Here is a 528008-nt window from a genome sequence, read left to right on the forward strand (position 1 = left end):
TTACTCTGCCCCCTCTATCCGTAAGTAAACCTACTTCAGATTTCTAATCTACACCCTATCCAACAACCCCTGACAACTTTTTTCTACAGTGAACTTGCTCCTCCTCCCCCACTACATGCCCCCTCTTTCCTCACCACACATGATTTTGCCACTCACTTTAAAGGCAAAATTGACATCACTCGTCCTGAATTTCCTCTTGTCAGTTCCACATCTTCCCACCCACCCTATCTTGAATCTACCTTACCACCTTCTGATCTTTCCCTCCTGCAAATGATTCTGAAATCCTCACTCTCTTTACTTGCTCCTCTCCCTCAAACTGCCCCTCGACTTTGTTCCAACGCAACTCCTCCACAGCTAGCTCACCTCTTTTACCTATTGCTCTACAAAGGCATCTTCACCTCTGACTTCAAACATGCTCTCATCTCTTATCTTCTCAAGAAACCTTCTCTTTACCCCACCTCTTTCTCCAACTACCACCCATTTCTCTGCTCCACTTTGCTTCCATTGGGTCGTCTACAACTGCCTGACACACTTTCTCTTCACACACTCTATTCTTGATCCTTTGCAGTCTGGTTTCCACTCCCACACTCAACAGAATCTGCCCTTACCAAAGTGACCAATTATCTTCTTGTAGTCAAGTCAATGGGTTACTTGACCCTGCTCATAGTCCTTGTCTCTCTTCTACTTTTGACATGGTCAATCACCCTCTCCTTCTTGACAACTTTCACTCTCTTGGCCTGCACACATTCAGTTCCTCTCATCATCCTATTGCCTCTTCCTTTGTTACATGGCCAGAATATGCCCTTTTCTCACTCATGACATAACCAAAACCAAAACCTGGTCCATTCTCTCATCATTTCCTGCTTAGACTACTGCAACCTCCACGTAGCTAGCTTTCGCTCACCTGCTTTTCCCTACTCCTGGCTCCCCATTTCATCCAGTATTGAATTCAAGTTGCTAACCTACAAAGCCCCCACCAATGTCTCATCTCCATACATGTCAGACCTTGTCACAAGATATATCTCAGCTTGACCTGTCTGCTCCACCTTTCCTCTAGTCAACATCGCTCACTCTCACCTAAAAGACTTCTCCTGTGCTGCACCCCATATTTGGAGCTCCCTGCCTGGCCCAACCAGACTCTCCCCCAACTTCCTATCTTTCACTATTATCAGCTTAACATATATTGCAATATGTGGAACTAACATTCCCTGTTTTTAATATAGAACAGTATTTAGTACAGCATTAATTATGTGTTTGGAGAGTGCAGAGTATCCCTGTTTTTCTGTCTATACAATGTGGACAACCCCCTCTAGCACATCTATCTTTCACTATTGTCTACCACATACTACCTCTATGACCTCTTCTTGAGCACTCCTGCTATTTGTTCCTCCTACCATCCCCATTTGTGTCCCATTTGATCCTACTGTTTCTGATATCCCCACCATTTAGACACAGGAGCAGGCCCTTAACTACCCTGTTTTTCTTGTTCCACTTATTTATGTGTGGTTTTACTATTTGTATTTGTAGTTGCACTCCCATGTTTTGCTATTGTGTTTATTTGTTAATATGTTTACTCATATCCAAATGTTTTGTATGGTGATTGACCAGGACTGCAGATTTTGTGGTGCATCCTAAATAAACGTTGAGGAGGATGATGTCAACTAAAGAGCATTGAAGCCGAAACAGGGCATCACTGCACATACGCAGGAGGACGTACTGCGTTATCGAGCCCTTCATTCAAAACTTTGCTGTGGACCTTAGCGATGTCATGTCCTGCCCTTACCTTTCCCACAGATCATTTAATATCCCTCCATTGCACTTCCTATAATCCTAGAGATGAGGGAATATTCTGCAGTCCCATAGATCTGTTCAACGCCTACTTGAATTTAAATTTTTTTACAAATTTCCATTTAGAATATTACAACTGTGCCATGTCATGTTGATTTGGAAAACATGACATTTTTTAATCAATTGAATCCTAAATAACCAGAAGTACAATCAGCAAGAGTGGGAAAGAAAGAATGGAGTGACTTTTTCTTGTTCTGATATATTAGAATATTTAGATTAGTTTACTTCATGATATTGGGGCAGTATATAATTATTGTATATGAGAAACAACATGATGGTAGAGTGACAGGCAGCTGTCCAGTCTCTTTATAAATACATCTTTATAGGACTGAATGCAGGCCTCTTTAAAGTCATCATTTTTTTTTAAATCAGGTTTTTTATTGAGTTTTAGTACATATAACAAAAAACAAAACAAAAAAACCCGACAAAACAAACATTACTTAACCTATGTCAGCCGTTTAGCAATGCGAGTAAAGGCATAGATGTAAAATATATACATAGTACAGAATAATATATAGAGGAAATGAAGCAAGTTCAGATTCAATAGAACAGATACCTACAAACATATTTGAATGTATAAATATCCTGCATAAAATCTTGTCAGAAATATCGCATAAAGTAGCAAAGTTTATCAACTCCTAAATAATGGAATTAAATTAATTTAAATTTAGTCCAGACCAGACCAATCAGGGCTCTCACATTTAACTATCCCACATCCTGGGCCACCCTTCTTTTTCTATGTTTGGATTCGTACCAAGATGACCAAACTTCCTGATATTTGTGTTCGGTTCTTCGCAAAGTATATGTGTATCTCTCATGGTCCATGGTCTCATTTACCAAATCCCTCTAACTATGGAAATCTGGTTTTGCATTTGCAAGCCAATTACGCGCTATGACAACTTTTGCCAAGGTAAGTGCTATGAAGACAAATTTATAAAGGAGCACAGTTAGTTTATCCTCTAGTGATATCCCGAATAGACATACTTTAGGTTCCAAAGGAGGAATACCGGGTACCACCCCAACAATACATTTCCATATTTTTTCCCAGAAGGCATGAACTACCTGACATTCCCAAAGCAGATCCAGAAATCACATCTTGGCTGAGAGCATTTAGGGCAATCAGCGTTCCGAGCCCTATCAATTGTTGCCATGGACATTGGAGTGTGATATACCCTATGCAAAATATAAAAGTGAATTTGTTGAAAACGCACCGAAGATGTGGCAAATTTGATGCTTTTTAGGATATCATACCACTCTTCCTCATCAATTGTACCAATATTGGATTCCCATTTTATCTTGAGAGGTAATAAACTATAACATGTCTGATGATGGTTAAGCTCCGCATTAAAGTCATAATTTTAGCTCTGTCTCTGGTTCTTCCATGTTTCTCCTGGTGCCTTTGGAGCCTAGCAAAATGGTTTGTAAATTTTGTAAAAAGTTCAATATAAAAGATAATCGTTATCTTCTCAAGAAACCTTCTCTTTACCCCACCTCTTTCTCCAACTACCACCCATTTCTCTGCTCCACTTTGCTTCCATTGGGTCGTCTACAACTGCCTGACACACTTTCTCTTCACACACTCTATTCTTGATCCTTTGCAGTCTGGTTTCCACTCCCACACTCAACAGAATCTGCCCTTACCAAAGTGACCAATTATCTTCTTGTAGTCAAGTCAATGGGTTACTTGACCCTGCTCATAGTCCTTGTCTCTCTTCTACTTTTGACATGGTCAATCACCCTCTCCTTCTTGACAACTTTCACTCTCTTGGCCTGCACACATTCAGTTCCTCTCATCATCCTATTGCCTCTTCCTTTGTTACATGGCCAGAATATGCCCTTTTCTCACTCATGACATAACCATCAATTGTACCAATATTGGATTCCCATTTTATCTTGAGAGGTAATAAACTATAACATGTCTGATGATGGTTAAGCTCCGCATTAAAGTCATAATTTTAGCTCTGTCTCTGGTTCTTCCATGTTCCTCCTGGTGCCTTTGGAGCCTAGCAAAATGGTTTGTAAATTTTGTAAAAAGTTCTATACAAACGATAATTGTTCTAACAAAATGCAACAGCACAATGCTTTACTGTTGGCAGCAAATACTGAAATTGCAAGTCACACATAAGGAATCAGGAGTTCCTTAATTTAAATCTGAGACCATGGAGTAGATGTATTAAGTCTTCCAACAAGGAAAAGTGGAGTTGTTGCACATAGCAACCAATCATCCTAGCTATCATTTTGTGGAAAGTGCTAGATAAATGATAGCTAGAATGTGATTGGTTGTTTAGACAGAGACCAGTTTGGTGTGACTCCGTAAGAGTCCAGTCCCAGTTTTCATGCAATAGTTCTTATCCTGAGAAGAAATGGGGCATAGCTGATTAGATGGGCAGTGTTTCTACTATGAATTGGGATTGACTGGGTGATTCACAGTTGTGGCCTATGCAGATAAGGGGAATGGGCAATATTGTCCCAATTTTTATTCAAGTATTTAGAGTTAGATGTAAGTCCATCTGTGCCATGAAAAAATGTGACTTTCATAAATTTGTCACTCTGCTCATATGTAAAAATTGCATTCATATTTTGAGTTCAGTGTATCTTATACTTGTATCTACTTGTGCTTGGAGAGTCTGGTCAGGAGTGTTCAAGTTCAGTACTCTATGACTGTGGACATGCAAATCAACCTTGTCCCTTAGAGATGCTTAAGCCCAGCAGAACAGTGGTTGGTATTGCTGACTCACAGTGCTGGAGTCATGGGCTTGATTACCTCCATGGCACCTAACTGTGTGGAGTTTCTATGGTCTCCCCATGTTTGCGTGGGTTTCCTCCAGGTAGTCTGATTTGTAATTTAGACTGTAAGCTCCAATGGGGCAGGGAAGGATGCGAATTAGCTCTGAGTCCCATTGGGAGAAAGGTGCTATATAAATTATTATTATTTTCGTAGCTTCATATTATTGCAGAGACTTTCAGGTTTGCCTGAAGTCCCGTACGATGAGCCTCATTCTGAGAAGCTTCTACAAACCCTGGGAGTAATACTTTCTAAAATAAAAAATAAAAGTTACATGATATAGATCTGAGACTTAGCGCAGAAGGAAAAGGGAAAAAAACTTCTGTTGATTTAAGAAAACATGTACTTATAAATTACGTTATCGCTTCACCTTTGAGTGGTGAGCCAGTAATCATGTACCATAAAGTCATAAAAACAATAAACGTTACATATTACATGTTGTGAGAGCTTAAATTATCTGATGTTCTCGTGTTTACATTACAGTAAAATGACACATTCTAGCTTTGCTCCCAACATTTCTGGGGTTATAACAAATCATATACTGGGACTTCCATTACGAAGCACACTGGATACTAACGGCAAATCGCAACTGTGCTGTTTGTCCGTCCATATAAATGTCATTATCTCCCTTTGTACTTCTTTATAAAAGGATGGGGGTATATTGATCGGGATCATCTGAAAGCAAAACAATAGCAAGGAAACAAGTTCATCTTTATTATACTAATTCTGCCAAATCATCCTAAGCAGGGTCCATCTGTTTTCTTTATTTTAAAATCAAATACATTTTTATTTAAATTTTCCACAAAACAGAAAACAACAACTACCCCAGAATGGCATCTAGAATACAACAGAGACAGAACCAGATACGAGTAATAATCCACATAACCAAAGGTACAAATGTTCTCCACACTAATACAATAGACAAAGTATACATCATTATTTATTTACAGAGCGCCACCAATTCCGCAGCACAGTACAGAAAATATTTTTGCCATTCACATGAGTCCCTGCATCATTGGAGCTTCCAGTCTAAACTCACTAACACACGCACACACACAGACTAGGATTAATTTTATCAGCAGCCAATTAGTCTACTAGTAAGTTTTTGGAGTGTGGGAGGAAACCGGAGCACCTGGAGGAAACCCACGCAAATACAGGGAGAACATACAAACTCCACACACATAAGGTGCTGTTCAGGAATCAAACTTGTGACCCTAGCACTATGAGGCAGAAGTTCTAACCACTGAGCCACCGTGCTGCTGTGCTACTTCACATATGTTACTAAGTGACAAAAGTAATATAGGGTCCATCTGTTTAGACCAGTGAGAGGCACCCTGATACACCTCAGGGTTGTGTGGGTGGCCCTCTAACCCTCAAAAGGGCCTCACATTACCCTTAGGACACCTATCTGTAATAACATATCAGTCTCATTTTAAATGAGTGTTAAAAGCTATCACAAACACATCTGACAATGTTGCCCATCAGTGGTGTAGATCATTTCAGATGCTAGTAAGCAACTGGGAACAGCTTGAAGCAATATAGTGGATAAACTAGATGTTCTGAATCTCTTGGTATTTCAAGATAGAGCTTTGCCAATGTAGTTTCCCTCAAATAAAGGGAATTCCCTATGGGACTATGATACATTAAACATTGCAGATTTAGGCTCTGATTTATCAAAGGTAGGGATTGTGCTTCTTCCTATACATGGAAGTGATAACCCAGTTATCGGCAGTAATAACCCCATGTGCGTTAAATATGGGGGAGCCTCTTTATCCAGTATTGCAGCGGTAACAGACTGAGACCATCACAAATACTTTATTGACTAAATAATATGTTTAACCTGAATAAGATTATTATCACACCCCCTCCCCCTCCCCCAGAAAGTAAATATTCATGTTTTGTGTGGGAGGTAGGGGGGTGGCATTTAGATATAATATATATTAGATCTACCATTATATTTTTATATATAAAAGCTACTGTTGTTTTTTTTTCAGTGACGTGTGCTCACCACTCTGGTTAGCTGCCATGGCGATAAATAATTTGAAATCCCGGAGATAAGTAATGTTTTATCGCTAAACAAATTGCACTTATCTCTGTGACCAATTAAAATTTAACAAATAAGCCCCATAGTGAGTTTGATTTGGGAGCTTTCAAAATCTTTTGCTTTCTGTATGTAGCAGCTATTCTATATATTCAGCTGGAGCTCGTGTAACATGAAATAATATATTACCTATAAAAGACAAAGGTTAATGAGTGACCTATTTTAAACCCTGCCTTGTGTATGCCTGGCTCAGGTTGCTCTTTGGAAAGTTTCCAAACCTATAACAAATATCAAACATTTATTCTTTACCCACTGTTTTATTTTAATATTTATTTTAGTTATTTCTAGTCCTAGCACCCATGTACAGACATAGTATAATGACACCGCTCTGTGACATTTATCCGCCCTGAAACCTTTCTTTCCAGATGAACATGTCTTTTTTTTCAATTTAGATGACATGTGAGACTGGTGATATCAGACGTAAGGTCTCAGTTCTATTCTAAGCCTCTAGATAAGCTCTCATGATAAGTATTGTACTGCACTCTGACACAAATTGTGTGTGAAATCACAGATTATAGCCAATCTTCCTAACAACAATTAGATAAAGGGTGTAACAACAGGGGACGTTCTGCCCCCGCCCCAGATGCCATAAAGTCCGTAATATGAGGTCTCTTAGGGGCACCTCTCTTAATAAAGTGAGCTATGCTCAATGCAAATTAGCTGCTCTTAGCAATGTCTCTTACTAAACCTTATGTAACACTATAGTAATTATGTATCTTCCGACATCCCCACCATCATCCTGGCTGATTTTAACATCCCCATTGTGAATCCACTCATCGGGATGACCACCATCTTCATCTTGTTTTCTATACACTATGCTCAGTTTCTGATTTCCTTAACACTCCTTTCCCCCTCTTTGATCATCACCTTATCAGCTACATGCTCACCCCCAGTTCTTTAACCTCTCTGCTGTCAAACTCTGCCAAGCCTGATCATACCCGCAGAAATCTTAACTCTTATTAATCTTCAATTTTCCACCTCTCTCCAACACCTTCTCTCCCCTCTACATTCTCCTCCCCTGATCGGGCAGTACCTCTTTTTCACCAAAGCCTGGCAACTGCCCTGGATCAAGTGGCTCCAGCAACTCTTCATACTCATACTTCATACTCTTCAACTTTGATGTCAGCCGTGACACACTAAAGTAACACAAAATCTTCAAAAACTTTCCCATAAAGCAGAACATCACTGGTGTAAGCCTTGTACCGTATATACTCGAGTATAAGTCGATCTGAATATAAGCCGAGGCACCTAATTTTACCACAAAAAAAAAGGGAAAACGTATTGACTCGAGTATAAGCCTAGGGTGGGAAATGCAGCAGCTACTGGCTCTGACATACCATGCTTTAATGACTTGTTACAGGTCCATTTGTTTATATAAAAATCCAGACACCATACTTATTCTATAGGTGGAATAAATTCTAGGCAGATTATATCCCAGTTACTGATTCCAATCGTGACATGAATAATAATTTATGTTCTTAGACGTTCTGCCTCCATGGGGGAGACATTTGGCATTAAATCCTCTTTGTACAGTTATTTTATGTTATATTCAAAGCTGCCATTTCACAGCGCAAAGTACAGTATAGCGCACAGGACGAATCAATTGTAATGTGGCAATAGACACAAATTTGAGTTAAGTACCATAAAAGCCATGCAGTCGCAATTCACATGAATACCACTTTTTCCGAATTACTGTGATACGGGAACATTTTAAAGCTTTCTACACAAGTGAAATAATTATTTCAGAGTCCAGTTACAATGTATAAGTTTGCCGCTGGCTGTAGCATATTATAACGGTCATTGTACACAAATCACACAGCCCGATTAAGGGAACCGTGGGTTAGGGAGAGAAAATTTCTACACCTAGAGGAAATAAAACCAAAAGACAACCGTTAAATTACATATCTGAGCACAATACTCACATGCAATGAAATGCGGGCGCCGCTCACCCGGAAGCATACAGAGCAGAGCAGGTCACCAGCGCAGTGGAATCGGACAGGGCAGGCAGGATATATCACACTGCTGCCGCCGGCCACCTCAAGCAGGTACTTTTCATTGTGGTCCTGGAACATCACTCGAGTATAAGCCGAGGGGGGCTTTTCCAGCACAAAAAATGTACTGAAAAACTCGGCTTATACTCGAGTATATACGGTACCTTTAATGATTTCATCACATATACTGCTATCTACCACTCCTATCAAAATGCTCTGGACACTGCAAAACAAACATACTTCCAATCACTCGTCTCTGCTCAGGCTTCTAACCCCAAATGCCTTTTAACACATTTAAATCTCTTCTCAACCCTCCCACTCCTAACCCTCCAACTACCATCAGTGCCCAGGATCTTGCTTCCTACTTCAAGGACAAGATTGATAAAATCAGACTAGAAATGGTATCATCTTCCTCAACAAGCAATCAGCTCAATTCCTTCCCACTACCCTCTGACACCCTCTCTTCGTGTGATCCCACAAATAAAGATTAAGAATATGCTCTCTTCTTATCTTTCTACCTTCTGTCCTCTTGATCCTATTTTCTCATAAATCGGAAGATTCCTGTCTTCTGTGCTCATTCCACCTCAAATTAAAATCAGTAATCTCTCTGCTTGTAACTTTCCATCATTGTTCAAGCACGCAGTGAATACTCCTATTCTGAAAAAAACAAAATACTGACCCAAACACCCTCTCAAATTACTGTCACATCTCTCAGCTCCCATGCCCCTCCAAGATACTAGAGAGACTTGCCTACACTCGCCTCACACGCTTCCTTTCTGCAAACAACCTGTTGGATCTTCTTCAGTCAGGCTTTCGCTCTCAACTCTCCACAGAGACTGCGTTGACCAAGGTTGTCAATGATTTGCTCACTGCTAAAACTAAAGGCCATTACTCTCTTCTACTTCTCCTGGATCTCTCTGTCTTTGACACTGTTGACCACTCTCTCCTCATAAAAAACGCTGCAATCCCTAGGTCTTTAAGACAACACTGTCTTATCCTGGTTCTTATTGTACCTATCTAAACGCTCTGTCAGTGTTAATTTCTCTGGATCCACCTCTACTTTGCTTCCTATATCAGTTCGAGTACCACAAGGCTCAGTCCTAGGTCCCATGCTCTTCTCTATCTAAACCACATCTCTTGAAAAACTAATGAGCTCCTTTGGATTTCAGTATCATTCCTATGCGGATGATACACAAATGTATCTATCCTCTCCTGATCTCTCACTATCAGTGTTGTCCTGTGTTACTGACTGTCTTTGTGCCATTTCATCTTGGATGTCCTTTCGCCAACTCAAACTCAATCTTTCAAAAACAGAGTTAACAATATTCCCACCTCCACAAGAAGCTTCCTGCCTGTCATTCATATTTCTGTTGGCAACATGACCATAAATCCCACCCCAAAAGGTTACTGCCTAAGTGTGATCCTTGACTCAGAACTATCCTTTGTTCCCCACATTGACTCTATCTTTAAATCATGCTATATACAAAACTCTAATTCTTGCACTCATCATCTTCAGCATAGACTATTGCAATTCACTCCTTACTGGTCATCCCCGAATCAGACTCTCACCCCTACAATCTATTTTGCACTCAGCAGCTAGATTGTTTTACCTTGGAAATCTTTCTTCCTCTGCTGAGTCACTCTGTCAATACACTGGTTGCCTGTTTTTTATCTAATCCAATATAAAATTCTTCTACTAACATACAAGTCCATCAACAAAACTGCACCAACATACATCTCCTCACTTATCTCAAAATATCTCCCAACTCGACACCTCCATTCTGCACAAGATCTGTGCTTCTCATTTACTCTGATTACATGCTCCCATTCCTGTTGACAGGACTTTTATTCGAGTTGTAGTACACAATAAGACTTTTCTATGGTCTACAAACCTTCAAGTTTTCTCTGAAACCCACCTCTTCAGGCAAGCTTATAGTGTTCCTCAACCCTGTGCCTTAACTAGGGCCGTGCAATAAGGGCAACGGCCTAGGGTGCAATGCTGAAGGGTGGCGCAGTTTATGAACGTGTTAGGTTAATTTGGTGGAAATTAAATGCTAAAATTTTAGGGTACAGCTGTGCACCAACCAGCCTCTAATCCTCACCCTATTACCTATCATCCTTTACACAATTTACACAAGACAGCAACTCTCTGACCCCATGACTAACTTTGCTCTGTGACTGATCATATTGCATACTAATCAGATTTTAGCTTTGCAATCTGGCTGGACCATTATGCAATATGTAGACTTAACCTCATATATCCAACTCCCATTGTCCCATACCAGGTCCTTCTTAACTTTCTGTATGCATTACCCAGTATTGTTTTATTACTGTGTTTGTTCCCTATTGTAAAGCGCTATGGAATTTGCTGGCGCTATATAAATAAATGGTGATGATGATGTAAGGTGGTGTATAAGGCACCGCCATTACTTACCAAGCATGTGCACACATGTGCAGAACTGATTATTTAAGGCTGTGATAGCAGGTTTATATCATATCTGAGAAGACTGGGGTGTTATCCAGCAGCCTGTTTATAATTCCCTCCTACTGGATTACAGGGCTGTATAGTCCCATTCGTGATAAATTTTACCCAGGACTCCCCATGACAAATCCCTAACTCCTTCTGCACACTCAGGGTGTTGCTGGAGTGAAGGAGTGCAGGCTTGGCAGTTCCTCCTCTGAGGATCCATGTGACTACAATAATTTCTCCAGAGTACCTTCATTTCACTACCTGACAAGGACATTGGGCTTGAGCTTGCCTCTTGGAGCTTGGTTAGAGTAGGATGTAACACTGTGAAGGTCACATACTCTCAACTACTCTCCTCCAGACCTTCCACACACTGCATCGTTATTTGCCCTATATATATTTCACTGTGATTGGACCATTTTTAATTCTTTCAAACCCACCACTACCTAATGGTCCCCTCCCCAAATATTATCATTCATCTCAACATTTGGCTGCAACCAACTAACAGTGCTCAGTCTAAGGGGTGTTAAATATTAAATACATTGCTTTATTTTCCTGGACTCCTTGTGCACTCTTCAGCCAGTTAATCATATAAAGTGGCAGAAATTATTTTTTGTTGCCCATGGTCAGAAATAGACCTAACAACCTCCAAGTGTAAGAGTGGTACCTGAGCAGGATTTGAGGTCTGTTTTATACACTAGTAACCAGATTGGAGGTCTGTTTTATTCACTAGTAACAAGAATGGAGGTCTGTTTTATACACTAGTCACCAGATTGGAGGTCCGTTTTATACACTAGTAACCAGATTGGAGGTCTGATTTATACACTAGCCACAAGATTGAAGGTCCGATTTATACTGTAGCCACTAGAATGTGATTTAGACACTTTTACATACAATGAGATGTGAGGTGGATTCGCTCCCGTTGTTCTGTTGATAATATTTTGCATATGTCTTTTACCCATAATATTTGTGGGAGATTAAGGTACTGATTCGGAAGTCAGTAAACGTTGATACCAAAATGTGATTCCTCCTTTTCTGCTATCCTCTAACAGCCAGCGGTAAATGGATAAACCTGTTTACTTTTATGATTTCAGAGATGCATTGCCCTATTTGGAAATATGTGTAAAGTTCTTTAGCAGATATGCTAAATTGTTCTTGTAGTTGGCTAAAGGACAATAGAGACTCCATGTGTATCAGCGTTACTCAGTCTCTGGTAGTGCAAAATAACTTTTGTTGAAACCCAAAGTTTTAAATAAAAACTTTAGGCCAACCAAGCAGATTATCACAAGTATTATTTAGCAAGAGTCAACAGAATAACCCTCCATCCAATGTAAAATATAGTTGTGTATAGAATGAAGAATCTGTGTAAATCCCAATGGCAATCATGGTTTCACGTATTGACAATCATATATACCAGCAATATATGGTCAGCGTGGTGGCACAGTGGTTAGCATTGCTGCCTCATAGTGCTGGGGTCATATATAACCAGGGTCATATATGTGTGGAATTTGTATGCTCTCCCCGTATTTTTCGTGATTTTCAGCCCACAGTCCAAAAACATAGTGGTAGGTTAATTGGTTTCTGACAGAATGGGCCCTAGTATGTGTGGAACGACCTCCCACGTTCCATCCGACTGTCCCCTCATTTGTGCACCTTTAAACGGGCACTTAAAACTCACTTCTTCATCAAAGCCTACCAGCCATCCACCTAACCCGCTCTCCATGCCTGATTGCCATACTCTCCTCCCCTGCCCCACCTCTCGCGTCTTTTGCAAATGATCCCTTCTGACTCCTCATTGTGCCTCTTGTCTGTTTCCCCTCCCTTTAGGATGTAAGCTCTCATGAGCAGGGCCCTCTTCCCTCCTGTCTCTCTACCTATTCTTCTGCTCCATCCTCAATGTGTAAGGTATTTTGGGAGCTTTGAAGTCCTGGTATTTTTTGTTTATTGTTCTGTATGGTTCTACCCTGTATGATCCACTGTCTGTATTTTGTACGGCGCTGCAGAAACCTTGTGATGCCATATAAATAAAGATTAATAATAATAATGTGTGTGTGGAATGAATTTAGACTGTAAGCTTCAATGGGTCAGGAACTGATGTGAATAATTACATATTCACTTTCTAATATAACACATAACTTAAAAGATAAAAAGGCTTTTATATTCCTAAAGCTTTTAATGTAAGGTGTGTTTAATATGTAATAGTAATATGAAATAAATATTTATCTATAACTACCTAAAAATCAGTAACCAATCAATGATGACATTGTGGACGGATATATTACCAGCTGTGAGATCCCTTCAGTCTGCAACTACTCAGGACTATCCCAAACTAAGGGTCACAGATCGAGTGAGGGGGAGGGGAGTGGAACACCGTTAACACACCAATATAATTTGGCACCATTTAGATAGATTGGCTGCTAACATGAAAATAAAGCCCTATATTATCTATTCATTAACACTTATATAGCACAATACCACAGTTCTGATATACTACTGATACATGCAATTACTAACACCTAGAACCTAGATCGTCATTAGGACATACTCAGATCTGCTACAGTGAACAAAGGCCACTTGGGGGAGTTTGGTCTGTTCCTGGCTTGTTCCTGTAAGAAGAATGACCCCTCATTGTGTCTTCTGCTTTGTAAAACATGACTTTGAAAGGTGTTTCATCTTATTATTATAAAATAACATATAACACTTTTTGTTTAATTACCTAGTGAAATGATTATTATGTTGGCTTATTATTATTTGCATTCAGCCTTGCTGCAGTGAGAGTAGAGACAGTACAGAGTGTAGCAATGTTGTTTGATACACTTATCTGCAGTCTGTGCAGGTAAACGTAGCTCAGTTATATCACAGATACTCCTCTTATCAATAAGAATTATGTATTCCAAGGCTATTGTATTAGATAAAACATAATAATACACTAATAGTAAACGTCCTTGAAAGTCTTGTGTTGGTAGACCTTGTACGCACATACATTTGTTTTTTTTGTAACTCAAATGTTTATTTGATTTTTATATTTAAACAAAACGGGGGGAGGTTAAAAGTAATAGTGTGGTATAAAAAAGGGGGGTCACAATAGTGCATCTGTAGAATACATAGATAACATGTATTATGGGTTTATAAACGAATACATAAAGAGCATAGTAATCTTCAGTAGTGGTGCTTAAACTGTAGAAAGGTAGAGAATTGTAACAGACATAACTGGGAACACAAAATAATAACATATAATAATATATAATAATAATGTATGAGAGACAGGTTAGTTACTTAGATTAAATCAAGGGTCCCAGACCTTATGGAACGTGTCCCAGATTTTGGACCAATGCTTAAAGGAGATCTCTTCTCCTTGGTCCTTTTTGCATTTCAACATATATTTTTCCTTCTGCTCAGGATGGGAAGAGGAATCTGTAGATGGAATAAATTTAACCTTTTATGCATTACTATTTATTATGAAACGCTCACATATTGTCATGGGTGGGAATCCTTGAGGTGGTTTGATGGAAAGAAGGAAATGGATTTGGAAAAAATGGAAGCATCCGTTGCCAGGTAGATTATAATGGTCTTGGAGTTGTTCAATGGGTGACAACTTGTTCACTTGTTGTAAGAGAAACAATCTCCAACTTTGCTTGTGCAAAGCTTAGTAAGATTGAGAGCCTTATAAAGGCTGCATGCAAGTGAGGTCTCTTAGTCCTACTAGAATTAACCTTTAGCAAAAGGCTGATTGCAGTAAGTGAAAAGGAATGTGCAGTTGTCTAATCAGTGGTTCCCAAACTGTGCGCCTAGGCTCCCTGGGCCTCGGTGATCTCACAGGGGTGCCTCGGCCAGGGCCAATGGAAAGCAAGGCGGGGGACTATTATTTTGGCTTAGGGGTGCCTTGAAAAAATTATGGAGACCCTAAGGGTGCCTTGAACTGAAAAAGTTTGGGATCCACTGGTCTATGTTAATTGTACACTGCCACCTGTCATCTGTAGTTGGTATTGCAGTAGATCCTCACATGTTACTGTTGTCAGTGTTGATGAAGCAGTTCCCCACAAACATTAAATTAATAGCGTTTTTATTTAATAACTATGCCTACTGTCCCCCAAGCAACACCAAAATTAAATTAATATAATTCACATTTAATACATATTCCTATTCCACTCCCAACCAGCTCCAACATTAAATAAATAGCACCCTCATTTAGTATTTAGACATTCCTCAACTAGCTCTGACATTAAATTAATAGCATTCTCATTTAATAAACAAACTTATTCTCCCCAACCAGTCCCAATATCAAGTAAATCATTCAAATTGTTCCCAAAAATAGACAGTAATTTATTAACTCTGATATTTAATATAGACCCCGCATTGAATTAATAGTCCCCCAGCCATACATTGCATTAATGCCCCCACTAGCCCCAGTAATATTACTACCCACACAGGCCCCATTTTAATTTCCCCACCAGCATGTACCTTAACATCCCACACAAAAAACACCTGCTCTCTAGTTGGGTTGGTGGATAAGTTCAGGGACTAGCCCTTCCCTGGTCTCTGAGGTGGAGATGGGGAGAGAGGGAATGGTGGCAAGAAGGACAATAGAAGGGGAGGGTAGAAGAGTGGGACAGAAGAAATAGAGAAGATGAGAAGCGAAAGAAGGTGGTAGAGTGAGGGAGAGGAGGAGAAAGGGAGAGGGAAAGGTGGGGAGGAGAAAGAGAAGGGCAGGAGAGAGGGAAGGGAGGAGAGAGATGGAAGGGAGGAGAGAGGGAAGGGATATGTGGAGAGAGAGAGAAGGGGAAGAGATTGGAAACGGGGAGAGAGAGGGAAGGGAGGACAGCAGACAAGGGAAGAGTGCGCGGAGAAGGGGAGGAGAGATGAAATAGGGGAGTGAGAGGGAGGAGTGAAGTGAGGAAGAGGGAAGGGTGGCTTGGAGAAGGAGAGAAGGAAGAGGGGAGAGAGATGGCAGGGGGCAAGAGGGAAGGGTTGAACAGAGAAAGAGAGAAGGGGAGGAGAGGGAATTGGGAAAGAGAGGGAGGGGAGGCGAGAGGAAAAGTGAAGGGTGGCGTGGAGAAGGGGAGGACAGAGGGAAAGGAGAAGAAAGTGGGAGGGAATTAGAGAGGAAGAGGGAAGCATGAGGAGGAGAGCGAGACAGGAAGGAGTGAGGGAATGAGAGATGGAAGGGAGGGCAGTAGAAAGAGATGTGAGGATATGGGAAAGAAGAGAAGGGGAGGAGAGGAGAGAGGGAGGGGTGAAATAAATCTATGATCTATATAGAACAAAATGACTGGCCCTGGGAGATAGCCAACCACCAGTAGCAAAGTGATATCCTTGTTTGTAGGACCATTAGCCTGTGCATGTTTATTCTAGTTGCCTGTCATTCATAAACAGCAGATTAGTGGATGCCGTGGATCCTGATCTTGGCTTCAATTCCCTTCCCTGGATCCCTCCTTCCTACCTCTGTCCACAACACACCCTGCACATTCTGCTTCAGTTTCTGAGTTATTGGTGCTAGCGCGCACAAGTTCTTGATGTACCTTTCTTTGGACTGTTCTACATGTTCACTCTGTGGATTGTTTACCTGCTTGTGCAACTGCTGCCACTTTTAATACCGGCAACTGCTGTTCTGCTGTATTTGAAAATATAAATAAAGGTCTGAAAAAAATAAAAACTCGAACTAATGTTTGTAACGCCAATATTTCCCACATATTGTGAATAGAGTTATATAGAAACCAGAGATCAAATGTGACCTTTAGAACTTATGGGGCCAGAATGGTGTAATCATGATAACAGCTGCTATAAGTGTGTGAATCAACCATTTGTGCATGGCAGCTTCTCAAGGTGCTGACGGAAGAAGATATTGTTCGTTGTATAGTATTAAACCAGCCATAGGCAGTGGTCGCTGCTTCAAAGGTGAAGTGAAGGAACATAATTAATCTTTGGGTAAGCTATACATATGATATACTTAACACAAAGAAAAGTATTTAGTCTCATATCACCAGGCAATTGACCGGTGTGGAGGTAGATAACCTGTAAGTTCCAGAAAGATGAAGACGAAGGGGCTTCTCTTCCATTAGAATCTTGAGGAAGTTTTTGCCCAATCGTAGTGGACCACGCTGACACTCATGGTAAGGGGCATAGTAACCTATGGTTCTGGATGGGCCGCAGGTGGGAGAGTCATTGCTCCTGTTAGTTGTTGGAGGGTTTGACTTCGAACCCACTTTGGTCCACTCAGGGGACTTCTGGTATTGAGAAGAGGGTAGAGGCAGATGGGATTGTAGACCCAAATTAGTTTGGAAGGCGTACATCTCCTCTGGTGAGCAGTTTGAGGTTCTTCTTATGTTCCATGTGGCGGTACAAAACAGGTGTTATTTTAAAGCATTTAAAGAGAGTTCTCAAAGGCTATTAAACGCAATTTGATGTTCTAAACCAAATCATTGGCGCACCGTACGGGATTAATTATTAGAATAGCTTAAAAAGATACCCAATGGCAATAACAATATGAACAAATGTGCAAATGCGCTTAACAAATTCTGGCTAGTAACGCTGCTGTAAAGGCTGTGTAGCCTTAAATAGTGAACGGAAATAAATAGCAATAGACAGCGCAGAGACTAGTCAGATCAACACGATGCTAAAAATTAAACATTTTATTAATAATTAGTCACATTATTAATTATTAATAAAATGTTTACTTTTTAGCATCGTGTTGATCTGACTAGTCTCCTCGCTGTCTATTGCTATTTGTTTGCATTTTGATGTTGTTTCTGTTCTGCAGAATAAGTTGTTTGAAAGTTAATTGAAGGACACAATGGGAAACATTTCAGAGCTGATAAGAACAGGGTACAAAGGCTGACACTCTAATTAACAAAAGGATTTATGACTCTATGTAACTTGTCTTGTCTTATATCATTTACTAGTATTTGTGTTCTGTTCAGTAAAATATTATACTTTGAAAACCTAAATTGCAAGTTGCCTTAAAAGGTTCAGATAGAGGATAATTGAAATTAAGTTGATATTGTGAGAGGACATTTATTTCTGCACACAGAAGATTCCTCTTAGTTATCCCAAAGAGGGACACAGTATGATTTCTCTATTAACCTTCCAATCAGCTGCATGGACAATGTAAAGGTCAAGCTCTTCCATCATATGGGAACCTTTGGCTTAGATCAGGTGTAGATGTCCATGTATGCAGTGAGGTTTAAAGGTGCCCCCTGTAGGCGATGGGCCATCACCTGGTCCTCTGGCCAAGAAGGCGGCTGTTTGAGGCCCAAGGTGCTATGTACCACTGCTGCAGCTGGGAGTGCTGAAAAGGCCCAGATGATGGAGTCACCACATTCACAGAGCAAGACACTTAGCAGAGTAGCACTTGTGATTTTAAGCGGCACCACTTTTCCTTGGGCCTAGCCTCTTGGCTAAGACAAGTACAATTTTTATACTTCTGTCCGAAAGGCTGGAGCCTTGATGGCACCTATTTATATTACACATGGCACTACACCTCCACTTTTCACATTTGTTTCTGTTTGTGTGTTTATATCACGTTTTTTTGGGGGGTGGAAGGTAGAACCATTTTGGGCTGCTATCCTCCCCACATTTGTTGGATGCTTCTCCTTATAGGGGGATTGAAGACTCCAGTCTCATGGGAAGACTTTGTCTAACCCCTGGGGAAAGGGGCCCACACGAGCCTTGTGGCAGAAGTAGGTCTGAAGAACTTGGGGCCTTTTGGCTCTGAAGGTCAGGGATGTCAGGGGACTTTTCCCTATCTTCGCAATGGAGGGTCTGAAGCCCCTTGTCCCTCTCTGGGGCCTTTTGGCTCCCAGAATACGGGGAGGAACAGGGTTCTTATCCTTTTGATGAGGGCTCAAAAGACCAAGCCCTCAGCACAGGGTGAGCACTGCACTGGGTGATTGGAGTCAGACACATTGGGCTTCAAAAAAAAGGGTAATTTTTACATATATGTTTATGAATCTTATTAGTAGCTCTCTATATGAGGTAGCTTATATTTTTTAGTTTAGTGGTCCTTTAAATTCTATCATTGTATGAGAAATTATACCTATTTATTACATATTTATCTGTAAAAAATGTGATGTTCTTGGTAAATCAGACATTTACTAGAGATGTATGTTTAATTATTTTTTTATTGTAATGCAAGTAACTCGAGAACCATTTCTATATCACATGTTCCCAACCAATGAGTCATCTTCAAACTATCTCTAAACAATGTCGCAAGAGCTGCTTTCGAACCGTGCCACCTTATCACTTTCTTATCACATTCCAATCACTTACATCGATATCTCAAAAACGCTAACATTTATAACCGTGGAAGGACTGATCCCAAGTGAACAAAATTCCTGATAATTTCATTCACCCTTAACCCCATCTTCTCCAATGCTTAGTGTAACATTATATAAATTTGTATCTGTATATTTATAATGCATATTGATTGATAATATACCTATTAATGTCTCTGCAAATAAATACGTAATTAGTTGTGAGTCAGAACTTAACGATTATACAGTCATTCCCCTTCACCATACAATAATGTATAGCCATAGCCAACTTATACCCAGAATCAAATGGAAAAATATCTTGAGATTAGCTTGTACTTAAATACGGGCGTACATGTATACTGAATACGTGTGGGGTTTTTTAAATGCAAGTTGCGTGTAGGTTATGTCCAAAGATAAATCAGGCCCATAGTTTATTAATAACATTTGATTACACAGAGTATATCGATTATATTTTGTTTTTATATTTTGCCTTTAATTAAAAAAAGGGATGATTAATTTTAATGCATACCAATAAACTTATTTTTTACTAGTTTATAGTGCCCTCTATTGGAATACCATTAAAGTGTATAAAATTTAGGACTTGTGTGGATTCAAATTACACCGAGACATTGCATATACACTGACGCTACTAAGTTTATTTTTTCCAGCACAGACCATCATTAACATCTGTTATGAAATACCTTTCATTTTCATACACTTTTGAGAACATATTTTCGAAAAAATCTTTTTAGGAGAAGATCGATATATTATTTTTACATATTATTATAAGAAACAATTATTCAACCGAAAAAGTCCAAATTCTCTCGTGATAAGAAAGGCTACACCTCTGGACAAGTGTTCAAATGGAATAAGAGTAGATATATAAAATATTGACACTCTTCCAATTATTAAAAATCTTCTGATGTTAAAGAGAACACTGATTTGAGGAGTAATAAAAATAGGACATACTCATCCCTCCATAAGGATTTTTACGATGAACGTCCAGTTACAACTACAAACACAAGAAGGACAAGGGAAAGATTAGGCGGTAGGACAAGAAACATGAAAACAAGGGACAACCGGGATAAAGAGAATACTCCAAAATACCATAAAGTAAACCGGATAACGATTAAGAAAGGAATCAAGCATGAGAACTCAGTGACCTACGTGTCAATTTACTCCCCAAGTGCACATTTTAATAGATTTAAGTGGGTGGGGGATGTTAATGGTAAAGTAGCGTTATATCCTCAGATGCTAGAACCACTTCACGAGATGTTCACCTTTAGCAGCCCCCTTTCTGAGGACCTATTTATGTTCCACAGTACTCGTTTGCCCCAGGACTTAAGCTTGGGTAGTAGCAGTTGATCCAGGACTTTTCCGATGGACTGGACAAAACACAGCAGTAGGTAGTGAGCAACCAGGATGTTATAGGCTGACCTCATGGCCAGACAGGCAGGGTTAAATGCAGAGTAACAGACAGATCTGTGTCAGGAGCAGGAGAAATCAGCAGTTCCTTTTAAACAAGCTAGAGTTCAGGGGAGGCAGAGATATAAGAGTGAATCCGCTTAACAAGCTGAGGTCAGAATGCAGGAGAAGACAGCAGTTCCTTTAAACAAGCCAGAGGTCAGGGCAGGTTGAGATATGAGAGCAAATCCCTTTAACAAGCCGAGGTAAGAATGCAAGAGAAGACAGAGAATCCTTAGAACAATCCAGGTCAGAACTTTAACAAGGCACTTTAGTTCAAGCAGAAACTATCACCAGCTGTGAACTGGCAACAGGAAGTGCTTTATAAAGTCAGCAAAACTAATCAGAGGTTGCCGGAAGATCGACTGGAAGAATGCAGCAGTGATTGCACAGCTGATGGCTGTTAACTGAAACCTGAAGAGATGCTGGTTGCTATTTATATAGCAACCAGCTGAATGAATGAGGCACTGGTTGAATATATGGAGAATGCCAGCAAGAGATGAGATATGTAGCAGTGCTTACCGCATAGCTACACACATGAGAGCCCCAGGCATTGTTACCTTAAAGGGAAGGAATGCAGATAACCGATCAGGTATGCAGATGAGATACTTTCTCTTAATGCTTTTTGAAGAAATAAGGGTGATACAGAAAAAATTCACCAAGCAGTAACAAGGAATGCCCTTCCTAATCACAAACCGAATAATTCTTAATTTCTACTTCACAAACTTTGAATCAAGAATTTCATTGGGAAACATTGAATATAACGGAAGAACTATATGAGTAAAATATTGGCACAGAACCGTTAAGCACATTAGATTAGATTAGATCAATGTATATGAAAAAGTCAAAAATCTTTCCACAAGAAAAAAAGGTTGTCCTGAAGTAGGAGTCTTTATGAATTTAATGTCAAGATATTTTGACAAACTGTTGGAGAGATCTAAACTAATAATAAGTTTTAACAATATGAACAGAAATGAACGAAAAATCCTACATGATATCAAATAATGGCAGGATGTGGCAATCAAACCCTCAGACAATGGGAAAATATTATCATTTGGTCCATAGACAAATATCTCCCAAGAGGTTAATAGACAGCTATGTGATACCTCATGCTATAAAGAGTTACTATTCAATCCCACAGAGGACTATAAGAAAATATACATTACACTTATCAATGTTGCCTATGAAAAATGGGTGATTACTGAGAAAGAGAGACATTTCCTAAAAGTTGAAATCCAATAATCTCTACATTGTACCTTCTCCCCAAGGTACATAAGAATGAAACAAATCCGCCAGGATGAGCCATACTTTTGGGCATTAATAGCCTCACAGTACAGGCAAATGTTTTTTTTAGATATCCATCTTAGGAAATTAGTCTCCACTATTCCTTCATATGTCCATGATACTCCAGATGTTCTCAGAAAAATATATGATATAAAATTAGAGCAAGGGACATAGATAGCCTCGTGTGATGTGGAGGCACTCTACACCAGTATCAACCATGAAATGGCATCAATGCGGTTAGATATTTTTAGGATGTGAAGAAAATTATAGATTTTCGAGATTTCCTCCTAGATTTGTTGACTTTTGTACTTAGCAAAAATGATTTAGTCTTTAATTACAAAGTCTACCTGAAGGTGTGGGCACGGCGATGGGGGCAGAATGTGCCCCTACATATGCAAATGTTTTCTTAGCTGGTGGGAGAAAGATTAGTCTAGTGTGCAAAAATACACAAAACACATTACTCTATGGCTTTGTTTTACAGACAACATCCTTATCATTTGGGATGGTGATAGATACTTAAATTTGAATCTTTCATATGATAATGTAAAGCCAAAAGGAAATTACTTTCTTGGATCTGAAAATCCAAATTGATAAGGATGGTAACATGGTGACAGACCTTTTCAGAAAAATAACGGCCACTATTAGTCATTTGCATCTCTATGATGCCCATTTTAAACCTGTATTAAAAGGAATTTCCAAAGGGAAATTACTCCACCTAAGGAGAAATTGTTCTGATAATGATTATAATGATTTTTCAAAGACTCCTAGAAAGGGATTATAGTAACAGATCAATAAAACAGGTAAGAAATGAGGCCTTAAAAAGAGACCGACAATCACTGGAATACACTAAAAGAAAGTTCATGGATAAAAAAAAATTCATGTATTGAAGACCATCTCATAGTGTGCATACTAAGGGGGCGCAATGTTGTTTTTCATTTCATTTCCTGCAGGACAATCATATTAGGATTGAATTGGAGTTTGTCCTTTAATTGTTTTTTTCATTTCTTTACATAATTGACACTTCGTTGTTATTTCACAGACACAGAGTGCTTTAGAAATATACATAATCTTTTCACCTTTTTATTTATATATTAAATATAGGGTTTTGTTTCTATTACTATATTTGTGCATATAGTAAGAGTTTCAATAATTCATTGATTGCGAATCACGTTTGAATTATTTACTTTACTTTTCACCTATTGAACTAATCTGATTGGTTTGATTTTTTATGGTAAATTAATTTTTCCTGTTTTAAGAATATCACATTTATATAACATTCATTCATTGAGTATATCATCTTTATATTGTTTACACTGTAAGCGCCATTTCTGCCCAATGTCTCATTGGTTGTAATGGGATTTTGTGTGGATGGGATCCTTGAAGCAGAAGGCTGCATATGATTAGTTGCGCTGATTTACCTAAAAATTGTGTGTTTCTCCCAAGTCACCATGACCTGGTAAAGTTACCGAAATTTTAAAGATAGACTAGTCCATAACTATTTCCACAAGAATACTGGGACGTTTAAAGCTGGTCAGTTTATGACCAAGACCACCTTTGGCGATAAATATGGAAAATCCACCCTATTAATGAATTTATCAATTGCTATTCAACCGGCGTAATCTGCTGTATACCCTGTACGTGTCAAAAGTGCTACTTGGGAATGACCAACGATCTTTGAACACATAGGATCCATTTGAAATGTGGGGATGGATATTAAAAAGATGAAGTAACTGTTGTAAGACACTTTTATTCTATAAATCAAGGCCACCTGAATTATTTCAAGTGTTTGGAGTTGAAAAAATCTGATAAGGTATAAGAGGGGGAGATGTGACCTACAAATTGTTGGAAAGGGAGGGCACATGGAATATCAAATTGGAAGGATTGGCCCTTTGGGACTTAATGAGTATATCAATTAAACTGTCTTTCTACCATTTGAGATATCTGTATTTCTGAGAATATTAGAGGGAATATCTACAACAAATCTGCTGTTGTTTAATTAAGCTATGTTCTCAAATCTATATATTATAAAATATTTTGAAGATAACCTAATCTCACAAGATAATTTTTTAGTTCAATAGTGGGCCTGATTCATTAAGGGATGTAAACGGCTATTTTGTGTGTATAATCCGTACAATTACTCTGTGCATCCCCAGAACTGGAACATAAGCCACAGAATGCAGCACCGTTCAATTCATAATGTTTATTAAATAATTACATGGATTTACTATATAAGTTTATACTTTTTGTCATATCATCCCTGTACACTTATTTACTCACCTTTTATTCACTGTATTATGTTATAAGATCATATTTTGCTTTGGTTATTATAATTATAATTATTAGGATATACATCATATTACTTTGATATATAGTATATAATGAGAGGGAGCATTGCATTTTACATAGTTTAAATATTAAATTGTATTACATTATATGCACATTTTTTTCACTTATATCAGTTAATATGGGAGTACTTTCCAGAAAATCATTACAAATCCTGGAAATCATTGCAAAGTTTGTAATGATTTAAACATCAATAGTTAATACATTCATTTTTTCATCAATACCTTTATATACTCATTTTATTTTTATTATATAACAATTAGCAATAGTTTGTCAATGAATTGACAATAGTAATGAATAGGATTATATTTTTTATATTCTCATATTATTATTTTGACCTATTATATATTTTTACAGATCCTATTATCATCAGATATTAGATCTTCAACCAATTAACAGGCACAGTGGTGTATAAATGGCCAAATAACCCAATGATCAGGTTGAATCCTTGACAAAGCAATAACGGCGAAACGCGCATCGTTCTTCACACTTGATGCACGCACACAGCACTTTAAATTCCATGTATTACAGTAAACATCATAGAAACCACGATGGATGCAAGATATCCATAGCAGCTGCTTGTGAGCAGCAAGGAGACTTTAAAACCTATGCATATGAATTAAAAGGAAATAACTGTACTACTGAGGTCGTTTTATTATAAACTCCCTTAAGAAATATATGCAACAATGAGGCCTATAAAAAATGAATAAGGTTTGCAATTTAGCTGTGTTTTCATCACCTTAAGATGAAAAGTTGATCAAATGGATAACACCCACGGATATTTGCTAATATATAGTGTCCTAAGGATCATATAATATAAGATATTACACTGGGGATACTTGAATATATAAATTAATTCAGCTAATTATACCTTTTGAAACTGCAATTTAATTACAGAGTCTACTGAAATATATAAATGGTACCAAATGAAGGAGACTTCACCCTGATCACTGATTCCCCGCCCCTATATCTAAGGGAGATTAGCTTCATTGGTTATGATTCTATTATTGATTAGTACATATAACAGAGTTATACTAGAGGCAATATAAATGATCAGAGTCCCATTATATACCTCTTTAATTAGATTTCACTGTAGCTTTTCTCTTTCTTGATGTAAGAAATAGGATCAGAATCCTTCAACATATACATTGTATATATGAGTTTATGATCCTTATAATCAATAATTAATCAATTAATAAGATATTATATCTGAGTATAGACAATATAGGCCCAGGAGTGGGTGTATTATACTTTCTGATGCTCACCATATAGGACACTAAATAATAGCTGTACTAATGTGCTAAATCAGATATCTACATGGAGAATTGAGATACAACGGTTCTGTTTTGATGGCAACAATTATAATAAAAAAAGAAATATAAAAATCTTCATATAATGTTAAAAAAATATAAAAGGAGATTAAAAAGTCATTTTTTTTTAATCTAATCTGATTTTAGAAGTAAATTCACACATTTTCACTTGTCCCAATTCTGTTTTTATATTTCTCCTTTAATAAAAAAAAACGGGGGGGTGATTAATTTTAATGCATACCAGTAAACTTATTTCTTATTATAAATGTTTTTTGGCCCTAGTGTGCCCTCTATTGGAATATCTTTTCTTTTAACGTTTGACTTGATATATCTACTGTATTGTGAGGTGCGCCTCCTATTGGATAACTGGGAAATAGAAATATATTGTACGAAATATGGGAGTAGAGCTTAACAGTGTTCGAAATTTAGGACTGGGGCAAATTCAATCTACATACACATATATTCATTATATTCAAATCATTTTAATCATACCCACTGTGATATTTATCTGCGTGAAAAAAGATACATTTATAAAGTATATAAAATATTAACAAACTGCAATATTTCTTAATGGGAAAGAAGTATTTATAAGACAGACAATTTTCAGGCTCATATGGTTTAAAGTATATTAGAATAATTTTAACCACATCTACTGTACTATTTTTTTCGAGCGAAAACAGGATCTTTTAAGACACAAAGGGGTAGGTTCTAAAACTGAAACGTATATGTGTTCCCCATAGCGACCAATCAGATTCTAGTTGTCATTTATCTGGTGGATTCTAGAAAATAGTAGCTAGAATCTGATTGGTTGACATGGGCAACACCTCCACTTTTCTTTTTTAGAAGCTTTGATAATTATGCCCCAAAATGTTCAGTGATAAGTAGAATAAATTCTATTCAAACAAATGAACGTACAGCTACTGTGGATTTTATAGAAATGAAAAAGAGGATTATATAAGAAACACAAACTAATGTCACAATTAAACTAATGTATATCAAAATAATGTGAACCACACCTATTGCCCGATATATATTCATTTGATTTTATTATTTTTACTAAATTATCTTAATTTGTTTTATAGTAATTCATTTTTATAGATCTAAATTGTCTTTTTTCTCAGGTGGTTTTTGTATTTATAATTATAGGTATAAGATATACCTTCTATGTGATTTTTTTTCCTCACGTATAATTCTATTAATTGCTACTTTGCATAAGTCACTGTTTATGCATTTAAATAACATACACTAGCATATTGGACAAGGGTCCAGCATTGCCCGTTGAAGGGGTTAGGTAAGTAAAACAGGCTACAGGGACACAGACCCTGGTTACTTTGGTCCATGCTCTACTATGATTGCGACTGTGACTGTTTTGCCAAATTAGCTACTTTTAGATACGTGTAAGTGCAAATTACTTTTATTTAGTAAAAAACTGCACTTGATCTATTGGGCTGGCGCTCTTCACTGGAAACCATTTTAGCACTAGGTCATCTGATGCAATTAAACCTGCATCTATCACCTGCAACTCTGACACTGACATCCGCTCTTGAAACCAGTTGCACTTTAGGCATAGTTGCTAACATTGGCAACTTGTGTCCCGGGAGGTCCGGGAGTCAGGTAGGTGTCTGGGGGTGGGGCTCCAAGAATTGCAGCGTTAGCCCCGCCCCCAAAGCCAACATCTCTTTTTTTCAGCCAATAAAAATAAGGTGCAGGGCCACAATGACACGAACACGGTGCCACTAAGGCCCATCCCCTCAGATTGATTCGCAGAACCTGCCAGGAATCAGGAGAATTGCATGCTCTCCCGGGAGTCCGACCCGGATTTCGGGAGTCTCCCGAACATTCCGGGAGAGTTGGCAAGTATGACTTTAGGTGAAGGAGGGAGGAGGCAGATTTGCATTCTTGTAGTTTACATGTTATAACAAACACATCTGACAGTAAATCAGGAAGGAGCTGGGGACCGCAGGAGGAGGCTCGGAGGGCCGCTTGTTGCCCATCAATGCTGTAAACAGTATTATTATTATCATTATTATTATTATAATAATTTATATAGCTTTATATATAGTTATATATATATATATATATATATATATATATATATAGTTTGCGTGATTTGGGTAGGGAGGATAATAACAGGGCTCATTAAGTGATAAGCTTCTGGAAGAGATGAGCTTTTAGGGAATGTTTGAGGATTTGGAGGTTAGGGAAAAGTCTTGTTGTATGAGGGAGAGAACTGCACAGAGGGACTGTAGCCCGAAAAAAATCCTGCAACCAGGAAGGGGAGCAATTAATCCCTGATCTTGTGCAGATCTTGGACTGAGAGGGGGGCATCATGGGATTATGGGAATGATGTATATTCTGTAATTATAACAATATCTGGACAAAGGTCTCGGAAGAGGTTCAATAATTTTAATAAGTCTCATAAGGAATCTAAGAGAATTAATTACATTTGCAGGTTATTATATTTACGTGTATATAGTTTAGTATCCTCTTATTCTAAATAAACCCTTGGTAAAAATTAGACTGGAGAATGCATCGTTTCAGAAGGGTCTTACGGTGCCACCTGCTGGCAGGATCACAAAACTGCAAGAAACAAATCCTAGCACAGACCTGAAATGATATGTTGTTGCATCCAAGTTATTGCTGTTACAATGCAAGAAGGAAGGGGTTCATTTATCACATCAGTAGTTCAGTCGGCCTCCACAGTATTCCAATGTGTCTTAGTAATAAATGGGTAGCAGGTATTTATGCACATAACTAGAGAGTTCTCAAATATCACTCTATCGCAGGCTGGGCACTGCCAGGCTGAGCCAACTGCTGTTCTCTAGTGAATTCTTTATTGGGTGCTGTATATTTACCTACTTTTTATACATGCCCTCCGGGAGATGCGAGCAATAGAGGAGGGAAATGGCTATAGAGAACGGAGGATTGCGGCAGTCCACCATCCTTGTCCAATAGACTTCTCAATGCTTTGAAACCCAGCAAAAATCTATAGCCAGCAGTAACCCATTGAGATAAAGCTTTTCTCTTTGTCGTCAATAGACCCCATAATCTGAAGGCCGGACAGTGGGTGCATCTTAAAATGGGATGGGCGGACAATGGTGTGCACATGTGGGTCCGCATTGGTTCATCGATGAGCCTTAGGGACTGAGGATACAGAACAGGAGTACACAGAAACACATCAGCACTTAAGAGTGTGCAGTGAGCAACGCTTAAAACATTTTCTCATTAGCCAGAGATATTCTAACAGTGAAAGACATATGAGACTACCCAGCTCTATAACATATCAAATATTTGTTTTATTTAGCCATGTGTTTGGAGTCTTATATCATATGAAGTTATAATAAAATCACAAGAGCATTTATTCCAATATATATCTTGTCTACTTCCACGCGTAATATAGTGTTCAAATTGGCGAAACGATACTTAATCAACACTTGGGACTATCTATCTATGACTATTTGCTGTAGACTCATTAAGATGTGGAACTTCCCCAATCAATTTTTTCATGAATCTGCTAATTACATTCCTAGATCAGATCGAGGTCAGTAACTAGATGGGTTTATGGCCTGTAATAGTGACTAGGGGCTAGATTTACTAAGCTGCGGGTTTGAAAAAGTGGGGATGTTGCCTATAGCAACCAATCAGATTCTAGCTTTCATTTATTTAGTACCTTCTACAAAATGACAGCTAGAATCTGATTGGTTGCTATAGGCAACATCCCCACTTTTTCAAACCCGCAGCTTAGTAAATCTAGCCCTAGCACTATATTTAAATAAAAATTTCATAAATCTTTTCCTTTTCTGTTTTTGTAGTTATAAAACAGTACCTACCTTGGAGAGGTCCCAGTATACTGGACCATGGAGCTCAGCACCGCTGCCCAGTACCACAAGTAAAATAAGATACACAAATACATATTTTAAAATAAACTTTAACTGAATAAAAAACATTCCCCGAACCACTTTATTCTAAAATAAAAAAAAAATTCTTTGCTCTTTATCCGTTGTAATCTGGGAATTTCATTCTGTCTTTATAATCCATCGAGAGAGGAAAAACCATAAACACTGACGCAGCTGTGCGCTACGATGTAAGAACATCCCGCGGTTTGTTCTAGAAGGTAATTGGATCCATTGACCAAATAGTTTTATTTTTCTACAATTTGTTTGTTGTAACCTTTTATTTTGGTTCAATGGAAACTATTTTTCATTGATTCGATTCCAGTGATTCGAGATGAGAACTTTTTTACTTCACATAGTTTTCCATGCGATCTAAAACGCCAGGAAGAACTCACGTTACCTCTTTCTCCATAACAGTGGGAGGGGAACAGCGGGAACAGTGACCACAGACGCAGGGTCACTAACAGTCCATGGGGCACATTTATCAAGCATCAGCAAAACTGAAAAATAGTTATCAATCCTTATCGCATGGATATTTCTCAAATTTATTAAAAACGATCACAGAAACTGCTGTTTCTGTGATGAAAAAAATCATACTTACCCCCCTCTTCGTAATGCGCTGTCTCAGGATCTCCTACTGGTCATCTTCGTTCCTCTTCATTCTTCAATTGCGCATGTGCAGTTTGAAGAACTGCACATGCGCACAAAGATCCCCGCTCTGTCTCTGCAACTGTCGTTGCAGAGAGAGAGCTGTGAGTGACAGGGAGGGATCATGTGATCCCTCCACACATGCGCTGTCCAGCTCTGCTCTTCGGAGCAGTGCTGACAGCATTGGATTTTTTCAATTTTGATAATGTACGCCAACTTCATCTTTTTCGGGACTTGTTAGATTGCGGCCAGAGCAGTCACCATACTGTTGAATGGTGACTGCTCGCAAAAACGAAGAGGAGTGCAAAGCAGCAGATATCCATGATATCTGCTGCGATGCACCTTTAATAAATTTTGCGGAGGACACATCGGGACCTGATTTCCACGGTAAGTGCACGATAGTGCACTACCGTGCTTTCTTAAATATGCCCCCATGTTTGTAATTATCACAAGTAAATCGAAACTGATCTGATTCCTGTTGGGGCATACACAGGTATCTTGTGTGAAATAGCTCTGCGCTCAGAAATGTACCTTGCACCAATGAATGCAAGTGCACGTAATTCATGTCTGAATGTAAATGACACTTGTAACTCCTACGACTGGAGATGTGGGAGGGGCGGACTAACGTGTAATGAGGACGTTCCGATGCAGATTCCATTGAATTTAATAATTTAGGACAATGTTTAGAAAGTAAGGGAGCAATAATAATCCAGCAGGAATGTATTCATGGCTCCTGGGTATTAGGCATTCTATAGAATCATCCAATTTACATGCGTCAGAGAGAAGATATAATGAGATAACATTTTGCAGATCTTTAGAAAAAACCGTAAAGTGTGCGTTCTGCAGAAGAGAAGCTACAATAGATTGTGGTCCAAATGGTAGAAGTATTAAAAGTTCCAGTCGTACGTGTACAGCTGAATAAAATGGTTTACTATATCACAACTCAAACACCAGGGGGCAGTGTATACACACTGTACAATAATTCCGTCACATTTGGAAATTGTTTTGCCGTTGTTGCAGTGTCGCCTGGAATTGGATGAAATATAAAATCCTAAAATAAAGGACAAAGGGAAATGTTCTATAAATGAGGAGGAATGGAACATGTGCCTTAACTTGCCCTTCTGTGTAATTCATAACATTATACCACCATTGTCCCACCACTTTGTGTGTTCGAACGTGGTCTGATGTAGTTAAATTCATATTTGCCAACTTTTTTACCCCACTACAGGATTTCCATGAGAGTAGGTCCAAGCGGGAAGTGCTGGAGCCGCGATTCACGCGTTTCACGCCTCCACGGCACCATCGCTGCTGCACAGTGATGCAATTTGCATCATCGCACAGCAGGGCGGGGCCATAATAATGAGATTTGCAGCAACGTGCGTCATCATGGCCTACAGCTATCACTTCAGTATGGAAGTGGGTGAAATGCGGTAGCATAACCTTCTCTTCCAAGAGTCCAAGAGCACTCCTCGAAAATTCAGGAGTTTCCCAGATGTTTCAGAGACAGTGAAAGTATGGTTAAACCACAATAAATGGGATTTTCCCACCAGAAATAGAACTTCATATTACAAACAAGTAACAAAATATCCAGTCTGAAGAGAACAGAGAAGAACTTTAAAACTTCTATTTAGTTAAGGAAGCACAGCAAAAACATACTTAAGAGGTAAAAAAAAGAAAAAAAAATTAACGAACAATTACAAAATAGAAGACTTTTTAGTAGAATACCTTTACAGTTGTTCCATCAAACACAGAAACAAGTCAAAAAGATAAAGCACTATATTTAGTAAGAGATGTCGAAAATCATGAACAAGCCAATAAATGAAAGTTATTTGAAGGTGGAACGCCCCTTTAAATAATCCATAATTAATAGTGTAACTAGCATTGGAGCAGCCCATTAGATGAGGGGGGTGGAGATGCACGTTCATCCGTTCAAGGGGCTCCCACTCGGCGAGGCAGCCGGCTCATGATCATCATAGCGGGACTGAAAAGTCAGACAGGGCTCTACAGCGCCATCTCCTGCCCGCTCATGGGAGCCTCCAGTGCGCTAAGCAAATATACATCACTACCCAAATGGCTCCCAGTGATTGCCAGTTATGTCCTTGTCCATAAACCATAGTTTAAGTTTTTGCAGCAGAAATAAATAAATTCTGAATGATTTTATTAACAATGGGAATGAATGGAAGAACAGAGATTGCACATTTCCTCTGAGAGCTTCCATGTTTGCGCATAGAGAACGGAAGACCAGGAGCCATGTCTATTATCCACCTGGCAAAGCCAACAGCACGAACACTTTACTGGAACTTCTGCCAGTGCAGCATCCTGTGTTGTAATTGTGTTAAACCCCAGTCACTTGTGCTGAGAGATGACAAATTTGGTTCAGTAGCTGCCAGGGATCATGTACTTGGAGGTGACTGAGTTCATTGTGATCCATCCTATTGTGTAATCCTGCAGTGTGCACTGTACAAAGGCTGTCACACCCTCTATATACACAGAGACACGAGGAGCAGCAAATATAATGAATACTGCCATAATTAATGTCTGCCATTAACCATTAATTAATCTCAGATTTTGTTTCATTATGAGAAACTGGAGGCGTAGATCGTGTTATGTGTTTTTATTATACTGATCCCACTCCTTAGTATGTTACACTATATTAAAGTGTTCCCATTGATTAAACAGAGTAGATGCACGAAATTGTATGGACTGAACCAACATTCATGAGAATTGGGCCTAATAATTCTTTGCAGGCAGCGATATCAGTGAGGCATGGTGAGTATGAACAGATTACATGCTCAATATTGGTGCAGCCAACAAACTGGTGACCTCCATCAGTCTAGTCATCATCACCGTTTATTTGTAATATGTCACAAATGTTCACAGTGTTGGAGAGTCGGCAAAACAAATCATACAAACAAACAATAAATTCTACAAAGAAACAGAAGAAGAACATACAGGGTTGACAGAGAAGATGTAGACATGAAACACAGGGTAGAGAGGGCCCTGTTCTTAAGAGCTTATAATCTAGACGGAGATGGCAAAGCCAAGACAATAGAACGAGTTGTATCAGGCTATGATAGGATAGGTTATAGTGTAGATTTGGGTTTTAAGAGAGTGTTTGAAATATTGAAGGTTGTGGGAGAGTCTGGTCACAGGGGTAGGAAGTTCTATAAGTAAGTGGGCTGTATGGGGGAAGTCTTCTGGAGGGCGTGAAAGGTGGTAATCAGAGAGGAGGTGAGACCAGGAAGATCGAAGCGAGTGTGAAGGAGAATATCTCATGATGAGGTCAGAGATGTACGAGTAGAAGGGTTGGTGAGGGCTTTCAACAGGAGTGTAATAGATATTTGTGGGCCCAATAGCAAGTTTGTAAGGGTCAATATGTACAGCCCAGTGGTGAAAAACTCATATATACACAAGGAGCTTTGACAGGGTAGAAGGGCCCCCTTAGCTGTGGGCCCCATAGCAGCTCTACACACTGCACCTATGGTAGTTATACACCTGGCTTTGAAGGTGAGGATGAGTAGCTTGAATTAGATTCTAGCGGTTATGGGGAACTAGTGTAGTTATTTGAAGAGGGTGCGACTGATGTGCAGCAGTGAGAGAGAAATATTCTCTCAGCGGCTTCTCAGATGGATTGTAGTAGCGAAGCAAGTGTGAGGGGAATGCCAGAAAGAAGGAGGTTGAAGTAGACAAGGTGGGAGATCATGAGTGAATTAATAATGTTTTTGCTAATGTCCTAAGTGAGAAAAGGGAATTTTATGGAAATGCTTTGAAGAAGGAGTAGCCATGACAGCCCAAGGGACTGGGTTTGTGGTGTAAAGAGGGTAGAGACAAGGATGACCCCAAGGTAGTAGGCATGGGGTGTAGGGGGATGCATGATGGTGGCAATGGTAAGGTAAGAGGGACCATGATGAAGTTTCTGAGATACTCAAACCAGTCTGGCACCAACAATATTCTACCACCAAAGTTAATTAGATCACAGTTTTTCCCCACTCTGGAGTTTGGTCTGATCAATAACTTAATCTGTGGACCATGTCTGCATGCTTTTATTTTTATTTTATTTTTTTTTCCATTATTTCTTTATTGAGTGTATAAATAGTTAACAATGGATTGAATCTTCATATACAAATTGAATTAAAGCATTAGAAAATCTAAAAAATTTTACCAAAAAAATAAAAAATAAATATAAAGAATCTCAAGTATATAATTTTAATTAAGAAAAATAGAAAAAAAGAAAGGTAAATAAAAAGAGAAGAAACAAGGGGGAAAAAAGGGGGGAGAGGGAACAACCTCATTAAAATAATAGTTATCAAGGTTCATTTTCGGCTAAAAGAGAGAGGGTTGAACTCGTCAATTGAGCTAGTTTCCCTGTATCCTGAAATGTAAACCAGGGACACCAAATGACAAAATATTCTACAAATTTGTCAGCTGAAGAGAAAGTTAATTCATCCATTAACCTGTAGAATTCTATTCTTTGCAACCATTCCCTAATGGATGGGGGTGTGGAGGATTTCCAATGAACTGGTATCACTGCTTTAGCGGCAGAAATTAGATATTTCAAAATAGATTTTTTAAAACTAGCAATCGGTAAATTAGTTTTATTTAGTAACCAAAAAGCAGGAACATCAGGAACCTTATCGCCTAAAATATCTGTAGAGATTGTTATAACCTGTGTCCAAAATGGCCGAAGAGACAATTCCACCAAATATGAAGCAGTGTGCCAGGGGCCTCTTGACACCTCCAACAAATGCCCGACACCTCCGTGAAAATTTTTGCTAATTGGGCTGGGCATCTATACCATCTTGATACGACCTTATATTGGGTTTCTACAACTGTTATACTAGAGGAACATGCATGAATGGATTCGAAAATGTCAGGCCAGTCATCCTTCTGAATTTGGTTGTCTAAATCTCGTTCACACTCTCTGGTAAATTTTGGTAAGGAATTAAATACATTTTCTATAAGAAGTGAATATATAGTAGAAAGGAGGTGGCGAGGGCAGTCGGAGGCTTGACAAATCAATTCAAAACCTGTAAGGTCTCTTGTTGTATCTTTATGGGGAGGACCAGAGGACAGAAAATGTTTGAATTGGAGAAATCTCCAAATTTCAGAGCTTGGCAAGTCCCATTTTGTCAGAATTACAGTGAAAGAAGACACACCTGTGGGGTCTATCAGCTGGCCGACTCGTGTGATCCCCGCTTGAACCCATATCTTAAACGGACCAATATGTTCACCTGGCGTACACAGCGGATTGTAAATAATTGGAAGCAAAGGGGATATAGGTGAGGAAATGTAGATAAGAGACCGGAGTTTACACCATTTTGAAATAGTAGGGCCAATAGTGATTCCCTTCGCAGTTGACCTTGGGTCTGCATGCTTTTATACATTGAGTAGCTGCCATATAGATATTTGCATGTAGGAGCAGGTGTACGTCATAAAGTGGCCATTGAGTATTTATGTATATAAAGATAGTTTGTCGGTTGATGGTTTTATTTGTGTAAATGAGGGTAGGAATAAGGAAACATAAATGAAGAGCTGGGAATATTAGAGGACACAATTCAGAGGGTGAAAAAGGGGATTAAAATGTGGTTGTGGAAAACGATGACAGCTGGATGATCATCATTGATTGTAGACAGGATCTGAGCAGTTGAGGCGACACCAAGGAAATACAAAATACTTGTGGAATGTCCCCTTATAAGAGAACCGTTTTCTTTCTTTTTGTTAAAGCATAATTTATTTTTCTTGTGGTATCACCCTCTGCTCTAACTAACCACAAGTCATTTAACCATTAGGTACCTTTATTCATTTGGGAGCAGATCAATTCATGCTTCTATTTCACCCATAGTTTTATTATGGACAGTTCTGTGCAGAGACATTTCCTCTCCTTGCTGGATGTATAGCGTTGTGGATGAAAAGCTGATTTGCATTTGTACCAGGAGCCATCTATATGCGTTAGAGGCGACGATGGTGGGGCACAGTGATTTAGCACACATTGTATGGGGGCATATGGTGTGAGGGCACAAGGCTACTGTAATATGGGCACAGGCTGACAGGTATGTGGCACTTCACTGATCGAGAGCTTTACCCTGCACCGTTAATTTACTCCTGACCCCAGACTCCCCGCCACATCCCTGCTAACATCCAGCATCACTCCCAAGATGGATAAAATCACACAAATCATTAGAAAGTGGCAAATACTTGTTTTGGTTTTTAATAGACACAATGTAAAGATAACAACATTTTTGCTTTTTTTCAAAATACAACATTTTATTATTCTTAACATCAGATAAATAAGGGAGGGAGAAAAAAAATATCCGCTAAATTGCAAGCAGTGAATTAACCCACACAATCCATCGATTTAAAAATACTACAGATTTCAGATTCTGTTTCTACTAAACATGTGCTTCAGCCTCATCCCTTCAACAAAAAGGGTACGAAAGGTAGACGTTTGCTCCTTGTACACAAAGTAGGTGTACTACAGGTGTTCTCAGTTCTAGGTATAAAAAATATATTATATACACACACACAAACACACAAGAACGCTGGCACTTAGACATTATAACCTTGAGCCCCATACATCATACGCTGCGCACACACACCGACCTGCAGTACATAATCTAACTCTGGTACAACATCCCATCTAGGAATGTGAAAGGCTTTGTTTCCAACATCGCGGAAAACACACAACGACAGAATGGAGAACAATTACAATACACGCACAATTTTAGGGATCATTTGCAAAGCGGAGTGGGATTTGTGTGTGGTTGAAGAGCAGATGGTCATTGAACTCCGAAATCAACCCATGTTTCTCCAGCTATTGTGACACTACAAGTCCCAGCTAAATCTGTTGGCATTCTGGCACTTGTAGTTCCACAACTGCTGGAGAAACGTGGGTTACATAGGCCTATCCTAAGTGATAGGTTTCAGAAATCCGTCAGTTAGGAATGTAAAGACAGAGCAAATTGTGCCAATTAATAGGATATGTTGTTGCTTTCATTGTTCTTTAAATTTTGCTTTTTGATAGTTTAAATCGTAGGCACTCGAGATTCTGGATGAGAGGGACAAGACGCTCGCTAAGGCCGACAGATTAGTGTAGTGATACACACAAGCAATCAGTGTCACAACATGAAGGCTTACGTCACACTTTAATAACATTTAGTATAATATTCCCCCGACACAAAACAGTCTATGGTCTCTGCAAGGTGCCCTAAAAGCAGACTATCACTACCAGTAGTCTGAAACGTCCACCCCTCATCTCTCTATTCACCTGATGACATTGGATTCAAACAGTCGGCGTAGCTAAGGATCGCCAGTTTGTGGCCATTGCTTGTAATGCGCCAGTCAGACAATAAGCGTTGTATACAGAGAGCCGCACAAAACGACTAGCAATACTTTTAAATTAGTATAGACTGTTACCTGTACCTTGAAATATAAAAATGGTGGACGGGGGGGGGGGGGGGGCGCTTTGGGTCTATTCTAAAATCTTTTAGGGTATGGGGAACACTATATTAAATGTTAGGAAACAGAGGAGTAAACCTTTTACATACGTTCCCAACTCTGCAAACTTCAGACAAAATGCACTCTGCCTATATATGAAGGAGGGAGTCAATAACAGATGGATTAAACCTGTTCTCAAGCAGGAAAAACATGAAGGCGGAGTTTTAACCAGGTTTTTTTTCCATTTATATATATATATATTTTATTTTTACACGTATTTATAATCTGTTAGTGCAAGAGACATCTAGCGCACCAAATGTCCCAGGAGACTATGCATTTTGTAATGCTTAATGACAAGAAAAGAAAAACAAATAATATCAAACCTCAGGCCCACCCGTACCACCCCCCAAATACAACAATAATCCCACACATGTAAACATTAAAAATAAATAAGACATATAACAATGAAAAAGGCTCCCAAAAGATATTGAACAATAAACTGGAGAGCTGGGTAATGAGGATGAACAAGATGGCAGCCGTTGCGCCAATCTGTCCTCCTTTTATTGCGGTTCTAGCAGTTACTGCATTTTGTTGTGTAAATGGAGTTACGGTGGATATATTTGTACAGAATGATCGATGAGACGGGAAAAGAGAAAGAAAATGGGAGTTTACAGGACATCTTGTATTTAGGATACAGGAAAATCTTATTTCCTAATGAAAGTCACAACCACAGGTCACAGAAGAGGCCATGAAAATACCAGCGAGCGAGAACGTAAGACACAAACTGTTACAAAAGAAGTTGGGGGTGAAATAACTGTCAGATTTGCAGTACAAATTATCAACCTCATAAAAAGGAACAAAAATAAAGATTTTTAAAATACGGTCCCAGCTCCAACTCCATATGGCACAAGCATGGCATAGACTAAGCCACAGTTATCCCAATTAAGTTCATCTTCAGAAAGTTAATCTAAATAAACAAAGTGGAGGCGGCCATCTTGTCAGCTGAACCAATATTCAGCCAATCAATTCTGTGAGAGTTCATGGCATCACTCTGTGCCTTATGCTTCCAATTCCTAGTGATTTAACATGAATTCTGGTTCAAATGGCGGTCTTCAGTGTGTGTTAAATAACAGGTCCGCTTTACATTATTACCATGTAAGATACTCCTGACATGTGAGTGTACCGAGTGGACTATAACTTCACTGCCCCTCAGTGCAGAAGTCTACATTTTAAGCCTGTTTTGTATGTTGAGAGCAAACATTACTACCGTCCAGCCTGTATCTGGAATCAGCTAATTAGCCTGCCCTATAATACCTATGTCTGTAGTTAGGGAAAAAAAAGGGAACTTATTGATCTGTTCATACTCCAAACTAGAGGTCTTTTTATGATAATTTGGCCACTCTGAATGCTGCATAAGAATAGATTCGCCTTCTCTTTGTTCCACTGTGACACAATTGCAAATGAAGTGTCATAAGTGAATAGCACTTCCTGACGACATACAGGCGGACCTCCATAATAGGCAATTGTACCTTTTGCCGAAATGCACGTCTAGATAGCTTTAGGTAATTCGGCAATGTTTCTCTTGCAAAACGTAGTGTTCATAGCCCCTGATCCTTGCATATGTAATTACACAGGAGTTAATGTTTACAATTAAAATAACTAAATCGCAGCGGCTGCTATAAAAACACACACATGATATTTCAGTCCATTTTTGTGTTTTGTGAAACTAAAAAATATTTCTAAAGCTATTAAAAGGCCTATATATTTCATATTACAGGACCGAACTGCACACATATTTAGCCGCAATAAAAACACCCACGTGTATCACACACAGAACAAGAGCGACTCAATATCCACCAAGCATGTAACACGAAACAATCTTGATGGTTTCGTTTCAGTCCGCGGAGACGCATGGCCTCGATGTTCAGGCTGAAATATCCGCCCAATTTTCCTCAAGTCCCACAAAGGAGCGCAGAAAAGTGAGCAGAGATTCTCTACCGCAATGGGCGCCGATATGCGCATCCAAACACGGAGGCAATGTTCAGCGGCACCTTGCGCTGACCTGAATCTTCCCTTTAAACTGAACCTTTCACCTATACAAATTGGAGGCCGCCATTTTGTGACTGAATAAGTCATGCTACCGACTTACTCTCGAGAATGCATTGTATCGTCATCATCATTTATATAGCGCCAGCAGATTCCGTAGCGCTTCACAATCAGGAACAAACACAGTAATAAAACAACACTGGGTAATCCAGAGAGAGAGGTAAGAGGGCCCTGCTCGCAAGCTAACAATCTATGGGTTCACTAGGGACCAATGAGATCGCTGGGGACTTGATGTTCTGTATTCTCATCATAAACGTTGGTTCGCTACACAAAATGGCTGCTTCCACCATGTGTATCAGATGAGTGTGACACAGGATTTCAGTACCTGTAAATGGTCATGTAGTACACATTATGAAATAATTCAAAATGTCCATTTTTTTTGAGTTTATATAGTAAGATAGTAAGGGAAACAGGATTACTAGTAATATAGTAACATAGTGCAAACTGAACATTTGGGTGCAGTGTATTTTCAGTATCGTCCTTTTCATTTATTTTTGAAGACCATGTTGATTGCGTACGATCAACAATTTTAGTGAGCAATATCTATAATCATCAATACCATCAGCGCCAACACAACTCCCGACGGACATTTCACCCCCAACAATGACAATTTGCATTGTAGTAGCCTCTGATTACGATAGGTCGCTGAATCCTTGTTTTATTCAGCTAATCGTTGCTGTACGCTTTCATAACGCCTATAATTTAATCTTTAAATACAAAATAAAATAAAGAAAGGTGAAACTCCTGGTTTTGGAAACAACGGTTATGTGCAAAGTGTACAATTCATCAGGTTAGGATGCAGCAACCTACATGGCAGTGTCAGGACCAGATATTAAGGGGAATATACAGGACTTTAGGTCATCGCTGCACCGTCTTCCATGTACAATCACTACTTAGCCTGAATGCGTCTTGCAAACTAAAATAGAGGCCTAAGCACAGAGAGAGACAAGATGGCTGTTGGTAACTTTTTTTTCCCCCTTCTTTGATTTTTTTCTCATTTTACTGATACAAAATACAGACATTACTCAACAGCCAGACGGACCGAAGACTTATTATGACCTGAAGGTGCGTTAGACAGAAGCATCTGTGTAACCACAGGTATGAGCGACTCATTAGCCTGCCTAGGCCTGTCCTGGCCGTGGCGGCATCTCCCTGGCGACCAAGTGCTTGGAACCCATCAGACTTGGGAAAGGATGGGGGGTGGGCTCATTATAAAGCAATAGACACGTTACCGACAGTGCAATAATAATTGTCTTTTCTTTTTCTCGACAGAAAATAAGGCCAATAATTAATGCAGAAGGCTCCTCATGAAATAGTGCTAAGCCTGTGTCATTAATATTAATTAAAGGCAAACCTGTTTATGTGCCATAAAGCAGCAATGCGGGGAAAAAAAAACGCTTTGAAAAAAATCAAATACTGGTTTATGCTAAAATATCCCTATGGACTGTTGTAGAAAAGCACATAGTGTAGTATAAAGGTGGCTTATATCCTGAATTCAGCATCTCGTTGGGAATGTAAGTAAGGGATCGTCATGGAGGGATGTAGTAACGATTGCACTACTGCCTGCTCTGCAATTATCTGGGGGGGGGCGGTTTAGCAATCTGGACATGTACCAAGGAGAGTTTTTAAGTCAACTGAAATATTGAATGTATTCCCATTAGGTCCCTTTATCAATTCAACTATGATTAGTGTCTATCTGCAGATAACACATGAACGAGATAGAGAGGGATATAGAAACCTGACCGGCTACATAACACCTGAAAGTTGCCGTTTCGTTGCAGCAACATATCAAACACAAATTCCAGCTCAATTTCACACTGTAGAACTTTTGCACTATACTTAGGATATGGAATACGGTCCCTAGGAGAAGGGGGTTAAACGTCCCACAGGTACACAGGATGCAACATACTTTGGCCATTCAAACTGTGAATAAACAAACATTACTTTGATTCCCAAATAGATTGTCAGGTGTTCATGTTTCTAGTAAAAACAAAAAAAAAAAAGAAATTCTTGCTCATTCAGAAGGCACGAGGGCATGTTGTATTGCCACGTTATTGTTTTTAAACCGTTTTTCTTTAACATCATTTGTTGCCAATCCTTTTATCCAAGCAATTTCCAACAGGTTTACCAGAATGCGGGTTTCTGGATCAGTCTTTGGCGTGGTACGGCATCTTCTCCCTGTAACCAACATTTTCCGTGACGGTTTTTCTTTTCAGTTATATCGCAAGTCCCTGGAATTGCTTTAACAGAAAAGGACAAAAAAAAAAACCCAAACAAAACATAATTCTGTACCTTCATCCAGTGAAGAGTAATGTCCTCCTATAGACAGTCCCTTAAAGTGCCCAGAACAAAAGAATAAAAGACAGTAATCATCGACCAGTAAGAATGGATGAAATGTCTTGGGTGCGCAAGAGGCCGGAGACAACAACCTCATCTGAACCCATCTGGGAGTTCGATACAGTATGAAGGATGAAAATGCTCCTATGTAGCCTCTCCGGATAACCCATCGACGCCAGAGCTACATCGGAGCATCCAAAGTGTGGTATCCAGTTATAAACATATATCTTCTTACACAACTTGTCCATGGTTTGGGAGTTACTGCTTCAACCCGACTAGACATTTCCTGATATGCAAGAGCAGAAGTTCTCCCTTTGTAGCATTCGTTACAAAGCCAGGAGGGTAGGGGAGTTCAACGAATCAGAAGACTGGTCCCCACTGCTGCTGCTCCGACGGTGGGCTTTGGAGCAAGACTCGGATGGCGAGGCAGATGAATCTGGATCCAACACACTTGGGTAGGTGAAGACGAGGTTGGCGGCGCTCGGAGTGCTTGGAGGGGTTGAAGTCATAACAACTGGTGTGTTGAGAGGCTCCTCACTGAAGAAGTTGCCACCAATGTTGATGGGTTTAATCACAGACCTCTGAGTTTTGTCACTGGTGGCAATGGACTTGTTTCCGATGACTTCCTCAACCGGCTCCTGTTTGACCACCACTCTGCTCCCCATCATTGTACGGACAGTGTGGGTATTGTGAGAAGGGCCGTTTCTTTCATCTGGGTGTATCTTGCACATGGGCGAGTGGGCGACGAGCATGAACTCCAGTTTGTCTTTCTCTTTTGTTAGCTCTGCGATCTCTTTCTGCAGCCCAGATTTTTCATGTTCCAGTTTTTCAGTTTCCTGAAAGAGAGAATAGGGTTTCATATTCATTTGTTCTTCCATTAAAAAAAACCCCAACATTTTGGCAGTGATAAACTACAGAACTGCAAGATAAGAGGTTCTACACAAAGAAATACAATTTAACCTTTCACTGTTTCATTAGACAAAAACAAACAAGCAAACCACACATTTATTATATTTATATTAAGTTTTCCTCCTATGGAGAACCAATTCATTGCTTGTGTGTGATAAAGAGGAAGCTTTGCCAAAATACTTTGCTTTTTTATTTATATTTTCTAGCATGCGTTTTCTATCATCAGGGAGAGCTGCATTGTCCCTGGACATGAAACAGCCCTACCCTGCTCTCTGCATTACATACAGTTGTGTTCTGACAGTAACCCTATGCCTATCAGCAAGGAATAAGACAACACTGATGATGTAAACACATAGATAAAAAGCATAGAGGGAATCCGGGCAAGGAAGGCAATTTATATAGTATAAGTTGGAGGTGTGCATGGTCAGGGTAACAAATTAAAAGTATCTGAAGGTGGAACTCCCTCTTTTGTTTCATTATGAGGTTTCAACCCTTAGGTCAGTGATAAGTAACCGGATATACTTTAATGGCCAAATGTCAGGCCCTCCAACCTTCAAAAGGGGAACAAATACGGACCTCCCCCTCGGACCCATCAGACCTCCCCCACGGACCCATCAGACCTCCCCCACGGACCCATCAGACCTCCCCCACGGACCCATCAGACCTCCCCCACGGACCCATCAGACCTCCCCCACTTTAACTTACTATTACAGATATTTTACCTAGCAACCTCTCTCTCTTCCGCTCGCACACTGCCCTCCCTCCTCCGGTATGCTGCGCAGGTCGTGACCTCCCTACGTTGTGCAATGGAGGTCACGTGACGCATAAGTCAGCTGCTCCCGCTTAGTCTTACTCTCTGCTTTGCAACCAAGAAGAGAATTGTCCGAACTGAGCAGCTGGCTTGGGGGCCGCTGGTTAAGGCTGGCCGAGCTGCCTGTTGCCCACCACGGCCATAGGAATTTCATTTGGCAACTGTGTTTTGTTTTTCTCAACCAATCAGAAATGTTGTTTTTATTGTTACAGTAATGGAGTGGGAAATTCAAGATACTATTTTTTTTATGTCAGCTACATGCCCGTAGAATAAATTCTCTAGAATAAAATTCCACTTTATAGTTCGTAATCTCACAGGCCTTTCATTAGCTTATACCCAGGCTTCAAACTTGGGAAATTTTGTAGAGAAGAATAGAATAATATCAGACTTTATGCAGTCGGAGGTGTTGAAACTGGTCAAAAATGTTCCCAATTTAAGCCACCATCAGCAAGTGAAGGAAGTAGATAAAAGGTTACATACTGCCTGAAGTTTGTCGGTTAACTCCCGTCGCCTGTTGCGACATTTTGCGGCTGCCAGTTTGTTTCTTTCTCTCCGGACCCTCCGTTTTTCCTCTTCCTCGGGTGACAGCTGTGGGTGAAGAAAATGTAAAAAAAGAAAAGAAATTTAAGCAATGAAAATTTAACAGGTTGTGGTCACATAATGGCCACAAAAAATATAAATTCGTTGGCTCTGTAGGAAGCGGTGGTGTTCTGGAATTGTGCAAGGCCAGGGAGTGTGCTAGTCATGCCAGGACAGTAACTTTCTGCGGTTAGAACGAAAACTATTTCGCAACTTGCTTATCACTTGTAATCCAGCTAGTTCTGACGTCAAACGGGAAACATGCAATTGTTTACGTTGTACAAGTTAAAACCTCAGATGGAAGCCAGGCTTAAGATCGAGGGAGTAAGACAACAGAATAATACAAGAGACTGGGAATGTAAATATGTTCAGCTGCTTCACAACCACTGTCTGACCTGATCTTCCAGAACCAACAAAGGAAATCAGTGAAATGCGTAGGACTTGCTGACTTTGGTTGTTGGCATGAGGATTAGAGAGTGGTGGTAAAGCAGTCTCTGACTTGTGGTGGTACCAACCAATATTTCAAAGCATAAGTCATAGGGTTCAAAGAGGGACAGTTTAAACTGAACGACAGGGATTTTGACTTTCAATAAAACACAAAATGGTAAAAAAGGACAATCACGAAAGGACATCTGCACTACTTTCTTCATCTACCTAGTTACTGATGGTTGTAATACAGATTTTCACCTTTCATTAAAATTGGTCAAACAGTCTCTGAAAGAGCTTTGCATAAAGGATGTTGTTTTAAAGTCTAAGGATAGAATTCAATTGTGCATATATATGCGCCCAGTTACCTGCTCATCTCTCCTTCTCCTGCCAGCGGTGGTGCCAATGGTTTTGATGACCCCTGGTCTGTGTAGGGTTGGATGACCTCCAACAGAAGAGAGGTTTGGCATGGAGTGTCCGTAAGAATGTGGTCGCCCATAAGGATTGGACATGGAGGTGATGACGGTAGGTTGGACCATCCACTGTAAGTCCTGGTTGGTGGTGATGGCATTAATGGTGGGAATAAAGGCACTGCTGGATCCCGGCATGTCGTTCCGGAATTTCTGAAGGAACAAGAATGGAACAATTAGGAGACAATAGACAGCATCTCAGGAAGACGATTTAGCGCGAGAAGATCTGGAGTCTTTGTTGAACAATTAGGTCTACAGCTGGCCAACAAGGGCCAATGGGCAGGATTATACCAGGAGAGTTGAGAGGCAGGGTCAACATTTGGTCATGCGCATGGGTGGCCAAGGTGGATGAACGCCAGCCGGTTATCTCTCGGGTCAATCTTCCGGGCTTCTTTGAGACCTATTAGTGAGGCCAAAAGATGACTGCTCCAAGTTAGCGATCATCTTCCAGACAAAGTTTCTACAAGACAGATGATGATCCCATTTATTTCTACAGGATTGTTATCTGCCAATTCAGTTATTAAGTGGCCACATACTCTGCAATTTTGCATGTTTTATATATAGCAGAAAACAAGCACAGAATCACGTTTGAATGACAGATCTCATAGATGACAGATCAGTCTTAGAAAACAAAATCTAAAAACAAAACACAAAATATATATACTGAAGCGTGAATGATGGAGAACAGAGTGTTTTGTCCTCTCTGCTGAGACGTACAACACATTGGTGAACATACTTGGGCGAGGTCATGTTTCCTCTGCACCTGGCTGAGGATGAAGGTAGATTGTGAGAACTACACCCAGCCAGCGAGAGACCAGCGACAACACCGCGATCTGCCGCAGGCGACATCACCACTTTATGGGAAGCATCTGTGCTCCAAGCTGCAGGCGATCTCCTGCAAGCACCTGAGTAATTCTGACACCTGAACATTTAACCCCTTCCTACACCTTGTCCTGATTGGCATCTGGTCTTATAGATTGATGGATACGAGGATGTTGGTGTAATTCTGGGGTCTCCCTATGTAGAACATCTGATGGATGAACACAGATGAAGAGTTTTAATGAAGAATTTTCTTCACCTGGCTCATGAATCAGAACAAATTAGAATTATTATAAATGTTTTTGGTTTTTTTACTGAAATCAAATAGGTTTGTAGCTTTGACACTCTGCGACATAAGATGAAGCACAGCAGACTGACCTAAAGTCCACTCCATCTGTGACACTTCTGAACTCAGTTTTAACCCCTTGCTGTCCCACTGCAGAACACGTAAACACTATGGGTCTGAGTCATTAAGGAGAGTGAAGCATAAAAAAGGATCAACTCTGCACCTGGGCAAAACCATGTTGCATTGGAGGGGGAGGTAAATTTAAAATGTGGGGACAGATTTATAGTGGAGGTAGGGAATGTCCTAGGGCAACTTTAAATTTAAGTGTAAAAAAAATAAAAATATCGGGTATTTAAGTGGTAGATGAAAAAACAGCCAGTATTTAACTTATATGCAAAATAATAAACCGATTTGCACCCCTTGTATTGTAACTTGGTTTGTCCCGGAGAACATTTACTCCTTTTTTTGCCTTACTTTCCTTAATGGCCTATGGGTCTTATTTAGATGTAAATCCAACTAGAAGGAACAATTCTGCACTGCAGGTGCAACGGATTTACAAATATGAGGACAGATTTAGAGTTGGGAGAGGGCGCGTGTCCTAGTTCAACTCTGAATTTCAGTGTAAACATAATCCTGCCCAATGTGCTACATGCACAAGCAGCCAGGATTTCCCTGCATGCAAAATAAAAAATAAATCCACTTTCGACTGGAAAATAAAGTTGTAAAGCTGATGGGAACAGAAAGTGAAAATGCCATTCCATGCAACGTCCTGTCATACACTATAGGTGCCCAAGCGTCAATGCGCTGGATCCATGTCCAATATGGCCGCACACGACAAACTAGACAGATACTCAGGATCAATTAGTAATAATAGTAAAATATTATAATTAGTAAGGTCGGCCCATGAAGGCACACACCATCGGATCTCGTCAGCATTGTCTGCAAGGTACAATCAGCATCCGATCGATCACAAACAAGCGTTTAGCGGGATTACCAGGCATTCCCACCAGACACATGCAGCGATGTCTGCCCAATGTGGCCTCCCGAAATCACTACATATATGAAGAAGCTGCTGTACATCATATATCTCCAGTTCTGGGAAACACCCCAAATGTTTGTTAGCAGCCTGTTAACAGAAGATGTACTACAAGAGGTATAGTTACTAAACTGCGGGTTTAAAAAAGTGGAAATGTTGCCTATAGCAACCAATCAGATTCTAGCTTTCATTTAGTATAATGTACTAAATAAATAACTAGAATCTGATTAGTTGCTATAGGCAACGTCACCACTTTTTTAAACCTGCAGTTTAGTAAACATACCCCTAGGTGGCAGCACTGGTGTCTGTGGAGTCTAGACGGAAAGCTCTGGTATGCCTCATGAAAACAATATGGCAGCTCCCAGTAAGGCAATGAAAGTATGTAGAGAAAACCGTTTATAAACATAAATCCGATTCATCATGTACAATGCGAAAGTGTATATATATATATATATATATATATATATATATATATATATATATATATATATATATATATATATATATATATATATATATATATATATATATAACACACACACACACACACACTAGTTAACCCGTGCATGATACTCATGCATTCTAGTCAAATCAAGCTACTTAATGTGTTAAAAAGGTTCTTGTCATGCATTTGGGCCTAGCCCAGGCCTCCTCAGGGGAAGAGCATTACTTACCGATGCAAGCGCCCTTTTTTAACGTGGTGTTGTCCACATGTCACCACCTCATCATTTTTCTCCATCACCTCATCCTTCATCTTCATCGCCACATCCTTCATCAAGCTACTTAAGGTGTTAAAAACTTCCCACTGTCACCCCCGGCAACCACCAACCACTCCCAACTGTCACTTCTCCTTCAAGAAATATATAGGTCAGTGTATAACTCTGCCCAGCAGGTGGCGCTGCAGCTTGTTTTTTTTTTTCCACACACGCCACTAGGCATTTATATAGTAGATATATTTGTAGCTCAAGAACCAGATCTGGGGTGACTGTATCAAACCTTCTGCCATCACCACAGTACAGCAAGGACAGGACACCATTGCACAACATACACAAACTGCACCGAGCACAGCAGACAAATACATAATATCTCCACCATATTCACATCTTCTGCCAGGAAGAGCGATCAGCAAACTGGAACAGCAACAGGTGCAATCATCATAATTTATTTATATATCGCCACTAATTCCGCAGCGCTGTACAGAGAACTCATTCACATCAGTCCCTGCCCTCTAAATTCCCTAACACACACACAGAGAGACTAAGTTCAATTTTACAGCAATTAACCTACCAGTATGTTTTTGGAGTGTGGGAGGAAACTGGAGCACCCGGAGGAAACCCACGCAAACACGGGGGAACATACAAATTCCACACAGATAAGGCCATGGTCGGGAATCGAACTCACGACCCCAGTGCTGTGAGGCAGAAGTACCAATCACTGAGCCACCTTGCTGCCCCCCCAATCTGACTCACTTCCCTTCCCAAACAGAGACGTCTTTACCAGATACAGTTCCTGGGATTTTATATGTGACAGACACAGGATTCCCCCTTCCTCCCTGCCGGTCATATAATACCATCGTGCCCAATAATACAGGCTAAATCATCCAATTCTGTGGGATAAAGCCCTGCTTCTAGAACAAGTATTAAACTGAACTTTATTACCACTATGTCTTATAATGAAACAAACAAAATATAACCACACACACACACACACACGCTGCACCAGTATTCAGCCAGTGACATCACTGAGGAACTCTGACGCTAGTGATGTCACAAGTTCCCAGCGAGTTGATAGGCTCGGGGCGAAAGACTAATCGAACCATCTAGTAGCTGTTTCCCTCCGAAGTTTCCCTCAGTGAAAGTCATTTCACTGACTACAATCCCATCATTGTATGTTTCTTTGTACTTGGTTATAATGTCATTTATTTGCATTTTCAATGCTCCCGTTCAAATATCCAGTAAGTTATAAAGTCCACAGAATAACAGCCGGAATTACATCCACTATACAATACAGGAATTGTACTATGCGGATGGATGGTCAATGCTCACAACAGGGGACAAATATTTAAGCCTGGGACTGCGATAGAAATTAGGGACAGTTGACTACTATGCAAAAATGAGATTTAAGGGCCATGAGATACGGAGACCCTGAACCTTGAGGACTTTCAGACACCACATTTTCAGAAATCACAGTCACATAAGACAGTAAACCACAGTGTGGATTCTATTGTAAATCATATAGTGAAACATTGTAACAAAGTAACACTTTACACCCAGCAGAGGGTCACCGGGGATTATGTACAATAGAAGCACAGTTTGGATACATCCTATGTACCTGTATGACACAGTCTGTAAGTACAATACACAGTAATACAGTATAGCACACGGGGGAGGGGGCTGGATTACAGACCATACAATAGGATGGGACACAGAGCTATAGTTACCAGGAGCTGTAAATCAGGACAGGCTCATCCTGGTTTATGGAAACTTCCTTCTCAAGGCATAAAAGCAGCCAGGAGGGAGAGGCAGGAAATCTCTATTGCATAATCGCCTCCCACAGTAAAACGAACTTCCTCTGATCTCCTTCCCCTTTTTACACTGCTCTATTTACTTAATGCCCAGGTGTGGTTACAGTCACTCCCCAGGGCGAGGACGCTTAACCCTTCCCTGCACAGAAGCAAAGCTCCGACCTCGTAAAACCACTGCTAGAAGTGTGCTTAGCCAAGTGGTGGTAGACACACGACTAATGGCAGCATGAACCGTACTTTAAGCTGACGTCTGATACATAATAAAAATAAAAAGTAGTTTTTTATAAATGTCAGTTCCATAATATGAGGCTAAAGTTGGCTTCTTCCTCTGCTGAGTGCTGAGTTCTTTTCCCAAGAAACTTTACTTTTCAATGATTAAACCCAGTTGTATCACCGATCTCACGGTAGGGATTCAGAGACGAGGGTCCTTACATAAAACAGCTAAGTATTCAAATTGGTACAAAAAAATAAAATAAAAACTGCTCGTGCCCAATCGGACACCTGCTCTGAGGCCAAAATCCTTGTTGGGACCGGGATAAATACAAGTGGGCTTCATACAAGGGACCTCATTCTGTGGATCTTCACTGTGGCATCAGTGATCCAGTAGAAAAAATATATATGGGCAGCACAGCACGGTGGCTCAGTGGTTAGCACTTCTGCCTCTCAGCACTGGGATCATGAGTTCAATTCCCAACCATGGCCTTATCTGTGAGGGGTTTGTATGTTCTACCCTAGTTTGCGTGGGTTTCCTCCGGGTGCTGCTATCAAATTGACCATAGTCTGTGTTTCTGTGTGTGTTATGGAATTTAGACTGTAAGCTCCAATGGGGAAGGGACTGATGTGAGTACAGCGCTGCGGAATTAGTGGCGCTATATAAATAAATGATGATGATGATGATGATATGGAGCAGGAAAAGGCTCCCAAGTAACCTCTAAAGTTTTCTTTGCTTGACCACTTGTTGGCCGTCCTAGAGAAGGCCTATTGTAAAGGGCTAGCGCTATATAAACAAATGTTGATAAAAAAGGTTCCAGGAACAGTTTCTTGGGGTTCCGTGCACCCCAATCATAGCACTCAAAAGTAAAATCTAGTAGTATCACAAGTACTTTTCCCTGCAAAACAAAGATGCTGCATAGACCTGTATCTGATCTCACCTTCCTGCTCCATGTAAACTGGGCCCTATAGAAGCAGCTCTATTAGATCCAGGTTATACTGCATCCTTCAGTGCTCAGTGCTGGCAATAGGGGGGAGGGACATTATACATAGCAGGGTCATCCCAATAATAATACAATAACTAAGAAAAAAAAACAAAACAACAGACAATAAATCAAAGAAGAAAATCAAATGTAATGCCCCCTTTGTTTATGAATGGTAACTACCCCTCAGGGTGCCAAAAGCACAGGGGCAGGACCAGAGCATTTAAGTAACCACCCCTGTAGGGACCCCGGGAGGGGCAGCCTGACTTGTCAGAAAGCTGAGAGTTAGAAGTGTGAATGTCCACTCAGAGAGACGCCATGAGAGTGGAGTGTGTGTGTGAGAGCGAGTCTGGAGACTGTCCACCCGTGTGTACTGAGGGTGGCGGGACCCAGGAGCTAAGAAGAAGAGATATCCTGGGGTGAAGCAAGGACAAGGCAAGTGATACAGCCCTGGCAGCTTCGAGGCTAGAGAGATTAATGCAAAGTAGCAATCTGCACGAGTGTTAGCTCTGCGGACAAATTATGTGATATGTCTCAACTGTGATTTTTGCCACCAAAAACTGTGCTGGAGAGAAAACCTGTAATTAAAGATATTCCTTATTTCATCTTAGAGATTGTCTGGCGCCCATTCAATAATTGTACTACGCTACTAAGCCTGTGTCAGATCCACAGACAACTTCCAGTTGTTACTAAATCCGCAAGTACACGGGCACCTGTCTGTGTCGCTAGCTGCTGTGCCCTGGGTAGTGGGCTGAGGCAGACTTAGGTAGAGAGGGGCCTGAGGATACTTCTGAGCAATATATTAATAATGTGGTTATTTACCTTGAAATAAGAAACAGCCAGGTTGACAGCTGTGATTTCATAACAGAACTGGAAACATTTAAAACATTTTCTAGGCTGTTTTTATAGAAATCCGCCCTTGATTCTATCTTGTAACAGTTTATTGTTTCCCGCATCTGTTTACCAAGCTGATAAACCCAAATATACTGACTCCATTATCTGCAAACTTTCCTGCTTTTTATTTTATTGTCTCCTCAATGAGAGGGGTGTTGCCAAAAAAACTTCATCAACTGAATGGTTTCCCATTCCTCAGTCTCTCCCACACCCTCCGCTTACTGGAATAAGCCACAATATGTTCCCATTTCATACAATCTCAGGAAGAACTCCCCCCTGTGACCCATAGAGGGCAGCAGTGGGCTATATTCCGCATGTAGGAGACTGGGAATTCTCTTATTTCTGGGAAAGTCTTATTTGATGTGTGAGGAATGTCATAAGCCGCTGGCACAAACCATTTCCCTCCTTTTCATGGCAGACTACTAATTCTTTTACAGAGAGATAGGAAAAAAAAACAAGGAGAGAATTCCTTTTAGGGAGGCGTTTTCTATAAATCAATGTTCTCATGCACTCAGTCCTTCTGCAATCACCTGCTTTCTGGTAACATTATTTTGCAATCCTCCCACCCAGAAAAGAAAAGAGAAAAAAAAAAGAACAAAAAAAAAAAAAAAAAGAGTTGAACTCTGGGGAGATAATGGAATTTGAGCAATTTTGTGATATGTGATGATGAGCATGTCCCACGCAGGAAATCAGACCTGTTCCTGGCAGAATTGCAACACATTTTGCAGACGAAAATGGTGTTAAATGTTAAGTACAATTAAAGCACAAGATTCTGGTTCATTCTGTGACCATCACAACCCATTGAGGACAGATTCCATACCTTGAGAGAATTAAAATTGGTTTCCTAACTTAAAGCTTAACCATCGCCTCACACACCAGGCATGCAGTTATTTTGTCCAGTCAATAAATATTTAGGAGGTTGAGTTTGCACCTCTGAGACTGGTGACATCACGCCCCTTACATGTCATTGGTTCCTAGCGAATTGACAGACCCAGGAGGGGGGCTATCCATAGCCACTTACTCCAGTGCCAAGCAAGATTGTTTATCGACTCTTATTGCGGCCATTAAAAATCCCTTATCGCCGCAATTGAACAAACATAGGGGCATATTTAATAAAGCACGATAGTGCTTTTAACGGGTCATTAAGGTCCCACAGTGTCTTCCGCAAATTTATTAAGGGGGCATCGCAGCAGATATCATGGATATCTGCTGCTTTGCATTCCTCTTCATTTTTGGGAGCAGTCACCATTCAACAGAATGGTGACTGCTCCTGGCCGCAATCTAACAAGTCCCGAAAAAACACATCATCCGAATTAAAGAAATCTAATGCTGTCAGCTCTGCTCCGGAGAGCAGAGCTGGACAGCGCATGTGTGGAGGGATCACATGATCCCTCCCTGTCACTCAGCGCTCTCTCTCTGCAACGATAGTTGCAGAGACAGAGAGGGGATCTGAGTTCTTGGAACTGGACATGCGCAATTGAAGAGTGAAGAGAAGACCCGAAGACAGCGCTTCCGAAGAGGGGGGTAAGTATGATTTTTTTTATCACCGAAACAGCAGTTTTTCGGAACTGCTGTTTCTGTGCAGGGCTGTACATAAATGTGAGAAGTAGTTCAATCCTTATCATTGCGATAAGGATTGAAAACTACTTTTCACTTTATGTGAATATTGATAAATGTGCCCCAAGATCGCTGAGTAAGTCGATCGATAAGGCGGATGCGCGCTCGTGCAGTGAAACGGAGATTTGGGCTTTCAGTTACACTGATGTAAATAAAAAAAATAAATTAAAAAAAGTTGATAGTTAAAAAATATTTAAAAACCTTTACACATTTAAAACATTTTTTTAAAGGATATTCAGTGGATAGATATAGAAAAAGGCAGATTTCTACTTGCAAAGGCATAGGGAACCCAGTGTAACCTTTTCATGTACAGAGCAAAGCAGAACACTCCCATTACGGCATTTCACCCACTGATAAGTCAGCCTCTAAATGCTGAGGTGCGGGGACTCTTTAAAATGTATTTTTACCCTATTACACCCACATGTATGTAGCAGTCTTATTTCACATAACATTGGATGGCACCAACATATTATGTAGCACATGTGTATTCCGGGATACATAGATTATATCTTCATACTGCTACACTTGCAGCTCATTAGACATCTCCTCTGACACGTGTGGATAGATGGAGAAGAGAGGGGATGTCGGACAGACCACAAGAGGTTAGAGGGACGCAGCCTCAGGCAAGCTTGGGCAATCGTTCAGAACAAACAGGAAATACTGATCATACTCAGACTCTGCAGGAATAAAGGGCAGTTAGGGCAACCATGTGACCTCTGGAGGCGAAGGTATGGATCTACCCTAAAAGCACCACTGCCTCCTGGTAGACCAGGTTCTTATAATCACTAGGGTATTACATACTATCATTCTCATTTCAATAGTGCCAACATACTCCATAGCACTGTACAAATGGGGACAGGCAGTCGGTGACACTAAGGAATGACATGAGTGGTAGAGAGCGCCCGGACGTGGAGACCTTACCATCTACTAAAGCAAAGTTTTGTTCTTAACAAACTTAGGCAACATGTGGAACTACAAGTCTCAGCCCGTTAGACTCAGCTAGAAGGACATGCTGGGAGTTATAGTTCTACACAACAAGATACTCTTGCCTAATTCTAGTTTAGACCCTGAAAGTGTATAATTTAACTACCACCCATGCAAACTGCATTTAAAGCAAATACTGTTGAGTGTTTTAAAAAAAAAAAAAAAAAAACATTTTTTTTTTTCATTACAATTTAATTTCTCTTCCCCAAACTACAGTGGTTGGATCCACACAACAAAGGGCCAGAAATACTATTTGAATAAACGTTTTTTTTTTGTTTTTTTAATGTCTGTAGTTTTTATTTTATTTTTAATATTCTTTATCTGTTTCTTTTTTTTCTTTTTCTTAAAGTGGAACTGAAAGCTCGAATCCAGCCGGCTCTCACCTCTGCAAAGACCGGTCTGTGGAAATGGTAAGTGGCCCTAACTCTGCGGGCCACTGATTAATTATGGCAACGAGGGATTTTTTTAATTGTCGCCATAAGCAATGATTTAAAAGTTGTTGTTTTTTTTTAAAATCAGCCTATTAGACAGAAATAGCGATAGCAGAAGATACATAGGGGTCCATATCCATACACACATATAGCAGTAGGTCCACAGTTGTACACACAGGAACAGCACCACTTACACATGGTAACAAGTGTACGAGCCTGTGAGGCCGGGGGTCTCTATAATCCGTGAATATACAGGATATTACAGGGAATCGGCCACTACACCCCACAGAGCGCTGTACGCAGGGTCGGGTCTGAACATACAAGTACCAGCAGTTGGAGGAGACTTTACATTGTGATCACTCAGATATCTAATAAACTAACCGCACTGACGTATCCACATGACCGGGGTAGAATATACCAGCCGGATCTTAATGTCCCCACAACAGGGCAATAAAATAAGCAGCACAAGTATTACTTGAACTCCAGAAGATAAAAAAAAACTACTATATGACATTTTCCAATGTTTTAAATGACAGCTAAGCCTGAAACGTTGACCTATGTATATACAAACAAAGACATGGAGATAAAATGCACCACCCAACTTACACTAATTGTTAACTGAGGACTTGTTGCAAAGTAAAGTTTAATGGGGTATTCTCTGCCCTCTCCACCACAAACAGCAACAGATGCATCTCTGTTATTAAACAATGATGAAAGACGGCAAATATGAGACAAAAAGCTCTAATTGCAAAAGCACGCACAGCTTTGATATTTCCCTTCAAGTGTGCAGTAACATGTACTTGAACACCCCATAGAAAACATGTCTGTAGCCAAGGAAACTAACAAGCCTGTCGCACAGGGTCATGGGTAAATTCACCAAACCTCTTAAAAAGGAAAAGTGGGAGGTGTTGCCCATAGCAACCAATCAGATTCTAGTTATCATTTATAAAGTACAATCTAGAATATGATAGAAACTGAGGGAGGATAGGCCACAAATGGGTCACCTCTGTTTTCATCTATCTACTTATATTAAGCAGAGTATTAAACACAGTTTAGTTAGTCCCTGCACCTGTAAACTGAACCAGCACAAAAATGACAGTGTTGTCAAACGTCAAATAAGGATTTGTCTATATCAGCAAATGATACCAGAAGGAAGTTTTGTAAAAACCACACTGCCCAACTTTCCAAATACAGCCTCAATCTCAGAGACCAAATTTGTTCTCTTTTTAAAGTACTAAAAAGTCTACAGAACAGGTCTCTGCAAAAACCCATAAGTTTAATGAATACCCGAGTCCCCTCAAACCTGGCAGAAGGAAGGAGAACACCAACAACACTTAAACCTAAATTGCAAAATCCAAATACATTTCATTTGACATTAAGGGTCATATTTATTAACGGGTGAAGAGACCTATTGCCAGCAAAGGTGAAGGAGCTCCGCAAAGTTCCCAGATCAATGCACATTTTGGACAAAATCCCATGGATCTGTCTTTTCAAGACAATCTGTCAAAATCCTGGAGGTCCCATGTTTTCTGATTGGACAATGACCCCATAGGGGTGCGATAATTGCCTAAATCAGAAGTTCAGTACTTTTTGATTGGATTTTGTCTGGGCAGATGGGACCAGACAACACCACATAGTCGCTCATACTGGGCTAAAGTTAAGTATGACCACTAATTGGCCGACCAGTACACATATTTTTTTTCCCCCCAATCAAATAAAAAAACACTTTTTTGACCACTCTGGGTAGATTTTCTTTGCCATGTCAGGCGGTATAAACAAACTAATGGTGTTTTGTCAGAATTCACAGTCTTCTAAAAAAAAAGTGTGTGGGTCGTGCACTAACAAATTACTGATACCGATGTTGGAATGTGCTTAGCCCAAAGAGTGCCAACTTTGGCTCAGCACAGGGGTGAGAAAAGCCTCAGCTGCAAAGGGTTTGGGATTTTTTTTAAAAAACCACTGATGGTGATATGGCCAATTACATTTTATCTAAAGAGTTCATCACTAAATTCACTGCCTGCTTATATAGACCCCCCAACAAATATCCACGATGACTACAGATACAAAAGATAGTTGCTATTCTCATATACAATAGAAATAAAGTTTACTGGATAGTAAGAAAATCTGGTAAAATATTGTACGTGACACAATGGCGGTCTCTGCACTGTACAGGTGACATAACAGGCGGATCCGTGTATATATATATTATAAATATATATATATATATATATATATATATATATATATATATATATAAAATAAATATATATATTATACTATGAACCTGTGCTATTGGTCCCTTGAAAACTGTGCATATGTGTCCAGCAGAGGGCAGCAGAGGACTAACTGATCTGCACATGTGTATAAGGAAAGGTGCCAATTAATATCGCCTGCGTGTGAGGCAGCATGAACCCAACCAGTCTGTACTGTTGTATGGTCAGTAATAATTGGGTCAATGGTTTGTATCAACACTTATTCCTATGTAACTTTCTGAATTTCCAGAATGCACAATGTAAGTCTATATTTCCATGGTGTTTGCCCAGCCACAATATGTACCATAGGGCACATTATCTCTGCTAAGCTCATCTGTCCTATGGTGGCAATTCTATATACAGCTAATCCCTGTCCTGTTTTACCATACACAGCCTGTGGAGCCTTGTGCCACTCTGTGCGTCACTTCCATGCCATCTATTCTGTGGGCACCAGAGGTACTAACTGTGCCCCCCAGTAGTTGATATTACATATTATACTTTACTTTTCCCAGCTCTTGGGGGGGTCCTTATTTACCAGCCCTCCCCTGTCCTAATATGACAGGACAGTGAGAGAACAAAGGAAACCTTTTAGCATTAGTATGTAGTATGTAGCAGCCATCAATAATCCCACCATAGTTTTAAATAATATTATCTTTTATATATTACAGGCAAATAAACACAGAGGCACAATTTAGACACAATGTTACATGTTCCCATATTCTTGCTTCTGTCATGTAACAAAGTTCCGACACTTTGTTCCCTTGGACACCCCAATGATCAGTCTTTCGTCCTTCACCCCCAGGTGACAAGCCCGGTATCAGCTCTCCTAGCAGTGCTAAGTGGGCTGGGTGAGGCAGCAGAATGGACTTTACTGTTTGATTAAGCTGCTCTAATCAATAAAACAAAGTGCAGAGTGTGCGAGGAAAGAAAAGGAACTGGAAACCACAGAGTAAGAAGGAAACTGCAGGGTTTGTCCCCTTATAACCCTCTGTATACCTAGATGACTGGTGTCAGTTCTATCTGACACCTTAATGTCGCACAGGCTGTAGATGTATTTCTACTTGTGGCCAGGAAGCCTTAAACAAAGTCACCTCAATTCTCTGAACTACTTATTGTGGTTGAGGAACGAGACACGTTCATAGCTACATTTATACACAAAAGACACACAAAGGATTTGCTAAGTTGCTGCCATTAATATACTTTCCAGTAACAAAATCACATTGCAAACGACTCACATGTAACTAGGCACCGACATGGGTGTATAATACCGGCAATGGCATTATGTCTGTGACAGCCCCCATCACTGGTTAACTTGACAATGGTAATTGAAACATATCAAACGCTTCAATCATTGCTTTGGAGTATTGAGAATATGTTTTAATGGGTAAGATTTAGGAATCTCCCTCTCAAACCATAATCCAAATATCAGCCCAATGTGCTCAGGAACAATGGGGCCTTTGTGGTAATGATAAGTATCTTACAAACGGCCCAAAATATGTTATATTTGGTGTAATTCACATCTGTAACACTAATGAATTCCAGCGGAAATACCCTGTTGGATACTCTGCACCCCAGATTCCATCCCAGCCCTCTGCGGCACAAGGGGTTAAGAGCTCCATGTGCTTTGGTGTATAGGACGCTGGTGAATCATATGTAGATCACAGCTTGGGGAACACATCGCTCCCACCACAGCCAATGACACACAGCACATCTGCATAACCGCCTGAGACAGGACCCAATAAGTGAGAACCGACAAGGGAAGAACCAAATTCAAATAGAACGTGATAGGCAGATCATTGCTGGGGGCTCTCCCCAGGAGCTGGAGGTCTGCAGATTACAGCCATGGAGAGGGCTGGTTAGCAGGATACTAAGATATATACCATAGATACAATAGCAGTGGTCAGTTATTAGCTTACAGTCCCTTGGACACTACATATCACATATAGAGCTGACCATATATACAGCCATGTAGCATGCAAGTCACATTCATGTCTGCTCCTTACTGGTTGAGGGAGGGGATTCTATACCTATACCACATTAAATATTAGAGAACACTGTAAACCATATACAGGACTGTTTATACATTGAGGACACTCCATCCAACTACAGGACTAATCACCAACTCCATATCACAGACCTGAATAAAGAGAGTCCTGCGTGCAGTACAAGGGTCTATGCATCTGCATAATGGGGAGATACGCCTTGGAGTGGTGTATCTAACTAGTATCACTGGTCATCTCCACACACACACACAGGGCTGGTCATCTCTGACCCAAGAGGACACTCCATATCACATAGAGAACTGGTCATATGTGCACTGAGCAGACACTCCATACAGGACTAGTCATCTATGTATTGAGTGGACACTCCATACCACATACAGGACTGGTCACCTATGCATTGAGCAGACACTCTACACTGAGTACAGCACTGCATTGAGTGGACACTCCATAACACAACAGAGGACCGCTCATCCCCATAAGCCGGTGGTCTCTACTCGCTGGCTGTCAGCTCCTCACCTGGTGGATTGAGGTAGGTAAGGAGTTGCCGGGGTATCCCTCTGGCTGAGCCGGGGAGCTGCTGCTACCACGGGAGGAGCTGTCGAAACTCCCTGGAAAGTCCTGATACATGATCCGAGGTCGGGGCAGCCAAGAGAGGTAATTGCCCTTCTTATCCGATCTTCAGCAGCCCCACAGGGACACTGTCCGGGACTCTTCAGCCTGTCCTGACACTGGGGCTATTACAAAACGTCTCCCACATCCAGCGCTGCCAGTCACTACTCCTGATCCCTAACAAGGAAACTTTGTATCTCTGCAACAAGTTTCAGCAACACTGCGAGAGCGCAGGAGACAACCATGGAGAGGGGGGTGGGGGACAATACAAGTACAATCAGCTGTGTCTAGGTGACATTAGAGGAATAATCCGGAGTATGAGTGCTCACCTCCAGGTTAGTGTGCTGGATGAGTCAGTCTGTCCCTCTGTATTCCGGGCTCACTCTCTGCTCTCTGGATGAGTCAGGGTAATGGCATTAGTTCAAACCCACTCTGATTATCATAGCGAGCTCCCAGCACTCTTACAGGGCTGATGTCACTCTCTCCTCCCCCCACCCCCCACTTACAATGGGAGGTTCCGTCCTATTGCACAGCCCACAGCTCCCCAGGACACCTCAGCCCTCTCTGCACCGGCTTGTGCAATTGCCCTGGCTCCGGCTGCTTCTTCATGCTCCGCTGTATTGCTTCCTTGGGAGATTTGCAGAACTGAACCCCCCTCTGTAGAGCTTGGTCTCGTCCATTGACGCATGTTGCCAAATATGGTCATTTGCGTGTTGTGACGTATATGGGTTTCCTTGGTTCTGATGACGTGAGCGGGCAGGGATTCCCTCTCTGGTTGTGCAGCCTGCAGGTGCAAGGGGCAGGGAGATAAAGGCACCCGGCATGTTCTGCCATCCACATTATCATCCATATACCAGTATGCACAGGAGTCTGCATGCATACTGTTTATTTTTGTGACCCAATTAATTATCACTATGCTTATAGCTGCATTATCAATAATTATATTATAATGTGGCAATGCCCTATGGCAGTGGTGGTGGGCAACCTGTTACATTTTTGGGGGGCTCACATGCACCCCTTAATTCTTTCAAAGGGCCCCAAATAATTTATTGGTAACATTCATCATCATCACCATTTATTTATTTAGCGCCACCAATTCCGCAGCGCTGTACAGAGAATATTTGTCACTCACATCAGACCATGCCCCATTGGAGCTTACGGTCTAAATTCCCTAACACACACATAGAGAAGGGTTAATTTTGTCAGCAGCCAATTAACCTACCAGTATGCTTTTGGAGTGTGGGAGGAAACCGGATCACACAGAGGAAACCCACGCAAACACGGGAAGAACATACAAACTCCACACAGATAAAGCCATGGTCAGGAATATAACTCATGACCCCAGTGCTGTGAGGCATCTTGAATATAGAACAGCAAGAATATATATATTTCATATTTTATTAACTGGTCGTCGGTACATAGGGACTGACAGTCTCCGTAGCCAGCAGTGATACGAACTGACCACTAATGAGGCACCAGTAGCAGAAATACCCAATGAAATGACAGTAGTACTTTTAGTGCCCAGTTATATACCAGCAGTGATATCCATAACATTCCACAATACAATAGGTAGACAGCGGTAATCAACAAGTGGGCTACATTCAATTTTTAGTTGCAGCGGTTCTGTAGATGGTACAAGAACATCTACCTATACACTGTGCTTGCTGTTTGTTCTAGCAATACTCAGCTATGTGTTTACCTTTTTACCTGTTTGCTCTTCTCCTTTGCTGGCAGCCCCCCTAATGTCAGCAGCATTTCATATTACTGACAGTGAGGAGACAGATTCACTAGGCATTCTAATAGGGTAAAAAGAGCAGCACTATCTGCTACTGTAGCTTTTGTGAGTGGTGCAAAGTAATTACAAAGGTACTGACTGCATTTTTACACTTTTTTTTTAACCTGGGTGGTTCAGTAATAAGAAAATTGTCTCTAAGTTTTGTTTTGGTACACTATGATCCTTACACTAATGATGTCTCTTGGGTTGTAGTTGTCTTGTGGTCGCTGTTAATTCTGACTTTGAATTGTTATTTAAAGTTACATCCGGCAGTCACTGCTCAATCATCTAAGAGTCCCAAGATTCTATCCTCCGAAACCTTCTACAGTGTTACATTTAGAAATGTTAAATAAATTATTAAGTGGTTATTCCACTCCAAAATTGTGTTCACTAATTAAAATCATTATGCTGAGTACTATAGCTTACTAGAATAAAGTCTCAATACTTGAAATACGACTTCTCACTGAAATTACCTGTTGAAAACTCTAAATATACATTAAAGTTCACTTAATATGGAAAAACATGCAGGTCAGAAATATCTAAATAAGCCAACGGGGCTGGAGAAGGTGCATTCAGCGAGGAGTCTCCCGTTTACAGGTACGCTTACAGCTCTTTATGCCCTGCAGAAAGTTTGCCTTCTCCAGCTGGTCAGATGTTCTAGAGATCTTGGGCTAGATTTACTAAGCTGCGGGTTTGAAAAAGTGGGGATGTTGCCTATAGCAACCAATCAGATTCTAGCTGTCATTTTGTAGAAGGTACTAAATAAATGAAAGCTAGAATCTGATTGGTTGCTATAGGCAACATCCCCACTTTTTCAAACCCGCAGCTTAGTAAATCTAGCCCTATGTCTTGTCTCTATACTTTTAATAAGACGCGTTTTACATCTTCCACTTTCACTTTTGTGGAATGCGTATCTCTAGGCGTAGTTTGAGCAGTGAAATGAAAAAACATTTAACATGCAAACGTGACAGATGTAATTAATATATTGCAGATGTTTCCTCACTACTATGATTAATTTAAATCATACATAAGTCTAAATCATAAAGTCCATCATTTATTTCTATGGCAACAGATGTTGCCGTGAGGTGGTGGCCCCCCAGAGCCCGTGAAAAGGGCAAGGAAAGGAATGCAAAGAATACTTACCTAGGTATCCCGAACTGGTAAGTTCCTTTTCTTTCTTTCAAGTCCCGGCGGTGGAGCCAATCAGTGGCCGCAACGATGAGCCAATCAGGGCTTACCACAGGCCATTTGAATTTTTGGCGCCACGGCAAGTCAATCAGTGCTCGCCGCACCACCAGTCTGCGTCCACGCAAAGGCTATTAGATAACCGTCCTGTGCGGCAGAGTTTTAGTTAATTAGCGGAGAGTGACCACCATTCCGACACAGAGGAGTCCTACACTTAGACTCCGAATCTGTGAAAAAACGATTTAAATATAAGCAGACTTACCTCCGTACCGACGCTGTAGATCTCCGATCGCAGCAGGATGCTGACCGCAAGTGATTCCGACTACTTAAGTGTCTGTCACTACACTTTGACGTCATTGTGACCTCTATCACTTTTCATTTAAAGCGACAATGTCAGGACCCCACAGGGTAAGTGTTGAAACACTTAACCCGACATTGCCACTTTAAATTAAAAGTGTAGTACTCCTCGGTGTCGGAATTTTCCGTACCGTAAAAACGTACTCAACCCATTGTAACACCCAGCATAATAAATTTTGATAAGGAAAATAATTTTTGATTGTTCATACTCTTTAAAATCTACATGGAATTATAGATAATGTGAGATTATTGCAGAACGCACATAATACAACCAAATTATGAAACATATTTGCCATTTCCAGGTCTTTCCAGTAAAACGTGCGCTCAGAAGTATCTGTTGTGAACTTTACTATTTCTTAGACATTTGTAAGGTGCGCGGAGTGTTCCAGCAGAGGGTAGAGAGATACGTACATGTTACTGGAAAGTCAAATTAGTATTCTGTGGCTTCTTCTCCCCCGCAAACTCTGATGCTAATAATAGTGAGCACTACTTCCCTTCTTCTCTCGAACGCTTCAGTGAGGTGGCTTACGCTGCTGCCTCACCAGATGTAACGCAATGTATCTTATTCATTCCAAGCCCCCAGATTTCAGCAGAAATTCACTGTTGAAAATATTTACTTAACCTTTAAAATTTGATGAGTCCGGTCCTAGGTTGACGTGAGCTGTCATTATATATTGATCACAAGGCACAATACTGAGCTCTGACACATGTTCTCTTATGTTACAAAGGATTATATACATTCAACAATGAATAACTTTACTTAGTAACGGGTTGTTCATGGATATAAATTTATTTCAGTTGGACTCTATGTAAACTTTTGCTCTATTTGCTTTACATGTATAAGAAAGTAACTTGTATGATCTAAAGTAACTCGTTAGTCGCTAAAGGGGCTGCACAGATCTGCATTCCATCAACGCATTGACAATACTGCAGCGTCGCACAGTGGTTAGCATGGCTGCATCTCAGCGCTGGGGTCATGAGTTCAATTCCCAACCAGTGCCCTATTTGTGTGGAGTTTGTATGTTCTCCCCGTGTTTGCGTGCTCTGGTTTCATACCACAGTCCAAGATTGTAAGCTCCAGTGGGGACTGACATGAATGATTACATATACTCTGTACAGCTCTGTTTAATAACATTGGCACTATATAAATAAACTGTAATGAAACCTGGAACTATAAATGTTATATGTTATCAGTTATGGTATATTATCCATTCTTTCCAACATTTGAGTACCCAGCATCAGAACAGGGGGCGTGGTCACATTGTAATGGGGGCATGGCCACTCCCCCAGAGGGTAAAGCTCTAGCCTGCCCCATATATACCCCCGTCCCCTCCAGACATTGCAGCACACACCAGTAGCTGGTGCCCGGATTCTCTCACCGCTGCTCTGCTAAGCAGATATGCCCCAACGTTCTCACCCACCTGCCAAAAATGCCCACGGGTGGGATAGCGGGACAAAGCCCTAAAATCAGGACTGTCCTCCCGAAACCGGAACAGTTTGGTGTGTATTAGACAGCATGGAAACCCAGGTCTGTTAAATCATACAAGAAGGTATATTTACTAAACTGTGGGATTGAAAAAGTGGAGATGTTGCCTATAGAAACCAATCAGATTCTAGCTGTCATTTTGTAGAATGTACTAAATAAATGATAACTAGAATCTGATTGGTTGCTATAAGCAACATCTCCACTTTTTCAATCCCACAGTTTAGTAAATATACCCCCTGATAACATTCCAGATTAGAAAATCAGGACAAAATAAGCTGCAACATGCACAAACCACACCCAATACCTGGCAAACCACACCCAATACCTGGCAGACCACTCCCAATACCTGGCAAACCATGCCCAACACCTTGCAAACCACACCCAATACCTGGCAGACCACTCCCAATACATGTCAAACCACATCCAATACCTGACAAACCACACCTAATAATTGGCAGACCACGCCCAATACTGGGCAAGCCAGACCTCTTTCAATCACTGATAATTGGGACTGTTTGTCATGCAGGCTGGGAGCTGGGAGTCAGACAGGCTACAGCTTCAATACACTGCTACATAGTAGCGGCTAGATACCTAGTATATAACAATTAATTTACTGGAGGGTACCATAAATGGGGACTGGGCAATCATTGTTTTGAACTGGAGATTCTCTTAATGTAATAATGTTGCTACCAAACTATTATACAATAACTAATGATATTGCACATTATATGAATATAATCTACAGCTCAGGTATGCGAACTCTGTGGCTTTCAGCCCTCGTCTGGCAGAGCATTCTGGGACTTGTGGTTCTACAACAACTGGTGAGCCACAGGTTGCCTAGTTCTAATTACAGTATATTATCATTTGTATCTTTTATGCTTTGTAATAAGATATAAATTGAATGTGAAGGGAACAGAAAAATAAACTTATTATTATTAATATTAGACCGCCGTGCAGGATGTATGTACGTTGTGCTTCTTAAAACGACAGATACAGGACTTTTGATAACTGTACATGTACATTTTGCAGCATTACACAACATTATATCCTGTACGCTGGATCAGATTCTCAGTAACTCGCACAGATTTTGAGCAATGACAATACTGTGCGGGCGGCTGATCAGATTACAGATGAATCCTGGAACATGTTACTACCGCAGATCACTGTTGTTCCATTAAACACAACGCTCCTGATACATGTTCGGATGTACGTCCATTTGCTCAGCGCATCTTGCCTGATTCCGCACTGCGCCTGTCCAGAAACGGACATTACATCAATGAGCGCAATGACAGGTAATTCATGTCCGCACGGCACTGACACAGCTCCATACAACTTGAGAGGCGGAGTGGCGGAGGGACGAGGTGGACCAATGTAGGCTCATTTACAGTAAGGCCAATCAAGTCGTGTGTTTGTCGTAAGTACGCTGGGTTTCAGCCGTGTCATGTACAACCAAGACAGGACAGATGTAAGTGCCGACTGATAGGGATGACCGACATGACAGAGAGCTTAGATTAAAAAGTTACACGTGTGCCAGTAGCTATCACAGAACTGTATGCAACTAACATATAGTATAAAAACACATTGTATGTACAGGATACATTTTATAATATGCTTGAAATCTTATTTATTTATGTAGGTGGTAATCGTCTGTGTTCGGCAGTGCAGCTTCATGTCCTCGCGACGTGTTGAGTAGCAATTTAAAGCGTCAATGTTGGGTTAAGTGTTTAAACATTTGACCTTAGGGGTCCCCACATTACCGCTTTAAATTCCTATTCAACACGTCGCGAGGACATGAAGCTGCAGCGCTGAACACTTGTCCAATCGTAATAACTTGCTGTCATCCAATCGGAGATCTCCAGCGTCGGCTTCAAGTAAGTTTATTTTCACATCGGTTCTACAGAAGATCGGATTTTATTTGTAGGGCTTCTTCATGTCGGATTTTTCACAATCGACCAACCGTACCCAACCCATCTATAAATATGAAAAAAAATAAAAATTATGTCTGAAATAAATGTTTATACTATTAACAGTTGTTAATTTAAATTTTGACTAAATATAAGTTTTCTGCGATCTGACCTTTCATTGTGCTACGCACATGCGTACCCTGCCGCCTGTTCTGTGTGACCACGTATGGAACGTAACGTTTAGGCAGAGTGTACTTACACCCAGCTTCAAACCTAAACTTTTCTTAAGATCCACTTTCATTTGAAAACAGGGAGAAATACGCTCAAGTTCTGTGCTCTTTATAAACCATACTTGCCAACTTCTTGTAGTTGGCATCCGGGGGGAGGTGGGTGTGCGGGAGGGGAAGGGGCTCCAAAAATCGCATCTCTTGGACCCGCCTCCATGACGTAATAATGCAAACGCCAAATGCCGCAATTCCTGGAGAATTGCTGCATTTTGGACCTAATTCTGTCCACTTCACTAGGAAGTGGGCAGATGCAGTGACTGCTATACACTCCCGGAAGTCTGGGAGACCCACATGAAATCCGGGAGAGTTGGCAAGTATGTTATAGACACATTACTTACCTGCAACATAGATTACTTAACCATAAATTGTAAGCTTGCGAGCAGGATTCTCTTACCTCTCTGTCTGTATGCATTACCCAGTATTGTTTTATTAATGCTTGTTCCCAATTGTACAGCGCTACGGAATTTGCTGGCGCTATATAAATAAATGATGATGATTACTTACCTGCAAGATAATTTGGACTTGAATCAGCCAAAATGCTCAGCAAATAAAGGCAATATTATATGTAAACGGATGTTGTTTTATGGTGTAGGTGTCTGTCCTCAATTTAAGAGGTATCCTGAGCAGTTTTCACAGTGTTGCATCATCTATTGTCTACAAATGCAACTGAGATCCCCACCCCACATTACACTAAAATACCAGCACGGATTCCACACAGCCCTGTTTATGTTACATAAAGCACAGGCTGGGTGTACAGCTTGGATTAGGTGTGTATACAAGTCTCTCACCCATGTTTATTATGATGGATACCGCCTGAACTTCTCCCAATCCGCCCCTGTCCCCCTCACAGCAACAACAGAGCACAGCCCTCAGTATAACACTCCTTGCATTGTGGGCCCGTAAACCACACCGTCACTGTGCGGGTCCACCCTGTGTGCAGGCAGCGAGTGGGCACAAATTCTCTAACTTAATGGAGCAGTTTACCTGACATTGGCGATTATTCATGACTGCAATAATTAACCCATTCTCTGCCGGGGCAGCCTGTAGCACACCGGTTTTAAACAGTAGCCGTAATGTATTAATATGGGTTTATGTTCCCAATGGATAGATTCCGCGTTTGTGCAGGAAATTTTGCAGGAATTAAGGGGTAGATTTATCAAACCTTCTGAGAAGGTAAAGTGGGAGATGTTGCCCACAGCAACCAATCAGATTCTAGCTATCATTTATCCAGTACATTCTGCAAAATGCAGGGGCAAACTCTGGATTTGTAGAGGGGGGATTCCACACCACGCCACCAGTGGGCGTGACCAGCATGCATGAGGGCGTGGCTATAATTTTAGACAGTGCTTGGCAGCTCTCCAACTCTCTTCCTATCACTATAATATACGTGGGCAATGCTGCGTGCACTACTGTTAGGTGCACGCAGCTCTCCCATTTCAAGCAGAGCCGTGTGAAGCGGGGGCAGGGTCCAGCCACCTCAATTATACAGTGCCCCAGGCTTGGAGGGGGGTTTTCTAGGTACTAGCAAACTCCCCTCGGTTTGCCTATGAAATGGTTGCTAGAATCTGATTGGTGAACATTGACCATGTGTCCCAGTAACAATTGTCAGTAAATCAGCCTGTATATGAAGTTTGACAGGTCCCAATAACGCCAAAATACATATGTGAAGCAAGCAGATCTCCTCCAATTTGGCTACATACCTGTGAAGTCAAATTGGGTTTTAATCCTGTTGCACGGCGCTCCCCGACAACAGAGGCCCAAGTCAAGGTTTCCAAACCTTGAAAATACTTTTAACTGTCTTATACATTTATTTTCCTAATGACAGTGATGAACGCCGCGCCGCCAGCCTGCCCGTTCTGTCATCGTTATCGCAGGTTATTTCTTTAATGTCGGTGGTTTTAAAAAAAAAATTCAAAACATTTTTTTATCTATGTTTAGATTTTTCTTTTATGGTAGTGGAACTGAAAGCCCAAATCTAGCTAGCCGGCTTTAACCCTTTCCGCTCTAGTCCTGTATCAGGGCTTTTGTTAAGTTGCGACGATAACAGATTTTTTTTTACAGCTGCCATAATGTGCGATACAAACAATCTGCCTTCTTACCCGAGAAAGGGGCCTATTGGTAATAATATGTCCTTTAGTTACAATGTTTCCTCTCTGTTTCGATAATTTAGATGCAGCTGGGTCTCACGTTACAATATCTCTTGCTCCATTCACACCCATGGGGCTCAGGCTACCAACGCTAGAAACAATAATATCTATTAGGTGACTCCTTACGGCAGTTAACGATTCCTGTATTGATCTGGACACGCTCTAGGTCTTCCCTGCTAACGACAAACACAAGAGGTGAGAAAAACACACTTATTTCAGAACTGGGCAGTGAGCAACTCGGAATGAACCAGGACAACAATCTCTCCAGATTCCATGTGAGGACAAGGAACACGTCTGGAGAGCAGCGAGGCCACTGAATGGGAAGTGAGGGGTTGGCGGGCAGCCAGTAGGATGAAAGGAGCTGCAGATTCAGTACACGGTGTCCTTGTATGTTGTGCCTGGATTCACGTAAAGAACAGATTATTTCATGCACGAGAATTATTTTTATAGCGCTATTTGTTATTGCTGTGTTCTTGCCGTAAAACAGGTCTCAGAAGTAAGGAGCACAAGGCAGCCGCCGGTCTCTGTGACCTGGGTTGCTCCTGGAAAACAGACGCTGTGGACGTTTAAGGTGAATTCCTAACAATAAATAGAGGTTCAGTCATTCCCCATTAACTCTTTGTGCGCCAAAGGACTGCAGCCTTGTCAACTAGTCCAAAACCGCCAATGTCCTTCCTCTTACAGAGGGTTACATAGGCAAACCGAGGGGTGGGTTTCCTAGTGCCTGGAAACCCCTCTCCAAGCCTGGGGCACTGTATAATTGAGATGCCTGGACCCTGCTCCCGCTTCACACGGCTCTGCTCGAAAAGAGAGAGCTGTGTGCACCTAACAGTAGTGCACGCAGCATTGCCCATGTATATTATGGGGATAGGAAGAGTTGGAGAGCAGCCAAGCAGTCTTTAAAATTATAGCCACGCCCCCATGCATGCTGGTCACGCCCACTGGCGGCGTGGTGTAGAAATCTCTCTCTGCAAAGCCTGCGTTTGCCCCTGGGTTATTATAGGTGCTTGGATCTGTTATACTTTACTGACCAATCAGGTTATGAAGGGGGGTAAAAAAATGTTACCAAAATCCATAAAAAAAAGGTGAACAAAGATTCTGGGGGCTTATTGAAGCCATAGAAAACCGCGTGCCGTCATGGTATAGTATTAAAATCTGGCCAAGGAGGCTGAGCGAGACTGATACTGGAATCTGCGGAAGACGTGATACGGCCAGCGCAGTGGAACGGGAAGGCTGGATTTGGGCATCAGTTTCACGTCATGGAAAATAAGTAAATAAAAAATGTTTAAGTGTAGAATAGAACTATAAATATATACAGTATATTAAAGAATTTGCGTGTGCAAAAATGTTTTGCGTTAATAATAAAGCCAGTTTTCATTGATTTTCTTCTGCTAACAGAAGAAGGAATGCGGTGGGCCTTGAGGACCAGGAATATTGATATAAAGGGCAAAGATCTGTCTCTTTAATAAATCCGTCTTTGTAGCGCTCCAGTTACTACTTGTCTTTCCCATTGATCAGCATGTCCTTTATTACATTAACTGTGATTTTACCTGAAATACATTGTACATAGAAAGTAAAGTGTGTGTTTTAAAATAAAAAGTTTAGTCACAAAAGAATTGAGTGAAAAATAAAAATAAAATGTATTAAGAAATCTTAAAGCACTTTCTAAGCAAAATAGAGGACCCTATCTCTCCCCGTGCACAGGACTTATCGTTATATAAGGGCTGTTTTATCAGTGAGCAGAAAGTCTTATAGGGTTATTTTCGTTTTGCCCAGTAGATGAAAAGGTTACAACTGTCATCAGCAATAACCCCCCCAGCTGCTGGGGACCCTGCTCCTTCCACTATATAACTCTCAGTCTGTGGCTTCCTGCTGCCTCCATTCCCCTCCTCACATCATGTCACTGCCCCTGTCACATACAGCCCTGTCCTCACTAACACATCACTCATCTCCTGATATACTCTGTGCTGCTGGGGACCCTGCTCCTTCCACTATATAACTCTCAGTCTGTGGCTTCCTGCTGCCTCCATTCCCCTCCTCACATCATGTCACTGCCCCTGTCACATACAGCCCTGTCCTCACTAACACATCACTCATCTCCTGATATAGTCTGTGCTGCTGGGGGACCCTGCTCATTCCACTATATAACTCTCAGTCTGTGGCTTCCTGCTGCCTCCATTCCCCTCCTCACATCATGTCACTGCCCCTGTCACATGCAGCCCTTTCCTCACTAACACATGACCCATCTCCTGATATACTCTGTGCTGCTGGAGACCCTGCTCATTCCACTATATAACTCTCAGTCTGTGGTTTCCTGCTGCCTCCATTCCCCTCCTCACATCATGTCACTGCCCCTGTCACATACAGCCCTGTCCTCACTAACACATCACTCATCTCCTGATATACTCTGTGCTGCTGGGGGGACCTTGCTCCTTCCACTATATAACTCTCAGTCTGTGGCTTCCTGCTGCCTCCATTCCCCTCCTCACATCATGTCACTGCCCCTGTCACATGCAGCCCTTTCCTCACTAACACATGACCCATCTCCTGATATACTCTGTGCTGCTGGAGACCCTGCTCATTCCACTATATAACTCTCAGTCTGTGGTTTCCTGCTGCCTCCATTCCCCTCCTCACATCATGTCACTGCCCCTGTCACATGCAGCCCTGTCCTCACTAACACATCACTCATCTCCTGATATACTCTGTGCTGCTGGGGGACCCTGCTCCTTCCACTATATAACTCTCAGTCTGTGGCTTCCTGCTGCCTCCATTCCCCTCCTCACATCATGTCACTGCCCCTGTCACATACAGCCCTGTCCTCACTAACACATCACTCATCTCCTGATATACTCTGTGCTGCTGGGGGACCCTGCTCCTTCCACTATATAACTCTCAGTCTGTGGCTTCCTGCTGCCTCCATTCCCCTCCTCACATCATGTCACTGCCCCTGTCACATGCAGCCCTTTCCTCACTAACACATGACCCATCTCCTGATATACTCTGTGCTGCTGGAGACCCTGCTCATTCCACTATATAACTCTCAGTCTGTGGTTTCCTGCTGCCTCCATTCCCCTCCTCACATCATGTCACTGCCCCTGTCACATGCAGCCCTGTCCTCACTAACACATCACTCATCTCCTGATATACTCTGTGCTGCTGGGGGACCCTGCTCCTTCCACTATATAACTCTCAGTCTGTGGCTTCCTGCTGCCTCCATTCCCCTCCTCACATCATGTCACTGCCCCTGTCACATACAGCCCTGTCCTCACTAACACATCACTCATCTCCTGATATACTCTGTGCTGCTGGGGGACCCTGCTCCTTCCACTATATAACTCTCAGTCTGTGGCTTCCTGCTGCCTCCATTCCCCTCCTCACATCATGTCACTGCCCCTGTCACATGCAGCCCTGTCCTCACTAACACATCACTCATCTCCTGATACACTCTGTGCTGCTGGGGACTCTGCTCCTTCCACTATATAACTCTCAGTCTGTGGCTTCCTGCTGCCTCCATTCCCCTCCTCACATCATGTCACTGCCCCTGTCACATGCAGTCCTGTCCTCACTAACACATCACTTATCTCCTGGTATACTCTGTGCTGCTGGAGACCCTGCTCCTCCCACTATATAACTCTCAGTCTGTGGCTTCCTGCTGCCTCCATTCTCCTCCTCACATCATGTCACTGCCCCTGTCACATGCAGCCCTGTCCTCACTAACACATCCCTCATCTCCTGATATACTCTGTGCTGCTGGAGACCCTGCTCCTTCCACTATATAACTCTCAGTCTGTGCCGTTCTGCTGTCTCCATTCCCCTCCTCACATCATGTCACTGCCCCTGTCACATACAGCCCTGTCCTCACTAACACATCACTCATATCCTGATATACTCTGTGCTGCTGAGGACCCTGCTCCTTCCACTATATAACTCTCAGTCTGTGGCTTCCTGCTGCCTCCATTCCCCTCCTCACATCATGTCACTGCCCCTGTCACATGCAGTCCTGTCCTCACTAACACATCACTTATCTCCTGGTATACTCTGTGCTGCTGGAGACCCTGCTCCTCCCACTATATAACTCTCAGTCTGTGGCTTCCTGCTGCCTCCATTCTCCTCCTCACATCATGTCACTGCCCCTGTCACATGCAGCCCTGTCCTCACTAACACATCCCTCATCTCCTGATATACTCTGTGCTGCTGGAGACCCTGCTCCTTCCACTATATAACTCTCAGTCTGTGCCGTTCTGCTGTCTCCATTCCCCTCCTCACATCATGTCACTGCCCCTGTCACATACAGCCCTGTCCTCACTAACACATCACTCATATCCTGATATACTCTGTGCTGCTGAGGACCCTGCTCCTTCCACTATATAACTCTCAGTCTGTGGCTTCCTGCTGCCTCCATTCCCCTCCTCACATCATGTCACTGCCCCTGTCACATGCAGCCCTGTCCTCACTAACACATCTCTCATCTCCTGATAAAATCTGTGCTGCTGGGGACCCTGCTCCTTCCACTATATAACTCTCAGTCTGTGCCGTTCTGCTGTCTCCAGTCACCTCCTCACCCCTGTCCCCAGTACCACAATCACATGAGAGGACAGGTCACTGCCTCCCTCCCACACGTCAGCATAGTCATCCCATATGCTGCTGTCGGTATTTTCAAAATATTGAGTATAACTAAATAAAGAAAAGTGGTCACTATAGAAAACACAGAGCCTGTAAATATTAAATTAATAATTTATATATTTGGTTTTATTTCAGTAATACAAATGGAAATGTATCACTTTGGAAATGTCTACTTTTGCATATGTGGAGTATTTTAGTGATTATTAATATACTTATTGTTTGATGCCTGGTGCCCACGGGGGTCGAGAGGGGGGCAGGGTGGGCTTCGCCCGCTACTCCACATCTTGCTGAGGACCATTAAGTCTCTGCAACGGGGCCGAACTTTCTGCTGCAGGTTCCTGTTTAAATTTTGAAGTCTTTTTAAATTGTTCAATAAGCTTTATTTATTTCCCATCTGTCTGAGTGAGTACTTTTCTTTGTTAAAGGTACAGTACTCTTTCTTTGTAACTTGCATAAGACGTCCTAGGGGTAAAGTTATCAAGCTGTGGGTTTGAAAAAGTGGAGATGTTGCCTATAGCAACCAATCAAATTCTAGCTGTCATTTTGTAGAATGTACTAAATAAATGATAACTAGAATCTGATTGGTTGGAGATGTTGTGCTGTTGTTTCGCTGCTATTTATAAACGACTGATTAAGATTTGTTATTGAGTTTATTCTGCCTTAAAAAGATGCTAACCTGAAAAATGTACTTTGTTTAATTGTGCCTAGCGCAGCGGAAGAGCCATATCACCATCAGTCAGAGCTCTGGGAGGAGGGATTATGGGAAAGAGAATACAAACCAAGGCATTCATAGTGAAGAGTAAGCTCTGCAGTCAGACTAGCACCATCATAAATATTTTCCTTAGTCCCAGCCTTTTGACCAGAGCACTGACAATTTTATATATGGTCGGCGCTTAATTGCCCTTATTTATTTATTGTACACTTGCAGCATATTACACTTTTCACGTGTTGCTTTCTTTGCTTGTGTGTGGCACGTTTTTTGTTTTCAGGGTTTGCCCCCCTACTTCTGGAAACAGCTGAAAAACCAGATGCTTTGTCCTGCCGTGGGGAGAAAAGGACCACCCGAGCCTTGAAGCGGAGGTGGGTCTAAAGACCATTGCCCCCTAAAGGGCCTTGTGGCTCCAGGGGTTGAGGACGTCAATGGGTCCCCATAGCATCTACAGAGGGAGGGGGGGTATGGAGGTCTTTGTCCCCCAAAGTTCCATCCCCCCAGCACTGGACTTTTTTCTACATCACCCAGTGCTGGGGGCATGGAACTTTGGACCCTTCCCTAAAAGATCCCGTTCCTCCCTACCGTCTGGAGCCATAATGCCCCCTAGGGGGGAAAAGATCTCCATACCCCCCCCCCCTTTGTGGATGGTATGGGGGCCACTTGACCCCACAATTCAGAATTCAATTTTTTTTAAAAAAGTGGGATTCCTAAGGGAAGATCCTTATATGCTTCTTGGAGCGATGGACTCAAGAAGATCCAAAAAGTAGGCAAGTATGTGCTGACCACTGTGCCACCCTGCTGCCCCCAGATTGACCACTAGGTACACTGGTCATTATACAAACTACTAATAGACTCCTGGCTGTTAGAGTAAACTCACATACAGCTCTGTGTAGATATAGCTCTCTGAAGAGTTTATTCCTCTGCCTAGTTTTCTGGTTGAGCGATAGGAAGTGAATGCATACCTGCAGCATAGTTTGTATACCATAGCGGTGACTCGCTGTCCCCCCACCCACATGACACACCTGAGCATATAGACAGGATGCGTTTCCTCTGACAACATCCATTAAAATGCTGCGTGCTGATTGGATGATGAGCTTTCAGGTATGTATCCAACTTACAAGAGAACAAACTGGACAGTGACACAAGACAACATCACATCAGTAACAAAGGATATTCCCTCTATATGTGGAGAGATTTCTGGGAATTTAAGAACAAATGCAGCACAGTAATTGTATTTACAACTACACAACTGCAGTGGCACCGAGCATGTCATGTTGTGCGGAGGTGCCAACTCGCCACACACTGGAACTTGTTCCCAACATGCATTTTTTTTCAGCACAGATTTTGCAAATATTTGTTCTGAGATTAAAATGTGCATCTAAAATAAAAGAGTCGCCTCAAAGTGCTGCCGGCTGTCCATGGACCACTCCTTAAATAATTACATTTGTTCTGTATGGCTTGTTGGTCCATATTTATTTTTTAAATAACTTGTGAATAAATGACACATCGTGTTCTTTAGCACAACCCTAAAGTCAGTAGTTATATCTTAGGATTAAAATAAATCATTCACTAGTTATTATTACTACACAAAACTAAAATATGCAAGGAACGCACTGATGTGACCAAGCTCTGTGGATCCCAGCTGTATGTGTCCGCACCTAGTTAGCAATGCCAACCTGTGCTTGGATAGACTACCAGCTCATGCTAATACTAGGGGTAAAGCTGGGTACACACTACAGGGTTTTTGTCCAATAATTGGCTCAAACAGCCGACATACGACCGCTTGTTCAAAAGTCGGGTCAGTGTATGTAGTGACACGATGGTCGAAAGTCTGCCCAAATCGACGATTGTAGCCTCATTTGGTTGGTCGTACTGTTAAATATTTTTGTTCCAATCTCGTTGCCTAGTGTGTATAAACTTTCGACCGATGTGTTCGAAATTACAATCATTGCTCACGACAACATGGCTGTAAAAAATCGTTAAAGGGACGTCCGCTCTTCCCTTTATCTTCTAAAACAAGGCTAGTGTGTATGCAGTCCATGGACCGAGCGATCGGATGTTAAATCGATCGGCAGAAAAAGTTGGTGGAAAATTTTGTAGTTTGTACCCAGCTTAAGTGTGCACTAAAATTGCTAATTTAATATACAATATTATATAAAAAAGTAGCAAAGAAATTATTCACAGTAGATCAAAGATGTGCACAGCTGAATACCATCATAGGGGAATACACTTCAGTACCCACTAACATTTAGTTTCTCTCTGGCCATGTGCACTGCTTGTAGCGTTGGAGAATAATTGCTGGTTGATGGCGCCGTTAAGAGTGGACAAGTGCGGAGATTTGTGCATAGTTGGTGTGCGATATATTAGCTTTTAGTCAAGAGTGACATTAATTTTTCTCAGTAATGTACATAACACCTTATTAGCTGCCCCCGCTGGGATTAGGGGACAGGTCCACATCAAACATGTCAGGAAACCGAACCTGCCCGGCAGAGTCTGAGACAGTGGTGGAGATACTCCGGGTACAGGGGGGTGAGGCCGCTGCGGGCCCCGAAAGTGAGGGCGGCCCAGCAGCGCTCACTTGTGCCCGCTGTCTGCCCTGAAAACAACAGAGCGGAACCCCCTTCTGAGCAGAGCGTGCACCCGCAGAGCAGAGGGGCTCGGAGGCTACAGCGGCATCCAGGGGCCCCTACCAGAGTTTGGCTATGGGGCTCGGTGATGCACTCCCTCGCTCCTGCATTGATACATGTAAGGCTTCTCTTAGGGCTTTCATTTGTCCTGATTTTTCCACGGCAGTCCCTGTTTTTCCACCTCTGATCAAAACTCAAAATGGTAATGTTAAACTCAAAGGGCCCGATTCATCAAGGAGAGCAAAACAAACGTATGGTGCATTTTTTAAAAACAAATCGGTCATACGCACGTCTGCATTCAACAAGGAGCGGAGCTGAAGATACGTCTGGTGATGACTACGGGTCTAGGTGCGCTCTGCTCTAACAGACAACACACTGCAGGATAAGTATAATACATATGTGGAGCAACGTAATGTTACCTGTTAATAATATTAATGGCAAAACATTCAAATAAAATATAAAGGGTTTTTTTCTCCCATAAAATACATATAATAGAATGTCTAAAATACATTTATTAGAATATTATTAATGTCTACTGTATATAAAATGCATTGTTACAGTTGCTCCTGATTACAAACACATGTTCTAGCTGTATACACAGCCGTCATCACCAGTAATCAGCACTTACACCCGACCTGTAGCTGGTGCCAGTGATACGACAAAACAACATGTATCATAGAGATGCCCAAATCTTGAATCGGACTCTGCTGCGTGCTCTCCAGCTTGGGACACCCTTATTGTACATATGCCCAGTCCCCTCCTCGTTCCACCCCTTAAATCAAAGGCTGTAGTCAGGGTCCCTTGTGCTCAAAGATGAATTGACCGTTGCTGCTTTCTTGCGTATGGTTCATTTATGGGCACGCACAGAGATATTTTTTTATGTCAAATACGGCACATATCACCCATTTGCGCGCCTTAATGAATCAGGCCCTAAATGCTAATATTACCATAATTCAATTTGCTGATCCACCAAATGCACCAGAACAAGGACGGGTATTGTGCTGTAATTGTTTTGGTTTGTTTGGAGCCCAGAAAGAAACATGGGGTGAATTCTGAAGCCTGGTGGGTGTCCTGGGATTTATTAGAAAACTTTTGGGACCCGCACCCAGGATCGCCCTTCACCGGTCTTCCCTTACACCTCACAGGGGGCGACGGACGCCACAAGCTCACAGGCTGAACTCACTGACCTGTCACTATATGGCCATCTATATCTGTACTGCGTGGGGATGTGAAACCTCAGACTTCCTTATTTCATGGTGCTGACGTCGGCCTCTCTCAGGTGTCACAGCTTCCAGTTTACTGGTTGGACAGTCAGATCGCTGTGGCCCTGGGATCGGTCTCACCCTGGGGGGACACTGACTGGGTTTCCTCCGAGGCAGGTTTATTGGTTTCTGACTAAATCGTCCCTGACGTGAATGAATAAATATTCTGTGATTGTACAGCACTGAGTAATATGTCAGCGCTATGTAAATATAGGATACTAATCACTCAAAGCCTAGTGGTCATTCATTAACCAGCGTCAGTGGCCATATTGCTTACCTGTTACAGGGATGTTATTATGGGAAAGAACATACTCAGCTCCTACAAGACCATCTTCTGGACAGAATACGAGTGCCAGGATTTGCAGATCATCACGCAGCCCAATAATCTTTACTGGGGGGTATTCAATTGTCCGCAAGTTTTTTCTTCCCCCGCAGGGTTTTAAAAAAAAAATCTCCCGCGGGTTTTTAACTGCAGTAGCGACCGTTTTTAGTTAGCGCAGAGCGAAACCTTGTGCAATTCAATTAAAAAAGAGGGAATGCTGCCCCCGCTCATTAATTATTGTGTATGCGAGATTTTAGGGGAGTGAAGGGGAGTTTTAACGAGGTCATGTATAACCCAAAAAAAGGGATTTGAATTAATTTTCATACATTAGATTGCATTACACATTGATAATATCTACATTACAGTACTTTCTTTAGCATATTTTTTTATTGAACTATTATTATTCTATTTACCATAGAATCATCTATACCATGTCAAAACACATTACTACATTCATATTTGTACCAAAAAACCATACATAAATAAAATTAATTAGTGATTTTTTTTTAAAAAAAATTATGTTTATTTAATTTCATTATTTTTTCACAAGAATATCAACTTTTACATGTTAGACATTAGTGATAAACATAGTTTAACTTTTTTTTCACATTATTGCATGATTTCAAATAGTTTTCAGAGGTTTTTTATTTTTATCACACCCCAAAGAGGTGCGAGATAAAACAGCATATTTTCCTGTTTAACGCGCCGTCCAAAACAATTGAATATCTTTTAACGCGGCTTCTTCTCGCACACCCTATACTTTCAATAGACCTTCTGCTGGAGCGCGAGAGGACCGTTTCATGACAAAAACCTGAGCGTTGAAAATGGACTTGAATCGCGGGTAAAGTTAAACTGCTTGAAAATGATAAAAAACTGCGTTAAAATGACTTAACGCAGTCTAAAAAAAACCTCACGGACAATTGAATACCCCCCACTGAGCAGACTTGTTCCGTTCAGGATTTCTGCTGCACATTAAATAACATTTTTAGATCATGACAACTTTAATTGAATGCAATATTTAAATTTTTGCTGCGCAAAGAGTGAACTTTAACGTGCGTCTGTCCGTGCACAGTAATGGTGGCCATATTGGTGTGACCCACAAAGAAGACACCTCCACTATCAGGTTCATTTAAGAAACCACAAAAATATGTGGTCTTGCGCTGCTTCTTTAATTGTGCAAGTCCGCTGCTGACGCGTTTTAAGGTGCTCTCCGGTCCTTGGAAGTGCACCTGGAAAATGAATCTACCCTTGGCTATGTGGGTTTGCGGATCTGTCTGCAAACGAGCTTGGAGGTAGAGTAAAACTACACTCAACCCACTACCACTTTAAGACCTCTTGACTTTAATCCCCTAAAATACTAATGGGGTTTTGACTCATCTCAATATCGTCATGAGAGTGAGAGGACATCAGGGCTGAATTTTCTGTTTCACATTTGTGTGTTTGAAAATTTTTATTACATTGGTCGCAAGGAGCATAGAAATGGATTTTCCTGCAGATGCACAATTGGAAGATCCAAAATGTGTTTCATTAAATATATATATAAAGGATGAGATCCGATCTCCGACAGATCAACGTTATAAGAATCAATTCGAAAATCTTACCTGGGGAATAATAGCTGGAAGCCAAAACAACATGTTCCACCGTTATATATTTATACCTATAAGCTGCAGGAGCTGACACATTGTTTTACCATCCAAGGGGAAGTTGGCAAAATCCCTATTTGCTGTTCCCACCATTATACCAGCGGGAACCCAACATGCGATATGGGGAGAGCATGTAAACTCTGCACAGATGGTGCCCTGGATCACACCCATGGCCTCACTGGGAATAATAAGGACAAATTCTGCCGACAAAATGTGTAAAATTTTGCTGCTAAATACCTAAAGACGCAAATATTTGGTGGAGCAGTTTTGAGAGCTTTGCTCACCTCTGTCTTCCTCTCTCTCCGTCACTGTCCACATCTGGTGCTGTCATGTGATTCCTCGCTCTGCAGCAGATGTGACCAGACTAAGGGTTATATGACGCACGGTGCACACAGTGGTGCTGTGACAAGGACTTTTCCCTAAAAATAAATCTCTAAAACCTCAGTTCTGTGAGGAAGTGGTGAGGGATGCACTTTATTTATAGCCTGCTGATGTGTCTATCACAGCCTTTTATTGGAAGCATTAATAGAATTGAGAAGGAAATAATTGGTTATTACAAAATGCCAAATGCTTCACAAACCTTTTATTTGTTTAAAAATAAATATATCACTTTGGCTTGTATTGCCATTTATGGACAAAGAAACTTATGGTCAAAAGAGAGACTATTCTGTCACGTGTGGGCAGAGGTAAAACAAATCGTGTCCTTGTCACGCAGGGTGAACCTCAGCTAATTGTCCTGTGCCAACCAGGGGAGAGCTAATGCAACACTTACCGGTCTATTCTGCAGCTTTGCACCCTTTTACCCGATTAGGTGAGGAGGTCGATCACACCTAGGCAAACTTGTATAATAAAAATAGTTATTTATTTATAAAAAAAAACACCGCAAAAAAGGTTGTGATCCCTTTAAACAACACAATATCAAAACCATAATGTGTTGTGCATTACATACAGGGAGAAGAGCACATAGCAAACACAGAGAGCCAACCCCTAGGATCACGATGCCACACTACTACTTCTGATCCCATTCCGCCTACTACTGAGTTGGCAGATGTCCAGACAAAGAGTCACCCAGCTTTCAGTGGGCAAGCACCGGCACAAAGACCATCAGGTTTTTCTTAGAGCTTGGATGTGGATGAGGTCAGTTTTCCTCCTTCATCAGCGACATTTCAGTGGGAACCATAGTCTCCAGCCGGTACCGCCTTGAAATATCCCTGGGTCCTATGGGCATTGGCACATATACCTCACCTGGTTCCGAGTCTGGAGCCTACTAGGCACGAGCTGGTGTAGCTTGGTGGCCATCATCTTGGGAACTAGTCAGGGAACCAATACTCTGCCACCTCCTCTGGGTTCCCCACTCAGCCTGACTCCAATAGGTCGAGAGATAAAGGGTCCACACAATAGGGGAGAACATAAGGGGAACGAAGACCCATGATTACTTTATGGTAGGGTGGGCTTGGTATCCTCCTCAGATTAACCCCTTGGTGTAAAACTCAGGAGGCAATACTCTAAACCTGGAGGTGGCTTTCAATGATATCAGTACCAGAAGGCTGGCTGGGCGTCGTGGCAGACAGCACTTGTATCGCTTTGGGCCAGGGGTATAGGCACACCAGGAAATGGGCACAATATGGTATCAGTGAAGGTCTGATCCTAGCGCCCTTAAGGATAAATGTTATCACATTTTTATGTTAAACTCACAATACAACATAGTTACACATGGTAAATTTAGGAATGTGAGAAAATGCTCGGACAGCTTCCCGATGGGAGAAGGTCCCAGAGGGGCCTAATCTTTTTTAAATGGTACAGCGCTACGGAATTTGCTGGCGCTATATAAATAAATGATGATGATGATAAATGGTGCCTGGTACTAAGCTCTTCTCACAGCCCTTCTTAAGGGAATGAATATTTTCCTTAGAGGGATTGTATTTTCTTTGTAATAGAACAGTTGGAGAAGAAAATGATGTAATCACACTTTTTGGGACATACCCTTAGTATTTAAGTAACGGGAAGATTAGAGGAGTGAGACAATTAAGATAAAAATTACATAGTTGCAGCAGAGACATAATAATTTTCTTCTGCAAGGTCATAAAGCCACAGATTATGTCTTACCCGATTACAGAGGCAGAAATGTATGTAGAGTATAAAGTAGACCAGAGAGCGAGCAGGGGTATGGTGGGATGTTAGTATGTAGAGTATAATGTAGACCAGCCACAAGAGCGCTCAGAGAGCGAGCAGGAGTATGGTCATATGTCTGTATGTAGAGTATAATGTAGACCAGAGAGCGAGCAGGGGTATGGTGGGATGTTAGTATGTAGAGTATAAAGTATACCAGCCACAAGAGCGCTCAGAGTGCGAGCAGACATAAAGCGGGATGTTAGTATGTAGAGTATAAAGTAGACCAGCCAAAAGCGCTCAGCGAGCGATCAGGAGTATGGTCATATGTCTGTATGTAGAGTATAAAGTAGACCAGCCACAAAAGAGCACAGAGAGCGAGCAGGGGCATAGTGGGATGTTAGTATGGAGATTATAAAGTAGACCAGCCACAAGAGAGTGCAGAGAGCGAGCAGGGGCATAGTGGGATATTAATATGCAGAGTATAATGTAGACCAGCCACAAGAGAGTACAGAGAGCCAGCAGGAGAATGGTCATATGTCTGTATGTAGGGTATAATGTAGACGAGCCACAAGAGAGTACATAGAGCGAGCTAGAGTATAGTGGGATGTTAGTATGTAGAGTATTACTAAGGACAACAACACAAGATTGCAGGGAGTGAGCAGGAGATTATGAGTAGTATATGAGTAGGATTTTGAATAATATGTGAAATTTGATAGGGAATCATCCAAGAGATTGACATAGAGGGATAACAAATACAGAAAGTGGTAAGAAGATTTTAACTCTCGCAGCTACATTTAGACTGGACTGACGTGAGGGGAGCCTAGCACGGAAGAGGTTCACGGATCAAGGCTGGAAACTAGTAATTTTGGCAGTGGACACGTATAGGACAGGTCATATTTGAGCAATATTGCGGAGGAGGAAACGACAGGATGTGGCTGTTACTTTAATGTCTTTGGAAAATGAAAGCGAGAAATCTATTTTGACTCCTAGACACTGAGCAGGAGGAAAGAGATGAATGGCTGTATTATTGACTGTGATTGGGAATTCTATTGGAAGGAAGGGAATGTGAGTAGTACAGATTCTGACATCTTTATTTTTAGTCATCTCTCTGCCATCCGTATTGAAGTGACTGAGAGGCAGGAATATATTACCAATTGAATTTGGGGACAAGTAAAATTATGTAATATCTGTTTAAAGGTGAAAGACAAATGAACTGCTAATGTTCCCAAGCTGCAGTGTAATATATAGAGATACAGTGATTAAAGCACAATACAAATTGAGTGCAGGACGTATTTTCATATTTATTTATTAACAGCTATATAAATAGCGCCTATAAATTACACAGCGCTTTACAGTGAATATTCAATCGTTCACATCAGTGGAGCTTACAATCTTTATTTCTTACCACACACACACACACACACACACACACACATCTCTTCCAAATAAGTTGCACCTTTTTCTTTTACACTAAGAATCTTGTGTAGATGAGCATGCTTGTCTAAAAATGACTAAATTCCCCAAAAATTATATCTCACATCCACTATTAACCAACCAGTACTGAAAACACTGAAATGTATTCAAGATCTGACAACCTTTGTAAATCTTACGTCACTCACTGATTTATCCCAAAATGCCATCAAAACCTAATTTAATAAGTATTGTAAACCAAACCATTTCCTGTAAACATGTAACATTATAAAAACTACACCTGTCTGGCAATTCTTCAAGAAAACAAAGACAGGACGTTATTAAATGTGATTTAATATGATTAAAAAGTCACAATGTTTATTGAATATAAATGGTATTAACAAAATGTCATACATAAATGGAAATACAAAACATATTGTTTCAAGCAATCTGCTGAATGATAAAAGGTATGGACACTTTTATTAGTGGCAAACTGATTTCCAGAAGCTGGTAAAAAGATTTTTTTTGCCCAAGCTCCCCCTTTCTGACATCAGTGAACTATGTGTGCTACTATGCTAATCTGTTTTACAACCAATGTAAGACCCTATTGTCCAACAAGAGTTCTAGTAATGGATTATAAAAATATATCATAGCTCTCTTCTGGAACATAGCTGAGATATGGCATTGTTTCCAATAAACATGGTACAATGTTTCATACAAATACATACAAAACATGATTACCTTTTACAGATTCCTGTGTGAGATACTTTATCCCCCTAGGTTCTTTAGGGAGCATGTATATATAATTGACAGATTTTTACTTTCAGCAGTTACAAATTTATACAGAAGACTTCTCTAATATGGATTATGGAAAGTATTGCTTTGATCAATTATGTTTCCAATAAGGATTATACACTGAACGGAAGGGATTACACACTGAATGCCCACATAGGCAATGTAGCCAATATTTTCCCTGGAACTCTTAACTGGGCAATACAAAATGTCGATTACTCTTCGGTGGTAACAGGGTGTCTCTGGGTAAATAATCAGGGACAAAAAAACAGGCTAGTAAACAATGTCTGTCTTCATTAGAATACATTAACCCTTTATTACACAAAGTGAAATGCTTGAAACCATTTTGATTAAAGAAATTTAGGCTATAATTATGGCAGTGATCAATTATACCTATATGTGCATGTATTCACATTTATAGATAAATGGATAGATCTGAGATAGATAGATAGATAGATAGATAGATATGAGATATATAATAGATAGATAGATAGATAGATAGATAGATAAATAGATATGAGATAGATAGATAAATAGATAGATAGATATGAGATATATAATAGATATATAGATAGATAGATAGATAGATAGATAGATAGATAGATAGATATGAGATAGATAGATATACCTGAGATAGATAAATAGATATGAGGTAGATAGATAAATAGATAGATAGATAGATAGATAGATAGATAGATATGAGATATATAATATCCATTTACACTATTACAGAAAATAATGGATACTAACTGGAATTATTGTTAAATAGGTGCAGAGCCAGATCATCCAGTAGGTAATTTAGGTACCTGCATAGGACCCAGTTTACACTGAGGGGCCCAGATTACCCTTTTTATAAGTTTTGAGTTTTTTCTACAAATGAAGGGGAAGGACCCAAACCAGTATCTAACACTACAGAATATATACAGTCAGGGCCAGATTGGTTGTAGACCTTACATGATACAAGTAATGGTCTAGTTATTAATCACTACATATTGCTAGTACAGAACCATCAATACATTGTTATGGGGGAGCATCAATACAAGTGGGGTGATAGGAGAAATAATGACATGATTTTGGCAGACTCAATACATGATATGGCACAATGTGTCACAAGGGTAGATTTGACAAGGTGATGATTCTTACTCTCTATATTGTATATAGGTCCCTAGAATGCTTTCTAGGGTGCTCCTTGTATTGTATACCGCTCACTAGGGTGCTCTCTATATTGTATATCGCTCACTAGGGTGCTCTCTGTATTGTATATCACTCACTAGGGTGCTCTCTGTATTGTATATCACTCACTAGGGTGCTCTCTGTATTGTATATCACTCACTAGGGTGCTCTCTGTATTGTATATTGCTCACTAGGGTGCTCTCTGTATTGTATATTGCTCACTAGGGTGCTATCTGTATTATATATCGCTCACTAGGGTGCTCTCTGTATTGTATAACGCTCACTAGGGTGCTCTCTGTATTGTATATCGATCACTAGGGTGCTATCTGTATTATATATCGCTCACTAGGGTGCTCTCTGTATTGTATATCACTCACTAGGGTGCTCTCTGCATTGTATATCGCTCACTAGGGTGCTCTCTGTATTGTATATCACTCACTAGGGTGCTCTCTGTATTGTATAACGCTCACTAGGGTGCTCTCTGTATTGTATATTGCTCACTAGGGTGCTATCTGTATTATATATCGCTCACTAGGGTGCTCTCTGTATTGTATATCACTCACTAGGGTGCTCTCTGTATTGTATATCGCTCACTAGGGTGCTCTCTGTATTGTATATCGCTCACTAGGGTGCTCTCTGTATTATATATCGCTCACTAGGGTGCTCTCTGTATTGTATATTGCTCACTAGGGTGCTATCTGTATTATATATCGCTCACTAGGGTGCTCTCTGTATTGTATATCACTCACTAGGGTGCTCTCTGTATTGTATATCACTCACTAGGGTGCTCTCTGTATTATATATCGCTCACTAGGGTGCTCTCTGTATTGTATATCACTCACTAGGGTGCTCTCTGTATTGTATATCGCTCACTAGGGTGCTCTCTGTATTGTATATCACTCACTAGGGTGCTCTCTGTATTGTATATCGCTCACTAGGGTGCTCTCTGTATTGTATATCGCTCACTAGGGTGCTCTCTGTATTGTATATCACTCACTAGAGTGCTCTCTGTATTGTATAACGCTCACTAGGGTGCTCTCTGTATTGTATATTGCTCACTAGGGTGCTATCTGTATTATATATCGCTCACTAGGGTGCTCTCTGTATTGTATATCACTCACTAGGGTGCTCTCTGTATTGTATATCGCTCACTAGGGTGCTCTCTGTATTGTATATCGCTCACTAGGGTGCTCTCTGTATTGTATAACGCTCACTAGAATGCTCTCTGTATTGTATATTGCTCACTAGGGTGCTATCTGTATTATATATCGCTCACTAGGGTGCTCTCTGTATTGTATATCACTCACTAGGGTGCTCTCTGTATTGTATATCGCTCACTAGGGTGCTCTCTGTATTGTATATCACTCACTAGGGTGCTCTCTGTATTGTATATCACTCACTAGGGTGCTCTCTGTATTGTATATCGCTCACTAGGGTGCTCTCTGTATTGTATATCGCTCACTAGGGTGCTCTCTGTATTGTATGGCAGTCACAAAAATAAGTGTTTTTTTTATCTTTGGAAGCCAGCCCTACCTCCAAGAAGAGGTCATAGGGCATTGGGTGGGTGGAATCTGTCCTTGGGGGTAAGAACATGCCCACCACCATGGCTGTGACAATTTAATTTTTTCAGTATAGGATAACAGCCAATGTAATATGAATTTTTTTGTTTGTTTTACAATGTTAGGGGAAATTTAGAATCAGTGGGAGATTGACAATGGGTGACCCAGTAACAATGATCTGTCTCATTGTGGCCGGGCTTCATGTAACAGCAGGACTTCCAAGACTTAACTATTAATTCAAAATTAATCCTGGGGTCTCTCTGTTGCTGGATTAATCTGCAGCACTCAACTAACCAATGAGTGAGCTCCACCCACTGGTGTGCTGACTCCGCCTACTTATATTTGCTCCGCCTACCAGTGCAATGCTTCTTACTTTTGTGTTAGCCCCACCTACCTTGACAGGCTCCGCCTTCCGTTGCTATGATGTTGCCTACCATTCAGTGTTGCACTGGCCTTGCATACCACTGTTGTGGCTGGGGCTAACGGTGTGCTGTCCCCGCCTACTTGTGTGTTGGCCCCGCCTACATTTTATTTGCTCCTGCCCACATAAGGCCACTTTAAGAATTTTTTCTTTAAATTCCCAATCCGCCCCTATCAACAGATACTGAGAATAAGAAATTGATTATGCTTCCTGCTAAAAAAACAAGAAAGGAAAAATACAAAAGGCTTTTTGTATTTCTGACGCCCCCAACAGATGTAATATGAAGTGATGTGAAAATGCAAAAGTTTATTTGTCTGCAGAAAGCTGTCACCTGCCCCTGTGCCATCTCCTGTGGGGTGGTGATGGTGCACGCCTGTTAACCCCGGGATTATTTCAAAAAGTGACAGGAATTAGCCTTAAGCCAGCTGATGGGGTGAAGACAGACAGACACAGACGGGGAGATATCCCTGGGCTCAGTCTTCTCATTCTCTGAATTTCAGTCTGCACCAGATAGCAATCAGCTGTCAAGGTGAAATATCCACCAGCGTTTTCTTCCTGTTGTGCAATCAGGTGTCTGGGAAATCCAGTACATTTTGTTATATGTGAAATAATACAGCAAGCAGTAGCTTGTCGTCTCGTCCGGTGCCTAAGAGGAGAGGCTTCAAGAGAAATCATCAATGGCCCCGAGAATCTGACCCTTGTCTGTATCTGGTGCAGAACTTGGCATAACGCCCTCCCATTTATGGGGCCTATGTCCACAGGACAAGACCTGTGCTTGCTTCTGTTTTACATGCACTCATTGGACAATCAGACCGAGATGCACCGTGTCTGTGGCTGATAGACGGTCAGCAGAGGTGCCATGAATTGCAATCACTGCCAAATCAGCAGCAATTAACACCGGCATTAGTGTTCATCACTAGCATTGCATTTAGGTACCGAAAATCGTAACAGCCAATGAGAAACTTGCTTTCAATGTCTGGCTTGCACTAGACAGATGAAAGCTAGTTGCTGATTGGTTGCAACGGTACACTGCAAACTTGTGCACCTTAATTCAAATGAACCTCTACTGACTAACGTTCACATTCAGACTCTCTGGGTGTAACGCAGGGCTGTCTTTCCGAATGGGCACGATGGGCAGCGGGCCCAAGGCAGGATGAAAATAAAAAATCTTGTAAAAAAACAAGAACAAAAAAAACCTTACCTTTTGCGGCTACCTGACTGCCGTGCAGGTCAGGTGGCGATCCGGCTCCCTCCCTGGTCCCCTCTTCCGTGCTGCGCTCGCAGTGAATGTCGGGTGTGATGACGTCATCACGCCCGACATTCACTGCAAGCACAGCACGGAGGAGCACATAACGGAGAACAGCGACAACTCAGAAAAAAGAAGAGAAGGGGATCGGAGTCGGAGAACAAGGCGATTGAAAAGGTAAGTTAAGGGGGATTTGAGTCTCTAGCTGAAGGGACACTGAGTGAGCACATGTAAAAAAAAAGTGATATATATATATATATATATATATGTCTGTTTCTGTTATATAGGGGCCCCGGTACACTGCTTTGGCCGGGGGCCCATAATGTTGTTAAGATGGCCCTGGTATAACGCCGGCAGTTACTTCATGTTGGAGGGAATAGCTCCTGAACTTTGGGGCATGGGGCTTGTGTGGTGCTGATACCTGGGGTATCTTGGGAGTGGCATAGAGGAATCTGGGACTGGGACAATCCCTAAGCATGAATGTTAATAGTTATACAATGTTTACAATGGCTGTTTGGCTTCTATTTACAGTAACATAGTCTGTGGATGTTATGACATGCCGTACTCCTCTGCTGATTTTGTAGCTGTTTATATTAACTAGTGTTTTATGTGAGATTTGTGTACGGAAGCCTGTTGAGGACACCTCGTATGACAGCGACATAACTTTACATAAGAATTCAGTTCAAATATTGGATTATTTATTAATTAGGAATTCAATCTTCAACAACACTCCTGACCAATCTGCTTTCAATGTTCTACATTACAGTTAGACGAAACTCTAACTTTAATAGAACAGCTTCAATAAAATAATCTCTCCCAACTGTCCCGGTTTAGGCTGAACAGTCTCAATCCTGCGGGACTGTCCTTATATCTAGGACATTTGTCCTGACTGCTGGGGATGTTAAAGGCCGTGTAGGGGTCATAAATGTCTTGGGTATAATGTAAATGAGCTGTGGGCAGTTCCTGCGTCACTGATCTCATGTGACTAATCAGAACCAATGTACTGACAGCTGGCAGTGTGATGATGTCACAGGGTGTGTCTCACACTGAGCATGCTCCAGCCACTTCGTGGGCTGTTCCCACTCTCTCATTACTGCTCATGAATATTCATGACCGCCCAGAAATACGCTGACATGTAATAATGTAAATAGAAAGACATTATACAGGTGTAAAATACAATACAAGGAACGAATGTAGAGTTATGTGTTGTCTGTTCAGAGTTATACAAGCATTAGGTGCATATTTATGAAAGTGCAAATGAGCCTTATTACACCGTTACTTGTAGCAATAAAATACCTGTTCTGCTACTGTCATCTCAGGATGCCAATAATAGAAGGAAATAGTTTAAAAATGCCTTATTATACGAATAAAACATTTTTTTAATGTATAAAGGTTTTTTAAAAAAATTGATCTATTTTTAAGTTTCATTTTTTGTAAATTAAGTGGAACAGAAAGACCATATTACCGCTCTAGCCGGTAGCCCCGGGCAGTTGTGTGTTGCTCAGATGCCTCAGCAATTATTTTTTTTAATAAATTGCATCATTAAGGGATATTTTATAAGAGGCAAAAAAAAAATCTAAATCTTCCTTAATATTAGGCTCTTAATTTTTTCATGCACACTGGAGCAATGCATAACTTAATTTAATGATATCTTCAACTCATCACATTCATCCTCAGGTAATACCTGACACTTCCATCTATCAATCTGAGAGGCTTTTCACATGTGCTAGATATAGCTGCTTTTTAGGAATATTTTGGTATACATCTGTTTATTTTTGTTCTGATAATTTACCGGGAGTATATTAAAGGTGGGGTAATAGAAATGGAGAGGAGGGGGGGGGGTTGATCCAAACATTTGAGTTGGAGGCATTCCTTAGGGAAGCAGTACTGGGTTGTAAGTAGAATATAATATGCAGATTACCTGCATATTTTCAATGTGCGCACTATTAATGTTTAAGAGTTAAACAGGAGTTGACCAAGTGGGGGACATAGATTACAAGACAGATAAAATTCAGTCTAGGGGGATGCACCTGTGATTTGCTACAAAGCGATGGGAAATCACAATTACATAACACAGTTGAACAAGCATTGAACATCTGAGGACAACAATCAACGACCAGAGCAACGGGCTGGATTTATGTCACTTCTTCCTCTTATTTACTTCCCTTGGTCCCCTGCCACTTATTCCGTGACCCCTATCGAATCCCTCAATGTTTAACAAACAGCCTAATTATCCTTAGAAATACAGCAGCCATCTCCCCATCATACCCTTTACCCCTACTCTCCCTCATTATTCCACTTCCTTTTAATTAAAATTCATAAAGTTTTTCCTATCTGTTTTCTTTACCTACAATACCCTGAACACCACTGAATGCATGTCCTGCCTCAAACCATCCTCCATCCATGACGGTTCTTCTCAATCAACCACAACCTTCTATCAACAACAGAAAGACTGTACTACATGTCCACTCACACCCATCCCAATCATTCTCTGTCCCCTGCGCTCATCTGATGCCTAACTAACATCTGTAATTTCTCCCTCTTCGCTGGTATCGCTCCATCAATATTCAAGCATGTGGTTATTACCCATATTCTGATATAAACGTATCCTGGCCCAAACTCTCAGGAGGAAATTCAATTCTGCCTCGCTCAACGTGGCGCTAATTATATTACCGTTAATACGGTAATTTTAACCCTCCTTCCTCGCGGCTCCCTAAACTACAAACACAAACCAGTGTTAAATATTACGGTATTAACGGTGTTAATGCGCACTATTACCGTAATATTGGTAATAGTGTGCAGGCCGCGTTACTGCCAAAAGTAGCGCGGCCAATTGAATTCCCCCCTCAGAGTACATTTCCATCTCTTACCTTCCATGTCACTCCAAGCTTCTCAAGGAAATTGCCTAAACTCGCCTTATACACTTTTTTCCGCAAACGACCTTTTGGATCCGCCTCAGTCAGGCTTTCATTATCAACACTTCACAGATACTGCGTTGACTAAGGTCGACAATGATTTGATCACTGCTATATCTAAATTTCTCTGCATCCATCTCTGCTCCGCTTCCTTTATCAGTTGGAGACCACAAGGCTCAGTCCTAGGTCCTCTGCTATTCTCTATCTACACCACTTCTCTTGGAAAACTAATGAGCTCCTTTGGATTTCAGTATCATCTCTATGCGGATGATACACAAATCTATCTATCCTCTCCTGATCTGTCACCATCTGTGTTGTCTCGGGTATTCGACTGTCTTTCTGCCATATCATCTTGGATGTCCTCTCGCCAACTCAAACTAAATCTTTCAAAAACAGAATTAATAATATTCCCACCCACCAATAGAAGCTTCCTGCCTGACATTTCTATTTCTGTTGACAACACAACAATAAACCTACCCCTCAAGTGTCATCCTTGACTCAGAACTATCCAGTCTGTATCCAAATCATGCTACATACATCTAAGAAACATTTCCAGAATACAGAAGGCGCTACAAAAACTTTAATTTGTGCACTTTCAATTTAAAACATTGACTATTGCAATTCCCTCCTTACTGGTGTTCCCCAAATCAGACTTTCACCCTACAATATATTTTTGGACACAGCAGCTAGACTGATTTTTTTTTTTGCAAAACATTTTACTGCTGTTCCACTTTGTAAGTCCCTATATTGATGCCTGTATGCTACAGAATCCAAACTAAAATAGTTTTACTAACATACAAAGCCATCAACAAAACTGCACCAACATAAATCTCCTCACACAAAAATGTCTCTCAATTGAACCCCTCTGCTCTACCCAAGATCTGCCCCTCTCATCCACTCTCATTACCTGCTCCCATTCCCGGTTACAGGACTTTTTTCGGTCTGCATCCACTCTGCAGAATTCCCTTCCTCATACAATAAGAGACTCCAAACCTCTGAGCATTCTCTGAAACTGGCCTCCTCAGGCAGCTTATCAAATTGATGAATAATCATTTTAACCTCCCTAAGCTATTCTATCTGATTACCCATCTAGACAGTTCACTCAAACTCTTTGTATACTCAACAACCTACATTGCTGTGTGACTGGATCGTATACTAGGCACTTTTTCCAATTGCAATCTGGCTGGACCAATATGTACTATGTATTTGATACCCTCCTGTATTAATCTCCTGTTTTTCATATAGATTGCAAGCTTGTGAGCAGCACCTTACTACTAGAGATGCTCAGGCTCGGTTTTCTGAAAACCGAGCCCACTCGAACTTAGGGAATCCGAGTAGTCTCGCGAGCCGGCTCGGTAATTTCGTGCGTCCTTGGATCTGAATCGAGGCAAAGCGTCATTGTTGCGTTGACGGATCTCGCAGGTTATGGATTCCATAAGTACCTCCCTCCCCAGGAGATCCAGTGCCATTGCTCACACAGAAACAGGGGTAGTAGTGTTCTTGTCACTCTCCAGTCTCCAGTGACATTGCTCATACAGAAACAGGGGTAGCAGTGTTCTTGTTACTTGACAAAAATTGACTGTAAATGATTGGAAATTAATGTTATTGAGGTTAATAATAATGTAGGGATAAAAAAAAAATATTATGTGATTTTAGCAAAAAAAAATAGGGATTTTAGAAAGTAAACGGGATCCAAAACCAAAACACACGAGGACGGTTTTGCCAAAACCAAAACACAAAGTTAATCCAGATCCAAAACCAAAACCACTACACGGGGGTCAGTGAACATCTCTACTTACTACCTCTCTGTCTGTAAATACCCAGGTATCTCAGTGTCCCTGCAGGGGGAGGAGGTAATAAACTTCACAATTAGGTTACTCCCACCTCTTATCACACGCAGTGCCTTCGCCCCATGTTCTCTCTTCTGGACTCCGGAAACCCCAAAGTCTCACAACATATGACTGGCGATGACTCACACACACCGGACAAAGGGGTAAATCAATGGGCATGTTCGTTTATTAAGTGGAGGTAAAAGGCCTCTGTCCGTAACACAGACGGAATGTCTGAGATATCTGTAACTGTGAAACGTAAATAAAACGTGATGAGACAATGATACAATTTTAACGCAAGCGATGAGCTGAACAATAACACAGTGATAACGGTATGTGGTAATAACATGTATAAGGGAATCAGCAACAACATCAATGCTAATGAATATATCAGCCATGGCTATTAATAAATCAGATGTAACAGGGATAACCTATTAAGATTCTCTACAATGAGCCGGTAGCAATACCATGTTAAATGGGGCAGCACGGTGGCTTAGTGGTTAGCACTTCTGCCTCACAGCGCTGGAGTCATGAGTTCAATTCCCGACCATGGTCTTATCTGTGTGGAGTTTGTATGTTCTCCCCGTGTTTGCGTGGGTTTCCTCCGGGTGCTCCGGTTTCCTCCCACACTCCAAAAACATACTGGTAGGTTAATTGGCTGTTAACAAATTGACCCTAGTCTGTCTCTCTCTCTGTGTGTGTGTATGTGTGTGTTAGGGAATTTAGACTGTAAGCTCCAATGGGGCAGGGACTGATGTGAGTGAGTTCTCTGTACAGCGCTGCGGAATTAGCGGCACTATATAAATAGCTCATGATGATGATGATGATGATATCTCACTCTTTGGCAGCATTCACCATTCGACCTACCGGAACCCGCCCTGATCTCTCTAATGTCTCTTTCAGGAGACATCGATGACACAGAAACATTTAGAACACAAAGGGCAGATTCAATCCTAAGCCAAGTGCCTCAGGCTGGACCCTCCAGCGATCAGACGCCATGACGATATCCGGCATGAAATCTACGCTCACCTTTGCTCACCATATACGAGGAGCAGGTACAAATACTGGTTGATGATGATTTTTAGTAAATCAGACGAATATGCTGCTGACATTTGCTTTTCGATTAATTAAATATTCAATAAGAAAAGTTGAACCGGTCTGTTGACAAACATCCAAAAATAGGGACATTTTCAAGAAGAGATCTTTAAAACATGGGACTGTCCTCGGAGATTAAGGATATTGGCCAGGCTGTAATTGTACAATTATACGGGGGGAATTCCCCCCCCCCCCAGAATACCGCTGTGGTCAGTGTATTACCGTTAATACGGTGAATTTAACCCGGCTTTATGTTCACGGCTCAGGGAGCCGCGAGCAGATATGACAGTGATAGTGAGCGGCCTGCAGACTATTACCCTAATATCAGTAATAGTGTGCAGGCCACATTACTTGTTACAGTAACGCGGCCAATGGAATTCCCTACATGTCTGACAATTCTTATTTACATGAGAGGAACAATTCTTACACATTCTGGTGATTACAGCACAACCCATCACTAAGAGATGAATTATATCCTTACAGCTCTTAATTAATTCTGCTCCGTGCAGCCTCAGGAAGATGTGGGAAACATTATTGTTTGTCTTGTTGTCTCCTGATTTACGATCTCTGCTCATCATATATAAAATGTGTTTAGGATTATTCTGCACAAATGAGTCACATACTAACGATTTTATAAATGAGCATCATTAGTTATTGTTAAGGCGTAACCAACCGTATCTATAGGACAAGTATTCAACAAATGATGATACTCAGTCTTGTGTTGTGTGAGGACAGTTACCATAATGAGCACATTATATGCTGTGTGTATCAGAAGAATTTCAGCGCTTCCAAATAATCCTGTTATTTATAATTGAATCCTTGTTAGTCCTCTGTAACATGCACAGGACAACTTCTCTTGACTTGTTCTGAATGCCTAGATATTTGCAGCAAAAAAAAAATCATTAGTTCATTTGTTCCGTCTGTTGGATAAAATTCTCATTGTCATCATACTCATCATTAGCTATTTATATAGCGCCACTAATTCTGCAGCGCTGCACAGAGAACTCACTCACATCAGTCCCTGCCCTATTGGAGCTTACAGTCTAAATCCCCTAACATACACACAGACAGACAGAGAGAGAGACTAAGGTCAATTTAATAGCAGCCAATTAACCTACTAGTATGTTTTTGGAGTGTGGGAGGAAACCGGAGCACACGAAGGAAACCCACGCAAACACAGGGAGAACATACAAACTCCACACAGATAAGGCCATGGTCGGGAATCGAACTCATGACTCCAGTGCTGTGAGGCAGGAGTGGTAACCACTGAGCCACCGTGCTGCCCATATGGGCCTGATTCATCACGGAACGCAAAATGGACGAATTTTAAAAACGAACGTAAATCGGGCGTATGCACGTCCATATTCAGCTAGAAGCGGATCTGAAGAGATACATATACGACACTCGCTGTATAGAGGCAGACCCTATGCACTGCAAGATACATACAATACATTTGTGCAACATAAACTCTCAGCAAAATACACAGAAAAAAAAACAATTATTGTCACCTGTTAATATTACAGTCATTAATGAACAATCATTAAAAATATACATTCCCTTCTCCCCATAAAATACATTTATTATTATATTATTAAAAGCTGGAACCGGACGTTGCTATGTGCGTTTGACCTTGGCACGTCCGACTGTACATAGGCTAACAATTTCTAGGGTTTCATTCCAATTACCGCCCCACTTTTGAGCCTTTCACTAACTGTTTTAGGGTGACCACAGACGGACCGATCCTTGGGGTTGGGCCGATTATCGAAATGACTTCTGCCTGCCCTGTAGGGTGGTCGTAGGATGACTGCACAGACAGGTTGATAGGGGCTATCGCTGGTCATCTTTCATCCTCTTTCTCCATAGGACCCGATAATGATGATCTTTAGTTTGAGAAGATCATTAATATGAGGGAGCACCAACTGCCAATATCTGCTGCTGTATCTCCACCTGTATCCGCACCATAAGTCAGATATAAGGAATCTCTCTTATTGTGATTCCAGATTTGATCGTCTCTGATATCCGACTCTGACACTATCATGTCTCTGTACGGTGATGAAACATTAGCAGATTGGCAGAGATAACAGAGCCAGACCCCCCCCCCCAGATTTTACCAGTAATCAGTAGTCATCATACACTGTGCTGGAAGGCAGGATATTGCTGAATATTGCACAATGGTTGACGTCGCCCAGAGAGTTTCACACGTGTGTTGAGACACCAGCGTCATGTGCAGATGTTATAAGAGAGAAAGTCCAAGATGAGCGTGGTTGGTTTATTGATCACAAAGGTTAGTTCTGTAATTATTAGCAGGTAATCCAATTTCATTTTATGTAGCACGATTACATCAGCTGATACCGTTCCAGGAAAAAAAACAACTTGCTGTATCATTATACCATGATAATATGTCACTAAGTATCCGTAAATGTAACCTACACTCAGTAAAAGTATTATAACAATCAGTAAAAGCCTGGCACCATACTGGCATAAGTAAATTGTACATACAGTACAGTGTGCTGGGCAGGAGGCAGTGTTATAAATTATTATTCCCAATATCTCTGCGCCAATGTCTTCGTTTCATTTTTCATACAGATGTCAAACAATTATGAAAGCTGTTGAAAAAAGACGTTGTTACATATAGAAACCCATCAGATTGTGCCGTTTCCCGTGACCAGTTTAGAAAATGAAAATAAACATCTTGTTTGTTGGGATAATAAAACATATTTAATAATATTGTCAATGTTTACAACACTTCTAATCCATAATGGGCCTCAAGTATAGTGTAGGGGCAAAGTAAAAAAAAAAAAAAAGAAAATTAGAATCTTGGCAAAACCTGCACTAAGAGGGGGGTGGATGGGAATTTAAATTGTGTGGACAGATTTAGAGTTGGAAGGGGGTGTGTCCTAGTTCAACTCTAAATGTTAGTGTAAACAGAAAGCTGCCCAATATGTGTGTGGTACATGTACAAGCAGCCAGTGTGACCCCTGCATGCAAAAATAATAAATGCATTTGCCCCTCTGCATTGCAACATTTGTCCAGGAAGACTAAGTGATGCCCAATATTTACAGTTCTACATTCTGCATTTGCATCGGGATTAAACAATATAGCTATTGGAATAAAACAATATAACGAGGCGTAAAATTCAGGTTTAAATATTTTATTATTATTTTATTTTATAATAAACATGTGTTTTGGGAACTTTCAGTGCAGAAAGAGCGACATCTACATCTACATCTGGGCTGTACAGAAGGGTGACCTGTACCCTCTGCTTTCTGACAATTGTGCCATCTTCCAGAAGGAATTGTGGACTATTGTGCTTTGTATGCCAGGCCTGGTTTTTAGTGCAAGTCAGGCCCTAATTTTCCATATTTTTCTGTTTAATCAGAAAATCATTCTGTAGTTGCTCTGTGTATGCAGCCATATTTTTGAGAAAGTTCACCCCATCTCAAGTTAATGACTTTGAGGAGTATTTATTTTTCAATTTACCTTATTTTTTACACTAATAACAAATAAATGGTCACTATTTTCACATAAAAGCCTTTGCACTCAGTGAATACAGCTGAATACCTTGAGAGGCCCTTCCACACCAATGACTTGAGATTATTATTATTGGTTTATAAAGCACCAACATTGCGGTAGTGCTGTACATTTCTAGGAGCAGGGATTCCAAAACTAAGATTGCTCCAGGAAAACTGGGACATGTGAAATGGGGGAATATTTACAATTTAGCAAAAAGCACAGAAACCAGTTAGACCAGTGATGAACAACAGGTTCTCTGTGACGCCTCTTCTGTACTTCAGTGGGAAAAACCCCCCTCCCCTCTGCCTGGACAAACCTACAGTCCGCTGCATATGTGGATATTCTGTTCTGCAAACCTAAGCACCCTGGCAGAAATCTAGGCGCACCTATACATACCACACATATCGGGGGTACGCAGCGGCTCCACACCTGTATTTGTGCTGCAGCCGCCGTTTTGTCCTTTATAAATTACCTCCGTTGTGTTAGGAAAGCTATTGGGATTAAACCGTCACTATAATTAAATTGATATTGTCTTTTGATGGAGGTCAAGACTTCAACATTATATATAGTATGTACATTAGTCTGTACATTTACTGACAGTGAAAAAAACAAGTGAAATTTTCACATGTCAGTAAGAAAAAAGAAAAAAGAAGTAAAAGTCAGACACTTTCTGTCCCCAGAGTAATACACATAGAAATGTTTCGGACATGGCTGTACGTAGCTGGGGCTGGCTGGCAAATTTGGCTCAGCAGCCCATTAGGGACATTTTAAAGGAGAAAAAATTTAGGTAGCCCAGTTATTTTGGCCCCAGCCCCTGGTACGTGGCATTGATATTGCACGGACATCGTGAGTATAAACACCCTAAAATAATAATCATGCTACAGACATGTTCATTTATCCAACACATTATTATTACAGAGGGAAAAAGTAAAAAAAAAAAATCAGAACAGAAAATTAAAAGGATATGAATGAAAGTGAAACGAAACCGCTGTGAACAGAGCTGCCCTAGGTATGAGCCTGTGTGTCCTTATGGTGAACACAGCCCTAGGTATTAGACTGTGTGTCCTTGTGGTGAACAGAGGAACACTAGGTATGAACCTGTGTGTCGTTATGGTGAACAGAGCTGCCCTAGGTATGAGCCTGTGTGTCCTTATGGTGAACAGAGCTGCCCTAGGTATGAGCCTGTGTGTCCTTATGGTGAACAGAGCTGCCCTAGGTATGAGCCTGTGTGTCCTTATGGTGAACAGAGCTGCCCTAGGTATGAGCCTGTGTGTCCTTATGGTGATCAGATCTGCCCTAGATATGAGCCTGTGTGTCCTTATGGTGAACAGAGCTGCCCTAGGTATGAGCCTGTGTGTCCTTATGGTGAAAAGAGCTGCCCTAGGTATGAACCTGTGTGTCCTTATGCTGAACAGAGCTGCCCTAGGTATGAGCCTGTGTGTTCTTATGGTGAACAGAGCTGCCCTAGGTATGAGCCTGTGTGTCCTTATGCTGAACAGAGCTGCCCTATGTATGAGCCTGTGTGTCCTTATGGTGAACAGAGCTGCCCTAGGTATGAGCCTGTGTGTCCTTATGCTGAACAGAGCTGCCCTAGGTATGAGCCTGTGTGTCCTGAACACAGCCCTAGTTTCCAGGGATCCTGTATAACATGCAGTGTTGGTTGGGCTGTGAGCTCTTTTGCAGCTGGAGCAGGAATTCTCTGGCTCAGAGAGCTGAGCCGCCCCGGGGAGAGACTATTAGGACTTGCAGAGGGGACATGTTCGGACCTGCACATAACAGCAGCCCTGGGAACGTCGAGGAGCCAGTGTACACATGTTCTCTTCATAAAGCAGCAATGCCAAAAATGTTCTGCACTCCCTCCATTGCTGAGTCGGCAGAATGATGATGTGCAGACACAACATGAAGGCCACAGGTTTTACCTGATTGTCACTAGTCTGTCCTCCCGTGGCCCCCAGTCTGCTTGCTCTGGGATCTTAACAGATCACAGCTAGTAAAAGAATTATCCCCCTTCCCACCACCTCAAAACCCATAGACGTTACCCCCCCCCCCCCTCGTTATGGTGGAAGTTCCGCGACAGTTCTTCTGTTGTCAGACATCAGTGTGGACAATGTGCTGGATATAGCAGGGAAAATTTAACGATCTACTAAATTCCGGTTATTATGTAACATTTAGGGAGAACGTACGTATAGTAACGCAGCTCGAGATGTGAATACGGTGGAAATAAGATCCATGCTTTTTTTTTGTAAAGACAAGTTGTGTGCACTACAGTCTCCATAATGACACGTCTACTGAACTTCATTATAATGTTATTGGAATTGTAATATTAATTCTCTTAAAGGAATATTGACTCACAAAGACCCGAGACTCAGTAATAATAGTGAAAATTACATCTAGTATAAGAGGGATTGTACTATGCCATTAGTTTATATTGCAACATAGGGACATCCAAGGCCAAATAAGCCCTGATGAAAAAAGTAGGGACTGTTCTTGGAAATTAAGCGACTATGACAATAAAATGTGTCACATGTATTATTTTGGCCATCTTGGGGTAAATGTATCTCTAGTCTGAGGTGTAGCATTAGGGACCTATAATCAGTGGACGGTAATAGTGACACATCCGAGTGTGACTCGATGTCTGATTCCTTCCACACTTATATATACTTATATTCCAGGACCAGACCATGTGCAGATCCTATGCTGGAAAATAGAGATCACAGAGGGCTGAAAATGCAGAACTGGAAAGAGTGTTACAAACTTTTTTATATATATATATATATATATATATATATATATATATATATCTGTATATCACACACAATGCACAATGGAAAAATGTACTAACGCATTTCATGATCAGGAGCAGCTAATAAGGGTTCTGAGTGACTGGAGACTCTGCCCTTCTCAGATATGCAGGCCTAGCTTAACTTTTGGGGGACTTTTCAGCATTTTCTAGCCAAATGAAGGTATCAGTTAGCTGAGGGGGGGGGGCTAAGTTATTATTTTATTATATGTTGGTGTAAAGTAACTCATTATTGTTAATATACAAGAGATAGGGAGAGTTTGACAAATCAAACCAGTCCAAGGGTCAGTGACGCATCATCTGGGTATTCAGCTCCAGGATTTACAGACCTCATGGGGTAGGTTTCCTAAACCCTCTAAAAAGTAAAAGTGGAGATGTTGCCTATAGCAACCAATCAGATTCCAGCTGTCATTTTGTAGAATGTAAAGGATAGATAATAGCTAGAATCTGATTGGTTGCTATTGGCAACATCTCCATTTTTTCTTTTTTAGAGGCTTTAGCAAATCTACCCCAATGTCTTTATACGCCGTCAATAATGTCCTCATTTACTACACTGTGGTCAGATAATATGTATCAATGTTCCCACTTCTTTCCCTGCTAGTTTTGTTTTTCTGGCACTAAAACATTTATTATATTACATCATATATGTTATCAACACCTTCTATTCCGCTCCTGAATGATGTATTAGAAAGCAGAACACACATTACCGTAAATCTGTATTATTAGATGCCTGCACTTACTGTAGTGTGATGGATACACGCGTGTGTTCTCTCTGTATCCCTGTGTATGTGGTGGCTGACACTTGTGGGCTCATTTACACGTAACCGCTATAAAATGGGTAAAATGCGTGAAGACTAACTTGCCTTTAAGATGCATTTCTGTTATGTGTTTTTAATGCATTTGTCTATGGTAACACACGTTAACTTTTGAGAAACAAAAATCTAAAATGCAGAGTTAAAATTTTAGAACACATTGGCGGGAAATAACCTACGAGGAACAATTGATTCTTATTTTGTATCGCTGTCAGAAAAGAGATATTTGGGGGTAAATGTATCAAACTGCGAGTTTGCCAGCGTGTTGAAATCGCGACAAAAAACTGGAAATGTATCAAGCTGCGATTTTGACACTCATGTTCAAAATCGCTGGTCATCTCTGGCGATTTTGAGCGATGTAAACACTCCCGAGTTTAGCTAACTCTCCTGTGTTTGGCAAACTCTCCTGTGTTGTAACAGTGAGTTGTAAACACATCACTGTTACACTGCCCCTGTCATACAGCTGCCGGAGCTCCAGCAGCTGTAAAAACTGTAAAGAACAGATTAAAGTGAAAAAAAAAAAAGCGTGGGGTCTCCCCTCTATTCCAGCTTAACCCTAGTGCTGCCTGACTAGTGCTGGTCCCGTGAAAATCGGGGAAAAATTTTGTTTGTGGAACTAAAAGTCCCAGCCAGCCAGGTTGCCCTAAAAACTGTGGGCATGCTGTTGCTTGTATAACTACAAGCACCAGCATACCCACGGCAGCCAGGGCATGTTGGCACTTGGAGAACCACAAGTGCCAACATGCCCTGACATCCCTGGCTGGCTGGGACTTATAGTTCCACAAACAAAATTGGTGTCAGTTTATTTTTTTTAACCTTTTAGCGCCGTATTACCCTACTACCCACAGCCCAGGGGTAGTAGGAAGAGCCCTAGTGCTATCAGCACTGGGCTGGTTCTTTCTAGGGGGGGGGGGGGGCCTGCTCGTTTTTTTCAGCGGACCCCACTCCCTAGGGAATCCAGCCCAGCGCTGAACAGTCTAGGGTTGGTTAGTCATTATGGCAGGGGGACCCCTGCCGAGCGTCCCCCTGCTATAGTGCCGCCAACCCTGGCTGGTTTGCCTAGTGCTGGTAAAGTGAAAATCGGGGGAACCCCACGCAAAATTTTTCCCCGATTTTCACGGGACCAGCACTAGTCAGGCAGCACTAGGGTTAAGCATAAATAGTGGGGGGACCTCACGCTTTTTTTTTTAAACTTTTATCTGTTCTTTAACTTTTTAACACTGCCAGGGCAGTGTAACAGTGATGTGTTGATACAACACGCTGCTAGCAAGCAGCGTGTTGTATCTGGCGTGTTTACAAGGAAACTCTCCTGAGTTTGCTAACTCGCAGCTTTATACATTGGAGACTTGTATAGCTGCAGTGGCAAACAGTGGTGAGTTTGATCTCTGGCGATTTTACAAGTAGCGATTTTGACAGAAGCAGAACTCTGGCGATTTTGTATGAAAACTCAGCTTCATACATCGGCGAGTTTCATCTCTCCCGAGAAAATCGCTGGAGTTGCAAAATCGCAGCTTGATACATTTACCCCTTGATCTCCATAGTGAACGCGATTCCAACGCACAATTTCACTGGTTGGACCATAAACGCAACAAACAATATTCACCACCCACTGACAATTCAGGAAACTGTCAGTGTGCACTGGCTGTGCATTCGCTATAGGGATCATTTGCTAGCGCTGTGTATACCACGGGGCTTCTCAGTCCTCACTGTAATACCGTAGAACATCTCTGGCATGCAACGGGTTAATGGCGTTAGGCTCTTCTCTTTATGATCTCAAATTAGTATTATTAATCTTGGACATTTACTCTTTTCAGTGCAAGGTGTGACGGTACTTATGGTCCATTATCTCTATTAACTCCAATTCCCACCTACAGCCAAAATGTGGATTGAACACAATTTCAGATAGTTTAGGACAATTACCGATGTCCCAGGCGGGAAGTCACGGCATCTGATGCAGGTGGACTCAGATCAAAGCCGGCTAATCCCAGGCTCAGCCCTCCACGTCTATTTGAAGATCGCTGACATCCACTCATATTACACATGTGGTTACAAAACGATTCTACAGAAATCATTGTTTCCACACATTTCCTGTTGGGCTGTTACGTTCGGCATACAAACACAAGTGAATGACTGAATATAACGTAAATTGTAACCGCATAAACTACACCTTTCTAGGGAACCAAAACATTCAAGGCTTAAACAGTGAATGAGGGTTCCCCAAACTGCAGCCACGGTCGAGAAATACATTAACTGATGGAATTCCATGTTTGTAAATTAATGTATTCAAATGTATGTAATACTATAGGAAATATCTATGGTAGGGGGACTGTAGAGCCTGTGACTCTCCAAGTGTTGTGAAACCACAAGTACCAGCATACCCCACCAGCAAATCGGGTAAATATCTACTGACAAAGCATGCTGGTACTTGTGGTTTCACAACACCTGAAGAGCCACAGGTCAGCCAGACCTGCTCTAGATCGTGACCTTAGGGAGATACAGTATAATATAATCACACAATATAACACCTGTATTAATACTGAGGTTGCTGATTCCACATATTCTGTTACTATAGTGACCACAAGAGTAGTAAGTAAATACATTGCACACGCTGTGTGATGATTGGACTAAAGGTGCCTACGATTTACAGCTCGATACATTAACAGCGACATCTTCCTCTTATGGTGTCTTCAATCCATGGAAATTCGTTTTTGATATAAACTCACAATTTTCATGAGTCATGAGAGAAACAGGAGGAAATAATGTGTACACTGTGTGGTGCTGATATTAGGCTCCAAAATGTATATATAGGGACTCGATTAGACACGGACGTATGTCAATATTTTTGCATTACTATACTGTGTATGCGCACCAGGGGACATATTTATTAAACTGCGGGTTTGAAAAAGTGGAAATGTTGCCTATAGCAACCAATATTTTAGTTATAATTTATTTAGTACATTCTACAAAATGACAGCTAGAAGCTGATTGGCTGCTAGAGGCAACATCTCCACTTTTTCAAACCCACAACTTGATAAATTTACCCCAGAAGTGCATAGGAAAAAGCTGTATAGAGATTGGGATGACTGTAGTACACCCACTGTTGTGTACAGAGTTAGCGCGTCCGTGAGCCTCAGTTTGAAGGCAGTGCAGTATAAAGATCTCCTCTTGCACAGTACATTTAAATGAGACGGAGAGGACGCATTTCTTTTGGTGTCCCTTGTCATGCTGAGGGACGCAGAGCAATTCCCATGTTACAATAGGAGATTAATTTAGCCCCAGCTCAGAGCTGGTGGTCTTCAAGTCTCCTCCTTTACTTTTATTGGGAGCTGTTTTGTGTCTCAGAGTTGCACTTTGGTAGCGAAACGCGTTTCTAGAAGAGCAGTGTAATAAAATAAACCCTGTCCATTTTTTGATTGACAAAATAACTTGGTTGGTGTGTATGATAGTGTGTGAAAAGCGCATGAGCTGGGGCACAATGGCGCAATTTCACGCTGTGCTCCAATGTCGTTAATGACCCCCAATGTCATCAATTACAAAGAATGCATTTTATATCTACATTTAAGTGAAAAATTAACCTGAGAACAGGGCGTATTTTTCCGGTCATTTTACACCTTCTTGGCACACGGCGGCTGTACGTGATAAATGTATTATACATGACCGATCTTCCAGCGTTACTAATGTAGCTGTAATCTGGATGGAGAACTTGTGTGTAGAGATAAGTACTGTCCCTGGTCTAAAACAAACATGTGAAAAGTTGTCTTAACTTCCCATTAGTGGAAAACTGTTTAATAAGAGCACTTTAACCTTCAAGTGCCCTCAAATAATCTACACGAGTATCTGGGGTATTCTCAGAGGACTGCCCGGGGAGCGGCTGGAGACGCAGCTCGGGAATGGTTATTGAGCTATCTGAAAACATATGAAAGTGTGAGGAACATTCGCTATCTCGCTGCTATCACACATACGGGCAGATATACTTATTTATTTTGGGGCACTTTGCCCGTGCCCCTTTCCCCCCAAAAAAAGGCAACCACTGGTAACAGCAGCCCCCCTGCACAGAGACATCTGTTATTAAGTGTTGTACCTCCATAATACCTATTCTGTTAGTGCCCCTCAGATGAAAAACATAAAAAAATTACTTTACTGTTTGAATAATGCATTTAATAATGTCCAAGGTTTTTAAACAATACTCTTTCAAATATCATATATATATATACATTTATACTTACATATATATTTTATACAAGTGACACTAAAAGCTCAGGTGTCATTAACACTATTCATGCAAGTGCTGGCTAGGCGGCTCACGCGTGAGCATATCTGCAGAGACTGGACTGGAAGTGTTTTTGGCACCCCCCTAACTATTGGCGCCCCGTGTAACTGACTAGGTTCGCCCAATGGTAACGCCAGTCCTGTAAATAGATCCCATGAGTTGGGAAGATTTTATTTTTTATATTGCTAATAGAGATGAAGTGGGAGGGTCTTGTGCTGCCTGGCTGTTATCAGTGGTGAAGTGGGAGGGGCTTGTGCTGCCTGGCTGTTATCAGTGGTGAAGTGGGAGGGGCTTGTGCTGCCTGGCTGTTATCAGTGGTAAAGTGGGAGGGGCTTGTGCTGCCTGGCTGTTATCAGTGATGAAGTGGGAGGGGCTTGTATATTAGCAAGGAATATGTAGAACTATATTCCATCAACTGTCTTGTTCTTATTAGAGCTCATTGGTGTAGGCTACATACCAATGGTTTCGGCAGGGTAGGGCTTATGGTCGCTTTGTATAGGTCTGCTTGAATAAATACAAAATACAACTGATACTTAGGCTGCGCTTAATCACCGAGATAATTTCATATTTCTCTGCAGATTCCAAAGACGAAAGACACCAAACTGGTGAAACCTCTGGAAATAAATATGGAATAACTTTGCTGAGTCAGGTGTACAGGGAATGTCATCGCCTGCAATGATTCACCTGTTACAAATGTTCCATCACTGTGTAGGACAACCTGCTGATCAGCTCATTCTTCATTGTAACACATTTGAGAAGGACAATGTTATTTTAATTGTGTCCCCACAGCGCACGTTTACTGCCAGTGAGAGCACAGAGCAGTGAGGAGTCTGACAATCTAGAAACCCTCTGCTGTGACCCGGATCTGCGGAATCACCGACAATAAAAGTGCTGAGTATTGTGTCAGTTTTCACACTGCCAGTAAACTTATGTTTACTCATTGTAACAGCCGGCATCCAAGTTACTGCTTCCTCGTATTGTGTCTGTTCCTGCGCGTGTTCTACACCTGCAAAACATCCCCTTCCTTCCCCTGCTCCTTCTGTACTGCTAATCTGATACATAACACACTGCTTCTGCAGCCAGGAGTCCAAATACCGGCCTGGGACCCACACTAATACTCCTGGGGCCCACACTAATACTCCAAGACCCACAATAATACTCCTGAGACCCACACTAATACTCCTGGGATCCACACTAATACTGCTGGGACCCACACTAATACTCCTGGGACCCACACTAATACTCCAGAACCCACACAAAACCTCCAGGAAGCCACACTAATACTCCTGAGACCCACACTAATACTCCTGGGGCCCACATTAATACTCCTGAGACCCACACTAATACTCCTGGGGCCCATACTAATACTCCAAGACCCACACTAATACTCCAAGACCCACAATAATACTCCTGAGACCCACACTAATACTCCAGAGACTTACACTAATACTCCTAAATCACCATGTCCACAACATACAGCCCCATGGACACTACGTACTACCACACACAGTTTAATATGCATTACAAAACGCGAGGTGATGTCCGATCAGGTTAGACCCCCCCCCCAGGGTAGACCCCCCCCTTCCTCCAACCCCCCTCCTGTTCCTTAGGTACTGAGACCCGCCAAACCAACCAGCAAACAATTTGGACAGAGCTAAGTTTACTTATCCTATAGTGAACATCAATTGGCTGAAGTTCACAATCGTTATCAATAACAGCAGAATATTCCTTTATTACCAGGAAACACTTAACATTGTTTTCAAGTGAAGCCTCTGAGTGTGGTGAAGAAACTCTCCTTGTGATTAACTTCTCTGGCACGTGGCCTTGTGACATGATCCCAAACCAGTTATCACGTGGTAGAACCATGAGGTTTGCCAGATCTGGTATAGTCAGATTTGAATCTTGATCCAGCGTTTGAAAACGTGATTAGTATCAGCCAATCGGTGTCTTTACCTGGGTTGTTGTGATCTAAACACTGCGCTCTTAGGGAGCTTCAGTGCAGTCAGTGCTGGAAGGATTTATTATATATTCTGTTTGTTTGTGCAGCATTATGTGGGGGACCTGTGATTATTTGCTTTAGTAAACACAGTCCACAAATCCTGGTTCAGGACATTTTTATTGTATGACAACTTCTCTAAATGACCCCAATGCTCTGCTGACCATGGTAGATTTCCATTGCAGTCGTTTAATGCATAATAATTCCACCAACTTTATCATGTTATTAATAACAGGTAAATTTCCTACAAAGAATGATGGCTTTTCCTCTCCAACTATTAATAACATTTCTTTTTAAAAATGGATTATCCTAATCTTCCTTTGGACTGTAGACCACCTTCATTTGTTGCAGGAACTTTCTTCTTCTTCCTCATTTATTCTATCTTCTATCTTAAGCAAAAGTCCAACATCTTTTTCTTCCATGTGTAAGAAACTTTGATCTGGGCGGAGCTAGAACCAAGCAAGTGGCCAATCAGGGCTTTGGAACGTTCGCAATATATCTGGTATCCAACTGCAACAGAAACAGCAACAAAGTATCTGTGCGACTTCTCCTACACCCAAGTTATTTATCTAGCGGGTGTGAGATAGGTGGGGGCTGATAGGACTATTTAATAAGATGGACAGGGAGCTGGGTATAATACATTCCCGTTAACCCCTTCTTGCCCTGTGTATATATGAGAACAACATTGCCAAACTAAACACATAATTGTAATTATATAACCTATATATCCAGGGTGAAGTTCACAACGCGGAAGTTTCTTATTATTGTAAATCATTTCAATTACCATTAGAGGTATAATTATTGTGCTGTTAGGAAGTACTGCTAGGCAGGATCTGACAGCAGCTCTGGTAAATAATAATAATAATAATTATTATTATATTAAGCTGCGGTTAAAACACCTATGTCTTTTAAAGTTCAAGATCAGAATGTGTCAGAACTTCAAGTCTTCCTTTCTGACATTTCCTCACTGAACACACTTAGGGAGAGTTTCTGTCAATTCCTGTGGGAAAATATGCAAATAACCCAGGATGAAGCAATGAATCCTGGGAATTACATTTACATGACAGCCTTTTGGATCAAAACTTTCTGTCCTCAGTATTGAGAACATGAAACAGACCAGTACTGATATAAAAAGAAACAAACAACAATTAGTTACTTAGTTACACTCCTGTTAGAGCTCATCAGGGTAGGATAGGGCGTCTCACTGGAACAATGAAAAAAGAGAGAATGTTAAGCGACTCGGCAGGAAGAATAAGTCACACAATTTTGGAAGCTTTCATCAGTCTATATTTGTTAATGCTGCGTGTATATCTCTCATATACACTATATTATATTTTAGGTTTATAGTGGGGGAACTACCGTTGGTGCAGCAGATGGGATGCTCCAGGGCCCATGGAGATAATGGGGCCCCCTGCATTGGGAACTAGTGAGCTGTGGGTCCTGGTTCTCTCCTCCCCGATTCCCTGCACCGGGGCCTGGGGCCCACACCTCTGTATCAATGTGTCACATTGTGTATCATTGTAGAAATACAAAGATAAAATCAGCATTCAAGCATTAATTAGTGATAACGATCAGCAGATTGCCCTTACTTGCATCAAAAGAATGTGCTGACTCTACAAACTGCATATTACATTCAATTAAACCTCCCCTATCTGTGGGCACAGTACTCTTAGGAAATATATATGATACAATCATCATATTTTCCCTTGTCAATGAGTGCTTCCTCTTTCTCAATATAGTTTGCTTATTCTATAACGGATTATTGTATATCACCTACTCTCCATCGTCGTCTCAGCCTGTAATATTTGTGTTATTTCTGGGCTGTGCTTCCATATGGCATGGTGCACTCTGCAAAACGACTTGTCACCAGGGAAGACACTTTTTTTTCATTACACAGACACTGATGAACTCCGAAGGAAAAACGCTCTCACCGACCAACTGTTGGCAATGGTTCTGGTAATTAGTGTACACAGTGTAATGGATAAATTGGGTGATTCTCTCTAGCCAGCTCCCCTCCTCACAGAGCAGGTGGCGCTGGTGGGTCACCAGGATGCGGAGTGATTACAAAACGAGGAGAAAAAACCCCATTTCTCTTGCACTAAGTATCTATCATTCTTTAGTTAATTAAACACTTCCCGCTGCATGGCAGATGCAGAGCACCGGGGCCCATGGAGATAGTGGGCCCCGGTTCCCTCCTCCCTGCACCAGGGCCACAGCTCGTTAGTTCCGCCTCTGGCTCATACAGTTCAGACACTTGTCCAGTTATACATCAGGGGCCTGATTCATTAAAGAACTTAGGCAAGACTTTTCTTACTTATATCTCCTGAACAAAACCATGTTACAATACAAGGGGTGAAAATTAGTTTTCTCTGTTGCACACAAGTTAAATACTGACTGTTTTTTCATGTAGCACACAAATATCAACTTTAAATTTCAGTGTACAAATAAGCTATCAAGTATTTGTGTTCTACATGAAAAAACAGTCAGTATTTAACTTGTGTGCAACAGAGAAAACTAATTTTCACCCCTTGAATTGTAACATGGTTTTGTCCAGGAGATTTAAGTAAGAAATTTCTTGCTTAAGTTCCTTAATGAATCAGGCCCCAGGTCCACAGTAATAGTCATCCCTGTTACGTTCCTGTTATTTCTATGTACTTGTAGGGAGTGATCCCCAAACCTGAATTATAAGCAATGCCTGATCAGCCAATGAGGTGAGCAGGCTGCAGGCTAGGGCGAATGGATTTTGGTGTCACTTACGCCAAGCTCTTATCTGTCCTGGGGGGTCTGGAGCATGGCATAGAAAAGACCAGAGCCTAGTGTGCACCCTCAGTACACAGAGCCAGCGGAACACGCCGTGCTTCCTCCCCTCCAACTGCTGTCATTGGATGAGGAATGCTCCTCCCCTTGGACAGCCCACCAGACCGCCACCACCAGCTTCTCTTGCCCGGTCTGTCTGTACTTGGCAGCCCTCTTTGTTGGACAGTAGGTAAATGGCGGCTCCTAGTATGATTTACGAAGAATAACTCAGAAGAGCCTAATGAATAATTCTCATAAATGATATCGTTTTTCAGAGCATTTTACTCGGTACACTAAAGGTTTCAGTTTCCTCGAGATGTTGCTGCAATTTTTTTTTAATAGGGATTAGTGATTGTAAAGGAGCACATAGACACAAAGGGCCTGAATCATTAAGGAACGTAAATACCAATACATGCCATATTTTGCGTAAAATCGCTCTGCTCATTCCCAGAAACAAACCATACGCCAGAGAACGCAGCTACGTCCAATTCCTACTCGAGTGCAAAGTACCCTTACTACAGCCTATAATTTCATGAGCGGAACGGAGAGGAGACTGGGCGTATGCACGTAGTCAGTGTACAGTGAGGGCGTGTCAAGTTCGAGCGCACGCAGCAGCGTCCAATTCAAACTTTGGGCATCTCTAAGGTGTTTTCCAGTCATATCACTTGCACCAGCTACAGGTCAGGTGCAAGTTCCTGTCACCGTCGACCAGGGGCTGGCTGGGCTGGGCTGCCCCTGGGGCCGGTTCCATAGTGGGCTACCCTGGGCTGGGTTACTGGGACACCTGCATTTTTATTCCTTTTAAATGTTACTAATAGGCTGCTGCCTCGAGTCTTGCCCCAGGGCTACCCTGCGGCCGACAGGGACTACAGTAGCGTCATGTCAGCTGCCGGTCTTGATATGCCGCCCCTTACCTGTTCCGGCTTGCCCGCCGCTACAAATCTTCAGCCTGCACTTGTCTTACCCAGGTTCTCCTCCATCTGAGGTCATGAACGGCTTCCTACGTTACCTAGCAACAACTGACAGCGGTTCTGGGCATGTGCAGAACTTTCCATTTACTTTTAATTATTGTGAAAGTTTCCTGCTGAGGTCATCAAGAAGCGCCTACAGGTACTAGGAGAGGGACCCTCTGTCATGCAGGCAGTGCTAGGTAATTGTGTTAATATCCAACCTCTGTATCTGATACTGACGTCTGTGTTTTGACCTGGCTTTTGGACCTCTTGGACCAGCTACTGTTTAACCCCTTGGAACCTTGTTTACTGACATCCTACACTGTGCTCCAACCTGGCTCTGGGCAACTGGACTCGCTACACCTTAAACCCGTTGGAAGTCTTCTGACTGATCTTCTGTTATATTAGGTACCTTTTAACTTTGGACTTGTATTATTTAACTTTTAGAGCTTTAACTTCTTATATTATCACCTTGTAGGCCGACCCAGCCGGGAATCTGGACCGTGTCTCTATAATTGGGAAAGATCTGTTCTCAGTGTTCTCCCACGTCTGTGTCTGTACCAGAAACTACTCTCCTGGAACCATCGGCTCAGCAGCTTCTCGGATCACTTCCCAGCCAGCTTCATCAGGAACTCCTCTCTGTTCAGCCTGCTTCCAGCCATCCCAGAGTTTCTCTTCTTATTGTTACCGTGACAGTGCTGATTACTAGTGATGACGGCTGTATATACAGCTAGAACATGTATTTGCAACCAGGAGCAACTGTAACAATGTATTTTTATGTACAGTGGACAACAATTACATCCAAATAAATGTATTTTATGGGGAGAAAATACACTTTTTTAAAGAAATGTTTTATCATCAATATATTATTAACAGCTGATATTAATTTAATATTTTTTTTTTCTGTGCGTTCTTTTGGGACTTTATATTCCACATGTGTATTGGACGTATCCTGCAGTGTATTGTATGTTAGAGCAGAGCGCACCTAGACCTGTATTCAACAAGAGACGTATCTTTAGATCCGCTTACAGCTGAATACGGACGTACATATAACCGAATTACGTGCGTCTTAAAAAGTGGTTGTACACTGTGCTGCACGGAAGCGTTGTGATACGTTAATGAATTTGCCAAGTATTCATCACCAGATGTATCTTCAGATCCTTGTTGAATACGGACATGTGTATGCCCGATGTAAATGAGTTTTTTCAAAAGAAATGCACATTGCGCTTGTTTTGCGCTTCTTGATGAATGTCTAATTCAAGTGACATTTCCCTACTGCACATTTCTGTCACTTGCAGGTGAGATGCCCCTTGACAACCATTTCTATGGTGAAGTTGTCAGCTCCGCCCTTTTCCTTACTTTATAGAAACTGGCTGTCCCATCTGACATCCAGTTGAGACAACCAATAGAAATGTAAGGACGAGTGGCTGACAACTGTAGTAGATGTCAAGATAAATGAAGTAAACAGAACATCACATTAACGATGGAACTTTCCTGCTTTTCCTGCAATATCTCAATTAACATTTTAACCTAATTATCTGTGTTTTTCGAGGGCGTTGGCGGCCCATCTAGAACAAAGGAGGGAGACATGCAGTTCCCATCTATGGGCAAGTCAATACATCTCCATCAAATCTATCTCTCCGAGAGAGAGCAGCCCAAACCCCCGGGGCCCTTGCGAGCCTTCCCCACGGTTGACGATACACATGTAAAGCCAGAGAGATACCGCAGAGCTTGTGAAACAGATCCCTTGGCATATACTATTACATGGGAGAGAAGTTACAACATACCGTACAAGGAAAGATCCAAACTGCTGATAGACAACAAACACGTGAAGGATGATTTCTGCCCTTGAGCAGTTGATAGATATAACAGGAATGAACAGAAAGCTGCTGTAACAAATGGGGAACTTTCATTGAGTCTTTATAGAAAAGATATTTTCTACTATAGACTTTTCCTTTGTGTGCCTAACAGGGTAAATCCAAAGGCCCCTATTTCCGCCTACACAACATCGTTTACAAATTGTGATCACGAGTTTATAGCACAATATGTCATCAATCTCCTGGTCTTATCCCTTATTCTGTTCCATCTCGACTACTGAAACACCCCCTAACCAGCCTCCCATTGTCTAATCTCGACTTATCTCATTGTTTCATACCTGTAGCCATCTGTTCATCCTTACATCCCATATCCTCCCAAATCTTATATACCGTTCTGGAACCTAGCTACAAACCTCATCAGAACACTTGTCTTACTTATATCTATAGCTCCATATTTACATATACTCCCAGCTGCCCTCTGCTCGTCACTACAGTAAATCTACTAACGTACTACCCCGTCACATCTAAATGTCTCCACACCTGCTATCGGGCCATAAATGCCCCTTGAAGACCATCCTCCTCAAAATAAAAACTCCTTCGGGCCCCCGTTCTGTGACTACATCACTGCCAACTGCAGCAGTGATTATTATTATTTAGTTTTTTCCCCTCTTTCCATTGATTTCTGACAGCGTTGTTCCTCCAACAGCTTAGTGGAATGTTTTTTTTAACTGGTGCACACAAAAACTTCAAAGTTGCCCATAGCAGAAAATCAGATGGATTTGCCTAGTGCAGTTTAGAAAATGAATTGGTTGTTATTGGTAACAACACCTTTTCCCTGTGGTCCATGGTCTTATCTGTGTGGAGTTTGTATATTCTCCCCGTGTTTGCGTGGGTTTCTTCAGGGTGCTCCGGTTTTCTGCCGTACTCCAAAAGCATACTGGTAGGTTAATTGGCTGCTATTAAATTGACCTTACGTCTGTCTGTCTGTGTGTATGTTAGGGAACAGATGCTGCATATCTGTATAAATAATTCTTGTAACATGACGGTTTAGTACTCAGTCCTGGACATCGGGGGAGAGTTTATAAAAGCGATTTGTGAATGAAGCCATCTGCAATTGGCGCTCGGTAGAGTATTGTACCTCTACTACAGGACATTGTCAGGAATTTCAAAGTAACATAAGAGCAACTTATCGCAATGTGAAGTTTTCAATGTTTAAGTAGCAATTGTGGAGTTAAAATTGGCGCCAGGACAGATCTTGGATCCAGGTGATATTTGTCAGACATTTCTAAAACCTTCAAAGCACGTTTATTAAAATAAATTTAGTGGGGTTTTTGCATTATTTTCTGCTCTATTTTTGCACAGGTTTTCATGTTTATAAATGTCCCCCAAGATGTTATCACTTTATAAATAACAGATTATAAAACAATCACCTTTTGTCCCCACATCTCCCTCTTTTTAGGGAGCAGAGAAGAAACAGTCCCAGTCTAAGTATCATTAGATAAGAAGTGATGGGCGACAGGGGGCCCCCCAAGACGTCACCTGGGGCCCCAGCTCCTTCCTGTTTTATTGTCAGATGTGTTTATTATAGCTTGTAACACGTGTGTAAAATGCTGCTGATATGTTATTACAGATAGGTGTCTCTTTCTTTTAAATGTATTGTTTTAACTTATTACTGAGATTAGGGTTAACGTGTGGCCCTTTTGAAGGCTTCGAGGGCGCCTATGTGGCCCCTGCAATGTATCTGTTTGCCCACCACTAATCTAGTGAACCTCAGCATTGAAGAACTGGGAACTCTGTAGACAGCAGCTAATTGCACAGCACTAGTCTCCGCCCTGATGTAATGACATCACAGGTGGGGGAGTAACATCATAATACAGGTTTGTTTTCTCGTATGAACTCTTCATTACCATCCGTTCTATATCTCACGCTTCCTCTTATAATATATTAGGATAACGACACACACATGACAATGCCTGGAGATCCAGCCCCTACACCCAATGACGATGAGATCTCCCATATGTGTTACAGCCCATGTAAGGCGGACTCAGTAATAATACACGATTACCTGGCGGCCATTGAGCACAGACTGCTGCTCTCATTGGCAGACCAGATATTTTTAACTACAACTGGATCGAAAAATGACATCAGTAAAAATCTGAATGTACGTGTAGATTGTCCATTATTTTGGTATTCTAAACATAATATTTACTAGCTCTATGTATACAGAAATAACATCAGCCTGGTAACTTGTTCGGTGTAACATAATCTGCAACATAGGGGATAGTAAATTTCTGCAACCAGTCATTGCATTGAGTCATATGAATGGCTGAATTATATAACTATAAGCTGCAGTAACAGCCTCACAAGGACACCGATGTCGGATCCACATAAGAGTCTCTTTAAAGTGTTATTTAAAGGAATATATCTGAATGACATTATTTACCAGCCGGCATAATAAGTGATTGATGTGGGTGGGAGACACAGTAATGAGCTGGGGGAGGCGGCTGCTGTCTGTGGTGCTGAAGTGATTTCACAGCTACAACGTTCTACAAACTCAACATTCTAAATATAAGTTTAATCAGTTATTGCTGAGGAAGGGGCACAATAATCATTAGCAGAACAGATTACAGCTATAGATCCATAGCTCTCTGTTTATACTGTCATGTGTTATAAAAAAACACACGTACATCGGGAAAACGTATGTCTGTATTCAACAAGGAGTGGATCCGACGATATGTCTGGTGATAAATACAGGTCTAGGGGGTCTATTTATCAAGGTTTTTTCCTGTGTTAAACACCCGAAAACAACAGTTTTCGGGGGTTTACCGTGAAATTACTTTGTATTATTGAAGCATCGCAGCAGATATGTCAGATATCTGCTGCTTTGTATTTGCTATCGTTTTTTTCTGAGCACTCCCCATAACAATCTATGGGAAGTGCTCAGAACCGCTATGTATTAAAGTCTAACTAGAGAAAATGTTCTCTTTTTCTACATGTTAATGTACGCCATCTGAAGCTGGAGCCATCTGAAGCTGGAGCCATCTGAAGCTGGAGCCATCTGAAGCTGGCGCCATCTGAAGCTGGAGCCATCTGAAGCTGGAGCCATCTGAAGCTGGAGCCATCTGAAGCTGGAGCCATCTGAAGCTGGCGTACATTAACATATCTGAAAACTTTCGCGCTGTCCAGCTCTGTTCTGAAGAGCAGAGCTGGACAGCGCATGTGTGGAGGGATCATGTGATCCCTCCCTGTCACTCATCCTACAGTTTGCCGGCCAGGATGTTACTGCGCATGCACCAACTTTTCAGTCGGCGCATGCGCACTAACAAAAAAGAAAAAAAAAAAAAGAGAAGATCACCGCAGCCTTTAAACTTGAGGAAAGACTGCGATGATCAGGTGAGTCACTTCTCAGGACAGCAGTCTATCGGCACTGCTGTCCCTGAGAAGATTTTTAATACATAGCCGTTACTTTTCAATCCTTATCAAGGAGATAAGGATTGAAAAGTATCAAGTGACAAAAACGAAGGGTCATAAATAGACCCCTCTGTGCGCTCTGCTCTGAGAGACAACATGCTGCAGGATACGTCCAATACATATGTGGAATATAAAGCCCCAAAAGAACTCACAGAAAAAAAAATATCAGTTAATGTCATCAGTTAACAATATAATCATTAATGACAAAATATAAAAAAATAAAAAAACATTTTTTCCCAATAAAATACATTTATTAGGATGCTATGAATGTCTACTATACATAAAATGTATTTTTACAGTTGCTCCTGATTTCAAACACATGTTCTAGCTGTATACACAGCTGTCATCACTAGTAATCAGCACTTACACCTGACCTGTAGCTGGTGCAAGTGAAAATCACTTATCTTAGAGATGCTCAAAGCTTGAATTGGACGTTGCTGCGTGCGCTTAGCACACTCTTGCTGTACATTGATTATGTCCATACACCCAGTCCCCTCCCCATAATGATTTAGTAAGGGTCCTTTGCGCTCGGAATTGGAAGCTGCTGTGTATTGTGGCGTATAGTCCGGTACTCGCATACACAGAGTAATTGTGGGCATTATAGGCAATGTTTCGCCATTTACGCTCCTTAATTAATCAGAATCTATAGAGTCTACTAAAGGTTTGGGCAAGTGATTGGTGTCGGACTATTGTCTGATCATGTCCTGTCTAGACCATGCTGGGAGTTGTAGTTCCACAACATCTGGAAAGCCACAGGTAACCAACATCTACTCGAGAAAAACAAACATTTTACTAAAGTAAAAGCAAATCACAGCCTGAATTGTCCCGTATTACACAAACCTGTCCGCACAGGGATAATTCTATTATATAACACTGTGATGTGTGGTTCCCAAAATTGGAGATTTCAATTAGTGCAGAAAAAAAACCAAGTAATTTTTGTTATTGGCTGGACTGTACAGATTCCATACTTGCCAACTCTCCCGGAATGTCCGGGAGACTCCCAAAATTCGGGTCAGTCTCACGGACTCCCGGGAGAGCAGACAAATCTCCCGCATCCCGCAACTGCCTTCCCAAAATGACGTTATTCGCGGTGAATCGCATCATTTTGGCCCTGCCCCTCGCTGCCAAAACGACACGTTTGGCCGCACCCCACCCCCTTCCGCCCTCCAGTCACGCCCCTCTCTCGGACAGAACTTTCCGAAAGTAGGCAAGTATACTGTATTCATATTACAATCGTGTATGGGTAACAATTCCCATTATCATGACTTTTTACCACCTAGAAATCAATGTTACAATTACAGCAAAAAAAAAAGCTTCTTGAAAGGCTGACACGTCAGTGATTATAGTGACATCACACGATGGAAGCAACGTTTACAAAATATATTATTTTATGTAGGCCTGGAAGATTGTGCTCTGTGTCAGACAACCATTAATTGTTTCTAAATGTCTGACGTCAGGGTGAGGTGTAAGCAATTAATCACAAGACTTCTTTATAAAAAGAGTGATTCAATAGTGGTATAAAAGTTTGGGTATTAAAATGGTGAAATATCAAAAGCGGCCTCTACGTTCAGCAAACACCAGGGCGGTCTAGGTAACCCCACATAACGTCCAGGGGAGAGGGGGTGTTTGTCTCCTTCTTCTCTCAGCTATGTTTGCTGAGTATTCTACAGTAATTGTGATTTTCTTTCAAGTGGTTTGATTTAGTTCCCACTTACTGTGACTTGAAGTTTGTTTGCAAGGGAGGAAAATGCAAACAACTGGACTTCAGGGTGGGAGTAAAGCTGGGTACACACTACAGAAAATGTCTCCCGATGTGATATCATTAATGATTTTACCAGCGACTGGAAGTCCCGATCAGCATGATGATTCCTGAGTACACACTGTACCGATCAGCATGATGATTCCTGAGTACACACTGTACCGATCAGCATGATGATTCCTGAGTACACACTGTACACGATTTACTTTCAGATCTGAGATTTTCATCAGCTGAAAAGATTGTGACTCTGTAACCTCTATGGAGATCTGCCTACACTGCCGCTCCTGAGTGCGTACACACTGCAGGACTGGTACGACATTGTTAGATAATTGAACGAGATTTTTAGTTCAATTATAAAATCAAATGAAACGATACGATGTGATTGGAGCGATAAAACATGATCGTGGGAGTGTACACACTAATGTGATATCGGACCTAACGGTCGTTTCTTGTCTGATTGGAAGGATAGTCGGGTGGAGAATCTGTAGTGTGTACCCAGACTTACTCTTCTGACCTCAGTACAGAAATGGAAGTTGCTCAGTCAACTGATAAGTGACAGCAGGTGCTTGAAGTGGTGGGGTTATAAGGCAGGTACAGGATCAGTAGTAGCTTTTTACAAGGCATTAGGATAACTCCTGGTTTGCTTTCAATTTAAAAACACATAAATATATGACCCAATACAGGGACTTTCATTGTTTAGAATTTAAGGATCATCTTATTATCACTATTTGCAGATGTGTGTGGTTAAGATCTACGCATTTAAGTTGTAGACGGTTGTAATTAGTATTTCGTGGCTAAGAACATTGTGTTTCTTAATTAGTCTGCTCAGTTGGACCAGCCCTATTCAGCCCCCCTAGCGAACGGTTCATGGAAGGAGAGACTGATACAAAAGCTCTGAGGACCTGATTCATGTCTGGTGTGCGCCTGTCTGTGTACCGTAACTTGCGTGAATTCAATTTACACGGACCTTACACCAATGAATGCAATTCATGTCTGAACGCAAAATGACACAGGGACACTTATGGGGTGGAACGAGGGAGGGTGGGGCGGATGAACGTAGCATTGTATAGTAGAGGTGCGTCGATGACTTTTTTTTATAGAAATCCACATTTTTGTTAACGATTACACTGTTTTCAGTTGTTCATTTATTTTATAATTTATATTGTTTTGCATGCGTTCTGTTGTTACCTTATATTGTACATATGTAGGTGCGCATCCTGCACTGTGTTCTGTGTGTCTGCATGTGGCAAGTAACGTATAGCCAGAACGTACAAATACCCAGATTCACATGGAAACGTATATCAAGATCCGCTTGGATTTAAATATGGGCGGAACTATGCTCAAGTTCTGTGCTCTGTTTTTTTTTTTAACCGCAAGTTGCGTTAAGGTTGCGTCCGAACATGAATCAGACCCAGTATGTTCAGGTAGAGCGCAGAACCAGGGACATATCACCCAGCAAGATACAGTGTACGCAGAGGCGAAATTAGCGAGCTGTGGGCCCCAGTGCAGGTAGGAAGAGGGACCTGGGGCCCCCAACCCTCTGCATTCGCCATGCAGTGGGCCCCATTAGCTCCATGGGCCCCACCCGGTGCACGGCATCTGTTGCAACAATGGTCGTTCAGGCTCTAAGACACCCAAGGGGGGATCTGGGTATGGTGATTGTTCTCAATGCCACATAGAAGACCCAGCGTCAGAGAGGACCTTCACCCCACAGCTGAGGGCACTTTGTGCCATGGTGTGACTGGGACTTTTATCGGTTATAATAATAAGAAGGTGGCACGTGGGCATCAGATGCAATATATCGTCTTCCCTCTAAAAACACATGACTGAGATTGTAATTGCTGTCAACTTCCCCAAAACATTTCTATAAAGTCTTAATGACCTAATGACAGAAGATACCACTAACAACACCAGGACAATGATCTGTAAGATGTGACAGAGTGTTACTGAAGGCAGAATGTCCCTCCAGATGCCGGATATTGATAAAGAAAGTCAGGGGGGGCAGTTACGATGGTTCAGGGTGCGCCTAACACACGGCACCCAAACACCGAGCGCCGGATACTGTCACGGACGGGGAGCAGTTGGCTGTTTCTTTCCTGTGCCGCTGCTGACAGCTGCTCCTCCATGACAGTGACTGGCTGGGAGCGTGGTGCTGGACGATGATGTCACAGCCACGGGTGGCGGATCCCGCGGCGCAGGGGAGGGTACACAGTAAATCTGTGTGGGAGATGTTTACCTTGTATATACTAAACCTTGGTTGTGCCTTGTGGTCAATCATGGATGGGGCGTGTGGTAGGGGTTGTTTGGGTTGACGGGGTGGCTTTATATGGGGGTAATAGTATCCTGTAGGGGTGCATTAGTTATCCTTGTAGAATGTAACTGTTGTCCTTGATGTCACGGTTCCACGCTCTCAGTTTGACAGAACAGAAGTTGCCCCACCCCCCTCTCTCCTGACAAAGGTAAGTAGCCATGGGGTAGGGGGGCATAGGGCATTCACGGACCTTCCACCAGCGCCAGCCCTGCAATACTGTATACATCATATAAGCTAGAGAAGCGCATGTCTACGCATATCCCGGGCTCAGGATAGAAATAGTTTTATGCTTATTCTCTTAACATTTACTTTTCCTTTTAACTTTCTTTTTCTGCTACTTGATGTTTTCCGCCTGGCTCTTTAGGCACAGACCCTACCGCTCATTTAAATCACAGTTAGATAGAAAGGGCAGTAAGGTAGTTCTGACTTCCAGTTTTCTTTGCTTTTTTTCGGTGCTATTAGGAAAAACATGGTGTAATCAGTTCCTCTGCCCTGGTGTAGGTGGTGCACGTTATTATCAGTATTACACATGACAAAGTGTTAGGTGGTCTGCTCTACTCCTAGACTCTAACAGGGGCCGATGATCTCTGATCTCAGCCACTGAGCTGCCTATACACAAAGTGTGTATAATTGTGTGTATTCCCATATCTGTTGTCCTAATGTCGGAACGACCCTGGATTACAGAATATAATGTGACAGCCTCGAGCACTGATAAGCCACCTAACGGCAGTACTCCGGTCATGTGACTATCCAATCATCACCGGATCGGTAAATTGGTATCAAATATTTCAATGGCAGTGAATGGAGAGTAGCTGTGAATCGTGATACAACACAGAACTATTCATCTGTACTACAACTTGTGTCAAAACTGTTCGTGACACCAACACCACCAAATGTAGTGGTGGCATAATATACCTAATGGACCAGAAGTCACCATTTGCGATGCTCAGTCTACAACACTAAAAGATCGGTTCATGGATAGAAACTATGATAGGGAACGTGTAGAAACATCATATAAAGACATTAGAACACTGGATAGAGAGATCATTATCACATCTAAGGACAAGTAAAGGAGAAGTTATTGTTAAAAGATGAAAAAACTGAGATATTGGCAGCAAGACCTAAGATTATTTGTAAGGGGCAAAAAACTAATCAAATAAACTGGTCAGCAGTTTTATACCCCAGAATACCAACAAGGTGGGGGATACTTTTTGGAGCCATTATTAGGTCAGAACATTTTTCAAAGTGTTACGGGCATGACCCCAGCAGTTTGAAGTTTATGGGCATCAGTAAAGTACCAGAGTCATGGAGAAGGGAAGGGGGGAAATTATAATCCCTAAAGAAGGGGAACTCTATATCTACAATCTCAAGACCCTATCCCTAAGAGGCCTGAATATTGATGGAGTGATGTTCCAAGCCCCCCAAGGTAGAGGGATATGTGCCACCTACCTGCACTCATTCTCCCTCCCCCCATAGATTTGGTCACCTTTACTCTTCCTGTATTTCATAACGAGTATTTCAAATGTGGATAATGGACATATAAGGTATATAATTTTTATTTATTACAGTTTTTTCACACCCTCCACCCTTTCTTGCACTTGGTATATCTGAATGTGGAGGGATAAGGGTCCCATCCTGTCATTTCATTGATCCATAGGGAGAGCAGACAACCAAACTTCTCCATTAAGATTCCTAGGGAAGTGTATGGAGATTAGGGGCTTGAAAAAGTGGAGATGTTGCCTATAGCAACCAATCAGATTCTAGCTGTCATTTATTTAGTGCACTCTACAAAATGACAGCTAGAATCTGATTGGTTGCTATAGGCAACATCTCCACTTTTTCAAACCCGCAGTTTAGTAAATATACCCCTAAGTGTTACATGTGAATCATTATACATCATAGAACTAGAGTCTAATTCATCTGTAGTTCAACGTGTGTCAGTGCTGTGTGTAGCACAGCCCTAGTAAGTCCAATGTTCAGCTCAATCATAGGGCACAGGTTTAGGATCTGTGATGTCACACAAATGGGAGGGGTGTGGCTGTATTTCATACAGACAAATATGTATAATGTATATATAGAATATATTATTTTTTGTGTATATTGGTTTTTGTTATTTTATTTGTATTTTCATTTAATATTATTTTAATCTAAGCCTAAACGCATTTCATTATAAGAAATGGAAAAAAAAAGAACAATCAGAAAGTCAGATAAACTACAGGAGAAGTGGAGGCGAGGTAGGAAAATTTGGTGGGCGGGGCTTGATGACGCACATCAGCATAAAGCAGTGGCCAATGATATCATCAAGCCCTGCTCACCTCAGTAAACCACAGAGGGGGGCATGACGATGTAATCGTGACGCCTCTGCTTACCAAGGTGGGTGGGGCTTGTCTGTGTCTTATCCCCCCTCACCTTGCGGCAGTTAAGTGCTCTCTGGGAGCATTGCCTGCACTCTGGGGAGTAACAGAGGTCTCCTTCTGATCCGAGAGTCTCCCGAACACTCCATGAGAGTAGGCCACTATGATAAAAAACGGCCAATGAGGAGCTCACAGCAAACCAGAGAAAGGAGACACAAGGTTATAGTTGTGCTAAGGGAGAGATATCCCTATAACTCTGTAGGTAGTTAGTGATTAATTATAAACATTCCCTTCCTTATATAACTCATAGCTAAAAAAAATTCCAGGTGATTTTCTGTGCTGTGACTCCACGTGGTCAGTGATTCACGTCATCATTTGTGAGATTTATAAACACAGATTCTACAATTTCCAGCTCATACTCAGAAGTGTTAATCATAAAAGAATGTGCAAATTCATAAACATAGGAAGTAACAGATACCGCTGTCTTAGTTTTGCAAATGATTTTCCACATAGTCATACCGAAGCTGCAGGTTATATATGAAGATCAATGTGCAAATTAGTCATTCCTATGTCTGCAGATTATTTTGAGTTTAGCATTTCTCAGTTAATTTGCCTAATAATGTATAATACAAAATCCTTATACTAGGTAAGGAATCTTAATTTAATTTTAGGTAGTAGCTTCTGGTATAAACAATATGGGGTATATCTACTAAACTGCGGGTTTCAAAAAGTGAAGATGTTGCCTATAGCAACCAATCAGATTATAGTTATCATTTATTTAGTGCATTCTACAAACTGACAGCTAGGGGTAAATGTATGAAGCTCCGGGTTCTTCAACACCCGCGAGTTTGGCATCTTCAGCGCTTAAATTTAAAGCGGCGCTGCCTTGTAAAGGGAGCTTCAAACATTTACCCCCTAGAATCTGATTGGTTGCTATAGACAACATCTCTACTTTTTCAATTCCGCAGTTTAGTAAATATACCCCATAGAGTAAGTCAGCGTATTACACAATCCATGTACAAAGACGTGCGTCCAAAAAAAGTTCTAAAAGAGGCACGTAAAAATAGCGTATTGACATACATCTGCTGAGTTGAAAGCACCTCAAGATGCCTCAGTTGGCACCAGTAGTATACACGTCAGGTTTACGTTAGTCGTATATCTGATACACTTACATCCAACCAGGTCATCAGCATAAGAAAAGTTTAACATTTGTTTTGATGTCGAAAAACACATCTACTATTAAGTTTGATTTTGATTTAAATAAATAACCCTCTATAATACAGGATACGAACAGAAGTATCAAATATTAATTCTAAAACACGCACAAAAATCTTATAATATAGGCTCCGCCAATGAAAAAAGCACCTATCAGCGTCAGAGGGGAATCTACAATCAGCCAATAAGAAGCAGCCAGCTAGTGGAGGTAACTGTCATCCGCGTGTATCTGCATCAGCCCCCAGGGAACCGCAAGAGATACAACTACTGGCAGACACCTCTGCACCTCTATGGTAGTTCGCCATTACTGTACTCAGACTGTTTGTACAACGTTACCTCCCATGTTCCGTGCCTCCAAGCTGGAGGGGGCACAAGTGTTGGATCTGCACATGACGGACGTAGGTGTCTGCTTTTGTGAAATGTGCAGTACAAATTTGCATATTTTACGTTAAGCAAATTGGCCTACGTCCAACTCAGGATGACCCCCGACCTCTGTTACCCTCTGTCTGCGGGCATTTTTTCACGTGGCTGTGTAGCCACAAAATCCATTTTCTGAGCTGCAGGTCAGTGACAAGAAAGAAATCAATGGAAATGTCACAAATAAAAATGTAACAATTTGCCATAAAGGAAAATCAAAGGTATTAAAAGATTAACACAGGTCCATCGAGTGTAGCCCTTCACAAATTCTAAATGCATTCAATTAGGGAAGCAAACCAAAACTCTCAGTGTAACAGTTGGTAACTTAGGAAAAAAATCCCTCCTGACTCAAAAAACCCCCTAATATTGTCCCCATTAAAGTTAACCACTATTTCTTATGAATCTTTCACAGTAAATGATCCCTTCCTATGAGAAAACAGTCTTTTTTCCGTTTGTAATAGATCTTGCATCCCCTTGCTCTCTGTATGGTCCTTGGTACGAAAATTTGTTTTTTGACAAAACTTTGGTTTGATCTAGGATATATTCATACTTGGCAACTTTTTCTACCTCCCCCCAGGGATCCCGGAGGGCAGGTTAAGTGTGAGGACGGAAGGGGGCGTTGGTAGCGAATTGCATCATTTTGACCCCAGCCCCATGGGGCCCTGCCCTGTGGGGGCAAGGCCAAAATGACACTATTCACTACGAATCACATCATGGAGGCTCCCCTAGTTTTATAACCTCTCTTTATAATTGAATCCTTTTATTAGAAAGGTTGCCCCCTCTGAACCCTCTCTTGTTCTCTTATGTCCTTCTTACAGTGAAGAACCCGAAATTCAAATTTTAATATGTGCTATAACTAGTGACTTACACAAAGGTAATACTATGTTTGTATCATTTTAGCATTCACATACTTTATTCTGCTTTAGAGCTCCTGCCTGACACTGAGTGCTGCTTATTTACTGTCACTTAGTAATACTGAGACCTCTTCCGTCTGTGTTGCCCAGTTATATTCCGTGTAACATGTATGCAGCATCGCTATTCCCATGGCCTAGATGCATTACCCCACATTTATCTACATTAAATGATGTCTGTCAATTCTCTGCCCAATTTACCATGTCTAATGTTTCTGTACCAAGTTACCATCCTGCTCTGTACCTGGACATAGGTTACTGTCACCAACAAGTACCAACATCCAACTCTCTCTGACATCTACAAAAGATTATAAAGGACAGCGCCCAATACTGATCCCACTAATAACTCAATCACAGTCTGAATATGTCTCATTAATAACGACCTTCATCAGTGAGGTAATAAGGATAGTGCAGAATCCACTCATAGGACGAATAACTAACTACAGAATTGTTACAGGATTTGGAAACATATTTATAAGAAACAATTTTGGGGTTATTGGGTTCCAGTTCTGTCAGAGACCTTCGCAGATTGGTGCTCAGACATCTTAAAGATTTGAGGTTTCATTGTTCTCATCTAGTAAACGGGTTATCATGTCAATTTCATCACATATCATCCATAGCATGTGCCTTAAACGGCAGCGATGTTGGACATGTTCGAAAGTGCGAACCCTCAGCGCAAATTCTCCTTTTGTGTCGTCACACAGCTGCTTTTGGGCAAATTCATACGGTTTTACAAGTAAGCGTGTGGATCTGTGGGCCATGTGGCATCATTTGGGTATCAATGTTTGGATCATCTGATAGGCGAATGTGAAGCACCTCTTGCTGAGTGCAAATTAGTTACACGAGTAACGGGCAGAAGGAAGACTTTGCCCTGTAGAACGAGATTGCTTACATGTGATGAAGGACGGAGCTGGCGCATTTATAGGGGGGGGGGCGCTTTGTAGGAGGTTTTTCTTCCTGGAAAAGGATTTTTTTCACCATCTCTGAGCCGGAGGAGATTGAGTCCTAGTTATACATTTATTAGGACGTATTTTGACCCTTCAAGTTGCACTTTCAGGAAAGGCACAGTTCGACTTATATAATGAACAGTCCCGATGTCCCCTCACAAGTGACATTTCAATCTCCCGTATTTTTCAGTCCATCCACAAAGCTTGGCACAGTGTGACACATCTAAACACCAGGAAGTGGGTGTGCGCCTTGCAATGCGGTTGACTGACATGTAGACGCACTTGTGAGTATAAGCGGTGTCAGCCCCCATTTATTTTGGCTTGTAAAAAGAGCCTTACTGATATTATTCTATTCATTGGAAATGTTGAGGACTGTACCCCAAGAGGTGCTGCAGCAGCTGTGATCTATTCTCTGCATAATTGTGTTTTCATGCCTTGGCAGTAACACGTACCTACCAGCTGTCTCGATTCAGGCAGGACAATCCCGCTTTAGGAAGGACAGTCCCGATTTAAGCAGGACAATCCCGATTTAGACAGTACAGTCCCGAATTAGACAGGACAGCCCTGATTTAGGAAGAACAGTCAGAATTTAGGCAGGACAGTCCAATTTAGGCAGTACAGTCCCGAATTAGACAGGACAGACCTGATTTAGGAAGAACAGTCAGAATTTAGGCAGGACAGTCCCGATTTAGGCAGGACTGTCCCGATTTAGGCAGGACTGTCCTGAATTTATCCAATGAAGGAAGTAATAATAAAAATATAAAAAATAATAATAAATATGAATGAACCTTATATATGCACATACACTGATATTTAGATCAGTGGGAAGTGATCCCTAATCGATATAATAGTATTTGCATATATTGAAAGAAATACATGAGCCAATCTTGGTTCACAGTGCACGAATCTGTTAACTGATAAATCAGAAGAAATCAATTACCACTGATCTAAAGATATTTTCAGCCAATATATGAAGTAATTGATTAATAACAATCATAACCGGCTCTTCCTAGGGGTCTATTTTATTATTCTCATTACACCATTTTCTAATCTTTTTCACTTCTATATTTTTAATAATTCGCCTAGTCTGACATTGGATATTTGTCTGAATTTTTAACTAAAATTACTAATAAACTTGATTTTATTTCATTTCTATGGACAGGAGTGACCCATATACTACTCTTTTCAGTTGATGTTTACTATCAATTGAATTTTCCTATATTCTGTCCTGAATTAGATCAGATTTAGACAGGACAGTCCTGAATTAGGAAAAACATTCAGAATTTAGGCAGGACAGTCCCAAACTAGGAAGGACAGTCCCGATTTAGGCAGGACAGTCCCGATTTAGGCAGGACAGTCCAATTTCGGCAGTACAGTCCTGAATTAGACAGGACAGTCCAGATTTAGGCACGACAGTCCAGATTTAGGCTGGACAGTCTCCATTTAGGCAGGACAGTCCAGATTTCGGAAGGACAATCCCAATTTAGGCCAAATAGTCCAGATTTAGGCAGGACAGTCCTGAATTAGGCAGGACAGTCCAATTTCGTCAGTAGAGTCCTGAATTACACAGGACAGTCCAGATTTAGGCCGGACAGTCCAGATTTAGGCCGGACAGTCCAGATTTCGGAAGGACAATCCCGATTTAGGCAGGATAGTCCAGATTTAGGCAGGACAGTCCCGATTTAGGCAGGACAGTCCCGATTTCAGCAGTACAGTCCTGAATTAGACAGGACAGTCCAGATTTAGGCACGACAGTCCAGATTTAGGCTGGACAGTCTCCATTTAGGCAGGACAGTCCAGATTTCGGAAGGACAATCCCGATTTAGGCAGGATAGTCCAGATTTAGGCAGGACAGTCCTGAATTAGGCAGGACAGTCCAATTTCGTCAGTAGAGTCCTGAATTACACAGGACAGTCCAGATTTAGGCAGTACAGTCCTGAATTAGGCAGAGTCAGTATTTGAGGGGGCCACTTTCAAATTCCACGACAATATCCACATACCAGCAGTCGCTGCTTGTGCCATTGAAGGTTTCTTTTTAGGGGAGGGGAAGGGGGCGACACACTACATGAGGGTGTGTGACATGGCCACGCCCTGTGTAGCATGACTCCACCCCCTTCCCATACGCAGTGGCTCGCGCACAATGTCCCTATTCAGCTTATCTGAAAGCTGGGATTTATGGTAACATATAAACACCTAATATGGCTCCATAAAATGATGGAAATAATGATCCGCTTATTAATGTTATTCTGCGTCATTTGCAGCAGTTTCCCAGCAAGACAATTAATAGCTGTGTAAATAAACTGGCTGACATTTAGATATATGTAAATTACCCGTCTGATTCATATTTCCTCCATCCAAATGATGTGTAATATATAGAACTAAGCATCGGCCAGCAAAATATTTACTTAAACGTGTTCTGTCACCCACACAACGTGGAGGCGGCCATCTTCTGGACCCAACACATATACAGCCTATTATTCACTAGAGTAGTGAGGTCACTGAGGCGTGAGGCATAGAGTGTGAGGCGTGAGGCATAGAGTGCGAAGCGTGAGGCATAGAGTGCGAGGCGCGGGGCATAGAGTGTGAGGCATAGAGTGCGAGGCATAGAGTGCAAGGCGTGAGGCATAGAGTGCGAGGCGTGAGGCACAGAGTGTGAGGCGCAGAGCATAGAGTGTGAGGCATAGAGTGCGAGTCGTGAGGCACATTTGGGGATATTCAGGGAAAGGGGAGGAATCGGAAGTATATATTTAATGTAATGACCGTAGTCTATTAAAAATAATTGAAGTAGAATGTAAAAAAATCCTTTTTTCGCACTTATTTAGTGTTTACAAATTGATTTATCACCATGCTTCCTTAGGAATAAATGTTTTTCATAGCCATTCTCTATCTTCTTCAGGCAGGATGATATCCTTCTTTTGTAATAAATGAGAAACAACCACATAATAAATTCTCTACAAGTGACACTTTATTGTGTACTGCACAGTCCCCCTTCTCTGTATGACGGTGCAATTCCCAGTATCTGTTCTTATGCTGTATGTACTGTATTGCACAGTACCCCTTCTCTGTACGACGGTGCAATTCTCAGTATCTGTTCTTATGCTGTATGTACCGTATAGCACAGTCCCCCTTCTCTGTATAACGGTGTAATTCCCAGTATCTGTTTTCATGCTGTGTGTACTGTACAGCACAGTACCCCTTCTCTGTATGACGGTGTAATTCTCAGTATCTGTTCTTATGCTGTATGTACTGTATTGCACAGTACCCCTTATTTGTATGACGGTGTAATTATCAGTATCTGTTCTTATGCTGTATTGCACAGTACCCCTTCTCTGTACGACGGTGCAATTCTCAGTATCTGTTCTTGTGCTGAATGTACAGTATAGCACAGTCCCCCTTCTCTGTATGACTGTGTAATTCTCAGTATCTGTTCTTATGCTGTATGTACTGCACAGTCCCCCTTCTCTGTATGATGGTGTAATTCTCAGTATCTGTTCTTATACTGTATGTACTGTATTGCACAGTACCCCTTCTTTGTATGACGGTGTAATTCTCAGTATCTGTTCTTATGCTGTATGTACTGTATTGCACAGTACCCCTTCTCTGTATGATGGTGTAATTCTCAGTATCTGCTCTTATGCTGTATGTACTGTATAGCACAGTACCCCTTCTCTGTATGAGGGTGTAATTCTTAGTATCTGTTCTTATGCTGTATGTACTGTACAGCACAGTACCCCTTCTCTGTATGGTGTAATTCTCAGTATCTGCTCTTATGCTGTATGTACTGTACTGCACAGTACCCCTTCTCTGTATGATGGTGTAATTCTCAGTATCTGCTCTTATGCTGTATGTACTGTACAGCACAGTACCCCTTCTCTGTACGGTGGTGTAATTCTCAGTATCTGCTCTTATGCTGTATGTACTGTACTGCACAGTACCCCTTCTCTGTATGATGGTGTAATTCTCAGTATCTGTTCTTGTGCTGAATGTACTGTACAGCACAGTCCCCCTTCTCTGTACGATGGTGTAATTCCCAGTATCTGTTTTTATGGTTATCCCATCATATAAGTGTGTTATAATAACAATTAAAAACTGTTTTCTAAGATGTTCTTACCCCCCCCCCCTTCCCCTGTATCCATCTCAGCCCTCTATCCCTCTAGTTATACAACATGTACGTTACATTTCCGTAAATTGTTATTTCTATTTACCTTAATGTTACCTGTGTGTCCTTGAAGATATGTAAAAAGAAAGAAACAGACAAAACACAACACAACACGCTGCATCTAGATGATATTATAATAAGTTAATGGTGCAGAAACTGCCCCTTGTAAACTGATCCTTCAGCTATAATAAGGAACTTCGTTTTATCCCAATATGTTCTGTGTTAGCTGGAAAGTACCAGGTTTTATTTTAAAAGAAATTATTTTATGAAGAGGAACTTTCAAAGTATTAGAAAGAATGAGTAATACAGGGATATTAATATAATTTCATCTGTAAAGTAATAATAGACTTCCCTGTAATGTCAGACATTAGCTGGATGTGTCTATAGAGGAAGCAGTTCATGGTGTTTTATAAGACGGAAATAAAGTACGAGGCTACTGCAAAACATTGTGTATTTTATGGGAAATCTGCAACATTATTGTGTTCACTTTATCATTATTATTAGAATTATTAGCTTTATATGGTGATAGTTAGATGCAAATCTTTCATTATAGTTCTGTGCCAGATTTACAGTAGCAACAATTGTTTTTGTTCGTCGGGTTGTTGTACTGGAGACTTTGGGTAGAAAGTAACCAGCATTACCACTAAGATGAGCAATCTGTAAGCGACAGTATTAAAAGCTGCTTTAATTAGAGTATTGTGACAGGGTTGCACTAAACAGCAGATTATGAAAGTAGCTTCAGATTGGAGCTCTCATTGCATTAATTATTTTTTTTAACATTTCCATTTCCAGTTGTCTCGTATTGAAAAGCATCAGAAACTGAATAACTTGATGTATTTATCCAACCTACCCAATGGTGAATACCTATTAGTAACAGTGAGGTCATAGATTCTCCGAGCACAGATTGAAGAACACACCAAAGTGAGTCTACACCACTGCGAGGTCCAACCACTTAATCCATTTATTGAGTAAGTAATACCTGATTACAGATATATTATTTTTAAGATAAGAATCAATACTCTTATCCTATTATCACATTACATTTTTCCAAATTATGGAGTTATGTTTTCTCTGCAGTACCTCACTACACCTGTAGGTGCTGCTGCAGGAGATGCCCTGTACATGGACCCGTCTTACACATACAGGGCGTGTTTCAGAGTGAGACGTGCGCCCGTATCTTTGCGTTTATTGCTCAGAAAGTGAACGTAAGCTACTGCGGCTATTGGGATCAGTAGATTTTTGGCACTGGCGACTCCTGACTCCTGAAGAGGCGTGACGGAGGAGGGAAGGTGAGGTCTAACGCAGGCGATGTACAGTAGGAACACGTTTGAGCAATTACCTATATATTCCGATTGGCTGAAAATGTGGTATTATTTGTGGCTGCTCAGGGGTAGGTGTCAGTAGTGGATGAAGGTGAAGATAAAACACCCAAACCAATGAACTGCTTGTAATTACAGGTTTGTGAATGATTTGCAGATGCTTATTGAGACTTTAGTAGTCGCTCGGAGAAAGATTAGGATTTGCCGAGCGTTTCGTAGCAAACCCTTTTTTGGGTATTTCTTTGTATGTATGTCGGGAAATTGTTCCTGCTGTATTATCTAGGTTACTCAAGTTTAAATGATGCTTCATAGCCCTTGTGTTCCTTACATATAATATAAAAGTTTTTTGTACAAGATCGCATGTCGGACGTAAGTGGTGCGCAAAGCAAACAGATCCGGCGTCCGGTGCTCGGACATCTGTCCTCTGCAGGGTTTATGATCATGACCGAAAGTCACCCGACCCTTTTCCATCTATGTCGGTCGCCATGCTCAGTCTGTGGCCACACAAGGGGAAGTTTCAGGGCCAAGTTGGGTTACGAGTCAATCCAGCCGCCGCAACACAAGACTAATAAACTTGCTCACACGTTACGCTCACTGATCTACCGTCTCACACATCCGTCACACTCAGTACAGACTCAGCATCTATATTTCACTGCAGAGAGGGTCGTACGAAATAACATTTGGATCGCACATGGCCCATTACAAATGATCTTACTTGAGGTGATTATGATAATGAGGGTGAACATTGGCTTTAGCACATTTGGGTGTGAGGCACGAGGCACCGTGTAATGACATCCTCTGCTTGTGGTAATACTTTGGTGACAGCTGGGATGCTGTTTATAATATACTGATGTGGAGTAAATTCCCCGGCAGACGTGCTGCTCTGCAGACTTTTTCCTTCCTCTTTCAGATTAACAATTACTCCTTTGATTTTTCCTGACATTTATTAGAAGGCAATAATTGTACGCATACCCGGCTGTGCAATTTTACATCAAAGACACAGCCATGAGTGGTTTGTCTTCATCTCCTGAGTGAAATCCATGGCTGCACTGGATGTATGACAGATATAGGGGCTGTGTGATTGTTTAATGGATCATTAGAATGATTGTGCAGCATTCACAAATATATATGTAATATATCCCATTACTTGAGTTATGGGGCAATTTTTATTTTTGTTTTCTTCAGTCAAGCAATTTTCAACTGCAATCCTTTCTAAGCTTGAACTTACTTAAAATAGGTTGTGTTTGCAGAAGAAAAACACCCCTGAAAGTGTCTGGAGGCAACTATCTAATGCAGCCTGAACCAGCCAATGAATACGCTAGGAACCAGTGACATCACTGAGAATGCAGCCTATCCAGTCACTAGGAGCCAGTGACATCACTGAGAATGCAGCCTATCCAGTCACTAGGAACCAGTGACATGACAGAGGATGCAGCCTATCCATTCACTAGGATCCAGTGACACCACTGAGAATGCAGCCTATCCAGTCACTAGGAGCCAGTGACATCACTGAGAGTGCAGCCTATCCAGTCACTAGGAACCAGTGACATCACTGAGAGCGCAGCCTATCCAGTCACTAGGAACCAGTGACATCACTGAGAGTGCAGCCTATCCAGTCACTAGGAGCCAGTGACATCACTGAGAGTGCAGCCTATCCAGTCACTAGGAACCAGTGACATCACTGAGAGCGCAGCCTATCCAGTCACTAGGAACCAGTGACATCACTGAGAGCGCAGCCTATCCAGTCACTAGGAGCTAGTGACATCACTGAGAGTGCAGCCTATCCATTCACTAAAAACCAGTGACATCCCTGAGAGTGCAGTCTATCCAGTCACTAGGATCCAGTGACACGACTGAGAATGCAGCCTATCCAGTCACTAGGAACCAGTGACATCACTGAGAGCGCAGCCTATCCAGTCACTAGGAGCTAGTGACATCACTGAGAGTGCAGCCTATCCATTCACTAAAAACCAGTGACATCCCTGAGAGTGCAGCCTATCCAGTCACTAGGAACCAGTGACATCACTGAGAGTGCAGCCTATCCATTCACTAGGAACCAGTGACATCACTAAGAGTGCAGCCTATCCAGTTACTAGGAACCAGTGACATCACTGAGAGTGCAGCCTATCCAGTCACTAGGAACCAGTGACATCACTGAGAATGCAGCCTATCCAGTCACTAGGAGCCAGTGACATCACTGAGAGTGCAGCCTATCCATTCACTAGGAACCAGTGACATCACTGAGTGCAGTCTATCCAGTCACTAGGATCCAGTGACACGACTGAGAATGCGGCCTATCCAGTCACTAGGAACCAGTGACATCACTGAGAGCGCAGTCTATCCAGTCACTAGGATCCAGTGACACGACTGAGAATGCAGCCTATCCAGTCACTAGGAACCAGTGACATCACTGAGAGCGCAGCCTATCCAGTCACTAGGAGCTAGTGACATCACTGAGAGTGCAGCCTATCCATTCAATAAAAACCAGTGACATCCCTGAGAGTGCAGCCTATCCAGTCACTAGGAACCAGTGACATCACTGAGAATGCAGCCTATCCAGTCACTAGGAACCAGTGACATCACTGAGAGTGCAGCCTATCCATTCACTAGGAACCAGTGACATCACTAAGAGTGCAGCCTATCCAGTTACTAGGAACCAGTGACATCACTGAGAGTGCAGCCTATCCAGTCACTAGGAACCAGTGACATCACTGAGAATGCAGCCTATCCAGTCACTAGGAGCCAGTGACATCACTGAGAGTGCAGCCTATCAATTCACTAGGAACTAGTGACATCACTGAGTGCAGTCTATCCAGTCACTAGGATCCAGTGACACGACTGAGAATGCGGCCTATCCAGTCACTAGGAACCAGTGACATCACTGAGAGCGCAGCCTATCCAGTCACTAGGAGCTAGTGACATCACTGAGAGTGCAGCCTATCCAGTTACTAGGAACCAGTGACATCACTGAGAGTGCAGCCTATCCAGTCACTAGGAACCAGTGACATCACTGAGAATGCAGCCTATCCAGTCACTAGGAACCAGTGACATCACTGAGAATCACTGAGAATGCAGCCTATCCAGTCACTAGGAACCAGTAACATCACTGAGAGTGCAGTCTATCCAGTCACTAGGAACCCATGACATCACTGAGAGTGCAGCCTATCCAGTCACTAGGAACCAGTGACATCACTGAGAGTGCAGCCTATCCAGTCACTAGGAACCAGTGACATCACTGAGAATGCAGCCTATCCAGTCACTAGGAACCAGTGACATCACTGAGAATCACTGAGAATGCAGCCTATCCAGTCACTAGGAACCAGTGACATCACTGAGAGTGCAGCCTATCCAGTCACTAGGAACCAGTGACATCACTGAGAGTGCAGCCTATCGAGTTACTAGGAACCAGTGACATCACTTGTGTTACAAAGTGTCTCATTGATGTCGCAAGTGCATAGTGAGCTGATTTCTCATGACTATTGCTCCATCCCACAATATGGCTTTCTCCACAGTGTGTTGATGTGGGTGCATTAAAATGAGACCCACATAAAGTCAATAAATGAAATTTAGCGCTTTTCATATATAAACAGCTAGTACAATTTATTTACAATACAGACGGCCACGTGTCTTAACGAAAAGGTTTAGATCATCACTGCTAAGGTCAAGTAGCCTTATTTGAGGCTAGGAAAATATTGACACAAACTAGCAGGCTGTTATAATGTGATATAACATTTGAATTACTCAATAGGACTAACTTGTTTTCAGCTACATTTAATTAGTCACCCACGGTCTACATACCATGGGGGCAGCCATTAGTGGGCTGAACCAAATTCACAAGATTGAACCTATTAGGAATCAGTGGCATTAGGTGCAGTGCTGGACCTCCCCTCCTCACATCTATGTGAACGTGTCATTAGTTAGTGCGGTAAACACATCAAATTCTGTTCTTCCCTCAGTCTGGATTCTGGGATTTACCTCGGCTCTGTCTGTTCTTGTCACTCTAGTGTAAGAACTTGTTCTTTAATGTACAATATTTGCTATTCCAGGCAGGCAATTAACCCACTAAAAAGCAGCAATTAAATATAGAGATGTTAGATCTTCTGGGCTCTCATTTAAGTCTTTTCACATTGATCAAGTTAAATGGCAGGAATTTGCCTGAGGTCCGGTGTGTGTCAGTCCCTCACCCAGTGTCCTTAGTAAGCGTTAATACTTGTTACACAAAGACAGTGAACCTACAGGTAGTAGGAAGTGTCCGCCATTGTAACAAGCCAGGTAAAGACCTTTCATAGTCTCTCTGTACCAGAAATGTCAGGGACTACAACAGCCTGAAAGTTGGGTGTCTGAATACAATGCAAACGCACTTTAAGACATCAGGGGGTCAATGTATCAAGCTGAGAGTTTTCCGGCGGGTTTGAAAAGTGGAGATGTTGCCTATAGCAACCAATCAGATTCTAGCTGTCATTTTCTAGTATGTACTAAATAAATGACAGCTAGAATCTGATTGGTTTTTCAAACCCGCCGGAAAACTCTCAGCTTGATACATTTACCCCCAGAGGGCATACTGTGTCCTAAAATTTGAAATATCAACGATGTGCACCGACACATTAACCTATTTTGATCAATGCATGAAAATCACATTAAAAGTTATGTATGAACGAGCCCTAAGGATTAACTGCTTTACTGAGTGACGCAAAAATGTTTCAGCAAAGTACCAACATGACACGTTGGCAAGTTATATTGTAGTGATGGAGGGCGTCAGACTCCCATATTATCAAAATCACATGATAAATGTCAGCAGAATTATCCAACTCACAAGTATATAAGACAGAAACAAATTTAATATAGCCTTATTTTATCACCAGATGGCAACAGACAGTTTAATAATTGGTAAATGATCCTATGATCAGTTGAAGGATATGAATATTGGAAAATAGATTTTGGAATGGATTGTCATAGAATGGTGATTGGTCGTTTGCAAGTTGGAAAGAGAATATTGGAGATGTACATGATTTATTGTACAGTACAGAATGCATTATGGGAATACATATATTTTTGCACATTGGTGTCCATGATGAACTTGCCAGACGTACTGTTATACCATGATCTATCACCCACAATACTTTTATATTCCTTTAGTGTTTTCTAGCTTAATAATACAGAGTCCAATTTTAAATGCACCCTTAATTCATTAGAATTAACAGCAAATTGTCCAATATACTAGTACTTGTCAAGGACATCCTCTGTGGGTATGAATGAGAAAGATATCAGTAATTATTCAGCACCAAACGCTGCTTTAATAATCATTCTTAATGAATGAGGCCCCAGGAAAGGACAGTGTTTTGAAGACCTAAGGATTGTAGCGTTTGTATTAGAAGAGAGATGTCAACAGTGTCAAATGCAGCAGAGAGATCCATGAGAACTAGAAGATGAATGGCCTTTAGTTTTAGCAGTGATCAAATCATTGACAACCTTAGTCAACGCAGTCTCTGTGGAGTGCTGCGAACGAAAGCCAGACTGAAGTGGCTCCGATAGGTTGTTTGTGGAAAGGAAGCGTGTGAGGCGAGTGTAGGCAATTCTCTTGAGAAGCTTGGAAGGACACGGGAGCTGAGAGATTGGGAGTTCATTTGAGAGAGTTTGGGTCAGAATTTTGTTTTTTTAGAATAGGAGTAATCACTGCATGCTTGAATAGTGATGGAAAGATACCAGTAGAAAGAGATAGATCACAGATTTTAGTTAGAGGTGGAATGAGCACAGGAGACAGGGATCTACCGATTTGTAATGGTATGGGATCAAGAGGACAGGAGGTAGAGGAGGAAGCCAAGAGAGTAGATACTTCATCTTCATTTGTGGGATCAAATGAAGAGAGGTATCAGAGGGTGCTGGGAAGGATTTGAGCTGATTGCTTGTCGAGGGAGATGATACCATTTCTAGTAGATATATAATAAGGGAACTAGAAGGCACATTAGAGACTGTTCCCTGTTCGAGATCTCCTATTATCACAGAGCTCCTGGGTGGCTTCTAATTTCTTCCATAATATTCTCTGCAATGAGATAAAACATTTATATATGGTCTCCATGTTCAGTAATGATAAAGAGGAATTCTTCAATAACATTTCTAGTGGTAACTCTTTTATTTTTTAGTTGCTAGCCGTAAAACAATATACGGGCATTATTATACCAATAATGAGACTCTTGTAAAGAGGATAATTCAGCTTGTGCAGGAAGTAAAGTGACATTAATAATTGTGACTGACAATGTGTCATAGATGTGGGATTACAGCAATGACAAATCATGTTCCATATATCCAACTTGCTCCAAGTTCTACTGTAATGACCGGCGCACAGAAGAATCCACAAGAATCCAGTTAATAGGAACGACTCGGTGGAATAAACCAAATATATAATAAAACAACTTTATATCTTCATGCTTAATTACACAGATTGATGGTGAGCTCTTCGTTCCTGGTCTGAATCTTCTCAAGAAGCTGAGGAAGATCTGAGACTAACATTAAAGTGGATTAGCCGGGCGTGACACATGTTAAGTGTTTGACTTGTGAACATTACAACGTATTATCGCACATTAACAACAGAAGTAATGAAAGGAACACAGATCCTCAGAATGAACGATATTTAAAGACCACACTTAGGGCATTAAAGAACGGGGACATTCCTTGTCTATAATGGGTTTTTGTTTTCTTGTAAGTTACAGTTTATTTTTAAAACTGATGAATGCAATTGCCCAAAAGAAGTGGTACTGTGCGGACTGTCCGTATTATATGTCATGGGCAATGGAGGTTATTTATGAACAGTATGCAATAATCCATAGCAGAGACATTTCCATTCATCGTGTATCTTGCATTATATTAATACAAGTAAATTGCTGATCAGTAGCTAAATGTTACTGTACTTATGTATATTGCTAGAAAATAACCCCAGTGTCCCTGGAATACATGACAGTACTGAGCAAGTATATACATGATCAGATTTATGTTATAAATATGTATCTGCAGACCGAACAGTAATAAAAATCTAGGGCCTGATTCGTTAAGTGACGCAAAACGAACATAATTTGCGTTTAAAAAAAAACCAAAACCAAAAAAACAATCGTACATCGGGCGTACACACATCCGTACTTAACTACAAGCGGATCCGAAGAAACGTCTTGTAGAATACGGGTCTAGGTGTGCTCTGGTCTAACATACAATACACTGCTGGATACGTCCTATACATATGTGTAATATAAAGTTCCAAAAGAACGCACAGAAAAAAAAAAGAATTCAATGATTGTCCCGTTAATAATATAGTCAATATTTCTTTTCTTCAACCCAACACATGTATCAGGATGTTATTAATGTCTACTGTACATAAAATGCATTTTTATAGTTGCTCTTGATTGCAAACACATGTTCTAGCTGTATACACAGCCGTCATCACCAGTAATCAGCACTTACACCCAACCTGTAGCTGGTGCAAGAGATACGACTGAAAAACAAGTACTTGAGAGATAACCAAAACCTGAATTGGACGTTGCTGTGTGCGCTCAAGCTTGGCACACCCTTACTGTACACTGACTACATGCATACGGCCAGTCCCCTCCCTGTTCTACCCCTGAAATCGTAGGCTGTAGTAAGGGTCCTTTGTGCTCGAAGATGAACTGGATGTTGCTGCCTTCTGTGGCGTACGCTCCGCTTCTGGGAATGCGCAAAGCATTGTACACAACATACGGCACGTATCAGCATTTACATTTCTTAATGAATGAGGCCCATAATGTTCTACAATAGAGTCTACTGAGGCTGACATCAGACCTGTAAGCTTGGAGCATCCCGTCTGCCCTGTAGCCCTCCGTGTGGACAGTCCTGGTATGTGGGAGGATTAACACTCCACAGTAAATAAGGATGTTAAAGATCACAGAAGAGTACTGTAACCATATAAAGGCACAGGACTCGCTAATGTATAGATCACAGAAATGTTAAGTGATTTATAAATGTGATAATATCTATAACATAGCAGAGATGTGTTATTACACACTGACGATACCAGATATCACCATTTATACATATAATACTTAAAAGCCTGATGGGAAAAAATAAGAGTGTTTTTTGAATGTCGTTTCACTAAGTGCTCAGTAACAGGGACACATCTTATTGCACCAATTTGACTTTACCCTGGTGTCAGCATTGACTGAATAGTTTGTGAGACGGCTGCTCAGCCGCACAACGCTCAGAGCGACCAGATTCACAGATACTGTTCATGGGACCACAGTTATGAGCATTAATATTTGTTTCTTCCAAGTTACCAACATACAGAATAACGTGGCATCTTGTCCGCATTGACTTGATATCACCTCTGTCCTGTTCACTCTTCCATTGTTTTCTCTGTGACGGGCAATCTGCAGAGGAGTCAGATTTGCATGCAGATGGCGATGACGATCACGTTCTCTTTGGTCATCAGTCATAGTTTGCCGTCAGGCTTTATCCCGCTCCAACGTTCGTCTTTTTGCTCCTTCTTGCTGTGCAGTTGCTCCCACAGCAGACATTTGTCATTTAGGTGCTTCGCAGTTACACTTTATTCCATAAATTAATTTGTATATTCCTATCCATTTAACACTATGTGCAAATAAAACAGATGAATAGATTGAGTCAATTTGGAATAGCGAAGGTCGTTATAAATGGCAACTGCCACCCAAAAACCTAAGTCAACCAAACCAAGAAATGAGGAAGATCTAGTCAGTAAGACTTACAGCACACAAGAGTTATTTACAAACATTTTCCAAAATGTGTGTGTATTTATAAAGGTGAAGAGCAGCGTTAGGCTTTTATATATATATATATATATATATATATATATATATATATATATATATATATATATATTACATATATACAGGCCACATTTACTGCCACTACTCCTCTGTATTAACCACTTCTTACAATTAAGAGGAGTATATTTGGGAATTAGCTGCTCCTGTCACAGAGTAATCTATATTATTCTGTGCAGGGGGAAATAGAGTTCTACACGATCATTATACAACATTTAATTGCAGCACGTTTTTATTTAAACCCATTAACATAACACTAAAAGGAAAATGTATCATAATTACAATGAACAGCCAGTTGGTTTACATTCTTCTCCATGTGTCAATATAGGAATATGATTCACAGTTAAACTGTCCTATAGAAAATATGTTCCGTATATATTATATATCATGTCAGACTCTACAATCTACAAGGTGATCTGTTCTGCTGGGTATCCAATCTTCTGCTCCCAGTCTTACTAATAATTTTCACAGTTGCAGTAACCTGGACTATATTAGATTAGGGATATCCCCCCCCCCCAAAAAAAAACCCCACCTTTAACTTGAATGTATTATTTCATCCCAGGAAACCGAGCAGGGAGGACAAACATGAAGGTTGAGAGCTGTCATGATGTCAACACTTAACATTTCCAGTTTTCGTAAATTCTCCACCATGATATCAGGACTGTCTTTATTACACTTTTGTGTGTTTGATGGTTTTTGTGATATTGCCCTTGGACTGCGCTCAACCACAGAAGTATGGTGCAAAGCGTGTCCGATAAACAGAGGGACGAGTCCCGATCCACAGACGCCGTTAGCAAGGAACGCCATTCCTCAGCCCAAATCCTCCTCTCCGCAGGTAGAAACTTTCTGGGAAATCAAGGTCCATTCGCATGAATGGAGGTGCGTCACGTCACCAGACCAGTTTGCGCTTCCTAAATGCGGCCTAGTGGAGGCAGCTGTTTTGTGGACTGAACCAATGTTCATCCTATTGATTCACTAGGAACCGGTGACATCACTGAGACATGAGCCACCTTCTCATGAATATTGGTTCAGCCCACAAAATGGCTGCCTCCACTATGAGTAGGTGATATCTATATATTCTATAACACAAAACACAGAAATGACTTAAGACTATTTCCTGTAAACAGATCTCCATCTATGTATTTGCTTCACTTACCTGGCTTAGTCAATTTTGTGAATGTTCAACTGATAGTTACCTACAATAATTAAATATACGTCAGTGCTGGAAGTGAGGCAGAGCGTGTGATTATAAGATTAAAAGACACTGCTTTCTCATCTGTCCATAGTGTAGGAGAGCTGTGGCCAATTTGTTGCAGCACACCTGTAAGGATCTGAGTTCTGGATAGCGGCAGCCATTTTCTTGTAGCGCATCTGTAATGATGTGTGCTGGAGAGTTGCCGCCATTTTCTTGTAGTGCAAATCTTTTTCATAATAGATAAAAATGTCGTCATCACTGTGTCCCAGGCACCAACATAATGGCAGTGACTATTATTGAACAATATAATTATATAGATACCACCATCAATATACATATAACAAATTTTATATAACATTGTCATTGGGTCATTGCTGGCGGAGCTGCATTTGATATTGCTGTAGATTTTCTCCTTCTATTGTCACTGTGATGTAAAGAATAGATGGTCGTATTATCACTGATAGTGTAATCTATAGCTCCACACAAATACATGATTGTGTCCTGTTTTATTAAGAAAATCTGTGTCGTAATCAGTGATTCCAAAGAACTTCAAGCACATTTAAAAAGATAAACAACATTAATAGAAAACATGAAAGTGTTTCATTCATGTGAGATTTCTCGTCACAGGGAAACTGTGGCTTCTTCCACACTTCACTTTGAAGCTAAGTAAGCACAGATTTCATTGTGATACAAAGTGAGATAAAGAGATTATTATATAAATCATTTCCCGTGTCACTTCTGTGGCGATGATCTGCTTTCTCTGTACACTGATTGGAGCGACAATTCAGACATCAGTCACACACATGATTTCTAAGGAAATGTAGCTTCGGCAGCACCGATATCAGTATAATTCATGGCATCAATGTAAATCCCAAGGACCGATCCGATAAGAGTATAGTGGTTTACTGACCAGTTACCAGCTAAGCCAGTATGGGTTTTGGGGTGCACCTGCTTGCAAACAGGTGATTCAATCAAGACAGTAGATAGATGAGACTGCGGATTATCCTCACTAAGTTAGGGGACCATTTTCTGCTATATAAGATTACAGTACACTTTACTGACAAGGAGAATATATTTTTCATCAGTCAGTAAGATGTTTGTATTATCTGGGAATCGCTGCATTGCAAGTGGAAGCACCTAACTAGTAACGTCTGGGCTTGTACAACTCTCTGCCGCTTCCAAGCCCTTGTGGTATAACGTAACTACATGCCAGTAGAAAATGCTGCCCGTCTATACGTTTCTACAAAGCTGTCAGCACAAAAATACTTAGGCAAGGTTGGCTGCTCGGATTCTGAGGAGAACATGCAAAATTCTGGACATGTATCAGACCACACAAGATTACTAACTGCTCCGATGTCCCCACATAACATGACAACGCAGTGCTGATGGGCCACCAGCCGGTGGTGATGAAAGTGAGATTAGAAACCTTCATAGACACCGTCCGTCTCTCCCAGTCCTCAGTCCGCTGGTGGCCTGATGCGCTGTACAGGCCTCGGATCGCGGCTGAATAGTGCAGAGGCTGAATTAACCAGCATGCGTCGTCCTTCTATAGGTGCGCTGTCACATACCACTAAAACAACCATTTTAAAAAGAAGTCTGATTTCATTGGTCCTCTGCATTCTACTGATAATTAATATTACATGTTGGCTCTGCCGGGATAGACCTCCCTGTTGTTAATAAATATCATTTTGCAGGGAAATAAAGTGCTTGTGAAACAATGATTTATGTGTCAGAAATTTCATATGTTTACTGAAGGTTAAAAATGTAACTGATGATAAATTCTACTTATTATAATTCAAGGGGATATTTCCCCTTTAAGGCTTTTACCACAGGAGCTAAATTCATTATAGTTTGCATGGAAAGCAGTCTCTGGCAGGTGAAGGATTGGGAGTGGGGACTGACCGTGAGATTGGGGGGCAGTGATATTTGGGGGTACAAGACGGAGAGAGGAAGACACGTTCCAGCGGCTCTACAGTTTCCCATTAGCAAACGCAGCTTCCTGGAACTGAGGGACAAAACTTCTGAAATAAATTCTGGAAAAAAATAAACATTGGATTATTGAATAGCTGTGTGCATAGGATACATATTCATCATACATCACTTATAATAACATTTGCAGCAGTTTTATAAGTTCTCTGCTTTATAAGAAGAATAATTTGAGCAATTTTAAAATGTTTTTTTTTTATTTTAAAATATGATTTTTAGTAAATCTCTCCCCTTCCCTGTAATACACCTTACGTTGGCTCTCTCCATCGCTGGAGTAAATGAAAACTCCTGGAGAAGGGGGCACTATATAGTGGGGTTTCTGCAGGACGAATTCCCCTGTGTGGATATATTCTGGCTGCTGGGCGATGTTTATTATTTGATTGTAAAACCACCATTAGTCGGATATGGTTATCGAAGACCAACTGCATAATTATTATTTATTAATCTGTGGTTTGTGCAAAATCGCATCCGACGTGTGGTGGTTTATAAACATCATGCAAAAACGTTCACTCCCGATTTAACCTTTGCCATGCTTCCAAACCTGACTAACAAGCATGTTATGTAGATGTTCTGTATCTTGATACTTACTATTTTGACTCAGACATAAATTACCTTTTAGGAGGTGTTTATTTATGCATCCATAGACATGGGGCAAGTTTACATGATGATGATGATGATGATGTCACATCTCTACTCTGAATTTTCTCTGTATATATACTTATAAGCTGTTCATATAATAAGATTTCTGTCTGAATGTGTTTTTCTGGCTGTAATCAGCCCCCTCTCATAGGCATCAAATTCATTACGCAAGTGGTTAGACCAATCTTGCCAATCAAGACCAAAACTTTAGACTCTTTTGCGGTTTCGCAAACCGCTGCTTGATACATAGCATCCACGTCACCAAACCAGCACGGCGGGCAGTGATCTGTGGATTTACGTTAAGGTTTTACATTGATAAATTGCATGATTGTAAAACTACACAAAAAAGACTTATGTTAAATTGCAGTCTGCAAAAAGCGTACTTTGACACACCAAACGCAGGTCTTGTTTTACAGCTGATCACACCTGGAGAAAACAAGTAAGGTCATTTGATATTTCTTTTTAACCAAACCTTGACCGTGCTCAAAAACCAATCAGGATCCTTTACATTTTTATTGGAAGCTGTCTTGTTATCACACTCTGCGTGTGCAGCAATTGGACAACTGCAGTGCTTGGTCTCCGCAGCAATCCCTTATGTGGAATCTATGACATTTCACTCTCCATTTGTTCAGCGGAGGATCGGGACAGCGGGGTCACACATAGGACCCTGCACCAAATGCAGAGATCCTATGACAAGCAGACAGAATACAGCTCTTTCCAGCAGCTAATCAGGGTAAGACAGTTCACTGTCACAATAATAATGAGTGTTATATTTATGAGACAAGAGCGTTTTCATCTTGTAATAACAGGATTACGTCTAGTAAATGCTCCTTAATACACCTTAAAAGAGACATTTTCCAGCCTGTTTGCTGCTCAGGTTAAAGATGATTCTCTCTAATTATTGTCTTTACTTGTCTCTGTACATAATTTCATTTGAAAACAAATACAAGTTTTAAAAATGTGTTGCATGAATCTTTGGAATCGTTCAGACTTATTTACAAACAAAACTTAAAAACTGCTGCGCAAACGCTCCCTTGTGACTTCACGCTTATTGTTGCTCAACCGTGTCTGATTTCACTGGGATCCACATGGATATTGTGGACAAAAGGAGATGTCTGGTTTCCTTTGGGATATGGGGTATTTAAATGCTGGGGAGAGGAGGAGACGGCACAATTAGCAAAGTGTTCCCTGTTGCGACGCATTTTGCTACTTCCATTTTCACTTCGCAGAAAAGCGCATTTCCAGACGCACTTTGACCAACGTAATAAAAAGCTTCAAACTTACAAAAGTGACATTTAATAAAGACAGCTCTGAACATTTAAGCTCTTTCTAAGGGCACAAAGAGGGACTATGTCTATGTAAAGACTTTGCTGAAAAACACAGAAGCCAGGAAGATTTAGTAAAAGTTGCATGTACAGAGCAGTACGTTCCTATACAAATGAGTCATGGTACAAGTTAGGTCACCAGGAGGGTGTTTGCTGCAATAGCCTCAGGTGATGTATTATGCCTAAAACTTTTTCTCAAAAACATTTCAATGCCAAAGGTTCCGCACAAAAGACAATGTAGATAATTTATTCATATACACAGACGTCTTACTCATCGAACGCTTCAGACTTATTTGTGAGACGGAGTTACCCTCGTTCACCTGTCTGTTATACCTTAGGATGATGAAAATGCAGACAGCCTGGTTCTCAGTCTTTTACAGCAACTCAGAATTAAATTATTGCTGTTACTTAATGCTAGAAGTAAGTGGAGTCTCTAGAACGACGCGCTGGCACAATGTTCCCGGGGCTCCTATGTATTTGTAGTACAACACCAGAAAAAGGTTTATCCATTGCTAAAATGACTGGTGATATGACGGGAGAGGAAGGAGCAAAATAAAAGATACAACTACATGATTACTCTCCTGGAAAATACGGGACACTCACAAATTTCCTGAATGACTGCGAAACGCGTCGTCATGGCCCAGTCCCATTTTTGGCATCATAAATTGTGTGGCCATGGTTCCTACACTTGCCTCTTGGATCTCTCCGGAGGGGAGATATAAAAAATAGGCATATACGAGCTGCAAACTCCATACTGGTGGCTTCTTATTGGTCTGCGATCTCACCCCCCTCCCATGAGCTGTACACAAGAAGCCGATGCCTTACATAGCTGATATCTTACTGATCTACATGACCTTACACATACAAGTATTTCCCCACCCCCTTACCCGAAATGTGGGGGCCCATCCCATAGGATCCAGTTCCTCTACATTGTTGTGGTCCCTAATGAAATTGGGCAGCAGTCCCACCTCCATCGGGGTCCATCAGGAGATGTGATGGAGGTAATCATTGCTGCATACCTCACAATTTCATCAGGTACCCCAAGTGCCCAGAGGTCGGGAGCATACAATCCTTGTACGGAGGGGTAAGGGGGCTGGAGGATTAATTTTCTTTTAAAAAAAGAGGAAAAACCCATTAAGATGTGGCTGAGCTTTCTGAGTTAATAGCATGTGATAACCAATCAGAGTTTATCATGGATCACACAAGGACCTTGAATGGATCATTCTGCTGCAAGTATCCATACTACTGAAGCCAGTTATTTAGTTATGGGTAAATGAGAACACTGTATGGAGATCACTCTGGAAAAGATCCCTTTATTACATTCACTTCCCGCTGTGTCCCTCTGGTTCCTCTGTTAACTTTTAACCATTTACACCCTCCTGTATATAAATGGTTAATAACACATTGAAGATCTACACTAAACTGAACTGTCCCTCTACATACAGGTATGACGTCTTTACATCTACATGTAGATACATCTTAGCTATGCATCAGCTTAATGTTACAGATAATAATGTGAGTTAGCAGTCAATGCCCCTCTCCCCCAATAGTATTATGGCTGGAAGCTGATTGGATGAACCACTGTATGGAGCTGAATGTGCAGGCTGTAAGCCTGGAGGATCATGGGAGCTGGAGCTCCAGGTCATTGCGTCTATTACTTCTGGGTAAAAGCTGTTTTTGTTTCCTCGGCAGAGACACAGAGTATGGTGTGTTTACGACTTTCAGCTCATTGAGAGGAGGGCGGAAGATGCTTCTGCATCCCTATTGGTCAGTTCTGATAGTCAACTGGGAGGCCAGACTTCCCAGCAGATTGATTCCTGATATAGTAGAAAGAGTTGAACCAGGTTCCTGAGCCCGAAAGTTGTGTTCTGGGTCCTCAGAGAGGAGGTCGGATGGGACGAGACTTTATATAGGGCTTTGTTAGGACAACAGATCCAGCTGTTCAGGTGCCAGGCCAACTGCGTTCCCTTACCTCTTCTAGATCAGTTAATGGCTCACACTCATGTTGTTGGGGGTCACTGGCCATTTACTGGTGAGCATAAAAGGCACTAAAGCAATAAATTATAACTTCTGGTAAACAGAGATTTTATTATTGCACATAAGCACCCCTGAGACTGAACACCTCATTATTGCTTTACAAAGATGACTAGTGGACCAAATAAACATGAGCAAAGGTGCATCATTGTTTTGGCCAAAGAAAAACATATGGTTTGAACAATCGAGATACCACAAAGTATCATGGATGTGGTTTTAAGTGAAGAGATAATGGTCATTGTCAAAGCGAGGAGGGAGTGTGAAAGGAGATGAGGACAGAGATGTGGAGTGTGAAAGGAGATGAGGACAGAGATGTGGAGTGTGAAAGGAGATGAGGACAGAGATGTGGAGTGTTAAAGGAGATGAGGACAGAGATGTGGAGTGTGAAAGGAGATGAGGACAGAGATGTGGAGTGTGAAAGGAGATGAGGACAGAGATGTGGAGTGGGAGGGGAGTTTGCTGAGGACTTTGTAGGTGAGACTGAGGAGGTTGAATTCTAAGGGGAACATGGAGCCAGTATTTAAATTGGCAGAATGGGAACTAAGAAGTGTAGTGAGACGGGAAAATCCTGCCACATTGCTGTGAATGGACTGAAGTGGGCGGAAATGGGTTATAGAAGAAGGTTACAGTAATCAAGTCAGGAGATGAGAGAATAAATGCTTTGGTAGCTTCAGTGCTGAGAGAGGGACAGGCCTGGAAGAGAGACCAGATGTGGGCACCACAGGCTCCACAGTGCGGAGTTAAGGGTGAAACACAGGCAGTGGACATGTGGAACAGAGGATAGTGTGCAGTTACCCGAGGGGGAGAGAGAACTTTTGGGGATAAGGGTAATTGAAGACTCTAGAATGGCTTTAGGTAGTGTTAAGACATCAATGAGAAGATGGCGGCTGAAGGGGAAAAGGGTTAAGGTTGGAAAAGAATATGTAGATTTGGTGTCATCAGTCTAGAGGTGCTACTGAAGACCCCAGTAGTTAACAAGCTCTCAAAGGAAGTACAGTAAGAAAAGTAGTGGACAGAGAACAGAGCATTCTGGTACCACAAAGTGTAGAGGGACAGGAGTTGAGGAAGATCTGATGGTTGAGACAAAGAAGAAGCAGTTGGATAGCTTGGAAATAAACCAGGAGAGAACCGTCCAAATGGAGTGAAGTGTGCAGAATGAGGGGTTGTGGTCAACTGTGTCGGAAATGGCAAAAAGGTCCACAAGGATGATCATGGAAAGTAGCCCTTAAACTTAGCAAAGAATATATTGTTGATCACTTAAGTGAGAGCAGCCTCTGTGAAGAGAAGAGAATGGAAACACCAGTGTGAGGAGAGAAAGCTTATAAGGTGGTTATAAACAAGCTGCATGAGTAGTTTTGAGGCAAATACGAGGAGGGAATTTGGGTCAAGAGCATCAATATTATGCCGAGTGCATGTGAAGGCCAATGAAGAGACTATATAGGGTATCTGGTAAGGTCAATGAAGAGACCTTACAGTATCACTGGTTTGGCAAGTGGAAAGACTTCAGAGTATCGCTGGCTTGGCAAATGAAGAGACCGGTCTGTGCCAAGTATAGTACTACAACTTATCTGCCTAACGAGGAGCAAACTACTGAGCTTCAATCTGGATCAGATAAGGAACAAATAACCGAGTTATTTGAAGAAGATTATAGGCTTGAGAATAAATACTGTTTTGAAAGGTAACCTAGCTACATAATAAGCTGAAAAATTATTTATAGAATGTGGGCCACACTTAAAAAATTGTGCCTCGTAAAATTTTCCATTATAAAAAAAGACCAAAAAATTGGGGTAAGTGATTGTTAATGCATGATCTTCAGTTACAGGGTTGAAGACAAACACAGGAGGTCTATTGTCACAATTTAACAAAACTATTGTATTATTTAAGCAGTATTGGTAACAATTTCTATAATGGTGATACAAAGGTTTGGTTGTGATGTATCCAATCATTGTTTGTTGTTGTGGTGTTATTATTATGTGTTCTTTGCTTTTAGAACTACGGGTTTTCTAAGATGAAAAGAAGTTTTCCAAGGCTCACAAGTTAGAGATAACAGACAAATGCAGAAGAATTCAAGTAGCACTCATCCTATGGATGAAAGTCTCTGGACCTGGTTCTTATTATGCCTTGAACAAGAGTTATTTTCCATTCTCCAAACATGACCGTGCTGATTTAGGCTCCAGGAAATCCGATGGCTTTGACCTATCATTACAGAGAGCTAAGGGAGAGGCTCCCAAACAGAGTCTAAAGGTTAATTCTTGGGAGGTGAACACAAACAAGCAGCCCATAAAACCAGTTGTGATAAACAAGCAATTTGCGGCCTCGGACGGGCAAACCCTTTTGTCATGCAGCCAAGAACAGGTTGTTTTGGGTGTCAGGTATAATCATAAACAAGTTTTCCAAGTCTTGGGACAAGTTAGAACAGGAAAAGAAAAAAAAAAATCACAACAACAAACCTATTGAGAAATGTCTGGAAGATAGCGTGTGGAGGGTTCCACAGCTGGCATCATGGTACTGCTGGACCACTAGCCACATGGCACTGCTGGACCACTAACCACATGGTACTACTGGACCACTAACCACATGGTACTGCTGGACCACTAACCACATGGTACTGCTGGACCACTAACCACATGGTACTGCTGGACCACTAACCACATGGTACTGCTGGACCACTAACCACATGGTACTGCTGGTGTCACTAATGCCCAACAAGAAATATATATGTGTTACTCTGTAAAATTGTCAGGTGGTCTTTTATAAATATCTTGATTAACTCGGATTATCGGAATATGACACGACGTTTTATAACAGTAACTTATTTTGGGACATTATCCCGTGTGAGTGTATGTTTGTCGTGCTTATATATTTCAGGCTTCTTGTTCTATGATATGAGTAACAGTGACAAGTATATTATTACGTAAGTGGTTAGTAAGCTTGAAAAAAAACACAGGTCCATTATGTTCAATACTTCATAAATTCTAGCACTTTTTTACCCAATTGTAAAGCGCTACGGAATTTGCTGGCGCTATATAAATAAATGTTGATGATGATGTTGATGATTCTAGCTGTGTTGATCCAGAGGAAGGCAAAACAAACCCCACCAGTGTTATAGTTGCCAATTTAGCCTTGCAGGTGGCATGAAAACTCCTTCCTGACCCCCAAAAGAGCAATTGGATAAATTTTCTGCATCGATCATCCCATAATGTGCTCTACTAAATATAACTACTAGCCCCATTACTTGTAAGAAATTCTCTCTCAAGTGGTATATAATTCTACAACCTAACCACCCTTACTGTAAAGAACCCTTCCCCGTGCTCATGGTGAAATCATCTTTCTTCCATTCACACCTACAGACCCCTTATCCTGCATATGGTGCTTGTCATAAAAAGTTCACAAACTTTGTTCTTTCAATTTCTATTTATAATTGAATGTTTATTAATGGAGTTGCCAATCTTTGAACCTTCTTCATTTCCCTGATGTCCTTCTTAAAGTGAGGTGCCCAGACCTGTACTCCACATTAAAGATGTGATCTAATCAGACTTATACATGGTAATAATATATTGGCATCACATGTGTTTATTACACATTTTATGCATCCCAGTCTATTAGTAGTTCTTTATCATCTCGGTTATTCCATTTAATGAGTGAGCACCATGAGTTTTTACCATGGCCTAGGTCAATGAGGCATAAACATTAGTAAATTAGTTACATTTAAATTATTATTAATGTCTTTTGGGTTTTTTAACTGAAGATTTTAATAGCTGCACAAATACTTCACTATTCTGCCCTCACCTTTCTGCACATTTTAAAGTGATTTCTTTACATTATATATTTTTTCCAGAATGTTAGAAACTATTTTTTCTGCATGTTAATTTGAAGAATCATCCAAAAGAATTATAAACAAAGATGACTTCAGATTTAAAGAGCAATTAAAAGCCATGATTGCACATTAATATATTTGAAAGCATACAGGCATAGAGTCTATTATCTGGAATGCTTGTGGGATTGTCATTCGTAATTTTGGCTCACAGTTACTTTTGTCACTAACCACACTTATCTCTCCTGTCTACACTCCTGCCACTAGAAAATACAAAAAGGTTCAATACAGAATAAAACATTTCTTAGTGTAACAATAAAACATTTCTTAGTGTAACAATTCTTGCCGATAACTCTAGTTTCTCCAATCTACGGCCGATGCTCACATCTAAAATCTTTGCTGTGAACATCAGGAGCTACGAGCGGGGGCGAGAGAGAACACACAGCCTGTATTAGTGTCATGTAAAGCAGAGAATTATGGGTGAAGGCTATCAGTGTAAAATAAAAAAAAGATATAATTAACGCAATAATCCCATTCTCCTGTGTGACTTGGGAGTGAAAGCAATAGCCTATTAAGATGCTACTGAACACTGCTTCCAAAATAGATCTGTCGGAATGCACTGTAATTATAAGGCTTGGAACGAAGGAACTAGACAGAACTTGTATGTACTTTTGGGTGAAATTTAAAGTTCTACATTTGCTTACAGCAATGTATTAATATAAATGCTGAATCCACACAGTACCCAAAATCTTTCCAGACCATTTTGTGTGTAAAACTGATGTCTGCAACACCTCACGTCAATTACAGCGTGTGTGGTCGTCTTTTACCAAAACCCGGACACATTTTCAGGCTTCCCCCCAACGCAATGTTATGGTAACAAGAATCAGCATGAAAGTCACCTGTTTAAATTGATCAGTCGTCAATGAGAAAAAAAAAATATTACGAGTTTTGTATATAGGTATACAATACATATATATCATTTATATAGTGTTCTGATTTGTATTGTATTATCTTATTTAAATAACACACTGCTTTACCCCACATTTTGAAAGCATCAGGATATTATACCATATTATGACGGCTGGCATCATAATTTTTCACAAAGTGACACTTTTATTAGCTAAGGAATTCTGATTAGAACAGACGAGACTGGGGTCTACAGTGGAACCCTTGCGGTGCATTATAAATAAAATATAATAATAATAATACAGTTTACAGAGTGAAGCTGTTACCTATCATTCTGTGGTGGTGTTAGTGTGTGGGCAACGGAAGATGAGGACCTCAAACCTGGGAAAATTACTGTTTTTTTCCCTAGTCACCTGATAGGTCTGTAACATGAGCCTGTGGGAGCAAGTTGGGTGGGTTTTTTTTCAAATTCAGTGACATGCATACACCTGACGAGGTATTCAATACATAAGCCCCTCCCACTCAGGTCACGCCTCTCAGTTTGTAAACTGTTCTGTGCGTGAATGCATAAGACACACCTGGCTAACCTGTGGCTCTCCAGGTATTGTGAAACTACAAGTCCCAGCATGCTTTGCCAGTAGATAGCCAGCCGATAGCTGGCAAGGTATGCTGGGACTTGTAGTTTCACAACACCTGGAGAGCCACAGGTTGGCCAGGCCTGGTATAACAGATTACATGAAGGTAAAACACAACAGGAGATGAGAACCATTCAGAATTAAATTGCTACATTGTTACACAGGGGCATTGGAAGGAAATCTGAGCTGGATAACATTTTGTAATAAGCTGTTATATGTTTGTGCACTTTTCTAGGCAATGAATCTTGACATATTGGTGTGTCCTATCCGTGCTATAATCATGGACAATGCTTTCAATGCTAAACAATTTTCCCTTATCTTTTCGTCCGCTGAGCTTGATTGTTTGTCTGACATAACAAACATGTATTCTATATTATAGGATAGTTCTTACTATTTGTAGAGTATTACATGTGTACATAGGAACTTCTAACTACCGTGGATCTATGTTTAAAAAACAATCCTAAAACATAAATAATATTCTCTGAGAACAATCAGTTTGCATTACTCCATAAATAAACACATTATTTCAGAAGCCCATTGTCTAGAAAGTGACATCGCAGATCTTCGTCAGACTCTGCAACTGAGCCCATCTTAGTTTACAGTGCTCAGAGGTAAATACAGCCGCTGGCATCTGTTACAGACGGACAAAAATGTTAAAATATGTAAAAAATGCTTTTTATCTCTTTTGTTAAAGAAGTATTCTGATATAAACTGACAGATGTAGAACAACTCGTTGCACCACCTGGTGAGATGTGGATTATTGCAACGGATTATTTGTAATATAATTTGTTTCAATAATACTTGTCATTGTACTGGCATATTTTTGGGATATACGCTGTATTGGGCTTTTTGGACACGTTTTTTCCTCCGTAATTCAACTGTATAATACATCATCACCATTTTTGTATACAGCGCCACCAATACTTCAGCACTGTGTCGCGTGTGCTCGCTCTCAGAGGTCCCGAGACTGTAATTATATGCACCCTAATTGAAGTTGAGATAGTCGGAATGCAAGGACGCAGGAGTGCGCCAATATGAGGTTGTGTGTCAGCAAGGGAGAGGTACATCCAGCCTTAAACAGCAGGATCATAGAGGTGTTACCAGTGGATTTAGTTACCCTACGCCTGCAATGTAGCAGACAAAATGCAGCGAGAGAGAGACAGCGATAGTCCAACTGCATATGAGTGTCAGCTCTTGAGCCCAGTGACGTACCAAGTGCTTGATGTGATGAGGTGTTTTATACTACAAAATAGCATGAAGCAACAAAGTGATCTGTGCTGTCAGAGATCATAAAGTGAGAGGCAGGAAGATGTAAATACTTAAATCATTGTGGTTCATTTACCCAACTAAGAAGACCCGATGCCCATTAGTTTCATCAGTTCCCTGCTGCATATACCTGACTCCTGTTCTCCTGTTATCAGACCTACATGTGCGGGGACACTGTGCGGGGACACTGGTTGGCCCACTCTCACCCACAAGACCCTGAGGTGGGGGAGACTGGACTACAGCACAATGACACTGCAAGCCGCACACTATCATCATCCATCCAATCAGAGAGGGGCACAGCTGTAACTTGTACTTTATACCTAATATATGATTTTATATTTTGGACACTTAACCAGGATTAAAATAAATGACCTCTAAATGACTTGAATGTACTGATTTGTACATGCCGTCCTACCACTTTATTAAACATATTGTATTCATTTTTCTACTTTTCATCAAAGCCTTTATGTACTCTATTTATTTTCCTTGGCCTTGGCTATGACACAAAACTATTTCACCAGTAATAGATGTTCTATTTCTAGTGTATTAAAGTACAGAGAGGGCATCGCATACTGCAAAACATATCTTTGTTGTTTATGAGCTATATATAGGGAATTGCAGATGCAGAAGCCAGAAACTAAAATATATATTTGCATTGTAATTGTATTTTTGCTGTTACCAGATGGATACTAAGCACCTGTGTGCATGAGTCCTTAGGGTGGAAACAAAAATTGGGATAAAGAAGGTTTTTTTTGCAAAATTTAGAACCACACTCTGACTGCGCCACATTCACGCGCTAGACCTTTTATTTGTTTGTGTAAGTCCGCCTATTTGTCTGTCAAGTGTGTTTTACAGTACAAGTCTTCCTGAACCCTGGAACTGCCATCTGAAAAATCAATTTGTGCCCAGTTTTGCGGAACGCGTTGTCCAATATACTACAAATTTAGTTCCAACCCCTTCATTAATTTACATATTCCTGTTAAAAAACTGTTCGTTTTAGCTTAATTTATGTGTTACATTAATCATGAGAGTGACGGGACATTTGCGACCATCTGTAGTACATGTTGCTTTTGTGTGCAACTAGAAAGTGCGAAACGCTTAAGGCACAATCTCAGCCAGTTCAGAGATGGTGTAAAACTTAAATTCTTCTACAGGACTGTTCTCCCTCCTGCAAAGCAAGGCCCTCTCCCTTAAATGCTCTTTCTTCAACCCTTTATCACACTTCAATATTCTAGTCCTGCAAAAGTAAATCTCGATCCTGCATGTGACTGCAAATTTACCCCAACTAATACACGTAACCCACACTCAGAAAGAAACTGTCACACGCCAGACTCCCGCTGCCTCCCCGGGAGCCGGCGGGTGTATCCACTGATCACGGAGGCCATCCTCACCAAGTCTCTCTGTTTTTCTTTCACTTACCTGGTCCACGCTGCTGCAGCTCTCCAGCGCTGTCTCTCCCCTTCTTCCGTTCAGCGCTCAGTGGTTCTGCGCATGCGCAGAACCGTCTAACTGTTTTATGTGTTCTCACTGCCCTCTATTGGCTGTCCAATTGGAACTGCACTATATCTACCTCCTCTGACCAGAACTCAATGCTGGTTCTTTCAGTCAGTCCCTGACTTTAAGATTGGAAACAGCTCCTGTGTTTTGTTATTTCTTCAGCTTCCAAGCTACGTCTCTCCAGGGAACTCACCTCAAGGTGACTACGCTGCTAAAACTTTCCGGTGAAAGCACTTCCAAGTGGCGACACTATCTTTTCCTGCTAACCAGCTCCCTAGTGACTACTTCGCTGAACATCTCAGTTATATTTTCTCTCTCGAGTGACAACGCTGCCAAACTTCCCGGCTAAACACCACTATCAAGTGACAGTACTCCTTCTACCTGATTCTACGCTCCGTCTGTTGTGTTCGCTGAGAACTTCTCCAGGGGACCGCGACCTGCAAGTGGAAGCCGCAAAAGCCCATATTCCCTTGCGGGAATCTCTGGTGAACACCTTTCACTTGTTAGACTCCGCGCCCCTCGCTGAAGTAACGTCAATCTCGGCTGAACTATCAGGATCCAGTTGAAGTCTCTCTGGTAACGTGACACTAAGAACCAGCCATGTCAGATCCTGATAGAGAACCTTCCGCCAAGGACATGCTTCAACACCTGGTTGGAAGAGTGGAGCGTCAGGATGCAGTTCAGATGCAACTTCTGCAAGGTTTGCAAACTCTGGCTTCCCGTTTAGACGCCTTACAGGAGACCCCGCCTCAGCCGGCTGCTCAACCACAAGCAGCCGAAGTCCCTGCTGCAGCCGCTTCCTCTCTGCGTTTGCCTACACCCTCCAAATTTGATGGTGATCCTAACTCTTGCCGTGGCTTTTTAAATCAGTGCTCCATCCAATTTGAGTTATTACCTCAGAATTTTCCTACTCCCAGGTCAAAAGTAGCTTATATGGTCTCCCTCCTATCCGGAAAAGCCCTGGCATGGGCCTCGCCTCTCTGGGAACGTAATGACAATCTTCTCAATGATGTTTCCGCCTTCACTTCGGCATTCAGGAGGATTTTTGATGAACCAGGGCGAGTGACGTCCGCTGCTACCAGCATCCTAAGACTACGTCAAAATTCCCGTTCTGTGGCTCAATACGTTATTGAGTTTCAGACCCTAGCTTCCGAGCTCCAGTGGAACGATGAGGCCCTCGTTGCTGCCTTTTGGCAAGGGCTGTCAGATAAAATCAAGGATGCCCTCTCTTCTCAAGAATTGCCACCCACCTTAGATGCCCTAATTTCTCTCTGCAACCGGGTAGATCTTCGGCTTCGGGAAAGATCGTCCGAGAAAGACCTTCCTAGACGGTCTACCTTTCGTCTAGCTCCTCGTTTTCAACCACCCACATCTACGGATGAGCCTATGCAACTGGGGCGCTCCCGGTTATCTCCGGATGAAAGAGAGAGAAGGATGATGTCACTCACCGGACTGTGAGTGCTTCTTCCCGGACATTTAGGAACCGTGGCCGTCCTCCATCCTGAGGGACTGCGCATGCGCAGCCCTTTCTATACCTCCAGTGTATGTTCCTTTAACTTAATTGGCAGATCAGGCAACCTCCCTATATTAAGCACCTGTGGTCATCACCACATTGCCTGATCTTGGAGTCTCATTCCCCATGAGTCTCTGAAGGTGTTCCTGTGTTTCCTTGTTTATTCAGCCCTGCTGATTCCTGTGGTTTCCAAACCACTTCTACCTCTGTGGTTTCCAAACCACTTCTGCTACTGTGGTTCTCATACCACTTCTACCATCTACTGAATCATCGTGACTGTGAGCTGATTCCTATCCGCTGCCTCCGTGCACTACAGTCTTCTAATCACTTCAACTCTACCATGTATCATTGGGACTGTTAGCTGATGCCTATCCGCTGCCTCCGTGCATTACAGGCTTCAACCACATCCACTCACCTGTTCATGATTGTGACTGCCAGCTGATTCCTATCCGCTGCCTCCGTGCACTACAGGCTTCAACCTGCAACTCGTCTGTGTTTCATCATCGTGACTGCTAGCTGATTCCTATCCGCTGCCTCCGTGCACTACAGTCTTCAACCTGCAACCCGTCTGTGTTTCATCGTTACTGTTTGGCTGATTCCTATCCGCTGCCTCTGTGCGCTTCAGTCTTCAGTCCTTGTCAACGCTCCCGTGTTTTCTTGAGTCTGCCTCCACTATTGCTACCCGCTATTCTCCGTGATCAACAGTGCCTGTTCAACTCTGCTCTCCCGTGTCCCATCGTTACTGCACCTGCTGGTTGCTATTGGCTACCTCCGTGTTCCCGCAGAGACCCGCTGCTGCTACTCCTCAGCACTACTCATCCATCTACTGCTGATCCGCTCTCCACGCTTTCCTGTGTTCCCTGCTGGTCTACCTTCCCGTGCGCTGCACCTACTAGACCACCGCTTCACCCATCCAGGGACTTCGCATCCTGCCGGCCTCCTGCCGTTCAGGTATCTCTGCACTCCTGTCTGACTGCCTCCTGAACCACGGTATGCATACTTCTCATTGACTGTGCTGTGTATTGCATACCTTGCTGGACTGTGTTGGTTCTCCTCTGGAGTGTGCTATCCGCTGAGTCTATTGCCATCATTGACTGTGTTATCTTATGCTGGACTACTTCAAGAGACTTTCTATATTGGCAGTATTGTTCAGTCATTTATACATTTATATTGTGCATATTACTGTGGATCAAAGTCAAGGTGCCCGTGTATATATTGTGTTGCAGTCTCTCCCCGTGCACCTCCTCACATATATATTCAGTAGTACAACTTGCTAGTGGCAGACCACTGACTCCTGTTTACAGTTTCACCTGTTCCAGTATCCTCTCACATAGCAGTGGTACAACTTGCTAACGCAGACCACTGACTCCCCGGATATCTCCACTTGGATTCCATTCCTTCACTCAGACAGCGGTACAACTTGCTATCCGCAGACCGCTGACTCTCATCACCTCCTCGTTTCTGTTGGACATTCCTCCTCACTATAGCAGTGGTACAACTTGCTACCGCAGACCACTGACTACCTTCACGTGTCCTTTGTCCATACAGTTCCTCGTGTATTACTACCTCCATATTGCCAGTGCTGCTAGTCATAGACTTTCCTGAGCATCTCATCATCTGCTATTTCCTGTTCCGTGATCACCCTGCTACCAGAGTACCATATTACCACCTATACTGCTCTGGTAAGCCTATCACCTGGTGATCCCTGGGTAAAGACTCCTAGTGCCCGTGACAGTAAGATCAGGCCATGACAGACCCAGATACGGAACCTACTGCTAAAGAGATGCTGCAGCATCTGGTCAGTCGTGTGGAGCAACAGGATGCTCGCCAACAGCTGTTACTTCAATGTTACCAATCGTTAACCTCCCAAGGAACATCTGGACAGACTGTTACAGCTAGTATTGAAGCTCCTGTGCTTTCCTCCGTTTCCCCAGTGCCATCCCAGGTGTCTACAGCTCCTACGCTTCACCTGCCTACTCCGTCAAAATATGACGGGGACCCCAAAACTTGTAGAGGTTTCCTTGACCAATGTTCAGTCCATTTTGAACTCCAACCTCAAAATTTTTCTACCCATCGTTCCAGAGTGGCCTATCTTATCTCATTGTTTTCTGGACAAGCCCTGGCTTGGGCCTCCCCTCTGTGGGAAAGAAACGATCCAATTCTACAAGATAGTGCCAAATTCATTTCCACGTTCCGAAGTGTGTTCGATGAACCAGGTCGTGTGACCTCCGCTGCTTCCAGCATTCTTCGTTTGCGACAAGGCTCCCATACAGTAGGACAGTATGTCATTCAATTTAGGATCTTAGCCTCTGAACTTCAGTGGAACACTGAAGCATTAGTTGCCGCCTTCTGGCAGGGGCTCTCCGATAAAATTAAAGATGCACTGACTACCCAAGAGCTTCCTTCGTCACTAGAAGATTTGATCTCTCTTTGCCATCGTGTAGACATGAGATTTCGTGAAAGAGAATCTGAGAAAACAACTTCTGCTAAAGCACCTCTTCGTTTAAACCCTCAATTTCGTCCAGTTTCACCTTCTGTGATTCCCATGGAGATAGGACGTTCCAAATTATCTTTAGAAGAGAGGAAACGAAGAGTAAAGAATAGACTCTGTATCTATTGTGCTGATTCCACACATATGCTCAGTTCTTGCCCTAAGAAATCGGGAAATGCCAGGCCCTAACTAGTTCTGGAGAGGTGAAGTTAGGGTCCCTGGAGTCCTCTCCATTGTCTATGAAATCTAAAGTCTGCGCTTTCGATGTTACGATTTCCTTTGCTACTAAATCCTTTGAGTCACAGGCATTGATTGATTCCGGAGCAGCAGGAAATTTCATTTCTAAATCACTAGTGAATCAATGGTCCCTACCAGTGATCACTTTAAAAACACCCATTACTGTGACGGCTATAGATGGATCACGTCTCATCAATGGTCTCATCACCCAGAGTACGTCTCCAGTAACCCTTCAGATTGGTGTACTACACCATGAAGAAATTTCGTTTTTAATTCTTCCTGTTACGACAAGTCCGATTGTCTTAGGCCTTCCATGGCTTCAATGTCACTCTCCCCAGATTGACTGGCGCACCCCTCAAGTTACGTCTTGGGGGCCTGAATGTCACCATCGTTGTCTCTCTCAAGTTATTCCTCTTAAAGTACAGCAATCTTCCATCTCATCTTCCTCCCCGGGACTCCCTCCTCAGTATGCTTCATTTGCCGATGTGTTTGATAAAGCTCAGTCTGAACGTCTTCCTCCTCATCGTTCTTGGGATTGTCCGATCGACCTTCTACCTGGCAAGACTCCTCCCAGGGGTCGGGTCTATCCTCTCTCGTTACCTGAAACTCAAGCCACATCTGAGTACATACAGGAGAATCTCCAGCGTGGGTTCATTCGACCTTCCACCTCTCCCGCTGGAGCTGGGTTCTTCTTCGTCAAAAAGAAGGATGGATCATTACGCCCTTGTATAGATTTTCGTGGACTCAACGCCATTACTATCAAGAATCGGTATCCCATTCCGCTGATCACTGAGCTATTTGATCGCATCAAGGGAGCTCGGATATTTACTAAGTTGGATCTTCGTGGTGCCTACAATTTAATTAGAATCCGTTCCGGTGACGAATGGAAGACCGCGTTTAACACCAGAGATGGGCATTACGAATATTTAGTAATGCCCTTCGGGCTGTGTAATGCCCCCGCGGTTTTCCAGGGTTTCATCAATGAGATCTTTCGGGACTTATTATATGTATGTGTCGTTGTCTACCTGGACGACATATTGATCTTCTCACAGGACCTGCCTTCTCATCACCAACATGTGGCAGAGGTCCTCTCCAGACTACGGAAAAACTCATTGTTCTGTAAATTGGAAAAATGTTCATTCGAGTTACCCCAGATTCCATTCTTGGGGTATATAGTTTCCGGAGTTGGCCTGAAGATGGATCCAGACAAAGTAAATGCTGTACTACATTGGCCTCAGCCAACTACTCTTCGTGCCATCCAGCGTTTTTTAGGTTTTGCCAATTACTATAGACGCTTCATTCAAGACTTCTCATCCATTGCATCTCCCATTGTGGCCTTAACTCGGAAAGGGGCTAATACTAAGCAATGGTCATCTGAGGCTCTCCAAGCCTTTCAAATCCTCAAAGAGTCCTTCTCGTCTGCTCCCATTCTGCGACAACCTGATGTGACACTCCCCTTCTTCCTAGAAGTAGATGCCTCTAATGTGGGCTTAGGAGCTATTCTCTCCCAACGCTCGGAGCAACAAAAATTACATCCTTGTGCCTTCTACTCTCGGGGTCTTCTGCCCGCAGAGAAAAACTATACTATCGGGGACAAGGAGTTGCTGGCCATCAAAGCTGCATTAGAGGAATGGAGATACTTGTTGGAAGGAGCTCGCCATCCGGTGACGATCTTCACGGATCATAAGAACTTGTCATATTTGCAATCTGCTCAATGCTTGAACCCTCGTCAAGCAAGATGGTCTCTTTTCTTTTCCCGTTTTGAATTAATTATAACCTTCAAACCAGCTGCTAAGAACAAGAAAGCTGACGCTCTATCTCGAGCTTTTGTGACGTCCTCTGATGTAGAAGAGGTTCCCAACCATGCTATTCTAGACCCCAAATGTATTTCTCTGGCTGCTTCATCCACCAAAATGCTACCATTTGGGAAGACCCTCGTGCCTCCTACTCTGAGGAGGAAAATCCTTTCGTGGTTCCATGCCTCTCGTTTTTCTGGACACGCCGGTGAACATAAGACCTTTGAGATTCTCTCTCGTAGTTACTGGTGGCCTTCAATGAGGAGAGACGTCAAAGAGTTTATTGCTTCCTGTGATTTATGTTCTCAGTTCAAATCCTCCCGCAGAACTCCAGCAGGGTTGCTGCGACCACTACCCATTCCGTCCAAGCCTTGGACCCATATTAGTATGGATTTCGTTACTGATTTGCCACCAAGTAAGAATCACAATACTATTTGGGTAGTGGTAGACAGATTTTCGAAGATGGCTCATTTCGTCCCTCTGTCCGGTTTACCTTCCTCGTCTACTCTGGCTGAACATTTCATTAAAGAAATATTCCGCATCCATGGATGTCCGTCTGAGATTGTGTCAGATAGAGGAGTACAATTCGTTTCCAGATTCTGGCGGGCCCTTTGTAAAACCTTGGGCATACGATTAGCACTCTCATCGTCTTACCATCCGCAATCTAACGGACAAACGGAACGAGTCAATCAAGATCTTGAGACTTTTATTAGGATGTTCTCTTCAGCCAACCAAGACAACTGGGTAGAATTGCTCCCTTGGGCTGAATTCGCCCATAACAACATGTACCATGAGTCATCATCCAAAACTCCATTCTTTGTGGTCTACGGTCACCATCCGTCTTTTCCGGAATTTCCTGCCCTCCCGCCCACCCAAGTTCCTGCTGTGGAGACTGCTTGTCAGACCTTCAAAAATATCTGGTCTCAGGTCAAAACCTGTTTAAAGAAGACATCTAACAAATATAAGTCTTTCGCAGATAAGAAGAGGCGGGCTATTCCACCACTAAAAATTGGAGATCGTGTCTGGTTATCTACCAAAAATATTCGTTTGAAGGTTCCATCTATGAAATTCGCCCCTCGTTTTATTGGTCCATATAGGATCATTCAAGTTATCAATCCAGTATGTGTTAAACTTCTTCTTCCTAAGAATCTTCGGATCTCCAATGCCTTCCATGTGTCCTTGCTCAAACCTCTCATCATCAACCGTTTCTCGACTCCTTCCTCAGCACCGCAGCCAGTTCAAGTTCATCAGGAGGAGGATTTCGAGATTACTGAGGTATTGGATGCAAAAATTTCGCGAGGAGTCCTCCGTTTCCTCGTTCATTGGAAGGGCTTTGGTCCTGAGGAGCGTTCATGGATCAAAGCTGAAGATCTTAATGCTCCTGCCCTTCTGAAGAAGTTTTATTCCAAAAATCCGGACAAGCCCGGTTCCAGGCGTTCTGTGCCCACCTTTAAAAGGGGGGGTACTGTCACTCACCGGACTGTGAGTGCTTCTTCCCGGACATTTAGGAACCGTGGCCGTCCTCCATCCTGAGGGACTGCGCATGCGCAGCCCTTTCTATACCTCCAGTGTATGTTCCTTTAACTTAATTGGCAGATCAGGCAACCTCCCTATATTAAGCACCTGTGGTCATCACCACATTGCCTGATCTTGGAGTCTCATTCCCCATGAGTCTCTGAAGGTGTTCCTGTGTTTCCTTGTTTATTCAGCCCTGCTGATTCCTGTGGTTTCCAAACCACTTCTACCTCTGTGGTTTCCAAACCACTTCTGCTACTGTGGTTCTCATACCACTTCTACCATCTACTGAATCATCGTGACTGTGAGCTGATTCCTATCCGCTGCCTCCGTGCACTACAGTCTTCTAATCACTTCAACTCTACCATGTATCATTGGGACTGTTAGCTGATGCCTATCCGCTGCCTCCGTGCATTACAGGCTTCAACCACATCCACTCACCTGTTCATGATTGTGACTGCCAGCTGATTCCTATCCGCTGCCTCCGTGCACTACAGGCTTCAACCTGCAACTCGTCTGTGTTTCATCATCGTGACTGCTAGCTGATTCCTATCCGCTGCCTCCGTGCACTACAGTCTTCAACCTGCAACCCGTCTGTGTTTCATCGTTACTGTTTGGCTGATTCCTATCCGCTGCCTCTGTGCGCTTCAGTCTTCAGTCCTTGTCAACGCTCCCGTGTTTTCTTGAGTCTGCCTCCACTATTGCTACCCGCTATTCTCCGTGATCAACAGTGCCTGTTCAACTCTGCTCTCCCGTGTCCCATCGTTACTGCACCTGCTGGTTGCTATTGGCTACCTCCGTGTTCCCGCAGAGACCCGCTGCTGCTACTCCTCAGCACTACTCATCCATCTACTGCTGATCCGCTCTCCACGCTTTCCTGTGTTCCCTGCTGGTCTACCTTCCCGTGCGCTGCACCTACTAGACCACCGCTTCACCCATCCAGGGACTTCGCATCCTGCCGGCCTCCTGCCGTTCAGGTATCTCTGCACTCCTGTCTGACTGCCTCCTGAACCACGGTATGCATACTTCTCATTGACTGTGCTGTGTATTGCATACCTTGCTGGACTGTGTTGGTTCTCCTCTGGAGTGTGCTATCCGCTGAGTCTATTGCCATCATTGACTGTGTTATCTTATGCTGGACTACTTCAAGAGACTTTCTATATTGGCAGTATTGTTCAGTCATTTATACATTTATATTGTGCATATTACTGTGGATCAAAGTCAAGGTGCCCGTGTATATATTGTGTTGCAGTCTCTCCCCGTGCACCTCCTCACATATATATTCAGTAGTACAACTTGCTAGTGGCAGACCACTGACTCCTGTTTACAGTTTCACCTGTTCCAGTATCCTCTCACATAGCAGTGGTACAACTTGCTAACGCAGACCACTGACTCCCCGGATATCTCCACTTGGATTCCATTCCTTCACTCAGACAGCGGTACAACTTGCTATCCGCAGACCGCTGACTCTCATCACCTCCTCGTTTCTGTTGGACATTCCTCCTCACTATAGCAGTGGTACAACTTGCTACCGCAGACCACTGACTACCTTCACGTGTCCTTTGTCCATACAGTTCCTCGTGTATTACTACCTCCATATTGCCAGTGCTGCTAGTCATAGACTTTCCTGAGCATCTCATCATCTGCTATTTCCTGTTCCGTGATCACCCTGCTACCAGAGTACCATATTACCACCTATACTGCTCTGGTAAGCCTATCACCTGGTGATCCCTGGGTAAAGACTCCTAGTGCCCGTGACAGATGAAGAATAAACTATGCCTATATTGTGGAGATTCTGGTCACCTCCTGGCTTCATGTACCCGGCGTTCGGGAAACGACAAACCCTAGCCTGCACTGGAGAGGTCAGTCTAGGGACTCTTACTTCCTCTCCAACTTCTTTTCCAGATCTAACATGTTCTTTTCCTGTCACCTTACATTTACTTTCAGGGCCCAAGTCGTCCAAGGCCTTGTTGGATTCAGGAGCAGCCGGGAACTTTATGTCACAATCTCTAGTTACTAGAATAGCGCTGCCCACTGTTCCGCTGAAAAAGCCCATGGCTACTACGGGCATTGACGGTTCCCGTCTCCCTAATGGCAGTATTCTTAAACAAACAAAACCCATCTCCATGCAAGTTGGGGCTCTCCACTGGGAAAAGATTTCCTTTCTCGTTCTCCCACTAACCATCAGCCCAATCATTCTAGGTCTACCATGGCTTCATCTACATTCACCCCATCTGGATTGGCCTTCATCACAAATCACTGCATGGGGTTCTGCCTGCTCTCGCCAATGTCTAACACCAGTCAAGCCTCTCGGCTTCACACAGATTCCTTCAGAACCCACCACAGTTATTTTACCGCACCAGTATTCTTCCTTTTCAGATGTCTTCTCTAAAGCCTCCTCTGAGCGTCTACCACCCCATCGAGCTTGGGATTGCCCCATCGATCTCATTCCGGGGAAAACTCCTCCACGAGGTCGAGTCTATCCGCTCTCACTGCCCGAGACAGAGGCTACTACACTCTACATCAAGGAAAATCTGCAACGTGGTTTCATCAGACCTTCCTCCTCACCCGCCGGGGCCGGGTTTTTCTTTGTGAAAAAAAAAGATGGAGCTCTCCGTCCGTGTATCGACTACAGAGGCCTGAACTCCATCACTATTAAAAACCGCTACCCCATTCCATTAATCACCGAACTCTTCGATCGCATTAAAGGTGCGAGAATCTTCACTAAACTCGATCTACGCGGGGCTTACAACTTGATCCGGATTCGCTCTGGGGATGAGTGGAAGACGGCTTTTAATACACGGGACGGCCATTACGAATATCTAGTGATGCCGTTTGGCTTATGTAACGCCCCAGCCGTTTTCCAGGGTTTTGTGAATGAAATCTTTCGTGATCTGCTATATTCCAATGTAGTAGTATATCTGGATGACATCTTAATTTTCTCCAAGGACCTTTCCACTCATCGTTTACATGTGGCTGAGGTTCTTTCCAGATTACGTACCAACCATTTGTTCTGCAAATTGGAAAAATGCATATTTGAGGTCCCTAAGTTGCCTTTCCTGGGCTATTTGGTTTCTGGATCCGGTCTACAAATGGATCCGGGAAAAGTTCATGCTATAATCAACTGGCCCCAACCAACTACACTCAAATCCATTCAACGTTTTTTGGGTTTCTCCAATTATTACAGACGCTTTATTGCTGGTTACTCATCTGTTGTGGCACCTCTGACAGCTCTTACCCGAAAAGGGGCAAACCCGCAAAATTGGACCTCAGAAGCATTGGAAGCGTTCCAATTTCTCAAAAGAGCCTTTTCATCGGCACCTATCCTCCAGCAACCCGATGTCTCTCTTCCTTTTTTCCTAGAGGTGGATGCATCTTCCACCGGTGTGGGAGCAGTTCTTTCGCAAAAAACTATTCAAGGCAAGTTCCATCCCTGCGCATTCTTCTCCCGCAAGTTCCTGCCAGCAGAGAGTAATTACGCCATTGGGGATAAAGAACTTCTGGCCATGAAGTTGGCTCTGAGTGGCGTTATCTTCTAGAGGGGGCTCGTCACCCAGTTACGATCTTCACGGATCATAAGAATCTACTCTACCTCCAGTCAGCCCAATGCCTGAATCCACGTCAAGCCCGCTGGTCCCTTTTCTTTACCCGCTTTGATCTGCGGGTCACTTTCATACCCGGTATCAAAAATAAGAAGGCGGATGCATTATCCCGGGCTTTCCCAGAAAATTTGGGATCAGACACCTTGCTGGAACGTCCCATCCTGGACTCTAAATGCATTAAATTATTCTCAACTTCCTCAACTCCCATTCCCCCCCAGGGAAAAACATTTGTTCCTCCTCATCTACGGAAGAGTCTTCTTCACTGGTGTCATTCTTCACGATTTACAGGTCATCTTGGCTCCCGTAAAACATCTGAACTACTCTCTCGACAGTACTGGTGGCCCAAATTCCACTCCGAAGTTAAAGATTTCGTGGCTGCCTGCCCTACCTGTGCCCAAAACAAAATTCCTCGCCAGGTTCCACAAGGGCTACTTCACCCTCTTCCACTACCTACCAAACCATGGACCCATCTTAGCATGGATTTCATCACTGACCTACCTCCAGCTAATAAATTTAATACCATCTGGGTTATTGTGGACCGTTTCTCGAAAATGGCACACTTCGTTCCACTCATCGGTCTTCCGTCCTCAGCATGTCTAGCTCAACATTTCATTAAGGAAATCTTCCGACTACATGGCTGCCCCGCTGAAATTGTCTCGGATCGTGGGGTACAATTTGTCTCAAAATTCTGGAGGTCCCTTTGTCATCTTCTGGGTATCCGTCTGAAATTCTCTTCCGCATATCATCCCCAGACCAACGGCCAGACAGAAAGGGTCAATCAAGATCTGGAAACGTTTCTCAGGATATTTTCTTCAGCCAACCAGAGTAATTGGGTGGATTTGCTACCCTGGGCAGAATTCGTTCATAACAATTCCTTTCACGAATCCACATCAACCACTCCGTTCTCCGTGGTATTTGGAGACCATCCTCGTATGCCAGAATTTTCAGCCCTCCCTCCCACCCAAGTTCCAGCGGTTAACACTCTTCGACAGGACTTTCTATCCATCTGGTCTCGAGTTCGAAAGGCCCTTCAGAAATCCTCTACTCGCTACAAGCTGGCAGCAGATAAAAAACGCAGAGCTATTCCCCTTTTGAAGGTTGGCGACAAGGTGTGGTTATCTACAAAGAACATTCGTCTTAAAGTGCCCTGCATGAAACTTGCTCCTCGCTACATTGGTCCTTATAGGATCATTCAAGTAATTAGTCCCGTTTGTTTTAAGTTACGGCTACCACCCACTCTACGTATTGCCAATGCCTTTCATATTTCCTTATTGAGACCACTCATCATTAATCGATTCACGGTTCCTGTCACATCTACCACTCCCCTTTCTCTCCAACAAACTGACGAATTCGAGATCAGCCATATTCTGGATTCCAAAAGTTCTAGAGGAACAATCAAGTATTTAGTGGATTGGAAGGGGTACGGCCCCGAAGAGCGCTCCTGGGTACGGGCTGCAGACATCCGTGCTCCTCTTTTGCTGAAAAAATTTCACTCCAAATTTCCGAAGAAACCAGGTCCTAGGTGTTCGGTGCCCACCTCTAAAGGGGGAGGTACTGTCACACGCCGGACTCCCGCTGCCTCCCCGGGAGCCGGCGGGTGTATCCACTGATCACGGAGGCCATCCTCACCAAGTCTCTCTGTTTTTCTTTCACTTACCTGGTCCACGCTGCTGCAGCTCTCCAGCGCTGTCTCTCCCCTTCTTCCGTTCAGCGCTCAGTGGTTCTGCGCATGCGCAGAACCGTCTAACTGTTTTATGTGTTCTCACTGCCCTCTATTGGCTGTCCAATTGGAACTGCACTATATCTACCTCCTCTGACCAGAACTCAATGCTGGTTCTTTCAGTCAGTCCCTGACTTTAAGATTGGAAACAGCTCCTGTGTTTTGTTATTTCTTCAGCTTCCAAGCTACGTCTCTCCGGGGAACTCACCTCAAGGTGGCTACGCTGCTAAAACTTTCCGGTGAAAGCACTTCCAAGTGGCGACACTATCTTTTCCTGCTAACCAGCTCCCTAGTGACTACATCGCTGAACATCCCAGCTATATTTCCCCTCCCAAGTGGCAACGCTGCCAAACTTCCCGGCTAAACACCACTATCAAGTGACAGTACTTCTTCTACCTGATTCTACGCTCCGTCTGTTGTGTTCGCTGAGAACTTCTCCAGGGGACCGCGACCTGCAAGTGGAAGCCGCAAAAGCCCATATTCCCTTGCGGGAATCTCTGGTGAACACCTTTCACTTGTTAGACTCCGCGCCCCTCGCTGAAGTAACGTCAATCTCGGCTGAACTATCAGGATCCAGTTGAAGTCTCTCTGGTAACGTGACAGGAATGTCCCCAATCCACCCAATGACTCCCTGTCCTCCACAATTTTGCACCCTCACATTCTAGTCCATAAATCCACATTCTTACCCTGTAACAATCCGTTACAGTTGGTAGATCGCATCTTGAAGTCACAAAGCAGAATTTGCCCTGTGGTTGTGTATGCTCATAGATGAACCTTAGTGCCACATGGATCACCCAGAGTGGATGGGTGTATCCAGTGGCTGGGGGAACACAAGGAGTGTTTTTAGGTCTCATTTTTGAGTTGTAGACAAAATGTAGACACTAGCATGAGACAGACTACACTGTCAGACTGCAAACTAAGCCAGGTACATTAAGTCATATTAAATAAGGTCAGACACAAATAAGGACCCCTGGTCATTCCTTCTCTCCTGTCCTATACCTGATGAGAACGTGTCTTATCTCCCATATTTTGGCAGCTGCTATATCCTTAACAACAAAGCATTGGAAAGACCCCAATGCTCCCTCCATGCAGGAATTACGGTCTTACATTTGGTATGTCGCAAGCATGGAGAGTATAACGTACTATAAATCACATCATTTCGACAAGGTGTGGGGCCCGTGGTATTCGCTAGAAAGCCGTAGATGCCTATCCAGTACGGCTCCCCCTCCTGTAGTCGGAATATAGTTCTTGGGCCGCCTCCGGATCCTCCGGGCTAGGTGCGGCGCTGTGGGTGAGTAATACCTGTTATTTAATCGCTTATTTAATCGTTTGGTTTAGTTCTTCCTAGCCATGTTCCATGTATACTTATTAGTAATATCGTTAATAGAATTTGTGCCTTTCTACCTCCTTCTCTCCCCTTTCCTCTACCTACCTCTTTCCCCTTCCCTCTTCCCCCCTCACCCCTTTGATATAATGTATAAAACATGGAGGAGACACCTTGTATATTATTACTCCTGTATTCAATGTGTTGATTGTATTTTTCCAGTTGTTTCCTCTTCAAATAAAGTGTTTTAAAAAAAAATAAGGTCAGACACTGATTTACTCTTTGTCATACACACTAAATGAGACTTAGGAAACCGGTGGCTGTTGCTGGAGACACACGGGATATATCCACTTCAGCTTCATTTATTGCTTGTCTCACACTCTTTGAGACTAATGTATACTGTTAATGCTGGAGAATAAGGCGTAGTTAACCTTTTCAGAGCCAATAACATAATCTAGATGTACCAGATCTACATTATAATCTCAATGCTGCCTATAGTTTGTACCTTACAGTGACATTATATTGTGTGTTGTAAGAAGTTTAGCTCATGTCTTGGTTGATAAGATAGCTAACAGAAGTTCAATTTATGTGCATTGGGGCATCAGAGCTGCGTCACTTGTAATAGTGCAGCTCTCCTCCAGAGTGCAAGCTCCTGGGGTTACTTCCCTGCTATTAAGATCTACATCTATGCAGAGAGACATCATGGGAGCAAATCGCCTCTACTGCTTTCCTGAGCTGAGCTTCTGTATCTCATCACACACACACGTCAAGCATATGGTGATAGTGATTGGCATTGCCAAATGTAAAACACATACAGCTGTGCTGTCCAGTCTTTTGTCGACAGCTCCTTGCTTCTGGCAGGGAAGGATTGCAGTCTACTGACATAAATCTACAGTGTAAATAAAAGAGTTAAGTCGGTTTGAAGCTCCTGGCATCCCGTGCCCTCTATTGAGTAATTACTGTAACAAAAAGGCAAGCGGGCATTTCCGTGGCACGGCATGCCGGGTGCGCAGGCCTCTGCACGCCTGATCTGACGGAGCCAACCTCCTGCTGATTACTATCATGTGCTGTCTGAGGCTGTCTGTTCTTACTAAGCTCATCACTATTTCATCTGTCAGCAAATTAATCCCATACATCTACTCAATGTTCGGGGCCTCGGTGCAGCGGTTACTGACAACACTGCATAAAGGCTTCTTAAGAGTCGTCGTCATCAACTAAGTAGTGACTGGCATCTCTCCCGCTTCATGCAGCAGACGCGTTTAACACAGTATGCGCATGTATCTTAATCACGTGATTGCATCATTTTATCAAACGCATTTTACGCCTCCGCTTACAATGCGTTCAACTCTGCAAGAGGCAGAAAGTGTTTTTCTGAGACAGCCCAGCATAGATAAACGTGGTAGATTTTCACCCTCAACACTCATTACACACAGCTTAGAGCCAGGTTTGTTTTTATGGGGGACGGAGACCAGACCAGATACTTTTACAACCTTCTAATACACCTTGTAGTTGGTACGTTGTGACATCATCACAGTGATGTCACTTCTGTTATATGAAACTGTGATGGAATGTTGAACTATCAGCGAAGGTAAAACAGCTGGATAGGATATTGACCTCAGACAAGCATATTGTTTATTATTATTATTATTATCACAGACTTGCAAGGGGCAGCGCCGACAGTAGGGAAAACAGTACATACAAAAAAACAGGGATATACAAGGTAGACAAAATAAACGCAGACATGAAAACAGGGGGTATGGAGGACCCTGCTCATTAGAGACCTTACATTCTAAGTGGAAGGGGGCACAGCTGAAACAAGAGGAGCGAGTGTGGCTCAGAGTGGAGATTAGGACAGAGAGTGTTTGTAATAAATCCGATGTAAAGAGTTACTCTTACAGCAAATTCACGTAAAATTTAAATATTTCTTGAATATGGCACAGATTCGTAACCCCATCCTGAGTTCTTTCTTTCCCATTACTAAAAATGTGGTCTTCACACTCCTCTCTACCTCTTACACCTCAACCAGTCTCTTCAATTCCATTCCCTCTGCTACACCCCCCTTCTCCTATTGCTGGCTGCACCTAGCTCGCCCCTTCAATCTGTCCCTCTTCCCTAGCACGTTCCCTTCAGTTTTCATGCGCTGATCTTTTCTATCCTCAAAAGCACATTTCTTGGCTCTACCTCCCTCTTGTTTTGTTTTCAATTGAAGCGTTTGTAACATAATGAACAAGGTACCCACTGTATAATAAAATGAAGCCTCCTGCTTCCATACAGTCATGGGACGACTCTGTGGCTTCTAATATACTTATATTTTACAGCAGTGGAAACATTCAAATATTGGACCAGAAAAAGACCATCTTGGTTTGAGGTGTTAGAGACCAGTACATTGTAGCAGAAGGGGTTTGAGTTACTTCCAGAGTTATTATGGCTTTAAATGCACTCCTCTATCAGGGCACCAAGTGTGCTCATACTCTCAGCTGCTTCATGTATAAAACCTTTTATTTTGGATGGAGCCATTGTGCTTGGATTAATAAAGCTGCATGTATGATATGTACAGTACATGTATGATATGTATAGTACATGTATGATACGTACAATACATGTATGATATGTACAGTACATGTATGATATGTACACTACATGTATGATATGTATAGCACATGTACGATATGTACACTACATGTATGATATGTACAGTATGAGGAACGTCTTACTTTGCTCTCTTTGCCATTTCATTGCCATCCCAGCGCGGGCTGTACGGATAGTTCTTCTGGGCCTGGGAGTACAGCTGACCGCTGTTTGTGAAGTGATAGACAGACTGAAATGTCAGCATAGGCTGGTCCCGGGGAAAGTATAGAGGAAGATCAACTGCAAAGACAGAGACAGAGTCTGTTATAACATACATACATATACATGCCCAGCAATGGAAGAATGCATAAATTCATACTGGCGTTAAACAACAAGCACCTTATGTCAGCTACTTTAAGGTGCAGTCAAATGCAGGATAAGTGCAGTTTAAAACCAGCTAATAATAATCACTTATCCCTGTAGAGAGAACGTATGAGCCTCTATAGTGACGGATGGACAGAACACAGATGTAAGATATCTGCAGTTACAGAGCAATGTTCTGCAGGTCTACAAACATGGGAAACCATGACATTGGCACTGAGAATGGAGAGAGGACACGTCATAGGGGTCTGCACATAAGCTCCTTGTTGTACACATTTATTAGCGGACATATGCTCAGCAATGTACAAGGTAGTGATGCAGCTGACCAGGTAAGAAGACACCATTATCCAGTCATGGATCATTAAGCTGCTGTGTGAGTGGATGGGGAACTGCTGGTTGTTCCCCATCCCTGATGTATGGAAGGAACCTTATCAGGTGGAGACATCAAAGGATGTTTTACGATGTTCTGGGAGTCGCAGATTGAGGTATAATGAGATTCAATGTCACATTCCCACCAGAGGTGGAAATAGCGCACTATGGGCCCCGAAGCAGGGAAGCCTAGTTCCAACCCGCTCCATCTGCCGTGCAGTGGGCCCTAGTTTATTAATATAAATACAAGTGGTTTAACATTTTCTGAATTTGTTATTATACTGCTTGAAAAATATTTTCCCCTGATTAGCAGTGAAAGAGTTACAATTAAAATTGACCCTGACAATTGAAGAGTGAAACGCGTAGTCTTTCAACTCCAGTATAAATTATATACCAGAACCATAATTCCATGTTTATTACAGTGAATTAGTGGGGACTCTCGTATGTTAATGCTGCTGGAGAGGACATATTTTAGGGTAACAGACAACAATGTGTTGTAATAAAGGTGTTTGCGACTCTCAGTACGTTGAACAGAACCAACGTAAGGTCATGAGATCATAACACACACAAGATGCAAGAGGAACAGGGAAATTACAGATATTTTATTAACGCAGTAATTGCTTTTTGAGGACCCACCACATAGTCAGCACTCGTCTCCTTTATTCTCACACTCATTCTCCATTGATTGTAGAGTAACCTGACTTTAATACACATGGGACATCCCAGATTGCACTTAGTACCATGTCTTTATTCATTTTATACAGAGTTATGAAATAAACACAGAGAGAGAAACTTTGATACAAAAATAGATAGATAGATAGATAGATAGATAGATAGATAGATAGCTAAATAGATAGATAGATAGATAGCTAAATAGATAGATAGATATGAGATAGAAAGATATGAGATAGATGTGAGATAGATAGATAGATAGATATGAGATAGATAGATGTGAGATAGATAGATAGATAGATAGATAGATAGATAGATATGAGATAGATAGATATGAGATAGATGTGAGATAGATAGATAGATAGATAGATAGATATGAGATAGATGTGAGATAGATAGATAGATAGATAGATAGATAGATAGATAGATAGATATGAGATAGATAGATAGATAGATAGATAGATAGATATGAGATAGATAGATAGATAGATAGACAGATAATTAGATAGATATAACAGCCTTCATGCACTGGAGTAATGAATGCCGTTATCATAAACATAATAGTCTGGCACGGTCACGCCTGGAATTCAGACAGAGGAAGTCACCTGAAATCACCCAGCTGTATGAACTGGAGCTGATACACAGATACATACAGAACATTTTATACTGAACTGTTTACAATACCAGCTCGCAGTAGAAAGAGCACATTACAGTTGAGCAATGAGCGATGAATGGGGTGTTTCAAGGTCACTGCTGGGAATGCTTCATTCTGGAACCTCTCAAGGTTAAGAGAGGACAATTATTGAAAGGAAAGAAACACTGTGTTCTGTGGTGGAAACAAAATACATAAAACAGATAAGGTGGACCTGATTCATTTATATATTATAGAAATCACCTCCATGTTTTTAAATGTGAGAACAGTAATAAAAGTGAAGTGATTGTTTGGGATGACTGTATGCGGAGCGCTCTGTGTGCTGCAGAACCCTTCTCAGCGGCTGCAAACAGGTAGAGAGCGGAGGCCGCCATTCATGTCAATACTGTCCATTCATTAGGAGACAGTGATATCAGCGGCATGAGCCTTCACTTCCATATCTGTCATATCACTGATTCCAAGAAAAGTAAAACGCTACCTTGTGAATACTCGTCATGAAGTGAAGTCACTGGTTCCTATTGGTTCCTATGCATAGGCAAACTGAGGGGGAGGGGGGTTTATAGTGCCTAGAAACCCCCCTCCCAAGCCTAGGGCACTGTATAATTGAGGTGGCTGGACCCTGCCCCCGCTTCACACGGCTGTGCTTGAAAAGGGAGAGCTGTGTGCACCTAACAGTAGTGCACGCAGCATTGCCCATGTATATTATAGGGATAGGAAGAGTTGGAGAGCAGCCAAGCACTGTCTAATATTATAGCCACGCCCCATGTATGCTGGTCACGCCCACTGGTGGCGTAGTGTGGAAACCCCCCTCTACAAATCCTGCGTTTGCCCCTGCTATGGGTCTTGTTAAACCAACACAATGGCTGCGTTTCGGTCAGGTGCTCTTTACAAGACATCTTTATTGTGGACTGACAATAAAGCAAAATAACAATTATAGAAATTATTATTATTGTTTATATAGAGCCAATGATATTACTCAGGGCTGTGCTGGGAATATGTAACTTTTCACATCCATTCCACTGTGCCACCATGCAGGTGGACGAGGCACTATCAGTAATGCCTCCTCTGGTCAGCAGGTAATCTTAGCTTCATACACAACTGATAAAATGACTTAGGTTACTAATAAGCGCTTGTAGATCGGAGCTGTGAACATGGGAAGTTATGTAGCAGTGATTACACCCCCAGTGTGCCAGGGTGACTGACACACAGAACCCGTCTCACCGACTGATGCTACAGTAACAATGAGAGAGCTGACAATACAATGTAATGGGAATTCTTGCAAATGTCATTAACAAGACACAATAAAATCCTTTATGAGCGTATAAATCCCTGTTCCGTGCTTTGAAGTGCGTCTGTGCCAACACTTTGACGTTTAGTCGGACTGTGGTCCGTCACAGGTTACGCACGTTGTCAAAACACAAAAATGTCACTTCAAAGTCCTGGCTGCTCTGACTGCTGTACAAAATGTTTAATTAAACGGACTGTTTCATTCATTTGTACTGAGGGCAGGGGAATGAAAAATCCTGTCTGGGGTTTTCTTATTCATTCATAACTGTTTGAGTAGTGAGTGAGAGTGAGAGTGTGCACTCACAGTGTGGTCCCTTGCTCTCCTTACCCTCCCATCCTCCCCCTTCTCCCAGCATCGGAGGTTCTGGCGGGTTCTGGACCAGAGCCCAGACAACAGGATTACATTGTAAATGCCAGATTTAGTTATTTGCTCTTCTTTTTCCTAATGCAATTGAAACGTTTGAAATTCATTGTTCTGTTCTATTGTCTATTTCTATTTATTTATTCTTAACATTCATTTATTTACTAATTTATTTTGTATGTTTTGAGTAATAAAGTTATTCTAGTGTGTTAGCACTGAAGGTTCTGTATTGGAAGGTGCACTCTGTATTGTATGCCACCACTGAGATTACCTGTCTTCTTAAGGGGGGGTGGGGGGTAGAGAGGTGAGAAGATAACAAGAGGAAGGTAAATCATAAATGACTGCTCTACTGGACCTTATTTACAAAGCACACAGAATATGCTGTCTTGGATTTGCACCGATGTACCTAGTTGGTCCGACCAGAGCACATGGGGACCTCTCTGCTCTCGGAATGCTTCTCTGTAAACAAGAAGTGCACCTTGGTTTGCGGTGAGGTGTAAATAAAAAGGTGCAGAGAGTAAAGGTCAAAGTTCTACTTCTGACTAGTTTGGAATCTTTTCATTTTACACCTAAAATATCAAGCTTCCAAAAGATCCTGCACTTTCTTTATGCTTCTTTACTCCTGGAGTTCCACAGCAGTGTTAAGTATTCAGAAGTATTTAATTAAGTGGTTCATTTCTTATGTTCAGCCTCAGCACTAGTAAATGCTCAGCATCCGCACCACTAAACGTTCAGTCTCCGCACCACTAAATGTTCAGTTCTCGCAACCACTAAACGCTCAGTCTCCGCACCCCTAAATGTTCAGCCTCCGCACCACTAAATGTTCAGTCTCAGCACCACTAAACGCTCAGTCTCAGCACCACTAAATGTTCAGTCTCAGCACCACTAAACGCTCAGTCTCAGCACCACTAAATGTTCAGCCTCCGCACCACTAAATGTTCAGTCTCAGCACCACTAAATGTTCAGTCTCTGTACCACTAAACGCTCAGTCTCTGCACCACTAAATGTTCAGCCTCCGCACCACTAAACGCTCAGTCTCATCACCGCTAAATATTCAGCCTACGTGTTAGGAACCCCTCCAGCCGGCACAACACAATCCGGAATCTACTCTGCCAGTCAGGTGTTCACTGGAGCCCCTGATGGTGGGGACAGACTGGGCTGCAGACTGACAGAGGGTCGTGAAGTGTGTACCGGCTGGGGAGAACCCAGGCAAGCGGAGAGAGGTCCACACAGAGGTCAAGGGCCGGCAGCAGACAACAGTATCGGTAAACAAGCTGAGGTCAGGGGTCACAGGCAGATAGCAGAAACGGTAAACAGGCCAGAGATCAGGGTCACAGGATACACAAGCGAAGTCCAATTCAAAGCCAAGGGTCATACACGGGAAATCAGTAGCAGTATCAGAATACAGGAACAGGAACAAGCAGGTCAGCAGACTGGAGCACAGAAGCTATAACCGGCAATGAGGCTGCAGGCCTTAAATACCAGTACCAGCCAATCAGAGGCTGGCACTCCAATCACATGGACAGGACTCTAACTAATTACTATTAATTAGCCCACAGGCTTGCCTATTCTTGCGCACGCGCCTGGCTGTCCCTAGCCGCCGGGACGCGGTAATTCCCGGAAGTGATGTCCCGGTCGTCATAGCGACGGCCGGGACGCCTACAGGAAGGAGGCGAGAGTCGCGGCGGTGCCCGCGGCCGCCGCGACTACTAACACTCCGCACCACTAAACGCTCAGTCTCAGCACCACTAAACGCTCAGCCTCCGCACCACTAAACGCTCAGCCTCCGCACCACTAAACGCTCAGTCTCAGCACCACTAAACGCTCAGTCTCAGCACCACTAAACGCTCAGTCTCAGCACCACTAAACGCTCAGCCTCCGCACCACTAAACGCTCAGTCTCCGCACCACTAAACGCTCAGTCTCCGCACCACTAAACGCTCAGCCTCCGCACCACTAAACGCTCAGTCTCCGCACCACTAAACGCTCAGTCTCAGCACCACTAAACGCTCAGTCTCAGCACCATTAAACGCTCAGTCTCCGTACCACTAAACGCTCAGTCTCAGCACCAATAAACGCTCAGTCTCCGCACCACTAAACGCTCAGTTTCCGCACCACTAAACGCTCAGCCTCCGTACCACTAAACGCTCAGTCTCCGCACCACTAAACGCTCAGTCTCCGCACCACTAAACGCTCAGTCTCCGCACCACTAAACGCTCAGTCTCCGCACCACTAAACGCTCAGTCTCCGCACCACTAAACGCTCAGTCTCCGTACCACTAAACGCTCAGTCTCCGCACCACTAAACGCTCAGTCTCCGCACCACTAAACGCTCAGTCTCCGCACCACTAAACGCTCAGTCTCAGCACTTTAAATTCATTAGAATATCTTGTCGCACTAAAGATATATCTCATGTAAAACCATGCGTATTATTGAGGTTTGCCCACAGCCACGGAATGCCCCCATTTACCCAGCTTCTTCCATTACAACACCTGCAAAAAGAGTAAGAAATGGCATGGGGATGGCATCATTGCATTTTTTACAATGTTCATAAACAACTTTTTATTTTTCAGCTAACAGGAACGAAATTTTCCTTTGTCAATTTTGACAATCAAAGAAGTTTTTTAATGAAAAAAGGGCAAAGCGGTGCCATAGGTAAAAACCATGTTCTGTATAAACAGATTTGGAGTTAGGTCCTAGCTCAACTCTAAATCGCAGTGTTAAAATAAAGCTGGCCAGTATTTGTGCGCTAGATGCAGAATCTGGCAACATTGTACCTGCGTGCAGAAAATTGATGCATGTGCACCTCTTGCAGCATGATTTGTCCAGGTGTAATTTTGTATCCTGCACCTGGATTTGCTCCTAATATTAAATGACAACACTTTTAATTGTTACATAGTTCCTTCCTTTTTCAACATCCAATCTCCTTCCCTGTCTCACATCATCACGTTTATGCTGAAAGAATATGTCTTTCGTTGTGCACTGTCTGTAAATACAAGTCCCATCTCTCTTATAACATTAGTTAGAGAATGTAAACAAGTGTGTTTAGTGCGACCTCTGTAACTGTATCACTGCTGACATTGGAGGGGGTGGGGTCCGGACATATCCAGAGGTCTACAGGTGATCACATGTCCTCATAAGCACATTCTTCAGATAAAAGTATAGTTAGATACATTCTGCAGGAAAACGCATCTAACTAGTGGCAGTCATTTTATCAGCACCGACTATGCCGACAAACTTTCGAACGACTACAAAATACCGATGACTATTGGAGGGACAAGCTGAAAATATGGACTTACCATATCACAGACAGACACTGTTTCCAGGACACTTATTTACCACCAGAGCTAAAATGAGACTTTTACAAATATCTACAGTAAGAAATGACGTCACTTTTAATGCCCTGGTGAAAACTGCAATTTTAAAGCGGCAATGGCCAGACCCACTGCCTGGATTATATTAACATTATACAGGCAGTTTCAACAAATACCACCATAGTTATGATTATTTAATCATCACTCCTCTTGGCGCACCCTATTAATTTGTTGAATTTGTATACCGAAGAGATTGGCAACATCCTATAGGTGTTGCGACAATAGGGAGATATTCAATCCGTTCTAACAATATACAGAGGTTCCATACGGTTGAAGCATATATAGTCTTTTTTGTTATCTATAATTATACAGGCAGTAGCTGTCTGTGATATGGTAAGTCCATATTGTCGCTCTAACAGTCATCTGTATTTTTCAGTCATTTTAAAGTTTGTTGGCATAGTCAGTGCTGATAAATCCCACCGCACCATCTAACCGTTAATAAGGTGGTAGATTAAAGAAAAAAACTACAAAGGTGAACTTTTTTGAAACAAAATAATAAATTCTTGACTAATAGCAGTAAGGTGGGTAAGTGTCATGTTTAGATATTATGTACAAAAATATTCAAAACTAAAATTACAGACATATTTTAAACATTGATAGAAACTTAATCCCACATAATGTATTATGTTGCTGGGTACTGTAGAATATTTGCTTTTTGTATGTTTTAAGCTACACCAGTGATGATTCTCTTACCTCTCTGTCTGTATGTATTACCCAGTATTGTTTTATTAATGTTTGTTCCCAATTGTAAAGCGCTACGGAATCTACAGGCGCCATATAAATGATGATGATGATGATGATGATGATGATGGGCAACCTCAGAGGAGGGCTGGCAAATTTCTCGACTCAGCAGTTTATTTTAAAGGAAAAAAATACAGATGGCCCAATGACCCAGCCCAAGGTAGCCCATTATGGGGGGCAGATAGCCCACTACCCCCCAGCCCAGCCTGCCCCTGGGCTACCTAACACACTTGGGGGGCCAGATGGTGCGGCCCTCTACGCTTCTAAAGTGCCGCACATTATCCTTAATCTCGGTAATAAGATAAAACAATACATTTAATCATAGAGACACCTGTCTGTAATAACATATTAGCAGCGTTAGACACAAATGTTACAGGGTATAATAAACATAACTGACAATAAAGCAGGAAGAAGCTGGATGAGCTGGGGGCCCCAGGTGAACGTTTGGAGGGCCACATGCAGTTCTAGGGCTGCCTACTGCCCATCACTGAGCTACACCCTCACTTCAGAACAAATTACACCTACAGGATAAAACAGAATCATTTTTTATTTACAATGAAATTCCTACAGTTTGCAGACCATGCACAATAAGCAGACCTGGATGTGACCATCAGATTGCTGGATCTCCAGTTAGTTATGTTTGTGTAGAGTTAGGGTGGAACGAGCTTCCTTATCTAACACTTAACAACTGTTGGCAACGCTGTCTTGGGTTACCACTGGGCCCTTTCTATTTAGAAGAATACCAGTGTAAATAGTTACAGGGTTCAGCCTCTAAATACAGATAAGGAAATCTGTAAATATAGGATAATGTGCTTTTATTGGGAACTTATTCCAACTTCCTTAGGAAAACCAGACCTCTACCCTGCACATGGAGAATATTACAGCATGTAAGCATGGAAGGTTCTTGGTGGTTTTATGAGCGTCATGTTCGGGGATTTAAATACATGTTATCAGCATGAGATACTGGTCTGATGACACAGGATTCAGCTGGACAACCTTGAGATCCATCTGCAGAGCTGTCAGCTGTATTCTGAGGCCTTGAGGCAGCTCGTTAACAAGCAGTTATTTTATACGTGGTGGAGATAATGAGGCAATTTAATGCATGGGCGCTAATCATAGTTCACAATTAACATCATAAACACCAGACTTATTAAACCATCATGTCACTGAACGAGAATGTTCTTAGTCTTCCTAGGAGGGCAACCATCATGAAACTATATATATATATATACATACAGGAGGATTTGTGAGATATTATTGAGACATTTGTGAAACATAAATATATATATGTTGTAACCAACCTCCTTGTCATGTCATTTATAAACTTCAAACATTTCTTAATTCCCAGAGAGGGTATTAAAAGGTGCCCGCACATGTTGTGATTTAGATGGTCACTTGTTACTTGTCGACACAAGAATGTTGTTTTAAGAATTGTGTGTTGGAACATACAAATGTCACATTATGTGTTTGTTGTGATGTTACACAAGGTGCGTCAGAATTACTCTGTGGAATAGATGATACCTGCCAGCAGTTGGCGCTACTGAGTACTGAGGCGCGGAGTCTAACACGCCCCTGGTTTTCACCAGGAACCCCCGCAAGGAGGTATGGACTTCGCTGCAAGGGACGCGCAGGTCGCGGCCCTCCGTATCAGTCAGCTGGCGAGGTAACAATTGAGGCAGCGGCGACAGCCCACCAGGATGCAGGATGGAGTAGTCAACAAGCCGGGTCACAACCAGAGGAACGGATATAGCCAAATCAGAAGCAGGAGAATGGTCAGGAAGCCGGGTCAATACCAAATATCAGTCTAAGCCAGAATCAGGAACCGAAGGAGAAGTCAGGAACAAGCCGGGTCAGAATCCAAGTGACAGCAACACAGGAACAAACGCTGGAGCAAGGCTGAAGACCAAATACTCTGGCACTAGACATGTGTCAGAGGCTGCTTTATATACCCTAAGGTGCCTCCTGATAGGGTTAGGGAGATTTTGGCGGTAACACATGCTGGCTGCAGACAGGTGAGCAGAGATAGCGCCCCGCTGCTAGGCAACAGGACGTGGTTGCTGAGAAGATGGAGGCGTCCGTCTCCTGCACCAAGTGTCAGTGCGGAGACGGCGCCTGACAAGGTGCTGTCGTCAGGATGCCCCTTTATTCCGGATTCCCAGGGCCTAAAAGTTCCAGCAGGGGTGGGGGTCTTCAGAAACCCCTTCATCAAAGAACTACAGGGGCAAACGCTGGATTTGTAGAGGGGCAAGCATGAAGCGGGCGCAGGGTCCAGCCAACTTAATCCAGGCTTGGAGGGGGGTTTCCAGGCACTATAAACCCCCCCCCCCCCACCTCGGTTTGCCTATGGACTAGGGGCCTGATTCATTAAGGTTCTTAAATGAAGAGGATTCTCATTTCAGTCTCCTGGACAAAACCATGTTACATTGCAAGGGGTGCAAATGTGTGTTCTGTTTTGCATATAAGTAAAATACTGACTGTTTTTTCATGTAGCACACAAATATCAACTTTAAATTTCAGTGTACAAATAAGCTATGAGGTATTTGTGTGCTACATGAAAAAACAGTCAGTATTTAACTTATGTGCAAAACAGAACACACATATGCACCCCTTGCATTGTAACATGGTTTTGTCCAGGAGACTGAAATGAGAATCCTCTTCATTTAAGATCCTTAATGAATCAGGCCCTTAGGTGATTAACCCAGTGGACTAAATCTTCACTTCCCTCTGAAAAACATGAAGGATCCACAGGACCACACTATCTTTAATAGCGGAGACAACGCTTATAAGAGTCAACTGCACCCATGAAAAATGAAACACAAAACAGTAAAACAATGAATGTGAGCATCCACACTGCAGAAGTACGGATCATACAGTCTGACCAGAAGACGTGTGTTCTGTGCTCTTAATCATGTGTGACATTGGACTACAGAATACACTTCCTCAGTATCCAATGTCTGTGTGTTTCTATAGAGTAAAGACTCCTGTTATCCTCTAGTTCTTTCTTCCATATGGGACAGCACGGACCAGGAAATGCCGATCAGCTACTAGGAAAACATCTCTGTTCAATAGAAAAGTAATACGAGCAATACTGGGAAGAGCTGTGATTACTTACTGTAACTCCAGACACATCTGGAGAGCACACGGTGGACAGACAACATATACCGTAGAGGTTCTGTGACTGATCGTCTGGCTCATTGGCCAAACATCAATATCTGGTTATAAAGAACGGTTTCTCCAGCAGTTATTTTTTATCTGCTGTATAAAAGTGACAAATAATAACGTGGGGAATTAAATAATAAAAGGCAAAATAATACAGCTGAGGCTTACTCCTAACAAGCATGTCTGTCCACCAGCTACACACAGGTACAATCTGTATACTACAAGTTCTCCGTAAACAGATAAAGGTGAATTGCTGATTGGCTGGAATGGTTCCGTGCACATTTACAGCTAAATCCAATGTTTGTAATTAACCCTCGGTGTCGTGTCCCAGCATGTGAACAATCCTTCTATTGATTATTGATGATAGAGGAATGCACAATTCAGTTTTCAAGATTTATGTTTCCAAATCCAATGTGGTTATGCAGTAAATTGTGTTACTGCGCATCATCGTCTATCCAGCTGTCCAGGACGCAAGATACTATTATATTTACTTCTATAGCACTGACATATTCTGCTGCGCTGTACAATCAAAGCACTTTATTTAGGCAAATCAATCCCAGCTCCAGTGGAGCTTACAATCACATCTTACACCCACAGATACACAAACGCAAATCAGAACTAGCATTAAGTGTTTGTGCTGTGGGAAGAAACCAAAGCACCAGGTCGTAAGTGAACCCAGCCAAGGTAGAGATTCAAAGCACTGCGTTACATTTATTTAGTGGACAATGCTGATTGATTTATTGCACATTTGTGTTAAAATCCACTGAAATACAATTAGTTTTCTCAAACTGCATGTGTCAGTTAATCTATAAGCTAGCAATGAGTATTCCAACATAAACACACTGTCACTCTCTCAGTCTAACCATATAAAATGTATATATTTTTAATAACATAAAGGTATTTATACGTGTTGCTGATAGGAGCTGAGTACCTTCTAATACTACAAGGAGAACAGAGATTATGGCAGATGGAGCCTAAAGGATGTGTTTTATATTTTCTAACTTGCAAAACCCAATCTCTAGGGCAGAATGGGTGTGTAAATCTGGTAAATGCACTGGTGGTAGAGTCCCTCTGATGGTTGGTAAATGACCAACGCTATCCACCAATCAGAGTGCTGCTGGGTATGACAGCCTCCCTGCACCTCCTCTACGGAGAACCGCAGAAAGACAGCAGAAGAATAGCGAGTACAGTGTTGGAACTAACCAACAGAGATCTGGGGGTCTGCCTTATAAAGCCACCACAGATCTGGGGGCTGCATTACAAAGCCACCATAGATCTGGGGGTCTGTATTTTACAGCCACTAGGTTTATGGTGGTCATCCTTTCTAAGCCACCAGAGATTTGGGGTTTGGATTCTAAAGCCACCAGAGATGTGGGAGTCTGAATTGAATATTAGTCACTAAAAAGTTCTATGCAATGTGCATTGGTCAATAGAATGCTCTGTGTATGTAAATCGGCCATTAGAATATGCTCTGTACTACATTGGTCAGACGGGGCTGCGCTTTACTGAATTAAAGCACATTAAAAACCATGATTTCCTATATTTCATTAGCTGTATAAAAACTACGACCATTTTACACAAATTGTATTTTTGGCTACACTCATTATTCATCCTGTTCATATGACACAAAGGGGTATATTTACTTAACTGAGGGTTTGAAAAAGTGGAGATGTTGCCTATAGTAATCAATCAGATTCTAGCTGTCATTTTGTAGAATGCACTAAATAATTGAAAGCTAGAATCTGATTGGTTGCTATAGGCAACATCTCTACTTTTGAAAACTCGCAGTTTTGTAAATCTAGCCCAAAGTCTTCCTGAATTTCATTATCTCACTACAGTGATAAAACTGCTAGTGCAGAGAAACGCGTCAGTCTGTTTTTTTTTTTTTTAACCAAGAATACTGGATTTGTAGGACACCATTCACTGGGTTTTGTGGGCTCCTCTTTTTTCTACACAACATATTCAGCATCTAAGGATTTCTTTGCTCTATTTGAGTAATAAGGACCAGTGAGCTATCTATGGACTTGATATGACTGTGGATAGATCGTTGACCTCACAGTGAGATTCTCATCTACAATCTCAGGGCTGCTTTACACCCATAATCTGCTCCTCCACCCCTTCTGACTTATTTGGGATGAGTCTTGAAATACATATTGCTTTATACGGCCTGATTCATTAATGGACGCAAAACGAAAGTAAATTGCATTTTATTTAAAACGCATGTAAATAGGGCATACGCACATCCGTGCTCAACTAGAAGAGGATCTGAAAACACGTCTCTTGTTGAATACGGATCTAGGTGCGCTCTGCTCTAACAGACAATACTGCAGGATACGTCCAATACATATATGTGGAATATAAAGTCCCTGCAGAAGACACAGAAAAATATTCAATTATTATAACCTGTTAATAATATAGAAATTAATAACAAAACATAAAAAAAAAAGGAATTGGACGTTGCTGCACTCACTGCTGTATCGTCTGCTTCTGGGTATGCGCACAGCGATTTTACGGAAAATACGGCACGCAGCATCCTGTACGCTCCGTCATGAATCGGGCCCATACTGTATTATAATGTATAATGTATTATATTTTCATTTGTAGGTAAGAGAATGTATCAGCGCTGCACAGATATTCACCTTTTCTTGTATCTCTAGTATTTGGGATTGCAGGATCCACTGTGCTGTGTCTCTCTATCCTTAGATCCCATTATATTAAATTTAGCAACAATAAAGTTGTTTTTGTGTTTGGGGATATCTCTCCAATTAACACTGGGTGCAGCTAAGTACTCATCCCAGAAAGATGGTTCTTTGGCAAGGAAAAGAAAAGAGACACAGTTACTATTCTGTACTCCTGGGACATAAAGTCTCCTTATAAGGTCTAAACCTATGATAAGCTAGTTCCTCAGTAGAGCCAAGTGTGGAGGATTAGTTTCTTAGTATACATTTTTAAGATTTGGTACAATTTTATTAGCAATTTATTTTACTATTTTATTTAAATAGGATGAAGTGTAGAGAGGCTGATTTAACTTTACAAGATAAGTCCACCTATTGTGAACTTTGGATATTTAATTACTGTCCAGGTGCAGATCCAGAGGGAAGAGTGGGGTGGGGAGTCCGGGGCTGACTGGCAAATTTTAGCCCAGAGGACAGGGAGACTCTGTACTCTGTGTTAAATGCCACCAGATCTGGTGTCTGATTTGTACTATTACAGAGATTTGTTAGGGAGAAGGGGCTCTGCTAAACCGTTTCCCTAAAATAAAAGTCAAGATCCCCCCTGCCTACTGAATATTGTGACATCATGGGGAACTTCCCCTGGCTGCAGGGGATATGGCGGGGTGAACTTACCCAGCTCTCCTCTGGGTTTTGGCCACTTTTGGGTCACAAAGTCTATTGGTCTCCCCAAGCTCTTATTAAAGAACATTGACTCCTTTGTGAGGAAGCTACAGCTAATGGCCCCCAGAGGAGTTTAGCTGGAGGCTGCTATTAGACTTACTGTTATGATTAGCTATAGCATTTAGTTAATGTTACTTTTTGGTATTATTTATTTGTGGTTCAAGTAACTTATATCAAGGAGGAAATTCACTTCTATAAAAGGGATGGACCACTCTGTGAGAACAAAACAAAACACTCCGCAGACTTAAAGCAGCGTGCCATGCTTGGTCAAAGACAATCACGCGATTGGATGTAATTCCTTCCGGGGCCGCCTTAAACGCCCCATTGTTCAAGTCTCTGAAGTTTCTTAGCTCAATCGCTGTAAAAAATAACAATCAGCTTTTCTTCTGTTGGGTCTCGTCTCCTCCTAGACTTGGGAAGTCAAGATAGAAACCATTTTAGAGCCTTCCATTATTAGTAAGTATAATTGTGGGTTGTCTGTCCCTGTGGGCTCTGAGAAGATGTCCCTTTCTCCTATGTATTACCATAGCCCTGTGTTAGAACGCAGGTCTTCAGCCTATGGGAAAGTAGGTATTGTAAGAATTTTATGGAATATTGAGAATGTACTCGCAGGGTATGAAATCAATGATGGGAAACAACCCAAGCAGCCTTCTATACAGCAATTCCCTTATAAGGGTCAGAGGAGGGAGTGGGCATCAGACAAGACCCTCGATTCAGGGCTGATGACCTTTCATGCCCCCTGGGCACAGTCCAAGCTGTTAAACACAAGAAAAGTACCAAGAAGTTCAAACTCCCTCAATCCATCTCCATTGTCATATAATAGTTCTGAGATGTGAGACAAGTCCAGCCGGCAGATCAGATATGTCCACACTACAAAGCGTCTGGACATGGGGAAATAAGTATTTTGGAAGAATGCTGTGTAATTACTCCATGACTAATGCACCTTTATACACATATAAATCAGCAAGTTCGGGGAGAAAGAACTTTACTTCAATCTCAAATCCAATTATGAAGAGAGGGCTGGAAATAATGTGACTTTTAGCATACTTCCATACAACTGGTAAGAGATATTATTACATGACATGTAACTAATGCAGATATGTTATTCTGTCAGACGTTTTACAAAAAAAAATGTTTTACAAAGAAGGACAGAATAGTGGAGGACGGATGTATATTTATATCAGACATTGGCTCTATGGGGCATATTCAATTCTCTGCGTTAAAGCCAAAAATCCTGTGGCGCGCAAGTGCGCGTAAATACCGTTATTACGGTAATAGTGCGCGTAAATCCCGTTATTACGGTAATAGTGCGCGTAAATACCGTTATTACGGTAATAGTGCGCGTAAATACCGTTATTACGGTTATAGTGCGCGTAAATACCGTTATTACGGTAATAGTGCGCGTAAATCCCGTTATTACGGTAATAGTGAGCGTAAATACCGTTATTACGGTAATAGTGCGAGTAAATACCGTTATTGCGGTAATAGTGCGCGTAAATACCGTTATTACGGTAATAGTGCGCGTAAATACCGTTATTACACTAATAGTGCGCGTAAATACCGTTATTACGCTAATACTGCGCGTAAATACCGTTATTACGGTAGTTTTTCCTCTTTTTCTTACTATTACCGTAATAACGGTAATAGTTTTAACGCCGCGGAAGTGGAGAGAATTGAATATGCCCCTATGTATCTTACTGGATATTTAAGGTATTATATGAAACATTAGGACAATATAATATGCTTGACATTGGGGCTATATAATATGCTGGACATTAATGCAGTATAATAGCTGGACACATCAGGTGTATAATAAATTAGATATTGGGAATGTATAATATTCTGGATACAGTGGACGAATTATATGCTGGGCAATAGGGGGTGTATAACATGTTAGAAACTGGGGAAATATACTATGCTGGACACAGTGGATGTATAATATGATAGACATTGAGGCAGTATAATATGCTGGACACAGCGGATGTATACTATGTTAGACTTTGGGGCAGTATAATATGCTGGATATAGCAGATGTATAATATGATAGACAATGGGGAAGTAGAATATGCTAGACATAGTGTATGTATACTACGTTAGACATTGGCTACTGTACATTATGTTGTATACTGCAGCTACATTATATCAGATGGAGCTACATAATATGATAGACATTGAGGCTGTATAATATGATGGACACAGAAGATGTATAATATGATAGACACTGGGGAAGTAGAATATGCTGGACACAGCGGATGTATAATATGATATACATTGAGGCTGTAAAATATGATGGACACAGTGGATGTATAATATGATAGGCTATGTGGGGTAGTATAATATGCTGGACACAGTGGATGTATAATATGTTAGACATTGGCTACTGTACATTATGTTGTATACTGTGGCAACATTATATCAGATACTGGAGCTACATAATATGTTAGATATTGATTTAGATATTGAGGCAGTATAATATGCTGGACACAGCGGATGTATACTATGTTAGACACTGGGGCTGTACATTATGTTGGATACTGCGGCTACATTATATCAGATACTGGAGCCACATAATATGTTAGACACTGGGGCAGTATAATATGATGGATACAGCAGATGTATAATATGATAGACATTGGGGCTGTACATTATGTTGGATACTGGGGTTATACAATATGTTAGTCATTGGGACAGTAAATGAACCACCTGCTGCAGGGAGGAAGAGGCTGACAGAACATATCCCAGGTAGTTAGTGGAGTATTAATCTAAAGGAGATGTCAACCTTGGTGAGTGCAATGGAAACATTATATTGTTTATAAACACAGTTTATTCCTATCATAATAAAAGTGTTCAGACACATTACAGTATGGTAATCTCATAAGTGGATATTTGGCGTTAGAAATATAAGTTTGAGCTGTTAGGTGGATGAAAGTGAAATATAATCCATAGGCTCGAGGAACTCCAACCAAACTACATCGCTGGTAGCAGCACAGAAACGCCAGTCACCAATGGCTGCTTTATAATTGGTGGCAGATAATGCTGCTGTACAGAAGCCACACCCACTGTACCCACCAGTAGCCACACCCACTGTACCCACCAGTAGCCACACCCACTGTACCCACCAGTAGCCACACCCACTGTACCCACCAGTAGCCACACCCACTGTACCCACCAGTAGCCACACCCACTGTACCCACTAGCTACAATAGTTATCACTATCTTATGTATCGTGAACTTCTTAGATTGTAAACTCATTTGGCCTGGGACATCTTTACCTTCTGTTTCATGTTATTATATGTGATTTACTTGTACCATGTCCTCTCAATCTACAGCACTACACAATATGTACGTGGTTCATAAATAAAAATAATAATAATCATAATAGCAATGGAACAATGCCCCCACCTTAAGGAAAAATATCATGAAAATAGATGAATACATGGTAGGCTTTCATCATCATGCTCAACATCATGCTCAACATCATTTATTTCTATAGCGCCAGCAGATTCGGTAGCGATTTACAATTGGGAACAAACAGTAATAAAACAATACTGGGTACTATACAGACATACAGAGAGGTAAGAGGTCCCTGCTGGCAAGCTTACAATCTATGGGACAATGGTTTGATACACAAGGGTAAGTGCTGCATCATATTGAATATTTGTCCAGGTAGAATGCAAAGGTTACAAAGTTCTTAGTGGGCTGTATGCTCAGTCATACAACTGTGTTGGTCAGAGGGTTGTTGTCCTGTGTTAGCTGTGTAGAGGGTGGTAATAGGGTAACCTAGGGAGATTAAGAGGGTGGTAGAGGAATATTATAAGCTTGTCTGAAGAGGTGGGTTTTTAGAGAACGCTTGAAGACTAAAGGAAAGTCTGGTGCGAGGGAGGGAATTTCATAAAGTGGGGTGCAGCCCGAAAAAAGTCCTGTAATGGGAGGAAGTGATGAGAATGGAAGAGAGACGCAGATCTTGTGCAGAACGGAGTTGTCGAATTGGGAGATATGTTGAGACAAGTGAGGAGATGTATGTCGGTTCAATTTTGTTGATGGCCTTGTATGTTAGTAGAAGAATTTTATATTGGATTCCTTGGAAAACAGGCAGCCAATGTAGAGACTAACAGAGTGGCTCAGCACAGGAAGAACGGTTTGCAAGGAAAATTAATTTAGCCGCTGGGTGCAAAATAGATTGTAGGTGCTCGAGTTCAATTTTGGGAAGACCAGTAAGGAGGGAATTGCAGTTGTTGATACGGGAGGTGATGAGTGATGGAATTAAAGTTTTTGCAGTGTGTTGTGTGAGATATGTACGTATTCTGGAAATGTTTTTTAGATGTATGTAACATGATGTAAATATACAGTTGAAGTGGGGAACACAGGATAATTGCGAGTCAAGGATTAAACCTAAGCAGCGAGCTTGCGGGGTGGGATTTATAGTCTTGTCAACAGAAATAAAAATGTCAGGCAGGAAGCTTCTATTGTTGGGTGGGAATATTATTAATTCTGCTTTTGCGTTTGAGTTGGCGAGAGGGCATCCAGGATGAAATGGCAGAAAGACAGTCGGTTACGCGAGACAACACAGGTGGTGAGAGATCAGGAGAGGATGTACAGAGAGTACAGAGCTGCAGAATTAGTGGCGCTATATAAATAAATGGTGATGATGATGATAGAGATGACACTAAAATCCAAAGTAGTTTATTAGTTTTCCAAGAGAAGTGGTGTAGATAGAGAATAGCAGAGGACTTCAATTTTACATGACTGATTTAGAGTTATAAAACAATCCATCTACTGGGTGCAAACTCTGCACCTAAAAAACTATTTTGTGCTGCTGGTGGTGTGTGTGTGTGTGTGTGTGTGTGGGAGGCGGGGGGGTTGGGCTGAGGGGGTGTAATCTGCACAACCTGATTTAAGGTCCTGAGGGATTGTGAGCGGCCTAGACCTACTGTAGAATGCAGTATAAACACAGAGCTGTCCAGCATGTGTGTGCAGGATGTAAGAGTGTGCAGTGTTTGCACCCCTTGCAGTCCCACATGGTTTGCTTGAATGCAAATTCTGCAACATTAGATTTTACACATACACTCAGACATTGGGGCAACAGGAAAAAAAGAGTTCTGCAAATATGTGACTACTTAGTGTGACCTACCAGCTGTTGTGTAACTACATAAACCAGCATGTCCCCCAAGACAAAGTCTGGCGTGTCATGCTGGCATTTGTAGTCCAACACCAGCTGGAAAACCACAGGTTGCCTAATAAGACACTGAGCACCTAGTCTACTAAAATAAGAAAACAAATCTGCCAGCTCCTGTCTGCTCCCCAAACATTACACAGCAATCATCTCAGTAAGAACGCCTTTGAAACTCCACTGTGCACTAACTGGCAGGAGCAGAGACTTTACTGTGCAACACAGAGGTCTGGTTTCATCACGGAGCTGACTCACAGCGCTGTCTATAGACAATGACTGATGAGTAATGTCTGTAAAGCTGTGAGAGAAAGTGCCAACAGACCCCACGCTTACTCATCTCGGTCTGCATGGCTGCTTGTTTCACAAGCTTCTGTAAGCGATTACAATGCTTTTATCTGTGCTCTGTCTTTTTATGGCACATAACACTCTAGGGCCTATAAATAGCGCGGCTGTAGTGGTGATTCACTGGATATCAAAAGTCGGCTTTTTACATGAACTATTTTGAGTTGTAAAGTCTGTTTATGTAACTGTGACATGAACTGTCACAGTGTTTTGTCAGTGAATATGTCTTCGTATTGTAGTCGAATTGACACATGGTGTGAATGACACATGATGGAGTGTGCGTGAATCCATAATAATATGACTGAGATGTAAGATTCAAATGTTTGGTTTTGTTAAAAAATGTATACTGTTTTCAAATATCCACTGCCAATTACCTACAGTGGGTACAGCTATTTTATGGGCTGAACCCACACATCATCATCATCATCATCTATTTAATTCCGCAACACTGTACAGAGAACTCATTTATATGAGTCCCTGCCCCATTGGAGCTTACAATCTAAATCCCCTAACATACACACACACAGACCGAGAGAGACTAAGGGCAATTTAATAGCAGCCAAATAATCTCCCAGAATGTTTTTTTGGAGTGTTGAAGGATACCGGAGCACCCGGAGGAAACCCACGCAAACACAGGGAGAACATACAAACTCCACACAGATAAGGCCATGGTCGGGAATCGAACTCATGACTCCAGTGCTGTAAGGCAGAAGTGCTAATCAATAAGCCACCGTGCTGCCCACAATACAGCCTATCAAATCACTAAGAACAAAGGATAAAAGGCATGACACAGACAGCTATGAAGCTGGGGGTCTGGGTGTAGGATTACAGGGCGCTGGGAGTCTGTAGCAAGGGTTACAGGGTGTCAGGGGTCTGTGTGCAAGATTACAGGGCTCTGTGTGCAGGATTACAAGGTGCTGGGGGTCTGTGTGCTGGATTACAGGCTGCTGTGTGCAGGATTACAGGGTGCTGGGTGTCGGTGTGCAGGATGACAGGGTGTCAGGGGTCTGTGTGCAAAATTACACAGGGTGTCAGGGATCTGTGTGCAGGATTACAGGGTGTCAGGGATCTGTGTGCAGGATTACAGGGTGTCAGGGGTCTGTGTGCAGGATTACAGGGTGTCAGGGGTCTGTGTGCAGGATTACAGGGTGTCAGAGGTCTGTGTGCAGGATTACAGGGTGTCAGAGGTCTGTGTGCAGGATTACAGGGTGTCAGGGGTCTGTGTGCAGGATTACAGGGTGTCAGAGGTCTGTGTGCAGGATTACAGGGTGTCAGAGGTCTGCGTGCAGGATTACAGGGTGTCGGGGGTCTGTGTGCAGGATTACAGGGTGTCAGGGGTCTGCGTGCAGGATTACAGAGTGTCAGAGGTCTGTGTGCATGATTACAGGGTGTCATGGGTCTGCGTGCAGGATTACAGGGTGCTTTGTGCAGGATTACAGAGTGCTGGAGGTCTGTGTGCCGGATGACAGGGTGTCAGAGGTCTGGTGCAGGATTACAGGGTGTCAGGGGTCTGTGTGCAGGATTACAGGGTGCTGGGGGTCTGTGTGCAGGATTACAGGGTGTCAGGGATCTGTGTGCAGGATTACAGGGTGTCAGGGGTCTGTGTGCAGGAATACAAGGAGCTGTGTGCAGGATTACAGGGTGTCATGGGTCTGCGTGCAGGATTACAGGGTGCTTTGTGCAGGATTACAGAGTACTGGGTGTCTGTGTGCCGGATGACAGAGTGTCAGGGGTCTGTGTGCAGGATTACAGGGTGTCAGAGGACTGCGTGCAGGATTACAGGGTGTCAGGGGTCTGTGTGCAGAATTACAGGGTGTCAGGGGTCTGTGTGCAGGATTACAGGGTGTCAGAGGTCTGTGTGCAGGATTACAGGGTGTCAGAGGTCTGTGTGCAGGATTACAGGGTGTCAGAGTTCTGTGTGCAGGATTACAGGGTGTCAGGGGTCTGTGTGTAGGATTACAGGGTGTCAGAGGTCTGCGTGCAGGATTACAGGGTGTCAGAGGTCTGCGTGCAGGATTACAGGGTATCAGGGGTCTGTGTGCAGGATTACAGGGTGTCATGGGTCTGCGTGCAGGATTACAGGGTGTCAGAGGTCTGTGTGCAGGATTACAGGGTGTCAGGGGTCTGTGTGCAGGATTACAGGGTGTCAGGGGTCTGTGTGCAGGATTACAGGGTGTCAGAGGTCTGCGTGCAGGATTACAGGGTGTCAGGGGTCTGTGTGCAGGATTACAGGGTGTCAGGGGTCTGCGTGCAGGATTACAGGGTGTCAGAGGTCTGTGTGCAGGATTACAGAGTGCTGGGGGTCTGTGTGCAGGATTACAGGGTGTCATGGGTCTGTGTGCAGGATTACAGGGTGTCAGGGGTCTGTGTGCAGGATTACAGAGTGCTGGAGGTCTGTGTGCCGGATGACAGGGTGTCAGAGGTCTGGTGCAGGATTACAGGGTGTCAGGGGTCTGTGTGCAGGATTACAGGGTGCTGGGGGTCTGTGTGCAGGATTACAGGGTGTCAGAGGTCTGCGTGCAGGATTACAGAGTGCTGGGGGTCTGTGTGCAGGATTACAGGGTGCTGGGGGTCTGTGTGCAGGATTACAGGGTGTCAGAGGTCTGTGTGCAGGAATACAAGGAGCTGTGTGCAGGATTACAGGGTTGTCAGGGGTCTGCGTGCAGGACTACAGGGTGCTGTGTGCAGGATTACAGGATACTAGGGGTCTTTGTGCAGGAATACAGGGTACTAGGGGTCTATGTGCAGGAATACAGAGTACTAGGGGTCTGTGTGCAGGATTACAGGGTGTCAGGGGTCTGTGTGCAGGATTACAAGGAGCTGTGTGCACTATTACAGGGTACTAGGGGTCTGTGTGCAGGAATATAGGGTACTAGGGGTCTTTGTACAGGAATACAGGGCACTGGGGGTCTGTGTGCAGGAATACAGGGGTCTGTGTGCAGGATTACAGAGTGCTAGGGGTCAGTGTGCAGAAATACAGTGTGCTAGGGGTCTGTGTGCAGGAATACAGGGGTCTGTGTGCAGGATTACAGAGTGCTAGGGGTCTGTGTGCAGGAATACAGGGGTCTATGTGCAGGATTATAGAGTGCTAGGGGTCTGTGTGCAGGAATACAGGGGTCTGTGTGCAGGAATACAGGAGTCTGTGTGCAGGATTACAGAGTGCTAGGGGTCTGTGTGCAGGAATACAGTGTGCTAGGGGTCTGTGTGCAGGAATACAGGGGTCTGTGTGCAGGAATACAGGGGTCTGTGTGCAGGAATACAGAGTGCTATGGGTCTGTGTGCAGGAATACAGGGAACTGTGTGCAGGAGTACAGGGGTCTATGTGCAGGATTACAGAGTGCTGGAGGTCTGTGTGCAGGAATACATGGGTCTGTGTGCAGGAATACAGGGGTCTGTGTGCAGGATTACAGAGTGCTGGAGGTCTGTGTGCAGGAATACAGGGGTCTGTGTGCAGGAATACAGGGGTCTGTGTGCAGGATTACAGAGTGCTGGAGGTCTGTGTGCAGGAATACAGGGGTCTGTGTGCAGGAATACAGGGGTCTGTGTGCAGGAATACAGGGGTCTGTGTGCAGGAATACAGGGGTCTGTGTGCAGGAATACAGGGGTCTGTGTGCAGGATTACAGAGTGCTGGAGGTCTGTGTGCAGGAATACATGGGTCTGTGTGCAGGAATACAGGGGTCTGTGTGCAGGAATACAGGGGTCTGTGTGCAGGAATACAGGGGTCTGTGTGCAGGATTACAGAGTGCTGGAGGTCTGTGTGCAGGAATACATGGGTCTGTGTGCAGGAATACAGGGGTCTGTGTGCAGGATTACAGAGTGCTGGAGGTCTGTGTGCAGGAATACAGGGGTCTGTGTGCAGGAATACAGGGGTCTGTGTGCAGGAATACAGGGGTCTGTGTGCAGGATTACAGAGTGCTGGAGGTCTGTGTGCAGGAATACAGGGGTCTGTGTGCAGGAATACAGGGGTCTGTGTGCAGGAATACAGGGTACTAGCGGTCTATGTGCAGAACTACAGGGAGATGGGGGGTTGTGGCAAGAATACATACAGCTCCATTTCTTTTTTATAGTTATGAATATATAACATAATTGACTGGTAATGATAATTACAGACATGAATGCAAGTGTGAGTATAAAACAAGTGAAAGCTACGTTGTAACATGTAGGGCTGGGATTGTATTTTCTTTGGCACTTTCTATCTATCATTTATTGTGTCGGTCTACAGGTAAAGTGGTAGGAAGCACCAGACACGCTCGCTGATTTCTCTCCAATCCTCAGTACCAATAGGTTCCAAGTTTCTACGGCAACCAAACAAGCAACAAAAAACAAATCTCCACATCCCGCACACAAATTATAACTCCCTGGGTGTGGGAATGGAAACATGTAGATCATCTATCAAATGTCGGCTAAACCACTGCAGTGTCCACAAGGAGCGAGTGCCACAGACTAGTCAGAGATCTGTACTTCAGTGCTGGGGAAATACGCTGTCTACAGAAACTTCATTTGTTAGCTGAATGAGAGCAGATTACTGTGGTCTGGCTGGTTGTATCCAGTTATTGTTTGCAACAAATGCATTATCTAAGTATGAGATATATACATATATATATATATATACACATATATATATATATATATATATATATATATATATATATATATATTTATTTATTTATTGTGGCAAGAGCCCGCTACTGCAGAAGCACACGCGAACAACTTCTTCCTTTTTATGTAGTTTTATTGTCAGGATGGTAAATGTTTTGACACCGTACAGATTTCACAGCAATACTTGGAGACCCTAAACGCTAGCTAGACATAGCTCAGCTCTCTCAAAACCAGCCAGCTTTCCCAGCGTTGATCTCCGTGCACAAATGATATAAACAAGCTTTTATACCTGATACTCCTCCCCCAGCCTTAGCTTGATGGACAGGTGACACACCCACCTTCTCTTTAAAAGGAAACGCCCATCACTGGCTCTGTAATTCTAACAGACACACCCTGTCTGTTTGCTGAGAGGAAGGATTTAAAGTCATGTAAGTTAAACCAAATTTAAACTATTGCTTTTCATACATAGGTCTTTACATTCAATCTAGGTGCATTACTGCACAAATGTTTTACTCTACTTCCCTGCTTTCTCTGCATATTGCCAGCTAAATGGCTCCTTTTGTTACATATCCCTCCCCCTAGCGTCTCCAAGTAGGGGGACGCGGACTTCGCGAGGAGCGCATATTTTCATGACAACGCATGTGCATTTTTGTGTAGAATCCCGGGTCTATGTTCTACTGAGAACTTGAAAGGTTGCAGTGTCAAGAACCAGCGGGTTACCTTGGCATTTACCTCCTGGTTGTTCTGCATCCATCTCAATGGTGCATGGTCTGTTATTAGGGTGAACTCTCTGCCTAGGAGATAATAGCGCAGAGCTTCTGTAGCCCATTTTATGGCGAGACATTCTTTCTCCACAGTGGCATATTTTTGTTCCCTTGGAAGCAACTTACGACTTAGGTACAGGACAGGCTTTTCTACTCCATTTTTCTCCTGTGACAGGACTGCACCTAAACCAACACCAGAAGCATCAGTTTGGAGGAAGAACCTCCGGGTAAAATCCGGTGCTTGTAGAACTGGAGAGGAGCAAAGAGCTAACCGAAGATCAGACCAGGCGGTTTCTGCAGAGTCAGACCAGGTTAATCTATCTGGACAACTTTTTTTTAACATGTCCGTTAGTGGAGCAGCTCTAGTGGCGAAGTGGCTTACAAACCGCCTGTAGTAACCTACTAAGCCTAAAAAGGTTCTTAACTGTGACTTTTTCTCTGGTCTTGTCCAATTTTTGACTGCCTCCACTTTGTCTAGCTGGGGTTTTACATGCCCTCGACCAACAACGTACCCCAAATATTTGGCTTCTCTCATGGCTATGGCACATTTCTCTGGGTTAGCTGTTAACCCTGCTGACCTTAATGAAGCTAAGACCGCCTCAACTTTGGCTAAATGTGATCCCCAGTCTGGGGTATAAATCACTATATCGTCCAGGTAAGCGGCTGCATAAGCTGTGTGAGGTCGTAGCAATTTATTCATGGCCCTTTGGAAGGTGGCAGGTGCCCCATGCAATCCAAAGGGTAGGACTTTATATTGATAGAGACCATCAGGGTGGAAAATGCAGTCTTTGGCTTGGCCGTGGAAGTCAGGGGAACTAGCCAATAACCCTTTGTTAGATCAAGGGTTGTCAAATAATTGCTACCAGCAAGATTTTCCACTAGTTCATCCACACGTGGCATTGGATAGGCATCAAACTGCGACATACTGTTTAGGCGCCTAAAGTCATTGCAGAACCTAATTGTCCCATTGGGGTTCAGGACAAGCACAATGGGACTATTCCACTCACTAGTGGACTCTTCAATCACATCTAACTGGAGCATCTTCTCGACCCCTTTCTCACGTCCACCCGTCTGGCTTCTGGAATACGATACGGCTTCTGCTTTACAATGACTCCTGGCGCAGTGACAATGTCGTGTTCGATTAAGGTAGTGCACCCAGGAATGGAAGATAAGACATCCCTGTTCCGGCGAATCATTTCTTCAGTCTGTTGTCTCTGCTGAATGGACAAAGCTGGCTCTATGGGCACTTCAGACTTTTCAATGGCAGTACTCACTACCTGAGGAGAGGTTTCCTCATCATGCCAAGGTTTAAGGAGGTTAACATGGTATATTTGCTCCTCCCTTCTCCTACCTAACTGGCGGACTCTGTAATTAACAGGACCGACAGCCTCTAGAACTTCATATGGACCCTGCCAATAGGCGAAAAGTTTGCTTTCCTGGGTGGGAACCAATACTAGGACCTTGTCCCCAGGCTTGAAAGATCGAACAACAGCACTTTTATCATAACTTTTTCTCTGTCGTTCCTGAGCCTCTTTTACATGTTGCTGCACAATGGGCCCTATCTTTCCTAGCCTCTCATACATTTGGGACACAAATTGGACCAGATTTGGCTCCCTGGGACCTTGCTGCTCCCACCCTTCTTTTAACATATCCAAGATACCCCTGGGCTGTCTCCCAAACAATAACTCAAAGGGACTAAACCCTGTTGAAGCTTGAGGTACCTCACGGATGGCAAACATCAAATAGGGAATAAGAGTGTCCCAATCTTTTTTCTCTTGAGCCACTGCTTTCCTGAGCATGTGCTTTAATGTGCGGTTAAAGCGATCCACCAAGCCATCTGTTTGCGGATGGTATACAGAGGTGTGAAGCGCCTTAACCCCTAGCAACTGGCACATGTCCTTCATCAGTTTAGACATGAATGGAGTACCCTGATCTGTGAGAATTTCTTTGGGTATTCCCAAGCGTGTAAACATCAATACAAGTTCCTTAGCTATGGTGCTGGACTTTATGTTTCGTAGGGGAATTGCCTCTGGATACCTGGTTGCATAGTCAAGCACCACTAGTATATATTGGTGCCCACGTGCGGATTTTTCCAGTGGCCCCACAAGGTCCATGGCTATCCGTTCAAAGGGAACTTGTACTATTGGTATTGGAATTAGAGGTGCCCTGTACATGGGTTTGGGACAGGTTCTCTGACAAATGGGACAGGACCGGCAATACTTTTTCACTGCCATGTGTAACCCGGGCCAGTAAAACCTAAGCAGAACTCGTTCCCGTGTTTTATCCTCCCCTAGGTGTCCCCCACAGACATGTGTGTGCTGCTTTTAACACTAGGGTTACATGGACCTGAGGAACCATTAATTGTTCTACTTTTTCCCCCTGCACATTAGCAACTCTATACAGGAAATTATTTTTAACAATAGAATATGGTATACCTTCTGCAGGCTGGGCGGCTTTCGCTCCCCCATTTACCTCAGTCACACTTTTAAAGGCATGTTCCAAAGTGGCATCATTAAGTTGGTCTCGAGGAAAGTCCTGCAGAGGAAAAAAAATTGGTATTGCGGAGCAGTCCGTATCCTAACTGACAGGCGGGGTGGGCTCATCTGCGACATCACAGACCAATGCTAGTTTGGACTGTCCATGTTTCCCCGCAGGTGGATGCTTTTGTGGAACTCCTGCTGTGACTCCTAGGATGGCATTCCGGTTTGGAGGTTTCCAAAGATCGATGTCCAGATGTTGTAGATCTTTAGGCGGTTCCTTTAAGACCGGGCTTCCGACCGTTGCATCAGTTGCCGGCATGTCCGGCCGGATCCGCTTACCAAGGACATCATTAAACAGTGGGAAGTCTTGCCCCAAAATGAGTGGATATGGGAGTTTAGGTGCTATGGCAGCTACCACCATAACAGTTTTGTCTTTGAGTGTGACTGGTAGTATTGTTCTTTCATACTCCTCTGTCGTGCCATGTACGCAAAGAACCTTCACCTTGGGCAACCGAGAAGTTATGGTTTCGGGTAAGGTAGAGCTGGAAACCAATGAGAGTTCACTCCCCGAGTCAACCAAGGCCAGAACAAGGTTCTGGTTGATTAGCACAGTCACCCGGAACAAACAAGGACTTTCTGATGTGGGACTCATGGTAAAACAGCTTGGAAAAGCAGGCCCAATATGTGCCACGGAACAGTCCACGGGTTCCGGTAGTTTAGGACACTCTGCCTTAAAGTGGCCTGGCTCACCACATTCAAAACACTTCAGATTAGACAGCTTTGCACCTGGCCCTCTGTCCGTAGCAAGGATTGTCAAACCTGGCTTTTGGCATGGCAGCGGCTTTGGCACAAATGCAGGTTCTGTAATCATTTGCTGTAGCGCACAAAACCTTTCTACCACGGTGGCAAGCTCTTCATAAGTTTGTGGGTCTGATTGCAGAACCCACCTTTGCAAATAGCGGTTCAGCCCCCGGATGCAGTGATCTATCGCCAGAACTTCAATAATCCGAAAAGCCGAATTCTCCTCAGGCTGCAGTCATTTCTTTAAAATTTTAGAAAGCTCAGCCACTTGCGCTCTGACCGGTTTTTCTTTAACATAGCGCCATTGGTGATAGCGCTGGGCTCGGCCTGGCCCGGAAACTCCAATGCGAGCCAATATCTCAGACTTTAGGCACAGATAGTCAGAGGCCCGTTCCTCATCTAGATCCATATAAGCTCGCTGAGCTTCACCAGTCAGATATGGCGCCAGCCTCTCAGCCCAATCTTTAGGAGGCCATTTTGCCAGTCTCTCAAAGGACACCAGATATGCTTCTACGTCATCAGCTGGTGACATTTTCTGGAGAACAGGACCAAGTGGTTCATTTCTATCATGTCTCACCTGGCTTAACTCTTCTCTTAAGAGCCTTGTGTTTTCCACATGTGCCTCGGCAACTCGTAGCATCTAAGCTTGCTGCTGTTGCTGCGCAGCGGCCACATTCACGAGGGTTCTCAGTACTTCCTCCATGTTGACGTCTGCGCGGGTTGGGTAGCGGAAACTTGCTTCCCGGAGTATCCCACTCCTAACACCACTTGTGGCAAGAGCCCGCTACTGCTGAAGCACACGTGAACAACTTCTTCCTTTTTATGTAGTTTTATTGTCGGGATGATAAATGTTTTGACACCGTACAGATTTCACAGCAATACTTGGAGACCCTAAACGCTAGCTAGACATAGCTCAGCTCTCTCAAGACCAGCCATCTTACCCAGCGTTGATCTCCGTGCACAAATGATACAAACAAGCTTTTATACCCGATACTCCTCCCCCAGCCTTAGCTTGATGGACAGGTGACACACCCACCTTCTCTTTAAAAGGAAACGCCCCATCACTGGCTCTGTTTTGCACTAAAGAGACACACCCTGTCTGTTTGCTGAGAGGAAGGATTTCTCTGCATGTAAGTTAACCAAACTTAAACTATTGTTTGTTACACATAGGTCTTTACATTCAATCTAGGTGCATTGCTGCACAAATGTTTTACTTTACTTCCCTGATTTCTCTGCATATTGCAATCTAAATGCCTCCTTTTGTTACAATATATATATATATATCTATATATATATAGATATATATATATACACATATCTCATACTTAGATGATGCAGTATGATATATGGCACTTGCTCCTTGTGGACACTGCAGTGGTTTAGCCGACATTTGATAGATGATCTACATGTTTCCATTCCCACACCCAGGGAGTTATAATTTGAGACATTGTGTGGGCTAAATCTATATACAGCCTAACAATTCCCTAGGAACTAGTGACATCACTGAGGTATGAGGTACTTCATGCCTCATGCACTAAGGACCTCACTACTTCCTAGTGAATGGATAGTATGCAATCTAAGACATATTGCTTCACAAAATTGTTGCCTGCACCGTGTCCATCTAACATACGAGGTGGACAATACCTTTATAGCTTACTGATATTAGAACCCTCTAATACGTCACCAGTGCTTATTACGTACAGGAGGGTCTACCTGAGTTATACTGGGACCTTCTATGGATACCTGTAGAAGTACCAGCACACATAAGCTTGCAGTCCATGTTCTGTTACATGCCATATGTAGAAGTTATTCAACCACACCATGTTTTTTTTGTTCAGTACAAGATTTTGCACATTTGGCATCAATTACTGGACATAAAACATGTAATTTACTGAGAGAGGCAGATCTCTGCTGATAACGCTGACATTGTCACATTGAATTACACTTAATGATCAGAGCGGAGATGAAAGAGATGGCCTGGGGCACTATACTCACTGTGAACCAGGAAGCAGAAGTCTTTCCATGTCAGCAATAGAGTGAGCTTTGTGAAGCCCTCTGCGTCGTACTCCACCACCCCCCTACAGAGACAGAGAAGCCAAGCGTCAGTAAGTAGTTAGAGGACGACCCCCATCGTCTGCATGCACTGATCTGAGGATCCTGAGAGGAGACCTGGAGAGTCAGCTCGTTGCTTAGTTCATGATCTAATACAGTGATGGCAAATGTCCGCTGTGTCAGTCATTTACCCTGCTGGGGCCACAGGGTAAGTTACACAATCTATGTAGGAGGTTAGTCTATGGTGATGATGGTATCTTCTCACCACTAGGTGGTGTGGCTGCTAATGCCCCCTCCCCTCTCCCTTCAGGTCTCAAATGAGTAGAGCGGACGCCTCTACTGAGTATGCGCGGGGTATGGTCTTGCCAGTCAGGCGCTAGATCTGAAGTTTAACAGCGAGACAGTAGAAACAGGAATGTACGACCAGTGTTTCTTATTAATATGCGCTAATTTGGGAAACAGAGGGGAAAAAAAACAATTTGAAGTGGAGGACCACTTAATAGTGCAATTGACGCCCATGCACAGCGGCGGCGACAATTTAATGGGCTAAACCAATGTTTCTGTGAATGCGGTCTGTACATTTACTAGGAACCACTGACATCACGCTGGCACTTGGGGATTGGTCACTGAAATGGTCACGTTTTCTGTGTATGAATATTCTTCCCGCTCTCCTTATATATAGGAAACAAACATGTGTATAACAATAGTAAATATTTCGGAGCAGCCTTCCCTACAGTGAGGAGCCAGTGCCTTCTACGGTGCTGCTGGACAGCTTGTGATTTCATGATGTTATAAGCAGTATTCAGGTCTAGAGGGGGTTAATTAATGATGTTCCAGCCCTTGTTGATTAATGTAGCTTTAATGCTGTGTTATTAGAATAAATACACATCTAGGTCAGGTTATGTAGCCATTTCTTGGCTGCTCTCTACACTGAAAGTGGGATCCACCCAATCATTTCCATGAACGTCGCTGGTTAATATTCAGGCTACATCGGTATTGGATTCAGAGCTTGTTGTAGCTTTCATATCACAGCGTTTATTATCCCTTTCACCAAATGTCTCTGCAAAGCTGACGATAGAGGCTTTAATGTGCATTACGTGACCCTGAGAGATTTTACCAATGCTACCTTCAGATAACATTATTCCATGACTCGTGTGTGCCCTTCTGCAACTTCTGCTAAGTACATCGCTGTATTTTTATGGCTTGCTTTTTAGCATGAACATATCACACATGTTGTAATAGTCAGATATACAGCAGCTGTTTATTTCAGTTGGATAAAGACATGGTTCTGCTGTGCCCTCTGCAAAGCATACATCTGTACACAGAGAGCAGCTATGTGACGTATCCAAGGGCAAGTAAACACAAACAACTCTACCTGATGGCATAAAGACATGGTTGAAACACAGAGGGAAGCTGGAAAGATGAAACATTTACCAAAAGTTGCAGGAGGACACGTACAAGCCATGAAATGAAAAGTTGTGTGAAGGTGGAATTAAACTTGCATGACTAATACACAATTTACAAGGGACAGAAGCCTCGTTAATCTTGGTAAGGACCATGAAGAAATATACTCACGTTCCAAAGTGGCTGAGGAAGGCAGCAATGTACTCTCTTCTTTTGTGGTACCCCTGAATCACGTACTGCACCTGGAAACCGACCAAACCAGGAACATCAACACACACAGGACAGGACACAAGCGCTCCCTCACAGTATTATGTAATTAATATCAGTATAGTATCCACATCCTCCCCTTACATCATTTTATATACTTTAGTCCACAATTTGCCACATAATGGTCACATGCTGCAACAGCAAAGCATTCTGGTAAGTATTGAGCCTAACTCTGTGTATAACAGACGGAGCAGGAGCCACCATGGTGGGTGGACTGGCAACGTTACAATCACCGTAGTGCAGGATACCTGTCACATTGTAGCAGTGAATATGTATTAATACACATTTCAGTTTCTCCCTTTCTTGGCCAAAGTCTGCCCTTCTATTTCCTTAAGAAGTTCTGGTTGAACTTGGCCAGCGATGGGAAACACCATGTAATGTGTTTGTGCTGGCGCCAGGGTGCTGGATCGCCTCAGCTGTACAGATATCTCACGGAATAAATTACAGCTGTAAAGAGCCTGCTGGGAGGAGAGGACTATACAGCAATTTACCAGGTTGCAGACATCTGCTGGATGATGGATCATATTTCTTTAAAGTGGATTCAAACCTAAAATAAATATTTTCATATGCAGTAGTGTAAGGTAAACTATATCTCTATTTGTTGGTGACAATGCAGGGTTATTATACCGATCATGGAACCCCCACAGTTCTTCTACTTAGGGGATGGAAACTCAGGCAGCAGAATAAACTGTGTCAGAGGAGCTGTTCTTAAAGACAAAGCGCTCAGAGGTATCTTTATTGGTCAATTACTAATAGTCATTTGTGGTTCTTATTATTACTATTTGTGCTAGATGAAGCCTGTACCGTACATACCTTATTGGTTAGCAACTGGCAGACCTGAGGAACATAATCTATGAGGCATCCAGCGTTGGGGAATGCTGGGATGTGAAGAGCCGAAGATCCGCCAAGAGCACTGAAATGACAGAAGATTGATACCCTGGTCATATTATGGAATATATCACATATGAATATTACCAACCCTAAACGTTCAGCAGAGCTATGTCTATATACTACCAGCCTCGATTACCAGCACTGTGTCTGTATTACTATCTGTGGACCCCGATCTAGTGCAGGGTGAACCTTTCTGATAATGCACTCTGATCTGTATGACAATGTGATCCAGTACCCTGATCTGTAGGAAGATGTGATCCAGTACCCTGATCTGTATGACAATGTGATCCAGTACTCTGATCTGTATGACAATGTGATCCAGTACCCTGATCTGTAGGAAGATGTGATCCAGTACCCTGATCTGTAGGAAGATGTGATCCAGTACCCTGATCTGTAGGAAGATGTGATCCAGGACCCTGATCTGTAGGAAGATGTGATCCAGTACCCTGATCTGTATGACGATGTGATCCAGTACCCTGATCTGTATGACGATGTGATCCAGTACCCTGATCTGTATGACGATGTGATCCAGTACTCTGATCTGTAGGAATATGTGATCCAGTACTCTGATCTGTAGGAATATGTGATCCAGTACTCTCATCTGTAGGAAGATGTGATCCAGTACTCTGATCTGTATGACGATGTGATCCAGTACTCTGATCTGTATGACGATGTGATCCAGTACCCTGATCTGTAGGACGATGTGATCCAGTACTCTGCTCTGTAGGACAATGTGATCCAGTACTCTGATCTGTAGGAATATGTGATCCAGTACTCTCATCTGTAGGAAGATGTGATCCAGTACTCTCATCTGTAGGAAGATGTGATCCAGTACTCTGATCTGTAGGAAGATGTGATCCAGTACTCTGCTCTGTAGGACAATGTGATCCAGTACTCTGATCTGTAGGAATATGTGATCCAGTACTCTCATCTGTAGGACAATGTGATCCAGTACTCTGCTCTGTAGGACGATATGATCCAGTACTCTGATCTGTAAGAAGATGTGATCCAGTACTCTGATCTGTAGGAATATGTGATCCAGTACTCTCATCTGTAGGAAGATGTGATCCAGTACTCTCATCTGTAGGAAGATGTGATCCAGTACTCTGCTCTGTAGGACAATGTGATCCAGTACTCTGATCTGTAGGAATATGTGATCCAGTACTCTGCTCTGTAGGACAATGTGATCCAGTACTCTGCTCTGTAGGACGATATGATCCAGTACTCTGATCTGTAAGAAGATGTGATCCAGTACTCTGATCTATATGAACATGTGATCCAGTACTCTGATCTGTAGGACAATGTGATCCAGTACTCTGCTCTGTAGGATGATGTGATCCAGTACCCTGATCTGCAGGATGATGTGATCCAGTACTCTGATCTGTAAGAAGATGTGATCCAGTACTCTGATCTATATGAACATGTGATCCAGTACTCTGATCTGTAGGACAATGTGATCCAGTACTCTGCTCTGTAGGATGATGTGATTCAGGACTCTGATGATGTGATCCAGTACTCTGATCTGTATGAAAATGTGATCCAGTACTCTGCTCTGTAGGACTATATGATCCGGTACTCTGATCTGTAGGATGATGTGATCCGGTACTCTGATCTGTAGAATGATGTGATCCAGTACTCTGATCTGTAGGACTATATGATCCAGTACTCTGATCTGTAGGATGATGTGATCCAGTACCCTGATCTGCAGGATGATGTGATCCAGTACTCTGATCTGTAAGAAGATGTGATCCAGGACCCTGATCTGTATGATGATGTGATCCAGTACTCTGATCTATATGAACATGTGATCCAGTACTCTGATCTGTAGGACAATGTGATCCAGTACTCTGCTCTGTAGGACGATGTGATTCAGGACTCTGATGATTTGATCCAGTACGCTGATCTGTAGGATGATGTGATCCAGTACTCTGATCTGTATGAAAATGTGATCCAGTACTCTGCTCTGTAGGACGATATGATCCGGTACCCTGATCTGTAGGACGATGTGATCCAGTACTCTGCTCTGTAGGACAATGTGATCCAGTACTCTGATCTGTAGGAATATGTGATCCAGTACTCTCATCTGTAGGAAGATGTGATCCAGTACTCTGATCTGTAGGAAGATGTGATCCAGTACTCTGCTCTGTAGGACAATGTGATCCAGTACTCTGATCTGTAGGAATATGTGATCCAGTACTCTCATCTGTAGGACAATGTGATCCAGTACTCTGCTCTGTAGGACGATATGATCCAGTACTCTGATCTGTAAGAAGATGTGATCCAGTACTCTGATCTGTAGGAATATGTGATCCAGTACTCTCATCTGTAGGAAGATGTGATCCAGTACTCTCATCTGTAGGAAGATGTGATCCAGTACTCTGCTCTGTAGGACAATGTGATCCAGTACTCTGATCTGTAGGAATATGTGATCCAGTACTCTGCTCTGTAGGACAATGTGATCCAGTACTCTGCTCTGTAGGACGATATGATCCAGTACTCTGATCTGTAAGAAGATGTGATCCAGTACTCTGATCTATATGAACATGTGATCCAGTACTCTGATCTGTAGGACAATGTGATCCAGTACTCTGCTCTGTAGGATGATGTGATCCAGTACCCTGATCTGCAGGATGATGTGATCCAGTACTCTGATCTGTAAGAAGATGTGATCCAGTACTCTGATCTATATGAACATGTGATCCAGTACTCTGATCTGTAGGACAATGTGATCCAGTACTCTGCTCTGTAGGATGATGTGATTCAGGACTCTGATGATGTGATCCAGTACTCTGATCTGTATGAAAATGTGATCCAGTACTCTGCTCTGTAGGACTATATGATCCGGTACTCTGATCTGTAGGATGATGTGATCCGGTACTCTGATCTGTAGAATGATGTGATCCAGTACTCTGATCTGTAGGACTATATGATCCAGTACTCTGATCTGTAGGATGATGTGATCCAGTACCCTGATCTGCAGGATGATGTGATCCAGTACTCTGATCTGTAAGAAGATGTGATCCAGGACCCTGATCTGTATGATGATGTGATCCAGTACTCTGATCTATATGAACATGTGATCCAGTACTCTGATCTGTAGGACAATGTGATCCAGTACTCTGCTCTGTAGGACGATGTGATTCAGGACTCTGATGATTTGATCCAGTACGCTGATCTGTAGGATGATGTGATCCAGTACTCTGATCTGTATGAAAATGTGATCCAGTACTCTGCTCTGTAGGACGATATGATCCGGTACTCTGATCTGTAGGATGATGTGATCCAGTACTCTCATCTGTTTGACGATGTGATCCAGTATTCTTATCTGTTTGACGATGTGATCCAGTATTCTGATCTGTTTGACGATGTGATCCAGTACTCTCATCTGTTTGACAATGTGATCCAGTATTCTGATCTGTTTGACGATGTGATCCAGTACTCTGATCTGTTTGACGATGCGATCCAGCATAATTTCAGCAAATTATTTAATTAATAATAATTAACTTGGAAGATTGTTGTTACTCTCTAATATAGCAAAACCTCAGTGGTTCTAGGTGCCTCTAATTTCTAGTTCAGTCACAAGCAATTCAAAAAAGGTGGATTAATCATTATTTTCTGGACCAAGTAAAGTACTGGAATTAATCTAAATATTGCTGCAATTATCCCATAACCTTCTCTAACCCATAACTCCTGTAATCCAGTAAAAGCAAAATCCCAAGGTTTACATATTATAGAGGTTCACCCTGAATTATATTATTGATTAAAGTTCAGGGTGAAGATGGTTTTGCTCAAATATTTATGAATGCAGCCAGGAAAGCGCAGTGTTCTGCAGCTCGCTTAGTGACATACAGCTTTCTAGGGGATTCCCTGTCATTCTACAGCGTTTCAACCATGAGAAAACAGCTTATGAAAGAGCATGACGGAGCAGTGATGAAGAAAGTGGAACAGGCTCTGCGTTTCCCCATCCCTGCTCTGCCATCAGCTTTCATGCTCTGCTCTGTAGGGATCAATGATCTTTATATGACTTTCCTTCTGTCTTCCATTTACTTGTCAGAAACGAAACAACAGAATTTAATGGATTTCAATGGTGCTCGAGTGCACAGAATCTTGTTTGTAACAGAGAAACAGCATTTCCCATTGACTGCAATGTATAAACACACAGGGTTCTATAGCTGGAACAATGCAGCGTTCAGAAGTGACCACGTGCCACCACCTGTAGACCATAGGAGTCGTGGTGGCTTCACTCTAGGGGCAGTCAGGTGAGTATGACAAGTGAGTGCTCACTGGGGGAGTGAGTGGTGGGTGATCTTCAGGAGAGATCCGCCTACTCAACACATCGGATGGGTACAAAAGCTGAACATCATGTTTGTTGTGTTGTTTGGAACTGTTATTGTTAATGTACATTCTATGCAGAGAGAATAACACAGATAAAAGCAACGCACTGAAACTAGTGTTGTACGGTATCATGTAGGACATTGTTGCTAGGAGTCTATGGCTGATATCTCATTTTACACACATAAAAAATAAAGTCTATGTTGACAGAACATGATATAGACATTTGGAGTGTTTCCCTGTAACTCTGACCCAGTACTACCAGAAGAGCTCAGAGCAGCCACTGTGATTGTGCAGGGAGGCTGTCGGTGTGTCATCATACAGCACACTGCAGTGTTTATAAACATGGCTGACTCATAAGTGTCAGTGTGACATGTCCCCCGAGGAGGGTCACCGTAGACACTGCCAGATTGTGTCATACTCTGTGTACTGGGGAAACATAACAGGTACAGAAACACTGGAGGCTCTGTATAATACATTGAACTCGGGTCTGCTGGGGAGGGTGTTGGATTTCCCTGACAACTTATTATTTAGCAACTTTGTAACAGAGAACAATAAAAGTCAACAGTCAGCCTATGAGTTTACAAGGAACAAAGTGTCATTAGTTCCAAGTGAATGGATGGGCTGCATTGTCATATATATTGGTTTCATCCACAAATATGTCTCCACAGTGGGTGGGCAACAGATACACCTCACACTTTTGTGGGCTGAACCAATATGCAGCCTGCCAATCACAAAGTGACATCAATAAGGGGGAGGGGCCTGGATAATGGGGCGGGAAGGTTGATAACCGGCAGTCCTGAGCGGTGCAGGGTATTTCCTGTTGGCACCATTGAAAGTTCTGTGGATCGAAGCAAAATAATCTTTTTACTCTACCGAAATTCCACCCCAAACCAAACTTTTCTTTCCATGTGAATCCATCCTTTAAAGACATAACTAAGCTCATATATAGACAGTTGCAGATTTTGCTGTACCCCTAAGGATGTCAGATCCACCCCTGTCAATTGATCCTACCCCCAAACTGTTGTATTGTGAGGAGATTATCAGATATTAGTAAGATTGACAGGTGGGTTTTGGGTGGAGATTATGCCACAATGGAAATGACGTGAACTGCCAGCAGGCGCAGTAATACCTTTACTGAGCTAAATACATTTCTGTCATATGATTTGTCATACATTTTTTTTTAAAGATTTACACTATAGACAGATGAAAATAAAATGATTAGTGACTTCAAGAGTATTAAATTATCATCACCATTTATTTATATAACGCCACTAATTCCGCAGCGCTGTACAGAGAACTCACTCACATCAGTCCCTGCCCCGTTGGAGCTTACAGTCTAAATTCCCTAATATACATACTGAGAAGGAGAGAGAGACTAGGGTCAATTTTTGATAGCAGTCAATTAACCTACCAGTATGTTTTTGGAGTGTGGGAGGAAACCGGAGCACCCGGAGGAAACCCACGCGAATACGGGGAGATCATACAAACTCCACACAGATAAGGCCATGGCCGTGAATTGAACTCATGACCCCAGTGCTGTGAGGCAGAAGTGCTAACCACTGAGCCACCGTGCTGCTCCCATAAAATGTGTGCGTTGTACAAAAGCGACTCTCCAGAAAACACACTAGAGGTTATTTTCTACCTGGTGCGCACTGCAAAACATCATGGTCTGGCACCAGTGTACCTGGATGATTCGGCTGGTGCATTTCAAGGTGCACGCCTACCCTCAGCTCTCAAGAGACGCATCCTGAAACTAGAAATGTGCGCATCGGTGGAAACTGTGCAAAAGTGGAAGAGGGAAAATTAAATTCCCCACGGTGGCCCGCCGGTATTACAGCGATGTTCCATCACCGCGGAGTGCCTGCACGACCGTTCTGGTGACAGTTCGTTGCACACTGCTGGAAAATGAACCTACCCCCCCTAATGTCATATCATAACCCCAAAACCCAGCCTGCTTCCACTTTAGTACTAATGTTTACAAAAAAATATACATTTTAGCAAGATAAAATTTTCATGTTTTTTTCCTAAAATACTACTCTAATTAGCCTTATTTTTGTCTTGAATGAATCATGAGGATGAGGGATATCGGGCGCTCTTCATCACAGTAGGTTTTTAATCACATTGCTTGAAGTCCGCCTGAAAAAAACGCTTCTGCGCTGAAGTTAAATAAAAGGCACAAAATGTGTCACATTAAAAATATTGGATGACTCAATGACCACCTGGTCTGAGCTGTGCAAAATTAAACTGCTTTTGTGGAGTATAAATAGCCGTGTGCCCTTATGTGCAGCAAGAAATGACCTAAAAGTAGACAACCTTTTATATCCTGCTCCACAATAGGATGTCAGACAACCAAGCGCAAAGGTGCGTCTACTGCATAATGGCAAGAAAGCGCTCACTCCCCTAACTCCTAATGACTATGCAAACACTGCCACCCTTCCTTATTAACCACGTGCCTCTGTGGATATCAATTCACACGACGGGTCCAACGCTGCTTCTGTACTCGCTAAGTGACAGTACGAGCGATCTAATGAGGTAAGTGGTGCTTGGGGAAAGACGGAGACATTTTTAAATGTGTTTTAGAAGATTTTGGGCACAGAGCTCCAAATGACGTAAAAACCTTTTATCCATCAATTCCTGAATCCCAAGTACCAGGGTCATTAGATGTATACTGTAATGATGGGGGTCACTGGGGGGCAGAGCGGCTTCTGACCTGTTGTTCCTCCAGCGTTACGCTGGGTGTGTGGCGCTCGGCGATGATGTCACAGCCTCACTGTCAGTCTGACAGAGGAGCATATGATAGAATCCCCACTAAGGGGCCAACAATGTGACACCCCCCCTCACAGCTTTACCTACAACTACACAGAGTTATTATACATGATCGGTATTATGCCCTGAGGCAGCGTCTGGGGGAGCGGGAGAAACCTGTCCGGCAGTATCTCAGCTTCCACAGAGACAATGTTCCAGTCCAAGAAGCAAACCACTCATTATAACATAGCGATCTACTTATCCCCTACATTTATATATATGTTTATAAAGTGGGGTGTGGACATGTTGGTTACTCAGCAGGCAAATATGTGTTTTAGGAGGGAGTGGAGCAACATATGAATGAGGTCAGGATTCTTGCAAAATGAAAGGTTATAAAAAAAATAAATAAAACAAGATTGGCCTCAGTTAAACTGGCAGTTCCATCACTGTGCGATGCAGGGGAGGGGGGAGGGGAAATGCATCTACTTTTTTGCATGCAGGGGTACTACAGTCTGCTGCTGCATGTAGCACACATACACTGGGAAGCTTTATTTTTACACTGTGATTTAGAGTTGAGCTAGGACACACCCCCTCACAACTCTAATTCTACCGGCACATTTTACATTTGACCTCACCCTGCAGTGCCACATGGTTTTGCCAAGATGCCAATCTGCTCCTTTAAGTGTGTTTCACCGAGGACTCTACTAGATTATATAAAGGCTTTAGTGATATGTATTTACAGATACAACAGTCCACCCTGCACTATAACATAATAGGTTGGTTATATGAAAGCTCTCTGAAGCAATGACGGAACAGAACATGATTCTGCTTTATTGTTATGTTTTCATTGTTATACGTGAGAGTTATATGTGATCTGTGTTCTCTTACTGTGCAGCACTGTGGACTATGTGGGCGCTATATATATAAATATTAATAAACGGGAGAATGCACCCCATTCTGTGAAATATAAGGATGTTTGATGTTATTTTCATTATAAGCTCAATTTGGCAAACCATCTTTACCTTCTGTTTGTAATTTATGTGTATCACAATCCCTTCAATGTACAGAGCTGAGTAATATGTAAGAGTTTTATAAATAAATAAATAATAATAAAATTATTGGGGAAACAAAACAAAGACAAAAACTAAAATTAGATCTGGGGGTAAATTGTATCAAGCTGCAAGTTTCCGGGGGGCTTGAAAAGTGGAGATGTTGCCTATAGCAACCAATCAGATTCTAGTTATCATTTATTTAGTACACCCTCCAAAATGACAGCTAGAATCTGACTGGTTGCTATACAACTTATCCACTTTTCAAACGCATCGTACACACGCAGCTTGATACATATACCCCCTGGAGTCAGTGGCATAAGTTTAGAATTGAAGATTCATTGCAAACTTGTCTTTTGCGAGTTATTAGCTGGTCCACCAGCCAAAGAGATGGATAACTACCTGAACGAGGGGCAGAAGGGACATTTTAAATAATGCCTTTAGCAAGCCGTAGATAACAGGCCCTCTTGTCAATCCTGTAAAAGATATTCTTGGCCTATCCAGTTAGAAGGGAGTAATGTTCAGGCCAAAGCAAAGGGTATCTACAGTCTACACCACAGGAGCAGTGAATATTATCAAGGCATCGCTTTGTGAACTGATTCTACATCTTGCTCCCCAAACTGTGGTCCTGCCCTCCAGGTTGAGCTGGTCCACCGAACTTAGCTCGGTAGCTCTCAATGTGATCCGAGGGGGATGCCCCACAGCTAACATCGATTCAGGTCAACCTTCCTCCGCCAATGGGTCTTTAGAAAGACAAGAGTTACAAGTCAGTTCCTGGACCATCTGTTAACTAAAGCAGACCTTGAAGAGCTAGATTCACAACGTGAAGTGTTACCCTAACATTCATATATTTACCTAGGCAGTAAACTGAGGGCATCAAACCTTAGATAGTTTGTGCCGACAACTTGGCCAATAGTACAGATGTCAGGTATATCAGACCATAGAGGAAAAGGAAACATACATACAAGGGTTGACAGAGAAGTCCAGATGGCCCTTTGCTATATGTTCCTTGATTTAGGTATATTTAGTACCAGCAGAACATAACCTTCCAATGAAAAGAGGTAAACATAACAATACTATTCAGTATTGTTTATCTTATTGAACACTATCCAAGGGCCTGTTTATGTGGTCACATTTTCTCTATGTCACGTCAATCTACTCTGGTGCAGTCTTCATGGATTGTGAATGGAACAAATGATACAAACAGATATCAATGCTCAGATCTGTTTTTGGAAACAGTTTTAAACTAAGCTTTTCTGAAAAACCATTAGGGTTAACCAAAACTCTCAAAATAAATCCTGAAATGACCTACCAGCTCATTACAAATGACCACCTACAAATGTTAAAAACACCTTCCGAAATCCCGGGATTTAGCTGCTGGTGAAAGGGGAGTCAGGTTAATCCAGGCTTCTATCACTCAGCGGTGGTCATATCTAGTGAGTAGGTGGGTCATTTTTTATTGGGTTTTTATAAGTTTTATTTATTTTCCGATTTGGACTATGTTGAATCAAGACAGAAGAAAAAAAGATTCTACAGTTAATAAAGTGGTGAATTAGGTTTTTGGAGTTTTTTTTTTAAATTTAATTACAGCTTATTTGAAACGTATGTGCATTTTGCTTACTCTGTTGCTATAATGTCCAGGGGCATCAGGGGGCCTGCCCATTGTATTTGGACCACTGGTTGTCATATTTGCCAATATTTCCCAATCATGCTGGTTATAGAACACTGGGAGAGGGGAGACAGGCAGTTTTTCTGTGGAGCCCCCTAGCTATACTGATGCAGCGTCTATGGTCTGAGTGGAGGTAACAGTCAATCACTTGCAGTTCTCTAGTTTTTTATTGCAAGTGACTGACAGTTACCTGTTGATTCCTCCATTTAAACTGTGACACAAATAATTTAGTTTGATTACTAAACCACGGTAGGCATGAGCTGCATACTTTTCATTCATCTAACATGCGCAGTACAACTCTTAAAGTTCCGTCCGCTGGCAGAAAAAAATATTGGCGGGAATTTCAATATTACGCATGTAGCAGATTAACTCAAGCACTCAGCACTAGAGACCAATTAAATCCATACTACATATGTACCTATAAGTTTCAGGAGCTTCTCAGAACTAAATTAATTTGAGATAAAGGTTGGATCATGGTGGATGGGTGTCTTCCTAGGAACAAACCTCCCAACTTTTTAAGACAGGAAAAAGGGACACATTTTTGAAAGTTTATCTCTTTAGTTGTGTGTGTGAGATGTGACAGTGTATCATGTGGAGTGTGTATTGTAGGACATTTTACTTTATTACTTACCAAAACGTCAAAACTTTATTTCAGTTGAACCAATGTATTACAGATTTATGGATGGATGAAAGAATGGAGGCACAACCAACAAGCAAGCACAGCGATGGGGTGTGATCAGCGTTGTTATAGCAGTGCAGGAAAACATGGATGTGAAGCTGTAAGGATGAGGGATGGTGAAGTTCTCTGTACTGTACTAAACTGCCCCTCCCAACACTCTGGGATCTTTGGGACTCGGATGAAGGTGGCCACTGCACACCTTCCAGGAGCTTGCCTAACGCCTATGAAGTTCTCCCAACCATTTCCTCCTATGAAAACGCAGTAGTGATAAGTGTGTACAAAGCAGTGGTGGCCAGGACATACCTCCCAACATTCTAAGCAGTTGGGGTAAATGTTAGGGATTGTCTCCCAGAAACATGACTATGCCGCCTAAATCGGGACAGACAGGAAGTATAGCATGACTAAAATGGTTGCTTCATTCTCCCTGCAGGACAACATGACCAGTAGCCACTCCTCTCCTATAGCCTATCCCACCAGAGGTCCTCAAGAAGGTTGAGTTGGACCTGCCATCGTAGCTTGGTCAAGCACATTTCTGCTAAAGCTTTGCTATGCTCAAGGGCATCCTTTACTTGCAAATATAAATCGCAGAGAGACATAAGTGCGCTTTGTCTTCTTTAACTTACAACTGTAACGCCATTTAAAAAACAAACAAAACTTGAAGATGTTGGTTTGTTATTTTAACAGGGTTAGAGCAAAGCGAGTGGCAATAGTTATTTTAATGCGCGGCTATCGTTGCTTCATTGGAGGACTAGACATTATGGTTTGTGGACAGGACTAACAATTTACAGCCTCTGTTATGTTATTAATGGATGTTGTTGCCTAGAGATACATCTTGTGCACAACCATAAAACATATCATATCTACAGGAGCAACAGCACAACGCTGACGAGTCAGCGATTCTTTATTCTGTGCGTTATTAAGAAGTCTGTGCAGCTGAATTACTGTGACTTTAATGCAGAAACGTTTCAGCAATTCTACGTCCCCTCCGGCTCGGCATGTGCCAGAACTGGACCGCATGTTCTGTAATCTGCAGCTATTTTTCTCCCACCACTGGAGACATTAATCAGGAACACAAAAATACGCCCACAGCTCAAATCACGCAACAAGAATTCTTTCATTACGTTGTTGGAGCCTCGGCTATTGAAATGTTCTCAATTTGCTGGCAGAAGAAATGTGGAGCTTTGGCACATACGGCGGAGAAAAAAAATGTTTTAAAATAACAAATTCTTAATCAGATGTCACTGCCTGGAATAATCTAAATGCCTGAATTATTGAGTTTTAGTAATAAATCATTGTAGTACAAGGAAAGGAAAAGACTGCTGACCAGACATGAATGGACCTCAAAATAAATTATATCATGGAAAGCAAAGTACTGTATAGTGATATTTGTGTTACATTCAGGGTGGATCTTCATAGGGAGAAGAATCTGTCTAGTTTATTGTTTGGATAAGCAGAATTTAATTTACTTGTTTAACCCATGCTGTGAGTACACGTCCCAGATCTGCACTATACCAGCCTGCGCCCAACACATTATACAACACACTATACCAGCCTGCGCCCAACACATTATACAACACACTATACCAGCCTGCGCCCAACACATTATACAACACACTATACCAGCCTGCGCCCAACACATTATACAACACACTATACCAGCCTACACCCAACACATTATACAACACACTATACCAGCCTGCGCCCAACACATTATACAACACACTATACCAGCCTGCGCCCAACACATGATACAATGCACTATACCAGCCTGCGCCCAACACATTATACAATACACTATACCAGCCTGCGCCCAACACATTATACAACACACTATACCAGCCTACACCCAACACATTATACAACACACTATACCAGCCTACACCCAACACATTATACAATACACTATACCAGCCTGCGTCCAACACATTATACAACACACTATGCCAGCCTACGCCCAACACAATATACAATACACTATACCAGCCTGCGCCCAACACATTATACAACACACTATATCAGCCAACGCCCAACACATTATACAACACACTATACCAGCCTGTGCCCAACACATTATACAACGCACTATACCAGCCTACGCCCAACACAATATACAATACACTATACCAGTCTGCGCCCAACACATTACACAACACACTATACCAGCCTGTGCCCAACACATTATACAACACACTATACCAGCCTGCGCCCAACACATTATACAACACACTATACCAGCCTACGCCCAACACAATATACAATACACTATACCAGCCTATGCCCAACACAATATACAATACACTATACCAGCCTATGCCCAACACAATATACAATACACTATACCAGCCTACGCCCAACACATTATACAACACACTATACCAGCCTATGCCCAACACAATATACAATACACTATACCAGCCTGCGCCCAACACATTATACAACACACTATACCAGCCTGCGCCCAACACATTATACAACACACTATGCCAGCCTACGCCCAACACAATATACAATACACTATACCAGCCTGCGCCCAACACATTATACAACACACTATGCCAGCCTACGCCCAACACAATATACAATACACTATACCAGCCTACGCCCAACACATTATACAATACACTATACCAGCCTGCGCCCAACACAATATACAACACACTATGCCAGCCTGCGCCCAACACAATATACAATACACTATACCAGCCTACGCCCAACACAATATACAACACACTATGCCAGCCTGCGCCCAACACATTATACAACACACTATACCAGCCTACGCCCAACACATTATACAACACACTATACCAGCCTGCGCCCAACACACTATACCAGCCTGCGCCCAACACATTATACAACACACTATGCCAGCCTGCGCCCCAACACATTATACAACACACTATACCAGCCTACGCCCAACACAATATACAATTCACTATACCAGCCTGCGTCCAACACATTATACAACACACTATACCAGCCTGCGCCCAACACATTATACAACACACTATACCAGCCTGCGCCCAACACATTATACAACACACTATACCAGCCTGCGCCCAACACATTATACAACACACTATGCCAGCCTACGCCCAACACATTATACAACACACTATACCAGCCTACGCCCAACACAATATACAACACACTATACCAGTCTATGCCCAACACATTATACAATACACTATACCAGCCTGCGCCCAACACAATATACAATGCACTATACCAGCCTGCGCCCAACACATTATACAACACACTATGCCAACCTACGCCCAACACAATATACAACACACTATACCAGCCTATGCCCAACACAATATACAATCCACTATACCAGCCTGCGTCCAACACATTATACAACACACTATACCAGCCTACGCCCAACACAATATACAATACACTATACCAGTCTATGCCCAACACATTATACAACACACTATACCAGCCTACGCCCAACACAATATACAATACACTATACCAGCCTGCGCCCAACACATTATACAACACACTATACCAGCCTACGCCCAACACAATATACAATACACTATACCAGCATACACCCAACACATTATACAACACACTATACCAGCCTATGCCCAACACATTATACAATACACTATACCAGCCTGCTTCCAACACAATATATAATGCACTATACCAGCCTGCGCCCAACACATTATACAACACACTATGCCAACCTACGCCCAACACAATATACAATACACTATACCAGCCTGCGCCCAACACATTATACAACACACTATGCCAGCCTACGCCCAACACAATATACAATACACTATACCAGCCTGTGCCCAACACATTATACAACACACTATACCAGCCTACGCCCAACACAATATACAATACACTATACCAGCCTGCGCCCAACACAATATACAATACACTATACAAGCCTGCGCCCAACACAATATACAATACACTATACCAGTCCAAGCCCAACACATTATACAACACACTATACCAGCCAACACCCAACACACTATACCAGCCTGCGCCCAACACATTATACAACACACTATACCAGCCAAAGCCCAACACATTATACAACGCACTATACCAGCCTGCGCCCAACACATTATACAACACACTATACCAGCCAAAGCCCAACACATTATACAACGCACTATACCAGCCTGCACCCAACACATTATACAATGCACTATACCAGTCTGCGCCAAACACATTATACAATGCACTATACCAGCCAAAGCCCAACACATTATACAACACACTATACCAGCCTGCACCCAACACATTATACAATGCACTATACCAGTCTGCGCCAAACACATTATACAATGCACTATACCAGCCTGCGCCCAACACATTATACAACACACTATACCAGCCTGCGCCCAACACATTATACAACACACTATACCAGCCAAAGCCCAACACATTATACAACGCACTATACCAGCCTGCGCCCAACACATTATACAACGCACTATACCAGCCTGCACCCAACACATTATACAATGCACTATACCAGTCTGCGCCAAACACATTATACATCCTAGAACTGTTTCACTTTGAACCAGCAAGGAAGTAAAAGGTGGGTTTATGGTCAGAAGAAACGTCAGGACACAAGACTGTTGTGGTTTACCATGTGAAAATAATAGAAGCCCCAGCAAGGATGTGTGCGGACCTGTAGTCTGGAGACTGGATTGTAAGGTCTATTGGAGAAGGGATTTATGTCTCGGAATGAAGTGCTCTGTGGATTATGTTGACACTATATAAATAATACAAAATAATAAGTAAAAGCCCACCCTTGCTGGAGCACCGGGAAGGGCTACATGCAGACGTTTTTCCCTGGGCCCCTCGTACAGTCCTGGCAGAAAGCTGGTGGTGAGTGAGAGGACCAATCACAAACAGCGGTCAAGATACCGTGGCCATTTACAGTTGACTCAGGGGGTGTCTGCATTTCCACCTATAACTAGGTGGTAGTAACGCTCTAGGAGGAGAAGACGTTCTATATGAATTATGAAACAATTTCTCCTTACGACCAGGGCCTGATCAACCACCCGGGGGGCGCGGCACTGTGGGTATTTTTTTTTTTTTTTCATTCATTTTTTTTTTCGGGGTGGGGGAGGGGGGGGGTCGCCGCGGGGGGGTGGAGGGCTCGATGATCAAAAGCATTGGTGGTCAGTGGTTAGCAACACACAGCCAATCGCCAGGCTGCCTGTTGCTGTGCAGCAGACAGGAAGCAGGACGTCTTCACTTCCTATCTGCTGATCTGAGGAGAGGAGCGACGCTGGCACAACTACAGGTAAGTGAAGGGGGGAACTGCCCTGCATATCTATAGGGAGGGGGGGGAACTGCCCTGCATATCTATAGGGAGGGGGGGGAACTGCCCTGCATATCTATAGGGAGGGGGGGGAACTGCCCTGCATATCTATAGGGAGGGGGGGGGAACTGCCCTGCATATCTATAGGGAGGGGGGGGGAACTACCCTGCATATCTATAGGGAGGGGGGGAACTGCCCTGCATATCTATAGGGAGGGGGGGGAACTACCCTGCATATCTATAGGGAGGGGGGAACTACCCTGCATATCTATAGGGAGGGGGGGAACTACCCTGCATATCTATAGGGAGGGGGGGGAACTACCCTGCATATCTATAGGGAGGGGGGGAACTACCCTGCATATCTATAGGGAGGGGGGGAACTACCCTGCATATCTATAGGGAGGGAGAGGGGGACTGTCATACAAATCTATAGGGTGGGAGGGGGGGCTGCCATGAAAATCTATAGGGAGGTAGAGAGGTTGATATGTATGAAGGAGGGCAGAGGAGGGGGGCTGATGTATGTGACTGGGGGAGTTTTGATGTGACGGGGGGGATAGCTAGCTAGCAGAGTGGAGGTAAGGAAAATAGCTGCAAGGGGGATGGATGCAGGGTGGGAGGTAAAGAAAATGGCTGCAGCAGGGGTTAAGGAAAATGGCTGTGGGGGGGGGTTGTGGTTAAGGAAAATGGCTGCAGGGGGTATTTAAAAAATAGAGCAGCTTTGGGGGGCAGAATCTCATGATTGTGTGGTGGTCTCAGCAATCACTAGAATACTAAATATTAGTGAGATGGGGCTGGTAGAGGCTTGTATTTGATTGACAACAAATATTCAGATATTGCTTATATATGCCTGTCCAATGGGGTACTTTTAGCTGGCCATAATGGAGTGTTTTGTTTTAACTAAACGGCCTAATCATTCAGGGTTTGCATTATAATACATTTTTGCATTTTCAAAAAAGGACGCCAACTTTCCAGAAGCCAGCGAGAGGATAACAAAGTTGCAAGAGAGAAGAGCAAGGACAGGTAAGAGACAATGGCACAATCTGTCTAAATTTGAATGCTGGAGAATACACCTGAACATTCATATTCAGGAGTGTTCCTATACACCTATATATTCGGAGGAGGGGGGGGGGGGGGCTGCGGCCGTATTAGCCTAGGGCGGCCAGAACCCTTAATCAGGCCCTGCTTACGACAATGGTGCTGCTATAGTCTGACCTGAAATGACTCTCAGAATGTTTGTTCGGGATAGATGACAGCGGAGACAAAGATAATAAAAATAGCTCCTGATTTGCTACAATAATAAAGCAAACAAGCTTAGGCTGCAGGTTCTGAAACAGTACAACAGATTTACGTGACAACATTGGCTCAGAGCATTACTGAGGAATGTCAGGGGGGGTGGAGGGACTGGATGAATTCCCTGCTCTACTTGTAGACATGTCAGGCTGGCAATAAACCGTCCCCACCCAGGATAAAGTACAGTCCACCCCACTGTGTCAATAACACCAGAGCAATGTTTTGCAGGAGAGGAGGGGGCAGACAGACTTCTGTGTGAAGGGCATTTATGTAGGGAAAACATTTCTGTAGCACTGGTTGGACATTTTGTCCCTAGGAGGGATTTTGAGTTGAGGTCAGACACTTAAAAGACACTTGAAAGATGATAGAACAAAGATAAACGATCATCGGTGACGCATTGATGTCATTCACAAAGTGAAACAACAGTTTTATTTTGATGACACAAATAGAAAGTGGTTATTTTAAGAACCATTCTATGGAAAGCGCACAGGGACATGATCAAATAAATATATATATAGATATATACATACAAAAGTTTCAGGAAGTTGCCGCAACTAAAGATGCTCAAGACGACTATGATCATGTGGATGACACTAGTGGACCTGTCATCTACCCACAGTGGGGGCAAACCAGGGCTTAACCAACGCGGCCTATCAATTCACTAGGAACAAGTGACATCGTTGGGATAAATCGGCTAAGAACCAGATATATTTTTGAGGCTTGAGGCACTATCTCATATGTACTTTATTTCTCTGCACTGCCTCCAATGGCTTCACCATGGAATCTTGTCTAAAACCAAAATAACTTAAATATTTAAGTGATGTCACAGTGTTCTGCATCCCATAGCAACCAATCAGATATCAGCTTCCAGTAGTCTATCCAGCAACAACCCGATCAGAGCTAGCATCTGATTGGTCGTTATAGATGTTATCACATTCTAATTCTCATCTCTACTGGCACAAAAGAACTGGAAGCCCAGACTGCGGCCTGTGAGTCCTGGCTTCTGCTGGGGAACATGAGACCTTAAACCAGATTGACAGACTGCTCTGATATGAAAGAACACCCAAAGGTTCACATCAGTCAACCAAATAGAGGGTCTTTGGAGCCGGGAAGTAAACCCGACTTTATCTTTCTCCGCTGTGGTCGTTGCCAAGAGCAGCAATAATAAAGGTTTCTGGCAGCATTTAGTGCTGCAATAAATGTATGTTATGTCACACATCTGGCAACCAGGGTGCTCTCCAGAGAGCACCCATCCATCTCAGCTAATTCTGAGAGACAGGAGCAGGGAGGGGCCCTTGTTTCCCGGTCACACCCTCCCTCTAACCTTAATTAAAAATAGAAGCTTAACTCTTTATCCCAAGCTTGGCGTCCCAAAAATAGTCTCAGTACTGTGTTAGTAGAAAGCAAATCCATCGTTCTACTAAAGGTACAACACAGGTGCAGTTGGAGTAGAGTTTAGTGCATATTCTTGCCTCATCTTCCAATCATACAGTCATCATCATCATTATTTATATAACGCCACCAAATCTGCAGCGCTGTACAGAGGATATTTGACATTCACATCAGTCCCTGCCTCATTGGAGCTTACAATCTAAATTCCCTAACACAGACGAGAGTTCATTTTGTTAGCAGCCAATTAACCTACCAGTATGCAGTCAATTTAGTCAATCTCACAGGGCACAATATTACTTTCATACTTTCGGACAAAGACTGCAGCGACCTGACTGGATGCTAAGTGACAGACAAATGACTCAAACACACGGCAGTTCCTAGCACATCTAGGACACATTGGCTCACAGCAGTGGCAGAAAAAAAAATGGAGGTCTGCCGTCCCTCCCACCCACCGTTATGTTGGATCTTAAAAAGGAATCCAAAATTCGCGAGATCCGAGATCCGACTACGTCATGAAGACATTTTGCCTTGTTTTCGATTCCGAGGGCGCGTGACAGTACCGAGCCGGCTCGTGAGCTGACTCGGATCCCCTAAGTTCGGGTGTGTTCGGTTTTCAGGAAACCGAGCCTGAGCATCTCTAGTTACAACGAAGGTCAAACATGCAACAGTACAATTGTCTTTTCTCATGGAGATAAGAGAGTTCACTACCTGTTTAGGGATTACATTGTCTCATTTTATTCTTATTACATCCCTGGTGGCTCACTTATCACTTTGGACAACGTGCTTTTCACTGTCTAAGCTGCTTGGAAATTACAAGAATTTGGGAACAGGAGTCGATATCTGGGTGTGACCCAGGCAGCAGATTCTTCCGTGACTGATGCCATGTGGGGTGGGACAGTGAAACGGTTAATCCTGGAGTAATGCGGGCAGGGACCAGGCTCAGAAGACAAAGCTGGCCAATTAAGGGCTTTGTGGCAGGGTTGGGCGAAGCAAAGTCAAATCCACTCCCTGTGTGTTGGTGGATCAAGCTGAATCTGCTGCAGAGAAGTAATATGACACAAACACCTCTAGCGCCTGAAAAGCTATTATAAGACCACAGCACCAACTCTGTGACATAGAAAGCATGAAACAGGAGCACTGTGATGTGTGATAACCAAGCACTGATGGGTCTCTGGTAGCCACACTGTTCCTGGGAGGCGTGAGGCACTGATGCGTCATCTGTATCAGAACCTCTCTTCACATCACCGGCTGGAAGAAGACCCCATTCTGATAATAAATATATAAGAAGATCAACTAAACCAGCTAGTTCACTTCACTCTACTTCATTGAATAAAAATCAATTCAGACCCGTGCCACAAAATGTAAAATAGCCAGTGTACAGCTGGAGTAGAATGTAGTGTACATTCTGAAACACGCATGACATTAACACTAATAATTTTACTGGAAAGAGTGTTATCGCATTCTTTCTAGATGTCGCTGATCGTCAAGGCAGATGAGCCAGTGATTAAATAAATTCAACTCCAACAGTTTATGGAGGAATCACTATAATTTGTTCAGCAAAACAAATGGACATTCATGGGCATAAAAACACATTCTAACTGCATGTTTACATTTATTAGTAAATAATGGACAGTGCGGTAATCTCCAGACATTAAAATCGATATAAATCGCTGCACGTGTTTTTGGGCACAAATAGTGCTCACGTGAGGTTGCTGCAGTGACCATTCCGCAGTGACCTCTGACCTCTGGTCAAGGGCAGATGACTCATGGTGACAGTACTGAATGCACATACTGCTCGGTAACTGAGAAAGTCCACTTGCTGCAATAATAATATGATATACCAGAACTTCTGACTAAAATATGAGTTTTCCCTGTTTATAGTCAGCACTTAGGTCCTCCCTCTCTTCTTGGGAAATTTGTTTTTAGCGCTGATTAATGCCTGAACAATGTGTATGTGGCACTAGTCCTCTTGGCATGCCACAAGAATGTTAATAGGATGGCTGCGGATTAAGGGGTTAATCGTGTAATTTTCTGTTTGCCAGGCTAATTATTACAGATGAATCAGCAGAACCATTGCTCAGCATATACTTTACAATTAAAACATGTAACAGAGACAATTACAATAGCAAACATAAGATTTACACATTAGTGGTCACAGAATGGTCATATTTCTTGTATTTGTGTAGTGGGGTAATCCTGTGCTTGGTTTTACCCCCTGGAAGTGATTCATCTCAGGCCTAATACCCACTATCTATCCTTAATTCTGTATATTGCCCTGTTTGGTGATATAGTCCTCTCTAGCTGAGGTCCAACTCACTTTGTGCATCCTGCTGTTGTTCAGGGGACTGTGGACTGTGTCCTGAAAGTAGCGTCAATATTCAGTAAATATTGATGTACACAATAAGACAGAGGTGATTATCAGACCTTGTCAGCCCAAGGGGAGGGGTACTAGATGGGCTTTGTCTAACTACGTAGTAAGTCACAGCTTCTTTAATGTGACAGTGGTCAGTGCGGTGGTCCCTAGTGTAACCTAGAAGAGGGATCCTCTCTTACAGTAAATATTTTGCTTACTCTGAGGCCCATCTTGCGTGTTCTGATAGAAGCAGTAGAAAGTATGGACCATTAGTTACTTTTCTGGGGCCTCATAAGTAATCTGTGATGTCACAGGAAGGTCAATACATTGCGGAGAAGCAGCAGATCACGGGTAATGTATATCCTATAGCACTATATATAATATTATGTAGAAATACTATATGCCCAATTTAATTCACATCATAATCCATACAAAAATAACATAAAACCCCCTCAACTTTGGGCACCTGGGCCACATCTAACCCCTTGGAGGACGTCCAGGTAACCTCTACTAGTATAGACCCATCTACCCTTATTGTGATGCTGTTGATGCTGCATTGTGTCCTTGGAGAGCAGAAGCTAGTACCTAGTCTATGTGAAGCTCACAAACATCACACTCCCCTGTGCCCTCTGATAATCCACAAGAACGTTTTTATTGATAATACAATATAATATGAAAGATGAGTTGGGCACCTTTCACCAACTACCACAACCCTGACAACAAATAGCACGACTAGATAACAGCGAAACTGTGCATAATGACAGACATTTAATGTCGACTGCTTGGAAAACAGACTTCAAAGGATTACATATCTGTCGGTAAGCACAGTTTCTCTGTTATCAAGTCGTGCTGTTTGTTGCCGGGGTTGTGGCAGTCGGTGTAGTGACTACCACCAATGAAAGATAGACCATCTTTGAACATTCTGATCGCCCATCACTTGATAACGATAACTTGTATCACTGTGTATGACCAGATTTACTAAAGCTTCTGAAAAGAAACAGTCAAGATATTGCTCAATAAGCAATCAGCAACCAATCAGAATCTAATTATCATTTCGTAGATATACTAGATAAATGATAGGTAGAATCTGATTGGTTGCTATGGACAACACCTCCACTTGTTCCCATTTAGAAGCATTAGTACATCTAAGAGATCAGGGGGTAAATGTATCATACCCCACAGCTAAAATTGAAAGCGGCGCTGGCTTGTAAAGGCAGCGCTTGCCTTTACAAGCCAGCGCCGCTTTAAATTTTAGCTGTCAACTCACCGATTCCCGGCGAGTTGAAAAAACCGGGGTATGATACATTTACCCCCAGAATTCTGATGCTACGCTGAGTCTGTTTTAGTTCGAGCGGTTACTGGTTTGTCGACTCAGGAAGAAGAAGCTGTTGTAGCTTAGATGGGAGCGACATCTCCTCAATGGAGGAGGTCTGTGGTGTGGAAACCCTACAGGGATGTTACATGGGGGGATGTTAGCTTAAAAAAAAGTAGTGTTAGGTGAAGTTATTAATTTTACTCTCCAGTACTTCATATTTAGGTTGTTCTGTACAAGTCATACAGTGAAAAGCTCTTTTAGAAACTAAATCTATAAAATCAGTGATGTGTGATCGGCGTTACTATAACAGGAGAACAATGTAGAGAGATTGAAGCTGGAAATATTTTTAAACTAAACTTAATGTGGAATCAATGGCATACAGAGCCCTCAAGAGATGCCTTACCAACTGGCATGGCTCACAAACTGGCATATATTACACACTACCATATCTTGCACACTGGCATATGTACACACTACCATATCTTGCACGCTGGCATATCTCGCACACTGTCATATCTCGCACACTGCCATATACCTAAGTGAATAACTGCAACGTTGCTAATCAGACCTGCTAATTACGCTTTTCTTTTTCTTTAGTCCTGTGACCTAATGAGCGAGCCATGCACCAAACAATTCAATCTATTGCACTGGGACAGACACAATTAAAGTGCAATTATCGCCTACACTGTGCAGTCATTTTGTGAGCTGAACCAATCTTCATGACTGAATGCAGCCTGTCCATTGAGTGGGATCAGAGGCATCTTGTTCTGATGTCATGTCACATACATGGTAATACAGCCTAACATTAAAGAATACCGGGTGAGTGACTATCAAACTGACCAGGGCTGCATGGGAAGCAGGCAGAGCGGTGGTACTGGAAAAGCTTGGGTCCAAACCTCAGAATATCTGGAGAACCGATTAGATTTTGAGTCTAATCTGCAGATCACAGGAATACAGCAATATTGAAGATGTTTTCAAGCAGGTCTTGAAGCAAGATGTTTATTTGCTCTCACACTGGTGGAAGGTACCAGTGTGATCAGGTCTGATGAAATTCAGAAGAATACATTACATGCTCAAACAGCTCATCTTTAATACAGTTCAGACACAGGCTATTTTTAGCATCAGGATGTACTCTATTTACACAAACATGGATTTACATGCATTGGAAAGCTAGCCATATTTAAATTTATATGTGAAATTCTAGAAACGCTGTGATCTCCTGCATCTGGTTTTCAGATGCAGAGAATCTAGGAGCCAGTCTTGATTAAAAGTTCCTGCCTTCAATGTTGAACCTTCACACATCAAAATATCTAATTAGCACGGGGCCTTACTTCGACTGTTCAGAACACATATTTACACAGAACAACAAAAACAAGCCAGTTTTCCACATCACAATACACAAAAAGCTTTGTAAACAAAGGCTCATTGTATCAGATATATACATCAGAAATAAGGTATTTCCTTTAGCAAGGGTAAACAGAAAAACCAACTTTTCTACCCTGTTTCAGAGATAACGATTTCTTATCTCACAATATACACAATATCAAAAATAAGTGCATTGGCAATTATATAAATAAAGTTATTTATCAGTGATCCAGTCACAGTGACCTTATATGGCCATGGGATGCCTCCATGGGTCTTAATATTCTTATCATTCACAGTGTGCTTTGCGTTGTCATATATTATTACTGTTTATACAAAAGCCCTGTCTGTTCTCCAGCAGCCTGCTCGCACCTCCACCGACAGCGGGTTCAGCACAAAAGACAACAAACAATGTCCCGTACCATCTCATTCAGCTCTTTCCAGTAACTGGGGGCTTTTCTTCCAGCAGACGCGTGTTGTGTATACAGAGAGCACTTTGTCTGGGATGTCCCGGCAACTAAATCCTACAAAAATACACACTCTGCGAACTGAGGTTACAGAGTCGTTTCCAGTTACAAATTAACTCCTTTAATGCGCTGTATTTCTGGCCGTTGTGTTTGTTCTAGAACTGGGATCAAAGTGTTAAGAGCCTGAGAACAAAGGCCTGCAGCCCAGAGCACGGCGACCATCAGGTGCTGGGAGAATGTGAGCGGGAGGGGTGAAAGCCATATTGCTGTCTTCTTTACTGTGAGCCTGTATTACTTCTGTCGAATAGTTAGAAAGGGGCGATCCGAAGGAAATAATGTATAGTAAGATGCGGCTGATTCAAGGTCTGAGATTCTCTTAAGTGTTTTTTTAGCTATATCATTTGCAGCAGCTACAGGGCAGGTGTAAGCGCCGACTGTTAGTTATGTTCGTCATGGTATCATCTTTGTATTAATAACTACATGTATGTGTGCCACCAGGTAGCACAGAACACATGTATACAAGGAAGAGAAACTATATAAACGAATTGTATGTACAGTATGCATTTAAAAAAACCCATTGTTAATGATTATTGTATTGTAGTAAAATTATAATATAGCAAAAAAAATTTGTGCCTGCATTCTGATGGGACTTTATAACATATATTAACACATATGTCTGTGTGTACCTTGCACTGTGTGCTGTCTGTATACATACAGCAGGTAACGTATAACCAGAGCGGACTTATACCCAGATTCAAATAGAAATATAAGTCTGAGCTTGGGGCACGGGGCAGTGTGTAATACTGGGCACGGGGCTGTGTATAATACTGGGCACGGGGCTGTGTGTAATACTGGGCATGGGGCAGTGTGCAATACTGGGCACGGGGCAGTGTGCAATACTGGGCACGGGGCTGTGTGCAATACTGGGCACTGGGCTGTGTGTAATACTGGGCACGGGGCAGTGTGCAATACTGGGCATGGGGCAGTGTACAATACTAAGCACGGGGCAGTGTGCAATACTGGGCATGGGGCTGTGTGTAATACTGGGCACGGGGCAGTGTGCAATACTGGGCATTGGGCTGTGTGTAATACTGGGCACGGGGCAGTGTGTAATACTGGGCATAGGGCAGTGTGTAATACTGGGCATTGGGCTCGGTCTAATACTGGGCATGGGGCAGTGTGTTATATTGGGCATGGGGCTGTATATAATACTGGGCACTGTATAATGCTATGCACGGGGCAGTGTGTAATACTGGGCACAGGGCTGTGTGTAATACTGGGCACGGGGCAGTGTGTAATACTGGGCATTGGGCTGTGTGTAATACTGGGCATGGGGCAGTGTGTAATACTGGGCATAGGGCAGTGTGTAATATTGGGCATTGGGCTCGGTCTAATACTGGGCATGGGGCAGTGTGTTATATTGGGCATTGGGCTGTGTATAATACTGGGCATGGGTCAGTGTGTAATACTGGTCATGGGGCAGTGTGTAATACTGGTCATGGGGCAGTGCGTAATACTGGGCATGGGGCAGTGCGTAATACTGGGCATGGGGCAGTGTGTAATACTGGGCATGGGGCAGTGCGTAATACTGGGCATGGGGCAGTGCGTAATACTGGGCATGGGGCAGTGCGTAATACTGGGCATGGGGCAGTGTGTAATACTGGGCATGGGTCAGTGTGTAATACTGGTCATGGGGCAGTGCGTAATACTGGGCATGGGGCAGTGTGTAATACTGGGCATGGGGCAGTGTGTAATACTGGGCATGGGGCAGTGTGTAATACTGGGCATAGGGCAGTGTGTAATACTGGGCATTGGGCTCGGTCTAATACTGGGCATGGGGCAGTGTGTTATATTGGGCATGGGTCAGTGTGTAATACTGGTCATGGGGCAGTGCGTAATACTGGTCATGGGGCAGTGTATAATACTGGGCATGGGGCAGTGTGTAATACTGGGCATGGGGCAGTGTGTAGTACTGGTCATGGGGCCGTGCGTAATACTGGGCATGGGGCAGTGTATAATACTGGGCATGGGGCAGTGTGTAATACTGGGCATGGGGCAGTGTGTAATACTGGGCATGGGGCAGTGTGTAATACTGGTCATGGGGCCGTGCGTAATACTGGGCATGGGGCAGTGTATAATACTGGGCATGGGGCAGTGTGTAATACTGGGCATGGGTCAGTGCGTAATACTGGGCATGGGGCAGTGTGTAATACTGGTCATGGGGCAGTGCGTAATACTGGGCATGGGGCAGTGCGTAATACTGGGCATGGGGCAGTGCGTAATACTGGGCATGGGGCAGTGCGTAATACTGGGCATAGGGCAGTGTGTAATACTGGGCATGGGGCAGTGTGTAATACTGGGCATAGGGCAGTGTGTAATGCTGCGCACAGTGTGTAATACTTGGCAGGGACCATATATATTTGGGGGTAGTTACTCCATATGGAACAGTATTGCATTATTGGTACTCTCCCTGTGTGTGTAACTGGGAAGGAGTGTATACTACTGGGTACAATGTGTATTCCTAGGAATTGGCATTGTGTATTACTGGAGAAAGATCTGTGTACGTAAGGAGTCACCACTTATCTTTTCTTCTGTGCCCTATGTTTCATTTTTAGTATTTGCTTTTATTTCATACAATGTTATCTAAAACCTTCCTTGATCATTCTGTGTTGTGTACAAATCGTTCAATGAAAAGATAATTTGTGAAAAGACCTTTCCGTTAAAAGTCAAAAGGCTTCTACCATGTGTGGGCATCTTACAACAGCATATATCATGTGACAAACACACGCCTGTAAAATGACTCACTAAGCATCTGGAGTAGATGTCTGTCACAATGCGAGCACCTGGTGCCCAGGTGTGAGGAATCCTCAAAACCTGCTATAGTGCTAGCTCCTTTCTGTGGACACCGATCAGTACATCAGTGGTGGTAGAAATAAGAATCTCTGCTTTATTTATCTTGTAACGTATTCCTACCAGTACAAGACAAGGCTGAGCCAGTATGAATAAAGGTATGACGGAAAGACATTTGTCTGGAAGCTGTTTAGTGTGTTTGAAGTGTAAAGTAGCAGACAGGATATGCCCAGCATAGTCCCCTGTACCAGCCCTTCATACACCCAACCTGTCTATCACAGGCCTCAGGTAGCACTGGGGGATATGAAACTGACAGCATGGTCTTCATTTCCCCCAATTAGCCACTACTACATCAATATACACACAGAGGCACCAGGAGAGCAATAAGAGAAACATAATATCATTTATATTCCAAATACATAGTAACAGACAGTGTAACCATATATGACTAATGGTTGTGAGTAGAGAGTAAAATTTCCAGAACTTTAGCACAAAATATTGGCCTATTCCATTAAGCTTTGATGCTCTGTCTTTGTGTTGCTCCACTGTATTACCAGACTTGCAAACAAATAAGGTCTGCGCTGAGATTTTTACACGGTGATTGTGATAGACGTTCTGAACACACTGCCTAAATAAATATATGTAAAATAGATCCATTATCTACGTATATAAGTTCACACTTTTAAATAACACTTTTTCATAGTGCAAACTATGAAATTGTCTGAAAGTCTCAGGATAATTGTGCATCATATGTGCCTCAGGGAGATCAACTATGTCTGTACACACCTCAGATCTTTGATATTGGTGAGATGGATTAATGGGCCTAATGGTGTGTGAGGCTTGGTGATCAGTTACTGAGAACCAGTGTCCTAGAGTATAACACAATTATCCTATTAAGCCTTGATGCTCTGTCTTTGTGTTGTTCCAATGTATTAACAGAAACATTTTTTGTGTGCAATTTTGGTAAGATTTTCACACTGTAACGTTGATAGACCTTCTGAACCCGCTGGAGGGAATAAGAAGCTTATGATCCATCATTTGCATGTGGATAACACTGTTCCAGGGAACGTCATAATATCACAATGTCAATCCAACCAGTCCCCTTATATAGGTATAAATGAATATACATGGAAAAACTGAAATTACATGGTAAATAATGGTGTAAACTGGTGAGCATTTAATGCTGTATAAATATACCAAAGACCAGACTTCAATGCAGTTTCCTAAAATGGTGTCACATACATAGTGTCAGCAGGAAACAGAGCTTGGAGAATGTCATATAAACTCCCTGATAATCCAGCTGCTTCTCTCACATCAGTTTATGCCCTGATAGGTTGTATAGGGGTAATTAAATGTTTGCATTCTGTGACACAAGCGCTTAGTAAATGCTCAGCCTTAAAAGACTATTATACCTAATTAAATTGAAATTTTCATACATGAATCTTGGACCATACATTGATCAATGTTACCCTGGCATTCCACTGCAGATATGTTAAAAAATAAAATGAACAATGACAAAATAAGTAAAATAGCTATAGATGTACATGTGATAAGTAATTTACCCAAAGTGGGTCTATCTGTCAAGTCAGACTGCCAATCAATTATCAAAAAAAATAAAAAATTAGTAAACCATTATACCGGCCACAGGTAACTGTGCAGTGTCCTTGTGGAATCTGAGGCTGAAGCTGAGATTACAGTCATTTATGCAGCTGTGACATCACTGGCCCTGCCCAAGAGTATGAATCCACCAATCCACCAACAGCATTTTCACAGACCAAGTTTCCAAAGCTGTGAGTCACTCTGGCTGCTCAGCTACAGAAGCCCCTTTAACCCCTCAACTTGGCAATCTGGTGTGTAACAGATAATGATGCACATATTAAATATAAACACTACAGTTATTCCATGTATATAATTTAGATATTAGATATAAATTTACAAAACTGCAAACATTTGCTCTCTCTAGCGCTCCATAAGTGTCCATTGCTACTATTCATAATAGGAACTGTGCTGATAGAAAGGCTGCTACTCGCAAATATCGCAGTGCCTTCAGTTTGGTCGTGTACCTAAATCTTTTATATACACATCTAGAGAACTAGGGTCAAAGATTTCTGTTATAAAGACAATTCTACAGATAGGAGACTTACAGGGCAAACAAGACAAATATCACTGATAGCTACACGTGTTGTTAGAAGCCGTCGTGAGCAGAAAAACAATGTTACCTGTTGTTTTTACTAAGGTTCTGGTGGGATCACAGTGGAAACGAGGAATAGCTCAGTTTCCAGAAAGAATGGAACATTTGAAGGCGTGGTGTTTTGTGTTTCCCAGCTTGTAGGACAGGGAAGAAAATTGCTGAGTGTACTTTCTGAAAACCATTCCTGGAAGCCGTCCCAGGCTGGGAGTCAGGCACGTCCCGGGCCCTGCAGGTCTATCTGACAGCCTTGATTCGATAAAGCAGAAACACAAGTCCGCTCCTACCAGATGGTTCTGCGAACGTCTGTATATTTATCCCCAGCAAATATCCCTCAAGCATGACAATATTTATTATACATTTATCTCTCCTAAATCCCATAAAGAACACAAGGTTAGTGAAACATTGCCAGATTCCTATTTTATTTCCCAGTCGCTGTGATCAGTCTCCCTAAATTATCTCAGTTTACGTTTCTTTGGGATGGATGGAAAGAATGCATCTCTTGTGGTTTAACTTTGATCTGAGCATAAATGTGCAAGCCATGAACTCCTGGTGCCAAGGAGATTCATGTGCCTCAGACTCCAGTCGTGTGACCTTAAAGCAGCAGAACCAGGGAGCAGACAATAGAATGTGGAAGCTACAGCCACTCAGTAGACACAAAGTCTAGGACTGACGCTTGAGACCTGCCCACACTGTACAGAGAGACAGGGCCTAGGGGCCTGCAAACTCCAAGTAGAATGTACAACCAGTGAGCAGGCAGAAAGAATGGGAGCGGAACTTAGAACCACTGAGCAAAACTAGACATGGAGTGTGGAACACACAAACTCTGCAACCAGTGAGCAGAGCTGAAACGTGGAACCTGCAGCCACTGCACAAACACTGGTGGGTAAAGAGATACAGGAACCTGCAGCTATTCTACAAGCACCAGGCAGATGGATAACGACCAGGAATGTGGGACCTGCAGCCACTACACAAAGACTGGGTGGGTAAAGAGATACAGGAACCTGCAGCTATTCTACAAGCACCAGGCAGATGGATAACGACCAGGAATGTGGGACCTGCAGCCACTACACAAAGACTGGGTGGGTAAAGAGATACAGGAACCTGCAGCTATTCTACAAGCACCAGGCAGATGGATAACGACCAGGAACGTGAGACCTGCAGCCACTACACAAAGACTGGGTGGGTAAAGAGATACAGGAACCTGCAGCTATTCTAGAAGCACTGGGCAGACGGATAACAACCAGGAACGTGGGACCTGCAGCCACTGCACAAACACTGGTGGGTAAAGAGATTCAGGAACCTGCAGCTATTCTACAAGCACCAGGCAGATGGATAACGACCAGGAACGTGGGACCTGCAGCCACTCTACAAACACTGAGCGAGCAATAAGACACTGGACACTATCCCAGATATATGTGCAGACAAAAGGAAATGAAACTTGAGACGCGCTCCCATATAACAAACATATTGTTGTATGTGGGGCTCAGTTTTATACCAATACCAATATATTCATTGATTGGCAGAGATTCAGCCTATATGTAATTGCCCGGATGGTGCTAAATACAGACAATGGTGGTGGTCCGAAGGGAAAGACCCCTAACAAAGTCCTATGACTGGGAAGGGATTCAGTAAAAATTGATTTTAAAAATGTAAAGCCTCTTTAACATTTCACTAGGGAAAGACCCCCTTATTATCCATCTTCAACTCCTGTAATTGGAAGTCTCCAGTTTTGATGCATGTGGGGATAGAATAACCTGGATCCAATCAGATCATCAGAATGTTCACAGCAGCACATGGTATTTCAGGACATAACTATAAAGTGACCGATCCACTCGTGTCAAGAACTAAAGATGAAAATGATTGGTGTGTCAGCGCAGACGATCAGGAGCCGCCCTCTGTTTTCTGGCCTTAGATCCGTATATAAGCCAAATATAGAAACATGTTCACAACCAATTGTTTTGAAAACAGAGATGGCGCTTCCGATCCTACCGATCCTAAAGTCCTCCTGATCGTCTGTGCTGGCACACCAATCATTTTCATCTTTAGTTCTTGACATGAAGCAGGAAGTCACAAACTGAGAGTTGTATAGTGGGAGGAGCAGGGTCCCCAGCAGCACAGAGTATATCAGGAGATGAGTGATGTGTTAGTGAGGACAGGGCTGCATGTGACAGGGGCAGTGACATGATGTGAGGAGGGGAATGGAGGCAGCAGGAAGTCACAGACTGAGTGTTATATAGTGGAAGGAGCCGGGTCCCCAGCAGCACAGTGACTGAGGCTTCTACCAAAATGATGCAAGGAGATTATAGAGTCAAATGCATCTCTATATATAATGATGTGTTTGCGTGGGTTTCCACCGGGTGCTCCAGTTTCCTCCCATACTCCTACTGATAGGTTAATTGGCTGCTATTAAATTGCCCTTAGTCTCTCTCGGTCTGTGTGTTTATGTTAGCAGATTTAGATTGTAAGCTCCAATGGGGCAGGGACTGATGTAAATGAGTTCTTTGTACAGCGCTGCGGAATTAGTGGCGCTACATAAATAAATATATGATAATGATGATGATGGTGTTCAAACACCATTGTTGTTGTTAATGTAAGCAATAACTGCACAGTGTAAAAATGCAATGTACATAAAAGAATCCCATAGGAAACCTATAAAAAACAATATACGATGATTACCAATAACATCATTATGAGCTCACACTGGAGGTCGGGTGCACGTGCTGTGAGTACTCACAGGAGTCACCTTGCAAATATTTCTGCTTCATGTTTGTATATAGAGTAGTTATGAGCTAATTCAAACAAACACATGAAGTTCAGAGAAGAATGAAAGTTAAACAAGCGAGTGCTGCTGCAGGTCATCTTAGGACATGTGAATACTGAGCGACTTTGTGGTATAAGGAGATGCAGATTAAAAGACATTCAGATCATGGGACCAGCCTCTACATATGGCTTTCAGCAGTCGGTGAACTACAAGTCAAAGCATTCACCACCAGCCTAAGGCAGTACATGCTGACACTTGTAGTCCAGCAGCTGGACAACCCCAAGGTTTAGTTTGCGGGATGACTCTAAATATTGCGGCAATAGTACTACGTCTGCCAAATGGATTCACAAATCTTCAATTAGTAGCTAAAAAAAATGTTGTTTGAAAGATATTATAAAAGGTTTATAAGTATTCTGTTGCATAAAATGCAATTTAGTTTACAATTAAAATTATCTACATATGATTTTGTTCAGACTTCCCAAATTGTTTTTTACCGCAATCTTCTCAAACTGATTCATTGGACGCTAAATGTTTATACTTGTAGAATCTTAAAACTTAAAATAACCAACAAAAACTGGTATCAGCGACAATCAATAACATGGAATTCAAAGGGAAAAGAACAATGCAAATATAAAGATAGTGCCCCAATCTGCTACACCCCATCAGGGGCAAACGCAGTATTTGTAGAGGGGGGTTTACACACCACACCGCCAGTGGGTGTGACCAGCATGCATGGGGGTGTGGCTATAATATTAGACAGTGCTTGGCTGCTCTCCAACTCTTCCTATCCCCATAATATACATGAGCAAAGCTGCGTGCACTACTGTTAGGTGCACGTAGCTCTCCATTTTCAACCAGAGCTGTGTGAAGCGGGAGCAGGGTCCAGCCACCTCAATTATACAGTGCCCCAGGCTTGGAGGGGGTTTCCAGGCACTAGAAAACCACCCTCGGTTTGCCTATGCGCATATATACCACTTAATTATGTGTTCGGAATAGTCTTAATGACATCCCAATATCATTGGATTCTGTATCTTGCAATGTAGACGTTTGTGCATTTATAAACCAATTACCATCCGATTGGTTAGATTTGTCTTTATTATTAAACATCCATGCCTGTAGCGACTGAAAGAGATTATTAGTTATCCATAGTCACCTGTCGATTCCAATTAAATATCACAGAACTTTTTATTTTTTTTAATAAGCCCCTGGTACGTGCTCCAAATCACCCCCTTGCAGTGCTAAGACTATGCTGGGGGCTCGTGGACCCTTCCCCAAAGGGAAAGGGCACCATTCCTCCACATTCCCCAGGAGACAAATTTGCTAGAGACGGACAAAGGTCTTCGGGGACTCCTTCGCCGAAGCTAGCGAGGGATCCTTGACATCCCTGAACTCTGGAGCCTAAAGGCTCCATAGGAAGCAGGGGTCTTCGGGCTCACCTTGGCTACAAGGCTCGGACAGGCCTTTTTCTCCCCCCCGTAGGCTGAAGTTTACCCCAGGGGAACGGACTCTGTGCCTGCGAAAACTTGGGGAAAGGATCGCCCATAATGGTCTATATCCAAAGCCCTCGAAAAACGTGATGACAAAACAAACCAAAAAAACACGTAAAAAAAGGTCCAAGGTGGTAAGATGTGGTGGAAATAAATAAAATAAATAGTTCCCATTAAGTTCCCAGCCTCTCGACTGGGCATATAAAAAAAATATCCTTTTCCCAGTCAAAAGGCGCGAGCAAAGGAAAACATGGTGCTATCTGACATTTTTGGAGCATCACCTTGGACAAACCTTCTTATAAATCCTGAGAAGAATAGGAGAAACTACAATAAAAGCAGTAAAAAGGAAGTCCTTCAGGGTCTGCATGATAAGATACAAGGCCCGCGTTACCTTCATCAACTGTGAGTGCCATCCAGTATATCACTGCTACATACCTGCCCCCACACTACTTCACTATATGGGTTTTTGTTTTTCCCATATTGTATATTTGCATATGGTTATTTGCAATCTCCTATGAATTCCATGTTATTAACGCCGATACCAGTTTCTGTTGGTTATTTTGAGTATTTTGGCACGGAGGTGTAATCTCGCACACCAGATTTTCTCTTTGCTCTTGAGGTTTCTTTTTGTTTGCCTATTTAGAATCTGGAAACGTACAAAAATGTTTTACCGATCTCTATTAGAGATGACTCCAAATGTCACACGGAAATTAATTGCCTGAATTTTTTCTTATTTTATTGGTTCCCGGACAGAACCAGATCAGGACCTGGGCACTGGTTTTGGCATTAAGACAAGGGTGTGATATTGGGCAAGTCTCAGGTGCAGAGTAGACTGTTTATATAGAGAACCTCCCAATATCTCTGATCTTGGTGGGAGGGTTCCAAATCTCAGACCTTGAAAAGGGGCGTGGTCTATGGGGAAGTTTGGAATACGGCTGTGAGTGGCAGGATGTACACAGGGCTTGGGGAGTATTGGGGTACAGTCTAGGTCAATGTTGGCTAACCTGTGACACTCCAGGTGTTGTGAAACTACAGGTCCCAGCATGCTTTGCCAATATATAGCAGCTTATTGCCGGAAGGGTATGCTGGGACTTGTAGTTTCACAACACCTGGCGTGTCACAGGTTAGCCAACACTGGTCTAGGTTGATGGTAGCAGGGTAGTCCGTTTTGAACAGGCACCTCTGAAAACCAGAGCAAAAATTCAGGTTAAAATTACCGTTACACGGTAATACAATTACCGCCGCGTTATTTCTACACTAAAGTGGTTGAATTAAATCGGCCCCATTATGTTGCTTCATTAAATACAAATATAAAAATAATAAGAACTCTCCCTGTCTTGATAAAAAATGTCAGAAAAATAAAAGTGTACCTATCTTTAACCAGTGACATGTAGAATATTCCTGCAGTAATAAGCACAATCCACCATGTAAGCCCTCCACACACGTAGGCCGATGTGAATAACACAGGACCACTCTCCAATAGCCAGGCATACGGTGGGCAGCGGCAGGAGAGGAGTTAACTGGCTGACTGTGACCATGTTGAGAAACAGATATAACCGGCATTTAATCTGTCTCATTTCCCTGAACATGTAACCAGCGAGTTTATACAGCAAAAGCCATGTTCCTGAAGAATACATTAAACAAGAGCAGCCTTTGTTCTCTGTGGTAGTAACAAGATTTACTGCAAACTTCATAAAAAAGCCATACACTATGTTTCCTCTATTTATTTAACAACCAGACTCCTGTAAATCGTGAATATTTATGTCCTCACTTACAGTCCTAGGTTACTGTTTGATGACAAAACACGCAGAGCTGCGGGTTCTGGGTGCAGACAACACCAGGAGCGTTTACCAGGGATCCGTATCTTATTGTATGGGCAGCCTATTTATTAACAGATATTTAGATAGAGCCTACATATTACATAGTGCTTTACAGAGAATATTTAATAAGTTACATCTGGCCCTGCCCCAGTGGAGCTTACAATCTATATTCCCTACCTAAGTTTGTTGGAAGCCAATTAATTTACCAGTATGACTTTGGGTTACGGGAGGTAACCGGAGCACCCGGACAATACATGGGGAGAACATACAAACTACACACAGATATGGTCCTGGCTGGAATGGGACTCATGATCCCCAGCGCTGTGAGTAGGCAATGCTAACCACTGTGTCACCGTGCTGCATCTACATGATGGATGCATATATACTGAGATGGGACATGTATAGCGAGTGAAATCTTTAGAGATATTTCGCTTGGCTCTCCAGGACTAATATAGCTCAGGAAGCAGAGACGTCAGGGTGCGTTCTCATAAATACTGCGCTTCAACCCCCAAAATATCTGCCTCCAGTGTGGTTAAACTACAGGTGACTTTTATCATGTCAGCAATGTCCCAATTCTAACACAAAACTTCTACCCGCTTTTGTCTTTTTCAAAAGAAATCAAGTTTATTACATGAACGAAAGGAAATAATAGTGAATATCCATAAAATACATTACAATGTTACAATTGTAATACATAAAGCCTAGCACACGGAATAACCAGCAGAAAACTAGAGAACAATATGTTGTCTGCCAGGAGTGATAAATCTATCATTGGAACTTTGCAGCAGTTTTTCAAATTCCAATGGTAAAAAGGGGCTTAGTCTTGCAAATTGCAGTGATACAATTTAGCAACATTTATATTATTTTAGCACAAAACAGACACACACGTCACATTGGGCGAGGTCAAGCATAATAGATCGGGGAGGGTTCTAAAGACAACGCTGAAAGATTGATCGACGCTGTCACATATTTACCTTCATAGAGGAAAAGGCAGCTCTCTGCTCTTTTGTGTTATTTTGCCTGCACAATTTGTATCTGGTCCAAGCATTTATTAGCATACCTGACACTTGAACTGTATAAACCCAGTGGATGTAGGCTTGTATTAGGGCCTATACAAAGCTTACAGAATAAAGTAACAAACAGCAGCAGGATCCTTTGTGAGTTTGCAGAAATAATACAGTTTTAGCTCTGTTGCTGCCTCCATGCTGCTGTTTCTCCCTCCGCTGCATCATACTGATGTCACTATTTAGTGTGAAAATTCACAACACTAGCTGCAGATAACAGCTGACAGAAAACAATTACATTGAGGATTCACAACATTAGCTGCAGATAACAGCTGGCAGAAAACAATTACAGTGAGGATTCACAAAACTAGCTCCATGTGACAGCTGTCATATATATATTCACAATGACAGCTACCAATACCTTCTCTCATTTCCTGTAATCAGCCCTCTGCTAAGAGTCTAGCTAGTCACCTCACCTGGACTACTGCAAAGCTTTCCTTACTCTGCCCATCGGTGAAATCAGAACAATTAACTTCCCTGTGTGTAGCCTTTATAATGTCCTTTAGTTCTACCAAAGTTTTGTTTTTGGGTTTCTCTGCTTGTGCTTTGAAAAAGACTGCTTTTGTTTGATTGTACATCACAATTCTACCTTCTCCATCCATCAACCTCTGCTTCTTCCACCCACAATTCTACCTTCTTCAATCTCTTGACTCTGGCTTCGTCCATCACTATTCTACCTCCTCCAATCCTTCAACCATCACCATTCTACCTTCTCCAATCTCTAGACTCTGGCTTCGTCCATCACTATTCTACCTTCTACAATCCTCTGATGTCAGCTTGTAGCAGCTTCAGCGGGCTTGGTGTGTCTCTGATAGGTACCCCAGCCAAATGGTTCTTTGCTGGGAGCAACCAGCACCGTGACATTTAATCTCTGTGGGCTCTCAAACTCTCCAGACATCAAGCAGCAGTAAGATTGATGGCGCAGAATCACTAAATGTGTACTAGATCTGTAAGTTTTCAGGATCCATAATTCACCTAATACATTGGGCTATATTCAGAACTGATGCAGTAACCTTCATTACACAACCTCAATAGAAGCTTCTTATGTGTAGCAGTAAAAATATTTCAATACCCAACTCCATACCTTGCAACTTTTAGTTTTTCCTTATTAGGACAGTGTGCATTTGCTGCTGCGAAACAATAACAGGGTGTGGTCACATCAGTTGGGCTGTGCCGCGCCTTTCTGGGTGAGTGCCCTGCGCTTCCAAAGAGCAGACCCACCCCCAGCGCCCTTGGCCTGAATTTAAAATCACCCCTTTAATGCCGCATGCACCAGACACTGGCAGGTGCACATGTTGCCACACTGGCAAGGAGTACTTGTTAGAGGGGCGCAGCTTCCAACTGTCCCGGATTAAGGACAAAAGTGTGTACTGCAGGACGGCGTGTGCCAGAACAAAACACTGAGACAATGCGGTTTAAAGTGGGGTGCTAGATTGCACACTTACTGCTCTACGCGAGGAGACAGGTAGAGTTTGGGGAACACCTGTGTGGCTTCTGCGTCTTCAAAACTGACTGAGAGCAGCGCAACGTCTTCCCCCGGGTCCTCGTTCGCGTCCTAGACAGATGAAAAGACAATATAATAGAGATCACCTATTGTTCCAATGATTTATGTCAAAATCTAAAATCAAAGGCTAACGGTCCACAATTTACTTTTCAAATTCATCAATAAGAGATAAATGTTTGACACATATTCTCTGTACACTGCATAATTAAAGATGTCAGATGAATATTTTTTTCCCTGATTTCTTGATTTGGGATCACTTTCATTTGGTCATCTCTTGGTCCATTTAATTAACCTGGGACCCCCAGTGTCAGTGTGCCATTGTTCTGGGATCCCAAGTGTCAGTGTGCCATTGTTTTGGGACCCCAAATGTCAGTGTGCCATTGTTCTGAGACCCCGAGTGTCAGTGTTCCATTGTACCGAGACCCCGCGCGCTAGTGTGCCATTGTTATGGGACCCCGAGTGTCAGTGTGCCATTGTTCTGAGACCCCGAGTGTCAGTGTGCCATTGTTCTGGGATCCCAAGTGTCAGTGTGCCATTGTTATGGGACCCCGAGTGTCAGTGTGCCATTGTTCTGAGACCCCGAGTGTCAGTGTGCCATTGTTCTGGGATCCCAAGTGTCAATGTGCCATTGTTATGGGACCCCGAGTGTCAGTGTGCCATTGTTCTGGGATCCCAAGTGTCAGTGTGCCATTGTTCTGAGACCCCGAGTGTCAGTGCGTCATTGTTCTGTGACCACCAGTGTCAGCCTGCCATTGTTATGGCACCCAGAGTGTCAGTGTGCCATTGGGCAGGGCCTGATGTGAACGAGTTCTCTGTACAGCGCTGCAAAATCAGTGGCGCTATATAAATAAATGATGATGATGATGATGATTGTACAGAGACCCCGAGTGTAGTTGTGCCATTGTTCTGAGACCCCGAGTGTCATTGTGCCATTGTACTGAGACCCCGAGTGTCAGTGTGACATTGTTCTGTGATCCCAGATGTCAGTGTGACATTGTTCTGTGATCCCAGGTGTCGTTGTGTCATTGTTCTGTGATACCAGGTGTCAGTGTGACATTGTTCTGTGATCCCAGATGTCAGTGTGACATTGTTCTGTGATACCAGGTGTCAGTGTGACATTGTTCTGGGACTCCCAAGCAGGCTTTAGTCACTAATCACAGGACTGGGCATGGAAACCCTTTAAGTCAGTATGAGGAACAGTGTGGGTAAGGCAGTAATAATTGCCCCAATACACCTTTCATCCACAGCAACAGAGTTCAGGGAGTGATAATTCTTCACTTTACAACTCATTTCTCCCCTTATCCAGCGCTGCTTTCAGAATATTAAACATACCCTAAGTACAACATTTTTGCGGTCTCAACATGGTTGCAGCTTGGAACATAAACTATGTACTGTTTACTAGACATGGACCTAATGAGAACTGATGCGACTGCAGCCAGCACCAATCACCCATAACACACTTCTGGCCGACCAGCTGAGCCAGGGACCACCGTCCTGCACTGCAGGTACAGACTATAACAAGCCTTTGGACATATGAAAACAAAACATATCTGCATGAGAGTTGCACAATGTCTCAAACAATCTTCACAGTTCTCAACACTGTCTAGAACTCCGTAAGCAGATAAAATACATAATGAAGGCAATTAGCAAAAAGAAAAAAAGAAGGTTCAGATAACAAGATATATAAGGATTACAAAGTCTTTTTTTATGGTTCTCAGTTTGTGGCTTTTATGACATGTAAACATAATGTAGGGCAAGAAGTTCTCCATAATGGAAATGTACTGAATACAATTATAAGTTCACCACACAGTTTATTACACTGTGAGGAGACATAGGGTCTGATAGATCTTTGGATGTAAATCCCTTGGTGTGAAATAGCTCTGCGCACTCCTAGGCGGACCTGACGGCAATAAACGCAATTCATGTCTGAATGCAAATGACGCTTATGACCGTCTACAACCTGAAGGGTGGAACGGGGGAGGGAAGGGACAGCTGAACATAGGCCAACTACAGCAATGGTGTGCGCAGATGTATATGATTCAAGTCCTGGGTTTCTCCTAAGAACGTGTTTTTACTCGTACCATTTGCCCCAGCTACAGGGCAGGTGTAAGTGCTGATGATAATGATGACTGGCACAGCATAGCTGTGTTTTAACAACTAAATGTATGTGTGTATGCACGTAAGAGAGAGTGTGAAACACATTGTATATACATTAAGAACAACTGGATTTATGTATTTACTATTAAAAAATAAATACTTTAATTACTGATAATGATAGGAGTTTATATTGCACTTATGCATTTGTATATCCTGCACTCTGTTCTGTCTCCATATAGGCAGAGCGCACTTACACCCAGATTCAACTGGAAACGTATCTCAAGATCCGCTTAACTTCCAATGCAGTCAGAGATACGTCTAAGTTATGTATATTTTAAAGGCAAGTTACATACAGGTTGCGCCTGGAGATGAATCAGGCCCTTGATGTCTAGGGTTTCCTCTGATTATTTTATTTTCTGGGTTTTAAAACCTCAATCAAACATGACCCTGTTTACAGTAAGATTATAACCTGGGAAAAACAGACCAAATATCCCAAATTTCCCCACACCTCAAACAGTAAGATTTTATTGGTCAATTTGATTGTAAGAAATCATAACCCAGTTATATTAATATCAAACCAACTGCATTTGATGTGGCGGGATGGACAAGCAAGTTGTCTGATGAACCCCATCTGCACGTGTGAGATGATCAGCACACACTAAAATAGCATTATTATCGCTTATAGTGAATAGTACCAGCATGCTCTGCAGTGCTTTATATAATAACACAAGACTGCGCTGCTCAGAAATCTATAACCCATAGAATAATAGGAGCTTGATACATGAGAGTAACTGCCACATAGCGCATATTGGTCCCTACAGAGTGCAATGGGAGACAGTGCTTAGTGGGGCTATATGATCCAGTCACACAATCAGGGGGTCTGTAGGTTGTTTGAGCATAAACAGAGAATAAATGTAAATTTTGCCTAATCTGTGTCAGGGTGGGGAATATCCTAGGGAGGTTTAGACGTTTGTTTGGGAATTTAATAAGCTTCCTTAAAGAGGTGGGTTGGGTACATTGTGCAAATATTTCCCCTTGCCTTCTTAATCACTGTAATCTGATTGGATCTGTGCAATTTGGTCCTATAGGATTGTTTGATATATATCGATAGCAAAACTGAGAGATCACAGGCGCACAGACAGACTTTAATTGCAAAGCAAGTAAACATTAGATATTAAATCAGTGCTATATATGTGTGAAGTTATTAAGTCTAAACCAGTGTTGGCTAACCTGTGACTCTCCAGATGTTTGTGAAACTACAAGTCCCAGCATACCCTTCCAGCAATAAGCTGCTACACATTGGCAAAGCATGCTGGGACTTGTAGTTTCACAAAACCTGGAGTGTCACAGCTTAGCCAACACTGCTCTAAACTGATGGTATCAAATACAAAATATATAAAAACATGATCATGTACTTTCACTTTCTGTGAAACGAGCGTTCAGCAAAGACCTTTTGTTAATAACGTGTAAAATTGTTGCATGTGTGAGTAATTTATGATAATTAGATTGAATAAGTTACTGTAATTATTTTACTATATTTTGGAAAAATGCTTGTTTGATTCAAGAGTGCCAACTGCTTATATACAATTATTACTAACAAATTTATAAAAGCAATTATCATTTTAACTGACATAATATTATATAATATCAGGGTGAACAGTGGGAGGTCTGAACTCATTGTAACCGTAATGCAATTACATACAATGATATATTTATACTGAGAGCTGGAGAGAGGTTTCCAACCAGTGGATCATTTCTCCACCATAGGAATAGAGGAGCAACAGGGAAGATATTTATATAGGGTTATCTGAACGCATATTTCTTTCAGTGTAAATATCAAAGTAACAAACGGACTTTTTTCATTTCAACACAAAAATGACATTTTGCATCCGTGTAAGATTTCTGCCATGTATACATAAAATGAGCCAAATGTGAATGTTATGTATACAGCTCAGTAATCCCCACGGAACAGTCTCGATCTTACAGAGAAAGACTGCATAGAAACCGGGAGAACGATCCTGTGTAAGTGATGATCTGACATAAATACAGAAATATCCCACTTCTCAGCCAACTGAACACTTGTTGAAGTCAACAACAGCGTCAATAAGAGGATTTTATTACACATAAATAACAGAAGACATGAAACCTATCTCATTACTGCTTCAGCTCTGTGGCTTTCAGAAATGTAGACACATATTCCTGGCAATGCTGGCCAGATAGACAGTGGATGTATAACTAATCTCACTGAGCAAAGGAAGTGCCAGAGACAGCAGGAGGACACTAAAAAGATGTTTTCCCCAAACTCACTAACACATCACTCATCTCCTGATATACTCTGTGCTGCTGGGGGCCCCTGCTCCTTCCATTATATAACTCTCAGTCTGTGGTTTCCTGCTGCCTACATTTCCCTCCTCACATCATGTCACTGCCCCTGTCACATGCAGCTCTGTCCTCACTAACACATCACTCATCTCCTGATATACTCTGTGCTGCTGAGGACCCTGCTCCTTCCTCTATATAACTCTGTCTGTGGCTTCCTGCTGCCTCTATTCCCCTCCTCACATCATGTCACTGCCCGTCACATGCAGCTCTGTCCTCACTAACACATCACTCATCTCCTGATATACTAGGTGCTGCTGGGGGGCCCTGCTCCTTCCACTATATAACTCTCAGTCTGTGGTTTCCTGCTGCCTCCATTCCCCTCTTCACATCATGTCACTGCCCCTGTCACATGCAGCCCTGTCCTCACTAACACATCACTCATCTCCTGATATACTCTGTGCTGCTGGAGGACCCTGCTCCTTCCACTATATAACTCTCAGTCTGTGGCTTCCTGCTGCCTCCATTCCCCTCCTCACATCATGTCACTGCCCCTGTCACATGCAGCCCTGTGTCCATATGTGTTGCCATGGTCTATTGTTTTAAAGCATTTATTGTAGTTTAATATACAAATAGGTTTATATCTATTAATGGATTTCAATAGGTGTTTGTCGTTTTCTTAAATTAATTGGGTGATTCCGTGCATACTCAGATTCATATTTGTTTTTCACATTGTGGAAATCCCTAGCACCCACCATAACTAATGACAAATGATTTTGAGTGGGATATTGTTCATACGGTGCAGTGCTTCTGGTGAGCAGATACCATGCAGGTTAGATGACTAGATAGGTAAAAGCAGTGGCTTTGCTTTGGTTATGAAACCGGCACTTGTGCTATAAGCTTACAACACTTTATCTGTAAGCTTTAAACCACTACCTTATAGCTACATACAGTTCTGAGAAACGTTTCCATGTTCAGTTTGCAGACATCTCAACAGAGGAGCCGTCATCTCCATAAGCACCGCTTGGGATTGAGAGCAGCCAGTAAGACATGATATCACTTCGCAGAGCGGGTGGCGGACGTTTAGGTGAAATGTGAGTATATAACAGATCTGGCTGAATTCTGATTTTCCGCAGATCACATTACTCAGGTGTTCCTACCTCACACACTGAGATTACACAACCAGCAGCTGGATTGTAGACAAATCAAAGTCTGGGTGACAGTCATCTGATCCATCAAGATCTTGGGAATATTTATTATCGTTTGTTCACAAGGACAATTGCTGCAGGAAAACATTGTAAGATTGTATTTCTGTTTTGGTAAAGTGGACCTGTCGTCTGTTGTCAGTGAGCTCATGAAAGAACCATAAATAGAGCACTTTCAGGTGACTGTGTACTTTCTGGTTCTGTGTGCACTTCCTCGAACCAGAAGAGTCCACTGGAGAAACATCAAGCGGCAAACTGCGCACAACTGTCAACTTCCCATCAAAGTTCTCCGACCACTTCACAGCAGCTCCCTCTTACAGGAACGCCCCAGGTCACCTTCCAAAATACTGTGCCTCATTTACGGTCATGAGAGTGGGGGGATATGTCCTTAGTGAGCTGATCTAATATTAATGAGGACGTATCCTATCGATTTAAGCATCAGGCACAGTGATGCCATCATTTTCGGACACAACTGGTGTTTTTAAAAAGGAACACGAACTTTAGTGCAGTTCCGACCATACGCTTATCCGAACATATCGTTTGATATCTTTCCATTTGGATCTGGGTGTAAGTACGCTCTGCCTTGCCGTATGTAGACAGACAGAACAGACCGCAGTATACAGTACAGTTTATATACGGTACAGATTTTACATCTATCTTCCGTGCATAAACATTTTCTGTGCTAGCTCGTGGCACACGTATGTGTACGTTGTAATACAAAGATTATGCCGTATCAGTTATCACTATCATCCGGCACTTGCACCTGACTTGTAGCTGGTGCAGTTGATGCAGCAATTGATGCGGCTGGAATCAGGTGTACTTAAAAGGAAACCCAGGGCTTGAATTTGGGCCCTTACTGTACATGGTGTACGTTCATCCCGCCCCTCCCTCCCCTGCTTTGCCTCCCAAGTCAAGGGCAGTCGTAAGTGCCATTTGCGGTCAGACATGAATTGCGTTCATTGGCGCAAGCAAGGTCTGTTTGGGATCACGTGCAGGGCTATTTCATACAAGATAACACGCACAAATGGACGTGAATCAGGCTCTAAATGTCAAGATAATTTCACCAAAATACTTTCTTTTGCCCACATAACTGAAGTGTGGTTTTCATGGCTTAGTAATCACAAAATGTAATATGTGTAAAACATTTCCTCTTTTTATCTTACAGTGTTTCCCTGTTACAGTGTGACCAGCCCAGCTTGTCATAGCCTAGTACTGGTTCCAGCATTTGTGGTAGGGGGACTCCGTGCTGTCTGGCTCACTTTGGGGTGGGAGGGGAAGATGTTTCTTTAAAATGTATCAATTTGTTTTTACGCTGCAAAGGTTCTCCTTGGTCATCATCATCAACGTTGATCCTCCAGGCATATCTGTGGATGCGCCCACCTCCAATTATATGGCATTACTTTCACACCCCCTTCCTGTACTCTGGTTCACATTTGAATGGCCGTTCCATCCCCTGTTCCACTGCTCCAGGTGTAAGGAAACGTAAATCAGGGATGAGTAAAATTCTTAATACACAAAGTATTTTTGATGCATATGAGCAGTATGAAGAAGTTTATTTTCACAAAAAGAAACTTGTGTCCAATTTTAGATGAGTCCATTAGAATGTCCAGCGACCTGCAGCAGTGTGACGGGGACGAGGAGGGGTACGTCATATAACTGCAGCAGTGTGACGGGGACGAGGAGGGGAACGTCAGATAACTGCAGCAGGCAGATCTATCACTATGTAGCTGGGGCTGGATCTTTCAGAAACTTTTAGCTGTATCAGCTGATTATAAGTAAATATAGGAGACTTCATTTATACAATCCATGGCTCTTCATCTGCTGTGGAACTACAAGTACCAGCATTCTAGTGATATCTGGTGTAAGGTATGACAATGTACTGTATGCGTACAGTTAGTAAAAGTCCCATAAGGCAACTGACCGCTCCGTGACCTGTAATCAGCGAGGTTAATATGCAGACAGCAATGTGACTGAGGGGCTGATCACATGACCAGATCCCATCTACTGTAAGTGGACTGTGAGTTACTGGAAGCAGGGATTAATGACAGCCAGGCATCTGCTCCTGGGCAATCCAACAAAAACATCTGTTCCACGCAGTCACAATAGCTGTAATCCCTTCCTCAGATAATGGGAGTGCGAACAGCCTGCCTCTGCCTGCACACAGTGCCGTGTAATCGTGCATGTATCTAACACAGCACTGTGTAATAGTGCATGTATCTAGCACAGTGCGGTGTAATCGTGCATGTATCTAACACAGTGCGGTGAAATCGTGCATGTATCTAGCACAGTGCGGTGTAATAGTGCATGTATCTAACACAGTGCGGTGTAATAGTGCATGTATCTAACACAGCGCGGTGTAATCGTGCATGTATCTAACACAGCGCGGTGTAATCGTGCATGTATCTAACACAGCACTGTGTAATAGTGCATGTATCTAACACAGCACTGTGTAATAGTGCATGTATCTAACACAGCACTGTGTAATAGTGCATGTATCTAGCACAGCGCAGTGTAATAGTGCATGTATCTAACACAGTGCGGTGTAATCGTGCATGTATCTAGCACAGCGCTGTGTAATAGTGCATGTATCTAAACACAGCGCGGTGTAATCGTGCATGTATCTAACACAGTGCGGTGTAATCGTGCATGTATCTAACACAGCGCGGTGTAATAGTGCATGTATCTAGCACAGCGCGGTGTAATAGTGCATGTATCTAGCACAGTGCAGTGTAATAGTGCATGTATCTAACACAGCGCGGTGTAATCGTGCATGTATCTAACACAGCACTGTGTAATAGAGCATGTATCTAACACAGCACTGTGTAATAGTGCATGTATCTAGCACAGCGCAGTGTAATAGTGCATGTATCTAACACAGTGCGGTGTAATCGTGCATGTATCTAACACAGTGCGGTGTAATCGTGCATGTATCTAGCACAGCGCGGTGTAATAGTGCATGTATCTAACACAGTGCGGTGTAATAGCGCAGTACACATGGATGCACAGCACGTGGATCTGGATCTCATGAGACAACAAAACACATCTGCTTTTCTCTGTACTCGCTGCTGGAAGGTTTAACAGGATAGTATAAAGGCACGCTAACCCAGTTTTTAACATTCCTCCTTGTTATTAGTCTAAAGAGTTAAAAATTGAAATATAATAATGGGCTTATTACAGGACTTTAATGAAAATAAGTTATGTGGTAGATGTAGCAAATTTTAAAAAAGGAAAAGTGGAGGTGTCGCCCATAGCAACCAGATTCCAGCTACCATTTATCTAGTACATTCTAGAAAGTCATAGCTAGAATCTGAAATACTTTATTATTTGATTAAAGCATTTTTTTTGAACAGTCATTAACTTTGGAATATTGATTTTTGTTTTAAATATTATACTATTAATTTATTTTTGACTATTTTTTTTTTCACTAAGTGGAACTGAAAGCCCAAAGGGTATATTTACTAAACTGCGGGTTTGAAAAAGTGGAGATGTTGCCTATAGCAACCAATCAGATTCTAGTTATCATTTATTTAGCACATTCTACAAAATGACAGCTAGAGTCTGATTGGCTGCTATAGGCAACATCTCCACTTTTTCAAACCCGCAGTTTAGCAAATATACCCCCAACTCTAGACTTTTAGTTCCACGGTGCATACTAGAGTCAGCTACATCGGCAGACTTCTAACTTAACCCTTAACGTTCCGGGCCAGTATCGTCAAGACACCTGTGTATCTCTCATTCATCATCATCATCATCATCATTTATTTATATATATATATATAGCGCCACTAATTCCGCAGCGCTGTACAGAGAACTCATTCACATCAGTCCCTGCCCCATTGGAGCTTACAGTCTAAATTCCCTAATATATACACACACTCACACAAAGACAGACAGAGAGGGAGACAGACAGAGACTAGGGTCAATTTTTGATTGCAGCTAATTAACCTACCAGTATGTTTTTGGAGTGTGGGAGGAAACCGGAGCACCCGGAGGAAACCCACGCAAACACAGGGAGAACATACAAACTCCACACAGATAAGGCCATGGTCGGGAATCGAACTCATGACCCCAGTGCTGTGAGGCAGACGTGCTAACCACTAGGCCACTGTGCTGCCCATCTCATTGATAAATAAATCATTGATAACATTGGTTAACAATCCACAGGTACAGTTTGTACTTCCCTTGGCAATTGTGAACCTAAAATACATCAAGTACTTACTGGCCAAAAGCATCCACCCTCAGGGCCTGATTAAGAGCTCAGGCTGCGGTAGGCTGATACGCTCACCTTCCACCCCGTGCTGATACAAGGTAGGTAAAAGGGACTTGACCATAATTTAAAATTTGGCTTCCTTCACACCCCCCCCCCAATCACCAATTTTTGTCTCCCTGTGTTTTTGAAGCTCAGCGCCACTTGGCTCTTTAAAAGGGTCACAGTGATCTTTGTCGCTCATTTAGTTTTCATTAGAATCAGAACTGTAGAGCAGACCGGAGGCGTGAACGTGCGCTGCTGAGGGTGGAGGAGGAGGAGCTGTCACATCCTCGTCTATCACCATCCTTGTCTCTCCTACTCGCTTATCCTCAAGCGCCCACCCAAGGATGACTCATTGTCTTCAGCCTTTACCATGGTAATACGTCAAGATTAAAACCTTACTACATTTTTCTCTCAAGTTTTCTTTTTACTTTGGAGAACAAATATTCTCTTTTATTTTAAAATGTATTTCAGTGCGTACCTTTCATTGTCACAATTGTTCACCCCCCTAAAAGCACCGTGCCCTAGGCTGCAGCCTAGTGTGGCTGGCCGGTACAAACTACCAGAACATGCAAAGGGAAGGAGCGAGTTTCAAAATAAGGCCCCTTTTCTGCGTCCAAATTAACATTGCTGCTCGATCTCTGTAGGAAACATAGAGCCCTGCGGACATAGACTGGACACAGACCAGCCGGGGACCCGGAGTCACAGAACTAAGGAGTAATGTGGAATTGCAGTTTTCAGCTTTGTGTTGTAGTAAGAGAGGATGTAACATCCACAAAGTCAGAAGTTCATTCTTAATGCCACGTACAGCTGGTAGAAACAGGGCTAAAAATATAGCTGAAATGGCAATACAGTAACCACTCTGAACGGTGCATCAACATACTCAGCGTTAGAGTGAATATGTGGGCAAGTCCTCAGAGGGAGTTATTTACTTATTAAAGACATGACTCACTTCCCACCTTTACTTTTATCCTGTGGTGTCCCAAGATCTATTTTTGGATTTGGCAGCGATGCCACTTGTGGTCACAGCTTGGCTGGGGTTATGCAGAGTTCCGCTACCTGCTGGGGCTTGTCATTAATTCATACAGCGTGCACTGAGCGATGCTACGGGTCGGTGAGTGGCCGAAGGTTGCAGGGAAGGCAGACACCTGGGTGAGATGAACGGCGGGCCAGCAGTAGGGACTATACCACTTGCATTTCATTGTTTGTGCAATTTAAATAAAATTGTTTATTTATAAGATTTCTTAGTGCAGTTGGACTTGTGGAAATATACCTGACTATTCAAAACTGAACGATCATCTGTTGCTTACACACAGCTGAGGTTAATAAATGCATCTCAAAGCTCCCATGAAGCGAGGACAAATAACCTCTGCGTCAGTGAGCATTGTTCTCCAACACCTGTGTGACGTAGTCGATCAGTCGCTTACCTACGGGAGCTTGACACATTTCCATAACAGGGGTGGTAGGTGATAGTAGCTGCATTATATATGACTATTAATATTTATATTTATAATCCAAAAGGTCTGTGACATGATACTGTATTAATTTGTATCACTACTATACTCTGTGATCTATACCTGCACAAGACTTCAGCTTCTGAAATACAATGCACTTTATTGTACCTTATGCAACCTCACAGGTCTCAGGCTCAGTACAATAGTCCAGGTGCTTAGACTCCAGTTATTATCCCCCCAAAAAACAGAGATACCATGCTATCTGAGGAACAAGGTGCCGATCGTGGGGAAACTACAGGAACGTGTGACTAAAAAATATGCAAGTGAAAAAATACAAACAAATAAACCTGTCCCTGTTGCATCACCCACTCACTTCAATACAAACAGAACCGCGCTAGTTTGTGATTATCTTTCTTCAAGAAAAATGCATAGATCATAGACAGGAAAGGAAACAATTATTAAAACAACGGAGTGTATGTAATTATTTCCTGGACTCAAAATTGTGATCCTTAAGCTACTCACACAAGCACAATTTGGTTGTTTTTAGACCAAATTGGCCCTAAATCACTGTGTGGGTGAGGGGCTAAAATAACCAGTAATCTTTATAGACATCTGATAGTGATCGAACTATGGACTGCTTAAAAACCAGGTCAGCTGCCAGTGCACTCAGTCACCTCCGACTGTGGGCCCTATATAATCTGGGCACCAAATGACCATCTCCATATATTCTACTTATCCAACATGTGATCGAATTGGATACAGAACAGATTTATTCATATACAGTCATGACCAAAAGTTTTGAGAATGACACAAATATTATTTTTCACAAACTATGCAGCCTCAGTTTTTATGATGGCAATTTGCATACACTCCAGAATGTCATGAAGAGTGATTAGATGAATTGCAATTAATTTCAAAGTCCCCCTTTGCCATGACAATGAACTTTATCCCAAAAACAACATTTCCACTACATTTCAGCCCTGCCACAAAAGGACCAGCTGAGATCAGGTCAGTGATTCTCTCCTTAACACAGCTGAGAGTGTTGACGAGGACAAGGCTGAAGATCACTCTGTCATGCTGATTGAGTTAGAATAACAAACTGGAAGCTTTAAAAGGAGGGTGGTGCTTGAAATCATTGTTCTTCCTCTGTTAAACATGGTTAGCTGCAAGGAAACACGTGCAGTCATCATTGCTCTGTACAAAAAGGGCTTCACAGGCAAGTATATTTCTGCTAGTAAGATTGCACCTAAATCAACCATTTATCGGATCATCAAGAACTTCAAGAATAGAGGTTCAATAGTTGTGAAGAAGGCTTCAAGGCTCCTAAGAACATCAGGCAAGCGGCAGGACCATCTCCTAAAGTTGATTCAGCTGTGGAATCGGGGCACCACCAGTGCAGAGCTTGCTCAGGAATGGCAGCAGGCAGGTATGAGTGCATCTGCACGCAAAGTGAGGCGAAGACTTCTGGAGGATGGCCTGGTGTCAAGAAGGCCACTTCTCTCCCGGAAAAAAATCAGGGACAGACTGAAATTCTGCAAAAGGTACATGGATTGGACTACTGAGAACTGGGAAAAAGTCATTTTCTTTGATGAATCTCCTTTCAGATTGTTTGGGGCATCTGGACAAACGCTTGTGCAGAGAAGGAAAGGTGAGCGCTACCATCAGTCCTGTGTCATGCCAACAGTAAAGCATCCTGAGACCATTCATGTGTGGGGTTGCTTCTCAGCCAAGGGAGTGGGCTCACTCACAATTTTGCCTAAGAACACAGCTATGAATAAAGAATGGTACCAAAACATCCTCCAAGAGCAACTTCTCCCAACCATCCAAGAACAGTTGGTGATGAACAATGCCTTTTCAAGCATGATGGAGCACCTTGCCGTAAGGCAAAAGTGATAACTAAGTGGCGCAGGGATCAAAACATCAACATTTTTGGTACATGGCCAGGAAACTCCCCAGACCTTAATCCCATTGAGAACTTGTGGTCAATCCTCAAGAGGCGGGTGGATAAACAAAAACCCACAAATTCTGACAAACTCCAAGCATTGATTAGACAAGAATGGGCGGCCATCAGTCAGTATGTGGCCCAGAAGTTGATTGACAGCATGCCAGGGCGAATTGAGAGGTCTTCAAAAAGAAGAGTCAACACTGCAAATATTGACTCTTTGTATAAACTTACTGTAATTGTCAATAAAAGCTTTTGACACTGATGAAATGCTTGTAATTTTACTTCAGTATACCATAGCAACATCTGACAAAAAGGTCTAAAAACACTGAAGCAGCAAACTGTGTGAAAACCAATACTTGTGTCATTCTCAAAACTTTTGGCCATGACTGTACTTTATATACGGTTTAGAAATGTGACTGGAACACATTTTTGTTATACCGGTCTATATCTCTTCTCAGTAACAATCTCACAGAAGATATATTGACAATGCCATATCATCATCATCATCATTTATTTATATAGCGCCAACAAACATAATAAACAAACTGGGTAAAAACAGACAAAGAGGTGAGAAAGCCCTGCTCGCAAGCTTACAATCTATGGCTTATCTGGTATATTTGCTAAAATATTGATGTGTTGAAAAAAAAACACTTCACATCAAATATTTACAACTCATAAACAAAATCAGTCGACATATGAACATGTGTGAAATTGGATAGGAAAACGTTTGTCAGTCCCTAAATAAATTCTTGTCCGAGCCACAAAATATCACTGAACATCTCAACAATGTGCACACAATACACTGCACAGTGTAAACCACACTGCTGTCCCCAGACAGTTACTACAGGTTTAAGGTTGACCCGTCATCTAAACTCAGTGGTGGCGGCCATCTTGTAGGCTGAACGAATATTCATGAATACACAGCCTATCAATTCACTAGGAACTAGAGAAACCATTGAGGTGTGAGGCACCTCTTGTACCGTATATTGTTACAAATACTGCTGCCATTAGACAATAATAACTAGTAAAATAACAGGTCAACTTTAAATGAGAATTCCCACATTTATTTTTTACATTGATTTATTTTCTTTAAATAGCAAGTTAAGTATCATTCAAGCTTGCCTCTGATCTTATTTTTTACCTATCCTCCAACAAATCATTATCTCTGTTTTAAAATCTCTCTGGTTCCCAAATAAAGATGGCTGCCAGACACAGACACAGTCAGTCTGCTACACAGACACAGGCTCACAGCTTTCAGCATGTCATGTGACAGCCGAGGGGGGAGGAGGAGGATGTCACAGGGCAGACAGAGCTCAGAGGGGTGTTCCAAAGCCTCTCTGCTCACTATATCAAGTGTCATGTGACTGTGGTTGCCATGGTAGTCCGGTTTCATAAATCATTAATAGCAGTTTTAAGAAAAAAAAAACAAGGGGAAATGGTAAATACCAACATTGCTCTTATAGCCTGCAAGTGATTTATGTTAAATCAACACACCTGATTTTTCATGGGATTACTGCTTTAACCCTATAAAACAATGATCAAAATGTACTTAAAAAGCCACACGGATTTGTTCATGTAAAAACAACAACTTTAAGTTTAGGTGGAAATCAGCACCTTTCCCATCACTGGGATCACCACAAAGAATTTGCTTTGAAAGGCAGATGGAAGAGGGGAGAGGGAAATGGCTTTATTCAAACTTACTAAGTAAATTCCTTCCTCCCACAATGAAAAGACATTTAATCTGCCTCACTCAGGGCTAGTGTTTCACAAGAGGCTCAAAAAGCGAGCACATCAGAGACAGATTAAGCCCATATCACTGCACACCTCTTTTATGAGTGTCAATTATCACAGGGGATAAAATATTTGGTCAATTAGTATATCAAAATTGGCACTTTAATCCCAAGGTATTCGGTCTTACAGAAACTGGAGTTGAAAGGAAAACTAAACCTAAATTACAAGTTGCTCCATAGCAAAAAGCTACTAATAAATTTCCCAAATATGTTAGTAAGTAAAGTTTGAGAATGTAAAAGACGTCTGACATAAAACTGTGATTACAGGGTAAGCATTTAAATTTAGGCTTAACAGATATCACATCTCTGCAGGGAGTGACCTCAACTGCCTTACCTTAGTGAAGCCGTCTGTACTTCAATTTGATGGCTCTATAATTATAGCCACTTGGCCAGAAGGAATCTAATCTTGACTTCACACACTTTGTGATATCACTGATATCACCTATGTGTGTGGTCCCGAAACCATCACATTACCTGATACTGATCCTACTAAAATGACTAGGATAATTATTGGACATGTTGGTAAGGAAGATGACCAGTATCTGCTTGTGTGTACGATTACCTTCTGATGGCTCTAGCAGGGCTCAGTAATGCCAGAAGTTATGTGTGTAACTAGGCTCAAGTGCCGAATATCTGCATCTCGTCTTCATCTAATATAACTACTGAGGATTCCAGGGTATGCGGGTAACATAAAACACAGCGACTAAAAATAGTGTAATAAGAACAATTAGTCCCTGCCCCATTGGCGCTTACAGTCTAAATTCCCTAACATACACACACACACACAGACAGAGACAGACTAGGGTCAATTTGATGGCAGCCAATTAACCTACCAGTATGTTTTTGAAGCGTGGGAGGAAACCGGAGCACCCGAAGGAAACCCATGCAAACACAAAGAGAACATACAAACTCCACACAGATGGTTGAGAATTGAACTCATGACCCCAGTGCTGTGAGGCAGAAGTGCTAACCACTGAGCCACCGTGCTGCCCATGACCAACATCTGCTACATCCAGAAACTGCAGTCACCATCTCACTGCCGTGGACAGAGGCATTTGCTAATTGTTTCTCACTTTAACTTTTGTTTACTGGTATTGGTCCTTTGCCACTGATTCTTAAACCCTATCAAATCCCAAAATACTTCACATACTGTATGTCCTACTGTCCCTCTATGGCATTATCCTTCGAACTACTAAATCCTTCACCTCGTCCCCCTCTCACTGTATCATAACACTTTATCTATATTGCTCCATGAATACTACAATCCGCCAATAAATAACACTCACAATTCCTTCCTTATCTTTGTTCATTAACTGCAATATCCTGAACCTGTCACCACAAAATAGGTTACAATTATCTTCTCTACCTCTCAATCCTTCTGCTTGTGGCAGCCAGAGATACATTACTAAACCCAGGTCCTATCCCCCACATCTCCATGTACTTCATTCTAACATTCCACCTATCTCCCACCACTTTAAAAATACATTAAAAATGCCCTACTGAATGCACACTCTGTCCGTACCAAATTAATCTCCATCCATAACCTCTTCGTTCAAACAATGTCAATCTACTGGCAATAACAACAACATGGCTCACACAATCAGACAAGGCCTCACCTGCAGCCCTTTCACATGGTGGTATCCACTTCACAACCACCACCAGGCCTGGAACCAGATATGGAGGTGAGTATGGACCTCTCCTTGAACACTCTGCACATTCACAGTTCTGCCACCTATTCCATCACTCATGTTCACATCTTTTAAAATGCATACTATCTGGATTTTCAACCTCTGTGTATTGGTGTGATCCCCTGCCTGATCACCCCAACAATTCCTTGAACATGTAGCTGCCTAATTCCCACAATTCTTATCCTTTGACATCCTGGCCATTATCTAGATTATCCATATTCTCTTTCTATTTCCAAATAACCCTCTCTAACCTCTCTCAATGGACCAAGTCTTCTGCTCATGGTAATGGCCACTGACTTGATCTTGTTTTCTCCTGACCTTGTTCAAATTCTGATTTCTTGAACACTCCTTTCACTCTCTCAGACCATCACTTTATTATCTGTAAACTTTATTCCACCAACTTACGCTCTTTCCACTTAAAATTATCCAAGTCTCTTCATACACTCAGAAATCTTAGTTCTATTAATTTTCAACTAATTTCCACATCTCCGCAACAACTTCTTTCGCTAACGTCCACGTTCTCCTGTCCTGATCATGCAGTTCCACATCATAATAACAGCTTAACAGCAGTCTTCGCTCAAGTGGCTTTAGCTACTCTTTTTTCTTAACATCAGACACAACCTCAGCCGTTGCACACAAAAGCAGCAAGCTGCCTTCAGAAACTCTCTTGCAAAGTAGAACATCATTGGTGAATGTCTTGTACTTCTTATGACTTCCTCAAATGTTTCGCTATCCATCACTCCTAATGGAATGGATCTAGACATTGCCAATCAAATGCATTTCCAATCAGTCACCTCTGCTCAGCTTATAACCCCAATATATTTAAATCTCTTCTCAACCCTCCCACATCAATTCTGACCAAGACCAAGCCCCAAGATCTTGCTTCCTACTGAAAGGATAAGATTGACAAGATCCCATATGAAATAGCAACCTCGCCCCAAGCAATAACCTGCTTAATTATTTTCCTACACCCTCTGGTATCGTCTCTTCCTTTGATAGAGCAAATGAAGATCAAGTCCCTGCTAGATCCTTCTCTTTCCACTCTACTATCTGTCCACTTGGTCCTATCCTCCCACAAATCCACAAATTAGTGTGTATATATATATATATATATATATATATATATTTATTTATATTTATTTCAAAAAACGCAATTATTATTCCTATAATGAAAAAAAAGCCTAATTCTGAGCCAAATGCTCTCTATGACTGCAAACCTATCTCTTAATTACAATGCCCCTCCAAACCACTTAGAAGCTTGTCTACACATGCCTCACATGCTTCTCTACTCAGAAATCCTACTGGATCCTCTTCAGTCCGGCGTTCTTCCCCACACTCCACAGAGACTGACTAAGGCAGTCAATGTACTGAGCACTTTATCGGACACTGTCGATTACTCATATAAATGCTGTATTCCCTAGGTTTTCAGTGTTAATTTCACTGGGTCCACCTCCTCTCTGCTTCTCTATCAGTTGAAGTAGCACAAAGCTTGATCCTTGACCCTCTGCTATTATCTATCTACACCACTTCTCTTGAAAAACTAATAAACTATTTTGTATTTCAGTATCACCTCAGTGAGAAATCCAGAGAGGATAGATAAATTTGGGTGTAATCCACACAATCTGTGTTGGCCTACTGTCAGGCGCCGTCTCCGCACTGACACGGTGCAGGAGACAGACGCCTGCACCTCCTCAGCAGCCGCGTCCTGCTGATTAGTAGCGGGACGCTATCTCTGCTCACCTGTGGCAGTCAGCATGTCTGACCGCCAAAATCTCCATAACCCAATCAGGATGCACCTTATGGTATATAAAGCAGCATCTGACACATGTCTAGTGCCAGAGTATTGGTTCACTCCTCCTCCAGCGCTTCCTGAACTTCTGGTCCAGTGTTCTTCGGTTCTAACTCGGCTTCCTGTTACTATTCTCCTGTGTTTCGATTTGGTACCTCGCTGCCCGGCTGATTTGACTATTTGGCTTGACCTGACCTCTCTGGATCATCCCTGTGTACTGCACCGCTCGGTTGGCCCTGACCTGGATTGCCTGACTACGCCTGTCTACTACTGTCGCTACATCGGTGACTGTCTTGGAGAACCGCGACCTGCATACCCTTTGCAGCTAAGCCCAAACTCCCTTGTGGGGGTCCCTGGTGAATACCGGGGGTACGTTAAACTCCGCGCCTCCCTGTTCAGTTGTGCCAATACCGGTTAGAGGCCATCTCTGCAGTTCCGTGACACCTACGTTACTGAATATCTTTTTGCCATTTCATCTTGGATGTCCTCTTGCCACCTCAGACTCAATATTTCAAAAACTGATCTAATAATCTTTCTGCCACTCAAGTAAAGTTACCTACCTGACATCTCAATATGTGTTGATAACATAACAATAAATCCTACCCCTCAAGCTCACTGTCTACTTAAAATCTACATCTAAATCTTGTTACATAAAACCCTACAATATATTTTGAATGCAGCAGCTGGACCTATTTTCCTCATAGAAAGTTTGTCTACTGCTTCTCTGTTCCGATAGTTCCTATATTGGTTGCCTGTTCTTTGCCAAATCAGAAATACTTCTACTAACATACAAAGCCATTAACAGAACTGCATTAATATACTGTAAATCTTTTCACATGTTTCAAAATATCTCCCGACTAGACCCATCCGCTCTGTGTCTCTCATCCACACTCATCACCTCCTCCCATTCCCGATTACAGGACATTTTTCGGGCTGCACCCACTCTGTGCAACTCTCTGCATCATACAGCAAGACCTTCCACTAGCCGCCAAATAATTAGGTGTTTCCTGAAAACTCCTCTCTTTAGGCAAACAAGTCAAATTCCCGAAACACCTTTTTAACTCCTGTAGGTTGTTATTATAGATGCTCACTGACCCCCGTGAACTGGTTTTGGTTTTGGATATGGATGAGCTTCGTGTTTTGGTTTTGGCAAAAACCGCCCTCGTGTGCTTTGGTTTTGGATTTTTAAGAAAAAATCCTAAAATATGCTAAAATCACAAGATTTTGCTCTTTTTTTGTTCATACATTATTATTAACCTCAATAACACTAATTTCAAGTCATTTGCAGTCAATTTTGACCACCTCACAGATCACAATATTATTTTCATACACTTTCGGACAAATACTGCAGCGACCTGGCTGGATGCTAAGCGACAGAGCAATGACACAAACATACGGCAGTTCATAGCAAATCTAGAACACATTGGCACACAGCAGTGGCAGAAAAGAAAAATGGAGGGAAGCCCTCCCTCCCCCCCTCCGTGACGTTGGATCTTTAAAAGGAATTCAAAACTCGCGAGATCCGACGACGTAAAATGACGTTTTCAATTCCGAGTGCGTGCGAAAGTACAGAGCCGACTTGGCTCGGTACTCGGATCTGCTAAGTTCAGGTATGTTCGGTTCTCGGGGAACTGAGCCTGAACATCTCTAGTTGTTATACCTGCTACCACCACCTCTACATAGATCATGCAAAACTTACATTTATTTTCTTTCTATACTCACACTAATGACCCCACATTGCTGTGTGACTGGATCAGATACCAAAGCTCCACTAAGGACTTTCTCCTATTGCTATCTGTCTGGACCTCTGTGCAATCTGTGGCACTTACCCTCATGTATGAAATGCCAATTTCCCTATAGACTGTAAGCTAGTGAGCAGCACCCTCTTACCACTTTGTCGGTCTGTTAATACTAGAGATGGGCGGGTCCGGTTCCCCGAGAACCGAACCCACCCGAACTTTGGGTATCTGAGTACCGAGCTGAGTAGCTCGGTACTCTCCCGCCCGCTCCGAATCCAAATCGAGGCCGAACGTCATCGTGACGTCTTTGGATCTCGTGGCTCGGTTCTCGCGATACTTCAAGATTATAAATACCTGCCTCCACAGCAATCCATCGCCATTTGACAGAGGGAGAGAGCAGGGTGTAGTCACAGGCTGATTAGAGCAGGGACAGAGAATACAATATTCTTATTCCAATTGCTGTAACAAAAATCGCTAGAGAAGAGAGGAGGATAGAGGTTTATTTTATTTTTGTAATATTTGGCACTCCCCAGTGCTTTTGGGGTGTCCCCCATAATTGTGCATAAATATTTCTGGCTGTCAAAAGTCATATCTGTCAGCAGTATCTACCAAATAATTTTTAGCACTCCTCAGTGCTTTTGGGGTGTCCCCCATAATTGTACATAAATATTTCTGGCTGTCAAAAGACATATCTGTCAGCAGTATCTTACCAAATAATTTTTACCACTACAAGTGCTTGACGCTCAGAATGGATTCAAAGCAGTCCACATATGATCAGAATGAGCAACCAGGTTCTGTCACCAGTCCTGATGTTAGTGTTCCCAGTACGTCATCTGGGCAAGGCAATGTCAAACTAGAGTGTTTCAAAATCAGTCCAAAAAACAAAATGCCATTCTACACACGCAGTGGCAAAGAGAGGATGAGGCCTTCACCTTTGGCTATTAGTGGCAGATCCCAAAAAGTTACCGAGCCTACAATTGGTGCACAACTACTGTTACGCGTCAAAGCCGAGCTGCAAGATAACAGTAAGGCATTAGAGGATAATGTTTGCTCTGATTCACAAATGACACCAATCCCTGTGGAGAGTCCATCCAACAGTGGTATGTCTAATCGTGAGCATTCTGTTAGTGTACCCATAAAGAAGGGCCCTTTCAGCAGTTCTGCTGATGTGTACCTGAACAGCCCGAGTGTAGCCGGTGATACACAAATTGAGGATGCCACTTTGGAAATAGAAGAGGATGAGGGGGAGATTTATAGAGGTGACGAGGGCGCTAATGAGGATGTTGATGATTATGATGCAGACAGATACCAAATTGCCTTTCTCAATTTCTATTTCTATTCCAGATTATATAATGGCTGAATAGTTTTCTATTTTACTCCTAGTGGAGAGGGGATCTGATGCAGACAGATACCAAACTGCCTTTGTATATTCGAATTTCTAGTTCTACAGTCTATGCAGGCTGCTTTTTTTTTTCTATTTTACTACACGTGGATGGGGGGGGGGGGGGGTCTGATGCAGACAGATACCAAACTGCCTTTGTCCATTTCTTTGTATATTCGAATTTCTAGTTCTACAGTCTATGCAGGCTGCTTTTTTTTTATATTTTACTACATGTGGATGGGAGGGGGAGTCTGATGCAGACAGATACCAAACTGCCTTTGTCCATTTCTTTGTATATTCGAATTTCTAGTTCTACAGTCTATGCAGGCTGCTTTTTTTATATTCAACTACAAGTGGAGGGCAGGGCGGGGGGGGGGGGGCATAGATAGCCACCAAAGTACTGTGGTCCATTTAATTTTACTTTCTAGCTCCACAGTCTGTGCAGGCTGCTTTTTTACTATTCAACTACAAGTGTAGGGTGTATTATACACCCAAAGATGATGGCTACATTGCCAATAATCAAAGATGGAGGAGGTAGACAACCAGACAACCAGGTTTGACTGTATAATTTGCAGACAAGGGTTCGCATTAAGGACGGCCTACCAGGGATTAAACTGTTTTTTTCCTAATTTATTAGCTTTAGAATTACCTCACTTATCTAAGAAAGTGGTGGAGCACTAAATTAGGTTATTTTAGACCCCAAAAATTATATTTTTTTCAAAAATAACAAAGCAAAACAAAACCAAACAAAACCAAAACCAAAACAAGCAAGGGCGGTTTTGCAAAACCAAAACCGAAACCAAAACACGAAGGTAATCCAGATCCAAAACCAAAACCAAAACCAAAACCCGGGGGTCAGTGACCATCTTTAGTTAATACCCAGTCTTGTTTAAATACTGTGTTTGTTCCCAATGTAAAGCACTGCTGAGCATGCTGGTGCTATATATAAATAAATATACATAAAAAAGGTTAATGAATTAGTCTCTTACTGACCGTGGAAAAGGAACTGTCTATATTATAGCATCTCCCAGTTTCCCCATAAAACATGAGCTATGACGTATAGGATAAACTGTAACGCAAGTTTACTGAGATCCAGCGGATTCCTTTGTGAGCACTATGGGTCGGTTACTTGGATATAATAGAACAATGACCGGCGCTTACGGTCAGAGCAGAACAATCGCATGCAGAAAAGGTCAACGCTTCTTCCAGTTGCAGAAAAGTGCAGACAAGAGGAAATCACGGGAGAATATAATGTGTCTGGTGAATAGAGGATTGTGAGTCTTAGCTGCAATTTCCCAGTGACATTAACCAGAGACCAGTTTCACACTTCAGCACATTTATGTGGTCACTGAGCGGCGAAAACTTTATCTGGTGAACAGTGACAGAATGTTTTTCTAGAGTTATTCAAAACTAGAAAAGATCCAATAGTTTCATACCATTATTACAGGGTAGACAATGTGAAGGGCTCTCTCTGTCTCTCTCTCTGCATACCCGTCACCTGCAGTGGAGGCAGCAAAATTGTGTAATAGTCAGCCGATCAATTCACTAGGAACTAGTGACATCACTGAGCCCTGATGCCAATGTGGTACATTCTTAAGGAGTATTTCAATTAGGAGTATGGTTATCAGTAAATCAGCATCTGTGGGCACTGTGGAAACGCCTATAAGCTAATCATTTATGGACTCCTGTATTATGTCCGGCCACAGGGGGCAAGATGGACCGGTAGAGCTGCAACATGTAAAGTCAGCATGGTGCAATGGGCGTAGGCTTCTATAGTTTGTACTCTGCGCTGGGGTCATGAGTTCGATTCCCGACCAGGGCTTACTCTGTCTGGAGTTTGTATGTTCTTTCCAGATTGTGTGGGGTTTCTCCCACACTCCAAAATCATACTGGTAGGTTAATTGGCTGTTGACAAAAATAACCCTAGTGTGTGTTAGTGTGTGTGTATGTGTGTGTGTGTGTATGTGTGTGTGTGTGTGTCGCTTCCTGGCCTTCTGGCTAAGATGAAATGTTGTACCTGCAGTGCCGCACTTAGCCCTCTGACCGGAAGGCTGGGGCCAGTGGACAGAACCTGAGATCCCGTTCCCCCGGAGTGGCGACCAGGGAGTGCCTGAGAATCACTTAAGGTTTCTGGAGCATCTCCTGATTTATATAGCAATGAACACCATGTAGTACTGCTGGGGACCCTGCTCCTTCCACTATATAACTCTCAGTCTGTGGCTTCCTGCTTCCTTACATCATGACTCTGCCCCTGTCACATACAACAGTGTCCTCAGTTACATAATGACAAAAGCAGACAGGTCACTGCCTCCCACAAGATCAGCACACTCCTGAAATAATCTGTGCTGCTGTTAACATTCCATGGCTACAGGTTACTGCGTCCGCACCAACTTCAAAAAAGAGATGAAGAATGATAACCTCAAAGTGTGCAGACCCCAATTAAACCAATTCTCAAAAAGGTTATCAGAAATCATCAGTCAACGACACATTTGCTTTTTTTAACCCATCAAACGGTATAATTCCGCTTCCTGCAATCTCTAGTACATCTCTGGGTGTGATGAATATATATCCACATACTTGAATTCTGCGAAAGACTTTACTTACAAAATAAATGTTTTATCATTTCAGCAACTTGGAAGAAAATGTGAAACAAAATGCACAGAGCTGGAATCAACACAAATTGCAGGGACTATGGGCTCCTGTACAGGTAACATCACTATGACTCTCTAGGTAATCACGCAAACTGGTCACTCACTGCCAAATCCAAACCACTAGCCAACACAGCAAACAATGTGCCAGTCCCAGGGATACATGAAGATACATTATACAGGCTGTAACTATGCTCTATCTGACCACAAAAACTAATATCAGAATCACAGCAGAAACGCGACAGATCATTCGCATCATCTGTCATCTGAGGACAATTGTGACACAAGATAATATCCTTTGAAAATACTGATAAAAGAGCAGACGGCTCGAAGTTAAAGCATATGACCAAAGTACGTCTAAATGACAGCGATAAAACCAGCATATATACATATCTGTCTTTTAACCCTTTCAATGTGCACTGTAGTGAAACACAAGACTTATAATGTACTGCTTGGTTTATGCCATGTAAGTTCTGTATTGTTAACGCATGATGTCACAGTAATTATGGGGGATGGTGAATGCCGCTAATTACATAGGCTGGGAAAGACAGACTGCTTTCTTCATTGTTCCCAGAGAGAACACAGAGATTTCAGAAATGCCTCTTAGTACCAATCATGTACAGCTAAGGCTGGTTAGTAAAAACATCAGAACATTAACCTTAGATACAAGTGTGGGACAGAACCTATGGAATGCTAAATGTAATACACCTATAATTTAACGCAGGAGGTCTCCAATCCTTCGCCCAACTACAGGGACAATTTAATCTTTCATCAAATCAGACATTGGGTCTCCTACCTTACGGTTACCCCCAGCCTAATATTAGCAAAAGTGGGGAGGGTGGCATTATGTTCTGGCATCAATATATAACATTCTTAGAAAATGTACATAAAGCAGCCTCCCCCCAGAACAATTGGAACACATTTCTGTAAATACCTATCGTATATCTAAAGCTGGGTACACACTACACGGTTTTCGTCCAATAATCGGCTCAAACAGCCGACATACGACCGCTCGTTGAAAAGTCGGGTCAGTGTGTGCAGTGACACGATGGTCAAAAGTCTGCCCAAATGGACGATTATCGCCTCATTTGGTTGGTCGTACAGTTTAATATTTTCGTTCCAATCTTGTTTCCGCTGTGTAGTGTGTATAAACTTCCGACCGATCCACAACAGTGAGTACAACATTACAGTCATTGCTCACGACAACACGGCTGTAAAAAGTCGCTAAAGGGGCGTCCGCTCTTCCCTTTATCGTCCTAAACAAGGCTAGTGTGTATGCAGTCCATGGACCGAGTGATCGGAACAACGATCGCATGTAAAATCGCTCGGCATAAAAAGTTGGTCGAAATTTTCTGTAGTGTGTACCTAGCTTTACCCCTCAGACCATTTACCAATCAATTTATTTGAACCTACAGGAATAAACATAGATACAAATATGATTATTTCTGAATAATAACTGAGAAACAAAAGGCATTTTTCTTATTACAATATTGTAAACGTCCCTCCCCATGTCCCCTACTAATCTTCCCTATTATCTTGCATTACCCCCCTCCCTTTTTGCTATCCCTAAATTTTGCAAAAATATTTATATTTAAATAAGAAGTATCCAGACCTCATTCAATACATAAAGCTCCGTCTGCTAACAAATACATTTGGGCCGTGTTATATGTATTCCTATGCGCTTTGCAGAACGCCGGACAATCAATTCCTACTGGTAAATTTAGCAGCTTGTGTGTGAATCCAAAGCGAATGTTGAGTGGACGACATCCGATTGGGATTTATTGGCTTTTCATGCTTGTGAGAAATGACCACTTCAGCTGGTGTTTCCGCTCACTGATCAGTAAGCTGGTTGGAAGGACAGTGCAATCAACCCCGCAAATCACAGAAATAAACTGTGACACCTGGCACCTTACTTGTATAAATTGTTACATTGTTACAGCAACATTTCAAACTGCCCAAAATCACCTAACTTGGAAAATATTTAAAGTCAGAATATTCACTGTGCCACAGGGTGGGTACAGAATGCTGCAATTTACCACGAACTGCGCCACCAGTCCCGCACACTTCACTAGGAAGTCGGCAGAATGCAGGAGTTCGGGGGGACACCCCAAGATTCGGGAGACTCTCTGACTTTCCGGGAGAGTAGGCTAGTATTCTCTCACAGATAAATCTCAGCAAGTCTATATGGCAAACACTGCACACACACTAATATGGACATGAGCCAGCAAATGTTCAGTGTGTATAACACAGGCCGCCACAAGGAAGATGAGTATAATTTTATTTTCTGCGTTCATTATTAAACAATGGACAGAGAGTACTGGGTGAGGATTTGTGGTCAGGATACACAGGTGTGAAGCATATTGGACAAAGCAGGTGCAGGTAGCGATTCAGCTCCTGTACAAACACAATTTACACCCGTTCCTTTATTTAAACGTCCCCACTGTTTGAAATGGGTTCTTATAACAACAGAGGAGCGGTCTTGGAATAGCCCCAATGCCAGCTGCACATTAGCTGTGAAAATCATGTTATCTGGTATTTTAGCACGATTTAGTGTAAGGTGCGCCCGTCACATTATAGGCATGACCACAATTCATGAGAACACATACTATAAATACACTATAAGAACTAGCGTCCATCAATGTACAGTGATATATTACAGAGCAGCTGCTTTATAACAAAGTAATACATAGAGCAGGTTTAATAATAGGAAGCATGGCCTCAGACACATCAGTATAGATACTATATATGACCCCCTCACATCTACCTCTCTGTCCGTCTTTATTCTATCACGTATACAAATTTCTCCGAATGGCAAGCATGTGTAAGGCTTTGTGTGATTGTGTGTCATCCAACCTATATGATTATATATGATCACGATAACAGGCACGCATAATTCTAGCCTTAAAAATGGACGTTCAGTAATTACCTGTCCCCATATTTTTCTAACAAAACTAGGAACATTCATTTTGCAATGAAATGACCTAATTATTACCATACAATTCTGGATTTGCTTCTGATATTACCTTATGTTGTCTTAGCAGCTGTCCATTAAGCCTATTTAAGGCTCCTTTGGGTGTGGCCCACAAGCCAGCCCTTACTAGATATAAGCCCCTATACCTGGGAGGTGAGTGCACCTGATTTCAACTGAATTTAATGTTGTTTGAAGCATATAGGTCAGTGTTGGGCCTGCATATAATGAGGTACTTTGACGTTGGGAAGCAGGCTTAAATGTTTTCATCATGTTGCTAGATATACACATATATGCAGTGTTATGGATAAGCTCTGGCAACAACTGTAACTGTCTTTGTTTTGAGACTATGGGGCAGCAAATCTTTGCTCTTTTTGATGGGAAATATTAGGGCATTGCTTGCTCAGTGTGGGCGATCCGCAGACATGCGTCCAATGCGAAAATTAGATGGCACATTGCAGGATCTGATGTTGTAATAAACTGCAAGTGATGGGTGAAGGGAAAGGACCACAGAGCATTTCTATCTTCAGCTTCACTTTTACACAGTCTCATTAGTCAGTGTTATGGCAACCAGTGCGGCATAAACTTGTAAAACTTTAGCAGAAGAGGTCTTCACCTATAGCAGCCGCCTTTCCCGTAGAGACTGGTTAAGCTCACAGGTATTTGGATGTCCCCAGGACTTACACTCAGTGTAGTACAAGTTTATGTTCACACGGCAGCACACAGGTACAGGAGGTAATACACGGAGTAGAGACAGGCCAGAGGTCTGCGGACTGGACAGAGCACAGGTGGAGACGTCAGGTACAAGCTGAGTCAGGGCCACAGGCAAAGGTTCAGAGTTCAGGTATAGGCAGAATATCAGGGTCACAGGCAAAGGTTCAGAGTCCAGGTACAGGCAGAATATCAGGGTCACAGGCAAAGGTTCAGAGTCCATGTACAGGCAGAAGATCAGGGTCACAGGCAAAGGTTCAGAGTCCAGGTACAAGCTGAGTCAGGGTCACAGGCAAAGGTTCAGAGTCCAGGTACAGGCAGAAGGTCAGGGTCACAGGCAAAGGTTCAGAGTCTGGGTACAGGCAGAAGGTCAGGGTCACAGGCAAAGGTTCAGAGTCCAGGTACAGGCAGAAGGTCAGGGTCACAGGCAAAGGTTCAGAGTCCAGGTACAGGCTGAGTCAGGGCCACAGGCAAAGGTTCAGTCCGGGTACAGGCAGAAGGTCAGCGTCACAGGCAAAGATTCAGAGTCCGGGAACAAGCAGAGGTCATACACTAGAGAGCAATCTAAGGTTAAACACCAAAACAGCACAGAAGCAGGCAGCAATACTGAACAGAACGCTATAACCGGCAGTGAGGCTCAGTCCTCACTGCCTTAAATAGTAGAAAGGGCCAATCAGGGCAAAGCCCTGGAAGTGCTCCCACAGTCTGAATAATTAATTACTGGAACTGCAGCCAATAAAAGAGCAGAGTGCCCAGCAGTGATTTTAAACTAATCAGCCATAATTGGCTGAGCCAAAATATCCCTGCAGGGGCTGAACGGTCTCGGTTGTTGCCTATGCAACCAGGACGAAGGTCGCCCCCAGCAGGGAGTCGTGGAGGTGCCCGCGGCCGCCGCGACTGCTGTCAGTCAGGCACCTGGCTCATTATATATGGGAGATATGTGACCAATATGTATTGTACATGTACAAATGTGACAAATAAAAGAGAGACCCAATGCGTCCTCATCTCATGAAATAAGACATAAAGAACACTGAACTGTGATCTTCATCTCTCATAACCATCTGCTCGAAATATCCTGACTGTACACACTACAGATATCTGCCTACACTGCTAGGGGTGAGTGGGTGCACACTGCCACATTTGTCAGACATCGTTCTATCGCTGGTGGTGATTTTTAGGAAGTTTCAAAAACAAAATGAAACGATACGATGTACTTTAGTAAGATAGCACATGATCCTGGGAGCATACACACTCTTGCAATACCTGAACAAACAGTCACTTATCATTTGATCTGCATGATAATTGCTCTAAATATCAATAGTCAGTCATTAATTATGAGCTAAATTGATCTTGTGGGGTTATATAGGACCATGATTAATATACTTCTTGTCCAAACTAGCAAACATGGGACACACCCTATATTCTATGTGGGATATCTACATAGTTTTTGTTTGCTTTGTACAAAACTGTGAAACTACTTTAGAACATAAAGAACTCTTAGAATGTCACGTGAGTTACATTGTTCAGTCTTGGGGGATAATAAAAAACAATTTTTGTTGTGAAATTGGCTTTAATGGACAAGTGCAGAGAGCATCTGGCAGGTAGCTTAGCGTAGGAATGTGCAACGTGAATCCTGCGGAAATGGCCAGATCTCTGAATAAAACGATTTGCATTTTCTTATCATTCAGCTGTAGAAAATAAGAGAGGCAGATGTTGTGCGGGATGGTGTGCTGTAGTCTAACAATACAGCATTCTGGCTGACTCACTGACTGATGTTGTGCACTCGGACACAGCACGCAGTGTTTCCGCTGATAAATAAGGTGACACTCAACATAATACTGAGTCTTTATAGGTTTTTTCCCCTGAACCTGGCTGTACATCCCCATAAAGTGACTGCATGAAAGTCAGAACCACTGACACAGTCACTGAGTATATGGTATGTCATTGTAAAACAACATAATATAATTGCAGATTTGCCAAGAACAGAGCCGTTAGTCTTACTAGATCTAAACAGTCTTTATTTCATTACCTCTGGTGTCTTTCAACAAGAGACCCTTCTTTTAAACAAGATGGATATAGGAAATACATTAGAGGTTTGATGACCCCATAATCCTGTACCAGTCTGACAGGAACCTCACATCCCTATGCTGTGCTGAAGGACCCTGCTCCTTCCACTATATAACTCAGTCTGTAGCTTCCTGCTGCCTCCATTCCCCTCCTCACATCATGTCACTGCCCCTGTCACATGCAGCCCTGTCCTCACTAACACATCCCTCATCTCCTGATATACTCTGTGCTGCTGGAGGATCCTGCTCCTTCAACTATATAACTGTCAGTCTGTGGTTTCCTGCTGCCTCCTTTCAGCTCATGTCATGACACTGCCCCTGTCACATGCAGCCACAATCATGTGAGTGGACACTGCCTCCCTCGACATCAGTATGCTCTTCATGAAATACTTAATATGCTGATGGTAAAATTCTACTAATATGATTGACTACAGGTTATTTAATCCCTGTCCAATAAAAAATTAAGAAGACAAGATGGACAAGCGAGAAGATGATTACAAAAAGAGACTCTGACACTAGAAACATGCACCTTAAACAGAGTTCCCAGTTCTTTCAAATAAGGGGCATTTGAGGTTCTTTGAGAATTTGGTCTCCAGAGCAAAATTTAAGAAGTATACACCAGTATATTAAAAATAATCCTAATTCCAAATTCAACTTAATTACATATGCAGTCCTAGCCCCAAACTATAATCTTAAACCCATCTTGCAAAGAGCTTCTCTTCAAGGGAAGCTGTGGAGAGCCAGTGATCACAAGCGGAGGTAGTGCCCATTAACGTTTAATTAAGATGCATCCCGGGACTGTCCTTGTGTTATATCCATAAAATCAAATTCCTAACACTTATTCACAAACACCTAAATTGAAGAGACTACCCAGCCAAAATGTTGCCCCCAAAACATTTCCCAGGAATCTTAATCTCGAGGCATCTGGATTATCAGGATTTGTGGGAACTGACTGTTAAGAACATTTTATTGCATTTTGCACAAAAGAGAGTCAAATAGCGGCTTTTATGGGAAAGTTCTTCTGTTTCAGTGTTATTAGTGTCTGTACATTAAGTTCTCAGCATCTTATTATAGCTCTGGCGTGTATAGGTTGCCTCGGCCTGCATTAAAGCCAGTCAGAGAAAATCAGCAAGTATGAGATCTTTGTATGGAGCATATTTCAGCATAGTCCAGCAAGATCCTTAAATGCTGATATAAATAACATTTACTGGCTTCTCACAGACATTCAACAGCACAAGGAGAGCTCAAAAGATTCTAAAGATTTTCTGTAAACTGATGGCAATCTACATCTCCCAAACTATACCGTAAGTTAGGAGTACGGCGGAAAAATGCTTCCACCATGGGGCACAAACTAATGAGCTCTGGACTTCAGAGTCTTACATGTCTACTTGGCAATCTTAAATATGCCAAGATCTTGAGGGAAGACTGCCAGTATTTGGCCTTGGGGCAAGCAGACGTCAGTGGCCCATGGCACAGTTGCATCATGTTACAAGGTTATAATAACAGGCTAAGATGTGAAGAAGAAAGGTGATAGCTGCATTAATTTGGCCTCAGTCCCACAGCGAAATGCCTGAATTGCATGCATGGGCCACGAGGACAGGGCCAAAATGAAATGATAGATGGCGAAACGCGTCATCGAGGCCCCATCCCATCCACTTCACTAAGAAGTGGTTGAGAACCGGGAGGAAGGACATTCTGAGAGAGTAGGCAAGATTGCTTAGAACATATAGCCACTGTAATGTGACAGAGCAGAAGGACATGTTCTGATTTCATGTAACATAAGACAATGGTCGAATCACTAAACTTTAACTGCACAATGATAATACACACACTACCACCAGCTTCAATCAGATCACTTTTTGATGTGTATTTTCCACAGAAGACACATTATCCATCATCTGTTTCACACACACATCTATTCTTTAACAATTCAATAACGCACAGCCTGGATATCATCATCATTTATTTATATAGAGCCAGCAAATTCCGTAGCACTTTAATATATAATAACACAACTGGATGCAACCAGCACAGAGAAGATTTATAGCCTGAAACTGCTGAGAACAAGACTTTTCCATCAATCTCCTCTGCTGTGGATAACTTACGTGGTTATTATACACATGGGCATTTCCTTCGGTTCTTGTAATTAATTCTGGGGAAAAGGTTCATAATTAAATTTTCCATCTGAGACTGTACACTTCATTTCATCAAAGGATACAATATCGATATATCTAGGGTGGAAAATCCTCCTCCAGCTTATCAGTCATTTCTGGCTGGGTGTATATTATAAAACTGTACATACAGCATCACCTTATCTGCATTCATTAACGCCATGGGAGCTGCCAGAATGTAACTTCCTCAAACAAAGTCAAATTAAATATCACCCATAAAACCTCAGAAGAATTGTGCCCCAGGTGGACAGTTTTATAATACAAAATGGTGACACTGTAAGAAATAACCTAAGAGCAGAACTTCCCTTTCCACTCTTACATTCATATTGTTTCTTCACATTGTCCATATGCATATAGAAAACCTGGCAGATCCAAGACATCACTGAGAATGTAACCTATCCATTCACAGGGAACCAGTGACATCACTGAGAATGTAACCTATCCAGTCACTGGGAACCAGTGACATCACTGAGAGTGCAGCCTATCCAGTCACTAGGAACCAGTGACATCACTGAGAATGCAGCCTATCCAGTCACTAGGAACCAGTGACATCACTGAGAATGCAGCCTATCCATTCACAGGGAACCAGTGACATCACTGAGAATGTAACCTATCCAGTCACTGGGAACCAGTGACATCACTGAGAGTGCAGCCTATCCAGTCACTAGGAACCAGTGACATCACTGAGAATGCAGCCTATCCAGTCACTAGGAACCAGTGACATCACTGAGAATGCAGCCTATCCAGTCACTAGGAACCAGTGACATCACTGAGAGTGCAGCCTATCCAGTCACTAGGAACCAGTGACATCACTGAGAGTGCAGCCTATCCAGTCACTAGGAACCAGTGACATCACTGAGAATGCAGCCTATCCACTCACTGGAAACCAGTGACATCACTGAGAATGCAGCCTATCCAGTCACTAGGAACCAGTGACATCACTGAGAATGCAGCCTATCCACTCACTAGGATCCAGTGACATCACTGAGAACGCAGCCTATCCAGTCACTAGGAACCAGTGACATCACTGAGAATGCAGCCTATCCAGTCACTAGGAACCAGTGACATCACTGAGAATGCAGCCTATCCAGTCACTAGGAACCAGTGACATCACTGAGAGTGCAGCCTATCCAGTCACTAGGAACCAGTGACATCACTGAGAATGCAGCCTATTCACTCACTGGAAACCAGTGACATCACTGAGAATGCAGCCTATCCAGTCACTAGGAACCAGTGACATCACTGAGAATGCAGCCTATCCACTCACTGGGAACCAGTGACATCACTGAGAACGCAGCCTATCCAGTCACTAGGAACCAGTGACATCACTGAGAATGCAGCCTATCCACTCACTAGGATCCAGTGACATCACTGAGAATGCAGCCTATCCAGTCACTAGGAACCAGTGACATCACTGAGAATGCAGCCTATCCAGTCACTAGGAACCAGTGACATCACTGAGAATGCAGCCTATCCAGTCACTAGGAACCAGTGACATCACTGAGAATGCAGCCTATCCAGTCACTAGGAACCAGTGACATCACTGAGAATGCAGCCTAGGGGCCTGATTCATTAAGGATCTTTAATGAAGAGGATCCTTATTTTAGTCTCCTGGACAAAACCATGGTACAATGCAAGGGGTGCAAATGAGTGTTCTGTTTTGCAAATAAGTTAAATACTGACTGTTTTTTTCATGTAACACACAAATACTTGATAGCTTATTTGTACACTGAAGTTTAAAGTTGATATGTGTGTGTTACATGAAAAAACAGTCAGTATTTAACTTATGTGCAAAACAGAATACTAATTTGCACCCCTTGCATTGTAACATGGTTTTGTCCAGGAGACTGAAATAAGGATCCTCTTCATTTAAGATCCTTAATGAATCAGGCCCTAGGTTATTAGTCTCTAGCGAACTAATCAGCTACATTATCACCACAAAAATTAAAATGGAAATTGATACTCGGAATTATAAATGTTATGAAGAAATAGGGTTTATACAGCATAATATATGTTGTATTGTATATAATAACATGTGTTACTTGGGTAGCCAGCCTTCCTTTAAAGAAAAACATATCTGCTATTGCGGGCAATTCTTTTGGGAAAGTTGAAAATACGAGGGGGGGTCGTCTGTACCAGATAGAACAGAATCTAATTTGTTGTGAGTCACTAACCACCAACCAGATAGTATTCCTATATGACAATAACACACTTGTAGCATGTCAAAAGTTCACAATAAAAGGTTTATTATATAACACACTTCTTTTCAAGTCTGTAGACAATAGTGACTGCATGGAGGAGACAGCACTGTTTACCTGGGACAATTACAATCAGTAAATGAGCAGAGAGCTTTGGACTGGTTATCCAAACAAAGATTATTATTAACGCTTTCACTCATAAATGCCCTGTAATCTCCTCTACTCTCAATATAGGACAAGCCACTCCAATGTCACCGAGAGGTTGTATGAATAGAAACTAATGGGACGGGAAGGCTTGTTATGTTTATTAATAGAATGCTTTCAGTCTAGGGCAAGATAGAATAAAATGTGCAATGAATTTGCTATAATGAGACGACGTGTACTTGTAGCAAGAAATTCCTAGCTCTAGAGATATTGTGGACTGCCGTCCAGTCACTGGTCTATTCAAGGCCTACAGCAAGATTTGTATTAACACTGGGTTCTAGATAAAGGAGCTAAAATAGGGGGAGATTTATCAAACCCAGGATCTTATGATGCTGAAAAGGAATATAACGATGACAAACATTGTTGTTGTACAATAGCGGCTACCTAAAAGTGGCGCTGTACGTCGCATGTGAGCCTATATCTGGGCTTGCTCAGCTACTTAGGCTTGGTCCCAGTCTATTATAAACCTGTACAAGATGAATACACCAATATAAAATGAACTTAGGACAGGGATTCGGCTGTAATGATACAACTGTGTTACAGACCATAGTGACCGGACATCAGATGTATATTTCTGGAACAAGATAAGGCATAGTTCCAACCTTTGAAGATTGGTCTCTGGGAGTCTGGTGTGGAGGTGGGCGTGAGGTGGCGGGGCTCCGCGAATTGCATCACTTTGGCCCCGTCCCTATGACGTAATGACGCAAAGGCGTCATTTTACCATGGGGGAACGGGCCAAAATGATGTGATTTGCGGAGAATCGCATCATGAAGGCTTGAAATCTGCCCATTTCACTAGGAAGTGGGCAGATGCGGGAGAATTGTCAGGTCTCCCGGGAGTCCGAGACACCTACCCGGATTTCGGGAGTCTCCTGGACATTCTGGGAGAGTTGGTAAGTATGACATAAGGTTAAAGTCTCTATACATATATATATATATATATATATATATATATATATATATATATATATATATATATATATCTATATCGCATGGACAGAATACTAGGTGATCAGTTGACCTGAAAGTGATAGGTGCCCTCTTTACATAGCGATCACATTGATACTATTAAATCCTTTTACATTAGGAAAACATTCTAGGCATTCCTTGAACTGAAAGAGTTAACGAGGAACAGGTGAAATTCCATTTAAGAATCAGTCTCTGGCCATTGTGTTCCAATGATAACACTGTTTTGCTAACAGACAATTACATGTAAAAACAACACAGGGAGAGGAACAGGAGTGTAAATCCCAGGATATAAGTGCTGACAATGTAGTGTTTAGTGCTAAAGGATGAAGGTGGAGAGAGAAAACCACCATCACAATGTTATACCCTGCAATTATTCCACGACATTCCAAGTGGCTTATCCAATATTTATGGTCACATAGTACAGTAATGACACAGATTACAAGTCACAACAGGAGAGCAAGCTCAAGCCAGTCACGCAATGTCATTTAGCTGTCAAGCTCTTCCCTAGGATCACAGAGAGGATTAATGGGCACAGTCCGGCAGCAGAATAGACCAGTAACATGGAGCACATGCAGGGGTACAAGTGTCACTAAGTTAAATCTCACTGCAAGTACATCCTCAGGGAGAAAAAATAAGGCTGTATATAATGAGGTCTGTGTCCAAGGTGACTTGGTTCTTGTAAAGCAGCAATCCCACATACAAGATCTGCTTTTTTTTAAATAGCAAGTTAAGTACCTTTTAAGCATGTATCTGAAGTAATTTTAGTTAGCTATTCTCCTACATTATCTTCTTTTCAAAATATCTCTAGAGCAAACAAAAATGGTTGCTAGACACAGACAGTCTGCCACGCAGACACAGGCTCACAGCTCTCAGCATGTCATGTGATGGCAGAAGGGGACGAAGGAGGATGTCACAGTGCAGGCAGAGCTCAGAGGGGTGATCCAAAGCCTCTCTGCATCATGTGCCATGTGACTGTGGCTGCCATGGTAGTTCAGAATAAAAAATCATTAATAGCCGATTGAAGAGAAAACAAACAAGAAAACATGCCGTTTGACATGCTGCTATAGTGATTTATGTTAAAAAAAAAAAAAGCACACATGATTTTTTTCATGGGGTTGCTGCTTTAAAGAGTCTTTTCGCGAAATAAGTGATACAAATTTTTGCAGTGAGTGAAGTCAGCATTGCAAATAAGCAAACTAAGATAGATCATCAAACAGTAATGTGATATATAAACTGCACAATTAGCGATACTCTAGATCAATATTAAAGGGGACCAGTCACTTCCACTCAACAGAGACAGCCATTCTGTCGGGTGGACCAATATTCACTAGAATGCAGCCCAATAATTCACTAGGGACCAATGACATTACGGAGGCACGAAGCACAAAATGCCTCCTGTCTCTGTGATGTTAATAGTTGATCCAGATGCAGTGAAACGGGTAGATTTATCAAACCGTCTAAAAAGGAAAAGTGGATGTGCTGCTCATAGCAACCAATCAGATTCTAGCTATCATTTACCTAGTTAGTACATGCTAGAACATGATAGCCGGGATCTGATTGGTTGCTACGGCAATACCTCCACTTTACTTTTTTAAAGGGTTTGATACATCTGCCTAAGAATGTTTTAATGGCAAGAAAAATTTATCATTTTGGCAACTTTAGAGAATACTGATTTTGAATGCAAAGTATTCCCCACTCGGCCGAAGTCGCACTTTCTGACCAAACAACGCTACAACTGTGGAATATAATCTGGATTGTATTTTCTGCTTGTGACATTTATTGATGTTTAATGTTGCTGAGGCTGCATGTGTTGGTTCTTTGTAAACACTAAAAACAAGGAGTTATATTTCTATCCTGTGATTTTAAAAAAGATGCCGTCCTACATATTGTAAATAAGCAAAATCTGTATTAAAACAGGTATTAAAATAAATAACTGCCTAATTAGCTGTGACTTTCTCCTCTCCCTGGTTCTGCAATTAATGATAAGTTTCCGATGCTCAGCTTGTCGCCAGAAGTGTGAGCTGTGACTAGGTGGATCGTGAATCACACACAAACCAAAGCCAGGGAACATCATTAGCTCTACTGCGTGCAAAATCCATTACAGCAGGTTGCCAGGGTTGTAGAGGCGAAGTGAATTAATTGAAATTAAAAACAAATTTCCATCGACGTTTGACGCAAATCATTAAGAGGTCAAAGCTACTGAATTAAAATGTCTTTTTTTATAGTTCTCTGATAAATTGTATGGTTATTTTAATGAGAGCTCTCCTACAATATGCTGAGATTACAAGTGCAACATTAAGGTCTTTTAAACTCCTAAACCCCCCCCCCCCCCAGAATGACCGATAAGAGACCCAATTGCCTAAAAACCCAGGGAGACTATAACTCCATACATGTTCTATGAATGTATACAGACTGTACTAATGTACATCTATCGCTTCCTCTATAATAATACAACTTGGACTATCTACTGATGTCACAAAGGCTGGGAGCCCTACGCTCTTAGGCACAGGCGTCTATTGATCTATTAAATGACCTCCAAAACTCAATGACTCCAGCAAAAGTGGGGGAAATTTATTAAAAATGGTTACACAGAAAAACTGCAAATATAATAGCAAAAACGAGGAGTGGTTTCAGTGCAAGTACCTGGCTCGATGATTGAACATTTCTAAAACAAATATTTGTTAGAGTAACTATAGTCCCAGTTTAACATTTCACTATGTAATATTCCATATTTGTAAATATAGAAATGTATCTGTATGTACAGATTCATCTATCCCTGCTGTTACAAAGCTTGTCCACAGGGCAATAGATAGCAAAACAACAAAATATGGATGTATACGGTTTGAATTGAAGGCTTTACTCCAGTCATAAAAGGAGAATACCAGCCTTAAATGAATAAAAAGTATATATACATATACACACACACACACACACACAAGTTAACCCATGCATGATACTCATGCATTCGAGTCAAATCAAGCTACTTAAGGTCTTAAAAAGATTCTTGTCATGAATTTGGGCCTCCTCAGGAGAAGAGCGTTACTTCCCGACGCAAGCGCCCTTTTTAATGTGTGTTCATGAGGTAAAATTACCTCATGAAAATGAGTTTGACCCCTCAACTCGTAAATTTAGTTTTTACTACCCCTCACACGGGCAGAAGGGGGGATGATGGAAGTTAACTGACTTCACTATTCAAATTTTTTTGTCAAATAATGTCAGTATACCAAATATCAGGTCAATTGGATGAGTCCTTTCTGAGAAAATAGTTTTTTACACACACACACACACACTCCGCTAGGCTTTTACTGTTATATATTAGATAATGCTAAAAATTTAGTAGGTCAGTGTATAACTCCGCCCAGCAGGTGGCGCTGCAGCTTGTTGGGTTTTTTCCCACATACAGACTAACACACGCCACTAGGCTTTTATATTATAGATATATATAGAGAGAGAGAGAGAGAGAGAGAGAGAGAGAGAGAGCTATATTATATATATATACACATACAGTATAATTAGTGTGCAAAGTGTGTTTTGAAATGTGCAAAAAACCAAAACAACCCACAGTAAATGTTGGTTTCCAATTGTCATCCAATTCAACAGCACATTATTATTATTATTATTATTATTATTATTAGTAGCCTTTATTATTTATAAAATTCCGCAGTACCATACAGAGACAGACAAAGACCAGACAGGGTACAGACAGTACCGAACGATAAACAAATACTACCAGGACTTCAAACACTCCAAACATAGCTTTTATAGTGACGTAGAAGAAGAAGAATAGGTAGAGACACAAGATGGAAGAGGGCCCTGCTCATTAGCGCTTACATCCTAGAGGGAGGGGAAACAGATAAGTGGCACAAAGGAAGTTAGAGGAGGGAATCAAGAGCCAGAGGGTAAGGTAATCACGTATGGATAGAAGATTAGGTGGATGGCTGGTAGACTTCGAGGAAAAGACGAGTTTTGAGTGCCCATTTGAAGGAGCACAAATTAGGGGACAGTTGGATGGAGAGAGGGAGGTCGTTACAATGAAGTGGGGCAGCCCGGGAGAAGTCTTGGATCCTGTAGCGGAAAGAGGTGATCAGGGTGGAGGAGAGGCGATGGTCATTGGCCGACTGCAGGGAACAGGATGGAGTGTGAATGGAGAGTAGGTTAGAAATGTAAGGTGCAGTGGAGTGGGAGAGAGCCTTGTAGGTGAGTGTGAGGAGTTTGAAAAGGATTCTGGGAAAGGGAACCAGTGAAGGACGAGGCAGAGAGAGGAGGCAGAAGAGGAGCGGCAGGAGAAGATGAGTCTTGCAGCCGCTAGTATAGACCTGAGCGGGGCGAGGAGGGAGAGGGGGAGGCCAGTGAGAAGAAGGTTACAGTAGTCAATAAGGGATATGATGACAGCATGAATGATGGTTTTTGGTGGCATTCTGGGATAGGAAGGGAAAACTTAACACTAAGAATACTTGTCAACAAAAGAAGACAGAAAACAGGCAACAGAGACCCCGCTGTCATAATAGGAGCCAGAGGATAAAACAGGAGGAATTCATTTGCTTTTAGCATAACGTCTAGACAAAAACAACTGGGCAATGTGCCCCGAACCATAGAATCTGTATCCCAGAGAAAAGGCAGAAATCTACTCCTTGTGTACAGTTATAAGCACTTGTGAGCTACAGCAGATTAAGTCAGAGTTAAGCTGGGTGCACATTACTGAAAATTGCCGCAGATGAGATTTCTGTAGCGATTTTCCCAACGACTGAAAATCGCAATGAGCCTGCAGATTAAAGTGTACACACCTACAGGGTTTACCGTCAGATCTGTGATCTTCATCTCTTATAACCATCAGCTGGTAAGATTGTGCCTCTGTACACTCTACAGATGATATCTGCCTATGCTGCTGGTGGTGAGTGCGTACACACTTCCACATTTACCCGACATCGTTGATCGTGACATTTAGGAAGTTTATAATACCAGATCACAGATACGATGTGCTTTGGTAAGGTAAAACATGATCGCGAGAGCGTACACACTAATGGTCACCTATCGTGTCATCTGCACGATAACTGCGCCAGTGTGAATCCAGCTTCAGTGCTGCAGTATGATGGGAAAGAGTTTCCCTTGTATTCTAACTATCTGATGTATATAATTCTGATAATTATAAGAAAGGGGGATGGTAATAACCTTACCCAATTATGGGCAGCTAAGAAGTCTACATTATAACTATGCAATTAGACAGGGTTGAAAAGCACAAGAGATATATATATAAAGAGTATTATGAAAATGTATAAAAAATGAACAATTCTAATATAACAATTTTAAACATGGCCCTTGATATATCCGTGTGTGTTCAAGGTGTTCAGTAATTACCTGTGGTTTAGTTATTTATATGTGCGGAATACTACCCCAATATATTACAGAAGAAATAAAACATTTATTAGATACAGATATACAAATCTATTACCTGCTGTAGATCCCCTGAGTTATAATTTACCCTTTCATACAATATATTACTTTGCTCTTGCTTTTCACATCTTTCATTTTAATTGCAATTTTGCTAAACACAGTTTGGAATAACATTTTGAATAAAATGTAATAAAAGGGAATAACTAGTCTGGACCATTAGATCGCCTACGTAACAGAATAATTTTTTCATTTTGTGTAAATAAATTTATCTATGTATCTGTCTTAGTTCTGCAATTCTGTGGGAGGTGTAAACTTTGCTCCTTATGATGCAGAATATTATCATCATCATCAGCAGCTATTTATATAGCGTCACTAATTCCGCAGTATATCTGTAATAACAAACATAACTCTGCATCTAATTGCAAAAATGAGGTTTAGTTTTACTGGATGAAAAACGCCAATGTTCTTCGAGGGTGAATGAGCAAGTTTCAAGGCGTCCCCAGTTTTTACTGAAATTGTGTTTTTATTTTCAATGTCGCCAGACATTACCTTATAATGACGGGATGCACCATTTCAATCTTATAATGGAAACTGCTGGTCCATTTATATCACATTCAATAAATTCATTTTGAGATGTGCTCCATCTAAGAACTTTTAGACCTATACTTATCATACCCCCAATCTTAAACAGAGAGCTAATTCATCCACAAGAGACCCCCACTTCCATAATACATCCCCTAACCCGACCTTTCTGAACCCATCCCTTTCTCTTTTTATTAAAGCTGGGTACACACTAAAATTTTACCCAATCCGATATCGTTAACGAATTTACCAATGACTGAAAGTCCCGATCAGCATGATGGTTCATGTATACTCACTATATGTACACACTATGGCCCTGAGTCATTAAGAAGAGCAAAGCAAAAAAGAAAAACGGATTAAGTTTTCTCCTGGACTAATAACTATATTACAATACTAGGGGTGCTAATTAGTTTATTATTTTGCACATAAGTTAATATAAGACATGCTCTATCCCAAATATAAATCTGTCCCCACATTTTAAATTTCTCTCCACCTCCAATGCAACATGGTTTTGCCCAGGTGCAGAGTTACCCATTTTTTATGCTTTGCTCTCTTTAATGGCCCTATACACGTTTTACACGATTTACCTTCAGATCTGTGCTCCTTATCTGTCATATCCATGGGCGGAAAAGATGGTGACTCTGCACACTGCATAGAGATCTATGGACACTGCCGGTCCTGAGTGTGTACACACTGCATAGAGATCTATGGACACTGCCGGTCCTGAGTGTGTACACACTGCATAGAGATCTATGGACACTGCCGGTCCTGAGTGTGTACACACTGCATAGAGATCTATGGACACTGCCGGTCCTGAGTGTGTACACACTGCAGAATTTTCCCGATATCATTCTATAGAGATTTTTTGTCCGTTTATAAAATCAGATCAACGATACAATGAGCTTTGCTACAATAAAACAAGGTCGCGGGAGCGTACACACTAATGTGATATTGGACCTTACGGTCATTTATCGTGCGATTGGCACGATAATCGGGTGAAAGACTTGTAGTGAGCACCCAGCTTAACCCTTACTAACAATGAATCATTATCATCATTTATTTATATAGCACCAGCAAATTCCGTAGCGCATTACAAGTGGGAACAAACATTAATAAGACAATACTGGGTAATACAGACAGACAGAGAAGTAAGAGAACCCTGCTCGCAAGCTTACAGTCTATGGGACAATAGGAGTTTTAAACACAAGGGCACGTGCTACATCATATTGTACACTGGACCAGCTAGAATGCAAAGGTAAAAGTATTGAGTGGGCTGTGTGATCAGTCACACAGCAATGTTGGTCAGAGGGTTGTTGTCTTGTGTTAGCTGTGTAGAGGGTGGTAATAGGGTAACCTAGGGAGATTAATGAATCCTACAATTTGGTGTTGATGCATATTCATTCTCATAATTATATGGTTGTAATAAGATAAGGCTGTAAGAACTGGATCAAGGGTTAGGGTAGAATTGTACCTATCTTATTATTATGTTTGTATTATTGCCTTGAACTGGAATAAACTTTCTATTTAAAAAAAAAAGACAAAGGTTTTGCACTGAATCCAGTTTCCTGGTGGTTTCCGTGGCCAGTGTGAGAGCATCTGTATCACTCTGACACAGCTGAAACACTAACAAAAGTTGTGTACGGAAGAATCATATTGGAATGAGGATTCGTACACAATAGAACGTACATTGTCTCTGCATAACTTTCTGGGTCACAAGTAACCAACACTGATCTGACAGCATTGTGTAAATGTCATATGATGACTTAAGATCTAGTTACCACGTAATCTGATTTACTGTTCAGAGCTGACGGATATGACAGATAACAGCTTCTGTGGCCATGAAGAACAGTGTGGAAACAGTTACCTGATGATTAGCAAAATAATGGGGGGGTATCAATGGTTCAGGGATTATGGTGGGTGGGAGAGCAGGAGAAATACTGCAAACATCCGGAAATGTATAGTAAGCAGGAGGCCAATATGTACAGTGGGTTATCCAATGCGTATATATCATCATCATTTATATTTCACCATTAATTCCGCAGCGCTGTACAGAGAACTCACTCACATCAGTCACTGCCCCCATTGGAGCTTACAGTCTATATTCCCTAACATACACACACACACACACACACACACACACACACACACAGAGTGACTAAGATCAATTTGATAGCAGCCAATTAACCTACTAGTATGTTTTGGAAGGTAACCGGAGCACCCGGAGGAAACCACGCAAACACGGGAAGAACATACAAACTCCACACAGATAAGGTCATGGTCATTAAATCACATTTAATAACGTCCTGTCTTTGTGTTCTTGAAGAATTGCCAGACAGGTGTAGTTTTTATAATGCTACATGTTTACTGGGAATGGTTTGGTTTACAATACTTCTTATTAAATTAGGTTTTGATGGCATTTTGGGATAAATCATACAAACTCCACACAGATAAGGTCATGGTCGGGAAACAAACTCATCACGTGCTGTGAGGCAGAAGTGCTAACATGAAAGAAAATGTACTAAGGTCTTAATCTTAACGTATTTCCATGGCAAAGGCTGAAGACAGACAAATGAGTAATCCTTGGACGGGCGCTTGAGGATAAGTGAGTAGGAGAGACAGGGATGGTGAAGGGCGAAGGTGTGACAGTCTCCTCCACCTTCCCCCTTAGTAGCGCTCGTTCATGCCTCCATTCTGTATTCTTTTACTGAAGACAAAATCAAAGACAAAGATTGACGTGACCGTTTAAAAAGAAACAAGTGGAGCTGATATTCCAAAAAACTTAAACATTGGTGTGGGCATCCGGATGTTAAATTAAGGACGAGTTAACTTTAATCTACTGTGTGTTGGCGTGGAGTGGCAGGCGAGGGGGGAGCGACAAGCGCATTAGGGAGATAGATAGATAGATAGTTTCGGTAAAACCGCCCGTGTGTTTTGGTTTTGGATTTTTTAGAAAAAATCCTAAAATATGCTAAAATCACATAATTTCAAGTCATTTGCAGTCAATTTTGACTACCTCACGGTCACAATATTATTTTCATACACTTTCGGACAAATACTGCAGCGACCTGGCTGGATGGTAAGCGACAGAGCAATGACACAAACACACGGCAGTTCCTAGCACATCTAGGACACAATGGCACACAGCAGTGGCAGAAAAGATAAATGGGGGTCCGACCTCCCTCCCCCCCTCCGTGACGTTGGATCTTTAAAAGGAATTCAAAACTCGCGAGAACCGAGATCCGACGACGTAAAATTACGTTTTGCCTCGTTTCAATACAAAGGGCGCGCGACAGTACCAAGCCGAATCGGCTCGGTACTCGGATCCCCTAAGTTCGGGTGTGTTTGGTTTCCAAGGAACCGAGCCTGAGCATCTCTAATAGATAGATAGATAGATGCCTCAGATAAACCTACAAATCACAAAGTCCTGCAAAGAGGAGTCAGCACAAGGTACAAAAGAAATCCCATGTAAAAGATTCCCTGTATATTTTAAGTAGCCCTCTTATGGGGGCTTCAGACACTGTGCTATGTCAGACATTGGTCCACAGTCTTTTCAGACTTCACACTAATACCAAAAATAGATATATACATGGGTCATTATAGTGCCTCCCACATGTGCTTTTTACAATTACTTGATAATATCCCCAGCACCCACTGCTGATCACACACAATGTTATCATTTTAATAACACAAGAGATGTTCAAAACGGAATGCAGAAAACTGCTGAAAAATGCTAAATCTTCCACGCTCCACTGTCCTCCCAGGAAGCTGCTCAGGTAGCCCTGTACAGTGCCGAAGAATGAGGCAAGCAAAAAACTTATTTAGGCTTCTGACAGAGTTGTCATTACCAAACAGACTAATAGAATAATAGAGAAGTGAATTCTATTATATTCACGTAATGAAGTAATAATTGCACATTATACATGTTAGCAGACCCCAGAAAGATCTCCCACTATCAGACGGCAGCAAGACAGAGCGATCCCAAAATAAAGGGGGGCATTCATTTTGCACCCCCTTCTTAGTCAATCATGTGCCCGGCAGGATAATAGAACGTGGTTCGTCCGTAGCACTTCAACAAAGCTCTACAGAAGCGCTACGACGGCTGCAGGGTAATTGGTTCCAGGCGATGGAAGAAATAAGCTGGCTCACAATACAGGTAATACCGTGAGCTCCCGGAGAACGATATACATAGGGGGCTGCCTGAAAGTGGACAACCCCTTTAATACAACAAAGTAAGAAACAATGGTTTGATGTTTTATACGTGTGGAAGGATTACAGATTAACCTATATATAAGCAGAGAATAATATAGTCCCCATTAATTTATAAGGAGAATCTCACTAGAACATACTGAAAACATACTTCCAGAATGACCAGCTCTGTCTAGCTACATCTTACGGAAATCCCGATTGTGAGAAATCAATAGGGCGAGTCCTATCAGAGTGAGGTGTGCGTCCTATCAGAGTGAGGTGTGTGTCCTATCAGAGTGAGGTGTGTGTCCTATCAGAGTGGGGGAGGGGGGGTGTCCTATCAGAGTGGGGGGGTGTCCTATCAGAGTGAGGTGTGCATCCTATCAGAGTGGGGGGGGGGGGGGGGCGTCCTATCAGAGTGAGGTGTGCATCCTATCAGAGTGGGGGGGGGGTGTCCTATCAGAGTGAGCTGTGTGTCCTATCAGAGTGGGGGGGGGGTGTCCTATCAGAGTGAGCTGTGTGTCCTATCAGAGTGGGGGGGGGGGGGCGTCCTATCAGAGTGAGGTGTGTGTCCTATCAGAGTGAGGTGTGCGTCCTATCAGAATGGGGGGGGGGGGTGTCCTATCAGAGTGCGTCCTATCAGAGTGGGGGGGGGGTGTCCTATCAGAGTGGGGGGGTGTCCTATCAGAGTGAGGTGTGTGACCTATCAGAGTGAGGTGTGTGTCCTATCAGAGTGAGGTGTGCGTCCTATCAGAGTGAGGGGGGGTGTCCTATCAGAGTGAGGTGTGTGTCCTATCAGAGTTGGGGGGGGGGCGTCCTATCAGAGTGAGGTGTGTGTCCTATCAAAGTGAGGTGTGCGTCCTATCAGAGTGAGGTGGGTGTCCTATCAGAGTGGGGGGGGGGGTGTCCTATCAGAGTGAGATGTGCGTCCTATCAGAGTGAGGTGGGTGTCCTATCAGAGTGAGGTGTGTGTCCTATCAGAGTGAGGTGTGCGTCCTATCAGAGTGGGGGGGGGGTGTCCTATCAGAGTGAGATGTGTGTCCTATCAGAGTGGGGGGGGGGCATCCTATCAGAGTGGGGGGGGGGTGTCCTATCAGAGTGGGGGGGGGGTGTCCTATCAGAGTGAGGTGTGCGTCCTATCAGAGTGTGGTGTGCGTCCTATCAGAGTGAGGTGTGTGTCCTATCAGAGTGGGGGGGGTGTCCTATTAGAGTGGGGGAGGGGATGTCCTAACAGAGTGGGGGGGGGTGTCCTAACAGAGTGGGGGGGTGTCCTATCAGAGTGGGGTGTGGCCTAGCAGGAACTGAATATGGTTTCAGCGGATCAGGGTGTGGATTAATTTTGGAATGGTTAGTTATGGGTCAATGTAAACAGCAGACGGACATATACATCATATTATAGATTTTACCTTCAGCAGATAGATGGGAATATCACTGAAATCCACTGGAAGCTTTAAGAGGAATCGGGCAGAGAACTCGCCTGTCTGCAAAACAAGAACCAATAGTTCTAAGATAAACAAATCACCAACATAAACTACCAAACAGTCCATGAAGTATTAGAGAAACATACAGGTAATACAAATGATTCTGTGTTATCAGCCCCCCATAGGCCTGCAAGAGACCTAGCTACTGTATTGAAGTAAAATGTACCTGCTATTATGGCTCTGCTTGGTAAAGAAGAAGCAACATGGCAAGTCATTATTGTAGGGCAGGCAGTCACTGACTGTTCAGTGTTATATATACACCCTGGTTGGGAATCTCTAGGGGCTCGTGGTGAGCACTTGCTGGGGGTAGGGGCCCTGTTTAGTGGCAGTGAGAATAAGAGACTACAGCCATACTAGGACTGCTACTCGTGGTAACATCCATGGGTCACTTGTTCCTGTTCCTGCAACTGAGAGAGTTCTCCACGTGCGGCTGTTTATATGAAGCATTACTGGGGGGAATCCAGAGATCCAACCCATCACCTGTCCAGAACCTGCTACAATGATTGCACAGCAATATCACTGCAATAAGACCCTGAGATTGGAAGGTGGCAGAGGGGCCTCACGTGGAAGATGCTGTAGCCTAAGGACTCTCAGGCTGTACTTTTGTGCTGGGCAGCAATACTCTATTTTTCCATTCCCTTTTTGTAGAGTAATTTTGCCAGCCGTTCTGCATCAGCCCCATAGTGTAGTTTTCCTGCAATGATTACGCAGCTGAGGGCAATGAGAACTCCCAGCATGCATTGCAGCACATGTCACAGTACAGTAAATTACAATGTATCAGACAAGGAAATAATTTCCTTTCTACAGAAGATGAACGTTTTGGGAAAATCCCAGGAGAAAGTGTATCCTCATATAGGCCAGGGTAATTTATTACACTAGCCATTTCCTCTTCGCCATTGTTGTAATTATTGTTTGTGACATTATCACATCTTCCTCTATTTGCATAGAGTACCGTATCTTTTTCTATTCCACATCCTTGCTGGGAACTCCCAAGATAAAGACAAGACACCATAAGCTGGAAACAGGGCTGCGCTCATCAATTAGACCAACAGACTACTGACTACCTTATACTTAGTAATGTCACGGGTGCTGAGAACAAAGGCCAGCTCACCCTTACTCCTGAGAGTCCCCAACACACCCCAAGACTATTCCATACCCCCTCCCCTTTTTCCATACTCCCCTCCCCTCATTCTATTCACCCCTCCCCTCGTTCCATTCACCCCTCCCCTCAATTTATAGCCCCCTCCCCTCAATCCATAGCTGCCTCCCCTCATTCCATAGCCCCCTCCCCTCATTCCATACCCCCCATCCCTATTCCATACCCCCCCCCCCCTATTCCATAGCCCCCTCCCCTCATTCCATACCCCCCTCCCCTATTCCATACTCCCCTCTCCTTATTGCCCCATACTTATCCCAAGAATATTGCAGCAGTGTTCTGGAACTCATAGTTACTTTGAAGCTTTCAGTGACATAAATAATTACCACCCCAAGTTCCCACAGCCCATCAAAATGTAATCCTTATGTTCCATAATTCACCCAAAAAGTACTCTTGGAGGTTGAGTACTCCCTTACCATAAAAGGCACTGCAATACAGTTGTGAAACGCTAGATAAAGTCCATGCACAACCTCCTTACTGTCCTCACATTCACAGAGCATTGATCATGTGATTAAGGACACATCTCACAGCTTCCCCGCAGTACTCAGAATGGACAACCGCGTCCTGACAAGCGCTCAGTGAGCACTGCCATACAGCTCCATTGTATTATTAATGCTTCTGAATGCTGTAGGCAATGTCATTATTAATACAAAGAAGGTGAAATTTGTCAGCCTTTCAGCATCATATCGCGTATAATACGTTTTATGCTTTAAAATAATGTCTGTGAGTACAAGGTCTTCTGCACACTCTGTAACAGAACCTGCTACAAACGCAGGCCTGGCCAACCTGCGGCTCTCCAGGTGTTTGTGAAACTACAAGTCCCAGCATACCTTGCCAGCTCTCGGATGGCAATGTACTGGCAAAGCATGCTGGGGCTTGTAGTTTCACAACACCTGTATTTGCTCATTTCTTTCCTGCACACATTTTGCGGTTAGAGCCCCTTTAAATCTTTCCTAATAATCTTAACAATTGTCTTTTAAAGGCTAATATAATTTTACTATATCTACCAGCAGACCCACCAGGGAATCAACAGATGTTCGATCAAAACCTTCACTTAATCTGTTCAGTAAATATTACTACAGAATATTCAGGGCTGATTCACAGCTAAGAGTTGCTCATGATTTGTTGGCACATGAAAACTAGATGACAAATTCCCGAAAAATGAAGCGGTGTCCACGTTTGTATGGTGATGTGCATTCACAGAGCATTTTTATCAGTGTTGCCTTCTGTGGGTCAGTGAGAACATTTATTTCTAAAAACAAAAACGTGTAAATGTACGTCAGACAGGAACAACGTTACACCAGTATGTGAGTTGTCAATGGTACTAGCACTCACGGGTCCTTCTGCAAGACTTGTGAGCTCTTGTACTCTTGTGTGCCATTAGATGGTGTGGCATCGGGGGCGTTATACCCTATATTATGTCAACTTCCTTAAACTGGGTTACTTACGTCTGACTCCTGATACACATGAATTACCAGATAGGTAGAAATCAGTTTCTGTAATGGTTTAAATACTTTTCCTGTCTGTCTGGCCCTCTCCTACAGCTCAGTATATATACAATACTCACATAGTAAGAGGATGCAGTATAGACAGAATAAGTGTGAGTCTCAAAATCAGCCCCTACAAACCATTGCTATATATACAAGTGAATGACTCCAATATAACACTACCAATGGTAATCTGAAATGTAATGTGTCAGTATCTGTGACGATCTAATGTACGGAGGGCTGAAGTCATGTGTGCTCCCCCTGCAGGTTACCTCGTGCACTGCAAGTCTTGTAGGTTTCTGCATTAGTGATGTGAGGAAAGTGACACATAGAGAAGCTTTATTTATTGTTAACTGTTCTCCTATTACAATATGTAGAATGCTTAGAAATGTGCAGGAAACATTCCAGACACAAATGATTGTAATCCTGCTTTCTAGCCACCTCCAAAGAATAATTAGCATTACCATAACCCAGAGCTTAGGTTGTTTCCGCTCACACAATCTTTGCAGTATGTGTCCTGAAATGGATCTGTGCTCATCCGCACGTCCATCTGACCTGTCCTCCTTGGTCTAATACCCGGTCTGGGTCTCCTAAGTTATGACCCTACTTGTACAGGAACAAGCCCTCCCGGGGAGGGGCTGACGGTGCAGCATTTTATATTACCCTGGAGTGATAGAGCTGTCAGGTGCGTACACGTAACACGCACACTGGGCGTGAGCACATGATGCATGCGTACATGTGAGCAGAGTCTGCAATCACATGACCCGCTCAAGCGCACCTCAAATTTTCCTTCAGCGATGACATATAGGACACAATGGGCCCGATTCCTCCAGGCACACATACTGAGCGCAACGTGCGCTTGTTTTACAACGCACGTAATTCGGGTCTGCGCACTCCTGGATTGAACAAGGAGTGGATGTGAAGTTACGTCTGTTGATGAATACGGGTCTAGGTGCGCTCTGTTTAGGATACGTCAATGTGGAATATACACCCACAAAAGAACGCACAGATATATTGAATAAATGTCACCTGTTAATAATATGATAAAACATTAAAAAAATAATGTTTTTTTAATTTATTTTTGTCCATGAAATACATTTATCAGGATGTTATTAATGTCTACTGTACATAAAATACATTTTTACAGTTGCTCCTGAATGCAAACACATGTTCTAGCTGTATACACAGCCGTCATCACTATCACTCGGCACTTAGACTAGTCCTGTAGTTGGAGCAAGAGCTACAGTTCCAGTTTGGCACGCCCTTACTGCACACTGGCTACTGCCAAACGTCCCTTCCTTGCCCTGCTCCCTCGTAGGCTGTAGTAAGTCACCTTTGCGTTTGAAGATGAATTGAACGTGGCTGCGTTCTGTGGTGAATGGTGCTGTTCTGGGCATGTAAAAAGAGTGATTTTGCGAATGATACACACAAAATCGCCATTTACGTCCCTTGATGAATCAGGCCCTATGTGTCTGATGCCAGTGTGTGGAGCATATCTAGTGCCTATGCAGGTGGACCGAGGAGGGAAGGGGCGTCCTAGTGTAGACCAAGTATGGTAAGGGCAGGTTTGTGACCAGACTCAGCAATAAGCCATGAGCAAGCCGGATTATTTGCGAGTGTTCAAGGTGCAAAAGGCGATGATGACGGTCGCCAGCAATTGCGAACCTCTTGGGATTGGCTGCTTGCGAGTGCTTCGCTGACGATGATAGGTTATTTCTCCGTTGCACATGCGTACATGATGCCTGTGTGTGGGGTTTCAGCAAAAAATTACTTTTTCACATACCTGAGACGGGGAGTTATTTCTCCTGTATTAGAGAGGGTTTTGAGGTTTTATTGATACCTAATAGTGAATATGTGTTTTGCAAACCAAACAAATGGTTATAAACATGAGCGCAAGTGTATGTGACGTATGTCTGACGTCAGTAGGGTGCATATGCAACTGATGTAGACCTGCATGAATCTTCAGCTTTGCATATGGTCATAACTGAGGCTTTTTTTAATGAATGTAATTTGTGTCTGCGATTTCGGGGAATAATTGAGGCCAACACTGAATCAGGCCCTATGACTTCCGTTGCTACAGACTCTATGTGCCTCTCTTTTCAGTAAGTGTTTGATTAATAAAATAAAAGCCAAAAGAAGACTTTAACAAACAAGGAAACAATTTTAAGGAAGAAAAAAATGAACTCAATCAAACTCTTTAGAGTCAGGTTCTGCAGAAAACACTGAGGGAAGTTGTGGCTGGATTACGTAGAAAAAATGTATTTCAATTAGTGGTGTAGGTGCCAAGTTACATGATTGAAAATGTACTTATTTTTTTTTATATTGGTATGTGCTTTGTATGGAAATGTATTGATTTCGAAGACAGTATGTCACGTTTGGGTTTTGTAGCTCTTCTACAGGAAGTCCCAAGCAAGCATATGAGTTTTGCAAGTTAAATTGCGTTAAAAGCAAGACTAGAGAAAATGTTATATCCTGATGTGCTGTGGTGCCAATAGCAGCAATGTAAAAAGGTGGTAAACCCCTCCAGGCTGATTTATGTGCAGGCTGCATGAAGCACCTGGATTGTTTAGAGGGGCATGAGCCTGGATTACCTCCTGCCAGGGTATCTGTGTAAATCTGTATAAAAAGCAGACTGTTTGACCATGTATTATATTCCATCTGTACTTCTGGAGATCCCTAGTACCTTAAACTAGTGTGTAACTGTCCTTATTAGGACACTTGAGCTAATAAAACATCATTGCTTCAATATCCTGCTTTGACGACTACTTACCTGCTGTACTTCCTGTGACCTGCAGATTAGACCAAATCTAATCCATTATCCGGCTGTTTTGAGGTTGGAACCCTGCATCCAGTACCAACACTCTGTCCGTTACCAGCAGCTCTGGCCAATGTTCGGAAGGGAAGAGGTAAGTGTACCAGCCAAGTGTCCAGCAGGGTACCCTAGCAGGGAGAGTTACCCAGAAGGACGCGGTTCTAGGTCCCTAGTGGTAGCAGCAGCAAAAGTTCGTTCTACTGTGGTTAGAGGGTGCAATTTGGGATAAAGAGAAGGGGAAGGTGGCAAGGAAAGCCCAGCCAGTCCACAGCAACACGCCGACAGGGTGGCATAGGAGGTCCATCCTGTCACAGAAGTTATATCTCCACCCGTTCCAGGGAAACAACATCAAATGGTTCTATTTTTGGAGAAGCAAGAAGTCAAAAACCCTCATACCATCTATAATGGGATGCTTGCTCTAGCACCATTAGCTCATTCGCTGTGACTGCCATTAGACGGCATGATGAAGATTGCTATAATCGGCACAGAAATTGTGAACATAGCAGACAGAGCCAGGATGCCCGCAGCAGGCAAACAACATTGGTCTGTAACTAGTGCACTAACTATAGTGATTCTCCCTACGATTAATTTGATTGAAGTCCGAGGTGTGTGCTCCAATCACCCTGTGCAGTGCAGTGACTATGTGGGGGCTTGAATCTTTGGACCCTTCCCTAAAGAGGCAGGGCACCATTCCTCGCCGTACCGCAGAGCAAAAAGGCCCATTAGGGGGATAAGGGTCTTCAGGTCCACCTCTACCAGCAAAGCTCGGATGGGCCTCTTTCTCACAAAGGGTCTTTAGTTCCCCTGAAAGTCTCACATCTTCCCAAATTTTGACAGTTTTGACCTATTTGGTCCAAAAATTCACTGAGGGTGTCAAGATTAACAGACAGGACTTTCTCAGGAGCAGAAGGGCAGTCCTGAAATCCCAGTGCTGAAATTCAGTATAAAAGAGACAACCTCTCCCTGGGCTCTAACTGGGAGCCGCCGCTGGTCATGGAAAGATCCGATTACAAAAATCCCATTAGATCGTTGTTTGTGTAGAGTTTACTCAAGTTTAAACCTACTGTGAATATGTTTTCCACACCAGAGAACACCCTGTCTAAACGGTTGCAGACCCCTTTAAGACAGTGCCCATTCCCCAGCATTCGAACAAGGTTGGACTGGCCATTTATTTCCCATAATGCAATTGGATGATTGTATGAAGCTTGTCCTAAGCGTAAAAGGGTTGAACCAAGTTATACGGTGTAAACGTTTCTGACTTAAATCGTTCTACACTATTTTCATTTGCCCCGATCACAGACGGCTGTTTTATATATGTGGACGCCATGCTAATAGTGCATCCAACATCATTCAGTTCTCCTTGAAGACAAATCTCTAGAGTTCACCCTAGAAACCTCACCTTTATCACTGAGATTTCCCCAAGATAAAATGACAAATCTACAACAAAGTATTCTCCAGTCTCTTTTGCTAGTAAAAATCTGTATGAGGAGATTCCCCCAAATAACGAGAAAACTGGCTTCCTACACACACATCTCCTGTTAAGGGAATCCCAGTTCCTCCTGTGTAAACGGGTACGTCATATATGTCATAAAGGAGGTTCCCAACTGGTGTGCTACATCCTCTCCCCCTCCATGTCTGCTAATAGAAAGCGCATTCAATGTAAGGGTCACTACAACTGCTTCTCTGCAGGACCGGGGAGGATTCTCTCAGGACAAAGCAGTAAGAGGCATAGGGTCTAGAGACAAAGCAAATATGAGCAGTCAAATCAGATGCCAAAGCCCTTGTTCCACTCTACGAACTGGGATTGTAAAATCTAATACAATTAGATAATCCAACAACAGAATCTTATTTAAACAAAATGGGAGACACACTCCGGTCACTTCATACCTCTCAGGAGAGGTAAATGTTAGTAGACTCATTGCCCCACCAATGGCTTTCTCTAACCTAGGCATCCCGACAGACTGCTTATTTAACAAAAACAAAAACATTAAACTAACAAAGAAGTAGATTTATTTGTCAAATAATCCAACACACAGACACCCCAGGTCTGATCCTCAGAGAAGCCTTGCTCCTATACCCATCATATATACCCTACATAGAAAGCCTTAATTCCCTAAAACAAATTAAATTTGGAAGTCAAAGATTCTTTTAGATTGCGGCAGGTCTCAGTTATGGGATCTCCACCCCATTTTAACACTTCCTGCTGGTCGGCACTCTTCCAGGTCATACAGTTTCCAGGAAGCTCGCAACAAGAAAAAGGTCAGGTGTCCAGTTTAATTCTATCTTCAGGAAGACAGAGAAGAGATAATGTACTGATTGAATGTCTGGACAGGATGTGCAAAAATATCTGAATTACTAGACAAGGGAAGCAAAAATAACGCAAGGTGATATCATGCTACCTTCTAGATGAAAGAGTCTACAAAGATACCAGAATGGAGACATAGTAGTACCAGGAAACACTATATAAAGTTCCAGTTGCTGGAATGTGCACTGCTTATCTCTACAGGAACAACTCAGCTGGTCAATGTGTAGAGATTATGGGGAGATATAAAGCATCATACACAGACATAGACCGGTATGAAGGGCTCTGCTCACTAGTACGTGCAAACGTTCCCACATTCACAGATTGTGAGATCCAACATAGCCATCGTCTACTGGAGACAAATGAATTCCTTCATGGTCAACATTACTGCGCTAATAACCTTGTATCAGCCAATTGAAGAAATAACAGCCACTGGTGTATTAGTTCTGAAGTACCAAAATATAAATAAACAAATTACTTCAAATTTTAACTCAACCTCTCATACGCAACACATTGCAAGCATACATGATTACTGTCTGTTGCAGAAAATACTTTGTAAGAAGAAACTAAAAACCATGAACGTTTTATGTCCTAAGGCTCGGGTCACCTCAGTGTTTCTGAATGCGGTGATTCACTGGCTGGGAAACCACAACATTCAGAAATACTCCTTTGAGACGAACACACCAAAAACCAGATCAAGACACACGAAGGACAATGGCGGAAAACCAAAAGCCATGGGGAAGTGTGTTTAATTTGTATCTAAAATAGTAGAATAGATTCAGTACAACACGAACGGCTTAAAGAGGAATCATCACATTGTTACAGGAGAGGAAGCCATTTTGTGTACTGAACCAATAAACAAGAAAATGGAGCCTCCTGGTTCACTAGGAACTATTGATGTCAGTGAGGGATGGGATCTTATGTTCATCACAAAGTGGGTGTAGTGTGCGTACGAGATGGGTCCAAGTTAGGAACATCAAAGATCTGACCATAACCTCCAACAGATGTTGAGGTAAGTACATACACCTCTCATGGAGAGGGGACTATCAGGGTATCATGATAAACATATTATATGGAGTTTAAAAACTGAAAACACACACACACAACACGAGGATACATAGGAAAAAGACGTATTGTTGATGTTCTTACCCAGTTATTCTTTTTCCCAGCGTAGATTTCCATGTTCTCGCCATACTGAGGATCCTCCAGTAGAGTCTGATACTCAAACATGAGGCGCGAGCTCTCACTGAGGCGGCTGCACTGGTAGCGGTTATACTGCTGCACCAGTTCCTTCACTACCTGCAACAGGCACTCCGGCTCGGAGGGATCCCATCCTGCCAGGCTCTGCAATCAGAGAGGGACATGTTGGGACAACTGTACCCGCCAACTCAACGATATACTTATATTTATACACACACAATACACAAGTGATGCTAATAAATGTATAAACTCTTGTAAGTATATCTGTGTAGAGTGAGCTCCGTTGTCACCAAATCATTCCGACAATCTCCAACTAAATATCAATTAAATATATAGGGACAGTTGTATATGGTTTACATATGAGCTTATTCTAAATAATGCTTAATAGACACATAGGGGCTGATTCATGTTCAGACGTACATCCATTTGCATAGCGTATCTTGCGTGAAAAATCTCTGCACATACCCAGAAAAGGACATTACACCAATGAACGCAATTACATGCAATTCATATCTGAGAGCAAATGACACTTACGACTGGAGAGGTGGAACGGGGTGAGGGAAGGGGCGGACTACCGTAGGCAATGTGCAGTAAGGGCCTTCTGAAGCAGAATCGGCCAATTCCAGTCCTGAATGTCTCATAAGTACACCTGGTTTCAGCCGTTGGCACCAGCTACAGGGCAGGTGAGAGTGCCGACTGATAGTGATGACTGACACGGCATCCTCTTTAAAATTTACACGTATGCTTGCCACTACTTCGCAAAGAACAACTCTATGCAAGTCAGACTATCATCATCATTTATTTATTTATAGCGCCACTAATTCTGCAGCGCTGTACAGAGAACTCACATCAGTCCCTGCCCCATTGGAGCTTACAGTCTAAATTTCCTAACACACACACACACAGACCAAGAGAGACTAGGGTCAATTTGTTAGCAGCCAATTAACCTACTAGTATGTTTTTTGATTTTAGGAGGAAACCGAAGCACTCGTAGGAAAAAAAAAGTATATTTGAAATTATTTATATAAATGATTATACTGTTAAACTGTTATTTTATGTGTTCTGATGTGATCCTTTATAGTACATACTCATGTGCGTATCCTGCTGTCTGTTCTGTGTCTGCATACAGAAAGTACTGTTTAGACAGAGAATACTTACACCAAGATCAAAGAGTATCTTGAGATCTGCTTTTATCTGAACACGGCTGAAACTACACACAACCTCCGTGCTCATTTTAAAAACGCAACTTATGTGTAAGAACGAATGTGAAACTGAAATATGAAGATCACCTTTATTAGAGCACAAATATATATATATATATATATATATATATATATATATATATATATATATATGTATATATTTAAATTGATCAATGTTTAATATCTCCAGAAGAAAGACGATATCAATCAGAGTTTGGCGAAACCTTCGATACACGCATCATAAAACCGGCTTACAGATTGGGAACAGGATGCCGTCTGCTGATGTCAGCTTTCTACGCCGCGAGAGTTGGGTTTCACTAAACTCTGATTCATATCATATTTCCCTGTGAAATAGTAAACAATGACAAAGACCATATTATTTTGCTGTAATATAACTGTAATTAGTTTATTAATTTAGCAATGGCAATATTGTGAACATCTTGCTGTAAACGATACTTAGAACAAGGCAGCTCAGAATTGACAAGGATAAAGACATGACTAATGACACAGTCACATTAAAAGGACAATAAACACACATGTAAAGAATTTGTATTTCAATTGGCCCTGTATTTACTCTAGAGTGCAGAGCTTCACTCAGAAGCCCTGCTGGAGAAACAATCACCCAGAAGTAGCACAGACTAGAGCTGCATTGGAAGAACGCTGCACTTCAGCTGCTACACTTCAAAACCATGCAATCCAATTATATTTTTTTTAATCAAATTATTAAATAATTGACAAGTATACAGTGACAAGAGATTGAATACGATCAAATGTAGATGGCTAAACACATGGATAATCCGAATTCCACATAATATTCATGGCTTTAGTGTCCTGATCCAGGTTCCTCTTGCATCTCTATGCCAGCTAGGAATATATTATCAGTGATCTATTAATGCAGATTGGCTCCTCCCTGCTCAAACATGGCCGACCTCAGGCTAGAGGGAATCCCGTGATGTCAAAATGACATCACAAGGTCCCAATGCAGCAACACCGTTTCCAGATGGCGATACATAGCATTTATACTAAATGTCATGTATACATTTATTGCTCTGGAACCAAATCAAATGTTTAGCGGACACATTGCTGAAGCCAGAGGCTGTAATTGCATTAGCAGTGTGTTGGAACGTGCAGCTGAGCTATCATGGCAGGTCGCGTATCTACGTCCTGTTAGGAGATAGCGTTCTCTAACAGGATGCAGATAGGCATTTAGTAGTCGGGAAGTTGCTAAAAATGATCAGATTAAAAACTGTCAGATGTTAACGCGTGTGTCTCCATGGTATATAGGCGTGTGTACAGAGATGTCATTCACAAACAAAAATAAACTCTGTTGTTTGACATAAACTGCAGCTGTCATCCAGGTGATAGAAATGCAATTTTATTAAAACAGTCTGAGTATGAGCCTAGCACCAATGTACAGTAACACACATACCGTTCCTCAGCCAAACCTGCAATAAATCTGTGCCCGTCTCTCTCATAATTAGGCTTTACTTACATTAGCTGTTGATGAGGGAATCAGTGTCCTGTGACACTGATATCATGTGATCATTCAGAGCCAATGCACTGAGAGCTGGCAGGGTGATGATGTCACAGGAAGTATCGCAGGTGCACAGTGAGCATGCTCCTGCCAGTACAGCATTGGAAAGAGTTTATTCACCATTCTATAACAGCTTCACATTGGATGGCATGGCCACAGCCAATGGGGTGTTTGTGAAAATTCGCCATCATCTCACTGTGGCCCCTGCGAAAGATATCATTGTGCACTAAGGGGTTGGCCATGATGTCGAAAATCACGGCTGTCAGACACCGTCCCCACTGATTCCCTGTCAGACAGTGTTCTACCTCTAGAACACTACGGATTCCAACCCCAGAGAAATACGACGGTAATCCCAAAGGATGCCGTGGATTCCTAAATCAGTGTTCCATCCAGTTTGAACTTTCACCGGAAAACTTCGCATCTGAGAGAGCTAAGGTAGCCTATATTATTTCCCTCCTGACGGGACAAGCCCTAGCTTGGGCCTCGCCACTGTGGGAACGAAGAGATGGATCCCTCCTTCATTCTGATACTTTCATTGAGAACTTCCGGAGGGTATTTGATGAACCTGGTCGTGTGTCTTCGGCTGCATCCAGTTTGTTAGCTCTTCGCCAAGGTTCCTTAACTGCAGGTCAATACGCGGTTCAGTTTCGTACCTTAGCCTCAGAATTAGGCTGGAATGATGAAGCTCTCTCCGCCACCTATTGGCAAGGCCTGTCAGACCCTATCAAGGACGCACTGGCTTCGCAAGAGCTTCCATCCAAGCTTGACGACTTGGTCTCTCTGTGTGTCAAGGTAGACATTCGCCTTCAAGAGCGCTCTCAGGAGAGGGTCCAAGGTCGTCGCACTGTGAGTTTGGCTCCTCGTTTTCAATCCCCAGCTCTCCCGGCGGAAGAGCCGATGCAAATTGGACGCTCTCGCCTGTCACGGGATGAGAGAGAACGCAGGATCAAGAATCGTCTGTGTTTGTACTGTGGAGAATCCGGCCATCTGCTATCTTCCTGTCCCAAGAGGCCGGAAAACTTCACCGCCTAGGCAACACCAGGGAGGTTGTTCTAGGTTCATGTCTCCATTCTCCCTCTCCTTCCAAAGATAACAGTTTTCTGATGCCTGTCACCCTCACATTTTCGGACTCTTCCCTAAATTGTTCTGCTTTTGTGGATTCCGGAGCTGCAGGAAATTTCATCTCTGCCACTTTGGTGTCGAAGCTTCACATACCCTGCACTCCATTGCCGCAACCTCTGGTTCTTACTGCAGTTGACGGTAACCGTGTCAGCAACGGATCCATCACTGACACTACTGCTCCAGTTCAGTTGCAGGTAGGGGTTCTCCATCAAGGGTGGATTCAGTTCCTGGTTATCCCACAGTCCGTTAACTCCATCATTTTAGGGCTACCATGGCTCAGGAAACATTCACCACAATTCGATTGGGCTCACGCTCTAGTTACCTCCTGGGGCTCCTCATGCTTCAATCAATGTCTCTCGAAAATACTTCCTCCTAACCAACTTCCTTGTCTCTCTCCGGACTCCCACCTCAAACTACCACAGCCGTATTTAGACTTTATTGATGTGTTTAGCAAGACCGCTGCAGAGACTCTCCCTCCACATCGAGCATGGGATTGTCCTATTGAGCTAATTCCCGGCAAAACTATTCCCAAAGGTAGAGTCTATCCTCTGGCTCTCCCTGAGACTAAGGCAATGTCTTTATATATATCAGACAACCTTCAAAGAGGATTTATCAGAAAGTCTACCTCGCCAGCAGGAGCTGGATTATTTTTTGTAAAAAAAAAAAGACGGCTCATTAAGACCGTGCATAGACTACCGCCGTCTTAATGATATTACCATCAAGAACCGCTATCCGCTCCCATTGATCACAGAACTGTTCGACCGGATTAGAGGAGCCAAAATCTTCTCTAAATTAGATCTCAGAGGGGCCTACAACTTAATCCGCATTCGAAAGGGCGATGAGTGGAAAACGGCATTTAACACCCGTGACGGTCACTATGAGTACTTAGTCATGACGTTTGGACTTTGCAATGCCCCCGCAGTGTTTCAAGATTTTGTCAACGAGATCTTCAGGGATCTTCTGTATCAATTTGTGATTGTCTACCTGGACGATATTTTGATATTTTCATCTGACTTACATGTTCATCGTCTCCATGTCAAGACCGTTCTTTCTCGTCCTTTCCTTTCTCATTCCTTATATTGCAAACTGGAGAAATGCCTTTTTGAGCATTCACAAGTTCCATTTCTAGGATACATAGTTTCTGGCACCGGCCTGCTGATGGATCGGCAGAAAGTGAAGGCCATTGTCAACTGGCCATAACCTATTGGTCTCAAAGCTACCCAACGCTTTATCGGCTTTGCCAATTATTACCGGCAGTTCATTAAAGGCTTTTCATCCATTATCTGTCCTAGTACAGCTTTAACTCGAAAAGGTGCCTGCAGCAAACCATGGCCTGTCGAAGCCATATTGGCCTTCAAAACTCTTAAAGAAGCATTTCTTTCGGCCCCTATACACAAACAGCCAGACCAGGGGAGACCGTTTTTTATTGAAGTGGACGCTTCTTCAGTCGGGATTGGAGCAATACTTTCCCAGAAATCTGCTTCAGGAACATTAGAAACTTGTGGATTCCTGTCTAAGAAATTCTCTAGCACTGAACTAAATTATGGAATCGGTGACAAGGAATTATTAGCCATCAAGATTGCCCTTGAGGAGTGGCGTCACTTACTGGAGGGTGCCTTACATCCTGTCACGGTCATGACAGATCATAAAAATCTTACTTATCTCCAGGAGGCACAATGTCTTAACCCCCGTCAAGCTCGCTGGTCTCTTTTCTTTGCCAGGTTCCAACTCATTCTCACCTTTCGTCCCGGTTCCAAAAACTCCAAGGCCGATGCTCTCTCCAGGTCCTTTGATAATGATGGTATTCTCACTTGTTTAGACAACAAAATGATTCTAAATCCAATACAAACAGTGACCTCTCCCCCTCCAGGACGTTCATTTGTGGAACCTCATTTCCGCTCTAAACTACTATGTTGGGCTCACGAGTCCAAATTTGCCGGCCATGCCGGTTACAAGAGAACCAAAGAATTGCTCTCCAGATATTATTGGTGGCCTAAACTGGCTTCAGATGTTCAAAAATTCGTATCTGCATGTTCGGTTTGTGCACGCCACAAGGTGCCAAGACAAAGCCCTCCTGGTCTTCTCCTTCCTCTGCCTATTCCGGATTCTCCCTGGACCAGCATTACTATGGACTTCATCACCGATCTCCCTTTGAGCAATGGCTACAATACCATCTGGGTCGTGGTAGACCGCTTTTCAAAAATGTCACACTTCACTTCTTGTAAAGGTCTCCCTTCAGCCCCTAAACTCGCAGATTTGTTTCTAAAGAACATCTTCCGTCTTCATGGATGTCCTCGAGAGATCATCTCTGACAGAGGAGTACAATTTGTCGCTAAGTTTTGGAGAGCTTTTTGTAATAAGATTGGAGTCAGTCTCAAATTTTTTCCCGGATATCAGCCCCAAACTAACGGTCAAACAGAATGAGTGAATCAAGACTTGGAGTGTTTCCTACGGTGTTTTGCTTCTGATCATCAAACGACATGGAATGATCTTCTGTATTGGGCCGAATTCGCCCACAACAATCTTCTACATTCCTCCTCTGGGCGTTCTCCATTTTTCATTATCTACGGCAGACATCCCACTCCTCCTCTCTTATCCGAAGCTCCTTCTTCTCTAGTACCAGCGGCTGATACTCTCATCCATGACTTCTCTCAAATCTGGTCTCAAACCAAAGAAGCACTGTCTACTTCTGTTCAAAGACAGAAGAAAGCGGCTGATCTTCATAGAAGAGTTGCTCCAGTCCTGAGGGTAGGAGACCGTGTTTGGTTGTCTACGCGCAACCTTTCATATTTCATTGCTAAAAACCGCTGATTCTCAACGAATTCTTCAGAGAACCTGCTCCTCCTCCACCTATTAAAACATCTTTAGGGGATGAATTCGAGATCGAGAGGATTCTGAAGAGACGTTTCTTCCAGCGCAAACCTCAGTATCTAGTACACTGGAGAGGTTACGGTCCGGAGGAGAGATCGTGGGTCTCGGAAGCCGACCTTCATGCTCCTCGTCTCCTTGCAAAATTTCTGAGGAAAGGCAATCCTTCTCTGAGAGGGAGGAGGGGAAGGGGTACTGGCAGACGCCGTCCCCGCTGATTCCCTGTCAGACGGGGAACGGACGTCTGATCCCCCCATCGGCTGCCGCGGACTTCCGGATTGCGGGCGCATGCGCCCTGGCCTCAGTCCCGTTGCTAGGCAACGGGACGCTGCTTCAGTTTCCGCCTCCGCTCTCCACCACACACCTCAGTCTGGATTCTATTTAAACCTGCCTCTGGCGCCATTAGGGTGCCAGAGTAACAGGTTCACCACCAGTGTTCCTGGCTTCCTTATTCTCCATACTCCTGAGTATTCTGATTCCTGATTACCTGTTGTGACCCCGGCTTGGCGACCATTCTACTCTTCTGTGTGACCCATTCTGTACTGTGACTTCGGCTTGGCGACTATTCCTTTGGATTACCCTTTTGTACCTGATATTCCTGATTGCTGTGACCCGGAACCGTCTGACCCCTCTACGCTACACTGGTAACTGGCTAATAGGACCGCGACCTGCGTGCTCTCTGCTGCGAAGTCCAAACCTCCTTGCGGGGGTCCCTGGTGAACACCAGGGGTACGTTAGACTCCGCGCCTGTTTGACCAGTTGCACCAATACCGGTTAGTGTCTAATTATCTTCAGCCTCATAGGCCTACAGCGTGACAACGGCATTATGCCTCATTAGGAATTCAACAGATTAGGCAAGTATATATATATATATGTGTATCTATATTCTGTCAGGAATGTGAGGCGACAGGTACGTCACCCATTACACACAGGGCTGGGTATGAAATGACACAAGCATCTCTCTTCCTGTGCAAACTGCTGTGTACACGTAGAAAAGGGGAAGCGATATTTTCTTTATTAAACTATGTTAGGAGGTGTCCACATAACACACGCGTCTCAGTAACAAATGTAACGCATTAAGCAAATTGAAATATAATTGCACTTTACAGCTTATTCCATTAGACATGATACATGATTTCTGTTATAACCATTTTCTTTTCTTCTTGGATTCTCCTCTTTGAAATTTTCAACCTGAACAACTTCCTGGTGTCACTGCAGCTAATGCTGCCTATAAAATTGCTACAAAACACTTTGAAATAAACGAAGCGCACCGTTCTATTATTCTTCAAATAAGGATTCAGCCCACATAATGGTGCCTAAACTGCGGGTAGGTGACAACATTGTGAATATAATTATCTTATAACACTTTAGTTTCTGTTAGAAGCTGTGACTTCCGAGTTACAGTTTGTAGAGGAAGGACACATGTTGGTTCAGAGACAGTGAAAGCGCAATCTACAATATCCAGCACATGTGATAAATGGATCAGGGGGTGTATTGATCAAACGCTGGTATGCATTAAACTATGGCAAACTTGCTTTTCCGTTCAGTGAGATGATTAAAGCTCTATTTCCTGCAGCCTGTGACACGCACGTCACTGTGACATTCTTTTATTCCAGATAATCTATTTGTAGTAACTTGTATTCTCAATAAGTGTTATCACAATTACACAACTAGTGACTCACTGACAAATCCTGATGTCATCAGCGGATGAGTCAGAGGCTGGAGAAGCGTCAGTTCTCCTACAGATGGATGGGTGAGAGGAAGACGGATATGTAAATATGTGTACAATGCAGGTAACTTATTAACCTGTTCTCTGCCAGAAGCAGCCACACGTGTCATAAAAATAATGTCCCGTCGCTCAGCCCAGACTACAACTAACAGAGCTACAAACAGATAAATGTCAAACGTTTCAGGGGATTAACAGAGCTGGATGCTTCAAAGGCAGCTTTATTATATCTAACTGCATGCAGCAGATTTCCTGTCAGTAACTCCACAGCAAATGTAAATATAGACATCTCAAATTATGTCAAGATAAGGGAACATAAACCTTGCAAATAACACATATATATTGTATTTATTGCAGCAATATGACCAGACTACAGACCATAAGAACATTCTTTACATCGTCATTTGATTTGCTAGAGATACATATGTATCGGGTTGGGTTTGAAAAGTCGCCAGTGAAAAAGCCTAAATCAAAAGGTTGACAGTCATAACGTCTACAGAGTCAAAAGGTCGACAGTCAAAATGTTCATTAGGCTGACAAACTTAAAATGTTGACATGTAAAAGGTGTACAGGCTGTAAAGTCGACAGTAAAAATCTCGACATAAAGCACTATATTTAAAATGACAATAGAGGGGGGGAAAAAACAAAAAAAAACGGAACTAAATATAAGAAAGAAAACACTGTGTCCCACCCAAATGGCTTAAACAACCCTAGTGCTACTGTACTAGCAAAATCGGGGGGACAAAAAGTGTGAGGTCCCCCTGATTTTACTACAAAAAATGACACCTAGGGGTAAATGTATCATACCCCGTTTTTTTCAACTCGCGGGAGATCTGTTTGCCTTTACAAGCCATCACCCCTTTAAATTTTAGCTGCTAAGACGCCGATCTCCCGCGAGTTGAAAAAACCGGGGTATGATACATTTACCCCCTAGAGGCCAAACATTCATATTGTAAGTGGCAAACCCACAGCAAAACCACTTAAACAAAACGGGAACCTGACTTCATTCTTTCAGGATTATTTTTTTAGGTCATTGTGACTGTAACTGTATTTATGTACAATAATAGTCAGATTTTCTCAGCAGATGTTTTATTGTAGATATGGAAAAGGCTGCTCTGGTAATTAGTTATGTTAGAGAGTTCCTGGTACTTACCGAGAGAGCCGACGGTTCAGGCAAAAACTCAGCATCCTCCCCGAAGATAAAATCGGGAGGTAATTCCGGGTACTGTGCATTGAACAGAATGTCCCCTGAAAGACATGTACAGTATAACCATTATAATATAACAATAAATCAGCAGCGTGTCACACGTTTAATGTCTCACTAATCTTCAGATGGCAGAAACATTTAATTTGACGCAGAGAATCACCAACTCTTCCATCTACTCTGCTGTAATAACTATTTTTTTTTTTTTTTTTAATACATAGTATTCTTATCTTTAATTACTGAAATAAAACAGGATAGTTCTGCGGTGATTAGAGAAATAGTCCAGGCATTCAGGCTGGGGTCTGTTATCATGTAACTATACAAATGTATTCCATCTAAGTGACCTGTCCTCACAGTATATAACACACAAGGCAGATTGCTATAACAATTTAAAGCAGATAATAAGTATCTCTAGGAATGTCAACATCTTGTACGAGTAAAAAATAAATCCATTTGTACCAATCCCCGTGCCATTATAGAATTTAAAACATTGAGGTTTATTTATTAAGGTCGGGGAAACTTAGCAACCACTTAGCAATTATCTATCGTCGGTATAGTGTAAGGTTGACTAATGAAAGCAAGACTCTACATAGTTGCCCCTATACCAGTAAATAAACACTGTTGTTTTTTTGTCAGTGAGCTGAATGCACCAGTATCTCCTTCAGCAGAACACAAAAGGTGATTTACAAAACTGATATCATTTTATGGATTATATTTGAGCTGATTCCCCGTTTACATGACTAAGGGCTAGATTTACTAAGCTGCGGGTTTGAAAAAGTAGAGATGTTGCCTATAGCAACCAATCAGATTCTAGCTGTCATTTTATAGAAAGTACTAAATAAATGAAAGCTAGAATCTGACTGGTTGCTATAGGCAACATCCCCACTTTTTCAAACCCGCAGCTTAGTAAATCTAGCCCTAAGTGTCTGGCTTTGCCCGTTGTCATGCTGAAGGTGATTGTAGAGGTGCGAACGTTTGTATCATTTAATGTGGAGCGCTAAGTGAGGGCGAGCGCAGCAATGCAAATCAACATTGCGCTTACGTGCAAAATTAAGATTTCGTGTTCCGAGATGAGTTACTTAAATAAAGATTTAAGAAGTGAAGGGTGCAAGTTTAGGAAGGCGTAACTAGTTTCGAAGAAGGACGCACAGCCTCTTTCCTCCGCAAAAAGGACTATAATTTTAAACATACAATTTATGCGTAAAATAATGTACAGGTGTAAATCTACAGTACAGATGTCCTTTTATTCTCAAGGTTTACGACATAGGTGAGGCTCCAATAAACAGATTCTTTCTAGAAGAAATAAGGAAATGTTGTAATTAGAAGGTAGTCTAAGAGTGACAATAAGTGGAACTTGTTAGCAGAGGATTTATGGCAGGGATGCAGATGATAACATTGTGACCTTTGGTGTGAAATACAGGGAGCTCAGCGACGTGACATGAGGTTAATTTATAACATTATTAGAAGGGAACTTTGCACATGCTCAGAAGATATCAGTAGTCAGACAGTAATAAACGTCATAGGAACCAGACCTACACACACTCTGAGATAACAGAGCACACTGATTCCTAACAGGACTACTAGGTGACCTCTCTCATCAGGGGCCGCAGTCTCACAACAGCCGGCATGCACCTAAACTCATGCAAGGTGGTCAGATAGGAGCAGCTGCCCTGTGTCTGACCCTTCCATCATATCGCAGATACAATCAGCTGGGACCCCTTCCTGTAAGGTTAATGTGTATTTATACAACTTGATTTTGATATAGCGATATATTTGATATAATGTTGTTTTCTTTTGACTAATATAAGAATGAACGTTTGTTTCCGTACACAAAGAAAAGAGAAAACATGTAAGTCTGCATTAATATATATGTGCACCATGTATCATGGAGGCAGCGGTTTTGTGGGCTGTACATCCATGTACATGGAGTATGTATAATTACTAGACTCCAATCAGTTCATTAGGAACTAGTCACAGCAGTACTAATGTAGCGGGTCCTGGTGAGTTCATAGTCTTCATCCTCGTAGACATTGGTTCAGTCCACACAATGGCTGACCCCACAGTGTTTAGGCAAACAAAAGTTGGTTTTAATGCAATCGCATGGGTAAACCGTATATAAAATTTGTCCTCTGCGGACAGATCTGGCTGTTCAGCGCCCAGTGGTGGGATTTTTAGTGTACTAGAAGATCTCTGTGATTGCTGAATTGGAACTTTAAAATCCAACCATTACACCAGGAAACTGCTGCAAACCCTACTCGAACTCTGTCGCCCAGTGCGGAATGGTCAGTTAACTGAAGGTATAGGGGATTCTGGATACAAAGGTCATGCTTTCTTTATCCCCCTGTCCCCCCATTGTTATTTTCACTTTCCTCTTCTTTCCCCGCTTGTCCCTCTTTCCCTGTGCTACCTGTAACTCCCCAGGATATCCACATTCTGTTAGTAGCCGATAGAAATGTCTCTTTATTTTCTCCCTCCTTTGCACGACGGTTGCTCTCCTCCCTACCCTTATGGGCCACTTATAAGTAGTGTTTCCTACTGTCCCTAATATACATCTAAATCATAATCATCATTTATTTATATAGCGCTACTGATTCCGCAGCGCTGTACAGAGAACTCACTCACATCAGTCCCTGTCCCATTGGAGCTTACAGTCTAAATTCCCTAATATACATACACACACACACACACACACACACACACACACACACACACACACACACACACACAGACAGAAAGAAAGAGAGAGACTAGGGCCAATTAACCTATTAGTAAGTTTTTTGGAGTGTGGGAGGAAACTGGAGCACCCAGAGGAAACCCACGCAAACACAGGGAGAACATACAAACTCCACACAGATAAGGCCATGGGTCGTAAATGTTGTAGTTTTCTTTTATCGGTGGTTGGCTACAGTATCAGGTTATCTTATAGCCCAATGTTTATTTACTTGTTACCCATTAACCTTCTTGTCTTCTCCCTTCTTATTCTTCTTACCCGTCACCCTTGTTGTTTGCTTCCCCTGAAGTTCTCGCTCATCTGCTTTACAGCCCCTTCTGTTTTCAGCTTTTCACCATGTCTAACACTATTATGGCAGTCTCACCGCAGCTACATCTGAAGTCCTTCTCTCATAATGTAAACAACCTCAATAGCTCTGTCAAATGTAGTAAGGCCTGCGGAAATTACGTGAGATTTCAAGATGACACTGTGATTCTTCAACAAACCCACTAGGCTGGCTCACATCAGCCTTCCTTTCAGCATTCAAACAATGCCAAACACAGAGGAGTTGTCAACTTACTGCACTATAGGATACAATTTGAATGTTTAGTTTTTAATCCATCCTTCCTTATTTTAGTTGGAACTGTGAATGGTTTACTTATACTTTGACTATTATATATGGAGCTAGCAATCAAGTCTCTTTTTCAAGATATATCTTTCAAACTTGATCTCTATTATAAAGGTTGTATTGCAGTGGTGAGGGACATATAATAATGTTATGGACATTTATAGGGATAAATCTGCTTTAAATTGTGTATTTTCAGATATTCCTACCCCGCGGTTTTCTGCAAACCTGTGACATTTCCTTTTTTTGACTGATCCGGCATTCCTCATGGTAAGAAATTCACGTTATATTTAGTACCTGTTTTCTTTAGTCATGTAAACTGCATCTTTTTCTGCAACACAGATTCCTCTTATCCACAGCTCTCAGGTTTATCCCATTTTCTCGGTAGGTTCATGCAATGATTCAAACTATTTCAAACTCCTGGTAAATGGCGCCTATGGGATGCTATTCTGTACGGACCTCTCCGTGAAAAGCTGTTCTCATTTAACAAAAGAAATGCTATTTGATCGCTTCCTCTACAGTGTTAAGGGGCTGCACATAAAGTGGTGATATGGGGGATTCTCATTCAAGCAGCTTCTAGGAAAAATATATATTTTTTAACTAAGGAAATTATCCAATTGGAAATAAAAAACAAGCATGAAAGAATAGCCCTAGAAGAGCAGGATTAGATTCTTGCCAAGAACCTACATTTACTACACTCTCAAGCAGAAGTAGCAACAGGTTTTTTATGCATAAACTATATAAACCTAATTCACTGTTAGCTAGAAAACTCATTCAGAAATTTTCTTTTGCTCCTATCTTAAAACACGGGGCTGGAAAGCACACATTCATCATAGAGCAGATCCAGCATATAGTTCAAGAATTTAAATGGTTTTATGCTATCCCATATGACTCCAATAACACTTCATTGACAGACACTCCTACGCAAGACATACTGCATTCCTTCCATCCCGACATCTCCCTTTTCTCTTGATCACAGACCAAGATATTCTTGGAGAATCAGTGTCACAAGAGAAATCCATACTTCAAGGCACCAAGACCCAATGACATTACAACTACATACCAAAAGCTATTGGGGTTATTCCTGTGTCTCATCTACCCGCCATGTTTAACCTTATACTAGCAGATTTAGCTTTCTTTCCATCTTACACCATACTTGTCAACTCTCCCTGAATGTCAGGGAGACTCCCTGAAATAGGGGTGATCTCCCTCACTCCCTGAAGAGTCTGGCATTCTCCCTGATGCTGAGCCAGTACAAGACGTGGTTGGCTTTGCCATCTGTGGCACGATGACACAGTTCAGAAATTGTGTCCTAATTCCACGTATTGATGCCTATGGAGGTGGCCATTTTCATGGAGACCAAGATTTAATTAAAGACTGACAGGTAAGACAACATGACATCAGGAATGGAGACAGAAATGTAAAAGACACTTCAGTCTCTAGAGACTCATTAGCTGCTTTTCATTAACGCATAGCTGCATACTTTCCCAGAGTGTCCGGGAGACTCACGCATTTCTGGAAGACATCCCGGGCTCCAGGGATAGCAGGGCAACCTCCTGATTCTCGCCCCCGCAACAGATAAGTGGTGGGGGGGGGGGCTTAATGATACAAATATCGAGTCATCTTATCCAAAATGATGTGATTTGTCAAGCCCCGCCCCCGCACGCCTACCTCCCCCAGGATCTCCCTATAGCCAACGAGGAAAAGTTGGCAAGAATGCCTTATAGGCTTCATGCTATGTTGTGTCCATACCCAAACTAGGCAAAGATCCGGCCAGCTGTTCTAACCACACAAACTAACCTACAGGAGATGTCTTGACATTGGCAGGTGAGTTTAACCCAAAAATAGCTATATTGTGCACAACATTCTCCTATTTATGTATATGCTGACACATAGTGAACTATATATTATTTGTTTAAGAGCAACAGACTATATTTTCCTTTGTTCCAACTAAAGGCCCGTCTCTTTAGTTAATGTTATTTGCGAAAATCCTCACTAATTAGTTCTCACTAGTTACTGACTTGATACCTCCTGACCAAACAGGTTTACTCCTAATGGCAAGACATACAGCATTACATGGATTAAATCCATCTTACTAGTAAGCCTGCCTTGCTATTAGCCTTAGACACTGAAGAGGCATTTGATAGGGTTGACTGGAGATGTCTGCATATACAATTTAGCATGTGATTTTCCAGAATATCTTACTAATGCCTTATAGGATGGTCCTATTGCACATATTAGATTTGCAGGTTATTTTCCAAGCTTATTCCCATCCTTATAGAACCCATCAGGGCTGTCCAGTTGGCCCTCTGTATAGAACCCATCAGGGCTGTCCAGTTGGCCCTCTGTATAGAACCCATCAGGGCTGTCCAGTTGGCCCTTTGTATAGAACCCATCAGGGCTGTCCAGTTGGCCCTTTGTATAGAACCCTTGGCCCAACGTATTAGATTTTATACAGACATATTAGGATTGCCCAGCATAAGATCTCCATTTGTCTGCTTATACCCTGTTCTTGCTATCTAATTATTGATGTCTCTTCCCAGTATGTCTTCCGAGTTATCTCAGTTTGGTCAGACCTTGGGTTTTAAAATTATTCATGGCAAATAGAAGCGCTGCATAGTTAGCTAAATAATTAACTTCAGACATTTCTGGGAATCCATTCAACCAATTCAAATGGCTGCAATATTCCCTCTCATATTTGGGGGTCCATTCACCTGAAGACTAGATCAGATGTATGCCGTGAACTTCCCAACCCTTCTACTGTAGGTTAAGAATGACTTCCCGCAATGGTCCAGCTATTCCATCTCATAGACAGGCAACATTTAGGCTGGAGAGATAAACATTTTAACTGGGATATTATCTCTATTTAGAGCTATACCTATTTTCCATAGGCATCTCTGTTACGGATTTACATTGTTATGTTACAGCGTTTATCTGGAATAACCAACCCTCATGGGTTAGTGTAGTGGTCCTCATGCACCTCCACCGAAGTACAGGTGTAGCCGTAACCCTACTGCTTCTCGACTGAATCAGTATTGAGAAGGACCTGCTACACCCCAACCTACAGACTCTGACTCGCTTCCTCCTCCACATATTGATATGATGAACCTCATGCAATCTCTTATCTTCTAAACATGGACATCTCTCTGTGAAATATCTCCCAAACTATTGAGACAACCCTACGGATAAAAACAGGCTATTGAATTCTGTTGGTGGATCAATAGTTGGATCCGTTTGCTAAGACAGCTCAAAATTCTCAAAACAATCAAGTAACTACTTTCGAGTCTCTTAATAAAAGATCCTACTCGATCCTACTGCTACCTTCTGTTCACAGATATTGTTCCATGAGAAACACGCTAAGACTCCACATATGTTCGGTTAGAAGACTTGGCTGCCATCGTGCACTGCTTTCCTGAAAAGGCATCTTCACTGTAATCCATTGTGTTATTAATCTTAATAGGTATCCAAAGCCTTTGTTGGCTCTACTTCATTGTAAATCTCAAGGCATGTCCCAAACTGATTCCCTTCTGATTCACCGTATACTCCTTGTCAGAGCTGTAACTAGAAAGGGTAACGCCTGGGGCAAGAAGGAAATGTAATAACCCCCAATTGTAACTAAATTAACGTAAAATAATAATTCCCTGCACCCCCATATTTGCGCCTTGGGCAGCAACCCATGGGACTTGAAAGAGAGGTATTCCTGCTATGATGGAGACAATCAATGACATTTGGTGGACCTGCACTATGGAACTTTTCATGCTTCACTTACAACTGCAACAAAACGTGTTTTCTTAACTTGAGCACATTGGAAGAGGGTTCCTTAGAACATGGGTATTCGCTTGTTTTTCCTGCAGTCATTAAGGAGCAGTGCAGATAAAGGGTTAAACTACACTCGGTTTGTCTGTGCTGTTTGCAGCCTATAGCTGAGCAGTACCTCAAATTAATCAGCTAACAGCATATGATTTCCTGTGGTGATGGGATGAAGATATGCTTACTCTTCACCACAGCAAAGTGGGTATCTGAATTACAGCTGATGTTAAAAATAATACTGTGTACGAGACGGCCAGTGAAAGAGCGTTAATGTAGAGGAAAGCCGCACAGGAAACTGCTGCTACAAACTGTGTGTGGAGGATGGTAACTGCTGTCCACATATAGACCACCTGAAGGCCATTTTTCATCCACTTGACTGGTATCTTATATTTGCAGCCTGACCAAACTTACACAGGGGTTCCTGTATCACCCCGATCCACTAACCAGAAGCCACTTTGACCTTTAACATTAATATCCCGTAAACTGATATATAGCTTGATAATGCTATCTAGACATTCTCCAGGTAGTACATTTCAGTATATGATTTAGATTATATATATATATATATATATATATATATATATATATATATATATATATATATATATATATAGATAGTATCATCTTGTAAAGATTCATGGTTGTCACCCGTTAATAAATAAACGATTGCTGATTTTACACTTGGGTAAAAACAAAAATATCCTCACGATATACGTTACTCCGTATATCAGACAAGTTTCCTTTCCAGATAGACAACTGTATAAGATGATCCTCGTAGCTGGGTGTGCTCTATACAGAACACCTTCTCAGTAAGGGGAGCTGCATCAAGCTGCATTTTTTTCGTGGTTTTCCAACCGCTGGAGATTTTCACCGATCATCGTATACAAGCAACTTTTGTTGTCTATCTGCAAAGGAAACTTGTGTGATATCCGGAGTAACGTATCCACCACACATGTGAGGATAGATTGGATATTAGAAGTCACCTGCAGTTCTTGGAGCGATGCTTGTCCTACAGCAGCATTGCTTTATCCAGCGGGTGCATTATCCAGCGATTTGGAGTGTCTGAATTCACATTGCCGGCCATGTCTGGCCTTTTCATCTAAACCGCCAGAAAAAGGTCAGGGATTTTATTTTCTAGACCAGTTTCAAACGCACCAATGACTGATGAATTATAGGACCAATCATTATTTAGGGGGCAAAAATAATTTATAATTCAATTATAAATTATTATAGAAATTAAGGGCAATGGAGGCAATAATTAATTAATTACGGGGCAATGCTTATTATTTCACTATGACGGCACAAGTGTATGCTGGCACTTGTAGTGCCCCTATGTGCAGCACAAACTGTGCCCCCATCATGAAATTATAAGTGTTGCCTTCATCCTAATTAAATATTGTCCCTGTTAGCATTAAAATAATATCACCTCAATATTTTTATTATAAAATATAATAGTGCCCCCTTCATTTTTTTAAAATAAATTGTTTTGTCTCCTTAATCAATAAATAATGTTTGCCCCCATAATTAATAAATCAATGGTGTCTCCTCTTAGGTTATGAATGGTAGGGCAGCTCAACCAGCATGTAGTCTGCACAGTATCGCAGAACCACCTCTAATTTTCTGGAGGTTTTTAAAAAAAACGCTGCTTGATACATCTCACGCTCTGTATTCTTATCATGGCTTAATGTCGGGACGGTGATCTGTAATGTTGCATTTTGGAAAAGGGCGACTTTCTAGCAGCTTCCTGCCAAATCACCCTGTCATACATCAAACCACCCAGAAATATCTCCCCTTGATACAATTACTCCTCACTAATGTTGATACGAGTTACATAACAGCTGTATATAAGGATATAGCGATCAGGAGTGACGTCAAAATCCAAGTGATATCATTACTCATCAAATATAATTATATATTTTACATATTCATGTCATTTGTAGATTATATATTCACAGACTAGAAATGAAGCAACATTAACACACAATGTGAGGGATACAACTTCAGACTAATGTGTAATACAGACATAAAACACAGCGCTGGCCATACTAACCCGTGTGACAACACATACTACTCTACCTGTAAAGGACATTAGAAGGAAATGACCTAAATCCTGCTGATTACACAGTGCACGATAAACGGCATATAGCAATGGAGAATATGAGATTTTGTAGGAACCAGGATAAGCGGAAATGTCTCCGCAGATGGTTAATAGCACGGTTATTATGTGACTGGTTATTACAGCTACTCTGAGATACGCTATATTTAGTCTGTTCTATTGGTGCATAGCAGAGGACAGGGGAACAGACACTGCAACTTGCCATAAAGGCTTCAAGTGTGCCCTTAAGACTCATTTCTTTATTCAAGTCTATCAGTCCTCCTAACTTTCTTGTCCTGGCTCTCTCCCCTAGTTAGTACCCCCATTTATGTGTCTCCCCCTCCCTCTAGGTTGTTAGCTCTCATGAGCAGGGCCCTCTTTCCTTGTGTGCTCCTTCTACAGTTCCTTCACCCTCTGTACCTCTTGGCCTGCTTCCCTAGCCCTGTTTTCCCTGTTTTATTAATCTTCGGCCTTCTTCTTGCTGATTTCTACCATCCCTTTCTCTATGTCAGATATAATCTGATTTGCTTTACCCTGTCACCTGTGTTTGTATACATTTGTGTATCATGTTGTGTCTTGGTTCTGTTTTCTGTATATGTAATGTACGGGGCTGCGGACCCTTTGTGGCGCCTTATAAGTCAAAGATAATAATAATAATAATAATAATAATAATAATAAATAGACAGTATTTACAATATTATAAGATCCAAACTACATCGGGCCAACAGTTATAATGTGTAATCTGTCTGATGATTTCACAAACTGTTTGTATCTGGTTTTATAAAGGAAATACCAGTTTCTCACTCTGCGCCTTTATCAGTCCATAATGCAGGGTCTCTATGTCTAATCGGACGGGAACCCAGGATTATTTTATTGCAAAATGTCTAGTAGCTGCTACAAATTAATAAACAAATTCTAAGTCACACTTATTATTTTATGCAGGCATCTACTTTCTAATGGATTTGTAGAAAATAATATATTTAACAAGAGTAACATTTACTATTATTATTTACTATTTTTTTATTTAACAACAACAACAATCACTGTTTCCCACAACTTAATCTGGATTCCTAATGCTCCTACGTTACCGGCTGATGCTCACATTTCAGGGTCTCCCCGGCATAGGGGATGTGGAGTTTGAAACGATCACAGCTGGGTCCGGGGGTCAGTGAGGTGCAACTGGAAGAGACAATGACAAGTCCAGTGACAAACAGATCTGTGGTCAACACAACTCAACACAATCTGCAGGAATATGTCATTCTATCATACAAATATCTAATATATAAATGCTTAGTGGCGTCTGTCTGTCTGTGTGTGTGTGGAAAAAAAAAACAAGTTGCAGCGCCACCTGCTGGGCAGAGTTATGCACTGACCTACTAAATTCTTAGTGTGTGTGGGGAAAAAAATTCAAAAAGGGCTGAAATTTGGTAGGGCTCAAACTCATTTTCGTGAGGTAATTTTACCTCATGAACACACATGTGTAGAGGCGTGCGTTAGTGTGTGTGTGTGTGTGTTTGTGTGTGTGTGTGGAAAAAACTATTTTCTAGAAAGGGCTCATCCAATTGACCTGAAATTTGGTATACTGACATTATTTGACCAAAAAATTAGAATAGTCAAGTCAGTTAACTTCCATCATCCCCCCTTCCCCCCGTGGGAGGGGTAGTAAAGGCTAAATTTATGAGTTGAGGGGTCAAAGTCATTTTCGTGAGGTAATTTTACCTCATGAACACACATTAAAAAGGCCGCTTGCGTCGGGAAGTAACGATCTTCCCCTGAGGAGGCCTGGGCTAGGCCCAAATGCATGACAAGAACCTTTTTAAGACCTTAAGTAGCTTGATTTGACTAGAATGCATGAGTATCATGCACGGGTTAACTTGTATATATATATATATATATTATTTATACACACATATATACATACATACAAGTTTAACACATCCTATATTTGTGTTCCATAAATATACTTTTTTCCACTGAACCGTTTCTTCCACCTGTCATTTAAGTCTTGGTCTTGGGCTGTGTTTTGGATGCAGTGTTAGTGCAGCAGGCCGTGGATGAGCGATCTCAGTAAGTGGAGAGACAGGGATTGTACAGAGGAGTTATACTGTCATCTACAGAAATCAAAACACATAGACAGCTGATGCCTTTGTGGGGGGTGCAGGTGGATTACACCCCAGGCTTTAGCTGGACAAGAAAACCAGGAACTGTGCAAATTTGTTATATAAGTCAATACAGGAGGAAAACAAATCTATCACTATTTTATTTTATAGCCCCCAGTGCTTTATACAGAAAGTTCTCCCCTGAATATATTCATGGATTAGGCACTGATGTAGTTATATTGGTTATATCTATGAAATGTAAACAAATGAATGTTTCAAAGTATATTGTTCCAGGGGACTCAATGTTCCTGCTTTGTCTTCCAAACAGAATGGGGGGGGGGGTCCCTGCTGGGAAATTATCTGCGCATTGTTGTCTTTCTGTTTAAACTCCCAGAATGCTGCAGCAACTGTTCCCTCCCCTCATTAGCATACTAGAGTCACTGGCAATAGCAAATAAATATAATATATATAAACAGCAGTGATATTAAACATGTGGGGCCTTATTCATTAAGGCACACAAAACTAACGCAATTCAGGCGTGCGCACGTCCGTATTCAACAAGGATCGGAATGTCATCTGCTAATAATATAGTCATTAATGACAAAACAATTAAAAATTAATAATAAATTGTTTTGTTAATCACCCCCCCCCATAAAATACATGTATTAGGATGTTATTAATGTCTGCATAAAATACACTTGCTCCTGATTACAAACACATGTTCTAGCTGTATACACAGCCGTCATCACTATCGCTCAGCACTTACACCTGACCTCTAGCTGGTGCCAGTGATACGACAGATAAATATGTAGCTTTGAGATGTCCAAAGCTTGGATCGGACGCTGCTGTGTGCACTGGAGCTTGGCCCTTACTGTACAATGACTACGTGCATACGCCCAGTCCCCTCCCCGTTAAGGTTGGGCAGAGTTATGCACTGACCTACTAAATTCTTAGTGTGTGTGGGAAAAAAAATTCAAAAAGGGCTGAAATTTGGTAGGGCTCAAACTCATTTTCGTGAGGTAATTTTACCTCATGAACACACATGTGTAGAGGCGTGCGTTAGTGTGTGTGTGTGTGTGTGTGGAAAAAACTATTTTCTAGAAAGGGCTCATCCAATTGACCTGAAATTTGGTATACTGACATTATTTGACCAAAAAATTAGAATAGTCAAGTCAGTTAACTTCCATCATCCCCCCTTCCCCCCGTGGGAGGGGTAGTAAAGGCTAAATTTATGAGTTGAGGGGTCAAAGTCATTTTCGTGAGGTAATTTTACCTCATGAACACACATTAAAAAGGCCGCTTGCGTTGGGAAGTAACGCTCTTCCCCTGAGGAGGCCTGGGCTAGGCCCAAATGCATGACAAGAACCTTTTTAAGACCTTAAGTAGCTTGATTTGACTAGAATGCATGAGTATCATGCACGGGTTAACTTGTATATATATATATTATTTATACACACATATATACATACATACAAGTTTAACACATCCTATATTTGTGTTCCATAAATATACTTTTTTCCACTGAACCGTTTCTTCCACCTGTCATTTAAGTCTTGGTCTTGGGCTGTGTTTTGGATGCAGTGTTAGTGCAGCAGGCCGTGGATGAGCGATCTCAGTAAGTGGAGAGACAGGGATTGTACAGAGGAGTTATACTGTCATCTACAGAAATCAAAACACATAGACAGCTGATGCCTTTGTGGGGGGTGCAGGTGGATTACACCCCAGGCTTTAGCTGGACAAGAAAACCAGGAACTGTGCAAATTTGTTATATAAGTCAATACAGGAGGAAAACAAATCTATCACTATTTTATTTTATAGCCCCCAGTGCTTTATACAGAAAGTTCTCCCCTGAATATATTCATGGATTAGGCACTGATGTAGTTATATTGGTTATATCTATGAAATGTAAACAAATGAATGTTTCAAAGTATATTGTTCCAGGGGACTCAATGCTCCTGCTTTGTCTTCCAAACAGAATGGGGGGGGGGGGGTCCCTGCTGGGAAATTATCTGCGCATTGTTGTCTTTCTGTTTAAACTCCCAGAATGCTGCAGCAACTGTTCCCTCCCCTCATTAGCATACTAGAGTCACTGGCAATAGCAAATAAATATAATATATATAAACAGCAGTGATATTAAACATGTGGGGCCTTATTCATTAAGGCACACAAAACTAACGCAATTCAGGCGTGCGCACGTCCGTATTCAACAAGGATCGGAATGTCATCTGCTAATAATATAGTCATTAATGACAAAACAATTAAAAATTAATAATAAATTGTTTTGTTAATCACCCCCCCCCCATAAAATACATGTATTAGGATGTTATTAATGTCTGCATAAAATACACTTGCTCCTGATTACAAACACATGTTCTAGCTGTATACACAGCCGTCATCACTATCGCTCAGCACTTACACCTGACCTGTAGCTGCTGCCAGTGATAGGACAGATAAATATTTAGCTTTGAGATGTCCAAAGCTTGGATCGGACGCTGCTGTGTGCACTGGAGCTTGGCCCTTACTGTCCAATGACTACGTGCATACGCCCAGTCCCCTCCCCGTTAAGGTCATGAAATCGTAGGCTGTAGTAAGGGTCCTTTTGCGCTAGAAGATTAATTGAATGTTGCTGCAATCTCTGGCGTATAGTCCAGTTCTGGGCACGTCCTTAATTAATCAGACCCATGATATACATTTCCCCAATTAGTAGGTAACCCCCTGAATGGTGTATAATTGTATTCTAGTGCTATAAAGCTACTTACCCTGATTTAAGGTCAGTTATCCTAAGACAGCTCGTAGAATCCAGCCCAACTTTCCCGTTTCTGACCACGCTGGAGATGAACGGAGACAGCGCCGGAGCTATTCGGTTTAAGGTGACTTCCGGGGACATTCTGGGCCGGATGGTGACAGTAACTCAGAGCCTGCATAAAGACAAAATGACAAGTATAAATGTAATGTGCAAATGATGTAGAATCTTGTCTGAGACACCATAAGATTCATGTATTCTCAGCCTATAGCAAAAAAGTAGTCGCATTATATTTCAGTAATTTTCAGAAAAAGTTCCCAGTTTGCTTTTGATTTAGTCAGAAGGTATTAAACGTTTGTGAAATGGAGCAATTCTCCGAAGCGGTGGTGTCCTTCTCCTACCTCTATCCCGTCCTGTGTACACCTTTCTCACCTCCCCGAGATACGGGAGACTGCTTTCACAGAAGTCCCGGAGTTGGAGTGGAGTGTCGGAGTGCTGGGGAGTTAGCACATTAACTGGTTACAATCCTTACCAGCTGCAAGGAGCCGCTTATTATAGCGTTCCTTTGTCCCGATAAGCGGGCTGGTGTTTGGATCATTCACTCAAGTTTCTCACGATGCGGTGGTCATAAGAAATGGTATACGGTTTTATTTTGGATGGTGTAGTTCTTTAAACCCAACGCGTTTTGCCCCTAATGATAATGCGGCTTTCACAAGGACAAGTGTATACATGTTGACTATCATTATCAGCATATATAGTGTGGGTAACGATTACAGGTGAACTTGATTGGTTAGTAGGTGGAGACAGGTTGCAATTAGTATAATAAGGGGACATTCCGGATTCCCCATTCCAACTTAACCAGTATTAATTTTAAAGCGACCTCTTGTAGTCCAGTGAGAAGGACAGTCATTTGTTAAGTCATTGAGCAATGACTTTTCCATATATATATATATATATATATATATATATATATATATATATATACACATTTAATGAGAGATAATGTAAACAATGTTGCACGTATATCAATGTTGCTTATAAAGGGCTGGTGGTATGAAGATCTTGATGTAGCCCTAGTAATATCTAGTAATTGGGTGATAGCATTGTTGAATATTAATAAAATGTTGAATATGCTGTATACTTGTTAGTTGTCAATATTACAACACAGTTGTTATTTTCAAAAGTTAATTCTTTCACACCGAATTTCCCCACACTTTGGTTATTACAGATGCAGGTTATTTCGATATACCCCTGATTGTGGGTGAACATTGATATTGGTCTTAATACATACATAGTGGAGGTATTAGTTGAAAAACTGAATATGCAAGATAAATAGCACTAATATTGTTGGTCTTAATACATGCATAGTATAGTTCTAGTGGATGAATTTAACAATGAACAGCAAATCCCCCATGGAGACAAAGTAAATGGTGAGTTTCGAGCGGGGAGGTGGATTGATGAGTGTTTTGAGTATTTTTGAAAACAAGTATATAACTGGGAGTCTTGGGTTCTTAATATGTAAAGATTGGTATTCTGCTTTATTCAGAATGCCCTTCTGCTGTGCTCCATTTAGGAATACACAAAACACTCATCAATCCACCAGGCAAAGCGACAGTATCAGGCATTAATTCTTTCACAATCAACAGATATATAGATAACTTCCTCCAACCTGTGGTCACAAAACAGTGAAGTTATAGCAGGGACACTGGTCACAAATTGCAGGTTTTGGACAACATCGTCTGGCATATAGGAGGATATACGCTTATGACATGTGATCTCACCTTATTAAAACATGTTACACACATCCTCACCACTGAGACAGACATCCTCAATGAACAAATCAACTTCATCATGGAAGGGATTTGGCTTATTCTAAACCACAATTACTTCTGGTTCAATGGGAAATACTAAACAGGTTCACGGAACTGCAATGGGCACGAAGTTTGTGCCCAGTTACGCAAACCTGTTCATGGCCTATTGGGAAAACAACCCCAACTCATCCCAAATCCTAGGGTGTGTCTATGGACTGGAATCAAAGAAAAACTGGAAAAATTGCAGAATTACATCAATATCAATGACTCAAATCTCAGATTCACTGCCCATACTAGTCAAGAAAGAGTGGAATTGTTAGATCTGGATATTTCCATAACTGAGGGCCAAATTCAGACCAAAACATTCCTAAAAAAGGTGCATTACACCTTCTTTATTCCAGCTTCCAGCAATCACCTTAGGAGGTGGCTCAATAATATTCCCAAAGGACAGATGACTAGAGTTAGACGCAACTGCACTAATCTTACTCTGTGTGATAAACAGGCCGAGATTGTAAAAGAAAGGTTTGCAAAGAGGCAATACGACAAGGGGATTGTTGGAAAAGCATATGAAGAGATTAGGGACACTGGTAGGAGAATCCTTTAAAAACAAAAAGAAAAACACAACAAGGAGAATTCTACCAGAAAAACCCAAAATAGTGTAAGAGAATCAGACTCCCTAAACACCAAACAGTTCAAATGCTGTAACCCTACTCGAAAAAAACAACAAACTAGAATCCTGAATAAATAAATAAAAATACTGATGGATTCTTCTTTTGCACTAGATGCCAGGCCTGCAAACTCACCCAACAGACTAAGTCACCAAATTCCACTCAAACATCACAGATTAGAGGGAAAATAACGTGCGACACCACTGGGGTTATTAATCTGGTGGAATGCCCATGTGGGAAACAGTATGTAGGCCGCACAATCCACAAATTACATAAAAGACTCGCAGAACACTTACACAATATTAAAAAATAATTAGATACCTACAGCGCATCTGATCACTATTCCAAATGTCATGAACACAATCCATCTACCCTTAACTTCTTGGGAATTTGTAAATTATCAAATCATAAGAGGGGGGGTATTTCTACAAAGCGTTTCCTGTGACCTCTCATTTGTACTCTGCTGGGTGAACACAGAAGCACCTCCTGTAAGTAATAAGTGTTAGAGGTATACTGTGCGCTGACAGTCTGCAGCCTTTATCAGCACCTTAAGGTTTCACCAACAACCTATAATCAAACATGAAAAGGTAGAGATGAGGCAGCTGAGGCACTAATATTCAATGTCACTGTCTGTTAACCTATTAGGTATGATCTTCTATCAATATCACATACAGCAAATAATCTAAAATCTACTATCAAAATGTTGGTTTAGATCCTATCAGTTACCAAAAAGGAGATACTCAATAATGTTCATATACTTTTTCACAAAAATGTATATCATCCTTATGTGTCTCCAAATTATAAGGCCTATACAGCAGTTCAGTCAAGTTTTGAAACGGGAACAAGGATCCAGATAGAGGCATAAATTGTAATCTCCAATCAATTGTCTTTCTGAAGCAGAGGCTAGAATACATAACATAGTAACATAGTTGATGAGGTTGAAAAAAGACACCAGTCCATCAAGTTCAACCTATTTTGGATCTCCTGCGATCCTGCACTTATATTTGAAATTGATCCAGAGTAAGCAACCGCCAAACTGTTTCAATTGTGAAAATCCCCCCAGACCCAATATTGTAGTCCTATTTTTACCCTATATCCACTACTATCCTTCATTTTAATTAACGGTCGTATCCCTGGATACACTTTTCCACTAAAAATTTGTCTAACCCTTTCTTAAACATATCTATTGAATCTACCATCACAACCTTCCCTGGCAGTGAATTCCATATCTTCACTGCCCTTACTGTAAAGAACCCCTTCCTTTGCTGGTTGTGAAATTTCCTCTCCTCTAACCTTAGGGGTGACCGTGTGTCCTGTGTATAGTCCTTGGGGTAAAAAGTTCCCATGAACGTTCTCTGTATTGACCCCTAATGTATTTGTACATAGCATTTCTCCCATGCGCTTTTACTGATTTCCTCGCAGCCTCGTTATTATTGTGCCAAAGGATTTGCATGTAAGCACATAAACTTCATGGAGACGTCTGTTGTTCCTTTTAGAAGGAATAAGATTCCAAATAAACCATTCATGTACATAACATTCTCTTAGACGTGGAACATGATAATAAAGATTGTGTTTAATAATCCTCATATAACCTGAATGCAATGATTACATACATGTGGGACAATTTAACATATACAAGAGTCTCCAAAGCATAAAACATAACTTTCGTTTTAGTGAAATAACTTGAATAACTTTTTCCATACGCCTTATTTAATTCCTTCCTGATTTCATCTTTAAACTACCAAACAGCTTACTTTGAAACATTCCAGCACATAGAACATACTGACTATCCCACAAATATAGAGGCTCAAATTTCATTTTTCATTTACTTATTTTGCCAAACATCATGCTCTATCTCCTTATCATTTTTCTCATATAAAATAGTTGTTTTTATGTGTATATTGAGCAACTTTATAATACCGGGTTCTTCTTATCTGTTAAGTGATATTCTATTACTTTTGATCTAGGGAGTTTCTTAGATAAAGACTAAGCCAGAAGTAATAAAGCATTATTGGGAGTAAAATAACTCTTTATAACATGCAGTAATAGAGATCTTATTTAAAAGGAAGAAAATTATTTAAAAGGAAGAAAATTAGAGTGTGCAAATAGATGAATATCCAATGAAGCATCTATAAACATTGTCATATATTGCTTTATAGTAATCGATACATATATAATAAAATCAACATGATTGTAGCAAACATAACATTTTCAAATCAAAAAGATTAAGGGGAAAATATTATGATTGCCGATACCATCAGGTGTTTTAACGAAACTAAAACAAATTTGTATATTTATTCTTATAATAACTTATTACATTATATTTTCTTGTTTATAATAGTTGAAAAGCATTAATAAGAAAAATATAGAAAAGAAATTGTAACAGGTTTTTTAAGAAAAGATGTATATTTTGTATAGTTACGATCATTTGAAATAAAATGCCTTTACATGCATAGAGAAATTATACCGGTTTTTGTATAATATAACCGCCAAAGAAAGGGGTGTGTTTAATACAAACCGGATACAAGCAATCTTAAATCCCTGATGAAGCTTGCAAGTGGTGAAACGCGTTAGGATAAAGATATTCACTACCTAATCTTCTCACAACATATCGGTTTCTACAATATAAACATCGCGCCTGCACGGGACTGCATGGTAACATGACCGTTACAGACACTTAGCCCACAGGAAACGCTTCAGAAACCAAGAAGCGATCTCTCCTAAACAGCACATAAAGAAAAGTCTGCACTACAGGAATACATAAGTACTGACGCAACGGCAACATTATACTGCATGGGGACATAATAAATTTTAAGTGTGCTGTTCACATTAAATTTGAACCCAATACAAACCACTGACAAGTGGATGAAAAAAGACTAAGGACTGTTTAGCCTATAATTACCATTTAGATTGCAGGACCTTGGAAGAAGACCAGTTGGTGACTCTTTGTTAGATGTTGCAATTGTTATTATACATACATATTGTTTAAAGAAAATTGAGATTAAAACATTGAAGTTTATACATCAACACTGTGACTATACGAGTTTGATAACACTTTAACCAGCCTGTCCCTCGTTTCTCACATAATGTTGATTATAGCAAGTACTTTTTATAGCCCTTGCTTTTTTTCCCCAGTTCAACAGAGTACAACTGCAGTGTCTAATTACATGTGGATAAGGGGACATTGTAGCTTATTGTAAATATGTATATTGTTGATTTTTCAGTGAGGTTGTTATTCATTGTCCTCAAAGTGAAGCCAGGGGGGTTATGGGTAGGAATCACGTTGCAAGATACTGATGAGGGGAAAGTCTAATTAGTATCCATTGTTCTCACAACACTACTCCAGACGTTTGGTCTACAATCTGGCAGGGGAGGTTCTCTGGAAGCACAGCCCGTCTCCACTCCCCTCTCCAACCCCCCTATTCCAGGAATTCCCAATGTTTAACACAGAGAGGCCCAAGGGTTTGCCCAGGGAGGGGAAAGCACTGTGGAAATTTGACCCTAGATATAAGGAGTCACTCCAGGGGGGGAGGGGTGAGATATTCCTTCTGGGATTTGATTCATGGAAGGTGCAGTGTAGCTGGTTTTGAGTCTTCGTTCTCTACCAATGAACTACAGCTACAGCTAAGAGAAGAACTCCATGGGTCTTTAAGTTAGGACATCCAGGTGACTGTAGCTCCTTAAGCTAGTGGGGAAAGGGACAGATGATGTGGTAAACCTGTCTGTGTGTACATAATAATCTAGTGATTGTTTTTTTTACTACAATAAATGTATTGCTTTACTTTCTAACTGCATTTGCCTGAGTGACTAATAAGAACCTTAGAAGGTACTGGGTAGGCTACCCTGGCCGAGGAAGACACCCGTGGGTGGCCAGCCAGAGTGAAGTGGGTAGAATTGGGCCAGAAAACCAGGTATCTTCACAAACACTATATCCAGTTACATATCATAGGTAATTTAAGTGGTGCCGAGGGGTTTGTCTAACATTACTATAAATATGGCCATAATATGGCATTTAAACAAATTACATTGAAGACCATTCTATGTATAATAAATGCTTTAAATGTAAAGCCTGGTATAGTATATTATATATACACATACATATAATGGGAATAATAACATTGACCGCCACAAAGAGAACTTCTTATATAAGTCATCTTATTATTATTCATGAAGGTATCCATTAACTGCTAAACAGTTATTTTCTAATGTATGTACATTATTCTAAAAAACATTTTTGGTTCAAACCCTGTGGTGATAATGTATGCAGTTTATAGATTCACTGCATTTCTGCTTGTGCTAGTCAATTTGGAGAAATCCTTCTTTTTCCAATTTGACATTATATGTTGAATACTCCAAACATTGTTTATATGAATGTTATGAACATTAATGTACCTTGATAAAATGGGCTGGAATGGAGCGAGTCTCCATTCCTTTTCTAATATTCCGTATGTGTTCGGATATGCGCATTTTAAGTGGGCGAGAGATTCATCCTACATAAAATTAACCACAAATACATTCAATCAAGTACACCACGTTTGTGTGACACATAATGAATTCTTTAATAGTATATTCCTGGTTTTTTTTAAACGTAACATCTGTAAACATGCTATTATTTTTCTTGCATGTTTTGCAAGAATTACATTTTTACCCATCTGTGAAAACCTTTTGTTTTAATATGTCCACTATTGTTTAGCGCTGGAAGTGCACTTTTACTTGTTTGTTCATCAGAGATGGAGCACGTCTATGCACAAATGTATTGGATATTTTAACAAAACCTTCCAGTGGTTATTAAATATCTTTTCAATGTCTTTATATTTGTTATTTGTGGCAGAGAGGCATATTTGTCACAGTTCCCCTATAAGAAATTAGGTAAAAACACAGTTAATCTGCAGTAATTGGTTTGTTTTGCAGTGCATGGGTGGAGGATAAAGACACACTTTGTATTTGTGGGCGGGACCACCGATGCCAGTAAGTGGCCGGCTAGTAGTCAGGGAACTATTGTTTAGCCAGATGTAGGTGGTGGGAGATTTTGTGATACTTTTGCTGGATATGATTGCTGTAGCCTCGCTGAAACTGTTTACCATTCTGACAACTGCTAATAAACAGTGAAATGGTTCAGCAAACCTGTGTGAGATTCCAGTGAATGCTGTGCTTTATCACTTGTGGTGTCATTGTGGGATCTGTAGGACAGCTGAAACACAGCCGTCCTTCCAGCTTCCAGACACAAAGGTGGTGAGTGAAGTCTGTTCAAAACCACTATAATGCACCAAACTGTTGTAATGCTTTGTTTCAGATGTTCTTGCTGTGGATGGACAAACCTGTGCACTGGGAACTTTTTAGCAGATGTTTTGGTTGCAAAAGAAAGCAAAGGTTTAAACACTGCTGGTCATTGTAGTGCCACACTTGTTAAAGGTTCAAACTGTGAGTTGGGTGTGGTCCCAAAACCCCCCCAAAGAAAAATAGTTTGTTTTTTTAGTATTTACTAGTGAAGCACTTGTCAACTTTGGTAAAAAAAAAAAAAAGGGGGTTTAAAAAAAAAAACAAACAAAAACGTATTTTACCTGGTAATTTGTCAGGCGCCGCCCGCGATCTCTGGGACGGCTGCCTGTATCTGCTATAGTGTGTCTGGTTGCTAGGCAACCAGAAGCGTCACTTCCGGGCTACAGCTACAGCTACTACTGAGCGTTCCCGTTGCTTAGCTTATGCTAAGCACGCTAGGCGCTAATTATGACGGCGTATAGCGCTGAACTTCTATTAGCCCATAGGATTATTTAACCTCTCCTGGCGCTCCCCTCCAGTGCCAGAGTTTCAGGTCTCTACCCTGTCCTCCAGCGTTTCCTCAGTATTCCTGTGTATTGCTCGTCTCTTGATTCCTGCCTGCCTGCCTGTGACCCTTGTGACCCGGATTGCCTTGACTACCCCTATTGGATATCCCTGTGTACCGCGCTTCCAGAACGCTACCGACCGGCTTGTCTCACCTTCCCTTCGGATTCTCCTTGTGTACCTTCATTGCCTGCCCCGTTACCGACCCGGCTTGTCTGACAACTCTTTCTCGTGCTTCGCTATCTGACTCGTGGAAGAACCGCGACCTGCGTGTTTCCTGCAGCTGAGTCCATACCTCCTTGCGGGGGTCCCTGGTGAATACCAGGGGCAGGTTAGACTCCGCACCACCCTCCGAGTAGTGCCAACGATAGCAGGTACGCTATACCAGTCGTGACATAATTGTAGTGCCACGCCTTGTGGGTCACTAATTTGTGAATTGAGTGTGGTCCACACCGTTTTGTTATTTGCCTGTGAATGCTGAGAAGCTAGGTTCCACTTCCAAGCACACACTCCTGTGGGAATGGAAGACATTTGAAGAACCCTAGTGAATGTGGCAGCTGTACAGGAAGAAAATACCCGACTTCTCCGTGAGGAGATCGCTCAGGGGAGACGGGATAGAGAGGCTCCAGCTACCACCACGCTACAGAAATTAACTGCTGATGATGACGTTGAGGCATATCTAATAGCCTTTGAGCATGCCGCCACCCGAGCCAAGTGGGCACAGCGAACCTATATAGACCTAGATGAGGACCAGGCTGGCGATTATCAGTGGCTGAAAGCCGCCATCTTAGCGAGGGTTGGAGTCACCAGAGCAGGGCAGGTCCAACGATATCATGACTGTAGACTCTCCAAAGATTTACCGGCTCAGGCTCAGCTTGCTGAAGTTGGTAGAACACTAGTTCTTGCAGACAGAAAAGAACACTGCGGGCAGAATGATCAAAATTCTGTCCACTGACCATTGTATCCAGGGTATGGACCGAGGGCTCCAAAGGTGGGCACTGCAGGCGGACCCTCAGGAATGAGGAATTGGCTGCTGTAGTGGAGAGATACAGCGCCTTGCAGCATATGCCCAAATCTCCGTTGCCCGCTCCAAAGTTTGTGCCTTGGTCAAAATCTGGCATATGGAACAGTGGACCGGATTTTGGAATATGACGGGACTCTTTTGCCTGTTGCACTGAATGGACAGACAGTAACAGTGGTAGCGGCCGTTGCCACAAAACTGCCATACCCTTTAATCCTTTCCAGTGCTCAAGCAGATCCTCCAGAAGCGAATACAGCCACACACGTCGGCAATTGAAGCAGCGGCCGAAAGTCCAGCCTTGATGGAAGAGCTTGAGGGAACAGAAAATGGAAAGTGCCATGATCTACCACAAAACCTGAACCAGATAGTTCAGGAAAATACACCTCATAAGAGGTTGGAGCATAGACAAAGGAGAGCTGCACAAGTGCCAATGCAGAACCGGTTCCTGGCATTGCTTGTTGTCGAGACCTCGGGTGAAGTGGCTACACCTCCCAATGAGGACTCAGTCTGGGCAAGATTGTCTAACTGGTTTCTACTAAAGCTGGGTACACACTACACTGTTTTCATCCAATAATCGGCTCAAACAGCCGACATATGACCGCTCGTTCAAAAGTCGGGTCAGTGTGTGTAGTGACACGATGGTCGAAAGTCTGCCCAAATGGACGATTATCGCCTCATTTGGTTGGTCGTACCGTTTAATATTTTCGGTCCAATCTCGTTTCCGCTGTGTAGTGTGTATAAACTTCCGACCGATCCACAACAGTGAGTACGAAATTACAGTCATTGCTCACGACAACATGGCTGTAAAAAGTCGCTAAAAAAGCCGCTCTTCCCTTTATCGTCCTAAACAAGGCTAGTGTGTATGCAGTCCATGGACCGAGCGATCGGTCGCATGTAAAATCGCTCGGCATAAAAAGTTGGTCGAAATTTCTGTAGTGAGTACCCAGCTTCAGAGACTTTGGCCAAGACCAACTTGGAGATGTTGCCTTAGCTAATGTCTATGAGAATGTGGTTGAGATTAATGAGGTAGAGAAGGCTAACAAGCCTGCAGGAGGTATTGCCTATTATATGGTATAGAATGATCTGTTGTATAGAGTTGCAAATGTACAGGGTAGAACTGTAGAGCAATTGTTAGTGCCACAAATTCATACATCACTTGTCCTCAAAGCTGCGCAAACACATCTGTGTCGGGGACACTTGGGGGAAGATAAAACACTGGAGCGGATATTGCTCAGGTTCTATTGGCCAGGAGTATATGAGGCAATAAAAAGGTTTTGCCAGACCTGTCCAGTATGCCAGAGAACATGTCCGAAGCCAGACTATCGGGCCCAGCTAGTTCCCATCCCTGTGGTGCAGACCCCGTTTGAGCGTATTGGTATGGAGTTGGTAGCACATTAGAGAAGTCGGCCGGCGGCCATCAGTATGTATTCGTCATAGTGGACTATGCCACCAGGTATCCTGAGGCTATACCATTGCACCATATAAAGTCCAGTACAATAGCAAAAGAACTCCTTCTGTAATGTACCAGGTTGGGTATCCCCAAAGAAATCTTGACTGATCAGGGTACTCCCTTTATGTCCCATCTAATGAAAGAGCTATGCCGGTTGTTAAGAGTACAAACATTGCACACATCAGTATATCAGCCGCAGACTGACGGGTTAGTGGAACGTTTTAATAGGACACTCAAACATATGGTGAGCAAGGCAGTGGCACAGGAAAAATGGGACTGGGATGTGTTATTACCCTATTTAATGTTCGCAGTGAGGGAGGTGCCTCAAGCATCTACCGGGTTCAGCCCCTTCGAATTGTTGTATGGCGGGCAGCCAAGGGGCATCTAGGATGTTCTCAAGGAGGGCTGGGAGCAACTGAGTACAAAAGAACCCAATGTAATCTAGTTTGTGTCCCAGTTGTATAACAGGAAGGGTAAGATCAGCCCGTTGGTACAACAACATATGCATGAGGCACAGGCGAGACAAAAAAGAAACTATGATAAGTCAGCTGTAATTAGGGCTTTCCAACCAGGTGACAAAGTTCTGGTCCTGGTACCCACACAAGAGAGTAAGCTCTTCACCCATTGGCAGGGGCCATATGAGGTGATTAAGGCTGTGGGGCATGTTAATTACAAAAACAGACAGGAAGGAAGGAGAAAACCGATTCAGACATATCATGTCAACTTGCTGAAATCTTGGCATGATAGGGAGAAACCACAAGCCGCGTTGGTAAACGCAGTTGTGCAGGAAATCAAAGTTCCCATAAGGGACGATCTGTCCCCAGGGTAGAGACGACAGACTGAGGAAATGGTTCAGATGAACCATGATGTGTTTTCTGAGGTGCCAGGCCATGCCACGCTCAAAGAACATGACATAGTTACACCTCCCTGGGGTGTTGGTGAGAGTAAGACCATACCGCATTCCTGAAGCTAGACGTGTAGCTGTTAAACAGGAGATTAAAAAAAATATTGGACCTTGACGTCATTGAGGAATCCAATAGCAACTGGAATAGCCCCATTGCATTAGTGGCCAAGCCAAACAGGAGTATTCGTCTCCCATTTTGACAGATATCCGATGCCCTGAACTGATGAATTAGTGGAAACCTTAGCCCATAGTCGGTACCTCACAATGTTAGATTTAACCAAAGGCTACTGGCAGATTCCCCTAACGCCATCTGACAAGGCTAAGACAGCCTTTTCAACCCCAGATGGGTTATTCCAGTATAAAGTTCTGCCTTTCAGGCTACATGGGGCTCCCACTACCTTCCAAAGAGCCATGAATCGTCTCTTAAATCCACACTAGGAGTATGCAGCTGTATACTTAGAAGATATAGTCATCCACTCCCAGGACTGAGAAACACATCTACCCAAAGTGGAGGCAGTATTATCCTCATTCAGAGAGGCGGGTCTACTTAAACTTAAACGGTCTGTAGGTGCCCCTTCAAGTTTTCCAATAGCCGCTACCACCTCTACTTTGTAAGCTACTTCATCTGCCGAATCAGGATAGTAGTACCCCTCCCTCGCTATACTTGCCCTGATGTAGCACTATCTCCTCAGTTTTAGCCCCTCTCCACAGAGGTCTGTTAGCTGTAAACTCGTCAACTAGTTGTGCCACTTTCTGTGGAGTGGTGGAATTCCGATCTATCACCCATTCTCTGACCTCCGGAGACATATAATTCTGCAGATGCTACCAAATGTAAACATTTTTACCATTCACTTGCTTCCTGGCCAGCCACCGGTCACAGTTCCCTTGCAATAGATTGTTGAATTCTGTAAACGAGGCATCCCCTCTCTGGGACATAGACTGGAGATTTATGTGATACCATTCTGCAGTAACTACGTATATAGATAGCAGCACCCTACGTATCTCTTCATATGCCAGCATATGTTCTAGGCTCAGGGTATGGCACGCCTCCAGATCCCATCCTTTCAGAATGGGTAAAAAATACCAGAGCCATTAAACTGTCTCAACCCCATGAAGAGTCATTAATGATTTAAACATCTGCTAATGGCTATCAATGTCCAAAATGGCCTCATCAAAAGGTGGGACGTCCTGATATCCAAGCCTGGCTGTCTGTCTTGCCGATACTGATGGGGTGGGTGCGGAGGGCTGCACCCCCATTGTGGCTCCCAATATAGGCACTCCTTGTCCTAGGGCCGTCACAAGACTGTTCTGCACTTCTAATGATTGGTGCAGATCACGGTGCAGCTGTACAGCTGCTTTTAATCCTCAGTTAACTGTTGGACATGGTTCTCGTCCTCCATTAAAACAACCCTGGTGTCTGCTGCGGCAAAGTTAATCTGCCTTGATCTTTCTTGCTGCATCTGTAGCACAGCGGTGCCGATTCCATTTTCCGGTGCTGTGTAATAACTTCAAGCTCAACGGTTGGTGTCTGAATGATCCCAATGTTGCTGCTGCCACATGTGAAGATACAGGGCTCTTTAATTCGCCTAGACACTGAGCAGATTAAATTAAATGGCTGGTTTAATTTGCACTGTATTCACAGTATTACGATATGAGTTTTACGAAGCGATAATATACCAGTAACAATCCAGGTAGAGTGAGTCCTTGAACGAGGTAGAGTTCCATACAATAATCCCATGCAGAAATGCAGAAAACAATAATAGGTAGTCCCACACAGAAACAGCGAAGCACAAGTCCACAAAGGAGACTAAAGAGCAATTCCACATAGGAATAACAATGAAAGTAAATCCACACAGGAAATAAAGATACGATTCATAAGGTCTCTTAGCAAAGTATCACACCTTAGCCAGAGTCAGTCACTCACTTACTTATCTGGCTTGGGTACCCTCCTTTTAAACCCACCAAATTTCCACAGTGATAGTGACCATCCAGGAGAGTGGTGCAGGGTCCTGGTTGGTGGGGTCCCTCACCATGTCCCTCCTTCCTACCTCCAGCAGATGTCCTTCTCTTGATGACCCCAAGCTTGGTCAGGCTCCGAAATGTCTCTTAACATCCAGAGAAGAGCAATGGGAAGCAAATGGAGGAAACTATGACAAAGTAATTGGTCTAAGGCCTAAGAGTCCCTTGTGGAGATAGAACCCATGAGGTGCTTTCTCAGTGAGATGTTGCCTTTCCCTCATGTATACTTCCTGTGTGGCAGGTAATAACATAATTCCCAAATAACCCAATAACAGTCAGTCCTTGGGAATGAAAGGGTATTATAAAGTAATGGCCCTGTGTCGGTCGATCGAGTGACGTTGTTTACTTACGGATAGATATGCATACATTGGAAATTACTATAGATATATATGTTCTACATACACTAGATATTACTAAAGATAGATAGTCCCTGCATACACTGGATATTACTATAGATAGTCCCTGCATACACTGGATATTACTATAGATAGAGAGTCCCTGCATACACTGGATATTACTATAGATAGTCCCTGCATACACTAGATATCACTATAGATATATAGTTCCTGCATACACTGGATATTACTATACATAGTCCCTGCATACACTGGATATTACTATAGATAGTCCCTGCATACACTGGATATTACTAAAGATAGATAGTCCCTGCATACACTGGATATTACTATACATAGTCCCTGCATACACTGGATATTACTATAGAGAGTCCCTGCATACACTGGATATTACTATAGAGAGTCCCTGCATACACTGGATATTACTATAGAGAGTCCTTGCATACACTGGATATTTCAATAGATAGAGAGTACCTGCATACACTGGATATTACTATAGATAGTCCCTGCATACACTGGATATTACTATAGATATAGAGTCCCTGCATACACTGGATATTACTATAGATAGTCCCTACATACACTGGATATTACTATAGATAGAGAGTTCCTGCATACACTGGATATTACTATAGATAGTCCCTGCATACACTAGATATTACTATAGATAGAGAGTTCCTGCATACACTGGATATTACTATAGATACATAGTCCCTGCATACACTGGATATTACTATAGATAGTCCCTGCATACACTGGATATTACTATAGATATATAGTCTCTGCATACACTGGATATTACTATAGATAGTCCCTGCATACACTGGATATTACTATAAATAGAGAGTCCCTGCATACACTGGATATTACTATAGATAGTCCCTGCATACACTAGATATTACTATAGATAGTCCCTGCATACACTGGATATTACTATAGAGAGTCCCTGCATACACTGGATATTACTATAGATAGAGAGTTCCTGCATAGACTGGATATTACTATAGATAGTCCCTGCATACACTGGATATTACTATAGAGAGTCCCTGCATACACTGGATATTACTATAGATATATAGTCTCTGCATACACTGGATATTACTATAGATAGTCCCTGCATACACTAGATATTACTATAGATATATAGTCCCTGCATACACTGGATATTACTATAGATAGTCCCTGCATACACTGGATATTACTATAGAGAGTCGCGGCATACACTGGATATTACTATAGATAGTCCCTGCATACACTGGATATTACTATAGAGAGTCCCAGCATACACTGGATATTACTATACATAGTCCCTGCATACACTGGATATTACTATACATAGTCCCTGCATACACTGGATATTACTATAGATAGTCCCTACATACACTGGATATTACTATAGATACATAGTCCCTGCATACACTGGATATTACTATAGATAGTCCCTGCATACACTGGATATTACTATAGATACATAGTCCCTGCATACACTGGATCACTGGATATTACTATAGATACATAGTCCCTGCATACACTGGATATTACTATAGATAGAGAGTCCCTGTATACACTGGATATTACTATACATAGTCCCTGCATACACTGGATATTACTATAGATAGTCCCTACATACACTGGATATTACTATAGATAGTCCCTGCATACACTGGATATTACTATAGATACATAGTCCCTGCATACACTGGATATTGCCCCCTGGACACAATACATACACAGTAAGTGTTAGTGCTGTAACAGTACATATTACACTGAGTAACCTGCACACAATTCATTAATAACTCCCAGTAACTCACCTTTTATATAACAGCCGGGACCACCAGAAGGAAACACTGGGGTCCTTCCCACAAGACCCAGCGCCGCTCTGTCCTCACATTGCCGGTAACAAATACACGCCTGGAGTCCAGCCTCCATTATATGTGGGCGAGAATACATTAATATTTCATCATACCACCTATGTACAAATGTCGCGGTTATCACATAACAGTTACCCGGCCGCTACCACACGGACATCTCTGACAGGCACTGTGAGGGGCAGCCCGGCGTAGTGACCTCTGTTACCATGGTCACCGCTCTGGTAGCTGCGCTGCTCCTTCCGCGTTGGAGCCCCGCCTCTTAGTCATGTGATCAGCAGATGTGTTGTGGTTGGCTGATGTTCCTGCTGAGTCTTCCCAGCAGCGGTCTCTGATCTGCACAGTGAGTGGAGTGAGTAGAGTGAGTGTCGGGGGTGGGGGACTGTGAGTGGTGTGAGTGGCAGCGGTGGGGGACAGTCAGTGGTGTGAGTGGCAGGGGTGGGGGACAGTCAGTGGTGTGAGTGGCAGGGGTGGGGGACAGTGTGTGGTGTGAGTGGCAGGGGTGGGGGACAGTGAGTGGTGTGAGTGGCAGGGGTGGGGGACAGTGAGTGGTGTGAGTGGCAGGGGTGGGGGACAGTGAGTGGTGTGAGTGGCAGGGGTGGGGGACAGTGAGTGGTGTGAGTGGCAGGGGTGGGGGACAGTGAGTGGTGTGAGTGGCAGGGGTGGGGGACAGTGAGTGGTGTGTGTGGGGGACAGTGAGTGGTGTGAGTGGCAGGGGTGGGGGACAGTGAGTGGTGTGAGTGGCAGGGGTGGGGGACAGTGAGTGGTGTGAGTGGCAGGGGTGGGGGACAGTGAGTGGTGTGAGTGGCAGGGGTGGGGGACAGTGAGTGTTGTGAGTGGCAGGGGTGGGGGACAGTGAGTGGCAGGGGTGGGGGACAGTGAGTGGTGTGGGTGGGGGACAGTGAGTGGTGTGAGTGGCAGGGGTGGGGGACAGTGAGTGGTGTGAGTGTCGGGGGGAGGGGACAGTGAGTGGTGTGAGTGTCAGTGGGGGTGGCGGACAGTGAGTGTCGGGGGTGGGGGACGGTGCGTGTTGGGGGGAGGGGGGCAGTGAGTGATTGATGACATGGGAGTCTGTATTCTTTCCAGTTATTACTGTGAGAACATCTGGTCAGACACTGAGATCCGGGGTATTAGATACATATCTGTGCAGCACAAGGCCTTACCTTACTCCATGTCTCGCACTGACTGTCTACTGTTAGTGTCGCATTTTCTATGTGTTACAGTTACTGGCAGTTTTTACATCCTCCATTTGTATTGTTTGAATAGTAAAGTAAACATACCTAAAAAAAAAAAATCATTCATATTTTAGTGTAAAGGCATCAACCTCTCCACAAGTCCTACATGGGGGCTTGTGTGCCTGTGTTATTGTGCATTCAGTTCAAGTTGCAGGTGGCACTTTCTCCATGTGTGTCAGGGCGCCATCGCTTTGTGATCCCAAAACAGTTGGTTCCTGATAGAATGTTCTGCACATCCGACAAATAAATTGATTTTGGGATTGCAGCCCACAGATTGCACACCTCCTCTATCTACAGAGTGAGATGTCATTACACACTGGCCATGAATGATGCTTAATGCTTCCCTATAAAGAGCAATTTTCTCTATTCTAGAGTCCTAATACATACCAGGCTCCTCCGATCAGCTGTTTGCTTTTAAGCCCCAGTCATATTCACAATATTCCTGGTTTGGGATTCCCAAGTCAATGATCCAAGTCTATTTTACTTGGGTGTGTGGTTAATATTAAAAATTATTGTAGGTGGAACTTTCCTGTGTAACGTTTTTACTTTTCGCTCTCATGTACTGTAATCCATGGGCTAATGGTTCACACAGGTCCTACTCTCCCCACTGGTGATGTAAGTAGAGTTTAAAGTCACTCCTACATTGCCCACCTCTTGCTCTCCTATGTATTTGCAAATACATTTATACTTTTAAATAAAGTTGTTAATGTTAGGAGAGTTCCACCCACAGAGCCAGAGGTTCTTAGTCTATAAGCTGGGATCCAAACATGTGCTATGCTCTCTAAGGAGGTTTGCAAATGTCCTTGTTTTGCTTACCTTTTCACTATACTTAAACCATATTTTTTTTAAGCTGTAAGGATGATCATTACTATTTAAAAGCAAAAAAACTTAAGCGATGCAAAGTTGATCCACAGACATAATTAGGGGGCTGGCAGAGCATGGTGTCAGTGTTATTTCCACCACAGGGTTTCCTGCCTGTGTTTAAATTTGTTTTACATTTACCCAGTGTTGAATTTAGTATCCTTGATTGGCTATAATAGAATCAGTGCTTGCTGTTGGTGAAAGGTCTGGCTGGTAACCTTTGTACTGTTTTTGTGCCGTTATTGATTGCTGATTGTCTTCTCTCCCTCTGCACTCACCAGCTTACATCTCTGACACAATGGACCCAGATATTCCGCAGGTGATCGTGGTTGGTTCCTGTATGACTGACCTTGTCAGGTTCGTGTCACGCTATATATCATATATAACCCAGCCTTTCTTTTCTTAGCAGATTTCCTATCCTTCTGTTGTGACCGCTAACACATATCCCAGTAGCGTAAAGATTATTAATTAACCAATACAGATAGAAACGTAATTTCCAAATATATAAAAGTTATATATTAAAACAAAGGTGTGCACTGTTTGTAAATAGCAGAGTGTAATACAAATACTTCTATACTGTGTTCTGCATAATGCGTACAGACGGAATATGGAGGTGTATACTGATTTTCCTCTTCCGAGTAAAAGAACATCTCTTGTATGTTTTGTTCTGACAAATTCCTGAAATATGAGTATGTAATTCCGTAACTGTTGCAGGGAAAAACACAGTGTTCCGTCTATGTACCCCACTTTTTATCTTATTGTGCAGGTCGCTGTGTAAGGCTGGGTACACACTGGAGGTTTTTCAGCAGATTATTGGGCCAATCACCTGATAAACGACACCTCGGCCACATATCGCTTTAGTGCAGGCCTGTCCAACCTGCGGCCCTCCAGGTGTTGTGAAACTACAAGCCCCAGCATGCTTTGCCAGTAGACAACCTATTGATAGCTGTAAGGGCATGGTGGGACTTGTAGTTTCACAACATCTGGAGGGCCGCAGGTTGGACAGGCCTGCTTTAGTGTGTATAATCAAACGATGAACGACAATCGTTCCAAAGTGCCGATTGTAGTTTCAATTGGTCGGTTGTACTGTTTAATAATCTTGCTCCAATCGCCTTCTGATCATATAGTGTGTACGCACTCACGATCTCCATAGAGTTTTACAGAGTCATGTGGGTATATTTACTAAAGTGCGGGTTTGAAAAAGTGGACATGTTGCCTATACCAACCAATCAGATTCTAGTTATCATTTATTTAGTACATTCTACAAAATGACAGCTAGAATCTGATTGGTTGCTATAGGCCACATCTTCACTTTTTCAAACCCGAACTTTAGTAAATATACCCCATGGTCTTTTCAGCCAATGCCGGCAATGAACATGTCCCAGTGGCTTAAATGTAGGTAGTGTTGTAGAGGGAATAGTTTGTTCTTTCTGAGACTGAAAATTTTGTTTTTAGAGTCACAGAAGCTAACAAAATTTGTAAGTACATGTGGATCGCTATAACAAGGTGGTTTTAATCAGTGTGATGGGAATGTATTAATGAATGACTATTGTGCTGTTATTATCTAAACAACTAGAGGCCCAGAGCACAGATCTGAAGGTAAATTGTGTCGGTGTGTACGCATGTATCACCCGATCGATCGGACAATCAGTCATTAATAAAATCGTTGTAGATAACACATCAGTCAGTCTGTGTGCCTAGCCTTGGTGTTTCTGAGATACCCATTGTACATGAAATCTGTGTATATGACTTTATGTGCAATTTACATACACTGTACATCCCAGTTATGGGCAACTTTCAATAGATCCGCACATTACCCTTAATCTCTGCAATAAGTTAAACAATACATTTAATCAAAGAGATGCCTATCTGTAATAACATATCAGCAGCATTTTACACATTTGTTACAAGCTATTACATACTATTCTGACAATAAAGCACGGAGGAGCTGGGGCCACAGATGACGTCTCTGAGGTATATCCTGCTCTTTATAGAGGAAGCAACACTAAGAAAAGTACCAATGACAGCTCATTGTTCTGATCACATGACAAGGCCTTTCACCAATGTGCAGAGCACATCATTTCTCAGATAGCGCCAAAAAAGAGAAAAATCACTGTACAAAGAAAGATAAAGATAGAGCTGAACTATTAATGCAATTTGAATGAGTCACATGACCCAAGTGTAAGTGTAAAACTGATTTGGAGAACGCCATCGAGGACATTTATAAAAAAAAAAAAAACAGGTGCACATGAAAAAGGAGAAGCAACCAATCAGATTGTAACAGTCATCTTTGTAATGGAGGTTAAAAAACTAGAAGCAGATGTCTGACATTTTTAGTGTGAAATATCCCATCTTTTTCCTATCCTGTGTCTCTACATTCACAAAGTAACGAAGCCTAAAATTATCATTACATGTTTTCATTCCCAGTCACAGGACTTTTTTTCGGGCTGCGCCCACTTTGTGGAATTCCCTCCCTCACACAATAAGACTTTCCTCTGGTCCTCAAACCTCCTGAAAACCCACCTCTTCAGGCAAGCTTATAATATTCCTCTACCACCCTCTTACTCTCCCTAGGTTACCCCATTACCACATTTTACATAGTTCAAACATTTCTGTGAGACTGGATCATATAGCCCACTAAGCACTTTTTTTTTTACCTTTGCAAGCTGGCTAGACCAATATGTAATATATAGCACTTACTCTCGTGTATCAAATCCCTTTTGTCCTATAGATTGTAAGCTTGTGAGCAGGGCCCTTTTATCTCTCTGTCTGTCTGTAATACACAGTCTTGTTCTATTACTGTGTTGTTCTCACTTGTAAAATGGCATGTAGAATATGCTAAAACTATATAAATAAAATGTTAATAATAATAAAATGATGTAATGTAGAAATACATTACATCCATGTTTTAGGATTCGATTACTGAACTGAGACCAAACTATAATTTGCATATTAAGATCCAGTTGCAGCTCATAGAAACAATAACTGTGCGACTGGGAACTAAACTCGCAGGATTTAGAATCCACAGGTTAAACCCCAAGAATGAGTCCGGACCATAATCTCACTACAGCATCTCTGCTGGTCTCTCAAGCTGAGTTATTACAGTGTGTGACTCCAAAATGTGTAATAATCGACAATCCTATCAGTCATTATTGGGCGGTGAACATGGTTGGAAGACTGTACAAATAATCGCCATTAACGCTGCTAATGGATCTCCCCCAAACTGCAAGATCTCAGGAGATGCCCAAATTTTACGATTCGGCGAATCCCTGTTAGAATGCAAACAAAAAAGACATATTGGACCATTTATATAAACAAAGTTACTTTCTATTTTGTGTTTTCTTCCATATCCGCTAGAAGAGTGTTCCAGGCATCCACTACTCTGTCTGGTAAAGTAATATGCACTCGTTACAGCTGAACTTTGCTCCAAACAGTTTCATAATGAAATAAGCAAAAGAAAACATCTGAAATCACAGAGCTGAACTTTTATTGATAAGATCACAATTGGAAACTCCACGAACAACAGAACTAATATCATTGATTACAGTAGTGTCTGCCCCCTGGTGGTGGAATGTTGGTAATTTGATACACAGAAGAGGGTGACTGGACACAGGGATAACCTGATAAGGAATTGCTAGGGGTATGTTTTCCATCCCTCCATAAATGAAGAAATGTCATGATGTTGGAGAAGTGTACAGAGCAGGATTACCAGTGTTATGGTTTCTGGCCATGTCGAGAAGTTTAGGTAAGTGTCCTGCGGGCGTTGGGCATGAAGTCACATTGGAAGCATGTTTATGGCAGCTGTCTCCATGGTTATAGACTATGAGGTCATGAGCTGGATGTGACTTGTCTCCCTGCCAGATGAAACTACTGAGCAAGATCAGAAAAAGTGAAGTAAGCCTTCAAATGAAATCCAGGAGCACGGAAAGCGTTACTTAGGAGTCAGGTTGGACTGCAGACATAAATTATAACATCTGCAGGAGAGCTTCAAGCGGCTATAAGTGGCTCAGTATAACTAGCTTAAATCCGCCAGACTCCGATCTCCAGTAAGAAGCTTTCATCAGAGAACAACGGGGATCTCCTGCTAAACAGCAAGAGACATCTAACTGCCAGAGATAATCACTATACTGGAATTCCTATTGTCACTGATATTACCCCAGTCATATTAGAGCAGCAATATATTAATCCAGGATGGATGTATGATTTTAGTCACTGTTCACAAATGTTATGTTTCTTTGCGTTTGAGCTTATACATTTTTTGTTGTGAGTGTTCTAATGCTCTGATTGGCTGCAAGTTGGTTCTAGATGTGTGAGTGTTCTAATGATCTGATTGGGTGCAAGTTAGTTCCAATCCTGTGAGTGTTCTAATACTCTGGCTACAAGTTAGTTCTAATCCTGTGAGTGTTCTAATGCTCTGATTGACTGCAGGATGATTTCAGTCTTGTGAATGTTCTAATGCTGTGAGTGTTCTGATTGACTGCAGTTTTAGGTTATAAAATTAGGGGATATTTATAGGGAAGTGTGTGATGAGGAAAAGTTAAGAAACCCTTAAGTAAGTATAGTGGTTGACTACACATTCTCTCTCTCTATCCCTGCTCTTAAACACAGATGGGGCTGAGAAAACAGTGAATACAGTAGGCACTCGTGTCCCGGTGAAATGCTTCTAATAATTATTTGCCTTTAGAACGAGAAGACTGTTGTCAGAGAAGCCTCCTTCATAGACAGCCTGACGAAAGTTATCAAGGCCACCGTTGCCTGTTAATTCTCTCTTTCTATTTTTATAAACCATGAATATACTATTTTTTTCACAAATAACATAGGTTGTTTTTTTTGTTTGTTTTTTTGCAATTACTCTCATATTTTTTTTGAGCAAACCACTGGTGTTGCCATTTATGATAGCCATCATGAAGCGCCTCTCCTTACACTATGACTTTTGACTTCTCGTGTCGTTTTAGCATACACAGGGAGTGGAAATCTTTATAGAACATGTGCAAAGGAACTTTCATTCTTTTCACTATTTTAATTTTCTTTTTCTGCTTTCTGTTTCCAGGGCACTTGCTCTCGTTCTACAAATCTGAAAATACGTACATCTCCCTCTTTCCTTATCTCACTGATCCTAACTTACAACTGATTCACAACTGTACTTGTTGGATGTATGTATGACGATATACCTACTGTCCGATGCTGCAGAGCTGTATGGTGCTCTACTAGTAAAGAATGCTGATAGCAGCCTCACTATTTGTAGTCTCTTGTTGAGGCGTGCTTCTTACTCGGAGCTGTCACCTTATTAAACTTCCCTATGAATCCTTATTTCTCTGACACAACAATGCCAGTACTTCAGCCTAGGTCACCTCTTTAGACTCCCAGACCTTCTGTGACAATCTGTCCATCCCAGCTGTCAGGACTTGCACCTTTGCTTGTGACATCCGACCCAATGTCTGACTACACTAACTGTGCAGCCTGTACATCGGACCTGTCCTGATTCTGGTCAGCACTGTGGTTAACGTTGCTGGCTTACAGCTCTGGAACCATGGGTTCGATTCTGTGTGGTGTTTGTAGGTCTCTCCCATGTTTGCATCCACGGGCCAAAAACATATTTAAAGGTTAACTGGCTGCTGACAAAAATGGACCCTAGTCTGTGTGTGTTTGTTTGTGAGCTTGGGTGGTAGAAAATGTACAATTTAAGCTCCCATGGAGCAGGGGCTGATATGGATGCTTAACTATTCTATAAAACTTAATTCTCACATTGGATTAAAACAGAAAATAACTATATATATATATAGAGAGAGAGAGAGAAAGAGAGAGGCTTCGAGACACTTCCCTACCATATTACAAATAGATGCACAGTCCTTTGTGCATGGAATCTAAAAATTGTAAATATGTAATTTTTCAGATACCGGACAGTCTGTTATGTGTTTAAATAGTTCCCTGAAAATCATCTTAATTGAATTGTTACAGTAGAATTCCTGGATACCTTAGTAAACGGTGAAGGTCGTTTACTAACATTGCTGAAAGGTGCAAATCTGCGCTTAACCCTCAGTAACCAATCGGAGACTGGCTTTCATCTGGTGCAAGCTGCACAATGGAAGTGAGTATCTGATTGGTTTATATCAATTCTAGTGCAGATTTGCACCTTTCAGCAGTGTTCGTAAGTAACCCTCTGTCTCTGTCACATCGCAGCACAGTATTCTATACGTTAGTGTAAAAATATTCTGCACAAAGCAGGTAAAGACCTTGAAGTGCAGACTGGGACCTCTAAACTCTTTATTGGGAACAGGAAAAGTAATAAAAGCAGGAATTCTCATGAAGTATTAGGAGATGATGACTTTAGTTCATCTCAAGGTCAGAATGAAGCCCAGGGGGGCTGGTTCTCCACTCGCTGAACCAGGATCTCCGTACTCTTCCAATGAGTCAGAGCAGAAGAGAAATGCTCTCAGCGTGAAGTCAATCATCCCGGTAATCTCTGCTTTCCCAACACTTCCTAATTCCCGTCTTTACAGCGACAGCAGGAAGGTAGTTGTAAAAGATCGCTTTGCAGCAAGAAATGGCCTGGCCACTCTTCCCTCTTGATCATAAGTTTCATTAATTAAATGTGGCATATGGAGCCATGGATGGAAACAAGCTCGGCTTTAAATCCTTTATGTTTTTATTTCATCTGGTGAAGCCTCATTAAATCTGACCATCAAGGATTGTGCAGGAGAGTGAAAATGGGCTCTTTATAGTCCCCTGACAGCTCACAACCTACCCCCTACTGTCAGTGTGTCCTGTACCTCTCACCGAGGTTATGTTATGTTCTCATTCAGCAGGGTACTTACTCTAATAATATCCTTTTATTTTCTCTTTCACTACTGTTGAGGTACACAGTACATCAGAAACATGTCTCTTCAATTTAATGAAACAGTACCTCTGGCTGCAGATAAAATACTGTGAACTGATGTGGGAATAAAGCCAATTATCTTTCCTAAATCTGGCAGCAAACCCACTCGCCTTTCAGACATTTGGCCAAATTGGATCAAAATGCTAATCTGGGTACAACTGTTGTTCACTACTTTTAGGTCAGTCGAAGATCTGACTGTCCCCCCGATAGAGATCAGAGGTCGACTGGAACTTCCAATGTTCCCGATTATTCCGTCTAATCCGAGCAGCTTAAAGCTTGCTCAGGACAGATCCACGCATTTCGCAATGGTTGATAATGGCCAAGTTGGGCAAAGAAATCTGCTCACATGTGGTTCGGCTAAAGCTGGCCACACACCTGGGAAACTCTTTTCAACAGTTTAGCCGATGTAAACTAAATTTGCCCATAACTATAGAGTGTGTAGGGCTACAGCAGTCATTATTGATAGTCAGCAGTGATCTAAATTCTATGAATGAAACAACAAGCGTATGTTGTCCCGGATGGTACTAAGTGCAGAGGAAGCCAGGGGTCCATCCTTTCTTTTATTACTTCCTATCATCTACTATCCTCACGATATGCATTCTGCAGTAATACTTGTGTACTATATCCAGCAACCGGACTCACAGGAGGTAATTTACCAGAGGCACTCGGTATGCATTGGTGCATCTGGATGTTCCACCAATATTCTCTTATATAAGTTATCAGATTGATCCTTTCATGATATAAAAGCATTGTGTAACTTTATAACAATATTTTGGCGATATTAAACACAGCCCTTATGTCTTTAAGATGTTTTTTCCCCTAGTAACAATAAACAGCAGTTTATATGCCTTTGAAAACATTTAATTACATACGTTTTACACACATGCACAAATATGTAAACTTTATCCTAGGATAGCAATACAATACCCGGGGAGAATATAACAACTCCACTTCCTGTTATTATTAGCCTTCATTTATAAAGAGCCAATGTGTTACACAGTGCTGTACGGGGATCATAATACAGCCAAATCATGTACAGTGATATGAAACAGAAGGTAAAGATGGCCCTGCCCTATTGAGCTTACAATCTAAGAGGGGTGGGGAACAGATGATACATAAGGTAGCGGAATACCAGTTGTAGCTGATGGTGGGTACAGTGGGTGAGGCTACATTAAGGCAGCGGCATTAACAGCCACCAGTAATAAAGCAGCCTTTAGTGACTAGCGTTTCTGTGCAGTGGGTGCGCTACGGATGGAATGAGAAGAGACAGCGGAAAGATGAACCAGTCATTGTAGAAATCTTTAGACCGTCAACTGCTGACAACCATGACTGTACTGTTCTAATTGCAGTAACCAAACCTAATTCCTCTTCTGATTCATGAGAAGTATATCGCTCTTGTGTTGCACTCTTGTGTTTATCTGCCAGCTCCTCAGCTGTGTGCCCAGTATATTTTTTTGGCATCATGCTCACTGTTGGACGCTGAGTCAGGCCACTTGTTCCCCATGGTCACAAATGTTTTTGTGGCAGCTGCTGCCTCCATAGAGGAGATCTCCAAAGGAAGATCAGAGATGGCTCCGGCAATGATGGAAGAACTTTCTGGGTCCAGAAGCTGAACTGAGATCTTTAAAACTACCTCGTCCCCGGTGTGATGACTCCTCTGTACTACTCTATGATGCCATATGGCCTCACAAAATTTTAACTGCTTTATATTTGTGAGAAGATGACTATTTGGGAGGTATGGCACAGAGCTGGTATTTCCATGGTAAAAGCTGAAGACAATGAGCCATCCTTAGGTAGGCGCTTGAGGATAAGTGAGCAGGAGAGTCAAAGATGGCGACAGGTGCAGACAACCCCTATTAAGCTTTCAGATTATTATATCTGACCCAAGCACGTCACGGTGGCTTAGTGGTTAGCACGTCTACCTCACAGCACTGGGGTCATGAGTTCAATTCCCGACCATACCCTTATCTGTGAGGAGTTTGTACGTTCTCTCCGTGTTTGCGTTGGTTTCCTCCGGGTGCTCCGGTTTCCTCCCCACTACAAAAACATACTGGTAGGTTAACTGGCTGCTATTAAATTGATCCTAGTCTGTGTGTGTGTATTATGGATTTTAGACTGTAAGCTCCAATGTGGCAGGGACTGATGTGAATGAGTTCTCTGTACAGCGTGCGGTATTAGTGGCGCTATATAGAGAGCTGATGATGAGCAGATTAAAGATTGATTGCTCGGGACACAGCCACACATTCTGTTGAAAACTAGATTGAAAGGGGCCAAACAAATCTGCTCATATGGGGTCAGCTTAACGGCGGTAAGTTCCATGCTGCTATTCAGATAGGATCTAATGAAAACGAAATGAGTGACAAAGATTGCCCTGTGAGGGATCATAACAGCAAGTACCTAAACTCGAGCATCACTATTTTTATTTTTATTTTTATACATATACTTTTTATTTTTTATATTTTTTATTTTTATTGGGAGTATAATTGTATCTCCTATCAGTCGGCGTCATGGCAACACCATATACATCTGCACTATAACTAGGACGGTTGTATTTCTACACCAGTCTCCTATATCTGCTATTTTATTTGGATCAATTACAAATCCACCGCATGTACAATTGGCTGGAGGCCATCAATTCTTAATGTACAACCTTTATGTTTTTATTGTTCACCACGCTTATGGTTATTAATGATTGGTATTTAACATGTTGAGTTACCCTTGTATTTTCAATTGATTGTATATAGTGACATACAGGCGGATTTTAACCTAATTTGTAATAATTGTTATGTATTAAATTGTCATTTTTGCACTCAGGTTTTTTTACTTATTAACTGTATTACCAATTTATTATTGACTAATTGGTTCCATATCAGTGAGGTATATACAGACAATGAGCGCCTAGTTAATTCTGGTATTAAATTTCGTTGATTGAGGGAGGGATACCCTCTACTGGAGCAGCTCTTGCAGTACATTTTTAGAGAGCGCGATCCTTCCAAACTAAAGATTGCCCTGACCTTTTTTTTGTAAAAAAAAAATAATTGGAGCTTATTTACTGGTTTGGGGGTGAACACAGACAGACCCTCAATAAATGACGCGTTTGTCTTTACCTACCGCATATTAACCTGACGTGGACGGTCAGGGGACGCAAGAAGTGTATGATCCCAGGGCGGCCTGAGTCCTTAATCAGACCCTGCTCTCAGAAAATCACTTCTGCAAAGTAACATTTTGCTCAGTTCTGCGGAGATGGAAGTAAACCCTCCAGATGCGCACTTTGAAAAAGTGTAAACTTCACATGAAAAGTCCAATCTGCGACCCCTTTACGCCCTCCCCGCCCCTTCCCCTTTCAATAAAAGAAATGTCTCCATTTTCCTCCCTTACTCCTCCGCAAACCAGACTCACTGTTGCGCCTACGCCGTACTTAGCGAGGTGCTGAGATGAAAATTGTTATTGAATGACAAATTGAAATGTAAAATAGCAACAATTTGCTAATAAAGTGGACAGAATAAAATAACTGCAGAGAGTAAGAACTAAACTAATCTACTGTAAAATGAGGTTAAATTACAAACAAATGTTACCGACAAAATGTCATTTTGAATGGCTTTTATCATACTGATATTTTCACTCCATTAGTAGAATGTTATATTTTCCACTGACATTTCCGCTGTCAATAATGTGTTTTCAAAATAAAACATTTTTACAGTTACTTCTTTTCCTGGAAGATGGGGATAATTTGAGACTGCGGTTGGCATTCGAGAACGTATAATAGACAAGTCTCACGCCGTCCGTCACCGTCAGAGGTGCAAATAGCTTTTCCTGACAAACAGATTTTTAGTTTACTGATCTCCCTGGAGATCTACAGAACATTGAGCTATTTACTTGTCGCTTATTTTCACACAACGTCTAATACCATAAATAGACTTAACACTGGCTTAGCTCAGGTCCACTTACGTACAGAATGTTTGACGTTCTGAAACAAATCACGTATATATTTTTATATTTTGTGCAGGACGATAAATCTTACTCAAGGGGGTAAATGTGTTAATCTGTGAGTTCTGCAGACGATGTTCAGCGACTTTGACAGCTAAATTTATAAAGACAATGGGCTAGATTTACTAAGCTGTGGGTTTGAAAAAGATAGGGATGTTGCCTATAGCAACCAATCAGATTCTAGCTTTCATTTATTTAGTACCTTCTACAAAATGACAGCTAGAATCTGATTGGTTGCTATAGGCAACATCCCCACTTTTTCAAACCCGCAGCTTAGTAAATCTAGCCCAATGTCTATAACGGCAAAAGTTGCCCTTAAAGACATTTGCGTTTTAAATTTAGCTGTCAAACCCGCCGAATATCACCGAGTTGCAGAACTTGCAGATTAATACATTTACACCTGACTCCTTTTCCTTGACAAAACAACACTGTTTTACTCAGAAAATCATTCATAAGTTGCTCTTCGAACACTGCCTTGTTTATGTGGAAGTCTGTCTCCCATCTCAGGTCACTGACTTGATCCTATTAATAAATGTCCTGTTTGAAGCACTGGCTCCCATCACTTTAGGACCACAAATACTGCTCGGTGAAGCCTCGTTTTTGTCTTTGATGAACCAAGAGAAGGAAGAGATGTAGACTGTGTTTCATGTGCCACTCTCATATATATATATATATATATATATATATATATATATATATATATATATATATATATATATATATATATATATATATATATTAAGGTTGTATATATTAAGGTTTATATTACATTTTTCGATTTGTGTCTTTAATTGAACAGCCTCATATAAGTGCGCTTGGAAGGCTCGAAAGGCAGAAAATATAGGAAGGGGCCGAATCTACGCCCCTTCAGAGGTTAGGTAAAAATAAAGTTCTTTTTTGGAAAGAAAAAGACTTTGCGCCTATCCTGCTAAATAAGGAACACCCCTAGAATCTCATACATACATCAAGCGCTCCCTTCAAACAACATAGAGAGTTGGTCTTCTTCAGACTCCCCAAAAAATGGCTGGAACTTCTGATCTTAGTAACCGTGATCACGGATGACATACTGGGACTTCATAGTCACTTTGTTATGAATATGTTCTCCGTAGATCTCACCTTGTGATGGTTACTAAGATCAGAACATCCAGACATTTTTTGGGGAGTTTGAAGAAGACTAATTGTCTGTTGTTTGGAGGGAGCGCTTGATGTATGTATATGATTCCGTGTTTTTTTGTATTGTAATAGAGAGGGATAGTGGCCCCTCCATATAGGTATTCGGCAGCATACCAAGTGAAGCGCTACAGACAAATCCATCTTCTTTTATATTCACCCCTAGAATCTCCACTACTTCTATTGTGCCACCAAATGAAATGTCGTTTTTGCATGTTGGAGCATTCATTAGGAGCCCCAATATGCCCCAAAATACCACGCACGCTCTACCATCTTGGTCTGAATATCTTTGCCCCATCCCATGCAACAGAACTCTGCTGTAAAGCACTGTGTGGATTGTTATATGAAGAGATAGAGACGGCTATGTCACAGCAGCTCAAATGACTGCATTGTAAACTGCTTCCCCTTGCAATATCTCGTTGGGCCCCTGTCCTAACGACGTGGGAGGGGATTCTGCCGTCCGTAGTGGAGTCGGACGAAGTTCTTTACCTTTTGGGAATGTTGATCATTCTGTTCTACCTTTCCACAGTATAACCCCGCGCCTGCCTAAAGCTGGAGAGACCATACACGGGAGCAAGTTTTTCATTGGATTTGGGGGCAAAGGAGCCAACCAATGTATACAAGCAGCTCGCCTGGGGGCCCAGACAGCCATGGTCTGCAAGGTAATGAGGTCTCTGACTGATGTATTGTCCATTTAGGGAAAGATAAAATTATTTATACACATCTATATCTATATATCTATCTATCTATATATATATATATATATATATATATATATATATATATATATATATATATATATATATATATATATATATATATATATATATATATATTATATATATATATTATATATATATATATATATATATATATATAATCATTCCCTGAATAGCACAAGACGAAAATCCCACTGTGATTAATCATTTCATATTGCAAATTCCTGGAGTGTGAAGACTAAATAAACCTCCCAGTCTTTGCTAAATAACTGTACAATGAAGATTACATTCCAGTCCAATCTCTCAACAAGACTTCCTATTCTGTGAGCTCATGCTGGAGTGTTGTAATATATTAAAAATATGGTAAAGTATTACTATATATTTATAGATATATATAAATAAATGGTGATGATGATGATGATAGATGGGAGTCACAATACCATACATCAGCCTGCTCAGCACCAAGATTTAGCTGTTGGCTGTTAAATCTTGGGTCCCCTAGTTGGGTCTCCTTGTTTACAAATTTAAGTCTCACAATGGTGGACGCGATATCACAAGGCAGCGTTTGTTCTACGATTTCATAAATGACCCTCTGAGACTTTACAGTAGAGAATTACAAGTCCTCATTCTGATCGCCTCAGCAGTCATCAGCTTACAGGTGTCACACAACACAATGGGGGATTGTTTCATTAGTAGTTTAATGTAGTCCAACAATCAAGAACTGACATCTAATCTCTCTCATGTACGACCCAACTAATTTTCCCAGTAGTAAAGTGAGGTGTTTTTCCCGCTGGGAGTTATGGTCTTGCACTGCCTAAATACATTACACTATGTCTCTGACTTAACACCTTGCACAAGCCCATTTCACAACCTTGTGTTACCCCGTACCACACTGGTAACCGGCACCTCCAGCAGGCAGACTGACCATGAATATTGAGTGGAACGTGTGAACGGAACAGGCATATTTACCGCCTGATTGGTTTGATAGCTGCTTTTCCCAGAAATGTTTTTTTTTTTTTCCTCATGCTGTTTTGGATAAGCTCCAGTTTAACCAGCGGAGGAGGCTGCCGTTCCTGGAAACTGTGTGTTTATTCTTTATGAAATTCCACAGCCAGTGTTAATGGCCGGACACTGTTTCTGACCCCTGCCAGTAATACATGTGCCACCTATTGCCGGTATTATTAGATCTATATTTCTCCTGCAGGAACAGGGATGAGGTTTTTGTACATAAATGATATTTTGTGTAGTAATTTTGCCCTGATTTGTCTCCCATACATCTGCACATTCAGAGATTTGGGGAACAAGGAGAAATCTCCTAGTGAATTTCTGATCATTTCCAGATTGTCAACAATTGTCCATGATCTAAACCAGTGGTGCCCAAACTTTTGCAGTTCGCGGCACCCTTAGAGTCTCCAAATTTTTTCAAGGCACCCCTCCAAAATAATTATTGAACAGTCCTGTTTTAGAAGTAGTTGGGTTAAAAAATTGTAATAAGTATTTAGGTCAGGACAGAAATACTTATTTAGTTGTATGCAAAAATGCCCCCTCTACATCCAGACACTCTGCCCTCAGGCACTCTGCCCCCTCTGCATCCAGACACACTGCCCTCAGGCACTCTGCCCCCTCTGCATCCAGACACACTGCCCTCTCTGCATCCAGACACACTGCCCTCTGTCACACTGCCCCCTCTGCCCTCTGTCACGCTGTCCCCCCTCCTCTGCCCTCTCTCACACTTCCCCCTCTGTCATGCTGTCCCCCTCCACTGCCCTCTCACGCTGTCACACTCACTCTGCCCCTGCTGTCACTCTCACTCTGCCCCTGCTGTCACTCTCACTCTGCCCCTGCTGTCACTCTCACTCTGCCCCTGCTGTCACTCTCACTCAACCCCTGCTGTCACTCTCACTCTGCCCCTGCTGTCACTCTCACTCTGCCCCGCTGTCACTCTCACTCTGCCCTTGCTGTCACTCTCACTCTGCCCCTGCTGTCACTCTCACTCTGCCCCTGCTGTCACTCTCACTCTGCCCCTGCTGTCACTCTCACTCTGCCCCTGCTGTCACTCTCACTCTGCCCCTGCTGTCACTCTCACTCTGCCCCTGCTGTCACTCTCACTCTGCCCCTGCTGTCACTCTCACTCTGCCCCTGCTGTCACTCTCACTCTGCCCCTGCTGTCACTCTCACTCTGCCCCTGCTGTCACTCTCACTCTGCCCCTGCTGTCACTCACTATGCCCCTGCTGTCACTCACTCTGCCCCTGCTGTCACTCTCACTCTGCCCCTGCTGTCACTCTCACTCTGCCCCCTCTGTCACACTCACTCTGCCCCTGCTGTCACTCACTCTGCCCCTGCTGTCACTCACTCTGCCCCTGCTGTCACTCACTCTGCCCCTGCTGTCACTCTCACTCTGCCCCTGCTGTCACTCTCACCCTGCCCCTGCTGTCACTCTCACCCTGCCCCTGCTGTCACACTCACTCTGCCCCGCTGTCACTCTCACTCTGCCCCTGCTGTCACACTCACTCTGCCCCTGCTGTCACTCTCACCCTGCCCCTGCTGTCACTCACTCTGCCCCTGCTGTCACTCTCACTCTGCCCCTGCTGTCACTCTCACTCTGCCCCTGCTGTCACACTCACTCTGCCCCTGCTGTCACTCTCACTCTGCCCCCTCTGTCACACTCACTCTGCCCCCTCTGTCACACTCACTCTGCCCCTGCTGTCACACTCACTCTGCCCCTGCTGTCACTCTCACCCTGCCCCTGCTGTCACTCACTCTGCCCCTGCTGTCACTCACTCTGCCCCCTCTGTCACACTCACTCTGCCCCTGCTGTCACACTCACTCTGCCCCTGCTGTCACACTCACTCTGCCCCTGCTGTCACACTCACTCTGCCCCTGCTGTCACTCACTCTGCCCCTGCTGTCACTCACTCTGCCCCTGCTGTCACTCACTCTGCCCCTGCTGTCACTCTCACTCTGCCCCTGCTGTCACTCTCACTCTGCCCCTGCTGTCACTCTCACTCTGCCCCTGCTGTCACTCTCACTCTGCCCCTGCTGTCACTCTCACTCTGCCCCTGCTGTCACTCACTCTGCCCCTGCTGTCACACTCACTCTGCCCCTGCTGTCACTCACTCTGCCCCGCTGTCACTCTCACTCTGCCCCTGCTGTCACTCACTCTGCCCCTGCTGTCACTCACTCTGCCCCTGCTGTCACTCACTCTGCCCCTGCTGTCACTCACTCACTCTGCCCCTGCTGTCACTCACTCACTCTGCCCCTGCTGTCACTCACTCACTCTGCCCCTGCTGTCACTCACTCACTCTGCCCCTGCTGTCACTCACTCACTCTGCCCCTGCTGTCACTCACTCACTCTGCCCCTGCTGTCACTCACTCACTCTGCCCCTGCTGTCACACTCACTCTGCCCCTGCTGTCACACTCACTCTGCCCCTGCTGTCACACTCACTCTGCCCCTGCTGTCACACTCACTCTGCCCCTGCTGTCACACTCACTCTGCCCCTGCTGTCACTCACTCTGCCCCGCTGTCACTCTCACTCTGCCCCTGCTGTCACTCACTCTGCCCCTGCTGTCACACTCACTCTGCCCCTGCTGTCACACTCACTCTGCCCCTGCTGTCACTCTCACCCTGCCCCTGCTGTCACTCACTCTGCCCCTGCTGTCACTCACTCTGCCCCCTCTGTCACACTCACTCTGCCCCTGCTGTCACACTCACTCTGCCCCTGCTGTCACACTCACTCTGCCCCTGCTGTCACACTCACTCTGCCCCTGCTGTCACACTCACTCTGCCCCTGCTGTCACTCTCACCCTGCCCCTGCTGTCACTCACTCTGCCCCTGCTGTCACTCACTCTGCCCCTGCTGTCACTCTCACTCTGCCCCTGCTGTCACTCTCACTCTGCCCCTGCTGTCACTCTCACTCTGCCCCTGCTGTCACTCACTCTGCCCCTGCTGTCACACTCACTCTGCCCCTGCTGTCACTCACTCTGCCCCGCTGTCACTCTCACTCTGCCCCTGCTGTCACTCACTCTGCCCCTGCTGTCACTCACTCTGCCCCTGCTGTCACTCACTCACTCTGCCCCTGCTGTCACTCACTCACTCTGCCCCTGCTGTCACTCTCACTCTGCCCCTGCTGTCACTCTCACTCTGCCCCTGCTGTCACTCTCACTCTGCCCCTGCTGTCACACTCACTCTGCCCCTGCTGTCACACTCACTCTGCCCCTGCTGTCACACTCACTCTGCCCCTGCTGTCACACTCACTCTGCCCCTGCTGTCACTCACTCTGCCCCGCTGTCACTCTCACTCTGCCCCTGCTGTCACTCACTCTGCCCCTGCTGTCACTCTCACTCTGCCCCTGCTGTCACTCTCACTCTGCCCCTGCTGTCACTCTCACTCTGCCCCTGCTGTCACTCACTCTGCCCCGCTGTCACTCTCACTCTGCCCCTGCTGTCACTCTCACTCTGCCCCTGCTGTCACTCACTCTGCCCCTGCTGTCACTCTCACTCTGCCCCTGCTGTCACTCTCACTCTGCCCCTGCTGTCACTCTCACTCTGCCCCTGCTGTCACTCTCACTCTGCCCCGCTGTCACCCTCCGCTGCCACGATCCCTGTCACTCTCACTCTGCCCCGCTGTCACGGGCCAGACATAGAAAGAAAAAAAAAGAACACATAAACGTACCGGGACCCAGCAGCCTCCTCTCCCCGCTTGTTACTGACGTCGATATTCAGTGACAGCTGCTGCGGGGAGAGGAGGCTGCTGGGTTCCGGCGCCTGGTGGATTGGTAAGTTTATGTGTTCTTTTTTTTTTTTTTTCTATGTCTGGCCCGCGGCACCCCAGTGACAGCGCCGCGGCGCACACTTTGGGAACCGCCGATCTAAACTGAATCTTAGAATAACTACATTATCCTGGTATGAACTGCACCTGTGCTGAGCTTAGAAAAGTTCTTTTTGCTCAGAATATAATTTGTTACTTGATAACTAAGGCTGGGTACAAACTACAGGGTTTTCAGCTGATTATTGGGCCAATCACACAATTAATGACCATTCGGCCCGATATCGCATTAGTGGTACTCTGCAACAGTGAACGATTATTGTTCCAAAGCTCATTGCGTCGTTTCATTTGATTTTATAAATGGACTAAAAATGAACTAAACGATGGAACGATGTCGTTCCGATTCTGCAGTGTGTACGCACTCAGGACCAGCAGTGTCCATACATCTCTATGTAGTGCGCAGAATTAGGATCTTTACAGCCGATGGTTATGACCGAAGAAGAGCACAGATCTGAAGGTAAATCTTATAACAAGTATTTAGGGTGTATTCATGAAACGGCTGCTGATCGTGTCTAGTGGTCATTTTCCAATCGCTTTTAAAGGCCCAGTATAAACAGTAAGTGATTCAATCGCTGCCTATTGCGCCAAATGACCATATTTTATCTGTATCTAGACATAGAGTTCGAGCTTCTGGCCAAACATAAGTGATAGAATCACTGTACACGTTGACCTACAATGAGCAGTTGGAACCAGATCCAACCAATTGGTGCCCAGATCTGTTCTGGCTTCACTGAAGCCTGTTACTGCGGGAAGGTGGCCTCACACAGTCCAGTAGCTTTCATCTAACACATGAATGATCCTATTGTGATTAGAGTATGACCAGACCTGTTTTGAGACCACACACGTTGCCCGGCATTGCTTCGGATACCTCTGCTTGTGTAGGCAGCTTAATTCCTATTCTTATAGATAACAGAATCCACAGAACAGTATATAACGGGGAGAAGAGGCGATTCCTTCACCGTATTGCTGATCTTTTCACTGACAGCATTGTCTTTTGTAACGTGTTTAAGCCCAAATTACTTTTGCGTCTAATTGTTTCTAGTTATTAATGTGTTTTACTATTGATGTAATAATATTGTAACAATATCTACCCCAGCAGATATTATGTTGTGAGGACATACTGGGGTGTTCTTAAATAGTCTTTCTTAGTTTTACTCCTAACATATCCTAGGTCAGATGGATCTAATAGTATCTAATCCAGCAGTTACTATTAGATTGTCAACATGGATGTTCCTCATGTGTCTCTCACCAGCTATCAGTAGGCAGATCTAGATGTCACGTTGCTTTGTCTTCATACAGGTCGGTGATGATTCCTTTGGGAACAATTACATTGAAAACTTCAAGAAGAATAATGTTTGCACAGGTAACAAAAGTTTTGTGTTTTGCACAACGGAACTTAATTTGTATAGAGACAAATAGCGTGATTCATACTGTGCCTACATGTGATGGGAGATCAAACAACTGTGTGATGCCTGGGAATAAGGAACGTGATTATAGGGGAGCAGAGTCCCAAAATCCAGCAGCCTCAACCTCTTCTAATTAATACGTGTTTCCTGCTGTCAGCATTTCTTCACTTACTTTATGGTGCATAATATGGAGAGCGAAGGAACACACCTGACAAAGTCCTGTCTGCACCGGACATCAGGACAATTCCCTAATATAACCTCCACCTTCTGGACAATTAGGAAGTATGGCGTTATATCTTGGGATCTCGCTCAGAAAGCGGGTTCTGTAGTCTACAGGTTATGGAAAGACCCTAATCCCCAGCAGGCACCCGTACCCGAGCCCCTCGCCAGAGGGCCTGAGGCTGCTCCATGCATTCGTTTTGCAATCCAGAAAGGATACACAAGAAATACTAAGACTAAGTAAATGTATCAAGCTGCAAGTTTACGGTGGGTTTGAAAAGTGGAGATGTTGCCATTAGCAGCCAATCAGATTCTAGCTATCATTCTGTAGATTGTACTGACTTAATGACAGCTAGAATCTGATTGGTTGCTATAGGCAACATCTCCACTTTTCAAGCCCACCGGAAACTCTCAGCTTGATACATTTACCCCTCAGTTGAATTTATAGAGACTGTGGTCTTCCTACTCCTCAGCACCTCTGTATTTATCCCTCTGCTGTGCAGTACTCCTCAGGTCCTCTGTATTTATCCCTCTGCTGTACAGTACTCCTCAGCACCTCTGTATTTATCTCTCTGCTGTGCAGTACTCCTCAGCACCTCTGTATTTATCCCTCTGCTGTACAGTACTCCTCAGCACCTCTGTATTTATCCCTCTGCTGTACAGTACTCCTCAGCACCTCTGTATCCCTCTGCTGTACAGTACTCCTCAGCACCTCTGTATTTATCTCTCTGCTGTGCAGTACTCCTCAGCACCTCTGTATTTATCCCTCTGCTGTACAGTACTCCTCAGCACCTCTGTATCCCTCTGCTGTACAGTACTCCTCAGCACCTCTGTATTTATCTCTCTGCTGTACAGTACTCCTCAGCACCTCTGTATTTATCTCTCTGTTGTGCAGTACTCCTCAGCACCTCTGTATTTATCCCTCTGCTATACAGTACTCCTCGGCACCTCTGTATTTATCCCTCTGCTTTACAGTACTCCTCAGCACCTCTGTATTTATCCCTCTGCTGTACAGTACTCCTCAGCACCTCTGTATTTATCCCTCTGCTGTGCAGTACTCCTCAGCACCTCTGTATCCCTCTGCTGTACAGTACTCCTCAGCACCTCTGTATCCCTCTGCTGTACAGTACTCCTCAGCACCTCTGTATCCCTCTGCTGTACAGTACTCCTCAGCACCTCTGTATCCCTCTGCTGTACAGTACTCCTCAGCACCTCTGTATCCCTCTGCTGTACAGTACTCCTCAGCACCTCTGTATCCCTCTGCTGTACAGTACTCCTCAGTACCTCTGTATCCCTCTGCTGTACAGTACTCCTCACTACCTCTGTATCCCTCTGCTGTACACTACTCCTCACTACCTCTGTATCCCTCTGCTGTACACTACTCCTCAGCACATCTGTTTTCGAAGAAATATGAGTAACATATTTTCATTTTCACTTGGCTCTGTTTTCCTTACTTGATGTGGTTTGTGCAGCATTTCTGGAGCAGCATCAGACACGTTATAATATTACTGTGATTATTTTATACTGTACGTCCAGCTCCACGTTATAGTACAGTAGAAGAAATGTACAATCTCTCTTTCTGTTTTCTATTGCAGACTTTGCGGTTCAGACTGCAGCAGCGGCTACAGGAGCTGCCTCCATCATTGTGAATGCAGAAGGTGACTGATTAACCTACTACATAGTCCCATATAGAACTACAACCACCAGCATGCCCGATTACAGCGCACCCCTCACTTCTGCAGAGTGGAGCAACTGAATCAATATTCATGAGATTGCAGCTTCTACGGTCACTAGGAACTAATGACCCCAGCGCCTCGTGCCTTAGTGGATTGGCTGATACACATTTATATTTTTGTTAAACAGTTCAGACTTTTATACAACAGTGTACAGTCTACAGATTCACCTGCCACATGCAGCAGTTTACTCTATACCCGTGTTTCCCAACCCTAGTCCTCAAGTACCCCTAACAGTGCAGTTTCCAGGTGACCATTGATATAATTATTCCACCTGTGGATCTGTTACAATGTATCAGTCAGTAATGAATACACCTGAGCTCCAGGAAGGACATATGGAAAACATGGAATGTTCGGGGTCTCTGAGGAATAGCGTTGGGAAAAACTGCTCTCTACAATGTCACCCAAAAACATGAATTGAAAACTTATGTATGAACAAAAATAGTGCAAATCTGCGCGTGTGATATCTTATTCAATATAAATAACATAGTATTATATTACCATAAATATGTAACACAATGTGATATAGAATCACACATAGAAGATACAACCCAGTGAATAGTCTCTTTGCAGTGACATATTATTTCCTCGTGTTTACGTAATATCTTTTTTATTTATATCTCCGATTTAAACATGTTATAAAACAAAATAAAAACCATCACAGTGTAATCTCTAAGTCAGATCAGAATGTGTCATCTGTGATTAAACTTAATGTATAAAGTCACAATAGTGCTTACACAACACTAGGAAATAATACGTCACTCCAAAGAGACTATTTACTCAGTTGTATCTTCTATGTGTGATTTTAAATCACATCGTGTTATATATATTTTCGGTAATATAATACTTAGTTATTTATTTTGAGTTAGATTTTACAAGCACAGATGTGCACTATTTTTGTTTATATTTAATTTTTTACTTAGTTGGTGAAGCTTTCTGGGATTTGTAGTTCCACCACATCCAAGTAGAGTCAGGTTACCAAAGTAAATTGAAAGTTGAATGTTTCTCAGACACACAAATTTGTTTACTAAAAGATAAATGCATTTATTTGTAGTATTTGCTGTCAGTCACAGCAACCAATCGGCAATTAGCTTTTACCTGTCTCTCTGACTCCATGCATGGTACACTAATATATAGTACATATAGGGCAATGAACTTGTGATTACCTTGTGGTTTTTTTTATTATATTTTTATTTGCACTTTTTTAAAATAAACATCTTGAGCATAAAGCTGACAGTTTAGAACCTATGTAATATGTTTCTTCAGAGTAAAACTTAAACATAAATGAGTTACGATGAATCCTCTGATATATCCCTGCAGATGTATATATTACAGGCCTCTATCTCATCACTGCAGCATTACATGTAGTATAGACACTGCACAGAGACGTATACAATAGTTGTTATAGAACTTATTTTCCATTTGTTATTTCAACCTAAATCAATGTTTATTATTCATTTGTACAGAGTTTTCTAAGAGCCTGTTCCATGTTAGCCCATCAGCAATGAATGGATATCATTACTATAGATCGTATGTGTCATCCCCTCATAAACCTTGTCATACCACCCAGCCAGGGCCATAGGAATCCCTACCTTCCTGGCTGCAACACTGCTCATTTATGTTCTCAACATGCGTACCTCCAGATCATACACGTAGGATTACCGTGAGCTTGTAGTGTTACATGAGTTTATATTGTCACATAAAATAAATTAATAATAGACAAATCAAAAGTCGACGAACATGATAAACAATTGACAGGTTGTTTCTCCAACAACCTCCATCAAACAGAAACCAATGGGCCTACGGCAGTGATAGGAGGAATCAGCATTGGTCCTGTTCACAGATGACCCTAATTAAACCTTGTTTTTCACAGGTCAGAACGCCATTGTGATCGTAGCTGGGGCCAACTTACTGCTGGATTCAGGAGATCTAGCGAAAGCGTCTGCGGCCATTTCTGGAGCCCGGGTCATGGTGTGTCAGCTGGAGATAAGCCCGCAGGTGTCCCTGGAGGCCTTGAAAATAGCTCACAACAGCGGGGGTAAGACATAAAGACCTCACAATGCTGCCGCTTTATTCAAATAAAATCCATACTGCTTTTTGGGGTTGTTTGGCCAGGGTCTTCGTGCCTATAGTAATCGTTTTTTAAAAGGAAACACACAGACCAGCTGTAGATAATATGGGTGGGTCGAGAACAACCAGCAACCAATCAGAGCAATGATAACACAGAATATTTCAGCTCTGCCAACTCCTGTTTGAAGTGGGAAGTGATAGGCCAACAAGTAGGCAATCCGAGCGTTTAAATGTTAACAGCACAGATTTGGGGCGAGAGACCAATTTCTAATTGAGGATGAAACAAAGCTCATCCACTTTTATTAGTGCGTTCTGTTCTTTCTGCAGCCCCCACTAGGCAGGGAACTCCCCCAAAGTGCATCTAAATCTTATCCCACACAAGTACATCTTGTTTTTGCATGTGGGTGCATTATCCACCTGTCCCGCACCGCTCCTCCCATCAGAACATGCTAAATTGTGTACTCCTACCGATGCCCCCTAATCGTATGTACCCCTGGGCCCAGACGGCCAAATATAGCTTAATTACATCACAGAACTGCAACCATGCTGCCGCCCCAATCCTACACTTTGTGAGTCATCAGCTAAATCTCTGTATCGGTGACATCGGCTTCTACTAGATTGTAGCATCTAACGTAATTACCAGAACCATCCTGACTAAACTATTAAAATTACATTTTGATCTAACAATTGGGGCCTCATTCATTAAGAAAAATAATGCAAACAAGGGAGTAAATTGTCTGCTAGACAAACCACGTTACAATACAAGGGGTGCAAATTAGTTTATTATTTTGCACTTAAGCTAAATACTGGCTGTTTGTTCATGTAGGACACAAATACTTGATAGCTTTGTTTTTACATTGAAATTTAAAGTTGATCTAGGACAGTGATGGCTAACCTTTTCGGCTTGGTGTGTCAAAAATCAGAAAAAAGTGTAGCCTTCCTCGGGTCGAGTGTCACTTAAAAAATAAATAAAAATATATATATATATAATTTAATAAAAATATAAATATAAAACAACACTACATAAAATTTATCATTGGGCTACAGGGGGAAACCAGATACTGGCCACCGGCAATGTTATGTAGTGTTTTTATTAATAGACAAAAGACTCCATTTCTGGTGAGCCTGCAGGGTATGCAGAGCTGTCTGATTATATATAAATATTGTATTATAGGATAAAAAAAACATTGCTGGTGTATCTGAGGCTATTTTACTATTAAATATTATAAATAGCCTTTACAAGCCCTACCGTGCTCCAGGGAAGCGCGCCATTGAAGTAATGCCGGGAGATATACACAAGGGAGGAGCTGCTGCGACCGCGCGTGCGCAGCAGCTCCATTTCGCCGACGGGGAGATGTACAGCAGCCGCGGCGCTGTCAAAGAAGCCTCCGCGGCTGCTGTACAGAAAAAATATTTGGTATGTTTTTAAAACAGGCAGTTTGACTGAATCGCCTGGCGTGTCAGTCAAAATGCCTCCGCGTGTCACCAGTGACACGCGTGTCATAGGTTAGCCATCACGGATCTTGGACATGTCCTACCCCAACTATAAATCTGTCCATACGTTTTAAATTTACCTCCCTCTCCAATGCAACATGGTTTTGTTAAGGTACAAAGTTACTTCTTTTTTTTTTGCTTTACTTTCCTTAATGAATCAGGCCCTTAGTCAGTCACCACATTTATATACATCATCCTCTGTCTCAGTATATGTTTCATTCTCTTGCACATCTTTTCATTATTGTATTTGTTTTTTTAATATCTTGTTGGGTGGTCTCTCTGCCATTATTATGGAGGCAGGTGCTGGTCTAATGCTCAGTACAGCTCTACATAAAATGGTAAGTGGCTGATTCTGCAGAGAACACAGTGCCGTACTACAGTGGGTTGTTTGCCACAATGCTGGGTACACTCTGGTACGACAAGGGTACCCAATAAATCCAGGAATAAATAAAGGGTGCAAACCATACTGCAGTATAGTAGGTGCACCCCCCTGAGTCTGTCCTTGCTTTTTAAATCCCCCTCTGCTTCCTTCTAACAATAAATGATGTCCCCAACGTGATCTCTTGGTCAGGTGACTTCCCAGGTAGAACCTTGATCAGTGGATGAGCCAGGTGACACAGCCACGTGTGGTCGAAGCAGCTCCATTTTGGGGCACTTATTAATGTAAATACACAACATCTGCCGGTCTACTCACAAGTCTCAGGAAATACACGTTGTGTTTTCATCTGCTGCCTGACTTCAGATGGTGCCAGGAAAATGCATTTGCAGTTTATTAAAAAAGTCAAGAGTTTGTTTATAGAAAACAAGTCTAGTTCATAGGGCCTGATTAGTGGCAGCTGTATGCCTGGATTCAGCCAAATTGTCAGGGAACCACAGGCCACAGAGCTGGTATGACTTATTCAGATAAGGTTTTTTTCATTACATTTCCCATTTTTCCTCTGATTATTAGACATTCATATATTGCTGTTTCAGAAAGCAATAAATTCATATGTAGCTCAAGACTGCCCCCAGTTACACTGCAAGAGGCATCTCAGCAGCTGCTCAGAGTTAAGAACATAAAATGCTGCTATTGCTGATCTTTCCCTGCGTGTTTTAGACATTTAAACTTTGATCTTTTGATGAAAACGTTAACACACATTTTGTTACACATTGTCCTCCACACCATCCTGCACCCTGTTGTCCAATCTCCTCCCCGCCATCCTCCACCTTGTTCTCCATTCTCCTCCCCGCCGTCCTCCTCCCCGCCATCCTCCACCCTGTTCTCCATTCTCCTCCCCGCCATCCTCCACCCTGTTCTCCATTCTCCTCCCCACCATCCTCCACCCTGTTCTCCAATCTCCTCCCCGCCATCCTCCACCTTGTTCTCCATTCTCCTCCCCGCCCTCCTACACCCTGTTCTCCATTCTCCTCCCCGCCATCCTCCACCCTGTTCTCCATTCTCCTCCCCGCCATCCTCCACCCTGTTCTCCATTCTCCTCCCCGCCATCCTCCACCCTGTTCTCCATTCTCCTTCCCGCCATTCTCCACCCTGTTCTCCAATCTCCTCCCACCATCCTCCCCCTTGTTCTCCATTCTCCTCCCCGCCATCCTCCACCCTGTTCTCCAATCTCCTCCCCGCCGTCCTCCTCCGCGCCGTCCTCCACCTTGTTCTCCGTTCTGCTCCCCGCCGTCCTCCGCCTTGATCTCCGTTCTGCTCCCCGCCGTCCTTTACCCTGTTCTCCATTCTCCTCCACTCACCCTCAGGTAAGGCTACAGGGGAGATTAGGATTAGATGGGGTGTAGAGGACCAGGTGAAGAGCACAGATCTGAAGGTAAATCGTGTCAGTGTGTATGGATGAATCGTCAGACTGATCGGACCTTCAGTCGTAGGTATAATCGTTTGAGATAAGACAATGGTCAGAAAATTCTTCAGTGTGTACCTAGCCTGAACAAACAGGAACAATTTAAATTCAAACACCGCTGTATGGCTTTCTAACCCAGGCTCTGATTGGACAGCACCACAGCTTTAACCAATCAACGCCTGTGTTAGAAACTCTGCAATACACTGCTGTTGGGACCTTTCCCTTCTGGTTGTCAATGCTTATGTTCCTCAAACTATGGGGGTCCATGTTATTGAACACCCACGGGTCTGCTAGTTGGGGATTAGGGGAGTTGTATAAACTTTGCGTTTTAGGACAAGTTAATAATGATAATGAAATGGAAAAGCAAAGTATAAACCTGTGCAACTTACAAGCTAGAACATTTCAGGAACTGTAACACAGACCTGCATCGTAATTTGTATCTTTTTTTTGTAACATTTAAAGATACTTTTCAAAATGTATTTTTTGCACTTTTTGAGAAATTTTAGCTTTATTCAACAGGGCCTGTGTAAGAGCTCAGGCCTAGGCTAATATGCTGGTAGATAAATCAAATAGGATTAGAGAAAACAGCGCTGCTCTGTAATGTATATAGTCTGTATGGCTGCCAGTGGGGGACGGATTCCAGAAACTTCCCCAATGAACATAGAACAAAACAATACTAATCCCATGGGTGCTGGTACCGCTACCTTGCCTTCCACGCTAGGCTAATGTGCAGTAGGCAAACCCCCCCTCAAGCTCCACTTGGATTTTTAAAAGGGTCACAGCAATCTTTGTCACTCACTTTGTTGTTATTAAGATCAGAACTGTATATCGGAACGGAGACATGAACGAGCGCTACTTATGGTGAAGATGTAAAGGAACAGTCTGTACGCCTGCACCTGTCGCCATACTTTGCTAATCCTCAAGCACCCACCCAAGGATGGCCCATTGCCTTAAACCTTTAGCATGGAAACACGTCAAGAGATAAACCTTATTATGTTTTTCTTTCATGTTTTCTATTCTCTTGTATTTTAAAACAAAGTTTATACCTCTCCCTGTCACAATTTTGCATCCCCAAAAATTTTGTACCCCCGCCCCTCCCAAAATCTCTTGTCTTCTAGGCTGCAGTCTAGTCAGTGTATTGGTTAGTCAGGCACTGCTCTTCAACAACATGACAGATACGATACACTAGTAGCACTGTACACAGCCTTATTACATTTCTATATGTGTGTAACAGAAGCGGTTATATTCCCCGGCAGAGACGGAATAACATGTCAGCCAAAGACCCTGATGGAACGGTGGATAAACTGTTTATACAATAAGCAACACGTCCGCGTGATTCCCTCGTGCGAGTTGTACATTTTGCTGCAGGTCACAAAGCCGTCCGCTTCCAAGAACACATATGCTTTGGATTTAGGGCATTTTATGGAGTTCTTGACTTGGAACGAGGAGATCCAGTAGTTTCCTTTTCCTGGAAAGATGTTGTGTAAGATCGGTGACCATTTGTCTGGTTAGACTGCTGCGTCATCATACCTGACACCAGCGCTGTCCATGGCAGAATCAGGACATTGAGGGGAGGGGGGTTGTTATTTTGGGAGAGAGGGGTTTAAATATAACACATGTGATTGTTTACATTTATTTCTTACTTTTGATGTTAGTTAAAACAATTTTCAACCCGGCTCCGGCCATTGCTGACCTAGAACCTGCGTTCTTCACCCACTCGGACATCTTCTGCTGCAATGAGAGTGAGGTGAGACTGTAGGGTCTTTGATCTTCAGTTCTTCATACGTAGGTGATTACGTCTGGTGCAGTAAGAATCAGAACTGTCTCTTTCTTGTTTTCCAGGCGGAGATTCTCACAGGTATTCCGGTGAATGGTCCCGGTGATGCGGGAGCGGCAGGCTTGGTGCTGTTAGAACGAGGGTGTAATCTGGTCCTGGTGACATTAGGAGGAGAAGGATGTGTGATTATATCCAAGGAGGATCCAACGCCCAAGCACATAGCAACACATAAAGTGACAGCGGTGGACACGACGGTAGGACCTTGGCTATATAGTTTATTGCTTTACAGTTTGGTACCTTTACTGGGTGGATAATGTATCCTATCAGTTTATCAGGAGTAGTATCAGCTGGGTATGATAACAATAAGTACAATATTGCGAGAGCTTTTATTCTATCAACAGCCACCCAGGTGAAATGCTGAGTGTTTCCCAATACAACCTCCTACTAATCACGAATCACTGGTTAGATATACTCTACTAGAGAGTGTATCTGGTGATTACCTAAAAGTGGGGAGATCAAATAGCCACAGAGCTAGCACTCTACGGATGTGCTGCATCATCTAGCGACATCAGAAGGTTTGAAAGGTAAAGCGAGAACAGAGATTCAATTTCACCGTGTGCCGCTGGTTTGTGTAAATTGATTGTTAAATTTGTCTTGTGCTTCTCCACTAAAAGCAACATTTGAGGACATTCATGAAAACTCGTGCACCAGTGGTGTTTGTAGCAAGCACATTTTTGTAATACAGTTTATAAAATCATGATCAGCTATTTATATAGCGCCAATAATTTTGCCGCGCTGTACAGAAAACTAACTCACATCAGTCCTTGCCCCAATGGAGCTTACAGTCTAAATTCCCTAACACACACACATACACACACACACATACAGAGACAGAGAGAGACTAAGGTCAATTTAATAGCAGCCAATTAACCTACTGGTATGTTTTTGGAGTGTGGGAGAAAACCGGACAAAGCCACGAAAACACGGGGAGAACATACAAACTCCGCACAGATAAGACCATGGTCGGGAATTGAACTCATGACCTCAGTGCTGTGAGGCAGAAGTGGTAACCACTGAGCCACCGTGCTGCCCTAAATGTAATCAAACATCTGCTATGAACAACCTGACAACTTGTTTTTCTGTGCAGCAGTTTTCATAAATGTACACAGGATAGGCAGCTAATAGACCACATTTATATTTCTGTGCAGCCCCGTGGGGGAGCCTGTGTCCGCTATCCAAGTGGCTCAATATATTCAGTAATATATGAAGTTCCTTCTTAACCTGTAATTACCAGCACCCCCTGACTCTGGAAGAGACCAGCTACAATTACAGCACACTGACGTTTCTTCTGTTCCAAATAGCTGATTTTACTGGAATTAGAAACCACAGCCGTACTTAATACACTTCCAGGCCAAATATATTAACTGCCTATTACTGTGCGGACTGTCAGTGTGTGGCCTGTAGTCTGTCCTTTGTGGCTTTATCACTATTGTTTGTTTATATAGTGAGGTGTATTCTGTATTATAGATTACCTGGGAGAGAGAACGTGGTGTGTACTCTGTATTATAGATTATCTGGGAGAGAGAAAGTGATGTGTACTCTGTATTATAGATTACCTGGGAGAGAGAACGTGGTGTGTACTCTGTATTATAGATTACCTGGAAGAGAGAACATGGTGTGTACTCTGTATTATAGATTACCTGGGAGAGAGAACGTGGTGTGTACTCTGTATTATAGATTACCTGGGAGAGAGAAGGTGGTGTGTACTCTGTATTATAGATTACCTGGGAGAGAGTACGTGGTGTGTACTCTGTATTATAGATTACCTGGGAGAGAGTACGTGGTGTGTACTCTGCATTATAGATTACCTGGGAGATAGAACGTGGTGTGTACTCTGTATTATAGATTACCTGGGAGAGATAATGTGAGGTGGACATTGGCACTTATCATGAACCTATGGTAGACGACACAGAATTGAGGATTTGGCACAGTAGGCATGTGCCCAGGGGCTGACTATGCAGTGAGCACACTCACACAGCCTGTATGTCATTTTTTCTTCCATAATCAAATTAAAAAAACTTTTGGAGTGAGAAAAATCAACTGAGAGAATCTGACCGATGTAGGGACATGTTAGGTTAAGTGAGTGGGTGGAGGTTTTATCTGATTAACACAACAATGGATAGTACTATACCCATCACTGTAATGCTACGTAATTAACAATGGGCTCATGACAAACCATTGTGTGTACTTACAAGAGATTACTTACGGTGAAATCACAGGAATGGGTGATCCCTACAACCACCAGTCCTGCCCATCTGAACATGCAGAGACCTCTGTACGCTGGTTGTCCGGTACCCGAGACCATGACGTGTGCTGAGATGTGAACAGGCCGGAGCAGTCCTCCTTCTGTATACTTCATGTTATGTCCGGACACTATGTCTATGGTAAACACAGCACGGACAGATGCTTAGATGTGATGAAACCTTTATTACAGAAGAACTTGCAGAGAGACAGTCAGAGGGGGGTGAAACAATTCATTACAGATGAACTGTAAACTGATATTAAATCATGTTCAGACCATTTACTTTACTGCTTTTCTCTTGTCTTGAATGTTGTGGTTTAACAGTTCTGGCTTCAGGGGATATAAATACTGCCCTGTGCACAGTGACTAATCGCACTTTTCTGTGGATCAGCAAGAACTAGGTTTGTGGTTTAGCCTATGCTTATAGATCCCTCATAATGCAATCAGTGTAGATTGAGCAATGTGTATAAAAGAGCCTTTGTTTGATGTCTGTCTCACTGGAGGGGAATGGATGGGCACAGATGGTAACAGACACAAGGATAGTTATTGCAGTGTGAGATTGTAAATCCTGATTGTTTACTATCATCCTTCAATCTCTTCACCACAAGATGTGAACTCGGTAATCCCTAACTCCAGCTAGTTTCAGACTTCTCCGGTATTCACTAAAATGACCCTTTAACCCAATTATTTACCTCTGACCGGCTCTTCTCTAGCTCTCAGTGCTGGACACGTCATATGGAGATCACCGATCCAGGCAGTAATTCCTTCTTTCCTCACCTTTCCTTAAAGATGACACTTCTAGTAGGAGAACTGGCAACTTCCCTTTAAATCATGACTGTTCAGGGTAGTTTGTAGCTTCCAGATGATGTTTTGGAAATACTGTGATTCCACAAATCTCATTATAGGAAAATCACAATCACAAAACCATTATTAATACGCTGCATTGGTTTGTTATGATTCTTCACCCCATAAAGATTATTGTCGTGGAATTTGGCAAATAGAACATGACTTCTCTTAGCTTCTTGTGATCTCCCCTAGTACCGGCTTGTCCTCTCTGCTACTTGTATAAAACAGAGCATCCTCGGGGCACGGCAGACCGTGCCGGACTCTCCCACTCCTACTAGACAGACTTTATTTTGCCTTTAATTTTGGTCCAGAAATGACACAGTCGCTCACACTCATGTTATTTACATTCTGAATTAATGTGTTATTTATGGGACTGAATTTTGTAATCTCTTGTAATGTAACAACTAATAATAGATTTATTGAATCAAAATGATTTACCGGTAGTTTCAATTTGATCAATATATTTATTACCATTAATGAAAAAATGTATACATCATACCTTGCTGTAAGCTGATTTAGTGAAGGCACACAGCTTCCCCTAGTTGAGTATTCTACATAGGCAATTGCTGGTGTCTGATTTTGTTAAAACAGCCCAGAGTCCTTAAGACCTAAGGAGGTGTGCTAATTTTATAGCAAAGTCTGAATTAACTCATTTCTTTTAGTTTGTGATTTTAAAGCCCCAATCCCACATAGAAGTTTTTTTCTTTCTTTAAATAGCACATTAAGAGTGCAACTCTCTCCTACAAATCATTATCTCCTTTTCTAAATCTCTCTGAAGGGCAGACAAGTATGGCTGCCAGCTACACACACACAGGTGCTCAGCTCTCAGCATGTCACATGATGGCAAAAGGGAGATGATTTTTCAGTGCAGACAGTGCTCAGAGTTTCTCTGCTCACTACATCATGTGACTGTGGTTGCCATGGTATTTTTATTTTATTTTTATTTTTTTTAAGGCAGAGTGGAAATGTACTATGAAAATACTTGTACTCCAACAAGCACCAATTTATCTACTTGGTAAAATTGTAGTATATACTGACACATAAGTTCAAATTCACTTTCTAGAAGGCAGCTGTCATAACGATTCCTCTAAAAGAGGAAGGTACTAAGTACTTTATACGGAGAGCACAGACCACATGCACGCTCTGGTCTGAGGACTTTAATTTCAGTGAGTAAGCAGGTAAGAGAAGACAACAGCCTGGCTGTGGTATACGGCGTTGCTGTGGTTTAGTCCAGGGTTTTCTTCTGCTTTTAGAAATGCAATTATTTTCCTAACGCTGCATCCATTTATGAAGTTTGTGAATTAAGTAGTGTTTAGGAGTGTGAGGAACGTATCGGAAGCATCGAGCCACCTCAAATACACAAAACAAAGACGTTCTAGGAGTAGCCCAACAGAGCAATGTATTCAGATTTGATCTGTGTCAAAGACTGGGAAACATGGCAGCGTGCAATGAGCAACAAATAAATAATTTCCCGAGTAACCCAAATAAGTCTATCAATCAAGGAAAGGGGAAAGTCTCCACTGTAAGTTTATCAATTTAAAAAAACTGATCATCCTGAAAATACATTACTAGCAGCAGCTATAGTGCAGCATCCACAAATTCCTTTTAATAAACTGGAGACATCCTGTTGTTATCTGATATAAAGTACAAGTGCACAGTAACAGAGGTGTGCTTCAATTAGTTATTATGAGTTACCCCCGTAATATGTCCGTCATGTCAGTATATAATTCTACAATATCATCAACATTTATTTATATAGCGCCAGCAGATTCCATAGCGCTTTAAAATTAGGAACAAACCGTAATAAAACAATACTAGGTAATACAGAGAAGTAAGAGGGCCCTGCACACAAGCTTACAATCTATGGGACAATGGTTTGATAAACAAGTTAAGTGCTACATATTGTATATTGTTTCAGTCAGATTGCAAAGGTAAAAAAATGCTTAATTGGCTGTACGATCCAGTCACACAGCAATGTTGGTCAGAGAGTTGTTGTCTTGTGTGAACTGTGTAAAGGGTGATATTAGGGTAACATCAGGAGGTTAAGATGGTGGTAGAGGAATATTATAAGCTTGTCTGAAGAGGTGGCTTTTCAGAGAACGTTTGAAGACTAGAGGAAAGTCTTACTGTGCAAGGGAGGGAATTCCACAAAGTGGGTGCAGCCTGAAAAAAGTCCTGTACTGAGAAGGGGAGGATGTAATAAGGGTGGATGAGAGACGCAGATCTAGTGCAGAATGGAGGTGTCGAGTTGGGAGATATTTTGAGACAAGTGAGGAGATGTATGTCGGTGCAATTTTGTTGATGGCCTTGTAGGTTAGTAGAAGAATTTTATATTTGATTTGGTGAAAAACAGGCAACCAATGTAGAGACTGACAGAGCGACGCAGCAGAGGAAAAACAATTTGCAAGGAAAATCAATCTAGGCGCTGGGTGCAAAATAGATTGTAGGGATGAGAGTCTGATTCAGGGAAGACCAGTAAGGAGGGAATTACAATAGTTAATGCGAGAGAATTCGAGTTTTTGCAGTGTCTTGTGTGAGATGTGTACGTATTCTGGAAATGTTTTTTAGATGTATGCAACATATAAAATAGATATTGTTGGATGTGGGGAACAAAGGATAGTTCTGAGCCTAGGCAACGAGCTTGTGGGGTGGGAGTTATAGTCATGTTGTCAACAGAAATAGAAATGTCAGGCAGGAAGCTTCTGTTGGTGGGTGAGAATATTATTAATTCTGTTTCTGAAAGATTGAGTTTGGGAGAGGACTTCCAAGATGAAATGGCAGAAAGACAGTCAGTAACACAGATATCGAGACAATATAATTGTTCTTCTTTTTTGGGCTTGGAAAGGAAATATTTTCTGTTATTATTAACAGTTATTTATATAGCGCCAACATATTGCGCAGCACAAAGGATATGTAATCATTCACATCAGTCCCTGTCCCAATGAAGCTTACACTCTATATTCTCCAACACACATGAGTTAATTTTATCAGCAGCCAATTAACCTATCAGTGTGTCTTTCGACAGCTATAGAAATCCCCCCACAGATGGGTGCTGGTCAGATTTGAACCAGTGACCCCAGCGCTGTGAGTCAGCAATACTGACCACTGTGCCACCGTGGTACTCCAATGGTTTAAAAGGAAAATGAGAGTACAGTGATGTTCAGTGACCATGTCATGATGGCAGTTGTAGTGCCACAGGCTCCATCTAGAATGCACCACATATAACCTGTTTACATGCTTTAAATCATTGAACACTAGTGCGGCTGACCAGGGGATGTTACTTGTGTTACACATGGTGCAGCCGGTCTTGGTATCAGATGGGTGAAGAATCCCCGGTGGTGTCTGAGTAACATCATCTCTAGAAGATAAGGAGTGATAGATGCAGGAAGGTGAAAGATGCGGCTCAGTGGTTATATATAATGGGTTCTTCTCCCTGCTCTGAGACAAAGGATCGGTGAGAACGGTGCACGGTCGGTACAGGGAGTTGGTAAAGGAAAGAGAATAAGGAGACAGCGTCTGGTTCCCAGCTGTGCCGTACAAGGTGGTTGTCCTTGGACCACCCAGAAATCATTACAGCCTCATCCTAACCCAGCGTCTTCATTGCTGTAGATCCGTTCCATCCCCACCTCCGACTGGATGCAGGACAGACCACACTATCTAGTCCTGAGGAAGAGCCTCATTAAACACAAGTAAAACCCACATTGTGGCCCACACAGAGATGGTATTATTAGGCTGGTTGTGTCTCACCATCTAATCCCTCAGTAAAACAGTGCAGTGCTGGCTTCTACCTGTCTCACACAGTAAGCAGAGCTGGGGCAGCTCATCATTGTGACGTCTGCTGCAGAAACAGCTCTCTTACATCTGTACAATCTATAACATATCAAATGAATGTATGTTTAAACCTACATTTTAATATTAGTCCACTTTCTTAGCTTGATTGGCTAAAAGCTTCATTGTTACTGTTGTAGCTGCAGCTGTGTTTTACTATGTAAGTAAATCATTGTTTTTCTAAGTATTGTAACAAAATGTTTATTTTAGTAATCTTATTAACACTCTTTCCTTCACTTTCCCTCTCTCATTCCCTCTCTCCTTCACTTTCTCTTTCTTTCCCTCTCTCATTCCCTCTCTCCTTCACGCTCTCACTCTTTCCTTCACTCTCACTCTTTCCCTCTGTCCTTCATTCTCTCTCCTTCATTCTCTCATTCCCTCTCTCCCTCTCGCTCTCACATCCTCTCTCTACTGTCTCTCTCTTCTCTCTCCTTCACTCTCTCTCTCTTTCCCTCTCAGTCTCTCTCTCTTTCCCTCTCACTCTCCCTCTCTCTTTGCTTCATTCTCTCTCTCCTTCACTCTCTCATTCCCTCTCTCCCTCTCGCTCTCACATCCTCTCTCTACAGTCTCTCTCTTTCTTCTCTCTCCTTCACTCTCCCTCTCTTTCCCTCTGTCTCTCTCTCTTTCCCTCTCACTCTCCCTCTCTGTCTGCTTCACTCTCTCTCTCCCTCTTGCTCTCAGGTCCTCTCTCTATTTCCCACTCCTTTCCCTCTCTCACTTTCCCATATCCTCTTTCTCCCCTCTGTATTCCCCACTCCTCCTCTCTCTCTCCGTCTCGCACTCCCACTCTCTGGGGTAACGGTATCAAAGTTCAATTCTGGCAAATCATCGATTTTCAACAACACTGTTGGGGAGATTTAAAACAACAATTTAATTAAAGGCAAATCTTCTAGGTCCTGGACCTAGCCGGGCCGTGCATAGAAAGCTCTCGGCAGTGTCCTTGCTTGGCTCCTGTCACCTGCATCCTCCATATATAATTGTTATTCCCCTGTACGGGCAATATAGATCATTTCCATAATCTTAGAATTATATTTGCTGTCCGTATATACAGCCCGGAGATCATCCTGGCGCTTCCGGTTAGTGCAAAATTTGATGGAAAGTAATTAAAATTTTATATTGTTAACTCATCTCACATATCATATATTACAGTATATTACACGGCCATAGAGAATACATTAGGGAACTTTTATTTCATAGACAAAAAGGAAGTCGCAAATGTCTCTTTAATTGGTCCCTGTATAGTCCATTAGATAATTGTGCTAAAATAGACAACACTGACCTGGAAAGTGTGGAGCTTCATCATGAAGACACTAGAATGTAACACATATGTAACACCTGTTGTATCTATAGATGTTCTGTTGCTGCTGCTGTGTGTGCAGTGATATCAGTCAGGTGCTGACAGTAATAGCAACAGTGACACTTGGAAAGGTACCCGGGACATCACTAACGGCGACAGCGCTATCTAGTTCTCACTAGTTTGATGAGCTGAGTTCTCATGAAGCGTTGGCTGCCACAGCCCATGCAGGAGGAAGGTGCAGTATATAACGTACTAGAGCATTATATTGAAACCAGAACTAGATTGATTTGTGTGTTCTGGACAAGCGTTGGGCCTGTTTACTCCTATGGGACTGGGATCCACCGAGGAGGGAGAAATGCAATTGTTCAGGAATTTCCAGCGCGTATCTCTGGTTCCTTGATGCCTCTTCCTGACCCCCCCCATCCTGCTAATAATCAGCCTGGGAAATAATGTCCTTATTACTGTGAACCAATCCAGAGACAGTGTTCTGATATCAGGAGATGAAAAGCAAATGTGAGTCCTTTGAACCCAGGACATAAAGGCCTCATTATAAGTAAACGTTATTGTATACAAGATTAAAGGGAGTTACAGGCCTCTATCTGAGAAATGTTCATTGTTGTAGGTTAAAATAAAGCTACGTATAAGGACTGGCCGTATAATATAAAGGGGTGCCATTATTCTAGGCAGTCAGTGGATATACAGCTTTTATGGGCCTGATTCATATCTGAACGCAACTTACACATAAGTTGTGTATTTATAAAGAGCACAATTGCAACATATTCAAATCAAAACGAATCTCAAGATAAATTGTGATTTGAATCTGAGTGTAAGTACAGAACATACTGCAGGATACAGACTTGTAAGTACAGTACAAAGTCGCATTAGAAAGCATAAAACTTTTATGTGATCATAAAATAACAGTATAATCATTTATATAAATATTTATTTTCAAACATATTATTTTTCTTACATTAATTACATAAAGACACAAGTTGCATTTTTAAAGCAAGCAAGGAACTGGAGTGGAGGTGCGTCCGTAGTGGTCAGCACTTCTGCCTCACAGCACTGGGGTCATGAGTTTGATTCCTGGCCATGGCCTTATTTGTGTGGAGTTTGTCTGTGCTCCCCGTGTTTGCGTGGGTTTCCTCCGGGTGCTCCGGTTTCCTCCCACACTCCAAAAACATACTGGTAGGTTAATTGGCTGTTAACAAATTGACCTTATTCTCTCTCTGTCTGTCTGTGTGTGTCTGTGTTAGGGAATTTAGTCTGTAAGCCCCAATGGGGCAGGGACTGATGTGAGTGAGTTCTCTGTACAGCGCTGCGGAATTAGTGGCGCTATATAATAGCTAATGATGATGATAAAATCCAAGCGGATCTCAAGACACGTTTCCATTTGAATCTGGGTATACGTACGCTCTGTCTAAACGTTACCAATGTTACTTGCCGTATATTAACAGACAGAACACAATGCAGGATACACACATGCATATGTACAATATAAAGTCCTATCAGAACACATGCAAAAAAAATATTCTCTTTAAAATAAATTAATAACTTATAATAATACACCAATCTGCCACAACATTAAAACCACCAGCCTAATATTATGGAGATCCTCCTCGTGCCACCAAAACAGCTCTGACCCGTCGAGGCATGGACTCCGCAAGACCTCTGAAGGTGTCCTGTTTCTGCAGTGTGGCAGGATGCATTATCCTGCTGAAAGAGGCCACTGCCATCAGGGAATACCGTTGAAGGGCTGTACTTGGTCTGCAACAACGTTTAGGTAGGTGGTACGTGTCAGAGTAACATCCACATGAATGCCAGGACCCAAGGTTTCCCAGAAGAACATTGCCCAGAGCATCACACTGCCTCCACCAGCTGCCTTCTTCCCATAGTGCATCCTGGTGCCATCTCTTCCCCAGGTAAACGACGGACATGCATACTTGTAATTTTTAATACAAAGACTATACCATGTCAGTCATCACTATCAGTCAGTACTTACACTTTGCACGCCCTTACTGTACTTGGTCTATGTTAGTCCGTCCCTTCCCTCCTCGTTCCGCCTCTTATGTCATAGGCAGCCGTAATTGTGTCATTTGCGTTCAGACATGAATTACGTGCAGATGCGGCCATTGGTCAGTTTCTGGGCTTATTCGAAGCTAATTCACGCAGGATATACAACACAAACGGACGTCTGAACTGAACATGAATCGGGCCCTATAAGTCCTAGCCTGCCCCACCTAGCAAAGTTTACATATTTACATATTGCACTTGTCTTAATTGATAAAAAGGTAGGAAATTACTTACAGGGGAATTAATGTGGCTGTGTTAGTGAATTGTGAATAAAAGGACTTAAAGCTACATGACTACCTGCAGAAAAGATTATAGTAAACTGGCTCCACCAGAGCCGTGGACTGCTACTTGCAAATGTTTTTCCCAGGCTTCTCCGTTCCTCTTTCATCCCCCACCAAAAACGGTGTCAAAAGATTGTGGCTTGCGATTAGTCCTCCCACTCACCGCCCCGTACACCCCCAACTCGCCACGGCAAAAACCTGCCTGTGCTCTGCCAAAAAGAGCGATTAGCATTTTCTTCAAAATTCGTAAAATAGCCATAAGAATATCAAAATGAGCAATATTACGAACATGTACACTGCAAGTAGAATAAGTGTGTTATTCCTGTGTCCCTGATTCATTACCTGGGGCTTGTATATCAGTGTGTAAGACTGAATGCTGTGAAGTATTAGTAACATTTGTCAGCCATTGTATGAATGAGCAGTGAGACAGCGGCCAGGGGGGTGTATGTGTGTGTGTGTGTGTATGTATGTATATATGTATGTGTGTATATATATATATATATATATATATATATATATATATATATATATATATAATATCTCACAGCTGCTGGATCATATCTTACATCTGTACACATAACCCCCCCCCCAATCCTCTGACACATAACCCCCCCCCCCCAATCCTCTGAAACACATACCAGTAGTAGTTACCTTCATAAATAATCTTGTGAGATTTTATTTTTTGTTTGTAAAAGCAAAATAATAGTTTAGCAAAACGTTGTTGTGCCAAATATTTCTTTTATGAACAGTTTATTTTAGTTGTCTAGTGCCCGACACCTACGTTAGTAGTGATGCCTGGAACAGATCAGCGAAAGTTAGACAGGGTCTGATGTGTAGAGTAAAGGTGATGTATAGTATACACTACATTACGGTATATTATAGTACAGATACAGTACATTACAGTATAGCCACATTACAGTACAGATAAATGACAATATATTACAGATACAGTACAGTTACAGTATAGATACATTACAGTACAGATATAGTACATTATGGTATATTATAGTATGGATACAGTACATAACAGATATATTACATTATGGTATATTATAATACAGATACAGTACGGATGCAGTACATTACATTACAGTACAGATAGAGTTTATTAATGAATAAAACTAAAATCTTGTAAGCAGCCAAAGTATCTCTCAGCCAGCTGTATATCTACTAACAGGCTCAGTCACTACAATTATTATACTTAGGATGGGTACACACTGAAGAATTTTCCAATGACTTCTTATCTACAGTGATTGTACCTACGACTGAAGGTCCGATCGGTCTAATGATTCATGTATACACACTAGACATGATTTACCTTCAGATCTGTGCTCTTTATCTGGTCCTATAGTCATTTAGATAATGAAAGCACAATAGTCATTCATTCATTCCGTCAGACTGATTAACCGCCTTGTTATAGCGATCCACATGTCATAACGAATTTCGTTAGCTTCTGTGACTCTGAAACAAAATATTCAGTCTCAGAACGAACTAATGAACTATTCCATCTACAGCACTCTCTACATTTAGTCACCGGGACATGTTCATTGCCGGCATCGGCTGAAAAGACCATGGGCCTGATTCATTAAGGATCTTAAATGAAGAGGTATCTTATTTCAGTCTCCTGGACAAAACCATGTTACAATGCAAGGGGTACAAACTAGTTTTCTGTTTTGCACATAACTTAAATACTGACTGTTTTTTCATGTAACACACAAATATCAACTTTAAATTTCAGTGTACAAATAAGCTATCAAGTATTTGTGTGCTACATGAAAAAACAGTCAGTATTTAACTTATGTGCAAAACAGAAAACTAATTTGCACCCCCTTGCATTGTAACATGGTTTTGTCCAGGAGACTGAAATAAGATACCTCTTCATTTAAGATCCTTAATGAATCAGGCCCCATGACTCTGTAAGTTCTATGGAGATCCTGAACGTGAGTGTGTACACACTGCATGATTGGAAAGAGATTATTAAACAGTACGACCAACCTAATGAGCCGACAATCAGCACTTTGGGACAACTTACCACTATTAAGTATACACACTAACATGACATCCGACCAAACCATTGTATGCCCCGATTATCGGATGAAAAACCTCCAGTGTGCACCCAGCCTTAGTTGTAGGGTTGCAGCGACGGACAAACTTGGAAGCTCAAGATGAACAACCTGGATGAATGGGGAGATTAAGGAAAGTACAGGAGGGAAAGAGTTGGGGTGTGAGTAAGAGTAACTCACATGGCATAATAATAGTGAGTAAGAGAGGGAGTCAGCTACACATATACATGTGATATTCTGAACTAGGGAGTACGGATAAAATGCCGATAAGTGGAGATATCGAGAGAGTGAATTGATGTCGTCGGCCGAGGTGGGGGGGGTGGGGGGTATTTGTCAGGGTTCACATGTGGAGTAAATCACTATAACCCCAGTGCAACAGACTTGTGGTTTGGGAGAACTGGCCGCACATGTATGTATTACTGTGAGGAGTGGATGTATGTTACATGTCATAGGGACTGTTGTGTGTCGGCACCTGTGAGGGGCTACGCTGATATTACACCTCCTGCAGCCATCTATAACCTCCACAGATAATGCTGAGGGTGACGTACATTATGGTAAATGTGGATCAGTTCCATCTCTAACCACAAGTGCAGGAGAGCTCTGGGAAAGAATGTGACTGTGTCTCTGGCTCTTTCATCTCGTCTTGAGATGGTGAATAGACTTCGTATGGTGGAGACTGGAGGAGATTAAAACATGGGGCCTGTCATGGGATAGGAATGTAGGGGTTAATAGCCGGCCATGACTCATCAGTGATTCACTCCTAAAACACTCTGAACCTGTAGTGAGGGATGAGGGTTCTCAGCAGAGTGATGCCCACACTGAGCCTTATCATGGCACATGTCAGATACATTACAGTATCTAACCCTCATTTACAGATTATTTGCAGCAGATGTTAATATTCCACATCCTACTCTGAGAACAAGATCTGGGTGTCTGAAGCCACAGTGGACGTCTGTTAGTCGTGATGTATCTCACTGCTGAATGCTGTTCACACTGACTGTCTGCCATGGAGATGGGACATCCAGGATATATAATTACTGAGTCTTTATAAGGAAGTATCACTTATACCAGAGGGTCAAACCCTTTTTTGCCCAGAAGCGTGTGAGGATTTTTCGCTCAGTGAAGCATGAAGCTGTCTAATCCCTGATTGATACATGTGATTGTACACAATGATAGTGTCTGTGTGAGTGTGTTATGTGCTGGTGTGTGAGTGTGTTATGTGCTGGTGTGTTACCTGGCTTCTGGGAGAGAGGAGGTAGGCGGGGCCTAACAATGCTATTTGCATCTTCAGGTGGTAATTGCGTCACCAAGACCGGGTCACTGCAGTGAACCCTGAGTGGCAGAGATATGATGATGTAATCCATGTCATCACTCCCCTGCACTCTGCTTATAATGAGGTGGGCGGGGCTTGATGATGATGTAATCCACGTCATCACTCCCCCTGCACTGCTTCTAATGAGATGGGTGGGGCTTGATAATGTAATCCATGTCAACACTCCCCTGAACTCTGCTTCCAATGGGGTGGGCAGGGCTTGATGACACAATCCACATTAAGGCTACCGCCCACCTTCCACAATTGCCACTTCTTTTTGAAGTCCGGGAGGTATCACTCTAATTCGGTAGTCTTCTCGATATTTGAGAGCGGAATCAATATTCACGAGACTGGACCAGTGTGAAACCACGTTTAGGTTAGTTACTGATGAGACACATACGCAGCAATCATACAGGGTCTGATTCATTAACGCAAGACAAACGCAAATTGCATTTTTTAAAAAAAAAAAAATGCACGTAGCTCGGTCATACGCAGGTATTCAGCTAGGAGCGGACCTGGAGGAACGTATCTTGTTGAATACGGATCTAGGTCCAATCTGCTCTGACAGACAGAATACACTGCAGGATATATCCAGTTCATATGTGGAATATAAAGTCCCCGGAGACCGAACAGAAATAAAAATAAAAGTATTCAGTGATTGTCACCTGTTAATAATATATATAGTCATTAATGCCAAAATTGTTAAAAATTATTAACTTATCAGATTATTAATGTCTCCTAAAATGCATTTTTCCAGTTGCTCCTGATTGCAAACACATATACTAGCTGTATACACAGCCGTCATCACTAGTAATCAGCACTTGACTTGTAGCTGGTGCCAGTGATAGAAAATCACGTACCTTACAGATGCCCAAAGCTTGAATCGGACATTACTGAGTGCACTCAGGCTTGGTCCTTACTGTATATTGACTACATACGCTCAGTATGTTTTCAAGTTTTCCACAATTATGTATGTATTTGGGTCAGTATGCAGAGGAGAGTAAAGTTATGGGAATTGGCAGGAATGGATCATGCAGCACATACATTAACCACCCTGAAGAGATGTAAGAATTTTTTTTTTTACCGAGTTTCGCAAAGAAACAGTGACATCTGTAATCCGTACACAAAGTATCCGTTATTTCTGTCTATTCTATAACTGCATTGTCCTAAGTTCTACTGAACCAAACCTCTTTCTCGTCAGACACTGACAGCACAATAGTTTTTCCCTCTGTAGAATAACACAATTCAATGTTTCTTTGAAAATATTTTCCATACAGCTTAGTCTAGGTGCCAAAATAGATAGCGATCACCAAGCAACTTGTATATCAGTCTTGCGTCCATATATAAATAACAGAGGATCCACCAACCGGTGACCACTGATTTCTGCCAAGAGGAAGCATCTCACAATACAGGAGACCAAGGGGCATCAGACGGCTGCAACACGAGAGCTTTCCATATGTGGAAAAATATTAATAAATAGCTCAGAGAGTCTAGACTAAGATTTACTGTAACACAGAGAGAACAATACAGATCTTTCCATGTCTATTTATAATGTGGTAAATAGGTGTACTTGGCTTCATTGCTACATAGTAATGTCTAAGATATGGACAGCATCGGCTGGGTCTCTGAATCCTGCTACCACTGTCTTTGCGTCACTTTATATGCACAAGGAGCAAAGGTCTGACTAACAGGATGACAGGAGCATGATAAGTGTCCAGCAGGAATTCTGGTAACTCCAAACAAACAAAGATACATCTCTGAAACGTTCAGTACTGTAATATTACAGTGAACTATTCCTTTAACATTTAGGAGTGTTTATGTGATACTGTAAAATAAAATATCAGCCATAGATTCCAATAGAAGAGTGCCCCTAGTGGTGAAATAATGGAAATGGTTGAATAGCACCCTGGATTTTTAGCAAGTAATACATTTATAGCTCAGTGTTACACATGCATTGAATTGCATTTGTTTTATCCCACACGTCTCCTGTTTTTATAATGTTCAATGAACCTTTTAATGTGCATAAAATGTCACGTTTTAGTGACTAATGCCGGATTCTGTCCTGTTAATAACATGTTATTGGAGTGTTAGACCCTATGTACGTCACACTGTGATTTCTCTTTCCTCCCAGGGGGCCGGAGACAGTTTTATTGGGGCGCTGGCTTTCTATATTGCAAGTTATCCTCAGCTCAGCATCGAAGAAATGGTGAAAAGGTCAAACCACATTGCGTCAATAAGCGTCCAAGCAGCGGGAACGCAGACATCCTATCCCTACAGGAAGGACCTTCCTCAGGACTTCTTCTCATAGAGGAAATATGAGAGAATGTAAAACACGGCTCTTCTCTAAGGAAGCTCAGAAAATGTCCTCGTATTATGGTGAACTGAAATGACCTCTTGAATAAATAATATAGAGCGGTCGCTGTTGTTAAACCAAAGATACTCCTATTGCAGAGAAATACATCCTCCAACCAGTAATATACAGACCCTGAAGCATTTATTTGTTTGGTGTGTAGTACCATATATGTCCTGCAGGTGTCAGTGCAGTTGCTGGGTGTGGATCTTTTTTTATACCCCTTTATAGAGAGAGCACTAGTGACACCATCAGGCTCGAGGTATTACACAACAAAAAGCATCAGGAAAATCATGAACAGGGATCAAAATTATGCAACTGTTTAGAATAGTAAAATAAACTGGACAATTTAATTAGTATTAATTTGAAACATATAATGTGTAATATACAGTATACATATACCGTGACACAACATTTTATATCAAAGCAACAGATGAATAAACATTCTTTGTAAGGCGCTGTGTAATATGTTGTATAAATAAATATTGATAAAATAATCCTTTCCTGGTCAGTGTTATGTAAGGAAATATGTGATCAGTTGCTAACGGCTACAGCAACTGTTTCCTCTTCACCCGGTATAAGTGCTGTCATTTAGTGGAATAAACACACAATGGTAATGTTATTAACTTCCACATTCTAGTACGAGTAGATACGTTTGTCTAGATAAGCAATGATATTTTCTTTAAATTAAATTTGAAATTACAAACACCTCATTCACAAAGGTGTTGGCGGCATTTGGGAATTTAGTTATACAAAGGTCCTTCTTAAAGTCTATACAACAAATCTAATTACAATTCTGTAAATGTGTTAATACAGCAGGTGCTGTTGGTAGCTTATTACCAGCGGTGCCACCAGCCGCCCCCCGGGGTCCTCTCTCTATTCTATGTACTAATTTGCTCCAGAAACCACATCACTTGTTCACGTTAAGGGGGCCTGTCAGACAGTTGTGACAAAGGACTTTAACGCTCTAATGTAAATATTAAGGAAAAGTTACACAATTATTCTTGTCATATTTTTCTATGATAGGGCCAGCAAAGCTGCTTCCAGCTCCATTCAGAACAGTTCCATTGTTTGCTTTCTCTTCCACAGATGTCCAGTCAGTCTAAGATGTGATGACCCTCTCACTATACAAGAGCTGGTGGTCTGTTCTTCCAGAATATCAGTGAGACTCACAAATTAGTGACTCCAGAGAGTGCTTACCTGCTGCATATAGCTGTGCCTACCTAAGTACTTTGTGGCAGGGGTCTAATGACATTAATTACACCATCACGTCCCTGAGGTGAGAGCAGCATCATGCAGCTGCCACAATCCACAGGATTACACAAGTTGCATCATCAAACCCTGCTCAGCTATATTCCTATCTCATCTCTCAGAAGTAGGCAAGTACACAGGGAGAGGAAGAGAGTGTGTATGTGTGTGGTCACTGGGGCAGTGTATGGAGTTATTGGGTGTATGACCAGGTCCAGAAATGACAGGGGGACAAGTTGTTCATAGTCAGCGCTGTGATAAGGCAACCTGTGTCCAACATATTTGATACTCACAGAAACATTGAGATCAGCCTAAGTGCAGTCTCCACTTAGTGACACGCACCTCTTAGCCATGTGCTCCCCCCTCCCTGCACCATAAATATCTTTTGTATTGTTTGAATTACTTCTTGGGGTGGGTAGAAGTTCCTGACCCGAATCTTAGGTGATCATTTAGAGAAGGTCTGGTCAACCTGTGGCTCTCCAGGTGTGTTGTTTGGTTATTTACTGGCAAATCATGCCGAGGCTGCACCTGGAGAGCCGCACGTTGGCCAGGGCGGATTTAAAGGCAATGAGGAGCCTGGCAGATCTACTTTGATGATGTCACAGGATGTTGCTCAGGACCACACTGAGCGTGCTCCTGCCAGGACATGGGCTGTTCCCTCTCTCTTTACTACTCATGAATATTCATAGCTGCCCAGACCGTGCCATCAGATGACTATAGAAGACACTATACAGGTGTATCATACAGTGTATGTAACATGTTGTCTGTTATGTGCAGGTGACAGGAGCTCTTTAATGGACATCATAATAATACAGGGGAATAAAAATGCTGCTTTAATGATCGTTTCCACAAAAACAACAACTAAATAATATTAAACTGTTTATTAACAAGTAAAACGCTCACTGGGGACAGCACTGTGCAGACTGAAGAAACTTTTCTTTTGTTATTGACAATATATTGCAGCCAAAATAAAGATTTTCTGGAAGAATCGGCTGTTTGGGGGTCGGACGCTTTATCTGGGAAGATCATCTGTTCAGTGAATAGGATGTGGCAGTAAAATTCGAAGCCATGATCCAGCTGAGATATTTGGCCGGCCGCCCTCAGCATTGTCTGTGTAATTATTGGCAGCCGACATCTGTGTCCTAGTTCTCCATCCTCACACGCGCCACAGGATGTGTGAAGCCCCCCTGCCACCCCCCTAATCCCCCGGGAGTCCTCTCTCCAATCCATGTACCACCAGGTTGTTAAATGCTTCGTATTTTCCTCTTTTCAAAGAACAGAACATGTTGTTTTACTGGAAGAGATAAAGATATGAGGATTACAGAGATGTTATAAACAGACAGCTCTCTGGACCGGGAACCAGTACAGCAAACTGATGTCCGCCCCATGTGCTCATATTGTAGCGGATCAGATATAAGATACTGGGAACCGCATCATGTCAATGTCTCCACAAACACATAAACACAAATGACAATTAACGAGCATTCACCAAGCACAGATTCACAGCATATATTGTTCAGGGCAAACATACTACTCTAATATCCAGATACTCCAGTATAAATCACTTATTAGTTGTTCTGCTGCTGCCGCCTTGTGGAGAAATTAATATGCACTGAGCTTCTACACTGCGAGCTGGAGATTTCAGATAATCTGTATCGATGTATTTTTTTTTTGCACACGACTTATTACATTACTACAATTGAATCAAAACCCATACCCATTAGAGGGTTAGCCAGCAGTGTGCTGTATTTCCCATTGATTTCTATGGCCTATTCATTTCAATGGAGTTGTCCATTACAAACTCCATTAAAGTAAATGGGCTATTGAAATGAATCAGCAATAGACATCAGTGGAGCTGCACTGGTAACTGTAATTTAATTTATCTCCATTGATGAGTCAGCAAAGTAGGAAATCCCCAGGACTCCCCTCATCAGCCAGCCAATCACGTTGCAGCTGGCATGAAAAAAACTTCTGATTGTTTGTGATGAATGCAACGTAAATAGGAATCATTGACTCCTAGAGAAAAAGCACAAAGCACTACAGCGCACACCAGCACCTCTGACTGATGACACAAACAGCAAACACTGCATTCTTGGTACATCAACCATACAGAACGGTGTCATTGTGCTCTGACAGCACATTATCTATAAGGATCGATGAATCCTTATTGTAACCTCTGCTCAAGCTGCAGTCAGCACATCCCATACAGAATACACATAAAAAAGCCATGTGTGTACATAGCGTTACTCGTGGGACTGGATGACATTTCAGGAGTATCACCACTGCCGCTAACCTCCTCACACGGTACAAGGTCTACGGCACCTGACCACCCCCACACACCGGGTGACCACACCCTCACACACCGGGTGACCACACCCTCACACACCGGGTGACCACACCCTCACACACCGGGTGACCACACCCTCACACACCGGGTGACCACACCCTCACACACCGGGTGACCACACCCTCACACACCGGGTGACCACACCCTCACTGGCTGCCCCACCCCTGAAGACTTTCTTAATGGGCCGCTTGCAGACCGAGCACTTCACATGGTATCACAAACACATTTTGTAATATTTTAGGTAGAGAACCACTATACTGACAAATAATATCTTCATAACACAAACTTTAGGCAGTTCACCAATTCCTGCACTGACCCCCATGGCTGGTGCCATTCAGTACTGAAGCCGGTTACACATCTATGTAATTATCGCACAGATCACACGATTCACAACCGTTTGGTCAGACATTGCAGGAGTCTGTACGCTCTCATGGTCACGTTTCATCATAGCAAAGCACATCGCATCTGTTGATTTGGTTTTCTGAACTTCGTATAATTCCGATCAACGATAGAACGATGTCAGGTAAATGTGGCAGTGTGCACACACTCACCACCAGCAGTGTAGGCAGATATCTGTACAGTGTGCAGCATCACAATCTTATCAGCAGATGATTATGAGAGATGAAGATCACAGATCTGAAGGTAAATCACGTAGGTGTGTACACAGGAATCTGCTGTTCATCCGGATTCTGAGTCATTGGTAAAAAACTTTACAGAAATCTCATCTGCAGTAAGATTACACAGGTGTATCCGGCTGTACACTTCACATTTTGGATACAAGCAGCACCATATGTAGCAGCTGCAGATCTAGAACCAGCGACATGCGCTGCCACACACTGACAACACTGTGCTCCATGTCCATCTATACAGTGGATTATATGTCCGCTCTCTTTCCACTGAAAGAACGGAGCAGGCGTAGAATATACTCACCGATGGGATCGTACTTCCTCAAGACCAGCTTGTCCTTTAGTTTATTCCTCCTAGTGTTGAAGCGGTAGCCGGTCCCTGCTGCACTCATCATCTGCACCAGGAGCACTCTGCCAGAGAAACACAAACATGGAGGAGAGAGTTGTAGGTCAAATAGAAAGTGCACCCATCACATACATATAATAGGTGCAGCCATTCTGTGGGCTGAAGCAATATCTACCCATCAGCCACAACATTAAAGCCACCGACAAGTGATGTGAATAACATTGATTATTACAGTACAATGGCTCCTGTCAAGGGGTGAGATATATCAGACAGCAAATGAACTGTTTTGGTGGTATGAGGGGGACCTACACAATATTAGACAGGTGGTTTTAATTTTGTGGCTGATCTGAGTATAATAAGAATGCCCAGAATGGCCACAGTAAGCGGGATACAGGCATTTCATCTGTAGTCTGCAGGTAATTATATATCTCACATAGGTGTTCCTTGCAGCCTAGTAAGGGCCTCTGGTAACACTGCAGTAATGCAGACTCTGCACAGTAAGGATAAATATAGTGTGTACTGAACAAGCAAACGTCTAATAAGTTCTTATGCTAAATAACAAACCCTATATATATATTCTTAAGTGGATTTGATACTTTGGTTTGGACCATGTAAAATTAAATTACATTTTTTTAAAAAAAATATACTGCTCAATAAAGTGACTGAAAGGGTCAAAAATGGTGCAAAACGCTCACCGGGAACTGGAGAGATTTACAGCTAAGTAGTGAAACCTTCCCGCTGCGATGTCTTATTTGTAAGATTTATGTCATGATATTAAATCTCTTGGTTCTCTCCAGTTGTTAAGAAATCATGGAGGAAATATTCTGCATTGTGATATTACCAGGCTTATAAAAGACCAGATATAAACTATATACATACTTCTGAGAACGAAGCGATGCAAATAAAAGATTGTTATGTGATCTCATTGTGAGACCCCAAATCATACAATAGCAGAGGAAAAACCAAAGCATTCACTGTTACAAATTAAGGTGAATATACACCTTCTTGTTGAGTTTTTAAAGCTCCAAAAACTTAATAAACTGGTCCATGAAATCACATGAATATTTTTTTTTTATATTTGATAATTCAATCACATTTTCCCAGTTTGCTTTATATAATTTGCTTTATTTTTACAGAGTCAAAAGCGGAAGATCAATACTTCATGTTTAGCATAAGAATTTATTAGACATTTACCTGTAAAGCAGACACTATGGAGCCGCGATGAGTCCCCACTTACGGTACCAGAGACTCATCGTCTTAATGTTTTGACTTAAATCTCCGCTCAATTTCCCCTTGTGTCCCATAGAAGTGCGAAGAATAATGTGCGGAGCTTCCTTACCGTAATGGACAGCAATGTCCTCAACCGGACATCGAGGAGATACCTTGCGGCCAACTGAATCTCCCCCTATATTTCTTCTTTTTCAGTTCCTACTGCAGAGTCCACATTTCTACAGAGACTTTGAGGGAGAAGAATTTGGGACTCTTTTCCTCCTGGCTGCATATTAGGAACCTAAACTGAAGCATTGGCCCTTCCCGGTGGCACCAGTCACGCCTGTTTTACACTACAGATAACACGGTCTGATTGTTCAGAATATACAGGACAATGTATGGCTATAACACAGGGAGGTCAGCCAGGTAATGGGCACATAAAACAGAAAAGTTCCACTTACTTTGATTTCCCGGCTGCAACTGATTCAGATGTGATGGGGAAGATTGAGAATATTAGTAAAGAAGAGACAGCATACCCTACTCACGCTCAGGTAACGTACCCCACTCACCCTCAGGTAACGTAACCCCACTCACCCTCAGGTAACGTACCCCCACTCACCCTCAGGTAACGTACCCCCACTCACCCTCAGGTAACGTACCCCCACTCACGCTCAGGTAACGTACCCCCACTCACGCTCAGGTAACGTACCCCACTCACCCTCAGGTAACGTACCCCACTCACCCTCAGGTAACGTACCCCACTTTCACGCTCAGGTAACGTACCCCACTCACGCTCAGGTAACGTACCCCCACTCACCCTCAGGTAACGTACCCCCACTCACCCTCAGGTAACGTACCCCCACTCACCCTCAGGTAACGTACCCCCACTCACCCTCAGGTAACGTACCCCACTCACCCTCAGGTAACGTACCCCACTCACCCTCAGGTAACGTACCCCACTTTCACGCTCAGGTAACGTACCCCACTCACGCTCAGGTAACATACCCCAGTCAGGTAACCCCTCCCCCAGTTCGCAGGTACATCCCCTCTTCTCCCCCTGTGAGTACACTACACATCCTCTGCCCCACTCACCCTCAAGTACACTCCCCACTCAGGTTCACTAACCCTCGGGAACACACACCTTCCTCGCCCCCACTCACACTCAGGCGTACTCCCCTACCCCTCGGGATCCCCCCCTCACACTCACAGTTTACACACGTAAGGAACATGTTTAGAAATCTCTCCTCCAGCACAAGGGCAGGAGCTACACAGCCGGTGTCACTTCCGGGTCTGCTAATGTCAATTTCCGGGTTATGTCAGAACGGGGATCACTAGGAGGTAAATAACAGCCATGCTGCTGTAGCCAGACCCCTGGTTTCATTAGTGTTGGTCTCCGGGAAAATGGCCGCCGCCCTCACCAATCCCCATATTCTGGAGCTGCAGTAATGTCCCTTTACAGGTACCTGCAGAGCCCGGGGACCTGTCACACCCGGCTCTTGACCTGTATGGGTGTAGTGGGCGTGGCTGGAGGCCTAATATGGCGGCTGCCTGTAGCTCTTAGTGGGGAATATTTATATCCACATACATCAGAGCTCTAAGGTGATCATTGTGGCCAAAATCAACAGATTGTTGTTGTTGTACAATTTGTAATTCACAGTGTTCACTATATCCAGAGCTCAATAGTATAATATCTCCACCTGTTCTCCACCCCCGGGGGCAGATCCATACCCAATGTGCAATTTCCTACCAGGCTGAATTTAACAATCACCAGAGTCAGAGACCAACGTCGGCTACTGGAGTGGTAAAGCATCCACGTTCATCGTGGACATAGAAGTCGGCACGTCCCATCCACACCGGACGGATCAGACCGTGGACCACCCAACCATCGGCCAACCCAGCCATAAAGTATAACCTCCCAAGATGACATCCCTACAGTCAGGGATAAGTCTTACCTGTTCAGGGAAGCCCTATGACAGCAGGGCGTAGGACTTAACACGGTTGCCCTGGGAGGCCTATAGATTCATCCATTTAATGCTTTAAATATCAAATAAATTTTCATTAAGAAAATTAAGACTTCCTATATGAATTTATTGTGTGCTAAATGGCTGAGTGTAGATGGAAACAAGAAGATATTTCCAGTCTATCAAGTTACAGCACTTTATATAACTGTATTATATGCAGGGCCATCTTTTCTATTGTGCACGATGGGCAGCTGCCCGGGGGCCCCATGGGCAAGGGGGCCCCTTAAGCACGGCTCTTAATGAGAATAAATAATCCTGCAAAAGAAAAAACCTGCAAAAAAAACCTTCAAAGGTCACTGAGCAAGTACATCTATCTATCTCTATCTCTATATATCTATATCTGCATCTGTATACATCTATATATCTATATCTAGGGGCCCCGGTGCACTGCTTTGCCCGGGGGCCCATAATGTTGTTAAGATGGCCCTGATTATATGTCGACGTGCTTTACAGACCTACTTACCATGTACTACCACAGCGAAACTCAGACACTCAAGTACTAACATATTGCACAAGCCATCCTGTGCTCAAGTATTATTCTTTCCAAAGAATAAACTGATATACTTCATGCACCAGGTATAAGAAAATGAATCATTCTGCTCACCCAGATCTTTAGCAGATATTCTAGAATTATGAACCCTAAATATTACATCATGCAGAAAAGAACATAGAAAAGCAAAAGGGGAACTACGTTGGACGTTGTCCAACATTTTATGCGCCAAGATTATCATAATGTGGCTACACCATCATCACCCCATGCTGCCCCTGAACCAGCGGTAGATCTAAGCGGAGCTCCAGCTATAAAAAGCGACTTTCCAAGTTCCAGAATGAAAGGTCACATGACCTAGGGGTAAATGTAGCAAGCTGCGAGTTTCCTGCAGGTTTGAAAAGTGGAGATGTTGCCTATAGCAACCAGATTCTAGCTGTCATTTTATAGAATGTACTAAATAAGTAATAACTAGAATCTGATTGGTTGCTATGGGCAGCACCTCCACTTTTCAAACCTGCCAGAAATTTGATACATTTACTTTTAGACTTTGCACGCCAGAAAATCGAGTTCTTAAAGGACAAGACAGAGGATAAAAAGAACTGCGTGTTAAAATAACCTCCGGATACATAATATACCAGAGTCTGTAGAACTTAGCAACTTGTAATTTAATCTAATCAGAAATTTCCAAACATAAGTCCCTACACCGACGAATCAAGAAATACAAATTGAAAGAGTGCGCATAGCACTACGTCCAACGCCAAAAGATACAGCTCCCCCAGGGGACGTGGCCCTGACGTTTCATTTAAAGTAAAAGATTGCATAGCGCCTGCAAGCTTGAGCACCCCCTATATCTTTTGTGAGGGTACTAAAATACAAATTTTCCAGGAACTGGCCCCCTCTACAATAAGAAAAAGACACAAACTCTGTGATGTCACCCGGACGCTTAGAGGTCACGTATACAAATATCCATGGGATTTTCCATTCACACAGAATTAATTAAATTGCGAACGGCCATTAAAATGGAGAAAACAGCAGTATTCTCTGTAAAATGGTCATCACAAAGTGTATGAAGGTTTTTTGGTAGGAGAAATCAAAGATTTCTTCTGCCATAGTCCACTTAACATTTCTTAACGCAGCCCCCATAGATTAATATGGGGACTGTGAAGTTCTGCAATGCATCAAGCATTGGAAAGCTTTACATTTCGCAGAAAGGTTACCTGTAATCTTTTATGGGATCCAGCTGAAGCATCTCCGGCTTCGCTGGATCCCTCACCGTGCAAGTGCTTTGCGCATAGCACTTCCTCCGTTCACCCGCAGCTCTAGGTTGCCGATAAATAGAAAAAGCTTCACACTAGAGGGGGTACTTCTCTGGGGCTCCCAGAGTAGCCCCCTCATGGTGCATTTCAGCGGTGCTTAAATATGCATCACTGCAGTTTGCAGCTATACATGATTACTAGCACTGCATGATATTAATACATAGACCCCTTATTGTTGACATCGGAGGAAGACCCTAATGAAGGCAGAGAGCTTCACAAATTAAACATAAATTGCAACACTTCAGAGTGGCCTTCGTCCCAGTCGATTCCTTCTCAGAAGCTTTTCTAAATTGTCCTTCAAGATAAGAAACATTTTGTTCACAAATCTGCAGCGGTTTCTTAGAAGTAAAAATATTGTTCTAATACTCTATAATGATCGTATAGATATTAGTTACTGGTTACAAATCTATGCAGATGCCCTCACTTATTCAAGAGCTAATAGAAGATTCTCAAAGTTACAATATGTGTTAATATTTTCTCCTTGTATTTTTAGGGAATAGAGACACCAAAATGCTGACACTCGGTTATTTATTATCCGACAGTTGATTTTGTTCAGATAATTGATTTCTTGTTAGTCTATTGTCGGGGGGAAGGTGGGGGGTCAGGCACCATGTGAGCTTAACCAGCCCCCACCCCGAAGTGGGATCTTCCAGTTCATAGACCAGATAGGCCTCTTTGCGCTTTTATATTCCTGTGTTGAGCTAAGTATTAGCATTCCCAAAAAATGGAGCCCGGTTAGACAATACTGCTATACATCTAACATAGAAGTTACATTTGAATGGTCAGTCCCTTAATATTTTAGGACTCAGGTTACTGCTCCCTCTCCTCCCTTCCAACCATCTCCCTCCTACCATAATACTATTTGGGCACTTCCATCAGGTGCCATCCAATATCATTGCCCCCTCTTACCTCAATATGGAGACACCCACTTTTCACATTGGGAAATATCACCAAGTATGTAAATCCTTGGAGCACATTAGGGGTTAAAAGAGTCTTATACATAATGGGGGAATTCACCAAAAATAATTTTACGGAGATATGTGAGACACACAGACTCTCACAAACACTCAATTATAATATGTGTAAATTGAAAGGATTTATCCAGTAAGATTAAATCTGAATGACATTGATTAATACAAATTGAACGCATGTGACTTTTATTACAGCAATTGTATTCTCCCATACTTTAGAGCAAACTCTTCCAACCATACTTTTGGTGAACAGAAGGACGTGTAGACCACCGTCCCCACCGCTCAATCATCCTTCCCTTCACCATCTCACTGCCTCCCCCTCCCCATTTCCCTTCATTTACTCCTATTAAAAACAAATAAGTTTTCTTACCTTTTCCGTTAATCATTTCTTTTGTGTATTGTTCTGTTTTACAAGGAGTCCTCCCTGTATATCAGTGTTCTATATATATCTTCTTCATTGATCATTATTATCATCACCATTTATTTATATAGCACCACTAATTACGCAGCTCTGTACAGAGAACTCACATCAGTCCCTGCCCTATTGGAGCTTACAGTCTAAATTCCCTATGTTGGGAATTGAACTCATGACCCCAGTGCTGTGAGGCAGAAGTGCTAACCACTAAGCCACAATGCTGCCCACATCGATATGTTAAAATTTTTTATCTGGACTCACAGATTATGCGTAGTGTTTATTTTGAAGTTGTATATTGTCTGCTGTTACAAATAAGGATATTTTGAGAAATTGGTAAAAGCAAAACACCTTGCGCACTGCTTTCTCTGCATTTGTTGTTTTGATTTAGGAATAAAACTGTGTCCCTTATTTACATCAACATCAGCTTGTTTTTATTTCGGGTAAAGGTTTGTTCCAGCTGGACGCCCACAGGTCAACACATTCTCCCTTAATAGGCGCGAAGGCACAGCAATGGCGCCGGAGCCAGATACGGGGCATAGCCGCAAGAACAGTGGCAGCAGGAAGCGGGGGGGGGGGGGGGGAAGGGGAAGGGTTAGAGAGGCCCTCCCCTCCTTTATACATGGAGACAAGCAGGGCCAATAAGGGGCCACCGAGGTAGGAGTAGGTGGAGGAGTTTATATCCTAGTGACGTCGGGGACCGGAAGAGAGGGGCCAGTATCAAGCAGAGATTCCCACACACCCCTGCTCTGGTCAACTGCATCCATGTTAAGTGTCTGTGTCATTTTATGACGTGTTATAGGCATGTTCAACATGTGCGAGGTGTTATAGCAGCCAATCAGCAATTAGCTTCCATGTGTAGCTTGCAGATAAAAGCTAGTTGCTGATTGGTCACTGTGGTTCATTGCACCTGAATAAGTTGTTAGTATATGAGACCTATTGTATTGTACAGTTGAAGTCAACATTGAATAATAGTGTAATATCCAGGGGAGCAAAAATTCTGATTGGAAATATTTAGAACCTGAGACTCTTCCTGGAAAATAGGGACAGTTGGGTTTAATATGAGTGGTTTTTAATTGTCGTATCACTTTACCCTTTTCTATTTGTTTTTCAGCAAACATTTCCAGGCTCTTTATTTGCCGTTGATTTGTTAAGAAGAGTTACAGTCACTTCCCGGCACGTGTCTTGTATTATGTTGTTTTCCTAGATTGGTTTTATTGCCTCACACCAGAAATGACTGGCGGATCTGAAGCTGAAGCTTCATTCTCTTCCTTGTAATTTGCATCATCTGATGTCACCGGTAACAGCCAACAGGAAACATTCCAGTTTTGCTGTCACACAGCAGATGAAATAGCACAAATATAATAGAGAAGCAGAGCAGAGGATACGTAACAGGAAAGTTCTGGTGGATGGTGCAGCTGTCAGTGTGTGGGCACCATCCTTTGACGTACACTGTGGGGAGCCTGAACTCTCCATGTCCTTGTAAAAGAAGCTTTCTCCTGCCTCGCCCACCCTATCTGTCCCACAGAGACGTGATGGGGGGAAGGAACTGTCCTCCACAGAATCACATTGTTTTATCTCACAATAAGTGGTTGCAAAATGATGGGTGAATTACTCTGAAAAACAGCAGGAAAAATTAGTGTATTTCCACCCATATGTAGAGCTGTACATGTACAAAGATGTGTCCACCTCCACATCAGCAGCATATACATGCCTGTAGAACAAGTCATCATCGTAAGTTATCTGTGAGGAGTTTGTATGTTCTCCCCGTGTTTACGTGGGTTTCCTCCGGGTGCTCCGGTTTTCTCCCACACTCCCAAAAAAAACATACTGATAGGTTAATTGGCTGCTATCAAAACCCAAGTCTTCCTTTCTGTATCTGTATTAGGGGATTTAGACTGTAAGCTTCAATGGTGCAGGGACTGATGTGAGTGAGTTCCCTGTGCAGCGCTGCGGAATCAGTGGCGCTATATATATAAATAGATGATGATAAGCAAGTATTTGCACCTGCCCTATAGCTGGAGAAGACACGCCTCATAGCAGGTAGCTTGAGCTGTATTTGCATAAACACGCCTTTACTATACTTGTCCAACTTTACTTGTTCTCTCTCCCCGTCCGGCCCCTCCAGTGCAGGCGGCATAAGAGCCAGAATCACGTAAGTCTGCATAGCCCCTATGTCTCCTGAAGGTTACAGTTGATCCAAGATAAAAAATACATACATATAGGAATTACAAATAAATATATAGGTAAAGGTTTCCATACAGTGTCAAAACTTGAGATATTTCACATTGGATCTCTGTATGGAAATGCAACTCAGCGCTAAAGCGATCTCTGCCGGGTCAAGACTGGTCCAAAAATCCTCTTGCCAAGTGGAAATGGCTGGGTGGCCATCAGAAGACCCCTAAAATATGTCCTGTCCACCACTTTACCCACGGGTCTTTTACATTTAAGAGTGAAAAAATGTATACAAAGGTGAATTACATTTTAATGATTTTAAACAGAGTTGCAACATTGTTTCAACAAAGAAGAAAACTAACAGTAGTTCTGGCTGTCTGCCAAGTTCTAATATAGTGAATAGGATGTGCTTAGGCTACTACTTCTACAAACTGAATTGATACATGTCAGCTGAAATTTCCAGCTCACAAGTAGATAGGTTAGAGACAAAATTTTATATATAATTATTTTCCTACCAGTAGGCTGCAGAAAAGCTACTAAATAGCAGTAACTTGCAAATCTGCTGTATTGGGGGATATGAATTTTTGTGTGGAATCCTTTTTTAATTTCAGCTTTAGGGGTTATGATTACTAAACTGTGGGTTTTAAATATTGGAGATGTTGACTATAGCAACCAATCAGATTCTAGCTGTCATTTTGTAGAATATACTAAATAAATGATAACTAGAATCTGATTGGTTGCTATAGGCAACATCTCCACTTTTTCAAACACGCAGTTTAGTAAATATCCTCCTAGAAGTGCATTGATAAGTATATTTTAGTTATTTGCACCCATTACTCTCAGATCTGAGATGCCATAGATGTTATTAGTGACTGATCTCCTATTAACGTACAAAGTTGTTCCCTAGATACTGTATCCTGGGCAGGGAGCACAGCAGACGTGTCTAAATGTAGGGACAATGCAATGATATAATTCTGCCTGATGCAATAAATGCACAGAGAAGTCCATGCTTTTAGCTGAAATATATAATTCTGGTAAATGTTGCAGGAGGTTGTGCACAGTGCATCCAATTACAGTTACCTGAAAAGTTTGTTTTGCAAATATAACCCCTATTATGTCTAATCGCTGGTTAGAAACCTTCTCCAGGAGAGTGTATCTAACTGGTACCTTTAACCTCTCAATCTTCAGTGGACGGCATATGCCCTAGACCTCTGGCCACAACATATATTGTATTATGGAATACCCATGCATTTAGAGGTAAAGTAATAATACAATACATATAGACACAGGTACTGTGGTTATAAGAGGACCTAACATGTTTCAGATAAATGAAATCTTACATAACACATTGTGCATTCTGTATATCCAAACAGAACCCCCCCCTAATGCTCGCTGTCGGGGGGGGGGGGGGGGTCTTCATCCTACAGCCCCTCTCAGGGGCAAACGCAGGATTTGTAGAGGGGGGTTTTCACACCACGCCACCAGTGGGCGTGACCAGCATGCATGAGGGCGTGGCTATAATATTAGACAGTGATTGGCTGCTCTCCAACTCTTCCTATCCCCATAATATACATGGGCACTACTGTTAGGTGCAGCTCTCCCTTTTCAAGCAGAGCCGTGTGAAGCGAGGGCAGGGTCCAGCCACCTCAATTATACAGTGCCCCAGGCTTGGAGGGGGTTTCCAGGCATTAGGAAACCCCCACTTGGTTTGCCTATGCCTCTGCTGTCACACACAAGGATCTATGTAAAACATCCCTTAGCTGAATGTAATACAAAACACATTGACTATTGTTACACTGATCACCTATCTTCTCATCTCCTTGGCAGTGCTCTATGTTTATATAGTAATTACTTGCAGAGTTACTTTGTAGCAGAAACATTTGCTCACTTTGACTAACTTGTTTTTTTCCAAGTGAAGCAATGAATGAAGTCAGTGAACAATGTGAAATTCTGGCATGTCTTCAGTGAAACCACTTTCGCTTCATGTCATTTCCAGTTTCAGTTACAATCTGTAGGTCCTGAGACCATCCACGGATATTGTGGAGCATTTATCACTGAATGCTCTGATACCTGATCCAGTCTCGCTGCTACTGTGGTTATAGTGGATAGTGGGCAGTTTCATAATCTATATAAGGCTTCAGAGAGTTTTGGTCACAGCATGAAGTCTGTCACCCTTAAAGCAACGGGCGAGTGACTCATTCCGTCAGCGGAGAGTCACGGTTTTGAAATGAGACATGAAAGTGTCATTAACAAGAGCCATAGTAGACTCTGTGTAATGTCAAACCACCAAACATGTTCTCAGTATTAAGTGTTCTGAGACATATTATTAATGGGAAGAGTAGGGGGACACAAGGGAAATTCTAGAGTTTAATTTATGCAAATATTTAAAATTTCAAAGCATTTTTTGGGTTTACCTGTCTTAACAATATATATATATATATATTGTATATATACATGTACATATTTTTGGGTATAGAAAAATTATGTTATATAAAATATAACATTGTGTATATATATATGTATATATATATATATATATATATATATATATATATACATATACACACACACAAGTTAACCCGTGCATGATACTCATGCATTCTAGTCAAATCAAGCTACTTAAGGTGTTAAAAAGGTTCTTGTCATGCATTTGGGCCATAGCCCAGGCCTCCTCAGGGGAAGAGCGTTACTTCCCGACGTAAGCGCCCTTTTTTAACGTGTTTTTGTCCACATGTCACCACCTCATCATTCTTCTCCGTCACCTCATCCTTCATTTTCATCGCCACATCTATCCAGATGTCTATCCAGACACAGGGATCTCTCTCAGCGGTCCTGAGTATCACACTCCTCTCACTCTGTCACCCCCGGCAACCACCAACCACTCCCCACTGTCACCCCCGGCAACGACCAACCACTCCCAACTGTCACTTCTCCTTCAAGAAATATATATATATTTTTTTAAAATCTTTATAAACACTTTCAACAATTAGCAAATTAAATTAATAAATTAAAAACATCTTAGTATACCAAATTTCAGCCCTTTCTGAATTTTTTTTCCACACACACTAAGAATTTAGTAGGTCAGTGTATAACTGCGCCCAGCAGGTGGCGCTGCAGCTTGGTTTTATTTTTTCCACACACACACACACACACACACAGACAGACTAACACACGCCACTAAGCATTTATATTATAGATATATTGGAAAAATTATATATTTTATATAACATATCATTTTTCTATACCCAAAAATATGTACATGCTTTACATAATAAGATAATGTTCCTTAAAAGGTGAGAACAGTCAGAGTATTTAATAGGTTTAGCTCTTCATAAACAGCAATGACAAATGACAATAGTGACACCTGTGGTCCGGTAGAAGGCATTACACTCTGTCGGATGAAACAAACAATCTTGTGCATAGCTTTCTAACCAAGGGAGAGAGCCTTCTATCCAAACTGTATTGCAGAATATAGAATCTAAAACTGGCATTGTTACTCGACTTGTGGGGTCAAAGTATAGATGCAGAAGATGTTCACTTCATCGCCATCCATAGGACAAGACATGATTCCATTTGTATTGTCAACAAGTAGTAAGAGATATAGAATTTCGGTAAGTCCTCCCGGACTCAGTCAGACGAGGTCACCCTCCTGGATCCCATCCAATCATTTTGCGGAGTGGGCAGTGAAGTGATGACACAATTCAATGCACGTCTCACCTTCATGGCCCCTGCTCCTCTCTGACAAGGCGGTCCTGAGCCGTAGTGATGACAGTCTTGTATTCCCGATATTAATTACATCCTAATAAATGTATTTTTCGAGGGAAAAAAAAATCTAAAAAAAACCCAACATTTTTTAACCATTTTATCATTAATCTTTATATTATTAACAGGTGACATTAATTCAATAGATTTTTTTTAATTGTGTTCCTTTGTGAATGTATAGTAGAGCGCAGCAGACCAACATCCGAATTCATCACTGCACGTATCTTGAGATCCGTTCCTTGTTGAATTCAGGAACACGTAGAGACAATTATTGTGCATTTTAAAACAAACACGTAGCACTCAGTATGCATAATTTGATGAATCAGACCCAATGTATGGATCTTGTGAGAGGCAGTGACCTATCCACTAATGTGGTGATGTGTGAGGACATGCCTGCATGTGACAGGGGCAGTGACATGATGTAAGGAGGGGAATGGAGGCAGCAGGAAGCCACAGACTGAAAGTTATATAGTGGAAGGAGCAGGGTCTCCAGCAGCACAGAGTATATCAGGAGATGAGTGATGTGTTAGTGAGGACAGGGCTGCATGTAACAGGGGCAGTGACATGATGTGAGGAGGGGAATGGAGGCAGCAGGAAGCCACAGACTGAGAGTTATATAGTGGAAGGAGCAGGGTCTCCAGCAGCACAGAGTATATCAGGAGATGAGTGATGTGTTAGTGAGGACATGCCTGCATGTGACAGGGGCAGTGACATGATGTGAGGAGGGGAATGGATGCAGCAGGAAGCCACAGACTGACAGTTATATAGTGGGAGGAGCAGGGTCCCCAGCAGCACAGGGTATATCAGGAGATGGGTGGTGCATTAGTGAGGACAGGGCTGCATGTGACAGGGGCAGTGACATGATGTGAGAAGGGGAATGGAGGCAGCGGGAAGTCACAGACTGACAGTTATATAGTGGAAGGAGCAGGGTCCCCAGCAGCACAGAGTATATCAGGAGATGAGTGATGTGTTAGTGAGGACAGGGCTGCATGTGACAGGGGCAGTGACATGATGTGAGGATGGGAATGGAGGTAGCAGGAAGTCACAGGATGAAGCAGGGTCCCCCAGCAGCACAGAAGAGTGATTTGAGGCTCATGTGGTAAAATCATGGTGTCAAAACAGATCTCTATAAATAAAATTCATACATCCATCAATATTTTTTTTATACAACAGTGTAAATCTGAGCAAGCCGCTTCACACGTGCGCATATCTGCAGACTTAACCATTACTGTTCCAGGCCAGATATTTTTGTTAAATTCCAGCAACAAAAACATGCTACTTAGTGCTGGAGAAAGGAGCCTATTGTCAAATATTATAATAAGTCCCTTAGAGAGAGGCAGAATGTCATCCCATGCCAGGGAGATACCAGCTTGAGAAGTACTGAGCTGTAACTTCCTGTTGTCCGCAGGGTGAGGGGATTAACCCCTTAGTGCCCCACTGCCATGCAGATGTCCAGGAAATGACCCTGACTGACCATGTTAGTCAATAAGGACTTATAGAAATAGTGCATTTGTCACTCACCCCGGAACAAGGTTAGTGGGTTGTCTATAATTGTGTTTGCTGTGTATTATACGACGTGACCCAGCTGTGGTGTGTGGGATGCAGGTACACACTGACGTCACACCCACAGCTTTGAATAGCCTCAGTCCATGTATAATCAGAGGGGGGGTATTAGATCAGAGAGGTGGCAGGTGTGTGAGGCACATTTGTACACATGGATGAATGGGACATAGATCACGTGTGCTTCATCATAAACCACTTACTGATAAGATATTATTACCCTTTCAGCGCTGGTTCTTTCCACAACGTTTCAACTGTGGCCAATGACATTGTAAGAATTAGCACCTGAGAAATCACGTGGCAGCTCGTTAGTGGAAATGATCCGGTGCAGCCAGATTTATCCCAGGGTGGACTGGAAGAATGATTTTCTCCTGGATGTTTACTACAACAATGCATTATGGATGGTTAGTTTAAAGGGTAACACAACTGTCAGGACAAATATTTTTATTAATGCCCCCTGATCCAAAACAGACATCCCTCCCCTGTGTGGGCATATTCGGGTGAGAGTCAGATGATAGAATGATAGATTAGACAGCTGACTCTGGGTACTGTTGACCCTACGTCCAGGGCCGGTGCTAGGGTCCTCCCCGCCCAAGGCACAATTTCAAAATCCCCCCCCCAGCACACTGCCCCACCCCCTGAGTCTCAATGCGCGCCCCCCCCCCCTTCCCCCCGGGTCTAAATGTTCCCCTCCCCTCTCTTTCCTTACCTTAAAGGCGACTCCATAAAGATGCTCCTCGCTGCTGGGACCCGTCCCTCACTGACATTGTCGGGCCGAGATGATGATGTCACGCCCGACAGTCAGTGAGGGGAGGGGGAGTGGAGGAGAGGAGTCGGAGGGACGGTCCGCCCCATCAGCTGTTGGAGGGGAGGGCGGCCGCGGAAGGTATGCTCAGTGGTCGCCGCACAGTATTAAAGTACAACAGTAATTAAGTACCATATTTCTGTGGCGCCCACCAGAGCCCGGCACCCTAGGCAACTGCCTAACCTTGCCTAATGGGAGCGCCGGGCCTGCCTACGTCCTATAACAGAGGGGTCCGCGGTGGGCAGCTCAGAGCTGATACAAGACTGTTATGTAGTCGTGTAGCATTAGGGCTTGTTCAGCATAGACACTTGGGGGTAAATGTATCAAGCTGAGAGTTTTCCGGCGGGTTTGAAAAACCAATCAGATTCTAGCTATCATTTATTTAGTACATTCTACAAAATGACAGCTAGAATCTGATTGGTTGCTATAGGCAACATCTCCACTTTTCAAACCCGCCGGCAAAACCTTAGCTTGATACATTTACCCCCTATTATCATTTTTTCACACAGCATTCCGCGGGCAATGGGGTCAGTCTGATATGCTGGAAATCTGTGCACACTTAGGGGGGAATTCAATTGACTGCGAGTTTCTTTTCTGCGTTAATTCATTTTAACATGTTTTTTTATCATTTTCGAGCAGGTTAATTTTACCCACGATTCAATTCCAATTTTAACGCTCAGTTTATTTTCCTCAAACTGTCCTCTCGCGCTCAAGTAGAAGCTCTATTGAAAGTATAGGGTGATTGAGAGGCAGCCACGTTAAAAGCTATTCAATTATTTTTTAACGCGGCATGTTAAATAGGCCAATATGCTGTTTTATCTCGCACCTCTTTGGGGTGTGATAAAAATTAAAAACCTAAGAAAACTATTTGAAATCATGTATGCATAACATGAAAAAGTTGAATTTATTAAAAAAAAATAAATTAAAAAAACCCCATAACAATAAAAAAACACAAAAATCACTAATTAATTATATTTATGTATGTTTTTGTACTAATATGTATGTACTAATGTGTTTTGGCATGGTATAGATGATTCTATAGTAAAAAAAATAGTAAAATAAAAAAATATGCTAAAAGAAAGTACTGTAATGCATACTTGCCAACTTTTCCTCATTGGCTTCAGGGAGATCCCGGGGGAGTTGAGCATGTGGGGGCCTGGGTAATTAGTATTCCCCCCCTATCGGCGGCCCTGCAGAGCAGCAGAGAAGACCAGGAAAGAAGAGAGAAGAAAAGGTAAGTGAAGGGAGGAAAGGGGGGGGGGGCACAGACGGGTTAAAAAATGGGGGGGGGGGGGCAGCATAATACAGAGGGGTTAAAAAATGAGGGGGGGGCACAGAGGGGTTAAAGAAAAGAGGGACAAGCAGCATGGCACAGGGGGTTAAAGAAAGGAGGGAGAAGCAGCATGGCACAGGGGGTAAAGAAAAGAGGGACAAAAGCAGCATGGCACAGGGGGATAAAGAAAAGAGAGACAAAGACAGCATGGCACAGGGGGATAAAGAAAAGAGGGACAAAGACAGCATGGCACAGGGGAATGAAGAAAAGAGGGACAAAGGCAGCATGGCACAGGGGGGTGATGAAAGGAGGGGGAAAAGGCAGCATGGCACAGGGGGATGAAGAAAGAGGCAAAGGCAGCATTGTGATCATAAGGGGGCATAACGTGGTGATGATAAAGGGGCACAGTTATGTGTGTGTGATGGCACGGAGCTTTTGGCAATGTAGTGTGTGTGAGTTAGATGGTGGCTAATTAATGGCTGCTATTTTGTTTGCGGGGTAATGGGAATACTATTTTAATGTTGGGGCTGGAGGAAGGCCTATGTATTTATCATGGATGCTATTGATTTAACGGTGGGGCTGGCTGTAATTTTCTAAATGTAGCCATTTTTTTTTCCAAATAGGTCCTCCAACATTCCAGGATCCAGACAAGCCGCAACTAAAGAAACCAGCAGCCACATGTGGTAAAAGTGAGAAGAACAGGTAGGGCAGAGCAGCATAGTGTGTGAAATGTTGTGATTCTAGTAGGGACAATGTCAATGTTTGTTGAGTGTTTGGTGAGCCCAGTGGGCGCAGGCCAAGACTGAACTCTTTCTGTACACACTGCATTCTTCCTATACTACACAAGGGTGCTAGATGTCCTGAAAGTCAGGAGTGCTTGGACAAATGTCACGCTCCGGGGAATTCAGGACCTAGTGATTTTGTTGTGCTAGCCACGCCCCAATGGCGCATTGCCACGCCCCCAACTGTGTGACCACACCCCCAAACACAATTGGGCCTCAAATTTTGTTGCTTACTCAACTTTAAGGGGGCCCCATGAATTTGTTGTACCGGGGCTCTGAATTCCTCTTGGCAGCCCTGCTGCTCTGTGCTTGATTGCTCCAGACTGACTGAATGCTGGGTGTGACATGATGACGTCACACTTGGCATTCAGACAGACAGTCTGAATGGAGCACAGAGCAGCAGAAAGGAGGGACGCCGGCGCCGCAATCACGTGAGTATGTTTTTGTTTGTTTTTTTAACTACCCTGCTCCCCCCACCAACAACTGAGCCCCCCCTTCCCCGCTGCAAAGAAAAATAAATAAAAAGAAATTAGTTTTGAAAAAAAATAAAATAAAATAAAAATAAATTCTCGGTGTTAGGACCCACGCCGCGCCCCCTGACATGCCCGGGCCCGGGTAATTAGTACCCCCCCATCGGCGGCCCTGCCTGTAGTACACAGGATAATAATATAAATAAAACACACCCACACCTATTTTAAAAAATAACCGAATTGATATAAACACGTTGCCACACAACTCTATTTTCTCAGCTAGGTCTGAGCTGGCACCGCTGGCATTTTGCTGTAAATATCCTTGGCTTCGTAAAATAGAAACCCATAATAGACCCCGCTGCACTATCTCCGGTAAGAGATCCAGTCGCGAATAATCGGCTATGTTGATATGCTTATAACCGGGGTTCTCCCATGCTAATATTGAGGGATGTCAATGGCATTGGCTTTTATAAAGCTTTTTGCCCCTGAATAAAACAATCTTTCGGTCGTGTCTGAGATGCTTTTCTTGCTACTTATATATTTTACCATATTAGTCTGACTGCTGGGCAGCACTGTCTGGTTCCCTTGGTCACCAGCACTAGACTTTGGACTACATTTCCATTAGAGATGCTCACTGACCCCCGTGAACTGGTTTTGGATCTGGATTAGCTTTGTGTTTTGGTTTTGGATTTTTTTAGAAAAAATCCTAAAATATGCAAAAATCACATAATTTTGCTCTTTCTTTGTTTCTACATTATTATTAACCTCAATAACACTATTTTGAAGTCATTTGCAGTCAATTTTGACCACCTCACAGATCAAAATATTATTTTCATACACTTTTGGACAAATACTGTAGAGACCTGGCTGGATGCTAAGCGACAGAGCAATGACACAAACACACGGCAGTTCCTAGCACATCTAGGACACATTGGCACACAGCAGTGGCAGAAAAGAAAAATGGTGCAAGATGGAATTGTCCTTGGGCCCTCCCTCCCACCGTTATGTTGGATCTTAAAAAAGAATTCAAAAATCGCGAGATCCGACAATGTAACGATGACGTTTTCTCTCGTTTTCAAATCCGAAAAAGCGCAAAAGTACCGAGCCGACTTGGCTCGGATCTGCTAAATTCGGGTATGTTTGGTTCTCAGGGAACCGAGCCTGACCATCTCTAATTTCCATACACTGAATCCATCCCTCACAATAATGGTTTCCCCTAAACATAGACTTTTCCTTCTTCATTTTCAGCATTTCCCGGACCTCTGGGTCAGTAAACAGCACTTTATGTAGGTTACACGCTGTATCTCACATGAAGTTTCTCTACAGAGCCTGACATAGAAGCGCACTGCTGAGCAGACGTGGCCCTGAGTCTTTCCTGGGTGTAACTTGGATATAACCCTGTGGAGCTGCCAGGGGTGATGTAATGGACTAAGCCAGGAATGTGGGTGACCTTGTGGCCTCTTGTTTCTGGGCTGTTGACCTGCATTAGTCTAGTGCTGCATGCAGGGGGAAATCACAGCTTCCTCATGAGTCACTTAATTAGTCCTGGAAATGAGAACCTTTGAGCTGATGGTGGTCTCATTCAGGGGCTTTGTCTCCAATTCCCAGGAGACCCTCTGCCAGTAACTGCCTGGGTGTATGCAAAGTGTTTCCTCACTTTCCATAATCCCGAGGCCACGTTACAGGATCGTGGAAACACGTGGAGGACGAAGATCACGTAGGAAACATAGTTGCAGAATATTTCCTGTCTCACGTCTCATTAATTCAGCATCGCTGGAACTTAGTCTATGAGTTGCCTGTGATGTGAGGACTGTGGTCTGTTGCTGCAATGAGAGTAACAGAGGCTGTTTCTAAATGTTAATATTTACTTATAATCAGAGTTTCTCAACTTTCTCTTAAAGGAAACCTAATAGGTGGGAATTCCCCAAGACAAGTGAGCAAAGTAGATCAAATGACCTCACATGTGTTTGTTACTAATTTTTAAGTATTCTCTGTAAATATTTTTGCTGTTCAGTCAACTGTTCCGCGACGTTCCACCATAATGTGATATTACACATGGAGTGTTACATTGTATCAGGGGACAGGAGAGTCGTATGGAAACAATGGTTTGCAGACCCGTAAGATCATTTCCATACAGGGTGGTTGCTTAGTATCTGCTAACCATTCAGTCCGCACTCAATCACTAGATAAAAGGTGGGAGTAAAAAAAATGATTTTCATGAATGAATCAAAAATGTGTTATCATTATGTAGACTGTGGGTTGGGGGTAAAAGAAAGAATATTTTGTTTGTACAAAATTCCATTCATATCTAAAATTAGGTTTTTACTCCAAAGAAGGTTGTTTTACCTTCTCTAAATCTAGAATTTATGCTACATCCAACTTCTTAGTAACTGGTAACATTGTATTAAATTTCATAAAAATTCATATTTTAAATATTGAGGGAGGGGCAAAGAGGGTGACTGTGCAATGGGGCATTTGATGTAATAATCAGGAGAGCACAGTGCTACTATAACCATGTGTAAGGTCAGATAGGAGGGGGGAGGTTATCTTCACTAATATGGTTCTCACGTGTCTTAGACATAAATCTAACAAGAGGGGTCAGCTGCAGCCATCATACATCTCCTTTCTTACATATCACGTATTCGGTTCATGGCGAGTCTGGAATATTATTTGATAAGATGCAGAAGAAGGTATAACGGGGAACAGGAAGGGGTAAGATAAATATTCAGCAGATCTAAATCTAAAGTATGACCAAAGAGGGGACAATGATTAAACAAATTCACAAATCAGATTGTGGCCGTCTGAATGTTTTCTTGTCACATTGATCACTACGGAATTAGTGGCGCTATATAAATAGCCGACGAAGACGATGATGATTGCGCCGAATGGGGGCAATTGCTGGACAATCACATTTTTTAGAACGTCTTTATTACCCCTCCTGGTTCTTGTACACAAAGTAATATCCATTCTGCAAAACTCCATATTGTAATCAGCTGAAGCGTTTTCCTGGGTCTCAGAAGTGCCCTCTTACAGTCACAAGTTAGAAAAGATGTAAGTAGGGGTCATATATGTGATATGCGGCTAAAATTAAGCCATTTGTATCTGAAGAAATAAGCTGCACATCTGTATTTTTCCATTATATAAGTGATCTTAATTTTCTGAATGTTCCATTTCTTGCATTATCCAGATTTTTATTTTTCACCTAAGACTGTACAATGTAATGTACATCTATCAGAGCACAGTTGTTTAAGGAATTAGTGGCTTTAATTGTATAGACAGTGTAAAGTACAGAAGGGGTTAAGTCAGCTGTATACACAGTGTTTGGTACAGAGGGGGTTAAGTCAGCTGTATACACAGTGTAAGGTACAGAAGGGGTTAAGTCAGCTGTATACACAGTGTAAGGTACAGAGGGGGTTAAGTCAGCTGTATACACAGTGTAAGCTACAGAGGGGGTTAAGTCAGCTGTATACACAGTGTAAGGTACAGAGGGGGTTAAGTCAGCTGTATACACAGTGTAAGGTACAGAGGGGGTTGAGTGAGCTGTATACACAGTGTAAGGTACAGAGGGGGTTAAGTCAGCTGTATACACAGTGTTTGGTACAGAGGGGGTTAATTCAGCTGTATACACAGTGTAAGGTACAGAGGGGGTTAAGTCAGCTGTATACACAGTGTTTGGTACAGAGGGGGTTAATTCAGCTGTATACACAGTGTTTGGTACAGAGGGGGTTAATTCAGCTGTATACACAGTGTTTGGTACAGAGGGGGTTAATTCAGCCTGTATTTCTCTGTTTCCATCTCCTGTCTCAGATAAGAGGCTTCTATTTCTGGAAACACATTATTTCGCACTGTGATTTTATTTTTCCTTTCTATTTTGGGCTCTGAGGTAAATGATGACATAGATACCCCCCGCTGTGGCACAATTGTCTCCTCCCCCCGCCCCTCGCTAAATCATCAGACCCTCTTGAGGTAATTATGATGCTAAATGCTCTGGGCTGCTTTCTTCAAACAATGAGGCCACAGTGACCAACAATTATACATCATTTCCAGGGACACTGAGTAAACCTGTCCTCTACTCGCAGTCCAGGCAGACATTTTGTGGGCTGTACCATTGTCCATTTACTAGAAACCAGTCTCTTATGAATATATAGCAGGCCTTATAGATATTAGTCGTGCCTCAATGATGTCATATACCGCTACGTTATTACCAAACATTAACCCACCTCCCTCACTGTGCGTTTCTATTCTTTATTTCCATAGATCGTAAGCTCATTTCTCATGTTGTTTCCGTGTTGTGGAAGTGTGGATAATATTGGCTCCTCAAGTCAGTAACAATTATAATCATCTTCACTGCGTAGTGAAGTCATCACAGCCCTCTGCTGTGCAATCAGACTTATATCTCTAAATACTCTGCTCATTGTTATTCTCTTAGTTCCAACGTGTTTCACGTGACCGTTCCCCAATACAAGGTTCCAGTTATATTCAGTCTTCTCTTCCGGTGTTCTAATTCCCTGTATCTCCAGGTCATATGCTGTCTGGAAGTCTGTCAGTCACAATCCTTCTATCCAGGGCTAATGTCTCTTACTCTATGACAGTGATGGGCAAAGTGCAGTTCTTACTTGTACGATTTGATCTTATTGTACACTCAGTGGGCACTTTATTGGTTGCACCTGCTTATTAATGTAAATATCTAAAATCAGCCAATCGTGTGGCAGCAACTCAATGCAGAAAAGTATGCAGCCATGGCCAAGAGGTTCAGTTGTTGTTCAGACCAAACACCAGAATGGGGAAGAAACGTGAGCTAAGAGTCTGACCATGGAATAATTGTTGGTGGTCGGTGGTTTGAGTATCTCAGAAAATGCTGATCTCCTGGGATTGTCATGCAAAACTTTTTCCAGTTTACAGAGAATGGTGCAAAAAAAAAAACATCCAGTGAGCGTCAGCTCTGTGGCTGAAAGCATCTTTGCTAATGAGAGAGGTCAGAAGATAAGGCGACAGTAATAACCATCAGTGGTAGCAGAAGAGCATCTCTGACCACACAGCACATTGGACCTTACAGTAGATGGGCTACAGCAGCAGAAGACCACACTGGGTTCCACTGCTGTCAGCGAAGAACAGGAAACGGAGGCAGCAGTGGGCACCGGCGCATCAACACTGGACAGCTGAAGATTGTAAAAACGTTGCCTGGTCTGACGAATCTCAAATTCTGCTGCAGTATGCAGATGGGATGGTCAAAGATCACCGTAAACACGAATCCATGGATCCACCCTGTCTTGTGTCAGTGTAGGCTGGTGGTGGTGGTGTAATGGTGTGGGGAATGTTTTCTTGGCACACAGTCGGCTTTTTTAAAACCAACTGAACATTGTTCAATCCAACAGAGCGGCTTTGGGCTGTGGTGGAACATTAAATTTGCGGCATGAATGAGCAGCCGACAAACCTGCAGTAACTGTATGATGTTATTGTGTCACCATGGACCTGGATCTCTAAGGACTGTTTCCAGCACCTTGTTGTATCCATTCCACAAGATATTCAATCAATTCTGGGGGGAAACAGGGGTCCTAGAAATTTTGTAGTAATCAAGTAGCAGAATAAATCCGCTAGTAGGATAGTTTATATAATCCTTCAAGTCTGTGACCTTGGATATAAGACAGAGTTTCTCCATAATATATAAACAACTATTGCTCCATTACCCACACAAGTCATTGCTTGGAAATATCAGATTGTTGCTCTGTAATTCTTCACGATTACCATTTATCCTAAGTCGATAAAAAACCACAGCAGCTAGCACTCACATTAATGATTACAGAGATGCTGGGAAATAATGGCAGAATACCTTGTTTTACTGAACATTCTCTAGCCATTCAGAACATAAGAAGAGGCACCATTGACTTATGAATTATGAGGAAATGATTATTTACTGATTAAGGGGGCAAAATTATTTTCCTGTTAACTTATGGTGGCAATTTTTTCCCCCGTTATTGTCACATGACGCAGCTCGGACCCCTCCAACCTCTCTGCAGCCGGAGACCACCAGCGTCTTTCCGTATGAGCAACCATGTCTTCCGATACTGGGATTACCAAACTCATCCAGCTGGAGACAGGAACCTCAGATCACCAATACAGCAGGGGAGCCGGCAAGAGTCGGTTACACAAAGACATAGGACAGGCCCGGCCAACCTGCGGCTCTCCAGGTGTTGTGAAACTACAAGTCCCAGCATGCCTTGCCAGCTATCATCTGGCTATCTATTGGCAAAGCATGCTGGGACTTGTAGTTTCACAACACTTGAAGAGCCACAGGATGGCCGACGTGACATAGATCGACAGCAAAAAAATCGCTCTTGGCTTCTTCTCTCTAATCTTAGCTCGTATGTGCCTGGGAAACGTGAGTCATGCTGTGATCTGAGAAGCGGGTTGGTCTTATTAGCAGCAATTTACTATCTGCGGGTGCATGGGCAACAGGGCGCTACAAAGTCACGTGATGAGGACATGATCAAGTCAGATCCTAGTTGTATATATAACTGTATGATTAACTCACTACATGTAACGCTATGTGATCACCACGTGTGCCGGATATTAATATCTAACCTGCTTGTGTGAGAGGTTATACATCTCCCATGTATTGATGTGTTTGGGGTAATGGACAGGGGTCTCTAAGACCCTTGTCCATTATGCCCAAAGAGCAAAAACAAAATACACACATACACAATTTTGTAAAAAAAAATGTAACTAGAAAAAAAAGGACTCCCCCAACCCTTGTTCATGTCTTTATTAAATATAAAATAGAATCGTCTATGTCGGTGTGTAGCATTGCCCCCCCCCCCCCCCCCATAATACAGGTCCCCAGAGAAATATGACTCAACAAACAGCTATTGCTAAATGACCCCCTGAGACCCGTCCGCCCTCCGTCACCACCAGCCAATCACAGGTATTTTCTTCTTGGAAAACTAATAAGGAAAACTTACTTGTAGCTTGTGACAGGGCCCACTTACCTCTGTATTTCTTCACAACTGGAAAGGCCGGCGCTGAGAGGTGTGTCTGGCACCCCAAAATCTTGTGCTACATGGTCACATGATCACGCATGTTTTACTCGTTAAAAGTTATAAAAAAAAGTGGTAAAAGATAAAAAAATGGAATTAAACACACCCACTTGTTCTACATATAAAGTATATGCCCCACAACACAAACAGAACCTTAATATAGCTATTATATCATTGCAAACATCAGAGGTAGCATAAAATAAGTGGAAAAATCAGTTTTTTCATTTTTCCCTGTATAATACCCAGAAATTAAATCATTATGTGCTCAGCTATGGTACCAATAGACAGCCCTATCAGCCCTGAGAAAAAATAACCTCCAAAACAGAACAAAAAGTATAAAATTCTCTTGGCAAAATTGACACAGCACAAACATGCAGAAAATGGTCTCCTGAGGCGTAAATTTTGTGATTGACCCCTGGCAGCTATAGAGTTAATGAGACCCTAATATAGGAAACATGTCACAGAAACTGTTGGGAGTATGGTAACAATTCAGTGTTTATGGAACAATAAATATATTGTTTATCCAATTACACTTTTAAAACAAATCAGCAGCTCTTCTATCGCTCCGCAGCGTTTCCCACAGATGGGGGAGAATCTGTTTATAATCATCTGTTCTAAACTCGCTATATTATTATCAGTGTGACAGAGCCCCCTACTGGCAGAAGTGGAACATTGCATTCAGCTATGCCTCCTATCTCTATATCATTACAGAAGTCTTCTGAATAAGTGACTATTAGGGGACAATGTAATTATGCGTTTTTTGTGTGGATGCGAATGACTCACCAGTGAAAACGCATTTTTTTACCTTGCTGCATTTAAGTCACACATTTTTCATGCTTTTGTGAGCATTGGTGCACGGAAAGAGTCTCGCTTCCGACAAAATTATTTTTCTATAAAAAAGTATAGACGGACATGAAAAATCAAAGTCAATTGATAAAACCTGCGAAGTTGTGGCGCGTGCATTGGTGATCAATTCCCCTTCTCTATTTATCATAATGGTTATGGCGGATTGCCGCATTAATTTTAATTCAGTCCGGCTAACGCATGACACCCAGCTCATTATAAGAAGCGTTTAGGAAGTTTCTTATGAAACTATTCTCATACAAGGCTGCAGCTCTGGTGAATAAGCTCCGTCCTCCCCACACTTAGGGGCACATTTATCAAAGCTCGCAGAATATGAAAAATAGTTTTCAATCCTTATCGCATTGATAAGGATTGAACTATTTCTCATATTTATTAAAAAAGCAACACAGGAACAGCAGTTCCAAAAAACTGCTGTTCCTGTGAAGTGGAAATCATACTTACCACGGCCTCTTCGGTTCTGAAGCAGCAAGCGATGAACGGGGCTCCTCTTCTGACTCCAGTGCGCATGCGCCGAGTGAAACCCTCGGGCATGCGCACAGACATCTCTGCTGTCGCTCTGAAACTATAGTTGCAGAGAGTGAGCGGTGAGTGACAGGGAGGGATCATGTGATCCCTCCACACATGCGCTGTCCAGCTCTGCTCTTCGGAGCAGAGCTGACAGCACTGAAACTTTTCATTAATGATAATGTACACCAGCTTCAGCTGACGTACATTATCATGTTTGAAAAGTTAATTACATTCATTGTTAAATAGCGTTACTGAGCACTCCCCATACATTGTTATGGGGGGTGCTCAGTAAACCGATAGGAGATGCAAAGCAGCAGATATCTATGATATCTGCTGCGATGCTGCTATCATAAATAGCAAATTAGTGTTTAATCCCCGAAAACTGTTGTTTTCGGGGATTTTACAGGGGGGAAACCTTTCATAAATAGGCCACTTAGGCTGCCAACATTTTACGGGGCTCAGAAGGGATTTAGAGATGCTCAAATTGCACTTAACAAAGTGCAAGCGATAACCAAGCAATAGTTCGCCGTAGATTATTGGGAGGGTATTAAAAATAATTTTCATGTGGTCTTGCCCCTAACTTGGTAACACATTTTAAGCCAATTCAGTATGGCAAGAATATCCTTGTACAAGGGCTATTATTAATTATTCCATAACTCCCAATGGTATCGATTTCAGCGGTGATGAACACGGTACGTATAGAGCTGGTGTACGGACAAACGCAGCGGAATTATGACATGAGATAAATGGGCTTACACTGAGCAGAGAGCAGGCGCGTATCTTCAGGCTCATCGGTATAAATCCAAGGCATTGTACAGTGCACATCGGGGGTACGTCATAAATGAAGTCCATTTTTTTTATTTATTTCATTTTGTATATTTATAATGTTTTATTTACCTGTTAGAAACATGTATTATAGGATCAGTCAGGAGTTTTGTTCTGGCTGTTCCATACCCTCTAGTATGCACTAAAATACACAGGGACTGATTCATCTTTAAACGCCACCTGCGCGCATTACGTTTCTAAAACGAGTGCGGAACTCGAGCGTACGTACGGCTGTATTCAAATACAAGCGGATCTCAGGATTCAGTTTTAGTCTGGGTATAAGTCCGCTCTTGCTATACGTTATCTGCCGTATGCAGACAGACAGAACACACTGTAGGATACACACAGCATATGTGTAATATAAAGTCCCATCAGAACACAGGCAAAAATAAAAACAATTCTAAAAGAAATGACCAAATCATAATACTATTAATACATTAATAAAAAATATGTTTTTAAAAATGATTTTCTTTCACATTATATCCATCAATCTGAATGTTGTTACTGCGTGCATGCAAACCATCTTTATAGTGTCTTTTACGTGCACACACATGTTCTGTGCTAGCTAGTAGTACACATACGTGTAGTTTTTAATATAAAGACTGTGCCTTGTCATCACTGTCAGTCGGCACTTAGACCTGTCCTGTAGCTGGTGGAAATGATACGGATAAAAAACACATGTACTTAAGACAAACCCAGGACTTGAATCAGCCGCACGTGCATTGGTGCGCCCTTGGCTCGCCCTTACTGCACATTGCCTACATTCATCTGCGTCTCCCTTCCCTCCACTAATGCGCCCTTCAAGCTGTAGCCAGTTGTGTCATTTGCGTGTGGACAAGAATTGCATGCAACTGCGTTCTCTGGCATAAAGTCCATTTATGAGCACGCGCAGAACTATATCATGCAGGATACGGCTGAGTAGGAATCAGGTCCAAAATATCCAAAGTTTTCCACCATACTTGAGTAAGACTCCTCTGTACCCTCATGCCTATGTCTCTGCTGCCACCATGTGGTTGAAAGTGGCATTGTCCTTTTACAAGTTAAGTCTTCCGCCCCATTAATGCACATAACACCCTCCATTATTTCGTCTTTATAGCTTCCTTCTGTGTTTTTCAGCCACATTTCTTTTTTTTTTTTCAAAACATTTTTATTGAAGAAGTCCAGACATCAATAATACAATATAGTTCGTTTCATACAGAAAAAGAAGCATTCAATTGTAAATACAATCAACATACATGTACATAGTGTTACATTTTTTTTATAGGTTCTACTTGAGGAGGTTTGACAACACCTCGCTACATATAATCCAGGATATGTATATCTGATATTAGTCTATTATAGGTCTGTAGCATGAAGTAGGACATTACTATAATAGGATAACATTTGTGATAAGAACAAATATGTCACCCCCCTTAATGAGAGGAGCGTTCGCATCATTGCAGTTTCCCCACTCCCAACCCTTCATCAGGGTGCGGAGGGACCAGAGGGAGAGGACAGGCCCGCCACATCATCTCATACAAGAATTGGAGGGGTCTCGAAGAAGTACCCTTGTTTCATACCACAGTGTCTGGTGAAAGCATTCATAAAATTGGTTTCGAAGTTGGGAGGGTAGGATATCAATAAAACTTTCCCAAGTCTCAAAAAAATTGCGAGTTAGGGTACCCTTCTGGAGAGAAGCCTCCAGCCAATCCATTCTCAGGAGAAAATACATCTTTTCTTTAAATAGATTGAGTGTTGGAGGGTCGTTCTGGATCTACATATGGAGGATCGATTTCCTAGCAGCTGCAGATATTGCCATAATCAACCTTCTTCCTCCTACAGAGGTTCGTGCATCAGAAGGCAAAATACCCAGTATTGCCCATTCGGGAGTGAGTGGCAAATAATTAACTAAATTTGCAGTTGCAAACCTCCATACCCGGGTCCAGAAGGCCCTGATTATAGGACATGCCCATAAACAATGGTATAGGTCTGCTTGGGATTCACCACATTTAGGACACCTAGAATCAGCTGAAAGGCCAATAATATTTCGACGATGCGGTGAAAGGTAACCTCTATGGAATATGTTGAGGAACATATCAGCATATATAGCGGCTGGGAAAAGCCTCATCGAAGTGACCAGCCCTTTCAACAACACCTGCTCTGTTAATTGGGGGAAATGGCGCAGCCATCCACTCAAGCCCGAATTAATTTTGGTGTGATCTATTATAGTTCTCAGAAAAGCATAGTTGGACGAGATCGCTGCCCTCTTGGAGGAAACAGCTAATAATAAAGTATCAAGAGTGTTATCCCAATCCACTGCTGAGAAGAGCGATATCACCTCTCGGACATAATGCTGGGCCTGAATGAAAGAAAGACCACATGGACCCAAAAATGGAAACAACTCCAGTGCCTCCACGTGGCGGAGTGGCTTCCTCCCAGACCTGCTCAACAACTGTCCTACTGTCTGCAGCCCCTCCCTCTCCCACACAGTGAAGGGGCGAGCCGCCATGCCGTTCTGAAACGCGGGATTTTTGATAAACTGTAGATGTATAGATTAGCTACATATTTCTGTCTGTGGAATCATGTAGTTTATTTTTGTTTCCACTGAATATGACACAAACGCTCAACATTGGATACAATCATATCTAGAGATTTGTATTATCCAAAGGCAATGGAAATTAGGTTTTCTGATATAAATACATGGTTGAAAAACACTGAATGATAAAACATTGCTTATAGTCACAGTATGGATCTCACAAACCAATAATTAAAAGTTATTTGAGGGTGGAAAGCTTGTAAAATTGAGTTGACAGTAAAAATTAAAAGGGCACTACGGTCAACATTGTGCATAATTATTATTTTGTTTTAATCAGCTTTAAGACTGTTCTCTCTATTGTGTAGAAAGACTTCTACTGTGCTGCCAATAACTGATAGCTGCATTATCACTAAATAGCTGCTAATGTATCTCCCACCTTCTGCTGCTCCTCCTCTCACCGCATCAGTATCTGCCATGATGGTTCAACTCCCTGTCTGTCAACCTAGGACAGGGAACAGGATACCTCGGCTGACAGACAGGATGCACAGCCAGTCAGGACACGGGACTGAACTGTTCCTCCTATTTGATGGTCTGACTGGCGTCTAGTTTGAGGCTATTAATGCAATGTAGGAGCTTGTGGATATATTAATGTAATGTGAGGGCTATTCATGTAATATGGGGGCAGCACGATGTCTTAGTGGTTAGCATCTCTGCCTTACAGCACTGGGGTCATGAGTTAGATTCCCGACCATGGCCTTATCTCTGTGGAGTTTATATGTTGTCCCTGTGTTTGCGTGGGTTTCCTTCGGGTGCTCTGGTTTCTTCCCACATTGTAAAAACATACTGGTAGGTTAAATGGTTGCTACTAAATTGACCCTAGTCTCTCTTGGTCTGTATATATTAGAGAATTCAGACTGTGAGCTCCAACTTGGCAGGGACTGATGTGAGTGAGTTCTCTGTGCAGCGCTACGGAAGTAGTGGCGCTATATAAATAAATGCCTCGCAGCATATATAAAGGTATTATTGTACACGTGTCGCCAGATTGCATTTCATAATACGTAAAAGCGTCTACTTGTGCGTCTACTGCTCACAGCACTAAGCATGGGTAAAATATAAATGTAGCGCCCGCTAACCAGGACACCGGGGTAAATGACTCCCGCCCCTTCAATCTCATTGAAATATCTAATTCCACTAAACAGAATCTCATCTTTGGATATTGGTACAATAAGAGTTCCGGTGTGCCCGGCCCGCATGCAGACCAAGGGGTCTATTTATGAAAGTGAGAAAATTCCTAAATCTGGCGAAAACTGGAGTTTTTGCAGGATTTCGGGCTTCTCCTTATTTAACAAAGCCCCTGAGCAGTGAAGACTATGGCTGGGTAAGCAACAATGAAAGCCCATCTCTTTTTTAGAGGTGACCTTATCCCCGATAACACTATTCACACTAATGCACCCTCACAACTATCCCAATCTCCACTGTGAGCCACACTCGCTCCTCTTGTTTCAGCTGTGCCCCTTAGACTGTAAGCTCTGTAATGAGCAGGGTCCTCCATACCCTTTGTTTTCATGTCTGCATTTATTTTGTCTACCTTGTATGTCCCTGTTTTATGTATGTCCTGTTTTTCATACTGTACGGCGCTGCGGAGCACTGTGGCACCCTATAAATCTACGATAATAATGAATAAACCTATTTACCATGGGCAGCTGTGATACTGCCCTTCTACCCTATCTCAGGATGGCAATAGCACCAGATATATGCTATGAATGAAGCATTTCTGGGCAGCACAGTGGCCTAGTGGTTAGCACTTCTGCCTCACAGCGCTGGGGTCATGAGTTCAATTCCCGACCATGGCCTTATCTGTGTGGAGTTTGTATGTTCTCCCTGTGTTTGCGTGGGTTTCCTCCGGGTGCTCCGGTTTCCTCCCACACTCCAAAAACATACTGGTAGGTTAATTGGCTTCTATCAAAATTGACCCTAATCTCTCCCTCTCTGTCTGTCCTCCTCTCTGTCTGTCTGTCTGTCTGTGTGTGAGTGTGTGTCTATATTAGGGAATTTAGACTGTAAGCTCCAATGGGGCAGGGACTCTGATGTGAATGTGTTCTCTGTTCAGCGCTGCGGATTTAGTGGCGCTATATAAATAAATGATGATGATGATGATGATGATGATTTTTCTTTTCTTACATAATGTAATTTCTTTCTCTGCTGTTTACAATTTTTTTTAAACTTTATTACTTTTACTTCCTCTGTATACGTGTGAACTACCAGTGCCGCGTCTATCCTGCTCGGCCTGACGAAGCTGTCCATCAGCATCACCGGGAAGATGAGCATCAACCTCACATTCTGATGAGCCGTCTCTCAGCAGCCATAGGCTTTACCCGACGTTTTCCCAGACGACACCCATGGCATCATAAGGATGGGGGGGGGGGGGTATTGGTTTTCTTCCTGGTGGTTGGCTTCTCCCCAGATTTCATCACAAATTACACTGACTGGTGTGTTATATAGAATGTGTGTGTTTTATTTATTTATTTACTTGACCCTGTGTTTGTGGGGAGACGCACAGATATGCTGACTCCAGGGATGGTGGAAACCAGACGTCAATGTGAAGCAATTTGTATCTTCCAGAATCTCTATACAGGATTGGGTATTTCTAGACACTCTTTGACCAATGTAACAAAAACATTCCAGCATACTCCTGCATACCGAAAGGATGAATTCGGTTCCTGGGCGCATAAAATATATACATTATAAGGATGGAAGAATAGATATACAAGGAGATATTTTAATTCAATTGTAAGACATTGACACGCTCTGGCCAGAACGACTTAAAATCACAGTGTAGAAGTATATCCTGCAATTTTTGTGATTAATGAGCTGCAACAGATTATGTACATTTATACTTGCAGGTGTGACAAGTGGCAGACATATATCCGGATAGTTCAATAGTATTAAAACAAATAGCTGTTAATGAGCACACGATTTGGATAGTGAAAAGTCAATGGTAAGTCCATCTAACTTCCAAGTGTATCCAAGCGAGATGGAGATCATAAGTAACAAAGTGCATTGAAAACTCACATTTGAGTGATGTGGTCAGGCCAGGCTGGGACGTCCTCTTCCTGCGATCCGGGTGTTCCTTTTCTTTCCTTAATGACGGGTAGGTGATATCGTTCGTGGCCACGTGAAGATATGCAGTTAAGAGGTGGCGGTTGTGCGCTCTATTCATTCAGACGCTGGCTGTCACACTGCCGATGCTCCGGTCCGTATGTGTAGTGCCGATGTAAAGAAATAGTAAAGATTTAATTTCCAACGCGTTTCGCTGGCAGTGTAAATCAATGGGCTTACTGATAAACATGCCCAGTATTTGTAGGTTTCAGCCACTGTTTCCAGATGTTGATAATTGGTGTTAATTGACCATGTGAGTGTTAGGTAGGTCAGCTGACTCAACATAAATTGTACATTTAGAATATATGCTGAAATGTCACAGTTAAGATGCAATTATATGACATAGGTTCTCCTAATGTCTAATCCAATGTTTGGCAAATAGTAAACAATACATGTTATTAATACATAACAAAGATGACATTATACTTGTGAAGAGGGTAAAATGGCAAAGTAATAAACACCATGACAATGGCTCTGTATAGTATAAACCTAGGGTTACGTGGTAGCTAATGCAAGGATGGAATATTTTAAGTATTCAAAAAATATCCTAAATCGAAATTATTACATTAAGTCCCCTTTGAACTATCCGGATATATGTCTGTCACTTTCCACATCTACAAGTATAAATGTACATAATCTTTTGCAGCTCATTAATCACAAAATTTGCAGGATATACTTCTACACTGTGATTTTAAGTCGTTCTGGCCAGGGCCATCTTTTCCATTGGGCACGATGGGCAGCTGCCCAGGGGCCCCACGGGCAAGGGGGCCCCATAGGCACGGCTCTTAATGAGAATAAATAATCCTGTAAAAGAAAAAAACCTGCAAAAAAAACCTACAAGGGTCACTGAGCAAGTACATCTCTCTATCTCTATATATCTATATCTATATCTGTATCTGTATCTGTATACATCTATATATCTATATCTAGGGGCTCCGGTGCACTGCTTTGCCCGGGGGCCCATAATGTTGTTAAGATGGCCCTGGTTCTGGCCAGAATCTTACAATTGAATTAAAATATCTACTTATATATCTATTCCTCCATCCTTATATGTATATTTAATACGCCAAGGAACCGAATTCATCCTTTCCATATCCATACTTTAGAGGGTGGGGACCCCCTTTGCATCATATAGGTTCCGCTCTGTGGCAGCAAAATAAACCTTTTAACATTAGGAAGCGCGGCCTCACCTACCTATATATTTTTCCAATTCTCCTTCATACCTCCTAACTGTCCCAAATTTTAGCGGTGGGAATATTAGGGGGGGGAGAGGGAGATTTCTAATGGGCCGCCTAGTGTTTTAGAGCCCTCTGGAGGTGTGACCACGCCCCCTTTATGTTGTGGCCACGCCCCCTGTCCTGCTGCTGAGCAGTTTAATGTTAGGAGGTATCACTCTCATAATGAAGGGGGGGCGGAGGCGTGGTCCTGAAGTGATTGTCTGATGGACTTTGAAGTGACATTTTTAAGCTTTCCTCCACATAGACTTAGTCAGACCCATTGTCCTGCACAGCTAGGCACTGCTAAATTTCCCAAAATCATGATATGGGCGGCTTTCTTTCTAATTGTGTTACTTGGGTCAGTGTTTTTTTGTGAACATTTTCCATTTTTAAGCGCTCTGCATGTTTTGCACATATAACTTTATATTTTATATAACAGGAGACTTGTTAGTTAAAAAGGTGCCACAGGTAACAAATCTCTAATGTAGCTTAGTACTTACACACAGCCTCCAAATGAACATTAGCTGCTAGATTATCAGGAATCTCGGAGGGGCGCTGTCTTCATTAACCAGCTGTGACTGTTAGACTACACCTAGAGATGGGAGTACCCTTGTCAGGCTGGATGTGTGTAACTGGAACAATAAGCTCTGCCCCATCCATTAGGCACACGTTCAGCTGCACTAATTGTGTTATAGAGCGGCAGATAAGGCAACTACCCTGCCCAATGTAACCCAACCTCGCTTACACTTATATCAGTTTATTTCCTTCGTTTCAGCAGTTCAGTTTTATTTACAGACGGAAGAACTTTAACACTCAGCCGTGCAGGAAAATAGTTGCCTCTTAGCTGGTTCTGTTTAATGCATAAATCCTGCAATGTCCTTTGGTTTAGCAACATTAAAACAACAAGATAGATACATTGGGGCTGATTCACCAAGACCCATATTCTGAGCGCAACCCGGGGTCAATTTTATATGCGCGTATTTAGGCTTTGTGTCCCGTATACATCAAGGCACGGATCGCTGTGCTGTACTACACAGGGCAGGATATGTACAGTACGTGGGGATTATACATTTGCAAATGAATACACAGGAAAATAAAAAAAAATATTAAATTATTGTCATCTGTTAATAAGAAAGGCATTAATGATAAACAGATAAAGAACATAATCACCCCCAGAATGTTATTAATGTCTACAGAACATAAATACATTGTTACAGTTGCTCCTGATTGCAAACACATGTTCTAGCTGTATACACAGCCGTCATCACTAGTAATCAGCACTTACACCTGACCGGTAGCTGGGGCCAGAAATACGGCAGAGAAACAAGTAACTTTGAGATGCCCAGAGGTGGATTCGGATGTGGCTGCATGTGCTTGTTTGGCACGTCTCTACTGAATATTGACTATGGCAAACGTCCCTTCCTCGTTTACTCCCCGAAATCGTAGGCTGTAGTAAGTGTCCTTTGCATACGAACACACAGCAGACAAGGCTGCGTTCACAATACGCTCAAAATCGGCAGATACGTGCCTTGAGGAATTGGACCCATTGTTTTCAAGACAGGTATTCTCTCAAAATAATATCCTTTTAATTTAAACAGAGACTATACCTTTGTTTTCCAAAGCAACACTTGAATACTTATCCCCTGCTATGCTTCTTCTATCACACATGGTTTGTCAATTAGATTTAGGAAAGAATCAAACTACAGGGTACAAATTGGGACCAGGACAAACCATGATGTAATGCAAGAGGTGCAAATGCAATTGTTTTATTTCTGCATGCAGGGAAAGGGGAAAGAACTGGACAACTTTTTTTACACTGAAATTTAGAATTGAGCTGTAGGACACGTACTTTCCCAACTCAAAATCTGTTCACACATTTTAAATTGGGCCCCTCCACTTGCAACTCACCATGGTCTATGCGCCAAAATTTTCCATTTTGCACTGTTCCTAAACAAAGAAGGAAGCAATGGCTTTAATGCACTCTCGTCTTGCAACTACATATATGTAAAATGTGCCGTAAGTATGGCAGCCATCTTCTTGAAGCCTCTCATTGACTGGATAAACCCTGTACAGGCAATTTGCACACACAATTAATACATAAGTTTTGGGTGGAATAAAGTTAAATTAAATAAAATACAAACTCTTACTTATCTGCAAAAAGACCCTTGGAGCCAGAGTTTGGAATGTCAGAAATATAACAACAGACAGATGATAGTGTTCATTCCATACTCTGGCGCCAAGGGTCTTTTTGTATTTCTATATCCAGGAGAGTTGGAGCCCACCCCTCTCCACATATCCTCTATACGCAGCCAACCATCTATTCTCAAAGCAAGAGCAGATACCGAACTTTGTACATCCTACTTATCTGCGTCCAAGTGATGCTCTGATTTATGAGGTTGTCTGAACAATCACAGAAGATCCTCTACCCAGATCTTTTTTAAACACACAGAGATGTTGTCAAAGCCTCTACTCTGTACAGGCTTTGAAAAAAAAAAAAAGTAGGCGAATGTTTCTCCTGTGCGGATCGGTACAGACACCGGGCAATCACTATAGTGCAGGTGAAAATTTTTATTTAACACGAATTGTTTTCATATTTTTGGGAGAAGTTAAAGGCAATGTCACCCTGGTGTATCATTGTTGTAACTGCCAATCTCGTTCAACTTTAATTGTTTTACAGACACATTTTAAAGAACAGTTTGTTACATTGTGTCAGACATACAGATGCCGTGTTCTATCCTGTAACACATTTCACCATGAGCGATGCCACTCACACCATGTGACCCGCTATTTGTGCCCATGTATCACTGACAGATTAAACCAAATAAAAAATTAGCCAAAACCAAAAGGGCAAAAGTAACAAAACACAATTATTGTATGTTGTTATAAATATAAAATGACTGTATTTTACTAAGAGCCAATTGTTGTCCCCTTGTCAGTGGGCGGAGTAGTTTTCAGTCTACCCCACACACAAGTCTATTACCCCAAGACCACTACTTGCCCCATGGGCAGAACAATGTATTCATGGGACCCAGAGCAAAATTTGGGTAAGGAATTGGGGACACTCTAGCCACCTGTCTCTAAGAATGCGCAGCAAAGAAGCAACTAGGGATCTATTGAGAGCAGAGCGGGGGCCTTTGTTCCAGGGCCCCCTCACATCCGGACCCCACAACCACTACCCCTGCAGGGGGGGAGCTCCGTCACTGACTTATCCTATTCCTGCATCCTTTGCTCCCACACCAGAGGCGTCACAGAGAAGTGCACAGTGGTGGATTAAGATGATCTGGGACCCTGAGAACATGCGCAGGGGCTCCTCCCATTTGTGAGTATTGACCACATGTCAAAATACAATACGCTGCACAGGTGTGTGGTCGCCACATAATGTACATATGAAATATAGTCAATGCTCACATGGTCCTGGCACATGCACCTCTCTCCTGGGTCACATTATGCCCCTCATCTCCCCTAGTGACATATTATACCCTAAACACTCCCTCCCCTTGTCACATATCCCGCCCATCCTCCCTCCCATTGTTCAATTTTCTACACATCATCTCTTACCGCTCCAGGTGTGAAGGATCTCCTCATTCCACCGATGTCACCGACATTCTGCACAGACTGCCAAAGTCAGCAGCATGAGAACCCTGTTCAGGGGCAAACGCAGGATTTGTAGAGGGAGGTTTCCACATCACGCCACCAGTGGGCATGACCAGCATGCATGGGGGTGTGGCTATAATATTAGACAGTGCTTGGCTGCTCTCCAACTCTTCCTATCCCTATAATATACACGGGCAATGCTGCGTGCACTACTGTTAGGTGCACGCAGCTCTCCCTTTTCAAGCAGAGCCGTGTGAAGCGGGGGCAGGGTCCAGCCACCTCAATTATACAGTGCCCCAGGCTTGGAGGGGGGTTTCCAGGCACTAGGAAACCCCCATCAGTGTGCCTATGCTGTTAGTTGCATGTGGCTTCCTCTACATAAGTAATTGCGTAAATGATTTCAAATTATTACCCACCACATTATGTACAGAGCCTTAAATTACATTATTAGGCCCTGCAATATATTGATAGACTAAACCAACACCACATTACATGAATAGCCTTCACATTTAATAAAAAGACCCCATATTACATGAATAGCCCCCATCTTCATCATTAGCTTCCGGAGCACTGTACAGAGAACTCACTGACATCAGTCACTGCCCCAATGGAGCTTACAGTCTAAATTCCCTGACATACACACAAACAGAGAAGACTAGGGTCAATTTGAAAGCCAAATAACCTACTGGTATGTTTTTGGAGTGTGGGTGGAAACCTGATCATCGGGAGAAAACCCAGGCAAACACAGGGACAACATACAAACTCCACACAGAAAAGGCCATGGTCGGAAATCGAACTCATGACCCCAGTGCTGTAAGGGAGAGGTGCTAACCACTCAGCCACCGTGTTGCCCCCATATTACATGAATAGCCCTCACATTACATTAATACATCCACGAGCTCCTACATTGCATTAATAACCTCACACTAGGCGCCAATCAGACCATCAAGTAGGAGGAACAGTTCAGTCCCGTGTCCTGACTGGCTGTGCATCCTGTCTGTCAGCCGAGGTATCCTGTCCTCGGTTGATAGACAGGGAGTTGAACCATCATGGCAGAGACCTCTCACCACTGTCAGCTGCAGGACATTTAATAGTTGGTGATAGTCCTGCCCCTGCCTCCTCCATCATGAATATGATAACTTCCGGGACTGATAATGGTGATGTCTGATGGTTACTAAGATCACCAGAGCTGATATACAGACGTAGGTGCATTTGTGCTGTGCAATTTTGTACTTCCCATAAAATCAGTTGCACTGTGCATGCACTCATCTTACACTTGTATTTTGATTTAAGCCCCCTTGTAGAGAGGGGAATCAGGGATGTTCAGTTGGTTATGTAGTACAATTAGGGGGTGCAGCCTAGGCCCCTTTGAGATGAATCTTATTCTGAGTCATACAAATGTTTAAAATAATTTCTTTAACGTGTGCGAATCCTGCAACTAGTGACCGGATCGGCTGCTGACTATTTAAACCAGAGAGCATTTTACATATCGTCCACTATGAAAAAGGGATTATTTGGTGAAATAAAGGACTTGCGGGTGGAGATCCCCTTCATGGAAAATGTATAACTGTCCCATACCGAAACACTGAATACAAACAACAACGTGTATACATTATGCAATGAGCACAGCTAAACTAGACTAAGCTGCCAACAGCCGTGGAAATATTTCATGTGAAATCGCCATTAACCATATGTGGAGTCTCGGAAAGAAAGGGATGTGTATTTTATTACACTCAGAATAATGCAACTCTTATGTAATGGTAGTAAACGGAATGTCAGACTTGTGACGCACACATACTTGAGTCTATATGGTATTGTTGTAGCCTGATGCATTATAGTAATCCAGCGTCTCTCATGTTGGTTCAAGATCTGGCTGTATTAGTCTACAGTTCTGTCCGAACTTGTCACAGCCCTGGAAAGGAATTTCAAGTGTACTCTACCTGCCTGGCACCTCCTCAGGATACAATAAGTGTTACCATGCAAACAATTGTTCAGTGTGTCTGATATTTGGAGATGGGGAGACTCTTAAATGAACACACTGGGCAGAATTATATTGGATTCGGTTTGCAATTATAGTTTTTGGAAACATATATACGTCTTTCTCTATATTTATTTGTGAAATAAAAAAAAGTGCATAGATTTGGAATGATAAATCATGCAGCAATTTTCAGCAATTGTTTCGATCAGCAAGTAAATTCCTGCAAGAATTCATTACTTAAACAAAAACAGTAATTGTGTCCCCATCCATGTGACATTATATACTGAAAAGAAAATGCTGGCTTTTTTAAACCAATGTAAGTTTTGTATAGTCTGGATTGCCAAACTCTCTCTGCAGAACTGTGATTGACAGCTTAGAAGATAGATGTATCTGAAAAGTCATTGGCGCAAGATGTACCAGCTATTGCCCACAGTAATTTCGATATTAGGGTTTAAGTGACTCCTGGTTGTGTTTTGTTTTTTTAAATAGACCAGAAAACGAAGTTGCAACAATTCTAAAATATTTAGATATAACACAACATCAGTGCTCACTCACACTTAATTCTTCAAGTTTTCTCATCAAAGGTTTGTGTGGTTTGTGAATGTGGTCTGATTGATCTGAAGGCCATTGCATTGACTGTGGGGGATAATGGATGTTATGGAATAAAAAGTTCAGTGTTCTACATGGGAAATAGGTCAAACCACTACACAATTTACACAACAATGTGAGTGGTACCATAGAGATCAACATGTTCTATTGTACAGGACCTTTGTCATCTGATGCTTATGTGGTCCAAACTCATGGAAAGTGGATGGTAAGTGCCCAGAAGGCTACTTCTTTTTTATTTTCTTTTTCTTTTTAGAATTTGCCTTTATATTAAGTTTATACATAACAGTCTCACATACATTTGCAGCATCATGGACACTTCAGAACATGCAGGGGTGTAACAATAGCCATAGAAGCCCCTGCTACTGCTACAGGGCCCGGAGGCACAAGGGGCTCCATAAGATTCAGGACAATAACAGCAGAATCACACGTATTATATATAACATGAGCATTTTAAATTCATAACTCTAATTGATAATTAGTTGATTTGCAAATCATTGTTATTGTTGCATAAATTAAAGTCGGTTTATAATACCTACTAGTAAGCTAGATGAGAAGTCGAGAGTGAGCTAGAGAATCCAGATGAGAAGTAGAGTGTGAGCTAGAGAATCCAGATGAAAAGTAGAGTGTGAGCTAGAGAATCCGGATGAGAAGTAGAGTGTGAGCTAGAGAATCCGGATGAAAAGTAAAGTGTGAGCTAGAGAATCCGGATGAGAAGTAGAGTGTGAGCTAGAGAATCCAGATGAAAAGTAGAGTGTGAGCTAGAGAATCCGGATGAGAAGTAGAGTGTGAGCTAGAGAATCCGGATGAAAAGTAAAGTGTGAGCTAGAGAATCCGGATGAGAAGTAGAGTGTGAGCTAGAGAATCCGGATGAGAAGTAGAGTGTGAGCTAGAGAATCCGGATAAGAAGTAGAGTGTGAGCTAGAGAATCCGGATGAAAAGTAAAGTGTGAGCTAGAGAATCCATATGACATGTATGAACTGAGTTTAAAAATATATTAGTCTAGGCTTTCACACAAAACTCTTAAAACTCTTTCCCTTACATCTATCAGCAAATTAGGGCCACATTAATACATTAGTTGGCCTGTGGTGATATTGCATTAGTGCCCCATGACTCGTTACAAAACACGAGGAATGGTCAGCAACTACAACAAAAGTCCCATATTTTCTATAGAACAGTACAATGTTTATTTTGATCATGAGAGCTTATAATAATTGAAATGTGCGATTACTGGAAACACAGAAATTAAGGGACCAAGAAAAACTGATCCTTTGTGGTGGACGCCCTGCCCCACTGAGCTCAGCAAATGCCCATTAGACTCCTTTATTAAACCAGTCCTGTATAATCATCTTACATTCAGTTTGAACTGTACATGTATAATTGTGTGTACGGACTTTACCCTTCAGCATATATTTGCTGTTTATGGTGAAGTTGTCTCTGCTGTAATCAGGTCCTATATATAAGAGGTGATTTATTATATATTTATAGATTTGCAGCAGCATTCGTTCTGGGATCAGCAGAATTAAACAATTACCCATGACATTAGTTCTTATACAGTAGTATGAATAATTGGTGTAACCAAAAAAAACTCTGCCTCCACTGCGTAAATGAAGGCTACACTTCAATGTGGGGGGTGAGGAAATAGGACACATGTTTGTCTACCAGAATGTCCAGGGGACTCATGAATTTTGGGTAGCTCTCCCAAACCCCCCGGGGAGTGAGGTCTCTCTCACAGATCCCACCTAGTTCCTAGACTAGATGGGAGCATCAGTGAAGAGATTTGCTGTGAATTGCGTAATTTTGCCCGCACCATCCATGGCAAACTAGTGCAATTGTGACAGCACACTGGCGGGAGTAGGCAAAGTGATGCCACAACCCCCCACCCTCCCCACCTGCCACATGACCTTCCCCCCGGATCTTCCATTGGGGGAAGGATTTAAATGTTGTCAAGTGTGCATTTATAGCGCGCTATGGTCTCCCAGGCTTCCATTTTTAATTTGATGTGTGTGCTACTGGCAGACTTGTAGGTCGGCACAGAAACGCCCGGGTGAATGAGTATTCTGCATTTACAAACTAGCCTGCAGTTTGCGTATGGAGCTACATTGATGCGCCCTGTCTTGTATTGCTTTATTGAACTGATAAAATGCATTCTGGCAGATAATCACTACTTGGTAAACAACTATGAGCAGATGGAAAGTCCGGGTTACATCATATAGTTCAGCAATTGCTCTCATCTTAATTACAATTATAATACCAGCACCCTACGGAAGACGTTTTCCTTTCCATAGAATCATCTCCCTGGGGTGCTACAGTTATAAGGAAACACCTTGGCTCTCCAGAGAGAGAGAGAGGACTGAACGTGAACACGTCTTCTCATTACAGGAATCACCCAAAGTCTCTGCACAGGGAACATTGTTCCACGTGAATCTGTCCTGCTCCGGACCAGTCCGTCCCTTGGGATAGCCTCGATCAACTGAGCTAAGTGTTCTTCTAATCGAACAGTGGGGCATCATGGAATTTCTGCATCAAGGTTACAACAACGCTATTCTTGCTGGAGAGGCTATCAATAATAATATATGTCAAGTTGAAATGTCCTGACAAATCTCTTCTCAGTGGCCATCTCCTGCAACCAACAATGGTCGCAGTCATGTGTCTTCTGGCAACGCTCCAATCTACAAGTGTGAACGTTCTACACACAAGAGACCTTCTATGCCGGACCGTAGATACATGTCACACTGTGTAGGGTAATATGCTTAATTAAGTCATAGAAAGATGACAGTTTCATTATTATGCTACAGAAAGAAAGATTTTCCTTTGTAAGAGTGGTTTGATAAATTTGAATTTCAAACATTCCTAGTTTGGGAGCAGCTGTGTAGGCAATGTCCTTCTACGAGGGTTATTGTAAATGGTCATTGTGAAAATATTCATAGAAGATTGCTCGATAATGTTTAGTGTTTGTTTTATAATGAAAAGATGGCGGTGTTGGTGGTTGGTGGTGGTGTAGGACTGTTTCATGTCTGTATCTCACCATTTAAGATGACCTGTCAACGGGGGCAATGGAGCTATGTGCTTGCTATACTACATGGACTTAGCATGTTACTGGCAAAAGAAAAGGGGTTCTTTTCCTCCAGCCCATACAACTCACTACTTCCCGGAAGTGAGCTCTCTGACAGCCCATCTTGTGTCCTGAGTCGAGCGTTCGGACTGCACTATGCTTATATTTATTCACATATTTGTGTGCAACAAGCTATAGAAATCAACTGGAACGAAACTAACTAAAAAATAGCAATTCAAATAAAAATTTTGTATATATGAAAAAATTATCCAGACCTCAAACCGGAACAAATCAGGAAGTCATGAGAATGGAAAAATAGAAAAATAGACCAGGGGGTAGATTTACTAAACCTTCTAACTAGGGAAAAAGGAGGTGTTGCCCATAGCAACCAATCAGATTCTAGCTATCATTTTCTAGGACTAGATAAATGATGTCCCTCGTAGCCTCCTGTGGCCCCAACTCCTTCCTGCTTTATTGTCAGATGTGTTTGTTATACTTTTAACACATGTATAAAATGCTGCTGATATTTTATTACAGATAGGTGTCTCTTTGATTAAATTTATTGTTTTATCTTATTACTGATATTAAGTTTAACGCAGCCTTTTTGAAGGTCAAAGGGCCGCCAATACACCCCCTGCTGTGTTTCAGGTTGCCCATCACAAGTTTAATGATAGCTAGAATCTTGTAGATGTTGTAGTAAATCTACCCCTAGGTAAATTACGATAATATTAGAACATAAACATGATTGAGGTAACTTAATTTCAAGGCATGGTGTCCTTAAAAATACACTGATATTAACCTCATACATGTAGAGTGGATAATTTTTGATTAGCCTGATGCATTACAGCCAAATATTAAATGTGTAACAAAGTCATCAAGACCTGAAGGTGTTCAGGACATAATGATGTAACAACGTATTGGGTAATTTTCCCAATTTATTCCCTTCCTCCGAGAACAATTTCTATCTCTCTATCCATCTATCTATCTATCTATTCATCTCCTATCTATATCTATCTATTTATCTATCTATTCATCTCCTATCTATATCTATCTATTTATCTATCTATTCATCTCCTATCTATATCTATCTATTTATCTATCTATTCATCTCCTATCTATAGCTATTTATCTATCTATCTCATATCTATTTATGTATTTGTCTATCTATCTATCTATCTATCTATCTATCTATCTATCTATCTATCTCATATCTATTTCATATCTATCTATCTATCTATTTCATATCTTTCTATCTATCTATTTCATATCTATCTATCTATCTATTTCATATCTATCTATCTATCTATCTTTTATCTGTGTGCTGGAGAGAGACGCCCATTTTCTTGTAGCACAGTGGGAATGCGGGAGCTTAGCCTTCCTTTCTACAAGTTTGGGGGGGTCTCCTATTTTCCTGGATTCTCCTGGACAATCTGAAAGAGTAGACAACTATGTGTACAGTAAAAGTGCCATTCTTCTAATGTAAACTCCAGGCCCATGACCCTATCACATTTTAACATAAATGGCAGTTTCTGTCACACTACTGGTGCATTTAGCTGAAGTCCAATGGCTAATTTCAAACAGAGTCAGTATACTAAAAGCAAACAAAATATTCAAGAAAAGGCTGATTTATAGATCCAAACAAGAAATGTGTCACGGGCACTAGGAGTTTTACCCAGAATTCACCAGGTGGAATTTCACTTTACCAGAGGCGCGTAGTCTAACACAGTGGCTGGTCTTCTCCGGGAACTCCCGCAAGGGAGTATGGTTTTAGCGGCTGCCACTGTGCAGGTCCTGGCCCTCTGGGAAGTGTGGTGAATATACGGAACTGTACAACTGAATAGGAAAGGGAATGTCAATGAAATAAATGCAGAGTCTCTGAACAATGAAAACAATGGTAACACGGGAGACTGATGAGCAGTAATAAAAGGAGGAGAAAGTTCCAAAGTGCATGAGCACACAGGTAGCATACAGCAGACCAATATATGACAACTGGATAAAGTCTATGGAAGGACCAATCAATAATGCAGCAGGAGAGTCAGCGACTCGCAGCTATACTTCAGAGGCACTATAGGTATAATACTAGATAGCGTGGAGCGGTCTGTGACCGGTAAGTCTCACCACTGATGTGGAGAGAAGACTTGTCCAGGTGCAGGTATATTACCAGGTAGCGTAGAGTGGTCTGCGGCTGGCAAGTTGTACCACTGATATGGAGAGACGACTTGTCCAGGTGCAGGTATGTTACCAGGTAGCGTAGAGTGGTCTGCGGCTGGCAAGTTGTACCACTGATATAGAGAGACGACTTGTCCAGGTGCAGGTATGTTACCAGGTAGCGTAGAGTGGTCTGCGACTAGCAAGTTGTACCACTGATGTGGAGAGAAGACTTGTCCAGGTGCAGGTATATTACCAGGTAGCGTAGAGTGGTCTGCGGCTGGCAAGTTGTACCACTGATATAGAGAGACGACTTGTCCAGGTGCAGGTATGTTACCAGGTAGCGTAGAGTGGTCTGCGGCTAGCAAGTTGTACCACTGATATGGAGAGACGACTTGTCCGGGTGCAGGTATGTTACCAGGTAGCGTAGAGTGGTCTGCGACTAGCAAGTTGTACCACTGATATGGAGAGACGACTTGTCCGGGTGCAGGTATGTTACCAGGTAGCGTAGAGTGGTCTGCGGCTGGCAAGTTGTACCACTGATATAGAGAGACGACTTGTCCAGGTGCAGGTATGTTACCAGGTAGCGTAGAGTGGTCTGCGGCTAGCAAGTTGTACCACTGATATGGAGAGACGACTTGTCCGGGTGCAGGTATGTTACCAGGTAGCGTAGAGTGGTCTGCGACTAGCAAGTTGTACCACTGATGTGGAGAGAAGACTTGTCCAGGTGCAGGTATATTACCAGGTAGCGTAGAGTGGTCTGCGGCTGGCAAGTTGTACCACTGATATGGAGAGACGACTTGTCCAGGTGCAGGTATATTACCAGGTAGCGTAGAGTGGTCTGCGGCTGGCAAGTTGTACCACTGATATAGAGAGACGACTTGTCCAGGTGCAGGTATGTTACCAGGTAGCGTAGAGTGGTCTGCGGCTGGCAAGTTGTACCACAATATGGAGAGAAGGCTTGTCCAGGTGCAGGTATGTTACCAGGTAGCGTAGAGTGGTCTGCTACTAGCAAGTTGTACCACTGATATAGAGAGACGACTTGTCCAGGTGCAGGTATGTTACCAGGTAGCGTAGAGTGGTCTGCGACTAGCAAGTTGTACCACTGATGTGGAGAGACGACTTGTCCAGGTGCAGGTATGTTACCAGGTAGCGTAGAGTGGTCTGCGACTAGCAAGTTGTACCACTGATATGGAGAGACGACTTGTCCAGGTGCAGGTATGTTACCAGGTAGCGTAGAGTGGTCTGCGGCCGGCAAGTTGTACCACTGATATAGAGAGACGACTTGTCCAGGTGCAGGTATGTAACAAGGTAGCGTAGAGTGGTCTGCGGCTGGCAAGTTGTACCACTGATATGGAGAGACGACTTGTCCAGGTGCAGGTATGTTACCAGGTAGCGTAGAGTGGTCTGCGACTAGCAAGTTGTACCACTGATGTGGAGAGAAGACTTGTCCAGGTGCAGGTATGTAACAAGGTAGCGTGGAGTGGTCTGCGGCTGGCAAGTTGTACCACGATATGGAGAGAAGGCTTGTCCAGGCGCAGGTATATTCCACAGCAAACAGAGAGCACGAGTAGAAACCGGAAACACCTCTGAGTCACAAGGAAATGAGAACCAAGAACAGGCAACGGTAATAGAGTAACAGGTGCCTTAAGTAGTAAGAGGTGATTGATTGACCAATGAGACTATGAGCATGGTTTTAACAGTCCGTGGTTTCTGCACATGCGCAATCCTTGGTCAAGATGGCGGACGGCCGCGGCGCCGGCAAGAGAGAGAGAGACCCATGTCCCAAACCAGAGGCACTAACCGTTCGGTGAGTGACAAAATGGGAAACAGGATGGATTCTACTGAGGTAATACTGGCCATCTTGGTTGAGGGCAATTTTAAGAGCACGTTGCAGCCTCTAGTGGCTGGAGGTGGAAATGTCAGTTAATTTTTCTAACAATTTTGTTTCAGGGATCAGGACATTGAACTGGAAATATAAAGATGATATAATTTCCATTTCAACTCAAATGTTGTACCAGTCTCAGCCTCCTCACATCTGCAGTAACGTACTCGAAAATGTAGAATATGGAACATATAATATTTCTTGGCAGATGGTGAACTACTCTATGTGCACTATATTATTTCTTCCAGTTTCATCAACTTGTCAAACATGAAGAAATGCCAAAGTCTAGATGGGGGGAGGGGGGTTCCATCCCTCCCTGCCATTGCTAGCAGTAAAGCAGTAAAGTTTGGTTAAGATGAAATAGAGGCATGTGGGCCTGATTCATTAAGGAAAGTAAGGCAAAACCATTTTACAATGCAAGAGGTGCATATTAGTTTATTATATTGCACATAAGATAAATACTGGCTGTTTTTTCGTGTAGCACACAGATACTTGATAGCTTTATTTTTACACTGAAATTTAAAATTGATCTAGGACATGCCCTACCCCAACTATAAATCCGTCTGTCATGAGCCACTGCGGTGCCCCAAGCTGCCGCGACTCACTTCATACTCACAAGCAGCGTCCTGGCTGTCGTCATGACGACCGGGATGTCACTTCCTGTGCTGTCGTGCTGACTGTCTTCTAGGCAACAGTCAGGATGCTCTCTAACATTAATTGTGCCGCTTTCCGGCAAGAATGGGAGTCGGGCGTGTGCGTATTAGTTATGTTTAATTAACCTTCATCTGGGACTGATTATTTGAAGGCTGGCTGCCTGTCTCCTCATTGGCCATCTTTTGTATTTGAGGCAGGGACGGCTTAGCCTCCCTGCCGGTTATAACATTCTCTGTGCCTGCACAAATTGCTAACCAACTCCCCTGTTTTTGTGTACTCCTGCTTTCTTGGATTTGACCAACTGTTGTGACCCTTTGACTTGATTTTGGACCCTGCTTGAACTCCTGTGCCCTTTGACCTCTGCCTTGTTTTTGGATTACCCATGTATGCAATCTGCCCTGACCTTTTGCCTTAGCTACCCTGCTAGCGTCTGACCCACGACTTTGGACTGTCTCTGGTACCTTTCCTCCAGTATTCCACTTACTCTCTATCTGGTGCTACGGTTAGTTTTTATAAGCTTCTCCTACTAAGTCTTGGGGGCATCCGAGTACCTCTGAACATATTATGTGACGCCTGAGGATCTGTCTGTACCCAGACTGGTGACTACATGGACAAAGCTGGGTGACCTGATAACATTCATGTAGTGAATGGACTGGTGCAGATGGTGATTACACTAGCAGAGGAGAGCAAACAGGAACTGGTTTGCTGGACCGGACTGGAACCAGAATACTGTAACCAGAATGCTGAAAGAGGATTGCTGTAATCGGACTGGAACCGGAATGCTGTAACTGGACTGCTGTAACTGGAATGCTGAAAGAGGATTGCTGGAACCGGACTGGAACCGGAATGGTTGGCCTCTTCCAACTAGGGGCTACCTGGCATTTAGGGTATGTCATATTAATTTTTTAATGTGCTTCTGCACTCCGGGTATGCACCTGGGAAGCAAAAAATTCAGACTTGAATCTTCGTTATTTCAGATATGAGAGAAGGTGTTTCTGTCCACATTAATATTATTTTAGGACAGGACAGCGTGCCCTACTCCCACACTTTCTTTATCTGAGTTTTGAAGCATTCGGAAAAAAGCATGAATAGGAGATGGAACCATACGCTCTCTGTAAAGTATTTTATACGAATTCTCCTTTACACTCACGCCAATAGAGATTATTGCAAAATTGATCCCGTTGCGCTTCTTTTCCTATAAATCCAGGACCTCCCACTGTGTCCTCCTCCCACTTACATTCACAGGTTCTTTATAACGGCTGGTTATATGACAAGAGAAGACGATAAATAGATTAAGTTAATGCTTTACCCCGTATATTACCCTACATAAAGATTCTAGCTGACATGTTTGAGTCGTGAATTTTCGAGAGGGTAAAGATATTGGAATATTGGAAAAAGATTTTATTAGACAGAAAAAAGCAGTCACGTAGTTCTGAAAATCTGGGGAAGCATCTTAACGGTGCAATATCTACTAAATCTATCTGGAAAGCTGTTTAGTGGGTATTTAGCTGGGTTCAGTCCATAGTAGAGTGTAGATGGAGTGCGGGATACATAGGCTAAGTTCTATGGGTAACCACACCTTATGTGAGTTTATTATAACTGGGACACCCAAGCCTCCCCCACTCGAGTGTCTTTCAAAATGGCAAAATTGAATTCGCATCGGTAAGGTCTGAAACAAGTACAGTAATCTTGAGAGAAGATTGCCATTCCTCCCATCCAAGATATGCATTGATTATTCCAATCTGCTACATCTAATTTTAGTTTCCTAAGTTAAGGTGGAAAGTTAGCTAAATATAGTTCAGGATGTTTCCTGGTCAGAGAGACGCCAAGGTATTTCCTCACATGTGTTTGCCATATAAACTTGAGGTTGTCCCTTAGTGTTTTTTGCATACTAACCGAGATATTTAGGTTTAAAGTCTCAGTTTGTTTTTAAAGTTTGCTCGATTCTCCTTTAGCAGGTTGGAGATGGAAACGTGCGGTTCAGCAATCGTTTAAGTAAAGTAAAATGTCATCTGCATAAAGGGCGTAAGCTCCTAAAGATACTCTTGCAGGTTCCTTAGCCAACATAAATATCAAGGGGGACAGAGGGCAGCCTTGCCTGGTTCCATTTTTAATGTGGAAAACCAACGAGGAAAAACAATGAGCTAACACTGTACGGCCATACGGTTGTGATAAAGAGCTTCAATGCTGTGATAAAAGGCCCCCCTGAAACCCATGTTCGATAGAGTCTGTTACATAAAGGACCACACAATGCTATGCAGCATTGAGGGCCACCACCATTCTGGGTAGATTCTGCTTCTTAGCTTGTAATATGAGATCAATAGCCCTCCTTATGTTATCCACAGCCTGGCACCAGGTATAAAACCCACTTGATTTAGGTGAACCAGGTAGGGGATAATGGAGCCTAATTTGACCGTCAAGATCTTACAATGATGGTCTGTAGCTACCACAGATGCTTGGATCATGTCACGGTTTCAGGATATCCCCAATCTCCACCCTTATGGTGGTCCTGTCACCCTTAAGAATAGATTTAGACAAGCCCAACGGCCTGGTAGAGAGAAGGGTAGTGAATCTTTTATAATATTGTGCTAAGAATCCGTCCTCTCCGATGCTGTTGTTCCTCACATATATTTAATAGCTAAGTGGAGTTCATCTATTGAAATTTGCTCCTTAGGACGTGAAAGCTGGTGATTTAATATGAATGATTTAACAGCCATAGCGCACAGTGATGGAGACAGGGAACAACCCTGAGTAGTACATGTGCTCTGCGCCCAATCCTATGAGTTTAATCCTCAGATTAACGAAGATAAGTCATTATTCCATAAAAGACTCACTGAAACCAAAGGCGCAGAGGACTATCTGTAGGCACTTTTAATGCCTTAAGCTGGGTACACACTACAGAAAATGACCACAGATGTGATTTCTGTAACAATTTTAAAAGTCCCGATGAGCATGCCGATTCATATGTACACACCTACACGATTTACCTTCAGATCTGTGCTCTTGATCTGTCATAACCATCTGCTGAAAAGATCATGACTCTGTACACTGTACAGATATCTGCCTACGCTGCTGGTCATGAGTGCGTACACACTGCCACATTTGCCCGACACGTTCCATCACAGATATTGATTTTTAGTCAGTTTATAAAATCAAATCAAACGATACGATGAGCTTTAATACAATATAACATGATTGCAGGAGCGTACACTACACTAATGCGATATCGGACCTAACAATCGCTTATCGTGTGATTGGTACGATAATTGGTTGAAAAAACCTGTAGTGTGTACCCAGACTAAAGCCCCAACACATAGGTGGGTTTATAGTGTCATTGGCTTGCAAGATAAGACTCAGATATCTGTATTATCCAAGTTGGTCTCTTGTGCACCACCAGTCCTCGGAATACCTGTTGCACTAGGTAAAGCTTATTTTTGGGGGCTTGCCCTCCATTATGTGATTGTTCACAGAGACCAGCCTGTGGGTGATTAAATCCTTATGTTTTTGTAACACATATATGACAGGTCTTCTGGCCCAGTTAATCTGACTTTATATTTGAATACACTTTTCTACCTCCTTACTCTTAACTTCTGAGTTGAACATAGCAAGTGCATTTCTGCACAGAAGTATAAGTGGCAGCCTGCCAAACAGACCTATGGAGGTATATAAGGGCTCGTAAAAGTGCAAGGTTACTTTAATTTTGTCTGTTGACAGACAGTTTCTCCCGCATTTGTAGTTTGTCTGGTTTGTTAACTGCATGATAAAACATATTATTCATCCACCTGAGGGTATTTTCAGCTGCCTCCAGCCAGATAGGTAAGAGTTCATCCTTGATCTCCATTATGTGACGGCTTCTGTGGACACCTGAAGGACAAGGCTGGTAGAACTGTGTTAAAATGACCTTTTCCTCCTCAAGGTGGGTTCACCACTTGATGCTTTTGCTCAAAGACCATATTGATGCTGGTTCCGAGGATGGGGTGGTGTTGGATACAAAGACAGATTCAAACTTTTGAGAGCCACTACATAGGTAGGATCTGTGCAAAGCGACTCATTGTCAACCCAGTCTCTATAAATATTTCACATGGTGTTAAATGTGTAATATTGGCAGCCAGTGGTGGAACTCATTGGGAGCAGGAGGCCTGGCTTCTGCTATGCCTGGAGGTGAGGGGGTCTATTCCCAGACTCCCTCCCCGATGAAGCCCCTGCATCCCACCAGGCCGTTACAGCCCTCCCGGATACCCTTCTCTGCTCTGAAAAGAGCAGAGTGGAGTCCTCCTGTGAGGGGCACATGCCGATTAAACCTACTAGATATCTGCAGTTCTTTTTTTCGCTTGAGTAGAAGACGAGGGGTCTAAGGCCCATTCAGTTCAGCCAAAGTCTGGTTCAATACAAACAGAAACATCTTAAGGATGTTATGATTCCTTGTAAACTCAGGAAGTGGCCACGGAAGTGTAATACAAATGTCTTTATTCCGGCAAAATACATGAGCAAAGATTCAGTTCATGGAATATGCAGGTTTTCATATAACAGCATAAACAGGTATAACTCTCAACATAAATATGAACAGGTGTGGCAGGAAAGTTCACAGAAATAACAGGTTCCAGTGAATGCAAATACAGTTTAAATTCAGGGATAAGAATGGTGAGTTACCCAATGCCAGGATGCAAGAGTCTGTCCAGGGAAGCAAACAGAGGAGTAGAGTCCAATGACCAGTCTTGCAACACAAGTACAAGCAAAACCAGAGTCCAGGTAGAGTACAGGGTCACAAGCAAATTAGCATAGCCCGGTAATCAGGCCAAGGTTTTTGGCAACGAGAGTTCAAGCAGTATTCAGGCAGAGTTCAGGGTCACGAGAAAACAAGCATCAACTATAAACAGGCCAAGGTCACAACGGGAGATCAAGTAGCAGAAGAACCAAACTGGAACAGGGAGACACAAGCAGCCGCCAGGTATACACGCGTTTGCACATGCATAGGCGCATGTGCGAGCGCCTACTTTCTATCTTTTTATTTCACGCAATGTGTGCCAAGATGGCAGCTTCTATATATGACCACTAAACGCAGGATGTGCTTGAGGCACAATGCGAGGACAGAGGAACTACAATCGTTGTAAAGAGAAAAAAAATTTGGTTGATAGGAGCCCTCTTGCTGAAAAACCAGAGCCAAGATGGAGATTTGTGTCATGCCAGGTGCAGCCATGCTGCAGACACTGGCCACTAGGTGCTGGACTGCTGCGGCGATTACAACCTAAATGCAACTTCTCGGTATTAGAAGCAAGAAGCAGCAGAGCGACAGATGGGCGAGCGACAAGATGCAACAGACCCGACAGATGGGCGAGCGACAAGATGCAACAGATCGACAGATGGGCGAGCGACAAGATGCAACAGGCCAGCAGACAGCTGAACGGCAAACTGCAACAGACCGTTAGACTGCAAAGCGACAAGCTGCAACAGACTGACAAATGGACAAACGACAGGCTGCAACAGACCAGCAGATGTGCGGCGGACAAGTTGCAATAGACCGACAGATGGCCGAACGACAAGCTGCAACAAGCCAGCAGATGTGCCGTGTAAAAGTTGCAATAGACCGGCAGACAGAAAAGTTAGTCGATATGGGATCATTGTAACAAATGGGTTTTGTTCACGTGCTGGTACTTAAAAAAATGTAAATAAAGAATATATTTTTATGCCAGTGGGTCTAAGGCCTAAATCTATAATGTTACACATAAAAACACGTAAATTCGTGTCATAAACAGAAAAACTTAAGTTAATTTTGTAACCAGTCCCCAAAAAGTGGTGTAGTCTGCCAAAAATAAAGCGTGACCTTGCAGCAAATAAAAGTAATGTGGGAGCCTGGATTGGGCATGGTTTGGGCTAATTGGGTTTATTTTACCTGAATATTCATGCTTAAAAGTATTGATGTCCCAAAACTTGTTTCTCATGATTGTTTACCCATTTGAACAAATATCGAGTCTGATTTCAAGTTAGACATAAGTCTGTTGCCCGTCTTCACACGGCACCAGCGTAAAATTTGTCACGCTGCATCTGTGTACAATTTGAAACAAATTTTGAGTTGAGCATATGTGTTACTTGCAGCCCCTTGCAGACTTTTAGGAGTCGCTTCCTAGCACGGAAGTTGCCTTCCTTGCACCCTAGGTCTGGTGAAAGTTCTTAAGTTGATGATGATGATGGCCGTGTCCTTATGCGTATATTTATCTATGTGCTACGTTGAAGTTGCACGCACCTTACACATCATAAGAGATGCACAACTAAAATGCAGCCTCAGAAATGTAAATGTACAGATGCAACAGACTGGCAGATGGCAGAGCAACATGCTGCAACAGCTGTATGCACCCAAACGTCACAATTTTTATATTTAACTGTAAATCGGGCACATAGGACTAAATTAAGATTTATGAATGACACTGTTTACACAGAATGTGTTTGTTCCATCACAGAATTATCCAACGTTCTTGCAGCTGCATGTGATAAATGCGTTCTCTGGGGGGAATGTGGTCACATGCCGAATGAGCTGTATGCTAAATAAAGGAACTTCCCTATATTTACAAAATTAATGTTACAATAACACACAAAGACCACGGTTTGGATTACAAATGCAATCTATTCATTTACTAGCCTATTAAAGTAAAATAGACGTAGTGACCAAGCAGGGCCATCTTAACAACATTATGGGCCCCCGGGCAAAGCAGTGCACCGGCCCCTACATATATATAGATATATATATGGATATATATATAGATATATAGATAGATAGATATAGATATATAGAGATAGAGATAGATGGATGTACTTGCTCAGTGACCCTTGAAGGTTTTTTTTGCAGGTTTTTTTTTTTTGCAGGATAATTTATTCTAATTAAGAGCCCTGCCTATGGGGCCCCCGGGCACCTGCCCATCGTGCCCTATGGAAAAGATGACCCTGTGACCAAGGGTTAAAGACTTGTCTGGACATGTATGATAATTCTATCCTGAATAGTTCACTGTCACTGTGTTATAAGGACACCACCCAGCATCTCACAGTGTGTACAATATTCAGGTCTCTGGGTCATAGTGCTAACAATTCATTAACAAGTACAGGGAATTTTCAATACCATGATAGAACTTCAAGGAAATGAAGATTGAAATAAACACATGAAATATCACTTTCTCAATTTGCAGCCAACATTTAAAATAATGATAATGATATTAGTCATATTGCCTTTCACCTGCAATCTCATATGTGGATCTCACAGTGCCAGAGAAAGGTTTTAGCCTGCAAGCTAAGGATGGTACTCCTATCACCGTCATACACTCTTACAGATAAGCGGTTTTCGTTATTATTTTATGTATGAGCTTTTAAACGTATTGGTAATAAAATATTATTACACTATTATTGTTCCCTATTTTTATTTTTCATGTTCTATGATGATGAGTCACAATGAATTATACATCATACACCATCAAAGTTCTATGTACCTGAGAGTTCTGCTGATGTCGCCAACTCGGATAAGATAATTTCAAGTCTATACTTGGTACATTTATTCCTTTCAATTGGTAGAAACACCATATAAAAGGGTCCTTCACCACCTGTGTGTCTCAGTCTTACTGTTACACACAGGTCAGGGCCCGGCAAGCAATAGGTTATAGGTTGCTGAACTGTTTTAAATAAGGACTGGTGAACTGACAGTTGGGTTTTATTATTATTAATACTATTATTATTATTATTATTATTATTATTATTATTATTATTATTATGACTATCAACCTTAATATTCTCATTTTTACAAACTTGTAACTGCAAAATACATTTTATACCAGCAGTTTTGGGTTCCTTTCTGAACCCTTCTGTGTATATCAACATGGAACCTGTTCAATCTCCCTTCTTTATCTAATGATAGCAATGAACTTGTATATATGTAGAGACTTAATAAAAACATTGTCGTAAAATGTACGCAGTGCTTTCCTTAGCAACCCTGCGATACTGGCTCTGAGCAGTAGTAATCTCTTGGGCCACTCTTGGCCCATCTGTGCCAGTTTCCGTCCTTCTGCGCCAGTGACCATCCTTCTGCGCAGGTGTTAGTCTACTTGCCGGATTGTGCATTCACAATGGAACGGAAGTTCCATTAGTCAAAATAAATAAATATAGTATAAAAAATACAGACTTTTGATGATGTTACTAGAACAGACATAATTGCATTGCAATAGTATATAGGCTCCCAATATTCATAAGCATGGAGCATACCTCCCAAAATTTAGAATCCTGAAAGTGGGACAGCCCCGCCCCCCCCCCCCCCCCCCCTCGTTCCGCCTAAACTCTGCACACAAGTAGACAAATGTAGTTAAAACTCCACCAAATTTGCTGTTAAGTCCCACCCCTTTTGCAGTCCGCAAATTGAAATGTCCCTACAAAATCAGGACCTTTGGGAGGTATGATGGAGGAGACCCTACCGATGAAACCTCTTTATTGTATTGGACGTTGCCCTATCAAGGCCTTTGATAACCAAAGCCCTGAGAGAGGTTTCTTCTTTCATACCACAGGAAAAATGCCTGTGATACTGCTTACATGTTACTTTTATTATTTTATGGTCATGTGAGAGTGACTTTTATCGTTTGCTTGACAGTGATTGGCCCGATTCTGTTGTGGGTCTGTATTTTACTTTGCAAATATCAATCTGACTCATGACTGATTTGCAAGTTTTTGTCAGTGAGCTGAAGTTTAAAACACTCCCACAAATTTCAATTTTAAATGGATCTATTTTCTGAAGCAGTTTATGATACAATTCGTGCAGTCATGATTGGACATTACAACAGTGCTAATGATGGATAGGCAGCAGTTCAGCTTCAATTTGAAGGCAGATGATGACAGAGTTTGCTGCAGGGAAACAGAAATGGAAATCCAGAGGTCAGGAGCTGCCAGAGAGAAAGGTTTGAAGTGTGGAAGTGCAACAGGAGAGGATGGATGCAGAGGAAGCAATTTGTAAATAGGCAAATGAGTCGTCATGTGATATATGGAGACATCAGGCATGATATGTAGGAAGGTGCAGGTGATTGAAATGGCCAAGGGGGATATTTAACAGTCAGGCATTGCAAAGAGACATCCCTAGTATCAGGTGCAAACCCTCCCATGTCTGCAGCACTCCATTGAAACTCAGTGTTACTTGTTTAGGACCTGTATCCAGCTTCCCCAATCGTTGCCCTGAAAACGACCAATGAAAAGACAAACGAGAGAACCTCTCTTCATAAGCTGAGAAGGACATATGTCCCAATACTACCCCAACGCCTTTAATTTCTCAAACAAGGCTGGTTTGGAACACGATAAACTTCTTAGGTCTTTCACACCATGAAATTTAAATGCCAATCTTGCCTAAAGAATTCTCCGGCACCTGCAGTCATCAACTGCCTCTGGCACCAGCTTGCGGAACTTGTCCACCTGGAGTTGAGATAAGGTATCAGCTGTGACGTTCTTCACTCCTGGCACATGTTTCACATAGACATATTAGCCTTTAATAAAACTAAATGCTGTAGCAGGTTAATGACAGGGAAATATGATGAAGATAAGTAAAAAAGTAAAAGCAACTTCTCCTCTCTTTGAAACTTTCACCAAATAACTCCACTACTATCACTATTGGGAACTGTTCAAGCTTTGCCTTTTACGTCTCAATCCTGCCTTGACCTTTTCCTCTGGTCATTTTCTATTACATCATATTCCTTACTCACAGGGACCTACTCTGACTCATACTGTTCCACACACTCCCTGAACACACTGAACCTTCACATAAACATAGTGTCATCTCTATTCTACTTAACATTCCCACTCCTTCTCCATCATCAGACCCATGTGTGTCCCCAAAATGTGTGATGTATAAACGACTGCACCTTAGGGCTGCATGTACATACCAAACTGGCCAACTGTGCCTCCTGCTCCTCTCATGCTCGATCCCTGAGCTGAGACCCCTGTATCTGCTGGGCTATCTCCACTCCCCGTAGCTTTCCATAACCCACTTCTGCCCCAATCCCACTGACCACACTGAGGCATGAGGCTCGCCGTCTCATGGGCCAAAGGGAGACGCTGCACCATTGCTTCCTTTATTATTATTATTTATTTGTAAGGTGCCACAGATTCAGTAGCGCCGGATACAGGAGCAAGTATCAAATAGATGAGATAATACATATAAGTAGCACAGATGATTGTGAATAATGCACTCAGAGTGCAGCAAAAGGCATGCCAGGACGAACGAGGGAGTCAGACAGTAGATAGACGTGGGACAATAGGTAGAGAGGACCCTGCCCGAGAGAGCTTACATTCTACAGGGAGGGATGGTGAGAGACAGGAGGATCAGCTGGGAGAGAATGGAGATGGAAGGCGAAGGAAGCGGAGGTGATGAATAAGATGGTCAGGAGGTGGTAGGATAGGCAAGATTGAAAAGGTGAGTTTTGAGTGAGCATTTGCAGGACTGAAGGTTAGGGGATAGTCGAGTGAGGCAGGGTAGGGAGCTCTAACCAGACTCTTCATCCCCATTTCTACTCCACTTTGCTCCTCTCCTGGCATCTCCGGGGCTCTCACACCATGACTGATGTTATAATTCCACACCGGGTCGCTACCCTGCCAGAGCCATGCTCTGCTCGACAGGTGCTCTCCAAGGGACCCCGTAAGCAGGGCTCTTAATATGGCGCAAGACCTGCAACAGTGATGAAGGGCTCAAATACTCTGGCAGCCTTGACTGTCGAGCTTGTTAGTGGAACCAGGCCCAGCTTGTTTGATTTCTACCCTCACTTCCAGATTCAGCTATCTGATCGCCATCTGCAACCATTCTACTACACTCACCAAAGTGGTGACATGTGGACCAATAGTTCTTTAATGTCGAACATTTTGAAATACAGGTTTTCCCACCAACCAGTTAGCTTGTGTAGATGCTTTTGCTACTTGCAAACATCAGTATAAAACCCCTATATATATCTATCTAGCACCTATATCTACTATTGTGCATAAGACCACCCACTAGAACATCTGACCAATCCCCAAAACTTTACCTTTATGATTAACTTTCACCAGATAACTACTTATAACCCCATGTATTCAGCTCAGTCATGTTCCCCTTCCACAAACGTTGCTTCTATCAGGATCTTCTGTATAAACAATCCAACAATTTCAGTTATCTTGTGTTACAGAGCTTCACTTATTTTATTTAATTCAACGATGGCTTAAACCGGGTGGAGGAGTTCATGATGTGGATCTCGGATGATGTCTGACTGCATGTGCCAGTGCAGAAGTGAAACATTTGCGTATTTGAAAACAGGAAGCTTCCACTCTTTGATCTTCCTTAGCTACATAAGAGACTGTTAAACTTGAAAACAAGTTAATTTTCCATTGTGGACCTTAGTCTCATAAATACATTGATCCAGTGGTTTGTTGCCTATACCATCAGCGGATAGAATTGTAAGTCAATTGATGGGTGATTAGTAGAGATGCTCAGACTCGGTTCCCCTAGAACCGAACACACCCGAACTTAGCATAGCATGCTTTACGCGGCCTCGGAATTGAAAATGAGGCAAAAAGTGATTGTTACGTCGTCGGATCTCGGGAGTTTTGGATTCTATAAGTACCGCCCTCCACGGCGATCTAGCGCCATTTCACAGAGACGCAGAAGGGGTAGCACAGTACTTGGCAGTCTGTAGAGCAGTTGGACAGCGTCATAGGTAAAATAGAAAGAGGAGGGTTAGCAGTGTTCTTCAAAGTCTACAGTGAAATTCAAGAGAGCTCCATTGCTCTATTGCGGATTGTCATTGCTGAAATAGAAGAATTAATAGGTCTGGCAGGCTTGGTCTTATAAATCTGCAGTCCCATAATGTACAGTGTTATATAGGTAACACACAAAGAGGAGAGCTCCATTGCTAATTGTTATTGCTGAAATACAATTACTATGGTTGGCAGGCTTGGTCTTCTAAATCTGCAGTCTTTGTTTGAAAGTGTATGAAAATAATATTGTGTCCTGTGATGTGGTCAAAATTGAATGCAAATGACTTGAAATTAGTGTTATTGAGGTTAATAATAATGCAGGGGGGAAAAAAAGCAAAAGTATGTGATTTTTGCAAATAAATAGGGATTTTAGAAAAAAATAGGGATCCAAAATCAAAACCAAACCCAAAACCTAACCACGCAAGGACGGTTTTGCCAAAACCAAAACCAAAACATGAAGGTAATCCAGATCCAAAACCAGAACACGGGGGTCAGTGAACATCTCTAGTTATTAGTGTGGTGACTCAAAGACACAAAATGCACGCCATTAAAAGTATAGGATGACATCCGATCTCCACCATGTCACTGCTGGTGCAAAAATGAAGTCCTTTAGTGAAATGGAAAATCTCTTGTGCCCCTTTGCACAGCAAGAAAAGTGTATCAGTCAATGTCACAAAACCCACATGTGCATGTGTGACATGTGGATGTAAAAGGGCTAATAAAAACAAAACCACCTGGTTTGTCTAAAATCCCCTAACCGTATCTCACATTCACCAGTTCTGGCACCTCTAAGATTTCGAACTGAAATTCTAAGGAAGTCTTCAGTTACTCAGAAAATGCAGTCACAGCTTAATTTAGTCAGAGATATTATAAGCCAAACAATTCATAAATGTAGTGTTATAAAAGCCAATTCTATCTGACATGGCAATTATTTAAGAACACAAAGACAGAATGTTATTAAATAGCATTTAATATGACAAAAGTCACAATGCTTATCGAATTACAATGGTGATAACAAATTGAGACAGAGAAATATGAATGCAAAATATTTTCTTTAAAATAAAACAGAACTAAAACACAGAAATTAAATATAGTAATACAGGTACTCCTCACTTAACGACCGAGTTCCGTTCCTACGACTAGGTCGTTAAGCGAATTGGTCGCTAAGTGAGTACAGTACTGTTATATGCACCTACATGTATTGTAATCATTTTTATTGATTCTGAATGAAGAAATAGACTAAAGAAAACTGTATTTTGTTAGTTTGCTTTACATTACATAACACTGCATAACAGAAAATAAACATGTGTACAGTAAAGCTCTACAAACAGCAGCAATTATAACAATGAGGACCCAGGGAGAACCTGGTCGTAACTCCGAGTGGTCATTAAATGGGTAGGTTGTTAAGTGAGGAGTACCTGTATATCACATCGTTTTTGACATAATCTGCTGCCTAGGAAAAGTTAAAAGGTTTGGACAATTTTATCAATTGCAGATTGATCCACCCCCAAAAACTGTCAATTTCTAAAGTAATTTCACAACTTTTAAACTGCCCAAATTCTCCCCCTCAGTGACTTCACTGGTATGCTAATCTTTTTTACGACCAATTACAGTCCCTGTTGTCCACTAGTAATACGTTCATAAAATATACTCCCTTCTTGAACAAAGAAGACATATGGAATTTTTTCCACTAAACAGAGTGTAATTTTCTATACACATACATTTGGAACATGATTACATTATATTGATTCTTTGGAGAGATTTTTAGGACCTGCATATGTCATTGACACATATTATCTGGTTACTTCCAGAGGTTCAAATCTTCACAAACATGCATTATGATAAGTGTTGCTTTGATCCACTATGTTTCTTATAAGGAATAATCCCTGAGTAAACAATCAAGGTAAGGTGACAGAAAGCAGGCCTCTGATGTATGTCTGGGAGTATAGTCTAGGGGTATAGTCTAGTATGCTCTGATTTCAAAATTGGGACTGTTGGGACTTAACCTATGTGCAGGGTCTGCCTGAGTAAGTACAAATAATAAAAATATTTAATAACATGGGTTCAAGAATTGGTCAGAAACAATAGATATCTTTAAGTGGAGAAGTCTGTTTAAGCCTATAGAACGCAATCTCCAGCCACCAGCAAATTGTCATTCAAAGAAAGACTACACATTATATAGTCTCTGAGGTCAAAATACTACTCTCTCTTCATTAGAGGAAAGGCAGCCATAACAGAGGAAGGTAATTAAAGTTGAGCTTATGTACGAGTAGGGTAAAGCAAACCCAACTATGTAACAAGAATATATAGAGGATTCCAAATGGTATAGGTGGAACAGCATACAGCTAGGAAAGACTAGTAAGTTATTGTGTCTATAGGATGAGTAATGTGAGCTGTATCTCAACAAAATTATGTTTGAGTTAAATATACTTTGTATTTTAACTCTCTCCAATCTCACATATTCCGGAGCCTTTTTCTGAGAACATTGTGAGTATAGTCACATTGTAGCACCAGAACTGTATTGTGCCCTACCAGAAGTCACATGGTAAAAGTTCCGCCCACCTCAGTGAAAATCCAGAATGCAGGGGCGGGATGATGAAATTAATATGACCATATGCCCCGCCCCACCTACATCATTTCTCTCACAACCACAGACGGAAGAGCGGAAGGACCAAAAACAAGCTGTACTCAGGAGATTGCAGTTTGTGATTGGTTGTCCTGCTCAAACCCCAGAACTGGTAGAGTCACAGTATAAAAATGGCTGTAGAAGTCCGAGTGGTTCCAGCCAGGGGGAGGGGCAGCATTAGAAAACTATTGTCCTAAGTGCAGCTTTAATGTTATATTTTCCAAAACTGCATGACGCACTTTATTAGTGAACTTAATGATCTTTCCATCAGCTGTGAAAGTTGTTTAGTGAGGACTGGCTATAAGGCCACTTAAATACATCAATCCATGTTTTGGTGTGATTTAGAAAGGATGCACAGAATATTTCATATTGAGTGCCAAGCTGGTCATAATTTTGTTAGATTTTCTTGAGAACGTCTGGCTTTAAGGACAGGGGAAGGGTGGGTTCCCCATGAATTGCTTCTAAGGCCCCTATGAGGAAATGTGTTTTACTAAAAGCTGCACAGTGTCTCCACACACCTAGCATGTCAGCTCATAATTTTGCACAAGTTACACTAGCTTTAGTACGAAAGAAACAGAACAACACAACAATCCATTCATTTCGTTTAAAAATCTGCAACTGTTTTCTGAATTCTCTTTATTTTGCCAACGGCCTTGCTCTAGAAAAGTTGTAAATGCAGAATTTGCCGGCTAACTTTTCTCTCTTTTGTAGGATATCTGCGAGGCATCAATTACTGCTGCACCCAATTCTCTGCAGCTTTTTACAAGCTGGGTATTGTCAGACATTGAACTCCAAACAGGGGATTACAATAACAGTCTGAAATCCACCCCAAGAGACTGGGTTAGTGGAACAAAAGTATTGACATATTTTGTTATTTTACAAAGGCCCCAGCTGCCAAGTCTTCTTTCTAAATCCTGAGGACATTTTCCAGCTTTGTAGAAAAAGAAAAGTATCATAGTAAAACCGTAGGCTCTGTGTATGTCAATACTATGTGTTAAAATGTTTTCTCTTCCCTCGCTTAAATTGGGACTAGAGCAAAAAACACAGAGGATGCCGGGACACCTCTATTTACTAATAAAATCATTTAGGAATTGCTCACTGTACTTTGTCATATTTGTGTAAAAGTCTGTCCCGCATCCCTAAAATTGATTTGTGGAAGTGCAAATGCTGTTTTGTGCTCTTACTTTTGGACAAATTCACCAAGTTTAACGGTAAGTACATGTGTTTATGGGCCAAGACGGTTTTCGTAGCTTAATTGCCTACTCCTGCCTTTTTTATGAAGTGGGCATGGCAGAGCAGTGATGACGTGATTCACTGCACATCACAACATCATAACCCCGTCCCTCAATGCAGCCATGTTGTCTGGCAATGCTACTCGTGTCATCATGGTCACCTCCCACCACTGTGCAGGGATGCGCAGTGTCATCATGCAGCGAGGGGCTGGGCCATGATGGTGCAAATCGCAGGGTTACAATTTTCCATATGGCTGTTAAAAAACACTGTGCAAAAAGCCAGTGGAGCAGGAGTCTTTCTTCTATATAGGGCCCAAATAACAACAAGATACTATGCAGCATACGACAATCCACTACGGGGGCCAGATGCCATCCCATCCCCCAGCCAAGCCAGCCACTGCTAGGCAGCAGTTACATGAAGCAGGAGAGAGGTTCTAAGTACAACAGAGCTCTACAGAGGTAGATATTTCAATTTGCAAACGTACATTTAGGGACACTGGACTCACTTTAATACAGTGTAAAAGAAAGTGCAGATGTTAAAAGATTTTGAACATTTTCACAGTACTGTTAAACATAGGTGAGGTCAAGATTTATGAAGTCTGAGGCAGCAGAGGGAGGCAGCTTGTCAATGTTACAGTAGTTGTGGAGAGCTACCATGGACGGACAGCTTAGTCAACAAGGTTAACTTGGAGGGTGATTAACACTCTGAACGGATGGACAGTTTTGCTGTACTATTTAGAATTCCAGGTTGTGAGTTATAACTTATATTTTAAAGGGTATTATTACTATTCTATAAATAAAGGTTAATAATAATATTTCAGACGGACCATGTTTCGTTCAAATAAACGGCTTGAATGAGCGTCCGTCACGCCACACACTGATTGCGCTGTTCACCTCTAACTGCGCCCCACTTCCATAGGTGTACTGGTGAGTGGCTGGCATAATGTTAGTGTGGATGGGCAAGTATGCTCCAACAGGCTCAATCTAACAATGTATCTAGACAAATCACAATCGATATGTACAGTGTGAAAAATGCAGACCTTGGTTTTGAAGCCGAAAAATCATGTTGTTCTGCAATTTTTCATAAAATAATTTTTATTTTATTTTTTTTCCATTTTTTATTTAAGAGCTTACCTATCTGCTGGAAATACAGTGAAAACGCATGAAAAGCAACTCACTGTAGCTGCATTTTTAATGAATTCTCCTAGTGATCTCCATGTTTTTTTAGTTTCATATAATATATAGTCCTGGTAGCGCCCAATATGAATTAGAAGTAGGTCGAGCTACATGCTAAAGTGTTAAAAATGGCGATAACAATTTATAATGCAATGGTGGGTATAGCACTATCAACACTTAACTGGCCTATTTTTAATACCCTTTTCATTATTATTATTTTTATTATTCTTTATTTGGCACCACAAGTTATCCGCAGCACCGTACAAAATACAATACAGACAGAATACCAGGGGACAACAGTACAGAGTAAAACTAGTATAACCAATACTTCAATATCTCCAGGCACAGCCAGTACAGTGGTGTAGGAGTAGAAGAAATGGAATTGAGACAGAAGGGAAGAGGGCCCCGCTCATAAGAGCTTACATACTAAGGGTAGGGGAAACAGACAGCAGACACATAGGGAGTCAGTAGAGAGGATCAAGCATAGGAGAAGGTGGGAGGTGAGGAGAACAAGGATGGAGAAGGTTAGGTGGATGGCTGGTAGGCCTTGAGGAACAGATGGGTTTTGAGGCCAGTTTATAGGAGCTAAGATTAGGAGACAGAGGGATGGAGCGAGGGACGTCGTTCCAGTGGAGGGGGGCAGCACAGGAGAAGTCTTGCACTCTGGCATGGGATGAGGTGATCAGTGCAGAGGAGAGGCGACGGTCATTGGCCAAACACAGGGAACGTGCAGGAGTGTAGATGGAGAGGAGGTGAGAGATATAAGGGGCAATGGAATGGGTGAGGGCAGGAGCGGACCTAGATGTAATTTCTAGGGGGGGGGGGGTGATTTTGCATAATCACGCCCCTCCTTCATTCTGATTGGCTGGCCCCAGAACACCCCACCCACCACCCGCAATTGGCCCCGCCCCTCCACCCGTTTTGATCGGTGTCTTGGACTTAAATTTAAAGGACCCCCCTGGATCCACCACTGGGAGAGGGTCATGTAGGTGAGGGTGAGGAGTTTAAAGAGGATTCTGTAGGGGAAGGGGAGCCAGTGTAGAGCAAGGCAGAGAGTAGAGGCGGAGGAGGAGCGGCGTGAAAAAAATGTAAGTCTTGCAGCCACATTAAGAATAGAGTGAAGGGGGCGAGATGGGAGTGGGGGAAGCCAGTGAGGAGAGGGTTACAGTGATCAAGACGGGAAGTGATGAGAGCATGGATGATGGTTTTGGTGGCATCCTGAGAGAGGAAGGGCCGGACGCGGGCAATATTCCGCAATTGGAAGCGTCAGGATTGGGCAAAAGATTGAATGTGGGGGACAAAAAAGAGGGAGGAGTTGAGGGTGACACCCAGGCAGCGGAATTGGGGAACAGCAAGAGATGGTGGTATTTTCATGCGTTTAATGTGTGAAAAACACAAACAAGCGTATAGGTGTTAACAAACACTGAAGGTTTTGGGCAGAGGAGACAATTGGTCTTTACATGCTGTCAGCCTCCATTGTTCCTCAGGTAAATGGAATCTGCTTCTATTATATTGTATCTCACATGTCACACAATTGTTCTGCAAATCTTTATTGCTAAAACTGTGCTGCAAATAGTGCATTCACCGTGAATTTTCAATGGGGTGTCAACTTCAGATAACTTTCATTTGTACACGCTGTCCCTGCAACTTTTACTATTTTATCTTCATCTTTTCAATCTCATTTTGCACTATTAGCGCTCATCACTTGTATGATAGTTTTTGTTATTATTTAGGAGTTTTTCTTGTCATTATTTGGCCATTTGTGTACATTCATTTGTGAATACATTGTTGTTATATTTAAGCATTATGTACATGATATTTTGTTTGTTACACAGTGTGTTATTCTGCTTATGGTTTCAGTATAGACAAAAAATACCCTTTTTTAAGTTTAGTTTAGTTTCACTTTTTTATTTTCAAACAAACTTGCAACATATGTGATTCTAGATGATAAACCTTGCTTCATATCTGTATTTATTAACATGCGTGGGAGTCACGTGTTGATTGTCATTACCAAACAGTCTGACTAACTTTACTTATTTATAAAGCTAAATGTTTCATATAGGGGTTCATTAATGAAAACCGGTGCAGAAAGGTAATGGAACCAGTAGCAACCAATCATATAGTTCTTGCTTTCATTTTCTAAACCACTGATGGGCAACCAGAAACACTTCAGAGTCTACATGAGTGGCCCTCTAACCCTCACAAGGGCCACATATTACCCTTCCTCTTAGTTAAAAGTTAAAAGAATACATTTAATCAAAGAAAGAGGCACCACATGCCCTTACAATATACCCCATATACTGCTCAAACCAAAACACCCCTCATAATATCAAAAATCCATCCATATGCCCTTTAGAACCCTGAAACAGTCTCCCACTTTCCGTAAAACACCCCCACTTATTTAATAAAATCTGGGGCCATGGGGCATTAACATAGAAAAGAAGCATAGGGCCACCACAGGCAGCTCATAGGGCCCCTCAAACAACCTGTTGCCCATCACTGTCCTAAACTGTACCCAACTCGAATTGAATGTCATGGAGACTCACTGAAATAAGGGTGATCTCCCTCACTCCCTGAAGTCTGGCATTCTCCCTGATGCTGAGCCAGTACAAGACGTGGTTGGCTTCGCCATCTGTGGCATGATGACACAGTTCAGAAATTGTGTCCTATGTCCATGTATTGATGCCTATGGAGGTGGCCATTTTCATGGAGACCAAGATTTGGTCAAAAACTGACAGGTAAAACAACATGACTTCAGTAATGGAGACAGAAATGTAAATGACACTTCAGGCTCTAGAGATTCATTAGCTGCTTTTCTTTAACGCATAGTTGCCTACTCTCCCGAAATGTCCGGGAGACTCCCGCATTTCTGGGAGACCTCCCGGGAGAGCAGGGCAACCTCCCGGTTCTCACCCCCACAATAGATAAGTGGCGTGGGGGTTTATGACGGAAATATTGCGTCATCTTTGCCCCACCCCCTGCTGTAATTGGCCAAAATTGTGACAATCGTTTAGAGGCGGGGCCAAAATTATGCGATTCGTAAAGCTCCGCCCCCGCAAGCCCACCTCCCCTGTCATCTCCCTGAAGCCAACGAGGAAAAGTTGGCAAGTATGACTGTACTAGAAACAAAAAACAAAAGTTTGATTGGTCGCTCTGTCATTTATCGGCGCAGCTAATCATCGTGATTATCGATTAGCCTATCGATTCACTAAGAACCAGCGACCTCCCTGAGGCACAAGTAGATTTAGTAAAAAAAAATGTCTCCCCCCATGTGTGTAGACAAGAGGAAAACTTTAAATGTCCCTTTAAAGGACTGTTTTATTGTCACATTTCAAATATGACTGTAGTGAGTACAGCGCGTCATAATTGTAACATTTCTATTTTCTAATCCTGTTTTTCGCTTATTCCAGAGAGGTAAACAACTTTTTCTTTTTATTTAAACAGTTGATTCATTATGGCAGAAATTGAGAACAGGCCGTCTCCAAGGCTGAAAGGACTGGGAGCTGTCTAGTGTAGTGTAAACTGTGTATTTCCCCACTGACAATCAGCAGCCTGCTCCAAGTCTTCTCCCCAGGGCTCCACAGGAAAGGGGGGGAAGGAAAGCCATGCATCTCTGCAGCACTCACTTTCCCTTTAAATAAAAGGGCCGGCCTCCTGAAACTGACACAGTTTTCCTTCCCCAGCCAATGAGGGCCCTGAGCCCAGGCCTCTGTTTGTTACAAGTTTCCCATTGCTAGAAGGCAGCGGTGCAGACAGAGAGGCAGTGTGTGTGAATGTGTGTGTGTGAGAGGAGCGTGTATGGGTGAGGAGAACAGATATGGGGAGATTTGCACTACCAGGGCAGGATAAGCAGTTACCATGAACTGAGAAAAAGGGCTGAGTTCGGTGGCAAGGCTTCTGCCCTACGTACATGAAACTGAGCCCTTACAGAACCTTGCAACATTGTTGCTTTGTGTCTTTTCCAAGAAACTTACAGAACTTTTTTCTTTCTTTTTCATTATTATATTTTTTTTTACCCGTTAAGGGTTTTTGCTCTTGTGTGTGAATCGGAAAAGACTAACAAACGTACGTGCCTGAAAAAAGAAAAGAAAAGATTACATGCCTACAGTTTCACAGGCTTCTCTATATGTTTAAATATATTTTTTAATCTTTCTCCTGTGCTAGCAGATTTGCGTGTGAGTGTACGTGTGTCAATGAGTGTTTAACCTATTCCTCGTCCTTCGGATCTGTACAATGCTTAAGGTTTTAACTAAGAAGCTGAGGAACCAGAGTTTAAGTGAGATTCAGCCCTATCAACTAAAGGTAAAGACAAAAAAAAAAGCAAACTTTTTGTTAAAAAAAAAAAAAAGTTATTTTACGGTGCTCTGTTAGTGCTTTGTGAGTGCGGATTGAAGAGTTTGTGTTATAGTATCACCCGGCTATAAATAGCTGTGTTTCTGATCATTGGCCGAGTGCATTGCATTATTAATTCTGAGATATAATACCTCACCGATGCATGAAAATAGCTGTAAGTTCAACGTAGCACAGAGGAAGAGGCCTGCATGCTCTGTGCTTCTTTCCAGTAATCTCTCAGGCCTCTATAGGATCCCTCGAGCTACCTTTAGCAAAAAGACAGCTTCATCGATATTCTGCTTGCAATGCAAAGCAGACTTTCCAAGCATGACATACGTAAGCATTATGCTGAATGCAGGGCTGAAACCTATTCAGTATGCGGCAATGCTGCAAAAAGACTTCTGTTTTTCTTTATAGTTAAAATATTTAAAGGCTTAAACTAAGTTAACTGTATCTAAAGTGCATTGCAACAGTAACATAGTTTCTGCAAATGTAACACAGCTATTGTGATCGTTGATACAATGTTGCACTTTTTTGGGGCACTGTTATTCAGACAATGTAACTGTTTTTTTGTTTTGGTTTTTTTGCTCATTATTTTCAAAATTCTAATACACAAGCAATGTTAACATTCTCTGCACCCAAAAATGAAGTTTAAAAGCTAAAGCCTGTATTCAACACCAGGGGGCACTGGTTCATAAAAAGGTCTGGAGCAAAGGGTCGTTCTTGCTCAGTAGGTGTCTGGCTTAAGCCGGGATCTGTCAGGGAAGAGTAGAAAACTAATTACAGAGAATCTCCAGGTCCAGGAATATCACACGTCATAACTCAAACATTCTTAAAGTGAAAGTAGATATAGTGAAAGTAGATATATAGTAGATGTATATGTTTAGTCACCAATGCATGTTATCAAAATGGTTATTAGTTTGTAAAAAAAATGGGGGTCTGCAGGTCAATATATCTTCAGATTACAGCATTACCCACCTTGTTTATCCCCCCCCCCTCATCTCGTTTATCCACCCCCCCCTCATTCTAGAAAACCTCACCCATTTTATGTACAGTCAGTCTTGCGAAATCCTGTTTTTGCTGCATACTGTACAAACTTTATACAGTTTTACAACATCACATGGGAAGAAGATATAGCCATAACTGCATTATTAACATTCATTTATCTTACAGGAATTGCAGGACTAGAATAGCTAATTTAATAAGATTTGCTCAAACCTCCTTTTCTCAAACTTTTTAAACAACTTTTTTTTTGGTATTATACAAGTACATTCACGTGGCAGCATGTGGGGGTCGCATGATCTGTCTATGGGGTCTTCTTATTGTCAGATATGCAATATATTCCCTTGGGAACTTTCTATTGGAGTCGTAGGACCTGAGCAAACTGACATGTGAGCTCTAATACTTGGGGTTGCAGTTGCAAGTTGCGCTCTGCTGATCTGTAGATGCTGCTAAGATTGTACGCGCAGTAATGACTTATGTCCTGGTTGTTGCTACTGCAGGACACATGATCAAATTATTTGGCCTGATCGCTGAACAGCCGGGACCATACGCAGGCATGAGCAGGGGCGGGCTGGGCCGGGGGGCAGCGGCCGCTCAGTCCAACCGCTGTTAGGGCCGCTCCCCCTCCCTCCGATGCAATATTTCTATTTATGTACCCTTGGCCGCATCACATGACACGCGATGCGCCCGCGTCATCAATCACGCGGCCGCATCGCGTGTCACGTGGTGCGGCCGCCTGTGCTTACACTTGCCAGCCCGCGCCTGGGTATGAGATATATAGATTTCGGCATTTGGGGCAGCACGGTGGCTTAGTGGTTAGCACTTCTGCCTCACAGCACTGGGGCCATGAGTTTGAGTCCTGACCATGGCCTTATCTGTGTGGAGTTTGTATGTTCTCCACATTTTTGTTTTCTCCAACCTTCCAAAAACATACTAGTAGGTCAATTGGCTGTTATTAAATTGACTTTAGTCTCTCTCAGTCTGTGTGTATATTAGGGAATTTAGACTGTAAGCTCCAATGGGGCAGGGACTGATGTGAGTTCTCTGTACAGCGCTGCGGAATTAGTGGCGCAATATAAATAGCGGATTATGATTTAGTGATTGGACTATCTGATGGAATCTGGCACAGATAGCTGATGACACACAACATTGACCAGACCTACCAATATATCCCATACTTGCCCACTTATCTCACTGACAAGTGTGAGGTTGTGCCAACGTGATCATCACAGCCTGCTGCCAGCCCAAGGTCACGCCAACTGGAGAAGAAAGTGACGTGGGATACAGGAGGGGTGGCCTAGTCTGTTGGGAGTTCGGGTAGACTCCCCGAAATTTGTGAGTCTCCCGGACATTACCGGAGAGTAGGCAATTATGATATATCCGATAAATCACAATAGGATTTTGATCAATCTTGTTGGTTATTTTGGCTCCACACACAGAATGATCTTGGCTCAGTTTGGTCAAAAAACCCCACACTTAGTAGAGTTTGATGTTTAATGGACCAAAAATCCTAATATGCCATTTACTTTATCCAAAACAAATGTATAAATAACATTTGGAGAAGTTTAGCAGAGCTGAGTACTGTACAATGTGAGATGGTGCATGACCAACGAGTACTTAATCTTTCCTATGCACACCAATCTTCCTGTCAGCAAGACACTATAAGGAACCATAATTTGATAACAAAGGACAATAAGACTCACTTAGAAAAGACCAGTGGAAAGTGTTCGGTGAAATCGCTATATTTACAAGGAAGCACAAGGATGTGCAGCCATGATGGCATCTGTAGGGGTGTATTATATTGTCTTGTTGTGGGCGGAGTTAGGTAGATTGGGGGCGTGGCTTGATAGCGACGGGCATGAATGCATCTACAGATGCAACAACAAGATTGACTTTTGGGGGATGAGTATATTTAAATGAGATCCAAGGGCTAGAGTGTTTGCAGGGGGCCACACAGCATTTTTCTCCAAAATAGGACTTGCCAGGTACTCAGTAATCAGGAATCATCCTGTACTTTCAGTGGGCGATCTACCAATGTAACAACATTCAAACACAGAAAGATGATTTAAATCCAATCATTGTCTAGCACTTTAACATTACATATGCATCATGTATGGACTTTCAATACTTGAAATATGCTTTCTGTATGATGCAGCCAGTGACCTCTGTAACAGTCATCTGCTACAAGCATTTCCTGAGCATATGTCCTCTGTTTGCTTATGCAAAACTGTAACAATCGTTACACAAATGATACAATCTACTGCTAAGCACTTAACCCGGCACCAGGCTGCTGTCCACGAGTGGTCCTCTGGCTATGATCTCTCCATCTACAGTGCATGTCCCGAGTATAACTGGTCAGACTAGATACGGTAGCAGTCACAAGATCCCACTTTATTTGACCTCTTTGAGTGTTATTATCGTAAAATCATAATCCAGTAAACTTTGCTTTACGCGCAGAAATACGGCCTGGATTTCCATTTTATTTGGATGCCAGTTGGCATAATGTTGACTGTTTTGGACACCAGCTGTATTCTCTGTATCACGTTCTGCTGCAGGAATGTTCCCATAAAAAAAATAATGATCTAGTAACTTGGACCATGATAAAATGGCACGAAACATTTTGTGATGAGTACCGGGAATGAGGTGAAATCCGAGAGACGACATCTTCACCCATTGAGCCGGCAATTGTTTTTTTTTTTTATAAATGTCAATTTTCTACATTTCGAGATGTAGGAGTAAAGTCTGAAACTCAATGGCGTAACTACTGTGGGTACGAACTCTACAGGACCTCCAGGTGAGGCCGAACATTGATGCCAGGTCCCTCTTTCAGTCCAGTCTCAATAGAGCAGAGCGGAGGCCATTTTTGACTGAAAAAATGCGCAGTAGGTGTGGTTATGCCATAGTGTCACCATAGCCCCACCCCCAGCTATGAAATGGCAAAATTGTGTCATCGCTTAGCGGTAGGCGGGGCTTGATTACATGAATTTGTGTCATTAAGCTCCACCTTCACTGCAGTCCGCAAGGATGCCTACTCCTCTGCGAGACCGGGAGGACTCCCTGAAATTCCGGAGCCTCCCAGAAATTCCGTAAGAGTAGGCAAGTATGGTTTTTTACTAGCGTTTTTAACACTAGGAAGCAACACGTTTTCGGGTCTGCCACTAGAAGCCATTGTTTCCAATGTCACCACGACCATTTGCAGTTTTACTAGGGTTCCATTTTTGTTCAGGTGTTTAATTGGGCCTCATGTACAGCTGGGCGCAAATTTCGTCTAAAGCAAAGACGGACATTGCACCCAAAAAAAAGACAGGTCTTACACGGGAACCTTGAGCCAGACACAGCTAAGCTGATCGCCATCAGTTTGTGAGTTACACAAGTGAAGAGCACCCGCAAGTTTCTTGTGCCATGAAAGGCAAATGTGCTTCTGGGTCTAAGTTTACATAAGTCACATTTGTACAACACACCCTTACACGTCCCCTCCTTCCCCCGCTTCCTTCTCTTCAATAGTAAGTGGCTGCAAGTGGCCATAAGCGCAAGATGAGATCCAGTCTACATATGGCTGCAAAAGTAACTAGTGTTTTGTGTGCAGTATTCGATTGTTTGCATTTATTGCAGGTGAACGCATTGAGGAAGTCTACAGAGACCCAAACTTTAGTAAGAACAGTAGTAACAAACACAAATGCGGTTTATATGTACTTTTAATACCATTATAAAAGGACAACATTTGGGGTCTAAACAGCAATTAACCCCGTGATTCTTAACCTATGTGTTGTAACAACTAAATATCAGTATTAAACAACTATAGAGACATTAAATGGAAGTACTTTATTAATATACAACTGAACCATTGTTGGTGAAGCTGATATACTCTTGGGATGCCGGACATAGAAAGTCAATTACCCCTGGGTTAAAGTCACTTGTGCACCATTTTTCACCAATGTCTCCTGCTGAATACATAGAGCAATGATTATTGCAGGGGGTTTTATACAGCCTGAAGTCAAACTTAGCAGTGAAGCCTTTGACCTATTAATGGGGGAATAATACAAAGCTAAAAGAAAACTGACATTTACGGCTGCTAAAGACTAATGGAAAATATTACAGAAACAGTAACATTATCCAGGACAACAAAGCAAATGTACTGAAATAACACTAATTTAATTTACGTAAATGAGGAAACATTCAGTAATGGGAGTACCTAACTTTTCAAGTGTTATATCAGTTTTGTAAATTTAAAAGTCCGCTGTTGATCTATAGACATAAGAGGCCCTTTAAAGACACTTTGTCACCTGTTATTGGGGGTGTGTAGGGCTGACTGGGGCGGGGTCACATGGAAATGTATTGTGATAAATTTATCACAAGAACGTTTTTCTTGCAGAATGGGGGTTAGATTTACATTTAATAACACAGATAAGAATTGAGGTATTGGGTCATGTGTTCTGGCTCCCCAAGTTGTGTATGAAACAAAGTTCTGTTGCGTCTTGTATTATTCAGGACGAGATGTTGAAGTTGAGCAGAGAAAGTGCAGGACTTCGGAGACCTCTGGTGTTCTGGTTATTTATCTGCCCAACTTAGCAGCTGCTTATGAGATAATTCAGTGCTTTAAAAGAACTGTTTAATGAATTTGAAAGAAGAAAAAAACAAAACGCTTTTGTGTGTAGAATATTTAAGGGACTTTATACTCAAACATTACTTATTCTAAAAAAAACATGTCTAATAGCGCAAGCCTGAGAAAAGTATTGTTTGAAAGAGAACTTCCTCAGCCACAAAAGTAATTTAGCACATGACAATCTGACCACTAGGGGCACCGTTCCACTGCGTACTATGGACAATTTTTTTTTTTTAATTCTCTCTCAGGACGCCAACCTCAATGGCAGCTTCTATGTCTGGAAACAAATTCAAAGCTGCAAAAGAATTTAGATTCTCTGTGCAGAATGAATTACACCCATATGTTTTACTGAAGAGACAGTCCTTGCACAAGAGGGGCTTACATTCTAAAATCTCTTCCGCACACACACAAAGAATTGGTCCTGTCAAAAGAAAAAGGACCTAGTAACTTTGTCCTTTTGTATCTGCAGAACCCAATCAATAACAAAGAATGGCGCACTATAACGGCAGGTCAACGGTTAATTCTTTATGCGGTTTAGGATTGTAGATTATTATGGATATAGATAATAGTTACTATAGATGTATAAAATACCCTTAATGCCTTCTTTCCAACAGCATATTGGTGCAGAAGTTGGCATATTATCCGACCATGGCGCTACCTGCATGGCATATCGATGCTCGCCCAATGCTGACTTCATGTTTGTCTCTGGAAGAAAATTAGATTGTAAGCTTCCTTGCACCAATGTACATACTCTGTACTGCGCTGCTTAATAAGTTGGCACTATATAAATAATTTATAATAAACAATGCTTTTAGCAAGAACATACCAAAGCAGCCATATTGAGATAACCCGATTCAGATTCATGGGCTCAATATTCAGATTGTTTTACAATCTGAGCAAAGATTTGTGCAATTGCTGCCACCATTTAAATTGAATCACTTTTTGCATAGATGTCATGTCCCGGTGGTACGGCCTTCGAGTTCAGGATACACGTCGCCATTTTGCTGAATGATTATAAATGGGATGACAAGGGTTAATTCATTCAGCTATGTGGTTGGATTAGGACTATGAACACTTAGGGGTATATTTATCAAACCTTCTAACAAAGGAAAAGTGAAAGTGTTGCCCATGGCAACCAATCAGATTGTAGACACCATTTTCTAGAATGCAATAGCTAGAATCTGATTGGTTATTGTGGACAACACCTCCACTTTTCCTTTTTAAAAGGTTTGAGAAATCTATCCCTTGAGGCTCAACTCCATGCAGAGAAATTGGGCAAAATCTATTGGACAAATTGTTAATGAGGTAAAAAAATCTGACAATGTCATTGATCTCTATGAGTATCTCTGAGCCGCTGGCATTATTGGAAACTTAGTGGGATGCAATGAATTAACATGGTACCCGTATTCTAAGCACCGATTCATAACATAAGACCCCCTCAGTCTGCAAACTTAGAGACCGGGATGAGATGAGATCCTTGTAAAAGTAAAAACTCATTTAAGTGCTTTGATTCCAGAATCTGGGTCTGTGAATTTGATCAGCCTCCCTCTAACAAAGCAGATAGACTGTTACAGGAAAGGCCTGAACAATATCTATACACAGTGCAGTATTTAATTTCCAAAATCAGGCAAAAAATGTGTCTGCGTTTGCAATGATAAATGGTGTTTTTTCCCAGCTGTGCTTTCAAAACCGGTTCCAGTAGCGTTTACTGAGGACTCCTGAGAGTAGTTATCTTAAGGGCTTGAAACTGACTGCAGGAAATGAGAACTTACCCAAATCTTAACCCTCTCAGCCCTGTCATCAGCAGCGAGGTGTGATTCCACACCAGACACAATTGTGGTCGTAGAGCCAATCAGAAGGAAGAGTACAACAGGGCAGGATGAGATTTAAGGTAGTATTTTCAATCTTTCAGCACTTCTCTTGCCAACACCTGAGCGGACATTTTTGAAGGCTTTGACAATGCGGATTATCCATTCTCTAGGAATGCTGTGCCTCGTGCCTCATTAGTTCCTAGGGTTAGGCCCATAAAATACCTTTACCATTAATGGCAAACCTATATAGTAACTTTTGCAGCTAACTACAAATAAAGATAGCTTGTTTTTATTGATGATAAGTAAGTATCATATGAAAAGCCCTTTTGCTGGCAAAAATGGGTGTTGTCTCTGGCCTTGATGCTTGTTTTTGCTTCCTCCTATATATAATAAAGATGTTAACATCAATATTAAGTATGGTCAGCTCTCATCTATTTATCAGGTATCTTATGAAATTGCACTGTCACGTCCCCCTGCACCTGGAAGCAAGTATTGGGCTTCTTGTTTCGTGACTCAGTAGCGTAAGACGGGGTCTACCGGGGCGATCAGTAACCCGTATCCCTGTGGATAGTTTTTCCCTTAGCAACATTGTTCAACTGCCAATGTGATTAAATATTCATAAATCGCAGTGGAAAAAAATATTTGTTACTGTGATAACACGATTTTGAATAAACATAGCCCCTTATTTTTAATGACAAAGCACTTTATACTGTGCTGCATGATGACTAGTTATTGTGAAAACCCTTTAAAGAAAAATTACACTTACAGAACCACCAAAAATTATCTAAAATAATAAAGTTGTATCTCAGTCCACCTACGCCAATAAATGCTGCAGCTCTCTCTCTTATCAGGCAATATTGTTGCTGGAAGACCCCTTAATGGTTTGATTACCTACAGTATCACTGTGAATGTTCATATAGTCAATGTAAGTTCCAATAGTCTATAGAGAACTCTGATTGGCTGGAGTTCAGTGCTGTATCCAATAACAGATAAGGAACACTTCGGAACACTCCTGATGGGAGATTTGAAATAAAATTGACCACACCCCCTAAATCACACCCAGGTCTATACAAGCCACTCCCCCCTTTTCAAACACCAGACAGCTGGACTGCTATTGCATCTGACAGTGTAGGTAGCCATATTGTGGGCGGGACCAATAGTCATGAGAATACGGACACCATTGAAGCATGATATGACTATAAGTCAAGAGGCACTGATTTCTACCGAATTGAATCTCATGAATTTTAGCCACAGAATGGTGACATAAGTACATTTTTGATTTAAGATCTGAATTACCGAAGTCAGTGGATGTTTAATTATCAAATTATGCTCATTTGAAATTTTTCATAAACTAATGGTAAATATTTATGAACTGGCATGCAGGATCTTTGTGTAAATATGTGGATTTCGCCCTCTGTGTAGTATATACTGATGAATGGCAGGGAAAAAATGTAACTGGTGTTGTGATCCTGAAAATATTGCTATTAATACAATGTAACCATTGTTATTTGCCAGAGTCGACAGTTAATTGACCCCACTGAAATCCTATGGCCTGGCTGCTACATTTGACAAGCTTATGATACATTCTGTGCAAGAAAAGCATTTTATTGATTGTACGAGACAGGTGAACTCGATTGATATAACCAGCTGGTGAGAGGTACTATGCACACTGGCCTCACATAGCTTACAATTTAATTACGCTACCGGAGGCAATGGGAGATAACACGGTTTATCCAAGGTCGTATGGATTAGTGGTGAAACTGGATAGTCCCTGCCTTTGTGCCTCTTCCTTGCTGGAGCTACTGAGGGGCCCAACTTATTAGAAGTGTCATGTACACGTTCTCTGAACTGGATGCAGCTGAGAGGGTTGAATGCTTTCCATCGCTCAATCTCACTCACCTTTCACAAAGGTTACAAAACTGGGTGAAACTGCACCCCAAAATAGACAATGGACACTAAACTGCGCTACCACCACCTAAATAATGTAACTCATAGTTAAATTATTATATGCTGGTGCCCACGGCAATTGAAGAGTGAGTTTAGCGGAGGGGTGTTGGGGGCCGTGTCCTGATTTAGATATTTCCAATGTTGTGAGGTGTGGTTTAAACACAATATGGAATGTGGGAGGAGTAAAGTACTTCTATACGGGAGCTGTTGTGTCTGACATTACTGAATACAAAGGCCTGCATCACTGTCAGGAAGGAATGAACACTGGCCTATTGTCTAGTAATGGCACATAAACCTAGCAATGCAATTCTAGACAAGGGTACATTGCAATATAAACAACAGTATCTGCTAAATGGTCTGTGGAGGCAGTCAGCTTGTGATATGAAATAGTATTTATGGAAATGCATTTTACCAATTTACAAGGAACCAATCACTGAGGGACTAGCTGATGCAGACATTTTTTTTCTGCTTCTTAGAAGCCATAAATACCATATATTTTTATTTTGTAGGCTTTAGAATTGAACAGGAGTCTTTAAAATGCAAAACAAAGTATGTTATTATCCCATATGAAAACATGACCTGATGGGGATAATTGTGCTTTAAGGCTGGGTACACACTACAGAACATTGCTCTCAATGCGATACTGTTAACAATTTTACCGACGACTGAAAGTTCAGATCAGCATATCAATTCCTGTGTACACACTATACACGTTTTACATGATTTAACTTAAGTTCTGGGTTCTTCATATGTCAGAACCATCGGCTGAAAAGATGGTCACTCTGCACACTGCATAGAGATCTATGGACACTGCCGGTCCTGAGTACATACACACTGCAGAATTGGAACGACATTGTTCCATCGTTGAACAAGATTTTTAGTCTGATTTAAAAATCAAATCATACGATGCATTATACTTTGGCACAATAATCGTTCATTGTTGGAGTGTACACACACGATATTGGGCCAAACTGTCGTTTATCAGGTGATTGGCCTGATAATCGGGTGAAAAACCTGTAGTGTGTACCCAGCCTCAGTCTGTAGAAATGATATCCCACATCACCTGCCTGGACGCAGCGGCTGAGTGTTCCTGGAACATATTTTAGATTGTTGGCATCTATTTACAAGATAACAATCTGTGGGTGAGATACAGGTAGATGGACAGCAGTCGGTGACGCACACACATTAGGAATGAATGGAGCCCTGCTAGAGTCGTTTTGACAGCTGATTTTGGGGAGCGCCACAGAACAGTGTTAGAAACAAAATGAGCTGTGTCTGAGAGATGTGCAGAGTCTCAGGCCTCTCAAAGTAATGACTCTGTGAGCCGGCTGATGTCAGATTGCTTATCTAACCAGAGCAGTACATGGCAGCGCAGCCCATCTCCCTTCTGCCCATATCATATGACGAGACAAGGCTGTGCCTCCCTCCATCTCCGTGCAGAGTCTGCTGAGCACCCTCAGATCCCTTATCTCCATGGAACAAAAATAGCTGCAGAAACTGCTAAGTAATGATATCTAGTCATAAACCTGAACGGGAAGGAGGAGTACACACAGATTACAACCATTATACAGCAATTATCTTACTAAAAGTTTCAGATGTATAGTAAAGGAGTATAAAAAGGAACTTTCATTCCTGCCTCAGGTATAATTAACACTCCTACACATTTGCTGGAAGTATAATTGAACTTCTTATAATACGGGAAGAGAAACCAGAGATTGCTGTCACTTTGTTTCAATATATCTTCAGTCAACATGTGGGTTTGTTATTCTGTACAAATTGTAACTTATTATAGGGTATAGCCTTCTTTAGAACGTATTTATTCCAAGCTCCGCCTCCCCCATGTATGGTTACATTCATTTTACCTTGTTGCAGGCAGAACATGTAGAGATTTAGGTCTATTGGCACCTTCGGTTTTTTTGTTTTTGTGTTTTTAAGGAAACTGCTGGGCACGTCCATGAGGACATTGCACGCTCCAAACACTGCGTGACCATGCCCCATACATGGTGTGACCACACTCGTTGCACACTCACTGTCCAGATGTGGACATTGAAAATATTGGGAGGTAGCGTTTAAGGATTGCTTTGTGGGATAGTCGCACCACTGCAGCAAATAATGCAGACTGTTATGATTCTATAGCTTCTATAATTATGTAACTCCACTAAAGGTCATTTACCAAGTGCATCACAAAACGCCTTCGCTCTGCACCAGTGTGCCTCAGCTCTCGAGAGCCGCCTCCACAGGTCATCTAGGGGTGTTGAGAGGCGGCACAATCTCCACAGGTTCACTATAAATAAGTTTAAATGTATACCACCTAACATTAGCCTCTGGGAGTTGGTCACCACCCACTGAATTTCACATAATGTACTGCCTGCTTGGCATGTCCAAAATTGCTTTACAGTGTGCAGCAGATATTTAGCAGCACGTGAGGTGTTAATCAGATATACGTTTATTTATTAAGTTATTTATATAGTGCCTATATATTACGAAGCACTTTACAGAGAATATTTGATCATTCACATCAGCCACTGCCCCAGTGGAGCTTACAATCTGTATTGCATAATACATACATGTACGTATACACGCACATACATACACACGGGTTAATTTTGTCAGAAGCCAATTAACCTATGCACTTAGCTGTAAATTTCCCAAGATATTACTGACCTCAGGATGTGACCTGATTTATTGCAACTGGCTGTTTACACGACTGCAGCCTTTCAGGAAATGAGGGATTGGTCGGTCAGGGATGAAAGTTTAAATACTGGCTCAACTGTTATTAAAATAGTTTATGCTTTACACAAAAAAAGCCTTTGTGTGCTGGAACGATTGCACATGAATAAGATGAACATCAAATGAATTGGCTTAGGACGCCAAGGAGAAGACCAAGGCGTGAAGTGAGCTGCGTTCTAGAGCTCGCTTTACCCTGCTCTCTCACGGGTACACTGCAGAAACCTGTTTAGTGTTCACAGCTTAGTAATGCTTTACTTTTTGCTCACTGCTCGCTTTGTCCCTCTGCTCTTTTCTCTGTTGGTCACTGCTCTCTGTTTCATTGTTGTCTCCTCTTTTTTTGCTCACTGCTCGCTTGTCCGGTTGCTCTCTTCTTTATTGCTCACTGCTTGCTTTGTCCCACCTTTCTCTATTATGTTGCTCACTGCGCACTTTGTTTCGTTGCTCTTTTCTTTCTTAGTCACTGCTCTCTATGTTCCAATGCTGTCTCCTCTTATTTTGCTCACTGCTTGCTTTGTCCAGCTGTTCTCTTCTCTGTTGGCTACTGCTCGCTTTGTCCTGCTGCTTTCTTCTCTGTTGGACACTGCTCTCTATGTTCCATTTCTGTCTCCTCTTTTTTTGCTCACTGCTCGATTTCTTCCATTGCTCTCTTCTCTGTTGCTCTCTGCTTGCTTTGTCCCACTTCTCTCTATGATTTTGCTTACTGTTCGCTTTTTTCCACTGCTTTCTCTTCTGTTGCTCACTGCTTGCTGATACTGTCATCATCATAAACACATATCTTTACTGCAGGCCTTCGAGACCCACAATGGATACGCCTCTTAATGAATGCTTCCAAGTTTCACTAGATCGCTTATCCAGGGGACGTGCTGCACTTCCCCTACTGCACTCAACTTCCAGGCCCCTGATCCGTATCACTAGGCCCTTCAAGACTCTGAATGCGGCCACATTTTACCGCGCATAAACCATTTGGCAAAGTGCATTTTTACAGGCCGCTTTTGATTAGGACTGACTCTAAAACAGGCCCGTTATACTGCTCTCTCCTATGCTCTCTTCTCACATTGAGATGCTTACTGCTCAGGTGAGAACATTGTCTCAGATGACACCATCCTAGGGGCACCATAGATGGTTCTCGCCTCACTTCTTGGTCCTCTTCAGCTGCTCCATCGTCTGGCTGTTACTGAACGTGAAGACTGCCCCTACTAACACACTATCTCAGAGTGTTAGTCACCATGCTCACTCCTGTAGTGAGTGGACTGTGTCCTCAGGGACAGGGAGAGGTGGCAGTGTGTAAATTCCACCCCGACTGTAAGTCGGAGCCTCTTTGGCGCTGCTTGCAGTTTCCTTTGTAATACTGTTTCTATTAACTTTGTGGTGCTCTCTTCACTGCTTCCAGCTGTGCTACTACATGGTAGTTTGGTTATTTAGCAGTAATGGCATGTAACCGCATAGTAATCACATGCCATTTTTCAGCACAAAGTCTTCTTGTCCAGGTGTCTTTGCTGACAGTTATGGATGTGCCCACTTAATCACCAAGCCAAGGCCTACCCAGCCAGCTGCCCTTACACAAATCATTTGGTCATTTCTGAATAGAATAGACAGCAGGGGAATGAAGGGGATATTGTATCTGGGAGGGGGAGAGTAAAACATGAATATCACTGAGATAATGAAATACCAGTAGATTACATTTCACTGTTTTACTAATGCCTTTCCCCTATAGAGAATTAATGCAAAGCATTTGCTGTTGATGGTGTTTTATGGACCCTTGTTGTTTTCAGTTATTTATGATAAAATACATTGCATTGCATTAATTATTTTTCATCTCTGTGTACAAAATTTTGAAGTAGTCATACAGAATGTCATTTTAGCACAGAGTATTTCAGGAGATGGGTGTGCTGATCATGTGGGAGGTAGTGACCTATACGATCAATGATCTGGATAATACGCGGGATATGCAAATTGGCTCCCCGGCACAATAAGGCAACATCGGTTTGGGGTACCCGCGCGGATCATTGGGAAGTTGCAGCCTGGTCTGCATGGTCACATTGGCAACAAAGTTGCATCTTGGTGGTAAAAATATATTTAAGCATTCTTTTAAGTATATATTTATACTTAAATATATACTTATACTTATATTAAATATATTTAAGCTTCTTGTGAAGAATCTTAATTGTCACTGACAGATTCTTTGCAATCAGATTTAGTGCATGTTAGGATTTCTGCACCAAATATTGGTTGTAATTGGATTAATCCGCCTTTTTTTTTTTTTAGTAACTGACATTTTTAATGTATTGGTCGTCTTTCTGTTTTGATGGCTTATGTGAAACAATGCCACCCACCAGTTTGTGCTTAAAAGTGTGCTTATTCAATGTTTTGAGACATTGCAGAGTCTTTGTTAAGACTTCCAATACCTACTGTCAAAAGCCCCGTGCTTATATAACCAGGTTAATTACATAGTCAGTGAAATGATTAATGGCCGTCCAAACAACTAACCTCCCAGATCTCATCCATCTCAAAGCAGCTAAAAAAACACACAAAAATGCCAACGTTGTCGCACGTAATTTAGATTATTAAAAGTATTATATTTACATGTGTAATGCATTATAGGCTAATTTGTGAACAACATTCTGCCTTTTTAATGCATTTTCTTTGATACATTTTTGTATGTTTTTAAGATGAATGTTCCCACTTCCCAAGGATGTTGGAGTTTGAACATATGGACAGTTATTTAATCATTGCACTGATTATGTAATTAACCTTGTCATATAAACAATGGGTTTTCCTTACTATGTATCAGGAGTCTACACAAATAGACTCTGTGATATCCGAAAACGTTGAATAAACAGTTTTTTCCTCATCAACTGTGTAGAGTCATTTTGTGTAGGCTGCTTACTATTGGCCCCATAGAAGACCAGTATTCCAGCAACCACCGATAATTCATTTGTAAGATGTTCTTATGTTTTCATTAATTTTTGGTGGGCAGCTCGGTGGCTATGATGATGATGATGATGATGATGATGAACTTGGGTGTTGCAGACACAGATCCGTGATTTTTCCATAAGATTTCGGCTTAAAGTTTATGTAAAAGAACTTTTCAGATTGATGTGAGAGGAAATATTTCATGTGTCGCATTATCCACCTTTCACTGTGTGGACATGGCGCTAATGTGGACATATCACGCCCGCTGTCTCCTCCGGTGAGGATCTGAACTTGCCATCCATTTTGCCGTGTGAACCAATTCATGTTTTTTCCTAGGGATGAAATCTATCACCGCAGAAGACACACTTCATTAGTCTGAGAACGTTAACGACCTTGCATCAGTAGAAGCCAGCTAACAGGATTAGCTGTTATTAGCCGTACTGCTCGTTGCTGTCATGGTAGCAAATATTTACTCCAGGTGAATGGGTAGACCTTGTGTGTGAGGTTTATTTAAGGAGAGAGAGGAAGTTTATATGGGTCTGCTGCTTTTCCTCCTTTACTATGTACACAGTGAGGAGATGTTGGGTAAAAATGTCAATAAACCATTATTAAGCAACCAAGCCAATAGCTGCTGCCCAGGAGCGAGCAGGAGTAGGTTTCCATGAATGAATTGTCGTTTCTTCTCAATCTTGGCAGTCAGTAGGTGTTCATGACTGTTGGGCTCTTCTGAGCGCCCTCTGGCATTCTAGAGTATCTTGTATTCTGGCTGCTGGTCATGGCAGGACACATTTTAAAGTACCCACATGGTTTACCAGCCCAAGTACCGTACACACACGCTTCAAGTGCTGTGCTTTGTCAAACTTGTCCTCTTAATGCGTCAAACAATTACAGCTTATATGACAGCTGAGGTTAGCCCTCCCAGAGTTAAACATGCACCCCCCCCCCCCCACACTGAGGCATCCATATCACCCAACATTTGAGTCTTTGGAATTGGGACACACTCCCAGGGGGTGTGGCTGCATCCTAACGGAATGTGCCACATTCCCAGGGGGCCTACCTAACGCTTCTGAACCGCTAGACCACCCCTAAAAAAAAAACAGGACACACCTTGTAACAGTCTCAGCAGTTGGGACTGTCTACCAGAATGTACAGCAGTAGAGGGCAACAGGCGGCCTACCGAGCCTTCACCTGCCAAGATGGGGGCAGCTGACTACCGCATCACGTGATCTCCTCTGCACAGTCCAGAGAGGTCACATGGAATTCCCAGAGTAAGCGGGGCAGCACGGTGACTCAGTGGTTAGCACTTCTGCCTCACAGCACTGGGGTTATGTGTTCAATTCCCGACCATGGCCTTTATCTGTGTGGAGTTTGTATGTTCTCCCCATGTTTGCGTGGGTTTCCTCCGGGTGCTCCGATTTCCTTCCATGGTAGGTTAATTGGCTGCTAACAAATTGACCCTAGTCTGTGTGTCTGTCTGTCTGTCTGTCTCTGTGTGTCTGTGTGTTAGGGAATTTAGATTGTAAGCCCCAATGTGGCAGGGACTGATGTGAGTTCTCTGCGGAATTAGTGGCGCTATATAAATTGATGATGATGATGATGCTAAGAGGGAGTACTCTGTGCTCTCCTTCCTTCCTCTGTGTAGCCTCTTTGAAGGCTGGAGGGCCAAACATGAACCCCGCCACCACTTTCACATTGCCTATCACGGATTTACTGTCTAGCCTAAAGGGGGACAGCTGCAAGGTATGGTCTTAATGAATAATTATTTAACTGGGATCCAAATTCAACAGCTACTGAAGTCTAAAAGAATGTTTAAGTAAAGATGTATTTTTACATTTTATTTATTCTAAGGCATAAGCATTACTAGATATACCAATCTGGGCTATATGCATTGCTTCATTGTAACCCTTTACGTTCTAAGAGCCATAAGACTCTATTTTATTTGTGCATCATATGGCTTATTATTCATTCCTGCCTATCTTAAAGCCATTTTCAGGCACACTCTGGCTCGGCCTTGGAGCGGTACAATCCAAACTCATGATATGTTTACTGAACTTTGCTACAAAGTAACTTTTTGGCATTTCAAATACCCCACTTCAATAAATATTCTGCAGAACAGCGAAGACTGGACAATGAAAACTGAATTCAATCCATAGAATAAGAGGAATTGTATTGTAAAGTTGGACATTATTCCTATAAGTCTTTTTTTTTTCAGCAAAGTGAAAGGAATTTATTTAAAACATACAATTTTTCTTGCTGCACAAATCTAAATAATTGTAATTTTACTTTGCTAGTAGATGTAACGGTGCCTAAAAAATTATAATACCCGTAACAAATTTTATGGTACATGGTAATGATAAAGATTTCCAGTGGCATCTTTAAGACTTGGGGCACTTCCTGGACATAAGAAGAGTTGTTTCCCAACTGGAAAATTGGGACATGCCTCTGATTCGACCATGCCACACCCATTTCTCATGCTTCCCTTAATTAACATGCCCATACTCTTCTGAAAAGCAGGATTATCATGCAAAAAAACAGGACTGTCTGGAAGTATGTAGAGCACATTTATAAAAAAAAATAATTAAATACAACCCTGTGAACTGCTGCTCCGGATGACCGGCTGAAAGCAGGGATCACTTGACCCAAGCTGCTCCGTCACTAATTGTTGGTTAAAATGCCCATCCTAACAACACATCCTCCCTTCTTGCTATTCAGGAAGCAGAATAAAGTTTCAGTTGCTAAATCCCTCTGATAAATTCCTCCAGCATCACAAGCCATTTCATAGAAGCATTCCTGGACAATACCCATGCAGGAACACAGACACTGGCTGGAGAGGGGTCTAATTGGGCTCTAAGGTTTTAGAGTCCTCTTCAGATCTAGTCAAGGAAATTGCAACTCATTCAGATTATACGCACAGTAGACCCTGGAGTGCTTGATAGAGGCCAAAAGGTTTGACAGGTCCTTTGCAAATTAAAACAATTAGTGTGTAGGAGAAGACAACTTGGTTGCTCTATGTAGCAAACCGGCACTTCATGTACATTTCATATGTTTTCATTTCTGCAAGTAATTTGTCTTCTTGTGAATTTCTACACGTTCCTTTTCGTGCAACCTTTTATTTATTTTTTGTGTGGAACCAACTGAATTGATCATGTTTTCCTTACAATATCTCCCTGGCTGTAATTATTATCCAACAAAGCCAGATGCCTTGTCGTATCGGCCAATAATCTCATGGGCAATTCTCCAACTATCCGCTGCAAGATAATTCTTATGCAGCTGATCTGAATGGAGAACATTGTTCATATTGAGCGTATTTCTATCACTGGTTCTGCGTGCATGGATTGTCTCCAGGACATGTAGTCATTCCTCTGCAGTCATGCTCTCGCTAGATCTGCCTGTTAGTGTATTATTAATTATTATTATTATTATTATTATTATTATTATTAATAATAAGAACTAGTATTTTTAACATGTCAGTAATGCATTTGTAACCAGAACACAGACATTACATACTACAAACAGGTAGAAGAAGACTCTGTGGATTCAGCATTCAGTCCTTGTGTAACAAAAGTTGTATACAAATTGTCCAGCTGGTCCTCCGGGTAGAGGCAGGCTGGGCTGGGGCGCACCTGCCCCCCGGGCCGGTCCCATTCTGGGCTACCTTGGGCTGGGTCACTAGGCCACCTGCATTTTTTTTTCCTTTAAAATGTTCCTAACAAGCTGCTGAGTGGAGTCTTACCAGCCCTCCCCCCCTGACTCCGGGCAATGGACCTCAATGGGTTAAAATGACAGTTTTTGCTCCTAGTTCACCTCTCTCCTTGAGTCTGTTTTGAATGTGTTTATGTTTTCTTTACATTTGGTACCTTCTCGCTTTCCCCTTATATCTGTGATGTTGATTTAGATATTTATAGAGTTCTACTTCCAAAGGTTTTAGTAAACTATTAATGGGACCTGCAGGTGAATTCTGCTGAACAGCTAATAACTAGTTTTATTACATGAGAAGAACAGAGTGAAACCAGAGCAGTCCTTACATGAACCTGTAAAAATAACAGATAATTTATTTCATCTGTCATAACTGTTTGAAAATATAAATATATATGCATTGTCATCAGTGCAAAGCACACGATTTCACAACATGTTTTAAAGATAAAGGACTTATCCACTGAATTTTATCATTTTTATCCTCCAATTGATATCTAAATGGACTGCAGATGTTGTCAGAACTACTTCTGTTTTATGGCTGGAAAATAACACTTAAATTTACCATCTTATTCATATATTCTAACTGTCCCAATTGTAGGACTGTCCTGTTCTACTATTGGGAGGTATATTCTGCTCACGCGGTAATTGGGTAATGTGTGCATCTGCAATTCCTGAGTTTACACGCCCCCCTTTTGAGCATCCTGATTCCAATACTTTAGACTTTGGGAGGTATGACTTATCTTTACACTCATGGCTAATTGTTTTGCACATTGTTTCAACAAAGCAAACATTAACTGTACCCTTATCTGCCAAGTTATCTTGTAGTGAACAGGGAAAAGATTTGAGTGCTCAAAGTACTATCTTTTCCAAATTCACGTCTTACTGAAATCTCCGGCTCATGAGTATAAACAGGAAATGAGAAATAATATTAGCCTTTGCTTATTTTTTCCTTCTGCAAGACATCAGACCATGGCAGCTATGCCAGTAACTGTACATTGCTGTAACAGGGTGTTTACTGATTCATATTATTCAGGCTCGGAAGGACATTAACAGACAGGTGGCAGTATGTGGTGAGCAACTTTTATATGACTTAATGTCATTTATTCTTGGGCTTAAGCATTTTTATGTATTTTACATAATTTTATCTAGTTTCAACTTTTTAAAAAAATATATTATTTGAACTGAAAGACCAAATCTAGGCTTTTATTTCCCTTGCGCATACATCAGCATGGCTCTGCTCCAGGCCTCATATGGGCTTTCAGTTCTACTGTATATTTATTTTATAAAGTGTAAATAAAATACAACTTATATTAAATGTTTCTTTAACGTAAATTAATAAAGACTGTTCCATTTATTTTAATAATTAACAATTTTTTTAAATGTACTGTGTTAAAAAAATATATTTTATTCAAGAATAAATACTTTTTTTAAAATGTTTTCTCTGTTTTGGTAATGCCAACATGAGAAGACGTTACCAGAACCGTTATCACGGTGATAAACGGTCCTGGTAATGTCGTCTCAGGCTGGCGTTACCAGAAAAAAAAAAAAATTGTTTTACACAGTACATTTAAAAAAATGTTAATTATTAAAAGTAACAATAGCTGGACAAACTTGCAACTGATTATAATAAACACGATTTTATGCAATTCTATAAAAAGAATTGTGGCAGGCTTTGGCGTAAGAAATAGAAATGGAAAATGATGCATGTGGTGAAACGGCAGCACATGGATTTATAACCAGAGACTGTTCTCACAGCACAAAGTACCAGACCAACTCTAATCTGATAAAACAGAGGAACAATCTTCCGGATTGTTGTTGATAGCAGGCAGAGTTTTCCACGAGGCTCCTTAACATGGAACAAATGTTTGTGGTTTAACTGATTCAGTTCACATAGTGTCTGGGGACAGAGCTCTCTGAACATTGCGCACAATACATAGGCTATACTTGCCACTTTTTCCTCGTTGACTTCAGGGAGATCCCAGGGGAGGTGGGGGTGCAGCGGCGGGGCTTGATGAATCGCATAATTTTGGCCCCGCCCCTAAAAGATTGTCACAATTTTGGCCAATTACAGCAGGGGCGGGGCTAAAATGACACGATATCTGCAACATTAAGCCCGCATACAACACTTATCTATTACAGGGACGAGAACCCGGAGCCCGGGAGGTCCCCAGAAATGCGGGAGTCTCCCGGACATTCCGGAAAAGTAGGCAACTATGCGTTAAAGAAAAGCAGCTAATGATTCTCTAGAGACTGAAGTGTCTTTTACATTTCTGTCTCCATTACTGAAGTCATGTTGTCTTACCTGTCAGTCTTTGATTAAATCTTGGTCTCCATGAAAATGGCCACCTCCATAGGCATCAATACATGGACATAGGACACAATTTCTGAACTGTGTCATCCTGCCACAGATGGCGAAGCCAACCACATCTTGTACTAGCTCGGCATCAGGGAGAATGCCAGACTCTTCAGGGAGTGAGGGAGATCACCCCTATTTCAGGGAGTCTCCCTGACATTCAGCAAGAGTTGGCACACATGATCTAGGCATGCCTACTGACATGTGGAGTGAACAATAAAATGATTAATGTTACCAATGTTTGATTAAACACAATTTTGGTCAAGTGCTGACTGATAATATTATTAATGAGTATCCTCAGCCAATAGGAATGCCTGCAGATATCTCCTATCCATTTCACTGTTAACCCAAAGGTTCTATAAAATACTTGGGACCTAGCAGTTTGATGTGGGTATACCCAGCCCCTCTTTAACAGGCTCTATCAATGACTATGGGTTCAATTTAACAAAACCCATCCATTAAGTAGAATTTTGATCGATGCTGAGCTCCTTAGTGACACATGCTCTCTAAAATCCCGGACTTGTCCCCTTACTACCACAATTGTGTTAATTAAGGGGTGACCATAAGGTGATGGGAGGCAGGACTTTGAAATTAATTTAACTCTTCCAATTCCAAATACTTTTGTTAACAATAATACAATATATTAAACCTAGGGACATAGATACTTGGGTGCACGTCAAAAACTGGAACGCTCCATGTCTATCATTCTGGGGTCATATACACAACAGAAGAATAGTATCTTCCGAGCTGAGCTTGCGTCAGATCTTTGCTTCTGTTTTTCCTAGAGCTGCAATCACTTCACTATGTCATTACCCAATGTCAGTCATTGGACAGGGTGCGGGATTAGCTCTGTGGTTTGAAGGAGGGACTATGTTTTTTCTGTGTCTTTCCAATGCGTCTTAGATGGAGGTTATTTTAAAGTGAAATCCATGCAGGATGGACCCCTTTTTCCAGGTGGAACCATTGTAGATTCCTTTTACCGTGTCAGACAAGATTACTTTAGAGACCATCATTCATTCATTCATCAGACCTCCTCAATCCTGAAACCATCGGCAGACGTTCAAGTAGCCTGGCTGATGACTGGAAGATGATTCCTTGAACATTTTAGCTCAGAAAGATTTTGTTGGATGTTTTTGGAATTATTTGCCGTCCACTTTGTCTCAGCTATTTTACCCCAAATATCTCACCTGACTGGGGCATTGCCAGGTACTGGTCATCCCTGCTGGCCGCTCATCACTAAGGACACCTCAGACTGGCAGGGCAGTTTGAACGAGCAATCGTGATCGCCCCACAGCCATATCCAGCTTCAGGGGTGCTCGGCTCCTAAGGTGCACTCTGGTTGGTTGCCTGTACCTGCGTATTGATTAGTGTTTGTTTATATAGCGCCGTCATATTATGCAGCGCTGCAAAATATGTGCTTGGCATGACATAATTCAAGGATAACTTTAACAAAAATTAAAAATGTAGTTTTGGATGGAGTACAATGACTTAATGTGAAAAACAAAATTTTACTTGGTGCGGATGAGCCTTTCACCAGATCTGCTGGGGTTGCTGTTGGCTCTAGCAGTCACACTCACACCCAGACAACTTGATCTGCTTGGAACAGACTGAGCAAGTGTCAAAGACTCTCCCCATTAAGTATCCATTCATGTAACAGTTGACAGAGGAGGGGCATTGACAACTACATGGACTTGCTACAAATGGGTTGAGCAGTAAGAGAAGTGCAGTGTGGGATTCTTATTGGAGACCCTGGCAGATGTGTCCCGGACCTAGAACTGTGAAAGCACTGGGCATGGTCCCACTTGGTACACCAGGACAATGTTAGGAGGTATGGTTCAGTCAAACATTGCACCCACACTAAGCACAACGTTGGGTGTGTTTTACTCCACCCACTGATTTGTAAGGAAGATGAAGCAATCAAAATACTTTAAAATAATCATTTTGACATGGCTTATAAGGCCCTAATAAGCAGGATATTTTCTCCCTTATAGGTCCGTCTACACAAACAGTGTATTGTCAGGCTGTGTAGATTTGTAGAGCTGGGAGATATTTTGGTGGCGTTTTAATGAAATAGAATATCGGTCTGGCTATCCAGGGACCCTACACAGAAGCCCGTCTGCCTACAGAGACATCTTGTCTTGGATTTTCGACACTAAAGACTCTTTGCAACAATAGTGTCTTAATCAGGTCAATCCTATAACTTTTTTTTACCACTACTTATTGCAGCGATGAAGCAAAATCACTTATTGCCGCAATTTGCTAAGAAAATATTGCTGTGTTACATCCTCCAAGCGGTAAGGGTCAACCTGCTTTCTCAGACTGAAATAAAACAGTCATTAAGGAGAGCAAAGCAAAAAAAAAAGTAGTTTGTTTCTGGACAAACCATGTTACAAGGGGTGTAAACTAGTTTATTATTTTGCACATAAGTTAAATACTGGCTTTTTTTTCATGTAGCACACAAATACTTGATAGCTTTATATTTACACTGACATTTTAAAGTTGATATAGGGAAATGCCCTACTCCCACTATAAATCTGTCCCCACATTTTAAATTTTACCTCCCCCTCCAATGCAACATGGTTTTGCCCAGGTGCAAAGTTACTCCTTTTTTATGCTTTGCTCTCCTTACAGTGGCGCATGCAGGGGGGGGTCTCCAGAACCCCCCTCCTCTGCTAAAAAAGTGCCCTACATATCGGCATTGTACTATACAGCAGCCGCGGCGCTGTCTAAGAAGCGTCCGGGGTGGTGCTGTATTGTATACAGCACCGCAGCGGACTTCACGCCCAGCATTCACTGCGAGCACAGCACGGAAGAGGGGACCAGGGAGGGAGCCGGATCGCCGCTGACGTGACCACAAGGTAAGTATTTTTATTTTAAAAAAAAAAATCAGGATTTTTTTTTTTACAGAGCTGCTTCGGGCGGGCCCGCAGTGCCCCCGGGCACCTGCCCATTGTGCCCAATGGAAGAGACGGCCCTGGTTGGCTTCATTTGCAAACTGGGCAAAAAATGTGCCCTGGTAACGCATTATCTGTCTTGCTCCTACATAATGCTCTCCCACATTCTACTTTTTTATTAAAATAACTGTAAATGCACATCACCTACTATTGCGCAATTGCGCGTCTGGATGGAAAAGAACATGGTTCAGCCTACCACCAGTTTAAGCCCCAACCCCTCTATAATCTAAATGTTACCATTTTCTTACTGCTTGTTCCACTTGCATTAATGCCTACAATTGGCTATATATCTGGGTACACACCTACGCAATCTTATCTCACATGCAATTTCTGTAACTATTTCACCAACGATTGAGAGTCCCGATGAGTATGCCGATTCATGTCTACACACCTACACAAATTACCGTCCGATCTGTGATCTTCATCTCTCATAACCATTTACTGAAAAGGTCATGGCTCCGTACACACTTCACAGATATCTGCCTAAACTGCTGGTGGATTGTGCATACACACTTCCACATTTACCCAACATCCTTCCTTTGCTGATTGTGATTTTCAGGAAGTTTAGAAAACTAAATCGACACATGCGTATTGTTTTTGTACAATAAAACATGATTGTGGGAGGAATATTGTAATGCTTGACCAGACAGTCGTTTATCAGGTGAAACACCACGATAATTGCACAGGTGTGTGCCCAGCTTAAGAATACATGTCATGCATGACAACTGTCAAAGATCCCGGGGAGAAGTCATGTGACAGGGGATAGGAGGAGGCGTGGTGAAGCTGAAATTCACGGCATTGAATAGCGGGGGCGGGGCTTAATGACACAGTTAAGCCCTGTCCCGCCATTCGATGCTGTGAATTTCAGCGAGTCCGGTTGGTTTGACTACTCCCGAACTCCCCTAAAATTCGGGAACCTCACGGGAATTCTGGGAGAGTAGGCAAGTATGATACATGTGAATGGTTTTTAAGTACAGTCGTAAGAATACATGTGAATGTTTTTAAGTACAGTCCTTTTGCTTGGAGTAAAAAGCTTCACCGACACTACCAAACATGATACGTGGTTTTCACCTATAGAATCCCGTGTTTGCAGGTGGGAGCAATACCAAGTCCATTCCTCATGACCGCTATTGCCAAAGAACCCCCAGACCCACCCACTCACCCCCTCCTCAGACAATACCATTTTGCACCCTTGCGGATACCGCAACCTTTCTGCGCAGATCTACGCACTTCCCACAAAACCTGATGTATTAGTGCAAAAATAGCCCCGTGTTGTAACAAATGTCCTTTGTGCTGTGGGACTTTGTAGATAACTTTCAAGACCTAATACTGAGGCCCTAAAGTGGGGCAATATTCTACTAAAGTACGATGGCGACAAATGTCACCCACCAGTTCTTAGTGACAGAATAATCACTGTATCCATTTCTGCTTAAGAGTCCTATCTTCCCTTAAGTATTTTACTTGTCAACTTTGGCATGTTCTGCTCGAGGATATTGTGGCGAAGTGGGGGAGGTTGCCCTGCTCTCCCGAGAATACGGGAAGACACCCAGAATTTTGGGAGTCTCCCGGACATTCAGGGAGAGTAGGCAATTATGGTTTACATGAAACAAGGTACATTTTAATGTATTTGTGACTTTAAGCCCTGAGCTTTGAGTTATGTAATGCTCCCGCATACTGTCTTCCTGTACTGTGAGCGAGCAAGCGTTCTCTGTCCTGTTCTGCTTCCTCTGTGGTGAAATCTGAGAGTTAGCTCCGCTGCCTGAAAACCGCTGACCCCAGTATACACATCCTTTTCTGCGATACAGGAACTGCATAGGGCCGTAGGTTTAGCAGGGCACTAGAGCAGCAGCAGTCAATCTATTAGTCTATGTCTGTTGTAGAACTGCATATTTCAGCATGCGCTTGTCAGCAAGACATACCTTGTAGTTATATAACAGCTGGTGAGCCACATTTGCCCACAACGTTACATGATTCTAGTTACACTATAACATATCTATCACATGTGCAGCTTTGGAATACACACGGCAACAACTTGTCCCCCAGCGTAACATTCATTTTGAATACTGGCAGTTACAATCCTGATTTCTAGTAAAAATAAATATAGGCGTCTTTCTGGAAACTCAGAGCATGTTTTAGCCAAAGAATAAGCTGTATTCAGTTTCTAATGTTCTACAGTTTATGGGCCATTCGGATGAGGTGAAAAGGTCGCTGCAGTGAGTGGTTTGCAAAATGTTCACTGTGACCCTTTAATATGTTACCGGCACTTTGGGCAGACGAGAGGAGGGCGATCGGTCATGAGGGAGGCAGACCGGAACGAGGGGCCGGATTTGGAGAGCCCCCCCAGACAGGTAGTGTGGGAGATGATAGTTGTGGGGAGTTCGCCAGAAGGATCTTCAGTGAGGTCATTAATTTCTAAGACCTGGAAAAATCTTAAGCGCCTATTAGTGAGGCGATTACGAATGTGGATTAACCCAGTCAAACAGTAAGTAGGCAGAACTGGATCAGAGAGCTGCGGGTGAGTAGAATGCAAAATGCATGAAGGTGCTGTTACCATAGCAACTAGACTTTCCTTTTATTTTCCTAGAATCTGATTGGTTGCGATGGCTACAGCACATGTGTGCCCTATTCACCATGTTATTAAATAAGCCCCATAACACCCCCTGTCCCCCACTCCCATACTTTCATCTTACATTTTGTTTTTGGCAGAATATACCCGAATCCTGTTCAAGATGACTTTTTTTAATTTAAGCTTTCCTATAACTGTGTTGGCATGGATCCTGGGGGTGGGGAGTGGGGGGGAGGGGTAGGGCTGCAGCCGGTTACATTTCGGAGGGGTCCAATTTAATCCTCCTGTAGAAAGGAGATGAGGGGGGGCTTTCAAGCCCCTGAAGTCAGTTTTTCAACTGCAGTCTTGGGGAAGCTCACAGAGGTTTGGAGGAACGGCAGGAAGTTTTTATAAATAAAATTTTTATTGTGGATTTTATGGTTTAGAAATCTTTCCAGGAACTTTCCACAGTATGTAGCGCAATAAGTAATCTATTAATCGTGTCTCAGTAGTGGGGGAAAACAGTCTGCAGTTATATAACTGAGCCAAACGAGCATTTGTGCAAAGTTCCTTGTCACTCCCTTGTTACTTGGACTTTTACTAATATATATATATATATGTTTGAGAGGGTATAGTATTATAATATATATATATATATATATATATATATATATATATATATATATATATATATATATATAGTATTTTCTTTAGATAATATTTTGCACAAACATCTGACTTTTTACTTTTCGTATACATCTCCCAGCATGCCAGGGGCTAACGCAGGAAGGAGGGGGGGGGGGGGGGGTTTCCAAACGTTTGTTTTTTAGAACAAAGCAGAAACAAGGCAAAAACAACCGTGCAATACACCAGGAACAGACACTTTTTTTGTACTGAAATTGTATGACTGTAAATAAGATGTTTATTTGAGTCACAGAGTGAGAGATGTAATCCATACTTGCCAACTCTCCCGGAATGTCCGGGAGACTCCTGAAATTCGGGTCGGTCTCACAAACTCCCGGAGGAGCTGGCAAATCTCCCGCATCCCGTTACTGGCGTCCAAAAATGACGCAGGGCCAAAATGACGCCCCCTCCCACCCTCCAGTCACGCCCCTCTCCCGGAAATAACTTTGCGAAAGTAGGCAAGTATGATGTAAACAACTGGTGCAGAAGCAGCTACTGAAAGGCGTTTGCTCCAATGTTTACACTTGCCGGTTTTATTCTCAGTTTTCGGTAAATTTGACCCTGATCAGGAAATTTTCGTGAAATGCGGGTAACTACAACTTATTTTAATATTTTAAGTATAACTTTAATTTTTATTTTTTTTCAAAAAAAACATGGCCGCTGCCGGGTTTCTGAGACTTTTGTCAGTGCATGGACAGGGGAGAGTTTCCTAAATTTACAGCACGTACATGACATACAGAAAAGTGGTACTGTGCAGTGTATATATGTATAGCATGGGAAGAACATAAAGAGAAGTGGTACTGTGCAGTGTATATATGTATAGCATGGGAAGAACATAAAGAGAAGTGGTACTGTGCAGTGTATATATGTATAGCATGGGAAGAACATAAAGAGAAGTGGTACTGTGCAGTGTATATATGTATAGCATGGGAAAAACATAAAGAGAAGTGGTACTGTGCAGTGTATATATGTATAGCATGGGAAGAACATAAAGAGAAGTGGTACTGTGCAGTGTATATATGTATAGCATGGGAAGAACATAAAGAGAAGTGGTACTGTGCAGTGTCCACACATTCAGTATAGCAAAACAATTCAGAATTGCATATAAAACAGTAGTGCTCTATTCAGATATGAAAACCAAAATTATAACAGTAAAATGTACATACATTTAATAAAATGTTACATAAACAAGATTAAGGCATAAAGTAAGCTATACATTAATGTGAGCACTGCTTTATATAAATCTGACCATCTAACCAAATTAATATTACACTATAAACTAATATTAATCTCCTCTTACACCCAATTAAAATAAAAAAACTATTAAACTTAGTGTTATAGTCACTCACCCAGTGCTGCACATCAGACTTTCATTTACTGTCTGTATTTTCTGTCAGGCAAACACTAGAGCACTAGACACACATTGTATAAATAATACACTAGAGAGAAAAGTTTTGGTGACCATTTTGTTGAGGCCAATGTTCATGAAAACATATGCAGATGCTCCTGGAAATGTGTCCTAGGCTGCAGACAATGTGTTAACCTCCTAAGTGCGGCCCTGCATGTCAGAGCTGCAGTTATTGTATATATCTCCCTCAGCATTAATAACTCCTGATTTACAGTACAATCTTCTTTTTTCCCCTTCAGATTTTATACCCCCCGAGTGATGAGGACGACAGTGAAGATTCTGAAGGAGAAAATCAGGAACTTGTACAGATTGACAAAGGTTAGAGGGAAGCTCTTATATTCTCATTGCTTTCTATGACCGTCCCCTCTGCGGTTACCTGTATGTAAAGAATCAGGGGCCTGATTCATTTAGGATCTTAACTTGAGAAACTTCTTATTTCAGTCTCCTGAACAAAACCATGTTACAATGCAAGGGGTGCAAATTAGTTTTCTGTTTTGCACATAAGTTAAATACTGATTGTTTTTTCATGTAGCACACAAATACTTGATAGCTTATTTGTACACTGAAATTTAAAGTTGATATTTGTGTGCTACATGAAAAAACAGTCAGTATTTAACTTATGAGCAAAACAGAAAACTAATTTGCACCCCTTGCATTGTAACATGGTTTTGTTCAGGAGACTGAAATAAGAAGTTTTTCAAGTTAAGATCCTTAATGAATCAGGCCCCAGAAGCTTATCGGGACCAGAAATGTCTGAACACAATCACTAGAGCTCCAATCACTGCAATGTGGCTGATTTTTTCTTTCTTTTTTCTTTTATTGATAACAAAAAACAAAACAGTCCTCTCAATTTAACAAAAAGTATTTCCGGGACAGTTTAGTGATACGCAGCTGCCGTCAGGCCCGGCGCTCCCATTAGGCAAGGTTAGGCAGTTGCCTAGGGCGCCGGGCTCTGGAGGGCGCCACAGAATGAAAATTACTTTAAAACTGTGCGGCGACCGCTGACCATACCTTTCACGGCCACCGCCTCAGATAAATCCACGGGGAGGGGGAAGGGGCTATTGATCACCACCGCCGCCGATTTTGACAGTGTGCCGGGTGGGGGCGCCGATTTTGTAAGTGTGCCGGGTGGGGGCGCCGATTTTGAAAGTGTGCCTAGGGCGCCAAGGACCCTAGCACCGGCCCTGGCTGCCGAGACGACACTGGTCAGGAAGGGTAAGGGTTAACAACTCCACTAATTTGTACAAAAACAAAAAAAAGTTTTAAAAATAGATAACATTTATTAAAGCCATTTAAAAACCTATTCTTTAAAAAAATATCTTATTCACAGAATAAAAGCATTTTAATTTCAGGTTTTAATTTGTTATCGCCAACCTATACTTATTAAATAGACTTCCTCCTGCAAAGGCGAAATACAACAAACCTTACTGCCGGCAATAGTAGTGAACTGAAGCAAAGTTCCTCTATCACTGACGAAGACTTATGGTCTTTCCCTATGTATATCAGACTCCCGTTCAACATAACTGTGGCCACATTACGATGCACTGGAAAGCACTAAGCTGCTCCTTAGATACCGCCCAAACCGCTGGAGCACGCACCGGTAGTAGGTGCGCAATACCGCTGGGAGGTCCGAGGGGCAGGTGGGCGCGTAGGGGCGGCGCTCAGAGAAATGCGTCATTGACTCCGTCCCCTATACTGTCATTGCCATTTTGGCCTATAACAGCAGGGAGCGTGGCCACGATGACGCAAGATTTGCGTCACTAAGCACCGCCCCTTCCTTCAGCTTGCCAAACAGGCCGGGAGGCGGGAGGTTGCCCTGCTCATCCGGAAGGATGCCAAGAAATTCGGGAGTCTCCTGGACAATCCGGGAGGGTAGGTAACTATGCACTATAAAGATACCACCCAACATTCCCACGCATGGGAAAAACACGTACCCGGGCAGGACAAAATCGGGACTGTCCCGCCAAAATGGGGGCAGCTAGGAGGAATGCTTTCAATAACAGTATGGAAGGACATTGCATAGAGCCTTTTGGAACCTAAAATGGCTGATAACACACAAAAATAGTGTGCATTATGTAAACACTCAAGATATTGAAAATTTTACATACGCATTTTGACTATTATAAGATGCTTTCTGAAAGTAGGTTTATCTTGGGCTTGGTCAGAATCAAAGTGGTTCTGTCACCTGTACACATTCTGCATTGCATTAAACAGACATCTGAACAGACAATATATATATATATATATATATATATATATATATATATATATATAATGTTAGTTACTGCATGTGAAAGCACCATAATGTTTTCTGAATTACCTGTTAACAAGTCTGCATGAAGGTGAACATTTTAAAGGCATAAATAAATATGTATGAGGTATAATGAGAGTGAGACCAGCCCATGTACTGGCAGGAGCATGTTCAGTGTCCTCCTGTGAAGCATCCTGTGACATCATCAGACTGGAGGAAGCTTGCCAGCTTCCAGATCTTCAGTCTACAAGACAGCTAATTTAAATACTAATGTATTATTATATGGGAAGTGCACTGTAGAGAAGGAAGGGTGTAGTTTTATAGCTGAATTTGCCAAGAATGTGTATATGTATAAATGTATGTGCGTTGATAACTTTACATTGCAATTAATCATTACTCAGTCTGTGATAGTAATGTCAGATTTTTTTCAAATACATGAGTCTACCTTTAGTTAGGGCTCCCATATGTCCCGATTTTTTTTTCCCAGGGACAGTCCTCATTTTATTGTTTACTAGAAAATCTTAAACTTATCGTATTTGTTTTCATATAATACAGATTTTTGTTACACCAGAATTAAGATGATTAGTATAATATTTTTATTTAAGTTAAGTTAGCAAAAGTACATTTAATGGCCTAGTGCACTTCAGGTAACCTTAATGTATATTATGTGTGTGGGAATTAAACTGTAAACTCCAGTGGTGCAAGGGCTGTGGGAATTGCGTACTCAGGGCCTGATTCTTTAAGGAAAGTTAAGCAAAAGTAAGTAAGGCAAAACCATGTTGCGTTGGAGGGGGAGGTAAATTTAAACTGTGATGGCAGATTTATAGTTGGGGTAGGGTCATACTTGCCAACTCTTGGCATTAACTTTCCGGTAGGTCCGAGGGGCAAGTGTGGGGGCGGGGCTCAGAGAATTGTGTCATTGACCCCGCCCCCTAAACTGTCACAGCCAATTTTTGGCCTATAACGACGGGCCACGATAATGCGGGAATTGCGTCACTGAGCCCCGCCCATTCATTTTACCTTACCGAGCTGCCAGGATCCGGGAAGTTGTTCTGCTCTCCCGGGAGTCCGGGAGGATTCCCAGAAATTAGGGAGTCTCCTGGACATTCCGGGAGAGTAGGCAACTATGGGTAGCATTCTAGATCAACTTTAAATTTCAGTGTACAACTAAGCTATGAAGTTTGTGTGTGCTACATGAAAAAACAGACAGTATTTTCCTTATGTGCAAAATAATAAACTAATTTGCACCCCTTGTATTGTAACATGGTTTTGTAACATGCTCATTTTTTTGCTTAACCTTCCTTAATGAATCAGCCCCAATATACGTCTTTTAAAAATATAGATGATCAATACAAGCAGTTTTGTCCGTATTCAATAACAAGAGGATCTTAAGAAACATTTCTCGGTGGATACAGGTGTAAGTACACTCTACCTATATGGCACTTGCCGTATGCAGCCAGAAGCGACTGTCCTCACTAGTGATCACCACTTACCTGCCCTGCAGCTGGTGCAAGGGCTACAACATAAAAACACGTACCTTTGAGAGGCTCAAGGCTTGAATCGGATGTTGCTGCATGAGCTCGACATTGGTACGCCCTTACTGTGCATTGACTACATACACACTCTGCTTCCCACCCCCATACCGCTCTTGAAATCGTAGGCAGTCGGAAGTGTCCTTTGCGTTCAAAGATGAATTGCATGCACTTGTGTTCAATGGCGTGTGGTCCATTCCTGAGCATGCGCAGAGCGATTGTACGCAAAATATGGCATGTGAGGCCCTCAGTGTATAGGGCAGCACAATATGATTGGCCCTGTATAATCAGTAATAACTTGCATTTTAGCAATATGTGTGATACTGACATTGTGTGATATTGACATTGTAATATTTGGCATATCTGAAGCATTACAGTTTGTGAGTTTAGATGCCAAATAAAGAAATAATCACTTAAGTGTAATTTAAAAAGTCTGATTTTCTTGCTGGTAAATGTAGTAGAATCCGCTGCATGTGTTAAATTGAGTGACCCTATATCCGCCTGTTATAGCTATTTAATCTGAGGCCCTGAGAAATGCAAGTCACAAGTCTTGTTAATCCTTCAGGTTCAAATAAAACAGTGTGTAGTCAGTGGGAGTGATTAGATGATCAAGAATATGGGGTCTATTTATTAACATGGCCATCGCAGGGTTCAACGCAGGAGAAAACTATGACCGTAACCCATTTAGCGTTTCTTAATGCAGTCCCCATATATATCAATATGAGGGCGTGCTAAGCGGTGGTAATCGAGTTATCAGTGGTGTAAACACCGACACTGTTTATTCCTACATAATTATTCCGATAATGAACAGAGCGACATAGAAAAAATAACTACTTACCAGTAAAGAGACACAGAGGAAATCCGATGACAGGACATCGCGACACTTCCAAATGACGTCAGTTGCGTGCACGACTTGGAAATTTCGGCTTTTAAAGCGGCAACGCACAGACCCACGTAAGTATTACCCTTACGTTAGGGGATAGTGTTAGGAGTTAGGGCTAAGAATAACATTAATATTACCATAGTCCGTGCGTTGCCACTTTAAAAAACAAAGTTGCGCATGCAACTGACGTCATTTGGAAGTGTCGAGATGTCCTCTCATCGCATTTCCTCTGTGTCTTTTTACTGGTAAGCAGTTATTTTTTCTATGTCGCTCTGTTCATTATCATAATAATTATTTAGGAGTAAACGGTGTACAGCACCGATGACTCGTACTACACCCGTGCAAAGTTCTCCAATTTATTAAGCTGCAAAAAGCAAAAGGTAATGCTATCTCAGTCTCTCCAGCTTCGCTAGACCCCTCATCCATGGAAGTGTTAAGCATAGCACTTCCTTCCATCGGCAGCGCTATGCTGGCGGTAAATAGTAAAAACAATTCTCTGGGATCCCTGACTTTGCCAGGGATCCCAGAGCAGCCCCGGCATGGTAAATATATATTGATTGACACCGCATGACCACAATAAATAGACCTCTAGACATCAATCAGGTAGGAAGAGATCTACAACAGAGTGTAAACTGTTGAGCGCACATTGATGTCTTAGCGGAACATGTCCAGATGTTGGAGTCAAGTAAAAATCCTATAAACTGATCAGTTCCGTCTCTTATTTCTTCCTGACAGAGAGAAGACGAAATTGTGTTTTAACTCCTTTGGCGACAAACCAGCTGCAGAACCAAGAAAACCAGTGCTGCAAAGTGCGGAGCCTCTTCCACCCCGGCCTAGACCGGCACAGCTCAGAGGAGGAACTGGAACGCATCAGTCGGGAGTTCGCAGCGGAGAAACGCAAGTGGTCTCAGGTCAGCCGGCTGAGCTGCCACAGCGACAACACCTCCTCCAGCGACGAGGAGGTGAAACACTTATGCGCGATGTCATTCAGGCCTGTTGAGCAGGCTGATGGCCTGCATGGAAATCCGAGCCCCGTCCTGTTTAGTGCCTCACCCCCTAAGAGACTACAGCCCCTAACTCGAAACCCGGCCTCTCGACCTCTAATATTCTCCAGTATGGGGTCCACTTTTGACCAAGGAATGCCCTGTAAGAGACACAGACAAGGTTATGGAGAAAAAGGCAGCAGACCCAGCCTCGACTTGGAAAAGATGCAACAGGTTGGTCTGTTATGTAAATTCTGTCCATTCATACTTCTTGCTGCCGGTCATGTGACCTGCTGTGTGCTGCGGGACTCCGCCTTTTTGCCAGCACGCCTCATTCATCTGCATAGTATAAAGACACCTCGTGTCTCTGCCCAAATCAGCGAAGATCTAGGTAAAAATGGTGGATCCGATGCACACGGCACGTCACGTGACCTGGTCAACCTGCGTGTGCTTGTATCATGGCTTTTGGTTGTCTCTATGACACGTGTTTGGTCTATACCTTACCCATTACTTCTTGTGTAAGTATTCTGCTTAATTACTCGCTATTCTTGCATTTAGGGTTTTTGTCCTGGTGCTTTTCTATGGTTCTGAGACGCGCTGGTGACTTCTAAACATCCTTAGAATTTGCAATACGTTATCCCATATATAATGTAAAGTGACACGATATATATTGTATAATAATATAATAGAATGACAGTACTTTTTTCTAGAACAGGTATTTCTAAGATCCTAATCTTGGAAACACTCACAAATAAGGGTTATTTTGTATTCAGTTGACTAACTCGGATAGATAGTGTGCAATAACTGCGGGTTGTAGAAAAATATGTTCTGAGATACAATTTAACCATATTTATTCATGTTATAGTTTCGGGGGAGGCGGTATCCCCCGTTTTATAAAAACGCCACATTTGTAAAGATAAATCCACACACGTTTACACCCCAAGTGAAGCTTCACCCACTACATATGTCCACTGACCAGTGACTGTCCACGTAACGCATTGGGCAGAGGTGCTCAAACCCAGTAATCAAGAGCTAACAACAGGTCATGTTTTAAGGATTTCTGTCTGTAACAGGAGGGATACTAACTGGCTCAGGAAAATAGATTAAGTCACCTGTGCTTGATTAAAGAAATCCTGAAAACATGAACTGTTGGTAACTTTTGAGGAATCAGTGTGGGCACCACCGGGAGAGGGGAACAAAACAGCATCTTTGAGATAAAGCGTAAAATCATATAAGCATTATAAAGGTAGAAAAAGACAAACTCTAACAATGTAACCGTTATTCAAAATATCATAGCATAATACATTATTGAGTGATGCAAAAGAAAGACTTTTTGTGATAGACCAAAGCAGAAGAACTTGGTTGTCATTAAGTTTGGCCACACACGTGCATGGCCAAATCGGATGAGAGACGTTTGTGTTGCCCCTTAGTCCGGAAAACTTCCAGCTCCAATACAGCCTCTGAGGTATGATCAAAAATCAGCAATATTTTAGGTACTAAACATCCCGCGTGGACTTGTTACGAAAGATACCTACGGGGACTTGTGTCGAATTGAATTACGTCTTGCACATTCACCCCAGTGGTTGTCAGACTTATATTGTGGATAAAATCGTGTTGCAGCTACAGAGTAACTGGGGTTTCCTGCACTGTTAAATATTTAAAATGTTACCAACTTTCGGAGGAAAAGTTTAACTAGAAAACGATAAAATCCTACTTCCTTCTTCGTTTAATAATCCCTGGTCACACCAAAGATGGGAAGCTCTGCGGAGTGAGGGGTGCGTCATCATTTTTAGTTTTGACTATTTTTAAGACTTTGTATTTTGTTATCGCTGCACTAGAAATGTGGGTTTGTGGAATGTGCAGTTACAGCTGTTTGATGGACGTGTAGATCTGTCAGGAAAGGAATTCCAAATATATGGTTTTGCTTTTCAAGAATGCGATTTCCTTTCAATTATATCTTAAGCTAAGTTGTTTACTTTGACCTCTTTACAGGTCTTGGTCTGACTCCAGTTACTGCAATACAGTATATAAAAATGTATTTATTTTTAGGCACCCCAGCGCTGGCTCAAACTTTTGTCATTATAAATGTTTTTGTCCCCCCCTACTGCATCACATATGGAGCATATCTCTTGTTTTACATGTACAGTACATTTGTAATGCTCCAACGTCATTGCATAATTAACATATCTCCCAGGCATCCCGATTTAGGAGGGACAGCCCCGATTTGGGGGCTCTGTCCAGCCATCCTGCTCAGGGCAGCTCTGGTGGGAGGTTTGGAGGGGAATACGGGGGCCCTCATCGTGCAGAGACCACACCCCCATTGTAATGTGGCCACACCCTGAGTCCCGGTGCCGTATTCCCAAATGTTGTGAGGTATGAATTAGTGCTGTAATAATAGAGGTGAAGTCTTTATTTGATGAGGGAGGTGGTTGGAAGGTCGGACTTGATGGGTTATATTTTTGCGCAGTGTGCCTCACAATCTTTTTCCACTTCTCCAAAACTCAATGTGCACCTCTACTTCCCGGAGGTGGCTTATGAGAGCAGAGAATAGGTGGAACCTTGAACTGGTTTTTATTACTCCTTTTCTTAGCTTAGAGTAAGTGCTGCATAGTTAAAGGGACTTATTGCAGCCATTTCTCCATGTTGAATAGGGGGCACCGTTACCCTGGAATCCATTGGCTGTATTTAAATCTTTCATGCATGATTAAAGAATTCTTGAAAACATGACCTGTTGATAGCTCCTGAGGGCTGAGTTTGGATACATCTGATCTAAGCCAAGAGCTCAGCTGGGATCCAAATTATACCTGTCAATCACCTGATTCAGTGATAATTAAATATTTACTTGTCTGGAATTACTCTACAAAGTAAATATATTCGTTAATCTATTAAAATTGAAGGACATGTGTGAAATATTATTATTAAAACATGATTAGGACATAATTAGTACGGAGAGATCTAAGATGCATCTCTCACCAGGTCATCTCTGCAGTTTAGAGGGAATTAAATTTAGCTATAAATAAAATTCTGTGGTGTCAGCGCTCTGAGGTGGGTGTGACACGTTTTGATGCTCTTATCCTGGAGTGCATGGAACTGAGCTCAACACATGAAACCCACATGACCCCTTCAAAACTGAGTGACATTCCCACTGAGATTAAATGCACCCTAGTGTATCACAATTAATATTGGTAAATATGACACATAAGCAGTGCGTTCTGCGCGGGGTAAGTTTAGGGACCACCTGCCACTGGCAGAATGGATTTGATTTCTTTACCCGGTTCCTGGAATTCTTACCTGGGTTACTTCAGGCTACAGAGTAATCAGGATTAGTGCGTCGTCCACTTTCCACTCTGGCTACCTATTAGTATTAGAAAACATGACTAATGGATATACTAGAATCAGTCACGTACTGGAGCAGGTACAGAACTGAGCAAGTCAGACTAGAAAATACAGGCTCTGTGTCATGCGTGTTAATCATTGCTACATATGTTCTGGGGTTATTTGTGTTTTCAAAACTTTTTCTTGTACTGAATAACAAACCTTTTCTAATGAAACCATTAACAACCTGCAAGATTGACTCGCTCCTAGAAATACAAATGCAATCCCCTGTTCACACATTTCCAGGTAATTACGTTGTGCCCCACAGCCAGCGACTAACATACATATTCTGCTTGAAATATGTAGGGCCTGATTCATTAAGGAAAGTAAAGCAAAAAAAAAAAAGAGTAACTTTGCACCTGGGCAAAACCATGTTGGATTGGAGGCGGAGCTAAATTTAAAATGTGGGGACAGATTTATAGTTGGGGTAGGGCATGTCCTAGATCAACTTTTAAATTTCAATGTAAAAATAAATCAAAATCAAATATTTGTGTGCTAGATGAAAAAACAGCCAGTATTTATCTTATGTGCAAATGAACTAATTTGCACCCCTTGTATTGTAACATGGTTTTGTCCAGGAGAAAACTTACTCTTTTTTTTGCCTTACTTTCCTTAATGAATCCGTATTGTTCATTGACCAATATTTTGTAACGATTAGTGCATAGTGGGCCTGATTCTTCTTTGAACGCAATGTGAATGCAACTTGCGTTTGAACAAACCTGCACATACTGTAATTTGTATGCACGTACAGCCGTATTCAAAAACAAGGGGATCTTAATATACGTTTCCACCTGAATTTGGCTATATGTTACATACCGTATGTAGACAGACAGGGCACACTGCAGGATATATACATGCATATGTGCACATAAAGTCCTATCAGAATGCATGCAAAAAATATTGCATAAAATAGATTTGCAACTTTTAATACTATAATCATTAATAAAAAATGTTTAAAAAAAATATTTTTTCTTTTTTACATTAAAGACAGAAATCAGGATTTTTTAATGCGTACTGTACATAAAAGGCATTTTTATAGTTTATTTTACTTGCAAACACTTGTTCTGGCATCCACATGTGTAGTCCTCTCTTATCAGTCTGCACTTACATCTGCCCTGTGGCTGGTACAAGTTATGCGACTAAAGAACACATACTCAAGAATTGCCCTGATCTTGAATCAGCCGTATCTGCGGAGGCATGCCCTTACTGTACATGGGCTACAGCTGTCCACCACTCCCACGCCCGTTCTGTTCTTCAAGTCGTAGGCAGTTGTAAGTGACATTTGCATTCGGATATGATTTGTATGCAATTGCGTTTCAATAGTCAAGGACTCCTCTATATTATACTGGGACCCAGTTGTCCCAGTGTAATGTACAGGAGTAAATGACTATTGAAATAAAATTGAAGAGAGTCCCCTACATCAGCCAGCCAATCACAAGCATTTCCCACACTGGCAGCTTGTGATTGGCTGTTTTGTGCTGGTGGGTTATTTTCTTTTTAAATTTAATCAAGTGGTGACCAAAGATTTGAGGAGTCTTTTAATAAATTAACGTTTATTTCTCAATTGTATGTCTTTTTTTTTGTTTTACTCTTTTTTTTTGTTCATGGTGTTAGACCAAGGATTTTAAGGACCCCTTTCCATTTTACTGAGCCACTCCAGGGGTCCCAATCCTGTTCATCACCCGAGCCCCCGCAGCACAAGGGGGTCGATGAGAGCCCCAGCACTTTATAAATGGCCCCCAATGACTTCTGTTCACTGGGCAGTACAGTTTCTTCTACTGGAAAAATCAACACGAGTTTGTTTGCTGTATAAATGTCACCTCTGAGAGCATTTATGGGACATTATATGTAAAAGGTGGTGAAAGACAATTTGGGAACGCCCCTGTGGAATATTGTGCATGCCTCTGGACGAAGCCTTGACACACTCTTTCTTCACCTCTTACTTACCAAGTGTAGGGTAGGGCTGCAGTTACCGCCCGCAGGCGGCTGGGAGACAGACACAGCAAGCAGTAAGGGAACGTTTGCTCCAAATATTTGCTGCTGATCTCATTATTTCAGCACTAGAGTCAGTTCTACTTCATCAGCAAGGAGGGTGATAGTCTGTAGTATATAGGTCAATGTCAGGTATAGGATGCTGAGAAAAGTATCACTGCTTGTCCTAAAGATCAGGACCTCCTTGTTGCGAGCAGCACTTGTGCCAGTATAAATATTCATGACTGGTAATAGAATGAACATCCTGTATACTGGCGGAAGTGCATTGTGAAACCTTCTGTTGACATCATCAAACTGAGAACAGTACCAGCTTCTAGTATTTATTATTATTATTTATTTATACGGTGTCACAGATTCCGTAGCACCGGACAATCGTTCAAATACAGATAAGACATAACTAATACGCTACGCATAATCACAAATACATGCGCCAGTTATACTAAGTAGCACAGAAGAGTGTGAGTAAAACTGGGGGAACTCGCACAGAATGTAACGAGATGTGAACAGGACATAGGAGGGAGATGGACAATAGAACACACATGAGACAATATTATTATTATTATTTATTTATAAGGCGCCACAAGGTTTCCGCAGCGCCAAACAACGTACAAACAATGGACAGTACAGGGAATAACAGTACAGAACAATAAATGTGTAATACCGAGACTTCAGATGCTCCAGGAAAATCAAGAATATTGAGGTTTGAGCAGAAGAGAAGGTAGAGAGACAGGAGGGAGAAGGGCCCTGCTCATTAGAGCTTACATCCTAAAGGGAGGGCAACAGACAATCGGCACAGAGGGAGTCAGAGGAGGGGAGTAAGCGCACCCTTTTCAAAGGAGGATCCAGGAGATGAGAGCGAGCATGGAAAGAGGGTTAAGTGGAGGGCTGGTAAGCCTTGAGGAAGAGATGAGTTTTGAGTGCCCGTTTGAAGGAGCACAAGTTAGGGGATAGACGGATGGAGCGAGGGAGGTCATTCCAGTGCAAGGGAGCAGCTCGGGAGAAGTCTTGAATTCTGGAGTGGGATGAGGTTATTAGAGTGGAGGAGAGGCGACGGTCATTGGCCGAGCGCAGGGAACGGGCGGGAGTGTGGATGTAGAGGAGATTGGAGATATAGGGGGCAGTAGACTGGGAGAGGGCCTTGTAGGTGAGGGTAAGAAGTTTGAAAAGAATTCGATAGGGGAAGGGGAGCCAGTGAAGGGCAAGGCAGAGAGGGGAGGCAGAAGAGGAGCGGCGAGAAAGGAAGATAAGCCTCGCCGCCGCATTAAGTATAGAACGAAGGGGGGCAAGGCGAGAGCGGGGGAGGCCGGTGAGGAGAAGATTGCAATAGTCCAGCCGGGAAATGATGAGCGCGTGGATAATAGTTTTGGTTGCTTCATTAGATAGGAAGGGCCGGATGCGGGCAATGTTACGAAGTTGAAAGCGACAGGATTGCGCAAGAGATTGAATGTGGGGGGTAAAAGAGAGGGAGGAGTCGAGGGTGACGCCCAGGCAGCGTAGTTGGGGGACGGAGGAAATGGTGGAGTTGTTAATAGTGATGGAGAGATCCAGATGGGATAAGGACTTAGACGGAGGGAAAACAATAAGTTCTGTTTTTTCAATGTTAATTTTGAGAAAGCGAGAGGACATCCAAGAGGAGATGGCAGAGAGGCAGTCAGATACACGAGAGAGGAGGGGAGGGGAAAGATCAGGAGAAGAGATGTAAAGTTGAATATCATCGGCATATAGGTGATACTGAAGGCTGAATGAGGTGATGAGAGCACCAAGGGAGGAAGTATAGAGTGAGAAGAGCAGAGGGCCAAGAACAGAGCCCTGAGGGACTCCTACAGGGAGGGCAGAGGGGGGGGATGAACCGGACATAGATACAAAGAGCGGTTGGCGAGATAGGAGGTGAACCATGTAAGTACAGAGCCAGAGAGACCGAGAGAGTGAAGTGTCTGCAAGAGGAGGGGGTGGTCCACGGTGTCAAAGGCTGCGGATAGGTCCAGGAGGATGAGCAGGGAGAAGTGACCCCTGGATTTAGCAGAGAGGAGATCATTTGTTACATTGGTCAGGGCAGTTTCAGTAGAGTGGAGGGGGCGGAAGCCAGATTGGAGAGGGTCAAGGAGGGAATTGTCAGAAAGGTGACAGGTGAGGCGGTTGCAAACAATACGCTCGAGAAGTTTAGAGGCGTAGGGGAGAAGAGAAATGGGGCGGTAGTTGGCGAGTGTGGTGGGATCGAGATTAGTTTTTTTTAGAATAGGAGAGATGAGGGCATGTTTGAAGGAGGAGGGGACAGTACCAGTGGAGAGAGACAGGTTGAAGGGGTGAGCTAAGTAAGCGCAGACAGTGGGGGAGAAGGAGCGAAGAAGGTGAGAGGGGATGGGATCCAGGTGACAGGTAGACGGGGGAGAAGAAAGAATGAGGGAGTGGACTTCATCGCCCGTAGTAGGGTGGAAGGAGTCCCAGGGTGGGATAAGGGGAGAGGGAGGAGCAAAGAGAGGGGCCAGAGAGGAAGGGGATGAGGATATATCGAGTCGGATGGTCTCAATTTTGGAGGAGAAAAATGAGGCAAAATCTGTAGCAGAGAGGGAGAGTGGGATAGGAGGAGGGGGAGGGGTGAGGAGAGAGGTGAATGCGGCAAAGAGGCGGCGGGGATTAGAGGACTGAGAAGAAATGAGGGACTTAAAGAAAGATTGTTTAGAGAGGGAGAGGGCGGAGCAGTAGGAGGAGAGGATAAACTTGAAGTGGAGGAAGTCAGCCAGGGAGCGAGATTTCCTCCAAAGGCGTTCAGCAGTACGAGTGCACTTCTGGAGGAAGCGGGTGAAATTAGAGTGCCAGGGTTGGGGAATTAAGCGGCGGCTGCGGACAGAAGTGGCAGGGGCAACAGCGTCCAAGGCAGTGGTGAGAGAGTGGTTGTAAAGAGAGGTGGCGTTATCAGGGCAGACCAGGGAGGGAAGAGGGGATAGTAGAGTTTCAAGAGAGGAGGAAAATAGGTAAAGAGCCTGCCCACAGGAGCTTACATTCTAGAGGGAGGTTGATGTGAGAAACAGTAGTAGCCACTTGGATACAATGGAGATGGTTTGCAAAGTAAAAAGAGGTGATGGACAAGATGGTCAGGAGGTGTTGGGTTAGGTGACCATGAGGAGGGGACTTCTGAGGGAGCATTTGGAGGCTTGTAGGTTGGGGGAGAGTTAGTGAAGCTGGGTAAAGAGCTCTAAAGGAGGGGGGCAGCACAGGAGAAGTCTTGGAGAAGAAAGTGGATGGAAGGATACAGGAGGTATGGATAATCTACATTTTTAGCACTAGTGGTTCATTCCAAAAAACTGTCAATTTCTCTCTCTAATTGGACTCTTTTTTTTCTAGGTATAGACTCCTAGTTCATCCAAAATGGTGACATAAACCCATGCACCAGCGGCAGAAGGCGATATACAATCTGCCCAGTACTAGAAAATCAATTTTTAGATGTGTTTACTGTTCAGTCTGATGATGAGACAGTAACTGATGTTGATATCTGGTGAAAACATAGCGAGAATAAAGATGATATCAGTTCAACTTCTATCGTTCTGTTTGAGGAAATGTGTTATGAAGCAGAGGAAACAGGATGATGAGTAGAAACACAAGTTTTATTAAGATTCCATTGTAAAGGGAAGTATATAATATATTTAAAGGGACACTAACCTACACCGCTTATGAGATTTGTAATGTATTTGTAAAGAAATACTGTTATGTAAACATTTGCACAGAACGGTATTATCTATATTATATGACATTGCCTGTTACAAACAGCGGTTAAAGAGCCCATTTGAAGCATTACAGTTGTTCTCCCACCTGCCGTGAGCTAACAGTAACATGACGTGTTTATTGACGTGGGCGGGGCCTTATTGCATCATTGTCTGAATTGCACCATTAAGCCCCGCCTACCTCCTTTTTCCCCCCTTCCATTTGTCTACTCCCAGTAGCGAAAATGGAAAGTTATACTGTGCCCTCCCTCTGTCTGTTCCACTGCAGGCAAATGAGGGTAGGAAGAAGTTAGTCAGGGGCTGTTGTTAGCTGATTATGGGAGGGGACAAAAGATCCACAGAGAAGCGGTATTGGCTGCCAGCGGTGGGTGGGGACAGGGCTTTTATCCAAAAATAAAATGCATCAAATATTTTTACACCATCCCTGAGCAGGCTGGAAATACTGCAAAGAGGTAAAACTAGGACGACCTCCGTAAATCTGCCTTCTCTGCCCGATCGCTCATTTAAATTATTCAGTTTTGCAAAATGAAATATAATTTTTTTTTACTTTAGTTCTAAACCCCGTGAGCTAGTGCCCCTGAGCAGTTATTAGCAATGTGCACCGGTTGCGTCCCAATCCTCACGTTGGAAAATGGAATATTCTTTTTGCCACTGCAGTTGCCGCTATTTTAGTCTGCACAGAGCAGCGACTACCGCCAGAACAGCCAATTTAGCTACTGTGATACTGGTCCATCCTTCCTGGAGGCCCCCACTCTGATATTCTGAGCATGGGTGGGGGGGAGGCACAGGGACAAAAGAATAGCAAATAGGTTCATGATTTGTAACCCCTAGAAGCCAATCATATGCTACCATTCATCAGTGGAAATCCAGACTAATGAAAGCAAATATCTGGTTGGTCTTTACTGGTTATGCAACATATAAAAAAAACTTTGCTTTTATTATTTTGTTCTGGTTTCCAGGACTTAAACTTCTGCATCAATATAAATGAGACCAGCAATGGTACAATGTGTAGATCTAGAGCAGCTGGAGAGTGACCGGTTGCCTTCCTCTGCTACAGGGCTTCGTTTAGTGTATCACAGGTCTGATTTATCGGTCAGGTCTCCAGCAGTGCACATGTTAATATTTAATCACAGCTGCAGCTGCATGAACAACACTTGTTCTCATTTTCATGTCCATTAGCCTGGTCTGAAATTTCAGCAGCTTTACAAGTTTGGCGCTGGATTGTCACCGTGTTCTATAGTTACCTGGTGACAGGGGCCGGGCGTCTGTGTGATACCTTCCTGGCGCTGGATTGTCGCTGTGTTCTATAGTTACCTGGTGACAGTGGCCGGGCGTCTGTGTGATACCTTCCGGGCGCTGGATTGTCGCTGTGTTCTATAGTAACCTGGTGACAGTGACCGGGCGTCTGTGTGATACCTTCCTGGCGCTGGATTGTCGCTGTGTTCTATAGTTACCTGGTGACAGTGGCCGGGCGTCTGTGTGATACCTTCCTGGCGCTGGATTGTCGCTGTGTTCTATAGTTACCTAGTGACAGTGGCCGGGCGTCTGTGTGATACGTTCCTGGTGCTGGATTGTCACCGTGTTCTATAGTTACCTGGTGACAGTGGCCGGGCGTCTGTGTGATACCTTCCTGGTGCTGGATTGTCACAGTGTTCTATAGTTACCTGGTGACAGTGGCCGGGCGTCTGTGTGATACCTTCCTGGTGCTGGATTGTCACCGTGTTCTATAGTTACCTGGTGACAGTGGCCGGGCGTCTGTGTGATACCTTCCTGGTGCTGGATTGTCGCTGTGTTCTATAGTTACCTGGTGACAGTGGCCGGGCGTCTGTGTGATACCTTCCTGGCGCTGGATTGTCGCTGTGTTCTATAGTTACCTAGTGACAGTGGCCGGGCGTCTGTGTGATACGTTCCTGGTGCTGGATTGTCACCGTGTTCTATAGTTACCTGGTGACAGTGGCCGGGCGTCTGTGTGATACCTTCCTGGTGCTGGATTGTCACAGTGTTCTATAGTTACCTGGTGACAGTGGCCGGGCGTCTGTGTGATACCTTCCTGGTGCTGGATTGTCACCGTGTTCTATAGTTACCTGGTGACAGTGGCCGGGTGTCTGTGTGATACGTTCCTGGTGCTGGATTGTCTCTGTGTTCTATAGTTACCTGGTGACAGTGGCCGGGCGTCTGTGTGATACCTTCCTGGTGCTGGATTGTCGCTGTGTTCTATAGTTACCTGGTGACAGTGGCCGGGCGTCTGTGTGATACCTTCCTGGTGCTGGATTGTCTCTGTGTTCTATAGTTACCTGGTGACAGTGGCCGGGCGTCTGTGTGATACGTTCCGGGCGCTGGATTGTCGCTGTGTTCTATAGTTACCTGGTGACAGTGGCCGGGCGTCTGTGTGATCCGTTCCTGGTGCTGGATTGTCGCTGTGTTCTATAGTTACCTGGTGACAGTGGCCGGGCGTCTGTGTGATACCTTCCTGGTGCTGGATTGTCTCTGTGTTCTATAGTTACCTGGTGACAGTGGCCGGGCGTCTGTGTGATACGTTCCTGGTGCTGGATTGTCGCTGTGTTCTATAGTTACCTGGTGACAGTGGCCGGGCGTCTGTGTGATACGTTCCTGGTGCTGGATTGTCTCTGTGTTCTATAGTTACCTGGTGACAGTGGCGGGGCGTCTGTGTGATACCTTCCTGGCGCTGGATTGTCGCTGTGTTCTATAGTTACCTGGTGACAGTGGCGGGGCGTCTGTGTGATACCTTCCTGGCGCTGGATTGTCGGTGTGTTCTATAGTTACCTGGTGACAGTGGCCGGGCGTCTGTGTGATACGTTCCTGGTGCTGGATTGTCGCTGTGTTCTATAGTTTCCTGGTGACAGTGGCCGGGCGTCTGTGTGATACCTTCCTGGTGCTGGATTGTCGCTGTGTTCTATAGTTACCTGTTGACAGTGGCCGGGCGTCTGTGTGATACCTTCCTGGTGCTGGATTGTCGCTGTGTTCTATAGTTACCTGTTGACAGTGGCCGGGCGTCTGTGTGATACGTTCCTGGTGCTGGATTAACCTGCAGGCTGATAAGATTTTACTTCTAGATACTCTTCTTTGCATTCATATTTAGGCCCACTGAGTTTTTATTTATTAACAGATACACTTAGCACAAAGCTTTGTCACTAAACCAGGCATATGTAAATGGTTTTCCCTGGCTGCATCTTTAAAGTCATTCTCCTTCTCCTACACTTTTGAAGTCCACACCGCCATCTTTTCTCTTCACTTCTCAGTCGCAGTCCTCTGTCGCTTTGGAGGCTCAGCATCCAAATTCCTTGCCAACTTTGCAGCCTGGCTCTGAATCACCGACCTACTCACTCTCATTTTTGGGGATCTCAACATCCCTCATTGCTCTCCTGACAATACCACCTCTAAATTCCTTTAATTTGCTTCCTGTCGTCTCTTTCGGTGGACGTCCTCTCACACCCATCGCGATGGACGCTCGTGGCCCTTGTATTCTCTAATGTCTGTTCCATCACCAGTTCCTCCAATGTCATCTTCTCACCGACCTCAACCACTTTCCTTCTGTCTCATGTTGCCTCACTTGTCCCATTCCTCTTTCCTACTACTACACTATAGTACCCTGGTGCAGACTTTTTCCACTGCAAATTAGTTTCTATAAGTTCCTGATATCCATCAAGTCTACCTACCCCCTTTCTGTCCCACCTCCAGCTTGCTTCTTGAACGAGAGCTTTATACAAAGAAATAATGTATTTCAATTTGTCTCCAGAAAATCTTTCTTAACTCACTCAGATTAAGGGGCCAGTTTATAAAAAAAAAGCAATGATAAACCTTCTTACCACCGCTATTTATGGAATAAATAAAATGAAAATCTTGGGCCTGATACATCCACTCAAATCCACTCTGTGCATGCCCAGAAAAGGGAGATAAGAAGCAAAATCCACTGCGTAAGTGAATAATTTCTTAAGTTAAGATGAAAATCCATCTTAACTTCACTCTTATCTCCCTGTTTCTTCTTAAAATAAGCATCTTAACTTTTGCACAAGATAAGGGGCCTGATTCATTAAGGAACTGAAATTAAGAAGTTTCTTATTTAAGTCTACTGGACAAAACCATGTTACAATGCAAGGGGTGAAAATTAGTTTTCTGTTTTGCACATAAGTTAAATACTGACTGTCATGTAGCACACAAATATCAACTTTAAATTTCAGTGTACAAATAAGCTATCAAGTATTTGTGTGCTACATGAAAAAACAGTCAGTATTTAACTTATGTGCAAAACAGAAAACTGATTTTCACCCCTTGCATTGTAACATGGTTTTGTCCAGGAGACTGAAATAAGAAACTTCTTAATTTAAGTTCCTTAATGAATTAGGCCCAAGATCACTAATGAATCAGGCCCCTTGTCTCGACAATACTAGCCCGGAGTGGCAAGGGTTCACATGCGGCGCCAGTTTTAGGAGATATGCGCTTGTGTGATCCGGCTAGCTCATGGAAACCGAAAGACCATACTTGGGGTTTTAGTTCCACTGATAAAAATATATATAAATGAAAAAATAATAATAAAAAAATATTTTAAAACCATTGACCATTGGAAAAAAATGCTTTATTATAACAATAAAGCATTCCCTCACATGCCCTCACTCCCAACAGCTTCTCTCTCACATGCCCTCTCTCCCACCAGCTTCTCCCTCGCTTGCCCTCTCGCCCACCTACTTTGCAAAATTGTGTCAGTCGGTGATGATTACGAAAACACACATCTAGATGTAACTGCCAATCAGCTGGCACATGATATATGTTATAATAATTGACTGCCCCACCAATCGTACCTGAGAACAACACCCCACCCCCATCCTGTCACCAAAAAACATTCCGCTGTGAAAGAAAGTGTAAGGCTAAATGAAACCGATAACACAACACCAGACCGTGCCATAGCTGCTAGTTCTCCATTACCTACAACCTTACAAACAAGTGTCAAGAAAGTTCTCAAATTCAAGAAATAAAACCCATGCATTATGTAAAAGGCCATTGCAAGCCAAGTGACATGAATAACATGACAATGATCAAGTGCGTGGTTCGTGAATAAAGTGTAATTTAATATCACGGGGGATAAAGTTTAGATTGTCCTCCCTGATCCAAGATATGAAAGTCGTCCCCGTCCTCTTTGAGAGAAACACGCAAGTCCTGACAAAGCCGATGTCAGTTCAATATAATACAAATAATTAAGTTAATTGTACATCTAGTATTGTGCTAGTGATGAGGGTGATAATGATGTATATATTGAAGTGCAAACTGCAAGCTCCTAGTCATCACTTAATGTATGTGTTCTTTCCATGGTAACCTTATAACCAGTCACAGCTATGGCCACAAACTAGAACAGCTTTAAGTATTTGTGATAAAGTACAGCAGGAGACATCATAGAGCACTCAACCATAAACATACACCTAGCAAAAATGATAGTTTTAGAAATTATGGGGCAAGCATTTTTATACGGCTACAGTTTATTAATATAATATCATGGAGGCTGATCTGAAGCAGTAAGGGTCAACTTACAAAAAATAAAATGAAAAAATACAATAGATATAAATTTAATTATTTTTATTTATTATATAGGTTTCTGTATTGTGTATAGCTGGTTGTGACCACTGCTTAGTGTGTGTAACGCTGGGTTTGAGTTTAATATCATAATGTGCTTTATATTTAAAGATTTATGATTTCATTTGCTTTCAGACCACCAATAATTAGTTACTAATCTGGATTTAGTCCAGCAGTTAGTGGTGTTGTAAAACACAGGAATGCCTCTTTAAAAAACTGCAATCAAACCATTACCTCTGCCCTTATTGACTCCTCATCCTGCAAATACATTACTTGTTCCTGTGATGTGAGTGAAGAATGTTTGGAAGAGCTGTAAGATCAGAGAGAGATTACTATGGATTTCTCTTCAAGGTGTCTGAACTCCTCTGGGAAAATGTGTTAAACAGCGGACTCTGCAAGTTCCTCAGTTCTACAGGCTGTGTTCCCTCTTAATCCAGTTGCTGATCTTCATGACCACAGCCCCCGTCCAGGGCCGGTGCTAGGGTCCATGGCACCCTAGGCATTTTTACAAAATCGGCGCCCCCCCCACGCAAAAATCGGCGCCGCCCCCCCCCCTCCCGCAAAAATCGGCGCCCTCCTCCCTCCTCCCCCCTCACCCCGTCTTTCCTTACCTTGTCTCACCACCGCCGCCTCTCTGCTCCGTCTCCTCCCCTCCACTCACTGACACTAGTGAGTGGAGGGGAGGAGACGGAGCAGAGAGGCGGCGGCGGTGAGCAATAGCCTCTTCCCCCCTCCCTGTGCATCTGAATGCTGTGCGGCGGCCGTGACAGGTATGGTCAGCGGTCGCCGCACAGTTTTAAAGTCATTTACCATTCTGTGGCGCCCTCCAGGCGCCCTCCAGAGCCCGGCGCCCTAGGCAAGTGCCTAACCTTGCCTAATGGGAGCACCGGGCCTGCCCCCGTCTCTGTCACTAGTCATGATTGGGAATTACAAAGAGGCAAAATGTTTAGAGACCATCAATTTACTGATCTGTGGATCTATCTTAGTTATAATAAGCAAAGGTTCTTCAATGCACTGACAACACCCTAATATAATAACAAGGTACATTTCCTAATCTGCATTAGTGGTATCACTTACTTGTAAATCCAGATGAAGATGCAAAAGAGAAATGTTATAAATTTGGGCTGCAAAATCATAGAAAATAGCATAAATACTCAGGTCTTAACAGACACCTCCCACACCGTTCTCTAAAAACCACACCTGACGTAAGCGGTATGTCACATTTAAGTTCCTGGGATGTTAGTGATTTTAGGAGACATGAAGTCACTCTCCCCAGGATAGCTCGGTGTTAGGTATTAGGGTCGTGGCTTCACTTATGGTTTGGAAAAACCCCGACCTTACCCTAAACCTCTACCCCAATATTGCAAGTGCTCCAAGTATTAAAAACAATCCAATACTGTAAAAAAAATAAATCCTCAATATACGCCTTACTCCACACCCTAGCATTAATTTTTTTTTTAAATATGAAATAGATGTGGCCCACTGTATGTATAGACCTGACCATACCTGTATGGAATTGTGCGTACCTTCCAATATTGTTCTGATTCCATTGGATAGTCTCACTTTCCAGTGTTCAAATTGGGCATTACCTGCCAGAAAAGGGGTATGTTTTGTCCAAACGGAGGCATTGTCATAGGATTATAATATGGTAATACAAGCAATATGTATACACTGAAACGTGTATTAAACTCCTGTCCATATAAGCTAGAATATAAAGGAGAGGGGACTGACCCTATGGGCCTGAGTCATTAAGGAACGTATCTGCTGGTTTTGAGCACAGGCTCAGACCTGGGCCGGACACAACAGAGCACAGCTTCGTCCAAGTCAGCTTCAAGTGCAAATGACACTTACCACAGCCTAATTAAAGTTCCGAATACTAGTGCTGATGGCTGAGTATGTATGTGAATACATGTGTTTGCAATCAGGATCAACTATAAAAATGTATTTTATGTTCAATAGACATTAAGGACACCCTAATAAAAAATAATTCAAGGGGAAAAACAAAAAAAAACAACAATTTTTATTTCTTTTTTAAAAAAAATCCATTTATAATCATAAATGACTATATTATTGACAAGTAACATTAATTGCTAAATATTTTTTTTATGTGCATTCTTTTGATGTTTTATAATCCACCTAGGATAGGTACATATCCTGCAGTGTCTGGTCTAGTAGATCAATGTAAACTTATACCTGTAGTCATCACCACGCGTATCTTTATATCCGTTCCCAGTTGAGTTCGGGAGTTGTTTTTTTTTTTTTTTTTTTATATTAGTATAATACTATCCTACCATGGGAGGGTGACCAGAAGGATTAGTCCTTATGGTCCTTCAATACCGCTAGTCTCGCTATCAGCATGAGTATAGGCAGAGCCGATCCATTTCATAATACAGCAGATATGTTTTAGAGGAGAATCCTCTGTGGTCATGATAATAATAACCCCTCTCTTTTACATATCATATGAGAGGATATTATCTATTTATATCAATTTGAGCTACCAATCTCAATCGTTGGGACTATATGTATAGATCCCTAATTTTCCAAGAATCTACATTAGTCAGGTTATTAACCCTGACTCTTGGAACTATATATATAAAGACCTAAGTTTCCCTCAATATCTGTGTTAGACTATAACACCCTAGCGGTCATAATAATTATAACCCTTAGAAGCGCATTTGTATTAGAACTACTGTTACTTAATCAGAGTGGACACATTTGCTGGCTATATGTGAAACACAATGTATCAATGAATGTATGAAATTTAATCTTAATAAACTGTGCTATTTTGAACCTTACTGATACAATGTTTACACCTATGGGTATTTTCCCCAGTTAATTATAAGTGTCACAATTTTGTGACCACGGCTTCCCGGAAGAGCATTTTTAACTATCTTTATCACTTGTCTTTATTTTCATCACCTCTTTATTTTAATAATTCGCCTAGTCTGACATCCGATATTTGTCTAATTTTTAATAATAATCATTAATAAAGTTGATTTTATAAAACCCTTAGGGACAGGAGTGCCCCATACACTACTTTTTTCAGTTGATGTTTATCATTAATGGATTCCCTTTATGTTCTGAGTTCGGGAGTACACAGAGACGATTTCCGTGCGGTTTAAAACAAACACACGATGCGCTCAGTATGGGTACCTTGATGACTCTGGCCTTGAAGACCCTAGGTGTGACTGTCCATGATAAAACAGAATGAACATTAATATACCTGAGTGACAGAGGAATTGATTGGCCGTTGAGATACGGGAAATACTAGTAAAATAATTAGTAACAAATGGAGTTGGTCGTTAAACTCTGCTTGTCCCTACACTTACAGATGTTACAAAGTAACTAGGCCAAACCACAACTGCGGAACTGGACTTAACGTGATTACTTTACCCCCGTATGTCATAAAGTAATTAAAGAAAACAGATGCTACTAATCAATAGAAACAGTCCTCACCTCCCTATTATACACAGAAAAGAACCCTATTATTACCCTATTACGAGCTAAATGACTAAAAACTGTAATTTTGGAATTGGTAGTAAGAGGAATCTAGTTATAATCTGTGTGTGTTCTCTTTCCACCATTATGTCTGTGAGCCAGGTCTGAGTGGGAGAAACTGTTATTCTGTGAATAATTCAGAGCAGATTCAAATTCTGAGCAATTTAATCCTGACTAATTAATGCAAATGAAGAAACGGGTATCTTCACGTTTACTCTTCCCCGGTGGAAAGTTTTCAGAGTCAGCCTGGCACGCTCGCACATGTTTGTAAAATATGTTCTTACCGAAAGTACCGACTGACAGCCTTGGCAAGGAGACCTCTTTGTTGTAGTTCAAGTTTATTGGAGTTATAGAAATACCAGATCGTCAGACCACACTCCACGCTCCACAGACAATATAAGTCCTTTCATAGGAAGCCAATAACACTTGGCCGTGCACTCACACTGTTGGACATTAATATATGTGTATATTCTTTTTCTCTATAGCTGGGCTGTCGGAGGGCATATGTCTTTATGCCTGATTAGACCCAGGGATGGGCACATTTTTCTGTTCCATGGCCTCCTGTAGATTATTTTTGTTTTCAGAACTTTAGTATGTTGAGATTTTTTTAAGAGAACAGCCAAACGTCTTGCTGATTCTCTATTGGTGGAAAATATGGTAGGCGGAAGACTCACATCTGCCAAGGTTTGACTTCATCGACTGGTAGTGTCAACTGTTTGTTCCATCTGTCCAGTACTGAATATAGCCCAGGTCCTTAGTACTCAGGCTAAGTGGGACGGGTGACTAGGTAAGATCCTGAAGGGAGAGGTGTGTAAGGGGGTAATTTAGATGCAGCCTGTGAGGGACGTCAGAGTACATGGCCACCAAGCTCTTGTCCAAGGCTTTTCTCAAGACTTGTAGGCTTCTGCACTGAATAAGTCTCCACTGGACTTTTCATCCATTCATCAGTTAACCTTCTACCCCACGACCATTCCCAACATTCATGTTGCCCAGTAAGCATGTAATAAAAGTCATTATTACCCAGAGATGTTAGTTTTTGATGCATAGCATGTGAATTTTAAGAAAGCTGATATCTTACCCTGGTAATCTTGCTCTGTGATTACTGGAGCCAACATGGTCCAGATAGGAAGAATTTATATATCAGCCTGGCTATTAGGCGGCTGGCTAGTATACCTGAAATCAGAGATGTTTACTCTCCAGATATCCCTCTTTTTCAACCCAAATCCCACTGACACTCTTACATTCCAAACTATCCTGCCTATAGGTCTGATGTACTGTATTTATATGTCTGACGTTCATCCTGTAGACCTGGCAGTGTAAACTTGCTGGTTTTATCCCAGTATCACGAGCGGTAGTAAAGTGACCCCAATGTCTGAAAATAAACCCATTAAAATTAGTATAAAAATTATCAGAACTCACCAACAGACCACAGTGAAGCCAGAGGTGATTTTTCTGCCCGGATTGTGCACCAGATGGCCCGAATCTTGTACAAGGGACCTACGAAAGTGTCAGCATTTTACACACTGGTCCGGTTTTGGCGCTCGGGTTGGAGAAACCTGCGCGTAGCCAGCGATACTGGTTTTTGATCCTTAACAGTGTTACTGTTATCAGCCCTTTCAGTCAATGGGATTACTGGACAGAAAGATGGCCGCGTGTAAGAAAATATCATTCTCCGCAATTACATCATCTTAAATATGTTCAGTTCTGACAAGTTGCTGAAACTTTAACATATAGAACCTGAGTCATTAAGGAAAGTAAAGGAGTAACTTTGCACCTTGGCAAAACCATGTTGCATTGGAGGGGGAGGTAAATTTAAAATGTGGGGACAGATTTATAGTTGACATAGGGCGTGTTCTAGATCATCTTTAAATTTCAGTGTAAAAATAAGACTATCAAGTGTTTGTGCTACATGAAAAAACAGCCAGTATTTAACTTATGTACAAAATAATAAACTAATATGCACCCCTTGCATTGTAACATCATGGTTCTACAGGAGCAAATTTACTCCTTTTTTTTTTTGCATTACTTTCATTAATGACTCAGGCCCATAGATATTTGGAATCAAATGTGCATTGTGAAGGGCCAGTTTTTCCTTTGCAATACTCACTTTCAGAACCTCATTTTGGGTCTTTGTGTCTCCATTACATTGCCTTAGACGCTTGGGGGGAGATTAATTTTGGCACAAGGGGCCTGATTCATTAAGGAACTTAAATTAAGAAGTTTCTTATTTCAGTCTCCTGGACAAAGCCATGTTACAATGCAAGGGATGAAAATTAGTTTTCTGTTTTGCACATAAGTTAAATACTGACTGTTTTTTCATGTAACACACAAATACTTGATAGCTTATTTGTACACTGAAATTTATAGTCGATATTTGTGTGCTACATGAAAAAACAGACAGGCCCCAGGTGTTTCCGGAACGTCTGCGGAGATACATTGCGCCAATGTTATGGCTGGAATCTCCACGTAGAGAAAAAATGAGCGAAGATTCCTTCTGTAAAGTGCGACGTCTGCTCACCACATCGCTGCTAGTTGAATCTTCGCTTTAGTGGCTGATTTATGAATGGGCAAACTCATTTTTGCGAGTGATTAGTCTTTTTCTACCTACACAAGAACAGTTACCAGACTGGCCCGACAAAGCAATAAATGAATCCTTATCACTATTATCACCGAGACAACTGAGCACCGGCCTGCTGCCCATGTAATTGTTTCTTTTTTGTAAATTGCTGCAATTTGGGATTTTTTTTAAAACCGCGATAAGCAGAGAAAGGGTCCTATTGATAACCGGGCTTCTTACTGTGCCGAAATGAAGAAGATAACTAAATGGTTGGGTCTTCTGGCTACCACAGTTACAGTGTTGGTCTGTAATTATTTTTTACCGTGGCCTTCATAAGCTTTTGTTTACAACATTCTAATTGTATCTTCTCGTCACTGGCTCTTTTCCTACAAAGACTGATTGATTTATTTGAAAGAGGTTCTAAATTAGCTACAAAGATTAACCTTAGTTACCCCAACGGGTGTATTTATTTCTCAACATCTTAAGTGCATTTTCTGATGGTTAAAAGTTGAAAAATGACCTCTGGCTTCCAGAATTTGCAGAGCTTGCAGCAATAGAAGACGTGTACAATGTATTCTGCAGAGAGCACTCCTGGGATGCTCCTGGTTTCAAAAATCTGACAAACAGTGGCCCACGATGAAAGCTAAACTCCTAGGCAGGACCCAAGCTGTGCCAGGCAGAAAAACACATCAAATCTGGGCAACTGTCGCTCTGCTACAGCTGTGTTATGTATGCCACTCTCTCCACTGCCAGGATGTGGTCAGGGTTTGCAACCAGGAGTATTAACACCGAGAGCTCACATGTGTGCCTGGTATAAATATACGCATGGCTGTTTCTTCTCTTCACTTCCTTAGTACTGAGCTTTCCAAACGCCGCTTCCAGGCTTGGTAAACGGCTCCTCTGCGTCATCCTCCGCTGCAGCCAGGCTCGGAGACTCCCAACTAATATTCCATGACATTTTATATTGTGAAATAGTTTTACCCTTTCGAGCTCCAGAAGTGGCAAGTAAAAAACTGAACCCTGTATTTAGGATTTATTTTTCCTTTTGATTTGACAATAGACACATTTTATGTTGCACTAGTTTTGATTAATGTTATTAACACTGCATGTAGGGTTTGGGACAGGTACAATTATAAACACAAACAATCCAGAACCTCATCTGTTGTTTAGCAGAACATCCTCTTATTAGTTTCTGCAGAATATTACATTGCAGCACAGTGGCCTAGTGGTTAGCACTTCTGCCTCACAGCGCTGGGGTTGTGAGTTCGTTTCCCGACCATGGCCTTATCTGTGTGGAGTTTGTATGTTCTCCCTGTGTTTGCGTGGGTTTCCTCCCACACTACAAAACCATACTGGTAGGTTAATTGGCTGCTATCAAAATTGACCCTAGTCTCTCCTTCTCTGTCTGTCCCCCTCTCTGTGTCTGTGTGTGTATGTTAGGGAATATAGACTGTAAACTCCATTGGGGCAGGGAATGATGTGAATGAGTTCTCTGTACAGCGCTGCGTAATTAGTGGCGCTATATAAATAAATGGTGATGATGATGATTGCCCCAAAGCCTAGGCAGATGCAAATAGATATTTATTGTGTAGAAAATCTCAGCTTTATAAACCAGGAGTAGCTACAACTAAATATTAATCCCCTACAGATTTTCTGTTTCTTAATACGTATTTGAGATTTTGCTCATTTCTGCTGCAGCCCATCCACCTCCACCAATGCTCCTCTCGGCGGTGAAATTTCTCAAATCTGGCACTGCAAAAATGATAAAAAAAACGAATTGTTAGGTGTGGCGGTAACAGAGGGGAAGGGCAAAAAGAAGGACCGAGCATAGCACAAACTGGCCATTTAATCTGCCATTTAACGCATATTAAATTGGCCATTTAATCTGCCAGACAGTCCACACGTGCTCCGCAACTCAGAGGGACCTGATGGTATGCTTGATACCAGGAAGGCATGATGGTAAAGTGAGTATGTTCTCTTCATGACTCCACCATTCCCTACACCTGCCCATAATCTATATTGTAGTGCTTAAAGCAGTACTTCCATGAGAAACATAAGGTGTGTTATTAAAACATAAATCACCGTGGAAGGTTTTACAAAGAATGTTGGTATTTAACATTTTCCTTGGTTTGTTTCTTCAGGCTGCTATTACTGATTTATAATGCTGTACAGTGGCATGTGATTACTATGGCAACCACAGTCACATGGCACATGATCTAGCGAGCAGAGAGTGATTGGAACACTCTGGCCCTTCTGTGTAATGTAAAATCCAGGAATCCAGCTCTCCAGGGACAGATCCCTTGTCTGTCTCCAACTGATCCTCACTCCGATTTCCTGCCTCCTGCAGGACATCACAGGGGCCCACCCTGGGCCCTCTACTGAGCTTCAGATGGGTGTGGTCACACATTTTCTATCTTGTTGGGTTGGATCCCAAACTCCAGGGCATGAACGGGTTGCAAAATAGCGCCACCTAGCTGTCAACCATCAGTATGATAACACCTAATTTAATAAAAAATAGTAATAAAAACACTTTATTAGAAATTCTCATTTATTATACAGAATCATCATCATCACCATTTATTTATATAGCGCCACTAATTCCGCAGCGCTGTACAGAGAACTCATTCACATCAGTCCCTGCCCCATTGGAGCTTACAGTCTAAATTCCCTAACACACACACATACACACAGACAGACTAGGGTCAATTTTGTTAGCAGCCAAATAACCTACCAGTATGTTTTTGGAGTGTTTGAGGAAACCGGAGCACCCAGAGAAAACCCACGCAAACACGGGGAGAACATACAAACTCCACACAGATAAGGCCATGGACGGGAATAACAAAGATTCTACTTTGAAATATAAGGACTTCCTCAATGTGCTTTTTATATCAAAGCTGGGGGTACGTTATTCTGTGTAAAATATGTAAATATAATCCCCATAGTGAGAGATTAATGCAAGTTTCTAGTTTAATTAATTGGCTATGTAGTAAAATGTTGTAAAGCAGCCGGGAAGCCGATGTCACTCTGATATATAGAAAATCTTGGATTATCTTTTGTCTGAACAAGTTGTAGAAGTAACAAACAACATTCAGTATGTCCTTGAGAATGTGTAGTGTACATGGACTCTTCCTGTGCACCAGCGTATAGAGATGTACGATGCTGGTCTGTTTAACTTGCAGCTTAATTTCTGCTTGTGGCATGAAGACGGTCATGTTTCCTAAAGATTAGGGGAAGCGCATCATGTTTAAATAGCTCCTGTCACCCGCACGTGTACTGTACATTGTTGTGTAGAGTCCTTGTAGATGGGCCGATTCCTCTTTTCTGACTCTTGGTTTCCTGTATTTCAGCGTCTTCTGACTTCTCTACAGTGAAATTATATGTGATTATGATACACGTCGTTCTCGCTTTTTTAACCCCGATTGTAAAACATGTAAAGTTTTTTTTTGGTCAGCTGTGATATGGATGTAAAAGTGGAACTCTGTATACGTGTTTAATTGATATGCGGTAAATTATAACATGGTTGTTGATTTGTCTGTTGTAATTTCAGGGGGAAAAAAACATTCAGGGCTGGTGGGCACGGTGGCCTAGTGGTTAGCACATCTGCCTCACAGCGCTGGGGTCATGAGTTCAATTATGGCCTTATCTGTGTGGAGTTTGCATGTTCTCCCCATGTTTGCGTGGGTTTCCTCCGGGTGCTCCGGTTACCTCCCACACTCCAAAAACATACTAGTAGGTTAATTGGCTGCTATCAAAATTGACCCTAGTTTCTCTCTGTCTGTCTGTGTGTGTGTTAGGGAATTTAGACTGTAAGCTCCAATGGGGCAGGGACTAATGTGAATGAGTTCTCTGTACAGCGCTGCGGAATCAGTGGTGCTATATAAATAAATGATGATGATGATGGTCACACATAAGCGCTGGGAAAATGAATGAAAATTAAAGCTAACAGAAGGTTTAGAAGCTGCGTTGTCCAAATGCTTGTTATTGGTTGTGCTTTTTTTCACCTATTGTTCTAATAAAGTTTAACACGTGTAGGACATACTGCGTCCTAGGATGTTACATGCAATCTTAAGCACCATATTTGAGACTCCCAAATTCCGGGTAGGTCTCCTGGACTCCCGGGAGTGCAGGCCAGTCTCTTGCATCCTGTCCACTTCCTTAGATGGGGGCTTCCACGCCGTGATTTTCCGCAATGGCAAAATGATGACGTGATTCATGGCACCCTGCCCCCCTGCGCCGTTGCCCTTTAAAAAATAAGTTGGCGAGTATGTTTTAATGCAATTATTAACCAAATAAAAGCCCATAGGTGTGAATGAGCCCTTAAACTAATAATTGTCTTCTCTGCAGCTGTAGAAAAGATGTTTCAAACTAGATTCTTCAGTGGAAATTGCGTTACAAGCGGCTTTAATACACACTTTATTTCCATCAAAAGGCAGCAGAAAGAAATGTAATTTGATTACTACAGGCCTCTTCTCCCTCGGGTGTCATCAAACCTTTAATTACTGATGTCATGTTGTGTGCTCGGACAGGGGAGTCCTGAGGCCGTAACTGAAATGACTCCCTTATCACACACACAATCTACCAGACAGGTCGGTCTATCAGGATTGTGTACTTTAAGGACACATGCAGTCATTTTTTCGCTCCTGTGCCTTGCAAAACTATTCAGACCCTCTGCCAGTTCTTTCATTTTAATGTAAAAAAAATCCTACACAGAAAGTTTGTTTCCTGTGATATTTTTATTGCAAAGCACAGAAATTCATATATTTTTTAATGCGACAATGTTTTTAGGTTACAAAAACACCTAAAGAAAAAATGAAATGAGCTGTTTGCTTAAATATTGGTGCCCTTTGTTGTGGAAGTTCTACTTTTACACTGATGAAAACAATTGTCAATAGAGGACTCGATTGTCCCCACCCCTGAATTATTAAAATAACTGCCACATGTTCTGGATAAAATCCCCACAATTAAAGAATCATTAACTATCTTGCGAATCTGAGGGACAGCTGTGGAAATGGAAAGCAAAAAGAAGTTAAAGATGAAATAATACAAATGCAAAAATTAGGAAACTGTTCTAAGACGATATCTAAGTGTTAGGCTGTCCCACTGAGCGCTGTTGGTTCAGTTATTAGGAAGTAGAAGCGGCATCAAAACCACTCAGACGCTGCCTGGAGAGGTTCACCCCTCGAAACTCTGTTCTCTGTGAGTGAGGCTTCCAAAAAGAAAAAAAAATGATTTGTGTTGCTCTCTGCTCACTACATCATGTGCAATATGACTGTGGTTGCCATAGTAGTCACATGACACTGTGTAGAACTGTAAATCATTAATAGCAGCCTGAAGAAACAAATCAAGGAATAATAGTAATTACTAAGATTCTTCTTATAGCCTGTCTTTTTAAATAAAAAATGTACAAACACTTCTACGCCGGGTAAAGTAGGTAGTTAGCCAGATCATGATCATCGCTGTACCCTGTGTTTTCTCAATCTGACTGTTCTAATTCCTCGATACGTCTTGTCTTTCTCATTTCGGATCAGAATTGGGGCTGTATACTTCAAGCATGTGTCTGAGCGGTACAAACTGTGCGATGCTCTCTAAACATGTCTATATAAACAGGATGACTCTTTGCATGTTCTCTGTACCGTGGAAACAAAGTGTTCTGCCTCACAGCATCCATATTGTAGCGAACACATTTTTTACATGTTTTGAAAGACAATATACACCTTGTCTGTGAGCTCACAGCTTGTGGTATTCACACGCTATAAGAAGTACAAAGGATGAAACGGGGATACTTTATGAGAGGTGGTGACAATGCCATAAAGAACAGTGTGTATTTTGGATGTCACACCATGTGTGTCAATCTTCCCCGGCAATATTATATTTTCACTGATGCCAAACACTTAAAATTCTTGTTGTTTAACTATTAACAGTGCATAACAAGATTAAGGAACTGCATCCTTTATGTATCTCTGCCATTGGGGTTATTTGAATACTGCTGTTGAACGCTGGGGGCTGAGTACAACTTCCTTTATCGCACCGTATGACCCTAAGCAGGCTCCCTAGGGGTGCCTAGTACAGGTACTCAGATGTTGCTAAACACCTGGCTTGATCTTCCTGTTGTAAATAAGTAACTCTCAGGCTTGGCTGTAGGCTACAGATGCTCAGGCTCCACTAAACGGTATTAGCGCCACTGAACTAGCGGGTGCGGAGTCTAACGTGCCCCTGGTATTCACCAGGGACCCCTGCAAGGAAGTTTGGGCTTAGCTGCACAGGACACGCAGGGTCTCGGTCCCACTGGCCAGTTACCGGTGTAGTGGTAGAGAGAGGTCAAGCGGTCCGGGTCAGAAGCCAATCAGGAATATACAGTGCCAAAGGTTGATTCGGAAAGTAGTCAGGCGGGCCAAGGTCGCAGGAGCAGAATCCAGGAGAATAGTCAACAAGCCGGGTCACAACAGGAGCAATACACAAGTAGATAACGCTAGAGACAGGAGACCTGATACTCTGGCACCCTAATGGTGCCAGAGCAAAGTTTAGATAAGAGCAAGAAGGCTGGGATAGGCGGAGGAGCAAGGGGGCGGTCAGACACGCTGACCGCCGGATAGGAAGCGCCCCGTTGCTAGGCAATGGGACGCGTCAGACCGTGCGCCCGACAGAGAGAGGACGGCCGTGGACGAGTCTATCAGGCGGCCGTCCCTGAACAACAGAGGGACAGCGGGGATGGTGCCTGACAGTAACTATGTGGAGTCTGGATTTTGGTTCACCATTTGCCAAATCCAGGAATTGCTGTTACTTTGGCTTTCAATGACTTTAACATATTCAACATTTTATTGTCTTTTGTTTATAAAGCGCCAACATTATGGAGCGCTGTACATTGAGGGGATTATGATACGAATAAACTACATACAGTGACGTGAATCATAAGGTTAAGCTGGTCAAATGAGCTTACAGGGATTTGGGAAACTGATCCATGAGGCAGGAGAACAACCATTGAGGGCCATAGTGGATGACTACTACATGGCCGAAGCCTCATGGTCTCCCATACAACGTATATGGATATTATTGGTGGCTTCAAATGTTTGGTTCTATTTTACCTTGTTGGAAACTGTATATAACTCTCGCTGAGGCATCCAACCATAGCAGCAGCTCTCAGAGATCTGATAATTAACCCACAACTTCCAATGGCCCTGATTTTGGCGAGATTGGAATTCCAAGTTGCAGACCCTAAAAGGGGCATGAATGGTCAGGGTTTTAGGAAGATCGTGGGCAGGGGCTGGCTGGCAAATTTTAGCCCGGTGGGGGAGACTCGACTCAGCAGACATTTTAGGAGGGGGGGGGGGGGGGGGGGTGCAAGTAGCCCAGGGAGCTGGCTCAAGGTAACTCACTATGGGTCCAGCCATGGCTTGGGCTTAATTTGTCCTGATTTTTCTTTTCTTTTTTTTGTTGTTGTATGTGAATCAGTAATTTAGTAACTTACTTTTGGAGTGTACTTCCTGCAAAAAAGGAGTAGATCCGTCATATTGTACCTTAATTGTCACAGACGTTTAGTGGTAATAGGCCCTGACACAGAGGATTAGGACGAATAGAAGTATGATGTGACTTTTGCCAAAAGGTGGGTTTCAGGTGTGTCTGTAAAATGAAATATTATTATTATTATTTATATATATATTAATTTGTCTTTCTTTCTTTCAGAAAATGCTGCTTAAGAAGACCTGTGGATCAAAGACTAGAGTCATTAAAATACGAGTAAGTGTCCCTTACACGGTATCTCTTTTTTATGCTGCAGTTGGCATGCTGGGTCTTGTAGTTCCATTACAACCAGAAAGCTACACATTGTCTACTTTTATTTTAGATGGCACAATCCATGCGTTGGCTACCCATACCTCACAATACCTGAGTATTCTACGTTGGGGCATCTCCCAGCAGTCTCGGCAATCAGGAAAGTTGGCAGATATGCTGAACGTGCACAATCCTATGACGGCATTATAAACATGCTTGATATTGATTCATGCAATTTGGTTGGGATTATTCAGGCATCATATGTTTGGACCACACAATATTGTGTGACCTGGCCAACCACCTGGTATTGGCTGCAATATTGCAGCGTATATGGGCACTAGCAGTCCAACCTGGGTAAGGTGCTATGTCACAATCTGTAAATTGGTAAAGATATAAAGGCTGGTGGTTGCATATACAGAGGCTGGTAAAAGAGCAGTTTCTAAACCATGTTCTGATTGGCTTGCTGTGAGAGTCGATGAGTTATGTGACACAAGTTTCACAAAAATGTGGCAGCATCCAGGGAATAACTTATTCCAACGAAGCTATTTTCTCATTTTAGATAGACATTAGACATGACCCTATTATGGCATCCCCTATAGATAACTGTAATCACTGTTTGTCTATATCCTGACTGTATTCAAGTTTATCAGTAAACATTTTGGAAAGTGATATCTAGCTGCATGTGTCCGGATTCCTCAAGCTAAATTGAGCGTTTCAACCCCTGTACCTAGAAATTCTTCACCTTGAACAAACAACAAGGCTTAAAACAACCAAAAAAATGTGCAAAAAAACCACACAGGACTGTGAAGGAACAACAGTGCTCCTTGCTACATAAACGGCAGGAAGAGCTTAACATGGGCGAGATTGCAAAATATTTTAATTAAAATATATAGTATGTATTACATAGGTGAGGGCATGAAAAACCAATTCATAAAACCGTCAGCAAAGTTTTGCAGGTTGCGGGTTGACAGACTGTGGGACAAATGTTTAGTTCCTCAACTGATCTAAAGTTTGTAGAATGAGGACGGTGGGACAGCCCAATAGAATCGCCAAAGTTGGTTACTCTGCACAAAATGTCTAGTCAGGAAGCAACACAGGATCTCGGTCATCAAGTGGTTAAACATGGCATGCATATATGTACATGATGTAATTACATGGTACAAGGTAAGTGTGACCGTACCCTACAGTCTAGCAGGGAAGGTGGGGGCGGCCTGGAATGTGACTCTATGGTCCTACTATCTGTATATTAAAGGAAGTATTAACTTGTGTAATAAAAATAACATCTGTACATTATAACAGCAGAGTATTTCATTCCACGGCCCATACATGTGGGTGACCCTCACATATTCCATAAAGGGGCCCTGGCAGTTTGATGAAACTATCTCCATCCCCAGCCGCCTCCTGCCCTCTAACAACACGATATGGGGGGGGTTAGATAATAGGCTCATTGTTCACAACTGGTAAGATCCAGAGGAAAGCGCTCACAGCTCTGTTTTCCCAGTCCCAGAAACTTCAATTAGATCTTAAACTACGGTGGATTAATTACAGGAACGTGTTCAATGATGTTTGTGGCTGTGTTTTTAATCATCGGAACAATGTTGTAAAACTTGGCAAAATGGAGACCTGCGAATCTCTTCTCCTTCCACACCTCCATATTATCTACAGTGACGGACATGACTATATCTATACGTGTTTCACAGGTTACTCCCTCTGCACAGCAACTTTTTTTTTTAATTTCTAAAACCATTGCTGGAGACTCCTGTATTAGGGGAAGAAGTTCCAAGCTCCAGAGAGAGCCGGTAATTCTTACCTGCTGAAAGGAGGGACAGTATGCAAATTACACAGTCAAGCCCAGCCCACCCCAGTAAATGGAGTGTCTGGAACTTAATGACGGAATTCACATTGCCATGTCCCTGCCACTCTACATTTACTGAGACACGATCCCCGGATGCCTCCTCTAATGGTCTCTGTGAGGAGCACTCCTACACATACACGCAGACACGATTAATGAGTGGCTCCTCCCACAATCACTGTGAGGAGCACTGCTACACATACACAGGCATGATTACTGAGTGGCTCCTCCTACAATCACTGTGAGGAGCACTGATACACAGGCATGATTACTGAGTGACTCCTCCTACAATCACTGTGAGGAGCACTGATACACAGACATGATTACTGAGTGGCTCCTCCTACAATCACTGTGAGGAGCACTACTGCACAAGGTAATAAGGAGTAGAAAATCATGCACAACTAGATCAAATGTAAATTAGATGATCATGTTAGACTTAAGCATGGATCTATTGAGTATCTCTCAACTGTCTCAGTTTAGAAGTAATAGTCCTGATTTTTTAATTTGGACACCAGGTCTGTTGGGAGGTGGGTGCCCCTGGGGGTGTCACATCTCACAGCCTTGACCCCAACTTGGCATTGCCACGCCTCCTTCTCGGAACGCGTTTTCCTGCATATGTATATTTTGGAAGGCATGCTGTTACCGTAGAGAATCCCTGATAACATCACATAACCATGTCAGGGGGCTGCCCTTTACCGATGTGGAAGATCCCAGCACTTCCACTTATGGCTTCTTGATAAAATGAGCCAGGTGCCAAGAATTACATATATATTCCTTATTTTAATACAAATATATTTATTTGTTATTTTTCATAAGAATTTTCTTCTAATGATCTTCCAGGATATACCAAATAATATTGGTGGTCGATCTTCTGAAGCAGTTAGATGCCAGTCACACGTCCTATCGTGCTAGCAATATGTTATTAAATTGTTATGGAAATGATCCAATCAATCTTTTGTGCCTTCTCTCAGAGCAGGAAAAATGGTTCTTTTGAACATGAAAGGCCGTTTTAATTTGGTCTCTTTGTATGCCGGTATAAATAATTGAGAACATGAATATGTATTTTTCCATGGCCAGCTGCTCGGTAAATGTCTGCGTTAAACTCTGTTCTCTGCTGCTTCCAGCGTCTCTCTGCTTGGCCCCCCATAACCCCAGCAGCTGCCAGCTCCATATCTTCTAGTCATGCTGGCACCCTGGCATTGTGGCACTTCTACAGATATCTATATATTGCTATTGACCAGAGCAAAGTGTAACTAATAATGTGCTCTACTTTTATCACGTTCTTATGATAAATAGACTTTAAAATTCAGCTGTTTGGGCTTATTATTAAATATTTACTTACGGCACTTTTTTATTGTAATATACTGCAATAAGTATTATCACAGGACAAGCAGAAGATTTTTCATTATACAGTCACTTTGTGTGTTGAGTACATGTAAATATACACAGTATGGTATGAAACACGAATTGGAATAGTCTACAAACTACATTGTACAATATGTCTCTGGATCACCATCTGTTGGTCATAAGTGGTACTGCAGCCTTTTCCCTTCTTACCATCTCTTAGACAAATTGCCCTGGCACTAATGGGGGATACTAATACGACTCTGTGTCTATGTTACAAGTGGTCTCATTCAAACTTTATAAAAATGGTTTAGAGGACCCTGCTTGGGAGAGTTTACACTATAAAAGGATTATATGAATTTGTAGGTTGGGAATGAATTAGGAAGGACATGCAAAGTGATTCAGTATCCATAGATCTCCTGAAGAAGCCCAATGAACCAAGACAATAGGATTTGTTTTTTAGTTACAGTTTATTAAAATAGAAACAACAGGCAGCCGGTCTCAGAGCTCCGGCTTTGGTGGAGCCTCGCTAAACAATAAATGATACAAATGGCAGCTTGCTTAAATTGGTCAATTATGCAAATATCTATTCAATGCAATCAATGCATATGTGTGCCAAATGTACCCTGCTACAGAAATACCTTTGTTCTCATACTAAGAGATACTGTGGCCTAACCTTCTACATAGTTGGTGGCCTGTCCACGTGGAAATTCTTTCTAATGCCTTGCAGGTGGTCATTGGCTACAGATTGTCATACACTGTACAATTGACCAGATTGGGCCATTTCATTTGTGCCAGTATGGTCAGCTTCACTCCCAAACCTCTATGCAGCTTTCATCTTTAGCATAGCTATTATAAACACCCATCACCAGTGTATAATAGAGATGGGCGGCGTTCCTATTTATCAATATTTACAAACTCTACAATTCCTCTATTTATAAATGCAGTTTTTATGATCTATTCTTATTCTCTGGTAAACATGAAATAATGGCAATTATAGTGCTCCGAAAAACAGTATTACACCTGCTCAACATCTAGCTAGGAGTTACGTACTTCAGTTGGCTGCATACAGCAATAATTTTACTAACTACTATATTATTTTATTATTACTATGTTATATTTATATTACTATACTACTATCTTATATTTATATTACTAGTTGCTGACTTAGTAGTTGATGGCAACTGTAGTATAATATAGGGTATAATATTATATTATAGACTCTGACCATCATTCACCCCAGATTCACCAAACTACACTCACATTCTCAAGAAACCACGCCTACATTCTGACAGGCCACGCCTTTTCTGCGAATCCAAGAATCAAGGCAGTCCCACAAAAATTGGGACTTTTGGATGAACTTTCTCAGAAACATGGAGCCACAGTTCTAAGGTCTCTTAATCGCTTTCATAAACAACATTCCAAATATATCATGTTGGAAGTTGGGATCCCGAATTCTGCTTTTTAACTGCATTTTAAATTGTTCTGAAAACTTCCCAGATTTGTTTTCCTTTCCTCCTATTTATAAGCTGAGAGAAGGAAGACGGCATCGGAGCTCAGTCTGATAGAGCAGCCCGTACTTGTGTAACATTGAATAAGAACGCAGCAGATCTTGGCTATTCTTGTCTGTATTTTATCTGGATATAGAATGAACTTGTGCCAGCTATTTGCAAGGGTTTCCTGCCTCTTATCTTCTGTCTCTGCTCAATACAGAGAAATGCAGCGTTTCCCTCCCTAAGACAACAGAGGCTTTGAATCTGAAGCCAGAAACTTGTTTTGACATCATACATTTTTGTTTCTAATATCCGTGGCATTTCACGGTTTATTTTTAATTAGGTCTGTTTCACAGCAAACAATACAGACGTTCCCTGAAGAGCAGATGATTTCACTGAAGTTTATTCAGTCACCAGGAAAGTCAACGATCACAGGGGTATGAAGTCAGACTTAGCCCTGGGATCCTGGCTCCCGCGCCATCGTTTGACGCTCTGCAAGGATCTGGTCTTCCTCTTACGAGGACAGGAGTACATATTGCTCCTAGAGAAAGATTAAGGGGTCTATTTAACAAGCGGTGAAGACCCAGAATGCAGCAAAAGACTATTTCACCACTTTGCCTTCTTTAACAAAGGGTTAGCGCTATAGATCTCTCCGGCGTTTACCTGGTTACCGCCACTTACGG

General features: G+C 42.3%; 5 protein-coding genes across 12 annotated transcripts in view; 2 read left to right on the forward strand and 3 right to left on the reverse strand.

Annotated features, from left to right (window-relative positions):
* Nucleotides 1-36565: 36565 nt before the first annotated feature.
* On the reverse strand, nt 36566-60663 carry FOSL2 (FOS like 2, AP-1 transcription factor subunit). Of its 3 annotated transcripts, none has more exons than XM_075204397.1 (4): nt 60433-60663; nt 45354-45608; nt 44461-44568; nt 36566-43096 (listed from the first exon to the last, which is right to left on the reverse strand). In XM_075204397.1, exons 2-4 carry the CDS (start codon nt 45591-45593, stop codon nt 42587-42589), a joined length of 858 nt encoding a protein of 285 aa, XP_075060498.1. In that variant the 5' UTR covers nt 45594-45608; nt 60433-60663; the 3' UTR covers nt 36566-42586. The 3 variants fall into 3 exon arrangements, with proteins under 3 accessions (XP_075060498.1, XP_075060496.1, XP_075060499.1); XM_075204395.1 differs by having other exon boundaries at nt 60011-60663; XM_075204398.1 differs by lacking the exon at nt 60433-60663 and adding an exon at nt 50037-50098.
* A 77475-nt stretch (nt 60664-138138) lies between these two features.
* On the reverse strand, nt 138139-340479 carry BABAM2 (BRISC and BRCA1 A complex member 2). Of its 3 annotated transcripts, none has more exons than XM_075204404.1 (12): nt 340274-340477; nt 324427-324585; nt 320671-320747; nt 310278-310372; nt 300622-300816; nt 291641-291715; nt 244428-244537; nt 206766-206865; nt 205857-205927; nt 204225-204307; nt 173830-173983; nt 138139-138844 (listed from the first exon to the last, which is right to left on the reverse strand). In XM_075204404.1, the coding sequence occupies exons 2-12, from the start codon at nt 324552-324554 to the stop codon at nt 138823-138825; spliced, it is 1110 nt and encodes a 369-aa protein (XP_075060505.1). In that variant the 5' UTR covers nt 324555-324585; nt 340274-340477; the 3' UTR covers nt 138139-138822. The 3 variants fall into 3 exon arrangements, with proteins under 3 accessions (XP_075060505.1, XP_075060504.1, XP_075060503.1); XM_075204403.1 differs by lacking the exon at nt 138139-138844 and adding an exon at nt 143303-144848 and having other exon boundaries at nt 340274-340471; XM_075204402.1 differs by lacking the exon at nt 138139-138844 and adding an exon at nt 170902-171076 and having other exon boundaries at nt 340274-340479.
* A 126-nt stretch (nt 340480-340605) lies between these two features.
* RBKS (ribokinase) lies at nt 340606-387394 on the forward strand. 3 transcript variants are annotated; one of them, XM_075204399.1, is made up of 9 exons: nt 340606-340673; nt 342708-342783; nt 354990-355122; nt 361305-361368; nt 363226-363288; nt 365237-365401; nt 370424-370515; nt 370611-370799; nt 386679-387394. In XM_075204399.1, exons 2-9 carry the CDS (start codon nt 342725-342727, stop codon nt 386853-386855), a joined length of 942 nt encoding a protein of 313 aa, XP_075060500.1. In that variant the 5' UTR covers nt 340606-340673; nt 342708-342724; the 3' UTR covers nt 386856-387394. The 3 variants fall into 3 exon arrangements, with proteins under 3 accessions (XP_075060500.1, XP_075060502.1, XP_075060501.1); XM_075204401.1 differs by lacking the exon at nt 386679-387394 and adding an exon at nt 377137-377557; XM_075204400.1 differs by having other exon boundaries at nt 340634-340682.
* A 1617-nt stretch (nt 387395-389011) lies between these two features.
* Nucleotides 389012-393985, reverse strand: MRPL33 (mitochondrial ribosomal protein L33). The gene is made up of 4 exons (XM_075204406.1): nt 393881-393985; nt 393135-393153; nt 391423-391529; nt 389012-389439 (listed from the first exon to the last, which is right to left on the reverse strand). Exons 1-4 carry the CDS (start codon nt 393900-393902, stop codon nt 389390-389392), a joined length of 198 nt encoding a protein of 65 aa, XP_075060507.1. The 5' UTR covers nt 393903-393985; the 3' UTR covers nt 389012-389389.
* Nucleotides 393986-459233: 65248 nt separating this feature from the next.
* LOC142144994 (uncharacterized) overlaps nt 459234-528008 on the forward strand; it is an 85872-nt gene continuing 17097 nt past the window's right edge. The window contains exons 1-5 of one of the 2 annotated variants that reach the window (XM_075204408.1): nt 459234-459820; nt 488736-488814; nt 493898-494379; nt 522550-522603; nt 522710-522944. In XM_075204408.1, coding sequence (XP_075060509.1) covers nt 459752-459820; nt 488736-488814; nt 493898-494379; nt 522550-522603; nt 522710-522754 — 729 coding nt within the window. In that variant the 5' untranslated portion in view covers nt 459234-459751 and the 3' untranslated portion in view covers nt 522755-522944. Of the gene's footprint in view, nt 459821-488735; nt 488815-493897; nt 494380-522549; nt 522604-522709; nt 522945-528008 lie in introns of those variants that run through there. The other variant, XM_075204407.1, reaches the window with a different exon arrangement.

This window comes from Mixophyes fleayi, chromosome 3 (assembly GCF_038048845.1).
Source record: "Mixophyes fleayi isolate aMixFle1 chromosome 3, aMixFle1.hap1, whole genome shotgun sequence".
NCBI lineage: Eukaryota > Metazoa > Chordata > Amphibia > Anura > Limnodynastidae > Mixophyes > Mixophyes fleayi.

Coding starts and splice junctions, on each gene's coding strand:
- MRPL33 (XM_075204406.1), bottom strand. CDS start 393,902: ATGTTCCTTACGTGTGTAAACT. Junction 389,440..391,422: donor GAGGAAGTACGATCCCATCG/GTGAGTATATTC, acceptor TATCTCTTCCAG/TAAAACAACATGTTCTGTTC.
- FOSL2 (XM_075204395.1), bottom strand. CDS start 60,121: ATGTATCAGGACTTTCCAGGGAGTTTCGACAGCTCCTCCCGTGGTAGC. Junction 45,609..60,010: donor TACCTACCTCAATCCACCAG/GTGAGGAGCTGA, acceptor TTGTTCCTTCAG/AAATTCCGGAACGACATGCC. Junction 44,569..45,353: donor GGAGAAGGAGAGATGAGCAG/GTAACTGGGCGC, acceptor CTTCACCCACAG/CTGTCACCCGAGGAAGAGGA.
- RBKS (XM_075204399.1), top strand. CDS start 342,725: ATGGACCCAGATATTCCGCAGGTGATCGTGGTTGGTTCCTGTATGACT. Junction 342,784..354,989: donor TGTATGACTGACCTTGTCAG/GTTCGTGTCACG, acceptor ACCTTTCCACAG/TATAACCCCGCGCCTGCCTA. Junction 363,289..365,236: donor CATCATTGTGAATGCAGAAG/GTGACTGATTAA, acceptor TGTTTTTCACAG/GTCAGAACGCCATTGTGATC.
- BABAM2 (XM_075204402.1), bottom strand. CDS start 324,554: ATGTCCCCGGAAGTCACCTTAAACCGAATAGCTCCGGCGCTGTCTCCG. Junction 310,373..320,670: donor TGCCGGGGAGACCCTGAAAT/GTGAGCATCAGC, acceptor CATGTCTTTCAG/GGGACATTCTGTTCAATGCA. Junction 173,984..204,224: donor CTTCTGCTTCCTGGTTCACA/GTGAGTATAGTG, acceptor CTGTCTTTGCAG/TTGATCTTCCTCTATACTTT.